Raw genomic sequence first — 566286 nt, 5'->3', positions numbered from 1 at the left:
AAAAGAATTTGATCTTACGTCAAATGCCCGTACTGGAAAGGAATCTCTCTGCTTTGGTCAGATCTGCTGGACGATAAGCACTGCAGCACCTTACCCAGCCAGACATCTTTGGTAATAACATTTATTTCTCAAGAGAAAGGGAACAGATGTTATCAGTTCAACTGACCCAAGCACAAAGAACAACTTATCAGTCATTAACTCAAGGTAAGCGTGGGCCTGCTGGGGAGGGCAGTTCCTCCCTGGCCTCCCTCCCAAGTACACAATCCTACAGCCGCCCCTCCTGCCAGCCCCGGTGCTCTTGCAGTAACTCACGGAGCTGGCACTTTCTCTTTATGGAGAGCAAGTGTCAAGAATGGATTGGTCAGTAATGGAACGAGCTTCCCGACCAGTCTCATTCGTGGCTACTGGTGATATCACAAGGGCAGAGGAAGGCAGCACGGCTGTTTCAATAGCCTGGTACAGCTGAGTTGGGAACTGATCGATACGGAGCCTGTTCCCAGCAGCCATCCTCCCTGCTGGGCTCAGAGGAGGTCACCCACATTCAGCCACAAGCAGCACCAGTGGCTTGAAGACATCAAAAAATCACAAACCTGATTTTCATTCTAGCCTTCAAATAAGGATAGCTAGAAGAGGCACGCATTCATCAAGCCACCCAGCGATCACCAGCTCCAGCTATGCCCTGCTTCTCCACTACAGCCTCGCCTGATGACAGAGGCTCGCTTCCTGCTGCCTCCAGACGAGGCCTGCTCATGAGCAAGAATTCATCCAGCCAGAGCCAGCTCCCAGTTCTGTCCCAGCACATCCTCTGGCCACCACAGCAGCATGAATTCACATGAGCCAGGGGCCCTCCCTCCTCCAGGAGGACTCCAGACCCTTTCACCCAGCAGCACTCCTGAGCCCTACTCTTTTTCCCCAGGCAGCATCACAGGCTGGCAGTTTACCCCGGCAGGCTACATCCTACCGAGGCTGCCGGCCCTCGGGCAGTAACTGATGGTTAGGCTGTGGGATCCGCACTCACTGCGCCACCAGGGCTCCCAGAGTCACACCTCTGTTCTCTCCAAAGTCATCTGAAGCAAGATTAGTTGCTTTGGTCCTTTTATATTCATAAGGAAGTTTTCCAGTATCACTGCCCTGCCCCAGATGTGAACAAAGTGACCTTGTAAAAAAAAAGAACAAAAATGTTAAGAGTGTTTGAAAGAAGAAGTGCTAGGGAAGGAACACCCACCTGACGGCTCCTCTCCCAGCTTGCTTTAGCTTCTGGATGGAGAAACAAGTTTCTCCATCGCAAGGAGCGTTACCATTGTTCACGTACATACGGAACGTGGTTTATAAAAGCAAGCTCAACCACTCTTCAGAGCTCTGTCAACGATACCTAACCCAGCAGCCTTTCTAGACTATGTCCCGGTGCAGAAACTGGATGGATCAGTGAACCTGGAGCGATGGCAATAAGCAAATGAACCACTTGCGAGTTTCATCAATTCTGAGGTTCATTTATTTGAGGCCCCTAGAACAGGCTTTTACCACTGACCACTGAAGTCTTTACCATGACAGAGCTCTTTCACACGCAGCACCTTTAACTCCAGCATCCTGATTTCCTGCATATTTGTCACTTGGTTTGCTCTCCAGCCATTTCCCTGCAGAATTTAGAGTCACACTTTTGTCAAAACATCACTATACTATCAAGTCTTCATTCATTCAAGGAAAGATGGAACCAAGATCTCCCACAAGAGTCCCAAATTTCCTGTCACCTATTCCAAAAGGCAACACAGCTTTCTTGGTTTGCTAGGCAATAGAAGCACAGTGGGAGTAGGGAGGGCGTTGCTTTTATTGAGTCAAATTTCACTGGGAGGGAGACAAATGACACCAAGTATTTTATACAGCTATTTTGTAACTGCAAGTTTCACAGGGCATTATTATAAGGCAGTAAGTCTGAAAACACAAAAAGAAAAGGTATGGGCTTCCCACATGCAAGCTGAAGGCATGAGAAAGTTGAGATTGGTTAACACACCTTGAAAAGGTTCTCAGTGATCAGCCACTGAAAAAACACCCTGCTTACTGAATTCCACCAGGCAGCTGCTTACAGGTGCCCAAAGCTCTAACACACAGGTGGGGTAGCGATGCCCTGAGCCTCCTCCCTGCCCCACAGTACCTGGACTCTGCCTGGATCACCAGGAACCTGAGCTGCAGCAAGAATCAAGCAGTGAAGAGCAGCCAGTCTGGACAAAGAACCAGATGGGAGGTTTCAGCAGATGGGATAGGTCTGTGTGCTGATCCTTCTTCGGCTCAGGATCAGGCAATCAGCTGCAACCATGCTAACAGTTTGAAAGGCACTTCTGCTTTGCAGAGGGACAGGATGCAAACAGCAACCAGCAGCAGCTCGGCACGTTGGAATGCGCGCGCTCCAGGCAAGGCTCCAGAGACAAATAGTGAAGCAGTGCTCTGACAGAGCTTTGTTATACAAACTCTCCTTCAGGACACTAATTGTGGCATTTGAATATTTCCAGATGCTTACAAGCTTTTATCCAGTAGTATATCATTTAGTAATTTAGATCTTGGTAAGCTATCCCAGACCGCGGAGTTCAGCTTCCTTGCAGAGGCCTGTTTGAAAATGACAGCACGCTGCTAGCAGCAAGCAGCCCGAGGAGGAGATGCACTCGTGTGGGCCGCAGTTCTTGCACCAAGGAGGACGCTATTGCAACTGTTCAGGTGGCAGCTTCTGCTGCAACATCAAAAAGCCTCTTTGAAGAGTCATTTCAGAGCACATCAGCAAGATGCGGGTCATTTTTTTGATTTGTAAGCATCAATTCAGCTAAGCATTTACCTGCAGTTCTTCAAATACAGGAAACGCGAGTTACTCTATGGCTACATACATAACCAAGGTGAAATAAGCATCTAGGCATCTCCTACGGTTAGTTAACTGCAGTATGGACCTGTGAACCTCCAGTTTCTTACCTAGAAAAGAACTGCACCCCATGTACAGGCTGTACAACCCATTCTCCAGACTGGGAAGTCACACTGCCATATCATTCTTGCCCAGTCACCCCTCCTAAGGTTACGGAGGTGCCTGTCACACTCCAAGCCCTACTAAACCCTCCAAACCTGGCAGTTTTCTCACGTACCGCCCCCCACCCCAATGATACAGCTCTCCAGCCTGAATTCAAGCTGCACAGAAGGGGAGGCAGCTCTTCAGCCTCACGGGGGAGGAAAGCCAAAGGCTGCAGCCCGGGGAAGAACACCTCCACCATGCACAGCAGCTCAGACAGATCCCATGCTCCTCCCCACAGGGCTGGGGAGGCCACATGGTTGTCCCAGCCCCACAGCCCCACCACCACCCCAAGGCTGTGCTCCCCAGCACTGTCAGCAACCTGGAACCCCAGAACTACCCCAGCCATCTCTGTACAAACAGGCCCATATGGCTAAAAAAACATAAGCCAGCCCTGTGGGCACCCAACGAGTAGGGTCAGGGATGCCAGCAGGGGTGAGGGGGTGCTGAGGGCAGGGGGAGCCTCAGCTGTGACAAAGGCTGGGGCTAGATGGGGAGCAACAGCCACAGGCTGCTACTGAGGGCAGCTGAACTGCAAGTCCCGTGCTTCAGGGGATGAGAAAGGGACGGAGCACAGCCTGTACACAAGCCAGTAAAGCAGAAGTGCAGCCCAAACTGCAGAGGAGACTTCTCTACAGCTGTTCCCTACAGCTAGCCCTGCAGCCAGGGCATTCTGTCCTGTGCTGTCACATTTACAGGCTTCACGTGATTTGTTCAAAGACAGAACAAGGTTTAAGGCAGCAGTGCGGGCTGTGCTCCCGCTCAGGCAGCTCCCCCTCCCCGAGGCTGACATTGTGCGACCGTGGCTGCTTCAGCCACACCACCACTACGAGGGCAAACATGATCCCGGGCTGCACCCGGGCCAGAGGGGTATTAATATCCCTTCACAAGGCTTCTGTACGGCCTTCTGGAGCCCGACTGCCCCGCAGAAGTTTGGCACAGGCTACCCGGGTGTGCTGATGCAGACCCGTGGCCTGACGGGGTGTCCTCAGCACCGCGTGCTCCTTCAGCTGGGCGCTTAAACAGGAGACCAGGAACCAAATTGTTGCACCCTTTCAGGCTGCTAAGCCACCATTTTTAATAGAAGCAGAGAATATCTGACAAGAACATGCACTTCTTTGTACCTCTTCTTGCCTGGGGGCAAAAAGGAATATGAACGTATCCCCTAGAAATCCCTTAGATTTTTCTAGCAAAGGGAAAGCTACACTGAACTCTTTCAACTTGATCATGTTCCAAAAGTCAGAATTAACCTAAAAACAAGGTCTGAAGTCTAAGTAGCACTCAGAATTTGAACCCTGGTGTTTCTGCTGCATTATATGAGGTACCAGAGCCAGCAACTGGTTTGTGTTGAGGAGAAGCTGAAGCCAGTTACAAACCCAGATTCTTGCAGGCTCTGTTACTACCAGTCTGCAACATGTGGTAATGTGAAGCACTCCCAGCTGGACCAGCACAAAAATTAAAGCAATTAGAAGCTTATATAACAACACAGATTGTTCTAGGTTATGCTCTGGCCTCACAGGAATAGGAGCGTAAGAGAAGAAACCAGTTACAGACTGCTCCTCAAGCACGGTCTGATGAGACCTTCCACCCACAGCAGGCCCTGGAACTGGGGGCTGCACTGTAATTCTCACTCGTCCCCCCTTCTGCCTCAATAAAATAGAAAGTACAGCAAAAAAAATTGAAGTAGCACATGGCTAGAGACCAATTACAGAAATAATAGTTGTAATTATCAAAAATATCTGCTGAAGTATTTGCAACTGCACAGCAGCAAGCACATTTTCTTCTTTGCTGGTAGGAATAAACCAGTGGGCACATGCTGCTAATTACTGCTCTCCCTGTAAAGCTCTCCAGGCTCTCAGAGCCACACAAACATTTTCCAACCCTTTTGGAAGAGTCTTTGCTAAAATAAAACTGAGGGGTGGGTGGTAAAAATCCATAGTTCAAGTGTGGAAGATTTCAGAGTTGGATCTAACCCTTTCCCCAACACTGCTTCCCCAGCCTTTTGTTCTTCAAACAGCAGCAAAACCGCTCGTCTCCAACTCAACCTCACCTGCAGCGCAGGCAGCCTCAGCCACACGTCCCCACCGAGCCTTCCCAGGGCCAGGTCTGGGCTCTCTGCATCTCGGTCACAGGCTCCCTTACTGCCAGCAGCCAGGGAACATCCCCCAGGGACACCAGGGCAAGAGGTGAGACAGACACTGACACAGGTTGAAGAGGAGTCAAGTGTTGGAGGACTTTTATTAAGTTCATTTTAATCCTTTTGTCTGAGCAAGGTCAGGAAGCTGTTCAGTGGTTCAGCAGTGACTTACGGGGGAATCCCAAAGCCCCAGAGACAACTGTGGGCAAGGACCTCCTCACCCAGGAGAGCTGGGACTAGGATGGAACCCAGGGAGCAACACGTTTTGGAATAGATTTGTAACGAACTCAGCATCTTTTAGGCTTTATAGACTCCGTGTTTAAGTGAGCAATGCCTTCATCCCACCTTAGTGGGGACAGGAACACGAACCTCTGACTGCACAAGCAAGAGACTTTTGGTCCTGTTGCATCTTCCTTCAATCAGACCACAAAAATCAAACTCTGGAACTTTTACAGAGCCCCGGGTAGACAATTACCCACCTTTCCAGGAGCTTTTCAGATATTAGACGGCATTTATCCATCAAGACCATTAAAATGCAGTCATGTGCTCAGACATTCCCCTCAGCTTTCTCCTCTCCTGGAAAGGCAGGAAGCTGTGCCAAGCCCACGCAGGATCCATGCTATTAGTGTTTGCAGGTGTATTTAGAAAGAAATCCATTTTGCTTTAACAAAATGCTCGTTCACAAGGTGGGCATGGGGCTCTTTTTCCATTCACACGGTATTTATCAACACACGAACACTTGAAATATGCTTAAGAAGGCAAGGAAAACCCTTCCATTTTCCATCAAAATGGAAGTACTGATACAAAAGCAGAGTTTTAGTTTCACCTACCTCCTGCCCCCATCTTAGAAATAGTAAGTCATTAGCTCTTTCTTTTCAACCACTGCCAGCACCTGCAACATTGAGAACAGCTCACCTTCCATTCAGCAGAAATAAGGTATTTGCATTCCTGATCCTGGCAGCCAGCTGCATTTTGACCATCTGAAAAGCTGAAGTGACTTAATTCAAGATACTAAGTAAGTTGCATCCAGAACACTGCCTAACAAAGCACCGAGACATTTAGTGACCAGGAACACTCTTGCCCTCTGTTCAGAGTCCTAGGAGCAGTGTAGTATCCCTAGAAGTGTACTGCAATCCAGAGCTTAGAAAAAAAATTGCTCTGAAGTGAAAACAAATGATTGAATCGCACAGTAAGTAGCCATCAAACCAACTTCTTTCTCTTCCAAGTGCAGAGAGAAGAAAACAGTAAATATATTCCCTCAGTTCTTTCCTCCAGACCAGCCCTGTGAGTCAACTTGGGTAGCAAACTTCACATAGAAACCTAATTTTGAACATAACTGACACGTCTATGTATAACCTTCCTGAATAGACCGTGATGTTGCTGATAGCAAAATGCTCAGAGAAACAAGATGGAGAAAATGCTTCCTCCTACACCAGGGGCTCCTTTGCAGCCTTCAGACCTCATTTGTAGCTCTCCATCAAAGCAGCAAAGTTTCTGCCCTTCCGTACCATGAAGTGCAGCGTCCCTCCCCAGCACTTTGCTTTCTGACAAAACCCTTCCTTCTTGGTGACCTCCCCTGCCAGCCCCATCCCTTCCCACCAAAACGAGAGGCCCATTTCTAACGCCTCCCTTCTCCCCAGGGATTCAGCTGGAGACGACAGCTACAGCTCCCAAAGCCACTGCTTCAGCCAGACTTCACCCCCCCGCCCCAAAACAGCCAAGTGACACCACACCACCCGAGCCATTCGTGGCAGCCCACAGCTCAGCACCCATCTCCTACAGCACCCACCTCCCACGTTCACACACAGGGTTGGGCTGTGAGTTTGGAAGCTGGCCCCCAGGGAACCTCATGATGCAGTGACACAGCAAGCAACCTCGCAGCTTGCCACAGAGCATTAAGGCAGGTGGTCTGGAGAACGGCACAGCATTCGTGGCTGATGGACCCTTAAAATCCAGGGGGTGCCTCCATTTTGTGGTCTGATTTAAAGACCCTGTCTACCTGATGCAGCTTCACCACAAACTACAATCTAGGGCTGACACCTGGAAGCCTTCACAGGGGCATCTTACACCCAGGTCTCGTAAAAATAAAGATGGTCACCAAGGTCTGCAGCTTGAGTGAGTGAACCAGAACTTGACCCCCCCTTTCTTACAGCAACATCCCCAGAAATGCATCTAGACCTCAGCTCATCAGGCATGAGGATATTGAAAAATGACCACAAGACTAGCCTGAGCAAAGCCATACTCATGCCAAACGTTCAGAATAACCCCCAGCCTTTCAGTAGTCCTCCTGGGCACCTTAAAACGAATACCTCCAGATTCTGACTGTTCTTAAGAATATTACTAATTACACACCGAAGAATATCGGTGATCAAGTGATACATCCTTGCCATAAGAAATGCTGATATCCCTAGCACAAAGTCTGGAAAAAATCACCTACAATAACCAGAGTGAAAACTGCCACCAAAGGCAGCAGGAATGAAGAAGTGTGCTGGAGGCTGTACCTCCACAGAACCAACACTCGCACTTCACAACGACCAAACCTCTTAAACATGAGCACAGATCATTTGGGAGACTGGGCAGCATTGTGCTGAGTCATCAGCGGGTTGAGAAGGAAAAAGTCCAAGCACAAGGGGCTGTAAGGACAGATCCGCCCCTCCTCGGGGTGATGATATATAGCATACTTCAGAATAATTTGCCGAAATAGTACACCTTCTCTAGGAAAGGTGCTTTAAGATTCTTCAGCTATGCTGAAAATAAACCTTACAGCAAGAAACTGAGTAGGTGATGTTAAAAATGGAGCAAGAAATGACGTTATTTCATCTCCTAAGCAGAACTGCAATCACCAACATTGATACTCCAACCTTTCTGCCCAGCAGTTGCTGTACAAGTCCTGCTTCCTTTCATCCTCTGTGCTGTCATGAGGAGATGAGAAAGAAATAAAGAACCAAGCGTGTACAACCTTTGGCAAGCCACTGGCCTTCCCGTTCTCCATTTGTATCCATCTCCCCCAGCACACCACGAACACAACTCAGAGGCCATGGTCACGGCACGTGGCAGCTATCAGAAGTGCCAGAGCTCCTCACCGCCCCTTGTTAGATGTCACATGGAACTCTTGCCAATGAGATGGGCACCACCGGTCAGGTCATGCCGACTGGCGTGAGCCAGCTTTAGTCAGTCCTCCTGGTCCTCCAGCAGTCTCATCTTGACAAGGTAGGTTGCAGACAGATGACTAGACAGCTGGCCAAATTCCCCAGCTCCTGTTTCCTTTCTAGGGACTGAAAGGAAACGTGTGTCTACTTCAGTCAACACCTTCTGCTTCCTAGAAAGGCAACACTGTGAGCTGCCTATGAACAATTAGGAGATGGTGAATCTGATGTGGTTTCTATACCTTAACTGTTCACGGTCAGCACCAAAATGAAAGATCCCAGTTTGGTTATTAGTTATCTGGAAACACAAACATGCCTTCAGCTGCCCCTCGCCATGGAGGGCTGGCCATAGTGCACTTCACTGGCCCCGTTAGCTCTGGCTCTCCATACCGAGCCTACATCAGGGGGTTACGCAGGCAGCAGCAACAGTTCAAGGCTGAAGGAGTTGAGGGATCTCTGATGGAGATAAGAACCAGAACCCTGCTAGCACTCTCATCAGCTCCAACTGCCGATGAGATTTCTCTCTGGCCTATCGATCTTTGCCAATATTCAGCTTCTACTCCAACAGTGCTCACAACTGATTTCCCCTGCACACACACCCCCAAAGTAAGCGGGGGTTTAACTGCAAACAAGCTGTAACTATTCTTGCTAATAGCGGCATCCTCCAGCAACACCGCTGGAACTCAGACCTCCAGTTAAGGCCAACAAATCCATTAGCTTCTTGATCCCAACCAACTTCTTCCAGCCTGGGGGCGGGGAGGTCATGAGTAACACACTGATGCAGTAATCCTCCTATGTGACAGCAGCTGCTCGGTGCCAGGGAACCAAGTTTTAGAGCCTGCCTCAGCACTGAGAGCGTGAAAACACAGAGCACCTTTTTGGGAAGCGGAGTGGGGGGACACAGCGGTGAGCCACCTGTATGGTATCACTGGAACTCCACATGTACGATAAGCCAGCCTCCCGCCAAGACAGAGAGTGTTTTAACTTGTCAGTGGTCCAAAGTGTCCCAGCAGTGTAACACCTGTGTATACAGAAGAGCGACCGGTGCTCAGCACCATCCTCCAGAAGTATCTGTGGCTACGCTTCCTATGCAGAGTCCTTAGATTAAAGCTTGCTTTGGCATTTAAAGTCTGCAGGTTTTAACTCTCATTACACTGATACAAGTATCGTAACCAGCATTTCATAGCCAGCGCTGTGATTCACATGTACACTCACGACTTGAACTATCAACTTGTTTACTTCTAATTTTCAATCCAGTCCTCACTAATTAGCCATTTAGTTTACTTATAAGCTTGCAGGGCGGTTTCCAGAAGTATTTTTTGCTGAGCTGTACTGTAAGGTTCTCGGTGGAAGACCTTGAAATAGTAAAAAACAGAAGCCCACATAGGAAACTAACACAGAAGCACAGGTACGAATAATATTTTGAAGTCGCGTATGATTTTTTATTACATCCAGATATTACCAAGAGTCAAGCAGAAGACATACCCGACTAAAACCTGGACAGAAAGGGGAAACAAGCCAACTAACTAGAGGAACTAAATAAGATGGATTTAAGCTTTAGAACAAGTGTTTATTAAAATGAGCCAAGTATTTAAGCAGATGTTGCAGCTTCTTTTAAGATAGAAAGTCTACTTGAAGCTCTCAGTGATACTCTGACTCAACAAGTCACTATGCAAGTGGTTTGCCAAGAGACAAGGAGCTACTCTTAGCTGTGTGCCACAGACACTCATTCAACATTGTTCAAGGAAGGAACGGGGTCAAAAGCAGCATCAATGGCTTTGTGATTTCTGACTCGATAGAACGATAGCAATAAACCAGATGTTCCAACGAGCGCTTCAAAACCACTGAAAAATAAAGCTTTATCTTATTGGTTTATTTTAAGCACTTGAACACATTCTTTCCTGGCCCACTAAGTTGATATTAGATTCCAAAGAGACATTTTGCATTCCTAGCACTTTCCAACTTCAACTTTTAAGTAATAGCATAGCCTCTTATTAGCATTTTTAATGCACAGCAAGTTAAAACAAGATACATGCTTATTCATATGAGCAATTAAACGGCAGTAATTCAGCAAAGTTAGGTTTTGTAATCTGCCCTCAGTTCAAACAAGCCATTTGATACTATTCACTGTATCAGTTAAGCATGTCTGAGGCAAGCACTCTAACGAGCGGCATGAGCTAAGCACCCAGAGTTGCCATTTAGCATTCTATTTTTGAAAGATGCTTGCAGAATTATTTCCATAGGAGAAATTTTTATTATTTGTTTTATGACAACAGAGTTCCTGACCTGTACACAGCACAGAAAAAGACCCTGGACTAATCTAAATGCGAAGGACACAAAGTATTTACGTTATCAAAATCAGAGCCAAGACCCACTTCCTCCATTTCAAGTAAGTAAAGGAATGGGAATCAGATAAGGTTTAGCTGAATTAGCAACCGTAATGAATCTAGTAATTAGTACTTACATAGATGAGCCCAGAGTAATACCGATCCTTTAAATTATGCAATACAGAGGCTTCATTTAAACAGGTTAATTCTGCCATGTCTTCCACTTTAGAGAACTTGGGGGGATTCATCTTCTGAATATCATCTTTATTCACTAGTGCTTTCTTTCCGTTCTCTGCCAGTTCAACCAACACTTCATCCCCCTTTTCCTCCTTGATGCTGGCTGCCTCAAAACCGTGGCGCTCCGAAGGAATCCACACCAACTTTTTAGCAGTCCAATCAGCCTGGGTGGCAGGGTTGTAAATTACAGCCCTGTCCACAAAGAGGTATCTCTCCGGATCTTCCTGTCCCGATCTCTGTGCCATTGTGGGAAGTGAAGGTGTCCGCTACCAGTTACCCTGCAAATTGGAAAGGAGAAAAGCAAGAAGCACGTTACACACCAGGCTCCTACTGAGGAATGGAGCTTTGCCCTCAATTAGACGCTCCGTCACCAACACCTGCATCTCCCCTCGGATGACCACACACTGTGGAGGTCTTCCATGGTATGAAGAAGGTGCCGTGCACCTGGAAGCCCCTGCATACACAGGGGCCTTCTGAACAATCAAACTGCTGTATACATTGAAAGTGGTCTTCCATATTTAACCCAAAGATCCACTGCAGGAAAAACAGTTTAAACTGAACCCAGCCATCTCTTCCTAGCTGGTGTACGTTGCAATTGAAGTGGGAACCATAAAAAAGAAAAATACACACTTGCCTTCGGTGCTTAAAGAAAGAAGAGTATCAATTTTAACATAAGCTAACCAGTCAGCACAAATTCCACTAAACAGTGAACATTGGAGTGTTCAGCACACAGCTAATCACAGTGATCTACAGCACGTGAGATAACAGAACGTTTACTTTGTAAAAGCCAACTTCCAGCTACAGATGAGCACTTCATAGACACCTGGGGGTTCCACAAGCCTCCCAGCTAGCTAAGCCTTGCTCATTTTCATCCTAAAGACATAAGACTTTGTACTTTCACAGCCTGCTTCTGTTGGCAGTTGTGAACACTGACATTGCCGTGTTCCAAACAACATCTCTAGCTCTCAGGTTTACCTTGAGGCAAGGCACAAGGACTACCAAAGTTAGATTTTCCAGCAGCTTCACGGGTAATTTGAAGGTGAATGAAAAGCTGCTGACAAGGGCTCGCGTGCACTCATTTTACCAATCTGCACCTATCAGGAAGAGGCAACTGCATCCTTCCTTAATAACCCCGGCACATCCAGGACTTCCAGACTCGGCAGTTTTATCTGTAACCACCCCGAGAGCAACAAGGTCGAGCCAGACACCTTCTGCCCAGGTCATTAAAATCTTGCTTATTCACATACTAGATCCTTTCTGCTGGAGAATGTCCCATTAGCAAATGGTAACCTCTTCCAGCAGGTAACCTAGAGGTTAGCTTCAAAAGCAAGGGAGATTTCGCAAACCGCGTTTGTCATCTTTCATGCTACGGTATGTGCACTGTTGGAAGTTTTGCAACATGCCCGCCCTCAGAAGAACGTGTAATTAAATACAATAGTTGTGTCTCCATCTATGGCAAGGAGGATTGTTACGTTGTCCAACTTTAATGTAAAGTAAGTATGAAGTCATTGAATCCTCCAGAGGTTTGAGGAGCAGACCGTTTACTACAGACTGCTTAATTCAAATCAAGAGGTGATGACTCAACATTTAAAGTATTTCAGAGGAGCCTCGGCGAGAAAAAGGAAAACGCTAAAGGGACCCCATAAGCAATAAATGGGCTTCTTGGCCAGGAGCAGCTAGAAATCAGTCAAGGAAAGCCACGAGAAGCCCACCGCTATTACATGTGAGCCTCCTACCCCAGCTCACAAACCCGCTCGCCTCCCCTGTGCTGGATTACCACTGGGGGTCCAGTGCAGACCAAGCAGCGCTGCTCCCCTTCCTGGGGCTGCTCCCCTTGCTGGGGACACCTCTCTGGGGACGCCTTTGTTCCCAGCCCGGCCCCGTCCTCCTGCAGGGCGCTGAGCGGGACCTGGCGGGGACAGGCGGGTGACAGCCCGAGCGGCGGGGCTGGGGGCACGGCCTGGCCCCACAGCAGCTCTGTGCTGCATCGGGCACCTCCCCGGGGCTCGGACAGCACAGCCCCCCCCGGCAATCAATTACCCCTCGGGTTTTAATTGCAGAGCCGCCCCCCCCCCCCCCCCCGCATTTTCCCTCCTCGTTTTTCAATGGCACACAGCCCCCCCCCCAATCGTTTTCCCCCCGTGCTTTAATCGCAGCCCCCTCATCATTCCCGCAGTGTTTAATTGCAGCCCCCCCCCCCCTCATTTTCCCCCTCCCCCCCTGTTTAACGCCCCCCCCACCCCCTCCCCGGGCCGTGCCCCTCACAATAGCGCCCCGCCGCAGCCGCGCGCATTCATCGCGCAGGCACCCGGCATTCCCCGGAGAAGGAGAAAAAGACACAAAAAATGAATAAATAAATAAATAAATAACCGGGAACCCGCCGGGCTCAGCGGAACAAAGCGGCGGGTCCCGCAGCGCCCCCCCACCCCCACCCCCCTCCGGTGCAGGGCCCGGCCCCGTCGGCCACGATCGCGGAGCGCGTCCGGGGGCTGCGGGCGGCAGAAAATGGCCACCGCCGCCCGCCCCTTCCCCTGCCCGCAGCGGGGCGCGGCCCGCACAACGGGGGCTTTGTGTGGCGGCCCCGCCGCCGCCGCCGCCTCAGCCCCGCTCCCCGGGGCCGCCTCGGGAGCTCGGGGTCCCCTCTGCGGAGCCCGGGGGCCGCTCCGAGCCCCCCCCGGCCGCCGCCGAGCCCTCACCTGAGCAGCGCCTCCCGCCGCCGCCGCCGCTCAGCCCCGCGCCGCCCCGCCCCCGCCCGCCGCGCGCCTTTAGCGCCACACCGAGCCCGCCGCCCCCCGCCCGCCGCCGCCGCCACCGCCCCCCGCCGCCGCCGCGCTCCCATTGGGCGCCGCGCCCGTCCGTCCGGCGCGGCGCCGCCTCCCATTGGCTCGCCGCGCGGCCGCTCCGCGGTTACGGCCATAGCAACCTCCACACGCTTACCCTCCGAGCCCCGCCCCCCCCGCTTCGCACCGCCTCCCCGCTGCTGATTGGCCGCTCGGCCGGAGGCTCGCCTCTCACTGGGCGAACGCCGCGTCTGTCAGGGCGGCGCCCCGCCCCGCGCTGCAGCACGCCCGGCGGGGGGCGCGGCGCGCTCCCGACGCTGCAGCGGAGCGGGAGGGGGGGGGGGGGGGGGCGCGGTGCCGCAGCGCGGGGCGGGCGCGCGCCTCCCCCTCAGGAGGGCCCCGCACGGCCCCGCCGCCCCGCAGGGGGCCCCGCACCCCGCACCCCGCACCTCCCCTCCGGCACTTTCAGGTCCCGGGGCCCTTCCCAGCCCTCGTGGTCCCGCCGCTCCCCTGTGCAGAATCCCCCGGCCCTGCCCCCGCCTCCCTAAGCCCGGTCCCGGGTTTTTTTTTGCCCTCATCACAGAATCCCAGAATCACAGAATTTCTAGGTTGGAAGAGACCTCAAGACCATCGAGTCCAACCTCTGACCTAACGCTAACAGTCCCCACTAAACCATATCCCTGAGCTCTACTCTGGGCGAAGCGGGCGAGCTGAAAACTGTGTCAGGAAACAAAAGGCGGTGGCAGTGCCCCTGGGACGGCACCGAGGCCGTGGGCGCCCAGAGCCTTCGGTGACCGCTGCGGGCTCTGGGCTGGGCCGTGCGACTCGAGGCCAAGAGCTCAGAGCCTCGGCTCTGTGCACGGCGTGGGGCTGCGCGAGGTGCCCCGGACCAGGCACAGGGCAGGGGCTCTGCTCCCAGCGCCACAGGGCTCCATCGGCCCAGCTGCAGCCACGCTGCCCCGCGCAGACCCAACGCGCTCGCCAGCGGCCCAGGAGCTGAGCTCTGTGTGTGGGGATCTGTGGCACATCGCCCTGGCCAGGGCAGCAAGCGGGGAGGGCAGGCAGGGCGTCTGCCCTGGGCAGGAACCGGGGCTGTGGAACCGTCCCGGAGCAGCACGTGCCGATGGGTGCGACTGGGTGTCTGGGGCAGAAAGGGAGGCAGTGAGGGGAGCCGCGAGGAGCCGTGGGGAGCCAGGCTCTTGGCACAGAACGGGAAATCTTTCGGTCATCTCTGCTCGTCTCAGCACACAAATCAGCTCCTGCGCAACTCCTGGCACCTGGATTTATATGAAAGTCTCCCTCTTAATTACCATTGCAGTGGGAGGTCTCGTACATCCTGTTTCACAGAAAAATAAGGGTGTTGACTCGCAAACGCAGGTAGATGAAAGCCGAAAGGCTGAACTGGTTACTCCCCGGCTGTTTCTCGCCTTGCCACTCCCGAGGCCGGCACGGCGGAGCTGCGTGGCGAGCTGCCCCGTGCGGCCACAGCCCAGCGCCGTGCAGACACCCATCGCTCCCACACAGGCCTTTGGCACAGGGCACCCCACAGGACCTGCCGCCACCCCCTGCTCGGCCAGCAGGCCTCCACGAGATGCTCGGCCGGTGTTCACCGAACACGGCCAGCCCCTCTTTGTGATGGAGCATCCCAACGGGTGCTTTGCTCCCCGCGGGAGAGCCGCCCGCTCACACGGCAGCACATTTTGCGGCGGTGGTGGGTGCCGGTCCCCACCGCCTTTGGGGCAGCTCGGGCCGCAGCATGGGAGGTGCTGGGCACGTGGCACCCACACGTCCTGCTTCAGTCACAGAACTTCCATTTTTAGGCATCCAACATCTTGTAAAGGAAAAACAGAAGCATCACGCAGAAAACGCTTTTCTAGTGACAAGCCACTGAAGACTTTAGTTTCTTTTAGAAAATGATTTCCACGGAAAATCTTTGAGGATCCCATAGATGCCACATGGAGCATGTCAGGGTTATAGCATTAAGTTATTATTTTTATCACACAATTATTTTTATCCAGACCAGTGTTAGGAAGGAATTCCCCAAATCCACTGAATGTTTTTAACCCATGGAAGGAAAGATGATATTTTTATCTTCCCTGGGAGGTTGGAAAGAGCAGAAAAGAAAAGAAAAGAAAAAAAAAAAAAGAAAAAAAGAAAAAAACCCTTTTGTTTGAAATAGGAACTCAGCTATTTCCTAATCCCAAAATTGTTTCCCTACCTTTAAACATGAGACTAATGATACTGTTGCTACTAGGGCATTCACATGCTTAAAGCCAAGCATGTCGCCCAGGGTGTTTCCAGAGCTGGAACCAAAGCAGGTAAACAAATACCACTTAAGTCTAAGGGAATGCTAGAGATTTTTGAGACAATGTGGAGGATTTAGGGAAAAATGCTTTTCACTCACTTTTAATGTAGAGGTTTTACGGCTGTTGGCATGTACCGAGAAGCTAATTTCCATTAGGGGAGATGGGTGCTCACATTGCTGGGGGAACAAACTTCTGCAAGGAGAAAACACATAACCGACGCGCAGCAGCTGTTTGCTCGGCCCCGTGTCCCTACCGGCATCCACACACAAGCCAACAACCCTCGTCCCTGGACTATTTGACGTCTCTGCTTCCTGCAGAGGCCGGCGCCCTCCCTGCCTGCCCTGCTTTCTGACTGCGGCAGGTTTTGGGCGCATCTCCAAGATTTACGGAGCCAGCTCTGGCCTCCCTCAGGAGCCCATGTGTCTGCTAAGCAGGACACTTCAGCGTCTTTCTGGGTCAAATCATTCTCGGTAACTTCAAGTACCGAACATTACCGAGCCGGAATGAAGGATTTAAATACAGGAGTTTTGTATGCACAGACCTGGCCTGTGCTTAGCAGTGACAAGGGGACACGTGGACCACATTCATGTGGATCTGGTTTCTAATTCAAATCCTGGCTTGCTGTGACTCCAGGCAGCACGGTGCCTTCCCCTGCCCTCGCTCACTGTGCAAAGGAAGAGGCTTCGTTCTCACCTTGGCCATTTCAGAGGTGAGAGCACTTTTGATGCATAATGTGCTTTGACACCTTCAGAAAGAAGGCACGAGGGAAAGGCAGAATTGCTCATGTAAAAAAAACGGCTGCTTTGTTGCATGGGATCAAAACACAGAGAAGTGTAGGAATAAAAGAAAAATTATTCCACAATGAAATGACTTTATAGTAAGCATTTCTATGGCAGAAGCTTGAAAAGAATTGGAAATTTAAGCCTCATGCTTAATGCTTGAGTTTCAAAGCCTTCCGAGATGTCATAAATTACAATAACATGAGGTTAGACTTATTTCTTGAAGCATGCTGCCCTCCAGGACCATGCCTTTTTTTTATCTCCCATGTCAATAGGAAACGTTCTGAAACAGGAGGTGTTCTCCCGGACCTCACAGGGATCAGCACCAAATATGAGCTTCATTGTCTCACCCATCATATATTTTAGCCCTGGATAGTTTAAAAAGTTAGCTAAATCAGGAATGGAAAGTCTGCTTCTTACTCACAAAGGGGGATTGCAAAACAGATCGTTGGGCAGGCTGCTGTGAACCTGATGTCAGATCAGCAAAAATAGCCACCTCTGCAGCAGCTGAGTCAAGATCCGAGCAGCAGAGCGAAAGGTCTGCGTTCCCTCCCTGCAAGCCCCTGACAGCCGTGGGCTGTGTGCTGAGGGACGTGTTGGACACGGGATGCTCTGCAGAAAGGCAGCTGGCCTCTGCGCCGGGAAGGGACAACGCAGAGGACATGGGATGGGATCTGGCTTGGATCAACCTGTTGCGACCCTGCAAGGAGTGAGACGCGGCCACACACCAGGACCTGTGCTCGCCTGCTCCTTGCTTTCCTTCTTCCTTCCCTTTTCCTCCATCCAACGCCCTGGCAAGGAGCAGAGGCTGGGAAGGTAGAACAGGATTTTCATAGCCATGCCTTCCACCCTCCGCACAGGGTTTGGCATGCATTTCTCTTCCCTCAAGGAAAAGGAGAGCTCATTCACAAGCCTCTGCGAAAAACAGCCCGAAATCTGAACCTCCCGTTCCCCTCGAAGCAGGAACTTGTCTGCGAGATCTTTCCTCCCCCGCCTGGCTCACCACGCCCTGAGATCGGAAATTGTCCCCAGGAAAGCCGCGTGCTGCAGGGCTGGGGAGCTGCCCCTGCCCAGCTGGCCAGCTGGGAGCTTGCGATTCCTCCCAGTTTACACCAGTTTGCATCGCAGAAGCACTTCTCGCTTGCTGTACTGTTTTTAAGGGAGAATGATTCAGCCGCTAGATAGTGGAAAGGCCAGAAGGAAAATTTCTCAGGCATCACAGGGTCATAGGGCACTTCAAGCTGGAACAGACCTCAGAAGATCAACCACTCCAACCCAGCCATCCCTTTGTAGATTTCAAAATCCCAAAAGAAAATGGTGTTTTCCCAGAGATCCACTTGTGAAGGGCACATTGAGCAGGGGAGATCTGCCTCATCCAGAACCCAGCCCAAGTGCAAGATTAGGTGCTCAGCTGCCAGCAGGATGAGCACGCCACACAGCTCCCACGGGATGAGGAAGATTCCCCTCTGCATATTTTGGATGTGGCATTTGTTTGTTTGTTTGCAGCGTGCACTGTCTCCATTGCCCATAGGCAGGGCTCCTGCCTTTGCACCCGTACAGCAGCCACCTTGGCTACCCCCACTGGAAATCTTATTTATCCCCTGGTTGTCCATCCCCTGTCCCACCTACCCCTCCACCCATGGTGCCAGAACATTTTCTGATATGAAACAAATGCACAGCTGTAGCTGAGCAAACCCAGCAGTGGTTTTAAGATCTGTCACATATGGCAGTGCTGCCGAGGAACGTGATTTCCCCACATGGCCCAAGGTTTGGGCTGGCCAAGAGCTGGGCAGACGTCAGGGGGCTGCCCCTGAAATAATTCACGGTACTGAAACCCTTGCAGGGGAACAGAGCTGGGGGGTAGAAGATGGCCCTTGGCCGCTCTGAAGGGGACAAATCCTGCTGCTGGGACCAGAACTTCCATTCCAAGTGCTTTTTTCTAGACAAGATGTGACTAAAACCATTCATTTTTACCCCCAAAAAGGATCAGCAAAGAAAGAAACAAACACACACAAAAAAGTAAAAAGTTCATATTGGGGCACATCCAGTGCCCTCGGTGAAAGCCCTCCTCCATGAAAATGGAGGAGCAGAGTCAGGACAAAATCGGCCTTTCTGTGCAGGGCTCGCAGTGACCTCGTGTCCGTAGTGGGGCAGTGAGATGCCGAGAGTCGTGGGGACATCGGGACGGGGCTGCCCTCGGCTGCATGGGCACCCCTGGGCTTCAGGCAGGGGCAGGGCAGGCAGGATGGGACCCACGCTGGAAACCAAGCCTGCCCTCGCACGTCCCAGCTCCACACCCGGCCTCCCACCCACCCTCTTGGGAATGTCAGAAGTCCCAACGCACCCCGGAGGAGAAAAACTCTCTAGGGCCGTCTCTGAGGAGCCAACGGCCAAAAAGCAAGGTGGGGATGGCATCTGATGGACCTGCCAAGGAGAGATTTGATGGCTGCTTGAGAGCCTTGGGACTGTTTCAGAGGTGAATATTGCTCTCGGGCAGCCTCCCTGCTGTGCCAGGAGGGGTGGGCTCCTTGGGGCCAGGGAGCTCGCCTGAAGGTCCCATGGGGCCGTCAGCACTCTCGGCAGGTAGTAGCAACTTCCCCTCCTCCAGACCTGACCCCAGAAGCTTGCATCTCCTTGGAAAACTGTGGAAAAGCATTCCCAGAAAGCATTCCCAAATCCTGCCTTCTGTTCAGGCATGGTCTCTTCCAACTCTCCTAACCCTGTGAAACCCAAAGAACTGCAGTGCTGCACCATCGCCCACTGCAAGCGGCAAGTAACGGCGTGCAGGGTTTGCCTCGGCGATTTCGGCGTGTCGGGGAGTTTCCCGGCTTCAGCCGGAGCCTCCTGCCTTTAATTGGAGCTGATTTATGGCATTTTTATTGCCGCCGACAGCCAGCAGTTGGCACAGCAGGCAGCTTGAATATTACTTTTGCATTTGTTGAATCACCAGTCTGGAAGGCGATCGCGGGGCCTTTTATAGCGGAGCTGCTGCCTGCTCGCATGAGCGTCCTGGCACCCTGGCCTTTCTCCTGTCTTCAAATAAATTATTCTCGCCCTCTGGGCCGGCACCCAGGTGTCCATGAAAGGACCCAAATACATGCGAGTGTTGGGGACAGGCAGTCAGGAGATGTTTGTCCTGCTCAGCAGCTCCTGCCACTGCTCTCCGTCAGGCTGCAGGAGCACCCTTGGGCTCAGCGGTGCCTTTGCCATCCTCGAGGCTTGGGGCAGTGCCTGGGGACAGCCCAGCTGGGAGCGTGGCCCCAGGCATACCTGGGTGGCCTCAAGGGTTTCACCCCTTGCAGGCAAGGGAGCCGTGCTCCAGCATGGATGTGTAAGTGCTTCTTGCAGGGTACAAATCGCATCTTCTGCTGTGAAACAGGAGCCCCAGGGCGGGCAGGATATGCTGCCCAGCTCCCTCAGCAGAACCTCACAGGGGCAGGGCCAGGGGAGCACATCCCAGCCACCCTCACCTCCTGCATCCAGCAGGGGCTGAGGCAGACCCAGTGTGTGGAGGTTTCATCTTCTGCTGCAAGTAGTCCTTTCAGGTCATGCTGATGCATTGCTTCTGGGTCCTACGGGCAGGAAGGATCTTTCCTCAGCCAGTTCACCACTCTGCAAGGCACAAGGTGCCTGAAAGGGGGAAAAGGCGCTCTCCTTCCGTTATCATTATCGTATGCAGTTTGTTCTTACCATATCATAGTCAAAGACCTGGCCTTTACAATCCAGCTGGTCCTCACAGTCCTCCTCCTCACAGTCCTCCTCCGTGCCTCTTTCATCTTTGGCTTCCCAGCAGGAGGCTCAGGGCCAGCGGGGAAGCCCCCTCCCCTGGAAACCCAGCAGCTGAGCCCAGAGCACGGGCTGGGAGATGCGTTATTCCCGGGGGATGTTCCTGCCAGGGGAAGCAGTTGGCAATCCTCCACCACATCCGTACTGCAGCAAACCTCAGGCCTCCAGCACACCGGCTCTGTTGGATACGCTGTGCAGGGAGCTCCCAGCGCAGCCCTGGCAGCCAGGCTCACCCTGGGATGCTAGCCCCCAGCCACGATCTAATTCAATTTAATTCAATCCAATTTAATGACTGACTGAATCCTACCGGTTTAATTAGCGAGCCAATACTCAGCTATCAGCTGGTCATTGACTTGGGAGCCATTCGGCCATGTGCCAACCCCTTCCCTGCGCTGGGCAGAAGGACGGGAGAACCAGTCCCTGCTCCGAAATCCCTCAGCTGGGTGAGGATGAGCAGGGCCAGGAGCAGTTACCCCTGGCAGGGCTGTGCAGCACATTGCCCTGCTGGAGGCCAGCTCCAGCATCTGCTGGGCACCAGCATTTCCCCTGGCCCCAGAGGGAAAATGAGTCTGCACAGCACCATTAAGGCCAGGGTGATCACTGGTGTGGCTTGTCCCTGCAGTGCAGGCGTCCCCAGATGGCAACCTGAAGCCATGTGCCCGGGCTGAGTGGGGACAGACCCAGCCTGCCCCATGCCCTGCGGGAGGGCTCAGCATCAGCTAAGGGCCGGAGCAGAGCACCCAAGGCACTTGTCCACCTCAGCAGGGGCAACTCAGCTTGTGTGCAGTCTTGGTTTGAGTTTTAAAATACCCCCCTTGCTTGCCCGCCCTCTGAGAGGCCCTGTTGTGAGCTCAGAAAATGTGGTACTGCAGAGGAAGGGCAGCAGACAAGCAGAGGGAAGGGCCTGAAGGGTTTGGGTACCACAGAAATGGTGCCCAGAGGTACAAAACCACCACTGCTGTGGGCCTGGTCCCATGGGGTGTCAGGGGTGAAAGGGCAGAGCATGACAGAACGTAGGGCTCTTCCTACGTGGTCATCACTCCATTGCCAGGAGAATCGCCTTGTTCCCCTGCTCATCTTCCCGTTTCCTTCCCAGGAGCATCACCTTGTTCCCTTGATCATGTCCCTATTTCCCCAGTCCTCTTCCTATTGCCATGATCATCTCCTTATTCCTGTGATCATTGCCCCATTCCCATCATCATCTCTTCATTCCAGTGATCACTGCCCACTCCCATGGTCATCGTCCTGCTCCCCTGCAGGCAGCATTCCCATTTCCCACCTCGGTGTGGGTGCAGCTTTTGTCGGGGCACAGAGAAACCAGGGGCTGGTGGGCATTCCTCAGAAATTGCTCCCAGCTCACCAGTGCAGAGAGAGGCCAAGCACCACGGTGGCAATCCTTTATAGAGCCTCAGGAAGAAGATAAAGGTGATTTGCAAATGATGCGATGATTCTATATTTAATTGGACTAGTGCCTTTTCTCATCTGTTTAAGATGCATGAGATTGGTCTGAGCATCTGAAAGGGTTGTTTGTAAAACAAACACGCAGCTATTAATTATCCTGAATGTTAACCTTGGTCTTGTTTGACTTTGCTGGAAGGCACCGCAGGAAGGCCTGCTCTCGCTGCAGGAGGAACCCTGCTGGGTTCAGCCGACCGGGCGCAGCCCCTGGTGCAACTCGTGGCAGGCAGCACAGCAGCGGTTGCAAGCACCCAGCGGTTGCACTCAGCCATCTGCAACCGGCTTAGAAGTGTCCCCGTAACCCAACGGCACCAGCCTGCTGAGCCCAGCCAGCTCCATGCAGCCTGGAAACACGGTACGTCCCCGCGGGCGCTGTATTTACACCCTAGGGTTTGAGGAGGCTGATCAAATCCTCGCCTCTTTTAGTAGCTCTTTTTATTTATTTTGTTTCCATCGCTTTATTTATTTATTCTTCCTTAGCTGTGATTTTATATGCGTGTTATTATTCCAGCACCAGCAGGTCTCGTCACTGGGGGGAAACTAAACCTTATTCTGGGAGAAATAAAATACCCCCTTTTTTGCATTTTTTTCTGCTCAGACAACCTCCACCGGTGCTGCTGTGCCTCCAGGAGAGCTTGGTGGAGTTAAGAGATTTTTTAGGGTAGAATCACGTGGAAGTCAGCACGGGGGGAGTGTGCTCTCACAGGCACTGTGTTTAAATAGTGCTCACGGAGAAACGATGGCTCTGCGTGGTGCAGCCGCCAAAGAGGATGGAAGAGCTGAGAAGAGCTGAGGGAATTGAAGGACATGCCCCAAATTCAGCTGGGGAATGGAGTGACCCCAGGGGGCAAAGTCACTATTTCAGGGTGCATAAAGAACCCCCTACCCCCAGCTTGAGCACACGTGGGATAACCAAGCCACCAGCACGCCCGTGCAATTAGCAGGGCTGCTTTCAACAGTGGCTGCCCATGCTGCAGGGGACAGGGCTATCGGTTCACTACGGGAGGTGCCGTTGATGGAGGGGTTTAATAAACACATCCTTCTCAGGAATTCCATTTTTCTGTAGGGTTCTATCCCCTCTTTCCTCCCTTTTTAATGTAAATTCTCTGTTGGGGTCCCCACGAAGCCAGCCCTCACCCCCAGCCGACTGGGACCTGCAGCGAGTCCGGGCTGAGCGCCCGCCAGCCCTTCTGGTAGCGTTTAATGCTGGCGGCCACCCAAAACCGAGATGGCTGTGGAGGAAAGAAAGCAGAGCCTGATGGGAGGTGAGAGATTGCAGGATGTCTGGGAGACAAACCCGCTTGGGATCATATCGCTGCCCACGGTAGCAAGGTAATGCACGAGCAGCACAAGGCTGATGAGCTGCGTCACAGACAAAGGACTGCTGGGCAGCCTAGCAGGAGCACCCGATTTATTTGTTTCCAGTACTTAAAAATGCCCTCCCTCGAAGGCATCTGGTGAAGGGAGAGATTTCAAATAATCCTCCTTTCTTTTTCTTCTCCTTTTTTTATTTATTAATTATTATTTTTTTGAAGTAACCCTTTTCCTGGAAGCTTGGAATAGCCATGATCTGGTGATGGCCAGGCAGGTCCTGCCCAGCAGGAGATGCTTTCACAGCTCCCAGTCCAGGTTCTCCAAAGAAGGCAGCTAAAAGGGCCGCAAAGGGGCACCTAACACCAGGTGCACCCCTTTCCCCTGGCCAGGGTCCCATGTACCCCTCATTTTTTGCCCACCAAGGGTCCCACTGCTGCCCTGCTCCCTGGACCTGCGGGTCCCCTTCCAGCAGCACCTGGGTGCCCAGGAGCTACCTCTCACCTCACACCTCCTCCCCCAGCCTCTCCTCCCAGGAATGCAGCAAATGCAAACGCTGACAGCTGCCCAAACCAGCTTTTACCCTTATATAGTATCTGCTCACACGCTCCCTACCGAAAGCCAGGCTGGAAAAGCCTGATGACAGTGTGGGAAGATAAAGGGCTGCTGCCACAGCAGGGATAAATATTTGTCATTTTCCATCACTTTGTAAGAGCAGGCATCAAGGATTGACGGCAACCTGCAATTAAACCAGATTCCGATCTGATTAACCACTGCACGGCTCTGCCTGCTTAACCCCTGCGCGCCTGCCGCCAGGACCGGGGGGGTTAATGCTCCTGCATCCCGCAGCGAGCTGTCGCGGGGGATTAATCGACAGTCCAAGGCTTCCTGGGGTGCTGCACGGGTGCAGGGACTGGATGCAAACAGCGAGTGACAGCTGGAAGAGAGAGGTGGCCTCGAGCGAAGCCCCCACATCGTGTGCTGCTGGTGGGCGCTGTGTCTGCAGCCCTGACCGAGCCCTTTTGGCATCACTTCGTGGTCCCAGCACATTTGGGCAGTGCCCCACAATAAGCAGCTCAGCAGGAGCCTGGAGCAGAGCTGGGATTTCCCATTCGCAACCAGCCTCCAGTCTCAGCCTCCCAAGGGAGCTGCCTGGCCCCAGTTCCCACTGGTTTTTACTGGGCTGGTCCCCGCTTTGCCAGCTCTGCTGTGGCCAGATGTGCCCCTGCTGCAGGAGCATCCAGGCAGCATCCCTGGCTGGAAGGTGGGAGGGAAAGGGCGCGGATCCACCCGGTCTGAAGCCACGTGCTTTGGTTTGGCTCTCTGCAAACTCAGCCAAGCTGCTCACATTTCCAGCCTTCCCTTCATAGGCACAAAAAATCAATTTTCCTTCTTTTTAGTCCCCTGGCTCTCTGGTTCTTTTAAAATATCCTGACTTCTGCTTAAGAATAACCAAAGTCTGCACGTGCAGCAGGAGGAACATGTGCAGGCAGGCCAAACCACCCAAAATCATGCACGGGAGCTGTGTGCAAATGCATTTTTTAATTCACAACCATGCCCCCCCACTTTTCTCTGCATAGCTGGAGGTGCTTTCGCTGCTCCGTGGTGACACTGGGGAGCCGCACGCCCACTTGGGCTGGGTTAGATGTAACCCCCTTCATTTCTCCCCTCCCTGGTAGCACTACAGGTGTTCTGTGCCGGATCGCTGCATTCCTGGCATGCCTGAAATTCCCTGACGCTTAACCTCAGCTCCGAATTTCCTGGATTTATGGTATTTGGGCTTAGGTTAATAGCAATGAACTTGTAATATTATTCACCCCAGACTACTGATATCTGAGCTTCCCTGTAACTCCAGCTTAATTCTGTTCTGTGCATGTAACATATACATTTGTTATGACTGCCCAAGCTGCCTCAAGAATTTCAGTTCTCCATTTCTATGAAATCTGTTAAACCTGATATCTCAGGGCAAAGTAGCTTGGAAAAGATTGCTTTTAATGAGAAATCTCTCCGTCTCACACACACGCTGTGCTGCTGGATGCATCTAAGCCGTCCTTCCCCTCATCCCATAGCTGGGAGCACACATTGGCAGCCTGCACAAATACCTTTGCAGGACAATGATTTTGTTTCTTTTTTTGCCTTTCCCCAGGTGCCCGCTGGACCTGACTCCCAACCATTAGCTCGTCCCATCCCAGCACTTAAGAAGTTCCTTGAACATCTCCAAGGCGCTGTGCCACAGTGCAGAGCCCCGCTGCGCCCCAGAAACAGGGCCCCACGGCCGTGCTGCCGGTGGGTGTGAAGCAGCGCGGCTCCAGAGGGTGCTCTGAGGGATGCTGCTTTGCTCCAGCTGCAATTCTGCTGCTGGAAAAAGTTGTGTTCATGGTGGTAATTTCAGGGCGGGTGGGTAAAGGGTAGAAAGCCTCGAAGGCAAATGTTTGTGTGTGTTTTATAGCATGATCCAGCCCCATTCTTGGGCCGGGAGGGAGAGGGGCTGGTGGCTCCTCTCTGGCTTGGTGCACGCAGTGGCAGAGGGAACAGCTGGATCCAGGCTGCATTTCACCCCTGGGACGGGATCATGGGGCTGAATCCTGCCTTTCTCCAGTGCCAGCAGTGACTGCGGTGAGCTTGGCTGTGTAGCCTTGGTGGAACATCGATGTGAGCCTGGCTGGGGATGAGTCAGAGCAGGGCACCACCTGCCCCGCACCCTGACTGCTCGCTCAGCACGTCCCTATCAGCCCAACCATCACTTCGCCTCCGAGGTGGCCTCTGGGGATAAGCGGGGCTGGGCCAGCCGCAGCCTGTGGCTCGGCACTGCTGGCCCCTCTGGGGTCATCCCAGGGCAACAGCGGGGACTGAGCACCGCGGGCATGTCAGGAGATGCTCCGTGCTGAGGACCGTGTGCAGGTGGTGACAACCCCTTGCCCTGCTGACCTGCGCTGGGACAATCATCCACTCTGCAGGGAAATACTGTGGTGCCACGGACCTCTCCTCTCTCCCAGCAAAAAGCCCTTTGAAGAAACCACCTTCAAAATACGAATCGGGTGTGCCCTGAAGGCCTGGATAGTCGAGATGCTCCTGTTTATTTTTACGCTGAACTGGTGATTATTTGAGTGCCTGTGGTTAGCGAGACCACCCGGGCAAGAGGGGTCCTGGATACCCTGCGCTGGAGCCTCCGTGGGTTCTCAGCATTATGGTGGCCACCCACCAGCATCTGTCTGCAGCCTCCCCCAGCCTGGCTGCTCCATCCCCAGCCCCATGCCATGGATCCCCCTCCCAGCTGAGCCCCCTGCTGTGCTCGGCTCCCAGGATGGGACCCCTCAGCCTGAGCACGGCCTGGCCGTGCTTCACCCTGGCCCATCTCTTGGCTGAGTGGCTGAGGACTCCAAGCCTCATGCTTCAGTGACAGCGTTGGCCTCCTCCTAGCCAGGCCTGCAGGGTCACAGAGGCACCAAACCCCAGAATGGGCAGGGTTGGAAGGGACCTCTGAAGATCTTCCAGTCCCAACCCCTGCAAAGCAGGATCACCTACAGCACCTTGCACAGGATGGCACCCAGGTGGGTTTTAAATATCTCTGGAGAAGGAGACTCCGCAACCTCTCTGGGCAGCCTGTTGTAGTGCTCTGTCACCCTCCCAGTCCTCTCCTTGTCTTAGGAGCCCTCCTCCAAACTCGCTCCAGTACTTCTATGTCCCTCTGGTACTGGGGAGCCCAGAACTGGGCACAATGCTCCACGTGTGGCCTCAGCAGGGCCGAGCAGCTGGGGAGGATCACCTCCCTTGAGCTGCTGGCAACACTCTTCCAAATGCAGCCCAGCATCCTCTCAGCCTTCTTGGCCACAAGGGCACATGCTGCCTCCCTCCCGGTCTGCCTGCTGTCCACCAGGACGGCCAGGTCCCTCTCTGCAGAGCTGCTCTCCAGCAGGTCAGCCCCCAGCCAGGACACCACACAGCAGCAGATGGTCCTGCGGTGGCAGCCAAGTCAGAAACAAGAATCATCCGTCAGCAAGCCCCGGGTGGCTGGACAGGGCCGATTTCCTCTGCAGGGCTGGGGGACGGCTTTCGAGAGCTTTCCCAGCTCCTGCAGCTGAGGGCAGGAGACCGAGTCACCACGGGACCAAGGAGCACGGCTCACTCCACCATCTCTCTGGTCCAGGACGTGGCCACAGAGGTGGAGCCAGGATCCCTGGTTGAGGGTATTTGCAGCTGGATGGGGATATTTCCACCTCCCACCCATTGCTCCCCGTCAGCACGTTCCCTCCAGTTATGCCGTGTCTGCAATTTCCTCCAGGCAAGAGTAGAGCAAAACCTTTTCCACTGGAAATAACTTTGTCCCCAAACCAGGATATTTTTGCCTTTGTTTCCTTTTACAGAAAGTGTTCCAGGTTTCAGATTTTGTAAAAACAAAAAAGACCAAGAGGTGAAATTATCCCTCAAGGAGAAAAAGTAACCATCCCGAATCACCGGGGTCAGGGGCCCCATGTCCGTGTGTGCATCCTGCACCCAGCCCAGCATCGCACGGTGCTGTCATTGCATTAAACTCCTGTTTCTGACTGCTTGATATCTTGGCAGACAGTCTGGAGGAAGGCTGCGGACCCAAGTCTGGGATCTGCCCCTTCTGCCCCTGTGCTGTACGGATCCTTCAGTGCTGCTCCTGCCCAGGGCACTGGGACAAGTGGGTCCCACTCTCCAGCCTTGATGGCTGCATGGGGCTGATTGTGTCCAGATGTCTGTTATTGTGTTTGTTTGTTGTTTTTTTTTTTTTGCTGTAATACGTTACAGGTCACAGCACTCTTTGTTGAGTAGCCCCCTAATGATTAAAGGGGAAGGAGGGATTTTCATGGGTGGTTCCCATTATGCCACGGTCACACACTAACAAAATAAATTAAGGATGAAAGAGTTCACATCCAACACATCTTGGATGCTTGCAGGCCTGCTTTGGTGGAGCTTCAGCTCTCTGCCTGAGGTCCCTGCCACCATGCTGGAGGTTCTCGGGACAGGACCCAGCGCCTTGCTCTCAGCCGAGCCCTGCACGCTCCCCGCAGCAGGGAGTGAGCTTGGGGTCAGGGCTCATGCCTCCCAGCCCTGCTGCTGGGGCCTGGCTGGGGCTCCTCGCACACCCATCTCTGCAGGAGGACACAGGCAGGCTGGGAAAATATTTTTGACACGATCTTGCCATGTGTTTAGTTGAGAAAAAGAAGGTCCAAGTTGCTTTTTTTTTGCTGATATAATTGAAGATGTGGGAGGATTTTTAGCTCCTGAACTTCCTATTGGTTCAGACCAAATATCTGTTTTGCCCATTGCTTGTCTTCAGCCATGGTCTGGCTCCTCCTGAGCCTCTTGATGAGGTTCTGGCAGCTCTTTGCACCTTCTTACTTACACCCACTGTGCCATTGGACCCGAGTTCTCCTCCAACCTAGATGATTCTGTGATTCTGTGATTCTCTGCCTCTGCAGCCCCAGCCAAGGTGACCTTTTCCTGGAGCAGGAGGCAGCTCCACAGGACAGTCCCGCTGACAGTGGGACCCATTTCCATCCCTCTCCCACCACATCTCCAAGCAGAGCCTTTTCAGGGGGTATGGAGCCTGGGGGCTGCTTAGCTTGGGGTCCCCCACCCCATGTCCCCAGTTTAAGAGTTTTTATCATTTGATTTCTCTCTCTCTTGGTCATCTTCCATAATCACATATTTTTTCCTTTCTGAAGACTCCCTTCAGGGAAAAGAAGAGGATTTCATAATTGCTGGAGGAGCTGACACCCAAGCCTTGGGTGAAATCCAATAGGAACAGCAGCCATAAGTGACTGGGGAAGAGTAAGATTAGGTTGAGCAGATACAGTTGGTTCCCTAGATACTCTCCCAGCCTCCAGATTCTTTCAGCACACAAGATTTCCTGAGCCTCATGTGGTTTGTTGGTTTGGCAGATCTCACCAGATCTCTTTCTCAAGCATCTGTTCAGTCTCCTTGAATCCATTAAGACTTTCTTCAGCCACAGCTTCCTTTGGCAAGGAGTTCCCCAGGTCCACCAGCTCTCAGAGGACAAACCACACATGCATTTTTCCCATGGTTGGCTTCTGCTATCTCAGCCGGGGGCTCTTAGCTCCTGCAGTGGAGGACGGCAGCCTCCCTCCACTCTGGGGGGTGTTTCTGAGTTCTCCAGACCTCCAGTCCAGGAGGAATGTCTCCGATGGCATCGCTCCTATTGCAGAAGTCACCACAGAAGAGCTGAAGGAGCAAATAATTGAATTCAAGTCATTGCCCACCAAAAGGGGAAAAGGTCTTTAGCCGAGTGGAGCTTGAGCAGGCCCTGCAAGTAATGTCATCTACACCAACACTCCTGTGTGCGCCCCAGTCCTTATCTAGGGCACAGCGGATTCCTCCTACCCCTCATCGTGCAGCCCAGCAAGCCAAACCCACTCCTCCATCACATCTAACCACCACCTCAGGCAGCTCTCAGGTGGAGGAGCCTTGCCTTTCTGTGTCCCCAGGACTGTGGTCGGTTCCACTGGGGCCAGCAGTGAGAGGCCGCCCACATTCCTCCTTGGCCATAGTCGATGCCTTCGAAAGCGACTTTTGGGTGTGCAAACGGAGGCATCTGGAAGGATCCTGATGAGTGGTTCCTGAACCTGCCCGTTGCCTTGCTCCCAGCCCAGCCAAACTGGGCTGAGCGGTGCTACCTGACCGGTTTCCATCCCGCTTGGCTGGTTTGGCCGTTGCCTTGTCGGTTGCTGGCGAGACAACTGTATTTTCTGGTTTTACTTGCAGCAGCTTTAATGTGGGACGAGCCTGCTGGCTGATCTGCTTGCACGCTGCAGCTCCAGCATGGGCTGGGACCGAGGCAGAACACGCGGATTTGTGGTTGTGCAGCTGGAGATGGCCGAGACCTTCTCACCAGTACCGGCCACTGCTTGGGCACTGGGAATGTGCCGCCCATAAAGCCATAAACCCACATCATCTCTTCCTTGTGGCAGCCCTGGGAGAGCTCCAGCAGCTCAGTGCTGCTCTGCCTCCCATGGCCAGGACATGGGATGTTCAACCAAAGGGCATCCATGCCGGGGGTGGGCACGCAGTGGGCACTCGGTGCTGGGCCCCTTGGCTGGGCACAGGCCCCCCACCCTACTGCCAGGGATGCAGAGTGCTCACCTCACCCAACAGGAGATGACATCCCGACCCTGGAGATGCTGCAGGCACCTGCTCCTGCTGCGTGCCCTGGGACTGGGATGGTGGCTTGGGAGACTCACTTAAAGTCATCAGAGAATCTGCCACAAAGCCTGGAACTGGCTGCAGATCTCCTAAAGCCCGGTTTAGCATCTTCACCACCAGGCCTGCCTTCTTCTGCCAAGCAGTGCCTAGGGTCAGGGACTGAGCTGAAGAGCAAGGAACTGAACCCGAGAGTCCCAGATCCTCTTCTTCTCTGCTTGTTTCCACCCAGATTGGCTCACTGTGAATAAAGGATTAATAGAGGCTGTTACAGTTAACTTGAAAGGACCCTGAAGCATAAATTCATGATCCTAAACATAACCAGTTCCCGGTAAGTAATTAGCACATTTCACTGTGATCACAAGAGCATCCTGGGAGCTCTGCAACAAGTACAGGATCAGCAAGAAAAATATCTGGAAGCAATGGCAGGGATTTCAGACAGCTCTCTGGTTTGCAAACACAAACAGATTCTTGCTCTCTGCCTTGTTGGGAGTACTCCATTACTGGAAGACCTTTGGGAATGGCAGCAAAATCCTCAAAACTTATCTCCTTCTTCAGAATTGGGGCCCCCATAATTCCTGAACCCATGCCAGTGTGAGCACACACAATCACTTTATCATCCTTAACTCCTTTTGTCCTCTAAAGCAGCAGCAGTGTTCCAGTGCCTCAGAGGGGTGATGGATATTTCCAAAGGGTTCCTGCATGAAGGGATAAAACCCCTGCGAGACGCTGCAGTCCTCCCCCAGCTCCCTGAGTCACACTCAGGTCAGCAACCACAGCAGGAGGAACATTTTTAGCATGGTTTGGGGCTGGCGCTCGGCCTGGGGAAGTGCTGCATGCAGAACGTGATAAATCACAGCTTTCGCTGAATCCCCCTGGGGGGAAACTTGAAGCTGCTTTGTCCAAGCTTGTTACCTTGTAATACATTAAGGGGCTGACTCGTGTCTTCCAGAAGCTGAAACTCTTCCTGGAACAAAGAGACATCGTGGGATGTGGTGGGTGCTAGGAGCTGGGTGGCCTTTGTGCAGAGGGGACAGCAGGGGCAGAGCTGGAGTCTGAATGCTACGCTGGGATGAGAGAAGCAACCCCATTTTCACAGGGAAGGAGCACCCCAGGAAGTGTTTTTTCCTCTTTATTCCTGGGGTTTGCCCTGTGCTGTCTCTGTCCCTCTGCTCACAGACCCCACCACCCCCCCAGTATCCTGGCAGAAAGCATCCCATGGGACTTCACACGGGGACTGAGCCTTCCCTGGTCACGTCACTGCTGTGACAGTGGCTGCAGGGGGCAGTGACCGTGCTCCAGGCCCCGGTGCTGCCAGGAGCCGTGCCAAGGCTCTGCCTGCATCCTGCTGCGGTGCTGTCCTGGGCTCTCCATGCCAAGGGGCCAGGCACAGGCAGCAGGGAGCTGTCTCACCTGCCCTGGGCCTTGCCAGGAGGGGTGTCCTCATGGTGCTGGGTCAGATCTTGTAACTCCTTCGCCCTCTTTTTTTTTTTTTTCTTTCTCCCCTTCATCTCCCTGTGCTCTGTGGTTTTTTTTTTTTTTTGGCCATCCTCACCAGGTATTTCTCCTGAATTCCTCTCTCCTTCCCCATCCTGCTTCTACCCAGCCCATGACAACCTCCTGTTTTGGATACGTTCAAAATTTGGCCAGGCAGGTTCTGCCTGTGGTCTTGGAAGTCCCTGCCTGGGAGGTGAATCTCTTACCTGCTAACTGGGGACACGTGTGTGTTTGATGGCCCAGGAGCTGAGCCGACCTAGCTCATAGCTGGGGCCACGAGGACGGGTTTGGTTTCATCCTCCCAGCCACAGGAGACGTGTGCAGGACGATGTGTTTATTTTCCCAGCTCCTTCCCCAGCAGCCCACAGCAGATGTCTGGCGGGAGCACCGCTGCTTGCCTTTTGATGGGTGATTTCATCGCAAGTCTGGGAATCTGCACCAAAACCCTCTGCCAAGGGGCAGCGATGCTGCTGGAGCAGGTCCAGCTGATCTGCTGTGCTCTGAAGTGAGCAGGGCAAGGCCTGGAGGCCCTCTGCTCTGCAGCTGTGGCCAAGGGGCATGGAGGTGTTGGGTCTGAGCCCCACGAGCGGGTGGAACAGAGCTGCATTGCGGTAGGGATGCCCACGTAATGAGCACCGCACCCCAGCAGGTCTGGGATGCCCACCAAGCCCTGGGGGGCTGCCAGGCTGCTCCTGCTGTGTTTGTGGTGCAGAGAGACCCATGCACAGAGCCTCGCTCCTCATGTGGGACTGCCCAGAGCTGCAGGAGGTGCTCTCTGGATGCGTCAGAGCAGAGCCACCGGACCCAAGCAGGTCTCTGCCACAGCCCTGGTGAGCCTGGACTGCTGAGCCTCCATTGGGGTCTTAGCACTTGGAGTAGGAGTGGAGCAGTTTAATAATACCTCCTCAGAGATCTCCAAAAGCTATCTGGTCTTGGTCCTGGGCACCCTGCTCTGGGTGTCCCTGCTTGAGCAGGGGTTTGGACCAGATGGACCCAGAGGTCCCTTCCCAGTTCAGTGGGAAGCACTTTTAGCAGTGCTTCCCCCTGCAGCTGCAGGCTATGGAGGCCACTGGGGAGGGAGAGGTGGGGCAGCGAGGTTTCAGCACTTGACACTTCACAGCTTTCATGTGACTCTTCACTGAGTCACAACGAAGCTATTGGAGCAGTCTCAGGTATCCTTAGCTCAGCAGGTGCATGAGACCAGGGGAGATGCTTTCAGAGCAGCAGATGCAAGGAGGTGAGGACCAGGCTGCAGCTGAGAGCCAGTCGTGCCATTTGGCAAGGAGGCAAACCAAGTCCTCAGCACAACACCAAACTGCAACAGAGACAGGGGGTGAAAATCCCAGAGCTGGCTTTGGGTAAGCAAAGAAACCTGGTCCACACCGAGCCCTCCAGCTGTGGGGCTCATGCCAGTCTGGCAGTGAGTGCGGCCCCAGCACTGCAGGGATGGGGACCAAAGGCAGAAAGCTCTGCCATCTCTGCACCCAGGCCACCCGGGACACAACAAACAAAGCTCATGCACATCTAGGAGTTACTTGGGACCCCGTTGCTTTTTAGGGCTGTGTCAACACAGACAGTGCATCCTCTAGCTTGGGAAATCCTTGGGGATGTGGGCTGCGGTGAGGAGGACAAGCAGACCAGCAGGCTGTCTGCAGTCAGGACATTTTTTATCCGTAAGTTAGACTCCAAAGTGGCGAACTGAAAGGCACACATGTAGGCATGTGGGAAACATTAGATTTGCCATTAAAGATTCATCCCCGTGGAGGAGAAGTTGTGCAATCTGAGCATAAAAGTAGCTACAAACAGAAAAATACACAACTGAGAGTATTGTGAGGTACCTGCAAGTAAGCAAAAAGTGCAAGGGGCAAAGACTCCTTAGCAGAACAACTGCTAGCTGGAGGGAGAGGAGGCCAGGGTGGTAGAGGAGGAGCCTGAAGATGTCTTCTCCCAGCCAGAGAAACACCCATCTCTTTGCAAGGAGCTGGAAAAGCCCAGTGGGGCCCCAGCCTGTCCCCATAGAAGGGCTAAGAGAAGAGCCAGGCATCACATCACTCTGAACGCCCACACAGGGGTGGAGGTGTGCGCTGATCACTGCGGGAAAGCGTCTGACACAACTCTCCACTCACACCCAGACCCGATGCACTGCGTATGTAGGAGGAATATTTCCACTGCTTTCAAGGGGAAAAATTCTGGGAGAGGTGACTTATGCCAAGTATTTTTACGTTGTGTGCATTAGCAGGGCTCTGGCAGGTAGGCTTGGAAAAACAGGAGCGAGCTTACAAGCAAAGAGCTCTCCTTTAGGATACAATGACCTCACTGCCATTTGGGTGGCAGGCAGCACCAGGGGGCTGCAGAGCAAAATAAAACCGTTTTTAATGGGGTTGGGGGCATTTCACTTTATGCAGGTGACGTTTTCAGTTGGAAAGAAGCAGTAGAGGAACACGATTCATGGGTCTTAGGCACTCTGAAGCAGCCAGAACTACTGGGCTGAGTATCAATCAAAAATAAAATATATAAATAAAACACAACAACAACAACAAAAGATGATGGAATAAATAATCTATAATGGAAATAAAGGGCCTGAGTGAGAGTTTATTACAACAAGATGTAGAAGGCATGGGGTACAGAGAGCCTCAAGAGTGTGAGTGGTGTTGGGAACCATGTCCCCAGCCCAGTGGCTTGGATCACACAGGCATGCAACAGGCACGAGGCTCAGCCTGCCCACACAGTATGGTAAATATGTCTTATTCCCCAGGAGACACAAGACAAGCACAAAACTGCAAAGAGATGCAAGGATGGAGGACATCTCCTGGACCGTGAAGATGTCAGTGGCCCACTGCCAAGCACCAGGAGCCTGGTGCAGGGCAGGAACCCCATGCGCAGAGGTTCCCACTTAGGAACCAGGGACCCCAACAAGCTCAGCATGCAAGGAACAGCAAGAGCAGCCCCCGGGGGTCTCTTTTCAGGTCTGCATGGAGGGAAAGTCCTCTGCCACCCCTAGACCAGGCTTTGGTGGTGAAGCTCGCAATTTCCAGCAGGAATGATGGCAGAGCTGAGCTGCCCAAGAGTTGGGTATTTTCCAAATGCCTCCCCAGGCCACCAGTCAGTGAGACCCCAGGACGCCGATACCCATCTCTGCCACAGTTGAACCCAGAGAGCAGTGTGGTGCTGGAGCATCAACATTTCCATAGGAGGAGAAATTGGCACAAATATTTGACACCTTTGTTTACAGGAAGCCAATATTAGTGAATCCTGCTTGACAAATGGCCCCCGCAAGACTGCAGAAATACCTTTTCCATCTGCAAATGGGCTGTTAACGGGAAGATTTAGAGGTTTCAAATGCACCTCGAGAGTATTTGATAAAAATGTGTGGGAGCAAAGTCCAGAGCTTGAACTAATACTTCTCTGCTGGATCAAACAGGCTTGTCTAGACTCCGGCAGGATGCAAACTGCTGCCAGAGCTACTGCTGGAGAGGAGACTGCGGGGAGTCGCTGCGGTATTGCCCCTGCTCTGTTTGTTGTTGAACGGGGGTTCTTTATAGCCAGTAGGATCCTGGTTAAAGGTTGGTGATTCATAAGACAAAAATAAAGTCTAAAGGATATATGGTATCACTTCAGCACTGGAAAAGCAAAGATAAAGGGCAGAAATGTTTCAAACTGGACTCCAGTGAACATAGAGATAGGGGAGGATGTTAGGGCTTATTGCATGTGCCAAAAATAGAGTACATGAAGGAAAATAGCCTGTAACAATACACAGGAAAAGTGTATTATCGCCAGGAGCAAAGCAGCCCAGATTTCTTTATACTGTTTAGAAAAACAAATGAAAAATATGACTCTGTCATAGATCCTTATTCTCGGGTGTCTAAAGCAGCCTTCCCAGATCCACCACAGCTACTGAGGATGCAAATGAAATGCATTTCTGGCGGATGTGGCTCACCTGGCCAGGCAGGGGCTGGGCTGCACGTCAGTGCTAATACATTTAAGCAAATTGCAGTGAAAGGTGGAAATGGAAACACAACATCCCATCCTCATTACCGCAGCCTCATAAACGGATGCAAAGTGAGGAGGCAGGCAGCAGTCTGCATGGTGAAAGTACACAGCGGTACCAGGGAAGGCAGCTCCCATCTGCTGGTGATGTTATCAGAACCTGGTGCCAAGGGGGCTTGGAGGTGTGTGAGCTGTCAATTAAAGCACGACAAGATCTCGGTCTCATCTCGGTCGTCCTGCCATGGCTTGGTGAACTTCTCTGGTTGTGTCTGCCTGGGGACAATTACGTTTGCCCTGAGGGTGCTGCAGGAGGCAGCCTGCCTTCAATTCTGCAAGGGGTGACCCAGAAAACTACCAAGATCTTCTGCTAATCTGAGAAGAAGGGGCCGCCAGGGGCATTTCATCCAGGAAAGTCTCTGGCAACAACCACGGCTGGAGACAGTAGCTGAATGTGTGGGCAGGACAAGGTAGGATGGAGCATAGCATCTGGGGTGGAATGCTGGCTATGGATGAAGCAGGATAGACAGAGACCTGCTGGGTTTGGTGGGGTGAAGCAGGGTAGACACAGAGCTGATGGGTATGGTGGGAGGAGGGGGGATGGCAGGAGAGCTGCTGAACTGCAGGGAGGCTGGTAGCCCGGAGGGGATGAGCAGATCCATGTGACGGGGATGTCCCTTAGGCATTGCCCAGTCCTCTGAGCCTGATATGATTGTGGGTCTCTTACACGAGCATTGTTCACAACCTGGGACACAGGGAATACTAACTTTCAGCGGCACTGGCTGAGACGTGCCTCTTTGCATCACTCTGAATCTCACCGTGTGAACAGAGGTGGAAGAAACGTCCGGGTGCCAACCCATGGGATGCTGCAATGCACAATTTCAACACCCACCCAGGCAGGGGCTGGCTGCTGGTACCCACATGCCCCAGACAGGATGGGCAGCGGCTCGGCAGGGCAAGGGATGTGCAAGAGCAGAGCCACAGCTGGGTGGGCAGCATGGGACCGGGCAGACCACGGCTGGGTTCACCTGAGACGCTGTCTCCTGTCCGGTGCTGTGCAGAACGGCAGGTTTTAACCTGCTTTTCTTTTAATTGCTCTAGCTCAGCCAGATGAGCAAGTGAACTTGTTCCCCAGCCCCGCACCCACAGGTGGGCAAGGCTTTCGGCTGCTTGACAGTTGCACCTCATGGTGATGGTGAGCTCAGGGACACGGCCATGGGGACAATGGGAGATGTCCCTGGGCACTGGGGGCTGCAGTTTTTCCTTCCCAGGGCTGGGGCAGTGCTCAAGGGGAACCTGCTGCAATCAGGACACCACAAAAACCCTGGCAAGTGCAGTATTGTGAGGTTTGTGAAAATATTTTGATTAGCTTCTCCTTGAATCTAGATGAAGGGAAGATTTTTATCTCATTTACTGACAAAACAGCTTTTTTGTTGTTTTCCAGAAGGGAGGAGGAGGCTGCCTAACTGCTAGAGGAGGATTCCTGGAGTGATTTAATAGCAGATGAAAGCAGACAGATAGGATCTGCTGCACCCCAGGATAGAGTGGACCATGCTGCTGGGACTGCAAATATAGCCCAGATCCTGCAAAGGTTCAGGGATATCATGTGCCACTGGGATGACTGTCACAGCAGGAAGAGTCATGGGCAAAAACAACAGCTCTGGGCATTTGTTTTCTCCACTGTGGTCTGGATCTTCCCCAGCACGAGCCATCCCACCTGCTGTGGGTCCAGGACACCACTGAGAACATCCTTTCCTTGCCAGAAGTCCCCAGGGGAAGTGTTGGGCTGGGCTTGTGAGCTGCAGATTCCCAAAATGGTGGAGACTGCCCAGCTGTGACTAATGGAAATGGGATGGGAGGCATTTCCATCTGTGGTTTGCCCATGTGAAAGCAACACAGGGGACTTCTGTGGAGGTGGAGGGGGCTGAAAATGGGGATGTTCACCTGCTCACAGGGAGCAAGTCCAGCACAGAAGCAGGACCACAGCCCCTATCACTCCAGGGATGCAGGAGGAGATACAGCCCCTGGATGCTGTGCCCGTCTGCATCCCCAGTGCCAGGAATTGCCAAATATTGCCTGGAGGGGATTGCCGACAGCTCCTCGCTATGCAGCTCCCCACCTCTGCAGGCAGCAGGGCTGGGGCTGGGATGTCAGCAGCTTGCAAAGAGCCAGGAGGCACCATCCCTCTGATCACCCCAGGCAGATCCTATGGACGTCTCCCAGTAGGCAGACCCATTTCTGCCGGGTCTCAGCAGACCCAGTCCAGCTCCGGAGTGTGGCACCCTGCTAAATTGTGGGCACCTCCTGTGGCATTTCTTTCCTGTTACAAAATGCTTCATGATCTTCCTCAGCTCATCTGTCAGAGGCGGTTCCCAGCACCAAGCACAACCAGGGCCTGCTTTTCCTTCAGGGTTAAAAGGACTTTGTGCTTCTGAACACCTGACTCAGTGGTCACAGGGAATTGTCGCAGCTGGTCAGGGGAAAAATCTCCTCTGGTAGGTCAAAATTTTGTGAATTCTCTGTAAAAATATCAACATATTTTTACTTTGGATAGAAGAATGGAAATGATGGAGACATGGTTCAGGGTACAGAAGAAAGGCAAAAATGTTTTTCGGTTTGGTAAGAGCAAAAACAAAAACAAAACAAAAACAATGTTAAACCATTTCCCCCAAAAGAGTTTTTAAGGGGATGCTTCCTTCCACATCCATCCAGCAAAAACACAAAGGCATCTTTTGGTGTATTTCATGGGAAAAGTTGATCACTGAGGTGTGTGTGAGATGTGCAGTGGTGGCTGTGCTGATGGGGAAGCTGGAGACACAGCAGGGTCAAATGCCCTATAAGCAGCAGGGCCAGGACAACAGTGGCAGTTATGGGTCCTGTCTTGGCTGGAAGAGAGCCCCAGAAAGTGAAGCCAGCTCATGGACTTGGTGGTACACGGGTTACAGCCTTATAAATGGTCTGGACACAGGACTTGAATGTTTTATTAGGTAAGTTTGTAGATGATGGTAAATTAAAAGGAGCTGTTGGCTCCCTTGAGGGAAGAGGGGCCTTGCAGAGAAATCTTGACAAATTAGAGGGCTGGGCAATCATGGGCAGCATGAAGTTTAACAAGAGCAAGTGCCAGATTCTGCACCTGGAATGGGGCAGCCCCAGCTGTATGTACAGCTTGGGGACTGAGAGGCTGGAGAGCAGCCCCCAGAACGGGACCTGGGAATTCTGCACCCAGAGGTGGTCGGGCACTGGGACAGGCTGCCCAGGATAGAGGTCACAACACCAAGCCTGATGGAGTTCAAGAAGTGTTTGGACAAAGCTCCCAAACACAGGGGTTGGTTTCTGGGTGGTTCTGTGTGGAGCCAGGAGTTAGACTCAATGACCCTTGTGGGTCCCTCCAACCTCAGGACATTCTACAGTTCTATACTGCTGGTAAATTAATTATTGCCCAGTGAAGATCATGGTCCTTGCAGCTGGGCTGCCAACGAAACAGCCCCAGCGATGCTTTGGGGATCCACGCCCTGCCCTGTGACAGAACCTCTTGTCTGTGCAGCCCACCCAGACCAACAACTGTGTGACCAACAGTGTCACCTCCAGCGGACCCGATGTCACCTGCCGCCCACCCCATCGAGGCCCCACTTGTCTGGCAATGCGCTGGGCGGTTGCAGGGCTGCCACCCACGTCCCACAGGCGGCGTGCAGAGCCCCACCACAGCCTCCTGATCGGGACTCCTGATTCATGACGCCATCCTCGGCTGTCATCAGATTGGTTTTGATAGTGGGCAGCTAATGAGCTCTTATCACGCTGATTAGGCTTGCTTGTCAGTCAATGCCTGCATGATGGCTATCTCGAGAAGGTGTCATGGCTGGGATCACACCTTGTATCCTTGAGTCCACAAAACCCCCACAAAACCTGTGAAATGAAGAGCTGTGGCAAGAATGCAAATATCTTGGTGCCTGTGCAATCTGCAAAGCCATCATTTACATCGTGGAATGGGCACAGTGCCCCCCGGCAGTCCCTGCACAAGGGAGGAGGGTGCAAAGGAGACTTCTAAGACAGCTGCATGATTTTGGAGCTAAGAGCACAAGTTGCAGGACATGGCTGCTGAAGCCTGGACTGCTGGAGGGGTTTGGGCACCTCATTCACACTAAAATTAATACTTACAAACTATCCTGGAGGTCTGGACTGGATCACAGAGGTGCTTCAGAAAGCCTGGGACCCTTCATCTGCAGGTATATTTTCAGAGCTGATACCCTTTTGGCTGGCATTTCTTTTCTGTCCTGTTTGCTTGCCTCCAGCTTAGCATTCCCCTCCAGAGCAAGGTGTTTGTTATCATTTTGTAGTGCAAATTAGTTTAGTGGACTAATTTCTGTATAAAACTATTGAAATGAAATGCAAAATGGGCTCATTAATTGCTGTAAAGATCAAAAGCCCTGTTAGCAGGACTTGTACTAATGGATGATCTCTTGTATTGTCCTTCAGGACATCCCTACTTATGGCTTGAGAGCACGACAACCATGGCAATGCCCCTGGAGCTGCTGCAGCCTCCTCCCATGGATCCATCATCATGTCCCACCAGTGATCAACCTGGCTCTGAGGTGCATGTATGCAAACCCAAGGTGTGCAGGTAAATTCAGGGCTTGGCCGTGCTCCAGCCCTCTCCCTGCACACTCCGTGCTGCTCTGCAGCCCTCCTGCCATCGGCCAGGTTCCTCCCAGAGCCGCAGCTCCCGGGGCTGCCCCATCCCCTTCTCACCCCCCCACCAAGAAAAGAATGCAGCTTTGCAAAACCAAGGCAAGAACAAAGCAGAAAAGAGCAGTTTTGTATTATTTTCTTTTCTGGTCCATTTTGAATTAATTAAGGAATGTGATCTAAACTATAAATACCCTCCTTCACGTATGATTTATGGCCTGTTTGTTCTGGATTGGTATGTGCTTAATCTCTAATTGTAAGCCCACCATCTGTTTTTATTGATCTACTTGCCAGGAGAGTTATTGCTCTCCTTGGCCTTATATGGGAAAATTAGGTATGTGGTGAGCAAGCCAGCTCCAGGGCTGCTCTTACGTCAGCCTTGGAGCTGCTTGGGATTGCGCTGCTGCCGGTCTCCATTTACCGTGTGAAACTCAAACTTCTGGGTCCGACCAAACCCCGCTATTTGCAGGAGCATCTCCCTCTGTGCCAGTCCCTGAGAATGGCTTCCCACCCCCAAAAAAAAAAAAAAAAAAAAAAGAGAGGGGAAGAAAAAGCATTTGGCGTGGCCGTGGTGTTTTTTGGCCATAAATCAGGCTGCCGCCAACTCACTTTGGGTACTCTCAATGGTGGGAGTGTCTCCATGAGAAAACAGCCTGGATTTATTCATTAAACCTCAGGGATTCAGCTGCATTATTAACTGGCTAGATAATAGTGCCTGAGCCCAGCCTGTGCACTCTGCACGGCCGCAGTGAGGTCTGTAAATACAGGCTCACAATGCAGGATGGAGCAGAGAGGGAAGGATAAAAGCTCCCAGCAACATTTGCAGGCTTAGAGGAAGCTTGTGGATTTGAAGAAAGAACTACCCAAGCAGGAAAGTAGAGGAAGGCAGTGATAGGGCATGGTCCTGCATGGGGACATGGGTCTGGGGAGAAGTTGTCTTTCCCATTTTTGTCACAGAACTGGTCCTTCCCTTCCCTTCCCTTCCCTTCCCTTCCCTTCCCTTCCCTTCCCTTCCCTTCCCTTCCCTTCCCTTCCCTTCCCTTCCCTTCCCTTCCCTTCCCTTCCCTTCCCGGCAGCCCATGCTCTTTACTGTCTCAAGGACAAGAACAAGGAGAAAACTCTTTGAATGTCTAGGGAGGAGGCAGGGTTTGGGGACTGGCTTGCCCCAGCCCCGTGCAGAGGTGAGGATTTGGCTTTTCCTGTGCCTTGCACCCTTTTCTGCAGGGATGTGCCTGGGGATGCGCAGCCGAGGGTGTCTCCAGGGAGGTTTCCAGTTTGCTATGGATGCCTGGGGTGGCTGTGGGGACAAAATGCACCTTAAATACATTTACATTTAGGAAGGAACTCATAAATTGCTCACTATTCTGCATCCTCCCATGGTTATTATTTTAAGCTGTTCCCCCAATTTCAAGCCCTGGTTTGGAGATCCCCATTCCCAGACTGACTGATGCCCATGATGACAGAATTTCTGCCGTTGGGCAAATTAATTTCCCATGGGATTGTGGCCTCATATATAAATATAAAACTGACACATTTTTACTCAGCTGGAAAAAAAAATAGCTCCAGCTCCAGTTTGCACGAGATAACGTTTCCAGCAGATAAGGCAGCAGCTGGGGCGCGAATTGCCGCGCGGCTCCCATTTTTCCCACAGATCCCCAGCAATGTTTGCAGGCCGGGCTGTGCAACACCGGCTTTTGATTAGCACCAGCCAGCATTACCGTGATGTTTGTGTTCTGCCTCGTCTCACCCCACACCTGCCTTCTCCCGGCAAGGGGGAGTGGGCAGCGTTTGTACAAGCCCTGGGAGCAGCAGGGACGTGCGCCGGGCCGGCGGGGTGGCTCGGTGCCTGCGGGGACTGGGCTGTATTTGGAAGCTGATCTCAGGGCCCTGGAGCCCTGCAGCCCTTAGCACATGCAGCAGAAATGAGTGAGTTTCGATCCAGAGATCCTGACCTCAGACCTTATAAATAACCCAACCAGGGCCATGCAGAGTACCTAAAACAGCTTGGCTCCTCTGCTCCCAGAGCAGTCATCTTCCTCTCCTCTCCTCTCCTCTCCTCTCCTCTCCTCTCCTCTCCTCTCCTCTCCTCTCCTCTCCTCTCCTCTCCTCTCCTCTCCTCTCCTCTCCTCTCCTCTCCTCTCCTCTCCTCTCCTCTCCTCTCCTCTCCTCTCCTCTCCTCTCCTCTCCTCTCCTCTCCTCTCCTCTCCTCTCCTCTCCTCTCCTCTCCTCTCCTCTCCTCTCCTTTCCTCTCTCCTCTCTCCTCTCTCCTCTCCTATCCCTGCCCTGGGAACCTGCCCCCATCACCCAGCTGATTAAACCCCAAGGAATGTGCTTGGGGCTCTGCAGGCAGGAGGAGATGCTGATGGAGCACGCATGGTGGGAGTTATCTGGAGTCAGCATACCGGAGGGGGCTTATCTCTGGCTGCATAACCCAGGCACAGCCAGAGCCCCTTGTTGATGTCCTCAGCATGCTCCTGGGCCATCACACACGATCCCATCCCACCCTGTCCTACCCCACCCTATCCCATCTCACCCCACCCCACCCCATCCCACTCTCTTTGCTTGGGGCCTCTGTGGGGTCAGACATCTCCGCAGCTCCTTTGTGCTTTCCCTTCTTCCCGCTGTGGCACTCCAGGCCCCCCAGGGACGGACAGTGGGTCACTGCAGACTTGTGCTGCTTTCTGCTGTGACCGTCCCTGTGCCACTCAGCTGTTGCTGTTGGATCTGTCACACCAGTGGAGACCAGTGTCTGAGATGTCACAGGCTGTGCTCTGCACCCGGTGACAGCAGGAACAGCCATGGACAGCCACCTGGAGCAGCACCCAGCCTCCTGCATGCACCAGGGTGGCCCTGAAGCCATCTCTACAGTTTTGGGGGTGACCTTTCCAGGTTTTCCTCTGTGCCTGCAGAGAAATCGGCTTCAGCAGAGCCTTAGCAATGGTCGTGGCCTCCAGAGTCATGCAGGGAACTAAACCTGCGTAAGGTTTGTGCTGTGCCAGGAGCAGAAGCTTTGCCTGTTTCCTGCTCCCATCTGCAAGGGGCCAAAGACCTTCACAGCCCTGGTCCCTCCAGAGCAATGTCAGAGCAGGAGCCTGCACCAGGAAGCAGTGACCCATGCCAGATACACCAGGCAGGTGAAATCCTGCTGGATCAGGCATGGGCCTTCAGGAAGGCAGACAGGGATGCAGCAGAGACAAAGAAGCACATCATGGAGCTGCCTGCCCCGGGAGAGACTGGGGTGTGCCAAGGAGAGGAGAAGTCTCGTGGTCCTTCAGGCATCCAGGAGACTTGGGCTAGACATCTTCGGGTAATCCCAGGACAAACACACGAATTCATAGCTGGAGCAATGTCCTGGTGCCTGGGTGAGGGCCACTCCAAGCAGAAATGTGGGTGGGAGAGCCTGGGGCAATGCAGGAGGAGGCTGTTTAGGAGGGGCTCACTCTAGAGGGATGGAGCAGGTGGGTCTCCAGCTTGGGACAAATTTGCTGTGGGAGGAATTCACCCGAGATTCACCTTTCATCCTCTCCGTTGTATCAGTCGAGACGCTGCAAGCCCCTGAGTCACAGGGTGCCGTCAGGCAGACACCCACCCCACGGAGCTGCACCCGTCCCAGCTGGATGCTCCTCATACCTCCTGCTGGGCTGGACCCACTGATAACGAGCTCCACCTCACTAATGAAGGGTCCATGGAGCAAGCCTTGGTGTGGGTCTTGTCCCCAGGTCATGGGGCAGCCCTGGGGAAGGCTCTGCTGGTTGCTGAAGCCCTGGTGGATTCCCCAGGACACGGGGCTTGGTCACAGCCGGCTGGACCAGGGGCAGATGCTCCACCTCAGGGTGTCCCCCACTCTGCAGACCTTGCTGAGGGTGTGATTTACCCAGGAGAGAAGCTGCAGGCTGAATATGGATCAAAATGAGCATATACAGAAGGTAAAGGGGTTCACTGCCTTTTCCTGGTCCTAAACTCCCTGAATAGGAAACGCACTCTACCTCCAGGAGCTTAAAGTCTAAATCATATATAAAGCCATATTTATTGTCATTAGTGTCTGTTCAACATTCACCAGTGCACTGGGCTTTTCAGAAAACAGAACGGATATTTCCCCCAAATGTTTATGGCTTGGATTTAGATGGGGCCCTGGGATTTGGGGGCTGCACGAGCCTGCTGGCAGGCAGCCACGTACCAGCTCCAGTCACAGATCCATCGAGATGAACATGGGGTTTCAAACGTGGCCTCAAAATCTTTTATCTGATTCCTGTAACACTTTCTCATCATAGATACATTTCACTTCCATTTGGGTTTAATTATTCCAGTTTTGACAATGCAAACAATTCTAAAGAAAATGTTTAGTTTATTTACTCCAGTTTTACAGGAAAGACTGTTTCTGTCACTTGCTCTTAATTGTGTCTTCAGAGAAGAGTTAAAGTGGGGGAAGTTCACCTGGATTATTTAATACAAAAATAAATGTTTCCAATTTGGTTTAAAAGAAAGTAACTCAGAATTGATATTATTTTCTTGCAGTAAAATGCAAAATCCAGAAAAAAAGAACTTCAGTAAGGGGGGATGGGATTGCTTTGCTAGTGTTTGCAGCAAACACTTCTATCACAGAGGCTTAAACTGTCCTGCTGTCTCTCTGCCCGCCTGTTTGCTGTCTCCAGTCAGCTAGAATATGCTGACCACTTCCTACTAGTCTCAACAGAGACATTAAAATGCCAAAAAAAAAAAAAAAAAGAGTTTTATTCTTGCAAGAAAATGTGTGAAGGGGGAGAGACCCACGCTTGGGCTGCCACCAAGAGAAAACCTTCAGCGTGCTCAGCCCCCTTGCCAGGCACCGAAAAGCCACAGAAGAGGACCGTCACCCCACAGGTTATTTGGGGACAGAGCCCTGTCCTGGGCTCGTGGGAGGCCCGTGGGGTCTGAGCAGTGGGGCTGGTGGAGCCAAGGTGGGGATGGGCCAGGGGGTCCCCACCGTGCTGCACCCCGGGAGGCTGGAGAAGGGATTGGCAGCCCAGAACCTTGGGGCAGGCTCTGACTCCGTGGGGATACGGGGCAGGGATTTCCGCCATGCCCCGTCTGTGTGCATGTGTAAGGCACCAGCAGGTCTCCGCCAGTCCCGGCTCCTCCCTAGACTTAAGGCAAGCCAGGCCTGCCGGGGCCGTGCCGGACCAAGCCTTGGCTTGACCCAGAGCTGCTGGTTCCAGTCCAGGAGCACTTCGGGACAGGAGCAGGGGAAATGTAGATCTGGGGGTGTCGAGGCACAGGGGCAGAGAGGTGTCCGGAGCCTGGTGGGGGATATCGGTGATATTCAGACCTGGGTGCTCCATCTCAGGTGTGGTAAGCAACTCCCAAAAAGTAAATCTGAGCAAATAATGCCAAACCTAGAAGGATTTGCCCTTTTTTGGAGTGCTCTGCTTGCAAAGCACGTGCTTACTTAGAAAGAGCTCCAGGGTGCGTTGCAACATCTGCCACATTTGGAGCAAGCCTTGAACACTTCAATCCCCTCTAATGACACTGTCCAGGAAATGACAAAGCTTTTGAGAAACAAACGGGTTGGAGTTTGGCTTGGTGAATCTCAAGTTGTTGCACAGATTTTTTTTTTTTTTGCATGCGGCTTGCTGAATCACAGCAAAAACATACAACATCCTGCCACAGCTCTTCTTGTTTCTCTGACACTTCTGGCACTAAAATCTGACACCGCAGCAGATTCCAAGGCTCAATTACATCCAGGTTTGCCCCATGCTTGAGGAATCTGGGTTTGGTGCCACTACTTCCAAGGTTATTAGACAGCGGCTAGATGGTGACTTTAGGAAGCAGCTCCCCCCAAAATGTGGTGCTGTCACCCTCAGGCTGTGCTGCAGTGGCCTCCTGACCCCAGGGATGTACACCCTGGGGATGGGGGCAGTCTCACTGCTTGTGAAAAGCCTTCTTCTACAGCCCTTACCCACTCACACCCTCTCTGCTTGTGGAGTGTCTGGTAGGGATAGAGAAATCTGCTGCTGCGGGGTGTTGAGGTAGGTGTCAGCTCGCACCGGACCCACTGTCCTAGGTGCAGGCATGAGCAGGGGTTTCTCTGAGCTGCACTGGGAAAAAGAAAAGAAAACATTGGTGTTCTTCCAATGGCTAATGGGTAGATATTAATCTGTTTTGTATCTTTGGTACACGAGGTGTTTTATGGGGTTATAACTTTTAAAACAGAAAACTGGGAGTCTGTGTGCCAAACAGAGGGCATGCACCAGGCATGGTTACACTTAAAAGAATTCCATATTAGATTTATTCATATTTACTTTACACTATATTCAGAGGAATCTCTAGAAATTTATTCCAACCGGGATCTGTGAACAGCAAAATGCAAGACAGGGGGTTATTCAGTGCTTTTGTGAGAGCACATGCGGCACCTAGCAGCACTGCTGCTGCGTGTCTGAGCCCAAAGCCGAGCACCAGGACTCGGGGCAGGGACTGGAGCCGAGGCAGGTTCGGGCAGAGGGTTTGGTTCAGAGCAGCCGTGCCTCCCAGGGAGTCTGCGGGAGATAGAGGTGAACTTCAAGGAGCAGCACGGGGCCCCTGATGGGGTGCCGAGAGCAGGCAGGGAGATGCAACGTGGGAGCAGCGACCTGCAGAGCCAGGCGGGGGAAGACGAGCCAGACATCTGGTCCAGCAGCTGTCAGAGCGGCTCCTCAGCCTGCAAGCGGGTTTAGACGAGCCATGGAGCTTCGCCAGGAGCTGTGTGGGCTCTTGAATTCCCCGAAAAGGCAACACTGGGGCACCGACCCCTGCAGGAGGGAGGAAGGTTGGGGGTGCTTGCAGCTCACCCATGTGATGGCCCCCTGAGAGGGTGGCAGGACAGCTTGGCTTCCCCAGGGAACCCCAAACCATTGCATGGCCCTAAACATGCCCGTGCATTGCATTCCTCTTGCTGGGGGAGAGCAGAGCACAGGAATGGAAGCAAGGGCAATGGGTTAGGCAGATGTCTTCTGCAGGGCCCCCAGACAGAGCCAGCAACACCTGGTGCCCCTCCTGCCTCCAGAACCAAGGCTGCTGCTTTATTTCAGTGCCTGCCAGGCACTGAAAAACTCAGCTGGGCTGGCCAGCAGAGAGAAACATCCCAGCAGGGCAGAGATCCTAGGACAGTGCAGTAGGTGGGATCTGACAATAAATGCTGCCACACTTCGTCCTTCCCTAGCATCTGTTAATAAATTAATGTCTTTGCCTTTCTCCTGAAAATCACTGCTGCACCAGCAATGAAGACTCAGGAGCCTTCATCGCAGAGCTTGTGCTTACAAATCTGTGTGCAAAAGCTGAAACGTGGGAATTCCTGACCGGGAAGCGGGAGGGGGCTGCCAGCTCCTATCAGCCACCAGCCGTCGGGACATGTGCAGAAAATGCTGATATCCTCCAGGACCTTCGCACATCAGCCTGGGTGAAGCAGCTCATTAAAAGCAACTAATTGCTGCAGTCAGTTGTGACATGAATTTTTCAAGGTTAATTTAGCTTAGCACTAAGAGTCCTCCATTTATCTCCAAAGAGGGCGAACCACACCTTCCAGGCAGCCACCCCTCTGCTGCATCTCCCCTCTGCAGACCCTCCAGGGCCAGGAGATCCAATTTGGAGCATCCTCAGGGACTGCTGCGAGGAACTGTGGGGGAAACCCGACCCAGGGAAGGCAAAGGTGTGGTGCCACAGTGCTGTGCTTGATGCGTGCACCAGCCTTGCTTTGTCCTGAATGACTCCTTCAGGAGTCCTTTCAGCCATTTGCACATCTTACAGGAACACTGGGGAAAGCAGGGGCTGAGATGTGAAGAGTTCACTAGAACTTCCAGGTTCAACTCCCTTATCCAATCGACCCCTAACCATGAAGTTTCCATAAAAAATTCTCCCCACTAGTATTAAAGATAGCAATAACTCTCTGCTGGGTCTTGCTGAAACTATTATGGTGCTCAGTGCTGGAATCCTTTTCTGCTCCCTCAAAGACCAAAACAAGACCAGAGAAGGAAGCCAACACTGTGCCTTCTCCTGGGGTGGTGTTTCAGGCTGGGCTGTGGGTGGTTGCACCAGAATCTGCCCTCCTTTTTGGAAAGGCTGTACAAACCAGGCAGTGCTGAGGGTTTGGTGTGTGGGCCACCAGGAGATGAGACCACGCAGGAGCAATGGGGACCTCTGCCCATCTGCCCTGGTGGTCACCCACGGCACATCACCAACCATGTCCCCCTCCAGGAGACATCTGCAGAGCCCAACCTTGCCAAATTCTGGATACGGTGGAGCTGAGAGCTGGGTCACTGGGGGCACCCCAATCCCTGCCCCCCCCCCCAAACCTGCCCCCTGCCCTTGGAGGTGTGCGGTGCTGAAGGGGAGACCACACTGGGGCTCGCCCCACCTCGGCAAGGGCCTTCTTGGCACCCACCGCAGGCAGGGAAGGGAAATTGGCTGTTTAATGAACGTATCCTGTGTTTACGGAGAACCTGCCAGCTATGACAATCCAGATGTTTCCTGTCTCTCTGCATCTGCAAAGAGCCATTTGCTGGCTAAAAGTGGTTCCCACCACGACGCTGCACATCGGGGCTTCAATCCTGCAGCCAGAGGCAGCAGCCGACCTCCAGTGCATGGGATGTGTGCGGGCAGGGACTGTCCCAGCCCCTTGGTGCCTGTCCATGGGCAGACCCAGGGAGCAAAGCTGAGCCCAAAGGCTGCCACGAGCTGGGCTGCCCGGGCCGTGATGGGAGTGAGCCTCCTGGTGAGGGATGGGGACGTGCAGGATGTGGTGCTCTGCGGGGAGGCAGGAAGAGCCCAGGTGGGAGCAGGACGGGAGGATGTAACCCTGCTCAGCGCCCACCCCTGTTGAGTCTCTGCCTTTTCCTTCTCTGCCTGACGGCCCTCTGTCCCCACAGCCTGGACGCCTGGACCCCTGGAGTCTGGTGTTGATGCCTCTTCTGGTTAAAAGCTGTTTAGGAAGCAGATATATATAAGGGCTTTCTATAGCCCTTCCTACAGCCTTCCTACAGCCTTCCTACAGCCATCCTATAGCCCAGTAGCTAGGTAACTGCCAAGTGGGCCTCCTGGATGCTGATCCCTTTCCTCTAGGATGAGTTATGTGAACAGATTCAGCTATTTTTCCAGTCTCAGGACCAGAATCTTCTCAGGAGATGCAGCTCAGCCTAGCCAGACTCTGACCGGGGCAGGTGGGCCCAGACCCCCAGGCAGTCTGGGCTCTCCCACCCCAGGGCTGTTAGTGGCAGCTCCTCCGGCAGGGCCTGGGATCTCTGAGGCTCACGGGCCACGGAGGTGGGTAGGCAGCCAAGTCCTTTTAGTGCTGCCCTGAGCAAGGCCCCATGGCTAGTCCTCTTTAAATGCAAGACTTGATGTCCAGAGGACCTCTGGTCCAACCCCTGCTCTGAGTGGGGTCAACACAGTCCGGCTGGCTGAAGTCTGCGTTCAGGATATCTGCATGGATGGAGATGGATGTTAGCTGTAAATCCCCCGCCACCTTCTCTTCAGGCTGAACAAACTCAGGTCTCCCAGCCTGTCCTCATGGGCCCTGTGCTCCAGGTCCCCAGCCACCTCTCAGCCTAATCCAGCTTGTCAGGGCTGCTCCTGGGCCCCCAAACTGCACACACGAATTGGGAAGTGGCCCCACAAGTGCCCAGCAGAGGACAGCAATTACCAGGGAGGTAAGAAGATGCTCTTCAGTTTCTGAACATGTCTCAATTACACGTGTGGAGCCTCTTGGGGACCACAGGATCACAAGGAAGGGACCATAGCATGGGCCACTCAGCAGCCGTCTCCTGAGGAAGGGCATCTGAGGTGGTTAACTTTTAACCAGTGCAATATCACCAGTGTTCTCTAAAGGGGAATGTGGGAAAAGTCTTGCAGAAAAAAAAAAATATCCTATTTTTCATCTCAGTTTGCAATGACAAATGAGCAGGACACTAAATGGAGTGGAAACACTGAATTTTGCTTTGCTTTGCAATTTAATAGTGAAAACCCAACACTCCCTCTTAGCCTGCAGCTCCTTTTCCTTTCCCATCTTGTCAGCCTTCCAGCAGTCTGAAGCAGTTCTGGAGCTTGTGGTGGATTTTCCCCTCTGCTGAAGGGTCCCACCACCACGACCACCCAACTCACTGCACAGGGCCCCTCCTCAGCGCCTCGGGCTCTGCAGGCTGCAGAGCTGTAGCGAAGGAAAGCCCCTTTCTGTCAGCCCCCAAGGAACAGCGGTGAGCTGGGCAGGGGGACCAGGCACCTGCAGCCCCAGGGGAGGGGAGGGTGGCAGCAGACACCCTCACGGACACGTCAGGTGCTGCACAGTGTGACCTGGGTCAGAGTGCCCAGGCTGGGCCAACCCACCCCAAGAGGACAAAGCATGGAAGTCCAGGGCACCTGCGAGCCACCTCCCGGCCGGGATACCACCAGTCAGTGAGCAGGGGTGGATGGACGAGCAGAAACCCTCTGCTGAGCACGGCGCCTGGAGCTGGGCTGGAGCTGGGCAGAGCGAGCGGCGAGGGGCCAGGTTTCTGGTTCCTGTCACGCTGTGTCAGAGCCCTCCCCAGGGAGGAAAACAAAATGCAGTGCCAGGAGACATCTCTCTCTGTTCCTTCTCATGGGAGGGATCTTGGTCAGCAGGTTGGCTGGCTGCTGTCACAGCACCTTCGGCACCGACCTGGGCACGTGGTGGCATTGGGTCCCTGCCGTGCAGCCTGCAGAGCCTGGCCTGATGGAGCTGCAGGGAGCTGTGTCTGTCCTTATCCGCACGCCTCACTGCTAGCAAAGTGGTAGGCTCGGAGCTGATAGAGACTTTTCAGCTCCTGATTTCCTCCTCACGCCCCTCGAGCGGCATCCATTGCCTTCCTGACTCTGGTTCCTGTCCCCAGCGACAGACCCCTGGGGCGGGCGGTGTCCGGGCATGGCCAGGTCCTGCCGGGGCTGACCGCAGCTCTTTGTGCAATGCACGGCGCCAGGAGCGAGAATTTGCTCTGATGTCTCATGTGTTGCCATGCCGGGACAGGTTCTGGGTACGGCTCCTCAGCGAGGATTGCTGCCCGAGCTGTTTTGTGATGAACTCCCTTCCTCCTAGCGTGGAGGCACGGAGGGAAGTTCACCCCCTGCAGACAGAAGTGACTCGGGTTCAGCCCTGCACAGCCCCAGCTAAATTCTCCTGAGGCCCAAGGGAAGGCTGGCTTGTCACCGATGGACCCAGTGCCACCTCTCTGTGCCCCAGCCCCAGGAGGACACAGGACAGGTACTGCGAGCAGGGCAGACTCAGCAGTCCCAGGGGAGACGCGTTGGGTGGTCAGAGGACAGCTTCAGGCCATGGTTAGGCACAGAGGAGCTTGCCTCTGTTGCCCTCCATGTTGTACCTCATCTCCCTGCCCCTCTCTGTCCCTGCAGGCCCTGGCCGGGATACAGGACTGCCCCTCACTGCCCTGTCCCTGGATGATAGCCCTGCCCTGGCACCCTTCCCACTTGGTGGGAGCACCGCGGGCTGCAGCACTGCTGTGGGGCTGCAAACCCCTTGAATTTGCTCCAAGTGACTTTGGGATTGCGCCTTACATCGCTCCTTTACCACCCAAGGTGTGGGCAGCCCTGTGATCCCCAGCCCTCTCTGCTGTCTGTCTGTCCTGCCCGGCAGCAGGGCAGGGACCAGCGCCCTCCCCTGGCACTGCAGACACACCAGGCTGGACATGGAGGATGCCCCAAATGCCTCAAAACCACAGGAGGTGAAAAATGTGTGAGGATGGAAGCCAACACTGGACAATTTAGCCACTGTTGCTGGAGCTGCTTGCTCAGAGCCAGCTCTCCGTGCTGGTGGGCATGGATTTGGCTCCTGCTTTCGTATCCCACCCAGGGCCAAGCAAACACACACGCAGCGATGGGTCGGGGCTCTGCCAACGCACCCTGACAAAAAGGGGGTTCAACTCCAGAGCAAAGGCAAAGAGAACGGGAGGGAGGAAGTCAGGAAGGAGAGACAAAGGCGAGAGCTGCGGTCTGGCAGAGGGAGTGCTGCGCTGGGGAAATCCTCTGATTTACAGCGGGAGGCCTGGCAGCGCGAGGTGAGTGGGGCGCACGGCCCCGAGCGCTGCCGGGAAGCGGCCGCTCCCCGCGCCTGCTCCCCCGGTGCTTCCCCAGGACAGGCGGGGGGGAGCCGCGGGGCTGCCCTGCTCCTGCGGGGGGCACGGGGACAATGGGGGCTGCACACTGCGGCGGGTGTCCCTGGGGAAAGGCCGGCTGCAAACACAAACCTGGTTGCTCGTGGCGGGACGTGCCAGAAGCAGGGCGGCAGCACCGCAGCAGCAGGTCCTGAACCCAGGTCTCTGCTCCCCTCTCCTCCAGGACCCCCCAGTGAGGACGAGAAGTGCCGTGGGGATGCCACAGCCCCACAGGGCCCCCTCTGTGTCCTGCAGACGTGGTGGGTTGCAATGGCCACGTTGGGTTCATGGCTGGGTCTGAGCCCCCTCAAACGATCCCCTTCCAAAACAGAAATTTCACATCTCTCTGGGCTGCTGCTCTGGGGGTGACCTGGTGCCAGGTGAGGCTGTGGGACATGGGCTCGGCTCTCCTCCTCCCTGCGGCCTTGCAGCCCCGCAGCCTGCCTGCGGGGACCTTGCGCTGGATCCCATCCTCCTGCCTGTCTGGGCCCCTTCCAAAGAAGTGCAGTAAAAGTCACTGCTGGGGTCCCTTGGGAAGCAAGAGCATTCGTGCACACTTGTAAGCAGCATTCCCACTCAGAAACATCCGTCTGGCTCCTTCTGCTCCTGCTCACCCTCGGTGCATGCTCCCAGCCCCAGCAGCACTGGTTTTGCATGTGCCAGGGCTCAGCACCTCTGAGACTTGGGGAGCGGGCTCTGTGCCTCCCGGTGGGCTCCCCAGATCAGTTGGAGTCTGCTGAAAGTGGGATCTGAGGAGCTCGGGCTCGGGGCTGTGATGTCTTGGGAAGGAATGGGCTCTGCTCCAGCTGGGGGGCTGCTCCCCAGTATGGGGGACCTGCTGGGACCTGCTGGGGCCTTCTGGGGCTCCACATCCTGGGGCTGCTGGGTCCAACCAGCGTCCCTGGAGCAATTTTCCTCCTGGTTTGGAAAGCTGAGCAGAAGGGGCACGGAGCTGCCTGCCCAGGAGAGAAAGGAATGTGCTGTGGGTTTTCCCCTGCCTGCGTCTGTGGGTCACTCCCAGCTCTCACAACAGGCTCAGCACTTTGGAAGCAGGATTTAGCCACAACCCAGAACGCATTACCCAAAAAGCAAACAACAAATACATTCTTCTTCTGAATTCCTGGCTTCCTTCTGCTTCTGACCTCCCGGACAGGCCCTGGCAGCCCGTGTGCCTGGAGAAAGGTTGGCTTGGTTTCCTTCAGCCTTCTCTTGCAAGGTCGCACCCGGCGTGTGCAGCCTCCTGGTGGGGGGGCAGAGGTCACCCTGCTACCAGGGGCAGGGGCACCAGGCAGCACTCGCTTCCCTATCTACGGGTAAGGAGACACGAAATGTGCTCCTCTGCCCTTTGCTCCTAGGCAGGTCCCTCCCTGGCCAGCTTTATGGCTTGCTTGAAGGATTCAGAGGGCTTGGGGGATTTCATTTCAACATTGGGTTGCCTTGGTGCCTAGCCCTGCTCCTCAGCTTGGGTCTGCCGAGCTCTTTGCCGCCTCTTGCTCCACCTGAGAGCCTTCACCAAGATCAGGGTGTCCTGGGGATATGTCCCCTGTAGCCCCTCCAGCAAACCTGGGGGTTGGAAGCCAAAGCAGCATGCAGACAGCATCAGCCCAGGGCTCCACATCCCTCCTGGTCTCGGCAGAAGTTGGAGGGGAGGTTGGAGGTTGGAGAAGTTGGAGGGGAGATGCCAGCTGCATCTCGGCGTCTTCCAGAGCTCAGCGGAGCAGGTCAGGCCCCCACTCTTCCCTTGGCCTTATCCTAACCTTGGTGGTGCTGAGCAGTGCCCAGAGATCCTCGCTGCCTGTGCTGCCCACCGGGACCTGACGCAGACCCACTGCCAGAGACCCCAGCCTCACCCTGGAGGCAGAGGTGAGCTGACACCATCCCCACGAGCTGCTGTGCTCCTCTCGGGGTCTGTTGCTTGCCTGAATGATGAGTTTTTTGCATTGCCTCATCTTGGCCAGACTTTTATGGCTGGCTGGGGACTTGGGCTTGTTCTGAACTCTTCTGCCCTGAGCATAGTTTGAATTTCCTTGCTGTGATTCAGGGGACACGCTGAACTCTGTGAGACGGGACCTCCTTGCCTTCCCTTAGCCTCCCCCAGGGGGCACAGACCCCTCCAGGGGTGCCCATGGTGCTTCCCAGGGCTCCTCATGGTGGTGGCTGGCTCCTTGGGATGCCACCCCAGTGAGACCTGGGGCTCTGGAGCACATCCCTGCCTGCTGGCAGGGCTCAGCATCTCCTGCAGGGTGGTGGCAGCAGCTCTGAGGCACGTTCATGCCCACCCCCCGTGCCTGCCCTGCTGCCCCCCGACCTATTTGCCCTTCCCCAGCACAGCCAGCAGTTGGGTTGCTGCCTCATCCCTTGCTTTCCATGGGGTGGGAGACACCGCCCCCCAAATCCTGCTGTCCCCAGCTTGGACTAGAGCAGCTCCTGCAACGAGCAGCTGGGATGTGGAGGATGTGCCTTGGGATGGGACACTGGGCACGGACTGGGCACCAGTTCCTCCTCCCAGCTCTCCCAGCTCGCCTGCATCCATGTGGCTTCTGGCATGCTGGCCAGGCTGGGTGCTCCCCTGCCTTCCCCTTCCTGTCAGGCTAAGGACCAGCGCTCAGCACTGGCCATTTTGTCTCTTTTGGCTCCCTAGCATGGGAAACGTTTTGTTTTCGGGCAGGACTTCAAGCGCTCACATCTCCCAGACACGTCCGTCCTTCCAGCGGAGAGCGGCCAAGGAGGGAAGGAGCCGGGGAGCTGCGGGGAGCCCCTGGCCGGGAGCCTGCCCCGTGGTTCCGAGTGTGGCCCCGGGTTATTTATGAGTGTGAGGATCTGAAACGTGGAGGCGGCCAACAGAGGAGGCTTGGAGTCCTCACAGCCCTGTGGGACCTCAGTCCCGAGGCTGCTGGGGCTCAGAAGGGCAGGAAACACATCGCAGAGCCCAGACCAGCCCCGTGCCATCAGCTGGCATCCAGGCTCCATGGGCTGTGGGTTACCTGCCCACAAGCTGCAGTCTGTCTCTCTACCCCACGGATGCTCAGATGGGACAGGCACCCATGGACCTGGGCTGCTGATGGAGCCTGTCCCAGCCCCACGGCCTGGGGGACAAGGGGAAGGAGAGCAGGGACAGCTGTGTGCCTGCCAGCACCCGGCATGCTGCTTTGCTCCTGGGGCTTTTCTGGCATCTTTCCTGTCCTGAGGCAGAAGTACAACACTGTTGGTGCAAATGAAACTTGTCTTTTGCCAAACATCTCTACAGAAAAGGTGGCCCTGGGGGGAGCACTGCTTCGATAACACCAGTGGGGTTCAAATTTGGAAGCAAGAAAGGGGCAGCCCGCAAACTTCAGGTGCTCTTAAGGTCAGACAAGTTTCTACCCAGGAGCTGATGGTGTCCTAGGTCCCTACCACAGAGACCTGGGCTGGAAATGGGAGCAAATGGGACAGGTGAAGTTCCTGGTGTGAGGTTCCTGGCTCCCAGCTCTTCCCAGAGGACAAGACAGGAGCCTGGAGGAATCCTTCGTGCTCCCAGACCCCTTTTGCTGCCACCCAGGGAGTGGTGGGAGCAGCCCCAGCCTCAGCCTGGCCTCCAAGCTACAGCACCACAGGGCCAGCGAGCAGGGAAATGCTCCCAGGCTGTCTGAGCTGGTTGCTGCAGGATCTCAGGAGATGGATGGGATGGAGGGGAGACAAACAGGGGGATGTGGCTGCGGCTGCCCTGGTGGAGCAAACAGATACGGCTGTGCACGAGGACACAGCCTGGCTGGAGGGGGACTGTGCCCACCACCACACCCCCCTTCCCAAAGCCCTCCGAGTTGTGCATTTCACAGCACATCTCATCACAACAGAGTTCATTAGCAATGCTGCCAGATAATTAATCTGAGCTCTCAGCGTGAGTTCCCATAAAGCTGCCTTAATAGACTTCCAGCTGTACAGATTGCAAAAAAGGACCAGACAGGAGGAAACCCCCATCACCCCGCCCTGGGGGTCCTTCCCCCGTTAAACGCCCCAGAGGGTCTGTGACAGCCCCTGCAGGGGTGTTGCTGTGCTGCCCTCACACAGGGAATTACACAAGTGCAGGTACCTGGTGGGTGAACTTTTCTGAGCTAAGAGGTCTCCATCCCTTCCCAAGGAGGCTCTCCCCATAGACCATGCACTGACCTCCCAGCTCCATGGGATCCTCCTGGCTCCCCCCTTTCCCAGTTCATTTTTGTGGCATTGTGGGGTTTGGTGGCAACTGCTTTTGGGACAGGATGGGGGGGATGAAGAGCAAGAGAGGAGGAGATGGAGAAATCACCTTGCAGTATGGGGTGAGGAACCAGGGGGGAGAAGAGACCCCAGTGCCCGGGGATCCCAGCCCTGGTTTATAGGTTTGGTCCCAACCCCTTCATGGGGCCTCCAAAACCCCAGGGGCAGCCTGGCCACCTCACTGCCAAGGTCCCTGGGAGGGGACAAGGTCTGGGGGCTCAGCAGAAGTGGAGGAGGGGAAGAAAAGGGACAGGGAGGGCTGCAGCCCTCTCTCAGACCCGGTGTCCTGCTCTGCCCCCAGTTCCCTCAGCTCCACCAAGGGAAGGACGGAGGTGCCTTTGCCCAGCGGCCCCCTCAGCTGAGCTTCGTCCATATGGCTCAGAGCCCGCTTCACACCACTTGAAGACATCCAAACTGCCTGATTTGGGACACATTCTTCCCTGCCAGGCTCTGAGAGCCCAGATCTGTGCGTGAAACCCATCTGCTGGCTCAGCCTGGGCAGCCACGTGTCCCCTGAGTGCCGTGGACCACCACGCATCAGCCCACCTGCCCTCTCCATCTGCAGGGCAGCACAAAGCCCTGCAGGTCACACCTCCACCTGCAGCGTGGCAGAGAGGAGGCTCTGCAGAGAGATTTGGGAGGTTCGGGGCTCCCAGTGACATACCAGTATGTGCTGGGAGGGCACAAGCCTGGGCCAGCTGGTGCAGGAGGAGCTGTATGTCACCGTAGATCAGCACTGCTCCCTCTGCAGAGTACATGGGGGTGCTGAGCCCCAGGGCTGTGTGCTGGAGGAGACAGCTGTGGAAAGCAGAGCTGGCTCCTCACCCTCAGTGCCCACTGCCCCTGGCTGTGCGCCTCGGCTCCTGTCTCCTCCTTGCTGCTCAAAGCCTCTGCTATTTTTCCCCGAGCCTGGGGATGGCATCACCTGCTCACTGTTGTGGCGCCGTGGTGAGGAGCTGGATGCACACAGCTTTCCCTGTCCTCTGTACCAGCCCTGCTGCACCTTGCTGAGAGGGAGAGGGTGTGGATGGGGCCAGTTTGGGTGGAAAAAAGAAAAAAAAAAGGTGCCACATCCAAATCAGAGCTCTTCACTCATCATTTTCAGCTTAAATAAGGGCTGAGCAGGGGAAAGGTACACAGGCAAATTTCATCTGAAATGTGAGGATACAAAACCAAGGACAAGAGCTGTGGCATACAGACAGCAAAGAAACGGGTGGGCATCAGCCCTCCGGGACACTCCTGGAAGAGGTCTGGGGGGCAAGGAGGGCAGGAGAGGTGGCAGTGCTGAGCAGGACCTCAGCTCATTGCCAGGGGAAGTGATCGCAGCACGGAAGGATGCGCTGGGAGAGGTGCCGGAGGGCTGCACAAGCCCTCAGACATGAGAAAAGATCTGCACACGAGCAAATCTGAACGTGGAGGGGTAGCAAAGCAAGGGGGATGTGAGGGAAGAGCAGAGGCTGCAGCGTGCAGGGGCACCGCAGGCAGGAGGAAGAACGCCTGCAGGGAGGAAGATGAAGAAGAGCTTCAGCTCGCTGCTCAGTGGGGAAGGAGAACTAAGAGAGGGGGATGCGGGGAATGCAGAAGAGTTTGGTGGTTTCTTTTTTTAGCTTTAATCCTCATAGAAATCCAGACGTGACCAGAGAGTTAATGAAAGGGGAGGAGAGAAAACAGGCAGAAGAGAAGAGGTAGGATTAAAGACCAGGTGGGTGCATGGGATGTACTCATTTTGAGGGAGCTCATGGGGATGCTTCAAAGTGGGCATGATGAAAAGAAGAAAATCTGGCCAGAAAAAGGAGAGGGACCACGAACACATCACCAGAGTGACATTGGGCCAAGTCAGGAGGAATTATTAAATGGTTTCTAAACGGATCAGTTCACTCCCAGTGAATCTCGTGTCCTTGCTTTTCAGGCCTGATGACCCGGCAGAAAGGAAGAAGTGATGCTGCGAGCTGTATCAGCACGTTGGGCTGCCAGGCATGGCCAAAGAGCACATGGGAAGCCCAGCCCCAGAGTCAGCCCTGCTTGGGGCAGATCTCCAGGCTGGAGGCAGCAGCCTGAAGCACACCCACTGGGGCGCGAGCCATCTCCTGCCCTTCTGCAAGCACTGCCCCATTCCTGGGCACAATCTTCATCCATGCGAGTGCTCTATGGGCTCTAGAGCTGCTCTTTTACTTTGGCCATGCTGTTTTCCAGGCAGCCGGTCCCAGGTCAGGGCCACCCAGACACTTGTGCCAGCGTGGGGGTGTGAAGGGCTGGGAATGAGCAGCTGAGGGCAAGGAGCCGGGCTGTGTCTGCAGGAGAATCACGGATGGATTATGGCAGCTTAACACATCCATCAAAACCTGGTTTGGCTGCAGAGAGAGCTCAGAGGAGCCTGCTGGGGCTGGCCCTGGGTTTCTGGGCTATATTTTCTCTCCTGGTTTGGATGGTGCAGCTGTAATGTACGAGTATGTGTGCATCTGGGCTTTATGGGGTTGCAAGCACTCAGGGTGAGAAATGCAGGTCTGGAGGTGATGTGGACACATCCTGGGGATGGCAGCACTGCCTGTGTGTGTGCAGGGAGGTGCTCGGGGGGTCACAGGGTGAAGAGGAGTCTGCAGTGCCTAAAAACAAAACTGGGCAAAACTGGGCATTTACAGGGTCTAATTCTGAAGCCCATCTGTCGTTCACTTGGGACTGATTTCAGCAGGATTTGTGCTGAGGAGTGAGAAGGGATCTGGTGCACAACTACAGAGCAGCATGAAAGGACCTGAGAAGGCTTCTGCACCATTGTAGGGATTTGTGGGGAAAGCCTGGCCTCCTGGCAGGTGTCAGGCCCTGAGCATCCCCTTCCCAGAGGTGACCCCAGCCTGTAAGCAGCTCCCATACCACTGCATCCTCCCCAGGGGTTTATGTCCTGCATGGTGGGACAGAGACAGGCCTATATGGGCTGCAACGGAGGATGAGGCAACACCATAGACAGGGCTTTGCTGACTGACCACGTAGCTTGCTTTGTCAGCACTCAGAAGAGCCCCAGCTGCACACAAAAATGTGCCCTCCTCAGCAACTGGGAGCACCAGCGGAGCCTCATGGCTCAGGGAAACATCCTGCCCTGCACATCTGGGGTTAGGCGACGTGATTCAGGACAGAGCTGCTCTGCTTCGGGGTCTGAGCCGTGCTGCAGCACCGAGGGCCAGGTGGCTCTGCACACTGCGAGGAGCCTGAGCCTTCATCCATGCTTTGAGCATCCCCAGAGGGACTTCACGTATCTCAGCTCCGGGCCTTGCCAGGACACGGGCACAGGCACCCCGCTGTGGCTGTCCCTGGGCTCTGCCCACACCAGGGCTCAATTCCTCCTCCTGCCAGCACCTCTGTGCTCTGAGGGGTGCTCACCGGCCCCTCGCAGTCCCACCTGTGCCCACATCTCCTCTGAGGCTCAGTGGAGTCAGGTGTGCTCTGTTGCCACCAGGCCTGGCAGGAAAGTTTTCAAAGCCCCAGAGAAAGAATGAACCCAGGGCTGAATGCTTGGAAAAAGCTTTGAGCTCCTCTTGGTTACCTGAGAGCTGAACCCAGCCCAAGGGATCCGAGAACCTGGGGCTTGCAGTTATCCTGCTGAGCGTCTGAGCTCCTGTGGAACTGTGACCAAACCTCTGATGGGGAAGAGAGGAGGGCAAGGCCTTCCCAGCAGCCATGGTAGGAAAGGCAGCTTTGACTGATGCAAGAGCACAGAAATTCTTTATCTCTGCAGCAATTTGATGTGCTGGAGAACAGTGTGGGAGCCGGGGGATCGGTTCATGGTGGGTCTCTCTGCCCAGAACATTCAGGATCAGATCACCATCCCTGTCCCCATCATGGGCAGCCTGAGAACTGCCTCAGGCTGGTGCTATGGCCAGGACTTGACTCACCCAGGCAAAACTCTTCTAAGACAAAAAGGAGACCCTTTCTTTTCACAGCGATGCTCCCTCTGCATTCCTGATGCTGCCGCAATGCTGTCTGCGCTTGTCAGAGCTTCCCTGGGAAACAACCATGCACTTGGTGCTTCTGGGCTGGAGATGACTTGCACCACAAAAGATGAACTCGGACACTTTGGGGCTGAACCCAACAATAAAGCAGGTGCCAGGTCAAGTGAGGGGCTGCAGGGCCCAGCCAGGGTGCTCAAGGTGGCTGAATGGGATGTGTCACTGGTCATGGTAGGTGCCCTGGGTAGGCCATGGAGGGAAGCAGAAGCTTCCAGAAAGTGATTTGGGCATCAGAAGGGTTATTCCCTGGCAGTGCTTACCCCCTCATCAGCTACCAAGGGACCCTGGGGTGCCCTGTCCCATGGGGATGTCTCCACTGAAGACATCTACCATGACTTTGGATAAATTACCCTTAACACTTGCCATTTGCAGACACAACCCAGACTCCAGCTTGAACTGAACGAGGGTAAGGGGCAGTTTGCTGCCCAGAAACACCTGGGAAGGGGCAGTGGCACCTGCCTGGGAGAAGAGGCAATATCTGGAGGCTGGAAGCAGAGCCAGCCCGCTCTGCCAGGCGTCACACAGCAAGTGAATAAACCCATCTTAACATGGTCCAGCGCTCGCTGCTGCCGCGGGGGTGTCTGGACACTGAGTCATAGTTTGCTTCTCGTCCCTGCTGCATCGTCCTTATTTTTTTGATTCATGGGGCTCTCTGTACACAAACGAGCACGCTGTCCTTTTTGGTCTCATTCACTTGCGATAAAGATGTGTTCAGCAAATGAAGTCTTAAAATGGAAACATCCCCAGATGCCTGTGTTGAATTGGCCTTCTGCAGCAGGAAACAGCGTTCCCTTTCTCCCTTCTTCACCTAAATATCCAGGCTGCTGTTCCCTTGTGCTGAGAGCTCACAGCAAATATTCTCCATCTCCTGGCTTTGCTGCCTTCTGCATCCTCTGCACAGACCGAACCAGGCCGGGATGGGACCAGCAGCTGAAGCAGCAGGCACGGCAGGGAGGTGTGGAACAACCCTGTCCATTGAAGCCTACGCACCCAGGTGCAGTTCCATCAGTGGCTCAGCAGTACGTTTAAGTTTTGCAACCCAGCTAAATGAGAACAGAGGTGATATTGCAAGAGGGGAGCTGGACAGATTGCTGTCCTGACAGCAGAGCCTGATGCACACAGAAACCCTTGGGGTTGTGAGTTTTCAGGGGGTGTTCTTTAACTGGGAACTTCTGTTTCATGGAGATTGAATAGTCTTGTATAATCCCATGACTCCAGGAGCTCAGGGCTTAGAAGTCCCTACATAAACACACAGGGACCAGCAGTGAAACCCTGATGTAACAGGGACATAGCCCGCAATGACACAACCCCACTGGCAGTGCTGGTGCTCCTGACTTGCTGTCACCTTCAGAGGGCCACCCACAGTGGCTGCCCAGCAGACACCACAAAGGCTGGTTTGGGACCAGGATGGATGCTGGAAGCTGAAACTGCATCAGAAAGGCTCACCCTGCTCCAGGTGGGAAAGACAGCAGCCAGGAAGGGTTTTCCATGTCCAGACATCTGTCTGACGGCTGCCCTGTGCTCTCCCATCAGCCTGCGCTGTCTTGCAGGTGCCTGGAAATGACTACGTCAGTTTTAGGGTGTGCTGGTTTGCAAGCAGGTGCAGAGCTTGCTGTTTGGAAACCACTTCTTAGCTCTGTCTCCTGCTGCTTCTTGCATCAGCCCCCAAGCCTGCGCCTCCTCCCAGCCTGTGGCATGGGAGGTGCACCCCGAGCTTCCCCTGGGTTGGGGTGCAGATGCAGATGTTGGGACAAATCAGTGCCCACAAACCCTAGGGATGGAGAACCTCTGTTCTGCAGAGCAGAGCCCAGCCTGTGGAAGAGGCACTGATGTTCCCAGGGGAGATGGGCACCTCCGACAGCCCTGGCTTTGCAGGGTTAAGCCGAAATCCTGCTGTGCCGGATGACTCAGAAAAGGTAGCAGGGGAGCAAAGTGGCGTGGGGAGAGGCGCTGAGCGGTGAGTCAGGCTCCCCCACCCCTTCCCTTATAGATCAGCAAATTCATCCTGCCTTGCCACCAGCACCAGCTGCGTGCACATGGCCGGGCAGGGGCCAAGGAGGGGCTGTGCCCCAGGGCCGGGCTCCTGCCACCCTCGGGAAGGCTGCCGGCAGTGTTGAGGCAGGGGAACGGGGCAGGACTGGGATGCTGCGGGGACTGCACACTTGTTTAGTAAGTGCTCCCTCTCCTGGGCTGTGTTCACAACGGTCCCGGGGAGAATTCAAGTGCTTTTGGCTAATTGGAGTTGTCCAGGGAGGAGCACTTGGTGGAGAGCCGTATCCGAGCATCCCCGAGGTGTCTGTGTCCCCAAGGCACAGGGATGCTCCCCCCTGGAGGGTCATCTCCTCCCTTCAGCGCATCCCTTGGGGACATAAGAACTGGGGAAATGTGCTATGGAGAGATGTGGTCATTCAAAGTCATGCTGATACAGAACTTGGTGTGATTTGGAGGAATCACCAAAAGCGATTTTTAATGGGAGCTCTGATGGTTGGAAGGGAAAGTCTATCAGCTTTCCATCAGGCTTCAACTCCAGGGTCTTCAGGAGTACAGGAAATTTAAAAGAAAAAAAAAATAGTTTCCTTCAAAGAGTAAAAAATGGGGGACGTACCTAAGGGATCAAGAGAGAAGGTTCCTACTGGGTAGCTATGACTCAGAAATGGCATTTTCTATATTCTAATAAGGGATGTCAAGTCAGGGGTAATTTATTCATGGCAAGCTGATGCAGTTGCTATGGAGAGCATAATAGGAAGAAACTCTTTTTTAATGCATAGCCTATTGAGGAGGAAAGCGTTTGTCAAAGATAAAACCTCGGTGTGAGGATAAAAGCGGCAATCAGTGATTAGAAACATTAAAAAAAAAAAAAAAAAAAAAAAAAAAAAAAGCTGTCTGCAGGCACTTCCACTGCAGTGAAACGCCTTCCCTGAGGGTGGGGAGAGGACCCAGCTCAGGATTTCCCATCAGGACAGGACAAAGCATTGGCTATCACAGCTCCTGCAGGACAGGCATGGGGCTGGCATCTTCTGGATGAAACGTGTGAGCTCCCACCTCACAGCTGGCATGGGGCAGCTTTCCATGGCCCTTCTGGCACCCCCCGGGACAGCTGGGTGCTCAGGAGAGGGTGTGCAAGGTGGGCTCACCCAGCAGACATCACCTGTGGAACACGGGGCATCTCCCCCCACATCTTCTGGAGGTACCAGTCCTGCACTCAGCCAGCCGTCTCACTTCATAGTGGGCTGCACTTTCTCCTCGTTCTGTGGAAGATCAGCAGCTCCAAGGGCACAACTAAATACGTGAATCCAAAGGCTCGGGGCAGCCCTCGGTGATAGACGTGCCTTCAGGCAGGAGGGTGGCTGGTGGCAGTGCCTGCTCCCCGGATCCTGCCTGTCATGCATGTGACAGTGTCACGTATGGGGGAATCGCAGTGAGGCTGGGAAGTCAGCCAGTGCTTCCCCTTGGAAATGTCTGTCTCCAGTTACACATAATGATAATGAACTTTAACTGCCTCAGTTGCTGATCATAGTGCCCAGCACCTGCCTCAGACTGCTCTCTCCAAAATTGTGGTGTCTTTATTTTTTTTTTTTAATTATTATTATTATTATTATTATTATTATTATTATTATTATTATTATATTTTACTTTATTTATTTATTTTATGTTTTACTTCAGAGAGCACAGCTCAGGTGCAGGAGGATGAGGACACGCATGGCTCTGCAGCTCTTTTTGTGTGATGGAGCAGATCACTGCCACTTCCGCAGCAATGAAGCTGGGTGTGCTGGGACTCCCCTCCTGGTTACTCACCCTGCAGGGTCCCTTGCTCTGCTGGGGACCACCAGCTCCTCCAGTCCATGGAGGGAGCACCTTCCCAGGGAGGATCCCTAGTGGTCCCCACCTGCACCATCCCTCTTCTTGCTGCTTAAAGGGGGCAGATCTGGCAGCCCTCCCCCAGCTTACTGGTCCATAGTGAGCACAAGGTGATGTTTGCCTGACAGTAATTCCAGGTTTGTAACAAAAAGCCCCAATTCGGTTGCCGTGTAACTGCCCACACACCTTCCAACTGCCCCTGGAAGCTGTTCTGGGCCAACCGGCCACCAGCAGCCAGCGGCCACCAGCACAGAGGGGGGAAAGGGAAGGCCCTGGGGGAGCAGAGGCAGGAGCCCCCCGGTCCATGCCCTACCTGGGGGTGTCTCCTGCACACCGCTGAGCCCGTGGGCTGGCAGGGCTGTGCCTCGGGGCCAAGCTGCACCAGGAGGCTCCCCGGGAGCTGCTGGTGGCTGGAGCAATGGCTGACACAGGCAGTGAGGACCTGCCGGCCTACTTCAGCGTGCAGTACAGGCAGAATCTCCTGACCCTGCTGAAGTGAGGGATCTCCTCCACCCTGCCCCATCCTCTTCCCCTGCCTCCTCCACCCCTCCTGCCCCCCATGGCGCACTCCCATCCCTTATCTCCACCACTGTGAACTCATCTCTCCTCCTCATCACCACCTCGCTCTCCCTTGTGCCTCCCTCCCCAGCCCTGTTCCTCCCTGTAACACCCCCTTGCTCCCTCCGTGGGATCCCCTCTGGTCCTGGCAGACCCACGCTGCTGGGCCAGACCTGAGACGGGTCCGGAGAGTGGTGACAGGGCAGGGCAGGGCAGGGCAAACCCCACTGAGGTGCTGAGCCCAGCGTTCACCTCAGCGAAAATTTCTGCTGCAGGAAACTCAGACTGACGGAGGAGGACTCTCTGTGTCCATTTATCCGCCTCCAGGAGAAGAAGAAACAAGCCCAACAGATGCAAAAGACTCTAGAGGAGAAGGAGGAGGTGAGAAGGACGGCAGGGTCCTGGTGGTGGCTGGGCTGGCTGGTGGTCTCTTGGAGGGTGGCAACACACAGGCTGCAGGCACAGAAGCCATGCAGTGCTCTCTCTGGCCCTGCCAGGCCTTCAGGGAGAGGATGGAAGCCATCGCCTGCCAGTGGAGGGACCTGCAGATCAAGGAGGCTCAGCTGAAAGCTTACATGAAGAAATCTAGGAGGGTCCTACAGGTACAGCTGCCCCTTCTCAGCTCAGCCAGCACCACCCCGGGCTGCACCACCAGCTCCTGTCCTCCCTCGGGAAGAGATCCTGGGGGCACCGCTGTCTGCCCACATCTCCATTAAGGCTGGAGGTGTGAAGAACAGGTCTAGGGCGGCAGGGGAACCAGGGCAGCTCAGGGCTTTGCACCACAGACATGGAAAGCCCTGGCAGGGCTGGTGCAGGAGGCAGCTCACTGTGCACCAGGGGGATGCCCTGAGGGCCCTGAGCAACCCCCAGAAGGTCTCATCCTGTCCCCACTATTGGCATCCAGGGACACATACCAGTAGGTCTGAAAATTGGAGTGCCATTCCAGGTGGTTGTCTCCGAGCCCAAAGTGTCAGTGCTGAGAGATGGCCTTGTTAAATGGGGAGTGAGGGTGCTCCCAGGGGTGCCCCAGCGCTGGGCTCTCCTCTGGGAAGGTCACTGGGGCCAGTGCTGTTGAGTGACCCAGCTCCTTCTTTCCCTATGTGTATGTGGGTGCTGGTGGAGGATACACCAACAGGAAAATGATAAGATGCGAACCCAAGCTCTAAAGAAAGCCAGGAGGGAAAGAGAGATGAAGATGCAAAAGCAGAGTGAGCTTTTGAGAGCTAAGAAGGAATTGGAAGCCCTGAAAAATAAACACCAGAAACTCAGCGACAGAGTGCAGAAGTACTCCATCTTCAGCAAGTACCTGGAGGATGTGGTGAAGACCTCGCACGTGAGCTTGGCCATGAGGAAGATAGCTCATGGTTTCAGGGGGGAGGGTGAGAAGAGGGGGGGCCTTCCACGGGCATCAGACCTAAAAGAGATAAGACACACCCAAGGAAATCATAGCAGTGGTCAAACCCAGAGACCTCAAATGGGCTGGGAAGAGGTTGCCTGCGAATGGGATCTGCCCTTTCAGGGGTGCCTGGGCACCCCTCCGTGCACTGCCCATACTCCTGAAACCCCAGCTGGCCCCTGCCCATGCCCAGGTGGCTCGGCGCAGGCAGTTGCAGGAGTGCTTTGTGTTTTATCAGAGCACTGCTCTCCTGGGGGAGAGGTGCAATAGCACACGTGGCAGTTCTAGGACTGGCACAGTGGGAAGTTCTCATACCAGGGATGTGTTGCTGCTCACAGTGAGGGGAGGGCAGGGGCTTACTAACCCCTGCAGTTTAGTAAGCCCTGTCCTGCAGTTTGAGGAGATCCAGAAAGTCATTTGGCGCTACAAGACGCTGATGAGGATGAACAAAGACCTGCTGCAGGCAGAACGGGGGCGCAGGGAAGCATCTGAGCAAGCCAAGGAGCTCCTGGCCCAGTACACTGAAGAGAAAGAAGAAGAGATCCTGAAGTACAACAATGAGCTGGCTCAGCTCAAACTGCGCTTTGATGAGGCTCACAGTGATGTCCTCACCTGGGTGAGGAAACGTGAGGTGGGCAGGGGAAGATCTCCAAGGCCTGGCTGTGTCAGGACCAGCTGATGGCTCATCCCAAAGCCATAGGATCATGGCAAGGCCCCTTGTAATGGGGCTTCATCCCTCCAGGGGGCTGTAGACTGAAGAAAGCCAGGCCAGGTCTGGGGCAGGTTACATCAGGGATTATAACGATACATCACAATCTTTCAGCCCTTGCTTGAACTCACACTGAGTTCAGCCAGCAGAGAAAAGTGAGCCAGCCTTTGGGGAGCTCTGCTTGGCACAAAACCCAGGCATGCTCTGCCACATATTGCTCAGGTTTACCTGACCTGGTCATACCCACCTCCAGTCACCATTCCTTGCAGTAGCATCCTCACGGTGGGGCTTCAGTGTGGCACATCTAGTGGTCTCCAGTGCTCGTGGCTCAGGACTTGAAATGAAATCAGTTTTTCTGGCTTTTATTCCTATTTGTTTTCATGCTTCACACAGCATCTGCCCATCAGGGCTCATCCCTTCTCCTCCCTCCTTACACAGACCAAAAGTGACCTGACCTGTGGTAAAATGGGCTGTAATGAGGCACATCGATGTGTAGTCCCCTCTCCGAGCACAAAAAAGCCCTCAGCTCCACCTGCATCGCTCTGAGGGGGCCTCCCCAAATCCCCCTACTGGATATCTCGTGCTCCAGGAGCTGCGTCCCATGGGGCAGAGCCTGGCTGGGAGGGCAGCAGTGGGATGTGCTGCTCTCAGGGTGCCCTGCTGTGGGGACTGCAAATGGGGTGAGTCCCACCAGATGAGGACTGCAGGGGCTGGCTGAGATGGAGAAGCTCCTGGGGCAAGGATCAGCTGTGGTGGTTCCTCAATCAGCTTATATCACTTGAGCTGAACCACCTCCAGCAAGTTCATGGTCTCCCTAGCAAACCAGATGAGTGTGAAAGTTGAGATCTCCAAGTCAGGGTCCCCTAAAAGCAGCGTCTTTGTGGGGTACGTCCACATGCTGCACATCTCCTCTTCCCTCAGGAGTCTCGCTGGGCCCACATTCAGAAGATAGCTACCCAGAGAACTCTGGAGCTGGGGACCATCAGGATGGCCATCCTCAACCTCTTCTACTGCATCTGCAAGCAGATGAAAAGAAGCCTGAGTGTGCCAGCGGATGACAACCACATGCAGCTGAACATGGTAGAGCCAACCCAGACCCTTTCTCCCTGCCCAGAAAGAGGAGCAGCAATAACCCTCAGCTGCCCGAGGGAGGGGAGAGCCCAGGGAATTCCAGGTGCCCAGCAGGTTCCTCCCTTTTCACCTCTTGGGCAGGGGACCTCAGGAAGGCCTGTCTTGTCCACGGAGGCCCAGAAGGGTGTGGGCCCTTTGGGGCACAAGGAGGGGGAGCCAGGCAGGCCAGGCAGGGGGTGCAGATCAACCATGGCCAAGGTCTGATCCATTCAGTTCTGCCCTGAACTCAGACTCACCCCCAAAAGCCCATTCTGGTGGTGCAGATCCAGCAAGGTAAAGGCCTTCTCCTCCTGCTCAGCCTGGTCAGCAGAATTTGCTTTCTGAAAGGGCCAGCAAAGGGCCTACTGTTCCCATCCCTGCAGGACACCCCGCGGCACTGAGCTCTCCCATCTCTCCTCCTCACCCTAGGTTCAGCAATTTATCCAAGACCTCACAGACATCTCTCTGGAAGTGAAAAGGAAGGACATACAGAAACACCAACAAGCAGCTAAGGCTACAGAACTATAAGGGATGTGCCACCCTGACCTGGTCTGCCAGCCAAGGCCCGGCAGGGTGGGAGGGCAAGGGAACAGAGGGCCCCACGGATCTTGTAGACTCCACCATAGGTTATGCCAATGAAGCTTCATACCTTTCTGGCTCTTCTTTCCTGTAGTCACTGAGACCTTTTCATTCTATTAAAAATAGCAGTGTGTTTTAATATGCCTCCATTTCTTGGGAGGGTTGGAACCATCAGATCAACTCCATCCCACCTCTTCAGCCCAGAGGCAATATGATGCCTTGTCCAGTAGATGGGAATCTGGTTGCAGGACACAACGTCCCAGCAAAACATGCAAGACAGCAAGAGCAGGCTGGGATATCAGCATACAGGCTCAGCTAGGGATTGGTGTTCACATTTGGACATACCACCCACCTTAAGCTCTGAGATATGCAAGAGGGACATCACAGCAGCGTGTGGGACTGTGCTTCAGGAGAACTTCAGAGCCACCACACCCAGCACGTGCATGGATGCAGATTTCTCCACACAGCCATGCACTATCTGCCAGAACTCATCCCCACACTTCCGTTAGGAAAAGCATGGAGAATAGTTACAGGTGAAGGACAAACCAACCAAAGGCATTGCAGGAAGCATTTGGCTGCTCACTGGGTACACTAACAGGATCAAGACAGGAACCCAATTTCTCTCAAACCTCTTGAGCTCAGCCCCATGTTGGGCCAAGCGGAGCTTAGAGAGCTACCATCCAGCTGCAGAAGATGCCCTTGTGCAGCATGCAGGAGAAAACACAACAGCGAAAGCCTCCATTGCAGAGGCAAGGGTAGTAATTGCTTCTTAGCTGCTATATGTGAAAAGAGAGCTCATTTATTTCTGAAGCCTTGACGTGTAAATGCAGTGTGGGCCAAGACGTGCCCGGTGTTCTTCTGAGCGGATCACCGGAGCGGTGGGAGGTGAGTGGCAGTTTGCATTTCAGCTGGCAAGGAAAAGTAAAAGATGTTACAACTTTATGCAGCCACGATGTGCCCACACTTTAATGATTTTATTATGTTCATTCTGTAAAATGGGGATAATAACTGTCAGGGAGGAGCAAGAGCAGGAGAGTGGGCTGCTCCTCAAGGGAAGCAGTGAAGGTGACAGCAAGGCAGGCAGGAGAGTATCTCACCAACAGGATGGTGCCCCATGGAAGGTGAGCAAAAGCAGGAGAGGTTCACAGCTGAAGGCCAACAATTAACAGGCTTTTCTGTTGGGATGAGGCAGGTCCAAGATCAAGCCAGAAAGCCAAGTTGGCAAGTCGAGATGAGAATCAGACAGGCACAGGCAAGCCAAAGACCAAGGGCAAGGGCCTAAATGTAAATGCAGCTCCCAGGCAAGGTGGGGGAATCTCCAGTGAAGGCTCCACACATCACCTCACACCTCATCTGTTTTTCCAGCAGTCTGATCCCAGGTTACATGGCTGTCCCACACCAGGGCTGGCCTTGAGCACAGGCAACCAGAACCCTGGGATGGGGAAAGAGGCTGCAGAGCCCATGGGTGCACTGAGAGCACTGCTGTTAACACAGCCCCACTGTGCTGAAGTCTGCAGAGTCCTTCCTGTGGCAGGAGCACAGATCAACGTCCTACCAAAGTCATTGTGAAACCAGCACCGTGGCCTGGGCTCTCTTCTGCTTGGTGTATGTGTACCAAGGGGCAGTTACTTGTCACCTCAGCAGAGTGGAGCACGACTTAGGGACTGCAGTGTCCCAAGGGGTGCTCGGGGAGGGATTGAGCAGAGGTGGGTTAAGCACAGTGGGAGGCCTTTGCTTTGGTAACTGGGGCTGCGGGTCTGCAGTGCAAGGAACCTGCAAGTCCTGTAAACCCTTAACAGGGCAGCCCCTGCCTGCTGCCATGCCCAGGCCTCTCCAGCAAGCAGAAACCTTCCCCTGGCTGGGACTGCAGGGCTTGCCTTGGGAAGCCAGCCATGCAGAGCACTTGAGGCCAGTGAAAATCGATTTCTCAATGGGAAGCAAACATCTTCCTTTTTGTTTGCATGAGGAGATCCAGAGCTCACCTCCGGCTGGGTCTTGTGGAGACCGTGGCAATCTGCTCTGCGGGAAACTTCCCTGGATAGCAGCTCTCCTTGCCAGGGCTGAATCTGAGAGCCTTCAGCCCAGTCAGCAGCATCTCCTCATCTTGCACTGCCTCATGTCCTGGCCTTTCTTGCTCTTCTGTGAGGCCAAGCACCCAGCAGCCAAAGGGAGAGATAAAAACAAGCAGGAGAGCACATCTCGCTGATACCCTCAAGAGGCCCAGAGGTTGGCAAATGTCTCGTAAAGGCACTGGTGACAATGTAAAAAGCTGCTGCCTGCACTGGAAAAGTCAGCTCATGACTCATCCCAGCAGAGATGAAGTTGTGTGCTTGTGTCCTTGCATCTCCTCTTGGCAGTGATACAGCCAAAGGGACCAGAAGCATTTATACCCACCCTGAGAGGTGACCCAGCTGTCCCCTCTCCTTCCACCCACAGCCACCACCTAGCCCACTTTAATGCATCTCACTGGTGGCATTAGTTGGGAGCTAATGGAAGAGGAGTGGTTGTGTCCAGGAAAATGGGGGGCTGCAGCTCTGAGCCTGCCACTCTGCAAGTGGTGGCCTGCGGGTATGGCTGGTTCCAGGCTGGGCATCTGGAGAGCAAAGGTGGATGGACCTGCTCTCCTGAAGTTCTTTAGACACTGATTGCTGGGCTGTTCAGTGACTTGTCCTGTATCTGCATGCCTGAGCTGAGCTCTTTAGAGGAACCTTCAGCACAAGGAAAGAAAGAGAACAAGAGCCACCGATCTGACCAGGTCCCTCCTCTCCTCTCATTCCTCCGTAGAGCCAGAGAGATGGTGTTGCTCCTCGGACACAGCCTGTGATCTTCTGAATGGCTGAGAAAGCTCCTGTAAAGAGACAAGGTCAGGCTGTGCACTACAGGGGCTGCAGACAAGCTAGAGGAGTGAGGAACCTGCCCAGGGAGCCCCACCTGTGGGCACAGCAGGGGAAAGGAGCTACCCCCAGAGACCTGCTGGAGGTTTTTGTCATGAGCAGGGTGGTGGGACAAAGCTGAGGCATGACAGGAGGCTCAGGTATTTCCCTGAGCACTCCAGAGGAGGTTTGATGCCTGCTTGAGCCATGCCTGGTGGTCTTCCTAGCCAGCAGCACTCAGAGATGTGTGACTCCCACAACAGCACCTTTTTACTTTCCAGCCCCGAATGACTCAGTCTCTGTACAGATGGGTCTGCTGGAGGGGCTGTGGCCAGGCGATTGAGCCCTGGATGACTGCCAGAGATCCAAATAACCTGAGATCCTCACCTCTCCTCTCATGACCAGGAGCCCCCAAAGACACCTCTTCAATAAGCCCTGGCAAGAGATAGTGCCCCCGGGGCTAGGGGCATAAGGTGGTACCTCAGGTGTGCGCTGATGCTGCCACGGCTGGAATGAAGGGATCCTTGGATGAACTTGCCTGGAAGGGGAATCAGGGAACACATGGGTGTGGGGGACGGGCACTGGCTGCTCCAGCCTGGGAAACTCATCCTTCCTCTGCTCTTTCCCTGAGGATCTGGAAGGGGAGGAAATCCTTTCAGCTACACCAAGGCAAAGCCAGCCCAGGCATTCCCAGCCTAGCAAAAAGACAAGCTCTGCTCTCAGTATTTGTGAGATTTCAGAAGATACCAGGCTGGAGCTGCACTAGTCCTAAATCCTAAGTCCGGCTCCACAGAGGGGACCATCAGAGCTGGCAGGGTTCCCTGCACCATCCCCTGTGCTCCCCTTCTCCTTCCGCTGGAGCCACCCTGCTGGCTTGGGCACCTCAGCACCAGTGAAGGAGGTGGCAGGAGCTGCTCCCCAAGCACAGCGTGCTGAACATCAGAGATGCACTCCTACCAGCCCCATCTGCGTTCTTGTGGGGGGTGAAGCAAAAGCAACGTGACTCACGATGCCGTGGGAAATGGAAGCAGAGACTAAAATTACCTAATCAGGTATCAGGGTTTAAGTTCTGTGATGCTGTGTATAATAAACAGGTTTTTTTGTATTAATACCCTGCCTTTTCTTGGAGAATTGCAGGGTTTGGGTTTGTTTGCGTTGTATTTTTTTGGATTTAGGTCGTGGGTTTTTTTGTTTTGTTTTGTTTTTGTAAGATTTCTCTTGGCACAGAGAAGAGATGATTAAAGTATTGGCTAAATTCACAGTCTGTTTTGCCTCTTGTTGATGGAAAATCCCCAGCACATTGCAATGTTGTTACTGGTTTAATCTGGACTCTGTCAACATTTCCCCTGGAGCAGCCTGCTATTCCATCAGCGTGGGCAGGAGCTTGAGATGCTGGTCCCCACTGCTCCCGTCCCACCGCTGACAGTGGGATCTCCACTGGAGGGGCTTGTGCCCCCGAGCAGCAGAAACGCCTGCTGCCACCGTCAGCCCGAAGGACGCGATGTGCTCCGACATGGCCGTACAGAGGGGCACTGTCACCTCCTGGTGCTCTCACCTGCAGGCTGCTGCCTCCCCTTAGGCACTCTGCAAGGAGGAAGGGACACAGCCCTGTGCTAGCACCGACTGCTGTCCTCAGCCGCGACTTCAGAGGACGTTACTGGCTTGTTAACCCCCTAATTAGCACTCACCCAGGACTTGGCACGCCAAGAACCAGCGGGTGCCAGGTGGCAGACATGAAAGTCATTAAACACAAATTAGAGCATTGTTTCTGCACATACGGTTTTCAGCTGCCTGATCCAAGAGAGGGTGTGGGTGCGGGAGCTGCCTGGCCCCCTCTCAGCAGTCGCTGGCACCAAAGCACACATTGTGTCCGTGGGTGACCCTGAGCTTCCCTGGTGCTACGCATCTGCAGCAATGCACAGAGGCTGTCCTGCTCTCTGCTCCCACCCAGCCCCTCTCCCACCTCCCCAGCACGGCCACCACAAGGTGCTTCTCCTGTTCTTGACTCACTGAGGACAGGCAACACCAAAATCCATGAGAACCTACAGTTTGCAGGCCCTCTCCTCTTCCAGAGAGCACCCTAGGGGGGAGGCAGGAGGGATCAAGCTGGGGGCCAGGAGGAAAGCTGGTGCAACCAGATCCCTTCAGAGATCTGTTGACCCAAGCATCACGTGTAGAAGACACTTGATGTGCCACAAGCCACCCACAAATGGTACCACTGAGGCTTGGCGAGGACAGGAGACCTGTGTCAGTGAATAAATACACCAAACCCATGCAGAGCTCTGAGTGCTAAAGGATATTAACCCAGTGCAGAGTTCTGAGTGCTCACAGAGATGTGAGGATATTCGCCTAGAAAGGAAGTCTTCTGCCTTTCCAAGGACTTTTCCGCCTGACCCAAAAGTGAATGTTAGGTCACCAGCCAGAAAGGGAAGGGTCAGGTATCCTACTGCTGTGGCACGGGCTGCTCTGTCCTCGTAAAATACCAGGGAGCTCCAAAACCCAGCCTGATTTTTTGGGACCTTCTTTCTGTTCCACTCCAACTGCCCTGCTGCAGCACTGCCTGACGTATCTCTGCCAAGGCCCCAAGCAGGAGAAGATATTTACAAACCAAGCTTCCAACAGACATTTATTAGTTGAAGTCAATGCACATGAACGAGTGTCGCTCCCGTGTGCTGCGCACCTTTGCCATCAGGTAAAACACAGGCCAAATAGGATCATATGACCAGGACAGCAGCCTGCCTTCTGTTCAACAACCAGCCACACAAACACAGCCGGCAAACACAGAGCAAAACAGGTCGGGATCCTCCCCGTCTCCTTCCTGGCCATCCTCCCTGCCTGCCCAAGCACTGCACACCAGCTGAAGTCTGGCTCCTGGGGCCTGGAGGGGTGGAGGTAGTGATGAATTTGGGGACCAAGCAGTGGATCAAGGGCCCTTCCCGGCCTTTGGCTCCCTCTTGGCCCAACAAAACATCCTGGCTCAGGAATTCACCCTTCCCAAGGCCTGGGGAAGGTGAGCACAGTGCGAGGGGTCTTGTAGGCCCTGAGCCACGGGTCTGTGTGGGTCTCAGCGAGAACCCACATCGCTCCACTCCTGGCTGCAGCACTGCCAGGCACAGCAGCCACGGGACAGTGTCTGGAAGAGCAGAGAGGCCCGATCTGTCCCACCAGCTCCAGGCTGGATGCTACTGCTGCTGGCCTGTCACTGCTGCTTGAGCAACAGCCCCGGCCGTGTATTGCGGTGCGGAGGTACCTCGTGTTGTTACACCCGGCTGGCAAAGCAGAGGGAAGCTCCACGGGGCGCTCCCTCCAGCCTGCAGTGGAGCCTCCCCAAAGCAAGGGGAACACCAGGAACCGGCAAGGGGTGCAGTAGGTCGTTAACAATAAGCAGCACAAAATGTAAGCAGGCTTCAGACTGAGACCATTGAGGTCAGCTCAGAGGAGACCTGAACCAAAGCGGGGTCAAGTTTGCTAGAGGTGGACAGGTACAGTGACAGCCTGCTGGGGCCCTGCACCCCGGCCTGTGAGTGTGCAGAGGGATTGCTTAAGAGCTCGTGGACTTTCATTGCTGCTGGTAAGAACCACATGGAGAGAAGATTGCTCAGGAAGGACAAGTGAGTGGAAACCCCTTTTCAAAGGTTAGAGAACTGGGATTTCTGGCAGTGCTGATAGAGAAATGCAGGAGGAACTTGGACCTGCTTGTGACATTGCACCAGGAAGGGTCCCACCTGCGTGGTTTTATAGGGATGAATGTGCTTTCAGGTGCAATGAGGAGAGACAGGTGGGCTGCAACCTCTCTGACATGGGCACGCCGGGCCCTGGGCCAGGCAGAGGCACCCACCACCTCCAGGCCCACCGGCAAGCTGCAGCAGGGCTGAGCTGAAGGCCTCAGCACTTTGGCCAGAGGGCAGCACAAGCTCCTGGGCAGCCACCCAAAGGGGAGGCCACCCCGGGCCACCCAGTGACACGACACCACCCTACAGGGCAGGCAGGGCTCGAGATGTGAGAGGCCTCCACAGCCTGTGAGAAGGAGAGCCCCTGTCCTGCTGCAGTGGGTGTAGCAGTTCTGTCTGTGCCATCTCCACATGGGGATGCTCAGAGGGGACAGCAGGACTGAAACACTGGGTGACCTCGGGGTGCTGTGAGCCTTTCACATAGGACTTAGGTCCAGCTCATGGTGCTAAGCCTGGGGGCACTGGATGGGCACCGGAGGGCAGGGCTGCGTGCCCTCTTGGCATTGAGGGTGTCTCTCACCTGCTCTCTCAACCTTCCCTGCCACATTTCTAGTCTCCCATTTGGATTCATCTTCCTTTGCATGTTGCTCTGTTCTTCTGATTTTGTCTCCTTTCCTCTTTTTCTCTGATTTCCTCTTTTTCCTTGGAGCTGAAACTGAACCCAGTAATAGCGAGGTGGAGAAAGCAGATCATCTGCCTGTAGTTCAACACACTACATCTGTGCTCAGGTGAAAGCATCACAAGAATTAGCCCTTCATTCAGCCAGCCCCAGGCAATGCCCTTCCCACTTCCCACAGATCTACCCAGAGCCATAGGGGACTTGGCAATAACATCAAGGCAAATGCAACAAAACCCAGACCAGAGACATTCCCCACAAAGAGTCCTTAGGAACCATCCCACAGAGACTCACGAGCTGGTACAAGGTACAAGGCCAAGGATGAGATCTGTGGCAACAGCTTCTCTTGGATGGTGGAGCACGATGTTCTCCAAACGTTAGCTCCAAGTGCTTGTTTTATTACACCGGCAGGTGCAGAACCTCTTTGTCGTGGGCTCACTGCTGCACACACCTCTGCCAAGCTGAGCTCAGGTGGGATTCAGTTGATGTCATGGAGGAGACGACCATTGACATGGCACCAAGGAGACATGCCATCATTCAAGCTTGCACCAGCCTACTTGGAAAGTCTCTTCAGTGGCGGTGCTGCAGTGGGAAGCATGAATAATGACAGGAGGTTGAAACTCTCGGAGGACAGCAGGTAGTGGACTCTGGCTGGAGACCTGGGGAGAAAAGGAAAGAAATAGGAAACCATGGGTTGCAACCACGTTATTCCCTTCATGCTTCCCTCCATCTCCTCGGCCTCCTTCCAGCCATCACCACTGCTGCCTCCCTTCCAGCCCCATGGGCTGCAGCCTGGTGGTCCCTCGCACCCCATTCCTGCTGTGCCAAGAGCTCTGTGTCCCATATATCAGTGCTCACCCACCCCGTACGGGCAGCCCCAGTACTCCAGGGAACCCCTGTCACCCAGCCCAGGAGGCGAACACTACCATGGTCATGTCCTGTGCAGAGGAGCTGGGGACTGGCTACATGATGGAGCAGGTGAAGCCACAGCACTCCTTGAGCAGTGTGAGGCCTGTCTTGGTCATATACGGGGCGGAGGTTTGCTGCCCTCTGGAAGTCATTTTCTTCTCTTTGACAGGAGCTATGGAGAGAGGCATTGTTACCTTTAGGGTTGGTGTCTGCTCACTGACAAGAGCACAGGCCCATTGCTTCTTCTGAGAGCTCCTCTCAGGGCTGTGGTGCTGCCCCTCCTCACGCAGAGGCACAGGGACCCAGGGCAGGAGATGCCCACCACGCTGGGGAGGTGTTCCTCCAGCAGTGATGGAGGCACAGGGAAGGCTGGCCTGCCACCAAAGGCCATGAAGAGAGGACGGCTGAATGGATACCGTGACTTGTGACCTCAGCCAACTGTGATGAAATGGAAGAGGATGGTTCGAAAAGGTCAGATGAAGTACATGAACCATGAAAGGACACCCACTTGTCCTAGTTCTCATAGGCCATGCTGGCTGAGAAGTGCCAGGAGGGTAAACGGAAGCACAGCATCTACTGATTTGTGATGCTTCCACAATATGATCTCAAGCACCAGCACCCCAAACTTGCCATTTCCCCACACCCTCCTCCACCAACAGACGGCCTCCAGGTAAGCTCGCCCCACAAAGAACAATGAACTCTTGTGAACAAAGTGCTTAATGAAGGGAGAAACTGGCAGGGAGGTTCAATGGGAGGAATAAAACTCATCAGCCACCTACTTGCTTTCTGGAGGTAGCTTTTGGAGAGCTTATTTTGCAGGAATTCTGCCATTTCCTTGTCTTCTTCTCTCTCCCTGTGATAAAGAGATTGATTAGTACCTGGGAAAGGAGCAGCGAGGCATCTGGCAAAGCATAACGCCGATCTAAGGACAGATTGCACTGTCCTCATTGCAAGGAATAAATTGTACCCAGCTACCTGAGCCTCTCAAACTCCACATCGTCCACCAGAAAATCCCGAGTTTCCACCAGCTTGTGTATCTGCTGCACCAGCTCCTCCTCCTTCTGCTTCTCCTCGTTGGACTTCTCGGTCTCTGCAGCACAAGGAGCATATTTCACACAACAGCAGGGGTCAACACTCCTGTGCCAAGGCCAAGCTTGCTCTGCCCCACTTGGAAACAGATATAACAGCAGGGGAAAAATCCAACCCAAAGTGCCTGGACCCAGATACAGGCTGCTAAATAAGCAACAACCTCATCTCACATCACCTGGGTCTGGTGTGATCAAACTCTGAATTTTGAGTTTCTCACCAAAACTCCATGGGGATGAGCATTGCTAGATGCAACTGGGAGCTTCACAAAGCAGAGAAAGGGTTGCTAAGCAAAGTCGCCTCACTGGTGGAAAACCATGGCTCTCTAGGGGTCACTGCTGAAGAGGGTGGGCACCTGGTCCCAAGGTGGTCAGAAATGTCAGATTCAGGTATCATCCTTCTGCCAGGATGTGCCTAACCCACACTTCCCATGCCAGAACACCCAACCATGGTCTTAGTCTCCAGAGACCCCACCTGGCTGCCACTCAGCCAGGTCCTTGAAAAACCAGCCAGGGATCCAAGTGACTCAAAAACAGAAAGGGGGAATTATCAGCAATGCCCATGTGCTCTGGGAACATGTTGCACCACCATCCTGTATAGAGAAAGACATGAAAACAAACACGATCCACTGCTTTTCATAGCCTTATTCCCTGCTGAGCACTGTCCCTGTGATCTTACCCAGTGCATCTGACCTTTCAAAACATTGTCAGCCTACATGGGCTCCATCCACCCCCAATGACAAGGATGACTGCAAGTGTCTGCCAGGCTATTTTGAATGTACTAGCCCTGATTGTCACCTGCACACCCACACTGACCTAACTCAAGCACTTGTGCCACGTATTTTTGGGCAGTGAATTAGTGAAGACCCAGGAAACTCTCACATCACTGTGATATCATGTTCCATAAAATTGGTACATACTGGTAAGCAGGATATGTGGAGATCCTTGGGGATTGGGCTAGATGGCCTTTAAAGGTTCCTTCTAACCCAAACCACTCTATGATTCTATAAGATAGAGGAGTGTTAGATTTAAATGGAGAGCTACCTTGGGAGGAAATTGTGACTGTCTGCGCTGCAGCTATTTAACACCATTTCTGAATTCAGCAGCCAGCTCCAAAATCAATCCAGCACACGATGGATCAATCTCCAGTTTTCCTTCAGCTAAATAAAAATGCAGCAAAATTCTCAGTATGGAGCGAACCCTGTCAGCAGGGTCTCAGCAGTTACGTAAACTGTGTATTGATTTGTAGTTTAAAGTCTGCTATGAATTGCTGGGAGGTGCTGCTGTGGGGGTCTGAGTAGAAGGAATTCATTATCATCATGCTGTTAGGAACACCCCCAGAAAACAAAGGCTTCTCCTCCAATTGTGGTTTTGTGCAGGGAGTGAGCTTGAGCTCCCCGGCAGAAAAAGCTGATTTGGGACACAGACATGGGTCTTTCTCCATGAAGAGTTAATGGAAAGTCACAGGGCCATTGCCACAGCCTCCTGCAGCAGCTTCCACCTGTCTGCTGGGAATTAAAGCACAGTGTCATTAGGCTGCCGTGAAAATCAGAATCATCAGGCTGGCCACAAACATAACGGCTTAGTTGGAGTTAGTTAGCAGTCTCCATTCCTGAGTTACAGCACATCAGAGTTAACCCACTGTACAAACACTGCACCTTTTTTTCCAACCTGCTGATGTCAGAGTCCATCATGACCACGGTATCTCTCTGAATTATTAAAGGCACTTTGGTCTGGTGAGATTTCATGCCACAGGTCTGGATGAGCTCTGAGTAAGCACTGACGTCTTTGAATCCTTCTCTGAACCAAACCTCAACACCCATTTTTATGAATGATCTGCTGCTACAGTCTCACAAAGCAGGCAATTTGCAGGATTTTTCCAGCACGGCCTGATTTGAGCCAAGTTATAAAGAAGGCAAAAAAAGCATCCCTCATGTAAGCAGCATTCCTGCTTCAGCTGAATCTGGGAACAATGAAAAGACATGAAATTAAAGACCAAAGCAGATGAAGAAAAGCCAGCCACATTCCTCAATCTTCAGAAAACAAGTTTAACTCTGTTCCTAAGCCACCATTTAAGTCATGCCTTAATTTACAAACTAGAAGCTGTTTGAATTAAAAATCCCTATGAGATGTGGGTCTACATTTCTCATGCAGCTCCTGTCTTCATGGCAGAATCCTCCCCCACCCAAGCCTGAACCTCCCTCTGATGCAGCCAGGTTATATTAATCTGACAAAGACCTGCATATTAAGCAGCAGTTGGGCTCTAACCTGCCTCAGTCTGGCGTTTCACAAGCACACACAGCACAGCGACACTATGGCAGCAGAAAAGGTCTCTTCCACCCTTGGCTTGGGGATAACCTCGGGCGCAGACCTGCTGAGCTGAGCTGCTCTGGAGAGCAGATGTGCACAGCTGGGCCCAGGCATCGCCCCCTGCTACCCACTCCGTGGTCTCAGCACAGCATCTTCAGCGAGGTACCTGTGGTGGAAGTAACCGAGATCTGGATCTTAAGGCTCACATGAGTACGAGTAAGCAGGGACCTGACTCCCACCTGGTCCTGAAAACACAGCCAGAGTCCTTCCTGGGGCTGAATGGGGATGTCCTAGGAGGAGGCACAGCTTGATGAGCAGTGATGGGCAAGTGTGTGAGGAAGCCCTTCTTGTTCTTTCTCATTCGAACCTGGAGTTGTTTGGTGTGTGCTTTTATTAAAGTATTTTGGCTGAAGGGGATCCTTTAGAGAGCTGAGATTTGGCCACAGAAGGGCAGGTCTGGTTGTGACAGGGACACCCAGCACCCATCTTACCCTGGCTGCAACCAGGAGCCCTGTCCTGGCAGATGCTGCCCTCTGCCCTGCTGCTGACGGACATCTCTGACATGGTCACAGCACCAATTCATTGCTTTCCATGCTCTTGAGGCCTCTGAAGGTCTCTCTCATCCCGCTGCCTCCAAGGTGTGGTCTCACAATGTCCCCTGCTTCTCCCCTTAACTCACCCAAGCCATTTTCTCAGTGGACGCTGCAGGTCCCACCATTCACTGGAACCTAACTCAACCCTTCCCTGTCTTCCCCCTCTACCAGACCCACGCTGCTCCTCAGAGGACTTGTATTTCTTCCCCTTCTGTTTCCTCTGCTGTCAGCTTAGGCCTGCACGAGGTCTCCCTGTCCCGAGAAAGACCTTGGGTCAGACCAAAGGAGCCAAGTTCCTGCTGCTCATGCTCTGCCTGCAGCCGCAGCATCTCTGGGAGCGTCCCAAGGGGGGACATGGTGAAGAGCTTTTTGGATTTCATGGCAATCTTTCTGTTGAGTGCAGAGGCAGGGTGCAGCTCTTTGAAGTTCTACAAAGCCTTACCTGGAAGGGCTATCAGTTTTTGAAGCTCCTTTTTCAGCCGGCTGATTTCTTTGCAAAGCTGAATGTCATCCATCCTGCAGAGACACAAATGAAACCACTGAGGGAAACGCTGGGAGAGGAAAGGTGTAAAATGTCCAGAGCAAAACCCAGCACATGCCCTCAGTGCCCACGGTGGGGAGCACAGATCTTCCCATGGGAATCGGCAGCCACTTCATCTCAGAGCAGCTTTTGCAGCTAAATGGGTTGTGTCACTGGCTGTTGGCAAAGCAAAAGTTTTGTCACTCTAATGACAATGATACCTTATTAAAACCTGGCACATGCAATAGCAGTTGTGTTTCTTCTCAAAAAAAAAAAAAAATCCTTAAATAGCAAAATCTAAAAGCAAAGAGAAACTGCCACCACCAAGAAAAGTCTGACACTTTTAATACCAGCTTTCTGCAGAAATTAAAAAAAGAGTCAGAAAAATGAAATACAACACAGGGGAAAAGTGTGCAAACTTTGCAGGTGCCTGCTGAGGAGCAAGGTCATTTCAACAGGAGAAAAGGTGCCTGCTGAAGCCGTGGGCAATGAAACCATCTCACGGCAGCAGCAAGACACCAAGAAGGACAAGCCCAAGGCGGCACTGAGCTTAGCTCAAGTGTCAGCAGCAGGGTGGCACACACCGTGCTGGGGCAGTGTGGTGATGCCCGGGGAGGAGGAGGAAGCACCATAGATGCTCAGCCACCCCCAAAGGTGCACCGGTGTGAGTGCAGCTAGTGGAGAAGGCTTAACCCAATTTACTCATTGATTTATCACAAAAATATCACATGCTTGTGCCCTCACTAAAGCCCCACTTGGACAAGACCGAGGAATGATGATGTCTGGTCACAGTAAACTTTAATGCCTCAGTTTGAAGGGTTTTGGGCACTCTCCAATGGCACTGAGGCACCCAGGAAACAGAGAACCCTACTCAGGGGATTTGGGCCACTGGCTCATTTGAAATCAAGGAATCAGAAAACCCCCTTTTTTTTTTTTAACCTTGATAGAGACTCTGTACGTCCTCCTGAGCCCTACCAAGCACTCCAGCATCTTGACATGAGCTTCCCAAGGTCACCCAAGACCTGAAGGCAGGAAAACTCACTCCATGGATGCTGTGCAGGGTGCATGGCAAAGCATCCAACCCGGAAGAACTCAGCTGATATTTTTAGCAAGCTCCACATCTGTGAGTGATGAGAAACCCTAAAACATGATCTGTGTCTACAGATAATACACAGTCGACTCACGAGCTGGTGCCACCTTGAACAGATGTGCCCTTGTTATTAAAAGCCCTGCCTGCACCTTCGGTAATCCTGCTGGCCCTTCCACTGAGTCACGCCGTCCACCCATCTGGGATGAGTCACGCTAGAGCTACTCGAAGCTGCAGATTTGTCAGCTGTGCCGAGGACACCAGAAATATTAATTAGAGAAAGGAAAACGAACAGACTGATGAAGAGGGACCCCGTGTGATATCGCTGTAGGAGGAGAACATCCCAGGTGGAGGAAGTCTTTCCTCTTGGCTCTGTTATTCCCTTGCTCCATCTGACAGTGTCTTCACTTGTTTGCAGACTGCACTGAGCAGGTCCACCAATGCCAACGGCTGGCAGCTGTGCAGGGAGAAGAGGGAGCTCTGTCTGTCCTTGTATCACCTGCTCCTCGTGCCTTGGTGGCTGAGCCCTGAGCTTCTGCAAAGAGCACGAGCAGGAGGGCTGCACAGGACACATGGGCAAGTGGCTGATCAACGGTGATAGACTTATTAAAATTAAAATAAAGAGTCAAATGATAACTGAAATATCAAAATTAAAATTGAATTAAATCATTTGAAAACTTATAATAAAAGTAATGAATGGGTGGTAATAAAAATTGTCATTTCAATAAAACCTGGGAGAGATTGCAAAGGCAAGCACCCAGGAGGCTGCTGCTGGAGTTGGGATTATTTCTGCCACCTGAGATAATGTTGCAGCATCAGCCACGGCCGTGCTGCCCTGCCTGGCTCTGGGATCAGAGCAGGTCACTTCTGCACAGAGCAGGTAAGGAGTGAAGCTGCACCTCTCGTAGGAAATTCAGACCTTTCTTTTGCCCTGTAACGGGAGAAATGCCAGGAGTGTCATTGTTTTCCACAGCACAGACATGTTGTAAATATTGAACATTAAATATTAAACACAGAAATGTTGTAATATTTTAGGTTGACATCTCCAGCAAGAAGAAAACACCAGTCCCTATGGACTGACCAGACAAGTCACATCTCCGCTTGGTGGCACATCAACGGAGATGTCCATTTCCCTGAGACCTACAGTCCAACTGATCCTATTTTTTCCCCCATTGGTAAAATAAGCCCCACTGCAGCCCCACAGCCCCATCCTGTCTAAACCCACCATGCAGAAGCCAGGCCTGGGAGTTCCCTTGTCCCTGGCAGTGACTCCCAGCTGCTCAGACATGCAATTCTGGTGCCTCCAAAAACTTCCCAGTGATGAATTTTGCAGCCGTACCCACCCAAGGACATAGAAAACAAATAATGGGATACAGAAAACCAAGAGCTGTGAGTTTTGACAGCACCCATGAGATTTAGGTACTGGTTGCCATGGAAAGCATTTAAGTACTTCACTTTTTATGACTTCCAAAAATCCGTTTCAGCAATAGATTTGGGACGAACTGTGCTGATCCCTCACAGAGGTCATCACTCCAAATCTGAGCCATGAGACCACAGTCCAGCTCACAGCTACTGCAGGCAGCGGGTTTACATGGGCACTGCCAGGCTCCTGTCATCCCTGTGGTGCAGGCACCAGTGGAGACCCAAACATGTTAAAATAGCAGCATGTCAAGTACTGTAGCCCAGTAAATACTTTTTTTTTTTTTTTTTTCCAATTACCATTAAAAAATCACAGGTTTGCGGCTGACCTGACCGCACGGGAGCTCAGGACTGGGCTGACTGTAGCAAGGTAGTGATATTAAAAAGCATAATCAATTCAGACCATGAATGCTAGTATCATCGCAATTCAAATTATAACTGCTTGTTGAATTTTGATTTGGGTCATTGAGATTTTAATGAGGCCGACAGATAACATCTCACTTCCACGTGCATGGCATGTTCCCTCTTCGCCCACACCAGGACTTTGAGGGTTGCCCTAAGGCAGTGCAGGGAGCTGGGAGCCCCATTTCCATGGGTCTGACCCAGCTTTCTGCAGCTCTGAGCTGACCCAGGGTATGTCCCTCATTATGTTTCTGGCTCAGAGGCGTCTTGGCCAAGCACCCTGCTTTGCCTCTTGCTGATGGCATGCAGGTCTTTGCAAGCTGGAAACCATGCTCATGATATGCAGAGCTGTGCTGGGAGCGCCACCTGTTTATCTCATGTTGCAGTGAGCCTTCCAGCCCCTTGGATCTTTGCTTTTTTTCTCAGCTGCCTCCCAGTTGCCTCTGCCCACTAAGCCAGAGTCAGGACTGCAGACCCCAGCGGCCCCAGAGGGGCTGTGCAGCTTTGCTGCAGCTTTGCTTCATGAGCTTTTCTCTTGTGGCCATCCCTCTGCATCAAACTGGCTTTATTTCTGCCTTTTCAGTAAAGCTCTTGACACAGTTTCTCATAAGATCCTACTGGACAAAATGTCCAGCATATAGCCAGATAAAAACATCATACGATGGGTGAACAGCTGGCTGACAGGCAGGGCTCAAAGGGTTGTGGTAAATGGGCAGCCTGTCACCAGTGGGGTCCCCCAAGGCTCCATTTTAGGACCAGTCATCTTCAATGTTTTTATAAACAATTTGGATGTAGGACTAGAAGGTGTTCTGAGCAAATTTGCTGATGACACTGAACTTGGAGTTGTTGACACTGTTGAGGGTGAAAAGGCCTTGCAGAGAGATCCGGAGAGATTGGAGAGCTGGGTGATCACCAACCACATGAAGTTTAACAAAGGCAAGTGCCGGGTCCTGCACCAAGGACGGGGCAACCCTGGCTGTACAGACTGGGCGATGAGACACTAGAGAGCAGCCCCGCAGAGGGGGATCTGGGGGTTGTGGTTGGCAGCAAGTTGAATATGAGCCAGCAGTGTGCCCTGGCAGCCAGGAGGGCCAACCATATCCTCAGGTGCATCAAGCACAGCATCGCTAGTCGGTCGAGGGAGGTGATTGTCCCGCTCTACTCTGGTGTGGCCTCACCTTGAGCACTGTGTGCAGTTCTGGGCACCACAGTACAAAAAGGACATTGAACTGCTGGAGAGTGTCCAGAGGAGGGCAACTAAGATGGTGAAGGGCCTAGAGGGGAAGATGTATGAGGAGCGGCTGAGGGCACTGGGCCTGTTCAGCCTGGAGAAGAGGCGGCTGAGGGGAGACCTCATTGCGGCCTACAACTTCCTCGCGAGGAGGAGTGGAGGGGCAGGCGCCGATCTATTCTCCTTAATCACAAGTCACAGGACCTGTGGGAATGGTGGCAAGCTGAGGCAGGGGAGCTTTAGGCTGGACATCAGGAAGAGGTTCTTCACTGAGAGGGTGGTCGCACACTGGAACAGGCTCCCCAGGGACGTAGTCACAGCACCAAGCCTGTCAGAGTTCAAGAAGCGTTTGGACTGTGCTCTCAGCCATGCGGTCTGAATTTTTGGGTAGACCTGTGTGGGGCCAGAAGTTGGACTCGATGATCCTTGTGGGTCTCTTCCAACTCTGGATATTCTAAGATTCTGTGATTCTTTTTGTGCCACTTTGATCTTGGCACTCTGTGCACCCAAATTCTCCGTGCTGATACTCCAAAAGGGAAGAACTCAGTGGAGACCATTGTGCCATTGTAATCTGGAGCATGGGTAAGTCAGTCCTTCTCCTCCCACACCACAGCAGATCCCAATATATATCCTGAGAAAATGTTCTTCATCACCCTCAGTCACTGCAGCACAGTGACTATTGATTGCCTTAAATATGAAAGGCATTCAGAATTTTACTCCAAAACTGTTTTGACTACAGCCCTGAGCCCTGGAGAAAACCCTTCCCCCCACATCTAGCTGCAAAGGCTGTGCTGGGAACGAGGGACTGAGGCTGGTCCAGACACATCAGAGCTGGGAGGATGCGTAACGTTGCAGTGTGGGGACGGAAAACTGCAGCCACATGGCTGTTCAACAGCCAGAGATCTGCATGCTGGGGCAAAGCAGTATCTCCAGAGAGCAGCAATGAGACACCAAACCTCAGGGCCCTTCCCAATCCCAGCCCAAGAGCTGAGCATGAACCTGCTGAGAAGATGGGGTGCTCATGGTGGAATACGGGCATGTTTTAGCTTGGTTAAACCCATGCCATCAACTCTGTTTGCATAGAAACAGGCTGGCTCCCAGCACTCACATGTATCTCAGCTCCGACTCCCTCCTCACCAGGATCTCCCTGATCCTCTCGATTTTGAAGAGTTCCCCTTCGATGTCATCGATGGTGGTGGTGGAGTCGGCCATGGAAACAATTTCATCCTCTGTAAAGGAAAATGGAGCCACATCAGCCATCAGCTGACATTTAAGGTGCTGAGGACGATGGCGTTTCCCAGACCCCCTGCAAACACCAGACAGCGTCACCAGTAAGCGTGTGCAATTTCAAGTTCTTTTCCAGGTTGCTGCTGCAAGAGGAAAGAGCCCGACACATTCATGGAAAGAGTACTTTGGGAAACCCACTTGGGGAAACAGTCAGGAAAAGGGTATGTCATTGACTCAGGACAAGAGCCAAAAACATCACAGCAAAATATGGGAAAAAGAGGCTCTCGTATTTCAGAAGAGCGTGGTGGCAAGCCGGGGGAATGGGCAGGATGAGAGTCCAGCAGGCATCATCCTGCTCTGACCACCAGCTCTGCCTCCATCCATGTCCCACTGATGTCCCACTGATTCACACAGTGCCTACAAGCCTGCACAGTCTGCAGCAACCCCCAGCCTGTTTTATGGGATAGAGAAGGCCAGCTCCCTGCTCCCTGCCAGTCTGGCTCTCAGCATCATGTCAGCGAGCTTGTTATCAGTGACGTGCAGCAGTGCATTCATCACACGCAGGCTAATCTGGCTCTCCTGTGATGTACGCGCAGCACAGGTCGGGGGGGGGGGGCTCAGCAGCTACAGCAAAGCCAGGCTATGAGACAACGTTAACAATCACACACATCAGGGGAAAATTGTGCTTCCTTTGGATCTCCACAGTGCACACATCTCTGCTATGAGACTTTGCCTTTCTGCAGCCCTGGGACTTTGCCCATGCAGGGCAGGAAGAGATCAGTACAAAGGCACAAGGCAAAGCACCCCGCACTCACTGGTCCTCTGCTCATCACTTAAAACTGCTGGAGAAATTGTTCCCAGAGTGAGGCATGTTTCCAAGGCTGCTGGTGGAGAAGGTTTAAGAGCAGCAATATGAGTAGTTTAGGTTACCATGACTGGTTTGGGGAATAGTTCTCCTCTCTTTCTGGCTTAGAAACTAATGAGGATTACTCGGAGAATGCCTCCCTCCCCAGCAGCCATCCAGGACCCTTTCAGCCAACACCAGCATGCCGAATCCTCAGTCGTTCCCCATCCTGAACTCTCAAGATGCTCCTAGGAGCCAGCGCCCGCTCAGGACAGATCAAGGGAAATGTGGGCTGGACACAACGTGAGGCTGGATGTGCTGCCTCCCATCAGCTCTTGGCTCTGCTGCAAACAAGCCCAGGACCCCTCCCCAAGCCCCCAGCCTGCTTTCCATCGGCCTGAAGGGGTTGCTAGGGGACCGGACTGGGGTTGCTACGGGACCAGGGATGCGGTTGCTGCAGGACCGGGCTGCTGTTGCTAGGGGACAGGACCTCGGTTGCTAGGGGACCGGGATGCTGAGCTCCCATCCCGAGCATCCTGCTGCACTGCCACCCCGCAGCGCCTCGCTGCTGCACCCGGCCATGGGCAGGGGGCTGGGGGCAGTGCTCACACCTCCCTGCAGGTGTGCCCTGCTCACACCTCTCTGTATATGTGCCCTGCTCACACCTCCCTGCAGAAGGCAGCAGACAAGCAGGTAACACACCCCAGGGTGCAGACAGAATGGCCACCGTGCACTTGAAGGAGCCGCTCCCTGGGGTGCTGCCTACACTTCAGTGCGGCTCTAGACCTGTCAGGAAAAAGCTGCATTGCTCCAAGTGTCCCTTCAGTGACCAGGCTGAAATGACGAGGCTGTTTGTTTTACAGATGCTCCAGTAAACAAAGACACAAGCTGACTGCAGCTCTCATTAGCCGAGGACAGATCTGAGCCCTGCTTGGAGCACAGGGGTGGGCCCGGGGGAGCTCCTGTCACTGCTGTCCTGGGTGGGTGGGGGACTCACCCAGCACAGCTCTGATCACTGGTGGCAGAAGTACCTGGCTCAGGTCATCAGCCAGCTGCTTCCCACCCACAACAATGAGCACAATGGCTTGAAACAGGTGTCAGCATCGCTCCTTCTCCCTTCTCATCCCAGAACCTCATTAGCCACAGCCATCCCAGCTGCGGGAGCGAATCCTCGCCTGTGCACACGAAGGGAGGAGGAGGCAGTGGTGGGCAATGTCAGCCCACAGGCAGCTGCCCACAGGGGTGAGAGAGCTGCTGGCTCGGCTCAGGGTGGGTTTGCATCAACAACAGGGAATTCAGCGTGGCTGGGGACACACTGCGCAGGAGGAGCTGCCCTCATGCACCCCGCAGCCACCTTTCTGCAGGACAGCGGAGGCTGCAGGTCAGGAGTGACACACGGGGTGGGGACAAGGGACAGGTCTATGCCATGCAGCAGAGCGATGGTTGCAGGATTTGAGCTGGAAGCTCCCCTTGGTGGTGTGGTTGGGACAGGGCACTCAGTGTCCCTAAGGCAAGACGTGTCCTCAGCACGGCAGGGAAGATCTCACCGGAGCAGTACGTCCTGGAGAAGAGCTCTAAGCAGGGAGTGGTGTGCCTGGAGCTGCTTAATTTAGGAGCAAGGGCAGCCCCAGGTGAGAGCTCCTGCAAAATGGACACAGCCCCCTGGCAGGAGCACCCTTCTGCCACTGTTGTTCGGGCCTCCACCAGCCCCCAACGCTTCCCTCTGCTTCCTTAAAATCTGTCACAGGCACCTCCTCCTTACCCCTTCTGTTTTCAGTGAAGAATGGAGAAAGTCCTCGGGATCAGAAACCCCACGCTGCTGCTGCTGGGGTTTTTGGTAAGGGTGAGACCCTGCCCAACATCAGCCAATCCTTCACGTTGATTGGCACCAAGAAAACACAAGGGCTTGGGAAGCAGGACCGGAGACACTGTGGGGTGCAGGAACACCTGGGCAATGGAAAACAGAGCTAATCCTCTGCACGAAAAACATCCATCAATCCTCATGAGAAACCAGTGAATCCATATAGACAGCAACCCGAGGGCTACTGATAGGATGCCCTATCCTACAGGATGCTGATAGGATTAACTTGCTGGTGGAGACCCCTTCCATCCACCAGCATCTGCCCAGGACCACAGGCAGTCTTGCCAAGAGCTGAACATCTGAGCAAGGGCAGGGACAGGAGCACAAGATGGGCAAGGAGAGGCTGACAGAAGCAGGTTTGCTCAACCCGAAGGAGAAAAGGTGAAGGGGGATCTCATGGCTGTCCTCAGCTACCTAATGGGAGGAAGCAGAGAAGAGGGAGTCAGACTCCTTTTGGAGGTGTGCGAAGATCAGGCAAGAGATGATGAACACAAGCTGGAACACTGGAGGTTCCAGTTAGATTGCAGGAAAACATTTTCCCTTCAGGAAACAAGAACTGGGACTGGAGAGGTCAAGGGATCTCATCCTTGGTCCAAGATTCCTTCTGGACAAGGCTGTGAGTGACCTGATCTAACTAAACCTGCTGGGAGCTGGGAGTTGGGCTCGAGAACTCCAGAGCTCCCTCCTGATCCAGATTCCTCTGTGATTCCATGTGATGAGGTAAGTCTGTGACGAATACATAGGATTTACATGGATCTTCTCTGCGAGTGCAGGAGACGCTTTCTCCAGGCAGACGCAGGGGATCCCACGTCCCTGAGCCCCCCAGCTACAGGCACAGGCCACACCACAGCTCCCCGCGCAGCCTGTGTGATGGCAGCGACTCCATAAAGCCATCACAGATGGAAGCGTGGACACTCAGAGCTCACAAGGGAGTAAAACCCAGCACATCCTGCAGACAGCTGGGCCAAAGATGTCCCCAGAGGTGGTTTTGCCAAGCTGAGAATGGGTTTCTAACACCCATTTCTAAGTGCCTGGCACCAATTAGGGGCTATAGCAGAGGTGTTCATTAAACCTGTGTCCAAGCTTACAGTCTGAGTGTCCCTTCAAGGAGGCAGCAGGATGACCACATGTGCAGTCACGTTGCTCAGGGCCCCTTTGCTCCCACAGCTGCACAGGCGGCAGTGGCACCAGGCATGGAAATCTGCCCCACATACAGAAATCTGCCCCCCACACAGAAATCTGCCCCACACACAGAAATCTGCCCCCCCCCCACAGAAATCTGCCCCCCACACAGAAATCTGCCCCACGCACAGAAATCTGCCCCACGCTGCCCAAGCAAAGCGCCCCGACAGGCAGCATTCCCAGCTGGGAAACCCAGTAAGGGGAGAAAGCTTTGATCTCAACTTGGGGATGCTCTGATCATCACGCATGGCCCAGGGGAAGAGAGTATCGTTAATGAGGAGTATAATAGCTGGAGACTTTCACTCCGTATGGCTTTGGTGAAAACATTTAGACAGCCAGCAGCAAGTCTGGGATGAGTCACAGCAGCAGCCAGTTCAGGGTTGAGTTGTGAGCGATGATCAAAGTTGGGCGACTGATCGACAGTGCCCCAAGGAGGGGGGTCAGGGCCCTTTACCTGGGCCACATCCCAAGAGGCCTTTAACTCAGCTGTGGGTTTTTCCCTGCCATAGAAAGCAGCGTGGGCAGGAGGCATTCAGCTCACCACCACCAGCCCTTGCTCCGCAAGTCTGATAACAAGAGCAACCACAACATGCTGCCCGGCTCTGGGGCAGTGTTTACAGAGGTGGCACAGTGCTTGTCCCCTGGGGTGCCCAGCAGAGGGACACAAACCTCAAGAACCTGCAGTGCACGGCCGAGCACCCCAGTCCTGCAGGACAAGCTCAGACCCCTGCACGCCCTCGCCCAGACACTCTTCTCAGGCAGGGGTAGATGATGGGGATAAATATTACTGCTCTGGAAGGCACAAAGGAGAACGATGGACACTTCAGGTAGCTCCCCGTGGAGCTGAGCAGATTCACGGGCAACAGCCCCACAGCAGCATCAAGCAAGGTGCTGGAGTTTGCTCCGTGCCTCCCTCCATGACTTTCTGGCTGCTTGTCCCCATCCTGCTGGGTGCAAGGGGCTAACGGGGAGCAGAAAGGGACGGGGAAGGGCAGGGGTTGTGCTATCCATAGGGTAGGACTACAGCTGGAAGGACGCCCCGGCTGCAGGAGCCTCCTTTCCCCGGGGTGCCCACAGCCCAGGTGTGGGGGATATCACCTCCCACCCCAAGGCCAGGTCCTATGATTTGGGTGATCCCCCTGGTCAGACCCTCACCGCCACCCCAGGCCCACCCCGTTTCATTCTGGAGGAACTGGTCAGAATGGGAAAAGGCAGCGAAGGGCAGCGTGGGCACCCAGCCTGCCGACCAGGGCGGCTCTGCACCTCCCTGGGCAGCATCAGCCGGGGGGGGCTCATTCCTCCCTCCATCCTTCCTCCCCTCCAGCCAGCCCTCGGTCCCTCCACCCTCTCTCCCCTCCATCCTCCCTCCCTCCATCCCCTGCTGTCCACCCCTTCTCCCCCAGCCGCCCCTTCCCTCCCTCCCCATGCACCCCGTCCCCCCGTCCCTGCCCCATTCCTGGGGGCTCCCCGGGGGCTCCCCCAGCCCGTGCCCGGCTCCCCTTGGGGCCGGTACCGCTGCGGGCGCCCCGCGGGGCTCCGGTACCCGAGTCCGTGGGGAGGATGGAGAGGGGGGGGAGAACCGGAGGGGCGGCGGGGGGACAGCACCGGAGCCACCCGGGGCAAAGTTTGGAGCTCACCTGGCTGCGGCCAGCGGGTGGACTCGAGCGATCCGTAGCGGGGGGGGGTCCGCGTCCCCTCCATGCCGCAGCACGGCGCGGCCCTGCCCGGCCCTGCCCTGCCCGCTCCGCTCCGCTCCGCCGGGCGGGGCCGGGGGGGCTCCCGCCGCTCCCCCCCGATCCGCTCCGCTCCGCCGGGGCCGCCGCGCCCCCTGCCGGCCGCCGCCGCCCCCCCGGCCCCGGCCCCGGCCCCCCCCCGGCCCCGCTCCTCGGCCCCGCTTTCGTCCTTCATGTGCTCCCCCTCTCCCCTTCCCGCCTCGCAAACAGCACGTAAAATAATGAAATAAAGGATAAAATAATAAAAGTAGCCTCCCCCCCCGCCCCCCGGTCACAGCAGTGGGGCTGGAAGGTGCTGCCCCGCGGGAGCCCCCCCGGGCTTGGGGCTCCTGCCAGGAATGGGGATGTGGGGGTGCAGAGCCGGCATGGGGCGTGCTGCGGGGGGATGCGGGGTTCAGCCGGGCCCCTAAAAGCAGGGCGAGGAGGTGGGCATGGGCAGCTGCACTTTGCACCAAGAGTAACTGCCCCCTGGGGAAAAACAGAACAGCAAAGTGTTTAAAAAACCTTCAAAAATACGCGATGGTCTGGAAGTCAAAGGTTTGTTGGCAGCACCCACTGGAACGGGGATCGTGGCTGTGAGCTGCTCCTCCTCTCCTGCCATGGAGCTCTTCTGTGGGATGCAGCAAGGACAAGTGTCACCACCTCAGTGCCTTGTCCCAGCCTGGAACTGCTGGGACGTTGGGGAATTGGCATGGACTTAAAACCTTTCTGCTTGTAAGGCTTCATGCTGGTCATACTGTCATGAAACTACCTAGGTTGGAAAAGGCCTTCAGGGTTGTCAAGTCAACCATCAGCCTGACCTACCACGTCCCAGCACTACACCACGTCTTGTAAATACCTCCAGGGATGGGAACCTCACCACCTCCCTGGGCAGCCCCTTCCAGTGCTTGCCCATGCTGTCCATGAAGAAATCACAGAATCACAGAATTTCTAGGTTGGAAGAGACCTCAAGATCATCGAGTCCAACCTCTGACCTAACGCTAACAGTCCCCACTCAACCATATCCCTAAGCTCTACATCTAAACGTCTTTTGAACACTTCCAGGGATGGTGACTCCACCACTTCCCTGGGCAGCCTGTTCCAATGTCTAACAACCCTTTCAGTGAAGAAGTTCTTCCTAACATCTAACCTAAAACTCCCCTGGCTCAACTTAAGCCCATTCCCCCTCGTCCTGTCACCAGGCACGTGGGAGAACAGGCCAACCCCCACCTCGCTACAGCCTCCCTTGAGGTACCTAAAAAGAGCGATAAGGTCGCCCCTGAGCCTCCTCTTCTCCAGGCTGAACAAGCCCAGCTCCCTCAGCCGCTCCTCGTAGGACTTGTTCTCCAGGCCCCTCACCAGCTTCGTCGCCCTTCTCTGCACCCGCTCAAGCACCTCGATGTCCTTCTTGTAGCGAGGGGCCCAAAACTGAACACAGTACTCGAGGTGCGGCCTCACCAGAGCTGAGTACAGGGGGACGATCACCTCCCTAGCCCTGCTGGTCACACTGTTCCTGATACAAGCCAGGATGCTGTTGGGCTTCTTGGCCACCTGAGCGCACTGCTGGCCCATATTCAGCTGACTATCCACCATCACTCCCAGGTCCTTCTCTGCCTGGCAGCTCTCCAACCATTCCTCTCCCAGCCTGTAGCTCTGCTTGGGGTTATTGCGCCCCAGGTGCAGGACCCGGCACTTGGCCTTGTTGAACTTCATGCAGTTGACCTCAGCCCATCGGTGCAGCCTATCCAGATCCTCCTGCAGAGCTTTCCTACCCTCAAGCAGATCGACACATGCGCATAGCTTGGTGTCATCTGCGAACTTACTGAGGGTGCACTCGATGCCCTCGTCCAGATCATCGATGAAGATATTAAAGAGGACCGGCCCCAGCACCGAGCCCTGGGGGACGCCACTAGTGACTGGCCTCCAACTGGACTTGGCTCCATTCACCACGACTCTTTGGGCCCGGCTATCCAGCCAGTTCCTAACCCAACGAAGCGTGTGCCACTCCAAGCCAAGAGCAGCCAGTTTCTTGAGGAGAATGCTGTGGGAGACGGTGTCAAAAGCCTTGCTGAAGTCAAGGTAGACCACATCCACAGCCTTTCCCTCGTCCACCCAGCGCGTCAGTTTGTCATAGAAGGAGATCAGGTTCGTCAAGCAGGACCTGCCTTTCATTAACCCATGCTGACTGGGCCTGATCGCCTGCTTGCCCTGCAAGTGCTGCATGATGACTCTCAGGAGGATCTGCTCCATGAGCTTCCCTGGCACTGAGGTCAGGGAATCCTTCCTGATATCCAATGTAACCCACCCCGGCACAGCTTGATGCCATGGCCTCTCTTCCCATCACCTGCCACCTGAGAAAAGAGACCGGCACGCACCTGCAGCCTCCTGTAGGGCAGCTGCATTGGGCGCGGAGGCCTGCCCTCAGCCTCCTCTCCAGACCGAGCCGCCCCAGTTCCACCAGTGGCTCCCCCCAGCTCCTCTCTGCCAGCCCCTTCATGGCTGCGCCACTCTCCTCTGCCCAGGCTCAAGCAGCTCTGTGCCCTTCTGGCACTGAGGGGCCCAAATCTGAACATGGTGCTCAAGGTGCAGGCTCACCGATGCTGTGCATGAGGGCACAAACCCTTCCCTGCCCCGCTGGCTGTGCTGGTCCTGAGGCCAGCTGGGGTCACGCTGGCCTTCTTGGCTGTGCACCGGCACCCCCAGGGCACCTTTCTGCCCAGCTCCTTTCCAACTATCTCCCCAAGCAACTGTCGCTTGGTGTCATCTGCCAGCTTACTAAGGGTGTCCTCCACCCCCTCATCCAAATCACCAATAAAAATGTGAAAGAAAACTGTTTTGTGTTTGTGTTTGGTGGTGCCAGTAGTCAGCTGGATTGAATGCCATTCACTGGGACTCTTGACAGCAGAAGCAACCTCTCCATTTGGGAGGGATCCACAACCTGCAGTCCTCCGCGATGACACCCAGATAAGCACCACCTTGCCCAAAGCACATAGAGGGGGCACAGGCCCTCTGCTTGTACACATTGCTCTGCCAGGACGTGCCTGCAGCTGGCACTGATGTCCCCAGGAGCAGGGTCCAAGGCAAGAGGTGTAGCTGGGCTCAGGGAGGGGATTCCTTCACCCTGGGAAAACACAAAGTTGCTGGGCCAGGGAGCAGCCCAGGCTGCAGTAAAATGAGCTGCCAGTGAGCAAAATAGAAGCATGGCAACATAAGGGATGGGTCCAAAATATCACGTCCTGCAAACAAAAGCCTGTGTTGCAGTACTTGCTCTCAGCACCTTGCAGCATCCTCCTGTCGAACTGCTCCCCCCAAGTGAAACAGGCTGCTGAGCTAGTCCTTGGTGCCACTGTTATAAACTGAGCCAAATCTTGGAATTCCCAAGTGCAAAAACCAGAGAACTGTGTTCTGCTCCATGCAGTCAGAGCTGTTTAGCTTTGTTCCACTCCAGTACTTTAAAACAAAACACTTGCAAGGGAGGCAGTGCCTCATTCACTGAGGCGAACTGTGGCATATAAACCCAGCAGCAAAGCAAGGAGACAAAAATCCAGAGTCTATGCATGAGCCAAGGACGTGGGAGCTGCTGCTCTGAGCGAGGAAGGCAGCAGCAGTGCCTCAGAGCAGGGGAAGCACAGCAGCACCTTGCTCCAGCCACTGTTTGCAAATGCAGGAGCAGCTCTCGGGCAGGAGCAGCACCAAGCCATGAGGCCATGAACCTGTGTAACCCTGGCAGGAGATGAAACAGTGTTTTTTGAAACAGACTGAGTTTTGTGATTCGAATGAATTGTCTAGGAATACCCAGAGTTTTCTGATCTATGTATGGCTGTCATTTTTAACTTAGGCTTCCACTCAAACAGGCAAAGCTGAACTCAGAGATAATTTTTTTCCTGCACATATATAGCCACTGAATTTTGTGGTTTTGTAATTTCATGCCAAAGGTAAGAATAGCCCACCAGCTGATTGTTCCTCAGCTCATTAAATGATGAGCATCCACTGTTGCTGCAATTATGAACTCAGATCTGAAGTGACTCGCCTTGTTTTGATTACTCCACGATGCAGTGAAAATGGATATGTAAATATTTTAACCAATTCTTCAGTCAAATTTTCTACAGGATTACCTTTGCCATGAGTAGCCAGATCTGCTGTGGTCTGCACTTTAAATTTAAAGCACTCTATGTGCTTGCTTTACTCTCCATAAAAACATGGGATTACATTTAGCAGTCCAGAGTCATGCACAGAGTTGTGATCCAATTAATGCACACTACTCGGTCTGCTGTATTGAATGCAGTCATTACATACAAATCCATTTTGCAGAGAAAATGCAGAAGAGGCTCTACATCCTCAAATCCACAGCAAAGAAGTTTTAATGGATCCTGAGCTGATTTTCACATTGGTTTACATAAGGGGAGCATTGCTGACAGCAATACTTTCAAGGCACTAGCAGAATATTTCTTAAAAACACAAAATATTTCCCTGCACACAGTTACTTCTGTGGAAATCAAATGCCTACATAACAGAAAGTGCACATTCATTGTAATTTTTTGGAATAGAATATTGTCCACTATCAGGAAACAGTAATACAACCTCCCAGACCCTGGCCAGGTGCTGGCAAATACAAAGAGCATGAAACTGCAGCTTGGAGAAAGCTGGGCTGGACCAGGTCTGTTGAAGCCCCTCAAACAACCTGAGCAGGTAGCAGCAAACAGCAGGTACCTTTAAGGCATGTGCAACAAAGTCAGAGTATTCAAAAACGCTTCCAAGTGATGTGAGCAAGGCCCTTCACTGCCAGCTTAATTAGGCACGTCTTGATGATAAAAGGAAGCTTAGAATTTCAATTTGTCACCTCTCGAGAAAGCACCTCCTCAGGTAGGTCCCGAAGACCTGAATGCCTAATGCTTCAGGGCAGCATCCATATCTTGTCAGAATAACTGGTCTGGAGTTTTTTAATGAGCTTATTTTCTGTAGGATTTGTCAAAAATTCATGTTCACATTTCTCAGTTCATGCTTTGACTATTAAAATCGTTTCAGCACGTGATTGTGTTTCCTGGCTCAAAATTCCTTTTGCTGCTGATAAAAACCCATGTTAGAACAAGCCTCCTATTCTGAGCGTTGTAATTACCTCCGTAGTTTTGACCTTTCAACCTGATGAGAGCTAGAAATGTTTTCAAAGTTTCAAAACCAAAACCCTGGTACCAACAACTTCCCAGTCTGTTGTACTGATAAGGTCAGTATGAGATAACTACTTTTTCTGTAGCTTGGTTTCTTCAGGCAGGGATTCTAAATATTAAAGGTGAAGCAAAGCTTAATTTTAAAGTTGCCTCATACTCAACTGTATGTCTGGGTTCACAGTTTTATGGTGTCAACACACCCAATTTCAAGTAAAAAAAAATTGCCTTTGGCCGGAAAAGTAATTTATATCACAGCAAAACCAGTGGCCCCAGGGAGAAACCATGCACAAAAAATGTATCTGTTCACAGAGAAATGTACAATCTAAGTTAGCAGAGAGAGCAGAGATTCCTCTGCTTTGGCTCCCTCTTGATAAATGCAGCAATACAGATGTCAAGCTGAGAGTGCCAAGATATTTCATGAGAAAATCCTTTTTTTTTTCCCTACATTAGCACTAGCTAGTGTTCACCCCAGCAATGGTCGGGAGCTGCCTGATACTTTGAGGTGTGTAAATGGGACCCATATTTTACAGGCACAGAATTCCTGTATTGTGCTGCAATCATAATTCACCCAAGAGTTCAAATCAGACTGGTAATGTCTTGCCTGTACTTCAGAGGTGGCCAAAATGAGGAGCACTTTTACTAGGGGCACCCACGACAGCACAACCATGCCCTAGAGGCATTAAGCTCCATCGTGGAAGAAAAGACCACTCAGGAGCTCTCACTTTTAAGATGCAGAACATGCAGAATAACTCCACAGCTCTCAAAAACATCGCTCTCCTGATCTTGTTAAATTACACCTAAACGGACTTACTGTAAATGGACGATATCTAGCTACAATTTAGGGAAAAGACTTATTACAAAAAATAGGTGTAAACTCATCTGGACAGGTTTCAGTACAGTCCATGAAGCAGCACGCTGTGGTTGCTGTTGAATTACAGATGCCTTTGGAGAACGCTGGAGAGGATCTTACTATTCTAATCAGATCCACAAGAAAAACGAACATTTAGAGATCGGTGCCCACTGAGCTTCACCTGATTCCATATTCCAAGACAGCCACGCTACGTAAATCAATTGCGGACGTGAGATGCACATGGATGGGAGTTGAAGGGAAGATTTGCAATATCCTGGCATAAAATAACTGCCAGAAAGACAGAATCTGTGACTTTAGTAGCTTCCTTGTAACTTGGGAACAAAAATAAAAGAATGCAAGATAAAGTGTTTAGTTCAGTGAGTTGCTTGGGTTCCCATCTATCTGCAGCAGCCGTACACAGAACCACCTGCCGCTCCTACACATCGTGCCACTAAAAGCAAAGAGACCTTTGGCATTTGTTGGCAAATGATGCCTCACCTACTACAACTGCTTTATTTGGACCCATTGAAACATCTCACAGAGTATTGATCCATGTGGAATTTGAACTGCACGATCTACAAAGACTGTCATTGTGCACAACACGTTCCCCAGCACTAATGATGGTTTTCCACCTGAGCATAATTAAATCAAATTGAATTCAGAGGAGAAGTGCACAGCCCAGCCTAGACCTTGGACTGACACCAAGAGGCTAAAAAAGAAAAAGAATTTCTATACAAGCATCTGAAACGTGCTAATGTTCACTGTCAAGTAGGCAAACAGTAAAAACATTATAAAACATTATTTTATAATCACTTTTTGCCTTACAATCTGCTGTTTAAGAATAAAACTTACAGAAACAGAAGTTTCAACACCAAATTTTTTGGCCAGTTGTTACAAAGTAATGCAAAAGTAACAACTGATGTGGCTGAAAACACACCATCTTTTCCCCAAAGGCAATTTGGTTCTTCTGGGCTGCATCTTATTCCCAGTGACATCAAATGCCTGGCACCTGCTTACTTCAGCAAGCCCAGCTCGGGGTGAAGCTGTCTCACACAGACCAGTTCAAGTCCATCTCCCTCCTTACCCTTGGGGCTTGCAGAGTCTGTGACCACCAGAGAAGAAACTGAGTCACCCGTGTTGTACAGTCCTCACGCACAAACGGCAGAAAGTACAGCGGAGGCTAATTTAATCAAACTGGTGCAATTTCTTCAGCAAATGAGCCCTCTGCCTCACTCACCTCCATAATGGTTGGCAATTCAGAACGTATTTTGAACTGTATAAATACAATCCTTCCCTGAATCAGGACAAAATATGCTGTTTAGTTTAATAATAGTAATAATAAATTAGTAATTATTATTATTACACTGAAACAAAGCCTTGGGCTGTATCTTAAATGCTCACTGCTTGTGTCTGTGGTGGCTGAACAGCTCTGAACACCTCTGGCCAGGGGAACCAGGGAGGTCGGGGCTCTGGGGATGCCCCCATGGGGGCCACACAGCTGGCACCACCCCTCCCTGCAAGGCTTCTCCCCATGGTGATTGAACCACACCGCCTGATTTTTCATGGAATCAGATAGAGAGAGCACATGCAATCCCCTTAATTGGCCCCAAACGAAGGCTGTCACTTCTGGCCGAAGGAGCCACAGCATTTTAAAGCATCGCAGATATTTTTGCAGCACCCGTCTCACGGTTGTGCGCAGGGCTCCGGGGTGTGCTGCTCACACAGCACTGCAGCTACGAACACTACTAACGCGTAATTAGAGTTCCTGAGGTATTGTATGGTAATAAGGCTGGGATAAATTCTTGACACTAAAATCGTTCCCAACTTGAGTTTGAATTCCTGGGAGAAAGCAGCGACTTAATGAAGAGTTCCAGCTATTCTTGGCTCGAGGACAAGTCTATCTATAGTCACTCTGGTAGGTTATTCTGCATGGCCTAGTGGATTTGTGCCAGAGAAAGGGGAGCTAATTACACTGAAAGCATTTGATGTGCAGATAATCTGTAATCAATGCATGCACAGAAAGAGATTATGCACAATTTTCTACCAAATCCAGGACACAGCAGGGTGAGAGACCACGATGCCACTTGCATGTTACACATCCAATATGTATTTAGACAAATACTCCGGGTTTTGCAGTTGGTTTGTAAAACTTCAGGGAGATGTCACTAAAATGGATCTCTCTGCAACGGGATGCTGTAGCCCTGTGACCCGGGAAGCAGCTACTAAACTAACAACAGCTTTTGATGACAGCTGAAAGGCCCCTAAGGACTGGGGTTTGTCCCCAGCCCCATTCAAGTTCTGACACAGATCTCTTCATGAGTGCAGCCCAGCAAATTTTCATTTACAAGCAATTTTGCCAAGGTGATGAAATCTGTGTGCTGTTGAGTTTAAGGGGACAGGTAAGGCAGCTTGAGGACATTCCTGGAGCCAGCAGGTTCAGTTTAGGACACAGATTTAGTCCTACGCAGGCAAGGGGAGGAGACGGCACCCCCAGGGAGGCAGGGGTGGGGGGGGTCACAGTGTGGCCAAAAGGGGAAAGAGCTGCCTGAGCAGTGAGCTTCCGAAATCACCCCTGTGGGATACGAATTATGGATGGATAGGGCTGTGAACACTGCTGTTAGGGCTGATTTACTCCTGGCACCTTCCAGCAGTGCTGCAGGGAGGCCATGCGATGAAGACACATCCATCCACTGTTAATGGTGCCTGCACAGCATCCTCCTCCCCCTCAGTCAGCTGTGGGGTTCCTTTCTGTATATAAAGTGATCTATATTGGGATTTCTTGTTGCTGGGTTCATTCTGCCTCCAAAGTTTTTCATTTTGGTGCAGAATGCTCTTGGAAAAAAGATGTTTTTTATCCTTTTCACAAAGCGTTGAATGGTTTGTAGCCAGTGGGTGTTTTGGGGTTGTCCAAAGCAGTGATGGAAGGAGAAGGTTGGTCAGGATGCAGAGCTCAGGCAGCTGGCACCTGCAAGTGCTGCTGGCTGCCCAGGCTGCTGTGGGTTTATGCAGGAGGAGGAGGCAGTGACTCACGCTGGGAGCCAGCCTCAGTGTGACACAGCTGGGACGATGGGGTGACACAGCAGGCCACCGCGCCAGGACACACACAGGCTCCAGGCAAGCCATCTTGGTGTCACCCATCGTCCCACCAGAGACAGCTTTGCATCTTCTCAGCGTCATGCTGGGTGTGCAAAGAGATGAAGACAGAGCTGCCACAACCCCAAAAGCCCCCAGGCAGTTATGTCCCCCCTTATCCCCTTGAGAAACTGCCACGTTCCTCCAGGCATTTCGCCCAGCCCCTGTGCAGAAGACGAAGCTGTCCCAGAGCTGGCAGCTCCCAGGGCACAGGGGAGACCAGAACACTGCCCCTGTGCTAAGGAGCTCTGTGAGCTGCATTAGCTGCCTGCGATTTCCAGGGGTGAATAAAACTACCTGTGAAAGGCTTTTTCACCGCAGAGCTAATTCATTGACACAAGCTGATGAATTGTTTTCCGCTTTATCAACAAGCAGCGGTGATCAGTACAAGGGCTTTGGAGGATGCTTGGGGAAGGGCAGTGTTTCAGACTGGGGGAAACAGAGCTGGAGGGGGCCGGGCTGTGGGGACAGACTACGGCAGCACAGCTGGGAGTCAAGGGGCAGCCAGCATGGGGGATACAGACTCCTGCTTCCAAATTTCTGCATTTTTTCCATTTCTGTCTGTCCCTTCACAAAAGAGCACTATGGAAATGAAGCATTTACCTACACAGCAGGAAGTGCCAGGGTGGGGAGGAGAAGACATCAGTCATAGAGGTCCAAAGGTCCTTTTATTCTTTTTTGGTAGTTTTTACCAACTTTTTCCTCACTCACCCCAGCTGCATGCAAATATAAAAAATAAACACCAACAATTCTGTCCAGTTCTGCTGTGCTTTTATATATATATATATATATATATTAATTTTTTTCAATCACCATTAAAAGGATCACACCTTCTGATACAGACCATCTCTGACACCTGTACAAATAACTTATAATCCATCTACATCATTTACAACGGTACAGAGTCAACTCTGGACACCGCAGACCAAGCTCCAACCCAAAGTATGGTCTCATGGCTTTGTAAGTAGTAGCCAGGCATGCCAGGGGTGTGTGACCCCCCAAAAAAATGAAGCCCCAAGGGAGCGGAGGTGTGAAGAGCCAATGCCACCCCCTTAAGCCCAAAGCTAGCATATGCAGCAGCTCATGGAGGAAGATGGTTGGTGCAAGAACGTGTTTCTTGACTTGTTCCCGAGCCTCCTCTACAAATTCAGTTTCCTTCAGGGCCAAAATGCTTGCTGACTAAGCCTGGAAGTGGTGGGCACCAACAATTCTTGATTTGTGAGTGAGTGAAGGCAGAAAACAGTACTGAAGAGCTGCAGTTGCTGAGATCTTCTTGTGGGTTTGTGACTCCTGCAGGGGGATGCTAAGGCTTAAACTAGTTTGACTCCTGGTTGGCTACAGGAACTGAGCCCACACCAGCATTTCTCCGGCTGGCACAAGCCATCAGGGCTAACAGAGCACCACCTCATACTGCAGAGCTGGCCTCAGGGACTTCCCATGGGTGACAGGCAGAGCTGGAGGAGCTGCTACACACACAGACAAAGCCAAAGGACACTTCCTTTGGGCGGGAGATCCAAGCAAGCACCTCTGAGTGAAGGCAACCCAGGTAAGGAGTTATCTGGGAGCTGAGACAGTAAAAAATGATAGTGTCATAGAAGGACTGATCCCAAATCCCTTCCAACACGAATTTCTGGAAGACTCCCTGGAGACACCCCAGATACCTCAGACCACATTCAGAGAGTCAATAAATACACACCTCGTTTCTTCCATTATTTCAGTCATCCATAAGCTAGAATGAAGACAAGGCCTCTGACATGACCATCCATAAAAGTAGGTTAGGTGGAGCCCATCTGCAAATGAGGGGAGGGTTTCTACACCATGATAGCAGCAGAGGAAAGGAACAGAGAAGTCTTCCAGGTGTTCTGCTTCTCCATCGATCACAGAAGGTTGCTTCTCAGAGCAAAATCTCGGCAACCTGAGCAGTTCTAGTCCAGTTCAGCACCGTCAAATATTGCACTAGATTTCCCACATCCCTGTTTCACACCATCTGTCTTTATCTTCTATAGGTCCTCTGAACCAACAGCAGGTTTCCCACTGGCTTCCTGCATTGGAAGTCTCACACACATGCACACACACTCCCAGTTGTGGTCAGGCTTGCAGTGAGGTTTCCTGGTTGAGTCAGGGGAGCAATTGCCGGTTTGCCCAAATACATCATCCTGTGCCAGAACTGAGTTTGCTGTGCAGAACCCAGCAAAACAATCCCTGATCGTCTGCCAGGGCAGGAGATACCACCATAATAAATATTACTAATAGCAACTGCTCTTTGATCCACAACACAGCACACACCATCACCTGAGCTGTATTTTCCTCAGTCCTTTTCCTGAAATTAAAAAGCTCAAAGGTTTTTCCTGACTTGTGCAAAAGGCTGAAAACCTCAGCTCTTCAGGAAAGCTCTGGCCCTGGACAGGGGTCCTTGGCTGTGGTCACCACTGCCATTCACCAGCATGCAGCTGTCCTCCGTGAGCCCTCTCCACCTCTGCCTTTGCAGCTCTAGAAACACCATTATGGTCGTAAAATCACTGTTGGTGGCTTCTTAGTGTGTTTTCTTTTTCCATCTCTTCTTTGAGGACCCAGATGTCACATCTTTCATATCATCTTTTTCTCATTTGCTTCATTGGATGATGCCTGCAAACGTGTTGATGGGCAACAGCAGAGACTTGGGCATGTATTTCACAAGGCCCACATCCTCTGCTTCGTGCACGCTGGATTTCATTGTCCTTGTCTTTTGCAAGCAGTAGCTGGGCTCTAGGCAGGGCGACACTTCCACACTGCAAGAGTACAAGAACACATTTACCACTCGTGCGAACCTGCCCTTGAGGGCCAGAGTCTGAACTCAGACTAAACCTCAAGTCTCTCTGCTGCCTGCAGAGGAGGGCTGTTGTGCTGAGACACAGCTGCTTTTGTGCTTTCAGACTGGTTTTGGCTGGGAAGATGAGCTGCTGTATATTAGCATTTACCACAAAACCAGTGGCCTTAGCCTGGCTCACTTCAGTTCTCAGAAACTCACATTTTACCTATGCCCCACATGGCTTATGAAACACGAACCACAAACCCTGACTGTTCACTTCCAGCACATCATATGTCACTGCCACCACTATAGCCACAGCAATCCCTGCCCTTTTAGCAGGACTGAACTCTCCCCACACCTTCATATGCTTGAGATACCCCAGTGAGGACTGCAGTCAGTGTAGAGAGCATCAGCTCCACAAAACAATTTAGAAGATCTAAGATCTCGGATCTACCTTTCCTTCTACCATCTTAATGACAGCGCCTTACTTAAAATAGAAGAATTTTTTTTTTTTTTTTTTTTTTTTATGTTACCACCCCAAAATGCAAAGGTAGGAGAGCACCACTCTGCCCTGCTTTCCCTGGAAAAGCAATGTATTTACCTATAAGTCTTTTATCAGATATATACCCATTAGGACTAGGACTCCATGGGGAAGAGCTCTTCCAAATTGGAAGCCCTTCTTCCTGGGAGGGATGCAAGTTAACGGGTGAGGTGTGCAGAGCCTGGGACTTGGGGCATCCTCACCTGATCACATTCCTGTAGGTTCTTCTGCTGTCCTTGTCCAGGCACACTGTGAAGGGCCTCTGCTCCGTGCTTCTGATTTTGATATCGCGTGTTTTCAACCTGTTTGCCACAGCCTGGATTGAGAAAGGAGGAAGAGCCCAGTGAGTGCTTCACTTCCAGGCCCTGTGCCACGCGGTGACTGGTGGTGTGTGCATGCTGGGTATGAAAGGGATAAATGATGCCTTTCTCTTTCGGTTTTAACCTCAGGTAGCTGATTAAAGATAGAAGTGTCTCTCTCTTCCACTTTCTGACATCACAACCTGGCCAAAGCTTGCAAGGGCAGACTTCGCAAACTGGCAAACTCTGCAGAGGTTGCAAGGCTTGGGGTGTCTCACAGGACACCTGGCCAGTTCTCCTGGGCCTTGGTGTACCTTGGTGGGCAGAGTGGGCCACAGCACCATGGTGTCTCCAAAAGCCGAGTGAAAACAAGCAAAAGAGTTCTGGCTATCTGGAAACACCAGCTGAGAAACTGAAGGCTCCAGGGCAACTCCAAATGTCCAAGGCACAATAATACAATAATATTGTAACCCAAACTGCAGAGACACACCCCCACAGGACAGGAGCCCTGTTTTTCAGTCCTACCTCTTGCATATCTATTTCTCTGAGGTGCTGATTAGATTCATTGACATTCCTGCTTCCCTTTTATGCTTTGGTACAGCATTTCCCCAACAGCCTCGGTTCTGGTGGGCCCCGAAGTGGCTGACACAAGTGGTCTGGAGAGGACTCTGCTGCTGGAGCTGTGGAGCTAATGGGGTTGATCTCAGAACTACAGATCCCCTCCCCTACCCAAGCAGGGTCATGATGTCTGGGGCTAAGCCTTTTTTCTCCGCTTTGTCCCTTGGGTCACAGAATCCCGGTGACAGTTCAGTCCTTCAGGGTGTCCACACAATTTGATGTGGTATCAAGCAGCAGGGACAGTGCTTGGGGCTTTCACTTGAAAAACTGGACTTTTCCATGGAAAACCTTCTCAGCACAGGATGGCCCCAGAACCTTCCTATCCCCATGGAGAGCTCCCCCTTTCCCGTTGCAATAAGAACTTTCCATAAGGCTGACCCCTCCAGGGCCAGGAGCATCCACAGCTACTTACTGAGAATGATCGTCCCGACAAGTTGTTGATTTTAATGATTTCAGTGACGTTCACATTCAGACACAACAGATCTGCAACAGAAGCAGTGTGTTAGCCTTGAACAGTGGCACAATCTCAGCTTCAAACGGGGATGAAGCCTCATCCCATATCAGGTTGCCTGGGAGAGGGCCATGGGATGTGCTGGCAGAAGAGGAGGACTCCAGCAAGCTCTGTGGGCAGGGGTTTGCATGGGGTCATGCTCAGGGTGAAACCTCAAAGGCTGTGCTTCAGGCAAGGTGAAAGAGGAAGGCTGCAGCAAGAGGAAGGTGCTGCCAAGACCACATTACGGTTAAGCAGAACCCCGGGTTACATGGAGCTCCATGCACGGCATTCATGAGAAAACACGACCACAGGCCATGGTGACACCAGTATTTGTACGTCACAGATTTAACCCCATTGCCCAGGCACAATTGGCACTAAGTACTATGGTCAGATTTACTCTGTGGAGCACCAGAAAACTCAGCAAACCTCCTTCACATGCTCCTAAGCCGGAGGAACCCACCTTCAGCCTCATCGGCAGGGATGGCCTTCATCACGAGGCCTGTGGAGCGCAGGGATGCCGACACCTCCTTTGCCCGCTCACTCACCACAACCTGCAGGAAAGGCTCTGTTAATTCAGCGGTTGTACCTGGGGAGCGTTGAGACAGTTTGTCACAAATACAGGGTTAGCTAACAGACTTTTAAAGTTCATCGGGACCTCTCTGTCCTCCCCCAGAGTGCAGTTCCAGGGGACAGGAGGAGGGCCTGATCACTGCTCTGGGGAGATCTGTGCCAGCTGTGTGGGCAGCGGTGTGTTGGGCTGCCCAAAGCCCCACTTACCTTCTTGTATGTTACTGCGAGATCTATGCCAGGGCCCTCCAGGGTTGTTTTCTTCTTGGTCAGGTTTAACTCTGCAAGGGAGGAACCAAGTTTCTCTGAACTGAGGTTTCTCTCATCCCACCTGTCTGCAGCCAGAGGAGAGTGGTCCTCCCATGGGACGAGCCATCCCTCCGTCACACAGCAGCTGCAGGTGGGCACACCAGCCCCAGTCCTTGCCTACAGCAGCTGGGCTCTGTGCCCTCAAAAGGTCCAGTGAGTGAGATCCACGGACTCAGTATAGGGTCTGTGCCCAGCATCCACTGGATCAGACTGGGGTGTTGGATGCGACCAGCCTTCAAGAGCCCTTGTCCCATCACTGGCAACTCAAGAAAGCAGAATTTCTAACAGGGAAAATATCTGGAAAGGGGGATGTTTTTAAAGCTATCAGCTTGTTCTTTAAGCCAGAATAAAATGTTGGTCCAACCTCAGGGGGTCCTGGATCCAACCAAAGTCTCCCCTGTAAAACCTGGTTGACCAGGAGCCAGTGACCACAAGATGTCTCATTTAGACTGGCATCACTTGCCCAGGAAGGAGACAGAGGAGTTGAGGGAACCTCCTGCTCATTGAGGAATGAGGGCTGCTGCCCCATGGCCCCATGGCATGGCCTTGCTTTCTGCAGGCTGAGGACTGGATGGAAGGGAGCTGGGGCAGGTGAAACCCCCCCAGGGTGGCAGTCCCAGCTGTGGGGCTCCACGAGGAGGAAACACACACCTCTGTGGGAGATGCTGTCTTGCACCTGGGCACACAGCTCGGTGAGGAAGACGTCCTCAGCTGGCTCCAGTGCTGGGTCATTGAAGAAAACCTAAAAGAGAGGAAAAACTCTTAAGAACACCTTGTCCTCAGTCACCCTGTGACATCACACTGCGGTCGTGACATGAGAAGGTTCTCCAGAGCACACAGGTGTGAAAGGGAATCTATGACCTCCCCATGGCAGCCAGGGGAATATGGGATGGAGAGATCTGATTTCTGAAGCCCAGGAGCACGGCAGACCTTGCCAGGGCACAAGGCAGTGGGCAGAGCCATGGGCAGTGTCCCTTGCCACTGGGTGTCACTGCACACTCACGGATGAGTCTGTCCCCAGCCATGCACCCAGAGGCAACCCACGTCAAGGGCAGCCTGACCACAGACTCTGGCTTAGCTTCAAGGCACATAATTTCTCTCTAATACACCTAAATCAACTGGTCACTTAAGACCTATGTGTTATTTTTCTTTTCATGGGCTTGTTTTGAGAAAATATAGAGATTATGTCCTGGAGAGCTTCTGCTTACATCCAGCTCTTGTGGGGCTTGACCCTCACTTCCAAGAAAGTTCTCTGCAGCTGAAGAGGAACAGCGTGGTCTTAACCAAAAAGGCAAAACAGGCTCAGCGCTTCCAGAATCATACCCTGTATGACAGCAGGGTAGTTTAGGTGCCTCTATCTGAAAACCACATCTGGAGTCAGTTCCTCTTCCCCTGCTTGAGTCACCCACTCTCTCACTTGCTCTTGATTTCTGTCATGGAGGAGAAATGAGTAGAAAAATATTCAGAGAGAGAACAAAATCCCCCGCCACACAAGCTGAGGACCAGGCACTCCAGGTGTTTATAAGTTACATGTTATTAGATCAAGTCTGGGTGATGCTCTACCAGTAATTCCCAAAGCTCTTCCAGCTCTTTGCAAGACACGTGCCAGTTTGCCCGTGCAATTGCTGCTCCTTTGGTGCAATAGATCACTGGGTTGGCCACAGTTAGATTAAAAGGAGATATGTGCATTGGTGTCACCTTAAGCTTTGATGGGGGAAAACTGCCAGAGATGGGGGGTTAGTATTTCATGACCAAATAGAGTAGTTCTTTGCTCTCGTAACAAGTGCCAGGTCTCACTCTGATACCATTTCAGAGAAAAGCTGGCAGGAAACAAAGAAAGACAGCATTTCAGGAAACCCTGCAAAGCCCCTACAAGGTATAGCAAGATTTTAGAAAAGCCACCCTGAAAACTCCTGTTTGACCACAGCACCCAAAGCATCAGGAGGCACAGAGCTCCTCAGCAAACCCATGTCGAGCAGAGCAGGAAACATATGGGTGTGTGGGGTGATTTTATGGTTTGCTTTGCTGACCTTCACAATCCTGAAATAGCCTTCCCAGGATCACTGACTCCAGCTGAGCTGTGCTACGTGGAGCCACCGGACCTGGGAGCTTGGCAAGGAGCTGAAGGACTGGGGGGGCACAGAGATCCAGGCCCAGAGCTGCCCAAAGACCCCAGGGGCTTTGCAGAGCACTTCCAGCAATGGGGAAGAAGTCTTGCAGGGCCATGGGGCAGCACCAGAGATGGGGCACCCACCTTCACTGCGTAGACCTGGAAGCAGACGGGCTGGGCACCCATGCGGACGTAGTAGGCGATCACATCGGTGATGAAGAGATCAGTCACAAGATGTTTGCTCGGAGAGGAAGGCTGGGGGAAAATCATGCAGTGGATCAGCCACGTTCACTTCGTAAAAACACTGCCACAAACCCGCACACCTTCCTACTAATTACTGAGCCATGAGCTCAGCTGCTCTGCCACAACTTAGCCAAAGCCAATGGAAGAGGCAAAGGCTTGCACCTGACTGCCAGCCTTTTCTGCAGGTTATCGATGGTGGCTCAAACTGCCAGGAAATGATAGCTGGGGTATTTCAGCAAATGCCTCATTTACATTTGCTTTCTTGAAATCTGCCATTTCCTGTCCCTTGACCAAAAAAACACATTGCAGCAAATGGGGCTTGTGGGCTGGGGCAGTCAGCCACTTGCACCATAAGGGCTCTGCAAGCAGGAGCTCATCCCTGGGTGCTGCAGGGGCTTGGGGAAGGGGCCAGGCTCAGGCAGCACTGTGGAAGTGGGGAGGTTTCCTCGTACCATGGTGGCCAGCTTGGGGATCATGTGGCACAGTGTGTTGATGTTGCTCTCGTACCAGGGGTCGGCTCTGCCCAGGTACCCGGCCACCTCGCAGAGCTCCTCGGGGCCGGCAGCAGCGTGGGTCTGCGGGAGAAATGCACAGCTCAGGGCACAACCACAGCTCAAAATACCTGAAGCCACAGAAACGGGGGCTTTTCCTGGGGAAACCATGCTAGGAGGCAGAGGGGAAGCAAATTGCCCGTGGGCAGCCCTCCACTTGTGACCCCCTTTTCTGCTTGATCCAAAGAAGACGGCAAAGCATTTTCTACAGCACTCACTCAGCAGGTGCTCAAGAACAGAAAATCAGTGAAGAATTAAAAGAAGAAATACTCATTTTTATAATGGCAAATCCATTAGGACCCACAGCCAGCTCTGGGCCTCCTTCAAATATCGTAATAAGTAAGACTGTCTCAAAGCTCAAAGTTTGCCCAAGATAAACTGCAATGTGGTCACTTGCAAAACCAAAGCTGGGGCCCCACCAAGCAGGCAAAGCTCTCAGAAAGAGGCGACCGCTTCCTCTGAGAGCCTGGGAGGTTAGATGAGCACCAGTCCCTTTGCCAAAGCTCCTTTTATCCCCCGAAAACTGGGCACAGCTGGAGCATGACAGAACTCCCTACCCTGTCTGGGCTGTGAGTTATCACCCCTGCGGGTGGCTGGAGCGACCCAAACATCTCCCGGGCTGATGGATGCCCAAAGGCAGCCTGCAAGCCCAGCCCAGCTGCTCCACCTTGGCTCCCACCCTCCTTGTTTTTAGGAACCAGGTGTTCACGGGTGTGAATCCTGGCAGCCTCCTGTTCCTGCTCCAGAAAACACGGCAGCTCCTGGCAGCCGGAGGACTGGACTCACCGCAGCTGTCGGCGCGCTCGGCTGCCCCGTCACGACCGGGATGTAGTAGAACTGCAGGTTCAGCCTCGGAGTCAGGAACACACGCCGCGTTTCTCGCTTCCTTGACATGGAAAGAAGAAATAGCCGTGTCTCAGAGGTGAAGGGGGAGGAAAACGGCTCCCGACAGCAGCTCTGCAACACAAGCAAGCACCGTCCTCGCTCGCCTCCTGGGCCCAGCGCAACAGGTGGCAGAAAAGCCCCCAGCTTCTCAAATCCTCCTGGGGCAGATGATGGGGAAAGGGGTGTCCCATGGGTGGGCTCTGGGCTGGGACCAGCCACCCCTTCGTGTCCAGCTCTGCACCGCAGCCCAGCCCCAGCCTGGGCCAGGAGCTTTCATTTAGGGTTCTCCCCTTGTGCATTGGAAAGTATCTTGTCTTGTTTTATTGCTTTTTTTTTTTTTTTTTTTTTTAATCCATTTCATGCACAGAGGGGAAAAACTCCCCATGTCATCATTTGGGCAGTGCAGCCAGTGACAAAGTTTTTCCACCATAGGGGCGGTGAGGCCCTGGCACAGGCTGCCCAGAGAATCTGTGGGTGCCCCATCCCTGAAGGTGTTCAAAGTTTTGTTAGAAGCAGCTTTGAGCAACCTTGTGAGATTCCTCTGCCCATGGCAGGGGGTTGGATGGCTGACCCTTGAAGGTCCCTTCCAACCCAACCCATTCTGTGACTCACTCCATGATGGATGCACTTGGGTGCAAAATACCCAGCTCCCATCCTGTCCCAGGCAGCGCTGGAGCCCAACCCCATCCCCGGCCACCCTGACTGCTGCAACAGAGCGAAGCCCCCACCCCATTCCCCCATGGCCACCAGCCAGGCACCTCAAGGAGTGGTAGGCTTGGGCCAGGCGCCCCAGGAGCCGGTCGTCCCCCAGCAGCACGACGCGCGCAGTGTGCAGCCTCTGGAGCGGGGCCGGGGGCTTGGCGGGGACGCCCGTCCTCTTCTGCGCCTTGGCCGCCGGCTTCGCCCCGGGGCCGTTGCAGCTGGTCTGCAGGAAGGCCATGCTCTCCAGCGGGGATGGCTTCTTCTTAATGCCGCCCTTCCTCTGGAGCCGGGATTGCTCCGTGTCGGCGCTGCACGGGGCGAAGGGCTCCTCGGCCGCCGGCGGCAGGTCCCGCTCGATGCCGCTGTCGGTGGAGAGCACGGAGAAGCGCGTCTGCTCGCAGCACTCGCACTCCGAAATGATGTCCTGGATCTCGAAGTTGTCCAGGTCCTGGCTCAGGCGGTCGGGCTCGCAGCTCTGTGACAGCGGGCGGATGAACAGCACCAGCTCCTTCCCTGCGGGCAGAAGGGAGCTCAGGGAGGGAAACGCAGCCAGACCCAGGCTGAGTCCTCGTCCTGCCCCAGCTTCCCTCTTCTCACACCAACCACAGCTGGTCCAAATCCCCCCTTCAGCCTCATTTCCCACTCCACCATGAACAGCTCAGCGTCACATTAGGTGCTCTGAGGGTATCTCACAGGGGTGCCCCACTTGTCTCCTTCACCCCTTTTCCCCCAGCTCCCCCGATCCAGCCCTGATGCCCCACTCACAGAGCTGGTCATCTTCCTTCCAGAGGTGGAAGCTGATGTTGGGGTTGGGCAGAGGGATGTCCTGCAGCCTCCCCAGGGGAGAATCACCTGGGGGAAAAAAGGGTGCTCGTAACACATGGGAACAGGCCATGCACAAACCCTCACCAGGGCTCTGCTTTAGCCACTGGTTGTCATGGCCCTTGGGGTTCTCCCACCCTGGTCACCCCTTGGGCAGACCTGAGGATGTCATCCCTGCCCTCTGAGTGCCAGGAGAAAGCACCTGCACATCTGGGGGAAGGGAGAAGTGAAGATGGGGAAACTGAGGCACGGGCAATTGAAGGACCTTGCTTTGCTGCAGACAGCAGAGGGACTGCAGAATAAAGAATGCCTTTTCTAGCAATGAGCCTCCAACCCAGGTGGCAGGAGCTTTCCTGGTGATCTCAGCTGAGATGAAGGGACCCTCTGACCCCACCACTGATGGCTGTTTCTGCCCCATTAGGGCTCTGCGAGAAGCAGTGAGACTGAAAGGAGATGGTCCTGCTCCTCTCCTGCACCGCTGTCTGCTGCTCCTGTCTCCGAGCTGTGGGACAGCCTCTGGTTTTTTCTGGGGAGATGAGGAGGACACAGGGACCTTGCACCAGGAACAGCCAGGGCACATGGGGATGTTTGTCACAGTCTGTGTGGCCCCCGTGTCACCGCGCTCGGACAGAGCGCTGCTGTTGTGGGGGCAGGAGGCAGCACCGCTGCCCTCCGCATCCGTGCAAGGTTTCGGGGAGTGGTGTGTCCCCAGGCTGGATCATGCCAGGAGGCACCTTACACCAGCAGAGCACTGCAGATCAAGCAGCCCTGGCTGACAGGGAGTTCCCACAGCTCCCTTTGCAAATGACAGAGCTGTGACTGTTGAATCCCATCCCCAACATGGGGCTGCAACGCAGAGCCAGGCTGCAAGGACCGCTCCCAGTGATGGCTGCTGCTGAAGTTGGGACAGAGGGGGCTGGGGATGGACAACAGGACAATGGTGGGGACAGGCAGCAGGGCAGGGGCCTCACCTGGTGGCAAGGAGCCGAGGAGGGCACAGTAAATCTTCTCCAGCCTCTCCACGTGCTGTTCGCGGTCCACACTCGCTTCGCTTCCCGCACACTCGACAGCTGCCACCACTTGCTGGAACCAGTGCTCGACCTCGCTCATGGGCATGTCCTGTCACAGAGATGCTGTTAAAGCCCAGAGGTGTGAAAAGAGGAGATGCTCCTCAGGTAGGGTGTCAGGAGGGGGCAAATGCACCCTGTGAAGACGGGCTCACAGATGAGCCCATGTTTCAGCTCCAGAGCCCAGCTTTGCTGTGCAAACCTGAAGATTCAAGACCTTTGGCTCTTGCTGCAGCAATTATTTCATATTTCAAAGGGTTTTTAGTTTATTTCCACCTCTGCTTGCCCAGCCACCTCACCTTGCCCAGCCCAGCAAGTAACACTGGGGGTACTCGGGATGGAGACCAGCACCCAGGTGTCAGGGGCAGTTTCCCCACTTGCCATGAGCAATTCCCTGCTCCAAAGTGTCCAGCAAGAGTGGGGCTGTTAGAAAACCATACGTGGTGCCGTGCTGGTGCTGCTGCTTACCTGGAGGCTCATCCTCAAGCCGCTGAGGTCGCATCCCTCGCCCAGGGCCGCCTGCATGGCGTGGATGATCACATAGCACATGCACACCCGCGGGCTCTGGGAGAGCTGAGCCGCCTGCGTGTCGGTGACCAGCGCGTTGCAGATGGCTTCGGAGAGCAGCTCTGGGTCAGCAAAGATGAAAATCCTGTGTGTGGGGGGGGGAGTGGGAACAAAGGGGGACGAGGAGGTGAGATGAGGTGAGATGAGAACTCCCCGTTACTGACACTGGGGCTGGTGCATGCAGCTCACACCTCTGCCCACGCAGAGAAGGGGCACGGCACATACTCCCTCCCCGCATGCCTCCCAGGGCCACGGAAATAAACAGGGGCAGGTAGGAGGAACGTGCTCCTCCCGGCACAAAGCTTGTTTGGATGCCTCCAAATTGCATACCCTGTGACTGCCTCCTGCCATGCAGTCTGTATGCAGCGTCTGCATCCAACAGGGACCCAGGGTGCAGGAAAGGGACGGACTCACTACAGAGCAGTGAGGCAATAAAAGAGATAGAAGGCACAACACCTTTGAAGAGATGCTACTCACTTTTCCTGGTAAGGGTACGGGTTGCTTTTTAGACTTTGCTCGGAAATCACCATTCTTTGGTAGAGCATACCTAGTGAAGGTGAGAAGACCAAGAGGCAGGAGTCAGAGCAGAGGCAGAACAACGCAGCCGGGGTCTGGGCTGTGGAGGGTCTGCCAAGGCAGCCAGCACCCGGCGCTGGGGAGCCGAGGTGAGAGCCAAGAGCCAGGCCCCAGGTTAAAAATAGTCAAGGACGAAGATAGGCTGTGCTACAGAAAAAGAAAAGCCCTTCTATTCAGGGATAATTTCCTGTATTTCCCTTCCTTTGTTTAGTGGATTATGAGCTCAGGAGGGGGCCGGGAGTAGGAGGAAGAGTCCAGCTCCAGCCACAGCCTTGGGGCCACATCAGGGGACAGCGCTGGACACGAAGGACATGAAGGATATGAAGGGCACGACACATTTCAGAGTGGGCAGTGATGTGCTTCACCCTCACCTGGCCCTGGGGTGGGGATAACCCAAGGGTCCACACCCACACCACAGTGCTCAGGCACCCAATGCAGTGTGTAACCTTCTCACGAGCCTCCTGGTGCTCCCCAGATAAGTTCTTTTCTTAGCTGGGTTAAACCTCTGCTGGGGGGACCTCGGAGCTCCGGAGGTAGCAGGGAGCAGCAGTGAAGGTGATGCAGTTGGGTTCAGGCTCCCAGGAACCCCACTTGATTTCAGTGGTGCTCTCAGCGGGAGGTTTTCTGCCAATAACCACCTGAAATCAGGAGAGGGGAACCCTCCCACACAAGCATATCCTGCAGACCCCAGGTGTTTGGCTAGCCCCATGCAGAAATCCCTGCCATGGCTGGTTGCATTAGACAAAGGAAAACCCCCAGACCCGGGGGCAGAGCAGGGAAGTCATCGTACCCGGTGCTGCCCTTTCCATCTTCAGCCTGACAGCGTAGTCCAAACCAATGGTGCAGAAAGGCTTGGGCAGGGTGAGCAGCTTCTTGCAGAAGTCATACACTCTGCTGCAGAGCTCATCGGAGATACAGGGAGCCTGCGGCAAGAAAGGGGCAGGTAAGGAGATGCCACAGGCAAAGACCCCGAAGAGTGCTCTCCCCCCAACAGACCACGGGGTGCAGAGCTACACCACATTCAGCCTGGGCTGAAATGCAATCTGCAAAGCAGCTCCAGGCACTGCCATGGTCTGGAAGCCTCCGGCAGTACCCACCATAGGGCTGTGGACGTGCATTTTTCTGATTCCCCGGGATTCTGTCCCAGTGAAGCCCGTGAGCAGTTACCTTTATCAGGGTGTACATCAGCGTGTGCAGCAGGGGGATGATATAATGTCGGTAGTCACCTCGCTCTGCCTGCAGGACCAAAAGGCACGGTCAGTGCTGGGGCATCCACCGTGGGCCCTGGGATGTGCTGGGTGCAGGGGGATGCTCCCAGCACCAGGGTGAGGTCTGGGGTCTCTCCATGGGCCATCAGGGAGGGCAGGGTGTCCCTGGGGTGGTCAGGTCCTGCCTGGTGGGCTGCCTGAGTTGGCCATGAGCTGCTATGGGTGTGTGATGGAACACCAAGAGCAAGTACAGCACCCGTGGTGGGAGAGGGAGAACAAAAGTTTCTAACTGAGCTCACTGGGGAGTGCCTTTCTGATGCCAAAATCCATGTGGAAATACAAAATCCCTGGGAAAAGCCCCTGTTGAGTTTGGTGGGTGTGGAACCAGAGCAGGAGGAGAGCTGCTCCTGCATCCCTGTCCCAGGCTGTGGGAAGCCAGCAGGACGTGCCCACAGCCTGGCCCGGCTCTAGCACCACTCCAACAGCAGGAGCAGCCCCAGATAAACCTCACAGAGGGATTTCCACCCCAAAAACATCACAGACCCTCATTGCCAGGGAGGGGGCAATGCCTTATCAAGTTTTGTTTTGCCCTAGTGGAAATGGGGCTACTTCAGCAGGAAGGTGCCTCGGGCTGGATGCTCTCCCTCACTCCTGTAGCCCTGCTGGACAGACAGAAAGGCATCGCAGAGCTTGCAGCTCCTCACTGTGCTGCTGCTGGTGCCCGGGGAGCCTCCCTATGCACCTCTTTTCAGGGATGATGTGCTGATGTATCCGAGTTAAATTGAACCGATGGCAGCAAAGCTTTTGAAACGATCAATGAAATGAGTAATACTGAATTGCTGAGCCCAGCTGATCTCTGGGCAGAGCCCCAGAAGAGCTCAAGCATGAAATTTCTGAATTGTTATCGGTGGTTGCTACTGCCTGCTCAGAGCTGCTGCAGTACCAGCAGGCTGAAAAAAAAAATAACATGGCACTGATTTCCGGGAGCTTCAGGGACACAAAGGGAGTTACAGACCAGGAGGCCTGACATCCCTCCTGGGCACACAAAAGTAAGAGCTGCAGAGGGATAAAAGCATAGCAGGGAGGGGCTGAGATGACTTTTGCAGGGGAAAGCAGACCTCAGCCCCACCAGGGGAATTCCTGCATCGCTAGCCAAGGGTGATGTGGGCATTCCTGTCTACCTGGATGTGCAAAAGCCACTTGACAGTAGGGGTGCAGGGGGCTCCTTGCTTGGGGAGGGCAGGGGATGTGTCCCCACACTTGGGGAGGACTGGGGGAAGTGGGCTCTTCCTCTCAGCACCGGAAGAACTGAGGTGTGCTTGTGAAGAAAAGGTGCGAGCTCATCACGTCACATCGCATCACATCCAACCACAAAGCTGGTCACTGCAGGTTGCTGCGGGTACAAAAGGTTCACCCGAGTTCAGAAAGTGAGATGAGTCAATGAATCAAAAAATGCATCGCCCAGTTTCCGTCAGGTGCTCTCGGGACAGGATACGGGGCTGGACAACTCTGATCTGACAGCGCTCGGAAGGAAACGAGTGGCAGGGAGGAGAAATTTCCACTGTACCTGAGGCCTCAGCTGGCCCAGGGGGTTGCGGGGGACCTGGGGGCGGTCGGAAGCATTTTGTGCTGTGCAATCTGCAAGCTGCAAACACCGTCTGCCTGTGGCTGTGAGCTACAGTCCCCAGCCAGACTCCAAAAACCCTAAACTCACTAAAAACCCTTTACCTGGAGGATCATCAGGCCAGGGATGCCCCAGGATGGAGACAGCCCCACAGGGGAGGTGAGACCCCCTCCCGAGGGACATTCGGTGTGAGGTGGCACTCACCCTTTCCAACTCTTTCACCAAGATCCTGACCAGGATGGAGCTACTACTGGGATTCTGGTCAATTTTTTTGTGCAATGTCCATCGCAGCATCCCTGAGAAAGGAAAAACAAGAGGTGAGGCTGCCCTGCAGAGCCACGATGGGCAAAGAGCCGCGTGTGGTGGGGGAATGGGGTGACCCAGGCACTGCTGCTGCAGAAACCACCACTGGGATCACTCTCACAGCTAACCCAGGCTTCTCCACCCTCTGCTTCAATCAGTGACCCTCTGCAGGGACAAGTCACACCGCTGCCCTCACTCTGGATGCAGCATTGATGTCAAGCACCAGCAAATGCTTGGGAAAGCATCCCAAAAAACCTGGGACTGGGGAGCTGGAGAAAAGCAAGGCATGAAAATGGACTAAATGACATCAAGTCTCTTTTCTGTTCCCTCCCTGCTTGCTTTCACTGCCTGCCCCAGGGATCTGGGGTTCCTGCTGGTCTCAGCATGCAGCACCTGAGCCACGGTGTGGCTGCTGACCCCAAGCGCTCAGAGCAAGGACCACAAAGCTTTTCAGCCCTGCAGACTTGTCGAGGCTCATTCCAGACAAAAAAAAAAAAAAAAAAAAAAAAAAAAATTTAATTAACACTAAAATATCCTGTGTGCTCCAAGTAAAATCATTTTTTCAAAATCAATTAAGTTCCTCAGAGCCGTAGCAGTCCAATTGCTGGGTCAAGTAGAGTTTTATTCTCCCCTATGGTGACGCAGGGATCTCAGCTGGCTCCCTAGCACGGAGCTGAGCCATGTGTGGCAAAGCAATAGCCCCGCAGGGAGGGACTGGGAAACTCCGGTATCAGCGAGCTGGAAGGGGCTGCAGGGTGAGTTGGTGTCAGAGCAGGGAACAGAGCCCCAGGCTCTGACATTTCGTGTCCTGCCCCAGTGCTGGACCCCTGCCTGAGGTGAGAGTGAGGAACCATGTGGAGGAGGGATGGAAAACACCAGCATGGAGCATGGAGGCACCAGTAAGTTAGCAAACATTTGGCACCTCTAAGAGCAGGTTGGAAGGGGCAGAGGAACCGGAGGTCACCTCGTGTCCCCTGGTGTCATCTGAGAGGGGACCGGAGTGGGGCTGGGGCCACACAGTGCCCGGTGCGCAGGGCGGGTGGCAGCGGTGCTGTCCCCAGGACCTCACCTCGGTCATGCTGGCAGGAGGGGTGGTGGCCGTCCAGCTCTCGCAGCAGCGTGCGGACACGGCGCAGGATGTCCGACTCCACCTCTGCGGGGACAAAGAGGACGTGAGTGGCCTGGGTGGCACCTCTGGGACACCGGCACCCAGGTCAACCAAGGGGAATGACACTGGTTTGAGTGCACATCTCTCAGGATGGGTATAGCAGCAGGCTTCAGACCTGGCCGAGCCCTGATGGCAACAGGTCAGAGCCCTCCCCAGGGCCACTGGAGCCAGGGGGACAAGTGCCACCCCACGGACCGGTGGCCCATGGAGCCATACCGGGGAGCAAAGCCCTACCGGAGGGACATGGTGGCACAGACTGCAGGGGACTGCTCTGCACAGGCTCTGCAGAATCCCTCTCCCTTTGTTGAATTACAAAATTGCACATTAAATATACAAGCTAAAGGCAGAAAACCACAGCTTGGCACTGTGCAAGAGCAGAAACACCTCTGCTTTTTGGCAGCACGTGGACTCGGCCTCACCCTCACCCACCACCCAGCTCTCACAGCTTCTCCCAGCCCACAGCTGCCACCCATGGGCCCGGAGCACCCCGAGGCAGGGTCCGAGCCCAGTGACTGCCACCCGCTCTGTGCACGTCAGAGCCGAGCAGCATCCTGCTCTTGTCCAAAAATAAATCTGACAACCTCAGAGCCGATTTGGGGCATGACTCGGCTGTGGGGTGGGGACATGTGATCGGGAGGGAGTTCATGTGTCAGCGCTGGAACATTGCAGCTGTGAAATAAAAGCCAGCCCTGAAGGCACGCTGGGGATCAGCCTGGAGATGCAAGATCCCTTTATTCCACCATGGCCGGGCTGTGTGGCCCTCCTTGCTCTGTGTTCTCTTCCCCCATAACAAAAGGACTTTTGCTGCTTTGTAGTAAGAAACTCTTTATATAGTCAGCTATTATCAGGTGATGCCTACAGGCTGGAGCACCCAGAACATGGCCTGATCCAGGGCAGGACCTCAGTATTCATGGTAACCCCTCTCCTGAGGGAGATGGGTTGGGAGCTACAAGGAGAAAACCCTGGGAGGATTTCACAGCTCAGCCGGAGACTCAGCCACACAGGGGCTGCAAGAGGCATCTCCAGAGAGCCAAAACCTGAGGCTCCCACGGGCAGGGACATGATCCTGCAGCAGATGGGGCAGCTCTGAGCATCTGCCCCCTTGTCCCATGCAGACCTTTACCCCATCTCGGGGCAGGTTTGATGCAAGAACCAGAGATGGTTTTTGTCTCTTCCTATTGCATCTCTCAGCAGCATCAAGTGGCACCCCAGGGCTGCCGGCATCCCTGTCAGCGATGCACAGGAGGGAGGCAGGAGCCTTTAGCCCACCCTAGCATCCTTGCTGCCCCCTCAGCCCCAGCTCCCATGCAGGCAGCATGGCCAGACCGATGACAAGCCACTCGTGCCCTCCCCAAGCCCAGGGCTACAATGACAAGGTTCCAACAAGATGCTGACCAAGGGCACCAGGCACAAGCCCTGGATGAAACTGGACTGGGAAATGCAAACTTTAAAGTATTGGGAATGGCTCATTCCTGAGCACCACACAGCCCAACAGCCAAAATATCCTATTTACCCAGGGAAGCACACCCCATTAGGGATGTTGGTACAGGGGATCCATGGAATCCAAACTTCTGCAGAGGAGCACTTACTGCTGTGACTGCAGTCTAGGCTGTGTTAGAAGACAACCACACGTTTGGGTTCAGAATTATTCATCTTGTGCTGCTGAAGCTGTGTGTGTGCATGAGGAAAATCCCATCTTGGCCAGCATACTTCGTGCCATCGTACCCACACAGTACAGTTACAGTGCAGAAGCGTCCTTTGAAATGGGATCTTTCTCATTCTGGAAGTGTTATTTGAGGAAATGTTAAAGTTTTACTTTAGAAATCTGCATTTTCTCTCCTTTTTGTTTTCCCTGCAGTGATTTGGTAAAGCTCCTCCTTTTCACTACTGTGTTCATTGTTTTTGCACTGAGGGATTACACACTGTAATGGACTACATGAAACTTCCCATTCTTTTCATTTCTGTATATTTTTAATGACTACGGGAAGTTTTTCCTGGGCATTGGTATAAATACTGTGTCCTCTTTTTGTAAATCAAAGCAACTGCAGCCGTGATATGCTGAGGTCTCTTGGTGGGGAGCGAAGCGTCAGAACACCCCTTCCAACACAAACATGGGGCACTTTGATCTAAAAATGCTCTCAGCCCACCAGCAACAGCCAGCAGTGGCTTGTAAGTGGAATAAAACATTTCAGTATTGATATACTGATAACAAAATGTGAGATTGCTTTAAAATCTGACTTTGGCTGGTTACCAGACCTGGTGGCACTCTACAGCAAATCTTTTGACCATTTCTCAGGTGTTTCATGTCACAATTGCCATTTTCCCATCAGGGTTTAAGTGCAGGGCCCCATGGTATCGCTCTGCCCAGCAACAATCAGTCCTCGTTAGATAGCCAGGTATTTACTGGGGGCTGTTGGGGCAGAGGAGGGAATGGGGTGGGGAAGGATTCGTGCAGCAGCATCACCCACCTGTGCTCTCCATGGCCGGGCCGGGGCTGCAGCAGGGCACGGGCACGGCTGCAACGATGGGCGAGTGCACGGCTGCTGCTCACTCTGCTCGGGCATGGCCTCAGGTCCGGTGTCTCGCCTGCAGAACCACAGGACAATGTCAGCTGGGGCAGGCGGCAGGGATGGCAGGAGCACATTGTGAGGCAGAGTCCCGAGGACAAGCCCCAGGTTGGGGTTTCTGGGGCAGAAAGGTTCGGCTCGGAGCTGAACCCACCCGAGTGCTCGGGACCCGCAGCAAGAGGCCCCCACGGATGGGCATCGCCAGGCAGGGCAGCAGCAGGAGTCCTCTCCTCCCCAGGATTTACGAAGAAATGTTCAGGTTAAATCAAACTGAGACCAAAATGTGAAGTCCAAAAGGAATAAAAATAAATAAAGAAGAGAAGCTGAACTTCCATGAGGTTTCTAATTTATTGCCTTGATCTGCCATCCCTATCCCATCCCTATCCAGCACCTAGAGAAACAAAACCTGAGGAAAGCCCAGAAGCCAGTTACGCTCCAGAGGGAAGCCAGCCCGGAGCCAGACGGCTTCCCTTGCCATCGAGCATTGTTCTCTCCAAAGAAAGAGGAAAAAGAAAGCGGAGGAGGAAGGAAGGGAGATCTGCCTGTGACACGGCCACCCAGTGCCCACGGCACAGCAGCGTCCCCACAACCACCCTCTCCCCACCCATAGGACCCCATCAGTCCTCTGTGCCCCTCCAAGCATAGTCAGACCACCAGCCCACACTCCTGCTCATGTCTTTGCTCTATCTAGGAATCTCTCCATTTAATTTATAGATTTAAGATCTATCTCTGCCCATTTAGGCCCTAAATCTGTACATATCCCCCACCCAGCCCAGCAAGTGTAGCAGGAGATGGACAAACACTTGCAGGAACTCTCCCAACAACACACAACTCGTGCCCAAGAGCATCCTGCTCTCAGCTGCTCCCAGATGCTCACTAAAAGCTTCCTGAAGAAAGTGAAGCTTTCAGCACCCACCCCAGAGCTGCCGGGACTTTATTTCTGGGGCTGGCTCCAAGCCACCACTGCAGATTTCCACCACCCTCTGGGCAGCTCCCAGCCTCGAGCAACTGAAGGCAGAGAGGACAAGGGAGGCAAGGACAGGGACTGCTGCAGCCCAGGGGCTAATGACAGGAGACCCCTGCCTCTCCTTGCATGGCTCAGTGCAGGGCAGGGAGCAGGGGGTGATTCCAACCCCCCAGCTCAGCTGATGCTGACCTGGGAGTTGCATCTCTGCAGCACATGGACATCACTGTGGGGATGGACGTGTGGTTTCTTTCAAGACCAACACCCCCGTCTGCAGACCCAGAACATGTGATGGGGCAGGGGGAAAAAACAAAGCCCAGAAAACCATTTCTTTCCTGTGGGCGAGTGGTGGGAATGCCCGCAGGGTTTTCCTTCCTGCGGCACACCCTTAGCACCCAACCTGGTGCCAGCCCTGCATCCCCATCCCCTGCCACCTCCTGGGACAGCCTGGCCAGATCTTGCTGGGGTGGCAGCAAGGGGACGAGGAGGCTGCCAAGGAGAATCTAACACCTCAGGGTTGCCTTGGTGCTGCCCTATTTCAGGGGTGTCGTCGTGCTCAGGGCTTCCTCTTGGCTGTGTTTATCTCCTCGACAGCAGTACCATCCCCAGCCACTGGCTACAGGAGCGAGGGATGCCCTAATCCCTTCTTTGCCCAGCACCACACATCACTGGTGGGCTGGTCGGCACGTGGCTCTCAAAGGGATATTTCCTGTGGGGAAAAAGTCCCCTCATGGGGCTGGGTGCATGCCAAGCTCTTCAGGGCCAGCAGAGGCGTCTGCCGAAGCGAAAGGCAGGCGGCTGCTAATTGTGTCGGTGGTTTTCCACATCCGCATCCTACCTACCCACACGTGGGAGGGAACCAGCGCACCGGCGCTCGCTTTCCAGATTTAGAAAAGGACTCGGGGTGGTGTGAGCTGCTCCAGGCCCTAGAAACTTTGCTTCTCAGTCGCCTGCTTGCTTAAGAAGTGCTGGTGCTCCTCGCTGTCTGCAAAGACCTGAGGGCCAGCAGCCTGCCTGCCTGCTCCAAGGACTCAAGTCTCCCAAGAAAATTCAATATAAAATTCCCCAAAATACTCCCCGGCATATTCAGAGTCCATCAGGAGGACAAATTTTGTACAAGGCACAAAAGGAGATGGGTAGAAGCAGGCTGGTGAGAAAGGTTGGGGTCAGCCCGGTTCCCCCTGGGAGGGGAGGTGGGGCTGGAAATGGCAGGAGATGGACGGCAGCAGCCCGCGGGTGGGCACGCTCCCACCTCCCCTCCTGGGCTTCACTAGGGCTTCCCTGGCAGCAACAAGCACAAAGCCGAGCCCAGCGGCATGGTGAGGAGGGCTTTAAGCTGCAGGAGGCTGTGCTGCAACCAGGGCTAATTCAGCCTTGTGCAGAGTGCTCTCAGACCAGAGCCTGAGCTGTTGCTTGGAGCAGCAGCAGGGAGACACCTCCGTTTGCCTGCACAAAGCAAACACAGCTGACGGGGAATGCCGGAGATGCTGGCCTCTGTAGACACAGTGCACTGGCTCAGCCATCCTTCAGAAGAGCTTTTGGCTGCCAAAGCCACATCCCCGTTCCCTCAGCCGTGCAGCTGGAGGCTGCTGCCCAGGTGACATTAATGAAGCCAGGCTGGTCTGTGCCAGATGGCCACGGCACCGCCAGATTTGCTCAGCTTGGCAGGGAGCAAAGACCTTCAGACCCCTGGGAAGGAGACGCCAGTGGGGCTGAAGGCCCTGGTGACAGCCACCTCTGTGCCCATCAAGCCCTGATCCACACATGCTGTGAGCCCTGGTGCTGAGTGGGGAGAGCTGGCACAGCGATGTGTCTGAGATGTGCCGCAGCCCCTCTCTGACCCAGGTCCCCTCTCCCAGGCTGGCCCAGCATCTCACACAGGGACATTCTCAGCCAGGGGGCCCTCAGAAACAACGGTGCCACATCCCAAGACCCAGCAGCACGGGACTGCTGCTGGCCCCTGTGTCTATACAAGCAGGTATTTTTTCCATTTCTCAGGAAAAAAACACCTGGTAGACTACCTCAAGCCTGCAAGAGACAGGGCCACACGCCTCCCAGAAGGCTAGGAACATACCTCCCACCCCATGCCCACCCCACGTCTTCCCCGCTGCGCTGCGAGTGGGGGGACCACACAAGGAAAGAGCATCCCCAACCTCGCTCCGGGCTGCACTCACCTTCCCTTGCGTCCTTCCAGCTCCCGGCGTCACCGCAGGGCACAGGATGGTCCCAGCAGGCTCATGGCGAGGAGGAGGAGGAGGAGGTGGCAATGCAGGCGGGAGCTAGCAGTGAAGCAGCAGTCCTAAGCTCCGGCACCGGCAGCCCACGTTGAACCCTGCCGGGGCTCGCTTCTGCTCTGCGTGCATGTGTCAGAGCCCGCTGCTCACTGGTGACCACAAGCTTTCTACCCCAAAACAGGAAGGGCTCAGAGGCCCCAGCCAGCACACACGATGGTGGGGAGACGAGAACGGAGCCAAGGGGAAATACGGCAGCGCGGGGCGTAAACGCTGGCCCTGCAAAAGTGTTGGCGAGAGGCAGAAGCTGCTCAGTTCCCTGAACCACACCACTCCTCCGCTTTCTGTCCCCCTCCTCCCCATGCATCTCTTCTCTTCCCTGCAGCAGACACGAGACACATTTCATCCCGTAACTGGTTATTTTGCTGTCTGCCAGCTCAGCAAGACCAGAGGCTTCTCTGCACTCATCCCACTTCTTTGCAGAGCTGCAGTTCCCTGCTTCCTCTCTGCAATTCTTAAAATACCCAAGGCATCAGCTGTATTTTATTTCATTTACAGGAAAAAAAAAATAAGAGAAAGGGAACGAAGAAGGGAAGCCACATTCCTCCTTTCGGTTCTCAATAGCCATGAGGCTTTTAGTGATAAAACCTGTGTGACTCCAAAGCCACCTCTCCCAGGAGCTGGGGTAGTTATGGGCAGCATCTGGCTATATTCATGAAAATGAAGATCTTGGCAGCGAAAGCACAATTCACCCCAGAAACACACAGATAAGATCACAGGTTAAAGGTCTTTACGTCTTCCTTTTCTAAGCTACCAGGGTGGCAGAGAAAGTGTGAGCAGAGCCTGTTCCTCAGCATCCATCAGCCCACCCTCCACGCACCACTGAGATAGCCCAGGATGGATCGTTTCAATTATAACATGAGTTAGTGTCCCTGTGAGTGTCAGGACGTGTCACCTATGGTCCCAAAGGGCCCAGGTCCGGGCTCAGCACCATGCTACCTGTGGTGGAGCACACCCTGCCCACCAGGATCCTCAAAGCCCTGAGCAGCGAGCCTTGGAGCACGGCGTGACACAGTCATGGTGCCACCACCAAGGCTGCCAGGGGTTTTGGAAGAACTGCCAACATATTGCCAACAAGCACCCAAGTGCCTCCACGAATGACAGGGGAATCTGGCCCAACCAGGACCAGAGCTCAGCCCCAGGAGGCCACGTCTCACCCTGCAGCAGCCCAGCTCCCCCAGCCCATGCAGCACTGCCTGGGGTGGTGTTGGAAATGCCACGGCAGATGGATGGAAAATTGTCCATCCATGTGAGTCGTCTCAGCCCCCACCACACTCAGGGAAGCGGCCATCCCCTGGTGACCTTCCACACCGGGATGCCCAAGATCCCCAAAAGACTTGCTGCTCAGACTGTCAAAGGATGGCAGAAATTGCTAAAAACACAACCTCCTAGACTATGTGAAACACAAGACACAGAAGGAGTGAAGCAGAAATACCTAAAACCATGGAAGAAAACCCAAAGCCAGGTGTGAAGCTCAGTGGCTCCATCCTGCCCTCACACACGAGCATCCTCCACTGCCCAGCACACCTTGGCTGGGGTCCTGAGCATCACTGCCTGGACACCTGCTGACCATGCCCAGTGCTGGGGGATGTCCCCTCTCCCAGCTTGCCCAAGGACACCAGTGACGAAGCAGGGTAAGCATAGCTCGTGCACACACGCTTGCTCTCTCCGAGATATATTTAGTCCCGCTCCAAAGACTGTCTCTCCACGCCTTCTGAAGCCCTGTATTTGGTTACAAATTCACTACACGGGTATGTCTGAGGTTTCCTGTGCCAGTTTATCAGCTCAATGACAGACACTTGAAAAGAAAAACCCATGTATTGCCCAGGAGCAGGTTATGGAAAGCTGTTCCCTGGACACGCTCCTCCTTTCCCTTCTCCCCGTCCCACTGCCAGCCACCAGCCCTTCCTGATCCTACAGCAGACACCCCAAAGGAGCCAGAGCAAGGAAGAATCATGCAAATACCATCGGCAGCAGCGAGTGAGCTGTGCTGCACAGGGGCGTCCTGAAGGGAGAAACAGCAGGTGCGGAGCTGGGGGGGAGGCATGGGATCACCCGCGGCACAGTGCCATGCGGTGGCAGACATCCTGCGGGGCAGAGCAGCACCCGCCACCCCTCACACTGCCCTCCCCCTGCTCCCCGCAGGTGGCTCCAGGCCAGCTCGCTTATGGAAGCAGCACCTCCAAAAGTCTAACGTTACACAGCACTCGCACTGGGGCGGCTCCCAGCCCGGGTTTCCTTCCAGCTCTGGCGAGAGCGGCTGGAGCAGGAGGATCGAACGTGAGCCAAAGGCGGTTTTCTCTTGCGGGAGCTGGAGGCAGCTCCGAGCGGGACGTTTACCCCAAGGCGACCTGCCCGTTTGACATCACATCCCCTGGGCTGCTCGGAGTGTGGCTGACAGCCCCAAAATGCCGTGTAATTGCTCCTCTGGGACCCAGGGTCACCACCGACACCGGGCCAACCCGATGCCACGGTAAGAGCTCCCGGTGCTGTCCATCAGAGCAGCTCTGCCCTCCTGGTTGTGCCCTCCTCTTAGACCATGTCCACCTGCCAGGGGAGTGGCTGCTTTTAGCAGCCAAATCCAGCCTGCACCCCCTTACCATCTGGGTAACAACAGCTCCAGGCCCCACCAAGGACCCGACCTATGGCCAAGGATGAACACTGAGGGCAAGCTCCATTTCACCTTACACCAACCACCTGAGCGCAATGTGCCACATTTAAAATGAAAACTAAGCCAAACTCTCATTATGAAACTCAAAAAAAAAAAAAAAAAAAAAAAAAAAACACATAAAAATCACCTGGGAGAGTCTGTTGAGGAGCCTTATTTCTGTCCCCACTCAAACAGGCTGCTGGGGCGGAGGAGACCTGCAGAAGAAGCAGGGGGACCACGCACGATGCCTTCCAGACCCATTTTCAGTTTCTGCTCCAAAACCTGGCAGGGCTCGTGGTTTCAGGCAGCTCTGATACGAAACCAGATGCTCTCCCTCGGGCTCTCCCTGCCAAGGAAAGATGTCTCGAGCTCAGCCTCTGCTTTCCAGCAACACTGTGCTGCACCAGTTCCTTGCCGGCTGCTCCGGCAGGCGCGTCCCTGACAGGAGGCTCACGCCCGCGGAGCGAGGGCGCGAGAGGGACGCTCTTCAGTAACAAAACACTTTCACAGCCCACACCACTGCGGATATTCATCTGCCCGTCAGGATGAAACGAGCCCCAAGTCCCTTTGCTAAAGCTGGCGTGGAAGTGGAGCGGCTTCCTGGACACTAACGGCTCTTTGGAGACTTCCTCGCCAACGTCACATTTCATTCTTTCTAAGGGAAGAAACGAGTTTTCCGGAAGCATCAGCTTTTTAGATTTAGCATCTCTCTTTCCATTCCCGGAGTCGGCTTTGGAAAAACAATCGGAGGGAAAAAATAAACGCTTTCTGAAAACCGCTGCCAGGTTTGCTCGCACAAACAGCCCAGGCAAGTGCTGTCAGCCTGAGGGGGAAATAAAATACACGGCACAGTCCCTTCACCCTACAGACACGCTGTATCACCAGCTGGGATAAAGCAGCTGCGTGTTGACAGCAAATCCTTGCTAAAGATTTGCTAAGACCCCTTACTAAGGCATCTGGGGCTTCAGCAGCAGTTTCAGGGCACATTCAGCATCCTGTGGTGCAGCACAAGCAGCTGCTGGGGCTGCAGGGGGGTGGAATGGTTGCATGGGGCTTTGGGGGGCCACCAGGGCAGGGTGACCAGAGCCAGAGTGACAGCAGCATGGTGGGGATGGCACCTTTGCCCCGTGTCAGTGGAGGACAGGGCTATGGGGTGCTTTTGGCATTGCCCTGGCAGCAGGAAACAGCCTCCTGGCACAGGGTTGACACAGAGAGCAAGGAAGAGGCAAGCATATAATGAGGAACCATGAGGGCAAGCCCACCAATGAGGTTTAATTATGGTATATAATTAAATGGTACATCCAACAGCAGAACCCCCTGCTTTCAGCAGGACCATGAACATCCCTCGGTAAGGCCACTCCGGACTGAACAACCCAAACCCATGGGGCACAGCTCACTCACAGCAGCAGCTCCCTTGGAGAGCTCCTGCCCAAACCACGTTTGATGGACGGTGCTGTCTTCGAGGCATGTCACACCTCAAAATAGAACAACGTGACTCAGCCAACACGGCATCTGCCTTCAGCACAGCCATTAGCACCAGCAAAACTCAAAAACCAAGAAAGTAACTGGAAGAAAGTCCTGAGAGCCCCCGCTTCTGGGTAGGTGACGTGGTCAGCATTGGTAAGGCTGAGCACAACCAAGCCAAGAGGCTCCTTGGGCCAGCTCCCTCCAAAAGAGAAGAGCAGCTGTCATCTCTTGTGACAATCAGAGCTCCTCTGTTTCAAATCCCCCCGAGGCTGGGCATACAGGACTGCTGGGGAGGGATGCTGCTGCAGCCCCCATCCCAACAGCCAGTTGGATCTGCTGGGGTGGAAGCACAATCCCAGATGAAGTTTATAGCAGCCCCAAACCACTCAATGTTAGGATAGCTCCATGCCAGCCGCTGGAGGCCCAGCACCTCAGGGCTGGAGGCAGGGGCTGCAGGGCAGAGCCCTGTGAAGCAGCGAGCCCAGGTCTCACCAGGACAGCCCAGAGGCTTTGTGGCACCAAGCTCTTTCCTCTGATCAAACCTGGGAGAAAGCTGCATAGTTAGAACAGATTCATGCCATATATTTCCCCAGACTGACACGTATTTTCTACCATTGTGGATGTAGGACATGCCTCTGGATGCTCAGCTGTAAAGGCTGAATAATGTCCCGTGGATTTGGGCCATCCACAGAGGAACTTGGATACTGGTTGAGAGTCTTGGAAGCCACGCACTTATTGCAGGATCAGAGCACCAGACGCACCCATGGAAAAGCTTGTGCAAGCCTCAGAGGTGATCAATCAGCCCTTGATGCCCAGACAAAATTGTTTCCTTCAGGCATAGTCAAGGGGCACAAAAGAAACGTGGCCACTGGGCTGGACGGACACCCAGAGAGCTCCCCTGGGAGGGCAACAGCATCTCCAGGAGGCCGCTCGGGCCTGGTGCCTCACAGGCAGCCAAAGGATGCTGCCAGAAGATGCAGAGGAAGAGCTAAAACCTGCCTCATGTACGCAGCTCACTCATCTGCTTTGTTTTAGAAACCCAAGCCCCCAGCACTTCACTTTTTAGTTTCCTTTCCAGCTGGGGCTGCTGCGCTCTCTGCGTTATCGCCGCTGCCATCGCCGTGTATTGCCATGTCACCGCCGCAGCGCTCGGGGCCCCCAAGGGAGGTCTGAGGCAGCGGGCCAAGGGCAGGGGCAGGCGGGCGGCCACACGACTACACGAACGGCCAGCGCGGCGCGAGCCACCCGCAAGCAGCAGCCGGAGTGCGGCCGCCAGCGGGTGACAGCCGGGAGCGGCTCCAGTCCTCGCAACTGGGAGGGAGCCGTTTCGCACAGAGCAAAATGAATAAGCATGAGCTAGCGTTGAAACGGCCCCAGATCGGTGATGTAAGCTGCTCCATCTGGGCTGAGCGGCTGCCAGGAGGGTGTACGGGGGGCTCGGATGAGTGCCGGAGCAAGAGCACCACCAACACCAAGCCCACCCAGGACTGCCCCGGGGTGCCGGCAGCCTCAGGGGACAGGCTCCAGGGCAAACGCTGCCTCCCACCAGGATCATGCTGGCTGGCAGGGCGAGCTTGCACAAATCCTCCTTTCCTGCAGATAAGCAGCAGGTTCCCCTTCTCCAGCACCATCTGTGCCCCCCTCCCCTTGCTTGCCCCAGGCAGGAAAACCACACCAACTCTGTTCAATCGCTTCCCAGGGTCTTCCAGGGAAGATGCGGGGGAATGCAGCGTTCACACACACACACGCACACACACACACACACACACACACGCACACTTCCAACCTCTGACATACACACTGCTGCCCAGTAAAAGCACGGCACAGCAGACCTCCTCAGGGAGCAGCAGAGCAGAGGGGGTCTCCCAGAGGAGCAGCAGAGGGACAGGGCAGGAGGGCGAGCGCAGCATTTCGTGCACGCAGAGCCACCCAATGCTCTCCATCCAGACCCTACCTGCTTGGTGGGGCAGGCAGCGGGAGCATCAGGCGTGCACCCGGGGTCGCATCCAGCACGGAGGGGCACAGCAGGGTCCGGGGGCAGCCATCGGGGGCTCCGCTCTGCCCAGGGTGCAGGGGCAGCGCCGGGGCGGCTGCACGCTTCAAAGTCTGCAAAGTGAAAAGGGAAGCGCTGGAGTTATTTCAAGACAACTTCCTCTTTCAGACAGAAGCCCCTTAATGAGAAAGCTGTCACCGCGTGGGTCGCGCTCACCCAGCACTCTCTGGACGTGCAGGAGCGGGTGGAAGAAGGCTCCAGCCCTGCCCTGCCCTAATCCCCAAAAACCAGCCGTGCAGGTCGGGCTGCTGGGGAGCAGCCTAGCCAGGGCTCGGGCCTCCTGGCGTGGAGGCTGCCGCCTCCCAGCCCGGGCAGCGAGAGTGCCTGACGCTGCACACCCCGTGCCGGGAAATAAACAGGGTTGCTACAGAGACAAGGAGGAGTCTGTCCAAGCGGGAGGCTTTTCCAGCTCCAGCACGAAGTTTTGTGCCCCTGCCAGCTCTTGCAGCCAGGAGCACGCCGTGCACATCTGCTTTTTGCACAAAGCCCCCGCCGTGGGGACGGGTGCCCCCAGCAGCCCCTGGCTGCCCGGTGCCAGCACGGGGACACGGACGGGGCAGGGGACACCCAGCCCCTCCGGGGAAGGGGTCACGGGGAAATTCATCATTGCGTTGGCAGCGTCCTCGGCCAGAGCAGGTCTGGTTGTGCTCAGCGGGGCGTCACGTTGTCACCACTCGTGACTCGGTGGCGGGGCTGCAGCAGCTGAGCTGAGCCGAAATGGGGCCGTGCAGGGGGGGGAGGCCCCAGGTGAGGCTGCTTGGGGCTGCTGCGGGGCCCCAGGCTCTGCTAGGACCGCGGCCCATTTGCACATTTGCATCAGCTCAGCTTGGGAAAGCCTCAACAAGGGCTGCCCCTGCTCATGTCTGGGGCCCAGCTTGTGAGTTCAGCCCCCAAGTGTCACCTGCAGCGATGCTTGAGGCCCTGAGCTTCTTTGGGGTAAGGGCTTCGGGTGGGGGAACGTGCTGCGAGAGGGAGCGTGGGAACAGCAGCCGACACCGTATCACTTCCCATCTTCTTTTACATGAGAAAAAGCATTAGGTACAGTTACATACCTGGGCCCCTGGTTTAAAAATAACCTACTTCCTTCCTGGCCTGGAGGGAAAGGCAGGAGGTGGCCGTTTGGCTGGCTGTCGGCGCAATTTGCTTCCAGTCCCCACTGGTCACTCTGGTGCCAAGGCATCTCCACAGCAGGGGCTCGCCGCCCCGCACAACCCCACAGGCAGGAAGGCTCCAGGGAAGCAGCAGCCACACACAGCACTGGGTGATAACACTCACATTTCCCCTCTCTTGGCTTCGTCCACACTCGCTCCCATTGATGAAGGACCCACGGACGTGTCCTGGTGGCCGTGGCAGGGGCAGTGCCAGCAGCCCCATGAGCAGCACGGCAGTGGCATGTGAATGTGGGGTCCTGTTTGCAACGGGTTTTCCCTACTAGGATCAAGATGAGCTTCAGCATGCTATGGCTGAGGTTTGGGCAGTGCTGTTCAATAGCTTATTTTCCCATGCCTGTCTCTATGTCCTGACACCACATTGCATCTGTCCTCCAGCAGGAGGTCCCCAGCATGCAGAAACCCCTACTGCAGGCAGAAGTGTCCATACAAAAAATGTTTCCATGCAAATTGCAAAGCAAAGAGAGGGTTGAAGCCAGCACACTGACACCATGATGGGATTAGCCCCATGCAGTATCACAGGAGGGGCAAAGGCTGGCACCGGGTTCCTTGCACCCCTTCCTTGGATGTGCTCCTGCTTTGGTGATGCTCCACAGGCACCTTTCAAGGCCAGGATCTCCCATTGCTGTTGGACATTTTCACCCCTGCCCTCCCAGTCAGCCTCTGAAGGACCCAAACCTTCACCCCTGACGTGTTCATTGCTGTCAGACCCTCTCTCACCACACAGCTACAGCAGAAGGATGCCATGAGCTTGGCTTTCCCCTTGCCCCATTTCTGCCATGCACACCAAGCAGCCTCCTCAATGTCATCATCACTGGGATCCTGACCCAAAATTCATTTAGCTCAAAAAACAAAACAAAACAAACAAACAAACAAAAAACAAGAGGAAACAACCAAAAGAAGGAGAGAGAGAAGAGAGAGAACTTCTTGTGTGGCAAACAGCACAGACCCACTACAAAACAGCTGTTTGTCCCACAACACCATCCTTGGGGATTTACAGGCGTTGTAGGAGCACCATAAAGGGCCGTGCCTATACAGTTCTGTGCATGCTTGGGATACAAAATGCTTTCTGAATCCCTGAATCCTCCTTTTGTAGAAGAAATCTTTCCAGCTAAAACAAATACAAAGAGCTCACCTGAAGCACTAATTCAAAAGGGGTTTTCCAGCCCGGAGGGGAACTTGCTGCCCAGCCTGGGGCTTTCCTGCTGGGGGAACAGCACACAGCCTGCTTCTCTTGCGCTGGGACAGCCGCCAACACATGAAACCATGCCAGCAACAGCAGCTTGCTGCCGGTGGGCACGGTGCTGCACAGCCCGGGGGCATGGTGCTGCACAATGGGCATGGTGCTGCACACCCAGCGGGCCGTGACACGCTGGTGGGACCCTCTCTGTGCCGGCCGTCATGCTCCAGTGCTTGCAGCTGCAGCAGGGCCCTGCGCCCACCTCCAGCAGCGGTGCTGGGGCCGCTGGGGATGGAGCCGCTTCTCCTCCCTGTTGCTGTCTGGTTCCCATCTTGGTTCCTGCTTCACACCCAGTTTAAGCACAAAGCAGCTTCCCTGGTCAAATGGGAGCTCTGGACACCTCTCCTCCTGCCCTGCTTTCTATTCAGGGACAGCTTAGTTTTCCCCACTTCAATTTTCTATCATTATGTGGCTGCTATAATAACAGACCTAGAGAGCCAACTGGGTTTCTGAGGGAAGCAAAGGTATTTGCACAAAGAAAAGGACGCTGTCTGAGCACTGCTCCTCCCAAACCACCCAGCCTGCAGGGAAAGCTCCACTGGCAGATGTCCGAATCGCCAACGCTTTAGTCAAGGGATGCTTTTCTTCCAGTTTATAAGGGAGCAGGTCACAGACCAACTGATATGTTCGTGTAATGTCTCTGTTTTTCAGCCTGATTCTAATGAGGATAGGGGTATTTGGGGACAGGGGAAGCCAAGCAAACTGCCAGTTTTGTGGTCCTTACCTTTGCCTTTTTGATTTGTCCAAACTAAGTCATCTTCAACACCTTTTTTTTTTTTTTTTTTTTAAGGTCTTGAAAAAGTCCGTGGTAAGAAAACAGAAGCAAGTACAAGACAATAATGAACCATGGACTTTTCACATCTGAGCAGCCTCATGGCATGCCCTGCAAGGGTAGAAACTGCCTTATCTGATAAAGATAATAGCAACAGGAGAGACAACTGCTCACCTACAGGTTAATTATGGGTTTGAAAATCCAAGCAAAATGATTGTGATAAGCTTGAGCAGGCAGCTGATAAGAAATCAGCAAGCTTTTCCTTTCCATCTCACCATCCAACGTGTTGGGCATGCACCCAGCAGTGCCAGCAATGGAGAAGCCACCGCTGGTAAAGGCCACTGCTTGTGAGCAGGACGTTTTGAGGAGGAGATGGGTTTGGGTGCTGCAGCTGCCTCGTGCCACTGGGCTGGGTGCACAGCCAGTAACTGCCTGTTTTGCGGAAGAGATCAGCTGCTTGAAACCACACGGGATGGCTTTTTGTCCAGATCTTAAGTGCTGCGTGCCCACAAGCCAAGGGCTGTACATTTCCGCTGCCCACACCTCCCAGCAGATTCTTCCCAGAAATTACAGCTCTCCTGGGGGTGCCAAGGTGACAGTTCTGGAACAAGATCAAATCCTCGAGCTTGTCAGCTCTGCCAGCGATAGCATGCAGCAGGAAATAGCACTTTTTAATCACAGCCACTCTGTTCCAATTCACTCAGCAAGCTGATAAGCCAGGCAGCAGCGCTGCTCTTACGGAGGTGTTTAAGGCAGCACGAGCAGGGCTTTCGAAACACCGCTGCAGCTTCCAGCCCACTGGGTGAGGCAGAGAAGGGGGCAGGTTATTGCTTAACCCCAGGTCAGGCCCCAGAAGCCATCCAGCACCAATGCCCACGCGAGCACAATGAGCAGCTCTGCCTGCTCACCCTGCCTGGCCTGAGCAATCCTGGCAACACCCCCCGCGGCCCTCTCCAGCTGGGTCTGAACATCACACCTCGCCTCGGAGACCACCATGTCCATCAGTTGGCAGCTCTTGGAGGAAGGAGGGTGGGCACGGCTGCTTCATGCCCGTGGTGCTCCTCTGGCCAAGCCTGGTGGCCTTTCACTCCCTGGGGGGACCCAGCAGCTTGGAGCCAGCCCGTGACCTTCCCAGCAGAACCACCACCTCCCCGGCCACACCAGTGTAGGTGCCACTCTTGCCCCAAGGAGAAACTTGGTGCTTGTCTCCATTGAACAGCATCCTATGGGTAGGTTAAAAATAAAATAAAAAAAAAAATGGTGTCAGCTCAGTTCACTTTAAATCATGATTCTCCAGTGTAGTCACCATCCTCCTCTGCTCAGCCTCACCTGGGAGGATAACTCGGATGTTTTCTGCTCCTTCTCATCAATGATCACACCAGAAAGCCACAGAGGTGGCATAAGCCCTGTGTCTCCATCCTCCGTCCCCCAGCCTGGCAATGACACCTTGCTCAGGCCATGGGCACCACTCTCCCACCCAGCCTGAGGTGGCTGCGCCATGTCTGTGTTTTCCTGGCTCCCTTACAGGCAGCACCACTAATCCCTCATTTCCCTTTGTTCCCAGGTCTGTGCAAAAAGTTGATGTGTTTGCATTGACATTTTCCCAGCAGGTGAATTAAGGTGAAAGCTCTCCAGCTCCTTTCCCCCTGGTGAAGTTGGTCCTTCACTTGTCCTCCAGTCTCAACCTCATTTATTCCCCACCCATTCCTGAAAGTCCCCACAAGAGGGATCCCGTGGCTCATTCGGAAAACACCTGAGCAGGAATTTCTTCATCTCAGGTGATTTACAGCACTTAGCCCACCTGCGTCCACTTAGCCCTGCAGCTGACAGTCATACAGAAGCCTGCAGCTCCCAGCTGGGCTCCTCACAACTCACTCCAAAACAGCTTTGGCACTTCCAACATCACCCTTCCGACACCTTTCAGCATCCCGTGTCTGCTGTTTCTCACCTGCTTGCCTTAGCCATGTCCTTCTTTCTCATGGCAGGTGAGCAAGGAGCTTGATGAATGGGTCCAGCACTGCACATCCTCTTTCCTCTACAGTGGGATCATCTGCACTTGTAGGGTGGGGCAAGGGGCATTGTCCTCTCAGGTGAGACATGGGGAGACCTGCTGGTGTCACCCAATGGGAGCGAGGAATCGCTGACACCATCAGATACAGAAAGGTGCTGCCTGCAGAAGTAAAAGTGCATGCTGATACCACCTGCTCTCTCCTAATTTTGTGGTCCTGAAGAATTTCCCCACTGGAGTCCCCTTGCTGGCACCGACACATCTCTGTTGGGTCAGCCTCTGCTTCACAGCCCAGCCCAGCGTTTCTTATACAGGGACACCACAATGAGCAATGCCAGATTTGTCTGATGTGCATTACAACATGACAAATTACTTTGTTGTTTTCTTTTTTCTCTTCCCATCTCCTCACTGGCAGGCATCTTCTTCCTATTGCCCATCACCTTGGGGATTTTATATATTGGAGCTTTTTAAAGCCAGGGATGGAGAGCTCTGGAAAGAAGAAAGATGGTCAAAAACCACAGAGGTGAAATGAAAAAACATCACAAATGTAGTTTTGAAATTCCCAAGGAAAAAAAAAAAAAAAAAAAAAAAAAAAAAAAAAGACAATTGAAAATAATAATAGTAATAATAACAACAATAATAATAATTTGGGAGGAATAGCTGAATCTCCTCTTTCTAGCACCCCACAGTGCAATGATGCAGCCTCTATTTGGAGGTCATGTCCCAGTTCCTCAGTCCCCTCCAGCTGCTGGCAGCCCAAATTCACCTTCCCCTCGGCCATGGGAACAATGCAGCACCCTTGGGATGCAGCAGCTCCTGCAGGGTAGCCCCCGGGGGCAGTGGGTGCTTCAGGGTGAACGCAGCCCCCCATCCTCACCCCGCTGTGGGGGGAGCTGCGTGCACCGGGGCAAAACGTTCACGGTCGGGGGCTGCACGTGTTGGCACGGCCTGGCTGGGGGCAGAGCAACAGGCTGCAGAGGTTTTGTTTTGCTTTGTTTTTCACATGCCTACTGAAAGAGAAACTCTGCAGTGAGAGCATGTGTGTGCACGTGCAGCTCCCTGCTCTGCATGGCCATAAGTCAACACCCAAACCCTGCCCGTGTTGCCCTGTTTGTTGTACTCTAATAACATGCTCAGGCAGGGTGGATCTCTTAAGTAAGAAAGATTCACGCTACACACAGACCCACACACATCTAAACTTTCTTTTTTTAACCATACAAAGCATGTAGACATTTTACAAATCTGCGGTGGGTGGGTGAACTCCCACCCACCTGCCCACATCTGTGCTGGATGTGTCGTTTATATCACAGCAGATATATCATACCCGTACGTACGTACACGCAGGTCGAACGCGTGTGTGTTACGGCAGTGATGCATCGATAGGCAGAGATAAGCAGTACAGCTATGAGGATTTCCTGGCACGGTTGCATGCACCAGGGGTATTGGAAGGCGTTGGGGTGACTAACACGGCTCAGCGCATGCTAACCAGAGCCCCACCGCTTGCACATTCAGACACACCAGTCATACTGGGAGCATTCAGAAAGCATCTCTCCCACTGTCTTAAACTATTTGTAAACACATCCTAACAGAAAACGAGAAAGACAGAAGTGTCACAGCCTGCTTTTCGCCATGGTTTATGGTCACCGACCAGCAGCCGTTACCCACGCCCACTCTGCCCGTCAGCACGGAGCATCAGTTACGGGCTGCAGGCACCCTGTGGCCACCCGCCTCCAGCACAGCTCCAGCTACACGTCCGCATGGCCACCAATCTCCGTGCTGGAGAACGGGGGGACGGAGGGCAGTGTTGGCCCTCCCTGATCCTCCAACCCCAATGGCCGTGGGAAGGGGGACACCACCGCTCAGCCCGGCCACCATGGTCAAGCTGGAATGGGACTGGGGGCACCAGTTAGCTCCAGTCCCCAGCACGCAGCCCAGAGGGCTGCTCACTCACTGCAGTGGAGGTCATTGATCCTGAGCTCCCCAGGAGCAGAGGACAGCATGGGAAGGCTGCAGGAGGGCTTCAGCTTGGTCACACAAAAGCAGTCATGAGTTTACTGATGGCTACCAGGAACGAGTAGAGTTGAGGTAAAAGCCAGACATCTCCACCCAGGCTCTGTTCCTCACCAAAGCATCTTTAATTGAGCAGTTCTGCTCAGGACAAGTGCCTCTCCTGCACTTCCTTCAGTGAGGAAGCAGAGCCAGCAGCACAAACACCAGCATCCCTCCAGTTTCTGAAGGCTTCACCCCTCCCTGTCCGGGCAGTCTTTGGCCTGAGGGACCGGCACAACTGCTGGAAGCACCTCAGTTGCACACAGGCTCGAGCTGTATGATAACGCACAGATGGCTCCTTCCGATGGGCAGAAGCTGGCTTCCCACCAAAGATTAGCACATCCGTCCTTTTGTGATGGCTGTGAAGTTAAACAGAGGAGGAATCTCTGCCATGGCTCTATCTCTCCTGTACCCAGATTGTTCGTGCCCTTTCTACTGCGCCCCATCTCAGAGCCACACGCCTCTTGGCCACCCAGGCTGCAGCAGGAAGGGGTCCTGATGGTGCTCTTATAGCATGCAGAGACAGGACACATCCCTTCCTTTGTCCCTTGCCCAGTCTCCTGGGGACTGGCTGCTGGAGACTCGGCAAAGCTGGAGCTACCCCATTGCTTCCTGCTGATGGAAGTGCCCAGTGCACCGTTAAAACTACCCATAAAAGAGCAGCAAAAATTTAAACACCTTTAGGATGACATTTCAGATGGGCTCCTGGGCAGGAAAACTCTCAATGGGCTGAACTTTTTACAGTTTCTTCTAGGAGCCTCTCACAAGAGTGTTCTGTTCTCAGGTGGTTTAACCTGGCCCACGGTTGACAGTAAGTCAACACAGAAACCAACAACAGGAAAAAACACGCCATTATACAGGAAAAGCCACAGTGATTCAGGGTCTTGTTCTTTCCCGTGAGTCAGCAACCGGCCAGTGCCTATGGGTGCAGAGGAGCAGTGCCCCATGGCCCACTCCTGGGAGATGGGGCAGAGCCCATGGTCAGTAGAGGTCTCCCAGTAGATGTGAGAGCAGAGAACCCAGAGCCCTGGGACTCCTGACAGATCCATCTGCTGGTTTCTGATTACAGGAGTGATGTCTCAGCCTGCAGGCCACAGATCCCTCCTTGAAAGATGCTGCAAACATCAGGGTATGGGCAAGGTGTGCTGAGCCGACTCACGTCTCAGCAGCAATGACAATGTTTGTGTAACCTCCCAGGGTGCACACTCCCCAGCCGCGCCAGGCCTGGACCTTTCCGTGAGCCTTTCAGCTTCCTAAGCCAACAGGAGACTGATTCAGCAAGAACTGAATCCTTTCATCCATGGGGTGATCAGACACAAGCACTGACACAGAAGAGGGGACATATCCAGAAGCAGGACCCATCCTGGTGAGCACAGAGGGGGTCGGAGCGGCCCTGCCCATGCTCCTCTCCACATGTGGAAACGCCGGCTAAACACGCTGCATTGCACTGGCCCATTGCTGCCCAGAAGATTTCATGCCATCAGACCCTGCTTGGGTTAGCCAAGGGCTGGGTAAGCACCACAAAATATTCTTCATGCTTGTTTTGATTTGGATTTCAGTCCTGAGAGGTGTTTGCTCTGGCTGCAACCCTTCAGCCTTCATGGGGCTTTCTGCGAGGGCTGCAGAGGAGATGTGTGCAGAGAGGAGAGGGGACTGCGGGGGCACAGAGGTGAACACTGGTTGAAGAAGGGTGTGGGACTGGAACAGAAAAGCCCACCCCATTCCTCACACTGTCAGCACTGACCGGCACAGGCCCACAGGCCTATGTAGGACGTGTGCTGCACCTGAACGTATGGCTCATTGTGCAGCTTTCCATTGCCAGCGCACTGTTACTCTTCTCAAGTGAATTTTCCCTGCCAGGAAAACTGTTCCTTGTACAGGCACAGGGAGCCTTGTTAACTTTTAATTGATCATTAATTAGCGTAATAAGATAAGGACACTGGAGCAGCAGGCATCACCAGGAGAGATAAACAGCCTCCTGCAGCCACCAGCGCTTCGCTTGCCCACCTTTGCTCTTGCTAGTCCTGAGCAAAGGTCTGTCCCGAGGCAAACAGGGAGTCAGTCACTGGCAGTGGCCAAAGTCCTTCAGAAATGAGTGAAATTTGCAGAAAACTTCCAATCTGTTCTACTTCACAACTGCCTGAAAGCACAAAGCCGAATCACGAGCACTAGAAACCACCTGCTCTGCCAGCACAGGAGCTCGCAGCCCCAGAAGGGAACCAGGGCAGGGAGCTTGGCAGAAGACATGCCCTGGATTTTCTTCGTCTTCTCCTTTTTCCTCTTAAAAGTTGCTGAATTATCTCAAGAAACCCCTCTGGGTCAGGCAGACCCTCCCGCTGCCCAGGACTGTCCCAGTGGCGGATGGAGCCAGCCGTCACAAGAGGCTCAGGTGGCAGCGAGCCCAGCTTGGGGTGCAGGGCTGAGGGTAACTCGAGATGCAGGAGGGGACAGCGCTACTGGGGCTGTGACCGCTACCCGAGGAGACAGCCTGGGCACGTTTATCCTCCTCCCCCCTCCCCTCCCTAATGGCACGCAAGGACAGAGCTGCCAGGAAGCCTGACTCTGCTCTCTGCTATTTCTCCTTACAGCTGAGAGAGCAAATGAAATACCTCCTTGTAAAAGAGCCCTTATAAACATCCCAGTTCAGACCCCACCACCCAAGTCCCAAGGTCCCTGTGGGTTTCCTCATCCCGTGTCACCCCCCAGCTGCTGACCTCATGGCGGGGGCACTGCAGATGCCACCCCTGGCATCACACATTTGTCTACCAGGAAGCAAAAGAACAAGAGGAAGGTTTCCCTGGGCACTTCCAACAAACAACTCGATGAGCATGAGGAAGGGATTAGAGGTGCTGAGCTGCACACGCCTATGGGCGAGTCCCCACACCCGAGCACCATGGCCTGTGGCCACCACCCCGGTGCCTGAGCCACTTCTGTGCTAGCACACCAAGCCCAGGTACAGGCTCTGGGTTCTGCAGGCAGCCTGGATCGTGAGCAGACCTCTGCTCACCCCCGATAGACCACAGGAGCTTTGCAAACAGACTTGTTGCCCAACGTGCCCATAGAGCTAAGGAAAACCAGCTTGAACCAACACAGTATTTTGGAATAAATGTATTTTTCCTTCACCCAGGATGCTTCAGGATAAGACCGTCACAGTGTGGGAGCATTCCCAATGTCCTACAGCAATGTGTCCATTCAGACAATCTGCTGATGGCCTGCTTAGAGCACAGTAGGTTTGATTGCCCACATCTGCCAAAAAAGGATGGCACCTGTGTTTTCAACTGTTCAGGGGCATATCTTAATCTGTGTAATAGTGGCTCCAACACAGGCAGGCTCATTCCTGCCTACTGATGCTAATTCACTCTGTATTGCTTATCAGCCATCAGCTGAGAAACACCCACTCAAGAAACCCTTCTCAGCCGAGTGTTGGCTAATGCTGCTCTCTACTTCATGCTCTAGATAACGTCTCCATCCCTGAAGCTATCCAAATGTTGGCTGGACACTGAGCAGCCTGACTGACATTGCCAGCATCCGTTCTGCTCCGCTTCCAGCCAACGCTGAGCCCCGGTGGCCCTGGGGCAGCAGACGTGGCTCTCAACCGGCTGCTGTGACATGCAGGTGCCTGATGTGGGCATCATGGAGTGCTGGGGGGAAAACCTGGGGGGGTCGCACAGGTAACGATAAGGAGCACCTGTGCACAACGTGCCATTGGAGAAGGACCAGAGGATGGAGGGTGATGAGAAGTTAACTCACCGTGTGTTCCCAGACCCCTTCACCATGTCCCAGCTCACCGCCAGTGGAGCACATCCTGCACAGCAGCTTCAGCTGAGGTGACCATGAGATGACAACCACTCTCTGAGTAGGGACATCAGCTCAAGCTGCCAATGCACCTTGATGAACTAACACAAACCAAAACCCTGAGGCACAGTTTTGGTATAATCTATCTCATTTAGGGAGTGAGCGTAAGTCCATGTTCCCAGGCTAAAACACCAAATGCACCTTACCCACTGTCTTCCAGTTGGACCACAGGCCAGCTCAGCTGTGATGCTGCAAGAGTCACAGAAAACACCTTTGGACTGATTTGAACCTGTCTACAAAAGGCAAAACCAGGTTTGTTAAATAGTCTGGAAAATCCAACTTTGGTTATTTCATCAGAAGCTGTTTGCCAAATCTTTTGTACGTACAAAACCAACCCCCCCAGCTGTGTGACGCTACAAGGATCAGAGTTGGACCCTGATCCCAAACTTCTCATAATGAACTTGCTTAGAACAAAGAACTTTTTGCTGTGGGTTTAAACATGCTTGTTCCTCTTTCCATTTTTTCTTCTTTAAAAAGGAAGGAACAGAAAAAGGAATTTGTGGCTTAGGGTTTGGGCTTTTTGTTGCTGTTGTTGAGAACAAATAAAAGCAGATTATTACTCCAGTTTGGAAAATAAATTATTTCCTGTTTGAATTCAATTTGCCTTTTCAAGTGACCCTTGTCTTTTTACTTTTTGATTTAAAAAAAATGAATAAACGAACACCTTTTGTTGTTCTCTAATCAGTGGGGGAAAAAAAAAAAAAAAAAAAAAAAAGGTAATTCATAGCAAAGTGCTGATCAGCAGAAGTTATTCTTATCTGTTCCTAAATGACTTCTCCCTGGTTGTTTATGCACATACAACACACTGGCCCTCACCCCTACCAACTAAGCCTCTCTCCTTGACTGTCCCAGGAAGGGAAGGGTGACTCCTGAGACAGCAGGACATTTGTGAGTGCCACTTCATTTTTCAGAGCTCTGCCAGCAGCAGCGGCTTCATCTGCAAAGCCTGCATCCCCGAAGATGCAGAAGGGCTCTGCAATAAACCCAATATCCCACTGCTGGGCAAACCCTACCCACAGGGACGATGCCCACATGGACATTGCCCACGGGGCCTGGCCACAGAACAGCTCTTGTGCCTCTGCAGAGCGACCCAGAGGAGGCCAGGGAGCCTCCTAGGAGGAACAGCTATGCACAGACCTCACCTTGCGCGCACAGGCTCTGCCAGCTTTCCTCCTTAATTCAACATAAAGCTAGTTTGGGATTTGCAGCATCAAAAATGTTTTTTACTGGCAAAACAGGAGCTCAATTAGCCGCTGCAGGTCACCGTGTCATGCCCTCTGGGACCAGGTTAACGAACCAGTGACTTTATGAGCTTTTTCCTGCTCTCGGGTCAACTGCTCTGCAAGCGACCAGGTGCACCCTGCCCTCCGTGTGGAGATGGGAGCCGTGCCTTCTGCACTGGGAATTACTCGACACAAACACCGTACTTGTACTCGAAATAAATCAACATTTAATATCTTACAATTACGTTAAAAGTTCTTTGAACAGTATTTTACAGATCAGCACAGACATGACACAGTTTTGGTGAGGCTGCACGTATGTACAAGGATGGCCTGAAGGAACCTCCGACTTCCTTCTTTTCATTTCCAGAAAGCATCAGAGGTCAAAAAATGAGCCAGGATTACGAGTCCCTAGAGCCTGTGCTTGTTTTTCCTCCCCAGTGTGTGGAAACTCTCTTCTCTAGTATTTCTGTAGGGCCAGCTGAAACCAAAGAGGTTTGTATCATTAACAGCGGCAGGGGTATATTTAGCCACGGATATCAAGATCACAAATAGAAATGTTTTGACAGGATAAGGTGCTATTTTAATGTATTGAACAACAACAACAGAAAATAAAACAGCTGTCAGATTTCAGCCCCGTTTGAAATGATGCACACAAACCTGTCTGGGAATTAAATCAATGGGAAAACTTTTTCCAAGTGGGTGGAAATAGCTATTCAAGTCTGTTTCTGATCCCTTGAGCCTACTGGACTTAGTGATGTGCAGGAGAGATGCCCAGCAGCGACCTCAGCATGCTTTTCCACATCACCCAGCAGTGGCTTGGTGTCCCTGCTGTGAGCAAGGTCACAGCTCCATGTAGGAGAGGACGGGTGCTCCCAGAGTCACTGCAGGGCCAGGGAAGGGGGGTCCTTGCCTGGAGTCCAAGATGCATTTGCACCACACGGGGGGCCAGAGCACCTGCACACCTTCCAGTGATGCCTGGCCTTGCATGAGGTCTTTCCTGGGAGTCCACAAGGCAACACCATCCTTGGGATGGCCTGTTCAGGTAGGAGGATGAAGCACAGAGGCCTCAGGAGCATGTTCCTGTCTCACTCTCTGGTCAGCAGCAGAAGTTGCATCCCAACCTGCTGAGGACACGCAGAGCCAGCTGGCACCTTCCCAACCCCAGATGTTTGCCAGCTGTGCCCGGGCAACAGCAGAGGCAGGGGGCAGGAATCGGGTCCAGCAAACAGCAGGGCCAGGATCAGCAGTCCCATCGGAGGGATCCCCAAACCCCTTCCAGCAGGGAAGCGGAGGAATACAGCAAACAAGCCTAGCCCATGCTCCTCCAAAGCAACTGAAGTGCCCGGGGGCTTTGGCCCTTTCCCTGGCAGATTCAACCTTCAACGTGGTCACCACCAAGGGGACCCTGCTGCCGTGCCAATGGCCCTCGGGGACAGAGCCCAGCCTCATTTCTAACTAGTGCTAAGAGCTGGCCAAGCCCCATTTTCTGGAGGAGCAAGGGACCCATACGTAGCTGATCTCACCATGGCCAAGTCCTGCAGCCCCAGCAGCACAGAGGGTCCCTTCCAGATGCATCCCAGGGAGCACATCCTTGGCATTAGGATCCTTGTACCCTGCAGCAGGCAGCATGCTCTTCTGCCAGCCATCTTTAGTGCAATGACCAACAACTAAATGAGAAACCCTGAGGGCTATGAAACCAGGCAAGGCTTTTCCAGCCTCATTTATTGATCCTGGGGTCAGAATACCTTTAAATACACCCAACTATTGCACCTTTCTGTACCTACAGACTTGCAGAGAGAAGGAAGAGGGGGGGAACCTCTCTTTGCAGGGAAGAAGGGATCTCAAATACTATCATTGCTTGCAAGTGTCACTAGTGTTTTTGGTGCTGGGTTCTTCTCTACCAAAGCCACCCAGTCAGGTGAGCTTATGGCAATCCTAGTGGTTTTCCCAGTACCTCCCTCCCTCCTATGAGTGTGAGCATGGTTCCTGCTCTATCTCAAGCAACTATTGAGCGTTCAGCCTCTGGGATGTCTCTTGCATTCAGTGCTGGTGAGCAGGATGCAAGAACACAGCCTGAACAGGGAGTCCTTCTCCCTCTCGGATGAACTCTGAAATTCTGCAGAAATTGGAAGTTCATCTCCTGCAGGTCCTGGATTTACAGTAAACACACATATGCACGACAAGCCACCCATGCCCCGGAACAGCCTATTGCACTGGATTCACTGGGACACAAGCAGCGGTCTACAACCCTTGCTGGGCTCTTTTTGGCCCCAGCTGGGTTGTTCTGCTTTGTGCTGTTTCTCTTCAAGATGCCCATCACTCATAATTCAAAGCAAACCCTGAGAAAACCTGTCCCTATCCCCAAAGAACTACCCCAAGCATCTCTGACTTGTTACGGGTGAAAAGTCATCAGGACACTGTTTGGGTGGTCAAATCCACATGCACAGAAGGCCAGCTACCCCCAAGGACATCCACACTCCAGAACGCGTCCCCCCCCCCATACCAGCTTGCCCAAGATCACAATGACTTTGAAGTCACTGTCAAGTGCAGCCACAGCACCATTTGCTGGCAGGAAAATGTCATTGTCCTTGCCTCTCTCTCAATCCCAATGTTGGCAGTCTGCTGAACCAGGTGGAGATCTCAAGGAAGCCACCTTTCTCCCAAGGAATCCTGAGCAGTACCAGAACCTGACACCAATGTTCCCATTTCCGAAGGATGGACCAAGCCCAGGCCAGGAGCAGCTCAGTCAGCAGGTGAACACTTCAGACTGCAGGATGTCTTGGGCAAGAATGGCTGGGTATCCAGCTCTAAAGGGGAGAGTCAGCTTCCCTTTCCTGCAGCTATTTCAGTGTTGGATGCGAGTCTGATCTTGAGAGGGCACAGTTCTTCTACGGCAGTGCTCCACTGAAGGTGGAAATGGGTAAACACAGGAGAGAATGAAATTCGGAGGGGTCCTGGGGAGTCAAAGAGGACCTGCTCAGTGCAAGGGAATCGCTGTCCCGGGGTTTGTAGCATACAGAGATCTCACACCTGCAAGGGAATAAAAAGAAACCAAGATGTAAGCAAGGTGTGTGGTTGAGAACCAGGGTCTTGGGGTGCAGCAGAAACTTTGCAAACAAACGGGAATCAGTGCAATCTTTAATCAGTGCAGGACTGGAGTTACAGTGCCCAGAGTTCAGGTCCTATATGCTAGCTCTGATTGGGATCTAGAGGAGAAGTAACCACACAGGGTATTTTCTGAAACTCGTTAGGGAAAATGAGAACTTTTGCATCCCCCCTGTTCTGGAGAAGTGGCAATAGCTCCTGTTGCATTTCTTGCACTAAACTATCACATTAGTCCCTTGGGTTACACAGCAAACAAGTTAAGCTCCTAAAGAAAAGTTCCTATTTAAGACATTTAAGAAGTAACATCTGAAATCTCTTTCCATTTTAGGCGGCATAACTTTGCAGAGCTCTGCTCCCCCTGAGGGAGAAATTAGAACGCTTGCACGTTTTTAAGACCAGTGGATCTGCTGGTTGGATCTCTTTGTGCCCACAGAAACATGTTGCCTCCAATGAGTTTCCAAATCCCATCCTCAGCAAGCCAGCTTGGTGCCCTGGGGACATGACTGATGGATAAACAAACAAATGTACAATTCTTGCTCCATCCCTATGACACGCCAGCTTGGGCATCTGGCATAAACACATCACGGTGCTCAGGACCTTGTCCCCTCTCTTGGCCACCCATACTTTGAAAATAAGTCCTCACACAGAGGGTGCGCCGTCCTGGGAACGCTGACTGCATCAGGCAGCCTGCCACATTGCAGATCTTACCGGGTCACACTCTGCAGGATCTTCTGCTCATCCTGGTCCAGGCACACGGCAAAGGAGGACTGGACACCAATAATCTGCACCTTGTCTACTTTTATCTGGGACACGCTGAGCTGCTGAGAGAAAGTGAGTCCAAGTGAAGGAGCTGCCAGGATCTGTACTTTACCCCTGTGCAGGGCACCTCAAAACTGGTGGCCAACAGGATCCCCCAAGGAGTTACTGACTGCTCCCCAGGTCACAAACTCCATCTCCCACCCTGTCTCCCTCCCAGCTGGGCCAGGCTGACCTTTTGTTACCAAATGTAAAAGCACCATGACTTGAGTTACCTGATTGAAACTTTTTTTGGATTTGGAGTTTTGCCTTTTAACCACCTCTGTCATGGTCAAGTTGAGACACTCTGTCTTTGAGGCTGTAACAAAAAGCAAACTGTTATCACTCAAGGCTTCTGGTGGGTACCCAGGCAGTCCCTCTGCCCATCAAAGCATCCCAGAGCCAATGGCTCCCAGCAGGACCCCACTTGCAGGAAAATACAGCATGCTTGTAGCTTTCCCTCACCCATGAAAACCCACATGGTAAGAAAGCAATCAGACAGAGGTAATCTTCCAAACATAGCAGCAAAGAACATTTAGCTATCTTAGCAACTAAACATGAGAAAAGCCATTGCCCCATCATGATGAGGAAACTCTAGGTCTCCCACTATGGCCCTTCCTACAGGCCCCTTGGAGATGCTTTTTCATGTCTTGAATTACAGTGACATCCTGTGGTCAAACTGCTGAGTGTGAAAACTGACAGAGATGAGCAGGAGACCAGGTTTCTTCTGTAAGGAAGGAGGTTCATGAAGAGGAAGCCTCTCCCTAGAGTGGGAGCTTCTGCCCATGCCCTGAAACAAACCCACCACACTGGCAGTGCAAGTGAAGCTTCTGAACTAGCACAGAAACGCCCAACTCAAAATACACAGAGGAGATGAGCAATTAAATCCTGCTGGAGTTTTTCTGAGATTGTTTGTATGGCTTCGAGGATGAAGCACCAAGAGGAGGGACAGAAGTTTAGGTTGAGCTCCACAGGGCACGTAGGAGCTGTTTGGTAGCTTATTTGGTAGATTTTTTTAGTCATTTTCCCTGACTGCTCTGCTCACAGATATACATCTGTCGCACATAAAGTGCACAAAGAAAGAGGAATTAAAAAAAAATCCTCAGTTTACTCAGAACTGGGTGTCTGCTAGAACAGCAGAGCTCAAGCAAGAATAAACAGATATTGCTTCTAAATCAGCACACTAAGGGACGAAAGCCTTGCTGCCTTTAAAAGGCTCAAAGCTTTATTCATAGCCCATTGGGAACCAGAACTTAAAAAAATAAAAAAGAAACGATGAAACAAACCCATGTGGCAGGCAGCTATCTCCAAGTGCAGGAAGGAAACCAAGCTGCAGCAGCAGCCCTGTGAGTGCCTGACAGCTGGCTGCAGGGCACAGCTGTGGTGGCAGGACAAGCACTCCCTCCCTCGGTCTGACTTGATTTAGCAATAGACTCCTCTCTGATGGACAGCCCAACACAACAAAAGATTTCCCGGCTGGAAGCTTCAGGATAATGAGAAACCAAACATCCTTCAACCCTGACATGGCGCTGAGGAGAGCCAAGGAGAACAGCATCTTATGCCCCAGGGAACACCGGGCATCTCCCACATATTTTCTGCATGCACACATCCCTGCTGTGCTCTGGCTGGAAGATCCAGCGTGGCTCTCATCTGTCCTCTGTCTCTGTCCCTCCCATCGCTTCCTACACAAAGCCACCAAGACCAGCTCTACCCACCTAGCTCCTCGTACTTCTTGCAGGCTTTGCTGAGGTTGACGGATGTGCAGACCTTCTCAACATCGTTCCAGTGACTTCTTCCACTGACAGCTGTCTGCAGGGACCAAACGAAGCCTGTGAGATGCTGGGCTCCAGGCTGCCACCCTACCTCCCAACCCAACCCTTTTGCTGGGCTAGCCCTGATCTGTTTTTACCTGGGGCTGCACAAAGTTTGAGTAGGCATTAAAATTCTTTTAACCTTAGCATTACAGAAATTGTCCAGAGTTAACATTAAGTAATTGCAGAGGGAACAAAAAAAAAAAAAAAAAAGACTGCTGTGATCAGCAAGAGATTGCTCCCTGGGAGTCTACCAGTGTAAACTGGCAGCCAGTACGTGTCCAGTCTATGAGAGCTGGCTGCACATTCCCTATTTGACCAGGCTTCTCAGGATTGGAAAGCCACCTCCAATTAGCCAGTAAGTAGACAATTAGGTTGCTCCAATCCCCCAGGCTTGGATTAGGACTCCTTCAGCACATTCTCAGTGTCTGTCTCTGTCAGCCCCAGCTGAGACACGTTTGGGTAGCACTTAACTGGTTTTCTGCCACATTTGTCCTTGCGCAAGTCCCGGGCACTCACCTTGCTGTAGGCGATCTGTAGTGTTAGTGGGATTGCTTCTCTGTCTCCATCTATGCCCAGCCTTTTGCTGCCCGGACCTGCACAAAACAAGGAGCAAATGTCACTCGGTGGACTTTTCTCCCCAGTTTTCAGAGGGCTACTGATACAGCAGCACACTCAGTACGTACAGGAAGGGAAAAATCCTGGTTTGCTGAACACAGCTACAGAGCAACAAAGAAAAAGGTGGCTTAAAAGCTGCCAGAAAGCAATTATTCTAGTGCAGAAGTTACAGCACAAAGCACAGCAAACAGCTCTGCAAACTGAAAGCAGTGCTGGCTAAGCCAGTGCAGCAGGGTCAGTGCTCCAGGGAATACACAAAGCAATAAAAGGCTGCATTGCTAACCCAGCTCCTGTTTTTCAGGGCATATTTGTGCCCACATTAAATTAGCCTTGAAATACTGTGCCCAACACTTACTAACATTTTTTTCCTGGATAATTTTTTGCAGATGTTAAGTAGTGTGCTGCCAGAAAACCAAAGGAAAACTCAAAGTCAGAAAAGATCGGTGGTTTCATGAGTTATTGGGAAGAGGTCCTGGCCAAGTCTGTATTTTGGGACAGTAGGGTGGTGACACTTTATGTGGAGGATATTTTATGAGCTCTGTTCAGAAAGACAAGGCAAGCTCACAGAAAAGCAGTTGGTTAACAATATCAAGCAGTGTGTTTGAATGCAGTATGGTGGTCGGCCATGAGATGTCTCTGTGAGCTGCACCAGGCAGCATGCCACCCTTGGTACCCACAAGAGAGCTGAAGACCGCACTGCAAGCAGATGCTTCTGTCATCACTTCTATCTGTAATAATTTTATAAATTTCTAGTTTAAAAGCACATGATCTCTCTTGCAGGAAGGCTCCAAGCACACACACAAACATTGTTTTGCCCAATAAGCTAAGGAAATAGAACAAGGGATAAATGATGCTCTTGGACAAAGCATAAACAACAAAAAGCACGACAAATAAAAGATGAAGAGCTGCACTTGGCCAGGTGCTGATGAGCAGGGAAAAAAAAAAAAAGGTTTGAAATTGCTTTACAGCTAATACACCTGGAGAGTTAAGAGAAGTAAAAAGAGCAAGGCACTGCCACAGCTTCGCTCCTGAAGAGGAGCGCAGAAACCATGATGGTTCAACTCCAGACTTGTGAAAACACATCTGCATCTTTGCTCACATTGCAGCCTGGGTTCAGACCCCTCTTGCAACCCATGTGTGGTGCCAAAGCCCCTGGGCACACTCCCTCCAGTCCCCCGGCAGTCCTCACCCAGCCCAGCAGCTTGCAGACTCCCACCCCGAGGCTGCAGCGGCGCACAGAACACGAGTTACAGACCTGAAGCCTTGATGGCCCGCGTGGCCGCCGAGTGGCCCAGCTCGAGGGAGTGGATGAAGACTTCGGTCATCTTTTCCCCCCCTATGAAGGTGAGCTGCCCGGGGGAAAAGAGAGATGAAGGAGATGTGGTGGTGAGAAGACCTCACAAAGACATGGAGCTGGGGGGTGCAACCTGCCCCTCTTGCTCCTTTCTGCAGAAAATGGGCAAATCCTTTGGGCTTTCAAAATATGCTTTTCAACCACTGCCTTGGGTGGCACTCGCCTCTAGCTACACCTCAGGCTGTTTTAACAGACCACCAGCAAGTGGGCCGCCAAAGCCATCACTGCAGAAGTGGTGCAAGTGAAAATTTTCCCTCTGGGCATACAGCAGGTATGCAGAATGGGCTTTGTGGAGGGGCTTGGCTGGAAAGCAGAGACTTCCAGCAACATTAATGACCTGTCAGCACTGCCAGGAGTCCCTCTTGCATGGTGGGGAATGGTGTTTGGATGGAAAACTGCTCGTGTCAGTTAAGAACTGTCTGAGCAGGACCTGCACTCTTGATTCCTGAGCCAGCAGCACCAGCCAAAGCGCTGTGAGCTCACATGCAAAGGTCCCCAGGAGAATACGAGGAGACCAAGCTCAGCCTCACCAGCACAAGGTGGCTGTACCATACCCACATCCTCCCCCCAGGTGGGCCCCACATTGGTGACACAGGCAGAAGACACTTTCCTCCGTGCTGAGCCCCTTTGCTTACCTCTGTCTGGTAGAGCTGCAGCAGGACGGGGCGCGTGGCGAAGCGGCAGTAGTAGAGGATCATGTCGGCCAGGATGGGCAGCTGCTCCCGCGAGTCCCCCTGGGGCTCAGCCTCCGGCTTGGCAGACTGCGGTGAGGGGCAAGTCACAACCCTGATGGTGTTTGTGGCACCCACAGCCCAGCACCACCAACTGCCCATCCCACCCCCTGGAGATGGAAGCCCTCCTCCTGGCCACCAGAGCCACCCATCTCCATCTCCATCCCATGCCCACGGAGCGCAGCCTGCTGTACAGGTTCAGGCCACCACGTGGTGGCCCCGTGCTAAGCAGACGGGGCTGTTCCTCGGGGAAGGGGGACACCAGGAAGGGGGACACCAGGCCCTACCACCCAATACACACATACCTGACACAGGACGTCCATGGGCAGGTTCATCAGCCCAAGAATGTTCCTCTCGTACCATGGGTCCAACATGCCGATGTAGTGGGAGATGTCGTTGGTGCTGCTCTCCACCCCAGCCAAGGTGGACTCCTGAAACCAGACACAGCGGGGTCACCCTGTGCCCCCCATGCTCCTCTCCCATCGCTTGGGGCTGGTGGAGGAGCCCCCAGCGCTCCCCCTGCCTGGCCTGCTGGTGGGATGAGCAGAGTGCTGGTGGCACCACAAGCCCAGCGGTGGGCAGGACACCTACTGCCTGTGCCGAAGCCCGGAGCTGCAGGTCCCCTGGGGATGGGGGAGGATGTGTCAGCGGGGCCACTGGAGCCAGGCAGCTCCTCTTCACGGGGATGTAGAAGAATTGCAGCTTGAAGTACCTTGTCAGTGTGGGACAGGTGCTCTCCTTCAGCCTAGGAGAACATGGGAGAGGGCTGGGTGAGCAAAGTCCTCTGGCACATCCCAGCAAGGCAGGAGGTGATGTGCAGAATTAGACCCCAGTGGCATCTAGGGGATCCTGTCCCCTTCCAGAGCAAGGCAGCAATGGAAGGAACATGAAAGCGCATGGCACGTGGACAAGGACATCCCTGTGCCTCGCTGACTTAATGGCAGTGCCTCCTGGCAGGAAGCATCCCCATCACTTCCACCTCCAGACAAGGGCAGCTGGATGTCCCCTGCCGCATCTCAGCACCAGGGAGCCCTGCTCGAAGGCAGCAGTGACCCCAAAGCCAGGACTCTGGTGACCCCACCAGTGGGACATCAAGGGCTGAATACCTGCAGCCAGGTCCCCGTGCCACCCAGCTCACCTGAGGTTGCTGTAGGCTCGGGCCACTTTCCCTGAGATGCGGTCGGAGCCGAAGACCACCACGCGCAGGGTGGACACCTTGGCGTCCTCGTCGTAGCTGAGGAAGGGCCGTCGGGGCAGGCTGAGGAGCCGCGGGGCGTGCAGCGCCTGCAGCCGCTGGCTCAGGACGTGCTGCGGCAGCGAGTGAGCGCGCCGGGAGCGCGCTGGCACGCGGTGCTTGGCCTGGGGGTGGCACAGGCTCTCGGCACGACGCAGTGGGAGCGAGCCCGTGTCCGGGCAGCCCTTCAGGTCCCTCCTCAGGACCAGCTGGCTTTTGCTTTTGAACAGTTTGTAGATCTTGTTGGTCAGCGTGTGTCTGTATTTGTGGTGGGGCTTCTCCACCTTCAGCTCCGGCCGCCCAACCATGTCCAGGGAGCTCTCGTCACTGTCCTCTGCGTACCCACTGTCCATGCAGTCCTTCAGGCTGGAGACAAAAGAGCGCAAGGACTTTCTGGAGACCACCGTCAGCTCTGAGATGGAGTCTTTGGAAGCAGTGAAGAGGGACATGCGTGAGTGCTTAGGTCCCTCTTCTGCCAGCGCCGAGTACATGGAGTCTTTGGAAATGGTGGAGATAGGGGAAAGCAGCGAGTCCCGCTCTGGGGAACAGCCGTCCGTTTCCACGTCCTCTTCCTCCTCCTCCTCCTCCTCCTCATCCTCCTCATTCTCTGAGGCCACAGGTTCGACAAAGTTGCACTCCTTGCTGAGGACATTGTTGAGGACGTCTGAAAGGCACAGGAGGGAGATCAGGTCTGGCATGGGCTCTGTTGGAAACTGGACACCCCAGACAAGGACCCTCCGGCAGCATGGCCAGCACTCTCTTTAATCCCACATGGATTCAAACTAAGGACCAAAAAACCTACCCCTGAGCATTTTTAGATTTTCATAACATGCTTATTGTTATTATTATATTGCTTATTATTTGATGACAAAACAAAACTTGTCTGAGGTCAGGTTCTGTTTGGGTTCTCAAAAAGCAAACAGCAGTTGGGGCTTTGCTTCCGTCCCACCCTGAATCCGACCTGGGTTTAACCAGAGAACAGAAGAGAGGCAAGGAGTTTAGGTGCTTTGATAGTCAAAGCCCAAACGAATGATTAGGGAGGCAGCAGAGCCCAAGCCAGAGAGCAGGTTCAGCTTGCTGAGGCCAGTGGGCAACAGATGCTCAACTTTCCTGGGACCAGAAGAGGTCTTCCAGGAATGGGGAAGCCAGAGAGACCAGCTCAGCAGAAGGGGAAGCCGCACTTCCCCTGCAAAACTGCTGTGGTTGGGCTGAGAGCACGGCAAAATCTCCTGCTCGGCCAGAACCCCCTCCTTGGGCACCCCAGAGAGCTGCAACATCCAAGGGATCTTGGGACGCAAAGCCCCTCCGCAGGGAGACTTTTTGTCACATTTTACTCCTCGCAGGGGAGCTTCCTACAGGGGGAGGGGGCCCCTCTCTGCTTACCAAAGTTATCCTGGTCCCAGCTGTAAGTGTAGCAGCGGGCGGCAGGGATGGGGATGGGCTGGAGCCTGCGGGGCTGAGCATCCCCTGGGGAGAGAGGAGAGGAGAGGAGAGGAGTCAGCCTGTGGGAACACTCCCCGTACTGCTAGCACAGCACAGGAGGCCTGCAGCGGTCCCGGGGGAGGTGCTGCCCACCCCAGCAGCTGATTTGCACAGCCCAGGTCATGCCAAGCAGCACACCATCGCTGTCCCATGCAGTCACGCAGCGGGGACACGGGGATGTTTCACACCTCTAAGAGCCACCGGCAGGCATCGCTGCTGCAGCCAGTTTCTGATTGAATGTTCTCATCTCACCCACAAAGGCTGGAGATGGCTTTTGTTGTTGTTTTAATGAAAGATGAGAAAAAAAACAGGGCTCATCACGTGGTTATGAAATAGGGCCTGGGCTTTTTTTTTTTTTTCCCCTCTTACTGCTGTGCTCGGTCGCAGCTTTGCACAAAACAGGATTTCGCGCTTCAAAGCACAGCTCCCAGTGCAGGGGAGTCCACACCTGGTGCTGAGCTGGCACCAAACCCGGCGGCAAGGGGGGCGCGGGGGCTCCTCACCCGTGATGGCAGGAAGGGCGGCCGCCCCGGCGAGGTCCCGCAGCACGCACTGCAGCCGCTCCCGGGCCAGCGCGGGGTCGCCGCTGGCGGCCGCGATCTCCTGGGCTTCAGCGGCACTGGCGTAGACCTCGGAGAGCTCCTCCAGCGGCTTGGCCTGGGGCGAGAGCAGAGGCTGAGATGGAGGGGAGCACCTCCAGGGAGGGGAGCACGGGTCTTTGGGGAAGGTCACCGAGTTGAAATGACTAAATCTCTTCTCTCCCTCTGCTACCCACTCAAATTCCTCCAGATCTTATACAAATGAAAAAAAAAAAAAAAAAAAACAGAACAGAAAGTTCCAGTTGGAAGGGACCTACAAAGATCATCACTTCTACAGACTGCTTTGGGGCTGACTCAAAGTTAACACTTGCCATTAAGAGCATTGACCAAATACCTCTTACTCTCCTTACACGCAGCCAGGCACGGGGCATCAACCACTTCTCTAGGAAGCCTGCTGCAGTGTCTGACCCTCTCGGTAAAGCAGTTTTTTCTGCTGTCTTGAAACCTCCCCTGATGCAGCTTTGAGCCCTTCCCATGCATCCTGTCACTACAAACCAGGGGGAAAGAACGAGCACCTCCCTCTTCACTTCACACGTACTGGAACACACCTAAAGGGTTTCACCACAAGCGTTCGCCTCCCACAGACACCAAAGCAAAGCGTTTCTCCGGTCGGAGCAAGTTTTTGCTGCATTTCAACCAAGGGGGGAGGTTCTTTCCCTCCCCAGTTAGGGCCAGGAAAACAAAACTGGAGCCTAGACCCGAGGTCTACCCCGAGAAGAGAAGGGGAAGGCTGTGCCCACCTTCAGGAGGCGGCGCAGGCTGTCGAGGTCGCAGCGGGTGCCGAAGGTGGCCTGGTAGAGGTGCTCCAGCAGCAGGACGAGCGTGGCGTGCCGCGGGGGCTCTGTGCCGCTCAGCTTCTCGGCGATGGAGAGGAACTCGCTCTGCACCTCAGAGCGGTTCAGCAGCAGCACAGTCCTGGGGACACGGGGACAGAAGTTAATGGGCAGGCAGGCTGCTGGTGGCACAGCACCCTGCAGAAAGTCACGCTAGATGGCAGCGTCCCCTCGCATCAGCTGCAGCTGGGGTGGCGCAGGGGTGCCAGAGCCCCGCTGCTGGGCGCAGGGAAGGGTGGGCATGCTCCGTCCTGCTGCTGCGTGCACCCCTGGCACCACTTCTCCTGCAATATTGCGAGCCTGACAGTTGCTCGGTCAGCCCTAGAAAGGCTCCAGCCCAGCTGCTGGTCGACCTAAGTAGACATCCAGCATGTGTGATGAAGGAGGTAGGAGCAGAAAATGCGAGGGGCCCCCAAAACATCTTCTCTTTCAGGGTGAACCTCGGAGCATCCCTGCTGAGCTTTAAGGTGCTGCAAAGCTTTAAGCTATCTGAAGGACTGCAGCAGTGAGATGGTGCAGGTACCAGCCACGATGTCCTTGGTAAGAGCTTCTGGAGGAAAACACGTGAGGCTGTGAGGGGAAGCCCTTCCACCCAGAGCTCACCTCCTCCTGCTTTGCCGCCCCTAACGATGCCCGCTCTGCCCTTGTTGGAGATCAGAGCCACAGCCTTCAGCTGCAAAGGGAATTTTATTCTGGATGGCCACATGAACACCAGCAGGCTTTAAATTCCCAAGCCCATAGCCTGGAGAACACACAGACACATGCTTAGGTTTATAGACGTGGACAGTGCTCCTAACTGAGTGAACACAGCTCTGAATTAAGGATGGGCTCAGTCGTGTTTGGTTCTAGAAAGCTCATGTAGAGGGGCCAAGCTTTCAAAAAAAAAAACCCAAGGTTCAGTTGTGTGCAGCTTTGTGCCAGGTTTTCAGGGTTTTATGCAAATACAGACATCTCGCTGCAAGCCACGGGTGCCTGCACCCGTGCTGGTACAGAGCGGGGCAGCTGGACTGGGAAAGCAGCACAGCAGCACCCGCACGGCTGGGTGGGATGCTGGCACAGACCCGGAGCTGTGCAGCGTGCGGGGAGAAGCCAGAGCAGCAGGAGAGCCGTCCTGCCCCGAGCAGAGGTGGCTGTGACGCAGTGGCCCTGCAGCCAGGACGGGCACGCACCACCAGGGCTCATTTTCCTATTTACAAATGAGGTGCCCTGGCAGGAAGAAAGGTTCACCCTTTGCACCCTCGAGTAAGGTGCAAAGTGTGTCTGAACCCAGAAGCCCTGCACTGCACTGGGGTGGGCTTGCTCCTGTCTCACCTCAGGCTGGTGGCTCCAGCTTTTGCCTTCCATACCTGTCTGCACCCAGCTCTGCATCCCTGCTCGGTGATAACCAACATTTGATGCCCACAGACCTTCATCTGCAGCTGTGGAAATGCCACAGTCACACTCCCCAGCCCTTCCTGCAGTTCAGCTCTGCTCTCTAAGGTCTTTTACCCAGTGCCCACCACAATTTGGGGGATGCTGCTCAGTGCAACCCTGTTGCTGCTCCTGAAGTGCTGCAGCAAAAGCACAGAACAGTGTAGATAAGACAGAGTGAGGCCAGCAGGGCCTGACTTACACAGTGGAGCTCTGGGAGTTCTTCACGGACAGCCCCTGCTCCGTCCTCACCAGCCTCTGGAAGGAAATCCCTGGGGGAGAGAGCAGAGGAGGTGAGCAATGGGGGCACCACAGGCTGCCCTGCCTTATGAGCACGTTGGTGTTGTCTCCTGAAGCTGTCCTGACCCAGCTGAGCCGTAGCCTGGAGCAGGAGTGGCAGCACCAAAAGCCCCGCTGGGGACAAGGCATGGCCAGCGTGCAAGGGGGGTGAGCCCAGGAGCAAGGGAGCGACAGGAGAGGAACCAGAGGACAGGATGGCAGAGCTGCTCCATCCCCAGCCCCTTCCACCCCGCCCTGATGTGGGATCTAGTTTGGATCACGCTGGGGATATTTAGCAGCTTCTGCCGCTTGCTTTAGCCCCTCCATGTCCTGGATATCACCTATAGACAGCAGGTCTCAGACTCCTGCACTCTGCAGGGTGACATCTGCTGGACCTGAAGCCGCAGTCCCTGTGACGGGGGGACAACAGCAAAGCCCATCCCACCCCCAAGCAGCAGAAGGGAAACCTGGGGACGATCCTGCAGCATCAGGTAGCGCCAGCACCCTGCGCATGGCAGGCAGCCATGTCCCCACCCCAGGTGCCGCTCACCAGCCCCAGAGCAGCACCCATGGGGTGGGGGCAGCCCCCATGGGGATCCCTGCTGGCTCCCTCCAAGCACAGCTGCGTTAACCACCCTCGAGAGACATCAGCCCAGTTTGCAGATAAAAGCTATTGCATTCTTGGCAAATATTGACAGCAGCTCGTTCTCAGTTAATATTTACTCCCATCTCAATAAAACGCTGTTGCTTCAGCCTCACGGCAAGTCACAGAGGCTGTGCAGGAAGTCCCAGGCAGCCTTCCAGCACAGGACCCATTTTCACTGTTCTTGGCTCCAGCGGGGTCAGAGGCCATGGTGAGGGGCGGCCCTGGGCTCCCCAGCCCCACACACCAACACCTCCCACGCAGCATCTTTTGGCAGAGGCAGGGGAATCCCATTTGTTTGTAGGAGGGGAAAAGCCTTCGGACCAAAGTCCCCAGCTCTGCAGCCCTGGGCACCGGTGACAGCACAAGAGCAGGATGTAGCAACATCCCCAGTGCTGGGGCTTTCCCAGAGGCCTTTCAAACAGGGCCCGAACCGATGTCACAGCAATAAGTGACCAGGAAGGAACTGGGAAAGTCCGTGGCTGCAGCAGCATGGGACGAGCATCCCCACACCCACACCAGCCCTGCAGCTCCGAGCTGGAGGCTGGGCACAGCACGGTGACCCAGGCAGACCTCCCGTGGTGGCTGGGGTCTCCTTAGAAACTTGCAAAGAGTGGGTTAATGGAGGGCACCCATCCCTATCTCCCCTTGGCTCATTAAAAGATTAACCCATGAAGACAACGTGCCCCTTGTGGCTTTGCATGGACAGGGACCTTGCATTTGTTCCCATCGGGGCTCTCCAAACTAGCTGCCTGGTTTGAGGGCATGTGGAAGTATCACACCAGGCTCAGCCGCAGCCCCTGTGCCCTTCTGCGCCTTCCCCAGCCCTGCTGAGAGCAGATCACGGCCCCGTGCAGGATTAAACAGGGCTGAAATCTGCTCTGTGCAGTAACAGCTCCCCACGAGCCATGGAAGGATGGGCAGATTAGGAGAAAAGGCTTTTGCGAAATAATTGGAAGAGCTGCTCCATTGGGAACAACAGGACATCTACAAGGGGCGCTTAATTAAGAGGAGCGCTACTGCCGCCAATAATGTGCCCAAAGCCGCACCACAAGGCAGCGTCTCGGCTGCAAGGACACAGCCGGGGAGTCGGCAGCCCTATGGAAACCTCCACGCCACGGCAGGCTCAAGGGCTTCTGCCACCTTGATGCTGATGAATGGACCCACTGTTATCACCCCAGCTATGCTGCTGAGTGTCTCGAGCAAAGGCCAGGGCTCGGCGGAAGCAGGAGGCACGTGCTTGGCCGTGCAGAAGACCCACCAGACTGAAAGGCAGCCAGCAGACAGCCACGATCTTTGCTAATCCATATCAGTCCTGAGCTGAGAGTCCTTGGGATGCTCCTGCTGCCTCACACACAAGGCAGCCCCCAAAAAAACACATCCCCAGCATCCTGCTGCACTCCTCTGGAGAAACCTGGTTGCACCCCGTGTGAGATGGGGGATTTTTGGGACACAGGACCAGCAGCACACAGGAGCCCTTTGGTGGGTCAGGAGCGCTTACCCGGGGCCTTGAGCTCATCACTGATGAAGGTGAGCAGCTCACGAAAGATGTCGCAGTAGGGCACGGGCCAGGTGAGGAAGCTGTGGTAGATGCTGGCGGCTTTCAGGAGCAGCTCGGAGCCTGGTGGGATGTAGGGAGCCTGTGGGGACAGGGAGAGCTGGTGAGGAAGGGAGCAAGGACCCGGGGCTGGAGCCCTGCATAAAAACTGGGGGTACTGGGGAGAGGAGGATAGGCTGGAATGGGGGGAGGAGAAGCAGACAGGAGCAGGGGTTCACCCCATGACATCCCATCCTCTTCCAAGGAAAAGCCAAAGCGTCCCACTGGGCAAAGCCCTGAAACAGCTTCTTCCTCTCTGCACCTCCCCAGGCTCTGGGCTCAGGCTCACGCGCCACAGCCTGTACATCCATTTATTTTTAACAGCCACAGATCCATACAGATGACTCGTGTTAAAGCCTGTGCTTTTGCAAGATCTGGCAGCAGTGGTTTCCTCGGGATAATGATGCATTGTGCTAATAATAATAATAATAAAAAACAATTTCCTGTGAATGCTCTACTCTTTTTCATTAGCATTGTCCACACATTTTGCCCGAGTATAAAGGGTAACGAAAAGAGTTTGCTTCTCTGCAGAGAGATATTGTCTCCCGTTCTCATTGACCCGTCTTTAAACGCAATGATTAAAAACACTGAAGCACATCTTTTCATCTCTCTCAGCTTGTGCAGCGGTTGCCTGCTCCTGCTCCCTGCAGCTTTGCACAGGACCTTTTTGGGGATGAGCTGATCAAAGCAGGCTGGGACCTTTCGGATGGAAGGCACCCGTGGCTGTCCCACGGGGCCAGGGCGATGCTACGTGCAGCAGACTTACACAGAGGACCGCGTAGTAGAAAAGCAGAGCCAGGGGCATCACAAGGTCGTAGTCGCACTTCTCCTGCACCTGTAGGAAACAGTGCAAAGGGGGAAGGATGAGCCAGGCTGCTCACCGTGAGCATTGCCCAAAAGCATCCTTGGAGTGGTGTCAGAAGGCTCCCCAACACTGTGAATCTGAGCACCCTGACCCACACCATCGTGTCGCCATCTTCAACAGATGGAGACCGCTTGTGTCCATGAGAAAGTAACCCCTAAGGCACCAGTAACCCTCACAGATGTGAGGGGCAGATCGGCACATGCTGCCTTTAGCCTCCAGAAGCAGCTTTCAGCTGAGCTCCCAGCCCTCCCATGCTCTCCATCCTCACAGAGTTACACGAAATTTCATGGAAGCAGCTCAAAGGAGACAGTTTGGGGTGGTGGTCAGGCAGCCCAGCCACTGCAAGGGCATGGCAAAGAATGATGCCAAGCGTGCATTTCTGTCCCAACCTCTGCCAGTAATTAGCCAGCAGGATTATTTCACCAGGGAACGTGGTGATGGCTCAAGAGCAGGCTTGTGGACACTGTCTCCCCTTGTTTATGAGCACAGCACAAAGTCCAATAAACCCTTACATAAATAAACCCTAACGTAATAAAACGTCATCCACAACAAGATCAATCCAAGCCATTAAAAAAAAAAAAAAAAAAGAAAGAAAAGATTAAACAGAATAGCAGTAATCATATTAACGTATTAGCTAGGCAGCCTTTCTTTCCCCCAAAATGAAAGGCAGCATTTACCCCATCACATGAATCCCAGGCTGCAGCAAACACCACTGCTTCCTTCCACATCAAGGGATTCCTCCCGGGTCATCCCCGCAGCAGCTCCGAGCTTCTCCTGCTCGTGATGGGGCACGGCAGCCAATACAATCGGCCCCACTGATGCTTCTCCTCCCCGTTTTGCTTGACCATGCCATGCTGATCGGTGCAGACCCTGCCTGCTGTCCCCAGTGCCCTGACTCTGTCCCTTGCTCTGCAGGCAGAGCAGTGGCAAAGTTTCCATCAAAAACAAGGGGAAGCCTTTGGTTTGCTCTGATCCGGACCAGCAGCTCCAGGCTTGCTGGGGAGCTCTGAAGAAGGCACGGCGCTGAACAGTGCTTGCAGAAACCCAAACCCTTCCCCAAGGACCTGCAGCGCTGCCTGAAGAGCAGATATGGGAGCTGGCTGCTTTTCTGTCCATTCCCACGTGCTAAAATCTGGCGGGATGCATGAGGTGGCTGTCACCATCACTTTGGGGCACATCCTGAGCTCTAATGATGCTTTGACCCAACCCCAAATCACCCACCAAGCTCTGCAAAGCTCTGCTCCAAAGCCAGCAGCCCCCGACTCACCTCCTTGGCCTTGCAGAGGATTTTCTCCACCAGGATGAGGTAGTTGCCAGCATCCCGGCTCACCAGCTCCTGCAGGCTCCAGCAGTTCAGGCACAGCCCCGCTGCAAGGGAAGCAGAGCACGGTGACCCACAGCCCAGTCCAAAGCACCCACAGGAGGGATGAGCAGTGGGAAGGGGTCAGGGAGAATGTGCCTGGGTCATATTGCTACAGAGGAAAATTAACCTTGCACCGTTGATCTGGACAGATTAAAGCTCTCCAAATGATGCTTATCACAGCAGCATCACTTTTTAACATGCATCTCAGTGCTCTTGTTGCCCAGTGCACCAAACACAAAATTTAGGTCCCCATCACGCATAAACCAGCCCCTCCGGCTGCATCACAGCCAAGGAGTGATGCCCATCCCACTGACTGGCTCCTCCAGGCCCTGGAGATGCACAGTCAGAGCTCACAACAGCAGCACTGCAGCTGCTGAACACATCAGCATCATTGCTAAGCCTGCCCAGCATTTATTCCACCTCCTCAATGCCTCCAAACTGTCATGAAATATATTAAAACCCCTCCGGGTTAGCCAGATATTGAAAGAGGAGAACTTCAAAGGGATGGAGGGTCCTTCACCCCAGCTGGCTGAACCTCCCCGGCCTCCCTCCTCAGACACGTGCCGGGACCCCGCTGGTGACAATGGCCCAAGGCGCTCCCCAAAGCTGTGGCTTTTCCTGGTGGTCGGGGCCACCTCCAGCCCTCCCCGATGGTTTAGAGGAAACGATCTGCATGAAGGCACCGGGCAGCTCCTTCATCCTGACCGTGTGTCCTGTAGGAGGGGCTGCTCACTGGCTTAGAGGGGGTCAGGGTCTGCAGACAGAGGAGGGAACAGCATCCTCCCCATCCTCCTTGTGGACCCAGGCACCGCACACAGTCCCATGGAGGGAAGTTATGGAGAAATCTCAAACACCTAACATATCAACATCTGGAAGGGTCCTTGTCTGCATCTCTCCTGGCCCATTTCTCCATGGATGTTAGCAGCAGGAGCAGACACTGTGCAGACATTGCTCGGCTCAGCACCAACCACGGCATGATTTGGGGTGCTGGCATCAAGGCTTTTCCAAACTCAGTCAACAGAAAGCAAAACCAAGAAAAAACAAGTCTCTCTCGCTGCAGGGAAGCCAGGTTAGTGATCAGGGAAAACAAATAGAAATGCAGCCATTTTTCACTTGCATGGTCTATGCAGGGGCAGAGAAACATAACAAACACCAACACACATGCGTTGACCGTAGCTTTGGAGCTAACAAGGAAGAGACAACCCCATTAGCTGGCAAGGGGACAGGGTGTTCCTTCACAAACCTACAGGCCATGTTGTCCTGTTATTCCCAAGCTGCAGAAGCTACAAATTCATGCTGTAAAATTACCTTTACACACTTAACTAGATGTGAAATGGGGAATTTAAAGCAGCAGAGGTCTGCCGTAGTGCAGCTGGAAGAAGGCTGATGGTAAGACAAGCAACACATGCACTCAGATAAGTCAACGCTGTCCTAGAGTGCAGCATCCTCCAGGTAAAGCTCCAGCAGCAGTGAGCTCACGCAAGCAACTGTCCCGGCAGAAGTGGTTAGAGCCATTGGGAGCTTTGCTGACCTCAGCAAGCAGTGGCTGGGCTCACAGAACACCTTCAAACACCCACTCCTGCTTCAGCAGGGAGGTTTTGGGGGTTATTTCAAGCTGCTGTGCACAGAAGAGCCCAACCCCAGCCCAGCAGAGCCAAAGTGCATCTCGGTGCATCACCAGCTGAGGAGCACGCCGCTTCCTGCGCGAGTGCGACCACGAGCACAAATAGCCCGAGCAAGGCGCGGGCTCCTTCCTTCCTCTCGCTTCTAGCGAGGCAGGAGGAAGCGGCGGTGACGGCTCACTGCTGCTCGGTGCCCAGCGGGGTGGAGTGAGTGGTGCTGGGCTCCTTCCCTGCAGAGTTGCTGGGGCAAATGCACAGTGGATGCGCTGGGAGGGATGGGAAGGCAGCAGGGGCAAGAGGAGGGCTGCAGGGAAGCAGCTTACGAGTATGATTCAGGGCTGAGGCCTCTGACCCATTTCTGTGTGTTCTAAAGGAAATCTGAGCTAAAGCATGAAGATGCAGCAAGATTTATTTAAATAACACTGCTATGAGCAGAGGAATTTCTGTTTGACTCACAGTCCTAGAAAGGCACTGGGATTACCCACAGCAAAGCAAACCAGTGCTGGGAGGCAGCAGGCCGCCAGGAGCCCAGCTCCTAAGCTGGGCGATGCAGCATTAACCAAAGACACACCAAAACAGCTGCATCCTCGCTAAAAATATTCTCCAGCACAAAATGCAGCTCGGAAATCCTGGACACAATAAACAAAGACCGCGCAGCAAAGCAAAGTGCTGGCACCGCTGGGCATTGGTCAGGACACGGGACCCTGAGCTGGGTGGGAATTCCCTTCCCTCTGTGCACAGCCCAGTTCATGAGCACCTATTTTCCAAGCACTGGGAGCGGAGTTCTCCCCTGTATCCAGACCAAAAAGGTTATTTGGCCATTGAAGGTGATGCTTCTCATGGGTCCCCGGTGACATTAACAGTGCACAAGCCACTGCTCTGCAAGTGTCATCTCCATCTTCCTACAGGTGCCCGGTGACCAGCCAGGACACAGCTGGGTGCTGGGAACTTCTACAAACTGCAGGGCAGCACTGGCTTTATTTCCAGGCCAGGGAAAGGCTGTGGCCAGGTGGAAACCACATCCAGAAGGTTTTATTTGCAGCTGCTCACCCATCTCAGCGCAGCCCAGCAAATGGCTCACTGCAGACAAGGGGAGAATGCGCACCGAGGGCACACAGAAAGCTTGAACCAGACTTTCCTGGACATGGCACTTGCTCTTGAATTCCCCAAAAGCACTTTTCTCGCTGTGAGATTCAAGGGAGGCCCTGGGTCTGTGGGGAAGATGTAGCTCAGGAGTGTACCTGGAGCCCTGCTCCCCATGACCTCCACTCAGACGGGTTGGCCAAGCACTGGTGGGGGCCAGGTCAGCTTTTATCGATGCACCTTGTGCAGGGGGCACAACCCAGGACTTCACCTTCCAGACCCTAAATCAATTTGGGCCACGAAGCACCAAGGACCCCCTAGCAGGGCAGCAGCCCCACAGCTAAACACTGCTTACATCCACCCGCCCTCACGCTCAGCCTGCCAAGTTTTGCTGCAGAACAGCAAACCAGCACTGTTGGTTTTCCACTGTGTACGGAGAAAGAGCTGGATTTATGCACCAGCTCCACAGGCACCCCGGAGCACAGTGCAGCCTGGAGCTGTGCTGGGGCTCCAACATGCAAACCCAAAGCACTGACCCGTGCTTAACCCCACGCAGACCCCGAGAAAAATCTCCCTTTGGGAGAGGAAAACCCAAAGGAAATGCTGGGAACAGGGACCCGAGGGGAGCAGAGGCAGCACCATGGGCAAGCTGGGTCTTCGATCGCTATCGGCACGGCCGGCAGCGTGCCGGAGGTCGGGAGCAGCGTCCCCGTGGGCGGCCTCGGAAGGATGAGGCTTCGCGATTTCTCTTCTGAGAATTGCCGCGAGCCGCCCGCCTCCCGCAGCGACTCCTTCCTGACCTCAGCAGCCACCGTTTCCCCTCTGCCACTTTTTAGAGGGGGTGACTGTCAAATCGGAAAAAAAAAAAAAAAAAAAAAAAAAAAAAAAAAAGAAAGAAAGAAGAAAAGGAGAAATAGTACGTGCCCGAGCTGCCTTCGCCCACAGTGCGAGGGGCGAGCATCCCAGTGAGCGGCTCCTGATGCCGTCAGAAGTGACGCACTTGGAGGGGTGAAAAGCAGAAATCTCTATTTCTTCCCTCCCTCAGACCCACTCCTGTTCTTTCTACCAGATTAAGCTGATTTTCTGCAATGGACAGCCACGAGGGATGGAAAAATTCCAGCAGCAGCTGGAGGACGTGGGTGGGTTCGAGGTGCACAGAGCACATCCCCACAGGCACAGCATGCCCCCGGGGAAGGGGCAGGGGTCTGATAAAGCTCCCCAGGCTGCACCAGGGCGCAGTTTGCAGCCCCCATTGCCTGGCAGCTGCTTAGAGCCACACAAGCAGGGCACCGTGGCACCTCCCCGGGCAGGATCCACGAGTGGTGCTTCTACCCAGACAAGGCAGAGGATGGGAAGGCAGAGATCCAAGCCCGACAGCCCACCACAAGGCTGCTGAAAGCAATTCAGTGGCTGAAATTTGCAAGGTCGCTACTCGGTTGCTAACCTGGAGCATCCCCACACCAGACTGCATTCCCCATGCAGACATTTGGATGACTGCAATCAAGCAGTGTCTTAAGCATCCTTTTATTCGAGCTGAGCAGACCAAACTCCCTAAGCCCACAAACATACCACTGAACATTTCTCTGGCTCTCCAGCACACCAGTGACCTTCATCCTTTCTCCAACCTTCCTCACCAGCATCCTTCCTCCTTCCCGGCTCCATGCAGCCCCACAACAGAGACACAACAGCATCCTCCTATCCCCAGGACCTCTGGGGCACTGGGCTGCCCTACGGCCTCCCCAGCACCTCCCCAGCTCCTGCAGCCCTTCTCACCCCACTGATCCCCTAAGACAGCCAGCCCCAGCACTCTCCTCCACCAAAACCACTCTGTTTCATTGCTCTCTACTGAACAAGAAAATATTTTTCTTCCCTTAGCATGTTTGGATTTTACTATCATCTCAAGCAATGTGGAAGAAAGCAACCAGACCTCCCAAAGGAGGTCTGGTTGTGCTCCATGAGGAAAAGCACATCACCTTTCCTAGCTCTTTTCTATTTTGTTCCTCTCATGATGGCTGCAGTTCAGGAAAGATGGTCAATTTAGACCCCAGAGCCCACTGCGGCCTCTGGGATATAAACTTGTGATGGCCAAGGCACTCTCACTTCTCCCCTTCACTGACTTCACAAACCTCCGCAATTCAGTCACTCATGCAGGGGAAAAATGCCACATCGGAAGTGATTACTCACCCGCTCCAGAGCAACCTTCTATAAAGTTATCGTATAAAAACAAAGCCTCAAATAATTGAAAAATGAACAAAATTCCAGCTGGGTTCCAGCCCAAAGAGCTGCAATCTGGAGTGCATTATTTTGGTGCATGGAAATGGGGAAAAGGAGGGGAAAGCAAATACACTGGGAAACAGAAGTGATATAAGAAGTTGAAAATGAGAAAGGAGAAGGCTTCTGCACAGCTAAGAACAAGATGGAGAGATTCACCAACCATACGAGGAACAGAACCCTGCCATAAATAGCAGCCTGCATCTGACACAGGACCACAGTAATAAAACTGTAATGCTTGTAAAACACCAAAGACATGAACATAAAAACATTTCCACTCTGTTTTTGAAAAGAAATAGGATATGCTATTAAGGGGTGTGGTGATATCTGTGCATTATGCTCTGCTTTCCCTAAATCACATGTTATTGAGATAACAAAATGCTTCCTATTCCGATTGCAAGGGGGTAGGATGTGAAGCAGCAGCTCTTCAAAGCAAAGGCTTTAAAAACCAGCCCACACGGAAGAGCACTGAAAGCATCAGCCACGAAACGCTGCCCTGGGGGCTGCCCAGCAAAAGTGCCCGAGCTGGGACACAGCAGAGCTGGAAGCATTGAATCTGATGACTGCAGCAACTGGGCTCACCGGTCACACTCAAGATTTTTGGCACAACACAAGCACGGCTGAGGAAAGGGAACTTTCTGGTGTGAAAAGCGCCTGAGATTCACCCAGGAATTCCAGATCACCCCACTAAACTCCACAAAACCCACACAAAGGGAAAATCAGTGTGTGGAAAGGTGGGGGAAAGCACTAGCGATGAGGAGCCCCCGGGCAGCACAGCTGCGTCCAGCAGAGCCCACGGCCACCACCTCAGACCCATCTCTGCTGATGAGCTGGAAACATTACAAAGTCGTTTTTTCGAGGCTACCTAAAGCAATGCCAAGGGGCTGGGATTACTGAAAGGCAGAGCTTGTGAGTGACACAGAGGCTGATTAATTATAATTGCAGGAAGAGGTGAGTTTTGCGCAGCACAGTGAGCCACTTGGCCAGAGGGACTCCTTCAGACACATGCTAGTGGTGCCAAAGGCACGGTCACTCTTCCAGGAGCCAGCAATGTAGGACATGTTTTGGAGACTGAATCCCAGAATGTGGGGACCAGAAGGACCCAGGAAGGCTGGTGATAACTGCATGAACCATGCCCTGGGGCATCGTTACAGCACAGGGAGCTGGCATTGCTCTGGGGTGTGAGGAAATGGGCACGGCCAGAGGCATCGCTCCAGGATTCAGCAGACAGGAGATGGTTGTCACCTCTTTCTTGACTGTCAATGGAAAAACAGAGGGGGCGAACTCCAGAGCAGAAGAACTACACAGTAAAAAAATAAATTTGGATTTGACAGCCCCTCAGATTCATTTCTTTCAGCCACAAAAGGATAAGGGAGTGATTTAACTGAAGCCTAAAAGCGCACGTATGAGAAGTCAAAATGTCAGGTGTAGGAATGACTTCTGCTCGTTACTGCTCTGCCCTCACACTGCCAACTCGAAGCCTTCCACAGCTCATGTCTTTATGGCCACCACAGTATCTAAGCCAGATTCAAACAAAGCTGATAACAATATCTTGACACTTGCTTCTGACAATGCAGCAGAGATACACCCAGAGGTTGTGAGGTCTTTATACATCAAAGCAAGGCACGTCTGGCTGATTACACAAAGGACTCTTTCTTCATGGTGAGCGAAGACAACTCCTCTTTCCAGCTCACACATGGACAACTGGCAAGACACACGACTCCTCTGCTCAGTCTTTATCTACGTAAGACCTAACACAACTTGCTCAGCAACTGGGTACGTCTTCCTCTGCAGTAAGAGGCTCAGGAAATGGAATGGGTTGGATCCCACCTCTAAGTTTGTGTGCTGGAGGGGAGAAAAGGCCTCCAAGCCTCCAGCAGCACCTGCAGGTCTCTTCTACCCAGGTAGCTTGGCAATGAGAGGGCAAATCAGGCACAGACAGAAAAGTCTGACCCCAGCAAGGCTGTCAGGGGGTCAGGCTCATGGCCAACATGTCACCTACCAGCCCATCTGCTGGAGACAGCATCTCTGCTAAGCCCGTGTAGACATCTTTCCAGCGCGTGGTAGATCCTGTCCTCTGTGCACGTGGTGTGCTGCATTTTAATTCATCTCCTAAGGAAAGAGAAGGAAGAAAGTTAGCATACCAGGCCCTTAGCTAAGTGCAAAGACGACAGCACTGTCACACTGCTGTAGCACAGACAAGACGGTACTGGTAAAACATCTCTGTTACTGCCTCCTGTCACCTTTTCTAACCCCACAGCTCCCTTTGCTAGCTGGCATCTTCTCTTCTCTCCCAGTCCCTCTCAGCCTTGGCAAAGAAAAGTGGGTGCACACATCCATGGCCCGATCACAAGAGGCTGTAGGACCACGGCACCCATCCAGACCCAGTGCAGGCATATCTGCTGTCTCACAGCTTCCGTCTGCGGGACAGATCAAGTCTCACTTACGTGGCTGTGGCAAGGAGGTAATCTTGGGTTAGCCTCCATCAAAGATAACACCGCAAGAGTTTACAGCTGCAGCACCTTGCAATGGGCTTGGGTGGAAAAAGTGATGGCAGACCCCGAGCTTCCCCTGCCTGTATCACGCACAGAGCACCCTTGGTGGCTCTGGTGGCCACAGGTGGCGGCCACAGGTGGCAGCCACAAAGGCACCCCCAGGTGCCAGCCTCATACCTGCTAGAAGAGCCAGGAAAGTCCCCAGCACTGTGACATTGCTGCTGCTCAGCCAACGTCAAGAAAATGTCCCCATGGCCATGGGGCAATGCAGGAAAACACCGAGGGCACCTCAGCCTCAGCATCCGAGGACATTGTGAAAGCACAGATTGCGTGCCCAGCTGCGCCCCTTTCACAACACGGCGCTGTCCCACCTCCCCTCCATGGCTCAGGGTGCCAGCCCAAACCTCAGCCTGGAGAGGCTGTGTTGCAGGCAAGATTTTATCCATTCCACCCAGTTCAAATGCATCTGTCTGGGACACCAGGAAAAGAAGGGCCCCTTGCCCAGAACATGTACTTCCTAGCTGTGCCCAAACCACAAGCAAATTGGTCCCCAAGGGAGAGTCCCTTGCTCCCTGAAGTGCCATCCCCAGCATCCTCAGAGACCCCAGGACAGGCACCTCCCCTCCCCCAGTGCACAGAGACGGGCTCATCCCACAGGCACTTTGCCTCTTGGTTAGAGGCAACAGAAGTGTATGAAAATAACCCAGGAAGAAGAAATAAAACCTACCGATAATATAAAAAACACTTTCCAAGGAAACCTTTACTTTCATCCTGACCAGCACATTCCTTTACTTCTGCCACATGCTCGTGCATTTCCCAAACCTACCCCAAGACACTTCGTTTTCTGCTTATCTAGCCGATGCATGATGCCCAGCAGCCAGCAGTGGCCATGCCCATCACAGCTCCCAGCTCCTCCCTGGCAGGAACGACTGTCACTGTGATCCCAGCAGAGGCTCCACCCGGTCCCCAGCTGGAGGAAGCACCTCCACAGCCACCTTGACCCATTCCCAGTTCCCAGCAATTCCCCTGAAAGGGCTCTGTAAAGCCATGCCCAGCTGCTGGGACTCCCGAAGAGCCAAGGCAGGCTCAGCCCCACCACTCATCCCTCCCTACACCAGAGAGAAGCCACCAGCAGCTCCAAACAGGTAAAAGCAAACCCCTGAGGAACTTCTGACCTGCTAAATGCAAGCTCTCTCCTTTGCCCCGAAGAGGCCCATGGGCTCCTGCCTTGCCTTGCCTGCTGCTGCCACAGCCTGTTATTACGGTCCTCAAAAGTTTTGTACATCCACAGCGTCAGTACGAGGAGCGCCTGCAAGATGCTCTGCCCCTGTGCCGAGGACTGAATGAGTGGCGAATCTGCACATCAGCATCTTAGTCATGACTTGTGGCAAGAGGAAAGCAGTGACTAAGAGCACAGCAATGACTCATAAGCACCCTTTACAACACCCAGCTCACAAAAATACACCTCCCTGCACATCAGCTTGCTTTAGAGCACAGCTCGGTCCTCGGAGGGGAGCGCGCTCCTCAACGTGCACTAGGAGCGAGCCCTGCACCAGCCCAGCCGCCCCTTCACAGTGTTTCTGGTATCCCTGCACAGAGCAGGCAGGGAATTTAAGGACAAAATACGACAAAGATATCATCACAACTCTCACACCAGAGAACACACAGAGCCTTTGTTTTCTTTTCCTTGCTGTGCTATGGACCACACATGGATCTAAACCTCCTCTCCCCAGGCAGTGCTTATGGAAGCATCTTTCATGGGAGAGGATTCTGCGCCCACCACAACCAAGCAGGAACTTTTCAACCTCTGCTGTTTATTCCCCAAACTCTCCCTTCCTTTCCGCCCACACTGAGCAAAATGACAAGGCAGGGGACAGTTCTGGACGTAATCAGACTTTCCACAGACCTCTGTCAAAAAACTTACAAGCACTAGGTAACAACATCAGCTGAGGTCAACGTTTTTCGATCAATGTTTTGTGAGGGTGTTTAAGTGATGACCAACTTTGGGGGAAAAAATAAAATAAACAACCATCCTCTCTCCATCTCCCTCCATCCGGACTCTCAGCAGCAGAGCTGTTAAATCTTTGCATCTTTGTCAAAACCACAGGCTGGCCAGCTGATGTGAGGGACTCGATGACTCGATGCAGGTGGAGAGGACAGGACCACGGCTGGCTGCATATTTCCAGGCAGAGCAGCACGTTGCTAAGGATGTGGGTTCCCTTGCCTTCTTACCGGGTGCCAAGCACACTCAAGAGAGAGCCTAAGAACCACCCAGGGAAGAGAGAAGAGGTCTGGGGACAAATTGAAGCCAAAAAAGCAGATGATGAGAAGCTTTCTGACACTGGACTGTCACACGCCCGCTGACAGCAGCTCTGCAGACAGCATAACACGGTCCCCACGTGAAGCACCCAGAGGTGCTGCTCTGAGGAGCAGGGATAGAGGGGACACCACTGCAGCTGCGAAGAACAGCCCCAGGCAAACACTGAGCATTGCCCTCAGCCCTGCTCCTGCACGTGGAAAAGCAAGGTCAGGTTGCTGCTCCCACTCTGCACAGCCTTGGCAGGACCTGGGCAAAGCGGGCAGAAGGGCTTTGTCCCACCACACATCGCTCGTGTTGGACACTGCCCTACAAGATCAGCTGTGGGGCTTCAAGCACTGGATGTCCCCTAAGATGAGATTTCTTTCCTTTCTCCCATAAATTTACACCTTAAAAGCAGCCTCCAAGCACTGTACAAGACATATAGTCCCCATTTAAGAGGCAGAGAAGCCAATGTTTGGAAAAGCTAAGCAGTTTTTCCGCTGTTCCTCTGTGATTTGTGGCACAGATATCAGAGAAGACAAATCTTCAGCCCTCCAGGCATGTTCCTGATCCTCCGCAGCATCCTCCTGCCGCAAAAGCACAGTCAGAAAGGGCTGGACGTCTTCAAAGAAGATAGCCAGACCTCATCTGGACTGAGTCCCCTGCCTCACATCACTACTGTCCATACACGTGGCTGGTTAGCCGAGACAAACCCCTGCCACGGCACCTCCCAGCAAGCACCTTCCTCGCCATCACTGCCACGCAGGAATGACAACGTCAGCAGGGAGCATCCGTGGGCTGCCCCGACGGAGCTGGCAGCAGGAACTGACAGAGACCGAGAGCGGAACCAGCAACCACAGCAGCGTGGATCCAGTGCAGGAGGTGACCTCTGTGGGACAAGGCAGGCGGAGAGCAAGGCTCACTCCAGTTAGCCTCACATCCTGCTGGTAACATCACCCGTGTCCAGCCACAGCCGTGACAACATTTAAGCCCTCTGACTTCCGGCAGAACATGGGATTCTTGAAACCAATTTGCTTCAAGGTTTTATCTTGTTTTGGGCAAATGGTCAACAATTTTAGCAATGCCACAGGCACAGGACAAAGTATCTCGGAGAATTTGTGAAATTGATGCAGCACATTGTACGGGTGTGAGATCTTTGGAAGGTTTCCAACTGGGATATTTTCTTCTATTTGTCACAGTTATAAAGGTGGGCAGATAAATTACATTGTTCCTGTCAACCAACATTGAACGGGTAAACATTTATCTCTTGCCATAAAGAGGGAAGTTTGCTGATCATTGTGTTTTAATTTTCAGTTGTCCTGCTTTGAGGCAGGAAGTGTTCCAAAATCCTGAAGTTTTCAAAGCATATGAAAAATCAGTCAATCTAAGTATTTTTCTGGTCACTCTGCTCGCTTTCACTGCTCTCAGACCTTTCCCTTTCTCAGCTTCCCTCTTGCTCAGTGTCAGAGCAAACGAAAGCCCCTCATCTCCCTCACACCCAGGATGATGCTGCCCCAGGTGCACAGGGCCTCTCTGCATGCAGCAGGCAAATCGAGATGACCACCAAGGCCACCACCCTTAGTCCACATGATCTGGACAGGGCAGGTGAGAACATCAACTGGGAGTCACACATCTGCTGTTCTGTTCTGTGTTAAGTCCGCATGAGTCCTAAATCCAGCATCCAAAGAACTCTGATCTCCTCCTGTCATGGTGGAGCCCACGACACCACCATTAGATGGGACCAGAGGGAAAAAGCTCAAAGATCAAGTCTCGTGTTGGTGCTCCCAAGCCAAGCAGTGAAGGAAATTAGACCATCCCTCTGGGGACACCATCCACTGCCACCCCACCAGCAGGGCAGACCCCTGCCCAGCTCCAGTGCGATGCCCTGGGGAGGCAACACCCCAGCCAGCATCCTGCTGGCCCTAATCCACCTCCCGAAGAGAGGAAACACAGGCAACCAGGAAATAAGTTGAGATTTCCCCTTCCATGACAGCAAATCCCAGCAGCATCTCCTCAAGACGCCTATGGACAGGAAAGGACCTGGCTGAGAATCCTTTACCTTCCTGGAGGGAAACCTGCAGCAGGGAAGCACGGCCCCGCTCCGCCTGCACCAGAGAAAGCCCCCGGGTACCTTCACGGCAGGAGAACGCCCTTTCCTGCCCCGATTGTTTTGAGGCCGTTGGCCGAGCATCCCGGGCAGGAAACGGGAGAGGAAAAACAAGCCCCTTCACCCACGGGACCAGCCTGTAAACACGCTGCCCAGGTCCGCTGGCAATGGCAGCGGGTGGGAGGACAGACATGATTTGTTTTGTGGAGATGCTAACCCATTTGTTAGCATCTTGGCTCGCTGCTGCAGTAGGGCTTAGGGCACCAGGGACAAAAGGGCAATAATTCTGATTAAAAAAAAAAAAAAGGAGAAAAAAAAAGGAGCTTGGGCTGATATTGCAATAGAAGGAAAACCACTTAACTGGGAATTAAAGCAGTTGTTTTTGAACCAGAGCTGTTTCTCAGGTCAAGGTCCTCATGCAAGCACATCAGCAGGGACTTCAGGCAAGGTCGTCACCTCCCTCAAGCAACATGTCAACTTCCCACCTCCTCCACGGCTCAACCAAAGCAGGCAGTGGGGAGCAGAACGGCACAGGACCCCCAGGAGATGCATCCCCAAAACAGTGGAGGAGCCACCGCTGTGCCGCGCAGTGGAACAAGAGCACGCATGGCACCTGCTCCTCCAGCGAAAGTGTCTGTTTTTCTTAGATTACATTGAAATCTTGGTTTTAACTATCCTTAGCTTGCAAGATTTTATTGCCTCCTCTACGCCTGTACAGCAGCCAAAGATAGAAACTCATAGCCGAGAACGGGAGCAGCTGGAGGAAGTCTTTGTAGAAAATAAGGCAAAGGGGTGAGGAACCTGCAATATTTAAGATTCAAGCTTCAACCATCATCTGTTTACTGCTGAAGTGAGTGCTGTGCATCAAAGAGCAGGGAGATGAAGGTGATAAGGTGCTCGTTCAAACCACACAAAGGCAGCGTATCAAAAGATCCAGGAGGCAACTGGTTTGACAAACATCCTTTCAGGGTGCTCGCAAAGGAGAACATACCGCACAAACAACCCGGCACCGCATTATTTCTTTACAGGCCCACGGGTTCCTGTCCTGCTGAGCGAGGACGAACGCTGCTCTTACCCCAAGGAGTAAGAGCACCCCGAGACATGGCAGGGACCATGATTGACCTTCACTATGTGGACTGCAAAACCCCACCTCCAGGGAGCCTCCACTCCTTAAATCAAGAGATGCAGGCAGCAGAGAAGTGAAATAAGAGCAGTGGGGCACTGGCGCAGGCTGCCCCAGGAGCTGTGGGTGCCCCATCCCTGGCAGTGCCCAAGGCCAGGCTGGATGGGGCTAGGGACAGCCTGGGCTGGGGGCAGGGGCTGGAACCAGGGGGGCTTTAAGGTCCCTTCCATCCCAAAGCACCCTGTGATTCTATGCAATGGAGAAGCTATTCCAAAAACTGGCTGTCAAAACCCAGCGCGAGCCCTTCCTGAACCCTGGCATTGAAGAACCAACCCAAACCAACCACTGATGAAGCCACAGAGGGCAAATGCAAGAGAGATCTGCTTGGGTGTCAGTGCCCACATCTTTGCCCATCATCTCACCCGTGAACCTCCTCACCCACCCACACCACATCAGCTTGCTAAGAGCACCACCTCTCTAGCTGCCAAGTAAAGGTGCAGGCTTGAGAATGAAGTACACTGCTGAAAAAATTCCCTTAGCTTTGATTTCTTGAGAAGTCGGCGGTAGCATCAACCCAGTCCTGCACCCTAAAGGACTGTCCCCTCTCTCCTTATCCATGGAGCAAGGGCACACTACAAACATGAAACACACCAAGGCCCCATGATGCTGTCTGCTCCACTTGCACATAGCAAAAGACCATCATGCAATCATACAACAACAGGGAAGACAATTTTGTTATCCCCCCCACCCTTTTCTTGGGGTGAGGAGGGAGCAATGGAAGACACCAGAAATTAAGGATCTTCTCCAAGGACAGGAAGGAGAATCTGAAGCAAAAACCTGTAATTTAATGCTGTCTGCACAAGCCCAGCTCTGTCACCTTTCTCCATCTGGTTTGACAGGGAGCACAGGAGAGGGGTACGGGCACGTGGCCAGCTCACGCATACCCTGCTCCAAGGTGGGACACAAAAACCTTATCAATGGGTGAGCTAGGCACATCCAGGGCAGGATTTAGGGATAAATGACTCAGGCTGTCAGGAAGAGGCACGGGACAGGATCACCCGGTACGGGGCTGGGAAGCAGGCCAAGGGGGGACCCAAACACAACTGGGGCTGGGGCTTCAGGGCACCAGTGAGCAAAAAGAGCAGAGCAGCTCCAAGGATCAAGGCAGACTCAGGGGTCTGGTGGTGAGGATGTGTGCAGGGAGCGACATGCCAAGGAGAGAAATTCAAACAGAGTTCTGACTGCATGCTGGTGGCAGAGACATCAAGACCAGGGTGGTTTTTCACAGGAGCAAAACCATCAACAGGTGAACTGGATATTGGGTTTATTGGATATTAATTTAATTGGATATTGGAAGGATGGGAGATCCCAGCAGCATCTGAGGCAAGCTGTGCCTTGATCTGCTCTGGAAGAAGATTTTCACAGCAGTTTGCCCCTGCTCTGGGATAGTTGGAGCAGCACATCTAGAGTCCGAATGCAACAGATAAGTGACAAGACATTATATGAACTGGTGACTTTAAAATTGTTGTGGGATTTCCACGTAACGCAGGATTCTGAGAAAACCATGGTATTTGGAAGTGAAACGGGAAAGAGGATTTTGGTGTTTTCATCTTAAAGCAGAAGATAAAACTTGTGGTACCAGAAAATCTGCTTCTAGAATGAAAACAGCATCTGTCAGGAAGGATCGCCATGCTGAGGGACACTTCACAACAGGAATGGAGCAGATGAAGCAGCAAGAAATGCTTTGCAGCAGTAAGAAATTAAGATTTGAGTTATTAGCAGCCTAGCAGCCTGTTCAGCATACAGCAGAATGGACACCTTGGGACTTGAGTACTCCTCAAACACAAGGGTAACGTTGTCTTGCTGAACTGCAGGGGCTCGTTTACACCAGCACTCGTGAGAACTGGAAAGCTTACTAAGACGTAGAGCTCACTCCTTGTTCTCACCATGCCTGAGAACGGGGCTGAACAAGAGACTCCCACCACAGAGCAGGGAAAGCACCTAACGTGCAAAAGCGGTTTCGGCGTCCTTTTAATATCAAAGAGCACCTCCAGAAGGTAACACAAAGGGGACGAAGCAGCACCCAGGCCTCAGGTCCATGCAGACATGGGCAGCCCTGCAGCAGGCACCAGGGGTCCTGCAGGGCTGGGGGCCAGGGCAGCACCTTGCAGCAGCGTGGGGAGGGGGGGCTCAGCCCAGCACGAGAAAATGAAATGTGAGATGTGATTCATCTTGGCAAAGTGCAGACAGCTCAGTTCAGACACCTCTGTGAGCTGTTTACCTGGCTGCCCGGGGGCTGCTCGGCCCAGCCGAGGGGCATCGGAGGCGTTCCCTTGGTCCCACGGCTCCTCTCCACTGGGTGCTCCAAGGCATCACCCCTAGCAGCTAGGCAGAGCTGGGCTGGATGAGCCCAGCCATGGACTCAGACCACAGATGGCTTCTTTGCAGAAAGAAGCCCAAATTAATTCACTATACACATCTGCAAAAGAAAACGGCTCCATGGGAAGGCTCGGTGGTGCTCATCTGACCGTCTGCAGCCAGGGCACAGGGAGCTTCCCCAAGCAGCAGACCATGAGATGCTCCAGAGCCAAGCGCCACTCCGCAGCTGCACATCGGCCACTTCTGCAGCCGCTCCTCCTGCCAGGCTGCTGACCTGGCCCATGGACACAGCACACCAGTGCACAGCAAAAGGAAACATCTCTGGTCAGAGGGGAAAGGTCCCCAGCTTAGAAAGGAGATGAGAAACACCAGTGAAACCGAGAGATGAAGCATTGTCCCCAACGGTGGTGAGAAAAAAACATTCAGGAGAGAGAGAGAACCAGGAAAATTGCCTCTTCCCTGTAATAAGTAGCTTGCAGTCATCAATTTTGCATCTAGTATTTTGTCTGCAACAGCAAACCCATTGGGAAAAGCATCTGGGACATCATACAGCAGCTAAAACTTGAAGATACAGAGCACCACGTGCCAAGGGCCGGGCAGGGGAACCAAGGGCAGGGAAGAATTACAGGTCCAGGCAGGGACTCCCCATAACACAGGGCAGGACCGACATTTTACCGCTCAGTGCAACTTGTCCAGCCCCGCTTTGCTCTCAGGGAAGAGTGACTGACCGCACCAGGGAGGTAAACACAGCAAGAGCAAGACCGAAGGGAGGGGGAGAAAGGGAGGAACATCACAACCACGAACCTCCACACACACGTGTGTGGTGTGTGACGTGGGAGCTGGCGGCGCTCAGCGTCACGTAGCCCTGAGCAGCAACTCCAAAAAAAGAAATACACCGCGGGCAGGTCCCCGTGCATAGAAAGCACAGGCGGCGCGGTCGTGGAAAGCAGGTTACCCACAGGTGCAGGTCTGCACGGCCACCGCAGCTCCGCTGCGCACGCGTGGCCTCCTGCAGAGCTGGGGGAGGAGGAGAGGCTGCCTGGGTGGCGGGGGAGAAGTATTTTGAGCCTCCGTTGAAGTAGGGCAACTGGGTTTTGGGCCGTGGATCCTGCAGTACCGGAGCTTTTCGGTGGTTATCACAAGTGGTTTTTTATCCCAGCTCCCTCCGGTACAGCTTTGCGCTGCTCAGCTGCTACTAAGTACACCCGATAGAAGAGAAAGCCAACAGGAAGCTGAGAAATGCTTAAGACGTGTCAGCCCTGCACAGATATCTCCATCTGAGCCCTTTGCATTGCTGCAATGGGAATTATTTAACAGGATTTCCCAAATTCCATCCCCAGGATTACCTGTATTAGCAGCCAGAGCTTAAGGCTAAGGCTTATGGGGTGCAGAGGCTGTGAGCTCCAGGAAAATAAAATCCAGAGGTGCAAACATCACCTCCAAACCACCACCACTTTTCATTTCAGACTTGGAGAGGAAGGCTCCATGGGAAAACACAGGAGCAATCAGTCCTGATACCACACACCTTTGCTGTCTTTTACCCTGGGATCTGCTGTTGCTGAGCTGGCAAAGTCTCAGATATGTTTTGCAGCGCCAGGAGCAGGGATCACGTTATAGAAGTGAGCCTGTATGTGCTCTGGGAGTTGGGTACCGACTGCGGGTCACCACGACAGGCGGCCTTAGGACCAGCCCCAACGATCACAGGGATGCTGCTTAGGGTTAGGTTTAACAAAAACAAATTAAATCACCATGGAAGCAACAACAGGGTTGCAAGAAACTTGGCAAAGAGAACAAAGTAATCAGATAAACTGTTTCAAGGTGAGCAAATTCCTCAGTGAACTGGTCTGAATTTCAGCAAAACTCATCTGCTTGAGGGTGCGAAAGGCAAGGAGTGGAGGGGGTCTCAAGGACTCAGAACAAAACCTTTCAACCCATCATTTCGAAACAGCGCTTGCACTCATCTGACTGTGATTCAGAAAGTAAAAATCAAGCCAGAAATGAATGAAACTTCTCATTTCTGACATTTTCCTCCACACACCAGTATTTAGGTTCTCATTGCCGTGAACAAGCCCGCACTAAGGCAGCTCTCCCGGGGACCAGCCCCACACCGATTTCCAATGACACCGGGTGGGGGCACTGGCACCCGGCAGGTGCCTGCCACCAAGGACGCTCCTGTGCCAGCTCCCCCTCCCCAGCACCCCAAGACAGCCGCAGCCCAAAGCCCTGACCCCACTCCTGCAGCCCAGGGGCTCACCAACCACCCCCTGTATGGAAACCCTGGTGTCAGCCCCACGACACAGGCAGGAGGAACATCTCCCCCAGGCCAGAGCGTGAACTTGCAGCATCCCACCTGGGCACGCTCAGACGAGGAGAGCCAGGTGCTCCGCTCGCACCCTGGAGAATATTATTTTGTTTTATGAATGGAAAAGACTTTCAATCATTTCCCAGCTGGCTGCCCCTCTGGGAAGGGCTGACCGGGAGCGCCTGGCTCCGCAAGTCCAGCAAAGCCCTGAGCGCCGTGGCTGACCTGCCAGATGGCTGAGAGCAGGAAGGAGCTCGGCTCAGCTCAGCGCCAGCGGCACGGGTGGATTGTTTATCTGCTGGTTCCTGTTTTTAGTTTTGTCTCTGTTTTCTTTCTTTGTTCTAAAATTGTGGTGCAATGGCAATACCTGGTCTGAATGACACAGGCTTGCTTTGAAGTACAAACCAATTCATTTTCTTACCTAATAAAAGGACAGAGACCCCAGCCCCAAAGCAAGCCATGAGCACATTGACCCCCACATTTGCTTATAAGCTGAACTGGAGTGGAGATTAACTCCAGAGCTCACTGTGTGAAGGCAGAGCCCTCCCAGATACAGGGCTATCAGCAGGGACACCTCTCCTAGGATGAATCCACCAGCTCTGCATACTGGGAGACCAGTCCAAGCGATGATGGGATTAGTCAGCAGCATGTATTCGGGGCTGAGGAGCCAATCTGCAAACTGAGATCCAAATCCTCATTGTAGGTTTCTCCGAGGACATCGCGGAGCTGGCACAGGGCCAGCTGGTGCTGGGCACCTGCACCCACTTGGCAGAGCTTTCCCCAGTCCCAAGCACAAGGTGGACAGGAACGATGGCTTCACCAGGAGGTGGGTGCCAAGAAGTCTTGGACCCCAAGACTTCTTGCTCATGTACCTGGTGGGCTCACTGCCAGGATCCTTCTCTCACCGAGACAACAGACATCAGTCCAAGAGGTGACCCACGGGCAGCTTGGGGATTTGATGCTCCTTGGTTTGGGGCCACGGCAGGCCAGAAAAACCCATCAGCCCTCAGAGACAACAGGGCTCCTGAAGGATATGGGGCACTGACACAATTGGGACACCCTTGCTTCCCCCTTGCTCCCATCACAGCGCTGATGCCCTTGGGCAGGGCCAGCCACATCCCCTACCCCAGGGGGTCTGAGGAGAGCTTGGAGCCCATTCGGGGCAGCCCGGTATAGGATGAGGCCAACTGCACCCCGCGCAGCAGCACCAATGGGTCACTGTAAGAACAAGCCCTCGCCAGCCCCAAGCCACAAGCACAGATGGGAGCGAGCTGTGCTCCAGCTGCAGTTCACAAGCAGACATCCTGCTGGGCCAGGCTACCAGAAGCTGTATTTTTAGCAAATGAGGACTGAGCCCCCAAAGTGGCCTGTTTGCACTCCTTTCCACGCAGTCCCTGCCTGGCTCCAACAACTCTGACCTTGGCTTCAACCTGCAGGTCCCCCAGCTCCATCCTGCACCCTGAACCAGCTTTCAGCTCCCTCTCAGCCTCATACCTGACCCTTTCCATTGTCTGCTGCTCCATTCCTACCTCCGTGTCCTTTTGCCACAGCCATCCAATGGAGCAGCTGAAACTGGGATGCTGCAACAGAGCCATGGGCACTGGTCTGGGCAGAGCCTCCAACAGGACCCTGCACCCAGATCAACCAGAACCACAACCTTTGGGAATTATTCACCCCCCACCTTCCCTCAGCACCAGATCTGGACACCCTTATTCTCAAACCACTACTTCAAGGAAAGAAAAACATGCTGCTAGCCACATGGTGATAGGAACCGAGGCCAATGGGGAAGGCAAAGTGACTTTGCCCAGGTGACACAGGAAGGCAGTGGCAGGACAAGAGCCACACTGGTGTCCTGGCACCAACTTAACCCAGCACATTTCACCCTCTGAAAGCTGCTACAAAATGTTGCCGCTGCATTCATTCTGGGCTTTTCTCAGCTTTTTCACCCTATTTTATCTACGACACTCACTGCTCAGGACACATTAATTGAGGCGGTCACTTGAAGATGGTTTCTTGTTTACAAAAAGTGCCTAAATAGTCTTTTTTGAAAGTAATAATAATATATTGCAATGATGCAGATGAATAATGTATTGTTTCAATATATGAAATAACAACATTGAAAATCAGTACTACCACTAATAATGAAACAGCACAAGTTCAGCAAAGCGAGGCCACTCTGCTCTGCTGGGACAGGGCTCAGAAAAAGACCTTTGGTTTTCCTCCTCAGTGCTCCCTGGCCAGCAGCTACTTATTCCTCCTTCCGTCTTACCTCCAAGGAAACCCTAAGTGGTTTCTTTGCTTTTAACTTCCAAACGTTGTCTCGAAATTAGCAGGTCTCTGGTTTAGACAGTCATGTCTCACATCTGCCGGCTCCTGGGAGGGATCAAAAGACCCAGCACACTGATCCAGGCACCTCCCTGGGAAGTCTGTGTTCCCTTGGGAATAGGCTCCACTCCCCACATTTAATTGGGAAAGTGTAAATACCTGCCTAATTAGTTAGCCTGATCGCTCTGCCTTTAGCAGAGATTAGCAGGCAATTTGCCCCAGCAGCGGTGGGTCCCTTGGGCTGGGCAGATAAGCATCTACTTTTCTGGGAGGGCAACTCTCAAGTGGGTTGAGTGCAAATTGCTTTTGGTCACAGCTTTTTTTTTTTTTTTTTTTTTTTTTTTTAACATTTTGCAGCTATTTCTGCCCTCCCCCTCAACTCTTTGCCTACAGAACTCCTTCTAGCAACTGCACTTCTCTGCTTCTAAATGCTGCCATCCTTTTCACAAGCACAAGCAGCGCTTGGCCCACATCACCCTAGGGCTTTGATTTTTGCATCGACCGAGGCAAAATCCATCCCACTTTGGGCCAAGTTAGCAGACAGCATAAGGAGAGCAGAGCACACGCAGTGTCCATGGCCGGGTTTGCCTACAGCCATCCCTGGTCCCCACAGCAGCGACGTGGATCCAGCAGCTGAGGGATGCAGCAAAGCCAGCGCCTCCCTCGAGGCAGCAACGCTGACAGCCCCAGCAGCCTGTTTGTGTCCACTGAAGCTGGCACCCGCCATGACTTTCAAAAATTGCCGAGCATCCTCCTCCCTCCAGAGCTTTTGAATATTTGCCTCCCGTTGGACACTACGCAATAAAAGTTTACACTGTGGTCACATCAGGAAGCCTGTGCTAAAAGCACTGACCTGCTCTCCATGAGCAGGGGCTTCGCTGTGCTTCACCCCGCTGCTCCCAGCCAGTGACAGGGGATGCAATGTCCCCTAAACAACCAGAAAGGTGAAACCAGATGGTGGGGCAGACCCCCGATGTGGACCCCAGTGATGGAAGCTGTGCTGAGCCTCCATCACTGTGGGCAATGCACAAGATCACCCTCCTCTGCAGAGACCCACCTCCTGCTCCCCAACACAAGCCAAGTGGCTCTGCATATCCCAAATGCCCATTTATAAATGGGATGAGAGAACCAGCAGCATCACAAGCATCAATCAGCACCTGCGGGGTGCCCCAGCGCTGGGCATCAGCAACCGAGACCCCAGCACTCGCCTCCCTGCCAGACCGCTCAGCCCTCGACCTGAGAAAAGACAGTGTCTGGTGGTTACAAAAGGAACCGAAAGCCCGCAATAGAAACCAAGAGCCCCGGTGCCATGGCATGGCGAGTGACCTCTCTGGGCCTCAGTTTCCTCCTCTGAATGCAGAGGCAAGGCCCCCACTGCAGCAAGCCCTGACAGCCCATGTGCGAAGCGCCAGCAGATGGAGGTGGCAGCATTATTCTCCTTCCATCCCCTTATTTTTAATTCCTGATGTAGCCTTCCCAATCCCATTTATGACCCTGGCAGGTAAGGCTGGCAAAACAGGCCATATCAAAAAGCATATTAAATATATATATATGTATATATATAATTTCACAGATGTTATTTCTAACCCACAAGAACCACTTGCCTTAACCAAGATATCCTGCCATGGACACCTCAGAAGCACAGCACCCAGATACCCATCCTCGAACCTCTCCAGCAGTAAAATCGACGATGCACAATCAGAACAGCTCGGGCAGCAGCAAATCAGAGAAATTAAGCTGCACGTGAGAGGGACACATTCTCAACAGCAGCACACACAGGGGAGCTGCAGGTCCGACCGCTAGCACCAGAACTGCCTCAAAGCTGTTTTTTAAAATCCAAATTCCTAAGAAACAAAATAGAGAACTGCATTGCCCAGACTATTGCAGCAGCCACTCAGCTCTGTAAATCTAATTAATGAGCCAGGAAAAAAAAAAAAAAAAAGAAAAAAAAGAAAAAAAAGAAAAAAAGTGTCATTCGTTTGCTAACTACTTCACCCAGCGTTGCCAAATAGACAGATAAAGGATTTAGCTGGGGCCCTATTCCAGCCAAAGGAGCTGGGAACCTGGCAGGGATCGCAGAAGATTAGAGAAGGGTGAAAGGAAAAAAAGAGGAGGAAAAAAAAATCCAAATAGATTAGCACTTTCCAAATGCAAGCATGTAAATCAGCTTACGCTTTGTATAATGCCACTGTTGTGAGCGTCTGGCTGCGGGTCTGCTTACAGCACCGCGTCACAGCGCAGAAGTCCCAGCTGAGCCGCGGTTTATTTGGGCTCAGGAATCTCACGCCACCAACTCCCTCACAAAAACAGCGGTTTTGTTTTTACCAGCTTTGTAAATTCTCACAGGAAGCCAATTAGGGGAAACCTGGGAACAGAGGAAGATTCATAATTGCAATTAAGGCTTCAAAGCGCTTATCCCAAGTGTGGCTGTTAAAATTAGAGCCGGGGAAGAAAATACCTTTGAAACCTTGAGCTTTCAAACAGCCCCAGGCTGGGAGTGCTTCTCACTCTGTATCAACCATCCCCTGGCAGGCAGGAGCTCGCCTGAGGTGGATAGACAGGACAGGCTCCAGGCTGCACCACCTCTGCGGGCACTTTCACGCATCTGCCTCCTGCCTTTGGGAAGAAAGCTCAGCCCTGTATGCATGAAACCTTTCCCCACACCACCACTGAAAGCTCTGGTGTCAAACAAAACCTTTGCTCCATCTCTGTGATGTTCTCTACTCATAGGTCCTCTCATCACCATTGCAGCATCCCCAGCAAGGACAGAATAGCTTGCAGACTAAGCTGCCTATGAGGATACCAGAGATTTGGGTTTAAATCTATCTGCTGCTATCAAAGTGACCCAATGATCGGGCAACACTTATTCTTAAGACCAATACCTTTCATATCGTCAAAAATGAAGACATTCTCTTAGAAGGTCAGCAGTTTCAGCAGTAATCTGCACACTGAAAAGGAATGCCTAAACAATCCAAAAAAAAAAAGTGTTTATTTGGACTGCTCTGCCTATTTGCAAGCCAAAACCCACAACAGCAGCTCAGCATAAACAGTGCTGTGGCTGCACCAAGAGCTGGGAAACCTGGCTCTGCAGACACTCCTGCAGCAGCACTCGCATGGACTTCTCTGTCACGATGGGTTGGAGGTGGCTCTGCTGGTTGTGCTTTGATTTTCAAGGACAAAAGCTCCAGTTCAAGTTCAAACATTACCAGAGAGGTGCTCCACGTGCTGGAGCTTACCCTTACCTCTCAGACAAAGCTGCAGTCAGGTCTTGGCTTGAGATTCACAACCCAACCAAGCAAGTGATAGGAGCCGAACCATGTCTTCTCAAGCTAGCAACCCTGAAAGAGGCAAAAACTGAAAGTACTCTGTGATCTGCCCTAATCTAACATTCCAGCCCATGGCCTGGGCTCGACCATTTCAGCTTGGAGCCAAGCAGATCAGCCCTATGGGTGCCTCAGTCCTCCAGCAGCAGCTGATCAAGATCAGGGCTTTTTGCATGTTGGATGGCGTCCATGATACTGGCAGGACTGGCCAGACTCTTCTAACTGAGGTCACAAACATATCCAGTGTATGTGTATCTACATGGTCCGTAATCTCCTATCGAGTCCAGTCCTTCTCTTGCAGAGAAGCTCAAGTAGGAAAAGCACAAGTTAGAGGAATAACATATCCTCACTAGGACAACCTGCAGCCTGGCACTGTCTGCAGTACATTGTCCCCCTTCACATCCCTCAGCAGAAATGCTGGTGGCAGACCATGACAGGGCCCTGAACATTCAGACTTGCTGGGCCAGCATGCTCTTGGTAAGAATAAGGGTTGAGAAGAGCTGAGAGAAGAAAAAGTGACTCACACAAGGTGTTAGGGCAGGCCCCTGGTAGACCTGGAAGAGACCACCAGGTCCTGTACCAGCCATGGTGCTGGACTCACAGACAGTCCCTCTGCCTGCCCTCCCTGCCAGCAGGCACAGACACATCCCTAGTGATGGCACCTGATCTACAGACAGCACTCCCAGTGCACAGCTTTCCTTCCAGCCCCTTCTAACCCCAAACAACATCATAATGCTCCAGTAGCAGGGCTGGGGTTAAGGATGCAAAGCCCACTCTCTCCTCAGCAGGGACACATGCTCTTCCTCCACCCAGCCCCACAAACCCCTGGTGCTTCCATGGTGGTGGCACTCATGCCTGGCGTGGAGGAGGACAGGTCCTCTGTGGCTGTGCATGGACCAGGAACCCACAGCAGCGCAGTGACTTACCCTCAGTTATCTTCAGCCACAGCACGCCCCTAAACATGTCTGCTTTCCCCAAAGTGTTCACAACAACTTTCTTCCAATGGCCCCATACACCCTACCAGCTGCCTTATGCCACAGCTGAGTCGTTCTCAAGGATTTTGTGGATGATGCTCGGGGTCTACTGCAGGATCTGCCCTGTGGCCTTGGGAAGTCATTTGTGTATCTGGAAATGTGTTGGCTTTATGTATTTTTGCATAAGCTACTTTCCCTGTGGTGTTTTCTCCCTACCACTGAGCACGTAGGACCTGCTAATCAAATGAGGTCAAAGAAAATTCCAGCCAAAACCCCAGCAGCCTCAGTTCTTCCCCAGCAGCAGCCACCGGCATCCAAACAAGCATAGTCCATGTGCGGATGTTCCCTGTCCCTCCTCCAGCAGCAGAAGTAACCCCATGGGACCAAGCGACGGGCCACAAGCCGGGCTGACATCTAAGCAAGCCCAGCACAAGCAAGGAGACGGACTTCCAGTCTCCAAGGGCAGAAGAACTGCCGAGAGCAGCTCTCCAGAGCAAAGGCTGTCGCGGCTGCAGCCCACCCGGCCCCCAGCTCTCATTACGCACTGAGCAGACTTCCCGTCTGAAGAGGAAGCCGCAAGGCGTGCGGCTGAACCCCTCGGCACAAAAACATTCCCCTCCCCGCCGGCTGAAGCTCGGGGCTCACACATCGAGATGGTTTCCAAGAGCAACCCACACTTCTGCATTTTCTACGGAGATCTTCTTACTTCACCTTCCTGCGCTCGCTGGTGCCAAAAGGAGAAGTGCTGTGGCGCCGGGGGAAGTTGTGCCACCATTTCCTACTCTGGACAATGATTTCAGTCTCCTGCCACATCCGAGAGCCACACGTGGCACCCGCCACGCCACGCCAGCGAGCTGCGCGGCTGTTAGCATGCAAAGACCTCTGGTTTGGGCCTGGCAGTTCCAGGAAGCCGAACAAAGGCTTTTAACAAAATATGAAAACAAAGACCACAGGCAAATGACCCAAACAGAAGTAACTGCGCTGCCCCTTGGCACTTGCTAGGCTGGAGGACGCCAAAGCGGGTGTGCGGCTGGGCAGCGGAGAGGCCGGGCCCAGAACCACACGGGAAGGCTGCAGCCCAGGTCTGTGCACTGACACTCAGAGAGTGTCCAAAACTGCAAAACTCCCCCAAAACTGCAGCACGCACTGCTTGGTTGGGCTCACACAATCCCCAGGAAAGAGACAAACCAACCACCACTGACAGACACCTGAAGGCAAGACTCCTGCCTCCGCTTATCTCCGGGGTTTCCACCCACTTGCTCAGGGTAGGTGCCAACGGCAGGATACACACACACCTCCCACAAAGCTTAGGTCTTTCCTTTAATCTGGTTAGCAGATCCAAGGATCACTCCAACAGTTATATGGAGAAGACTCATTACAGTCATAAGAATTTGAGGGTCTGCTGACAACAACAGAATCATCATCTTTAGAGGACAAAATCTCCCGTCTCCCTTCTCTGAAAGAGTTTGCTAAGCCCCAGCATCAGAAGCTTCCTACAGTACAGAAAGAGAAGGCTTAACATATTCCCTGCTTTAAACTTACTGCTGTAACCTTAGCACCAGAGAGGCACCTCTAGATATTTTTAGAGGTAATATCTGCTGGCACAGGAATTACAGTGCATTAATTAGCAGAGAGGCACATACTGACTGTCACAAGGTCACAAAGCAACATCCATAATTTACACTTCCTTGGGAGTTACTGAGAAAACAGGACATACGAGAGCCATCACAAGATCTAACGTCTTGAAGAGTTCCGAGCATAGAGGTTCACATTTCCCGCAAACAAACATTAGCAAATTTAATTTCTCAGATGTCCCAAATCCTCAAGGACTGCAAAACTCAATGGGTGCTCCTTGGCCATGTTGAATCAGTCACTAGAAAGAAATTCATGGGATTACTAAACCATAATGCATCAGTCTGATGGCTCAGGTAAAAAATAATAATAATAATAAAAAAATAACGGGTGGTCAACATTTGTTCTCCTCGGGATAAACCACTATGGAAACATGTTTATGTTTTAGTACCAGCAGCCACTCACACTCCCCAGCAGACATACACAGGTTCAGCCTTTTGGATGCCTGGGGTACCTTAAATCTGAGAGCTGGAGCCATCGCCTTCACGGCTAGTTAGGACTAGGGAGTTTTACATTGATCAGTAATACAGATGGACAGATTCACTTTCCTCAGCTATTTTGACGGTTCCTCAAGAAGTTCATAGCCTGACTTCACCCTCCCCACCCTCTCTTCTTCCCAAGCTTCCTCCACCAGGTAAAAGTTACTGGCAAGGAAGCGTTAGAGTAACTCAGGCCATGACAGGACCTCCTGCGCATCCCCGCTGCCTGCACTGAGACCATCAGCTGCGATAACCAGCTGCAACCTCAGAGCATTGGACTAGGAAAAGGTAGCACACAGGTCTCACCACCACTGGGCAGGACAACCCTGCTAGAAGAGTGGATTGAGTAGGATAGCTTGGTTCTCCTCCAAAAAATCCCCATAGCACAGCTGCTACAACAGAGAACTGCTGTGCGATGCAAGACTGAGTCAATACTCACCACCATCAAAACAGGCAACTGTGACATTATTTGCTCATAAAATGCTTGACCATGACAAGGATTCAGATGACATTAAGCCATCCAGAGCTGGCTGATGGCTAGGTCAGGTCCAGAAGTGGTTTATTCCTATGGACAGCTGCTCCCTTTCTGCCAGAGCTGTTTCCACCTTCTTCTCTGAACACCAGCAGCCCTGCTGGCAGCCCCATAAAGGCTCTTACCAACACACTGAAGCACACAGTGAACAAAGAAAGCCATGAATAATACCTTTATGAACCTGCTGCACAACCAACATATCAAGGCAAGGAAGATCAGCAAAAACTCTCGGTGTCTTGTTTCTTCCATCAAGGTATTTAAAGCTGATGACTTCAGGATTACCATCCAGTCAAAAAACAATGGAATCCAAGGCATGAAGCAAGACAACTGAGAAAAAAAAAAAAAAAAAAAAAAAGAAAGAAGATCATCTGGTGACTTTGGAGAATCCACATCTACTATCTGCTCTACTATAAAACTCTGAAGTAACACCGAGTCCACCCCAGGGGTAGGATTCATCTCCTCCAACTTCACCTATACAAAAATAAGGTGAATTTCTAAGCAAAGAAACATCTACAGACAGTGAGAGCACCTGATGTAGACGTCAGCTCATCCCATCCAGCTTGAACCCCTCCATGGGCAGCCAGCAGAATAAGGTACATTAGAAGCCCACGTTTTTAGGCAAGCATCCTTATGCAAGATGACTCCCATCCTTGTTCCCCAAAGCTGTTTCCCACATGCAAAGCAGGAATAACCACACTTCCTTCCTTACCCAGCAGTTGCATGACCAAATGTTTCAGAGCCTGTAACAACCTCAGACAACGCAATAATGGGAACATGGAAATTGCAGTAGAGCCACTCAGTTTAGCTTTCACTTCTTTCACCCCCAAACTTGATTCATAACAAATAAAAGCAGAAGCCAACGTTTCTGCAAGTGACTTTGTCTGTTCGAGACCTCCAGGCCTCCAACTGCTTATGGTCCATTTAATGGAGCCATTTCACTGATGAACTGCATTAGAATACAGAAAGCACGGACAAATAAGAGCAAATAAATGCAAAATTATTTGGAACACGTGAAGGCTAGCAACAGATAGTCACAAACACCAAGAGGCTGCATGCGTGGCACAAGGCAGCAGAGGTGTGGTTTCCACCCAAGGATGCATTAGCTTTCAGCCAGAGCCACGAGATGTTGCTGAAGTCAGTAGCAGAAGCCCCATCAGCCATGGCAGGGCCAATCGGAGCCCTCCCTGGGGCTGTTTAAGAGATCTGAACCGTGCTGCAACCAAGCCTCCATCCACCTCTCCCAGAGCGACAGATGTAGTCTGTTCCTCGACCTCCCAGGCTGACTGACACAAGCAGGGTCTGAACCCACAGCAGAGGAGCAAGGAAGGCTCCAGCACCCAGTTGCCACGAGGTGATCACAGGGGAGCACTGCCCTGTGGGGCTGTCACCACACAAGGCTCACTCCTCTTCTCAAGGTTCAGTCATTTTTTAAGTTAAAAAATTAATCTGGTGGGGCTACCCTGTAAGTGTACAAAATGGAACCACAGCAAAATTTTAGTGATTTCAGAGTGAAACCACCACGTCTCCTGGTGATGAGCTTCTCATCACCATGTAACTGACTCCAGCTCCAGGGAGCTGCACCAAGAGTTTATTTCCACTTTATGGAGCAGAAAAAAACATCTCCTCCTAAGCTTTACCAGAGATACCACAGTATAGCGTACTGCAGAACATGGTGCAAGAGCTGGATGTGGGCTGAGTTCGCAGGCAGGCGCAGATAGCTGCCACACCAGGACACACCCAGAGGAACACGCTGGTAGTGAGAAAGTCACAGCAGACACCCAAAACCTGAATGTAGACTAGCAGCCTCAGAGCTGGCAGGGCTGAAGGCATTGCCAGCAGCTTCTGGGCAATTCTCAGCTAGTTAAGAGAAATATGATCATAGAAGCAAGTACTAGCTGGTTTCACAGCATCACTACCACCTTCCCCATCAGCAGTGCTGGCAGCAAGTGAAAACATGAGGTAGAAATAAAGGAGAGCCCTTTTCCAGCCCTGGGGTCTCAGGGGAGCTGATGGGAGGCACAAGAACAGCAGCCACAGATGTGGGTGCTGGTTTCAGCCCTCTGGGCATCTTCAATTTGCAGTGGGGGCACAGCACCCAAACTCCTTAACACTGGACACTGAGCAGACCAGCAGTAGCTTTAGGAAGCCAAGGGATCTCCCAGAGACAGAATTCAATTGAGGGAGGATTGCAGCATTTTGTACCAACTTTGCGTCTTGACCAGGGCTCAGACCAGTCAATTGGAGGTTTGCTGCTTCCATGTTCAGGCCTGCACTTGAGAGCAACTATGCATTTCCTTCAGAAACATAAATAGCCTGAGATGCATGGCAGACTCATACATGCTGAAGACACTCACAGATTATCCTGGAACTTTCTGTAAGCAAGCAATTCCCTCACTGCAAAGTTAGCGATGTGAACAGGGCATGGAGACCAGAGTCCCGTCAGGCCCTGACTCCAGCAGTAATGCTGACGGGAAACTGAAACCACAAAAGTGAGACAGTGTCCAGTGCAGAATTGTCTGCTGACCTCCCTACCAACTATTCTGCAAACTGAGACTTCCTCCTGGCTTATTTTTAAAATGTTCTTTTTTGCAATTACCACTTTTCAAGACAGGATCTCGTGCATTCTTGACAAACAGATAATGGGGGAATTCCACTTGCTACCCCTGTGAAGACATGATGTATTTTGATGCCGAAAAATAAGAATCTCTAAATTAGTCCCACCGAACCATCACCGAGAACAGTTCTGATGGTGCCTTCCCCCTTTCTCCTAAAAGACACTTCTCTTTATGCAACCTCAGTGACTCATGGCAGGTCCTTTCAATCAGAGATATTCTTACCACTGGCAAGACGCTGCCTTTATCTCCAGCTTGAACCATGGGCTGTACCCTTCATCTCCATATTCCATTATTTTCAGCTCTTGTAAAAGTGCTCATGAACTGCTTGAGTCTCAAGCTTTTGGGAAGTGAGAAGCATAGGGAGCAACATGTCTCCCCGCTGTTCTTTGAATTAGGTCAATTACTTCTTGCAGTGATTTCTGAAGGAAACTGCAAAAGTCCCACTCCTGGAGATGCTGAAAGACAAGCTTCAGATTGCAGGACAGGGAGAAAACATGCCCTGCTGGGAGCGGAAAATGGGATAAATGCAATCACAAAAAAGGCTGCTGTAAAGAGGAGGAGAACAGTCTATACCCATGTTCTTAAGGGCAGAAAAAGCAGCAACGGTCTTGAATCGAGTGACATGAGCCAAGTGGCCCCTGCCCGAGGCCAGGGAGAGACGCCCAGTGGACCTGACAGTCTTGCAGCCTTCCGTCCCCATCACCTTTTCAATCCTCCTGCCCCTAGGCAGGTGAGGACCCAGAAATCTGTGGAATTTCTTGGATTTCATCATTGTAAAGTACATCGCAACACCAAAAAATAACTTCCTTAAAAAAATAAAAAAATAAATTTAAAAAAATCCAGCTTTATTCTATGCTTCCTTTTATCTCTTCTCTGTCAACGCTTTCCTCACCATCCAAAACACCAGACCAAGGCCAGTGGGTGTCAGCACCTCGAGCTTCTCTCTCAGAGGCCAAAATGACCTCTCCTCTTGCATGTGCTGGCAGTAGCAGCTCTGCCACCTGCAGCACCTGCACCTCCCTGGTACCCGAACGCTGCCCTTGGCCAGACTCTGCCAGGCACAGATGGCTGGGCCAGGACATCAGCAACCACAGCCCCACCCACGACCACTCAAAAGACTGCATGGGCTTGGCAGAACTCAGCCAGGGTAAGAGAAGCTTCTTCTTCTCATTAAAAATCAGCAGAAATTACACAGATCTGATCTGAGTAAGAAAAGGCCAGTTAGACATACTCACTCCTCAGAGAGGAAACGTGCTTGTTCCTGGCATTGATTATGAAAACCCCTCACCACATGATGCAAGAGTTAATTTTAGTTCCTATCACCCCTTATCCCGAGAGTGAAGGCTGAAGTTTCACCCAACACCACAGCCGATTACAAGCTCGGTGACAAGTGAAGCCCCAGGAAGATTTAGGTTGGAGACAGCGATGGTCTTCAGCAGAGCCTGGCTGGGCACTGAGTACTGGCAGTGTGCACCTTGGGAGCACCGAGGCTGCTCTGTGGGGATGTGGAAGTTGGGAAAGCCGTGTCTGTGTGTCACAGGAGACAACTGGGGGAGGGAAAAAATCACCAAATGCAGAATTTAGAGGAAAAAGGTGCTTCCCACAAAAAAAGGTGGTGACCCAAGCTGCCCTTGCCAAGAAGGAAGGGAAGAACACGACTCAGAGTATCAAGCGGTTCCGTTCTACCCGACGCTCACTGGTGTGGCTGCAAGCCGGTGGGACAATGCAACAGGTCCCTTTGGGAGGGTTCTGGGGGCCACTCACATGGGGCAGAGGGGACAAGACTCCAGGTGCTCCCATACCTAACAAAGAGACCCTCCCAAAACCATGCAACCACATCTCCAGCCTGGAAGGGAGCCTGGTGCTGGCTACCTCTGGGCATGAGCCCCAACCCCAGGTGTCCCACGTGCTGCCTTGGGCCGCCACTGGGCACGTGGGACTTTTTCAGGCATGACCCTTGGGGAAAACAAACACTTTTCCTGTGGAAGGTTACATGTGGGTGCACTATCACATTTAGAATAGCATCAAACAAGTGGAAACAGTGATACCGCCTTATCACAAAAAATCACCATCAGCTATTCATTGTTCCACTGACTCGGCACTTTCTTCTGCCTCTCCAAACTCTTCCTAAGACTTCTTGTCCACCCCCAAATAACCATTACATTACTCTGCTACACTGAGTAACAGCTCAGTATTTCTGGGGGGGTTCCTTTTGCATACTTTTTCCCATTCCAAAAGCATCTTTATCCCCAGCCGGGTCCAGGACCTTCCCCATCCCCCAGCTGAGTCAAGCAGCACAGAGCCCACACAACCAGGAGTCCCCCATGGTGGAGACCCCAACCTCTGCCCCACACTGCCTTCCCCCTGTGCCACAGCGAGAGACGATGCTAATTTCTTCAGCCTATTTGGAAAAACAAGTTTACACGTGAGATTTCAATTGGCTCCCTCTCTGCTTAACTACTCCAGCTGTGAAACAAAGCAAGTGAGAGACAAAGCACTACACACAAGCAGCGTGACCATTTCAGAGGGCTTTTTGTGAGCTTTAATGCCAAGCCCACTAAATAGATTAACTTACAGCATAAACAAGCAAGTAAATCTTTCCCCCAAGGCCCTGTGTATCCAAAGGAAGCTTTAGAAGTTACTTCCTGCCATTGTGGAGGCCCTGCTGGGAACCCAGGAGCCTTTTCAGTCCCTGGCTTGGTTGCCCAAAAACTTCAGATTTGCTTCCAGCACCGCTGGCTCCAGCTCCACAAAAGACAGATGACAGTGAGGACAGGTTTGGCCGTTCCCCATCAGCCTGGGGCAGCGAGGCAGTGACTGACACTCACTTCCGAAGCTCAGGGACAGGTCTGAGCCCCACTTTGACCAGAGGAACCACCGGTACAACTGCAGCACCATCACAGTCACGAGAAGGAAGGGAATCTCCAGGTGAGGGGATAGACCATGGAGGACTGGGTGTCCAGCCGACAGCAGGATGCCAGCCCCACCATGCTGTTCAGCCCCAAGCATCTTCAAGCACCTTAAAACACTGAAATACTGCAGCAGCTTCTGCATTTTCCATTGTAGGGAGAAGTGACAAGCCCGTGGCATGAAGCCTTTCCAAGCCTTGTGTTCACCTCTGGGAAGAAGCAGGCCCAAGCTCTGCTGGAAGGCACCACAGCACCCCAGATGTACCAAACCCTGAAGGTCTGGAGAAGGAAGGGCTGCACAAAGGGAAGGTGCTGGGACCAGAGCTCTTCTGGCAGTCCCGCAGTGGTGGGTGAGCTCCAAGACCCTGAGCTCTCCCTCGCTGAGGGCAGAACCCTGAGCTGGACCATCCTTTGGTCTGGCCTAGTATGGCCACCAGAGCAACATCTTCACCAGCCCAAAAAGCCATGGAGAAGACAAGCCAAGAGGAATCCTCTTCTCCACATGAAGGCCCTATCCAACACTCTGTATCCCTTCTCCCTGGCTCACTGAATGTATTTGAAGGTGACGTGCCACCACAAGTGGCACAGAGAACCCCATCCATCCCCAAATCGCCTCCAGCCAGGTAGGCACAGCCCTGACCAGCTCTGACGTGCAGGACAAGTCACCAGATCCTCCCAGTGACACACCACAGGAGCAAAAGGTGCACAAACTCACATGGCACATGCATCCTGAATGCCTTCCAGCCCTTGGTTCCTCCCAGGATGGGTGGTGGTATTGCACGGCCCTCATGCCAGCTCTTCACAAGGAGCTGAGTTCCTGGGAAGTGGCTTGATGGAGACTCCTATGCACAGTTTCCACAGAGCCAAAGGCTTCCCCCCTCACCCCACAGCATCATCCTACAGCTGGTGATGGCGTCCTGGTTAGAGACCCCCGGTGGGAGGCTGTCGAACACCCACCAGTGCCCAGTGCTGTGAGCCAGCAGCTCAGGGGCCACCACGAACAAGGTCCCCAGGCTCCAGGTGTGCTGCGTGCCCAGCAAACATGGACTTAGACCCACACGGACACTTCTTGACTCTGCCCAAGTTCCCTAAAGGATCAAACACCCCCCAGCATTCAGACCAGATCAGCCTGAGAGTAATTTGCATCTAAAGAGCAGTCCTTTGGGGACTTCAGGCTTGATGGGATGGATTGCAATCCAGCTAATTGATCCAGGGAGGCAAACCTCAAGCAGAAGGCCTCTGAGATGAGCAGGACTCAGCCATGTCCAAGAAGCAGCAGTGAGGTCACCCAAGGCTGGGTCTGCAGGGCTGGAGACCGCTCAGTCACACACCAAGCACCCGCGCCCCGTGCACCACCGTAACCAGTGCATACACACAGCCACGTGCGTGCACCGATTTGCAAGGTTTATCAACACAAGGACACCAAGAATGAAGAAACATTTGTGAAGTTTCACATGTACAGATTGCCAGAAACAATGAGAAAAGGGAAATGCCACCTGAAAGGACGAGAGCTTGTTTGCAGAGAAGCCTCTGAGCCGAGGGTTTAAATAGACACAGCGTTGGGGGAAGCAGCTGAAAGGGGAAATATTTCATCCTAATTTGAGACAAAAAAAAAAAAAAAAAAAGAATAGGCCTTTGTGGAAGGGATGAAAAACACTTTTGCAAGTTCAAGACAACACTGTCCTTCCTAAGCGTGCACACACCAGACGTACACCCACGTGCTGTGTTTGAACATTAACACGGCTTTAGGATGAATATTTTAAATGCCTTGATGTTACAGCCCCAAACCCTCCGACACAAGATAAAAAGGGAGACAGATTCCCTATCACAGCACTGCTAAAGACAGTCACAAGATCAGGCTCAAAGCTGACATCATGACTGCGAGGGGACAATGCTCCAGCACGCCCTGCATTCCCAGGCGCCCTCGTCACATGAGCTGTTCACTTCTGCTTATCGCCACCCAAAATGAGGACCAGCAGCACTTCAGGAGCTGCTCTCACCCCAAGCACTACCGGAATTTCAAGCAAAGAAACAAAGCATTTGAGGGAAAACCAAGCCCCATTCCCATTGAGCCAGGAATGGTTCCCAACAGCATGGAGTCATTAAGAATTGTCACAGCCCCGCAGCATCATCCAGCCAGGTAGCATTTTCTAATTCTGCTTTTAACTCAGCAGTGGGGTTGTGCTCACATCTGTCGGCCAAAACCATCTGCAGCACTTTTCACTGCTCAGCACAGCTGGGAGGCAGCGCTGGAGCCTGCTCCAGCACCCGGCGGCTTGCCCGGCCCCGTTACGGGAAGGGCACAGTGCAGGTGGGGGCGCTGAACCACGCAGCTGTCCCAGGCAGGATCCGGCCACTGGGCTCTTTCTTACCAGCAGGAGACTGGAACCTGGGTGAACTCTCAGATGGGGCAGGTTAAATACAGCAATCACACTTGAGAGGGGAGCACATCTGAGCCGAAAACAGGCAAGCCTCGAACATGAAACCCCGCCAAACGCCCGCAGCATCGGGCTGCCTTCGCACCCCTCGGAGCCAGCTCTCCTCCTGCTGCCTTCTGCAAAAGCAGCCGAGCATCTCCAGCTCCTGCAGCACGGCCAGGCCGCAGCGAGGGAGCAGATCACCCAACCGCAAGCCGAGGTGGATTTTTTTTCCTTTTCCTTCAATGGCAGGGCTTGAAATCAGAGATGAACGGGTCTGAAGGAGCTCACGCCTGTCCACTCATGTATTCCAGATGCACACGCTATAATCACGGCTTGCCAAACAGGATACGAGCCGTAAGAAAATAAAGCATTTTATCTACAAGCTTTTCCAAGAGGGTATTAGAAACAATGGGGAGGAAATACAAAATTAACACTAGAGAAGAGCAATTGGCAGTACCCCTCGTGAGCCTGTTCTTCATTACAAGGCTGCCTATTCAGTAGCTTTCATTAGGAAAATCGCATCGCAGAGCCATTCCTGACAGTGTCCCTATTTCCTAATTAAGCTTTGCCAAAGAGCCGCGTCTTTTCGTTACCGCACGGCGCACAAGCACAACAATTACCATTTCATCGCGCTCCGGCTGCTGAAAACCCTGCAATTAACGCATCCGAGGAGTCATACAGACATGTCACTGGGGAGACAAGTTCTCACGTTGTGTTAATTGGCGGCCAAAGACGAGATCATAAGGAAGGGAACACTGGTTTTCAGGGGGTTTCAGTCCCCATGCTGAGAAGGGCACTGAGCTTCTCCCCAAGCTCCCACCCAGGCAGCTGGAGAGGGCTCGGTGCCAGCATGGGTGCTGGTGGAGGGTCCTGCCCACACCCTCGTGTGCATCGTGCCCGTGGCACGTTGACTCCATAACCAGCTGTGCCTACAGGAGAGCAAACCCCCACTTGGATGCACACAACATGGGAAGAACACAGTCCTGGGTGGTTTCTGGAGACCTCCAGTGATGGCTTTGGGTGGGTGGGCACCTTGCAATGACAGGGCTGGCAATGGAGAGGGGACAAAGGTGACCCCACACCACCGCCAGCCATGCCAGGAGTCCCGCAATACTGAGCCTCTTAGGGAAGCAGAAGAGCAGAGAAAGAGCATGAGCAGCAGAACCTGGGTCACATTCACAGGTCACATCTTTCTCCACTGCAATCAGGAATGACATTTCCAGCCCCAAACACCTCCCTGTCAGGTGAGCACAGTTGCAAAGCGTTGGGCTATGATGCAATGCCTGTGGGGGGCACAGTTTCCATAGGGAACTTACCCTTACTTACTGCCCAGGGCAAGTTCAAAGCAGAGACAAGAGGAGTTTAGAAACAGCAGGAGACTCTCCTCACTCAAAACCATCCTTGGGGCACTCACCTGAGCAGTTCTCCCCCAGATAATTCATGCACATTTTCCACTTGCAAAATAATAAAGCAAAAACAGGCAGCCCCGAAGCAGGAACAGCTCAGTGGTCACCCAAAAAGAGAAGTTGAAACTGTCCCAGGTGAGCTACGGCATGGCAAGCCTGCAGCAGTCCCTGCGTCATTACAAGGGTGTCACAGCCTGGTCCCCATCACGGCTGGAGCATCGCGCTGATGGCAAAGCCACTGCCACATCCCTCAGCCCTGAGGGCCACTGTGGTGTGGGCAGCATACTCTGCTGGGGCAGTGTACAGCACTTCTCTCCAGTGCTTTCATCTGGATTCAGTTCTTCTTTCTCGGTACAAAACTCACATCTTGATTTTCACGTTCAGCAAAAGGCATGAGGTGACAGTTTTGGTTTGCTTTTCCCCAAATTGGGGTGCCCTGATCTGCAGGGGGGGGGGGGGGGGAGGGTCTTGCCAGCTGCACCATCCTACAGCACCAGAGCCCGCAGCACTAGTGAAGAGCCCCTACCCCAAACTCATCCACCCTGCCGTGACAGCTTCTCCCTCTGCAAATCATCTCCAGCACTTCAGCCTCTTCCTCCTGCCCCTGTCGGGCTGTGGAGCTGCAGGAGAGTGCAGCAAGGAGCAGCGAGCATCCCTGCTGCCTGCCGGCAGGACCACAGCACAAGGCTAACCCAGCCCTGGACCACGCACACCTTCAGCTCACAGTGCTGCAAACCGTGCTTTGCACTGCCCGGACACCTGCAGGGCACCCTCCAGCCCAGCTCCAGAGGATGCGCCCCGGCTGTCGCCCTCCAACCTCCTGCAGTTGCTGTAACCGAGGGATGCAACAGCTGCAACCACTGCTGCTAGGCTCTCGCCCTTTATCCTCTCATCTTTCTAGGTTTATGCTCTAATCTGAGCAACACCCGCAGTTCCAAAACACTTCGCGATTGTGTTGTGGAAACAATTTGCAACTCCATCCAATTTTTTTGCTATGAGCATGAAACAGCCAAGCAGACCCATCCCCAGCACACACACACAAAAACCAAAACACTGACATCCTGCACATCCCTGGAGTCTGCAGCCTCTGCATCTAACCAAGATTTAGAAAATTACTACACATCGAAAACCTAAATAAATTGCAGCTGCTTAGCCTCAGCCCCTTCAACAACAGGATAAGCAGCAGCAGCCTGCAGCTGCCTGAGCATGTTTTCGCTGCATTCAGAGTAGCAACATCAGCACCGAAAACAAGCTACCAGCAAAGCTAACGGGTGCTGGGGCAACAGTGAGATTTTAATAAACATGAAAACAAAGGTCTGAAATCTCTTTTCTCCCGCTTTCGTTAGTGATTTGAGTCAGCCTGGCCTTTTCCTCCCCTAGGGCTTACACCATCCAAAGCAGCTAAACATCTTTTTGTGGAGGTTGCTGCAGAAGTGAGCAGAGCAGGAGGCCAGAATAGATCCGTGCGCCCCCTGGTCAGTGCTGGCCACTAAATGAGGACCGCTGGTGGCACAACAAGGCCCTGGAAACACCTGACCAAAATGCTCCTTCCTGGGCACGAGCATCGGCACAGGCCAGTGTGGAAAGCAGCACGAGGACATCTCGGGGCTGGCGCGTGTCCAGACACCAGTGCCGGAGGGATGACATGCCGCTGGGCTTGTCACATCCCAAACCACATCCTGTTGCCACAGCAAAGCCCTGCCAGGGTCACATCGCTGCCCTGCTGGGCTGAGGGGACGCTGGAGTCCCGAGGGTGCGAGGAGCAGCAAGTGACCTGAGGGCACTAGGTCCTTCCAGCCTGGCAGGGGGAGCTCCCGGTGACACCAGGTGACTCACTGCCACCCCCGCCAGAGACTCTGCCAAAACTCCAGCCGGGTGCTGGAGAGCCCCTGGGATTTCCCGGGGACCCATGAGCTGTGGGGTGGTCCCTGGGGGCCGAGCTCCACACCTGGGCCCCAGGCAGCAGCTCTGTGGGGCAGCAGGAGAAAAACAAGAGCACGCAGTCCAGAAATGAGTCACGGCAGTGGGGCCCCGTCCCCACCAGCGGGCACAACAAGCTGCTCCTGGCCACAGACCCTCCCAGGCTGCCAAGGGAGCCAGATAGAGGCAAGGTGGGGGGTGCACCCTTCCCAGGCTGCAAGGGGACCCCCCACCCTGGGGCCATAGGGTGACCCCCACCAACGGGTGCAGGGTCCTCCCCGGGGTTGCAGAGACCTCAGGGAACCCCCCTGCGGGGTCAGCCAAAGGGGCTCCCCCAGGGCACACACACCCCTCCCAGCTGAAAGGGGGTCTCCAGTTCCATGGGGGATCATTGCCCCCACGCAGTTGTTTGGACACCCCACTTAGAAGCCCCCTCACCCCCCCATATCACACACACACACCCCCAGCACCCACCGACCCCTCAGTTACACGGACACCCCTGTTAAAAGGACCCCCCCGTTACAAGGACCCCCCCCTAGAGCCACCAGGCGGACAGAGTCCCCCGGTTACAACCTGCTCCCGGTCACACGCAGGGGGCACGGCCCCCTCCGGTTACACCGACACCCCCCCCGCCCCCGGGGGGCTGCAGCGCCCCCGCTCCCGGCCCCGGGGGTCCCCACCTGGAGGGCGGCTGCCGCCGTCGCTCCCTGCCCATCCTCGGGCTCCCCGCCGGGCTCCGCTGCGCTGCGCTCCCCGCGGGCGGCACCGGCGGCACCGGGCGGGCGGGCGGGAGGGGCCGGCGGCGGGACCCGCCCCGCACGTGTGGCCCGGCCGGCCCCGGCCCCGCCCGCACCTCCGCCCGCCCGGCCGCCGCTTCCTCCACCCGCACACCGCCCCGTCCATCCAACTATCCGACCGCTCAGCCACCCACCCCTCCGTCCGTCCGTCCGTCCATCCATCCATCCGTCCGTCCATCCGTCTATCCATCCAACCATCCATCCGTCCATCCATCCGTCCGTCCGTCCGTCCGTCCATCCATCCCTCCATCCATCCATCCATCCATCCATCCATCCATCCATCCATCCATCCATCCATCCATCCATCCATCCACCCCTCCATCCACCCCTCCATCCATCCATCCATCCATCCATCCATCCATCCATCCATCCATCCACCCAGCCACTCTGTCCCCCTCCCTTTCTCTTCCATTCATCTGTTCTTCTATTCATCTACCGCTCCCTTCATAACTTTCTCCTTCCTTTCACCCATCTATCCATCCCTTCATCCATCTGCCATTCTGACACCTCATTCTTCCATCCATCCACCCACCAAACCATCCAGCCATTCATTAATCCACCTCCCCTTGCCTCCATCAGTCCCTTTCTCTCCCTCCAGTCATCCACTTCTCCATCCCCCTCTATCCATCCCTCCATCCCTCCATCCATCCCTCTCTCCATCTCTCCATCCCTCCCTCCATCTCTCCATCCTTCCCTCCATCCCTCCCTCCCTCCCTACAGCTGTCCCTCCGTCCACCTCTCTGCTGCCCCATCCCTCCACCCCTCCACTCCTCCACCCTATGTGACCCTGTTCTCCTTCCCTCCCTGCTCATCCCCTTTTCCCTGCTGGAGAATCCCTCGGCACCTCCCCATTACTGTGAAGCCACCCATGGCTGGGCTGGGTGACACCAGGCTGGGGACACGATGCTGCTTGCTGCTCTGGTGGCACCTGGAAGCGGCCTTTCCTTTGTGTCTTCAAGGGAGCTCCTAAGAAAGGGCCCGTGCCAGCATCGACCACAGGCAATGCTCTCCCCCGATGTCTTTCCGACGGTGTCTCTGCTGCACGGGGCCAGATCCAGCCCAGCTGATGTTGTGGGCAGCAGCAAGGATCCAGCTCTGGGTTTCCTTGCGGGTTTTCGTTTTTCAGAAGAGAGTGACCGCTGCTACGGATGCTCTGAGACTCGAAAACCGCTCGGGCACTGAAATAGATGTGGGTTTCGCAGTGAGATTCCAGTGAATTTTAAAAAAAGCAACCAGAGTCAGAGTCAAAATCCCCCATAAGTGCTGATCCCCAGTACAACGTCTCGTGGGACGCCGCGCCCTGAGCCCCTGATGCCACCCGCGCCCTGCAGCACCCTGGGGCTCGCACCGGGTGAAACCCTGCGGTGAGGGGACGGAGCTCGGCCTTTGCCAGCTGAGCCGCCCCGGCAATTCGGAAGAAATTCGGCAAAAATAACAGAGAGGGGAAAGTCTGGTGTCTGCCACCGTGCCACCTGCCTCACAAAGCACAGCACCCAGGTGGAGCAGGGGAGGTGGGAGCGGTGCAGCGCCCTGCACTGCTGCCTCTGCGAGGACAGGGTCAGGAAGGGTGGCAGTCAGGTGGGGAAAGGCTGCTTGGCACCAGGCCGGTGTCAATTTTGGGGATGCCAATCTGACCTCTGGCATCCCTTCTGCTCCAATCCCACCTCCACATTTCAGCCCCATCCCTTCATGCTTATCCCCAAGCCAGAGGAATCGGGATGGCAGAAGGCAGGATCAGCAGAGGCCGCACTGCTCAGGCTGTTGGGGCTGCCACGCGTCCCCCCTGTCCCTCCGGGTCCCACCCCATGCACTGTGCATGCCGTCATCGGCTTGTTTTGCTCCTCGGGGCACGCAGCATGAGGAAGTTACCAAAACTGGTGACTCAGGGGGCTCGTGCCGGGCGGAAGGAAGCGGAGCAGCGCAGGGAGGCGCCGTGCCCTGCCTCTGCTGCAGTGCGCAGTGACAAGGATGACAAACAGCAGTGTGGTGGCCACCGGGCTGGAGCAGCCACCTGGGGGAAAGGGCTCCAGAGGGACCTGAGCACTGTGCTCCTCCTTATCACTGAGTTTTTCTAATTTGAGGTCAGGAGACCCTGGGGACACCTGTGCCATGCTCCAGGGTTCAGGACGGGGTGGCTGAGGCCGCGCTCTGACTACACCAATAGCTAGAGATGTGGGTTCTCGGTACCACACTGAGTTCCAGCGAAGGCGACAGAAAAGCCCCCGCCCATGCAAATCGATTCAGGGAGAAGAGATCTGGTGATCACACCCAGGTCTCCAGGTGGAGGTTTGCCACCGTCGCGCTGCTGCCTGGGTGCCGCCTGGGGACCCGGCAACCTCTCCGCTTCCAGACATCCACAGGACACCACCTCTGCTCCAAAGGATGCTCAAGAGCAGATACAGGACTCAAAGATAAAAGTATTTAGGCTTAAACTTTCCACAAGTGACTCCAAAGCAACTCATGGAAGCTCCTGGCTGGAATGGAATACTTCCTCCAGCAGAGTAATTGCCGCACAAAACCTCTTTGGTGATAGAAAGTGATTTCCATAGCGAACATTTCTAAGCAAATCAGGTTTCCGACACATGCAAAGGGACCGGGGTGTGTGAGGGGCAGTGGGCTGTAAACACTCCCTGTGAGAGTCCCCAGTCAGTCTCCTTCCATCAAATCCTTTCTCATTTCCAGCAATGTGAATTCACAAACCCAAATCTCCTTTTACCAGCTTCTAGTTTCATTCCTCCTCCTCCAAACCAACCCCAAGACACCACCTGCCTGCTCAAAATGGGCTCTCCCCTAGCTGGCAGGGGTGCTTGGAAATTTGGCTGATCATCCCACCCCTCTCTGCCCGCCACACTCCCAGCAGGCAGGGATGTGCTTCCCTGAATCCACCACGCGCTGCCGGCTCAGGCTGAGCTGCGTGGAGCATTTCCAGACCAGTGTGAGAAATTCCTGGAAGGCAGTTTTTCTGTCTCAAATATTGCAGTATCGGTTTCTGCTTAGAATACTGTAGTTACAGGCTACATCTAAGCATGTTTATTCTTGATGGCTGCCAGTCAGAGTGATTAGTTCAGTTGGGATTGTCCTATTGATAAAAATGCTTCAAATCTAGGTGGAAAAAGATCTTGTGGGGCAAGCCCAGTTGCTGAGCTTTTTGTTGGGGCACTAACAAACTCTGTTCTCCACCTCCACTTCTGCAGCAAGACCAGCACAGGTTTCAACACGAAGTTACGAACGAAGCAATTAATGACACTCTCTGCAAATGCCCCTTTTCAAAGATGTTTTTTTCTTGTGCCTGCATGCCCCTGTGCCCCCCCACCCCACAGCAGTGCTTCCCATTTGCCCAGAAGACAGCAGCATGGGGACCTCAGGGACAAGGAGCTCTGTGGGTGCAGTGACAGCTGCAGGTGGCTTGAGCCAGTGCCGCAGCAGGCAGAGGGGAGGAATCTCCTTCCACAGCCCCTGTCTGCCCAGGGATTTGCCCCCCATCACACAGATGCATCGCCCAGCTCGTCCACGTCCCAGCTTAGGGGTCCCTGCGTCTCAGTGAGGGGAGAGCAGCAGGCTCAGGAGCTGGGAATTGCCTGAATGTCCCAAGCAGGCTTCCCCCTTCCTGCAGCAGCTTTCCACTGGGTTTTTGCACGCCTGTGTCCCTGGCCCCGCTGACCCTTTGCAGGAAGCCCGGTGGAATGTCCCCTCACCCCGGGCAGCACCTCTGCAGACAGAAACTCTCCCCGTGCAGGCTGTGATCTCCCTTCGCCACCTCAAATTCCCCCATGCTGTCCCACATCTGCCCTGAAGCCTCTCCCCCACCCCAAATCCACCCCAGCCCAGTGCAGGAGGTACTGGCACATCATCCTTGCATGGGTCACACCAGCACAGAAACGGCACTGGAGCCTGGTGGCAGCTCCTGGGCTGCAGCAGGGCAGGGCTCAGCTGAATGTTAGCCAGGGAATGACCAGGGAAGGGAGCAAAGCTGGCTGTGGGATGGGATGTCCTCTCAGCCAGAGAGGTGCTGGGGTGTTCTTGATGGATTCAGGCCCAACCACACATTGGAAATGCAAAAATTTAGCTCCAAAAAAAGGCCACGAAGTCATCAAGCTGGAGTTGACCATGAACACGGTCCAACAGCTGCAGACTGCAGCCAGCACATCCCCTGAGGCTGTGCTCACATCTCTTTAGGATATGTTCGCATCTCCCAGACCTGTGTTCTCATCTCCCAGGGATGTGCTCACATCTCCTTAGGATCCATTCACATCTCCCAGAGATGCACCCGGGGCTGCTCTGCCCGTGGCTGCAGAGGCTCTCGGTGCGCCCGTTGCTTCCTTCTCTGCCCGTTCCCACAATGACAGAGCCCCACAGCCCCGGCTCAGCACCCCAGGCCTCTGCCCGCTGCCTGCACAGCTTCAGAGGGAAGGGGAAGCAGGATCCAGCAAAAAGGGAACCTGCTTTTTCTCTCTGGTTCCTCCCACGACTTGTGTTTTTCATTTCTCTGGTGCAATTTAAAGGATACTGAAAGATTGCTCAACACCACCTGAATCTGACCCTTGAGAAACGAAAATGGGCCATAGGCTTTGGTGGCGGCAGACCTGACCCCAGACCTTCCCCTTCTGCCTTCCGTGCAGGAGGTGAAAACGTGACCTTAAACAACCTGATCCTGTGAAGAGCTGAAGATTTGGGGCTGGGGTTGGAGGGCTCCAGAGAGCCCTCAGCATTCGTGCTTCCCACTCAAACTTTGTCTGACCCACACTCTCCTGCCCTGTGCAGGTGGACTTTGTGTGCTAAGTCAGGGCGTGGGGTATCTGGAGCAAACCCCTGCTAAACCCTGGCTCCCTTCCACCTCCAGTCCCTTCTTCCACAGAGAAGGTCTGATCCTGGCCCTCCTCCAGCCCTCGGGACCATTTCCATTTCAGTCTCTGGCTTCAGCACACCCAAAGCCAACCTGGTGCTTGCTAGAAGCCCTCCGTGCTTGTCACAGGGAGAAGGAAGACCCAGGGAACGATCTGGGAAGGAGTCTGATGCAGGAAATCAAACATCTTCCCCACCGTGATATTAACAATCACAGGGATGATTATGAGCAAAGGAGACACACACACACACACCCTGCTGCCCCCACAGCCACATCACACCGTGGTTGGGGTTTGCAGGTGAGCTGTGCACTGTTACACAAGTGGCCCGTGCTCTTTATAGGACCAGGTTTGCAGCTGGCACAGAATGACAGAGGCGTGGAACAGGATGGGGTCCTCCTTTCCTACAAACAAAGGGGTGCAGAAATCAGGGCTGACACGGAAACCGAGGGGAGACAGCTGGACCTTGAGGGACCATGCTTTCCATGGCGTGGAGCTGAGCAGATTGCTTTGCACAATCTTTCCCTGCCATTCCTCACCACTCACTTTGGATGTTTGCCATTTTGCAGGTAAAGATGCTCAGCTGCTCCAACACCGGGCTGTGCCTGCTAAGCTGCTGCCTCTGGGATTCACTTCACGACCCCTTGGGGCAAGACGCTCCTGTAAGAAGTTCCCTTGCACGCAGAAAGCCGGCCTTATCCCAGCCCAAAACTCTCTCCCCAAGCTGGAACCCCCTATTGCTGACCTTTCGGAGCTTCCTCCCATTCCCGCCTCCCCAGGGCTTTGCAGCAGGGCAGTTCCTGGCCCCTGGGAGGGGGCAGGGGAAAGGGGCAGAGCCCTGGGAAGGCCGGGGGCTGGCAGCGGGCTGGCTTTGCACGGGCTGAGGCTTCCACCCTGCGTCCTGCCGCAGAACTGCAGCGCTGGATGCTGAGCAACACCCGGGGGTGCGCCCTGCGACCCCGGACAGCACCCACCCGGCGTCCTGCACCCCCGGACAGCACCCACCGGGGGGGCTCTGCCTCCAGCAGCTTCATGGGGTCAGCACGGAGGAGAGGTGTGGGGTGCCAGGGCAGCTGCGTGCACTGTGAGCTTTATCACGGCCACCTCTGAGCCCGCAGCACCTCGGTGTTGGAGCATCCCCTCTCCCGCCGAGCGGTAGCCTTCGGGTGCCAAAGCCTGGATTTGGGAACACGCTCCGGGCACTGCGGCTGGAGCCGCGGCCATACCCAGCTGACCCCGCTCCGTGTCACCGTGGGGCTGCAGAAGTCCTCTGGGTGCTCCTTTGGCAGTGCAGTGTGCTGCTCCGGGGCTGGGGGGAGTCGGGGGGAGCCCTCAGCAGCCCCCGGTCAGACGTGGAGGTGGCAGCAGGCGAAGGCAGCCCTGAGCCCCCAGCACGCTGTGCCAGGAGCCCTGGCTGCCACCCGGGGCCACCAGGTCCCCAGGCGGTGCCACCCAGCCGTGCCCCCCTCCCTGCGCAGTGGCCGGGGGCAGCTTTGGGGTGCTGCCGTCCCCTCCGCCACCCTACGGGAGAGGCACATTTTCAAGCCGCATTTTGTGATGGACGAGCGAGGCATCAAAGCCGGAATATCAGAGCTGCAGGCAGGAGCCGCGGGTGGTTCCTGCCCCTCCCCACAACTGGTGGCAAAGCCTTTCTGCCAGCCCAGCCTTTGGGGACAGGGGCTCCCGGGGCTCCCCAGCCGTTCTGCTCCCCGAGCTGGGCGCTGGGTGCCCGGCAGGTGGCAGCAGGGCCCGTGGTGACAGCGGTGGCGCCGGGCCGGGAGCCGCGGGCTGCAGCCGGGGACGCGCGGCACCGAGGCATCTGAGGTCGCTCCTGCCCGGGATGGGAAAGGTTTTGGGGCCATCCCGCTCCTCCTGGAAGGACAAAGTAGCTGCCAACACCAGCTGGAGGGGATTTCTGCAAAGGTTTGGGGAGGGCTCGACCTGAGCGGCTGGGAGCACGCAGGGGCTGCGGGAGGCAGGGGACTGCTGGTGACAGTGTCCTGAGGACGTGCCCCGGGGAAACCTGCGGGCAGCGAGCACTTCCAGCTCCCCTCCAGATGATGCACCTGAGCTGCTGCTGAAACCTCGCTCACTCAAACATGTTTCGGCCGTGTATTTAATGTTTGGCATTTTGCGGATGAAAGGGTGCTGGGGGCTTGGGGAGCAAAGTGTGATGGCAACGGCACCTCCCTGTTCTTTCGGAGGTACCCACCGAAGGCTGCTCCTCTTCACCAGCCCCAGGCTGCAGAAACTCCGGGGAGGGAAGTGAGGAAAGGCAGGGGACGGGGAAGGGGACAGGGATGGGGCCGGGGACAGGGCAGGCAGCCAGCACAGCCCCTGAAGGTGGCAGTGCCCAGGGGCCGGGGTGGGGAAAGGCAGATGTGCGCAGCCGGGAAGGTGTCGCTGGGAGCCGTCCTCTCCCAGGAGGTTTGTTGGGATGTTAAACCTTTCCCTTTCAGGCCCCAGGGGCAGGTGCAAAGCAAGTCAGGAGGGTGGGGAAGGTGCAACATGAGCGGCCTTTTGTCCCCCAAATTGAGAAGGAACAAAAGACCTGTTTGTCAGCTGGAGGAAACGCTATTCAACATTTCTCCCAGGCTGAAAAACCGCATTGCAAGGCAACGCATAGCAGTTGGGAGCTTTTTATACTGGTAAGGTATCTCTGCCAAGGGCTGGTGCAGGCAACCCGGCAAAGCCCCGGAGCAGCCCCTGGGTCCCCCCACGGGGAGGACGGGGCAGGAGGGTGGAGAAGGGGAGGTGCAGGGGGCAGCCCTGGGCGAGGACCAAGTGCAGGACCCTCACTCCTCCCCCGGGCAGGAGACCCCCTCGGCCTCTCTGCCCTGCATAAATCTTTAAACTTCAATTAACTCCACTTCCCCCAGGGGTGGGTTTCACCCTGGTGCTCTAATTCTCATTTATTTTAAAGCTGCTCCGTGCTTGGGAAATCCATTGGCATTTCTCGGCTCGGATTTGCAAATTCGTGTGTTTTAACATGAGTGTAAATCCAAGCCTTGCAGTCAGCGGGAGGCCAGCAGGGGTGGCTGTGTCACTCTTTGTGCTCTCCGGGTCTCAGGTGGTGCAGAGATGTGCACCTTCATCTGTGCATTTTGGGGCAGCACAGGAACAGCCGACGCCGTGTATCGAATCTCACAGAAGTCATATTTTTCTGTGTCTGTGCCCACACACCTGGGGACACCTCCAAGTGACCAGGAGACCAGTGTCAGGGACAGGAGGGAGCAGTGAGACCCTGGTGCAGTGTTTGGTAGCAGTGAGCTGGAGACAGCTGGAATTTATCCTCTGAGGGATCTGTGTGCATCCTTGGGCCACCCGTGGGCTGGGGACAGGGACAGGCAGGACCCCTCAGATAAGGTTGTTCTCTGGCTGAATCAAAACCAGGCAGTGTTCTGGGAGGACAGGATTTACTTTTCTCTAGCACACAATGAACACTGAAAAATAGTTTATAAAAATATTTTTTTTAAACATTTAATTTTAAAAATTAAATATATATATATATTGATGCCAAAGAGGGTAGGGGTGGGTCAGAAAAATGAGCTTTTCTCTCTTCTCACCCCTTGTTACTAAGGCATCTGGGGGCAGGGCTGGGGAGTGTGACCAGCTGGCATATAGCAGCCTTTCCTGCCACGGGCAGCAGAGCTTTACCCAGAGCACAAACATCACTGCCCTGCTGAGCACCTGGGGAAACTGAGGCCAGAACACAGCCACCCACCTACCTTTGGACAGGAGGAATGCCGGGTGGGTTTGGGAGGCTGTGGACCCATCAGCAAGGCTCTGCTTCCCCGGAGGTCGATGCAGGCAGGCAAAGGCTGCTCAGAGCCCCTTCCCCAGCCCCCGCAGCTGGGGCTGACCCCGTGCCTCGCCGCCCGGCCAGAGAAGCCCACCCCGCTGCCTTTCCGCAGGTTCCCCTATTAAAAGGTTATAGCCACTCGAAGGCCACTTCATCCAGCTTAATACATACTTAATTATAATTGGGTTAGGATGGCTGCCAAAAAGAGAGCGAACACTGCGAAGCGTTCTGGGTAAGGCTCAGCAAAAAGCCGTGTCCTGCTGTCCTTTGGGTGACGTGCCCTCACCACACCAAGCCCCACATGTGGGGACACTGCTGCTCCCAGCAGCCTCTCCGTGCAGAAGTGGTTTGGGGTCTGGAGAGTCCCCTGGCACCCGTTGTACCCCTCATGTGACAAGAGGGCGTTCTGCTTAAGGAAGGTGTGTGCTCGCAGTCCCCATGGCCATCTGCATGATGCCCGCTGCTCAGCCCCAAGGACAGACCCTGCTGGCTCAGTCCTGCAGATCCCCCACCACGCTGTGACTGTGCCTGAGGGAACAGGATGCTTTCTGGAACCTTTATTTCTTTATTATTTTGAAACACACAGAGACAGACAGCAGCCCCATCACCTGCACTGCTGAAACAGCCTGCACGGCACTGCCACCACTGCAAACAGAGCTGAGCCCCAAAAGCCCCCTCATCCCTCCAAAGCAAATGCTGGAGAGGAGTAAATCATTTGATGAAGGGAGTTATTAGGTGGCTCAGAAGCTCTGGGGATATGTGTGTGTGTGCGAACAACCCTGCTCCCAAGGCAGCTGGGGTACCCTCGGTTCTGCCTGCCCTGGCCCCACGCAGCCGTGTGCCCTCCATCCCCGCCCTCTCTGTCCAGGTCCGATCTTTGCCTAACATCGGCTTAAGAAGATCAAATTCCTTTTCACGACTCTATTCTGACTCAGCGGGGAGGAAAATTCCCAACAAGAAGCTCAGTGCTTCAGCTCCCCGGCCTTTCACAGGGCCTGTATGAAACGAACGTCTCGGGCTGTCCTGGGCAGACTCCATCAAGGTAGGAAACCTCTGCAGAGCCACTTTCTGGTGCCAGTCCCAAAGAAAATCCCACACCAGGCTGGTGTCGATTGTGTCCATTGTGCCCAGAAGACATTTCTGTAACGTAGGTGAGGAGCTGTCTCTGCTCCCATTAGCTATTTTAAAGGCATGTTTGTTGTTTTCAAGGAGCATTGCTCGCTGCACGTTGCTCGCTGCAATGTCCCTGCCCTAGCAGGGCAGTGGTTTCACTGTCCCAGCTCAACCCAGCTGCTCTCCCTTCGCTCTGGGCAGTGTTTAGTCACTGCCATAACACCGACTGGTTTCCCTCTCCATCGGGGTTCCAGGAACCTTGTGTTTTCATTGCTGCTCCAGTTTTGTTAACAAAGGTAAAAGCAGCAAGAAAAAAAGACCATTTTTCATTTGAGTAGTACTGGCCTAGACTCAAGAGGAACAAACTTCACTGTGTTCTTCCCCAGATGGGACCTGGAGGCAGATGTTTCTCAGTCAGCTCAGTTTTCCTACTGAAATAATGTCCAGCAGCTCCCAGTGCCTGCCATGGGTGCCAGGGCCAACAGCCGCTGGGAACGCGCTGGTGTCCGCCGAGGCTGCATCAGCTGCAGGCAGCAAGGGGGAGGTCAGCACACCCAAAGCCTCCATCCATGGGCAGCAGAAGGGCAGCTGCAGGGGAAAGATCGGAGCTAAAGGTCAGAGCTGATTATTTGGGGACAGATTTGCTTATTCTGGCTCCCAAACAGCTTCACAGGCTGCCCAGACCCTTGCCTCAGCCCTGAGGGGAGTTTTCTTGGGTGGGCACAGAGCCGGGGGTCCTAGGACAGGTCTGTCCCCAGAGCCCAGGGACAGCAGCTTGGAGCTGGGCAGTGGGTGGTTGTGATGGGAAGAGGCTAGCCCTAAAAATGGCAGCAAGTCCTTTGTGAAGGGTGGACTCTCTCCTATTTGTGGAATGGCTGCTTCTGCACCGCTAAAACTCTGCAGGTCAAACACTGCTGCTGTTTGTCCTACAGTTACTGCACTGTGCCTTCCCAAAGCCCCACAACATCGGCACAAGTCTTTCTGAACAAAACATTTTACTGAATGAGCCAGATACCTCTACCCCTTGTGTGTCCCCACAGATCCTCAACAAGCTATGAACAGGAATTTGCCTCCCCAGATCAAAAACCCACTTTCTGCACCCCACATCTTCCAGCTCCACAAAATCGGGATATAGCCACTAGTGCCCCAAAATGCACCGTGTTTATCTGTTCCTTTGGTGCAGGTGTTCCTGCCAGCCCCAGCAAGGTTTCTTCAGCTGTGCTAGGGCGTTCCCAGCAGACCGAGCTCCCATTTCACTTCTGATGGTTTTGCACATTGAGATCAGAACATTGCTGCAAGGTCATTGTGTTCCTCTCGTCCTGGTCCCTGTGATGCAGTGCTCAGAAAAGTAATTTTCCTGTGGAAATAGCTTAATAATGTAGGGTAGCCTTCTTTGGAATACAGGAGCAAATGAAGTCAGGAGTGTCCATGCATATTTTGTAGCTATGCCATGTAACATCCACTTTTTCACCCCGATGACACTTTGACAACATGTCCAACGTCCAGAATATGAACACATTTTCTGGGCTAATCTGCATTATTTTTTGTTCTGCTGCATTTGCACCCATCCAAATTAAGCCATTCTTTCTGCCAAGAAGCACACAACTGAATCACGGCATTTAACAGTTTTACCGTGGAGCAGTGCCTTGGGTGTTTGGGTGGTTTTGTACCTGCACTGCTGCAGGTCCCGGTGGAGGCTGAACCCACCTGCCAGTCCCCGCTCGGTACGGAGGGGAGCTGCTGCGTGTCAGCCTGCTCTGCTCAAAGCAAACCGCATATCGCACACAGAGCTTTCTAGCCTGCCTGCCCTACAGCAAACATTTTGCAGGAGAAAATATAGTATTCCAGGGGCTTATCTCACTTGGTGGCAATTCTGGGTGAATAATTGAAATCCAAGTTGATCATTAGAGGTTCACAGAGATGCTGAATAGCCCAGTGTTCAGTGGTCTCTGCCAGCCACGGCCAATTTACATTAAAGGCTTGATTCCTTCTACAGCCCACTTCTCAGCCCATGGGAAACCTCCCTGTAGCTTATTCTTCGTTTGCAAGGACTGTCTAGTTTAGGGGAAAGCCTTGCCTAGCTGTGCTCTTTCTGCTGCCAGCAGTGCTGCCCGGGGTTTCAGCAGGCTGAGGCGGGATGTCGCCGGCCATGTGCGCTTGCTGAAGAAGATTTAGCATCGGCCGCATGGCCAGCTCTCCCCGTGCTGAAATCGATAGTCAAGGTCTACCTAGCGATCGCTAAACTGAGCAGTTTTTGTGTAAATGAGAAGAGGCAGAGGTGTGCTTTCCCGGGAACTGGAGAGAAAACCGGCTTATGGGCTGGGGATCTGCGAAATGATCAGAGGCTTATGTGCAAATGATACTTGCTTGGGAGAGAACCATAAGTATTAGAGTAATAATAATAACAATAACTGCCTGCCGGGAGCCAAAGAGCTTTTAGAGGGGAATTAAATGTCATGTGCAAATGTCGCGATCTGTGCTGGCAGGGGCAGCAGTCCGGGAAGAGCCAGCGGTGCCTTCTTGCCTAATTCCCTTGGCACATCTCGGCAGATTCCCAGATCCTGCTATCTGCCAGCGCTGCAGCCGCGTTTCCACACGCTCCTGCAAATGTGCAACCCGTGTGAGCAGCGGGGAGCCCCAGCCCCGGGGGGACAGCCCTGGGCTCCGCTCACAGCGGGAGCATCGGGGCGAGGGCGAGCGGCCGCGGCTCGGGCTCTGCCCTGCCCGGGGACCCGCGGACGGGACGGGGGGAACAGCAGCGGAGCCCCCCGGGGTCTCTGCCCCCGCACCTGCAGCGTGAGGATTTCCTTTTTTCCTTTTTTTCCTTTTTTTTTTTTTTTCTGGGGGGGGCGGGGGGGGGGGGGGGGTCCTGGTGCCGCCCCCGTGCCCGGGTTTAAAACCCGCGGAGATATTTTCACACCTCGAACCGCCGCCCCCCCCTCCCCTCCAGCCCCCATCGCCTTGATTTAGCCCTTGGTAATTAATTTGGCATTTCAGAATAGCTACTGGGCTGGATAATGGCCTCATTCATCTCCCCAGCCTAATCTGAACAGAATCTGGAAGAAAAGCTTTCAGAAAGACAGAAACTGCCATTCGGCAACTGCTCAAAAGAACTGTCACTCCAGGGGAATAAATCGCTCCTGATTATTTCAACCCGGGTCTTCTCTGCTTTTCCAGCCGCTCCCGGTCCCCGCCGGGGGGACGGCCCCCAGATATTTGAGGAGGGGAAGATCTGGTTGGGTTTCCCCCTCCCTTCCCCAAAATCCAAGGCCGGGCGATGGCAGGGGGAGCGCATTGTTCCCGAGGAGTGGACGAGCTGCGGGGACCCGAAGCGATTTGACTTTTAAAACAGGCTCTGAGCGCCGGGGCCGCGTTTTCCCTCTGCCCACGGCGGGGCCGAAATAAAACCCTTCGCCTCTCTTACTCTCCCCCCAAAAAAGGGGCCGCTCGGCCCTGCCCCGGCCCGTCGGGGCTCGCCGTCGGGGCGCTGGATCCCGCTCCCGGGGATGCCCGGGAGTAGAGCGGGGCTGGCTGGTGTTTAATGCTGGGAAGAACAACCCAAAACTGGGCTGGGGGGCACGGCCTGGGCCTCCCCCGAGCATCCCCCGGCCCCTGACCCGGGGGGGAAGCGGCAGCCTCGGAACCGACCGCAGGGAGCTGCGCTTCGGTCCCCGCCGAGCTGCTTCCATGCGTTTAATAGCTCGAGGGAGAGGTAATTAGAGGAAAGCCTCAGTAAATCACGTTAATGACCGCAAGAGCCATTGCAAACGCCGAGGGTTGGGAAACGCCGAGCAAAGCCTGCAGGACGGGCAGCACGGAGGCGAGAGCCTGCGCTCGGCGGCCGGGGCAGCGCCGGCTGGTTGTTAAATTAACACCCGAGGGGGGATTGAACAGCACCTCGGGGCTGCAGGGGAGTTCAATGATGACCGTCTTTTTTTTTTTTTTTTTTTCCTTTTTTTCTTAGTATTATTTCATCCCTCCTTACCCCGAGGTGATGAAGTCTTGGTCCAGGCTGGGCTGGAGGGGCCGGGAGGTGTCCGGGAGGCGGTGTCGGGGTTGCGGGCACCACGATCCCGCCCGTAAGAGCTGCTTTTGGGATCAGTCGTGGGTCTTTAAGAAATTTCCGAAAATCCCCCCTCTGCCCGTCCGGACAGGGCAGCGCGGGGCCGGGGAGGGGGCCGCGGGCTCTGGGGCAGCCGGAGCAAAAAAAAACAAAACTGGAGAGAACGACAGACCCGGACAGACACCTGCTCCGGACGGACCCCGCACACGGGCAGAGGAGCCCCGCACAGGGCCCGTGGGGAAGGGCTGGTCTTAGACACGCGTGGCCGGAGGAGAAGGGCCCGGAAGGCAGAGGGGGAGCTCGGACACGACAAGGGGCATGCTGAGAGCAGCCACCCCTGGGGGGGTCCCTTGGCCCAGATTTGGGGTGCCCGGCTGGGCAACGCGATGCTGAGCCGACGGCTCGGTCATCTGGAGGGGCACAGCCCGGTCCTGGCCCCTGCAGGTTGTGGGGCAGTCGGGGGGAAAAACTCCGCGGAGGGGAGGCTGTGGCGTGCAGCGGGGCTGGCTTACACCGGGGTGCGTGTGTGTGCCCCGGCAGGGGCTGCAACCGCCTTCCTGGACGGCTCGGGTGGGACCGGCAGGAGCGGGACCCCCCCCGAGTCGATCGCATCCTTCCCACACGCGTCTCCCTCTGGCCAAGGCCGAGCAGCCGGAGCAGCAAGGGCGTCGGGAGCAGGGCGGAGGGGCTGCTTCCCGGGGAAGAGTTAACAAATCCCGGCAGCCGCGGAGCTGCCGGGGGGGGGTCAGGGGGAGCGATGGGGGCAGGGAGGCTGCGGAGCCCCGCTGCCCTGCAGGGAAGGCGGTTGCATTGCCAAAGACGCCCCGCTGGGCTAGCAGGCCCGGGAGCAGATTAATCAGGCACTAATTCAATTTACAACAACCACTTTTATTCAGCTCGGTGGCAAGGAATTCAAAGCGGGGAGAGGGGCGGGCGGAGGGGAGGGGGCGGAGGCCGGCGCGGGGCTCGCCGCTGCCCGGGCACCCCCGTCCCCTCGGGCCGCCCCGTCGGGGCTGGCAGCGGAGGGGGTCGCGCCGCCGTGCCAGGGCCCGGCCGCTTGAGTGACACGGCGTGGGCAGCGCTCCGAGAAAGGGCACGTCGGTTGGAAAAATAAAAGTGCCCTTTTAATCAAGGGGAGCGGCTGAAGGAGGCAGGGAGGCCGGCAGGGAGGCCGCTCGCCGGGAGGCTCCGCGGCTCCCGGAGTCTCGGCACCGGCACGTCGGGGCAGCGGGGGGCTCAGCGCTCCGAGAGGAGGCGGCCGTCGGGGGGCACGGGGCTGGGGAGGCCGGGGAGGGGAGCCCGGGGCTGGGCACGGCCCGGTGCGGGACAAGTGCTGCCCTTCAACACCTTCCTTCCGTGGGCAGACGGAGCCACAAGGTGTGAGCCGAGGGGGAGAGGCGAGAGGCCGGGCTGTGCCGGGCCTCTGAAATAACCTGCCGGGCTCTGCCGGCCCCTGAGCTACCGAATCGTGTCCGAGGACTCGAGACTTCCCCGAGTGAAACTTTCCCGGCACCTGGTTTTCTCTCACAGAATCACACGGGCTGGGACACTGAGGGGCCGGGAGTCCCCCGGGACCGGGACGGGCACAGACGCCCCCAGCTCCCTCCGGGCACCTGCGCTCGGGCTCTGCCTCGGGTCCCCACGCCGTGTCCGGCACCGCTTTGTCTGTTCGGGGCAGCCCCCGCCGTGCCGAGGGGTCAGGCCCGACCTGACTCGGGGACGGGGCGAGGGGGAGATGCCGGCAGCGAGAAGCTGGGAGGGGGTCCGATCCCGGCCCTCTCGGCATCCTCACGGGTGTGCGCGACCCCCGCGGGCTCTCCCCGCCCGGTGCGCACGGAGCCTCGGCGGCTTTGCGCTCTCCCGGCCCCGTCGGGGCACGGCGGCGGCCAGGAGGAACCCAGGGCGGGGGTCCCCCGGCGCGGCGGTGGGAGGGGGCGGCCAGAGCCGGGCCCTTCCCCGGCTTCTCGGGGGGCCCATGACCGAAAAGTCGGGGCGGGACCCCCACACACACCGCGGGCTCGGCGGGACCGCTCCCATCCTTCCCCCCTCTCCCCCCCCCCGACGCCTGTGCGTGTCTCTGGCTGAGCCGCCAGTGGATGTCGTTGTTCTGTTCCTTGAGCGCAATGTCACTCCTTTAGCATGACCTCAAACGCGGCGGGGGCTGGGACCGCCAGTCATTCTCCGTGCGAGAGCCGGGGCGGGAGGCAGGCGGGACCCAGCCCCGCCGCCAGCGGCACTTTTGTGGTGCCGCCGCCGCCGCCGTCCCCCTTTCCTCCGCGGGGCTGGCCGCGGGGCGGGCGATGCTCCGGGCTCCGTGAGCCGCCCCCCGCGTCCCGCCGCCCTCGGCCGCGTCGCCCCGCGGAGCTGCGCGCAAGAGCCCGGCGCGGCCCCGCGGGTGCCCGGCGGGTCCCTCGCTGCTGCTGCGCGCAGGTCGGCGGCCGCAGGATGCCGCGGAGGGGCGCGGAGGCGCCGCTCGCCCTGCTGCTGGCCGCGGCGTGGCTGGCGCAGCCGCTGCGCGGTGGCTACCACGGGCTGAGCATGTTCGCCGTGCAGACGGCGCAGCCCGACCCCTGCTACGACGAGCACGGGCTGCCCCGCCGCTGCATCCCCGACTTCGTCAACTCGGCCTTCGGCAAGGAGGTGAAGGTGTCGAGCACCTGCGGGAAGCCGCCGTCGCGGTACTGCGTGGTCACGGAGAAGGGCGAGGAGCAGGTCCGCTCCTGCCACCTCTGCAACGCCTCCGACCCCAAGCGCGCCCACCCGCCCTCCTTCCTCACCGACCTCAACAACCCGCACAACCTGACGTGCTGGCAGTCCGACAGCTACGTGCAGTACCCGCACAACGTCACCCTCACCCTCTCCCTCGGCAAGAAGTTCGAGGTGACCTACGTGAGCCTGCAGTTCTGCTCGCCGCGCCCCGAGTCCATGGCCATCTACAAGTCCATGGACTACGGCAAGACCTGGGTGCCCTTCCAGTTCTACTCCACGCAGTGCCGCAAGATGTACAACAAGCCCAGCCGCGCCACCATCACCAAGCAGAACGAGCAGGAGGCCATCTGCACCGACTCGCACACCGACGTGCGGCCCCTCTCCGGCGGCCTCATCGCCTTCAGCACCCTGGACGGCCGCCCCACGGCCCACGACTTCGACAACTCGCCCGTGCTGCAGGACTGGGTGACGGCCACCGACATCAAGGTGACCTTCAGCCGCCTCCACACCTTCGGCGACGAGAACGAGGACGACTCCGAGCTCGCCCGCGACTCCTACTTCTACGCCGTGTCCGACCTGCAGGTCGGCGGGCGCTGCAAGTGCAACGGCCACGCGTCCCGCTGCGTGCGCGACCGCGACGACAACCTGGTGTGCGACTGCAAGCACAACACGGCCGGCCCCGAGTGCGACCGCTGCAAGCCCTTCCACTACGACCGGCCCTGGCAGAGAGCCACGGCCCGGGAGGCCAACGAGTGCGTGGGTGAGTCCCCGCGTGGGAGCGCACGGCGTGGGCACCGCCGGGACCCGGGGAGAGGGCGCTGGGGTCCCCCCGAAAGGGCACGGCGAGGGAGGGGACAGCCACGGGCACCCAAACCCGCGGCGGGGACCTGAGGGAACAGGGAGCGAAAGGCGCGGGGGCAGCCGGGGCCATCCCGGGACACGGGGAGCGGCGCGGGGACACGCGGGGACACGGGGAGCGGGACGCGGAGAGGACACGGGAGTAGCCGGAAATGCAGGGCAAAGGAGGGGACACCCGGGGGACTCCCAGAGACACAGAAACGCGGAGCAGGGGATACTGAGGCACCCGGGAGCGCAAGGCAGGGGACACAGCAGCGGCCGGGAGCGCATCGGTGAGGTGCCCGGGAGACCCCGAGGCGCAGAGCGGGGACCCCGGGGGACCCGGGGCAGGGGACGGCGAGGGGTCTGCGACAGGGACACGGAGCGCCGAACGACCCGAGAGTGCAGGGCAGGGAGTGCGGGAGGCCCGGGACGCGGAGGCACCCGGAGGGTCGGGAGCACCGAGGGACGCTGGAGAACTGAGCAGGGACCGCGGGCGGCTCGGAAGGACAGGACAGGGGACACGGTGGAAATCAGCGCGGGGAGAGGGGACACGGAGCAAAATGGCAAAACCCCGGTCGTGCGCGACGCTGCTCGGAGAGGCGCGGGCGGGGCAGGGTCCCCTGTCCTGGGCTGGGGTCTGGGTATCCGTGCCGGGGGTCGGCGCTCGCAGGGAGCCCCGGCCGGGGCCGGGAACGGCTCCGGTCCTGGACAGGGAGAGAAGGCGGCCGGGCGCGGGGCAGCTCGGCGAAGTCCCGGTCCCCGTCCTGCCCTGAGGTGGGGGCGGCCCCGGGCGGGCAGCGGGAGGTGTCGGGGACGGGGACGGAAACGGGAACGGGAACGGGAACGGGTCCCGAGAGCAAACGGCAGCGGCAGCAGCGCTCCGGGACGGGCCGGTTCGCTCCGTGCCTGGCAAGAAACCCGTGCCGTCCGGGCTGAAAGCGAGCCCCAGCTCCGGGGCTAACCCGAGGGGGAGACGGGCACAGGGTGAGGTTTTTGGGGGCAGTTCCCCTGCAGCCCCGTGCACCCCGCCGACTCCTGCCCTTGCGCTGCCGGTCCCCTTCTCAGTCCGGTTTACGGAGCCGTGCCAGGTCCTGCGTGGGACGGGGGTCTCGGGGTGAGCTAGCCCGGAGTCTGGGCTCGGCTCGGCTCGGCTCGGTTCTGCTCCGCTCCGCTCGGCTCGGCTCGGCAGGGCTCGCCCCGCCGCGCCGGAGCGCGTCTCCGGCACTCCGCCGCCCGCAGCCTCCTTGTTTACACGGAAAACTCGGCCCCGTCTTCCAAAACATTTGCAGCTCCGACGATAGGAAAAAAAAAAAAATCAACAACGAGCGGCCGGGTTGGGCTTTGGCTTTTTTTTTTTTTCTGCTTTCTTTCCTTTTTTTTTTTTTTTTTTTTCTTCCCAAATCATATTCAGATGTGTCCCTTGCAGAGAGAACAATTTCTTCGCCGGCGCCTTCAGCACCGAGGCACGGCCAAGCCGGGCTGCGGCCGCGGGTTACCGGGCTCGGGCAGGGGGCTGCGGGGGCCGGGGGCACCGGGACCCGCCGGGGGCGGCCGTGGGGAGCTCCACGTGCCGCTGCCGGGAAGGTGCAGGGAAAGGGGAATCCGGGGGAGCCCAGGGGGTGCCGGCTGTGCCCCCGGTGCTGCGGCGCTGCTCAGCCCCGGGGGGGAGACGAGGGGCCGGGCCGGGCCGAGCCTCCGCTCTCCGCCGGGCTGCGGCTCACGTCGGGGCGGCTCCGGAGCGGCGGCGGTGGGGAGAGGCCGGGCCCCGGGGGGAGGCGGGCGGGGAGAGCGGCTCGGACGTGCGAACAGCGCCGAGCCGTGATTTATCTCCGGTTTTCCTTCTGTCCCTGCGGGGTTCCTCTGTGAACAGTGCTTTGCGCCTGTGGAAGGGGCTCCGCGCCCCGGCCACCGGGCAGGGACAGATCCCAGCGGCACCCCGGGGTGAGCATCCCTGCCAGGAGCTGGAGGGGCTCAGCTTCCCCCAGGCTTCTGCCCCATCTCGCAGCCCGGGACAGGTTCCCTGCTCGCAGAAAGTTCTCTCCATCAGTAGTGCCATAAAATTCGGGGTGCCCCAGGTCACTGTCAGATCCTTGTCTGCTCTGCAGCGCCCTGAACTGCCCCTGTAAAAGCTACTGTTCAGTCATCGTGCTGGCCCTGTGTGCCTACCATCTTTCTTACTTCCAATTTACTTCCAATAAACTTCACGGTTTCCAGTAAAGTGTGTGTCTTCGTGCCAGGCTCTGCATTTCAGACCATGCACAGTTCTAGCTGTGTCAGACTTCTGCAAACGAAAATCTCCGAGGCTTTTTCCTCTTCCTCAGAGTTTGCTGGGAAATGAATGTTTTGCAACGGTAAAGCTACTGTAAAACAATTTTCCTGAGTCTGTTTTTCCTGCAGATTCCCTGGGGCCATACCTATCAGTCTGCAACACCAACCACGGCCAAACAACTGCATTGGCCTGCCAAGCCCACACGGCCCAGAATAATCCCCCTAGATAAAGATCACAATAACCCCATTCAGCTCCCACCCACTTGCTCATGACCATCAGCCCACCCTGATTTCTCTCCCAAACCCAGAGATAAAGTCAGCCTCTGCGCTCACTCAGAGGCTGCGGGTGCCAGCCTTCACCGGGCAGAGGCCGGGGACAGGCGGTGAGGAAGTCTGCGGATGATGGTGGTGGTGATGCCATTGGCCACACTCCGGAGGGATCTTCAACCTCTTGAAGAGGTTGAGAAAGAGGTGAATGAGCAGCAGTGGTATGGGGGCAGGCGAATTAGCCAAATCTACTGAATTTGCACCAGCCAGAGGTGTGAGAAGCAGTTCTGACTTTTTCATTGAATTTGCTCTTTTTCGGGAAAGTTGGGTTTTCAACCAAAGAGAAAAATGACAGAATGTGTCTGCTCTGCCTGAAAATTTGGGTGTTTTCTTTGGTAAGCCCATTCCCCCTGCCAAAACCGAATCTTTGTTCCTATTCATGCTTATTTGGGGCTGAAAAAGAAACGCGCTGGAGTTTCTGACAAAAAGTCAAAATTTCCCACGGGAATGTTTTTCACCAGCCAGATCTAATTTTTCTTTATCAATTCTTGCTGCCTGCAAGAGCCCAGGCACCATGCAGGGAGAGGACAGGACACGGCCCCAGGAGATGTTCTCCGGGGGCCTGCTCCAGCAGAAGGGGCTCAGCCAGCAGAACTTCCCTCTGGTTCAGGTTCCCATTGACTTTACCTGGCAAATAACTCCTCCACGTAGAGCTTGGCCTTACAGTCTGGCTTTGGCCAGGCGCCTGGGAGCTAACATGCTCCAGGGAGGACACAGCTTGGAGGGAAGCTGTTGCAATCACTCAGCCAGTCAGGGAGGTCTGCTCTCCATCCTCCATCTCCCCAGCAGTGCTCAGCACCGTCGGGCCAGCTCAGAGTCCGGCCAGCCCAAGCCCCGCTTTTTGTCCAACCCATGTTGTCCTGATGAAGCTTCCAGCTCCCCCGTGAGAGGAGAACACAGCTGGAAAAGGCTGAACTGAAACGCCTTCAGAGCTCTACTGCTGGTGAGCTTGTGTGGATGCACGAAAACAGCCAGGGACCCAGCTCCAACCAGGTTTAGCAACATCAGTAAATTCGGTCAACACCACCCCACGTTTTCTCATGGACCGCGGTGTTATTCTGAGCGCTGGAAATGAATGTGGACAAAAAAGCCATGAAACACTTTTGAAATCTCACTTTCCCTTGCATAAATACCACTGCATTTGCCTTGGTCGGAGAAAGCTCTGCCAGACAAGTGCAGGCTGCAGGCACTTTGGGAACAGCCTCCAGACGCGGTTCCCAGTGCCGCCTCAGGCGCTCCGCAGCATTTCCCCGCAGGGACAGGAGATGCGCCCGGCACCTGCACATTTCTCTGACGTCAGTGGCATTTGCAGGTGCCGGGCGCCTCTCGGATTTTGGCCTTCTGTTATGCCTAGAGAGCGTTTAACAATAACAAGTGCGATTGCAGTGAGAAAAAGGAAACATATTGTGTTTTCAGATAGGGGATTTGGCACAAGACGCGTGCAAAGCCTGGTGTTAGACAGGCTCTGCTCCGCGGCGAGCGCTGCGGTGGGGTTCCCAGGCTGTGATACGTCTCTTGTCAGAGCAATTTGTGAGCCAGCCTCTCCTCCAGCTGAGAGGAAACTTCATCTCCGAGGTGGAGGGGTCCAGGAATTACTAGAGACCAGGCTGCCAGACATTCTCAATGAAAAACTTCCTCCCAGACAAACCTGGGGCTGGACCTTTATCGTCTCCGTGGCAGTTCAGGGAGATATTTGCCGGGCAGTGCTGACTATAGCAGCTGTTAGGCTCCCCTCCATCCTCATCACAACCAGGGAAATCAAATCCTCCCGTGTCCGCAGCGTGCTGCCCCAGCCGCACCGCAGCAGCGTGCTCTTCTCGCTCCGGTCCTGCAGAGGGATCTAGGGACTGTAGGATTTCCTCTCAGGGCATTCCTGGTGTCCCTTATGAAACTTTGGTGATCCTTTTTCTTTAGCCCACCTTAATCATCAGGGCTCATGGTGGCTTAGACCCACCGGGCGGGCAGGGCTGGGCTGGTGGGAGATGTCCTTCTGCCACCTTCTTCCCTCCTGTGGGGGCTCAGGGCTTTGTGAGCGGTCTCGAGGTGAGGAGCTGGGGCAGGAGCAGTGTGGCTGGCAGAGACCAGCTTGGGAGGCAGCTCTGTAAGTGCCCCGTGAGTTGGGCAGAGCTGCCCCAGCATTTACCCCATGTATGGCTGTGGCTCTTCCAGAGGGAAGGTTGCGAGCATCCCTTCTCTCCTTGTAAAGCAGCGACTTTTCCTATTTGAACAAAAAGGCTCTGAGCAGGATTTCCAAGGTGCCCCTGCAGGATCCCCAGTGTCCCCACAGAGGATCCCCAGGGTGCCCATGCAGGGTCCCCAGGGTGCCCGTGTCATCCCCTGCACCCAGCTGGGACAGCACAGCCCGACAATGTGCCCAGCTTGAGGCAGCCAGGCGAGGCTGACTGGTGGATTTTGGAGCTGCTGGGTGCCCATACCACCCAGTACCCATGGAAGATATGTGGGATGGTCATCGTTTCTTATATTCGGGCTTGTCTTGTCCCCCCTGCCTCAGTTTCCTCTTATATAGAGACTAAAATGGGGCTGTGCAGACAGCTTTGCTCTTGGCACAGGAAAGGTGTTCAGCAGCAGCAGCACAGCATCCTGGTGCCCAGGCAAAGCCCACGGCTCTGGCACCTTCCCCAGCAGCTGGACCAACACCTGCCCAGGCTGCACCCCTCACACGGCCGTGTGCTGTCCATGGAGCAGCGGATCCGCTGCCCCCCAGTCCTGGTTCTGCTCCCAGCGGGTTGTTCTGCATGGGGAACTGGACGAGATGCGGGTAACACGGTATTGCTGAGCAGATGGGTGCTGTAGCCATAGAAATATGGGCCCGTAAGCTGCTGAGACTCCCATTGTAGCCTCCCAAGCGGGCCTTGCATGGGCAGAGCTTTCTCACAGGCTTTTATTCTCAGGAAGCTTAAAGTTAAACTGATTTCCAACAGAAAGGTTTTTACACCAACAAACAAACAAACAAAAAAGCGCAGTTAAGGCTAAAACAAAACCAGGCTTGGCACTCGGGGTTGGACACTTGCCTTCCCTTGAGCTTGTCCACGGCTAATCTCTGCCCTCCTCTTTCTGGGCCAAAGCATGTCATCCTTATTCAGCCAGCGCTGTCCTCGCCTCGGCAAACTCTCTGTGACCGCCCGGGGGACGTGCTCCTGCCCAGGACGGAGCAAAAAGCACACGAGGGCTCGGCTCGCGAGTGGCCGCTGCCTGCAGGGCTTTGCTTGGAAAATCTCCCTCGGCATTCATGCCTTCGTACCTGGGCTGGGACGTGGGGCAGCTGGGACGTGAGAGCCCTTCTTTCTATTCCAAATGTATGTCCCCTTCACCCCGGGGATGGGATTTCTGGCTGTGAGGGGCTGCTGCCCTCCTTTTCCTAGGGACAAACCCGGCTTTTGGTGCTGTGTTTCTGGAAGCTCTCATGATTTTTAAGGGGTAATTTGTGTTGGGGTGGAGCTGTGCAAGTGGAGGGGCTTTCCTGGGGACCTTTGGGAGGATTTGGGGTGCTGTGATGAGTTTCTTTCCCAGCCAGCTTTGCCTGCAGGACACACAGGGTGAAGGAGTTGTTGAGGACTGGAGGCCAGCTGGATACCTTCAGAGCGCTGCAGAGGGCTGCACCGAATATTTAGCCCTGTGTTGCTGTCAGATGGCAGAAATAAACCCAAGACAACCTCAGGACCCACCAAATACCACGGTCAGCCCTCTCTAGAAATCACTGATGGGTCTGCCTGCAGCACAGGACTCAGCAGCCCTTGTCCCTACGGGGCTGAGCCCTAGCCACACGGAGAGATTGCAGACCTCGGACTCTTCCCCATGCACACCATTTATCTGAGGCATCGTCCTAATTGCACCAGGCAACATCTCCCAAATTTTCAGGCAGCAGCAGGGATGAGAGAGGGTTTGCAGCTGCGATCAGCCCATACGGGTGGTTTGGACACAGGGAAAGGGCTCGGCAGGGACAATTAGCAGCTTTGATGGAGGCAGATCCCGGCCCCAGGCAGTCCTCACCCTCCTGATCGCAGGGACCTTGCTGGGTCTGGGGACGTGTTTGAGGGGAGCAATGCCACTGAGAACACCCCCAAAATGAGCCCAGCTCTGCTGCCAGGGGCTTTCTGCTGCACTGCCCACCTCCCCCTGTGTGGCAGGGACGCAGCCAAGGCAGCGCAGTGCAGCTTCAGACGGGCTTCCCATTGCAGATGAGGTGTGAGGAGCAGCCAGGGACACTCGGGGACACTCAGCCAGCCACATCTGCTCCGTCCCCAGGGTGTCTCCGCAGTGGTGGCTGCCGTTTGGCCTTAGCCGCTGCAATCAGCGGGTGACATTTCCTTTGCACAACCCGACCTCCCCTCCCCGAGCGCTGCTGCCAGCTCTCCGCTGCCTCGTGGAGCCGGGCAGCTCGCGGCCCCGGTGCTCAGCCTGGGCTCAGCCTAAAACCAGGTGCCCACATGCAGCGTGTAAGGAAATGGGGTCAGATCCTCACCTGGTGCAAACCAGGCTCTGCTGGTGACAGTGCTTCACCCCTGTGAATGCACTCCAAAAAAAATCCCCTGATGGGGAAGTGACATGCAGGCTTTTAAAAAGATATCAGTATAACAGCTTTCATTTATAGGAGGATTAGGATGCCCTGGGGACTGATAACTAGACAGGGAGGCTTTTCCTACTCAAGCTGAGCAGCCGGGAACGGAGCGGGCACTCAGCAGTGCATTTGCAGCAGGGATCAGCACACGACGGGGCTCAGCACGCCTCGGCTCCGGCTCCTGCAGCTCGTGGTCTGTGCTGAGCTTGGAGTTTGTGCTGTGCCCATCAGAATGCAGGGGGTGAGCAAGGGGAGGAAAAATGTCGCTTTTTTGGGGGATAGTTACCAAAGAAATGTGGGACAGCACAGGCACCCTTGTTGGCATGACTTGGGGATGGAAGAAGCATACAGTTCAGCTGGGAAATGGATTTGGGGATTGATGTTAGCGGTGCCCAGATTTTAAGAATGAATGGTGTGATACAGCCAGAGAGATTGCTCCATCCCCTCCATCCCAGGGATGGTGCTGAGCACCCGAGGTTCTCACTGGCAAAGGCAATCCCATTGCATCGAAGGCACAAAGCTAGCACAAAACTGGTGCTGTGCACAGTGTGCCCTTCCTTTGCAAAGTGGCCTTCCCTCTGCCCAGGAGCTACATCACTGGGAGCACAGCGAGCAGGAAAGCAGCGGGTAGGGAAGGAGCCCGGCTCCATGTCCCACACACAGCTCTGAAAGCGAGGAGGATACAGCTGGGTGTTTTAGTTTCAAACTTTTTCAAAACATCTTGTAAATGATGAGAGGGTTGAAATTTATATCTGTGTCTCCCACATGGATAGGCTGGGATTAAAAAAACAAACAAACAAACAAAACAGTTTTACCCTCATCTTGTACAGGTTTATCCTAAAGTATTTCGCAGTAGGCTAAGGGCTGGAAGAGACCTTTTGCTTCGCCCAATGGTCATTGGCACCAGGTTGTGGCACACCTGGAGAGCCCAGCACAGGGCAGACCAGCCCCAGCCCCATTCCTCAGCAGCTGGTGTGATGCACAAAGGATGAGCCCAGATGATCTTTGCTGTCCTGGGCCAAAAATGAGCAGTGAGCAGGAGGTTGTGCAGCCAGCACACAGGAATGTCAGCACAAGAGGGATTGCTGGGGCAAGCAGCCTCAGGGTGTCTTGGAGACAAATATTTTCCCTGCTTGAGGGGCACAGCTGCTGCATCTCACCCATCGGGGGAGAGGGTGAAGGACACCCAGCAGCCCACACCCAACACCCCCAGTTTCACCTGGAAAGGGCCCAAATGATGTGAGGAGCAGCTGGGCACCAAGGCAGGCTGTGAGCAGCCAGGTCTGTTTCATAGCACATTCATCCTTTTTGACCTGCTGTGGGGAACTATTGGGATGGGTTAAATAATGGTGTGGGATGGAGCAAAAAGAGGGCTCTCCTATCTCTGACAGCGCTTCCAGGTGGGAATCAGAGAGGGAGCAGCAGAGGAGGAGAGCTGCTCCCCGGGCTGTGTGCTGGGCTCTGCCCAGCCACTCTGACACCGTCACTGGTTTTACACCTGCCCTTGTATGCCAAGTTCATGGATTGGGATGGAAAGATGGATGAGGATCCTGTGACATCTTCCCTCTACTATTTCTGAGCCATCCATCAACCAGATCCCTACCAGGCTGCGTTCTGCAGCGCTGCATGAATCGTCAAGATCCCCACTTCGTTTTAACTGAGTATGACTTTATTTTCATGGCAGCTCCACGGGGCAAATTAATGTCCCTTAATGTCAGCCATCTGGATATTGAGGGTCCAGTCTGCAGCAGCTGAGCTGTAGTAGATGCAGAGAGCATGGACAATGCATTTGATGAGGAAAAGGGATTTTTTTTACACCCAACAGGGATCGCCCAGCAGCCCCATGCAGCACCTTGGTTTGCTCTTGCAGCCCCAGAATTGCTTTCATTTGGGGTCCAGTGGATGATCTGGGGTTGGTCGGGAGATGCTCTTCTCACCATGCATGCAGTGAGGGAAGGGCTGCGGGAGAGGCACCACTGCAGGCCAGACCAGAGCATTCCCAGCTCTCTGCCTCCTCTTCTTCATTCTAGACCTGCCCCAGACCCCTGTCCCCATCCCTCGAGCCCTGGCTCTGCCGGGCACTGGGCACCACGGTGTTCCTCACCCAGAGGGAGCCTGTCGCAGGACCAAATCCAGTCCTGGAGTGTGGCAGAGGTTTCTGTAACTGAAATGGGGAAGAAGATGATAAAAGACAGCTCTGGAGAGTTACAGAGGGGAGAAAATATTTTGATTCTGAAAACCAGCCATGGTGGTGCAGGAGGAATAAGAGAGCGGCTGCAGAGCACTGTTGGGATGCTGCAGCTGGCTTCTCCCTCACAGCGCTGGCCGGGGGCTGCTGCTCGCGGCGCGGGACCAGGCGGGCAGCCAGGGGGGCTCTGCCTTCCCCCCTCCTCGCAGGCTGTCCCCAGCCGGGCTGTTTACTCGGTCGTTCGCCCGCCCTTTTGCAATAGGGAGTCAGTTCTGGTTAATGTTGGAGATCGTAACGTGATTACCGAAAGTCTCATGAAATTAAATCACTTTGCTTCAAAGCGGACGGGGAGGGGGAGCGTCTCTCTGGCAGCGGGGATGGCCGAGCGGATATTGAAAGCAGACTGGTAGCCAGCATTGCTCTGCACACAATTGAGCTCTGACAGTGTGAAGGCAAATACAAACAGCAGCTTGTGTTTGCACACAAAGGCTCTGTGCACCAGTATCCCCGGCCCTGTACTTTACACCCTCGGCTCTTGGGCAAAAAGTCCTGGGAGGGTAGGAGGGAGGGAAACTCCACTGAATATTTAGAAATGAATTGAACTGTGCAAACATGCCATTGGGAAGCTCGCAGTGTAACGCTTTGGATCAGCTACCCGCCGGGGCTGGAACACAACTGCTGGACTTGAAAGGGCGACTTTCACGCTGAAGCAAAACCGGACAAAAGAAGATAAATGAAACGGGCTCCCGGAGGGGTTTGGTTTGTTTGTTTTTGTAACTCGGCTAATATTCCCGCATTGTTCAGCCCAGCGGCCCAGTGTCTGTCCTTCACACGCTGCTCGTAAATCGGGGCTAAGCAGGCAGCGGGCGGTGCAGGGCCGGGAGCCGATGAGCCCCCCCGGCTCGGGGCCCCAGCACCACTTGGTTATCCTGCACCATCGTGGGGTGGGCAGTGGGATGCTCCGCGGGGTCTCAGTCACCCTGTGCCGCAGGCTGAGCCGTGGCGGTGACCCACAGGCTGCTAATTCCCAGGTGAACCTGGGCTTGGATTCAAGCCGTGGCATTTGGGGGCATGGAACATCATTTGGGCTAGAGGAATGGGGATAAAAGTCTGCAGACCAACCCAGCTTTGCTGTCAGCTCATTCTGCAGCTGCACGTGGTGTATCCTAACGATTTTCGTGGAGCTCTGGGTGCTGGAGGTAAAATCTGTGGGATGTCCAGGTGGGGACAGCCCAGACAAGCTGTGGGTACCGGCGGCGATGTCTCCATCCCGTGCTGCAGCAGCAGGGCGAGGAGCAGGGCTCGTCCTCACAGCACCCCAGGCATGCCTCTGCCACCGGGTCCCAAAACCAGCCCCAGCAGTCAGAGCCTGATTTACAGGGGTATGCGACACTCACATGATTGTTAATGCCAAAATATGCTCAAATGCAAGCCTTTCAAAAATCCACTCGTTCCCGTGATTTTAGGCAAGGAGGCAGCCACGTCTTACATCTCAATATTTCTCTAGTTAACAACAAGGAAGCAAAAGCTTAACAATCCTCCGTATCACAGTTTTGATCGAATCAAACAGCAAATAGCAATGCCTTTAAGACATTAAACAGTGCTTAATCTACTCCATAACATTTACTTTTCACAAGCCTCCGTGAAGCCACCAAATGGTCACAAAAATGTGACAAATTGATTTCTCCAGAAATCCAACCTCCCAAACGAGCTATTTGGTACTCTTCACTTCACCAAGTTTCATCCAATCAATAAAAAAGAACCCATCCCGACAAAACCCCAGACGGCCCATCATGTGCTCGGGGTGACCAAAGAAATCCCCTGGTTTGGGTGACCAATGAATGTCCCCAGGAATGAAAAGCGAACAATTTGTCGGCAGCCCATGCACTTGAAAACGAATGATCCAAATTATTCAGCAAGTCTCCCTGGATAGTGAATCCATTGAAAGGGGCTGGAGGCAGAGTCATAAATTATTCATAACCCAAAAGAGAATGAAATGCATATAATCATAACAATAATAATAACAACAACAATCACAACACCAATAATAGCAACGGCGATTCAGCCGGCCCTGCTAAGGGAAGCAGGGAGGCATGAAGGCTCGCAGACTTTATTTTTCCTTTATTCCAGCAGCCCTTCAGAGCAGCTGTGTAATATAAAGAGATGCAAAGTGGGTATATGTTTGGAATAAATGTATTTATTGACAATAATTGGGCTAGCTTGCTTTGACCAGGGGTGATGTGGTTTGTGCTCAGGTCCTGGGCACTAAGCAGGTCCCATGGGCTCAGATGTGCTGCTGTTAATTGCTTAACAGAATTAATTTCTCAGGGTCACGGATTACCTTGAAGGAGTCTGTGGGGTGGCTGCAGTGGAAGCTGCCCTGTACCACAGCCCCAGGTGCCTGCAGGGTCCCTGGAAAATGTGTGGGTGTCCATGAACTGAAAGAGAAGTGGGAAGTGCCGGCCGGCCACACAAACCGGGGATGTGACACCTGAGCGGGGCCTCGGTCGTGGTCACCTGGGACCCACCGGGGAGCTCCGAGAGCAGAGGAGAGGCCACAGCCCTGTCTGGCTGCGGTGTGCCGCATGCCTGAATTCCTCGTGCTGCAGCCTGCTGTCCTTTTGCCACCCTGGGGGCCGGGGTTTCATTTGGGCACCCGCTGTGTTAACTCCCGGGGGGGTTCTCCACGGGCAGCGCGCTGCCGGCGGTACGGAAGACCCAGACCCATTGATATGCTCCCACCGTGTTGCAAAGCGCCCAGCTACAGCGCTGGCATGCAAATGAATTCCTGTTTGCAGCGGAGGGGCTCAGCCATGGCACTCAGCCATCTCCCATCGCTTTCCCACAGGTTGCCCCATGTCGGCAAGGGGGGGTCGGGAGGGCTGCAGGGTCCCTTTGGCACTGCGGGGCCTCCCCAGGACGTTCTGCACCTGCTCAGCTCAGCAGCGTCCCACTGCTTGGTGCACAGCAGTTGCATGCACAAAAAAAAAATAAAAAAAAAAGAAAAAGAAAAAAAAAAAAAAGAAAAAGGGCATTTTTAAGGCTGGGAAGCAGCAGATTGGACCAGAAAGGAGCAAAGTGCTCAGCCACATGGTTCCTGTCAGCTCTGGGTGCTCAGCACCCATGGAGGTTGGACTGGACCCTGCATGGGTGCTGCGGAGTGGGGTGGTCATGGAGCTGGATTTGTATTTGCTCGCTGAAATAATCCCAAATCCAGGAGGCATGAGGGCTCAGCCCTGCTGTGGTGGGGCAGGAGAAGAGGCTGGGGCTGGGGGGGCAGAGCAGGGTGCGGGTGGCATGGTCACCGGGCTTGGGGACAGCTCTGTGTCACCGCGCACAGAGCCCGGGGATCCTTGCTGCACGGGCAGCTGCAACGGGAGGAGGAAAAGGAGTTCCTGCTGGCATTTCTGCTGGAAGTCGCATGTGTGCTAAGTGGAGCGCGGTTTTCATTACCAGCTACATTTTGGTACAATAAATCATGAACAAGAAAACACACTTTTGGCCTAGATTCTGCCCTCAGTTATGAGTGGCAGTAACCAGAGGCAGAACCCAGCGCCGGCGTTGCAGCCCATATGTTCACCTTTTGGAATTAATTTCTTCTGGTAATTTCTGTGTAATTATACAGCATTGAAGGCTGATTATACGCTTCCTCTCACGGGCAATTAATATCACTTCTCTAGTGCCAGAGGTGCACTTTGCACCGTGTAAACCCACAGGGAGAGGCTCAGCCTCCGGCGCCCGCTGCAAGGTGCCAGCCCGGGCTCTGCTCCCCTCGGAGGGGCTCTGGTCCCCCGGCATCCTCAGACAAGGGGGCCCCAGCCCAGGGCTGGCCACAGAGCAGGCACTCGCTGCTCAGCCACACGCAGCACACGGAGGGCTTGTGTGAGCTCCAGCTGCCGCCGAAATATTCGGGAGGTCATTTGTCCCACACGGGGCTGGAGGAACCTGTAATTGCAACAGATGCTCTCCGACGGCGGCAGCCCCGTGGGTGAGCAGAGCGGCTCGTCTCCCGAGCAATAATCTAATTTATATCTCAGAAGACAGTTTTATTTTTCTGAATTAGCGACGCCGTGGGCTGTGCGCGAGCGGCGGCCCCGTGCCACGGGAGGGACGCAGCCGTGTTCCTGCCTGAGACAGGGGGAGTTGAGAGTCATAAAAGCAACTTCTCGCGGCGGGTTATGGTGCCTATAAAATTAGCCCTGTTAGAAGCCCGCTGCCCATTTAAACGAGCAATTTAAATGGATAACAACGGCATCCCCCCGCCCCGACCCCATTGCAGCTTCTGTAAAATAACTGAGCTTAGCTGGATGGAGCAGAGGAACAGCAACAGCTTTGCTTGAGTCAGGCTTGGAGGTTTCTGCTGTGACATTTGGGTTTGTTTGTTTATTTCTGCATCCCAAACGCCTTGGTTCAAATTAGATAGAGAGAAAGCATGTGGGAGGAGGAGAAATGATTACTAGTTCAATCATTGGTTTCCACAGGCTTTGGATGAAGCCCTGCTCTCCCTCTGTGCAATTTGTTCTCCCCGTCCGGGTTTGGGCAGAAGGTTGGGCTTGGCTGCGCACGAGCTTTGCTCGCGCTGGTGAATTCGCAAGCAGCCGCTCCGAGCATCAGATTCTCTTGGCCAGGGGAGCGCGGCCCCGCCGTGTGCACATTCCCCCCTCTGCGGGAAGCACTTTGTGTGTCACTCCGTCACGTCTGAGCTCGGGAGCTTAACATAAATCCTCATGCTCAGACCCAGCTTGAGGCCTTTCTGCAGCAAAACGCTAGCCAAGCCACCAGTCGTTGTTAGGTTTCAGAGTGAACGCTCCTTCGCTATGCCAAAGCAGCCTGCCCCTGCTAGCTCGTGCCACCCGCTAGCTCTGACAGTGTCACTCATTCCAACAGCTTTTTCCAGCCTCCCTAAACCTCTGGTTTTGGGACAGAAGGACAGCCCGAGGTCTGTCCCTGCCAGGGACGCAGCCGCTGTGGCTGAGCAGCCCTGCAGGCTCCCTCCTCGGAGACAGCCCCCTGAGAGCTTAATTTTTGGGAAGCTTTAACATCGCCAGCTTACCAACCGCTGAAAGAAAGGTCAGCTAATCCTCCACAATGTCTGAATGAATTCAGGCCCAGAAGTGAGATTACTAAAAGGGGACCGGGAGGCCGGGAGAGCTGCATGGATACGGGGACCCTTCCCATAGTCAGGCCTTGCTTTCTAAAGAAATGCAGCTTTTCTTTCCGCTTGCCTCCCCTGGGAGGAGGGGGGTGGGCGCCCAGGTCCCCTCCCCCAGCAGCAGCCCTGCCACCACAATGTCCCAGCTCGGTGGGGGGAGCCCCAAGAGAGCCATGGGGTGCTGCCCGTGGCCCAAACATCCCCTCTGGGCACCCTGCTCTGGGGCTCAGCTCCATTCAGGAAGGGAACCCCCAAAATCAGGATGCCCGTGTCCCTCCTGCCTCACGGCTCTGGAAGCACCATGTCCCCAGTGTTACCTGTGCCCGGGGAACCAAAATGCTGCTGTGCACAGCGTGATGCTCATGGAGCCCATGGATTGAAGGCAATGTGGCCACATCTTGCTGCCGTGTTTCAGGTCCCCTCGGTGGGACATGCGGGGACCCAGCGGTGTCCCAGCCCAGGAGGGGAGTGGGCACCATGCCCAGGGCAGCTCCCTTCTGGGCTGTACCCCCGGTCCTTTGTGAACCCCCGGGGCGATGACATGACAGGACCACTAAGGACTGGCTTTTCTTCTGCAAATCAACTGTTCTCCTCAATGCTGAGGAGCGGAGCCGCTGAAACGCTGAATGCGGGCGCAAAGCAGCCCCCCAGGGTGTGGATGCACTGCGGATGAGCCATGGTAACCTGGCTACAAGTGTGACAGCGCAGACACCCAGACCCCGAGCCTTCCTGCCAGCCTCCCCGGCCTCCCCAGATTGGGTATTCAGGCCACAGGGTTTTCTCTATTGACCTCAGAAAACTGTTCTGCATGGGAGAATTTTCTTTCTTTCTCTCTTGGTAACTGCAGAATCAAGTGTTTGCTGTCAAACCCTTTGGCTACCCCAGTGGCGAGGCGGTCATTCAGCAGGGAGCCACTTGCCCAGTGGCAGGACTTCATTCTCAAAGCCCAGGAGCCAGCTAAGAGAAAGTGGAAAGGATTATTTTTTTTTTCAGGCACAGCAGCTCCAGGAATGGTGGGATGTTCCACCACCATGTGCAGAGCCCCCTGTGCCATCCTGTCCTGCAGAACCACCAGGTCCTGCCCCGGTGCCTTCCCTGACTTGCTGGGGATGTCTGATGGAAAAAAGCTGATGGAAAAAAGCAGATGGACTTGCTGATGGAAAAGCCCATCCATAAAAAGTCCTTTTGGTGGTGAGATGAAGGCGCTCTGTGAGACTAGGTGTTGAATTAACAGCTGTGGGCACAGCTGCACCCAACTGTTCTGGATGAGCCTGTGATGCTGTGCAATGCCATGTACAATTACGTGAGCCTCCTGGAAAGTATGTGCCCAAATTACAGCCAGGTGATACCTAAGTCAGCCCCAAAAGGTGACATTGACGGGTAGGGACATGGCAGGGGAGGAGAGGTGCCTGCAGGGCCCTGGGAGGTGCTGGAGCTGCCAGCTAGGAGCAAGAGCAGCTTTCCCTTGGTTTTGCGTCCTGGTTGTGTGTACTTGTAGGTGTGTTCTTGGTTTGCTGCTACCTGCCGGTGTGCTACCTGTCACTGGCCACAGAGACAGCCTGGGGCCACCAGAAGCACCTTTGAGAAAAAAAACGCTGGGGTTTGTGCTTGCAGGCAGAAGGAAGCAGGGGATGGTACAGAGGAAGAAAGATGTAAGGTGATTGCAAGCAGTGGGGCTAAAACCAGCCCTCTATGTCTTTTGGGGAATTTCCAGTTGCAGCCCTAATTTAGAAGCAGACAGACTCTAGAATATCTGAGCGTGACATCTGTTCTGCACCACACCTGCAGCACCTGCCCTAGGGAAACTGAGGCACAAGGGGAGGAGGACCAAGAAATTGATAGTTCAGTGACAACCAGAGAGGCTCTCTGGTCCTGCTTCTCTTCTTTTCCCTGTGCCTGCACTGGTATTACAGACAGGGAAGAGGGAGGGGGCTTGTTGTCCCTGTTTCTCTGCTGGTTAGTATTAACCCAAAGGCTGGGGTGCACAGCATTTTGGGGATGCACACTTTGCTCCACCAGATCTCAGACTGGGCTGGTTTCAGGTATATCTAAAAACCTCTGTCTGTATCAAAAATCTTCTGTCTGCATCTCAATGCACCTAAATAGCTAGAAACATTAGCCACGGGCATCCAGGGGAGACACACAGCCAGTCCCCTTCCCAATGGGGAGGTGGGGAGGACAGCCCTGTCCTCAGCACATTCTGAGCATCCCCTCCTGTCCCGAGCTCATCGCAGCCTCCTCACCAGTCCCCTGCGCAGCTCCCGCGCCTCCGCAGTCGTTGCCCCGAGCTATTCAGCCTCTCTCCGGATCATTAAACATATTGAGCGACACCAGTCCTGTGACTGGTTAATTAGTAAAGAGTTGACTAATTAGTTAATCATGTTTACCGAGTGCTTTGAAAGTGCTCACTGTTATTATTTTTAATTATGACGGTGCCCCAGGCACTGTTCACCTCCCCGCATGCCAGGGTTCGAACTCTTTGTCTCTGCTAACCGAGTCCGGTTTTAAGATGGGAATGTGCCTCTTATCCTCTGGTTACCAGGTTTCCTTAACAGCCTCTTGTGTGGGATTTTAGAAAAGCCCCTCACAAAGTCTTCATATACCCTGGCACACTTAACTTGCTCTTTCAAAGCCGTGTTATCCGCTCAGGAGGCAGGACTGGCTCTTGCAGAGCCATACTCAGCAGTGCCTTTGTGCACAGCTCATACTGCATCCCTCTCCAGAACAGAAGACAAGATCAGCCAGTACCCGGATCTGCTTGCCCATCCCATGGCACCAGCAGTGCCGTGGACACCTCTGTCCCCTCCAACGCCAGAGAGGCCCAAGGCTCCCAGCAGGATGGGGAGTTTATTCCCACCTCTGGCTTCAGGCTGGTCAGCAGAAGACAATTTGTTGGAGGCAGGAAGAGGAAGTGCACTGCAAAGATTGCATCTAATGAGAAGAATGTGAACAGGGTTTGTTGGTCAGGAAAGAGTCTTGACATCTCTGAAGAATCAACAAGTGTAATCATCTCGGTGCTTTCTTCATTCGTAAAAATGTCATCAGCTCGTTAAGCAATGTCATAAAGAGCCCCAGTCACCTCTTATCACTGTGCAATCTGAAGAGGAGGCTTCTGGCACCAGCTGCAGAAATAAGACCCACCTCCACACAGCACTAAGAGACAGAAGGGCGGCTGGCTCTTGAACAGACAGTAAGCTGTAAAAATCACACGGGGCTGCCGCGGGAGCAAGGCTTGGGAACACAGCTATCCCCATGAGCTGATCAGGAGGGCACATGGCCAGCCAGAGTGTGTTGGATGGACATTACTACATGACATGGCTGCTTGGAGATGCTGCCTACACCCAACAGCCTGCAGTCCCATGCTGCAGCTGCGGGCTCTTTATGTTCTCCTGGAAAGCTCATAGTGGTGTGTTGTCCAGGCCTACCAGCTCCATGTGAGCCTTCCTTAAATGACTGCTGACATCTTTGCTCCTCACCCCGTGCTCATGATGTGGTTGCAGAGTCATGGACACTTTGGTTGGGAAGGACCTCTGAGGTCTCCAGTCCAAACTATGGAAGTGGGAAGAAGCTCAACACTGCAGCAGGTTGAATGCCCCAATCATCTCTTGGCAATGTGTCCTGTGGGAAAAGCAGATTCTTCCAGAAGTAAACCAAGAGAACATAATTTCTCCATGAAACTCCCTTCTTGGAAATCCTTCTTCCCTTCATGGCTGTTAACCAAGTTGTGCTGTGCCTTGCCTACCTGTTCATTAAGATCAGAAGGTTCTAAGGTCCCCCAGGACCCATTTATGCTATGGGCCTTCCTGAAGAGCACTGCTGGCCACTAAGCTCAGTGCTGTGCAGCAGAGACTGCTTGTATGGGGTGCACACAGGAAGGGCAGAGGCACTGACACTCATCCTGATGTCTTGCCGCAAGATCACCTTTGCACCGTGTCTCATCTTCTGTCCTCCTGCCCTCCCTCTCACAACCCATGTCTCTGCTCCCGAAGCTCTTCTTACAGCCAGTGAGCACCAGAAAACCTTCCCCGACCTCCCTGCCATGCTTGGCACTGGGACAGGGACAACTTGCTTCCTCTCGAGTCCTCCTGGGGCAGGGCGAGACCTCCAGCCCCACTCCTCAGGCTGGCTGGCCATTGCCTCACCATTTCCATCCAGGATGAGAGCCTGTTAAATCTCTCTCTTTAAAAAGAAAGAGAAGCCAAGGAAGTCTGGAAGGGAGGGGAGACAAACACATCTGCACCTGGGAAATGTCATGTTTGGTTTTTCAACTCAAAATGGGCAGTGACAGCATCTCCGTGGGGGTGTAAGTAGGGGGAGCAGTGCAGATTTATAGCTATGGGTCATGCTCAAGCTGAGCCAAGTATTCTGCCTAGCATCAGTTTTATGAAGGAGATGAAGTGCAGAACCTCAAGTGCAATGTCCTATTAGAGGAGAAACACTGGGAGAGCAGGAACAGGGAGTGCACAGAGAGAGGCCACCCTGCCCCTTCCCCTGCGCCAGTCTGGGTATCTCCTTTCAAGGCTGGTTTGGGGCAGGTTGGGGATTGCAACAACTAAGTGTGGCCAGGCTTCAGCAGGTCCAGTGTCTGGTGCCACGAGCCCATAGAAGTCATGTGTCGTAAGCCATGAGAGAAGCAGCTGGACGCTGAAGCAAACAGGAGTCAAGAACTGCCCTCTTTCAAAACAAAATAAAATTCACAGCAATTCACAACTCTGCAGGAGGGAGTAATGAGAGATGGAGAACAGAAACCTCTTGGACAACTCCAAATTCAACACCCTTTTGGGCATTGAAATTACCACACCAAGGGGATGCTGTAGAGATTGTCTCAACAGTGCAGAATGGAAGGGCACAAACGATGCCAGGGTTCCCTTTCTGGCCAGATACCCAGACTGAATCTCTTGTAAATTCAAATCCTTGTATGAAGATTAAGCAAAATTACTGGAGACTCCCAGTTCTCAATGAGATAAATGCAGCGCAGAACTTTTTCAAAGACATGGGAGGATTATCACTTCATTGAGGTCTCATACTGAAAGCTGCATTTCAGCTGGGCTTTGATACATAATTGATGAGTGACGTAATGGTGTATTGTGCCTGTAATGCCCCCAAATTGTCTTCTTCAGCAATGCCTTTTGAGGTACCTCTTCAAGGATGTGTGTCAGACCCTGCCCTTTCCCATATGTCATTGTGACCAGGAAAGTCTTTGCAAATAGTAAGAAGTGACTCTAGTGTTGAGGTTGATTCTCCTTCATACAAAGCATTTAAACTGAGGCAGGAGATAGTTTTGACTGAAAGTTTTGCTGTGGTTCCATTAGACCGTAGGGGGTTGGTGTAGATACTGTGGCATGAGAGTCTCTGCCCTTTGATTTAGTCCCAGAGTCCACTTTGTCCATTAACAATCTGTGAATTTCTGAAAAAGGCCCTTGTGGATAGAAAGGGTGAGATTCTGTGGTGCACTCCCTGATTCTGCATTTCAGTAGCTGGTTCAGAAATTTTTGCCACAAGAGCAGTATCTTGGTGTTACTACACCAAGATGTGTAAAGACAACCCTAGAGCTCAAGCAGTCCCCCTGAAGCAGTAACAGAAGAATCAAATATCTTGGTCTGGAAATGGACAGAGGAAAACACTGGTTTGTGTTTTGTGAGGTTGGTTTGGTTGGCATTGTTTGTTTATGAGAAAGGGTAAAAGTTTGTACTGGAGTTGGAAGAAAGCAATGGTGGTCAGGACAGGAGAAGGCAATCTCATCGGCATCCTTCCAAGCAAACCAAAGCTTGGAACCCAGAGCTGCTTGGGCTGGTACATCCTGAACCCCAGGAACATGTAATAGGGGCCAAAATTCACTCAGATGCTACCTCAGAGTGATTTTTTCCTAAAGGCATCCCTAAACCCTGTACAGGGCTGAAGCTTCCTGCAGGCAGTGCTTTATCCCTGGACAAAGCCAGGTGACACATCACGGGTGTCACCCGCAGCTTCCCCCCACAGAAGCTGCGTCTCACAGTGGGAAGCTGTGGGAGGACTGACTGGTGTGCAAGGGATGTGTGTGGGGTGTGAGCCTTGTTGTTATTGCTCAATACCCATGCAATATGCAATATTCATTTGAAGGACATGGTGAACTAGACATCGATGAGTTAAAAATCCTACCAGCTTTGATATGAAATAATATAAAAATCCCATTACTTATTTATGGGCTTCTGAGGGCTTGCTCCAAGCTGACGGGAGGGCTGATGGCAGTCTCTTCTCCAGAGTTAATTGAAGCATCCCCATTGATCACAGTGGGAGCCGCAGGGCAGAGCCCCGAGTGGAAAATGCCAGCACGCAGCTACCTGAGCCCTGGAGAAGGCTCCGCCACCTCCCAGGCCAATTTTAAACAGTGCCAGGCCTGAGCAAGGTCTGCGAGCAGACCGCAAAGGGCACAGCTCTCCAGGCAGCCCGCGGGGGCTTCCAAGCCGGCTGGGAGACACGACAGAGCCGTTTTATTTTCCGAGGAAGCCTTAGTCAGAGCTCAGGCCCCTCCAGCGTCATTTTTGAACTTTTACTCTCCACACCGCCGCGGCGCCTCCTCTGCACCGCTGACCTCCTGGCACGGCCGGGCCGGCAGAGGCCTTCACGCAGAGCCTGCCAAGGTTCCCCCAGCACGGCCAAGGCAGGCGGCAGCGCTCCTCCAGCATGGCCAGGCCGGGCAGCGCAGCTCCTCCAGCGGCTCTGGCTGAGTCTGTGTCTCGTCCTGCCCCTGCAGCAGGATTTGAGCCTGGGGAGGTTTCACAGGCCCTGAACCTGCTTGGCAAAGCCTGACCTGTGCAGTGGATGGAGCAGGGAGAGACCGTGAGGCTGGCGAGAGCTTTCCAGGGAAGGAGGTTGTTCTTGTTTCCTCTGGCATGGACATGGTGGCATCTCCTACTCGATCTCTTATTGTGGGTGTGAAAGCTGCATCGATTTTGAGAAAAAACCAGCTTCATGGTCCCCTTGCACCCTTTTATTAGAGCAAGACAGCGAAACCCCCAACAAAAAGTACGTTCGATGCGCTGATTCCATCCTCATTAGAAGGAACAGAGAAGGGTGACAGAGGTGTCCCTGAGGCACCTTTCCCCATGAGCCACCTCTCCGAGCAGGACGTGGGGCTGTTGGTGGGGCAGAATGCTTTGTGGTAATGTGTGGGGCTTTGTGCAGGAGGGGATGAGTGGATCTCAATCCAAGTCAAAGGAAAGGAGATCGTTCCTCCAGCACTGTGGGCAAGCTGTGGAGCTCCTCATCCTCCAGTGCAGGGATGACAGGTTTATGTGGCCTCAAGGGGGGCGACAGGGGAAAAGGAATAGGTTTTAGCATGAGATAGAATGAGAGTGGATCATAGAACTGCTTTAATAACATTTAGGGCTCTCATTGTATTTGTGCTGTTAGGAGAAAATTGAGCATTGTCCTCCCACCTTGGGACTGGGGAAAGGGCTGGCCAGCTTGGCCTTGTTCCTTGTAAGCAAAGCCCTCTGAGGACCTCTAAGCAGAAGAAAGTCCTCTCAAGGGGGGATATAATGGCAGATTACAGGGAGTCCCTGGGGTGGCATTGAGCCCTCTTTGTGCTGCTGGTCCCCCCAGCCTCTGCTGCAGGAAACCTGAGCTGCTCTTCCCCATACCCCATAGTGCCGGCATGGAGCCGTTGACAGGTTGCCCCTTTATCCGCACCATTTGCTCCCCAGGAACCTTTCCATAGGCATTTTGATCCCACAGCTTGTCAATGGTGGCCCGGAAGGAGACAGGCTCCGTCCTGGGGTGCCTGAGGTCTGGGGGAGCTGAAGGTCTATTCAGCAGAAGAATGCCCCGAGCCAGCAGGTGGAACACAGGAACCCTTAATCCCAAATCATTTTTCTCGCTGGCATCCCTTTTTTTGTTTGGAATTATTACTATTATGGCCAGCAGCGAGGCGTGGGCTCACCGCCTGGGAGAGCGATATTATTCGCCTCCTTTTGTGCATGGCACCATGTTTGAATTGAGAAACAAAGGCGAGCAGCTTGTGCCTCCTGTTGGAAGCCTTCCTATCCCGCTGGGGATCCAGGACCTTTTCATCTCAGCCCATACACTGCATAGGCTTCTGCCTCTTCCCATCTTTAAGTCTTTAGTAAATATCATAAAAGAGAAAATAAAGGCAATCCCCAGGGCTTAGGAGTCTTACCTTCCCTACATTAAAGAGGGGAAAAAAAATAGAAAGCAAAGATTTAGCCTCATTTTATCATTTTGCACTCAGAGTTTGCAAAGAGTAAATATTATTTAGTCCCATTTTGCAGGCTGGAGGCTCTTTGGAACAGCTTTTTTTTTTTTTCTTTTTCTTTTCTTTTCTTTTTTTTTTCTTTTCTTTTTTTTTTTTTTTTTTTTCTTTTTTCGCTTATACCCAAATTCTGGGGCGATCCCAAAGCCATTTGATGCAGCTGTGAGATAGAGAGAAAAGGCAAAAACCCACCCAGTGCCCCTGACCCACTGAGGGAAGGGTGGGCAGACAAGGGGGTGCTCTGATTCCCAAAGCCCCGTGGAAACAATTCAGCATCAAACCAGGCACCCAAAAATTACCGTACCCCCTAGCAGGATGGAGGCAGGCAAAGCAGGGAAGGTTGTGTCCTGATGCCGGTGCAAAGGAATTTACATTGCTGCTAATAAGGGAGCTGGTTGAAAACATTCAACTTCTTCTAATTTACTGTTTCAAATTGGATGTGAATGCTTGGAGAAAACTCTTCCCTTTCCATGAAGTTTTTGATTATCTGATGGAAGGCAATTCAAAACAGGACAGAAATATTTCCCTTTTTTGTTTTAAATCCAAACTTTTGGCTTGGCTTGCCTTTCAAAACCCCAAATGAAACCATTTCAATCTGAAATAAAACCAAAAATGTTTCTACTACATTTCGATGTTTTTCATTGGAAAACGAAAATGCTTCCTCAAGAGTCTCCAAGAAAAGGGTCACTCCCGTGATTTCCGTCTCAGGCACATATACCATGCAATCAGGTTTAGGTTTAACACCCAGGGAGGTTGGCAAAAGCCACAGTTTAACTTCCTAGCTCTGCTCTCAGGATCTGACAGCAACCGCAGTTGCACAACTGCTTGTTGTTTCCTATGCAGAGGAACTTCATGGCAGTAGGTTTCTTGGCACGGATTTGGGGGATGGCACTTCTTTGTATGAATAATGATATTCACATGCGGTCGCTGCTCTTTCATTGCTCTTTAATACTTCCTTTTCCCTTAAAGACATTTCCAGGCCAGGTTTTCAGTTACGTTCATCTCAGATGGAGGGAGAGTGTCTGGAGAGCAGAGCTCCTGCTGCGGATGGAGGGTGACAGAATGGCTCCAAGGTGGCTCAAGGGGCCCTTGGAGAGCCCCTCACCCACAGCGGCATGTCCCCTTGGCAGAGGGCTGCCACCAAAGAGGTGCTCATCTCCTCTCCAGTGAGGTGGGGAATGGTCTCCAGCTCTAGGAGGATCTTCCGCAGGAGATGTAGGGTGGTCAGGCATGGGGCAAGTCTGCAGAGAGAGCTCTGCCAGCCTTGGGCAGTGACATAGGTCACCACCCACCTCTCCCCAGTACCCAAGCATAGAAGGCGGCACAGGGAAGAAAAACCCAGAAGCCAACACTTGTCCAAGCAAATAGCTGTGTAACTGGGAGCCCACAGAAAAATGTCCTGTTCCTAAGAAAGCCCTGGTAGCGGAAGGGCTTAAGCTCCCCTTGACTCTCATTTGCAGTCCCTCATTCTTCTGGCTTGAACCCAGCTTTCTGCTGGTGCAAATACAACAGGGAAAGAAGTGAATTTGCTGCCCTGAGTGCTTAGTAAAGTTTGCAAGCAAGCACATCTTGCTCTGCAAGGCTGCAGGAGGAAATCGGTGCTTGCTCCCCCATTACCCTGCTCTGGCCATCATAGTGTGATGGGCATCTTGAGCAGCACTGCCCGGCGGGAGGCCTGTGATGCATGGCAGTGCCGATAACAAGGCAAGCTGTGGTTACTTTAACTGCAGAAAGTTTGCCTGGTATCACTGGGGTGATTTCAAGCCTTTCACTCGGGGTGTGTGGGCGAGGGCTCATGCGCGTGTTTGCCAGTCCAGCAAGGAGCACTTTGAAAGGCTGCTCTGATGCCTGGATGCAGCTCACTGGAGCTCTGCAGGTTCCCCAAGGATTCTAATAATTGGTACATTTGGTTTGCTTTTCCTCATTATTTCTAAGTTTTCCAGCTCTAATGCCAAAGGAGCCTGTATTCTATGTAATTATTACTCAAAACTTTGAAAACATTAAGTAGGAAAAATAGGCCATTAAACAACTAAAGAAGCAAAGTAACAAGTGTGAATTATGGCTCTGCCCTGTGGTTTGACTGTGATGGGTTTGTTCCACCCATGGAGAGATCCTGGAGAAGGGTAGGTTGAGTGGGTTGTTTTGCTTAATCTCTCTGCTGTCAGAGCTGCAGTCCCCGGAGAATGCGGATCTATAGAGAAATGTGCCTACCCTTTGAAAGGCAGTGCACATGCCCAGCTCCCAGCAGAGGACTTTTGTTCCGCTCTGATTTATACCGTTCTCCGGGGCAAAGAGAAGTGGCTGTCATGGTTGCAAGGATTACTCGCTACTGCAGGGAAGGGTGGACTATGCAAGAATAATTTGTTCTCTTGACAGGGCATGGAAAGCCCGCTCCCCTGGCCCCCGTCCCTCACCCACTGGGGGAAGCTGGCTCTCCAGGTGGGTCCGTCCTGCACGCTGCTGGCTGGGCAGAAGGGGTGGGAAATGCCCAATGATGCAGGGGAGCCCCCTGCATTACTGCTGCCTGCCCCAGGACTGACCTGGGGACACTTTGTCCAGGGCTGAAAGGGAGATACCGAGTCCAAGCATCTCTCCTGACACAGCAGAGAGTGGCCTCTGCACATTGCAGCCTCAGACACCTGCCCAGGGTGAGGGGGCTGCCTCTTCCTGTGACTTTAAAGGTATTTTGGTGTGCCTAGCTCAGATGTAGCCCACATGCCATCCCCACACAGCTACTGAGACCAGGTGGACCTGGCTTTCACCCCATGTGCAGCTTGCTTACCACTTAGCATGTTTCATCTACAAGCTCTGCATGGTGAGCATCTTCTTTATACACACCCAGAGCCTTGAGCACTCTGGACCCAGTCAGGCTGAGGTTCTGAGGGGCTACCTCAATGCCAGGAAAGCCCAGGGGTCTGCTCCAGGGCATGGGGACACCCTGGGGCTGCTCGTGGAGCTGAGCCCCAGGGGCCGTGCCGGTGGGCGCAGAGCAGAGCAGAGATGCCACACAGGACTCAGTTTATCCGTCCAAGGGTCGCTTGCCAACAAAGGCAACTCACTCCTTCCAGCAAAAGCCGTGCCTTCACTTATCTGATCCCTGTGTTTTTCTGCTTGTTTGTTTTGTTTCCACCCTCTGAGGAGGAGGAGGGTGGTGCTCAACACGCACAAGGCCAGCCACCTCTGAACTCCAGCGCCAGAAGCCCTTTTCATGCTCTATAAATTTTATTGGAAAATCTGTTTCGCTTGAGGGGGGTTATTTTTTTTTCTCCCCCAGTAACGCGCCATGAAAAGGCTCATTAAAAAGTGAGCTCCTTGTTCTGATTAATCCTTCCAAGCAGGCAGAGGTGACACATGCTAATGACATTTCCAGCCGGGCTTGTCCCCTGAGACGCCTGCTGCTATTGCAGGCCGAGTACCGCCGAAGGAGACAGCGTGTTGGACGTCGGAAAGGTTGCTCTTGGCTGCAGCATTCATTTGTAGTGGAGAAATGCCTGCAGGAGCCAGGCGGTCGCTGTCTCTCGGGCAAGCCTAGGAGACTTTGTTCTCCAGATGCATCTCACGGAGTGTCCTCCTGCGGACGCAGGCTGTTCCCAGCCTCCGGAAGGGCTCGGGAAGAGGAGGAATGGACATCCCTGGCATCTGCACGCATCCCCGCAGCACGTACCGAGCTGCTGACTGAAGATTTCTCGGATGCATCAGAGCGCCTGTCTGCACCGAGTTGTTTTGTTAACCTCAGCCTGCTGCTTGGCCCCTGCCAAAGCTCTGATGTTCTTGGAAAACGCGGGGCTAACGAGATGCCTTTCCAAAACAACAGCTGACCTAATGGACCGGCTGGCCACTGGATCAGCAGGCACCGACCCACAGCAAACAGGAGCGAGGTGGATCTCTGAGGACCTCGTGTCATTCCCTTTCCTGATTATCACCTTGGTTGGGTGCTAGAGAGGTCTACTTCACCCTAACCCTTCTCTGCTGCTTTCCTTCTCAGCCAAACCTGACCTCTGGTGAAGGTCCCTGCGGTGCAGGTCCCGTTTTAATGTGGTGGAGACCCAAATCTGAAATCTGATTCTTCCCTTCCCTGCTGGAAATCAGGGTCCCCGTGCAGCTGGAGAAAGGAAGGGCCAGGGATGATCCCAGACTGGGGCAAGGACGTGCCTGGGACCACCCAAAGTGCACTGGACAAAGGGCAGACCAGCTCAGGAGATGCTGAGCAGCCTGAGCTGTGCTGACATTTCTTCTCTTGGACCCAGCTCCACCGTGACACAAGGCAGAGAGCTGCCAGAAGAAAGCCTGTGCATCCTGCCAGGCTCCCCTGCCCTTAGCAAACATGCAGCCCTTAATGCACCAAGTGTTTCACGTCCGCCTTGACATGTACCAGCAAGGTGTACCCGCACTGACTCCGCGCCACTTTGGTTTTCTCACAGGGTCTTGCCCATTGTGGCCAAGAAACATAAGGGCTCTGTAATGCTTTGTTAGGCCAGGAATAAAGCAGATTTGTTGAAAGAAGGTTACCATGTTATATAAGTAAGAAAAGGGGAATTGTATTTAACCTGGCACAGGGCACTTGTTTTCACTTGCACAGAACTATGCACAGAGCATAGCTCATGGCTTCTTCTTCGGTGAAGTCTTGTTCGTTTTGGCCTGAGAAGCCCCAGGTCGGGGGAATGAAGCTGCAGTCGGTCCGCAGGGCAGCAGGGGAAGGGGAGGGATGCAGAGGGTAGGGCAGAGCTGTCCACAGCCCCACACCAGCTCCTGAGCTGGGCTCAGCCCTGTCTCCTCTGCGGTGCGATGCAGCCTCCCAGCTTCATCTGCCAGAAACCTTCAGTCCTGGTGTGTGCAACCGCCTGCTCCCCAGGCTGAATCAACCAGCAAGGCTTTATGGAGAGCCGGCTGCCCGAAAACTGTGTAGGCAACCTGCACTGAAGAAACGAGGCAGAAACGTGGTGTTTGACATAGGGAATATATTGCACATGCTACTGAGTGTTTGAACTACTTCAGAAGGCTGAAAACTCTTCAAAAAGAGTTTTTATGATGAAATTACAGAGACACGGCTGAGCTCGGAGCAGCGTGCTGATACAGACGGATGTCCTCCAGGTGAAGCCTGTGAGGACGCATCCTGGGAGCGATTGGAGTTGCAAGGGGAATGTAGCAATGGCTGGAGCAAATAAATCAGATGGAGCTTTGCCAAAAACCTGGTGAAAGGCACCAGTGGTGGGAGGGGATGGGACAGGAGGCTTTTTTTTCTTGGTGCAGTTGAAATAAGATGTGGAAAACTTGCAGGCAATCCCCCCAGGGCAGGGGAAGGGGGGGTCTGGTGAACATCTCCTCCCTCTTCCTCTTGGGTCCCAGCTGTGAGATCCTCGCCTGCTTTATCTTGGGTGGCTGAACCAGCCCGTGGTAAAAGGAGACAAGCACAATGCAATGGTGTTTGACTTTGTTTCTGTGCTGTGTGGTTTATTCAGAGGGATTACTGGCGTTTTTCAGCCTGTTACCACCTGGAGAGGCAAATACAAGGGAGTGCTGCTTCCAATAGGCTACCCATGGAGCAGCCTCCGTTCTGCCAGAGCCAAAGTTGTGGAAGGTTAAAAATGAGCTGGGCAGGATCCAGGCTGAGCAATTGCCCAGAGCAGGGGATGTGGTGGGTGCATGGGGCCGCAGCCAACACTGCCCGGCTCTGTTAGCAAAGCAGCTCGGTGCAGGACAGCGGCATGAAAGGGAGGTGAAAACCCCTCTGAAGGAATCCATCTATTGCATTTTTTCAAGGAAAAGAGGGAAATTGCATAAGGAGCATGCTCACAGTGTCTGTGTGTCCTACAAGGCAGGATGCAGCTCGGGGTGCAGGGAGCAGGTGATGTTCCTGGTGTCACTGGGGCAGATGGAGAACACCCCAAGGAGCCATGGCCGTGATCCCCATCTCTCACAGAGCAGCTCAGCATCCCTGACCCATGCCCTTGCTTCTCACCTCCAACTGCTGTGAAACCAATTTTTTTTTTTTTTCTGTCCAGGTGGACTCCCTGGGCATTGGCCTGATTAATATTGATTTGGGACTGTATTGCCTGAAAGAATAGGCATTTTGGTTTATTAAACATATGAGCTGAGTGACAGTGAATATGAAGGCTGTTCTCAAGGGCTTATTGTTGATGAAGCCTCACTAGAAATGTTCATCCCATGTCCTTAGGGCAATACGCTTGCAATTTTTCTGCTCTGCTGCCAAGGGCAGGTGAGGTGGGAAGCAGGGCAAGCAGCACCACCTCCCCGGGCTGATGCTCCTGAGTCCTGGATCCTTTCAGGCCATAGGGAAACGGCCCGTTTTGGGCACCACCTCTTACTGGAGTCCGATGATGAGGGGGTGATGATGGAGGGTGGCCATGGGCCTTTCTATGTCCGTTCTGCTGGAGAAATCCTTTTCATCCTCCAACACCAAGGGATGCAAATCCCTCCCTATCACCCAGGGGGGCACGGGGGGCACGGGCAGGACCCCTGTGTGCCATGGGGCTGCCCCTCTGCCCAAAGCGTTGGCACTGAGCCAGCTGTACCCAGGCCAGCCCCCTGCTGATGGCCCCGGCTCAGCTCTCGCCCGCAGATGTCTCCGCGCGAGGCTGCAGCAGATATTCTGATTCCAGATTACAAGTGTCAGTTTAGTTTAGCTTGTCAACAAAAGCAATAAATAACCCCCTCTCACTTGCACTCCCCGAATGATGCAGCTGGAAAAAATCTGCTTTGCTTGCTTTCAGAGGGAGAAAAAGAGTTTTCTCCATCTGGGAAACGTGCTTGGCCAAAGGTGAAGATCTCAGCTCCTGGAGGGGACATCAGAAAGCGTTTGGGGCTGATTGTACAAGTTTGCTTTGAAAGGGAGAAATAGTATTTGCCCTGGTGAAGATATGTTTGGTTCTTTGCTTGAGACTGGAGGTTCCCAGGTCCTTCAGGTGAAAACAAGGCCAGGGAGTCAGCAACCAGCCCACTGCTGAGTGGCAGCACCCCAGTCCAGCGCCCTGCATGGCAGCCAGAAAGCAATCAGGGCCAGATTTAAGCCTGTAAGAACCTAAAAGAGCTTCAGCTGGTAACACAGGACTGAGAGCTGAGTCCCCTTACATCTCGGCTGTCACCCACCTCACCTTGCCCTACTGCCTTTATGGGCTGCCTGATGCCTCCTGCTCCCCCAGCCCTGGTGGTGCGGTGGCATCACCCTCTTTGGTGGGTATCGTGGGCTCATTTTCCTCACCTCGTCCCCAGAGTCCCTGTTTTTGTGGTTTTCAAGGACATTGTTTCCTAATGTAGGAACATCCCTTGAGGCCCTGAGCGTACCCTGACACCCGCGCGAGCGCGGCGCGCTGGAGCAGCCCTTTGGTTTGCAAACATCTGGGTTCCTAGGAAATGCCGCGTATTCCTGCCGGTGCTCTGCTGTCTGTTAACGCTTATAAAATTATGTTTATTTCCTGCCGTGGGGATCAGGCTTCAGCTCAGGGTTATTTCCAGGGCTGCGGCAAGCTTTGTGCCAGAGATGCAAACCGTGGCAAACAAGCACTTAAAAGCCTTGTGTGCAGCAATGGGCAAACCACAGACACTTCAGAGGTTTGGCTCTGGAAAGCGCTTGCCCGAAGGAAGACAACTGCGAGGCAGTGCCCAGGAGCTGCCCTGGACCAGGCGTGGAGATGCTCGTCCTGCTTGGCCGCAGCGGGTGACACCTGGCCAGGCGGGACAGTGCCTGCTGTCACCCAAGGGGACACAGCTGGGCTTCACCAGGGCTGGTGGTCCAGGGAGCAGCTGTCCCAGAAACCCAGCCAAAAATCCTCCGTGGGAGGGATTTTACACGTCAGCCTGCGCTGCGGTCAGGCGTTTCGGAGCTAATGCACTTCTGGGTCTGCCCAGCAGCTCTGAGCTTGCTCTGGGGAGAGTGAAGGAAGAGGCAGGGGTTGCTCGGGGCTGCTCTGGCTCTCCTGGTCCTGGTGGGATGGGTGGGCTTCGGCCGCTTGTGGGGCTCCCATCATGGGGAGTGGGCGAGCACTGGTGTCTCTGGCCAAGCTGGGAACTGCAAAAGCTTTTCTGTCTGGAGGTAGGCTTGAGCTGCAGCTTGTTTCCCTTCTCCTGCCAAAGCATCTGCTGTCTGCACACTTCCTTTCCCCCGGCCCGCCGGTAGTTCAGACCATAGAAATATTTTATCTGATCCCCCCCAAAATGCTTATTTAGTTGGATTGTTTGTGGCTTGATTTCCCTCCTCTGCCTGCCTTGAGGTGGCCTTGGCTTCCAAGTGCCCTTTTGCAGTGGAAAACCAAAATGCTCTATTTCCAAAATGCCCAGATGGGTATTTCCAATGACCTAAGAGGAAAACTAGCTTTTCTTTACAGCTCGGTCCCCAGGACTTTGCAGGCAGCTCCAGCTGGTCCCAAGCTGCTGTAATCAATTGATAATTTGGCTGGAAAATACCCCTCGGCTGAAGTGGGATACCACAGGTTTGGGGTCTGGGTCCTGTGACCATCACTGTGGTCCAGCCATGCAGGACTGCAAATTTGCAAATTGGGCTCTTAGGGCTGTGAATGCAAGACCGCAGTGCAGATGCTGGTCTGCATTACTGTCCCTTAAACCTCCAGCATCATGTGGCCCCTCTTGCTCATGCCGCATGGAGCTGGCATCACCAGGAACCACACAAGGGGCTCAGGGATGAAGGACAAATGGGGATGTCTCTGCAGGAGGAGGTTTCAGGAGAAACACTCATGGCTGGGGAGCTGAAGGTGGGAATGATGGAGAAATCGCTGCCCTGGGCACCCAGGTCCACTCCCGAGGTGCTCAGCATCCTCAGCCCCCAGCAAAGCCAAGTTCCCATCTGCCAGGATCAGGCCCCTCTCTGACTGTGTTCGGTTGTGGGAAGCCTCTTGCCCGGCTCTGTGAAGTCATCCAGGCTCGTTTTGTGGCCATGCTGGAATGCACTAACCAGGAGTTGTTTTGAGGTCAGAAAGGAATAAGTCTTTTGCAGACAATTGATGTTGTTATTAAAAACATCCACGCGAGAGAGAGGAGGGGGGAGGGAGGTCCTCTTTCCTGTTTGGGAAATAGTTTCTCACTGCATCCATCAAGCAAAAGAATTCTGTATGAAAAATTAATTTAGAAAAAAAGTTTCTGGGGCACACGCGCCTGAAAATGAACCACAGCAGGATCAGAGGTTTGGCTCAGAGCAGCGTCCAAGACGCAAAAGCAGAGGCCAGATTGAAATACAGGAGTCCTTGCTCACAGCCGGGTGCTGGAACTGGAGGAAATGCAGTTTCCTTAGAAGAAATGCAATCTCCTTTCTGCAACACTTGGGCAGAAAATCATGAACTTCAGCTGAAGCCCAGAGCAGGTTTCCCACCAAGACGGGCTCGGTGTAAGCTTCACGCCACATCTGGGACTGCAGAAAAGTGGGGATCGCTTCAAAAAAAAAAAAAAAAAAAAAAAAGAAAAAAGAAAGAAAGAAAGAAAAAAGAGGAAAAGAAACCCAGAATGAACAAATTAGACCTGTCACCCTGCCCTTCACATCATTAATCTTCCAGCCCAGGGCAAGTGGCTTTCCCAACCCCATCCCAGGGGGAGACGTGACCCCAGATGCAGCCGCATCACGCGGCACCGTCGCGCCACGGCCACCCGCTCGCCGGGCCCTCCTCACCGCCGGCGCTGTGTGGTCCCTGCCCGGCCCCCTGCCCTTGCCAGCCTTCCCCAGGCATCCCTACAGGGCCCCTCCATGGGCACTCGGGGTGGGGAGCAGCCAGGAGGGGGTGGTTTGGGTAGGAGCTCTGAAGTCACCCAGGATGGTTGAGTTCAAGCTCAATGTAGGCACATTGTGAGGGTTTTGGGGATGGGGATATAATCGTGAGTGGTTTCTGGGTTTATGGGGATGTGGCCATGCTCAGGCTGCCCCGTGTCCATGTGGCACCTTGAGGTGCTCTCACCGGGAGCTCTTCACCTCTCCTATGGGGACAGGCTAAGGGAGCTGTGGGTGTTGGGCCTGGAGAGGAGAAAGCCCCAGGGAGACCTCACAGCGGCCTGCCCGTGCCTGAAGGGGGCTGCAGGAGTGCTGGGGAGGGACTCTGTGTCAGGGGGTGTGGGGCTAGGACAGGGGGTAATGGCTTTAACTAAAAGAAGGGAGATTTAGATTAGATATGAGGAAGAAATTCTTCACTTACAGGGTGGCGAGGCCCTGGCGCAGGCTGCCCCAGGAGCTGTGGGTGCCCCATCCCTGGCAGTGCCCAAGGCCAGGCTGGATGGGGCTGGGGGCAGCTGGGGCTGGGGGCAGGGGACCCTGCCCATGGCAGGGGTTGGAGTTAATGGACTTTAAGGTCCCTTCCAACCCAAACCCTTCTAGGACTCTGTGATGCTCCCTCCTTGCTGTCAGCACAGGGATGGCCGGAGACCCATAACCAGGCTCAGGCCCAGGACAGACTGAATCCTCATGCTGGCACCAGTGATTTTGGGACCAAAGTGGTCCCTCTCTGGGATGGAGTGGCCTGAGCCCATCTCAGAGCATTCTGAATGGGTTTGAAACCATCCAGGTCTGCAGACTGTGCCTGGGGCAGTCTGAGCAGTGGAGCTAATTGCCCATGATAAGCTAATTAAAGGCATCTGATAAAATCTGCCTCGCAGGCATGGGAGCGTGCAGCAGCTGCAGCATCCCTGAGAGCAGGGGAGAAGGCAGCGGCTGGGACCCCTGCGCTCAGCGGGACCCACACCTCCTCCCAGAGGGCTTGTCAATGCCTCTGCTTGGCCCTGGCCGCTCTTGTTGTCATTGCTCAGTCCCTGCTGGTCTCTGGCAGTGGCTGTGGGGTTATGGAGATGGGCGCTGGGTGGTGGTGGGGCTTCACAGCAGCACCCCTATAGCTAGCAGAGAGCTCGGATGGTGTGGGTGATGTGAGGTTGGCATTTCCAGGCACATTGTTCTTTCCTGAGAGCTCTGTAGGTCCAGATTTGGTGGCTTTGTTTCAGGATAAAGCAGGTGTCTGCCTGCTTCATTCTTGATAATGCTGCAGGGGCCGGGCTGGGCCCGGGGGCAGAGCTCCCAGCCTCATCCCACCTCGGGGCTGATCTGAGCATCTTTCAAGGGTGTCCCCTGGTGCTGCTGGGCTACGGCCATGGGGGAAATGACCCCTGCCTTGCATTGCCCAATGCTGTGCAGTCCACGGGTACCATGACCCCAAAGATGCTCGTGTCTCCAGCACCTCCATTCTCTATGTAAGGAGCCTAGCAACTCTAGGATCCCACACCAAAACCTTTTGAAGTGGGCAGCAGCTGCAGGTGCGGATAAGCACACACAGACCATGATGCTGGCATTCAAGGAGTGCCAGTGCTGCAGAAGGACGGGGAGCACGTCGCTCCCAGCAGCACCGGCTCTGGGTGAGCTTCCAACAAACCACTGCTGGTCTGCTGTGCAGCAGCCGAACGCAATCCATTAACAGTAGCACTGATAAGAGGGATAAGCCTGTCTGCTCCGATAAAACCCCAATCTCCAAGAAAACCAAACACAGCAGAGCCTTGCAGGGGAGTCTCGGCACTCGCCTGGGCTACGGGAGCAGAAAGCCCAGCACCTCCTTGAAATACATCCATGTCTGCACCGGTGATAACTGCTGGGGAGGTCAGGCACATGAGACAGAGTTTTCCTTCTGTCTTAGATCCCCGATAACCTCACTGGAGATAAGATTGCTCTGTTTACTCGGGCTCAGGCATACCACAAAGGAGAGCTTTGTGCACAGCCCTGAAGGTGCGAAAATCTCTGAGCAAACATAGGCATCCCCAGCCCTTCACACCTGCACGGGGTCTTGAAAGCCAGCACAGGGCTGATACAGGGTCCAGGTTAATACCCTTGGGAGGTGTTAAAAAAAAAAAAAAAAAAAAAAAAGAGGAGGAAGAAAGGAAAGAGAAAGGAAAGAGGGCTTCCTGTAACCAGGTCTCCCTGAGGCTTCCGGAATGGGAATCTGAGGCACAGTTGTGACGGATAACTTGGCCAGGTTCACACTGGGATCAGTGGCAAAGCCAAGGCAGGACCCTCTCTGCCCCTCTCTGCACCTGCAGTTTGTGGGTGCACAGGAGCGCAGGGAGGGGACAGTCCAGCTCATTTGTCACCAGTGGTGGTGGCCCAGGGGAGTCCAAGCATCATCCAAATGTGCCTTTTGAGAGGCTTGAGCAGGCTGCCGGCACTGCCCACTGCTGGGTGCCCTGGTATCAGGACAGCTGCTGAATTTCGTGTTATTCACAGAGCAGGAAGAAGGACAGAGAAGTGGGAACAAACACAGCCCGTGCCAGTGGTGGGCTGCCACCTTCCCTGCCATGCACGGGGATGGATGGTCCTCACTGTCCTAGCCACTGCCTGAAACAGGACCAATGAAACTTTAATTAATTTGCACCAATTAGTTTATTAACAGTTTATTAACATAACGGGGAGATGATGGGTGCACAAGGGCAGAATGATGTTCCCATGTGCACACCTGCCTCTGCTGAGCACTCTGCAGATTTTCAAGGACTCAGGCCCTTTTCAGGGCTGGTTTGCAGGTGAGCTGACCAGCTAGAAGTGGTCAGGGACTGCAGCTGCTCCGTCCTGCAGTGACACAGCGACAGAGGCTGTCTGGGTGGTGCCACCAGCTCCATGTCACCTCAGAGGGGACACCGCTGGGTTTGGAGGTGACCGCCAGCCATGCAGTGAGCATAGGAGCAGAGCTGCAGCTTCAGTCATGAGTCTGGCTGGAGATGGTTTAACAATTTCCCTGGCCCTGATACAGACAAGATTGGGAAATTATCTAAGGTTAAAACAACACAACACGCTCCTGCACACGCTGTGTTTGCTTTTCAGCCCTAGCCCTGCACAGCCCGACCTCACGGGCAGCTGGGTGAGCACAGGCAGAGCAGCGGGGACAGGATTTCAAGCCAGGACTTCTGTGGAGGCATCGCAGCTCCTGCAAATTTAAAACCACTCGGCATCGCTTTCACCCTGTTTGGCATTGCTGTCACCCTGCTTGGCATCGCTGTCACCCCCCAGCTGCCAGTTCCAAGTCTCCCCATTCCCCAGGGAAGTGCTGGAGCAGAGCTGAGGCTGTTTGTAGCACTGTAGGCTGAGAGGATTTAATACAGATATTTAAATCTTTTCCCTCCTTGCTGAGTTGGTTGCATTATTGTGCCTTTTGCATTTCAATAACCTTTGCTCTGTATGTGCAAATTCTTTCAATATTGTTTTCTGCTGTGACTTTAACTCTCAAGTGGCATACGTCTTACTGGGAGTGTGGGAAAACCTTCAGGAAAATGTCTTGTTCTGTGCAGGGAAAGCAATGCCCCAGTGTGATGGGTGCCCCGTCTCTGGTCTGGAGCACCAGCACTCAGATCCAGCACATCCCCTCCTTGCGATCTCTGGGGCTCTGATTTTAAGACAGAAATACAATATTGGTGAGACCAAGTGCTTTGGGATAGGGATGCTGACGTTAGCACCTTGAAAACCACTCACTAAGGCCCCCACGGTCCATGCCAGCCAGAGAGGTGAGCACCACAAGGCCTTCCCCCGCCATACTACAGACCCATGGTAGTGGGAGGAAAGCTGCTGAGATCGGCACCAGATAAGAGGGAAAGCACACGGGCAGAGCCTAAATGCAGGACTTGTCCCCACTCGCATTCCCCTGGACTTGACACTTACGGGGCACCCGGGGGCTCAGCCGGTGGGCAGCCCATGGCCAGCGGCTCTCTGCTGCCCCTGGGTGCCCGCAGGGTCCCTGGTGAGGTCCCCATCTGCTCCCACCTTCAGATGGCGGCCGGGTGAGTTACTGGATGCAAACTGTTCGTTTCAAGGTATTGCAACCTTGGGAGGCAAGGTTTCAATGGTGCAATTAAATAAAAACCACAAATGGCTGCCTGGTATCATCTCCCAGATCAAAGTAAAGAGTTTGCTTCTAGACTTTTCCTTTCTAAAAAAAATAATTTGATGAAGTACTTTCCGGGATGAAACTTAACTGCAGACTTCCAGCACAAAGCCTGGTTGGAAGAGAAAACTGTCTGGTCAGGTCCTGCAGCTACTGAAGAAAACAGGGTTCATCCCCGATCACAGAGACTGACCCGAGGTGGGCACGCCATGCTCACAGTCTCAGTGCAGGACAGGACACCCCCTGGCACCCACTGGCTCCGGGCAAGGACCACCTGGGTGTCTCCTCCCAGCTCTCAGGGGTGCCTGGTCCACTTCTAACCCAGGATCAGGGCTACAAGGCTCAAGCCTTCATCTCTAGACAGCTTTCACGGGGCTTTAGATGGACAAAAACCCCACTCAAGTGTCTCTGTTGGGGCAGCCAGTGCCAGAATGCTCACTGGAGGAAGCGAGGGCAAACTGCAGCACATTTCCAGGCACTTGGAGTACAAGCCTGTGTGCTGCACCAGGGCTCGGCTTTGTGCTTTGTATCCTGTGTTGAGTAAGACTGCTTTTGTCTTGGGATAAAATGCCTTGGGTGAAAAGCTGCCAGAAGTCTCAACATTTCAATGCAACACAACAGGCCCACAGGTTTCTCATCCATCCTCTTTGCCTGTTGATAGAGCGTCAGCTGCCCAGTTGCTTTGAAGGAGATATTGTAGGTCACTGGAGATGTCCCCGAGGATTTGGGGCAGGAATACACAAATCAGTGGGACCTTGCTGGATGCAAGCAGCTGCTTGCCACGTGTGGTGGTGAGCAACGGGGAGACCTCGACAGCTCAGAGGCTGATAAAATCTGGCTCATAATCTGAACGTCTCAGAGCCGTAAATCTCCCAGGGAGAAGTCTTGCTCTTCCTCCTGGTGCTCCTTGAGGGGCCACGTGGACAGCCCGGAAATACCTACAGAGATCCTGGTGCTTCAGTCCGGTCCGGGAGGAATAAATGTGGAAGCAGTTATGAAAAACATCTCCCCCTCTGAAATTAATAACACCGTGCATCAGTCAGACAGGCTCACACTGCAGATTAAGTCGCGAGCGGTGTCTGTCGGTGCTGGGACTGGATCCCTTGCTGTGGGGACGGGCAGGCACCGTGCTGGGTTGGCCACAAGGGACATTGGGTGTAGGGCAGGGCTTGGCTCCCATGGCACTGGAGAAAGGTTGGTGATGGCGAGTGTTGCCAAAGTGACCTTCTGTAGTGGATCTGATGGGACTTGTTCTTCCTGCCTTTGGGTTTGGTCTGTGTTCAGCTCCAGACTTTCTCTGTTTGTTCCCAAAACCCCACGCCAGTGACCACGGCTATTTCAGACGTTGGTTCTGGGCTCTGGGTTTTGCCAAGCCATCTGCTGCTCACTTTGAGAGCCAATCTCTGAGCTGGCTACAGGTGCTGATGGGCAGCAGCACCTGCCTGATTCACCCCTACCCTCTGCTTGGCCGAGGGCAAATCCCCCAAACACTCCTGGGCTGAATCCATCAGGCTCTGACATGTTTGCTTCTCCTACCTGCTCCTTGAGCTTGGTTTGGCCTCTGGAAATAAGCTCTTCAGGAATTTAGTTGCAAATCTCTTCCAACTTTGACCAAAATTGTCCCCCATTTTTTCAGTGACTTATACAAATTCAAATTTGACTTGCTCAGATTTCAGTGACTTATGACAAATTCAAGCAAGCTGGAGCAGTTCATCTTAGAGCAGTTCTCAGAGACAGCAAAAGACACATCCCTACCAGGGAGCAGTGTTGTTCTTTTTAAGCCTTGGCTTCAAATATAAGGGCAATAGATTTTCTTTAAGGAAAGAAATCCCCAAATTTGTTGCCATTGGCACAATTTTTCACTGGCCTCGTTTCTCATTAGCAACTGAATCATTTTAGCAGGAACTTGTCCAAAAACATTCAGCCTGAGTCAGACGCCCGGTCTCAAACCTTTAAGCCCAAACAGTGAGCTTGGCGTTTTTAATATAAAGGAAAGCAGGGGCCTTATCTGGAAATCTTGGGCAGGAAACCTGCTGCTGTGACGGGCTGGGGCTGCACCCTGCACAACCCGCGCTGGGTGGAACAGCTCCAGGACCTCCTGGTCCCTGGGCATGTGGGGGTTTGGGCAGTGTGTGGAGCAGAGGGCCCCTGGGATGTGCAGCTTTCTGGGCGTTCCTCGGTTGCTCTGAAGCCGTCTTTTCCAGAGCTGTTTCCCCAGAATTGCCATTCCTTGGGTTTTCCACACATAGAGATGTCTTCTGTTCCCCGTCCCTTTCTCTCTGGGGTACGTCAGCAGGGACAGGGCTCCCCCCCCCTCCTCTTCCCCTGCCTGTACTGCAAGCTGGGTTTGTGGCTCTGGTTTTGTGGGTGAGGCCAGCTGTAGATGCATTTTCTGTGGCAAGTACACACATTTTCCTCCATCATTTTGTGCCTTATGTCAGAAAACCTGGGGCCTGGCACAGACCCTGCATCTCCCTCACAGCCACAGGCTCCCCTGGGTTTCTCCTTTGCTGGATCATCTTTAGCAAACCAAACCGAGTTCCCATCCTCCTCCTCCCTCAGGCCTAGTGCACACAAATGGATTTTTCCCAGACAAAGGGTTTGGCTCAGTGTGGCACGGAGCACTGGTCCATGCAGGAGGCACAGGGCCACCTGCCCTGCCAGTGGAGCTGGATTTGGCCATGTGTCCTGATGGCTCTGTGCTCCTGGACCACACACGCTGGAGGACTTCACTGCCACCACAGCTGGGTCCTTCCACACTTTACCATTTTCATGCAACAAGACTGAAGGAAAATCCCTGTCCCAGTGGGGACAGTATCCAGGCCCCCAGGGACATGTGGGGCCACCACTGGGGCTCATTCCCCAGGTGCAGCCCCGCAGCATGGTGCAGGAGCTCCACCGCATCTCCAGGTTCATCCCCAGCTGCTCCAAAACCTCAAACCAAGCATCAGGCTTGAAGGCTTGAGATGCTGGAGGGCTCCATCCATAGGACTTTCTCCTCACCTTCTGGTCCAGCAAGCAGACAGGTCTCCATCAGCTCGGGTTGCTCCATCTCTGATATTCCTTCCCTAGGAGTTAAAGTGTATATATTCTTGTATCCATATGGACCCCCCAAAAAGTATCCCCAAAGATGTCTCCAGGGGTGTGGGGCCCAGGCACAGGCAGGGTGGCCCTTGCTGCATGAAGCACGTGAGGTTTGATCCTGCAAGAGACAAATAATGGCTTGGGCTGAGCTAGCAGTTTTTTGGGGGAAAAAAAAAAAAAGAAAAAAAAAAAAAAAAAAGAAGAAAAAAGAAAGAAAAAAAATTATCTGGAAAAGGGACAATTTTAAGGAGACTGAGGCTATTCATAAATTCAAGTCAAATTTAGAGATTAATTTCAGCCCCTGGCTTCTTCTTTCTTCCCCCATCCCTTCCCCCCTTCCCCTGAATTATTGTTCACAAAAATTAAAACAAAATGTTTTGGGGGTTTCGTTTGTTTAAAAAGCAATTTTCATTTTGAAAATTGCCAAAATATAAGTTTGGAAAGGGTGGGGTGTTTTGAAAGGGCAGCATTGTCATTGCTGAATGAAAACCGCAGCGAGGAATGCGTCCGGGGAGACGCCGGGCGCAGGGACACGGGGCCTGGGGACGCGGTGGCAGCACAAAGGACCACAATCAGCCTGCGCCTCCGACCCGGATATCTCCTCTCATTCCCCCAAATGGAAAATCCTGCCTGCCTTGACCTTCTTCGACAGAGTTTTTCTACCAAGGTTCTGTATTTAAGGAGGGGATGCTGCTGCCGTTGTAGTTTATTAGACTGGCCCCAGACCACAACTTTCCCCTTTTCCGCTCCGAGCTCCTCCAGGTTTCTGAACATCTGCATTTCAGGGACGTTTGGTTGTTGGTGTCAGAGCCTGGCAGCCCAGGTAGAGGCCCTTTGATGAAGCTGTGTACATCTGTGCACAATAAAGTCAGCGAACAAAAGGCTGGGGAGGTCCTTGGCAAAGTAAGAGAAAGAAAGGAGCAGAAGGCAGCAGCGCTGAGCTTCACTGAGCAACTGGAACCGAAATGTTCATTGGGGAGTTTGTGGCACCTGGCATGTGCTTTGCTCCAGGGTCTTCAGCTGGAGCATCTTCTCCACTGACAGAAAAACAAAGCATGAGGAGCAGAGGTGGTGCTGATCCTGGGAGGTGATTTTTTATTGTACCCAGCAAAGATGTTCATAGAAAGAAAGGATGGGTTGCTAAAGAGCCGCTTGTTGCAGCAGGGAAATTCGAACCGAGGAGCATTGGCTGGAAATTAAAGCCAGGCCAACGCGTGTTCAAAACCAGGCAAGAGGCTTCAGCACAGCGGGCGATGGACCCTCAGCGAGGGGAGGCTGGGCGGGAGCCTCCTTTCCTGAGTGTCTCCATCCTAGCTCGGCATCTCTGTGCCCCCATCACCAGTTTGCCCCGAGCCTGTGGCACCAGCGTGATGGATCCCACCATCAACCTCAGCAGGGACTTTCTGATGCCTGCATGGACCATTTGTTGCATTGCCCTAATTCCTCCATCCCTATGTGCTATTGTCAGGAAAAAAAGAGGAGGGTTCTTCTGTCTAAGCCTCTCCCATCGGGCATCTCTGAGCACATCAGGGTACAGATGGAGCTCCCAGCACAGCGCTGTCTGCTCTGGGATAACACAGGGACAACTATTTCCACAAAATGCAGTCTCTTTGGGGGTTTAGCCCCACTGTCCGTACAAGCAGGTGCATCCCGAGGTGGGGATGATGGCAAATCATGGGATTAGGAGGTGCCCAGTGCCCAGCAAATGCCCTCAGTGTCTTGGGAGGGCAGGTGGAAAGAGGGGACAGCCCAGGTCATGCTGCTGGAGACAAAATTCACCAAGAAATCGTATCAGAGAGGTGGCCCCCACAGCCTCATATGAGGTTCAGCTTCTTCCCTCCTCCAGACATAGGATTTTTGCATCCCTGTAAGCCTGAAATTGATCCCAGGCTGTGAGCAGCTCTGTGCACCCTGCTCGCTCCGCCGCCTGCCTGCACAGTTCTGCCCGGCGGGACCAGACGAAATATTTGCACAGACCTTGAGAAAACCCTAGGAGCTCCGTGTCCTGGCTTTGCAAACACGTCTCTGTTTATCAAGTAACCCAAAGAAATGCGAAGATTTTCACTCACTGTCCGGGTGGGCTCAGCCTTGGGTTTTGGAAAAGGACTTGCCAATGCAGTCTTGCAAAATACTGGAGTAGCAGCGCCAGCTTTCCTCAAGCACCAGTTTCAGGAGGTGAGCTTGTACACTCTGGAAAACATGAATTCCTGCTGGCTTTGAGGGAAAAGGAGGTCGTCTCCATGCCACCCCTTGGAGAAATACCTCCCCATGTTGCTCAGCTGGGTGTAAATCTTGCGGTTTGTAGCACCAAAGAGAGTCTCAAGGCTTTCAGTGGCAGAGATGTGCCTGCACATTCCTAGCCTGCGGCAGGGGGACAGATGGAGGGACGTGAATATCTTCTCTGCCCAAGCCAAGTGATGCGCCTGGTGCTGGTAACGTGCCTTGGTGGTTAGCCACAGCCCGGAGGACACCCATGCTGTGCCTTTGTGTCACAGCTCCTGTCCCCGTCTCAGCCAGTCTTCTGCTGCCGGAGCAGGACCAGCCCTCGGTCTCACCCCACCACCTGCCCCTGCATGCCCCACGGGAAGGGTTTAATCTCAGCTTCTCCCAGATGCAAATCAAGGGTTGGTGTTCTATGAACTCCACCACCGCTCCCCAATGGCTCCGTTCCCGTGTGCTGCAGGGCAGAGCCTGCGATCCCACGTGTACAGCACTGAGGTTAAGCAGGAAGGGCACATACCCCCGTGATTCTTTCTGATGCAAACTGCCCAGTTACCTGTGCTCACTGCATCAGCAAACTGGGGCTGAGCTGGGTCTCCAAAGCCACGAGTCCCTCAGCACGCAGGAGCTGTGGGGCCGCTCACCCCATTGCTCCTCTCCTGCCCTGGGAGATGGCAAATGTCCCCGCAGGCTGGGGGCTCACCTACGGGGACACAAACCACAGTTTGAAGCCACAGCGTTGGGAATCGCGCTGTCTCACGGCTCACAAAGCACCCGGGGGCCACCCTCACACCATCCAACTGCTTCTCCAGCTCTGCAGGCATTTGAGTCTGGTGGGGATGTGATGCCAGGCCCTGGCAGGGCAGCTGCAGGAGTTTGGGTTGCATGGGGAAAAGCAGGGAAACGGTTCTGCGTCCTGCTGGGCAGATGTGGCCAGAGGGTTGTGCTCCCCACTATGGTTTTGCATCATGAGTTAGCCGGGGATTGTTCCCAGTAAACAATCTGGAACTGCACTGTAATTTTTGGGGCTGAAATTTGATAATTAAACAAATACAGCATGCCTTTGTCTTGGGCGAGCACCATAAGGTAAACAGGAAGGAATGAAGGATTAAGATGTCTTTGCTGGAAAGGAAGGTGACAAGCCCAGGGCCGTGACACCTTCACGCCGAGCGGGGGGCCCAGCTGCGGGCTGGCATTGCACAGCTGCATTGTTCAGGGGTGAAGAGCAAATAAAAGCAAAGGGAAAAGAAAACAAGCTATAAAACCCTCAGCAAAGCGCACAGCCCCAGCGACCGCCTCTTGATGGCCCCGTGACAGCCCTGGGGAGTGGCAGGAGAGGGGTCACGCTTTTGAAGTCCTCAAGTTGCCTTTTGCAAAGGCCCCTTGTGACAGTAGTGCCCGTGTTGACTTTAGGGTGCATGGGGGGGGGGGACATCGGACATCTCCCAGCAGGCTTGGTCACAGCACGGCCAGCTGGAGCGGTGTTTGAGCAGCTGGGATGGGATGGGATGGGATGGGATGGGATGGGATGGGATGGGATGGGATGGGATGGGATGGGATGGGCAGCATGCAGGTAAGGTCTTGTGAACATGTTTTAGGCTGCACACACACCACGGAGCCTTGTGTTCCACATACAAACATGGCAAGGAGAGCCAGGGAATAAGATAATGAGACTTTTATGTGATTCATAGAGCTCAAACACGTGTGTTGGGATGGATGTGAATGTGAATGAGAACACGGGGAAGGGTGGAATGGGGGTGCTGGAACCCCTGGGGCAGAGGGATTGGGATCAGGGGGTGCTGGGGAGAAGAAAGGGGGCCGTGCCCTGCATGGCTCAAAGCCCTGCAGTGCCAGGAGCCGAGGGGAGGGAGCAGAGCAGGGCTCGCACAGGGCAGAGCTCCGGCAGCAAAGCTGTGCGTGGCCGTGTCCCAGCCACACGTGCCAGCTCCCTGTCCTCGCCGAGCTTTTAATTCACATGAGGAGCGGGGAGAGGCAGAAGGCTCATTGTAAGGCGCGGTGGTGAAGCACGAAGTCTCGCTGACCTCGGCTTCCCCTCCAAAAAGCCGGGTTCACCAGAAAGTGGCGGTCGGGGAGAGGTGTGGGCTGGCATCGGGGTGGGCACCCCCGGGGGACCCCTTGTGTTTGGGGGTCCCGGGGTGCTGACGGGCTGCGCTCTGTGCCCTCTGCAGCCTGCAACTGCAACCTGCACGCGCGGCGCTGCCGCTTCAACATGGAGCTGTACAAGCTGTCGGGGCGCAAGAGCGGCGGCGTCTGCCTCAACTGCCGGCACAACACGGCCGGCCGGCACTGCCACTACTGCAAGGAGGGCTTCTACCGCGACCTCAGCAAGCCCATCTCCCACCGCAAGGCCTGCAAAGGTACATTTTTTGGGGGGGGAGGAATGGGTGGGACAGCACGGCCCCTTCTCCTCCTGCCTCTTCTGCTTTCACCGCTCCTGCTATGCACACCTCCTCCTGCTCCTCTCCCAGCCAAGCCACCAAAATGAATTTTCCTCTCCCGCTCCTGTCCCCTGCCCTCGCTCCCCTGGTCTCCCCAGCCTCCCAGTGAGGATAAAGCCTCCAAGATATAACATAATGAGATATAAGGTCCTCCGTGCTGAGGGTGAGTTTTTTGAGATGTTTCCAGGTTACAAGGGCTGTTTTCTTGCTCCCGTGCATCAGGGCAGACTCGTGCAAAGCCCCAGGTGTGGGGCAGACGTGGGGTCTGCAAACCAGCACTCACCTCCCCTGAACCCCTGGGAGCCAGGGCAGCACCAAACCCATGCACCAGCCACTCCTCTCCTCCGGATGAGGCCAGAGCAGTAAAATGGGAAACAATTTTATTTTTTTGCTCAGCAGACTGGGTTTTCTGAGGTCTCCTCTTTGGCAGTGGCGAGTCCCCCAGCCTCTGCAGGGTGTATTTTAGGGGGATTCCCAGCACACCTGATGCCAGCTGTCCCCAGAAGGCATGGGGTGGCCCTGTGACACAGGTGGGTGCCCCCGGCAGCCCCTACCTTACCCAAGCTCTGTTGCTTTACATAGGATCAAGTCCTGCAAGCACGCTTTTTTAACCCTCAGCTGGATGAGGCATAAATCCCAAACCTGTGGCTCTGCTGAAGGGATCAAGCAAACCCAGAGCAGGAGATGCTAGGTTTTCCTGCAGAAAGCTTCACCTCTTTTCTCTCGAAGCACTGATTTCAACAACAAATGGAAAGCTTTTTGGCCTTACTGGGTATTTTTGGCTGGAAAGCTTCAGGTCTTCAGCATTTTCAGTTTTTTAATTAAAATTGCTTCTTCTTTTTTCTTTTCCACTTAAAAGACATGCTTTGCCAAAGCAGAAAAAGCAATCAGTTCTTCAGACCGCCCTGCCCTCTTTTTTTCACCTTGTAAAAACTTTTCCAATGACAGATTTCTGAGTTGCCCCATTATATGGCCACTAAGGAGACACGATGTGCACTGGGGGGAATTTGAGGTGCTGGGCCCCAGTGCCCTGTGCTCCCCCTGAGCCTGCTTTTGGGGTGCAGCCCCTCTCTGCTCTGCCCCGTTCACCATGTTACAAGAAGAGCACCCTTCCCAGGGCTCCAGTTGTCCCAGCTCACCCCGGCTGCCTCCACCCCAGGGACGCTGGGGGTTTCCCCTTTCCCTCCCCGTCCCTGGCTTCCCCATGTCTCCCATCACAAGGCAGCCCCGCCATGGCACCCACCTCCTGTGTCTCCCAGGGCTTTCCTCGCCCTGGCATTTCCCATTCCCCAACCCACAGCACCCCACACCTGCCTCAGTTTCCCCTGGCAGCCGGGCAGAGCCCCACCAGCCTCCGCCAGGCGCTTTGCACTGCTTTAAGCCCACGCTTCCCAGACGCGGGCTCATCTGCTCCTCGAACACCCTCTGCAATTGTTCTTCTCCCCTTCCCCTGCCTTCTCAACTGCTCCTGCTCTTGAAACTTGAGATCGCCACATTTAAATGCTTCTCCAAACCCCCCACAGGTTATAACAAAAATGTGGCTATTGGAGCCACCAGATACAAAGGTTTGTAATAAATATGCCGGTGCATGAGCAGCTCCCCGACTCGCAGGCTATTAGCACGATTTCACAGCAGTTGGAATGGTTTATTGTTGGCATAATCCACCGTCCTATACAAAAGCAGGCGAAATGAAGTTTCCTACAGCAAAGGCATTCCTTTGAACACCGGCTTTTCCTGAGCCCTGTTTATGGCACAGCGTGTTTTATGTTCCCCCTGTTTTGTGTCCCCGATTCAGTGAATGTTCTGAAATAATTGGTAAAAATGAGCATTTAAAACAAACAAGCAAAACACAAATGCCATCTAACAACTTCAGCCATTTCTCCATCAATAACAATATTAATTTATCATCTCACCAAGCCATCTGCCGATGGGCAAAGCTCTCCCAGAGCCTCCTCTTGACCCAATGTGTTTAGAATTAAGGAATTAACTGTCCTGCAGCATCTGCCATCTCCCTGCCTGCCGCTGCATCTCACACAGCACATCATGTTTTCTCCATAAGACTTGATTCTTTCAACCATCACATCGCTCCGTTCATGTTTCACGTGTAACACATTTAAAGCAGTGCATATAACGGGCAGGGACCTGCCAGGGGAGCATGCAGCACGTTTTAACCACCCTGCAAGTGTGCGTGAGCTCGGGCAAACTCCCAGCAAATGTTCCATGAACGAGCTGCTGGAGACGGTTTGTGTTAATTCAGCCTCATTCATTCAGCCTAACAGACACATCCAGCCCGCCTTCCTCTCCCCTGCGTGTCTCATCTCTCACCCCATCCAATGCGCTAGGTTCTGTATCTCCATCCGTAACGCATCTCATGTCACACGTCAGGAAACCGTAGAGGAAAAGTTGTGTTATTTTAAATGGTGTTTGTAGTGCCTGGTTCCGGTGATGTATTTATGCAAAAATATCATGTTGCAGAAATGTTTGCATGATGTCTGTGTTTTTCTTTTTTGTTTTTCTTTTTCTTTTTTCTTTTTTCTTTTTTCTTTTTTTTTTTTTTTTAACTTGGATAAAAAGAAAATGCCACTGATTTTTGCACATCTGCAGGACATGGCAATGAAATGAAATGTGAGCAGAAAGCAAAGCTGGGCAGTGCCCAGGCTGAGTGTTGGCAGCTTTTCCAACAGCCAAACGTGTAACACCTTTGCCCTCACTTGTGCAAAATATATTCTAAAGATCTGAAGCTGTCCTACCAGCACAGGTAAAATCATAAGAGTTTGCCTCTAGGGGTGATTTCTAACCCAGCAGTAGCTAACCGCAGAGTTGTGCAGCTATGCTACGTTTCTCGCCTGCGTGCTAGCTTTCAGTTACTTTCTGAGGGGAGAAAAAAAAAAGCCAAGTTGCGGTGATCGGAGATGCCATGTCCCAGAGCCATGCAACAGGCAGATCATGGCATGAAGCCTGCAAACCACATGGGAAGGAGTCGATGACAGCTGGAGCAGGGATAGTGCACGAAGCAAAACCCTGCCACACTGCCCTTTTAGCAACAAAAACCCACATGTAAGAAATCTCAAATATTCATCTTTTCAAAGCTCTGAACAAGTGTGAATTTTTCCTCCCTTCTCAATGATTTTTGCAAGAGTGTGAACAGCTCCCAGAGCGCCCAACCTGCGCTTCCCGTTTCTTGTGCTCTCCTCTGCTCCAAACGATGCCGCAAGCGAAACCCCACCTCTGGCTCCTGCAAGCCTCTGCCCGCTCCTCTCCACCATGGGCTGCTGCAAACCAGTGCCCTGGAGTTAGCTCTGGTCATTAAATTCACCCACGATATTTGTCAGTTTATTGGCATTAATGTCACTCTATCAGGAGAGAAATTCCTCAGGGTTTTATAGCCCAGCCATAAAACAGCCCCGTGCCCTGGAGAAAGGATTTGCACGCTTTTTGAGTAAAAGATGACAAAGGAGGGGCATTACAAGCATTGTGCCAAGGCTGCCAGCGCACAGCCGGGTGGAGGGGCCAGGTTTGGCACCTGGAGCCCTCCTGCCATCGGCCTGCCAGTGCTGTCCATCTGCCTTGGCATCTGCGGGTGCGTGCTCCCAGCCCGCTGCTCGAGGATTTGGGGTTTGCTTTTTGGAGGTGGTTTGGGGGCAAGCAGAGAGGCAACGATCGCTGTTCCCATGGGCTCAGCCTCTGGTCCTAGGTGTGCAGGGGCAGGTTGTGTCCCCGGCTGGCTGCAGGCATTCGGGGGGCTCTGGCCCAGCTGAACCCCTCCGGCTCCTGTGCCACGGGAGGGGAGAGCAGAGCCCCCGGTGACAGGGACAGAGGGACGGGTCCCCCGTCTCTCTCCACTGACTATAGAGGGAGCTGCGTGACCAGCTTAGAGCACGGAGCTCATCTCTACGTGGCCGAAGCCGGGGGAGATGAGCCTCCTGCCGAGCCCCAGCGAGATGTTGGGGTGCACGAAGCAGCTGGGGCAAAGCCCGGGGTTGAGGACGGGCTCGCTGCCAGCGCCGCGCTGGTGTCCCTGCAGCCGTGGCCCACTGTGGGTCGGGAGGAGCAGCCCGGGCTTCTCTTCCTTGCAATGCCGTGCCTGTGGTGCATCTCTGCAGGCTTTGGTGGCCAAGAGGACCCTCTGGCCTTGGAGATGTCCCCTGCCACCACAGTGGCCGACCCGCAGGGCTGCGGTTGGACACCTCGCAGCTGGCACCTCCCAGAGGCAATGGGATGCCCGAGGCCATCGGTGGGAGCTCCTGGCAGGACTCCTGGCCCAGGCCCTTCCTTATCCACAGTGAGTCCCCTCTGCTGGACAGGTCCCACAGGCTCCCCCCTCACCTCCTTGGTGTCTACCTCAGGGCAGGGGGTGCATCCTACGAGAGGTGCTTCCTGCCCCACAGGCAGCCTCTCATTGATCCCACCTTGTTCATGGTTTCCCAGGCCCAAGCCCAAAGCGAGACTTTCTGTGAACACACCCCTGCTCCCCAGGGAGTTGTCTTCAGTTTTCCAGCTTTCTTCCCTTCCTCTTGTCGTTTCTTTCCTCCCTGAAGACCAGCTGGAACCACCAGGGAAATGGGAGATGTGCCTTGTGTCAGCAGGGCTTGCTTCGAGTTCTTGCACCAGGGCTTGGTCACCTCTGAGAAGTCACATCCCTGGAGAAAGCTGCAGCTTCCAGGGCAATGATCTGCCAAACACAGCCTTTAATTCCTCCACGAGGCAAGCTCTGCTGAGGCTGGATGAGCAGCCTTCTAGCTGTGATCCTGTACGGCGCTCCTTAGCCTGACACCCTCCTCCCAGAGGCCCCGTGGTTCCTTATATTGATCCCATTCCAAGTGCTGAGCTCTGGTTTGTGCTTTCTGCATCTACAACTTGTCAGCAGCAGCCCCAGGCAGACACAAACCACTCGGAGGAAGTGTACAAAAATGCTGTTTAAGCCGTCTCAGGCACTAGTGTGGAGGTGTCCTGGAGCACTGCAGGAGCCCTGAGTGCCACTGCCCCCAAGTGCCACCCCTACCACGGCACGTGGGGACCATTCACCCACTTCAGCTGGTCCTAGACTGCAGAAGGGACGTGTTTATTACAGAAACTCTGAAATTACTTTGAGACAGTAGAGTGAAAACATGGAAAAGGAGGGGTTCTCTTTTTTTATAGAAGTTGATGCCCAATGCCACACCTCTTCCTGGCCGTGCCAGCTATTAAACCCACAGGATTGTAGCGACATGCAAGCAGCTACACCAAATTAAGCAGCCACTTCCAAAGGAGCAGTGCTTGCTGTGGGGCAGCAGTGACTGTTCCTGCAGCTCCAGGAGGTGATGGGGACACCTCTGGGTTGTTCCAAGCCAGGCAGGCTCCACCCGGCGCCTTCAGCCCTGCTCTCCCTCAAGGACTCGAGCACTTTCTAATTAACTCCGGCCTGTGAGGGCATCAGGAGGAACACTCACAGCTCCTTCCCCAGCACAGGGCGGCTCCACCCCCACAGGGATGGAGCTGTGCACTGGGGTGCACATTTGGGGACCACAAAGGTCCCGTTCCTGTGCCAGGCGTGCAGCCACTGGTGAGCTCGCTGGTACTGAGGCTCGTTCTGCCTTTCCTTGCAAGTTAACCGGGACAGGGAATCCTGCTCTCAGCTCTTTCCAGCAACTTCATCGCTGACTTTCTTCAGCTGGAACAACCTCCTGAATTACAGCAGCATCTAGACAGACATTTGCTTTCAGCAGAATGTGTTTTAAGTGGTCAGGGACTGATGCTGGGATCAACGAGTACAGGGGGTCCATGGGGACCCCTCGCCAGGTGCTGGGGGCGAGACAGGGCTCTGCTCTTCAGTGGCCTCCAGAGATTGCCCTAGGAACTTAGTGAGCAAAAAATGAGAGAGGAAAAGAAGAAAGAGAGGGGTTTGTCTATGCCTGGTGACAGCAGCAGAGCAAAATCACTTCAGTGCCAAAAGTTCCCTTGTGCTGCGGCTGACTTCAGGCTGCAGGGGAGCCGAGAGCTGCACCTACCGCTCCCACCCCAGCCCCTGCTGCACACCCCAGCCCTGTGGCAACACCAGGGAGGTACCTGGACCCCCCCTCAGTGGGTAAGATGGAAGAGCCAGAAAAGAGCCCCCAGAAGGAGCAAACTCCACAGCAGAAGATACTGGCACCAGCTGGGTTGGCAGAGATGGCGCAGGATGCTCTCTGGGTGCTGAGAGCTTGGGGAGTTTGGCCAGGGGTCCCCAGTGCACCCTCGAGCCCCCCAGGGCAGCCCAGAGACCTCCCTGCCCAGGTCTTTGGAGGACTTGGAGCTTGGGGCTGGGTCCTGGGTCTCCGCAAGAGACTTGGAGGACTGGAAGAGCCAAAGTTGCTAAATTCATTTGCACAGCTAGACCTTTGCATATCTCTGAGACAGAGGAAAGAAAAGCAATAATTTGCCTACCCATAAATATTTTCAAATATCTGAATTGATTTCCTGCTTCAGATCAGTTCTAGAGAGTCCAAAATCCCCCAGTCTGATGTCAAAAGGAAGCTCAGCCCAGCTCCTGTAGCATGCCCAGTTCTGACTTGAACCGTACTGAAAACCGGCGCCTTTTCCTCCTTAGAAGAAGGAAGACATTGCCCAGTTAAACCTGCACCTCTCAGGGCGTCACAAGACAGCTGCTCCCAGGAGCTCTCATTGCGTTCTTTCACTCCCCCCCAGGGGCTTCAGTGTCCAGCCAGGTGCCCCCCCATGCAGAGCTGCTCTCTGGGCTCCCCGCTCCCTCCCACCTCATTTTGTCAGGCTTGTGGCAAGCTCATCAGCCCCGAGACTGGCTGTGCTGCCAGATTTGATTGAAATATTATTAGTGGGAGAATACGCCCGCAGGAACCTCATTTCCTCAGGAGCCAGCCTAAAAATGCATCAGGAGGAGAAAATGTTTGACTTTTTCTTTCCCCCCTCAATGAAAGTATTTTCCAATCTGCTCATTTTTTTTCTTTTTCTTTTTTTTCCTTTTTTTTTTCTGCAAGCAGCCCCAGATCTGTGCAAGAAGCAATTTCTCCCCTCAGAGCAGGTTGAGCCTTATGTTGCTTTAGAGCCACGAGGACATGTCTTTGTGCCTGCTCTGCCTGCCCACACCTGCACGCAAAACAAACAAACAAACAAACAAACAAACATCAGGCTCTATCAGCAAAACCAGGAGAAGGAGGCGTCTCTGGAGGTCTCAGTGTCCCCAAGGGCTCTTCAGTGATTGCTTCAAGACACACCCGAACGGTGGAGCTCAAAGATGAGAGGGAATCTCCAGCAGGTCTTAACAAGAGGCGTTTCCAGCATTCTGGAAGGTGCAGTGATAATCACTGTCTGTATCACTAATGCCTGCCCAAAACGTGGATTTATTGCTGCTGCTCAGAGCCCCCACCCCAGATTAGTAGTGACTCTCACTCAGCAGAGGCACTGGGGGCCCCACCTGTTCCCTGGTGCAGAGGGGACAAAGACCAGGTCTAATCTGTGAAATTTGGCCCAAACTGCAGGGTGCCTGTGCCCTTGGCTTCCCTGAGTGCCAGCTCAGGAGGAGGAAATGGGAGAGCCCTGAGAAGCTGTGCAGGAGGACGGACGCTGTGAAATGCCAAGAGATTATTTGTCTTTGCCTGATAAAAGAGGGAATTCATTTTCTGCTGGTGAGAAAACCTTTAAATCTCCTAGAGAATGTGCTGAGGGACACGCTGCATGAACATGATCCTTTGGAGAGCTAAATCCAGCTCACAATACTGCAGGCAAGCCAACGATCTCATTGCAAAGGAGTTAAGAGTTAATATTTAAAGCCATCGTTAGGGTTCAGAGTTAACACAAGCATGTTTCAACCTCTGCTTCTTGTTAGCAAACTGCCTGGGGAGGGACGAGGCCAGGCTGTGTGGGACACATTAGATGCCACAGATTTTTCTTGCTGACGGCATAAATCTGTGGGACTTGCTGGCCGTGCCAACCCTGGTGGAGGTGCCGCCAGACTGCCTGCAGGACTTCTGCTGGAATCGGGATCCCAACACCCGGGCTGCCGAAGATGCAGGAGCAGGAAAAAGCAAGTGTGTGGCTACACAACAGCTTGTTTGCTTAGTGCTGTCTGAACCCTACCTCTAAATGCTAAAACAGCAGGCGAAGAGAAATACATTTACTGCATCGGGAGGGTGCGGGCTGCTTGCTTGAAGCAACAGGCAAATAGAAGTTGCTGATTTGCTGTTTAAAATATTGTTGGAGTCAAAACATCCACAGGTGAAGCTTCACTTTGGTGATTTTTTTTTTTTTTCCCAGCAGAAAACTTCTGTAGCCACATTTTTTTTTATTCTAGTCGGAGTCTTTGGAGAGAAGACAGAAAGCAACCAAAGGGAGGCAATTTTGGCCACGATTCTGGAAAAGCGCTTAAAAGCATGTTTAAATATAAACATGTACCTGAGGCACATTGGCTACATGGGGCTTCAATTCATACTTAAACCTGAGTGATTTCCTGAAGAAGGCTCATTCCGTGAACCAGAGCCCCAGCCGATGGCCAGTCCGAGGAAGGAAGGTTTTTCCAGTTTAGTTCATTCACTGTTTTACTGCTCCTTGTGCAGCGCAGTGCAAAGCAGCCACATTTGGGGCTTTGAAATCTGGCAACACTGCGAGGTATGTTATCATTGCAGACAGCATGACGAGGGGAAATCTGGACAATCCCCGAAATCACGCCTCTCTCTGTTCTTCGGTCAAACGGGCTTTTCATCGTTCTGAAAACCTCCCAAGGCCAGGGCTTCCTCAAAAACAGGAAGATGCTAATTCTCCAAAAATGCGGGTCCTTTCAGGTACCTTCTCACAACCGGTCACACCTGAGGAGAGCTAAGCCCGGAGATTTATGCCTCTGTTTACCTTTCGATGCACGTGTGTGGGGGAAGATTAGCACCTGGGAATGCCTCTGACCAAAACTCAGGGGTGGAAAAATATTTGCATTTTTGTCATGCTACGTGCCCACCTTTGGTGGGCCGGAGACATCCCAACAAGTCCAAACACTTTTTCAGGGTAGTTTGCATCCTTTCATGCACAGTCCTAAGTATTGCCTGCTGATTTTCTTAGCCCCAAAGCATCCAAAGCCCCAAGTCACACCGTTGCCCATGCTCTGACAGAGGATGGCCTGTCTTGCAGTTTTGTGCCTTGTCCTGGAAGCATCAGGCAAAGATACAAACCTCTACAACAGGCAGTTTTGCAACAGCATGCCCCCAGGGGAAATCTCTTCCTAACTGCAGGCAGTTAGTAGCTGGCTCGGAGTGCTTATATCCGTATATATATTAATCCCAGCTAATGTAACTACAGATGTTCTCATTCACGGGCCCATCTAATCCTGTTGGGTCTTTGCCATGGTGTCTCGTAGCACGAGCCCTACGAGTTAATTACGTGCAGTGCAAAGAAGCATTTCCTTTTATCGCTGAAAAAGGTTGCCTTTTGAGCGCGCTGAATGTCCCTTTGTTCCCGGGGCTGGAGGAGCAGAGGAGAGGAGCACCTGTCTGACCTCCTCGGCGCGGCGCGTTCCTTGGCACCCCTCCACCGTCTCTTGGCAGGGCTTTGCTAATCTTCTCCGTCGCCCTCCGATGGGTGCTTCTCCTTGCCTTTCACCGCGGGCTCCCAGCTGAGGGCCTGCTATTGATTTCTGTAGTGTCATGATACGATATTCAGTGTCGCTCTCTCCCCCTTTCAGAACACAACCTGCTATCTCGTTGCTCTTCCGAGCTCCGTTGCAATCAGCCAGATGTTTCATTGACGCCTGGGTCTGTTCCTGGAGTGGTTACAGCTGATCAGGACCCTTCAGCGCTCCTTCCCCTTGTGCATCCTTCCGCATGCTGGGGTTTATCCGCTGCCCCCGCACCCACTGGGGCACTTTGGGCAGGTCCCAGACAAACCCTACATGGTCTGCTCACCTCTGGGCTAGCCAATCTGAAACTGGTCACACAGACATGGAGTCAGCTTCTTGCTTTCCAGGCCTGGGCTATCATATAAAAGAAACCAGCTTTTGTGGGCAGAGGCACCCCCACTGCTCCCTCATTCCCCCTTTAAGCCTCGCCATCTGCTCCTTGTCTGCGCCACAGCCTTGAGCATGGGAGAACTTCATTTCTCACCGGTAATTCCCAGTCAGCTCTGCCACGGATACTTGCCAAAGCTTTTTCTCAAAGACTTCCTGAAAGAGCAACTAAACTGTGGCAGTCACCATCCTTGTCCGTGCTGCTGGACCTGGGGTGCAGCCACCCAGGGCGCTCCCCTCCCAGCGGCCCTGCACCTCCACTGCAGTGATTCTCCAAGCAAGGCACCATCTCAGAGGGCAGAAGCCCTCTGTTGCCCCATTTGCTATCCCTAACAATATCCAGGCACCTTCCTGCAATGATTAGTGAGCTTGTCCCTGCTCCTGTGCCTCCTGCTCTTGGCTCCACTCAGCGCTGGGGACCGCTGATGTTGGTGGGTGATGCACGCTGGGGAGTCCAGGCATGAAAACATGCTTCATGACCCAGAACGCTGATAACAGGAAGGTGATGAGGAAACCAGAAAGGTGCTTGCCCTGATCACCTCCCCTCGTGATTCTCGTGCAGTCTTTCTTCACTTTGGGGCTGGGACACAGAGGAATCTGAGCTGCACCAGACAAGCCAGCATCAGCCGCCAGCAGCCCAGCCACGCCGGGAAGGAGAAGAGCCTGTAACTGCTGGCTGCAGTGTTTGCACTGACCAGAGAACTGCAAATTGTGTTTAATTGCTCCTAATTGCTGGCACTGGCTCTGTTCCTGGGGGACAGGGATCGCACATCTGGAGATGCTGCTTGGGCCCCTTCCCACCTCCCCGCTCCAGGGCGATGCACAGGGCTGATCCGCCCCTCTACTGGGAGAAGCAGCAGGGGCAGGCGGCCTCCACTCCACCCTCATCCCCTCGGTCACTGCACGTGGCCATCCTGTGGGGACACGGCCACCGCAGAGCCCCGGGCAGGCACAGGGGGCCGGCAGCCCCAGGAGCAGTGGGTCAGGGACAGCAGCATCGCCGTGGGGTCTGAGGGACCCAAGCAGCTCCCCATGCTCTGCAGACCATCCTCCACACACGCCATTCTGCAAATCTTACTCATCACAAAGGCTTTTTTCCTTTTCTCTTTTTTCCCTTTTTCCTTTTCTTTTTTTTTTTCCCTTTTCTTTTTTTTCATTTTTTTTTTCATTTTCCTGTTTCTTTATTTTCTCTTTTTCGTTATTTTCTCTTTTCCTTATTTTCCCTTTACCTTTCTTTCTCTTTTCCTTTTTTTTTTCCCTTTTCCTTTTCATTCCCTTTTAAACTGTTTTCCCTTTTTTCCCTTTTTCCCCTCTCTCGTCCAAGCGGTCCCACCGAAACCCACAGGATCCGCTCGCACGGGGGAGGATTACTCACAGGATGGGGGTTTGCAGGCGCTGCTGAAAGCAGCACACGCAGCCCCAGCGGGGACGCCTGAAACATGAGGCATGTTCCTCCCGCTCCTCCTGCCCTTTGCCTCTTCTTGTGTAACCCTTCCCTGATTTGCTTATTTTCGTGTTAACTCCTGCCTCTCTGCTCCACGTTCACGCTTTTCCACCCTGCTGCTTTTTGTCCATCCTTGATGTAATTTTATTCTGTCTCCCCTGGCAGTACTGGAGCCATCCTGTGTGGCTGCTGAGAGCAGGTTCCCCACCTGAAGGTCCCTGTGCTTGTCACCAGCCTTGCTGGTTTAACCTTAAAATAGAGCTGTTAAAATATTTCCAATCAAAACTAGATTGGATAGAAAATTAAGGTTTTTTTTTTTTTTTGCTCCAGGCAGGTCTGCAAGCAGCTGGTTCCCAGAGGTCTGGGGGCAGAGCAAGTTTTAGCCAAAATCCCCAAATCAGAAGTGGTCGGGAAAGGGAAAAAGAAGTAAAAGCTTTTTTTTTTTTTTTTTTCTTTCCCTTGAAAAATCATCATATTTTGGCAAGACTTAGCCTTTTTCTGTCCTGTGCAGGAACAAGGGGACATCCTGGGCAGAGAGCCCCAGGCAGCATCCAAACCCCAGATGTCAAACTGGGGCAAACTGGAGCTGGGGTGGAGGAAGGTCCAGCTTGGGGGGGAGGGAGGAGCATGGGAACCTGCAAACCCTGCCCAAATGGATGTGGGCTGTCCCCAAACAATTTGGGGACACAGATTTGGGGTGTCTCAGAGCCAGGAGGTGGCAGAACAAAGCAGGAATCATCGCAGCGTCCCTCGTGGGAGTGACAGCCTCAGCCTGGGGGGTTTGGGAGTGTTTGAGAGCAAAGCCCAGCCTCTGGGGCACCCGGGCTGGTTCCCGACCCCCAGAGCAGCCCCCTCCAGGCTCTGGGCAGTGGGGCAGGGTCTTTCCCCCAAGCCCCCCTTCTGGCAGGCAGCGTCCCGAGGGGCACGAGGCGGGCAGGATCCGTGCTCCCCAGGCAGGGCTTTGGCTGGCTCTGTCCCGAGGATGTGCACGAGAGAAGGAAGCTTTCCTGCCTCTGCCTGCCACAGCTCAGCAGGGGCAGACCGCAGTCTGGCACGGCGCTCACAGCTCTTAGAAACCAGGGCTGTTAACAAATGTGCGAGGCCATAATCCTTTTGGAGCAGTGATGATAACAAGCCCCGATGCTTTTTCTCTTTTTTTTTTTTTTGGCTTTTTTTTTTTTTAACCAACAGCTGCGCCGGTAAGTCCCACTGTGGGAAATGAGCTGGTGAATGATTTCAAGTGCAGTATTTACATCCCCTGCCAAACCCTTCACATCTGCCCAGCTCTGCCGTCAAGCTTCCATCCATCTGGCCGGGAACAGCAGGTCCTCAGGCTGCCTGCACCCACAAGGGCATTTCCTTCCTGCGCCCGCAGTGCCAGCTGCCTGGGATGCTGCTCAGTGGGGAAGGGCTTGAGCAAAAGCACTGAAAGGAGTTTTTTGTGTGTGTGTGTTTTTTTTTTTTTTTAATTTCACGTGAAATGAATTCCCAAAGTCATTGAAAGCAATTATTTCCACCCGAGAACTCATGTGCTGAAGGGGTGATGAAACACTCCTTGGTTTTGTGCCCCTTCCCTACAACCCTGACAGTGCTCCGGGGAGCCGGGGAGGTCAGGGTTCGGGTTAGGGTTAGGATCTGCCCCAGCGATGTTGCCCCACGGCTCCTCCTCGAGCCCTGCAGCCCTTCCCCATCCCAGCACCCAGGCAGTGCAGTGCCCACGGGTGGGTGCCCCAGAGCAGGACCTCAGGCCCCCCGCGCTGCTCCCCAGCTCCACGGAGCACAGAGCACCCGCAGTGTGTGAGACGTCCCCCCTGGTCCCCGCTGCTCCTGTGCCAAACTCCACCTCTGTTTCAGGTCGGTGCGGTCCCTGGCTGGACGAGATGTTCACAGGACACCCAAATGCTGCCGGTGGAGCCGCGCCGCCTCACCACCTCTGCTCTCCTCGTGCCCTCACCCTCCTTTTATGTGTTCCCCCCGCAGAGTGTGATTGCCATCCCGTGGGCGCCGCCGGCCAAACCTGTAACCAAACCACGGGCCAATGTCCCTGTAAGGACGGCGTCACCGGCATCACCTGCAACCGATGCGCCAAGGGCTACCAGCAAAGCCGCTCTCCCATTGCCCCCTGCATAAGTAGGTGGATCGCGCTTTCGATGTCTGTAGATGAGAGAGATTAACCCTTAGCACAACATGCACAAGCTCAGCCAAGGCAGCCACTAACCCTCCTGCATACGTGCTGATGGCTGGGGCTGGGGGATGGAGCTGCCGGTGCCCCCACACATCACCAGCTGTGGGGCACAGTGCCAAAACCAAACCCCTCGTGTCGAGGAGCTGTGTTGTGTGAGGGCAGCTACAGCCCGATTTCCTCAAGCCGTGATTCTGCCTCGGGGTACAGCATGGGGTCTGGGTGCTCAGGCAAATTGCTACACGCAGATTTTTCTCTTCAAACGCCAGGCTGCACTGGCACAGAGCTCAAATCAAAAGAGCTGCTGGTGCGATGGAGCTGCCATCAGAGCAGCACAGCCCGATTGTGCTGCTGGATTTTAGCACCTGGATTGCTAAAGGCGACCATCAACACACAATGCACACAGAAACGTGGGCTGGCTCACCACATGGTCTGCTTTTGGGTTTGCCTTCCCAAGTGTGCCGTCAGCCTCTGCTCTTAACAGCAGCAAGCTCCAGGTACGGCTCCCAAAGGCACTGCAGTGTTTGCTCTGCCAAGAGCCACATTCCCACTCGATCCCTTTTGACCGATGCCTGGGCAAGGTGTGGTTTCACCCCGTGCTTCTCTACGGAGCCTCCTGGGTTTGCTGCTGTTGGATCATTTGGTGCTCACTCACCTTGCCAGAGACCTCCCCACCTGCCCTAACAGCAGACACCAAAATGGCAGTGCCCGGGGCAGGCTGGGGAGGAGGGCTGCTCCCCTCGAGGCTGCCTCCCTGCTGCTAAAAATAGGGGAAAAATGGGAAAAGAAAGGTGAAGGTTGAAAGAATCAAGTCTTTGTTGGATCCTACAGTCTGCTGCCCACTCCCAGTGCCTGCCCTTGCCAAATTAGGGGGCAGGCACCCTTTCTCCACCTTCTCCCATGGAAGAAAACATACATTCCAGGGTGGTTTTTGGTCACTTGAGGCTCATTCTTCCCCATGTCGCAATGGGACGGCAAGAGCTCAAACCAGATGCTTGTTTCCCCAAGATGCTACAGTCATGGCTCCGGTATGCTTTGCAGCAAGTATGCGCAAAGGTTTATCATCCATCATTCCCCAGGGCCATGGTAAATCAGAGGGTAAATTGTTCCTTGCATCACCTCCCCTGGGATTTGCTGCACTAAATGAAGACAGACGCAGAATTTCAACACGATCGCAGCCGGGCTGTGTTCACGCCAGCTGCCGAAACAGCGAGCTCACGGCTGCCCCTGCCCTGCCACCCTGCCATCCTCCGGGCCCCGTGACAGCTGCTTGCTTCTGTGACACTGCCGAGCATCCTCCCAAGGGGCTGCGAAGCTTGGTCCAGATGCATTTCAAGCAACGCTCTGGCCTGGCTGTAAAATCGTTGTGCAGTTGTTGGGTGTTTGATCAGCTTGTACGAGGCCAAAGCAATTAGAATGAGGATATGAGCATCTCGCAATTCTCCTATGCTAAAAAAGAAAACAATAATAATTAAAAAAAGAAAAACACAGCAGCACATTTTCATCCCTGAAAAAATGTCAGTGAGCTTATCCCTTGTTCGGGGGCTATTCCCAAATACATGCACAGGTTTTATACATGCACAGTGCAGGGCACCAGCTCTCTGTCCCCACACACCCCGCTCTCTGCACCAAGCGAGGTTCCAGCCACCCTGTCTGCAAGAGCACACTTACTCTCTGATTTACCACTGACTGCATTTTCCCTGTCCCATAAACTTTTATCCACACAAAAATCATGCCATGGGAATGAGCAAGGCGCCAGGCAGGGTCTGTCTGCACTGCAGCCCACGCAAGGCGAGCATCCATCGTCCCCACTCGGCACGGCCCTGCTGGCTGCTCGTGCACCACCCACGTGTACGCCACGTGTTTCACAGGGGCTTGTGCCTGCGCCGAGCTGCATGAGGGTGAACAGCTCCAAAAGCCGTCTAACGCTAATGGGGCTGCAATGCAGACAGACCCAAGTGGCCAAACTCCGCGTCTCTCCTGCCTAAATTCCGCTCTCAGACCCAGACGAGGGATCGGGACAGCAGGGTGTTCCCCCAGCAGGATTCCCAGGGATGCTCGGGAATTGCTGTGCCCTAAATGCACAAAAGATGTCACTAATGAGAGCCGCGTATGCGCGCTGGGGAAAAGAGCTTGTCTTGCCAAAGCTGGGACCATATAATGTGCTCCATCTGCAGCCCAGCCTCCGCAACATCAACAGTCAGACTTGGGCATGAAGACCCAGAACATTATGTGGTTTCAGCTATGCATACAAAGCCCAAATCAAAACCAGGGAGCACCGCGCTGGCACCAGATCCGTTTGCATTTCCTCTGAACGTGTGAGATGAGGCTAGCGTCCCAGCGAGGGGCTGCAACGCTTTACCTGCGGCCTCTCACAGGGCTGCGGGCACCTCACGCTGCTGGGCAGGGCTGGGCAGGGCTCAGCTCCTCGGGATCGGGACTAACGCTGCTTTCTTTTGTCCCCTCTCCGCTCCCGCCTGCTCCTCCCCGCCGGGCGCAGAGATCCCCGCCGCTCCCCCCACCACCGCCGCCAGCAGCACGGAGGAGCCTGCAGGTACGTTGCCTCCTCTCCTAAAGCCTCTTCTCTCTGCCTCCAGGGTAAAGGTCTTGAAAATGTGTAAAATTGATGGATAAATTCTGGTGCCTGTACTGGGACAAGCAGATACCTTTTGTGCCCTGAATATCTGAGTTCTGAAAACACACCTGCAGCACCCCGAGATGGGAGCTTCTGGGAGCAAGCGTGAGCTTGGGGAAGTTGCAGAAAGGTGTTCCCGGGGGGGAGAATCACTGAGGAGCAAATGGGGGTTACTGCATGGCACAGGCCCTTGATGGGAACCAGGGAAGGACTGGAGAGCACCGCTAGCTGATGTACGTAGTGGCTGCACAAGCACAAGAGCACTAAAGAGGGCAAAAGAAATCTCAGCTGAGTTTTACCTGGGGAGGAGGACTGGAGAACCAAAAGATAACAGAAAACCTAAGTGTTGCTTACATTTGCATGTGAGCCTTTCCTTTTCCTGTCCAGACCTGTGTGCTTCTTGCGCTAAGCAACCTGAGGGGCAGGTGTGGCCGATGTGCTGCGGCACCGTGCCTCACCAGCAGCATTGCAGGTTCTCGGGGTGGGACAGGGCTGTGGGCACTACAGGGGCACCCTGGGGATGCTTTGGCACCTCCCAGTGCACATCTTCCCATCTCCCCTCCCCTGCCCTTGCCCCACAGCCGCCCTGCACAGTGCCTTCATCTCATTCACTCCACCTCCACCAGCACCACAGCACTGGTTCCCAGCACCCGCCCCTCCTGATACACACCCTGCAGGGACAGACACCTGCCTCCTCGTGTCACCGAGGGACTTTCCTGTCCCCGGTCCCCTCAATGGACCTGCCTGAGCAGGCGATGACAGCAGGAGTGCAGCAGCTCCTCCTGTCCCACAGCCCACAGATTCCTGGGGTATTTGGACAGTGCCACAATGGGGAAGGATGCAGGGAGGGAAGATTGTTTACTTTTGCCTTACCAGTGCAGGAAGCTTCATAAATTAAAACTTTTGCACTAAAAGTGATGGACATCACCTGGAGTTGAACTCCAAGCCCTGGGGCTGGGCTTTTCCCACAAGCTGTGCTGGCAGCGTGCTCAGGAGCAATGCCCAGGACAGGAAACCAGGCAGCAAAGGGACAAGGTCTTCAGACCCCAGTGCCAAGGGAAGGGGAACCCTGGGGTTTTCTGTACTGCTGATTTGAAGCCAACTTCTGGGGCTGTAAACACAACAGCAGCAATTCCAGTATCTTCTCTTAGGCGGGTATGAGCAAGAAACAGCTTGTGGCATTGAGTTTGTGCCTTTTGCTTTGTGTGTGCTTCCTAAAGCATCTCCACTGACCTGCAGTGCTGAGCAGAGCGTGAGGGCGCGCACCAGAACTCTGCCTAGGGGGCATGCTTCGAGTTCGTGATCTGGTGATGAGTCCCTTTGCTGCTTTGCTTGTTAATTAGGAGTTAATGTGCAATGTGAGGTTTGGCGAGTCCATTGCAGCCAAGTGTTGGGCTATTAGCAACAGGAGCTGTCCCACCTCACCCAAATTCAAGCAGCAGTGGGTCTGCTGTTCCTTAAAGCACCATCTCCCAACACCAGCCTCAGTTACCCTCTTCTACCAACATAAATCTTCTTCCTCAGCTCCTCAGGAGCTTAATTACAAACCACAGAACATCTCACCATCTTCCAGTGAGCTCCTCCCCCAGACCCATTTCACAGGCAGGGATTTACAGGCGGGCACAGCACATCAGGTGCTGGTTTGAGGATCAGAGGGACCCCCAGAGGAACGTGCCCATCACACTGCTGCGTGCGCTGCAGGAGAGACCCGACCCCAACCGGTCCCACCCCCAGCACCAGGAGGGTGGGAGCAGAGCAGGCTCTGAAGGGTTTGCTTGGTTTTGCCAGAGCGAGCTCTGCTCCATCATGTCATCACGTTCAGCTGAGCCTCTCCTGCCCGATTCACCTCCCCACCCTAGGGGATGGAAACTGGCATCACCATTTCTGACCCAAACGTGTTGAGAAAGGAGCCAGGCAGTCCCCAGCCCTTGTTGTCATGCTGGGCAGTGCATTAAATCCAAGCAATGCTTAAAAACAAAAGCTCATCAGACTAAATGCCACATTTCTCACTGCCTAGCAGGGATTGCCGACTGAATGTTCCTTCTCCTGGTCTGGGAACACAGAGATTTTGTTCTCCACTCTGGGAGCCGCCTGTTCATCCCCCTGCAGCCTCCCAAACCTGCTCTGCTCCCAGCCTGCTGCAGGGGTGATGGAGCAGCCCCCTTGGACCCTAATGCCACTGCTTTGCTGCAGGCTCCCCTGACAAATTCAGGCATTGGGCAGCCCAGGAGAGGCAGCGAGGGCTTCTCACAGCCCTTCCTGCAGGGACAGCGGCTGCTGGGGCGAGTCCCTTAGCGCACAGAGCCACGCTGTGGCTCCATCACCACTGCCAGGAGCAGAGCCAGCCCCATCATCGCGGTGGCAATGCTCCCTCAGGTCCCTGCAGCCTCAGGACCAGTGGCACGAGGGGACACACGTGCAGTGTCCCTGAGCTCGGGCTGGCTGCAGAGATCTCCAGCTTCTGTTTGCTCCTTGCGGGAGCTCGTTCATCAGGGCATGGTCCTACCCAGGGGCTTTCAGAGGGGGTCCTTGGTCTTTTCCCTGCCTGTCCTGTGTCCTTTCTCACCTTCCCCAGCTGTGACCATGAGCAGGGAGAACACACGGAGCCTGCATTCTCAGTGCCCTCGAGCAGGACAAGGCAGTACATGACCAGTTTCAGGCTGAACATGGACACTTTTGGCATCACCCAGCTCCCAGTATCCTGCTGAAATCCCTGGTGGTTCCTCAGCTAACCTGTGGTGTGTGAGCAAAGGGTGGACATGCAGGGAGGATGCAGAGGGAGGCTCTGGGTGCAGCCCCTTTGTTTCCCTTGCTGGTAGCTGAGTGTGATGGAAAGCATCCTCCCCGCTGGGGGCTGGGGCAGCACCCCACTGATCTGAGGCAACACAGGGGGAGTCTTAAAAGAGCACAGATGAAAGCTGGCTGGGGCACAGGGGGTGGAAGCATTGACTTTTGGGGGGTCCTGCCTGGTTCTGCTTAGCCCCGAGGGGTCCCAATCAATTTGGGGAAACTGTCCAAAAGGGCCTTGTTTAGATGAGACGCAGCCATGCTCTGCTGTGCTGGGGCTCAGAGGATGAGGAGGGGCTGCTGCGGGAAGACCTTCCTCCCTGCCCTCCACTGCCGGTCCCACTCCGAGAAGCAGAAAGGGTGAAAAAATAACAGGGGGGGGGGGGGGGGGAAGGTTTACAAACCTGCCAGTCAGTCGCTGTCTTATCTGAATCTAATCCAGATTGGCTTGGAAATGATTACCTTAGGTGGATGATTTCAGCGAGGGAGTTTAAATAAAACCAGGTGATTGGATCGATGCAGCTCTGCACAGCTTTCCCCTGGAAATCGGCCTCCGCAGTTTCAAAACCAGAGCTGGGCTTTCCAAAAGGGGTTGGGGCTCCAGGTGGTGTCCGGGTGCTCGTGTTCCTGGCCGGTGGGGCCGGGGCAGGATGCTCGTGCAGAAGGGAGGTGGGCAGCCGGGTGCCAGCTCTGGAACCCGAAATAGTCTGAACAACAACAAGAACAACAACAAAAAGAAAGAAAAACCCACCAACAAATCCCACCGGCTGTCCGAGCCTTTCAAGGCTGTTCCTGCTTCTCTGGCTCTCTTGGAAAAAACACATGCAAAGGTTATGGCTTCGGGCCGGGAAAATAGAAACTTTATAGGAAATAGTAGAAAACATTGACTTGAAAGCATTTGTTCCCCAGGGGAATTTGCTGTGTGCCTTGCATTGCCAGGACCCGCCAACAGCCACCCCGCATCCCAACTTCGGGAGCATCCTGGGTGCATCCAACCCCTTCCCATGGCTTTTCCCTGCTTACACATTTGGACTTTGGGGTGAAATCCCCAACTTTTATCCAGTCTTGCTGTCCCCAGCACTCTCATCACCGCAGCAAATCTCCACCAGGTGCTGCCTGGGGATGACACATGCCATTTGCTGTGAATTTGACTTTCAGGGCTCAGGCTGCTGGTACCCACCTCGTTTCCAGCCTCCCAATCAGTTTGTACCCATCCATCCTGGTGGGAATGTGGTCTTTTTGGTCCAACACCTCCATCCCAAGTGGAGGCTGTGGACCATTGACCCCTGCTCGTGGTCACATAAACACTGCCATCTTCCCTGCGGCAACAGCTTCAGGGGAAAAGTGATATTAGGAAAGGATTAATTGTACCACAGCTCCTTCTGATGAGCTGCAGCAGCTGGAAAGAAGGAGTCGAGGCCCCGTGAGCTGCCAGCTGCCTCTACATCTGCGAGGGGTGCTTGGGACTGGCCAGCATGCAGCCACACCACGGGCATCATGCAAAGCCCCTGGGTGGGACAGGGCACGGGGCCAAGGCGCTGCTCCTGGCCCCTTCCCCAACACTTGTCCCCATGGCCAGATTAGCCCCAGCCCCATGAGAAGCTGGTAAAGCTCTCCTGGTGCTGGACCCTCAGGAGCAAACACAGCGGGTGCCATAGGAGCAGTCAGCCAGCTCCTTGCTCTCTGCAGGTCCCAGTGTCCACCACAAGCCCCAGCACGTGGTCATGTCCCCTCCACGTCACCTCCCCAGCCCTTGGGGACCTGTTGGGTGCTTGACCCAGCAGGTGCCACCCCGTCAGGGCAGCCAGGCTGCCACGGCCCCTGCATGGAGCCAGGAGGGGGGCTCTGGGCAGGGGAGCAGGAGCGCAGGCTCCTGCCAGGGGCTGGCCCTTGGCAGGTCTCCTTTATCGGAGGCAAACAGAAGGAAAACAAAACCACCCTAACGCAGCGCCTTGCAAATGTAGTGTGAAAGGGTCTGGCTGAAGATTGATGGGCTCGCACATCTGGAGGAGATCAGCAGAGCAAGGGACCGGCCGGAGCAGGGCACGGGGCTCAGGAGACAAAATGCTCATTTTGGTTGCCCTGCTGTAAATCTGGCCTCAGTCTGGGGGGCTCCAGCTTTGTAGCAGTCCGAATGAGTAATTAATTCAGCCCTGTGTGGGTATTCTCTTGCTTGTCTCGGGCTGTAAGCAAGGTGATGGATTGACTGTGTGATTGACTGACTGCTGGATCGGCTGCAGCATCCAGTGCCCTGCTGAAAAGAGTTTCTCATGGAGATCCGCAGTGAATGGCCATGAGCACAATGAGGGGTGAGGGGCTTCCAGGGAAGAAACTTCTGGTCACTTCAAAATATTTCTGAAAGTCTGAAAAGAAAAGCAACTGCTGTAATGCAGAGAAGCTTCGTGCACAACTGCATGGTGCTCCTCCAGCTCCACCGCAGCGCTTCCTGCATCCCTGCATCCCCATAACCCTGCATCCCTGTATCCCTGCACCCCAACATTTCTGCATCCCCCCATCCCTGCATCCCAACATTCCTGCACCCTGGCATCCCTCTATCCCCACATCTCTCCTTCCCCACATCCCTGCACCCCGACGTCCCCACCTCTGGGACCCTGCCACCTCAGGGACCGTCCTCCTGACCCAGGGCAGGAGCTGGGTGCCCACAAGGGCTAGGCATTTTGGCCACACCATGAGCTTCGGAGCAGGGACTTGCAAGCTCAGCATGAAACCCATCTAAATCAATAATATTTCTGAAGTGAAATGAACTGTGTCTCTCCCCTTCCTGAGACATTTCCAGAAGCTCCCCCTTGGTGAAGCAAAGTGCCCCCAGCTCTGGCTCCTCATTGCCATGTGTCCCCCAGAGCAAAGCCTCCTCTGTCCCAGCTCTGGTGACATGGTGACACCCTGCCCCACACAGCACCCGCCCAGCCAGGGAGCTGACATCAGGCTGGGGATTTATAGGGTGGCTGATGCTGCCGAGGACAGACGGTTTCCTATTAATGCCTTCAATCATCTCAGCTGCAGCTCTCAGCGGGGCTGTGTCTGTGGGTGGTGACCCTGGAGCTTGTCAGTGGCGGAGGCAGGGGACAGCTCTGCAGCTGGGACAGAGCATCCCCTGCACGGCTTGGGGCTGGCGTTGGTTTGCTCCGGGGTGCCGCCAGCCCTGGCTGCGGCTGCTTGCAGGAGAGGAGGAAGTAGGGGCAGGTGAGCCACCTCAAAATGCCCCAAATGGGCTCAGGACTGTTCCTTCCCACCCCAAAATGGGCAGCAGGCAGCTGAAGCAGCAGGGAGCAAACCATCCCCAGCCCGTGGAGGGGGTCCTGAGGCAGGACCACGCGTGGACCCACGGGCGCTGGACCCGTGGTGGAGCTGGGAACAGGGCTGTGGGTGCTGCAAAGCGCCCGGTCCCCGCTTTCCCTCCTGGCTGCTCCAGGCGAGAGGCTTTAATCTAATTACATGCTTTATTTGCGCCAATTTGTTTTCCAATCAATCTTGTTCAGCCAGAAGAAAGGAGGCTTCTGTGGGCTCATTTGCACCTTCTTGTTCCAGGGGAGAGGCTGGGCAGTTATCCTTGCCGGGAGCGCCTGTGGGCCGCACATCCCGCTGCCCCTGTGCGGGGCTGCCCTGCTGCTGCAGGGGCACGGTGCAGCACATCCCCAGCCCGGCTCTCAAGCAGCCTGGCTCGTAAAAAGAGGCTGCTTTGTGGGGATGGGGCCTTCACAGCCAGGGTGGTGGCCCCGGCTGGAGTGTGCAGCACTGGGCAGGCAGGGATGTGGGGCAGGGTTTGGGTCACTCTGACCAGTCGGTCCCAAGCAGTCCTGGGGCTCTGCTGTAGTGTAGCCTTTGCACATCTGTTCCCAGAGGTTTCGACAGGGTGCAGGGAAAGAAAACTGTGGCTATCCTGGACAGCTCAGCACATTTTTCCTGCCTGTATGGGGCTGGTGCAGCTCCCTGCTGTGGTGCTGTGCTCATTGTGGGGCAGGGAAGGCCCCAGCACCCCGCACACGTGTGATGGTGCAAAGGGCCCCTGAGACCAGTTTGGGGACCAGGAGGTGCTGCTGTGCCACGCAGGTGCCTCTGCCCTTGCCCACGGAGCAGACTGGTCACAGACACCCCCCCAACCTCCCTGCCACCCCCACAGTGCCCTCCAGCCCCTGCTGCCTGCAGGTGCTGCAGTCGCTGCCAGCAGAGCTGTGGGGTTAAACGCAGCCCCGTGCCTGAGGCGTGCTTCGTGCAGGTCCCTCGGGGCAGGTGCAGGCCCTTGGGGTCCCTGCGCACAGGCTGAGGGTATTGGGGTCTGGGGACTGCTCCCCAGGCCACACAACCTGTGCGATGTGAGCTGCCCAGTCCTGGCTCATCCAAGGTTTGCAAACTGCTGGGAGCTGCTAGGGCTCAAAAATGAAGAGCACCAGCTCGTGGGCTGCTATCACAACGGGCATCCTTGGCAGGGTCATTGCCAGGTGGGGGACAAAGAGCCACCTCGGTGACAGGAGTCCTCTGCTTCAGTCCATGGCCAAACCAGGAGAGGCGATCCCACTGCTAAAGCACCCAGGAGGGATTCTCTGCCTGAAGTTTGCTTTTACTTTAGAGAAGGCAGCTCTGAGACAAAGACTCCAAGTGCAGTCTGGCCCAAATTAAATTACAGCATCCATCCCAGTTACAGACCGTGGGATCCACTCAGGGAACCCCCTGCCACCCGTTGCACAGGGAAGATGCCCTGGGTGCTCCTCTGCCAGGAGAGGGCTGCTCCAGAGCCTCCCCTCCCTCGGGACGCGTGGTCAAAGGCCAGGAGCTCAAAGCTGGTCCGGAGCCAGCATGTTTGGCCGGCAGAACTGGCACTCTCCGCAACGACTCTAACAGCCGCTCACCGAGACTGATGGAGGAGATGTTAAAATAATTATTTGGGGTGGAAGCAATGGGCAGCTTCAAAGCTGGAGGAAGCGAACCAGGATTTCATGGTCATCCAGGGAAATGTCCAGGACTCCAGGAGCCAAAGGCACTGAAAACACTCAGCACCAGCCCCAGCACAGCATCACCATCTCCTGTCCTGCTGCTGGCTGGTCTTGGATTGCACTTCATCACCTGGGAGCTCCCGAGTTCCTACAGCTCAGCTTCCACCAGCCTTGGGGATGCTGTGGGATGGCTCCTAGAAATGTTTACCTCCCTTCGGGCACACCAAGCACCCGCCTGAGCACTTATCCAGCCAAGAAACAGGGAGGATGCCTCCACCCCTGCCCAGAGGCTGGCTCCCCCCTCACACACTGCCTCTCAGCAAGCTCATCCTCCAGCTGAAGCTGCTGCCTGCAAGTTTATTTCTGCAGGCCGAGAGGCTGGGGGGAGCCCTTGATGATGGCAGTGCAAAGCCCTGCAGGGCCAGGCATCCCATGGGAGCACAGGACAGAGCACCTGAAGAGTTTTGTGGGTGCTGGATGGGCTCAGGAAACCTCTTGACGCAGACAGCAGCCGTAGCAAGGCTTTGCTTGAGGCCATCATTGACGCTGGGCATGGACCGCATCCGAGTGTTGGGGTTCCCCAACCCCTCGGGGTGCATCTTCAGCTGCCAGAGCCCACAGAGCCACAGCAGCGAGCCATCCTCCTCCATCCCCTGGGCAGGGAGGGTTTTACGTCCATCCCTGGGTGTGGATTTTAGTGCAGAGATGACAGCCGCATCCCACAGGTGTGGGCAGAGCCCCCCCAGCCCCAGGGGCTGGTCGAAAAGAGGAGGAGACGGCAGTGCTAGTGCTGAGCTGCAGGTCTGGGGCATCTGTGGAGGGGAATTTTAACCACCCCGCACTGGAGCTGGCCTTTCCAAGCACAGGTTGGCCTGGAGGAAGCAAGGACCAGGATGTGGCCACATTCCCCACGGTCACTGCCCCCAGCAGCCCCAGTGCAAGGGGCAGCTCAGGCACTGGTCCTCGCAGGGGTGCTGCAGTGCCCTAGCATTACCCAGCAGAAGATTTTTGGCCAATTTCTGCTAGTCTCCAAATTTCCCAGCCCTGCTCTGTCCCACAATTTGGGATTTGACATTTGGACCCGCACCATCATTTTGAAGCTAGGCCACAGCACACTCTCCCATCCCACCTGGTGCAGAGAGGACACGGGGACACCGTGAACCCACCCCAGAGCCCCAGCAAGATCCGCTGCCCCTCGGGAGTGTGCAGAAGGGGGACAAGTTTCCCTCCTAAGCCACGGAAGTGTCACAGCCAGGCTGTCAAGGCTGGGGATTCCCTCCTGAGCCACGACACCTCCACGCTGGACGTCAGCCCGCAAAGGTATTTAGGGCCTTACCTGGGGGAAATAAATCGGAATTTAGCTGTATAAATTGGGATTAGAAATCCAAATCCCCCGGGGGATCGAAGCCTTATATCTGCGTTTCGAGTTAGGTACCCGGGCCAAGAAATGTGGCTTTAATCGCTCTATCATGTCAGAACCAAGGGGCCTTTCATTTCCGTTCCCGACATGTGGCTTTCGCAGAGGCTTAGCGATCGGTTGGGAACTGCAAGCGCAGCAAGTTGCAACCCCGTGTGTCTGCTCCCGGGGCAGGCAGTGCCGAGCTCTGGCGCCTTCATCCCACCCGGCCCCAGGGGCAGCCAGCGGGCCCGGACCCGGTCAGGGGGTGTGCGATAGCAGGGGGCAAGCAGGACCCCAGTGCTGGGCTCTTCCACAGCTTTCGGTCTTGTGCAGACAGCCCCAGCCATGCACTGCTAAAGCAACCCCCTCAAAACGAAGAAAATTTAAGAAAATAAAATAAATGCAACTTTAAAAAAAAAAAAAGAAGAAGAAGAATTAAGCAAAACGAAGGTGTTTAGCTGTGAAAACTCTTTGCTCAGCCAGAGAATTAGTTATATCAAGGGGATGGGCTGAGCTGCAAAGCTGCTGAACGCTCTGCTGACACATTTTACTAAGCTGCCACGGACACGAAACAGCCGCCCGCCACCTGCTCCCGGCCCTCGCGAGCAGCCTGCGGCCGCTTTCCCTGCTTGTTATTTATCTGTGAAACTCAGAAAGTTTGGGCTTCCTCGCCAGGAGGTGCCTGGTTGTTCCCAGCCCTGGGGACCCGGCGGGGCGGTGCAGGATGCGGCCCCTGTGGTTTGCAGTGCTTCGGGAGCGGCAGCACCGCTCGGCGGTGCAGGAGAAGCATCACTTGGTGGGAGAAGCACCACAGGGCGTGGGAGGGCCGTGTCCTCTGCTAAGCTTCTGTGTCTCTCTGGTTCTGATTGCAAAGATTTGGAGCTGGAATAGGAAAGCCACGTGATACAATCTTCATTTTTTGAAATAATAGATATATAATAAAGGATTAAGTGTAGAAGAGAAGTGCTTTGGTTCCCAAAGTCACAGCCAAAGTGTTTATATCTGGCTGTGCTTTGGGTTTGCAGTGCTAAAACAGGGTTTCGCATGGAAGTACTTTTGCCATGCAGGAAGGAGAGAACTGGGAGCAGAATGGTGCCTGGATCACAGTGCGCCAGTGCTCCTGCACCGCTGTGCTGGGGCTGTCCCAGTCCCCCAGACACAGGTTAGGAGGGACTTGGAGAGGCGTCGGGGTCCCACAAAAGCCCTGGGACTCTGTAGGCTTGAAGCGGGGAAGGATTCAGAGACAAGTCCTGCAGGAGTCTCGTGTAACAAGTGCATCCCACGTACAGGTGCATGGGTTGCCACAGGAGCATGTGCAGCCCTCCTGCCACAGGCACATCACGCCTCTCCTCCCCAGCCCCCGCTGCCCCCGCCTCTGCTGCCCCCTTCCATCAGGGGACAGGCTGCTCCGCCGGCAGGTCCCCAGCTGCCAGGATGTCCCCTGATGGCAGCAGCACGTCTTGGCCAGGGGCTAGGACGTGATGACCTGCGGCACCCCCTCCATGCACTTACCTTGAGCAAGCAGTGAGCATGCAGTATCACCCCCACCTGCAGCACTGCTGGGGACACAAACTGGAGGCTTCGTGTAGATGTTCAGTTTGGTCTCAGAGAGGCCCTGGGGAGCTGCACATGGCCCAGGAGCAGCCCCCACAGGGAGCCAATGAAGCGGGGCAGATCACTCACCCTAGGGGAGTCACACTGATCTACACCAGATGGCTCTGGCCACAGCAAGCTCAATTTAAAGCAGCCTGTGGGGTTGAGTGAAGGGGAAGGAGAAAGGCAGAGCAGGGCTGGTGCCAGCAAGAGCACGTTCAGGGCTCTGCTGGCACTGGGTGGCTTCACCTGTTTTGGGAAGGTGTTGTGTGGGTCTGCATCCTTGGACAGAGTGGGAATATTGTGGTGGGAGCAGACGAATGGGGGAGCTCAGGTGCGGCTGGGGATGCTTCCACACGAAGAGGCTGCTGAAGAGGTTTGGGGTTGTTCAGCTCCCGGTTGCTGTCCCTGTTCTGGTCCCTCTCTCTGCAGAGCTGTGCTGCGCCATCCCCTTCAGCGATGCAGCAGGAGGGATGAATGTTTATAGAGCTGCACCATTTCTGTGCCAGAGGACAATCAGGCTCTCGTCCTTGTGATTAGCACAGCCACGATGCTGCGACGGCGCTGGCTGCCCTGCGAAGCCGCCCTGTGGCTGGTCACCTATCTGTCCCCGCTCAGCATGCAAGGGAAAGGCTCACGGGTTGCTAGGCCGTGGCACTCACATTTATTTCCTTTATTGTCTTTTCTTTCTATGTTTATGGCTGGGGGCAGCTTGCCAGTGAGCTGGGTCAGGAACAGTTCTGTTCCCTGGGCTCAGTGACACCAGGCAGCCGTGGCCTGCAGCAGCACCCTGACAGACAGGCATGGCCAGGGCCTTGTTAGCAAATCCACAACCCCTCAGCTCAGTGCTGATGAAATACCCATTCCATATTTTATGCAATAGCCAATATCCAGATGTATCACCGAGAAGTGCTACAGCCATGCTGCCACCTCTGTCTCCATGCCTCAGTTTCTCCTCCCAGCCCACTTCATGTCAGTTCTTGGACCTGCCTCTTGCTCGTGCTCCTGTGGGACAGGAGGAATGGGGCCCTGAGTGCTGGGCCTGGGTGCGTGCAGCCTGGTGTGACACAGCTGTGCGGTGGGGGACACGGGGAGACACTGCACGGCTCCTCCCTAGGGCTGTGGATCGCAGCCTGCTGGAGGACAGCCTTGGGGAGCTCGGGGCTTTCTATATGCCTTTTTCTGGTGCAGCTGACGTGGTGTGTGGCACAGCGGGGCTGTCCAGCACCCACTGCCCATGGGGTGCCAGCCCTGCCCCACTGACAGCACCTGTCCTGCTCACTGAGCCTTGGGGCTGCTTGGTGGCAGCTCAGCAGGTCCCATGCCACATGCAGCAGCAGTGGGGAAGCCACAGGCAGTCAGGAGAGGTGGAGGAACCCGAGCACCATCGCTGTCTCACTGGGGCCAATGTGTCCCGTTTTCTCCTGACCACAGGCTTTGCCCTAGTGCTGAGGACCTGCCTGTAGCACCCATGGGTGGCCAGGAGCCACGGGCTGTGCACAGACAGCATGTCCACTGGCCAGCCATGATGCTGGGGCCTACTCCGTCATGTCACATCCCATGTCACCACGCCATCGCCAGGCCACGGTGCCACTGGGTGATCACCACCATGATGCTGCCCAACCTCACCCCATGCCAAGCGGTGTCCCGGGGGTCCCGGTGCCCCTGTGGCCGTGTGGCCCGGCTCCAGGCCGCGGTGCCAGCTCCCGCGGGGCCGCCCGCGCGCAGCCATCGTGTCACAGCGGTGGGGCCCATTGGGAGCAGAGCGTTCCTACTGGGGCATTTTATTTGCACACTTCACTAGAGTGGACACCAAAAGGCTTTGCTAATGCTTCATGGGCTGCTAATTTCCTCTCTGACCTGCATTGTCGGAGGGTGACCCCAGCCCGAATCTCTCGGCAATGAATGCCAAAGGCTGACACCGGCCCGGGTTAGGGGTGACAATGGGGCCTCTGTGGGCTCCGGGCAGGCTCCAGCACGGAGCTGGAGAACAGGGGGAATTTGTGTGGCTCTCAAAAGCCCTGGGTGGCACAATAAGGGAGGCCCCAGGGTCTCCCAGGAAGACAGAGAAGGCCGGGGAAGCCAGGCTGGGGGAGGCGCAGAAGACGCTGCCTTTGTGAGCAGCTTTCTTTAGAAAGGAAGGGTTTTCTCAAAGCCCCGTTAGACGACCCAACGGGGGCCTGGCAGATGGATATCACAGGCACGCTGCGCATTCACCGCAGGCTGCGGCTTTGAGCCGCCCTCCCCCCCCAACCCCCCCCCCCCCCAGCCTTTTCTTCATTTTAAGGCTAATTTGTTTTGTTAATGTTTTCTTGCCCTCCCCCTCTCTCCCCTGCAGACTGTGACTCATACTGCAAAGCCTCCAAGGGGAAGCTGAAGATCAACATGAAGAAGTATTGCAAGAAAGACTACGGTGAGTTGCCCTCGCCAAGCCCTTGCACATCCATCCCGGCCCCTTCCCGGGCTGCAGCACTTTGGGGTTTGCCTCTGGTCTGGCTGGGAGCGCTTGGCGGAGCGGTGTCCTGCCTGTAAAACCCTCGGCCCCACACAGGTGTTGGGACAACCCCAAGCCCCGGGCCGGGTGTCTTTGTGCCCAGGTGTCTGCAGGGCTACGGCAATGCCCAGCCCTGTTCTCCCAGCTCATTCCCAGCAGGGTCGGGCCCAAGTGCTCACCGGTGGCTCCATGGAGGAGATGGTCAGGGAGGCCCTGGGCAGGTGACCTCTCACTGCATCCCCAGCACTGGGAACAGGGCTCACCTGCAAAAATTGGAGCAGAGGAATATATGTTATATATGTATATACACATGTATATAAGTGTGGGTGTGCATCGATCCCTATATATATTATTTCCCCCAACCTGCAATGCAAAAAGCCCCATCCCATCAGCATCACAGAGGCCTGCAGTGCAGGTTCCTCTTCCCTCCCTGGGCACACTCACGGCAGCAGCTCAGCATGCCGGGGGCGTGGTGGTGCCAGCAGAACAAATTCCCATTCATCAGCCTCCATGCGCCTTCCTCCACGCAAGCCCCTGCCCGCAGGTATGCGCTGGGGGCTCCTCAAGAACTGGGGCAAGGCACTGAGCTTGGAGGCAAATATCTGAATTCCATGCCAGAAGCGATGCTCAACACCACCCTGTTACAGGCATTGGGTTGCCCACAGGTGGATTCTCCGCTGGATGATAGGCACAACCACGTTTCCCACACATGGCACTGGCACTATTTTATTTCCTCACCCTGCTTCTCCAGTGTCCTGCAGGAGTTGAGCTCACACTGGTGCATTTGCAGCCATGTGGCTGGAGGACATTTGCAGGGAGTGAGTCTGTCTTTGTTGGGCTGATTCAGATCGGCCACGGGTGTTTGGATGAGGAAAAGAGGTAAAGGCAGAGAACTGGAGCCACAATTCCCACCCGAGCTGTGTTGGCTCTCCCATGCTTGGGTGTAAGGTTGTGCTTGGTTTTGTTTGTGGCTGTAAGGTGGGCTCTGGGCTTTAGCAGCCTCATGAGACCTGGTGAGAGGAAGGCATCTCAGGAGCCTATACGGGATATGAGAAAACCCACAGAGCAGTGCACAGGAAGAAGAGTGCTGGAAAGAGGCTTTCTGGTGTGTGTTATCAAGCAACAGTGCTGCTTCAGAAGGAAAAGTGGCCAAAGCTGCCTGCCTGGGGGAGTGGGTGCAAGGTGGGGACACCAGGATGGTCCCAAACAGAAGATGGCCACAGCAGGTTCACTTTTTCCAGATCAAAGAGCAAAGCAGCCTGGCCAGGGAGGGGATGTGTGATGTTGCAGGGTAGGAGATGCCATGGGTTAAATAATCCTGCAGGGTAGATGATGCCATGGGATAAACAATGGTATGGGATAAGCAATGCTGCAGGTTAGGCATCGCTATGGGATGACTGAGGCTATGGGATAAGCGATGCTGCAGGATAAATGATGCCATGGGATAAGCTATGCTATGGGATAAGAGATGCTATGGGCTAAGCGATGCTGTGGGATAAGCGATGCTATGGGACAATCGATGCTGCAGGATAAGTGATGCTATGGGATAAGCAGTGCTTCAGGGTACGCAGCGCTGTGGGATGATTGATGCTATGGGATAAGCGATGCCATGGGATGTGTGATGCTGCAGGATAAGTGATGCTGCAGCACAACCCCTGTGCTGTGCCTGTAGTCTGTGCCTTCAGCAGAGCCAGGAGGGAAGAAAGGGTTGAAAAGGTGCACAAGGGGGGATAATAAAGACTTTCTGACTGACACCCCAGCAGGAAGCCAATTAGGAGGCTCTTTTCCTCACCGTTACGCCAGCATCGCCACACTGAATGTCCTAAAAGGCCCTAATTAGCTTGAACAGAGTTACTTCTCCCGCAGGCTCAATCGGGAAGCTATCATCCGCCCCGCACTCCTCAATGGGGCTTTTTAGCTCCCTCGTTCATTCAGGGATTCAAAGGGGATATTTTCCCTTATTTATTTTTCTTATCTGTTTGTTTTTGGTATTGTTGCTTTTTTCTTTTTCTTTTTTTAAATTGGGCTCTTTCCCGCAAGATCAATTCGGTGCAAATATTTGGAGTGAAACAGTGCATGGAGAGGGCAGGCTGGGAGATTTCGGGGGGGGGGGGGTGTTCAGACAACGGCAGAAACAGAAAATCCCTGTCTGGGTTTATTTGGGCTGCCTGGCAGAGCGCAGGGGTTGCTCGGCTCCCAAGGAGCTGGGGACAGGTGCTGCTGCTCTGGGCAGTAAAAATCAGCCCAGCAGAGAGCTGGGGGAGCGGGGAGCATTGCTGTGCACCGTGGCCGTGCCCCTCTGCAGCACAGCTTTGCTGCAGGAGGATGGAGATGTCCCCCGTGACCCCAAAGCACTCTTATTTCTGCTCTGGAAAGGGGGTTATTTTTATTAGAAAGGGTGATTGATGCTGCTGCCTGCAGTCCCTCCGCTGCCAGGTGTCTGTCGGGAGCATCCCTCGCTCGCTCAGTGCCTCTGCTTCCAGCCCCATCTGGGGGCTTTCCCCCTTCTCCAGGCTCTGTGGTTAATCCCAGCCAGGTGGGAGGCTGCAGTAAGCAAACCCTGCCCTTTTTAATCCCAATATCCCCCCACTCCCATCCCCAGATCCCTTTACTTCTGCAGGGCCAGATCCTGCACCATCGATGCTGGGGAGTTTTGCTGGGCAGCAGCTCCCTGCCTGGGGGTGGTGGGCGCACATCCTGGGCTGAAAGGTGAGCTCATCTGCTCACTTCGCCCTTTCTTGGAAAAAAATCCTTCCTTTCACGGAGACTCCACTTAGTCACCCCCTTTGTCGAGAGGCAGCTTGGCAGGGGCCGGTGGAAAAAAGCAGAATGTGTTTTCAAAAGGCAGCTCCGAAATGAAACGCGGGGGGAAACCCGAGTGCACGTAAAAACCCCACGGCTTGCAGCATGGTAAGGGATGGACCCCCTGACCCTGGTGTGGCCGCGAAGGGCTGGGACATCCCGCCCCAAAACTGCATCCCTGGGCTCGGATGTGGCCCTGTGGAAGGGGAACGCGCCTGGCCGGGATTAAGGGTCATAAATCTCCGATATTAAACCGGTAGGAAATTGGCAACCAGAGCAGGCAAAGAGCAGTGCCGCATGCCAAATAAATTAAAAAATAATAAAAAAATAGCACTTTGCTCCAGTGGGGGAGGACCCAGTGCTTTCCATCCCCAAACTGCCATCCCTGTGCTCCCTCAGGCACTGCCCTGGCTCAGCAGCACTCGCGGTCACTGGCGGCTCTGCAAGGCTCCAGCTCCTGGGGCTGTGTGCAGGATGCTCTGGGGGATCCGTGTAGGATGCTCTGCCTGTGTGTAGGGTGCCCTGTGCCTACAAGTAGGATGCTTTGGGTTTGTCCACATAGCCCAGTCCCAGGTTTGCCTTGGCAGGGCCAAGCAGGAAAGAAGGAAGTTTAAGATAAACCCTAAAAATAAATAAAGGGAAAAAAAAAAAAAAAGGAAAAAGAGATTTTTTTTCAGCTTCACTTTTATTCTGCAATCTCATAATTTTGGTCCCTTGACTCATGGTCTCCAAACGCTCTGGGGGTGCTGCTTTTCTTTCAGCCTTTATGTGGCTATCCTCGGATGTGCAGTTTCGATAGTTTGGGGTCAGTTTCCTAAATCATCGCATCCTCCTCCCCCTGCTTCCATCGGCAGCAGCCAGTCCCTGGCGCTTTCTTGTGGTTGGCAGCCCCCAGCCAAGGCTCGGAGCCGCTGGGCATCACCAGGGCTGGGGCTGAGCCGTGCTGGTGGCACTGCCCGGTGGCACTGGGACCCTCCTGCCCTTCCCGCAGCCCCGGGAACCTCGGGCGCCTTTTCTTAGAAAGAAGCACGGGGTGGGGACAGCCTCCCGTGCACCAGACTGGGGAATGCGGTTGGCGAGGTGCCTCCCTGGTGGGATTTGCAGCTCAGCATCGCTGCTGGCAGTGGGGCAGAGCAGGACTAAGGGTTGAGAGCCAGGCAGCTCCTCGCCCCCAGCACCTTCCCTGGGCTGCCCTGGCCTCGGAGGGCTCGCGCGGCAGCACCGTGAGCGCTGTTTGCTCACCGCAGAGTGATGTGGGCAAAGCCAAGTGAGCAGAGAGCATTGCTTAGGAGGGAGGCAGGAGAAGGACAACCCCACGGGCTGAAGCCAGCCTCAGGGCGGTGAGCCCCCCAGATGCCTGAATCCCACGGGATTTTCCAGGCGGAGGGATGGAGCCAGCCTAGGAGCTGCCAAACCTCCTCCTGGCATCTCCAGCACCCCTTGGGAAATGATGGAGTCCCCAGCCTCCAAAACCCCTGGGCAATTCACCTCAAGCTTCAGCTCTGAGACCACCGAGGCTTCTCCAGGGGTGCTGCAAACCCCTGAGCCCACAGGGTTGGACCCAAACCCAGCCGGGCTGCAGCTCCCAGCCCTGCGGAGCTCGGCTGTCCTGCAGGCAGCAGCTCGGGGGCTCCGGCTCCGGGCAAGCCGCGTGTCCTAGACGCAGAGTTTGAGGGCATAAAACTTGCTGTCAGGGAACACAGCTGCAACGTTGCCAGCCAAGCCTTCACCTAAGCTTTCACTCCTTCCACTTCATTAATAAAGGGGAAAAAAAAAAAAAGACGGGGCCCTGACATCAAAAAAATACAGACTGTGTATGTTAGAGCGGAGTTTCCTGTAACCACCTCTCTCCGGTTCCTTTTCATTCATTTTCTCCATTTTGTCAGTGTGGACCCAGGCAGGTCAAAGGTTTAAGCTTTTTTGGAAAGATTTGTTTCCAAAAAATAAAAATTGGCTAATCTTCACATTTTGTTACCTTCACACCAGACTGGGAAATACATGGTCAGAGCTTAGGGTTGTTTTCTTTCTTCTCTCTCTCCTTTTTTTTTTTTTTTTCTTAATGAAAGCATCTGGCATCTGTGACATGCTCTGACAGAAAAAGAAAAAAAAAAAGAAAAAGAAAAAAAACACATATATTTTGTAATGTGTTAAAAAGCATCGCTGGGCTGTGCAGCCCTGCAGCCCCCTGCCCTTCCTAGCTGGAAATCAGCCTGCACGCTGCAGCTTTAGAGCAAGGGGGATGCTGACGTGCAGCTGATCTGTGGGAGCAAAATTCATGTGTTAACAAGGCAAATCTCAGATTTTTGCCTGTTTTTGTCTTTTTTTATTTCTTTTTTTTTTTTTTTTTTTTTTTTTTCTGTTTTGTTGAGCCTGTTTCCCCCTGTTTTTGCCCTCGGGACTGCACCCATCTGGGATGGGGTCAGTTTCTGGGAGAGGTGGGCAGAGGGGGTGAGACTGTGCCAGGGCTGGAAAGGAGGTGGAAAAAAGAGGAAAGGCTCAAAGGTTCGGTCAAAAAGCATTTTGTGGTTGGACTGGAGAGGAGAAGGCAGAACGCAGCAGGGCTGCGTCTCCTGCACGCGCCAGTCCCAGCGGTGCCACCTCCCCCGGCTCCCGGCCAGCGCTGGAGCCTCGGCCGGCGGCGTCCCCTCCGTCCCCACTGCTCCCCGTGCCCCTCGCCTCATAATTACTGAATAAACGCGAGGGCTGTGTAGCCGCTGCCCGGTGATGATGCCATTTTCCTGGAAGCCGGCGCTGGGCGAGGAGCTGAGCGTTTAACCCCGCCAGAGGCAGCGGCCGGAGGTTTGTGGGCAGCTGCAGGAGGCTGCGCACCGGGAGCTGCCTCCGGCCCTGCGCCTCCTCTTCCTCCCCAGCGGCGGGGCCAAGTGCTCCGCTGGCCTCATGGGGATGTGTGTCCCCGTCCTTCCCTGTGGCTGGGACCCCCGTCTGCAGAACCGGCGTGTTTATGGGAGGCAGCAAGCACGTGGGAGGCATGGACGTGGCCAGCAGGGATGCAGGAGGAAGAAGAGGAGGAGGAAGGCTGGCAGAGGTCACCCCAACCTGCTCAGGGCCACCTGGGCTGCAGCCTGGGGCTGCCTCTTGGGACAAAACCGCACTGGCTGCAGGGGCTTCTGAAATCAGCCCCGATCCTCACCCTTGAGCGCTTCGCTCTCAGCTCTGTGTGAGCAGGCGGCAGCACACAGAAGAGGCAGAGTCTGGCAAACATGAGTCCACCTCATTCTGAAAGTTAATCGATGGCTTAAAAACTTTGCGGGTGCCAGGGCAGATGGTGGAGGCAGCGCTGCACAAGCAGCCCTGGGGAGCTGCCCCATCCGCGCTCACTTCATGGTCACATCCTGCTGGCCCCTGGCACATCTCCAGGATGTGAGCAGGAGAAAGAGGCCCCTGCCATGGGTAGGGCAGCTCCTGGCCACCCCCATACAGCCCTGTGGTCCATGGGGCAGCCCGGGGGGACCCAGGGGCCTTGCTCCTGGCAGCTGCGGCCCCTCTGCCACCAGCACGGGCTGCTGCTGCTCTTGGTGAACCCCCCGGGGCCAGAGGTTTTCTTCACGCAACCACCCCGTTGGTCGCTCCCTTTTCCCCTCACACGCCGTTAGGTAGGGCTCTGAATTCATTCCCTTCCCACCAGCACGAGCTGTAACATCTTTTCCTCTCTCCTCCTGCCTTTTTTTCTCCAGCTGTCCAGATCCACATCCTGAAAGCGGAAAAAAATGCCGACTGGTGGAAGTTCACGGTCAACATCATCTCCGTCTACAAACAAGGCAGCAACCGGATACGGCGCGGAGACCAGACCCTGTGGATCCACTCCAAGGACATAGCCTGCAAGTGCCCCAAAATCAAGCCCATGAAGAAGTACCTGCTGCTGGGCAACAACGAGGACTCTCCCGACCAGAGCGGCATCATTGCGGACAAAACCAGCCTGGTGATCCAGTGGCGGGATACGTGGGCCCGGCGGCTCAGGAAGTTCCAGCAGCGGGAGAAGAAGGGCAAGTGTAAGAAAGCCTAAAGGAGGAGAAGGCGATGGAGAGCGCGAGAGTGAGAGTCTGAGTGTGCATGCTGCTTTGTGTAGGGCTGGGGCGGGCAGGGCCGGCGCGGGGGAAAGCTGCGGCACCGTGTGCTGGGGGGCACGGCCGTGCCAGGCGGGCACCTCACATCCCAGGATAAAAAAGGAAAAAAGAAAACGACACAACAAACCACCAACGGCAAAATCACAGACGTGGCAATTAAACACCATCGTGAGAGGAGGGGGGACGCGGGTGTGTGGCGCTGCTGATGCTGCCCCTGGGTGGGAGGATCCGGAGACACCGAACTGCTTACAGCTGCTGACACCAGGCTGGGAACACCGAGGCTGCAAGAAACAAATCAACAGTGATGCTGGAGATGAGCTCCCCTCCCCAAAATACACACAGTGAGATGAGATCGAACCTAAGAAGAACCTCAGAAGAACCTAAGCAGAGGCTCAGCACTGAGGACCAGACGGTGCGGGTTGTGCCAGGGCTCGGCCTCGATGCTCCCCCACACTGCACGGCCTGGGGCAGGACGAGGTCTCCATGTGCTGATCCCACAGCACCAGGTCCCCCACCCATGGGCACCTGAGGCAGCGACTGCCACTTGGGTGCCCTGCTCCCCTCCTGGCCACAGGCTCCCACTCAAGGAGTTCATAACCCCAGGAAACACCCAGAAAAACAAACAAACAAAAAAATTGGCATCCCGTAGGTGCTCTGAAAAACCTCACCCCAGTGTAACCGCAGTCTCCAGCCATGGCCACCCCGATACCTTCATGGCCCTTCTGCTGCTGTCCTCAGGACATGCTGGGAGCTGAGCCCCCGGCTGGCAGCTGCTGAGCCTCAGCCCCCCAAAAGCACCCCAAAAAGCCCCCAAAAGCACCGTGGTGCTGCCCCCGCTCCCTCGGGAGCCACTGGCTGCCCCTGGCAGGTGCCCCCTGGGGATGCGGGGAGGCAGGACAGCGGTGCCAAGGCTCTGCCTGCCCCATGGGACTGGGTGCAAGGTCTGGCCCGCCGCAGGGCCCTGGGTTGCTCTTCCCCTTCCACAGGGCGAGAGGAGCTGATCAGCCCAGGGGGAATGCTGTTCCCAACATAACCTCTAACATCTGAAGCCAGGCAGTGGCCGCATCGTCTCCATCTCCCACCCCAGGGGCACCCAGGGGCAGGGTGCGGGCAGACGGGGTGCTGAGCCGCTCAGCACCCAGCCTGAGCCCCCGTGGCAGCAAGAGCCGGGGTGGAAAGGCGGGGAGGGCAGGCCAGGTACCTGGAGGAGAAGCAAACATTTAAGTTGCTCCGAAAAGCAAAACCTCCCTGATATTTTTCCTTTTAGGAAACTTGGAAACATCCATTTTATGACATTTTCCAGTGGTTTTGCCTTGTTTTATAGCAATTGACAATATTTATATAATGACATAAACTACCATAAAGCGAGGCAGCCATGTAAATAGGTGTAAAGGGGAGGGCTCCCAGGGAAGCCCCGGCCAGCGCCACGTGCTGGAGCCACGGCAGGGAGGGCGCGAGCTCCACAGAGCCCCCTCATTCGCACAGCCCCGCAGAAATGAACTGGGGTACCAGGAAATTCAGGGGCACCAAGCCAGCCACCCCACCAAGCCACAGCTGCCCCCTCCTTACTCCGGGCAGACTCGGCCTTCCTCACTTCAGGGCTCAAGGACAGGCAGCAGACTTGCAGCCGAGGGAACCCAAGCCACCAAGAAAGACAAAATCTGAGCTTTGGTGTCCAAATGGAGGCCTGAAGCCCCAAAGCCGGGCTGGATGCACTCCTCCAGCCGGCATCAGGGGATGCTTGGGGCAGCCTGGTCCCTGTTTAGCCAGGACGAGCCACAGGTGACCGCACTGCTCCCAACAGCCCCAAAGCAGCCGGATCCAGCCCCAAATCTCTTCTTCACCCGCACAGCGGGAAGGTGAGGTCAGGGGACTCGGGGCTGCCCACGCCACACACCCCGCACTCCCTCAGCCCCTTCCCAAGCCTGGCGAGCACCGGGTGCCCCCCAGCACCCCCCTGGGGATGAGCCCCAGCCCTTTCACTGCCGCTGGTGTTTGGGAGGCAGCGGGGGAAACGCCATGTGCCCGCTGCCTGCCAAGCCCAGCAGATCAGGAACGGGGCTTGCACAGGGTGAGAGCAGCTCGGGGACACCAAGCCCCTGTCCCCATCCCACTGCCAGCCTGCTCCGAGGTGGCTGCAGGAGTTCTGCGCTCACCAACAGTCGCTCCATCCATGCTCCCAGTAAGCCCGACCTGCTGGAGCAGCTGGTGCAACTGGTGTGCTTCCCCTCGGGATGCCCCAATTTCGGGGCGTCTGGGGATGCAGCAGCTCCCTGCAGCCTCCCCTGCTCCAGGACACATCCTGGGGACGGGGGACTTCGTCACTCAGCGGGGACCAGATCTCACTCCTAAGCATCACCGCCACGGCCAGGGGTGCAGCAGTCAGGGTGGGGAACGAGGAAACCCCACCATAACCCCCAGGAACCGCAGCGCCCACCCACTGCCTGCCCTGCACGCCCCACACCTCGGCCCCTGCAAACCGCCCCCGTCCCACGGCCAAGGCGGTGACAAAGAGCCGGGGGGGCACGAGCAGGGGCTGGGACAGGGCAAAGGGGCTGCGGCGCCTTCAGCGCAAGATCGGAAAGCAGCTGAAATGCCAAAACAATCATCACTCGACGGTAGCACCCGACAGGAGTCGTTTCGTCTCGTTTTTGTTCGTCTCGTCGTGTCCGTCCCCCCCGCACACCCGCTCCTCTCCGGTCACACAGACCTGTCACAAAACCTGTGTTCGTTGTTTTTTTTTTTGTTTGTTTTGGTTTTGTTTTATTTTTATTTTTGTTATTTCTGTTAATATCTTGAATTGTAAATGTTGTTTAGTTATGACCATTGCATACGGCTTTGGGCGATGTTTCTTTACAATGCATACTAATATATTATGGTTATTATATATGAATATATTTAATGACACGTGAAAAAGTTGTGGATTTTCTTATTGTTTTTCTGAATGATTTCTTTTTTTTTTTTCTTTGTCTGTTTCGTTAGATTGGCTGTAATTGATCCCGAAAGAGCTTGTAACTGTTCAGCACCCACGCGGTAGAACTAAAGTCAGAACCAGTTGAATAAACTCTTGTAAACCGAACCCATCTCCGTGCTCCTCTGCTTCCTCCCGCCCCAAGGGGCCCCGCTCTGCGCAGGGGCTGCTGAACCCCCCCCCGGCACCCCCAGTACCCCCGGGGGCAGCAGGGGTGCCGCGGGCTCACCAGGCACATGGGACCGGGTCCCTGGGGGTGCCTTTGGGTGCTGACACCTGCCGGACCCTCGTCCAGCACCAGGAGCAGGATCGGGGGCTAGGTGCGGGGATGGGGACAGGGACAGGGCTCTGGGGGGGCTGCCAGCCCGAGGGCCGTTCTCAGGGCCCCCCTTTGCTCCCCCAGCTACGGGATTTTGAGCCCCAGCAGCCGGAGTGCTGGCAGAGGGAGGGCGCAGTGGGAGCGAGGCAGCAAAATGCTTCCAGAGAGAAAAACTCGGGCAAAAGGTGCTGCAAACGGCAGAGGGGTCAGCCCGTGTGACCCACGCTCTCAGTGTCTCCGATAATTTATTAATTCGAAAACATCTCCGAGGTCAGAAATCTCAGATCTTTATTGCAGGGACAAATGGGTCAGCAGTGCCCTCAACTCCGCCCCGGGGCTCTCGGCGGCTTTGCAGAGGAGCAAATGGATTTCCCAGCCCCGCCGGCGATCCCCAGGGCTCAGCCTGGTCCCCGGCGAGCACCGCACTCGCGGCATCTGCAGCGGGGCGTTCAGCGCAGCTCCAGGAACGAGGGCACCCGAAAAGGCGCAACCGCAGCACCCGCTGCACCCCGCGGGCATGGGGCAACCCCAAGCACCACACACCCTGTGCCGGGACACCAGGGCAGGGGGGTGACAGCGGGGCAGTGACAACGCGACAGAACCCCACGACCCCGGCTTCCCAACCCCGCTGGCTCCGGGGCTGCCGCGAGCTGCTCCGCTGTTTCAGCCTTCCTTCTTTTGTGAAGCCAGGAGACAGAAAAGCGCTCCACGCACAGCAGAGCGCTGCCAAATCCACTTCTTTTTAATAAAGCTCCTCACCCACATGACACGTTAAATGTTACCTAAAGGGCAAACCTCAGAATCCCTTTGTTAGATGCTTCAGCAGAGCAATCCTCGTGTTCCCACCTTCCCCATGCACCAACAGAAAAATGTGTTTGAGGACAAAACAGACCAGAAAACATCTTTTTTAAAGCCTCTATCGACTCAAAGTCACTGTCCCATTGATCAGGATGAATTATGCATCCATTCTGCCCATCCTGGGAGTTTAAATAAAGCCTTAATTCCCTCTGTAAAGTGCAGTTTTAATCAGAAAGCCCAGTCCGCAGGCTTGTCGTGATGAACCGAGCTGTGCCGCTGCCAGCAGAGCCCAGCGGGGCAGGTTTGGCACCCAGCTGCCCCCCTGCCAGCACCGCGGGAGCGCACGGGTGCTGGAGACGTCTCCAAAGCTCCCTGCTGCTCCTTTCCAGCTGGGACAGCCTTGCTTAAAGCTCCATTTCTACTGAGATCAAGCAATAAACTAATCAAAAACCTGTTGTGTCCTTTTGGAAACCACAAGAAAGTAGAACTATTTTTTTTTTCCATCCCTCCTTTGAAGGTTGTAATATGAAGCATCTTTGCAAGGGAAAACAAGCAAAACAGAACAACCTGGACTGGACTTCTAAAGGACTTAAAGGATTTTCTCCAGCAAAGCACATGGAGATGTGTGAGGGACTCTGGTCCTTCGCACTAACAGGCACCGCTCCAAAATCTCACCTTGTGGGCAGAACAGATGCCGTTACCCACCTCGAAGCCCAACCCCAAATTTCCACCTGTTTGCAGAGCCCAGGAAGCCAGCGGGGCACACCCGGCCTTGCCCCAAGACCGGGAATCCCACTGGGGGCGCGGGTCTTCCCGGCAGCCCCTCACTCAGGAGGGGATTTTCAAAGCCCCCTGCCCGTGCCACGCTGCAGCTCCTGGGCTATTTCCTGCAGAGCTCCAAGCTCCACCTGCCCCGTGCTGGTCCCCGGAGCACAGGCAGGAAAGGGCGAAGTGCTGGGGCTTTTCAGCCCCCGGGAACAGTTCCTACCCGTTAGCAACAGACACGCATTTGGTGGGTGCTCGGCAGCTCTGTGAATCCGCTGCCTGCTTCCAGCAGAACCATCGCACGCTGCCCTTTCCAGGTCGGATCCTGGAGCCTCAGCTCCACCTGCAAGGATTTAATGAGAGCAGTTCTGCACTCAGACCTGCAGATCTGCACACACTTCCCAAGGGGTCAGTGCCCAAGCCCCAGCCAAAGGATGGGGAAACTGAGCAGGGAAGAGGGGGTGGCTTTGTGCCCCAGGGGGCTGCACAGTGCCAGCCCCACGTCCCCCCTCCCGGCGCAGCGCTGCACCCGCGGCACCTCTGGGTGCGGAGGGGAGGGCGGCAGGGGCAGCTCGGAGCCCCCAGAGCACATCTCTCACCACTGTGAGGGAGGACCCAGGGCTGGCAGTCATTACAGAGCCGCAGGATGTGTGCCGAGATACACGGAGCCACTTCTTTCCTTCTCAGAACCGGCTCTGAGGTGCTGGAAGTGTGAGTGAAATCACTCGCCCGTAACACGAGATGACAGGAAACGTTGAAACGCCAGGCAGATGAATTGTATATAAATGGATCAGCTTTTATTCAACAGTTATTGCTTGCTCTATCAATTCTGAAATCAAATTGGCGCATGTAACAAAATAATGATTTTTTTGGCCAGAAGTGAGCGTTCAATACTTCTTTTTCATTAGTTTTTAATAGGCAATCCTTCCCTTCAGTATTAACAGTGTGTGTAAAGTTATAAAAGAAAGAGGCAGATCTCAGCTGCTGAAATTAGTACGTTAATAGCAGCGCATCTCCTGCGGTCAGGCGGAGGCTGCCCCGAGCAAGGCAGAGCACGTGGAGAGCGCTCCTTCCCCATGAGCGCATTTTGGGCAAGGTTTTCCACGCTTACGCACCTGGTTGTGTTAAAGCCCTGCTGCTGTTTACATTTCTATCTGCAGAGATCAACACCGATAATTCTCCCCCAGCAGCCAAAGGCTGACTCACTCGTGGCCATTTCGGAGCAGCTCATCTGGGTTCCTGCGCTCGGGAGCAGCGCTTCCCCGCAGGGCTACGCCTGCCCTCACGCTCCCCATCCCGCTGCGAGCTACATGCATGCATTCCCTAAAACATGTATGCCTTGAAAAACAGTAAGAGTTTTCAGTCTGGAGAAAGGTATCAGAAAGCACAGGAGCTGCTGGTGTCCTCCCCAGCCTCACCTTCACAGCTGGCAGCACGTCAAAGCCCTTGGGACAAGTGGCCGCCCAGCAGAGCAGCAGAGGGCCAGGGAGCGTGCCAGCATCACCGCCTGCTTAGACGTGGAGGCACTGCCAGCTGCATCCTCCCAGAACGTGAAATCAAGGTAGGAAGAGTCCTTTTCAAGTTCAAACCCTCCAAACCAGGCAGCACTCTTCAGCTGTGCACCGAATGAAGGAACGGATGTCTGCCGGACACAGCTTCATTCTAACACTGTGGAGTTTATTGGAAACACATAAGGGCTTTGCACAAAGTTGGTCTCTTCTGTGGAGTCGTCCATGCTCAGCTGGTGAGCAGCAGCTCAAATGGGCCCCACATTCGCCTTACTTTGTTGGCCAGACAGCAACCACAGCAATTGCAATCAGCAGCAACACAATTACCACCAGCATTCCTGGAAAAGATGAAACAACACGTTAAGGTTGCTGCCTTCATCTTTTACAATTGGTCTTTTGCAATTAAACTCTTCCTCCCCGTCCTGCTCCCCCTCCCTGCTGAGACAGATTTTCCCCCAGGCTCACCGCATGAGAGCCCTTCCTCACCGCCCCGCCAGACCCTCGCACGCCGATCACCTGCACCGCAGCCCGAACCCGGCAGCCCCACTGGCAGAGCAGTTCCTCCCCAACTGACCCCCGAATTCAGTTTTCGCTGTGCCTGCGGAGTATCTTCCTACTTCAACATCTGCCTTGCAAAAATTAAGGGGCAGGTTTAACGCATTGCAAGCACAGTGAAGCTCTTCTACAATCCCTCTCCACCATCCCACTGGGGAAAGGATTATTCAGAAGGAAATCCAAATTGCATCAGGAAATTGTTTCCAATACAAACTACTCCCACATCCAGGCAGAACGATCTGCACAGCAGAAGCAGCGCGTTTGGGGACGCGTGTACCTGGCTTCAGAAAACAAACCCCAAGCAGCACGTGAAGGAGCCTGGCGGTGCTCTGCCCCCGCTCTGTGTGCCCAGCCCTCCCGGCTGATATTCTCACGACTAATTCAATCTCACCAATCCGCACGACTATTTATTAGCTCAGGCATCCAACGCTGCTCTGCAGAAGGCTGGCGTTAAGAGGGGCACGTTAGCAGCAGAGCAGTCGCCCAGGCAGGCTCCCCACAGCCCCAGCACAGAGCCGCTCGGTGCCCGTGGTACGGGGCTCGCCGCCTGGACACTGCCCTGCCACAGCCCAGAGGAAAGCCCTTCTGGGCAGCCGGGCTGGAGGGGACAGGCAGAAACGCTCTCCTGAAAGCAGACCGGGTGCCACCGCCTCCCAGGCACCAAGAGCCCCAAAAGTCAAGGCCTGGCACGGGCACGGCCCCCAGGGCAGCGGCGCTGCGCTTCCCCCGGGGCTGAGCTACCTTTTAGTTATCAGCTGTTTGTGCTGGTATCTGCTCGGCGCTGTCCTGCCAGAGCTGTGGGAATATGTTAGGGCTCCAAGAGCGGAAAAAATGTCCCTTCGCTTGGTCCGCTAACAGATGACTATTACTCAACCACTTACAATATTTACAAGTCCAGCTCATGGCAATTAAGAAAGGATGTATTAAAATAAACTCCTCTTTCCAAGCTGGAAAAGGATATTAGACATCGCTTTTTGTAAATAGTGTCATGTTTTCTGTGCAGAAACGGTTTCTGTGCCAGGGGTCCGTGATTTTTTTCCAGCGCAGCAGAGTTGCCACCACCACAACTCCTCCTCTTCTGCCCAGCTGCACGCGGGGGGGCAGCGAGCAGGGCACGGCCGCAGCGGGGACAGCCCACGGGCCGCACGGGGCCGCGTCCTCCTGCTGCAGCTACGGCCCCCGGGGACACCCTGCCTGTACACAGATGATGCTGCAGCACGGGCTACACCTGGATAACACTGCGTTAATCACACTGAACAAGGAATGGGCTCCTAAAAATGTTTGGCTGTTGCTGCTGCTTTCTGCCCCCGTCCAGCAGCGTGATCCAGGCGTGCAGGAACCAGCGGGGTGCTGGACCACGAGCGGGTGACTCGCTCCCACCCCCTGGCAGGGCTGAGGCGCCGGCATTCAGCTCAGGCGTAGCCCACCCACCACCTCCAACTCACCCATCAGCACAGCCTGCTGAATTAACACTGTGCAAACACCATCTCTACTTTTACTGCACTTCTAGTCTCCGTGCTTTTACATCTCAATGTGCATTTTGAGGTACTCAGCGAGGCTGGAAGCAAACAGCCTGCTTAAATAAGGAAGAAGCAAGATCTGATTAAGCTTCTGCGTTCACGTTCTCTGTTATGTTTTGCACTGGAGGGAAAAGTTTTAGAGGGTGCAAATCCTTTGTGCAGTTTCGGTGTAACAGTTTATGGACTTCAGCAATTAAGAGACAACCGAGATCGGTTTCTTGGAAAACACTCCATAGGTGTGAATTAGTAACGATACGGAGTAGAGTTAATGGGGCATAATTATTCTTTGACAACTCCCAAGAAAAACTCCACATAAACCAGAATTATTACACAGCAGGAACCAGGGAAGGTGGGGGACTAATAAAGTCTGGCTAATGGGCAGGGGCAGAATGAATAGGAAACTCGAGAGAATGGGTAGGGCACCAACAGCTGGACAGCAAAACGAAAGAAACTTCATCTTTTTCCTGGAAAGAGACTGGTACTAAAAACCTGGAGCCACTTTTCTCTTTCCAAAAGCAGTGGTCAAGTATTTACTCCCCACATGAGAGACGGGGAAGCAGAGATGGCACGTGTCAGCGCAGCGTAAATCAGAAACCAGCCAGCATTAAAGGCTTATCTGATCCTCACAGTATGCACAAGAAGAATAGGACAACGTAAATTGGCAATAGCATACAAATTTCAAAGTACCTCTTGCATGATAGAGACCAGATGTTACGCACATTGTATTTTTTCCTATACTACAGAATAACAGATTAGAAGGATCTGAGGCTTTAAACTTGGGTGTTTCACAGCGCGCAACATGCTTTCCTCCCCAAAACTGCAGATAGGACCTGACAGTAATTATGCATTCTGGGTTCCCTGCCTGCTTTGCCTTTCTTTGCTCAAGCCCCATGAAACACAAACAGTCCCCTCGACAAGAGCTCCTCAAAGGAAAGTTCACGAATCAAAGCCACCAACAAAGCCAACGGGAGTCGGAGAGCAGCGGCAGCAAGAACCAGCTCCCTGCACAAAGGAGAAGCGAGCAGCGACAGAAACACTCGGAAACGTGCTGCAGGGGAAGGTGAGGAGCGACGGCAGGAGCCTGGGCGCAGTCGTGGCCATGGGCTGGGGCAGTTGGAGGAGGCTCTCGAAGCTCCACGTGCTGCAGAGCTGGAGGCCGTGCCGTTGTTTCAGTGCAGAGGAGCGGCCCAGGGCTGCAGGACGCCAAATTCTCCTTCCCCTGCCCCTTCCTTGCTGCCCCCATGGCTGCCCGAGGCCCTTCCCGCGGCGCCGCAGGGGTTTGGGCACCCAGGGAATGAGTTTTCAGCCCCAGCTCGTGCTGTGTTTTCCAGGGGTTAACGATGGGCACGGATGCAGTCAATGGCCCAGGACCGTGCCGCAGGGCCCCAGCCGGGCAGGGGGAACGTCGGGGTGCCAAAATCCCTGCTGGGAACGGGACCACACTTACAGCCCGGGCACTCTGGTGTGCTGCCAGCTGTCCTCAGGGACCACAAACAGCACTCCGGCAGACGACAGCCCAGTTAAGTCATTTCATTTCCTCCCTTCCTCCCAACCCTGCCTGCCCCACAGCCGCGGGGGCGCAGAGCACATCCCTGCCCCCAGAGCCGGGCACCCACGGGGTGCAGGGCACAGGGCACCGCGGGGCACCCCGATGGGCTGGGGAGCAGCAGGACAGGGAAAAGCTGATGGTGCTGCCACCATGTCTGTAACCTCACAGGGTGCTTAATGAGCTTGTTTCCCTTTGCCAACTGCTGCGAACCCCGCACAGCCCCGACGGGTCGGCTTCCTCGGAGGACAGCGGGTGCCCACCACCTTGTGCTTGCCATTAACCACCCAGCATCTCCTGCCCCTCCTGCTGCCCCTTCAGACCGAGGCCGCTGAGCCTGACCGACCTGCAGGTTCGTTGGGGCATTTCTAATTCCCCCTGCTAACGACGGCTGGAGCCCGGCAGAAATTTCTGCCCAGGAGCACCGAGGAGGAGAGGAGCCCTCGCAGCACCCACACAAAGCAGCCAATTGTTGCTTGTCAGCTCGGCGCTCATGCCAGCTTTGTGACAAGGCAATATTTACTGTGAAATATCCACTTATTGTGCTGAATATAACTCCTGGGAATCTGAGCGTGTTTAGGATCTGGCAGGGATTCAAGTGCCTTTGCAAAGGCAGGCAGGAACTTTGTCATAAATACATCTTGTTTTGACAACTCCCTCTTGAATATGTGTCAAAAGATTTCTGGGCTGCCTCTATCAGCCTCTCGACGTACCATTAACGCCGCGGCGCTGCCCCGTTGGGTTTGCTGTGCTCCTGCAGGACTGTGCTGGGCTACAGCAACCCCAGCGAGGGTCTGCGGCGGCGACGGTCACTGCGAACGGGGCTGAGGCTCCGCTTCCACACACCCACACCGTTCTCTGGGGAGGGGGGATCACACCTGCCACATACTGACAAGGAGGGTGCAGGCAGGTGCCGCGGGGCTGTCAGGGGTCCCTCGGGGTCCCCAGCCCTGCTCTGCTGGACCCCAGCCCAGGGAAGGCAGCAGCAGGCACAAGGCAGCAGCGTCACGGTGCCGGCGCGGTGCTGCCTCGGGTACCAGCCCAGCTGGGGCTGGCGGTGGGAGCAGGCAACGTGGAACCGGGCAGGCACCAGGGAGCAGGTCCCGAATGTTTGAAGAAATGCTGGGAGAGTTTGTGACAGCAAGTGCAGAGCCAGTTTGCCTGTGATAGCTGAGGCTTGGACTCAGCGAGCAAGGAAATCTCTTCCAGTCCCTGCTGCTATAATTAGTGCAGCGAGGTCCTTATAAATAGGAGAAGTAAATATAAGCATATGCTAAGGGATGATGATTTCTCCTTTCCGCAGGGGTCTGTACCAGGGTTTCTCTTTCAAGTCCAAAGCAGAGAGCCCTGGCAGCAAGGCATTTCTCTCCCCCCCAGCCAGGGAGCAGGCAGAGTCACCTGGACAAGGACCTGGCCAACGCGACCCCTGCCTTTGTCACCCCCAAATCCCCCGGGACACCCTGAGACTCGGTGAGCAGCCGTGCGTTCAGTGAGCTGGACGGGTCCGTGGGCTCGGTGCTGCTCCCGGCTATCGGGCACATTCAGAAAGCGAACACGAACAGGCCTTGGCTGGTTGCTGGATGCTGAAATAAATACGATTTCAGCCCATTACAAAACCTTCTAAAGTATGTGTGTGTGCCCAAGTCAAGTGCCCTGACTTTAAAAGCTGAAAGGTTACATCCAGGTCTGGTTCAAGAAGGGTTAGCTCGCAGCTGGCAAACCTCAGCAAAAAACAAGGCACGCCTGTAGGAGATCTCCCTGTGCTCACTGCCTGCAGAGGGGAAAAGGGGAAAAAAGAGGGGAAAGCCACCCCGAGCCGGCTGTCTGCCCACGGGTGACTTTAGAGCATCCCCTAAGACCTGCTCCTTTGCCTGCTGGTGACTGTCTGTGGGAATGGGATTTTGCTTGGGATTTTCCGTATCATTTCCGTTGATTCGGGTGCAGTGTCACTCTCAGTAACGCTAAGCTCAGCGGTGGCGTCTTTTATAGATTCTATAGAAAATAATAAATAGCATGCTATGACTTTAAAGAGCCTGGTATAGCATTACATTATCTGGAAAAAGCTGCTTGCTTTATGCCAAGAAAGTTATATTCCCACCGAACTGTCTATGCAGAAGTTTATGAATAAGTCTTCTTTTATAAGTGACACGGAGCGCTAACTTATAAACACATCATAGCTGTTTTATAGGGTAGGAGAGAAGCGGGGAGAAGATGGAGTTTCAACAAGAGGCTGCAGAGGCAGGGCTGCTTTCTTTTTTTCTTCTTTTTTTAATGTCATGGTTTAAAAAAAAACAAAAAACAAAAAACAAAAAACACAAAACTTTATCTGCTTTTTCAGTAAGTTCATTTTAAGCTCGTGTTGCCAGATATATGGCAGAAACCCTGCCCAAATCTGTTCAAACCCTTGATTTTCAAGGCAACAGCGAACCAACTTGGAAGGCTGACGCAGAACCCGATGCACATACCTAAAGCACTAGTTTAACATGGCAAGCACCCGAAGAAATCCATCTTGCTGTCCTTTATGTTCCCTAAAAAAAGCCAAACACTTTCTCCCCCAAAAGCTATAAAAATCTTTCCCTCTAACGTTTTCCTCGTCTAAAGCGAGACGGGGCATTCAATTTGTATTGCATTAAGAACCACTTTAGCATAAATCCCCCACTATTAAGCTGGCTTGTATGTAAATACACTCCCTGATTCCTACACCTGCATCATTGAAACCCCCTCCCCGGAGGCCTGTTCTTTATTACTTCTGTGACAGCCAAACGTTTTCTAGGGCGATACACGTCTGCACAGCGCCGCGCTCGCACGTTATCCTCCGCCCCCGTCCACCCAAAGGAACCTGGCCCTTATTGCTTTTGACCTTCCTTTTCAACCGGTCTGACTTGAGAAATTTAACACTGCAATCGTACCTCTCAACTCTGACATCAAAATCATTGGCAATTCTCAAACAAATCAAGACCAGGCTCTGAGAACAGTTATTAAAGGCTCCCAACACCCATGTGTTTCATTGGGTCTACGGGAAAAAAAAAAAAAAAAGACACTTCTCAAAAAAGCCGAGCTCTTTGGAAATAACAACTATGGCATTATTAATTCCTTATTTGGAAGAAAGACAGACCTAGGTCATTCCTATGGAGGAGGAAAAAACTCAAGTTACTCCTCGTTCGGAGCTGTTTGTGCAGCAACAGGTTAACCTGCAGGAACGAGCTATCGGAGTGGGACGCACAGGCTCTGCCTCTCCGCGTTAACTCCTCAGGCCACGTTAGTTCACATAGGAAAAAACCTGCATTTTTGTGCTTTTTGCCACGTCAGGTTAGAGCTGTGCTTCTCTCGCGGCACGCAGACGGGTTTGTTATTGTTCCTGCGAGCCTTTGATCAGGGCCCGCACATACCTCACGTTACTGACAGCAATACCTGTTGGCAAACAACGTGTGGATAAACAACAGCGAGATGAAAACCACAATTGGGAAACAAATGTCAAATGCAGTCCCAGAAGCAACATGATGTGAGTTTAAATCCAGAACGTTTATTGCTTCAGTGATCAAATAATCCCTGGAGTTCAGGTCCCAAACCACATGCACAGCCCCACTGAATGAAAGGAAGTGAGATAAGTGTTTCTCTTAATCCATTATTGTTATACCTCAATTTGCTTCTTTTTTTAATCTATTTTTCAAATTACAAATGCATGCCAGATAGTATATTGAACGAGTTCCAAGTGCAATTGCAATGAAATCCCATATTCTTTCAAGAAAACGAGATATTTTGTAAAATCCCAACCTTAAATGAACTGCAATAGTTGGAGGAATGGCTCGAATGGATGCACTCGCAGCCTCCCGTCACTGCTCGTGTCTCCAGCATGGCCAGTACTCGGGCTGTGCTAACGAAATCCACTTTTGGCAGCAGTGAGGCGGCTTTGATCCAAGGGTTTAAGATGCCACATAAATATAAATTTGACGGCACACCTCTAAGTCTACTTAAGATACACAATTTATTAACCTCTTGCGTTAATCTGAGAACCAGACAAAAGAAGGGCAGTGGGAATAGAGGAAGGTTTCCTGAAGGAGTTAAGAAATACAGGGACATTTTACCTTCCGAGACACAAAACCTGAAGCTCAGGGAGAGGCAAGACATTTGTTTGGATTTGAAGACAAGTAGAGAGCACGGCAAGAACTGTAATAATCTGTAATTTCCAGGGAAAATTGCTGGAAAGGAAACACTGAGCTAAATGTGTATCTGCTTTTAAACAGCAAATGTTAGTTCACACAGGACAACCTAGGAGAAACAGCTCAAGGTACATTTGATACAGAATTGCTGAACCAGAGAGCACTGGAACAGTTTATACACGTGCCCCCGTAACACCTTCCTGCAAACCGTTCTGAAGATTTGGGAACAAAAATATTTACGGGACTCATCGCTGCATAAAGAGCAAATGGAAATTCACCACGAGGGAAAAGCTTCCACGAGTTACACGCCTTCCCCCAAGCCACCACCGCCTGCACCCTTCGCACCCGCTGCCGTAGCAAAGAACAGATCAGCTGTATTTGAGCAGCAATAGCGACCACGCAGCGATTTCTCTCTGAATTGGGTAACAATGCCGAACACAGAGGAAATGCCAGGCCCCCAGGGCACAGGCTGTCTTTTGGGGGAAATGAGTGCGGGGCCTCGCACCCATGCCCAGCCAACACGCACAATTAAGACCAGCGGTCTCCCCACCAGTCTCCCATTTGGTGTTTTCCTACACAGCGCCTATTTAACCCCAAGTCACACCTGGCAACCCCTGCTCATCCCTGCCCGATGCCTTTTGCTAGGGGAAACACCAGATGCGAGCATTCGGCTCCGTGCAGATCACCCAGATCCCAGCGAGGAAGAAAACTGGAAACATGCTCATGTTTTTTCCTTTTGTTCTTGCTCGAGTGACTTCACAGACTTTCCTTGCTTGTCCCCACACTGCTATTATCAAACTATTTCCAACCCCAAAGGTCATCGGCAGACATGGTTACTGCATTTTTTTGCATGTGGCTTATTTTTCTTCCTTTTTTTTTTTTAATTAAATAAGCACACGCTTTCCAATTTTCCCTTCTCCAAACTCTCTAGCATCCTTTCCCTTACATAAGCAACGCCAAGAAACAAGCTCAGCCGAGCACTGTGCTGCGTTTCTGGACAACCGTGTTACAACTTGGAACAGCACTTGTGAAAGTTTGAAAAACCCCAGCGTGCACTGAGTTTTCCCAGAAGAAAGGAAACAAAACAAGCCCAAACAGGACCAAAAAAGCTCTACAAATCCTCGTGTTTCAGACCAGGTTCACCCAAGTGAGCCCGACCAAGCCGCAGGTGTCACCTGAACTCTTGCCTTTTGGCATAAGCTGTGCAAAAGGCAGCAGGGAAAGGTGAGAAAGCGCGGATTGAAGTGGAACATCCCCTGCTCCAGGTTCACCAGGAGTTACTCTCCCCCTGCCACTGAGGGCAGGGAGGAACAGAAGCAGCGTTTGGCACGGACCCCAGCTTCACAAACCGTGGAGGTGCGAACAGCCGGCGCTGCGGGGCGGCCAGGTCGGGCTTTCCAGGCAGGAAGGCAAGGACCAGCGAAACCCAAAGGCCACGTGCCCCCAGGTGGCCCTTCGGCGGCACGGGTCTCGGAGGTTTGCACCAGCTGCCTCGCATTCGAGGCTTAGAAAGCTCGAGAGATTTACCAACCTGCAAGGCCAGCAGGGCCGAGCTGGGTTAAATCCTGGAGACGCGGCACTCGCCGCCTCCTGCGGTGCCCTCGTGGCTCGCTCTCCTGCTCGCATCCCCGCGGCCGTGCGCCTTCCATCGCAGCTCCCAGCCGGCGAGGGGCCGCAGCCCAGCTGGCAGGCTCGGGGGGCTTCTCCTGAAAGGAATTCTGCCAGGCAGCCGCCCACCCCACAGCCGCTACCTGGGGCAAGCGGGACGGCAGGAGACATGACAGATGATCCCAGCGGGGGGCTCTTGTTCCCCCACTACTTTCTCCAGTAAAAACAAATGGAAAAAAAAATAAATAAATAAAATGAAAGGACTGCTCTGCTGGCCTGGCACAGAAGGGGACATCTGCCCGTGTCCATCTGCCATCATCCTGACACCCCAGGCTTTGTTTTTGGTAGGGTCACTTCTCCAGCATTATAGCTCCCTGAACCGGCTCACCAGGACACCGGTGCCAGGACAAGGAAAAAGATGGGAGCGTGGGGAGAGGGAGCAGGTAACCACCAGATCTGCTTAGACGCATCAGTAAATCACCCCATTAGGCTCTGAAATCACTTGAGAATGTATTATCTTTTGCCTCTTCCTTTGTTTTTCACTCGAACAAATGCTGGGACTACTCAGTCACCAGTGAGATGGATATATTACAGTGCCAGAATGCTTCTGAAATGTTTAACACATCAACAACTAGAACTACACAAGAAAAAAAAACAATCAGTAAAATTAAAAAATCACAGCTCAGGTCAGTCAAACGAGTGGAATAAACTGCAGAAACAAAACTGCAGTTTTACGGGTCTAACCGAACCTGCAAGAGGAACTTTACTAGGAAGACGTTGATCAAGGATAATAAGTCATAGCACAAAAAAAAAATCATATACTATTCATACCAAGTCATTTAAGGTCAGATTAAGTGTTCTTGAAGTCTGGTCCATGTGTCTTTTATTTAAGAGTGCCCTAGTTGCACAGGAATTGTAAGAACTTTTGAAAATGGGATGCTGGCTCCTAAGTCACTTGGATACTTAACTGCGTGGTCAGGAGGGTTGAGATTTACATACAAATTGCAAAGCTTCTAAATGGCTTCCTCAGAGCAAAAAACGGGGGTGGAAATGAGAGAATATTTAATGATTAGTTCCTTATGGGTCCGGCATTCTTGAAGCATATTTCTTGCAGTCCCTGGAACACTCCTGCATTCTTGATTGCAAAATGGCAATAAGTGATTTCCTTTAAAAGCCTTGTCTTTTATTGGAATACTAAAAATACCCCACTAGCCCCACTCCACTCCACTCTCTCTCTTTCCTGGACAGGCACCATCAACCCTGATGTATTCTATTTTGAAGACGGCAATAAACATTTCAGCATGGTCTGTTCAATCCCACTTCATAATAGATCTTGCATTTCCAGTGGAGCCCCTACTAGCACCATAAATCATCTTTACACAGACTTAAGTATGAGAAACTCCAGCTCAAAGGCAGCATGGAGTTTTTTCTGTTAAAAAAATTGAAAATGGGTACAAAACAGTCAAGAATGAAATGACTGACAGGTTTAAACGGGAACCTACTGAGATGACCCTACAACACAGGGCTGTTGCAATGGTTAACAAACCTGCAGCGTGCAGCTCTGCTCTGGGGGGTGAAGTTCAGAAAAAAATATCTCCACATCCATTACATCTGAACAAATACAGGTTTCAAATCTGGGATACTCTGGCTGTTGCTTATTTAAAAAGCCACAGATGAAGACTAATTACATACTGTGTCTGAACTGGTTACACACATCTAACACTCTTTTTTTCCCTTCTATATTGACTTAAAGTCTGAACTGCTTCACTCATAATGTCTCTCTCCATCTGCTACAGACCTTGGAGAAGAGCTCAAACAGATAATTTCAGGTACATGACAAGATGACTGCTGCATAAGCCACTGTTTTATCATTAATGTTCTTGGCTGAGGCAAGGAGCTTCTCCAGTAAAAGCGGTTGTGCAATGACGTTCAAGAAGTGAGACCAGCTAAGTGCAGGATGTAATCAGCCATCCTAAGCCTTCAACATCAAAGTCTGTATGTAGTCAAGAGCCAGAAGAGACATAATTCAGAATGCTAACGCAGGCTCCACACACAACTCAGCGGTGGATGATGAAAAGGGTTTCCTGAGTGTCAGTCTGCCCTCTGGGAGGTTTGGCTGGGCAAGGTTATCGAGTGGCTCCCAAGCCAGCCCAGCAGTGTCAGTCCTCATCAGCCCCATCACGAGGACTTCTTTCCACATTACAGGACTCTGCTGGGAAACCTGATCTCACCAAACAGTCTTGGTCACATTGCAACTGCTACAGCAACTGCCCTCGGCTCACTCCACAGACTATGCGCAGCGCAGGAGCTGCAGGATGGTGCCCTGTGGATTGGAACAAATACATGCTGTAGCTTCCACCTCAGCAAAAGTTTAATTAAGGTAGATTTTTTTTTTCTACTTTTAGAGTCACAGAGAGAAATAAACCATTTTTTTATAGCAAACTAGGTTTTGATCATGCTTGTGGCTGGACAGTCTCGCTACCTGCCTGCTGCTGTCATATGGACGGTAAGCCCTCTGCTCTGCACAACAGTTAGCAACAGGTTTGCTTGGCATCAGCTTCTCCTTCTTGGATAAATCTGACTTCACTGAGCCCTTCCCCATCTGCAGGGGGTCACAAACAGGAGCATCTGCATAAAGAAACCGCACCTATTTTCTTTTCTGTTGACACAGTTCATGAATTTGAGCTGGGTGAATCTAGCTCTCAAACAGCAAGATCTGGTGACCACAGCAAGGAGATGCTCTTCCGACACCAAAGAGAACAAAATGAGTCATAAATCATAAAACCATCAGGTCGAAAAGGACCACGGGTTTCCAGCACAACCCGTTGCTCAAAGCAGGGTCAGCACCAGGCTCAGACCAGGCTGCTCAGAGCTCTGTCAATTTGAGGCCTGAAAACCTCCGAGGACGCACCACTGCTCATGGAGCACACGCTGGATTCTCTCTGGATGATGCCAAACCAGATGTGCTCATTTTCACCAATATCCTGTGCTACTCAGAAAAGTTACTCATCGAACCACTAAAACTGCTCCAGGAAGAACAGCACAGCAGAGACAAGACAAAAAGGTAGTGCTGAAATGCAGCTCAAATGCAATGCTGAGAAAAAAAGCCCCAAACCCTTGACATCTTTCAGTCTGGCTCTTTCAACTTTTAAGAAAATTCTTAGATGAGACTGCATTATTTTAAAGTCAATAGCAATTCGGAAAAATAAAGTGTTTCGCCCTAGTTTCTGCAGAAGTGAATCAGCCCGCATGTAAAATTTTTGAAAGAGATATAGCTGTTTTTTGTTGAGGAAAGTGTTTTAACAATTCAAAGAACAAGCCTTCTTTTAGAAACTTGCTCAACCTTTGGCCATCCAACTTAATCACCATACAAAACTGCAGAAACCAGTAACCAAATACTTCTTATTAATACAATTTACAGCTGCGAACAACTATAAGAACCTTCTAAAAATGCCAAGGGAAACAGGCTGGGAGAAACAATCCCTCACAAACAACGGAGCCAATAAATACAGGACTGTGATAAGAAATTAGATTTGACTTGCATAATCGCTTCTAAAAGTTTTTGGTAAATGAAGTCTGAAGAGCAGAAGGCTGATAAAATAACATAGTTCAGTAGCAATGAGAAAGTTTCATGCCGATGAAGTACGGAATTCAATCCTTGCTGAATTCTTGAAATCATTTAGATGTTAACAGAAGTTCCTTCTCCAAAAAAAGAAGGAAAGGCATCTCTTAAAGCCCACACACACAGATCTTTGACTGCTATATGCTAGTGTACGATATAAAACTATTTTGGTTTTGGAAGACTGCATTGTCTCCTGTGTCAGGACGGCTATTTTTTAAATTTAATATTTTAATTTCTGTCGTGGGCAGAGCCAAATCTGTACAGTCTATCTAAGTGCAGGACAAAAGGTTCTCTCACGTTTTGAAAAAAAAAGAAGAAAAAAGGGAGAAAACCACAATATCATTTCATCTTAGTATCTTCCTAAAACCTGAGAAGTTTATACTCTTAGCTCCAGTTCTCTTCCTTTGCCTTCCCACATGACAACTATAAGCTGCCACAGCAGCTCTACAGTAAATGTCTTTAAGGAAATAATGAAATAATTGCTCTCAAAACAACGGGCAGAGGAAAAAAACTGCCGGGGTGATGTGAGCAATGCAGGGCTGACATGGCCATGCCCGGTGCAGCGGGTGCTATGGGCTGCTGCAGGGCAGCCTGGCGGAGGTTTTTGCTCGTGGTAGAGACAGGCAGCAAAACCAGAAGAGAACCTGCACAAGGCACAACGGTTTTATTCTCATGTATTTTGCACCATTTGGTTCTGTTGGAGAATGTTTCTCTTTTCAAGCTCTTTAAGGTATTACTAGTTACACGTGGGGTTTGACACAGAGAAAAAATGAAGAAAAATAGGTCTGCATGAGGAATGTACGCCTGATATCAAACAATCAACAAGGACAAAAATACTCCAGAGCAAAAAGTTGCCTGATTTACTCAATTTTTTATTTTCCTTAAGACTAATCCTCTGAATCTACAGAGCTGATTCCCCTCACACTTCTAGAAGGAGAAAAAATCCACACTGCAAAGAGGCACATAAATAACTGGGATCATTTGTCTGAACCCTGCTGCTGCCCCGACAGAGGGACACTCCATATGCTTTTGCAATAGCGCTGTTTTGATAGTATTACCAGGAGTGTCCCTTATTAATCATGTTGCCACTAAAATTCTCTCTAGAGTATTTGCTGATTCTCTACTTTTCCAAACTGTTTCACTTTCCTCTTAATTTATGAAAAGTTCACTGAAGATGACCATGTTGAAAGCTGATCTCTGCTACTAAAAACTGGGGAAAAAAAGGGGAATATAAAAATAATAATAAAATCACCTTTAACCATGAATTTTCTTTTATTTACTCCTTTCCAAAGAAATCCCCCCACCCCAACATGACAGTTTTAGCTTTTGCTACATTTCTGTGAAATTGTTGTGAAGCCCGAGATATTGCAAGTTAAGGTGTCATTAACATTCAAGAAACACTTCCCTGGATGTTACTGTTTGAGTCAGGATCATTGGAAGAAATTTGGTATTGGCTCAGTCCTTCAACCTGCTGAAATCAATGAGCTTATTTGAGCCTGTAAAGTGTTCTTAAAGGCACGCTTAAGTGCTCTGCTGGATGAAGAACAAAGAACTTGGCACCCCGCAGACCCGAACCCTGCTGAGGTGCGAGGCATTTCCAAACATTTCTAATTAACTAAAAGAATCCACAATTAAGAAAGTCGCAGCGGCTTGGTTGACAGAATAAAGGCAGCATTCTGCAAAGCATCCCGTGTCCCCGCTGCAGCGGCATTCACCCTTGTACGAAACCGGGCAAGGGCGAGCAGAAAGAGGCCTCGAAAGGGCCTTTGGCACGGGTCGCGGCATGGCAGGGCCCGGGCATCCTCTGGCACGGGTCAGCCGCAGCCAGGCCTCGCGATGCCGCTGCTTGGAGGCCAGGAGGGCTGCCGGGGGGCACGGCCCAGCAGTCTGCCATCAGCACAGCCCTCGGCCTCCACAGAAGGGGCCGCGCTGCCACCGTCTCGGCCGGCCCGCTGGTGCCACAGGGCAGTTGGCTTCACCGGGAAGCTCCGCTCGCTGCGAGCGTCTGCCATCCCCGGCTGCTGGTGCCAGGCGGAGGAGGTGGGCCTGAAGGGACCCTCAGCTGCCTCTGCAGGGCAGAGGGAAGCGTGAGCTGGCAGAGCTGCAGGCAGGGGAAGCGAGGCCCAGGGCTCTGCTCGGGTCACCAGGAGGATCGCTGGTCTGAAGGCCCCGCGCTCTGCGCTGCTCCGAGGACTCTCCTCTCTGCAAAACTTAAACCGAGTGGTCCAATTCTGCTAAAATTACACTTTTAAGCCAACTGTACCTATCCGAATCAGAAAACAAATAGGCCTTCTAATGCATTTTCATAAAGGGACATCTCAGACTGCACCACGGGTTTCTTTCTTCTTTTCAGCCAGAGTTGGGAAACTCAGGCTAGCTCAGTGCTAAGAGGGGCATGAACATCAACATCTACCCTGAGCCTTGCGGCAGCCCTGGGTTTGAGGACAGAGTGTGGCTTAAGGAAACTAATGCTGACACAGAAAGCACTCACTGATCTCCATTAGCATCAGTGTGCACGTTCCTGCACCCGTGGAGGTGTGAGGGTATCTGATGGCTTCATCTCCCAGCTGAAGAGAAAACCTACACTTTGACTCCTGTGTAGGGTCACCTGGTAGAGCCATGCGTGGGTACTTCTAAAATAAGAGGGCTTTTTAATTATTATTTTTAAGATTTCATCAAACCCTGCCTCAATCACTCAGAAAGTTTCAGGCTGCACACACTGTGCTGTACTAGAAATAAGGCTGTCTGCAGACAGTTAATGTAATGCGTATTAGGTGCAAACCACTGGGGCTGCAGTAAGATGCTTGGCAGCATTTGATCTCAAGCAAGACACAGAACATGACGGTAATTTAAATAAAGCCTGTACAGTTTATCCAGAGCTTCCTATCCCTTCGTTCCCACCGCATTCTCTCTGTCTCTCTTCTCCATTCTCGCTGTGAGCTAGCAAAAGCTGAGCACATGCTGTGGAGCCTATCTTGAACCAGCAATTTTACTCACCATGTATGGCTTTAGGAGGCAAATTAAAAACAGAAATGAAGGGCTGCTTAACGTTTCATTTTTTAGCACAATAAAGTTTTGGTGTAAAGTGACCCTAATAAAATTTATGATGGGACATCCTTAGTTTCTTTTCAAATGAAGGCTTGGATGTAGCAATTAGTTCGCTTGCTAGCAATCATATTTATTTATTTATTTATTTATTTATGTTATTCACTGGGGTTTAAAAGACTTTGAGAGGAGATTTTAAGAATGATCAACTGCCAAGAAACATCTCCCATTTAGCTGCCTTGGTCATAAGTCAGTAGCTGACATTAGCACAGCAGATTCTATCTGCAAATCCAATAATCCTAGAACTACCAAACATAATTTTCCCCCGAGATTACTTTTGGTGGGGAAGAACATCCTTTGTGAGGCAAAACATTTTTTTAGCATTTTAGCTATCAAAACACATGGCGCAGCTATAGTACTCCCCATAAAATCCATTTTTCAGCTCCCTTCCTCGCTCAGCTTGCCAGTGAACATGGGAAACCATTAACTCAAGCTGCTACAATTAACTCCCAGCATCTTCTTCAAAGTCTCAGACAATCCCGAGCTACTTGTCATGCAAACAACCTGTGAGATTCATTCTCCTTGCAAGGCAAAAGGAGGGGTAAATTACTGAGTTAAGTAGATTACTGGGGAAGGAGTCACACTCAGCAGCCTTATGAGATGATTATACCCTGGGAAATTCATACGCCAAATCCCCAGGCCCTGATAGTGCACATTCATTACCAGTTTCAGGATAAACCGCAATCAAGAACCTTCTTGGCAGCATGAAATATTCCTTTTCCAATGAACTTTCATTTAGCTACCCAAAAAGAACATCATGTTTAAAATTTTAAATAAAAATATCTCACAGCAGCATTTAGCAATTTAGCACTGACTTCATTTTGTTTTTTCTTTTTTTTTTCTCTCAGAGATGGGCCAGCATTTTGGAAGCAATGATGCTACCAGTACCACCATCAGCATAAAGGCTAAAAAAGTAATGTTCTTGCTCCGTGGGTGTGTGTGCGCACAGTACTGCCAGCAACAGAACCCAGGGACTTCAGAGGGGTGTTTGCAAATAAGACAGAGAGCAGCAGTTATCTGTCATGTGTGTTTAATAAATCCAGCCCAACAGAGCAGCTTTTTCAATCCAAAAGAGAAAAAAAAATAGATTTGCGGCAAGAAAGCCAGCTGCTCCAAGAGCAATGGGAAACAGCCCGTGCGATACACAGGAAGCTGCAGGAATGAGTTAAGGTTACAAGTTCCCCAATTAGTGTCCATTTGCCCCCACAGCAGATGGGTGATGCCTGTGATCTCTGCACTTCACCGAAAGTACTTGGACTAAAGTTAGGGAAATTCGGTGCCCACAGTACTGGATAAGGGGCATCAAGCCTTTTTTCCCCCACTGATGGCTTTTTGTGCCGAGCACTGCTGGTAGGGGCAAGTTCAGGGAGAGGCTGCTCCACAGATGTTCCAGACTTTGCTTTATAACACACTTCATTTTCTTTTTAAAAGACTTCTATACAGTATTATTCAGCAACCCTCCATTATCTAAAGAATTACGAATTCCCTATTTTCTTGATCTATATAAAGCAAAGGGCGTAACCCCATCAAGCTCGAGAAGGTGAGAGTTTGCAGTGAGTTCTCCCTCCCACCTGGGGTATTTTTACCAAAGGCATGTCTTTAAAAATAGCTCTCAGAGAAAGTCTCTTATGCAAGAAGTTAGGCAGTTCAGGACTGCTGAACTGCAGTCTAGTTTGATCCAAGGGAACTCCACCATAAGAGACTATTTCATGCCCTGCTATCTCAGAGAAGGCAGGTATAAGGGAAAAAACAACAGAGGGAAGTAGGTGATCAACCTGATGAAGAGGGCTCCTCTCAGAAAGCTGCGAGAGGTGCAGAGGCTGAAAGCAAGGGAAGCACACGGATCTACCAGCAGTGCTGTGGCACCTGGGAACCACCTCAAAGAACACTGGGTTTGCCAAACCACCAGAGGAGACCTACTCCATCGCTGCAGTGGGCAGCTCAAGTCATCTCGGCACGGTGGGGAGCCCACGAGTGGCCTCTGCGAAGCAGGGAAGCTCTCGAGAGCATCAGCCACGTCCACCCATCTGTGGGTAAACGCCAGCTGGTAACGCAGCGTTCACCAAGCCCTGGGAAGAGCAGAGGCATCACCCTGCTGCGAGGCATTCCCAGCTCATCTGGCCACAGCACGGCAAACTCTGCATCGTGTCCCCAAATCCTGCAGCTGAGCTCTGGCTCCTGCAGCACCTCAATAAGGAGCAGCACCGAGCTGGGCCGAGCAGGCTGGCAGTGCCGGTGCTCCAGGCAGGCACAGGAGAGCCGTGGCTGGACCCAGCCAAGCCGTGGTAACTCAGGTAGGGATAGCAGCAGCATCCTGATCCACAGTGTGGGTACATTAAGGAGCTACTGAGACGGGTCAGCTCCTGCAGGATGGAGCCTGGCAGCAAAGGAGAGCGATTCCCTGCAGCAACCGTGACACCGTTACTCCCAGTTCCTCCCTTCATCCCTCATGGCCGCAAGGTTTTTTTTTAGCTCTCACCTTCCAAGAACCTTGGCAGAAGAGCACAAACCCTATAGGGAAAGCACAACCGGCCACGTGAGCCTACAAAGATGGGAAGCCTGCCTAGAAATAACACATTTCCTGCCTTCCTGACACCCCATTTCTTTCTCAACTAATGCTGAATGAAGGCTTTAAAAGGAGAAGGGGGTCCTCCCCACTATCTCAGAATGACGGAGCCAATTCGGTGTCTCAGGTGAGCTAGACCACCACTAAAACCAGCCACTGAGCAGAACTGAGCCAAAAGTACCCCTTACCTCACGCTCGGTCCTCCTACAAACCTTGCCAAATTAAGCAAGGAAGCAGACGACTGGAGCTCGTACGTTGTAAAACTTGTTCAGTCATAACCCATAAAAATACCTGAGTGCCCACCTACGGACATGTGCCTGTGTCACAAACAGCCGAACGCCTCCTTTCTGGGTGCTGCCACATCAGTCAAGCTGCAACCTGCAGACACGCTCAGTTTATAAAGTCATTTAACATCTAGACACTGCCCAGTTCCGAACTCTGATAACAGAACTTTCTTCTTTTGCCTTAATTATCAGGACAAAAGATGACCACCAAACTGCTGTCAGCACTCCTTGACTTTCTCACTTACATATTAGCAAAGAAAAATCAGCTCTGCTACACTTTTCCTCCCTTAGAAGATGACCTTGGATGCACTTGGTTCCTCTGGTAATCAAAAATAAAGAGTGCATCCTTCAGAAGGAAGCAAGCCAACCGGACTTCCCAGCTGGGAAAGCTGTGTTCCAAGCCATCACCAGTCACCAGAATCCAGCTTTCCTTTTTGTCATCAAGGCTCATACAGCACAAACCAAAGCAATCGTCTCTCCTGCAAGACTCCCAATTCACCATCTCCCCATTTATTTCAAGCAAACTCAAAGGACCAACAGCACGACTCTCCTCCTGCAGCAGCAGCTCAGAGGACACAGTCCAAGCTGGAGCAAATCCATGCGCAGGGAAGTCTCGGTGGGAGCATCCCAGCACAGGAACAGCTTTTCATCAGTGGGCGAGGCTGGCTGATCTAAACCCGAGATATTCCTTTGTGAGGAAGTTTCTCTCGTAGACCACTGACCGCTAATATGCATGCACAAATATGCTACGGATGCCTAAATGCAAACAGCTACGCACACAGAACAACGTGTTCTGCATCCATCCACAGAACTGCATCCAGCTACCCCAGAGAAGAGCGTTTTGAGGTACCGTAGGTGATGGTAAACAAACAAATTCTGTTCTCATTCTGTTAGGAAGGGGAACAGAGGACATGGCAAAATAGCCATGTGCAAAGCGGAAATATTAATAATGCTGTTATTACCAGAGTAAACAGTAGAGCAGAAATAGTAACACTGGGAAAGAGGTGCAGAAATTAAGAGAGATTAAAGAACAAAGTGTGTGGCCCATGAAACAATAACTGCAACCAAGAATAATGCTGCATGATGGAGATGTACAGAAGAGTAAATAGACTTCTCAATAAAGTAAGGCGAAATGCTTTCAGCATTTAATAAATTCACTGAAAAAAACATTTCCAGTCACACCAAAACTATTTACAAATCGAGGTCAAATTCATCAAATAGTTCCAGGGCAAGAAAGAAAAATAGAATGAGGTTTGTAAAATGCAACAGGGGAGGGACAGAGAAGTAACCACCATGTCCCTCTTGCACAATGTTTCAGATGCTAAAGGAATTCATCCAGGCGTCAGAGAAGATGGGTTCAATTATTGCGTGGGGGTTTTCTAAGCTCAAATCTACCTGCTGTTGGGGGAATATCCTAAACCACAGGCAGCAGTGTGTAACGTGAGGCAGGTCTCCCTTCGCTCCCCCTGCAAAATACTTCTCTCTTCTGCCAAAAACGGGTGCAGGAGAGGCAGAGCAGGAGGGCTTCTACTGACAGAGTGGGACATTGGTCTTTGGAGCAGCTGATGTGTAGTCATTAGAAGTCAAACCCAAAAAAGGGCAAATCACCTCATTGGCAAGCAGAAGCGTGCAGGTTGGGGGGAGGGCACACACTCCAACGCCCCAATGCGAAGGGGAGAAGTGGGTGCGAAGTCCTGCACGCGTTGGGCAAGAGCCTGAAGGGAGGACTCGCGCAGGAGCCCGCGGTCGCGGGGACGTGGGAAGCTGGGGCTGGGCACGCAGGCAGCGCCGAGTCTGAAAATCCACATCCCCACCCCAGCGCACACCCGAACCTCGCGCTCCGGCAACGACCGGAGATCAACTTTAATTAAACATTTATCCAGCTCCCACGCTACTGGAGTGTCTTGTCAAAACACTCCCCCCCGATAAAGTTGTTCTGAATCTGAAAGCACAAAGATCACCCAAAAATGCAGAATTCACAAGAAGCACTCAAATACGCTCATTTTGGGAAATTTGAAATGTTTCTGTTTACGATGCCGTGCTCCCCCTAAAAACATGCCCTGAATTATTCGCTGTGAATCATTTGGCACTGCTAGTGTTTCTGTGGAAGGCCTGAACACAGGGCTTTTTTCCCCTCACTTTTGAGTCTTTAACTCAGCATTGAGGTGGGAAATTAATATTTTTGCATTTTATTTAAATGCCAGAATAACTGTTGCTGTTCCTTTAGCAGGAATGAGTCACTTTGGCTCTAAAAAGGTGCTTTTCCAAAACTTTTTAGCAGTACTGTCGCCTTGCTAACGCTCTAGAGCTAAATACAAAGTGCTGTCTGCTGGGATCCCCAAAGACATTATAAACACTGCAGTAGTAAAAAAAAACAGCCCTGCAGGAGCTGGAAGTCTTACAGCGCTAACACAATCACTGAGCTCAGGGAGAAGCAGTACGGCCAGGAATCTCTTCGGTTCTGGAGAGTTTATACTTTCCAGATTCCTTGAACCGGGTAGTTCTTGCTGATTTGGGAGAATTATGCAAACATGCATATAAAGGGATTACGCTAAAAAATCGAACCCTCGTGCTATGGCATTGTGTTGCACAAAATCCTCATCCAGGGGGCTTTTCTCATGGGCAACCAGAAGCAAGTGAGGAAGCACTACTACACGTAGCAGCATAACCGCAGCTGCCCCCCGCCTGCCTGCGCTGGAGCACAGGTGAGGGGGGCAAGGGGGAGCAGTTATCACCTCCACGCAGGGAACCATTTCACATTATCTACATCACTTCTGAATTCTAGCCACAACTCTAGAATTGCTCAGTGGAGGAATTAAAACAAGTTTATAAAAGTTACTGATACGTGAACATTATCCCCATTCTACTCTGCCTAATAAACCACCCCCAAATTACAGCTGGCAAGTCCTCACCCCCAGCGTCTGCCAAGCCCTGACAGCCTGCGCTGGGTGCTCTCCAGCGCGTGTAAAACGTTCCTTAGGCTCAACATCCATCACAACTACTGTCTGGGCTCTACATCTCCAGGCAGCCTGCTTGTTTCCTCCCTCTCCCATCCTGACTTGGTACCACGGCTTCTCCTGGATTAACGTGCAGTCTTCCACCAAAGCCACAGAGCACCATGATGAAGATGAAGTGTTTCAGCTTGGATCCAGAGACACGAGGCTCCTCCAGCTGCATCCCAAAGGCCACCTTCAGCTGCTGTGCTGCAGGGAAGTACTCGGCCCCCAGGTTGGGACCAAGCACGTCACATCTTTGTGAGCTGCTGGCTGGAAAGCCTCTAGCCCCAGTTAGCCCCGAGGCCTGGGGGCACACCTTGAGCTGGAGATGAAGAAATCCCTCACTAAACACTTGTAAAGCCCCACAAAGACTACAAAAAAAGCTTAATTTTAGTTCTGCAATTTCTGCCCCAAGTAAGCTTATTTTGCTCCTCACGTCTGAACTGCAGTGGTTGGACTCTGAAGGTCCAGGGGCCCCAGTCTGAGTCCAGCCTGCTCACGGCTCCTCTCTGTGCCTGCACTGAAATCTCTCTGCCAGCCAAAAGGAAACCAAAGCAGTGCTGCCCATTGCCATCAAGAGGTATAAAATAATGAATAAAACCAAAGGGCCGTGGAGTTTTTTTGCAACCACTCCGGGCAAGCAGGGTGCTGATGGAAACATCAGGCCCGGTCTCAGCACCACAGACTTTAAAACAAGCCCACCACTTCAGCGAGGTCGGATACTTCTGAGCGGTTTTCAAGGCCATTACATTACCTGCCCCTCCAGCTGCTCCTCTAGCAGCTCATCAGCCAGGCACAGCCCAGGAAATTTCAAAACTAATATTCCTCCCTGCGTAAATACAAACCCAGGCATCGCCTATTTGAAAAGCAGCGTTTGCCCTTTTCGGCTTCACCTCTGGCCCTCCGTTAAGGCTGAGGCCGCCTCACAGAACCCTTCCTAGCCCAGTTTTCTGTTCACCAGTGAGGTTGGGCTGCTCAGCCCAGCCTTTCTAAGGCCCGCCGGCCCCAGTTGGGCAACACGGCACAAAGCGGCGCGCACGCACGCACCGGCCCGGCCGGGCCCTATTCACGGGGGGCCGCAGCTTCACACGTAACGGGCCTCCGAGAGACAAAGCCCGCCAGTTTCTTAATTAAGTTGGAGTGAAAGACAGCCTAAAAGCATCCCCACTTACATCTCCGGAGTACCTTCAGTCTGGACTTCAAACGCCCCCGGCGCAGTGCCCGTCAAATCAAGGCCCTAATAGCCGGTTGACAATTTTTCTCTTGTAAGTACAGAATGCCGTGCCTTCAGCCCGGCCTCTTCAGCCTGCTCTCATCCTCCCTGCAATGTTAGACATGTCTCTGGCTCATAGAGGCGGGAACAAAGGGACTGCTTGTGTGTCAGAAGCCCTCCAGAGGGTCTGCGTTTCAGTCCACCCTTCTCCAAAGCAGGGCAGTGTCTGGAGAGCTCTTTAGCAGTTTTCGTCTCATTAACATTTCCATGAGGGATCAAAGAATATATTAAAAATATCTAAGTACAATTCCTGCCATGGAACGGGAATATATATATAAAAAAAACCTGCTCGCTGCCTTTCCCTGATCCATTGCATTATTACTAGATAATTGTCTCTTCATGAGCCCAGCTTTTATTTCCACTGCACCGCCTTTCTGTAAATCCTGTGAAAGTCTCCACAAATCCATCCCACCGAAGCCCCACTCCCCCAGCCTTTTTCCACCTTCAGGGCTGGGTTGCAATACGTTCCCTGCAAACCGAACCCAACTATTCCCTGGCAGTAAGTCACCGGGAGCAGGAACTGCTTTAATTTTGGCCCCTTTAGCAGCTGCTCAGGGTGGGCTGGGAGATGGCCACGCTAACGAAGCCGGGATGAATACTAAAGAAGCACCGAGGCATCGCGGCCTGCGCGGAGGGTGCTGGGCTGCACTTTCTCCTTGCAAGAAGCAAATTGGGGAGCTTTACATGTCGAAAAGGAGCCTTTTTCTCCCCGTGTATATGTGCATTCCCAAACCCCACCAGCACATGAATCGCCATGCACTGGAGCAGCGTGTAAAGACTTCACCTTGTGGGGTGCAGGCGGTCAGGATGCCACCTCCCCACCGCACCAGAGCCGCTGCGATTCCTCTCTATCTCATTAGAAATGCCCAGCAACATCCAGCAGACAAAGCCACTGCAAACAAAGTGCATGGAGAAGGGGGAAGGGGAGAGAAGAGGATTTTTTTTTTTTTTTAAAGAAAGGAGTGCGGAGGAATTCTTCATTCACTGATCTGTAGAATACATTAATATCCTGAACTGTTGGCACAGCCTCCCGTGCTCGGGGGACCAACAATGCGAGCAATGACTCCGAGTCTGGGATCTTCAAATAAACCACCCCTGCTGTCATGGCCACCGGGAAAGAGAATAACAGCGATATTAGCTGACCTTCATTTTGTTGTTTCTCCAGACCTGACTGCTAGACCTCTGTTTGCCTGTTACTAGGATTTCTTGGCTGAAAAATGTAAGCATTTCCTAGACGATACAAGAGGCAGTTTATTAGGTAAATAAACCAGGCCCTAAGCAGTCGCTTCTGCTTGATAATGAGGAGGGAAGGAAAGGAACAGACCTCCCTGCACCACCTAAAATAACCCCAATCAATGCTCTATAACTAACACCGCATGCGTATTTTTAAACAGACAGTTAATGAACAAGAGAAGGTCATTTTAGCCTAGCCAACTTGTGAGCAAAACCATTTGCTCAGAAAACTATAGGCCATAAAAATCACAGCAGGCACTGTCTGCATCATATAAAACTGTCCATCTATGGAAGCAGAAAGAAGTTTAAAATAAGCATATTCTTTCAGGCTCTTTACAAAAGAAAGCATCAAGGGGAAAATGTTTACAGAGCAGCCTTCCACGAAGGGCTGTGAAGAAGAGCGCAAAGGGCGCTGATGTGGGACACCTCGCTCAGCTCCTTCCCTAGCTCATCTCCAGGAACACGAGTGATAAATGCAGTTTAATTATTAGGCAGTTAATTGCCAGGGGATGACAAGTAAGGCCGTTTTACAAGCACGTCCTGCAAAAGGCTACTGCAGTAAATTGAAGGCCAGTTTTACATTTCCCAACACGTCTCAGAGATAAATGTAATAAGCAGGCACTTTCAGAAAGCAGGGCTCAGAAAATGAAGTTTCCACTGAATCAGAGCTGGTGACACTGTTTTCCTTGCCAAAAAGACCATGATTTGGTACTTTTCTTTACATAGATAACAATAACACAGCAGCTACTGCGCGTTACAACCCATGTGGGGATGCAGCACAAGACAACCATAATGCATTAAAATCCCACGAGGCGCACAGCCTCACACCTGCAGCTGATCTGCAAGGCGCAGCGCTCGACAGGATTCCACAGCAAAGGCAAAGCACAGGCTATGCCCAACAAAACCCTTCCCTCCTTCCGCCCAGAAGTTGCTCCGGGTGCAGCCAGGCTGGGCAGCAGTGCGCTGAATCCCACCCGGTAACTGCAGGTCTGTGCCCAGGGCACTGCTCCTGCTGCCGCCGCGCAGCTCTGCAGCCAAACGAGCTGTCTGTGCCCCGAGGAGCGACACCAAACTGGCCTCTGCGCTGGTGTTGCTGTGGAGGTCTGGGAACCAGCACAGCCCCCAGCTCCAGCACCATTACAGCAGCACCAACGTGCCGCGTCCAACACCTCCTAACAGTGTAAGGCCAGCAGCACGGTGCTCAGCTCCGGATGCAAAACCCACCTGAAGCCCTGGGAAAACAGGCAGGCAGCCCACACTGGGCTCTGGGCACCCACACTAAAGCTGCCCTAAAGGCTATGTTCACTGGAGCTGCAACCTCACCTTCCAGCCTCGCCAGAGCAAGCTGAAGTTACGGTCTGCAATCTGCAAAAACTGCATTTGAGCGCAGCGTTAAACTGAGGCTAGCGTATTAAGCTCGTGCCTTAGAGGCAAGCTGCATAGGCTTGTGAGTTTGGAGAAGCAAATTACGCTGCGATTGCATGTCCCACTACAGGGAATGTGGCAAATCATCTCCCAGAGGCAGCACCCCTGCAGCAGCTGGTGTCAGCAAGTCCAACCAGCTCGCCCTTACCAGACGTGAAATCACCTCTTTCAGTACAATCGCCTGCGAGCTTGGATCAGTCAAACGGCCCCCTTGAGCCCTAGCAGGAGCTCCGGCGTCCCTTCAGCCTGCACCCAACCCCGCTGGGAGGCTGGTACCAAAGGGGCCGGTCCCATATAACCCACTGCTATTCTGTGACATCACAAGCAGCTCCCGGGGACGCAGCGGAGCCCTGTCCCTGTCCCAGCCCTGTCCCAATGATGCCAGCAGCAGCACCGCATGCCATGGCAGTGCCCATCCAAAAAACACCTTTGCTGAAGCCTGTTTCACGCTGCTGCCATCGAAATCCTTGGTGGGGCTCTTACCAGCCCCATCCCGCAGCCCCAGCACCACAGAGCTCAGCTGCTGGCAGCAGCTCCGAGCACAGCACCGGAGGAAACGCTCCCTCGTTACGACCGCTCTCTAGATGCAGCTCGTCCACGCAGCCGAATGCAAGGCTCCCTCCCGTGTGCCTTCCCCAGGGAAACCACCGGCCCCAGCTGCGCCCCATGGTGTAATTCACACTGTCGCTGGACGCTCAACTTCTGCCATTTGAATGCTTCAAGATGAACACTGCAGGAACGTATTTGAGTTTCACCTTAACGCTACTTTTTTTTCTTTTCTTTAATGTAACACTGGAGGCTTTGGACATCCCCACCAAGATGATCCCCCCTCTGAAGGGCTATTCCCATTTTCCCAAGGACAATTCTCCTCAAGCCGCTGTTAGCGAGGCTGCAGCAATTCTACTGCCGCCCGTACTTTTGCAAAACAAAGATTTGAGATCACAGCCCCTGTTGATTTATATACCCAGTTTCTGGTGGGATCAACATCCTCTATGCATCTCAGAAAGCCCTGAAGAGACACATAACCACTTGGTCCCTAGCAAACTCATTTCTCCATTGACCACATCCTCCGAGTATTGTTGTGTCCCACAATCCTGTCCCTCCAGTGCCCGGGGGCTGTAAAACCGGATTCCAGATGCTGGACCCTCTCCCTGCCCGGGCACTTCGTGTGCAGCCGCATTGTGCTCGGTCCGCTCGGGACAGCGTCCCCAGCCGGGGCGGGCTGGCAGCAACCAGCAATAAAAAGGCCAAAGGAGGCGAGGGATGGCTCGCTCGACAAGAACACGGCGCTTCATGACTTCCCTGTCCGCTGGGTATTTCGGAGCCAAAGATTAAGGGAGAATTTCAAAGCTGGAAGAATTAATACAAACAGTTAACCCAGATATTTCCCCCCTGGTTTAGTTTAACGTGGCACGCAAACCCCAGGCCAGAACACGGTTATATTTCAACTCCAGATTGGGCAGAGCAATTATTTTGTCACTGAGCATGTTAGGAAAGAAAAGGCAGAAGGAGGCGAGTTTTAGCCTCTTTGGTAATGTACAAATTAACACATTTCAGCACCATTTTCAGAAATATAAATTTATGATTTAATTCTGCAACATGTATCCTTGGAAACCAAGCTGTAAGCAGTCGCCCTTGGATATTTCACACAATTCCAGTTTTTTTTTCAATATTCAAATACAACTAATTGCTTGGCCTTTTGGAGTGATGGACAGCTTGGGCGAGCAGGCTGCCCAGGGGCTTATTTTACCACCAGCCTGGTACAATATTGCTACACGGGCTGACAGCAGCTGCTCTAATCTCCTGATAGGTATGAACGAGCATTGATGAAGTTCAGTCTGTTTGAACAGCTGCATATGCAAATGTAATTAAGAAGATGTCTACTGCCTTTTGCTCTCCTCCCCGCGCCCCCCTCCTCTCCCTCCCTGGCACATTAGGTGCTTCCTCCCGGGGAGGGGGCATTCCAAGTGCTTGCCACTCCATAGCTTCAGCCTCGAACCTGTGCCTGACTTACGTGTTGCGACCGAGTCCCAGAAATGCCACTCTCCAGCTCCCTCTACCATCATTTACGGTGTCTTTAAGAACGGGGCTCAGAAACAAAACAGCTGAGTATTTTCAGCCTCACACAGGTCCAAGCATCGACGTGACGCTGCCATATGAAGTGCAACCCCCTTCTCGGTTTATCAAAGTAAAATCATTTTCCTCAGCCTCACCTCCCACTGACCAGGTTGTGATTGCCCCCATCCCTTATTTGCCCCGTACTTGCTGTGCAGCCTCAGGGGAGCATTTCTTGCACCCTGTCTGCGGCCGCTGCTCAGGGAGATGCTCTGGGAACCACCACGGCCAGAAACAGGCAACGAGGGAGGAGACCACAGCTGTGCAGAGACCCCGGCACGCCTGGAGCAAGTGACCGCTGCTTGATCTGTGAATCCAGTGCGTGGTGGGAGGACAGAAAAGGCTGCAACAGTTCCGCAGGATCTCAGCACCACAGGGCAAACCTTCATTACACAAAACAAGCTGACTGATGAAGTCAGGAGAACTGATGCCCACAGAGCTCCGGGTCGTTCCATTTAAACCCAGCATTTTAAAAACATACCTGGGATACAAATCCCAAAACTGGAGCAGCAGAGAAAGGTGCTGGTTCCTGCTGTGACACCGAACTGCGGCTGCCTGTCCAGCAGCAGAGCAGCATCTGCATTTCTGTACCACGGCAGGGAAAAAGTGGAGTGAGCAGCTACAAACCTGTCCGATTAACCTCAGCAGGATGAAGGCTCCAGAGCAAACTGAGGAAAGACTAATTAGAGCACGGAACTAAATGGTAAACAGGGCAGAAAACAATGGGAATTTTCTGAAGGGAAATCAGATCAAACAGAGCTAATCAGGTTAGCCCGGTAAGATAATGAATTTTCTAGACAAAGGAAGTGTGATAGATCCCATCCATGCAGACTTCAGCAAAGCACACAATGCAGTGCCATGTGGGAAATTATTAAATGAAAAAGATGGGGATTAGCAGAACTGTAAGGCCAGGAAACTGGTGAAAGGCAAAGCCGTGTTGAAAGAGTGATCAGAATGGATGGAGGTCACCGGTGGAGCTCCTCAAGGAACGGTCAGGAGACTGATCTTATTAAATATTTTTATTAATGACCTTGGCACAAAAAGTAAGTGTGCTAATGAAATCTGCTGATGACACAAAGTTGGAAAGTACCATCAGCACAGAGGCAAGCTGGGACAGCATACAGAAAAAATGGGTAACTCTGAAAACTAATGGAGAAGGTTGAAATTAACAGGACAAAAGGGGAAGCCACAAAGGTGGGACTAGCAATAGTTTTTGCGGCAAGTTGGAAAGAAAATGAACTCGGGTAGAAAATTGCCAAGAATGAGAAAGGCCCAGGCAAACACCTTACAACAAACTGACCGAGGCACCAAAGGTGCTGCAGCTGCGAAATGCCTCCAGCAGCTGGGGAAGTACGAGTGCCGCAGGGCACAGCACCGTGAGGGCGCACCGAGACAACGGCAGCCGAGTCTTGAATAAAAAAAAAAAGAAAAAAAAAAGAGTTTAAGTACGAAGAAGTGCAAAAAAAGGGCTTGTCAGATCAGAGGGATTATTTTAGTAGATTAAAATGTAACGATGCTTGTTCAGTGCCACAAAACAAAAGCTGGGAGGGAACAGTGATCTCCTAGACACACATTTGGGGGTGTAAAATAAAAAAGAACCATTCAGGACACCAGAACAAGGGTTGCACAAGGACAAAATGAAGTATCCTTGACAAGTTTAGGATGGAGATAAGTTTATGACCATTACAACCTTCCAATGGGAGTAATGGGGGGGAAACAACAAGCTTGTTCTCGGAAATTTATCTTGAAGCGATCCCATGACCCAGAAGGCTCCTCCCGTTCTTTACTGCTCAATGAGCAGCGTTACACCACCAGTGATTGCCGAGCTTCTCACCTGGAAAGCAGCACACAAAGCAGCTCCAAAGCACATTTTTCTTTCTAAAGCTGTTAATGACCGATTAGGTCCAGCATCTTTGACTGCCTGAATCCACTGCAACATCTCAACATGAGCGATTTTAAGCCAAATGCTTAAGTTAATAATACAAAACGTATGAGGAAATGGCACGGAGGGGCCAGGAAGAAGCCAGGGGGCAGGAGCAGTACACAAGGGAGCAAGGACAGGGTGCTGGGCACGCTGCCACCAGCAAAGGCAGCATCTCAGCACGATGACTGACCTTGTTTCCCAGCATACTTCCCGAACCAGAAAGCCCCGTGCGATCTGCTGCGCTCACACCGCCACACGCGCTCCTCACCTGCTGCTCAGGGGCTCGGAGCTACTGAAGCAGGGAAAAGCGTTTAGTATTTTGGGAAAACAAGATGGTAAGATAACAAACAGAAGGCTTTGATTAGCAAAGTACTGAAACCGCTGGACCCGTTAAAAAGCTGCTCTATTAACATAATTAATGAGCCCCATTTCCTGCTATGTCCCCAAGCTAAGCTGCTTTGAGGTTTCCCTGGTGTCTAATGAGACTCGAGCTCACCCTTCGTTCTCCCCCTCAATGGGACCCTTAATTGGGTCTCTCCGCTAATGAGGATAGATGGCCAAGTGAACTTGTAGGAACTTCTTATCTTTGTGACCTCTCTCTCCTGCTAATTCCAGCTTCAATTAGCCGTGGGGTTCAGAAGTCAGCGGGGCAAGGCGAAGGGAAGAGCGCGGCGGCACACGCACCACGCGGCTGCAAAGCCCCCGGCTCCTCCCGAGAGCGGCTGCTCACCCTTCCCTGGCTTTCAGCTGGGCTGCGTGCTCACACCAAGCAAAAATGGGTATGAGAGGGGAAGGAAACGCCTCGGGCATGCAGGCAGCAGCCCCGGTGTGAGGGAGGACAGGCACCCGGAGCGCTCGGGCACCAAGGTCAGAGCCCAGTCCAAGCAACAGCTTCTTTCTTCCACAGCACTTTTGACTCCAAGTTTTCCCGCAGTGGTAGCAGGACAAACTTTTCAACACACAATTGCTTAATATGGAAGAAACCGAAGAAGGAAGAAACTGAAGAAAGGGGGAAAAAAATAAACCAGGAAAAAAAACAGCTTGCCAAGGCAAGAAGGCTTCCGCACAAGCCCGGGCAGGTGACTCAGAACCGGTGCAGCCGCCGGAGCAGCGCCGGGAGGAATATCGGCATAACTGCTCCCAGAATCAGATTGCAGGAAAGGTTGATTTAATGTCACACTACACCGACTTCTCCACTCCACTAAGAAAAGAAAAAAAAAAAAGAAAAAAGGATGGGGACTTGCACATCTAAACACACAACGCACGTCAAAGGAACAAACCCGAGTAGCTGCCATCCATAATTTATAAAGCAAATTAAGTCCATGGCACAAATAACTCTAACTTAGAACAGAGCTAACAGAATCTGGCAGGGAACGGCCCCAGCCTGCATGAATCATTATTTTTCTAGAGGAAACCTTGTATAATCCAAGCTACCCTGTTTTAACACAGACGAGACCTTCTGAAAACTCCAGCTGGTTTCACCCAGGTATTTTGGTGATTTGTGGCGATAAAAACCGCCCCTACCCGCTGTGACTGCCCTCACGGCTGCCTCAGTCCTGCTTTCAGCATCCTCTAGAGCCTGGGTCGGAAGGCGCCGGGGAGGTCAGAGCACCTACCTGGGTCTGAGGAGGCGATTAGATTGCAATGCCATCTTGTGGAATAGGAGAAAACGAAAGAGCGAACCCAACTGCTCAGCCGCCACTGCACGCCCGTGTAGTACCCTACAGGACAGGACACTGGTGCGGCCCAGCAGGACACCCTCAGTGCCTGCTTCTCATTTTCCCCATTTGACTAAAACATTAAAGGGATACGCAGCAGCAGCTGCAAACTCGTGCTCTGCTCCCCTCACGCTGTCAGAAACAAGAGGTTTTGCTTCTTTTTGCTTGTTTCCAGCCTTCCCCACGACAAAGCCCCAGCGCCCCGCACCGCCTGCCCAGGGGAGCAGCCCTGCCCCAGGCCGGCCGCCAGCAGCCCACGGCCAAGGGTAAGGCCTGGAGCCGGAGCACACCGAGCCCCCACCCCGGTGCCTGGTGTGGGCTGGCAGCACCCGAGGGACGTTTCTGGGCCCTCGGCACGTACTCGAGTGACACCATCCCACCTAACGGAATGAGCCCGAGCCGCATCCAAAGGCGGCGATGGCTCCACACGGAGTTCGGCTGTGCCAGGCTCCGCATGCTGCTCCTGCTGCTCGCGCTCCCAGCTGCAGCCCCCGCTACCGACATCCCCCTGCCTCGTTCAGAGGCAAACGCTCAGGGCACAGGATGCTGTAATCACAAACACAGCCTCTTACAGCCATGCTCTCCGCAGGGAGCTGCCTACCTGCGAGTCCTGAAGTACCAAAAATAGCCCAGATCGCTGGGATGGGGGGAAGCTACCGCAAAGCACCAGCCAAGTAAGCCAGGGCATAGCTCTGGACAAAGACAAATCTTCAAAACTTCATCAAATCAGAGGATGATTTGGGTTGGAAGGGACCTTAAAGCCCATGGGCAGGGCCCCCTGCCTCCAGCCCAGGCTGCCCCCAGCCCCATCCAGCCTGGCCTTGGCACTGCCAGGGATGGGGCACCCACAGCTCCTGGAGCAGCCTGTTCAGTGCCTCACCACCCTCACAGTAAAGAATTTCTTCCTAATACCTAATCTAAATCTCCCCTCTTTTAGTTGAAAACCTTTTACTTTAAACCTTCTTCTCTCTCCCTGATTAAGCCCCCTGCAGGGAGGAAGACTGGCGGAGTGGTGCAGACCCTGCAAGCACTACCAACGCTTGGGCTGTGCTTACCCGCTGGAGTCGGGGTTGTGAGCAAAGGGGAAGGGCTGGCACTGGCCAGCTCTGAGCCCACGTCCACCTGGGCACCAATCCTGCTCACAGGACCCGTGCCAGGGATGCCAGCATAGGAGCCACCCCGGCCAGGGACACTCAAAAACCAGACAGGATCCGCGCTGTGCCACCCAAACCATGGGCTGCAGGGAGCAGCTGACAGCAACGCAGCAGCATGCATTTTAGGGCCGTCATTTTCCTCTCAAGAAATTTTTTTCATCCTAGGAAGCAGAATGGGTGAGATCACAGTGAGGCTCTCTCTACCCAGGAAAAACAAATTACTGAAGCATTCAGGAGTGTTGCATCATTAAGGTAAGGTGGCAATTGCCATATAATCAGGTTGTTTCGGATCAAGGGTTTGTCTGAGGGAAATCTGTTTTTCCCCCCTGGCATCTTAACTTTAATTACACTTTCATTTGTTTGTTATTATACTTCTATTTGTTTATTTTTAAATTTGGTTCTGAAGAGTACATTCTGAGAGTTAGTTTCTAATAAAAATGTTAGCGAGAAATGATTAATGAGCACTGTTCTGCACAAAGGTATGCAAACTGGGAGAGTGCGGGGACAGTCAGACACAAACCCAAGAGCCCGTGGTGAAACTGCAAAGGCCGGGTTGCACACACAGGCATTCCTGGAGCAAATTTGTTAAAGGCAGCCTAACGTCTGATTAATGGTTTGTGCACACATTTTGGTGAAAGCTAACTGCGAGTTTCTGAAATCGAATAAACATATATGTCCTAACAACCCTCCTCCGTGCCCAGCAGACGCTGCAAAGAAACCAAACAATGCCAGGCAGCGTGCAAGCGTTTGCCCGCAGATGGCTGATGATTTTCAGCAATAATTTCATACATGCAGCCGGCTGAATCTATGCCCTGACCATTCTTCTGCTGCAATCCATGGGAGCTCGCACTGCCATCAGCGCGGGGCTGCCGGGGCCACCAAGGGAGATGTGCTCCGACTGGCGGAGTCAAAGGGCGGGATTGTCAACAGCTCAGAGGCAGCAAGAGAAATGTCACCGAAAATAAGCTGCGAATGCAACAACACACCCGAAACAACCTGAAAACTTCCACCAGAAGTGCGTGGGGCCTGGGGCAGCACCAGGTTGTTCCCGGGTCTCCACTCCGCGCCGGGCAGAGGCAGCCAGGACCCACTGGAAGTCACTGCAAAGGGCCCCCAGAGCCTGACACGCTGTTTGCATGAGAGCGAGACGTTGAAACATTGATTAAAGTTGGATTTCATCAGCAATACTTTGATTTTATTATTATACTGGCTGCTAACAAAGACCCACCCATTAATGTGTTACATTCCTGCTCGTAAAAGGGTGATTATTCCACGATTCGTGCCAGAGGGCTCTGCTGGTACCCGTGTCCAGATGCTGCAGCACATCCACCATCAGGCAAACACCGAGCCCTTCCTCGGTGCTTCAGCTCAGACAGCAGCACAGGCACCACGTCCAGGCCAGCACCGCCACAACCGCGAGGGACAGGGACAGGAGGGGGACACGGGGGGGCACGGAGCACCCTACGCTGCTTCAGATTCCCAGTTACCAAAGGTGTGATCAATTTAAACAAAATGTTAGAGCAGGGGGAAAAAGCCCTTGGAGAAGTCACCTAGCAGGTGCCAGTTTTCCTGCTGCTTGGCTTTGTTCAGGGAATTACCGTACGCCCGGGAGGGTTTTCTGGTCTTCATATAGCAGTGATTATCAGTGCCAGAAGTAAGGGTGGAAAAGGGATGGGAAGAATGCCATTAAAGCCTGTCTCTTCCAGCATTATTGTTCTAAAACTCATGATTAGGCAGAGTAAAATAGCTATCTGAGGCAATACAGTGTTTACATATACCCAAATTGTTATGCAAACACAGGAAGACCTATTGGAGCAGACGGAATAAGGCACGAAGAGGCAGCGCTTCTCACCACCCCTTAAAGAAAAATGTTTTTCAATGTGGAAAGGGTGAGAGAGGTCACCCCCAAGGCATCCAGCCTGGGATCCTCCCAGCCTTCGCCTCTCCCATCCTCCTCCTCCTCTCAAATTCCCCAGCACAGCCAGCTCGGCTTTAGAGTTAAAGAGACAGGCTCATTATCTAGCAGCATTGTCTGGGCTCTGCATTTGCATTAAGAAGCTAGAAAGGGGCAGAAATACCTAACAAGCGAGAAGCTGTTCCCCGCAGACAACCTCTTGTCTGCCATCGGTTTCAGTGCCGGGCATTTCGCTCCGCGCACCGCGGCACTTGTGCAGTAAGTGAAGCCACAGGAACTGAGGGGCTGCACAGGGGTACTCGACACAATTCGAGTGCAATTATTTGTAAATTAAATCGAGCTTGTGTCAGCACTGAAGACCTAAAACCATCAGTCACGAACTCTGCAGCCACATCTTTAATTCCGCCTGTAGTTGGTGTTTGAGAAATCAGACAAATGCCTCTGACAAGTCCGCTATAAGAAAAGGCCACAGAGTTTCATCAATTTGCATCAAACTTTCAAAAAATTACCACTGATGGGGAACCAAATAAATCTCTCAAATATCTCCCAGTGCTTGACAATGAGCTCACTGCTGGGGGCTTCTGCTGCCAGCCCTGAGATCGCCCTGCCAGGGATTACAAGCTCCCACCAGCCCCCTTCGCCTCGCCCAGATACGGGAAGCTCTCGTCCTCCTCTCTACTGCACTGCGTAAGCCAAAATTCTCTCACTTCTGACTACGAGACAAACTTCTACAGAGCATAAATTACTCTAATAATGAGCCCTCTTGTTTGCCAGAAACGAACCACGGACACCGGAGGGGGACGTGGGATTTCCAGAACTGTCTCACTAACACCATCCCGCACTGACATCCTCCCACAGCCACTCCTCAGCACCACTCATCCCCCCGAGACAAACATAAATCTCCTGCCCTCGCCCGCAGCATCCTCCCAGCACCAAACCCCCAGCTCCGCGTCCCGTACACAAAACCTGGCGCGAGAGGTACAGCCTTGCCTTGGCTAAAGGAAAAGCAGCCTAGCGCAGCTTCGCTAGCTCGCAGCTCAGCGTCACCAGCGAGGATTTCATGTCTGGCAGGCTCTGAAAACCACTCGGTTGGGAATGCATTCCTGCAGGACACCGCCAGAAATGCCCCTGCGGCACCACTCCCCATTGTGACCGGTTCTTGAGAGCTGGTAGCTAGCAAGTTTTTTAAACCTAATTAACATGTACCACACTAATTTCATACAGCTCTACAATTTCCAATCAGGGTATTGTGCAACACTGGAGTCAAATGGCTTAAGGACATTCATTGGCTTAAGGAGGTTAACACAGCAAGCGCAGTAAATTAAGCCTGCAACATCGCTGAAGCACATTTGGGGCTGGAGAGGTGGGTTTTTCCTCTTTAGGAGCAATCTTTGCTGGGGGGAGGCACAGTGCACACAGCCTCGGAGCACTCAGCGAGTTTCTAGGCATTTAATAACAGCGCAGGATTTGGACTCATTTCCTACCACAGGAAGTTGACTTTTTGTCCACCATCTTCACGTGCCGCGTTTGATTGCGAAGCTTGTCGTCTGTGTTTTCCACCAGGTTAGTGAGGTCGTCGATGATCTCTGGGGAAAGAGAAACACAGCATTAATCTCCCAGCCCTCAGCATCGCTGCTCAGCAAGCACGCTGCTGCTGGAGGCTCCGAAATGGAAACCAGCTGCACCCCGCTGTTTTCCAGCGAGACACACCAGTGCTCCACAGCGCTGAGAAAAGCACTGTGAGGTCCAAGAGACCCTGACTTGGGATTCAGTGCACTCCTCTGCCATCAGGAGAAAAGGAACAGCCCCAAACTGCAGCATCAGCCTAGGGAGGCACCGAGCGTAGTGCGATGGAAGCCACAAAACAACAGCCCAAGTAAGAATTAATGCACATACTATAGGAAATGCGAAATTTCAGTCCCTGGAAGAGAGCGTCTCAACACTCAGAGTTCACTTGGCTGTTATGCAGTCATTAAAACAAATTCAGAATCACTATCTTCATAAATGCTTTTGAGAGTACTCGGTACGGACCCGATCAAGTGATATGGGAGGATACGGTGAAAGTCTCACATTGTTTCAATTACTGTGATGTACAAATGGCAGCTCTGCTTGCAGCCCAGATGATCCTTAGGGAAAAGGAAAGTGAGCAAAATTTCCCCTACATCCATTTTTAATAGAGGAGAAAAGGAAACTTCAAGCCAACCCACCCTCAGCCTCATGCAACTAACGACTGCTTTTGTCACGGCAATCAGACCAGGTGAAAGGCTTCAACCAAGGCTGGCTGTTGGGCTGGGGTTTTGTAACACTTAACGTTGAAAGCCACATTTGGGCACCAAATTTCCTTCTTGCCGACTGTTATGCTTAAATTTTGTTGAAATATGCAGACGGTGCAGGAATACGCTACGTTTGAGTTGCTTTCTACTCTGCAGGTAGGAATGATTTTTCTCTGCATGATAAATCAGGAGGAGGACAGCAGCCAAAAACCGAATGCTATTGCAAAATGTCTTCCTCTGGTTACACTCCTAGCACTTTCCCTGCTATTGATCACTGTCTTAATAAATCTCGTCTGTCTTTTCAGATCAGGTCTGGGACAAGAGCCCTGCCAGCTGGCGGGTGCTGAGCTCTCAGCTCGGTTGTACACAAGCAGCCCCTAGCACAGCATCACTGCTGCAGCACTGCTCAAACCTCCAGACTTAGCTGACTGTAAGCAAAAGAAAACGTTAGCGTGCCTAACATTCAGTTAGCAAGGTACACTTTTCTGATCATTTTCAAGCCTCATAACCCTGTATACAGGCTGGCTGACAGGTAAAGACAACAAGTCCCAGCAGCAGGACAGGGTGTTTACTGACAGCCTTTATTGTTTCAGTTGTATTCCTTCAAAACAGATTTTCCAAGTCTCTCTGCTAGGAGCAAGGCAATGACACTAACGGGGACATCCTTTGCACTTCCAAAACTGCCAGCCACACTCAAAGCAGACTTTGTGTCTGCAAGGGAGGCAAATGCAAGGTAGTGCTGATGTTGGGCATTAGCTCTGGCAGTTCCTCAAGGTGTGCCGGCCATCAGTTTTATACCAGTGCCTGAAAGGGAGCCGCTTCCTCCACAATTCATCTTCTTGCAGCATATGGTTTTAGTTATGCATGGTGCATCCTCGAATCTTACCAAGTAAGTATTGCTCAAGACACAAAGAAAAGACACGGAGATCTGATCGTACAAGGGGTAACAAAAAAAAAAAATCGAAGTTCTGAAGCCAGAGGCAAGTTTCACAGGCACACACAGCAAGGAGGTTTTACCCTTGTGGAGAGTTACGAGCATCATCCTTCTAGTGCACGTTTTTCCAGTCTGTTCCACAAGCACTGCAATATCTCCAGTGAGTCGCTGCATAAAATGATAGCACCATCTAAGACTTTGAAAATACCCATCCTTCCCAAATATGAGGCACTGATTCATGCCCCCCAGCCTTAGCTATTATTTGAAGTATTCACACAAAGGAGGGCAGAGGGCAAACATCAACCACTGCTGCGTGCAGCCTCAGCTTTATCCTACAGATCTAAGCCACTGCTGCGATGAAGCAACCTCACCACACCAGCACTGCTCTGTTCCAGATGCGAACTCTCCAGATTTGTGAAGCTGCTCCTACCAGTCGAGATTTCGTTGCTCACCCTGCACAAAAATGCGTTTCCCCATGACTGGAGGTATTTTATTTGAAGCGCGAGACTCATTCAGTGCATAGTTCAGATATTAATTCTCCTCCACCTCCCACCCAACCTTCCCCAGTCCAACATCTGCAAGGACAACAACATTTGGGGGAAACTTTATCTGTCCTGTGTGATTCAGCACGCAGGAAAACCAGCACAATGCCGCCTGCAAAGGCAGGCTCTCTCCTGTTTGTCTCTAAATGAAAAAAAAAAAAGTGCCGAAAGTTCCCATCGTTGTCAAGGACAAAGTGATAAGCACGCTTGGGAAATAAGAGACTTTCCTTTGCCAACACTGACCAGACCCTCCTTGAAAAACATCCTGGTGAACAAGCTGTAGCTAAATGAGAACAAATGCAGGCAGGAATATTTTCTGCCATCATTCCAGCACCCGAGGCACTACAACAGGGTCTGTGCCCGGAGCCTCTCCCTCCAGCCCCCTGCCCAAGCCGTGCCCCATCAGCAGGACGCGTTTCTGACGCAGGGGGCAGCCGCTGGGGGCACTCCTTGGTACCAAACACTCCCCAGCAGCAGGGGCTGTCTGCAGCCAGCACCTGAATTAAAGAATTTCTCCCCACCATAAAGCAGAGGAAAAAGCACGCTGCATAAGGCAGGAATTGAAAGGTGGTAACGAATTTCTCAGGCAGGCAGAGCTGCTGCTGGAGCAAGCCCCGCAGGCAGCAGTGTTGGACCAGCACTGAAAAGCCTGCGCAGCTATCAGCAGGCTCCCGAGCATCGCCTCCTCTGGCACGACCCACCTACAGCCCCCTGTGCAGTTCAAGCTGGCAATTACCTTTGGGATGAAAATTCTTCTATTACCTCCCACCTACCTGGCTGCTAAAGAACTTAAAAAATGGACAATAAAGCAAAAAAGGCAAAGGAGAGGGGGCTCACTTTTGCAAGGGCTCAGGAAAGCAGGCTGAATGCCCAAATGACCCTACAAAGGACGTTTCTGCAGCACTGCTCTCCAAATCACACATAAACCATTCACACAAACAGAGTCCAGGTCCTCCTTCAGTGGCACAGGACCCCAAAGATGAAGACAAACCACACGGCACAGACCCAGCACCAAGCGAAGCCACACGGGGCGAGGAAACTGAGGACAGCAGCTGATATAAAAAAAAAAAAAAAAAAAAAAAGTAGGTCACATGCTGTAATTTTGGCCTTTTTCGGCTAAAAAGCCATGACAGAGGGTTTTGATTGCACACGACACAGGCTTTGTAGCAAGGCAGGGCAGCCAGGCTGGAACATGGACCCTGATCGGGCAAGGTGGGGGAAATGGGGACCAGTGGCTGCAGGGCGAAGCCAGCCCTGCCCTGCTCCACTGCTGCTGGACAAAGTGTGAGCGAAGGTAGGAGAAGTTTATTCTACTAACAATTAAAAAAAAAAAAGCCAAAGATTTAAAAAAAATATTTTGCATTAAACTTGAAATGTATTTTTGCCCATAAAAACAAACACAAAAGTCACGTAATCAGATCTGAATTGTCACCGCATCACAGCCACAAATGAAGATGCAGATGAATTCATTTCTTTTCCATCTGCTCACGGCATCGCGTCTCTGCTCACAGCAAGTTCAAGCACCATTAAAGCCAAAAGTCAAGTTCTGAAGGATCAAGAAACCCCCGATTGATCCAAATCAACACAAGACCATTCCGAGAGGCAGGCACATGTGTTTTGAATCTTTCTTTTCAAAGTTTTATTGAAATGGAAAACGAAGTGAAGCAACTGGTCTCAATGCTGATCTGAAGCGCTTTCCACTTTGTTTTATCATGCTCAGCTTTGCAATTAGAAGTGACAAATTAAAGATAGAGAAGGCTGATCTCTGTAATCTCCCTGAATGCAATGCCTGCATTACAACTCACACTAGCACCACGTTTTGCTGCTACTGCTTTCTGGGGTCCAGCTATGTGCACATCTGTGATACAAGAGACTGCCGTGGTGGAAAAACCTTTCATGGAATGAAAGGGTACCTTCAGATACACCTTTCAAATCACATCTGCCAATAGCTAGGAAAACAGATTTACACAAAGGACACCTACAGAATACAGACAACAAAGTGAGCAGAAGGAACTACACATACTCCTAGGTATTTCTAGGAAAAAGCTCCTTTATCTCTTTTTCGTTGAAGCATTTGCTGCTGCAGTGAGAATCAGAAGTGTATTTTAATTCATAAAAACACTGATGCTGTCTCTGAAAAGCTGGTTCTGCTTCTCTCCAGCCAGGGCATGGATAATTTCAGAGCCTCCCGTGAGACGGGAATCCCACCCGTTACAGCCATAAGTCATCTCGGAGGGAAATGGATACGCCTCACGCCACATCTGCTCTCCTGCGCTGCGGGCTCGCACAGGATGCGAAAGCAAACGCAGGGCTGAACCCACGCCAGGTGCTGGAGCAGTCTGCTGTGTCCGACGGGATCCATGTGCTTTTCTCCTCTCCTCCTCCTCAGCAAGGCCGCAAGCTCCAGGTCTGCCCTACGTCAGGCAGCGTAACCCCACAGCAGGCCCTCCGCCACAACCGCCTCCTGCCCTTCCCAGATCCCGGCCTCTCCGTTCACATTTCTAGTGAGCTTTCAGCCCCCATTTCGAGGGGGCTGAAAGCTGAATTCTCTGGCAGCCCCGTTTCTGTGTCAGCTCAGCCATCAAGTTTTTCTACAGCTGGTCAGAAACGTCCCAGGGAACAGCTTCAGCCGGAGCACGGCTGGACAGACGACAACAACAGGGCATCGCGGGGCGGCCGCCTGCTTTGCGGCGCCTTCTGTGCCACAGCACCGTGTTTGGATCAGCTTTTACCCCATAAACAGTTTTCACCTCGCAAATGAAATGTGTGGTTTTTGCAACAAAACGAGGAGGCCAAGTGTTTCCAGAGGGCGAAAGCCCCGCTTCCAGCCCGCCCAGCCACTAGGCCATGAGACCACGCAAAAGACAAAATTCATTTTGGGCCTTTCTCTGCAGGCAGTGAGCGATGCTGGGTTACGGCACATGCATGAACGCTGCACGTTCATGAGATGGCGTAACTCTCAAGATCCCTGCCACGAGGTGACACAGGGTGACACCGCGGGTGCCTCCCTGCTCCTCCTCCAGCCAGGAGCAGGATAAGGATGCGGCATCGCGCCCAGCTCCCTGTCACTGCCCCTGCCCCGCGCCCTCTTCCCAAACCACAGGATTTTTTTTCATCATCCTTACCTGCACAAGGAGTCCCTAGGAAGGACAAACGTCTCCTGCCCCAAGGAGAGGCTCTTTTGCAGCCAGAGCTCTGCCTTTGTACATGACTTTACACTAACTGATTTTCTGTTTTATTTAAAACTTGTGAAAAGTCTCGTTTGGTTTTGGCACCTCCACCTTCGAGTCACTCTCGCTGACTGTGGAGTACGAAACCCAGAAGCCAAGTGACAAAGGCCACAAGAAACACAGCACAGGCAGAGGGAAACGGAGTTTTGGTCTCAGCTTTGCAGAACAGCGTGGCTGACCAAACGCTTCCTTCCAAAAGCTTTTATTTTTGGTGGATTTCAATGCACAGATCACTCGATAGTATTTATCGATGAGTAATGCATCTCCACGGCATATCCCACTGTGAGTCATGGAAGACTGCAGTCAGCCTTAAGAAAAACATATAGAGAACCAAGAGCCATAACATTTTATGCTACAAAAAAAAGAAAAAAAAAAATTACAATAAGGCTGGAATTCACTGGAGAAGCCAAGCAGGCTTTCCCTCCCTCCTTCAGGTCTCTGGTGCCTCAGGAGAAGAGCTAGATACCAAAGAAATGAATCATAGATCAAATGCCAACCTTTATATGTCCAAACCCCATAATTACATGTTAGTAAGAAAGTGCTGTTCAAAATGCCAGTGGTGTGAAGTGAAGATTGCAACTAATGTAAGTACATCAGAAACCTAAAGCACCTTCACACGACGTGCCAGCTGTAATGGCAAGGCAGAGCGAAAAGAGAAAAACAGTGAAAAAGGGAGCCAAGTGAAAAGAGAAAAACAGCGAAAAACACAGAGCCAAGAATCTTAATGTCTCTCCATCTCTGCAAACCGTGCCTGCTCTTTGCAGTCTCTGATGTGTGCAGCCCTGCACGGTCACGGGCTGCTTTTCTGCTCAGCTCCAAGGTGACACCCAAAATGCCAGCAGTGCTCGCGCCGGTCCAAGCTCCGTGCTGCTCCGTACACCAGGACACTGATGCTTCGTACCACAACGAGGTCTGCCTTCCAAGCAAAGACCCAGATGCCTTCCCCCACCTTCCCAGATTTAATTGAGGACATTGACTCTCTGCTTTGGCAGGACTTCATACAAGCATTAAACCCCAAAATACTAACTTCTCCCGGGGGGGGAGGGGCGCAAACCAACTTGTTCCTCTTCATATTTTAGTTCTCTTTGGCTCCGCTAACTCGCAGGGCTTTGATGGTGCTTGGGACCAGCCAGGCCAGGAGAACCCTGCTGGCCTCCCGTGCGGGACGTGCCGCACAACGAACCGCGTGTCCCTGCCGGCCTCGCGCCACAGGGAGGCAGGAGGGGAGGCTGCCTCCCGCTGCTTCCCCTGCCGCGGGCCAGCGATGGCTCTGCTGGCCAAGGGCAGCCGGGGGCTGTGGGAGTGCCCTCCATCCTGGCACAGCCAGCAGCAGCCCCCCCTGTTCTCCAGCCTCCAGCGGAGGACGTGCTCAGGACCACCGCTTCCAGCAGGCACCGCCCTGCAGGCGGCACCGGACGGCACCGCCGAGCACTCGCTCATCCAACCCCGAGTGTGAGGACATATCTGCATCCAGCTCCAATACCCCGACACGAAACACAGCGCTTCGTCCTCTCGAAAGCAGGTGGTGATCTGAAAATACATCTTCATGACCAGGAACGGTCCCAGGCCATCGGCTGCAGAAGCGCTCCCTGGATTTTTCGCAAAGAGCAGCGCTGAGAAAACAAACAGCGGTATTGATTCCAGCAAACACGGTTATTAGTTAGAGCTGTTATTCCAAAAGCACACACTGAGAAGTTTTCCCTTTTCCAGCTGCTTATTTTGCTTTATTCGAACAAAACCCATGGACATTAATTTTAGTTGTACTTAATTGAATAATTTCTCTAGGGAATAGTTTGGGGAGAGTTTTAGAGCAGCCTGTTTCCAAGAGCCATTACTAATTGGCATATACCACAGCGTCAGTGTGCCAACCAAAATAGTACGCTTTAATGTTACTGGAACTGCTCGCAGTCCAGATGTGTTGAGAACTCGGAGTGATATAAGGCAGGCAATAACCATATATATATGATACAGTATTTTGAGTATCCTTTTCCAGTTATCTGGAAGGAGATAAGTCTCCCTCACTAGAAGTATCTGAATGTAAAGCCAGGTCATTCGTTCCTCCTCTCTGCTCCCAGCGAGTTACCTTTGGTTTTGTTCTCCATGTTTAAAGCAGACCAGCACAGTTACTAGTTATCAAATGGACATTAATACCAAAAACCCCTCTTGTAGGGGTTATAACAGGCTGACTCCAGCATGCAGCATTCACTGCAGTCGATGCTGCCATACACCCATGGCACTCTGTTGGGTACAGTCGCAGACCGAGCCCGCAGCGTACACTGGCTCATTTTTTTGTAATCATCTTTTATTTTTATTCAAATCTAAAGCCTGAGTTCTCCAGCTATATAAAGGTGAAGATTTGTAGGCCATACTATCAAAACTTCCAGCAGGATCTTGAAGTTATAGGTTACAGGGACTATGCCATTAAACTATTTTTCTACAGGCTTAACTTTGAGCAGGAAGAAAGACTGCTAACAGATAAAACAACAGGCATAAATTCCACAGCTCTAGGAAGGCCCGAAGCAGAAAAACATTGGAAGCCGGCTTATATTCACATAGCAAAAGGCTGCCAGTCAAAACACTTCCTATTGTGACAGGTTTGTTTTCTGTAAACTTGCAGCAGAAAATGAAAGGACAGAAGCTAATTCAGACTCCGAGTTTGTTTGTTTTCCCTGTAACCAAAATCTGATTTTTAAAGCTCTGCATTCAGCCATTCTTCATAATAGCCACCTCTGCTTTCTGTAGGTAACTCCACTATTTTTCCATGGCTGTATAGTATCACAACACTTTTCCACAGATATCCACAGCTTTGATTACCAACACACCTCGGTTTTCGTACAAGCACTACGGCAGGAGGTGTGGCAGGGTGTTCCCTGTCCCACCGAACACCACCACCTTAGGTTTCCAGCCCATTTCACACACCTCGCAGAAAAAATATCACTGAAGTTACACTCTACGCAGCTGTTGTCACATTAAGCTTCACCCAACAATCATTATTTCGATGCTCCCCTCAAACCACTGACCCGGCACAGTAAGGAAGGAATAACAGAAAACCCACACAGGGCCACTCCAAAACCACAGCCCTCGCGCGTACCGAAGAGCCAGGCCTTAGTCCCACCGAAAAAAAAAAGAAAATAAAATGGCGAGACAAAGTATTTCATCCATGTGGATCATGGCCATCCTAACACACCTTTCTTCCCCGAGATAAAGCCCCACGTAATGCACTTCCCTGGCCTCGAGGGAGAGGAAAGTGGCCGGGGCCACGTCCCGGGGAGGGGCGCTGCCCACCAGGCCATCACTCACACGAGGTGCTCCCCATAACCCCCCCGGCTTGCATGCCAGCCGTCAGCCAAACAATACATCACGAATGAACGACCCCTCGGCTGGCCAGCGAGACGTGGCTGGGAACGTCTCTTTGATGAAGTCGAGCTGTGAATGATGCTCCAGCACGCTGATGGATAACCCTGGGGCCGGCTCCTGCCTCGCAGACAAAGGCCTCGCCACTTGGGAGTCCCCGCACAAGTTTCCCAAGCACCTTCGAAAGAAACTCATTTCTCAAAACCTGCCTACGAGACAGCCCCAGCTCCAACGCGATTTAAAGCAACGATTATAAATGGCTCATGTCATTTTGTCCCTCGGGAGAGAAAAATCATGGAATTGTTCGCCGTCGCTGCAAGCGGCATCGCCCCGCTCCAAAGCCAGAGCACCCCGACCAACACCGGGCTCTCGGCGCGCTTCAACGGCGTCACCTCGCGTGCGAGTAGGAGCCCATTCAGGCTCCGGCCTTCCCGACACATCAAGCAGGCTGTGCAGGATGCATAAAGTTGTTCCTGCTCGAATTAAAGAAAGCTCCATCCAAAAAGCAGGAGTGAGCCATCCCCGAAGCGCTAACGGCAGCGCAATTTCCAACCCGCTAGAACGTCCCACGTTTTTCACATTAGAAAGCTTAAAAGTTAGTGAAACACTTCACGGCTGCCACGGTCCCCAAAATTGAGAATTCTTTAACAAGTGCTCATGAAGTGCTCTCACTTTTGAAGCAGATTAAGGAAGACTGGAAAAAATGACCAGCGGTCCTCTACAAAGCAAGAGACCAAAAATAGATTACACCAACTGCAATTTGAGGCGCAGAAAGGGAATACAGCTCAACGTGCTGATGCGATGCTGACTTTGGTGATTCAGGCTTAAGCAGAGCGTTCCTTTCCTTCCTTCCACTTCCACTCCATTTATGAACACAGCCCAGTGCCCTGTCGCACTCAGGGGATTTCTCAACATGAGGGGCACGGTCACACCACAGCTCGCGGCCGGCCATACGTCCTCACCCTACAAAGGAAGACTGCTTTGGTGCTTGCTTCAAGAAGGCTCAATCGCAGCTCCTCGTCAGCAACCTCTCTCTGCACAGCCCCAGGGCCATGCAGCAGCAGATGCAAAATTTAGTTACAAAAAAACCCCACTGGTCAGGCCCTGGCCCCAGCTTCTGGGAAGACTTCCATCAGCCCCAGATGGGATAGGATTTCACACCGTCTTTCACGTGATCTTCATGTACAGCCCTGAGGAAGATGCCCTTCAGCACGCCGATACCCAAGCGGCGAAGGAGATCAAATAATGACAGCTTGCTGGGAAAACACCAGAAAAGGCCAAGAGGCTGGGTGGAAAGGCTTTCTTCACCAGTCTGTCCCTTGTGCACCTTGGGCAGACAAGAACTCCAGGAAACCTCCCCAAAACCACACTCAAAACAACACATAACCCTGCTAACTGCTACAGGTCAGCAGTTAAACCTCGTCTAAAATAACTCCCTCTCACCTCAGCATTAAGAAACTTGTTCAATTCCACTCAAGATACTCAAAGAAGATACAGAACTGCGGATTAGCAGGATGTCAAGCCTGCAAAACACAACCGCCATTTTAATAGACGTTCAGGTTGGTAACAAGCCAACAGAGCATCACACTATTCACCACAAGAGCATCATGCTGCGGACAGCTGCATGGCATTATCCTCTTGGATCACAAACAAGGAGGAAAGACACTTTAGAATTGGTCTATCAATCATGGGAGGAACCAGAAAACTTGCAAGTGCTTCATGGTCACAGTATTGAAAGCAGCTGATAAAGCCAAGGTCAACCCAGACACCTGGGACTAATCTCCAGCTGACATACTTCATCAAGCTCTACTGGAATCAGTGGTGAATTGACTAAATTAGCAAGAGGAATACATCATCTAACAACACGTTCGGTGCTGAGCAAGTACCAGGCTCGGAGGAGCTGCAGTGAAGGCAGTCCTCTGCTGCTGCTGCGATATTCGCATCCTACCTCCTCAGCCCCCTGCCCCGCAGCCTGGCACAGACCAAAAGCAAAGAAAAACGTTTCTTGAATTGATGGCTCAGAAATACTCAATCCCAAGTCTGCAGTCATGGAAAAAGTTCAGATTACTCAGAGAAGTGGTTAAAACAACAAGAAGGGTGGAAGAAGAACTTCCACAGATAAGACGACCTCAAGTCTCTGAATCCTGGTTAGCCTTAGCTAATGATTTTCTTTCTTCCCACTTCCTTCCACCAAAAGTTGTGCCAACTTTCCACATGCCCTCCCATGGATTTTCTGCAGATGTGGCTGAACACTTACTGTTTAGCGTGGCTCTGTGCCCATGGATTTTTGCAGAGCAAGGAAAGGCTGTGATACAGAGGGAGCCCTTATACAGCTGCTCTGCTCCTCTATGATTTTCTCCTTTCTGCAGTTCATTTGTTGGAAGGACCAAGAGTGATTAATTGGCAAAAGCTGCACAAAGCAGAGGGTTTAGTGCCACTAAGCAGCGTGGCTATAAGACACTTCAGAAGACCGTGGCTAAATACTGTTTTGATCTCGATGCACGAGTTCTGAATTCCTGTGTGACGAACTCCAGTACAGGAAGGAAACCTTAAGCCTCCACTTTATCAAGCTACACAAATACATGGTTTATCAAACTGAAGAGATTACTAATGCTTATTGTACTACTTCTGCAACTGTTTGTAGAAGCTTACTGTTTGATCACTCCAAATGTATGGGAACAAGGCAGCACACTACCTTACTGCAGCAGCAGCAGAGTTCACACATCAAATAGCTTTTTCTCTCGCCAAACTTCTTTGTTTCCAAAAAAAAAAAAAGGGGGGGGAGGACTGGGGGAGAGGAGAATGAATACTCAGAGGACAAAAAAAAATAACTCAGATCTGTGTTTGTTCTTTAAGTCATTATTTCTAATTACTTAACTTACATCTCACTTTTGAAATAATTTATAAAAAGCACTGATACTAGAAAAGGTGTGAAAAATTAAGGGAAATTGTAAGCCGTTTTTGTCATTTGTTACAGCCGTTTCTTAACACACTTGTACTCAACTGTTGTTCCATAACATGGCGAAAAGGCAGAGATTTCTCTGACAAGAACAAATACCAGCTGAACATACGAAACGTGCCTTTCCTACTTGCAAAATCCCCGGTCTACAGAGGCCTCCTAAATCCGACCAGAAGAGAGCACCGATCGGACTGTTCGTCTCCCAGTAAAAAACAACAAGCTTTTTACTTTGCAGCCCCAGTTTTAATAAATCACAATGCAAAGCTCTGCTCTCAACCTCATTATAGTTCTCAAGGCAGCTTGAGAAAGACCTGCCCTATAAGATCTGCCCTTTTTGACTTGTGAGGCTAGGAGTTCAGTTTTAAGACATCTGGTAGTACAGGCTCCTAATGTCTGATCTTTCCATATGGGCTGGGAGAAAGTTATAGATGTTTTCATCTTTTCTTTCAAAGGACAATGAACGCTTGCTGCATCATTTCCAACCCAAATAATTGTGAAACCCAAAAGGATATTAATTGATAGATGCATTGTACAAATCTTCATGAGCACAAAGGATTGGATTCAATGGCCTGGCTGAGGCCATTATGTTTCTCTCTAAAAAAAAAATGTTTTGGACATTAAACACCACTATTCTACCCTTTTCCAATTCACTCATGCTTTAGAGATTCCCTGTACTCTGGTCAGACCCTTCACCCTGCAGCGTGGATGATGGTGAACAGCCGCTACAGTCGTCTTGCACCACCTGGACCTTCCTCCACGTAGGAAGAACCCCGAAAGCAAGGATAATCCTATTTAGAGGTCCCCTCATAAAATTGTGGATGGGTCAGTTTGTCAAATCAGAAAGAAAGAGGCAGCACCATCAGCATGAGCTACAATCTTCATCAATTAATACTGAGGAAATGCGTGTCGTTTCCAAGGGAGCACTCCCAGCTCTCTACCCATTGCTACAAAGCTGCACTCACGGTTTTAGCAGGAACCATCACAACCATTACTTTACCTGCACTATTTGTGCAAAGATGCATAATTTTGATTATCTGACATTTTTGAAAGCTTATGAAGCATTTGATATGTGCAGAAACAGGTGCACCAAAAGCCAACACGGCACCGGCGACCTGGCCAAAGATGACACACTTTCAAGTCTCCAGGTTTTGAAGTTCAACCTCGCTGCTAACAGCAGTATTTTAAGACTTCAGATGTTAGGTTCTGGGCCTCAATCTTAAATTATTTTTTCAAACCCTCTTAAAACACATTTAATCCTTTGTTTTCTTTCTAAGGAGAAAGGTTTCACATCTGGACTGTCAACCTGCATTCCAAAGCATTAGCCTGGCAAATTAAAGCAGCCGAGCTGTAAATCTCCGAGCAGAGGACTTGTCATGGAAATCGCAACTCAGCACTAACTACAAGCCCAGTTCAGCAAGAAAGCAAACACAAGAAGCCCAAACAATGCAGACAGTCCCGAGACAACTTCGGAAATGAATCCCACTGCCTGATCGAGCAAGCTAACCTAGCAGACAGACTTGGAGCCACATCTCTCTGCCCAGCTTTTCATCTCACACAGACACACAAGAGCCCACAGAGAGCAACCACCAGTTACCCAGTCACATTTTGCAGATGGTCTTCTACAGCCACCACCCCAATTTCAGGACTGCAATCTTCTTAGACTCAGCCTCCAGAGAGTTAAACGCTCAACACCTGCGAACTCCAAGAGAGCCAAGGCCCTCGTTCCCCTGAAATGCCGCTTCTCATGGCCCTCCTCTGACTACCAAACTCTTACACAACAAGAAGGCAGCAGGATAGGCTCCGGAGATCAAAATGCTTCTGGCCAGATTTCAACAGAAATCCAAACATCAGCAACACAGATGCAAAGTGGAACTGGCAGCAAAAGGGTGTCGAATGGTAAAACCGATACATGTAGAAAAATCAATCTTGCTGGTGCCCCAGGATAACCGCACATTACTGACGTGTCCCAATTAATGCAGTAAAAAAGTATTAATGTAACATTTTTTGATCATTGCACCATTTATTTATTCACATTTTTAGATTTATAAGTTAGCTGCTAAAAAGCAAGTTCATTTTTTGCTTTTTTTTTTTTTTTTCCTTTCAAGTAAAAGCAGTTTTGGAAAAAACCTTCAGTTATAATTCAGCTCTAGAGAAGCTTGGAAGAAAAGACTGGCTGATCACAGAAGATAGCAAAGCAACAATAGCCTGGTTGGTTAACTCTTCTGTCAACACTCATTTCACAAAACACTCTACAGTCTAACTCAATTACTTCTTACACTTTCTACTAAAGTCCTTTATTAAATCTCTCCTCCTACCCAACACACAATTGTGAGCTTTGTGTGCCGGGCTCCAGATTATTTCATTGTTCAGCTCTGGTTTCCTGACTGTGTCCCTGCTGCCCCAATCCAAGCACAAGCCCAGCTCTTCACCCAGCACCGAGCACCTCCGATGTTCCCAAACACTGCGAGCACTTGGCGATCACCTCGTACCAGCTCTTCTGGGCAATTAACGGCACGGGGCAGCACCCCGCTGCCACAGGTCTGCCCAGACACCCTCATCCCGGAGGGACCGTGAGGGTAACGCAGCCAGCTCATGGACACGGGCACTTCCCAGAGAGACACTGAGCCTCTCCTGCCGGGTTCTTTGAGGAACACCCACACACTGAGTTAAGTACTCCAGTACCTCCATGCCCTACGGGGATTCCTCCTGTAGGTGTGTGCCGCCTGCCAAGGTTACTGCTGCCGGCACCCCGGGCCACCAGCGGGTTCCCCGGGGGCCCTGCGATGCTGTCCCCACTCTCTGCCTCCTGCACACGGCTGCAGTGTGACCAGGCTCCGTGTCACAGTCCTCGGTGACACCACTGGAACCTCCAAAGGGAACGGCCCCCCTATAGCATGGCCCCGCACCACACGCGTCCCTCCCCAGGGCACAACTCAGGGAGCATGCGGCCGCCCCTCCGGACCCTTCAACAAAAGGCACCATTATGAGATTAAAACCTCGTTATTTTATTTTTTTCCTGAAACTTCCAGGAAGTGCCTTCCTTAGGGCTGCACATCGGGTCTCATCGGGTGTCACAGCCCAGAGCAGGCTCTGGCAGCCAGGCGAGCCTGTTAATGGCAATTCCAGCTGCAGCAGAGTACGGCTGCTCACCTGGTTTTTGTCACGGTGAAACGAGACACACCGCAATGCTCCGTGACAGATATTTTCATTAGAGTCACACATTTCTCCCTCATCACTTAATACCAAGTGCTCAGCGTAATTAAGCTGCTTAACCTACACCTCTGCCAGCCAGCACTCGCCGCCCACAGCACGGAGAGGCACAGCTCCTCACACAGACCTCAGAACGAAAACCAGGACAGCCAAAAGTGCCACGAGGAGAGCGCCAGCCACCCGGCAGGGCTGTGTGCCTCGCGAGGAGTAGGGAACAGTGGCAGGGACACGGAGGAAAGCAGAGCGGGGGCATCGAGGACGGGGTGCTGGCAGAAGGAGGAGGGAGGGCCTGGCAAACGGGCACATCAGCCACGCTCCCTGGCCTCAGAGCTGGCTGCCCAGATTGCTTCAGACATCCGGATCTTCTGCCTGGAGCTGTGACCGCCAGGCACCAGCTCCTTCTCAAGGAGGCTTAAACAGAGCACTGCAAAGCCACCTGCCGAAGCATCGCGTCCTTTCTCCTGCACCTGAGCAGGGCCTGCCCGACTCACACTCCACCGTCTGTGGGGTTCAGCTGCTTTAAAGGTGAGTTAAAGTTGGTTGTTTTCGCTTCCCCCAGGTTCCTCACCCTGTACTACAGCAGAAATTTTAAGAAGCTTGGAGGGGCAGCACTCATAACCTCACGTAACACAACAGGATTTAACTTCCTTGCCCCATGCCATACAGCCCCACCTAGCCAGATTCATGCCCTCAGAGGCCTTCGAAACCTTATGGTTAAAGGTTGGGAGCTGCAGGTGGTTAAACAGTGGTCAAAGTATCAGACAGGCTCCGAGCACCTTTCTTGCTATGAGTTTTCTTCGTTTTCTTGGCCAAAGGAGCATGAGGAAGGCACCTGCGGACGCAGGGAGCGGATGGATCACAGCCCCAGGTCAGCGACCGAGCCAGCCCAGCGCAAACACCAGTGCTCCCAGTCACCTCCTCCTGCGCCGACTGGGAGCAGGTCACAATTCCACGACAAAGGAAAAGCAAACCCCAAAATGAGCGCTCACTTTCTGATGTTTGTTGGCTGAGGTAATGGCTCCAAGCAAAAAACGCCGCTCTCACAGGGCAGAGCACACTGTTTATAATGCAAGCTTTTGAAGTCCAGCAAGAATAAAAAAATAAAGAGGGTTTTGTTGTTTTGTGTGGGGTTTTTTCCCCCCTTCTTTTTTGAACAATGTGACACAAACCAGCTTGATACACAAATTAGAGGTGATCTCATCAGTCCATTAGCCCCGCTAAAGCAAGACCATCACTGGCGAGGGGATGTGCTGGCTAGATACTACTGATTGGCCTGCGAGGAGCATTGCTACAGGGGTACAAATGCAGCCTTCATTACACAGGCAAAGCATGGCTCCCAGCTTTCAATCTGCTGCAAACAGTTTAGCTGTATTGAAAAGTGGGATTTTAGAGGAGGGTCTCACACTCACCGCTCCACCATTTAGCCAGAGACTGCGGCGAGTCCTGCCACCTCTCTTGATAGAAGGAAATGACCTACAGACATCATATGCATCACTGATTCACACAAAACAGATGCCTTGTACAGAGTGTCAGCCAATGAAAGGAGGAGAGGAAAGCACTTGAAAATTCAGCAAGAATAGTAAAATGTGGTTTAGACGCTTTCGCCTTTCATTTCTCATAAACTAGAACTAGATCACATCTTTCCACTAAGTTTCTTTTGATTTCTTTGTTGTTGAACGAACAATGCTTGAAAGCTCAGAAAGTCTCATTTCTAAGATGTTTCTGTTTTCAATCGAGCAGCAGAACTATTTATTTTCCTAGCTGGTGATGGAATTAAACAATTTGTCTTTGAAAACTCTGTAAGCCTTCACCCTGACAACCTCCCCCCCCCATCTGCTTTTCAGATTAAGGTACTTTGATTTTTACCAGCTAAAGGTTTATGAACTGCTGTATAAACCCAATTACTCTCATAGTAAATTATTTAAAGCTTACATGTTATTTCGTAAATTCCTCCCCGTGGAGTACTCTTGAGATTCGGAAAAGGAAAGACTCGCTGGGACATTCTGAATTTGAAATACGCAGCTGAAAACCATGGAGCTTCCCGAAATTCAGACTGAGCAAACCTCAACGTACTGAAGTGAGGAGGAGACACACTGCAGGAGAGACTTTCCACACCAGGACTGCTTTAAAAAAAAGGATTTCAATGGGAGGGAATTCTTTCAAAACAGATTAAGCTTCATCTACCTGAGGTAGTATTTACTCCTCGGCTGGTCTCCGCCTCACTTCCTGACTGACAACAGGTATAGGGGAGGTCTTGGTGTCACCTCTCTTTGGTTGTCACCAGCAGAAACCACGCAGTGGGCAGTTTCTCACGTAAAAGGAAAGCTGCCCTTTGGGCTCTTTGTCGCTCTTTTAGCTGTGCCCACACTGGATGCAGCATCCCAGGGGCCGACTGACCAGGCTGGAGTCCCGGGTGGAGCAATGAGGCCACCGGCAGCACGGGACAGTGAGAGCAGAGCCAACCACTGCTTCTCCAACCAGGTAGTGATCCGAGAGGGAAAAACAGACAAAAAAAAAAAAAAAAAAAAGAGTCCCTGACAATAGGAACAATATAATGCTATCAGGAGCTGATTCATTTTCTGGCCACTAGTTGTAGGACAGCTGACGTACCCCATCACCTGCTCAGCAGGAGACGCAAGACCATCAGCGTTGCCTCCCCAGCAGAGGCTCTTGTACCAAGCAGTTCCTGACCCTGAGCCCAAATTCTTCATTTTCTGCAGCAACTCTTCCACTGGGGCACTTCAATAAGCACAAAGCCTCTCCTCTGCGGTCATTTACAAGGAAGGTGCCTGCTTGGCTGTGGTATGATACAGTGGTATTTGGAGACCACTAGCAATGCACCCTGATCTTCTGCCTGCATGGAAAAACCTAAGGAAGCAATCATCCCCAAATTCAATGATGAGATCATTAGTTTTAGGACAGTTCACATAAACCAGAATTTGTCACACACAAACCATTACAGAGACTTCCCTAAGCAAGTTACAAGAGTGACCAGAAGCTTACAAGGAACGTCCCTCCGAGCTGTACCCAGACCGGGGCGCACAAAGGGAATGCACGGCAACACCCCACTTTTGAAGAGCTGGCATTCAGGGCAATTTGTTCTGCGCAGTTCTCTTCCTGCAATGTTTTGTCATTTACGCACTCAAGCACAAAAAAGTGTGTTAAAACAGCATCACAGCAACGCCGAGCAATTCACTTGAGATGTCTGGTCTGCATGTGCCTACAGTGCAGGAGACGGGCTGACGTGACCAGAAGCGCTGATTGCCAGCGTCCCAGCCTGGTGCGTCCCCGTTCGGCCAGCAGCACGGCTGGGAGGCAGGCAGGTGAGGTGAGCGGGGAAGAGCAGGCAACAGCTCTAAGGCCAGCAGGCACGATGCAGCTAGCTCAAAAAAAAACAACCTCAAACTCCTCGGTAGCTGGTCACTTCCCGAAGCGAGCAGGGCTGACTGCAGGGGTTCGGAGCCGTGCCCCAAGCAGTGTCAGAGGAAGGGCAGCGAAGGCTCAAACAGCTGGGACGAGCCCTCCAGGCACAGACCCAGAAATAGCTCTTCAAAACCTCCTTGCTGCGAGACTGGCCCCTACTGTCCGAGCAGTATTAGCGGATTTAAACTGCGGGTGGGTGCCCGCCGAGCAGCCCAGGGACAGGGAAGACGAGGTGCCAGGGTGAGGAAGCAGTGCCTGCGCCGCCTCCGCCTGCACCCCAAGGAGCTGCCCTGCTGCGGCCACGGGTCCCGTCTCCAAAGAGCCATCCGTGTGCTTGTCCCCAAAGCGAACCAGGAGGGAAGGTGCAGCTTTCAGCTGTGAAGCACGGGGCTCCAGCTATGGGAGAGCAGTGGACAGGGAGCTACAGCCAGGAGGGAGGTGTCCAACAGCAGCTGGGAGACAGTAGCGAGCTGCAAGCCACAGAGATGGGCACCGTGCGTTGAGGTGGGGACACCAGTGGGCAGCTTTCACCCGCTCTGAAGAGACAGAAAGAGCTTCCCAGCAAGCTCCCCAGGAGAAAGGCTTAGAGGAGGAGAGCACAGCTCACTTTACATCTTCTCTTCACGGCAATCCACTATGAAAAACAAGGCAACCTGCACAGCACCCTGCTTTTCCAAGATGGTGTCTAGAGAATGATTTAAAAAAAAAAAATATGAGAAAGGTTTAAAAGACTCTAAAAGCACAAGAAACCCAGGAGATCACAGCCAGAGCACAGAGCACTCACTGCGCCCTGCCACCAGCCCCATTTCATCTACATTTCAGTGCCTCCCCTGCTGCCAGCACCAAACCTTTGGTCAGCTGCCCACAGGCCCATCCACTTTTAGACTTAAATTCATGGGTTCATCTGAGCAAAAGTGAGCCAACTCCAAACAGTGAAAGGTTTTTTTTCCTCTTTTCTCCTTCTATTCACCTATTCCTACTAATATCACTCACAGCATCCCTTTGGCTGAGATCTCCCATCCACCAGTAGGAGCTGGGTCACTGAATCTTGGACACTAACAGAATTCAGCACTTGTCCAGTCCTGGAAGGGAGCCGACTGCACTTCATCCTCTGACTCCAGCCTAGATCCACTCAAGATTAAAAAGGTTTTGTTGTTTTCTGACTCCTAGAGTAGTCTTCTTTAGGCCAAGGACGTTGATGCTGGTCTGTAACACTGGGTTACAAACTTTTAGCACTAACAGATCTATGTTAGCCTTCAACATTTCTGCAGAATACTGAGTGTGCTTATCAGGCTTTGAATAAAAAAATAAAAAAGAAAAGCATGATGCAATGTTTTTCTGAGCAATTGCACACCTCCTGGACTCAACGGTCCTTGTGGGTCCCTTCCAATTCAGAATATTCTGTGGTTTGACATGCCATGATTCCTGCCAGGGACCTGCTGAGAACCACTGCTTTACCTATGCTTGTTCCATTTAAGTTCCATTTATCTCATATTCTCAGCAGCACTGAATTCACAAGAGGTCACACCGCCAGGTTCTTCCCCAAATCTTCACCGAAGACCTTGAAACTACTCCCACAGAAACTCATCTCCTGGTCTGGTACATCAGCATCTCCTCTATTACCGGTAAAATGCCAAAAATCTGCCCCATGTAGAGTTTTTTGTTTGTTTGCTTGTTTAAATTTGGTTTTAATTAGAGACTGAAATGCCTGCTGGTTACACTTCCATCAGGCACGCAGCATTCAGGGGACTTATCAGCCTCTCCAGCAGTATCCGCACAACGCGGCTGCGTGCCAGACCCCCTGCACATCCGTACCTACTCTGGCAGCTCCCAGGTCAGGCAGAACTGTTGTTGTGTTATACACACCACGGCACCGAGTTGCTCTGCCTTCATCCATTCGGTGGTTTCCTTCCCACTGCTAGAGCTCCCATTTTTTGCTAAACCCCTCCCGGCTCGCCTTGCAGTGCCGCTGGTCTCTCCTGCTGCTGCTACATTCTTCTCTCCAGCACCAGACTTTGCCATATGAAGAAAGCACTCAGAGCACACAGGAGTATGTTTTGCAATACAAAACTTGTATTGTACAAACATCTATTACACAAACATAGTGATCTTGACACCAAATTGTGCCTCTCGTTTCTAGCGCCTGCAATAACCCCTCCTTATCAGCTGAACCTCCTCACAAATCCCAAATTAGTTACAGGAGGTCCTGCCCGTGCCTTGCCTTGCCAACAGGAGTTTTTTAAAAAGCATTTAGGAAGTTTTAACAAATCACTGCCATGGCAGCATCAAAACTATCAACATAAACAAGCCTACTCTGTTTACAAAAGGGATGTGCTGTAAAATACTCCTTGCAGCGAGGCATCGCGCCGCAGAGCAGAGCTTCTCGGGCATGCTCAGCGCCACTGAAAAGAGCAGATCTCGGTTATACAGCCCAGCCCTTCCAAACAGTCACATGGACTATGAGAAACAAACAAAAAAAGACAAAACCAAGATCTCTGAAAGCTGCTGGGCACAGAGCAGCCCTACCAGGAGGAACGCTTAGGACCCTGAAGATGTTAAGGGTAAAGCCAGAGGAAGCGTGGGTAACAGAAGAGATGGAAGCGGAGAGAGGAGTCTCCTCTTAATTTTCTTTTTAAAAAACAAAACACTTTTTTTGCCCTCTTTGGGAAGGGAAGTTACGCAAGATGTTTTGATGCACGGTATCATTCTGACTTCTCATCCATGGGCCCACCAAAACAGCCCGGGGAAAAGGTCAGGCACTGCCCGGCGGCGCTACGCTCAGCAGCGATGACAAACCAGAAACATCCCACGCCGAGGACACGCTCATGGCTCTCCGAAGTCAACACATACCTCATTCACATTTTAAGACTCAGTTGCAAATTTTGATTCAGCTTCCACAGCACAAATAGCCACAAGAAAGCTACCCAAAAGCCCGGTTTGCCAACTCAGGATTATTCGATACGAAGGTCACTTCCCACAGCCCCGGCAAACTGCTCAAAACCCTTTAAGAGACAGAAGCACCAGGATACCTCTAGAGATTTTAGGACAGGAGACAGGTCAGACATCGGGAGCACAAAAATAAGTCGTGCTTCTGAGAGGAACAGGAAAACACAAAACATTCAGAAATGTTCTGGGCTGGTATGGACGGGGTGCAAGAGTTAATCCATTAGGGCAGAGTGACGCACCCACAATTCCTACGGCATTAAGGCAATTCTGACCTCTCTAGATTGGCTGCCAATATGATATAGGTCCAAAAGAAATTACCCTTTTCTGCTGCGACAGAACAATAAATTGGTTTCCCTGAATACAGTGGTTAAAGAATCCAAGTTCCTGACCTTGAATGTTTTACTAGTAGTATGCTGTGCTGTAGGGAACAATCAGGATGACATTTGCTGAAATGTGTGGGATTTATGATATAATAGGTTGCACACATGTGCCAAGAGAGAAAAAAAACTCTTAAATCCAACCAAATCAAGATTAATTAGCTATTAAAGCAGCTAAGAGAACACAGTGCAATACAGGTGGTACAACAAACCCTCTCACTTTCTGCATACAGTGACCAAAATTATTTCTGAGGTCACACTGTACGGCCGTCTTCCACCACACTCGCACAGGGAAAAGCAAAAATCGCTGCTCCTCCGTCGACTTCTGCTCTTTGTAATTCCTGCAGGTTTGCACTTTCATAAACAAACGTTACGCAGTCCTTTTATAGGAAGTCCCACTAAGCCCACAGGAAAATCCTGTGCTGTCTGGCTTTGATCATCGAGACAGACCGAAAATTAACTCTGGTATTTTTACAGCAATCCTCGTATTAAGGACGAGGACACGGTGCACACATTCGCCTCTCGGCCCTATCGGTCAGATTCACTTTAACTTTCTCCCCTTCCCCAAAACCCGGTGGCTTTTTGTTCCAGTGCTAATTGCAGCTGCAGGTGTTGGGAGCCCGGCAGATGCCCCGTGCCTTAAATGCCAGCCCCGAGGTCTGCGCCTCTCCAGCAGCACGCAGGCTGCAGGATCACAAAGCAAACACTGCTAACAACACGCCTGGAGAGAAATCGCAGAAGCCTAACTTTTTTTTTCCCCTACCGCCCCAGGAATGCGAACAAGTTGTTAATACCCTGCAATCTGCTCGGTTTCCCTCTTAATCCTCATTTTAACCGAGCCTCTCCTTGCAGGAGATCATATCAACATGTCACCAGCAGTCACACAATGCAGCACCGAGCCAATGTTATTGTGAGCCCGAGGTGGCGCGGCTCGATGCCCAGCGGGAGAGCAATTTGTCCGGGGAACCCGCGAGTTCTCCTCTCGCAGGGCTCACCACTTCAAACGAGGCAGGCTCCCCGCGACAGCGAGCATCCTCGCCAAGGTAGGGCCGGCACAACGGCAGTGCCTCTCCTCCTGCCCAGGTCTGGCAGCGCTGAGCAGCCCCCGGCACACGGAGTAAGGCAGCACAGGGCTCTGCCCCCCACACCCCGCACCCTCGGGTGGGGACCTCGTTCCTCTCTCGGGTCCCTCCGCTGCCAGGCCGGCACGGCACAGCACGGTGAACTGCTCCTTAACTGTTAGCTCTGCCCTGCTTTGCTCGCTCGCCGCCTTCAGCAAACCTGGGCTCCCCACCAACCACACAGTTAAATTCGAGCGCGTTTCCAGTCCCGACTGCAGCATTTCCCTAGGGCTCCACGCCCTTTGCTTTATTGTGCACAGCCCAGCAGCAGCATCCAAGAGCAACGACCAGCTCGCTGATGCATCTGGTGCGCAGCTCCGTGTGCCTTTTGTTATGTTTGTTACCCCGTCCCGGGAAATCTGAGGGTATTTACAGATACGTGGACACAATAAAATGCAGAGCAGGGTTGCTTTCTGGAGAGGAAGGGAAGGTGAGCAACTGATGCAGGACCGTTTGGGTACCAAATCCCTAAAACAAGAGCAAGAGAAAGTCCCACGCAGGCTTTTGGAAGCCTCCTTTAATACTTAACTCTTTTCATTCAGCGGCTTACAGGATATCTGAGCGATTTGTTAAAGACTCAACATCTTCCGCCACTTAACTGGAGAGTGGAAAAAGTGCCTAATCCAGCCCGGTAGGTAGCGAAGAAGTGCGCTGAGCAAAGTCAGGCTTGGTTTACACAGGAAAATAGCTGCTCAGCAAAAGCCTCCCACACGAACACACTTACCCCAGCTAAGAATATCGTCAGGCAGAATTAGCATGGAAAAGCTTTAAATTCACACTAGAACATACTGCTGCAGAGGCTTTCCTGTTTAGGCAAATGTGAAAGGGATGCAGTTCAACCCGACGCCGCTCTATGACCTGCATCCTGAATATTTTGAAGAGGGTGAACTCTGAAACACTTTGCCACTGCTTTTCATTTCCCAAGATGACACAAAAAAAGTGATGGAGAATTCCTCGTTGCTCTGTGTGACCGCTGAGCAGCCCGAAGGACGGCGGCCGTACGGGGTACCTGCACACCGGGGTTACGGCGCTTTTACGCTCAGAATTGACAGACATATTAATTGGAGACAGCTGCAAGGAAAAATATCCTAACGACATGATTCATTAGTTTTCATAGATAATTACATCTGCTCATGGCCTCACAGTGAATCATTCATTTAGGGAATTTTTGGGGTATTAAATTTAAATGCAGTAATCAGATTTGTTAATCTGCGGGACAAGGCAAACCAAACAAAGTTTTACTCGGGGAATTGTTTATACTTTCAACATTGACATTAATTCAGCAGCAGGAAAAAATTAGCAGCATAATGTATGCTCGTGTAGGTTAAAAATTACTAATGGCAATCTCCTCTCCCCCCAGCGCTTGCAGTGAGACTGCACAGATTTCTTCAAGGCTGCCTGGGCTGCAAATTCTCTTCCTCGGAAGCATCTTCATGTGTTACACAATACAGCAGCCCTTTTTAAAGTATGTATATATATATAGAGAGAGAGAGATAATGAGAGTTAAAATAATTAATACCAATGAATACCCTTTTTTTTGCCATTTTATAACTCAAAATACAACTGTTTTCACTGTTACTGTACTACAAGTTAAATAGTTTTAAACGGGGTTTATCTGGCTGTGTTACTGTGAGGTAGCAGCACATCTCCAGGTAGAGACCCTAGGGAATCTCAGACCCAGTCCAGTTCCCTTCCTGTCAAGTCACAAACTCTCCAGTACACTGAGCTCTACCTTAAAAAACAGATAACTTTTTTGCCCATTTCTCCTCCTGGAAGCTACTCCAGAATTTCCTATCTCTCATTTAAAAAAAAAAGTCTTTTGACCTTAGTACAGGCTAGAAGTCTATTCCCATTTTTTATTGAACCAGTATCGCTCTTCAGCTTCAATACTTCTTTTCTCTCCTTCATCGCTTGCTGCCAAAACACTAACAGAAAGCAAACCGTAACTCTTATCAATCCACACTTGGCCAGACTACACACCCAAAATGTCAGTCCCTCTCCTTGCCGTAAGATTTCCACTGCCCTCTGCAGCCTTGACTTCTTCCCTGTGCCTGTTTCTCTGGGTTCTCCTGGAACAAGAATCTGAAAAGCCTCTTATGGAAGAGCTGCTTTTTTTTTCTTTCCCCACAAAGCTGCATTCATGTCCACCGACTCCAAGGCAGAGTGTATTCCGATCCAACCTGAAAGTTTCCATCGATGGAGTTCAAACCATCACAGCTGCTGGCCGCGTGTGCGCGCACCCCGCTGAGCCTGGCGGCCGGTGCCTGCTCGTGGGGACCTCCGCTCCCCGTCATGTTCACGACACTCGTTCACATCCATCAGGAGCTCACCCGACTGGAGGTAGAGTCGGGGCTTCCTCCTGGCTCCCACACTCGTTGCAGGAGCCGCACGATCCAGCCCACGAGGAGCTCAACTGCACCGAAGAAAACAGGAATGGTCAGGCGAGAGGTGGCTGGTGATCGCGTGTTGGATCAAAATCGCATGGGCTTGTAGCGAACTCAAGTCCGTAAAGCTTTTGGAGAAGAGCAGCTAAGCTTCACGAGCACTGTAACGGGGAAATAGCTCTTTTTTTGGTCAAGGAACAAGGTGAAAGGCAGAGCACCCTGCCCAAAGCCATGTGGTGAGTCCTTGGGCAAGCCAAGGATAAAAGGCACAAATTCCAGTGAAACCACAAGTATTTAATGGCAGCCCCCAACAGAGTTTTTCCTAGGTGTACAGGAGAGCACCTTTGATACCACAGCTTGGATTTCTCTAAATCCACATGCTACTGCTGAGAAACAGGAATTAACGTGCAACTCGATATCTCCTGCTTTGTGAGGCTGCACCTACGCAGTCATATTTTTCCTTGTTGAGGTTTGGGGGACAGGGGGCTGCTGCATGGAAGCTGGAACAAATTAATATTTCCCTGAGAATTATTTTTTTAAGAGCGAGAACCAGCAGAAGTTTAAAAGGTAAGCCAACATCTTCTATTTTCTTTTAGTTAAGCGTCTGACAACACACAGTATATTTTATCCAGGATCTAGGCCCGAACGCTGTACGACAATAAGCTTCTCTTCAGGCACACACTGTTACTGGAAAGCATCCCAGGCGCCGCAATAAAGCCCCAATTCTTGCAATACCTACAGGCTCACCGCCCATGTCACAGCCACGGCTTGGAGAAAGACCTTTCCCAAAGAACGGCATTTAAGGTCTGTGCTCACCTCTCCCGAAAACATCGTGTTCAGTTTTAGCGAGTGCAGCACAACTTGTTTGTGTAACTGGAGAAGTGTCAGGCCCTTTCTTGCAGTGATTTAAACTCCTCCAGCGTTAGAAGGAAAACAAAGAACAAAGATGCTAAAATATTAATCATCTGGCTCAGCATCCACGGGGAGTAGCTGGAGGAATGCGGCGCGCTGTGATCCGCTGGCCTCGCTTCCAGGTTAGCGCCTGTTCAGCGCGGGCAGGCTCCGTGTCCCCGTCCCCGTCCCTGTCCCATTCTTGCCGAGAGGACCTGGCATTCACCTCAGCAGCTCTGCCAGATGGCCCCGAGGGCCCCACAGACTCCAAAGGGTGCGGGCAGCTCTAAGGTTGGAAGGCAGAGGCGTGCGTGCATCGTGCTGGTAAAGGAAGCCTGAGAACACCGCAACCTGCACGCTGAAGGCCAGAGCTGCTGGCTACGGGCTGCAGTTACCAAGCACATAAACCCACAGGTCTTATGTTCTCTGGTTTTGGATATCATATACGTGCATTTTATTAATATCACCACTTCAACAAGTGCCAAGAAGGGCAGTCCTTTCCAGCAAAGGGGAAGAGAGCGGCTTCCCTCTCGCTTACTGGGGGCAGGCAGCTCCAGCAGGAAGACAACCACAAGAAGCTCCTGCCTCTCCTCCTTTCAGCCCTGCATGTAACGGCAGCCACGAGCAGTGCTCCAGCCACTCACCCTGTTGCAGAGGCACCCAGAAGAAACCCCCAGGACAGCCAGAGGAGGACACAGACCAGGCAGCAGGGGCACTCCTCTGGGGAGCAGCAGCGCCCGGCAGTCACACAGCACGGGACAGGGCAGGACCGCGAGCACCGCGTCGTGTGGCTGCTTCAGCCGCCGTGCTGTGCACTGATCCTCCTGGAAGTTCACCACCGTGGCCATTTTTATTGCTCCAGCTGCTTGGGTTGAGTTTTATAAACGGCATTACAACGGCCCCTGCTCTCCAGAGGCAGCACAGCCTCCAGGGGAGTTGGAAAGGAGAAGCAGGGCAGTGAGGGCACTGCGCAGAGCAAAGGGGCACGCTCTGCCCACAGGAACCTCGGCACAGGAGCAGAATGAGCAGTGCTTGGCCTCTCCCCAAAAGGGGCAGGGGGCTCCGTGCAGCTCCTGGCTCCAGCCGCTGCCCCTCGGCAGCCACAGTGCACAGTCCAATTGAGAGGAGACGTGGATGCACAACACCAGTCCTTCCCTTATTTATTTTATTGCATTTTCTCATTGAAGAAGAATTCAATGACAGTCACAAGTCAACTTAGGGGAAAAAAATACCCAGAACTGCTTTCAGGAGCAGGAGAATCAAATTAAGAGTCACATTTCTGGAGGAGCCGAGCCGCAACTGGAGCGCTAGAGAGAGACACGAGTGCTACAGGAACACACAAGCTTCAGCTCAGTGCCTCGCAGAACATACGCGAGGTGTGTCCAGTGCACGGGATGGTGGTGACAGAAAAACCCCCAGGAGGCAGGTGCCCTGCTCCCTGTACGAGACCCGAGGAGAGGGAAAGCTCTGCCGAGGAGCTGGATGCACCCGACCTGCCGAGCCTCCTTCGCTGTGCAGCGCTGCGGTTAGGAGGGAACACTTTCATCTCCTCCTCCCCTCCAGACAGCACTTTTATTTTTTTTAAACAGTTGGGCAATTGTTTTAAGGAGAAGTTTTAGGAGGGGAAAAAACACATTCCTCTGAAACAGCATCACTGCCAGACCCAGGACTGTGGGATCATCAAACCTGTAGCCACTTGCTGACCCCACACTTAAAAAGCACCTCGGGTAACATATGTGAGTTGTTTCGGGCGATAGTAAAAGCAAAAAGAAAATCGGTGGCTTCTTTTTACAAGGGATAAACTACACCTTTTGATTTCTAACTCTCTTCTTCAAGTGGTTTATTCTATGCCTCTCTCCCACGTGGAAAGGATGAAGAATTATCGGGGAGGGTAGTGGTTCAGGACAGTTTAAGTGTGCATGAAACGGCTGTTCACTTGCAGCGCTCCAGTTGTGCTCTAGCGAGATTGCCACAAAACCACGACACTGCTCATTTATTCAATAAAGTTTCATGAATTCCAGCTGGAGACTCCTTTTTTCTTCCCCCAGGGCCAAAGGGAAGCTTACTGATATTTTTCATGTTTAGGATGTGGGGAAAGACACACAGGGACAGTGAAACACATTAAACTGTTGGTTTTCTCTTCCCGCACTCCTCCCCCTTTCTTCCAGAAGAAGGGAGTCTTCCTATCCCAAAGCATATTAAAGCAGACTGCACATGAATAGCAACAGCTAGCACTGAACTCATTTATCTCTCTGAACCCCGTTCACCATATAAAAGTTACCCTGCACTCACAGCAGCGAGCACAAGCTCGGCTCCCAGCTCCTTTAGCTGGCGTTACAAAAGGTTTGGTTTGGTTGTAGAAGAGCGAGAGCATCCACAGCGCTGCGGGAAGCAAGGTGAGGTGAGACTGACACGACCCGGCCATCACTGCAATCCCTGGGACGGCTTCAGGCTGCCTGTATTAGCAGCTGATCAGCTTCCAGCTAAAGCAGAAAGAGAAGACGCAGCATCTGACAGCCACTGCCAGCAAGCAAACACCTCCCCAATTTACCTAAGCACTGCTGCACAAACCTAAGTTTGGAAATTTCACTGGTCACCACCAACACTTTGATCCTGAAATAGCAGAGGACCGGATGGGAACTTCAGCAGAGCAGTGATCAACACCATGAGTTGCCGAGTATGGCTGTGAGGACCACAGCTTTTCAGTGGCTGCATTTATTGTCATGTAACAACCACCAGCAAGAACTATCGGAAAGCTTCCCCCCTTCCAGAAATCAAACCTCTTGCTGAAGTCCACAGTGCCAGCCAGCTTATGAAATACTTTTATCCCACAACTGAAGGATGGCTTTTCTGCGGTGTTGGGTTCGGGTGACATCACCACATCCAGATGACTTCAGGCAGACGATCTCTGCTACATTTCATGCCCAGCTGCTCCGTTTAATCCCTGCTAAGACCGTTTTTCCCCTTCAAGCTTTTTTAAGCGTTGCACTGGGCAACTTCTTTAAAACACAGTCCTTATAAAGGCTCCTGGCAACTCTGAAATGAAAGTGTTTCCGAGGCTTCCTACTAACTTGAGAGGATAAATTGTTCAGCTGTCACAATTTAACCGCGTGGAAAACGTTAACGAGTTGGACGAGAAGCCAGGCCACAAAACTCCCGAAGTCCCACACCAATTCCCCTCGTCTTTATTCAAACAAGGTCTCCTGACACGCTCTTAGGGATAGGCCAAGTGTCACCGAGCCCTGCACAACAGCTGAGTTCTCCATCCCAGTAAGACGGCTAACAAGTACATACTAATTAATAGCTACTAATTAAGGTCCTATTAACCAAGTAGAGGATGTTAGTAATGTCCACCGGGACATGTACACAGAACAAGACACAGCTCCTGGGCAGTCTGTGCGTGAGGCTTCGCTTTCCCTTCCTGCTGCAGCTGCCGAGCCGTCAGGGTGGGTTCCCTCCTTCGTTTCACCTCTGTACGCTGAGAAGCGTTGGCCATCCGTCAGCTCAGGTACACATCGTTCCAAGGCACAAAGAGTTTTGTGATAAACACCCACCTTTACCAATATCTAACGTCAGGCAAAGTTCCACACATCCTGAATGATCTAAGACTGCCTGTTACCAAACAGGCTGAAACAGCATGAGGTAGAACAAGTCCTCTCGCTTTAAAGCTTTCACATGCTCTCTTCAGAAGTCTTTTCCCCACTGTATTAACAATTTCCTCCATTATTCAGAAACACCTGAGAGCTTCCCTTTCAACAGCGGCTGACGAACAGTGATTACCTTCAGAACAAGAACGCAGAGCCAGACGCTCAGAGCAGCAGCCAGGTGTCCCCGACCTGGCGATCACTGAGATCTCAACAAGTGCCGCTGAGAAACGCTGCTGAGGCTGGGCGCTGACATATGTCCTCCTGCAAACACTGAATTAGCACAGGCATTTTGAGAACAGATCATTTGAGCTTCTAATGGACTGGCACATCACTTTTTTTTTTTTTTACAAGGAAAACCTATTAGAAGGAGATGCCTCAGCCTTACAAATTTGATTTGAAATGCCACCCACAGTTGTACTGAGGCTACTCAACACAAAGCTGAGTTAGAAACAAATGAGAAATTTCTCTTATGCTTATAAAAAATAGTGAGATTTCTTTCAAATCAGCTCTGATCATTGTGCTTCTGATTTATGCTTGCTTCTGAGAGGCGCAACATTCCACCATTTATTGAAACCTCTCTTGAAATTCTTTCCCAATACGAATTCCAGTTTGATACAGACCTAGTTAGCAGATTCCAGCTTTGTTTGCATTTCCAAGAGTTCCCTTATGCTAGGAAGTGATACAGAAACGCACCTCTTGTTCAACATCTAACTGCTTTTGGGGAGACAGACCACAAGGTATTCCATCCTGAACTCTGGCACGGGTCAGTGCAAAGCAGACCGAAGGCGCCAGTTTCCTTTCTGCAGCACCCAACCGAAAGGCAAGAGCTGTTCCAGGTGTTAAGGCACGGTGGAAGCAGTCCCTGACTTGGGCATCAGTCTCACCCATCTGCCTTCTGGTTTTGAATACAGCCTTCCACGTAAGGACGTGATGCAGCACGATAAAAACCGACCCCCAAGTTCTCCGAGGCTGCTGATGGTCCTGCCAAACAGCAGAGCTGTACCTGAGCTCAATTCCTGCGGGCCGTGCCCGAGAGGCCCACAGGCCGGGCAGGTTGGATGTGCTGTGCTAGGAGAAGTCCCAGCCGGCTGCTCTGAGCCTCCTGCCGAGGTTCACAACAAGCAGGAGAGCTCCGTGGCTCCTACCTGAGGTCACATCTACCTTAGAGACGCCAGCCCACCTGGGTCCTTCACCTCCGTCACATCAGCAGAGTCGTGCTTTGAGGAGCAGACGCTGGCAGAACCCCCTGCCATCACCCCGCCTGCTCTGCAGGGAAGCAGCACAGAGCTCGGGCTGGAAAACTAAAGATCAGGTTAAATCTGTAGTCTCTAGCTCCAGGGCAGTTCAAAATCAAGTTTCAGTAAGTGGAGAACTGAACTGCAGGGGAGGGATCAGACAAGCCTCCAGAATGACCACACGCGGGAAGAACAGGGGGTTCCCAAAAGTCGCTTATTAAAAGTCATCTCAGCCAATACAAAACCCAGAAGTGAAGAAAAACACTGATAGGAGAGGCTCTGCATCCTTTATGCCCCACGCCACTGACTATTAAACTCCCTGCTCGAGAGTTATGTACAGACCAGCCTGGGTGAAGGCGTAGCCCTTCAGCACAAGGGAGGAACACGCTGATTGTACACACAAACCTTCAGACCTTCCCTTACAAAAGTCCTGTGGTCTCCAACTATGAAAGTAATTTTCCTTTCATTGAGAACACACCACCCACATTACCCATAAGAAAAACTATTATACATGTAGTTTCTATTGTAATAAAGCATCAAATGGAGTTTTTTTTCCCCCGCACGAAGTGAAGTCACAGCAGTTTAACTAGTGGAAAGAACTACGCTTAAGCTAGCTAGGCTCAAGTTTAAGCACCACCGTAATTACCTATGAATAGCAAAGCACCATAAAACAGTGGGAAAAACCCAACTGGCTAGCCCTGACCCCAGCTGCCACACAGATGCATCAGGACCAGCAAAGCACAAAACCCAGCCCAATTCCTCCCAAGCCCTTTGATCGTTAACACGTGGATGTGCACCGTGCCGCAGCCTGCTCCTTCCATCCACGGGTTTGTGCTCTGAGACAGCTCAGTCCCCATAATAACTTCCAAGCAAAAATACTTATTTATAATGGGAACTATTACATAAAAACTAGTCTATGTCATAAGCTCAACCAGAAGGAAGCTTTCCTCCCAGCTTATCTGATTTTCTATTCATTTAAAATATCATGTTTCGGAAGGCCACTTCAGAGTTCAATTCACACTGCTAATTTTCTTTGGCAAAGCCCCACGTTATCTACAAACATTGGTCGAGAACCCAATTACAGTAACGTGATACCCACACCCTGCTGCATAGCAACCGGATAACACGGGGACACGGAAAACGTCGATATTCCAAAATAACAGCAGGTAGCAGGGCTGCTACTGCTGCCACTGGCTGTGGGTCTGTGAGAGGCACGACTCGAAGGGAGAGGAGCAGTGTGGGGACCGGTGGCAGCGAGCAGGAAATTTCACAGGTCTCAGTTGGAGCATCCTAAAGGGGATTTCGGAGGCCTGGCTCAGCTGAATCGTGACGGGTTTTTTCCTCAAACTAAGGAGTATCTCATCGGTGTGTGATGCGAGAGCAATGCTACAGCAGGGGTACCAGACCTCTCCAGTGTTAAAGCAGTCAGGGAAGTCTCAGCGTAAAATACAGCACTCCCAAGTTTCTCTCTGAAATCTCATTTTTTCCCACTATAATTTTCTCATGCACAAAAAAAAATAGATAAAAAGCCCCTGAGAACAACGAGTTTAAAAACCAACACAACCAAACCTTCTCTCCTACCCCAGACAAGACATTGCTCTGCTGTCCTTACAAAGGAGGACCAGGACACCAGGCACCTCTCCCAGGGCAGTCACCGCACATTACAGCCCGGGGCGCTTTCAGGCCGGCACCAGCACACGGACCTGGCTGGCTTCGCAAGCAGCAGCTGGTCATCCCGTGTCACTGTTCTCCTGTTTGAACCTGGCACTGCAAGCACAAAGGTCAAAGTTATACAGAAAGAGTGTTCTGGGAGTTTATACCAAAGGTTATCTTATTTTTACACAGGGTCTGCCCCAAACAGACCAAACCCAACTTTCAGCAGTGCCTGGCAGTGCTTGCAGCCACGGTTCCTCCTGGTGTTTCTGCCAACACCGAAGCGAGATTTCAGCAGTGAGCTTCGGGCAAGCAACAGCAGGGAGCCTGGAGGCAGCCGTTGGGAACCCACGGCCAAACCCACCCCTTGGTCACGGATAAAGGTATCCCTTAAATTCCTCCCCCGAACTTGGAAAAAGTCCGCCAGGCGCAGATGTTTCAGACTAAAGACTCTGGACTCAAACCAGCATTTTTCAACAAAACTTGGTTTCATGAGAAAATTTCCAACGAAATTTTAAGATCAAACACTGGAGTTATTTCCAAACAATGCGATCTACGCAGCCAGAAAAGCCGTACTTGATAATGCCCCCACACTTTGATGCCAGCCGGTTCGCATTACGGTATCTGTTCGGAACCGTGTGATTTACTCCCTCATGCTAGAGCCTTCCTGACACAGCTCTCAGGAGAGTCCCGTCTGCTTCCATGCCCAAGGCCCCTGCTACTGGCACAGGAGAGGATTACCCTGGTCGTTGATGGATTCGTTCTGGTCCCACTACAAAAGCAGAGCGCTGGGGGCTGTAAGCACATCACATCGCACCCGCGGGTCATCGGGGCAACGTTACAGGACTGGAGTCAGAGAGCAAGGCAAAATATTCTTAACACACAGCTCAAACAGCATAACGTTTAGAGCAAAGCTTATTTGTCTTGGACGCACAGGAACAAAACACATTTTAACGCATCAGGGATTCAAAAAAGGTTATGCTAATGTGACTTATTCCACCTAAAACTCCAGCTTGCAAGGAAGTTATATTATTTATAATAATAATTGCAGTACAATTATTTTATCTGCTTTTAAGTGATCATAGGATGCTCTAAGATATCAACTTCAGCATTTTAAAAGCATCCCATGCCATGTTTATGTCACATTCCCTTTAATTATGTTTGACTGAAGCGCAGTTTTGAGCGAGCAATTGTTCCCAGCGCTCATTTCTGCTTTCATCTAGCTGCACGGAACTGTGTTGTACCCATTCTACAAACACTTAGCCGCAGGGCTAATTTCAATTCTTGAGCACAGCCAAGTATTACCTGCCCTTTCCAGGCTGTATCTACCAGCAGATTTCACAAATTGAAGCAGTATTTAGACAAGCCAGAAAGCCCCACTTCCTATTCAAACGCTGCACAATAGAGATCCATTTGCGCACAAGGAGTTAGCAGAGCAACCAGCTTTATCCTGCTGTCTGTTTCTTGCCATGGCCAGAGCACTACAAGATGTTTCATTTCATTTCATTTTCTGGTTCTGAGAGGTGCTGATTACCAAAGCGATTCCATATGTTACGTTATTTATTGCAGAACAGATCAGCACAGACCTGAGGCTGCCTGGCAGCTGACGAACACGGCCGGGGCTATCAGATCCCGGTGCGGCCACCACGGGCTGCGTGTTCAGCGGGCCCGGGACGGAGCAGCCCGAACCGTGGCTCTGGTGGGGACATCCCTGATGCCACCAAAGCCACCCCAGCTCCCTGCCTGCACAGCTCTGCCATCCCACAGGCAGCACAACCCCATCAGGCTGCAGGGAGCATTGCCCCGTGCCCAGCCTCCTCCAGCTCTCCCCACCAACCCTATATCCCACCCCGCCAGCTCCCCTCAACTCCGCACCCAAGCTGATTCTCACACTGTATCTACCTGCTCCTAAAGAACAGGATCTAACACGGGAGTTGCCGAAACCCCTGCATACAAACACAGCCACCACGGCCCCTGCAGGCTGAACTCTCTGGAACTGGGATGTTAAAATGCAGCATCCAGCAGCTCAAAACCATAATGCAGCTCCTCCTCCTGGTGCCACACCTGGTTTCTGTTGCCTACCGCCCTGAGCCAGCTCCCCTGGGGACACCAAACTCGCCTGCTATCATGAGCTGCACTGAGCCTGACCAGCTCAGTGTTGGCCAAGCCACTGCCAGCAGCCCCAGGCACAGCGAGCCACCACCAGCCAGCTCACCAGAGGGCTCCACAACAGCATCTGAAGACTAACATGCTCTACTCAGCATCTGGGAGAACAGGAGAGGCAGCAAGGAGAGTTTCTTCATTCGGACACGAGGAGAAATGAGCTCGAATCACATTTTGAGATAATGAGAAATACAGGAGAATCTGCAGGAGAGAATTCACCAACTGACTCAGCGGTGAGTAAATTAGGTTCAAAGCACTCTTTGGATTCCAGCAATACCTCACGATAACAACTCGGCCAGAAACATGGTTTTCTTATTCTCTCCTGTGTTGTAACCGTTCAGGTTTTGACCCTACAAGTTTTCTGGGAAATCTATTAAAAGCCTATTTAACATCCAGCAGCCCACTCACCAAAATCACCATGACGCAGGAGCATATGGTTCCTACCAAGCATGACTTTCTTCTAAGCCTGAATATTACCTTCTTCCCAATAATGCTTAGGCACGCAAGTTATCAAGTGACGCAGGACAGAGGAATCACCTACTGCTTCCCCATAAATCCTCAAAAAATCCTCTCAATAAGGGAAGACACAGAAGAAGTGCTGAAATTAGTCTTATAAAGTCTAAGCTCTCAAGCTGCATTTCATTGCCACAAATAGGATATAGCCTAAAAATACTGTTTTATTTTTAAATAAGTAGTGCTTAATGATTCAAGAGCAAAATATTGCCCAGAGACAGCGATGATATATCATCATCCGAAAATGCTGAAGCAGAACACGCCTCAGACACATCCTGTTCACATTGAACGCAAGCTTACAGAGAACAAGCTAGAAACAGCTTGGGACCCAGCCTCTAGCATGCAATTAAAACCTTCCCCAATTCAGCTAAAAAAAAAAAAAAAAAGAAAAAAGATAGTACTCATGGAGAATGAGGCAGATAGATAATACCAGAGTACTATCTGTGAGGGTAAAATAAATAAAGTTCTACAGAAACTTCCACAATAGTCTCCTAGGGCTGCTAGGACAGGCAGTTCTACAGGGGACAATTTATTTTCTGCCTTTCTTTTCTACAAGCAGAGGCTGGGGTATATAATTCCAGTTGCTCACAGACAGGTATGCAATTTACCAAAAAGGAGCTGTAATGGAGAACAGGCTGGGCTTGTGCCTTTCTGCTTCTTTACGATGCATGACAGACAGTCACCATAAGAAAGTAAGAAAGCAGGCTAGGAAAATAAATCCCCTCTCTAAGGTCTCAATTTGTGATTTTGAACAGGGAAAAGCTAAATTAACATGGAAAAAATCATCAGAGTGTTAAAATATCTACAATTACAGTTAGGTTTTGTTTTCTTTTTAAACAGCTTAAATCAAAAGCCTGAAGAAGCAGATGGGGGAAAACCTCTCTTTTGCTAACAGTTGAGGCTTATATCCCTATTACAGCTTTCCATAAGCCCTGCTACAAAACTAACGACAAGACTTAACGATCAAGACGTTTAAGATCATAATTCTTATCACGAAATCCTGCAAGGCTTAAAAAAAAGAGTTAGAAACTAATTTTTCCTCAGCAGTAATTTCCCCAGCATTTCGGATCACCATGAAGACAGATGAAGGAAGACAGCTTCCCCCCCACACAGCGGTATGGGTGAGGTAGGGATTGACTAACTGTGGAAAAATCCACATAATTGAGAAGACAAATGTTGAACAGTTATTTTACGGCTTGAACTATTCAAGGAAAAACGCTCTCCGTGCCAAGAGGCCAGACAGGCTCATTGTGTATGTGTGTTAGTATGTAGGAGCCCAGTCAAATTTCAGAAGTGTAACGCTTTCATCCTCATCCAGGTTGTGCCTTGCTGGTTTATCTGTTTCTGTAAGCACTGCATAAAGCTAGAAAAAAACACCAAAAGAAAAAGTATCATCTCCCATTATTATGTGTACACAGAGCGTAACAAAAATACACACACAGGCTCAGTAGCGTGACCCGCTATTAAGGCCATTTGTTGCTTCCCATGAGAAGGCCTATTTTCAGTTGCTCAAAATGATGAAAAATTTTTACGACTCGGGCTCGAGATTCCCAACTTGGATGTCTGCTTCCAGATGAATTTTTAAAAAAGAATATATTACAGTTTTAGCCAAAACTTCTCAGCCATTTCGGAACAATGCCGTTTTCTCCACGTTCAGACTCTCCAGTGGCCTCAGGAGCCGCAGTACCCCAATGCCTTCCCATTAGCACAAGTTAGAGGGAGGCGGAACAGGACCCAGAAGGGGAACCAGTTGAGCAAGAGCGCTGGAATACTGAAGGGTGGTTTCAAAAGCGAGGATGAGACATTCAGAAGGGGAGATTAAAGACCGGCTCAATAAAGCAGGAGAACAAGTCTGAAGGAAGCCAAGCTGCAGCAAAAAGAGGCGGGAAAGGAAAAGCTGGAGGAGGTCACAGCAGACAGTGAGAAGTTGTCTGGTCCATCTCCTGCTCTAACTCGGCTCAAGCAACGCCACTGTGAGGCACAAACATGTCCTCAAAGACATTGCGCAACCTCCAGATGCCGACCGCCTCGCTGCTGGTGGCGGGCTCCCCTGCTCCATGGGCCCGGCGCTCCAAGCGGCCTGCAGGAACCTCACGCTCCTGTCCCAGCCCTCGCCTCTTGAAGCAGAGCCACCCCAGCAGCCCATCTTCTCCTGCGGGTCACACCTCAGTGTTTAAGTCACGCTTTTGCCTGCCCTTGGCGCCATCCCCACCTGGTCCACATTACCTTGAAGAGTGCGGGACAAGCTGCACGCTGCCCCTTCTCAGCGCCAAGGCGATCGGGACCACGTATTGTCCAGGCAGCAGTGGTTTGCACAGGGCCCTTTCCACAGTATTACACTACTCAGCCACGTTCAGGGTGTGACCCCATACACTACACTCCCCAAGTTCTTCCCCTAAGGACTAGTTGCTCATTTTGAATCAGATTAATCCTCACAGAAGCGTCACCCTTTACAGGTAGCCTGACTGAATTTCACTCTAATTCGTCAAGATCATTTGGAGGAATTCTAGCACTACTCCCAGTGCAGCTGCAGTCTTTCCCATTCTTGTATTACATGGGAGCTGAATAAGCACGCTACATACTTCATCATCTGCGTCCTTTAGGAAAGAGCTGAACAGAACCAGCAAGACCTATGCAGCCCAACTCAACACAGCCTTCTAATCCAATTATGAATCACCAGTCCTAAATCTCTGAGTATAATTATCCAATCAACTTCACATCTATTGAAGATGACTCATTTGAACCCTCACTGCCATGGACGACTTACAAGAATGTCTTAAGAATGGTTTTGATTCTGTCTCATAAGTCAAACTGACGTCTACTTCTTTTCCCCTACTCATAACACTCTTCCATAGAATGAATTCAAGCCTATTTGACATACCTGATTCTTAAAAGCGAGAGCCACTGCAGATCTCTCCTCCCATCAATACTTACAAATGGCCGTTTGTCACACCAGAGCGCCCAGCAGTGTTTGGCTGCTGGAAACCCACCTTACCAGAGCCTTAAAGGGAACACAAAGCCGCTTACGCCTCATTCTTAACGCTGCTGTCAGCAACTGTCCGGGAAGCCCACTGGCAAGACAGCTCACACCTCCCATGCTGCTCCGCATCATCCAACACCGGTAAAATTACCCCGTCAGCCTCCGCTGCAGAGGGCCCTGCGTAGGTGTTCTCATCTGGCTGCTGACCCACGTTTGGAGACAGATCCACACTGCACTTTTAAGGTTTTGCCAGTTTTCTGTTTAAGAATGGCAGGGAATTTTACATCTACACAAACACAGGAAACACTGAAGCAGCGAAGTCACGTACATAAAAGGTTAGGAAATAAAATAATGCTGTTTTGCGTAGATCCTTTTTTCATCTTGAAAAAATTGCACATTGCCTTCAGCAGGCAGCACAGACAGGGCTTAATTCTTTGGCAGATACTGAGTATTTTGTTTTGTCCTCCTCATCCAGCACGAGGCTGCATCTCTTATGGGCTGCACACCGCTCAAACTCTGCTCTGGAGAGTTAAAATCTTCCTTGTAGGCCCTCCAACGACCCTCTTGACAGGAAAAATGAGTGTATTTTGATTTTGACAGCTTCCTTGGGATATGAAACACCACCAGTCCCAACTCAGAAGGAAACAAGAAAATTAATAGTTAAGGTGTACTTTGGGTGTCCAGTAAATAAGGTTTTGAACCTCTCACAAAGCTGCACATACAAAGCAAACCTCCCCTGTCCTTCCGATCAGTACTTCGTATTGCCCTGTACTTCATCAAACCCAGGGCACAATCCTCACTGATTTCTGGGAAGCACCAGTGTCAAAACCTCTGCAGACCCTACACCATTAGGTCAGATACCCAGGAGGAAATCACTTTCAAGAAAGCTTGGTTAGGAGGGGTTAACCAGCATCACTCAGAGCTCCCAGCAGAAGCAGAGATGGTTTTATGTGCTAAGGCAGCGTTCTGCTGCTGTTGCCATAAAAACCTTTTACAACTGTTACCTTAATCACTAAACATTTCCCCACACCTGGAAGAAGTGGAGCAGAGACTTGACAAATAGTTTTCATCACTACATAAATTCAATTCAACCCAGGAGAGATCGAGTCGTATGCACAAAGTGAGACAGGACCTGCAGAAAAAAATGTGATTGTTTTAAGCCTAGAAATACACACGAGGAGAGTGTCATCTAACCTCAATTTTCGCACTCCCTAACTTCTGAGTGTTCATATTGAGACTGAGTATTCCCCTATTTAGATCACTGATGACAAAAGGCAACGTTTAACATGCGTGTTAATTTTTCCCCTAAGAAGGGTTAACTCCAACTAAACAGCATGCAATAAAGACAGAACATTTCCCAATAAAACTGAAGTCATTTCTATTCTATACAATAAGCACAGGAAGCAAAATAAAAATCTATCTGGATTGTATGAGGTCAGTCAAGCTAGGGATGGTTATTTAAAATCTGAATATTAAAAACACATGCTTCTCTTCAGAGGCTTTTAAAGAACCTGAACCTGCTGGCGCTCAGCATTTCTCAAGGAATGCTGAACACCTTCAAAACCACACCAGAAGACTCGAGCCACCTCGCATGGGAGGTCAAAGGGTGTAGGATTGTACTCTATCTGATGAAAACTGTTTAGACAAGATGAACATTTTCAAAAATTTTAAATTTAATCTTTAATCATTTCTTATTTACAAAGTAATCCTAACAATGAGGTAATATATCCACTGCTCTATCGGTTTTAGTCTCATAACTCGCACATACTCCATATACAATACTAATTAGTTTGTATTATATCAAAATGTTCTTAATAAACAGAAACGCGAAACTACTTCAGGGTTCCTTTTTCATTTTGATTATGCAATCACCATGTAAAAGAATTTCTAGGAGGAGCATTTCACAAATACCAAGCGGGCTCTCTGCACCACAAGCAATGGACTTGTGATTGAAGACTGCCCTAGGAGGTACAAATCAGATCCCTGATGTCAGATCCCTGATGTAGAAGTTGTTTTCAACAAGCCACTGCATCACCAAGAACACTTTCACTCCTTTTCTTTGATTTCACAATACTTCTGTACGTGTACATGGAGCAACCGCCAGAACAGGGCTTGAGTGGCGTCAACAGATTGTGCTTGGACAGCACCGTGTCAGCTTCACAGGGACAGCTGAGCCGAGTACACCTCAGGCTTGCACGCTGCCCGCTAAGACACAGCAACCTGTCTGCAAAGCTATTAAAAAAACAAAAACAAAAAAAGACAGCTAATGCTTTTTGGTTGGTTTTAGAAATTTGACTGGTGAGAAATTAAAAATCTTACATAACTGAGTAATCTAAACACCACTATGACAGCTCACTTACTTCAGATCCATTTTGGTTAAGAACGTCCTGAATATTCACTCTGTGTACAGCATTCCCTTGACCAGCAAAAGGACATAACAGTCGTCTTTTTTTTGCAGCTCATCCATTTATGAACACATTTATGCTCTGACAAGTTTTAAAGGGGCAGGAAGCAAAAGAATCCCATTTGAATACCAAATGGGGAGTAATATGGTAAAAATGCCAAACACTACAAATTTTGCAAGCTACCAGTATTTACCGTTCATCATTAAGGGTTGTATATTCTCAAGCAAGAATGCCACAATGAGAAAACAACATCTCTATAAGGGTAAAACAAACAGCATTTAGAATTTCTGAAAGCATTCTTCCAAAATTATTGCACTAGATTAGATTGCCTCATCAACAGGGCCAGAGGACATTTGCACTATTTTCTTGCCCTTTTTTTTTTTTTTTCATGTAACAGATGAAAGGAATACAGAAAGTTTTCTGGGGCCAAAATCGGAATTAACGATGGGAAAATTCTTTTGCTAATCCCCCATCTCTCCCACTGCTAGCAGACTCCCGAGGCTGGAAAAAAAACAATGTCTCCTGGTACCCTGCTTCTACTTTGCTCATCAGTGCAAAATACTACGCTCAGGAGGTTTGAAAAGGACCCTCAGCTTAGCGCAGAGCCATAAAATCTCAAGGACAGAGCTATAATGAAAATCTGAGTAAAGAATGACATGAGACTCCAATTAAAACTTGGAAGCATCGCAGTGAAATCAAAGGGTAGGATTCATTTGCTCAGGGCAGATGTCTGCAAAGCAACCACCTCCGTCCAAGCCCAGGCTCACTTATGATCAGTGGGGAAAAACCAGGCTTTTCCAGGGCACGGCTGCTCCGTCCTGAGCTGGGCGCATAAGGCAGGCTGGAGGCATCACATCAGAGGAATCCCTCTCGGTGCCTGGCGGCTGGGATGGCAGCTCAGCCACCGGCTGAAAGGTGGGCTCAGGGGAAGCTGTGTCCCCCATGTGTCCCTCAGCCTGCCCGAGGAGAGGGATCAAATCTTCTGCAGAACCCAAACTTCCCCGGATGGCAGCAGCTGCCCCACGAGGCTCATTTCCAGGATGCCTTGAGATGCCCCCTTACAAACCTCGAGCATTACTCCTTGTCATGCCTGTCAGCCCACCAGTGAAGTAAAAATAGATACTGCCAAGTAACAACCCTTCTAAGAGCGAGGTTTAATCATTTTTCAGTCATTTAACAAACACAAAAGAATTTACACGTACCAGCTCTACTCAAGAAGTAAACTTTGCATAATTAATCTGGATGCCTCCACTACTTTCTGCGGCTGGAGAATCTGCAAATGCACAGCTACACCAACAGGCACTCACGGGAAAATGCCTCCGGCTAGCCTGAAGAACTGGGAAGTGCAAATAGCTCAGCGAACAGAGAGCTTGAACTGCTAGGGAAGGAAAAAAGCACATTGTCTGGAAAATAATTACACTTATCCAGTGCTCTGAACTGTGTTGCGTTAACTATCAGACATCATCAGCTACTTCTGAATTAAGTTGTATTTTATCACAAGCTCTAGCTCCAAAGCCAGAATGAGCTAAAGGCACCTAATTAGCTGCAGAAGGTGGGAATGTCCAAAGCAGGTTAGCCATGTGGAAGTCGAGCTTCCCACAGAAGCACAGTTTGATGGAAAATTTGACTCAAATAAAAAGAAATATTGATGCAGCACTTAATGAAGATGAACTTCCCCTGCCTTGCCACAATACAGACGATGCCATTATCACTCAGCACGAGGAAGGAAAGAGATTCCGAGCAAGGGGAAATTACAGGGCAGTTATGCTCATCAACCTGACAGTGTAATAGTGACACAATATTGGCAAAGTGCCTGAGAAAAGTCTGCGGACAATTAAGCACAGGGCACAAAATAAGATGCGTAAAGGGAAAGTAGACGTTGGAAAATATTGCTAGGGATTTCAGCTTTTCCAGCGTGCCAGAGGCATGAAACACCCTACCATATCCCCCATATCCACAAAAACAAAGAATTGCACCAAGTCAGAGAAAACATGAAAGTTCAACTTGCTTGGTAGTAGAGAAGCCAAGCACTCAGTGCTCTGACCCTCCCTCTGCAGAAGTCAGTCTGCTTCCCTACGTTTTCAGGGTGCCAAAGACCTGTAAACAAGGCACTCTACGTGACTGGTAGGCAGGCTTTATTCTTATGATTGTGGGGCAGTGAGCAGCACAGGCAACTCCCATTTTCCCTGCCCTCAGAACCTAGCCTGCAGTCAGCAGCAGGCAATCCTCACCACTTTTTACCCCCAGCACTTGGGAAAGCTTTTCTTTTGAGAAAGAGTTGCTTGTAGGTCCCAAAAGAGCTCATACGAAAACAAAGAATTTTACTCTAGGCTTTGTAAATAACTGCAAGACAAGCAAGTCAAACAAAACTGGCATAATTTGCACTATTTGTGAAAAGGAGGGTTAAATACATTCCCAATTTCAGAGACGTTTCAAGGCTTCGTTGCTAGAAAAAGCCTGGTACGGTCACGCAGAAATGCAATGGTACAATGCACATAACCTTCCGAGTCCCAGAACATAAGGATCTGGGGAACCTCCCCCGACCCCCAAGAGAGGGAAATGGGACACAGATTATATATTTTCCTGATGAGAAACCAAGGTTTCACAAAGAATTAGTAAACACACTCATGCTTCCCACCTGTTTTCTATTTAGAGAAAAAAAAAAAACAATTAATGTGACTTTTTAAACAACAGTTAATAGAAGAAACTTATGAAACTGAGATTTCTAATTGAAAATGTCTTTACTCAGATGAGGCAGAGGATCAAAATATGACAAGAGCACTAAGCATAGTTTCTCCCAGCTGTGCAAACCATTTCTTAACAATCTTAAGATTAACAATGACATATTCTAGACATTTCTCATCCCTCCTGGATTTAGCCAGAACATGTATACAAGGCAAACACGAGAAAGCCGCAGCCTCACTTCACTCAGTTGGAACGGAGCTCCCAGGCAGCACTTTCTGTTACGTGATTGTTAATTCGGGAACCCCCTCGCTACGAGCAGGCATGCCGAGAAATACAAGGGAAAAACACAGGTCCAGGGAGAAGCTGATTTAAGCGTATCATTTATTAGCAAGTAAAAGGACATTTACCTTCTCAGTGGTTAAGCACAACACAACCCAAAGATAAACCATATGGCTCAAGTCTTTGTGCAAGGGAGAAGACTGGCAGGGCTCCAAGGCTCTAATTGAACTATTACCATATTGCAAGAAATGAAAAAGTCAGAAAGACTAGAGGAGCTGCTCTCCTAGGGACAGTTGATGTCAGGCAAACAATTAAGTGAATAACAAAGCACATTTAACAGGAGAGCAATTCCACCATTTGGGTACTGGCTCTGTTTAAAGAAGATAGGTACTATTCTATTTCAATATTGCCCTTAACTTGATCCTACTTTCAGTTCATGAAGTCTTCAAAAGCCAAATTATTTGTAGCAAACAATGTAATGCTTCTCCTTTAATTGCTGGCACAAGATTTTTCCATTCAGCTAATAACTAAAGACACAGAGCAAGGATGTTCAAATGAAACTCAAACAAATAAAAGATTGCCATTTAAAAAAAAAAAAAAAGTCACTAGAATAGAATCACTGAAAAATGCAGAAGATCCAAGTATAAAATGAATTTTGTACTATGTAAAAATGATCTCCAATCTTTTTTTTCCCAAAGACGGTTTTCATAAAAATATACCAAGTGTTACAAACTTTATGCACAAGTAAGGCAAAATAAATAGTTCATGAATGCATAGAATCTGCAGGATTCGTTGTTACAGAAACCTTTACAGTATTGTCTTGTTACTTTGTGGGTGAAAAAGCATGCAACTGTGTGAAGACTAAAAGAAATGAAATGGTCTTACATAAAAATAAGTCTCTGTGGCTCTTGTTCTTACCATTCTGTTCATCCAGCTCATTCCCAATTTCCTGTCCCATTTGCTTTTGCCGGGATATGATTGAAGAAAGAGCGTCAAGTCCAGCATCTTGCTCTGCATCAGAAATTACATGAAATTATGTGGAAAAAAAAATCAGTAAGCCAGGCAATGTATCACAAAAGATGCAGAAGTGAAGAAAGATCTACTCTGTGTTTTAAGAGTTAAAAGGTATTAAGAAAAAGACATCAACACAACATGAAAATGAACCCTTATGGCAACAACACTCTAAAATAATGTGAATGATGGGTAATTAATTTGTCTGCTCTGGCTGGGACATTTAGCTGAGGGTCCCAAAAAATCCAAGAATTCGACATCCAGCTGTTACTCAATCATAAATGTAGGAGATTTTCTGGCACACACATACAGATCCCTGATTAGCCTTTTTAAATTTTCCAAGAAACTTTTAACATGAATAAAAGACAAACAGGTGATGCAAGCAGCAAAGAATTCAAATAGATTTTTAAAGCTGCAAGAGGATACAGAGCGCATGGAAAAGAGCCTGAGACAGAGGGGACAACGGGGGCAGCTGAAGTTTGAGGTGCTCCCATCAGCTCTGCAGGCACTCCTCTAGGAAGCCCCACGTTATCTCTGCTCTTGCAGTTTGGTGGTGCTGCACAGCCCTTTACCAGCACCTTAACCATGACGTGCAGCTCTCCGTGCCCAGCAAAGTCACGAAGCAAAACAAGGAGAGGTGCTGCAGGCAGGACTGTTAGTGGTCTGACAGACTGAAAAGCAGCGATGCTGCACAGAGCGAGACTGCGTGAGAGGGCAGCTGGCTGCAGCCAGAGAGCCTAAAGCCATACAGGATGATCAGAACCCATTTGTTTCCCTTAACAAGCTGAAAGCCTTGTCACCAATGCCTTTTTTTAGCCTCCCCAAAGGGATATCTGGGATGTAATCAAAACTGGAGCTTGAGGTTTCTCCTGGGGCATCCAAATAGAGTTTGTGCCATTCTCCTGAACCGTAGCTCTAACCTTTGCTCACACGCAGACTCGAGCGGGCCTTATCCGGAGACTGATTTCACTTGATCATTTCCAATACTTTAATTACACAGGAATTACCTCATTACCCACCTGGGATCCTCAGGCAGAAGCTTTCCAACACTGCTAAAGTTAAGGAATCTATTCCTTATGAATGCTGAGGGCCAAAATCTTTTTAGGTCAGTTAATTCTTACCTAATTCCAATTCTACGATATATCGAACACATACCTCGCTTGAAGCACAGCAGCAATACCACTACAGCCGGTGCAATTAATGAGATCTCCACTGCAAACTTAAACCATAACTACGGGCAAAATCACATTAGTCTTGTGAAAATCTCACCTGCCCAGGGTTAAATCAAGCTATACTCAGGAATTACTCGCTCAACTTCACCAAAATGCAGACAAAAGACAATCATTGAATTACTTACATCTGACTGTAAAGAAACCTTACAAGTTCATGTGCTCAGAAACACAATTAACTGTTTCAGTGGTTTATGTGCTCCCCTGTCACAGCACAGATTACTCACTTCAATCCAAATGGAGACAGTTTTGAAAAGCTGCTTTGAGAAGATGTTTCCAGTTAAGAACACTGCAAGCACAATACGGCTCCTGCTAACACAGGAGACAGCCACCTGGAAGTACCATGTTTGACAGCTCCAGATAATAAAACTTCAGTGCCGGTTATTGCATGGATTTTCTAACAAGGGCTCTCACAGAGTCTTAGTGATGCTCATAACGTACAAAAGGACTCTTTTACCTTCTATGATCCTCCGCTGCTGCTGCCTGATATCGTGAAAGCCAAGCCCTCTGGTTTCCTCAGGTTCTTCCAAGAGCCACGGGTTGGTCACGCCTCGTTTGATCCCTCCAGTCATTAGGCTAGATCTGAAAATAATTTCATTAAATAATTCTCAAGTTTTAAACAAAATCCACACACTCTAATTCATGCATGCAAGACTGGCTGGCAGAGATGGAACTGCAAGTATCTGTCACGCTCCACACCGTTCTCTGCAATCATAGAAGAAATTAGCCAGAAAGAATCCACTTATCTCCAACAACAAATGCATTCTGCAAGCTCCGTAACACTGCCTGAAAGCAATAAAGCAAGAAGAGAATTAATTTTGCACCAAACAATTAAACTACATGGTGAGATGCATGCCATACATTCTATAATTTATTCACATTAAGTACACTGCTTGCATGTAGAACATGTAGCATTCATAACTGTTACAAAGAAAAAAAAAGAGTTACTGGAAATCAACATTTTCTTCATGTATTTGCTCTGCAATCGAGCCACAAGCTTCTAAAAACAGCGAGGTACAGCCTGAAAGTTTCCAACAGTACAAGGATCGGTATGCTAATGCAGACACAAAGCAGAGAGCTTTTCCCTGCACTGCTGGTTTGCCATGAACATGAAGACAGGCACACACACACTTAACGTGAAAAAGTAATCGATGCACAGGTTTTCTTTTAAAGCACTCATGACTTGAGGGTGTTCACCTCACAGACACTTCCCCGGTTACAACAGAAAACAAGCTCTTCATGCCCACAGCACCTACATTCTGTAGCGGAGTGAAATGCCATTTAAGTATTTTTCTCTGTACCAGATCTCTGGTTTCCTCCTTTCAGCTTCTCATTTGTTTCTGTTACAAGATAAATGTTTTATGATTGCCTGAGAGACATTTGGACCCAAAACCGCAAATCTGATTTGGGGTAAGAGTCATTGACGAGACTGGATCCTCAACAGCAGCATGGAAACAGGATTAATCTCTGCTTTGCTTTTTTAATTTCTGCATTTTATTCTCAGTTTTATCTTTACCCTCTTCTTTACCAAATCATTCTCACAAACAAAGCAAGAGCAGGCAGCATTTTTAGTACCTCTCAAGCAATTCTCCCAAAATCTCAAAGATGTGTTTTATTACACTGAGACCTATTTATTTTATTTTTAATTAAGTCCAGGTCCCTTCTCCACAGCATGGACTGAAGCACTATATGGTAATAATATATGCTTGATATCATTTTGTGATCAAAACCCTGTATCAAAGCAAGTTCATGTCACAAAAGTATCGGTACAGATGGGAAGAATTAAATGCATATTGTTAATACAAGGTTTCTTCTGCAGAGCTCTGCAGAAGGGTGACCGAAGTTTTACAGCAAAGGTATTTAAGCAAAAGCCACGATTTGTGCCTAGGAGATCCCTGAGGAATTACGGTGAACTAGAGACATCTCCTGGCCATGTGATGAATCAACACTGCTGGAAAAAAATCATCTCTGTCATATGAGTTTTGGGCCATCCATAAATTAGACACACTTCATGTTGTGTTCACAGCCATTTAAATTTGAGAACCTCTAATTCCTTCTCACTTTAAATTTTAAATGCATTCACTTAATTTCATCTTAAAGCAATGGATTTGTCAGAACCAAATAAGTGACATTTGTTCCTGCAACACTACGAAGTGCTTATTGTTAACCACAAAATCTCTCTTAACCACCCTGATGGTGCTGGGCCATCGCTCTGGAGCAGACCCCAAACTGCCTCCTGTCCCAGCAACCACCCGGCTTTCATGGGCAGCACCTGGAACAAAGAGCTGGGGGATTTCTGCACGTCAGTTCTCTGCGCCTCCATGAAAACTCACGGGTATTTATCGAGCTAGGATCAGGTTTAATTAAAGAAAACTCTGAAATACCATTTTACACATTACCTAGATTTCTCCATCGCTTTGGAGGGTTAAGCCCACTCTTACTCTTCTAGTCTCAGGTTCACAGAGCCAAGTGTAACAACACATTGCACTTCTGAAGACAAAGATCATTACAGCCACAGTCCAGCAGTGCAATTAACAAGCACACACAATCTAGGGTTAACAACACCTGACAAAATTGCTTAAATAAAGCAAAAGGAACATAAAGCTCTTTGCTCGCTAAGAACACAACTATTTCTGCCTGTCAAAAAAGCCAAGGCAAGCAAATTTGAAATAATTTGCACTCTCTCTCCCTCCCCCCCCCCCAATAATCTGCCCTATTCTTGTAGGTTGGGTCATGACAACAGGTCTGCTCGTTACAATAATCTTTTTGACATGTTTGGTAACTACCTTCCCACACAACACAGCAGAACTTCCTACTTCCTCTGATCTTCCCATGTTTCGCTTTGGTGGTGTGAAGATTAAAGCTTATCCAATTAGCCACCCACCGCCTCCGCCAAGTTAATCACGTAAATCTTTGAAACCGTCACAGAGCAGTGGAGTGTGCGGATAGCTTTTGATTATAGGAGCAGATTTAACTAATTATGAGGCTTAGCAATGTGCCCAAGTATAAAAGATGATGGGGTTTAAAATCAGGGGGCTATGTCATTGCTTAACAAGTGAGGGCTTATCTTTCAGAAGGCATTGTTTCACCGATAATTCCTATAAAACTTCCCGAGTAACTTAGATTAGTCAACCAGTGCTTACTTTAGACCAAGGCCACACAGCAAGGCTTACGGCTTTAGAAGACTGATCAGCACGACTGAATTTTAAACAAAACCTGGGTCATATGACAATCGGTTGCAGGACCACTTGAGCATCCCCTTAAGGATACAGTCGTACAGTAAAAGTCTTTGAAGCACTCCGAGCACCTCTGCTCAGCTCCACAGGTCAGCCCCCGCAGAGAAGGCAGGTATTCTCTCATTTACGGTTTAACTGCTCACACCGGCAGGCAGGGAATTTTAGGAAGCTCCGAGCTAGTAAATCAAACAACAAGTATGATGTTTTAACTTAACTTACAGAACTTTTAACTTACAGAACAAAAGCTCTCCTCCCTGAAAAAACAAACAGGAGACACGGCATGAGGACGAGCTCTTCCGAGTGGCCCCGGCACCTTCCCAAACGGGGCTGTCCCCAGAAGACCCAAGGAGACCCGAGGCCCACGGGACAGGCAGCGCTGGCACCGTGAGCGAGAAGGAAGAAGCACCTCTCATATGCACAGGGACGCTGTGCTGCTCACCACCACTTTTCTACAGCCCCACCGACTGCTCCCCCCAGCTTTAAAAACCACAAACTCCCTGCCAGCTACACGGCTAGCAGCACACCCGGAGGGCACGGCTGCTCTGCGGCACCTCCCAGCCCCCTGATTCCTGCCCACGACGCTGGTGGGGCAGCTCCTGGCTGGCAGGGCAGAAGGGCAGCTCCAGCTCGTGCAGACAGCGGGCACCCACCAGGGAGCAGCACCACGCTGGGCGAGGGCAGAGTGGGACCCACACACGTAGCTGGGCATCAGCACGCCCGCTCAGGCTGGACGACGGGGTGCTCCTGCAGCAGGAGCATCCCCAGGGACAGGGACCTTCACGACACGGCTCACACCCATGTTTTAATTCCCTGGGACTTCACTTTTCCATGCAGACCTCAAGACATGCACCCCAGGGAACACTTCCATGACAGTGAGCTCTCAGGTACCACCACCCTCCTTCTACACCAGCCCTTCTTATGCTGCGGTGGCCACAGCAGAGCCACGCACCCCACAGGACAGTTGCTCAGCAGAAGAGAGCAGTGGGATCCCACAGCCCACTCACACTCCTCTGGGATGAGAACTACAACAAGGACTCCGGTAAGCCTGCACCAGAACACCCTGGGAGCGATGCTGGTGCAGGAGCAACCTCGGGCAGGGCACTTCAGGGAGCTTTGAGCAAACTTAGGAGGCAAAATGTAAAGCAAGCAGCTCAGCCTGGAAAGCTGCCCTCCTACTGACAACTTTTCCTGAGGCTAACGAGCATTAACCACTAATAAAAGGCAAGCAGGCACAATCTGGAGCACAATGCCTAAAAGTGTGGGGTTTGACTTACCTTCCTCTGTTGTGTTTAGATACAGAGAAATCTCTGCAAAAAACAGCATCTCTTTGCAGCTCCTTACAGATCCATGTGCGTACGGCGTTCCCATAACCACAGTCAGGCTGACCTCAGCGAGGGCCTTGGAGAGCCCCTGGGATGCTGAGCACAGACCAAACCGCGGGAAGGCTGCACACCCTCCTGGCACCTTCCTGGCATTTCACACAGACCCAAACCCCCCGGGTTTTGTGCACAGCAGTGCACAGGGCGCTGCTGCTCGCGGTCACACCTGCACACGCTGCCACCCAGGGAGCGCCTCCAGGTGACGAGTGCTCTGCAGGGAGAAGACCCAAGCGCAAAGACACAATGCAGTGGACGAGAGCAACGCTGGGACAATTAGAAGCATTTTTTCTTGTAACTACATGGCCAAAGACGTATTAATCCTGGAAAATCCTGCCCCAGGCCCTTGATTTGATCCCATGACTCAGGCATCAGCACTCTCAAGCATCGGTTTCTGAGTGGACAATTTGCCTCTTCTTCCACCCTTTTGAGAAACTTTTTCATTGATCTTCTTAGACATCAGGCTAATTGCATCTGATGTCAGAAGACACTAAAAAGCTTCCAACAGCAGAAAGATATGTTAAAGGCACGTCAAAAATTACTGCTTTTTAATCTCCTTTTCCAAAGGACATCTGCTCCTCCATAAGCAAGAGCCAGATTCTCAAAAGCTTTTAAACACCTAGCGGCTCATGGACTAACGTCAGGCACTTGATGCCCATTTGGCATAAGGCAAAACATCAGTTTGGATTAAGACCTAAATACCTCACATTTGACAGAAAAGTATTTAAACAGAAAAAATACTGGACGTGGCATTAACGCACGTCCAAAAAAAAAAAAAGAAAAAGACTGTGGACTCTTCCAGAAGTTATTTAGGGTAGTTATTACTTAAGATGCTTTGTGTCTCATGGCCATTAAAAATTTCTGCATTTTGAGAAATTCAAAGAAATCAAAAAGGAATGTTAAGGCACACACAACTTTAATTTACTCACTGGTGATCTGCAAACAGTCCCACACACTGACTCCCTGGTCAGACAGGAGGAGGAATATTCTTGATTCCTTTGCCTCCACAGATGTATTTTGATATTGTTTCATTTCCAGAAAGTCAACGTTTGTAGTTGTTTTTTCCACTTCTCCCTTTCAAATGATATGAAATCACTGGCATTCCTGTTTCTCTTAAGTCTCTGTTATGGTACCTGCACATATCTCTTTCGAAGGAGAAAAGAGGGGAGACGATTCTGAAATTGCCAATTGAAACCCAATTACAGAAAGCCTGAGTGACCCTACTCAGGCAGAGTCACGCAAACAGTGCAATTTTCTCTTGGAAAATTCCAGTTGCATCTTAATTAAGGCCGACAACGCCGGAAGGGAAACTAACGTTATCCCAAAGCAATATAGCGTCCTGCCCTGTGTTCTGGCCCAAGTTGTCAGTTAGGATAAATACCAAGAGCATTAAGACCACTGTACTTCACAATCAGAAATAGCTTTACAGCAGTTTTCAAAGGATGTAAAACTCACTGAATGGTGACCAAACATAAACGAAGATTAATTCTAGCAAAACCTTCACAATTACAGGCCATGGGGACAATAAATATGTGATCAGTGGTGCAAGAAGGTTAATGAAAAGAAAGACTGCTGGAAAGAAAACGACTTCTGAAAATTCGTGCTGTCACATCAGAGATGGATTAGATATGGAAAACCAATACAAAACCAGAGAAAAGTGTCACTGTTAGAACTTAATCAAACAACACGTGCTGATTTTTCTAATGCAGTGGCTAAAGCTTTCCGACTCAAAAATTTCAGCCTTCAGACACGGTGGCCTTTGCAACCCAACGCAGGCTGTTCCAGGAGGCTGTAACCACTTCAGGGAAACCCACTGCTGCAAACAGCAGCCTAACCCTGCCAGGCACTGCTGTCTTCTGTCCCTGCAAGCCACAGGGCACGCAGGGGGCACAAACTCCTTCCTGACCGACCCACCTGCAGCCTGCCTCATGCAAGGGAAAGGTCTGACTTCCTGGCACGACACTCGGGTGCTGGCTACATCTCTGCCCATACCACTGAAAGCCAGACCTACAAGGGAGAACAGGGCAGGGGTGTGAATTCACCAGCCAGAGAATAGTTGGCATAGTTTTATCCATTTTTAATTAAAGAAGTTAAAAGAGAACTATTAAATTTCGAGCCTTGCAACACTAGAAAATAAGCACTGTCTCTGATGTTATCTTATGCTGGAAAATACTGGTTTCCCTGATCATTTCTAATGGAGCATGAAATTATCATGGGATTTTGGTATTTTCCTCCTGTCTGCCTCAACACCTTAATGCCAGGGCAGCTCGAGGTTCAGCCCTGGCCCTGCCAGCTCTGCAGCCTGCAGGGACTCCTCTCACTCAAGGCCAATTTTCCAGCAGGCACATCAGTTTATGCACTGCTCAGAGCAGACGGGAGCCTTCTCACGCCCCCAGCCCCTGCAGGAACGTTGCCCACTCGGGATTTTACCAGTGTCAGTTGTCTCGGCGTCGGATGTAAAAGCCATCATCGATGCACCACCTGGATTTGCACCGCACCCCAGGAAATGCCAAAGCCACTGAGGAATTAGTGGGTGGGGTGAGACCAAATCCCCCCGTTTCTGCACCTGTCGCAGGTGCTGCACTGCCAGCGTGCAGGTACACAAAGCTGGCCAACCTCAGGGCGAAATGCCTGCTTTGGACGTACCGAACACCCCGCCGGAGAACAAAAGCAAGGAGAAACCAACCTCTGCACCACGGCACTGAACAGACCCTCAAGGAACGTGCACATGGTAACTTCTCTACAGCAACACCCAACAGAATACAGAACACTAGGTCAGTGACACTTTGGAGCAGGTACAGCAGTTCCTCAAGGAACACTAAGTAAGGAGGCTGGAAAAAAGATCGGGTTTTCAGCAGGAACATTCAGACACAACACCCACATTGCTACTCAGGTTTTTAGCCTAGGACAGCACCAAAACTGTGTCCGCCCTTTCCAAGGGACTGGTTTTCAACGAATATCAGCAAAAATGTTAAAAAACGTGAGGATTTAAAAACACGTGACATTTTACTCTGTCCCAAGACCAAGAGCTGACAAATTGCAAAAAGGTGAAAAACTCACGAGGGCTCTAAGGCGCTGCCTCACAGAAGCACCTTCACACGTGGATGTTTAAAAGGCAGAGCTGTGCATTTGCCAGAACAGGTCCAGTGAATACAGCACATTAGAAAGCGCCTGACATTTAGAAGCACAAGCTAAAATTAACAAAACTCCACAAACATCTGCATTACACGTCTGTACTACAGAGGTTTCCCCCTGCAACCCTTCAGCGGCAGGTCTCACTGCACCGCGGGTCAGAGAGGTGAGGACGAGCTGCTCAGCCACGCTGTAGGGGAAAGTTGGGAAGAGTAACACAATTACCTGCACAGGGATTTAGCTAAAACTGTAACTCCTACACACAGCAGTACTTAACCATGCCCCTGGACTCAGGACACAGGTCAGTCAGACTCTTTCACCGTGGGGCTTTTAATTTTTTTGCACAAATGCTGACTCAGGCCTCATAGAGATCAAAGCATATCCCCCAGTGAATCATCAGGATTTTATCCCTAGACAGACCACTTCAATTCTGATTGATTCCATTCAGAGCCCTAATACTGTGCTAAGGTAGCATTTGCTTGCGAAGGAAGAAGGAAATGACAGCTGCATTTTGTAGACTGTAGCCTGGCTACCAGCTGAGGAACAAGATTTATTTATTGCTACCACTCTTCTCCTCTCCTTCCAGCACCAGCTAATTCATTAATCAATTTAAACACGTGTCAAAGAAAAAGGAGTCTCATATTAATATCAGCTTTCGCAGACAAAGAGGCAGAAGAGACGGAGGCTGGTTAGCAGCACTTTCAGCCTTTATGCATCTGCCTGGTTAGCACGTGTGCAGCACCAGGCTGAACTCAGCATACACCTTTCCTCCTGACCTGTGGGGATGTCACTGGAAACACAACAGGGGGAAAAGAAGAGGAACAAGATGAAAAGAGAGGCTGTGAAAAGCTCTTTGCTCTATGCTCTTTGAAGTGGGAAAGTATAATGAATTCACAGGAATCTGCTGCTCAGCAAACACACACACTGTTACTTTGCTATTTCAGGGAGACACAAAAGCTTAGATGTGCAGTAGCTGCAAGGAGTTCCTCAGCAAGACACACACGGGCTTACACAGAAAACGAAGCTACCAAAAACTGAGAAAAGTACACCCAAAGGTAGCAAATACACCCAAGTGGAATTCCTCGGCTGGAAGCTGGTGTTGAAAGATAAAACTCAGAAGTCCATTGATAAGTTGCGAGAACCAACCCATCCTTCTCTGTTCCAGTGCACACGGAGTTTACAGGCCTGCAAGCTGCAGCAACCACATTAAAAGATGTCTCGTGTACAGCTCTTGCTACTGAAGCATGTAACAGCTCAGTGGTTTGTATGTTAGGGACACAGCATCTGTGTGACTCCCACCAAACCCAACTCACAGGATGCCAACGGTTTATTTGGACAAGAGGCCTGAGGCTCACACTTCAAGGAAAGGCTCTCCTTTTCCTCCTGATCAGAGGGAAAACCCTGGATGGATTATTTCTAAGAACACATTAGAGATGGATTATTTCTAAGAACACATTAGGGACAGCAGCTCCAAGTCGTCCCAATAAAAAGAGGCTATGTAGGGCCTGCATAAGGAGAGCACAAATTGCAGGCTATTATCCGTAATTATTTTTCCCAGCTGTGAAGGAACTCACTGAAGGCACAAAAATAATTCAGACTGCCTTTTCCACTCAAAGACAAGCTCTTCAATATTCATGCACTAGGAAAAAAGATTAAGAATAGAAGGTGAGTTTTACAGACAAAGCTCTCCCCTCTTGTCTCAGGGATATTTCAGTCAGCCCCCTTGCTGAACCACCCCCCCAGAATTACAGTCACATTTCTTTTCCGATAACACATCGCTCTGTGCTGTTCTGACGTGCCAAAATAGAAATTAAGATGTAGCGTTCCATTTGACAGGCCTCACTGACTGCTGCAAAATATGACCTTTGGGGACTCGTCAACAGTTCTCCTACAAGTCACAGAGAGCTGGTGGCACCGTCAGCCCAGCTCAGTGATCTCTCAGTTTGCTGTTGCCTCTTCCAAGCAGCTCTCCACTCCCTTGTCCTCCTCGGCTTTGGCAGGCATTAATGACATTGTTGCTAAAAAAAGCACAGGATTTCCAAGCGAATGGAAGCGCACGTGGCTACAGGTGAATGAACTCCATGGATCACTTAACATCTCCGGACAAACCCAACAGGAGTCACGCTGCTCACTTAAGGCAGCAGTGTCATACCTTGTCACATCTGGCTCCGGGCCTTCGTTCCTGTAAGACGCCTCAAGTTGCTTCTGCCGCGTGACAAGTTCATCCACCAAATTCTGCCTCCTGTCCCCCTCCATCTGGGTGCTAATGAGACCTGGTTAAGGACCAAGCTTAAAACACTGGAAAACTTTCATATATAAAATAAAGCATTCTAGACATTCTTAAAATAAATCTGACCTCCTGATCATGAAAATAACTACAATGGAACAAAGGAACACCCACCAGGAGAGGTGCTACATCTCTGGATGACACCTGCTTTTATTAAAAACTCCCCTCCAAAGTTTACCAACCTCAAAGACAAGGATTCATACAGTGACCGCAGTGTGATATTCAGCTCATCATCTAGCACAGTCAGTGAAAGTGGGAGGCTTTTTACTGCCAAATCAGTTGAAGTGTTAAGAATCCCACATCCAACATAGTTCTGCCTTCATTAACTACTAAAAAGCAGCTGGCCCGCTCCGCAACACTGGCACCAAGATGTCCCAAGTGCTGTGGCTTTGACAGGTGACATGTGATAACTTTTTTCTTTTTTTATTTACAGACTTTTCAAAGGACTAGGAGCTCTCTTCCAAGCCCTGCTGCATCGATTATGCAATAGCTGTACTGAGCTGTGTCTGCTTTCTGCCACAGCAGCATTCCTCTGTTCCAAAGCACTCCCTTGGCAGAAAAGTTTAACCCGAGGCCATCAGCACAGCACTCAGCGGGCTCATGCTCTGAAGGGACTTCTGCTACAGTAAGCTTGAAATTAAACATTTGTTCGTTCAGTCCGATCGCTGCCGGACACATCCTCAGGGAGGCGGGCGTGCTTCCCCGAGTCCGAGCATCCCAGAGCCCCAGGGCAGCCGGTACCAGAGGAACCCCCTGTCTCACTCCAAGGCACGTCAACAGCACTCTGAAGGTGCTGGGCTCCTTCAGCCACTGCACGTCAGGGCTGGCACCTCCCTGCCCACGCCCTGAGCAAGGTTTCACCCTTCCTTTGTGCACACACTGGCACCCCTGCAGCCAGCGACTGAGACAAGAGAAAACGTAAAACGGCAGCGTGCTTTCTGTGCTTTCTGCTGGACGAGTGAATTGGGCTCACAAGCCAGCCCACCGCGGCAGCACGGAGCACAGGCAAGATGACGACAGTTGCCTGAGGCGAGGCAGAACATCTTGCTTAGCTCCCTCCCAGCAAGAAGAAAACTAAAACCAGCCTCATGCCTGCAGTACCAGGGATGCTCACGCTCCCCATTCTTCCTACACTATAGCTGCAATAAAAATATTAAACATCACCACTGGCAAAACTGTAGTGACAAAATCTTCCCGAAGTGGAATGAGGAAGAAGCCCTAACTGCATGGCAGAGCTTCGTTCCAATTCCAGCTTGGTTTTGCACTCTCTCCTACACTGGGGGAAGGTCGAGGAGATGTTTCCAGGGATACATTTGGTGCATCGACACATCCCGAAGCAGCAAGTCCCTCAGCTGACTGATCTTCTCTTTGAGATTCTGCAGCGACGATCTGATGAACACATTGAGCTGCAGGGGAAGAAAAAAGAACCGTCGGAATTGTATCTGCACAGCATGCAGCACTATTACATGCAGGTGACAAAAAAATTAACTTCAGCTTTACTGGCGGGAAAGGCTCCATCCTCAACCACGACAGCCTGCCTCAGAGCAGTTAACTGGGCTGGGCTGCTTACAAAATGAGATAAAAAGTACAAATTTCACAACCACGCTTCTAATGCATTGGTGCTGTTTCATATGGTGAGCTTTCTTTCAAGTCTTTATAAACAGGCTCCTTTATGGGCAAAGTATTTCAGCACATTTTAATATTTTCCAGTCCTCCCCTCTGATCTTTAATACAAATACGGGCGCCAGCTCCTTCTGCCACTGGGCGTCTTTCCCATGGTCAGAGGAAGCTCGCTGCAGGTTCAGACACTGCCTCCACTGAACTCTTCCAGACTTTATAGGACAGATCCCGAAGACGTCCAGCTTTGCCCCATTTCCCTTCTCAGTCCCACCTGTGCCACCTGGCCCTTCCTCACCCTGCCTTGCCCATGGCTCGGCCGTGTCTGCTCTCCCTCAAAGCACAGCTCAGCCCTTCACACTCCCGGCTCCAAGCAGGGCTGAGGCTTGCAGGAACTCTCCTCTTTTCCCCACCCCTTCCCAAGTTAGACTGACGTTGTCCTCTGAATTTTTCCTCCAAAATGGTATTTCTTTTCATTCCAACTGCTCAGAATGCTAGGAAAGGCCATCATGGCTGCAACTAACTACACAGCTCTCCCTAATTATGGCTGTATGTGCTTCTACACACAGCACCAGCCCGAACTGGGCTGCAAAATCACCTGAGACCCTCAGGGCTTTAAGCCCCTCTGACACAGGGGGCCTTGTTCCCAAACACGGTGATGAACGGCAGCAGAACCTCGATGCAGGCCTGAGAGCACGCAGCCGGAGCGCTGCACAGCCTGCGTGCAGACAGCTCCAGAGCCACAGTGGGGCACAGACGCTGCTAGGGCTGCCCAGCTCACTGCGTGTCCCCCAGCTCTGCTGTACGGTAAAGGATTTCCCTTCCCGTGCACGTTTCCTGCACTCACAGGCAGCTGCAGAGCGCCGCCTGCAACCAGCACAGCAGCTGTGGGTGTTTGTGGCCGGGCAGTCAGCTCACCTGCACGCTGCCTCCGCTCCTCCGGCCAGAACTCGTGCTGTTCTAACAAAGGCTTCACTGCCATTAAACGGGGACAAAAAAAAAAAAAAAAAGTAACAAGAAGCCAAGGGGAGTTTTACGAACAGCTCAACAGAGCAGAGTTGGCGGATTTTAAGTGCTGCCTTGAAACCTTTCCCTGGGTTTTTTCCATTGGAAATGTTATGCTCTATTTTTATTTAGCAATAAGCAAGGAGGGGCTTTTTTTAGCCACGCTAATGGTCAAACGCTATGGAAATAACAACTCGCTCAGATTCTCCCCACAAGATAAACCCCGTCCAAAGTCTTTTACTCTCTTAAACCACCGAGGAGTCACAGAATAAACGCCAGCTCAGCCGCGGATTTCTCAACAGGCGCTTGTGTTGTGGAAACAGCCCCCTGATTGCTGGGGCCGTGTTTGCAGTAGAACCAAGCGCTGCCAGGGAGCCGCCTTCAGCTGCTGCTGGACTGCGGGGACGCTGCGCGGGGGAGCACGGGGCAGGGGCAGGGGCAGGAGCAGGGGCAGGGGCAGGGGCCGGGCAGCGCTGCCCTCACGCAGCTCTCAGCGCGGGGTTTGCACCCAACACAGCCTCGGGCAGCTGTGGTGCAGGGAAGGCTCCGAGCGGCTCCCACACAGCTGGGTGCTGCTGAACGCCAGCGGGCTGCGGGGATCGGCCCCGGACACCCGGCGCCCTCCAGACACCGCCCGGTCGCGGGGATCGCGCTGGGGGCCCCCCGCGGCACCCCCCCCGCCCCTCAGGGCCCCCCCGTACCTGTGCCGGGCTCTCCCCGCCCCGCTGCCGCCGCTCCCTCTCCCGGATCCTCTCGGCGAGCTCCTGCGCCAGGCGGCAGGCGGCGGCGTGCTGCGACAGCCTGCGGACAGCGACAGGGAAGGGAAGGGGATGGGGACAGCGCCTCAGGCCCAGCCCGGTGCCCCCGGTGCCGCCCGGCCCCCCCCGGCCCCGCTCCCCCCCCCCCGGTGCTCACCAGGGCTCCGCAGCCATCGCGGCCACCCGGAAGCGCTGCGCTGGCCGCGGCCGTCACGTGACGACGGAGCGCGACGAGGCCCAAACGCCGCCGGCGCCGCCAAACGCTGGGGGGGGTTGAGGGGCAAAGGGGTGCGGGGCGCGCTGCAGAGAGCTGCGCGATGCACGCTGCAAAACGCAGAGCTGTACGGTGCAGGAGGGCAGGGTGCAGTGCTGCACGGTGCAGAGGCAAAGGGTGCACGGTGCAGAGGTGCAGGGTGCTGACTTCAAAGGCACAGCTGCAGGCAGAGTTGCATGGGCACACAGTGCAGAGCTGCGCGGCTGCACGGTGCGCATCGCGCGCTGCACAGGTCGTGGTGCACAGCTGCACGGTGCTTAGTGCAGAGCGCACAGGTGCACAGTCCAGAGGGCAAAGGAGAGTGCAGAGATACAGAGCTGCAGAGGTGCAGGGTTCAGTGGTGCGGTGGTGCACAGCGCAGGGTGCAGAGTTCAGAGGTGCACAGTGCAGAGCTGCACAGTGCGGGATGCAGAGGTGCACAGTGCGGTGCTGTGGGGCGCATGGTGCATAGTGCACAGTGCGGGGTGCGGAGGCACAGGGAGCAGAGGTGGGGTACACAGGGCATGTGCACAGTGCGCAGATGTGCATGGTGCACAGGTGTGGGCTGCAGCAGGGCAGGGTGTATAGGTGCTGGGTGTGCAGCACGAGGTGCAGAGGTGTCAGGGGGCAGAGCTGCACAGCTCCGTGGTGCTGGCTGTGTGCTCCATGGCGCAGGGTACAGGGGTGCAGAGCACGCAGTGCAGGGGTGCAGTTGTGCACAGGGATGTGGTGCAAAGAACACAGCACGGAGCTGCAGGACACACAGACGTGGCTGTCCCCAGCTGTGCCCCGGCCCTCGGGCTGACAGAACAATGCACACACACCCATCAGGCTGCCCAGTCCTCCTGTCCCCTCGTCCCAGCCATCTCCTCCGCCAGGTGAGATGCTATTCCACCTGCAGCTAGGGTCCCCTTGGAAACCTTTGCAATCCCCTGAGTGCTACCAGGGCATTCGATGCTTTTCCTAAGAGCTGGGGGTCACCGCTCTCCCCCCTTCCCCAGGACAGGTTCTGCTCACTCAGTGCCGCAGTGTTTGTGCCAGAAACATCGGCAGGGAGGTTTATTTGTATAACGCAATCACTTCCCTCTAATTGCTTCTCGGTTTCATGACGCCAGCCCTTCTGGTGTGCAGGAAGCGCTGCCTCCAGTCTGCACTGCTGAGGAACACAGAAATCCTTCACGTTTCCCGTTTTGCTTGTATGGGGCCACCTACAAGCTCTCAGCCCCGGCCTTGCCCCAGCTGCAGCTCCGCAGAGCACCGCTGCTCTCTGACTGCGCCCCACGCAGCACGGGGCAGCCAGGACGCTGTCAGGGCACCTGGATGTGGCTGCTGCCATCACGTTATCACGGTCTGGATCAAAACGCACTGAAGCCACAGGGCATGCTGTGCTTTGGGGTTTGGAAGAGCAGGAAGGGGAACGGCTGGGATGCAGTCAGACGGCAGAGGAAGGGTGGGGACAGCCCCAGTGTCCCCCAGGCCGTGGGGACCCCAAGCCCTGGGGCTGGGCAATGGCAACAAGAGGGCAGTGACCCTGTGGTCAGGAGCTTGTCCCTACCCTTTGCTTCCTCCCCTTGTTCCAGGAGACAGAAGGACAAGAAGAAGCTGTTGTTAAATTCTACTCCCAAGAGAAACAAGCTGCAGGGCCCCACATCTTGGCCGGCTGGCTGGAGCCAAAAGGTGCCATAATCACCTCGAGAAGCCCCATTTGGCCTTCCATAAAAGCCCAAAGTACACCGGGAGGCACAAAAAGAACCAGCTCAGCTCATGGGGCCGCTGCTCAGAGCTCATGGTGTGCCCGGCCCCGGTAACGGCGACATGACCGAGCTGAGCGCCGGCCCCTTCGCTGCCTCGGCCCGGCAGGCCTCGAGCACGGGCTTCCTCGGGACCTGCAGGCTGAGAAAAGAGCCAAGTGCAAAGAGCTGTTAATGTGTTTGTAAGGGTTTTTTTGCAGCAGCTTGGAGTGGCTGTAGCAGGAGAAAGAGACGCCTGGGATCAGGCAGAGTGCACTGCTGGGAAGCCGTGGCACTGCCCAGTGCTGGCACCCTCAATATTTGGGCTCCTCGTGGCCCTGCAGTGAGGCCATGCGGGCTCTGGTGTTACAGCAGCCCTCGGCCACGCAGGGTTTGGTCTCCTCGTTGCTGCCATCGCTGACGCCAATCCCCGCAGGTACGGGCAGGAGTGCAGGTGCCCTAAAAGCAGTGGCAAGGCAGTGGCAGCGATGATTTATGGCCCCCATAACACAGGGCTATCACTTCACCTGCCTCGGTATGGCACGATAATGTGTCACCTTTCTGGACCACTGCAGCCTTGCTCTGGGCACCCCAAGGTCCCTGGGCACCCGAATCCACAAGGGCTGGGCTGTGCAGGCAGCTTGCATGAAACATTTATGGCCCCCAGCTGCGCGGCTCGAGGAGGCGGCGTGGCCTCTACATATTTAATTTTTTCTCCATTAAAAGCAAAGGAAATGGCAGAGCCACATCGCACGGTGCCTAATTCGCTCCCATCTCCTGTCTCCACACAGTCACGGGGGCCGTGGGGTGCTTCAGGCTGACCCAGAGGCAGCGGGAGGCATCTGCTGCTCCAGGAAAAGCACACGGAGAGAGCACAGCCACCAAGGGCCTGGGCAAAGCAGCAGCACCAGGTTGGGAAGCTGCAGCACCAGGTTTCAACGTAGCCCACTGTCTGTCCGTCCCACCACCACCAGCCTGGCACCCCCAGGTCCCCGCAGCCCCTTGCCCAGCTTCGTCAGGCTAAGCCGTGCCACTTGGGCCGTGTTTTGGCACATGGAGGCGAGGCTTCATCCACAGAGGTGACGCTCTGTGGGGCAGCGCTCCTGCTCCGCTGCAGGAGCCCCGGTGAGCCCTCAGGGATGCGCTGTGGGTGCAAAGCAGGGGGAAGGAGGCAAGGCAGGGACCAGCAGCAGCTGTTAGCATGAGAGAAAAAAAAATACAATTTCTTAAGGAAAATATAGTGCCTTATTTGCCTTAAAAACTCCCCGCTTTTAAGTGTAGCCCAACCTGCGGGTTCACTGATGGTCGCAAGGTCCCTGCATGCTCCTCTCCTTTCAGCTGCTGCAGCTTTTCCTTGAGCCCACAATTTTTTGTAACCCTGCAAAACATTTTGGGGCAAAGTCAATCAATAACAACAGCTTCAAATGAGACAGACTGGAAATGCTGAAGTACAGAAATGTGCTTGGAATTACCACATTTGGGGCTCCACTGAGCGGGGGGGACCCATCTGAACACCCTCTGCCACCGCTGGGGAATGCTGAAGCCTTGTGCCAGGTGCCTGGTGCTGGAAGCACTGGTGCAGCTCAGCCCTGATTCACCCCAAAGAAAGCGGGGTGCTTTGCTGCAGAAAGCCGTGTTTCTCCACCACCAGCTCCTGTTTGCATCGCCAGCTTTGCTTTGTCCCCAGACCCCGAGGTTTCTCCTACAGGTGCTCCCCAAATGCTGCACGCTGGTGCTGCCCGGCTCTGCGGCACCTGGCAGAAGGGCGTCATTTTGTCCTCGTGGCCCCAGCCTCTTGCTCGTCACCTGGTTCCTGGCACTCGCTGCTCACATGCCTCCACTTCTGCCCCCCCCGAGACCCGCGCAATCCAGCGGGAAGCGGCTGCAGCCCCACTCACCGTGTTTATGCTTCCTCCCGTCAAGGACGGGCGATTGCGCGTCCCTCCCTCGCCCCCTCAGCGCCCTCCCCGCCCGGGAGTGAATGTGAAGATAAAGGTTATCCCTGGGGAAAAATAACCGTGGGGTTTAACGGCCGTGTTGCTGTTTTGATGGCTATCTCATCCCCTCCCCGAATCGGGCACAAAGGGGCGAGCGGGCACGGGGCCGCTCCTCCCCGCGTGCTGTTTACACCAAACACGTGCCCCACGCACACGGGGCGCATTAAAAGCCAGGGCAGCGGCTGCAGCCGGCAGCGGGGCCTCCCCGGAGCAGGTGAATGCTGCAGGTGGGGCTCAGCCTGCCCCGTGCCCCCGGGGGGGCGGCCGGGGGCTTCCCAGCGCAGCCAGAGCAGGGTGACGGGGACGGCGATGGCACCAGCACCACACAAGGTGGGTGAGTGCTGGGGGATGGAGGCAACCCAGGGCACCCAGAGCAATGGGGCTGGGGCAGACCCATGTGCCCAGCCCCACTGACGGCCCCGGGGTGTCACCCTGGTGCCAGGCTGGGGACGTGCCCTGGGCTGGGTGCCTGTGGCTGGGTGACTCCAGGTGACACATTTTGGGGTGGTGGTACCCAGGGCTGCCCTCCTGCTGCAAGTACAGGGGGGGTCTGGGAATCGTGGCAGTACCTAGAGGTACAAAGAGCCCTGCTTAAACCCAGCTGTTCATTTGAGCCTGGGTTTTAGGGCTGTAAGTGTGATGGAGCTGGGTGTGTGGCTCCCAGCCTTTTCCAGCCCGTTGGTCTGCCTTAATTCCAGCCCGGCTGCTCAGAGCAGGGAGCCTGCTGGAGCTGGCCCAGGGCTGAGCCTGACCTGGTGCCTGGCCTGACCCAGAGCCAGAGCTAAGCTGAGCCAGCACAGCATGAACAGAGCCGGACCCAGCCTGGGAGCTGTCCCTCACCGTGCCACCGTGCTGCCACCTCTGCATGGCATGTGTGGCTGGGGCTGTGATGTCCCCGCGTGTCCCCTTGGGTCCAAAGCGGAGAGCTGGCTCTGTGCAAATCCTCAGACGGGGAGCTGAGACTCATCCAGCCCTGCTTAACCGAGCACATCCAGCACCATGCACTAGGAATTAATGTGTGTGTAATCAACTTCATGCTGCCAGTTAGTAACTGCTCTGCACAAACCCCCCAGTGGAAACGTGCGGGCTTCGGGGCTGAGCTCCGCGGGAACCCCAAGGAAAATGCCTCTGGTTTCTCCCTAGGAGGAGCTCAAACTCTGCTCTTGTGAGCTCGCAGCCAACTGCGGGCACCAATTCCCACCTCCAAGAGGCTGCTCAGACGTTCTCCAGCCCTCGCCCCTGGTTGCCTGGCTGGGGACTCACCGGGTGCGTGGGGACGCGGGGAGCAGGGGCCGTGTTGCCGGCTGTCCCTGCCCCTCTGGCTGAACCCTCTCCTCGCACACTGCTGCAGCTCAGGCACCCAAGCAGCCAGGGGCAGTTTATTCTGCTCCATCCATGCTCAAAGCGCCTGGTCCTGGACATCACCTCCTGCTCTGCCTTCGGGAGGGGACGTGGTACCAATGGTCCCTCTTGACCCCACTGCCCGTCGGGTCCCCCCAAGCTGCCGACCAGCGCGGGGCTCTCAGCGATGCCCCAGGGCTGGCTCCTGGCTGGTGGTGGTGTAACGCTGCTGTCCTGTGGCTGTGCCCGTGGGACAGGGACAGGGGCAGGGACAGTCCCTGCATCCTGCAGCTCCCCAGCACAGCCGGTCACACTTGGGGAGGCAGGAGCTGTGCGAGGGGTGCAGAGCCCCATCCTGCTCTGGGTTCCCCAAAGGGACCAGCTGATGCCACCGGACCGGTGTGAGGGCAAAGCCAGCAGCTCAGCCTCCTGAAACCCTTCCCTGTGCAGGGGGGAGAGCAGCAGCTGAAATACCAGAAGGTGCTGTAGGATTTCAGTGCAGTGTCAGGCAGGGTGAAACGCTGTCACTGTTGCAGTGAAGCGTGTCGGATAAAAGGTCTTTGTCCCACAGGGATGCTTGGCTCGTCTCCAGTCACCGTCGTGATCACGTCGGAGGCTGACACCTGGGACATCGACGCCGCCTCCTCCTGTCTGGGCTGCGGACAGTTTGTGGACTGGGACAGGATGCCAGAGCCAGAGCAGCAGGCCAATATCCCCAGGGACATCCTCACCCAGCCCCCCAAGGAGCTGAAGAGGCTGCTGAGAGAGGGCTGCCTGGCGGCGAGCCGTGCCCTGAGAGCTCAGGTGTACCACCGGCTGTGCCAGCAGGTCGCCTGCCGCCTCGTCACGCCCGACGCTCCCGTCTACAGGGACGTGGCCAGCCGGCTTTTTGGGAAGCACAGCGCGAGCTCCCACCCTCTGCCCGACTTCCTGGAGGGGTGCTCCATGCCCACATACTGCCTCAGCCCGGACGGGGTCACCGCCATGAAGAAGATCCTCATCTGCATCGGCAACCTTTTCCCCGACATCACCTACAGCCCCATCCTGCCCTCGCTGGTGGCTCTGCTGCTGCACTACAGCGAGGACGAAGCTCAGTGCTTCGAGAACATCTCTCGCCTCATCGCCAGCAACGCCCCCCACACCAGCTACATTGACCAGTCCTTCCTGGCCCACCGGGCCTCCTGCATGACTTTCGGGGATCTGGCCAACAAGCACTGCCCGGCAGCTCACAAGCTGATAGCCAGCTCCTCCGAGAATGTCTTTGAGGTCTACTCCGAATGGCTGTCGTGGCTCTTCCACGACCTCCCCTTCGACTACGCCATCCGTGTGTTTGACGTCTACCTGCTGGAGGGGCAGAAGGTCCTCTACCGCATCGCCCTGGCCCTGCTGAAGCAGTACAGGCTCTCGGTGGCCTCCCCCGAGCTGGAGGGGGCCGACATCAAGGCGGACCTGCAGGCTTTCGTGCAGAACATTGCCGAGCACACGACTGTCGACAAACTCCTGGAGAGAGCGTTTGGCATCCGGCTGTTCTCCCGCAAGGAAATCTGGCTCCTCCAGATGGCCAACAGGAAAGCGCTGATGGAGCGGGGCATAACCATGGTGCAGAGCAGGTAAGAAGCCTGTCTGCTTGCCGGCGTGGGCAGATGGTGCTCTGGGGCAAAGCAGACAAACCCCGAGGTACAGCGGAAATAGAGCACGGGGGGAGCTCCAGGCATCTCACTTGGCTTTGGCCGTGCCGGGTGCCCCATGGCAGCAGCGGCGTGCAGGCACCCTGGCTCGGCACCCACGGGCATCCCCCTCGCAGGCAGTCCTTCCACCTGGCCGTGGACATGCAGACCTTCAGCTCCGGCACGGTAACGGCTCAGGAGATGCGCATCATCTGGTCCTGGATCCCCGAGCGCTTCTCCCTCTCCCCCCCGCTGCTGCTCTTCTCCACCTCGGAAGACGGGTGCAGCCTGCAGAGGTGAGCGCGACCTGCCCGGTGGCTGGGGTCGGGTCAGATGGGATGGGCATAAAATTGCGTAAAGGCTGCCGATGTAGAAATGCAACAACTGTGGGACACGTCTGGGGTCTTCTGGGGGCACTGCGGGTTTGTTTCAACACCCTGGGTGCAGCCTGGGCAGTGCTGGCTGTGGGGAAGACTTCTCGTAGCAGCACGTCACACTGCAAGGCCATGGCAGGGATTTGGGTTGGGGCAGATCGTGCTTGGGTGCCCTCCGCTATGGGGAACACATCAAACCCCCCAGACCCAAGCCAGGAGAGCCCAAGTGCCACGGGCAATGCCCAAACCTGCTGCAAGCAGAGGGACCACTCAGGGCCATCTGTGCCCCCCAGTTCTTCAGGGGTGTTAATGGTGGGGCTGCAATATTACTGCCCATGTCGGCACCACAAGCGTGCCCCCCAGCCCATGAGGGGCGAGCGGGATCCCACAGCTCCGTGCCCACGTGGTCATGGCTGCGTGCTCCCGGTCTGCCCACACCAACCCAGCCTCCCTGTGTGCCCCCCAGGTTTTACTCCTGCTGCGAGGGTTACGAACCCACGGTGCTGCTCATAAAGACAACGGAGGGGGAGGTAAGTGTCTCCTGAGCAGGGAGTGGGGCCATGCCTGGCTGGTGTGGGGAAGGAGGGCGGTTGTCTCCCTGCCCACCAATGTTGGCTCCATCATGGTGTCTGCGGGGCACCAGCACCAAGAGCTGCCCTAGACACTGGTTAAAGGGGGCACGTGGGGGTAAAGAGGAGCCCGTGAGATGGAGAGGCCACGAGAGAGAAGTTTTTATTGGAAATTTAGGCTAAATCGTGAAGCCTTCGCTAGGCAGACTTTCCTCAAGTCAGCAGATGCTCTGCCTGAGCAGGGACTTGCTTTCAGCGCGCTAAATGCCAGGAGCTCTTCTTGATTGCAAGAGCAGCAGCACGAGGGAAGTGGAAGTGAAATAAGGACAGCTCTTACGGTATCTGAAAGTCATAAAATAGCTGCAGAAATACCTGAGCCAGGCCTTTCCCCGGGGACTCTGAAAGTGGCTCATAAACCCATATTTTATCCTTGCACTCTTCATCAAGCAGCAGAGGCAAGTTCTGCAAATTGCCCAGGCATCCCGAGGATTTATTGGCCACCGAGCCCTGATCTCCCACACCAGGCACTTGAGTGTGGTGAGGAGATAAACGCTGCGGTCCCTGGGGCCTGCTGCGGGCAGGGAAAGGTGACTTATTCAACCTCATTTCCTATGTTTTAGCTCGTTTTCTTCCCGATATCGTGCCAAGGAGAAGCAGAGCCCTTGCTGAGCAGCACACCCCAGCGATGGCCTCAATGGAGGCTGCTGCCGGGGGTCCTGGTGCTCGCCCCAGCCCTGCTCCCCGTGACAGCTCCCTGTGCTCTCTCCCAAAGGTGTGCGGGGCGTTTCTGTCCTCTGACTGGAGTGAAAGGAAGAAGAATGGGGCGACATCAGGCTTTTTTGGGACAGGGGAGTGCTTCGTGTTCACTGTAAGTCACATTTTATTTATGGGTTTATGCTTCTGAGCTCGTATGTCTTTGCTTTTTTCTTTATTTGTCTAAGGCATGGTGGCACCGAGCTGCTTCCTTTGCAGTCCCACCACCACCTCTGAGCCCTGGCAGGAGGCAGCAGCACAGAGATTGCTGTGCTGGACTACAAAAAATGGAGAACTAACTTCAGGAGCATCCTAAAGGGATGACAGCGGGGCAATGCATGTGGCAGGGAAGGTTTCTGCGCCATCCCTCCTCTGCCCCAGCACACAGCGTGTGGTCCCCAACCCGCCTGGCCAGGCAGCAATGGAGAGATGCCCCCAGGGCCGGGGCTCACCGGGTTTCTCCTCCTTTCCAGGTGCGCCCCGAGATGGAGAGGTACGAGTGGGTGTTCATCAAGAAGCCAGAACTGGCCAAAGCTGTGCCACGCTCGCGCCAGCGGTCGCCTTCTCCCGGTCCCATGTCCCTGCTCAGCTCCTCCCCGGACGGCCGTGGCACCAGCTCCAACCACCTCGCCGTGCCCACGCCGCAGCGGAAAGGCCGTCTGTCCCCGTTCCTGGCCATCAGGCATTTCCTCCTGCCTTCCAAAACAGCCTCCATGTTCATGTCCGGCTCTCGGGAAGGGATCATTATCGGTAATTACCTAATGGCAGGCACCCCGCCCAGCATGCTGCTGCTTTGGCTGAAAAGAGCTCTCCCCCAGGTTAAAATCTGAGCTGCCCATGCAGGCAAAGACCTCCTTCTTAGGGGAGAAGTCAGGGAAGATGAAGTCAGCCCCGACTTCTCCAAGTTAGCAAGAGAGTACAGGGCTGCACAGGGAAAATGATGCTCCTTCTGGGAGCCCCATATCCCAAACCTCCCAGCCAGGTTTGTGCCCTTGGGGCTGCCGTGCCCATCCTGGTCCTTTCCTCTGCTTCATGCAGGACTGAGAGGACACGCAGGAGGGGAACAGCTTGAGGAAGGGCTGGGCATGGCCCCACAATCTGTCCGTGACAGCTCTGCAGCGTGGCCGCAGTAAATGGAGCAGGGAGCTGGGCATGATCTGAGACCTGGCCAGTGTCTCTGCTCAGGCAGTGAGGGGTGAGCACGGATCCCAACCCTCTGGCATGATTTTGCAGGTGGAGGAGGAGGCCAAGCTCTGTCCCTCGACGCCGACCTGCTCTGGGGGCGCACAGAGCACTGCGAGACCTTTGACAACCCTCCGCTCTGCCAGGAGAACTTCAGGGTGCAGCTCTTGGAGGTGTGGGGCTTCCAAAACACCTAGGTCCTATGTGGCCGGCCCCTCACTGCACCTCCTGCCAAGAACGGGACTCCCACGGCACCAGCTGTGGCCCGGCCTGGCTGCTACAGTCTCCACTGGCAGCATCTGCTGGCCGTCCACACTGTCCCCAGCCGTGGTGGCGTGGAGAGGGCCATGGGGTGCCACGAACAGGACCGCAGGGACACACGAGGTCCCCTGCTGCAGCTCAGCCCCAGCCTGCTCCACCAGCTCTGTTCCTGCTCTGGGTGCTGGAGGGGAAGGGAGCCGGCTCGCTGCTTGCTGCCCTCCCCTGGCCTCTCTGTGGTTTGGGGCTCTGCAGCAAAGCCGCGATACCACGGCACAGGCAGCCTGGGGGAATCCTGAGTCTAGGCAAAATCCAGCAGCAAGGTGCAAAGTTCACCAGGACAATCCACACCCCGCTTCTCACCCCAAGCCCAGCCCTCAAGACGTGTGCAGGATTTTTGTAGTACCAGAGGTTCCCAGGTTTCATCTGGGACCGGGCACCGATCACCATCCAACATGGTGCAAAAGGCTGTTTGTGGTTGAAATTGCTGACTGGAGATCAGCAAAGTGCTGCCTGGTGCTTTTGTGCCTGCAGCCCACCACAAGCCCCCCAGCAGTGCATCTGCCTTGTCATGTTTCCATTACACTGAAGGCCCATATTAGCAGCCAAGAGTTGATGTAAGATTGCAAGCGGTTAATATAAGCTTTGATTAACACGCCCTGATTGAATGGGTCCAGATAACACATGTGCCATTTTGAAATATGAAATGTGAACGTGTAGGTGTTGGTAGGTAAGCCGGTGCAAGGAGGGTTGTGAACTATCAAGAGGTCATTCTGGCTGCAGGATGAGAGCACATCTCCCGTGTCCCAACACTTCCCATTTGTGGTTTTATCTTTCATGGATGCCATTTCCTGAGCTATTCAGGGCAGGAGTTGTCACTGCCATGGTGCTGGTGGGTCCAGCAATGCCAGGAGGATGTGGGGAGGAGCGGGCAGTGGCAGCAAGCTCCCACCGTGGTCAGTTACACAGCAGGCTTAGGAATTGCTTGTAGCCTTCATTATGTATCCTGGTAAGATAACGAGGTGAGGTGCAGGTCCCTGCTGCCCCGCACCTGCCTTTGCTCACAGAGCTCAAATGAAACACAGCAGAGCTGCTCTCGCCCTTGATTTAAAGAGCTCTGCTAATTGTTCCTCAGTATTTCTTGCTTTCTGTGATCATGTACCAGACTGCTTTCTGTCCAGCACAAAGTTGCCCTTGGGAGTCCCTCTTTCTTTCCACAAAGCAGTTTTCCCCCTGCACCCAGAGATGCACAGGACGCACATGATGCCTGCAAACGCAAAGCCCTTCCTTCGCAATCCAGTCTGGCCTCTCAGCAGCTGCTGGCTCAGGCTTCACCATCTTGCTTGTAAAGGGCAAGAAGGTTCTGTCCAACGTATTAAAATACCAGTGACTGGGATCGTTCTGTGTGGGACACAGGGGTATTTGATGCAGTGGAAAAGCCTGCGAGTCCCTGTGACGCTGTACGCGCCGGTACCTGAGCTGCCTGCTGCTGCCAGCTGTAAAGCACGATGAGCGGCAGCGTGCTTATTACATTCACCGCCTGTCATCTGACGAGTGTCTTTGCCGTTTTTTAAAATGACGCTAGAGTACTTTCTTCTCTACACTTTATTCCATTACCGTGTAAAGTTCAAAACTCTTAGAGAATTAAAGGAAAAAAAAAAAAAAAGAAAAAAAAAAGAACATGCAGAGAGCAGAGGGGCCTGGAAGCTCAGGGGACTTGTAATGGGATATAAAGAGGTCTTTCATCTGCATTGTGCTGGCACTTGACTGCAGTAAGGTCAGCAGGGAGCAAACTGCTGCTCTCTGATGGCTGCTTGGTGGCCCAGGAGAAACACGGAGACGGACGAGTGGCACCACCAACTTTACAGGTGCCCAAGCACTGGCACAGGCTGCCCAGAGAGGCTGTGCGGTCTCCTCCGGAGATACTGGGAACCGCCTGGGTGCCGTCCTGTGTGAGGTGCTCGGGGTGCCCCTGCTGGAGCTGGGGGTCCGACCAGCTGCTCCCAGTGCTTTCATCTCTCGGGGTCATTCTGTGATTGCCAGGCACGGCTTGGGGCGACTGAACCCTGGAGGTGACAGCACCCGGGCACTGCGGCTGGAAATGGGGAGCGGGAGGGAGCAGCTGGGTGGCCCCGAGGGACCAGGATCCCCCCGAGGGACCAGGATCCCCCCTAGAGGCCGGGATCCCCCCGAGGGGCCGGGATCCCTCTGTGGAGCCCGGCCCTGCCCTGCCGAGCCCTGCCCGGCGCCGTTGCCATGGCGGCCGCGGCTCCGGCGTGAGGCGATGGCGGCGCCCGAGGGCAGGGAGGCGGCGGGGCTGGAGCTGCGGGCGGCCATCGGCTTCAACGGTACCGGGGCCGCCTGAGGGCTGCGGGGCGCCCGGGGTGGGGGGAGTCTGGGGGCTGGGGGAAGCGTGGGGGCAGCTGGTAAGGGCTTGGGGGGCACCGTGGGGGCAGCTGGAGGGGCTATGGGGGCAGCTGGGGGGGCTGGGGGGCATCCTGGGGGCAACTGGAGGGGCTATGGGGAGCTATGGGGGCAGTTGGGGCTTATGGGGCACCATCGGGACAACTGCATGGGCTATAGAGAACTATGGGGGCAGCTGGGGGGGCTATAGGGCACTGAGGAGACAACTGGAGGGGCTGTGGGGTACCATGGGGTAACTGGAGGGGCTATAGCGAACTATGGGGGCAGCTGAGGGGGCCTATGGGGCACTGTGGGGACACTGGAGGGGCTGTGGGACGCTTTAGGGGTAACAGGGGGACTTACAGTGTAACATGGGGACAACTGGAGGGGCTATAAGGGGGAGCCATGGTAAGGAGCCATAGGGGCAGCTGAGGGGCTATGGGGCACTGTGGGGACAGCTGGAGGGGCCATAGGGCACCTGAGGGGGTGTGGGGCACTCTACAGGGCACCTGGGGGGGCCATGGGACACGGTGCAGGTGGGTTTAGGGGCAGACAGGACACTGTGGGGCAGGTGAGGGGCTTGGGATGTATGTGGGCAGGTTTAGGGCACCCTGGGGTGCAGAGGGGCCACTGTAGGTCACGGCTGGACTATGGGGCCATGGTGACGGTGCCAGGCCCAGGACAGTGGGTGTGTGGGGTGCCCTGCACCTGACTGAGAGTGGAACCACTCACAGCATCCCTGACAGCAGGGCAAGAGTTCAGAGAGAAGGGTTGCAGAACAGGCAGGGTCTGACTGAATTGCAGGATTCACTATCTGTTTATTTCCAGTTACCCAGCTTAACAGAATGAGACAAGCTTCATTTCAAAATAAAACCAAATCAGGTTGCACAAAACACAGCCATAAACAACCCCATGACTCGGTGATGGGGTCAGTAACGGGTCCTCACTGGGTGCCCGGCTTCCTGGGAAATGTGCAGCTATCTGAGGCAGGTCAGGGCACTGTGAACTGGCGATGTGACCTTCATAAGTCAGCAGGTGCGCCTGGAGAACCTGCTGTGGTGAAAGGCTCAGACCTCGGGGACAGCTAAATCTCCTGTTACTGGTAGGAAGCACTGCCCAAAATTTGTAAAGGTGACCCTTGAATTGTATAGAGGATTGTTGTTTCGGGTGGCTTTGGGTGGGAGCTGGAAGCCTCTTGTTTTTGCCCTCCTTGTGGAGTAAACCTTCAGCAATAAGGGTTTCTCTTGGGAAGCAAAATCAGGAAGTCCACCAGCGTGAAGGTGTTGAATTTACCTGAGTCCCGGACTGTTGGTAGTTAGCGTTTCTTTCACTTCCTTGCTTTTGTAGGTCATATCCCATTTGGCCTGATCTGCCACCCCAACAAGGAGCACCTTCTCTACCCGCTGGGATGTACCGTGGTTATTCAAGAGTTGGCCAGCAAGAAGCAGGTGTTCTTGCACGGCCACACCAACAACGTCTCCTGCATTGTTGTCTCAAGGAGCGGTACGTTCGTGGCCTCTGGACAAGTCACCTTCATGGGCTTCAAGGTGGGTAATGCTCAATGTTTAACCATGTAATATGGACCAGAAGCATGGAGTTGGCCTGCCAAGCAGGGGGAATGTTTGCTTATTTTTAATTTTATTAAAAAACAGATGCCCATAGTGGGGGGACACTGCAGAGAACGGGGAGTTGTGGCTACTCTGTTGCTGGGTGTGCCTTTATATTTTGGTGGAGCATTAGGCGTTTCCCCAAGGATTAGGGTAACTAGGTTGAGAGATTTCTTAGTCCCAATTCTTTTTATCAAAAATGTTGTGGACATGTGCCAGCCTAAATCCCATTAGACGTTAATTAATAAATTATGTTATATTTAAAATTCTTTATGGTTTAATTTTTTAGTGCCTATTTGAAAAGATTCTGAGGCAGTAGGAAGGAATCAAGCATTAGGGTTTTCAGTATTTTAAAATCTAAGTCAAATACTCTTCCAGTGTAATCAGTAAATTTTGATTCTGAAATGAAACACAGCAACTAAATTGGAATTAGCAACTAAGTTGGAATAATATTTTGTGCAGCACTTGGTCTGAAGCATATTCCTCCCATACCACACTGGGCTGGCAAGAAGCTAACCTTCAGCTTTTTGCTTCTAACAAAAGTTCGCTTCCTGCCAGAGCACTTCAGCGTGTTACAGCTGATGCTCTGACTTGGACCTCTTCTCCTTTGGACTGCAGGCAGACATCATTTTGTGGAATTTTTGGAAGAAGGAGTTAGTTGCTCGGCTGTCCCTTCATAAGGGTAAAATCGAAGGACTAGCGTTCTCTCCAAACGAACTTTATCTTGTGTCACTGGGAGGCCAGGACGATGGCAGGTAGGTATTTCCCCTTCTTGATGCATAACTCCTGACCATTTGTATGGCATTGAGGAAGGCTGCTTAGGGAGTACTCACTCCTCCCTCTTCTGGCAATCCGATGCTTTCCCCTTCTTGACATCTCTAGAGCATCCTGTTCTGTCTGATGGAAGCATTCAGCATCCCATCCTGCCTGATAGAAGCTGGATTGGTACCCTAGAGTGCAGGGCAGGGGAAAACAAAGCGAGCAGCTAATTCTGAAGTATTTTTGTCACCCAGCGATATGTCAACTGCACTATTAGCTGATTTAACATACTGTCCTGAAGAATTAAGAGTGGAATAAAAAGTTATTTTAGATCAGATTCTACCTAAAACATAATTTGAGTCTTGCTCAGCAGGAGGAATACCACAAATACATATCCCTTCTTCAGGAACAAGGGATGTAGGCTGCAATTCCATGTGTTTGTCTTAAGGCTTTTCTCGAATAAAATATGTATGAGGTGACTTTTATTGCTTACCTTGTGGGAACAGACTGCAGGAAAGCAAGTTTATTCTTGCTTTTTTTTTGGTAACTTTTTAAGTATCATTAAAAAGCAAAGCTATTTAAAACCCCTCCTTCCTTTGCAGTGTGGTTGTGTGGGACATCATAAAGAGAGAGGCTGTCTGCGGGAGCCCTGCCTCGGCCCGGAGCGCGGGCAATACAACCATTGTCGAGTGCTCTGGATGCAGAGACGAGATGTTTGTTACTGCTGGAAAGTAAGGTTTTATTTACAAGAACTCTTTGGAGAAAAAGAACACAGAGACTTCTCTCCTTTTACAAAGGGTCTTTACTTAAGTACAAGGAAAGTTCAACAATAGTGTGCTCATGCTTCCCCCCCCCCCCCCTTCCCCCCCCCCGAATGGACACATGAATATCCATCAGCTTGCCTTTTAAAGCGTTTCTGCCTGTTCTGCCTGAGTGTGTTTTGAAAGCAGCACGCAGGGACTAGCACGCACCACTTCTGTTCATGATAGCAGGATTTTGTATTCAGTATTCCCCTTGCAATGCTTAAAATATTTAGTTCCCAGTGTTTGTGTAACAATAGCAGTCAGTGAGCGGCTCCGAACAATGCCTCATTAGTGCAGAAACAATGGTATCCTGCAAGTTGTTGGATCATCTCCTATCCTCAACAGATGTAGTGTACAATCGGTCCCTGACTTGTAACAAAAGTTGATCCAAAAAGTCACATTTTACATGCGTTTGAGACAGCCCCCGTATATCTAGCCTGACGCTTAAACCTGCTGAGGAGCTGCATCTTCCTTTAAATCAGGGAAGGGTTTGCATGGTTTTGGCTGCAGTCGCACTTATAAATGCTGGTCTTTGCATTTTTAACACTTCGTTAAATGTAGGGGTGACTGTGCATGAAGATGTTCTGTTGGTTCCTAGCTGTCAATCAAACAGTGCTAGAAAATAGTTGAAAGAGTCCTGTATTGCTCATTTCCTGTTCTAAGAAACAGGATTCCCACGGTGTATTATCTCTTTGGGGAATTAAGTGTCTAGGTTGTAACATACCCTTCCATAATCCTAGTGTATATTTCTGCTGAACCTTTGAGATTTTTGATTTATCTGGAAAAAAGTTACCATAAGAGACAGCAGAAAAGACAAAGACTTATTCCTGGCCTCTCTGATTCTGTTCTTTTTCCTCCTTATAAAAATTTCATGATAATATGACCTCATAAAGACTCTTTCATTCTTCTAGTACTGAAAGAACAGGGATATTTCTGAGTGCAGTAGCAAGTATGAATTTGATCCTGCTATATACTTTCTTGCAGTGGGACCATTCGAGTGTGGGAACTGGATCTACCAAACAGAAAAATCCGACCAACTGAATGCCAGACAGGGCAATTGAGGAGAGTGATCACAAGTCTTAAGGTAAGGTTTAGACAAATGATTTGGCTGAATTAAGTAACTCTCAACAGACTAGAAAAGACCATGAGCTTTTCTAGTAATGCTAAAAATGCCAATTGTAACTTCAGGATGGCAATGAAATTGCTAAATGTTGGCTCCTGACAGGTGGTTTCCCATCATTTCTTTATCCTGGGAAAAGTGTTTTGGATGCTTCTGAAAAGAAGCAGCTTGTATTTTAGTCAGAGGTTTTAGCACCCAGAGAATTCCCCTTTTTCTTCAAAGTATTACTTAGAATTGGTTGGAAAACATTGTACATTGAGCAGCGTTACGGATCTTTGTGTGCAATGGGCTAAAAGCACTGGCTATGTGCCCTTTGAGTAAATCCTGGCAATTCACTTAAATAAAGCTATTTATCCAGTACAGTGCTAGAGTTGGGACAAATTGCTCAGTATCTGGACTGTGTTCTCTTTTTTTTTTAACACTTTCATGTAGATAGCAGATGACGATAACTATTTTTACGCTGGCACATCAAGTGGTGATATCCTGAAAGTGAACACAAACAACAAGCTGATGACTGAGTATGGGCCTAAAGAGAAGTTTAGCTTGGTAAGTAGCAGCTCTGTGACTTGAATTTTTTCCTTATCCTCCTCTTTATTGGTGACTGGAATTAGGGCAACCTCCTGGAGAATCATTACAAAGCTTTTTCACAAACTAACCTGCATCAGGGAGGACAAGAGGTGTGGATGTGTGTGACACGGTGGCTGTTCAGGTTGGAGCACTGGGAAGAGAATACCACAAGTCTTTGAGAAACCAGAACGGGAGCACAATGAGGATTCACAGCTGGAAGGGAGCAAGGACCAGAATAAAACCAAACTGAAGAGATGAAAGATGAGGGGAGAAAAGAATAGACTGTGCCTTGTTTATGTGGTTCCTGTAATGAAACCAAAGACTCCTGAGATCATAGGTGCATACTGTGCTATTACTGCAGTTTATTGTCCCCCCGTTTGTGCCAGCAGAATTGCCTGTAGGTTAAGAGTGGATCAAGAATGGATTCAGCTGAAAAAACACCTGCAGCAGGGTAATTTTTGGCAGATATTATTTACAGCAGAGCCTCATAAACTGCTAAGAGCACAGCTGAAAGAGGCAGTGTGCTTCTTTGTATTGGAAGTACAGCGAGAATTCACAAGAAAAACCTGTTTCATTTTTGCTGGGTCTGATAACATAGCTTGGCTTCAGTTACCCCCCCTAACTTCAGAGATGAAATCGTGTGGCAGAGCTGAATGTTCCAGGGCTGTCAGTGGCTTGTGTAACAATCTGTAAAACAGAATTTATTCTTTTTCTGTATTTTTTTATTTTCAGTTCTTAGTGCTGTCATTGACCCTGCTTTGAGCAGGAGAGGGCTGCACTGGACGAGCTCCAGTGGTTCCTCCCAACGCCAAGCTGCCCTGTGGTCCTGTGGTGCTGGTCTGCTCAGGGGACTCTCCTGATCATGGCATTTAGTTAATAACCAAGTATCCAAAACTTTAAAGCAGTAAGCACTGAGGATAATATATACCTCAGGCTTGCCTTACTGGGTGCTGACTTCAAAACTAGGTTTGAATAGTTAGCTTTGGTGGGATCAGAGTAGTGAGATTTGGTGAGTCCCACTAGGCTTTGGTGAGATTTCTGTGGCACTAATCTTGCACTAAAGCACACAGAAATTAAAGCACAAAAAATGCTTATTTTTGGCACCCATTTTGAGAGGTTTTATCTCTACCCTTTTCCCATAGTATTTGATATTATATAGCTTTTTTATGTTTTCAGACATAGGTCCAATTGACCTTATTCACAGATTCCAGTGACCCATACTTTTGAAAGTCAGTCCCCAGAGTCTGTGTTGGCACCTGAGGAGCAGACAATTAAATACTGCTTGGAAAAATCTATTAAACAACTTGCTCAGCATCACAAGAATTCTGGCGGAGGCTGCTACGTAGAATTTAGTTCTTCTGGACCACATTATGGCTGTTCAGTCAAGATGTGATCTGTTGGATTTTTTGTTCATTACAAAGACATGTGTTGTCTCATCACGTTATTACATTATACCCATCCTGACTGATGTCCCTAGTAGCTCCAGCTTCCCCGCTGATGAAGCAGAGGTAGTACTGAAAAAGATAGTCTAGATGATATAATTAAAGAGTTTATTATAATGCTTATGCACAAGTGGGACAAAACAAGGTTGAGCAGTGCACACTGGTTCTGTTACTTTAACTTCTGAGTGCTCAGCTTCCTAACCTCAAAGCTCCTTTAAAGTAGTTCTGTTTGTCTGTAATTGGGACTCCTGGGTCTTAGTATAACGATCCCCGGACAGGAGTGTCTGCTGAACAAGGAGCTTTTGGCCTTCCATTGTTTGAGACTTCTGCTTGCAGGGAGCTGTAATCATAAACAAACAGGAACAGCTAGAACACTTGCTCTTGATTTCTCTTTGTTTGTTGCTGTTAAATGACTTCTTTGAGCTTCTTGGTTTATAGCCAGTGGAGGGGGTAGTACTTGAAAAATTCAAACACTTCCCTGAAAAATCTTCTTGCGTGAGATTGTATTTTGTGATTCTATTAGAAACCACGAAAATCAGTGAGCAGTGAGGGAAGCAATACAGATGGAAGTACTGCTATGGATGCTATGGGGAAATTGTCCTAGAAAGAAGCGGACATTATTATTTGAGAGCACATACAGGATTGACAAAAACTGTGAGAAAAATTCATCAGTAAACCCCAAAGAAAAAGCTACTCCGGACTTGTTTTTCCAAATCTCCTGAACTTTGCCTGTACCAACACACGTACATACAAACCACATTCGTGCCCATGTACAGTGCCGTGTTTCTTGCATTACAAATGCATGCCCACATCTCTGGGAAAACTTGGAGCCACTGAGATTTTAAAAATATATTTCAATATTTATCTATTTTAGATTGTTGGAGAAGTTACTATATTTGTTTTTATCACTCGCATTGTATGTAAGTATTTTAATTCTGTGTACATATTAGGAAACAAGAATGTACATATTTTGCTTTTCTGATAAATAATCAGCAGACTTACGATTTGTAATGTTGATAAGAACTCTTGTGGGTGTACCTGTACTGTATGCTGTTACTATCGTCCTCAGCAGTCATCCTGCAGTGTCTTGCATCCACATGGGACCCATGTCCTGGCTGATCTCTGCATTTTTTTACGCTGAAGTCTTGAAGATTGAATATCCCCTCTTTTAAATGCTGTCATGCTTTGACTCCTGTGTCTGGCATTACATGTGCCTCTCCTGGAGCACCTGGATGAAGCCACAGGAGGTCCTGAACTCTCTTGCCCTCTGCAGTGAGGCAAAGGCACCAAGTGTGTTTGAAACAAACCTTCACAGAAAACATGCTTTTGAGATTGTTACTAAAGAAGCGAGCAAATAGGGTGATTAGCATGATGCCGTGCAATTTGGGAGTTAAAGGAGAGCCTTGGGCCTCTGAGTGAAAAGTAGAGACTCAAGGCCAGACCACAGTCCCATCCAGGCTGTGAGGAGCTTTGGAGAATCACTGCCTTCAGCTGGCATTGCTTCTGATAGCACAAAGCTGAAGAAAAAGGGGACCTTCCGCTGCGCAAGAGACTGACCAGATGCTAGGGGGAAGTTCCAGAAGGGGGTGTCACAGCTCTCTGCCAGCCTTGTGGATGAGACCTGATCTGGTAGGCAATAATGTGACTTAAATGTTGTTTTATTAGTGTTAAGTAGCGACAGCCACTTCAGAGTACCACTGGTTGTTCTGGGAGAAGGGAGAGGCAGGAAGACATGCACATTGGAGAGAATATTTGTTATTTCCATCCAATCTCCTCCTTTGCCCTCTTGCTCAAAATGATCGTTTCCTTCTGCTCTCTTCCCTGACTCTCACCAGTGCAGTTTCTGTACGCCTGAAATGGGACATTCATCACAGTCCGTGCAAATCTGTATTGTTGCGGTCAGTGGGAATGTGCTGGTGCCTCTTTATCTCCAGCTGCTCTCAGCTCCGCTCTCACACTCTCCAGTTCTCCCTTTCTAGCTTTGTACTGCGATTCCTCCTCCACCCACCCGATGCACATCCCTGCACACAAATAATATGTTGTCACTAGGCTGTCAGCAAGTCTCTCGGAACAGAAATAGAATCTAATGTTTTATGACAGAAGTTTCCAATTGTAGCACATCCTTCAATACTAGAAGAGTATTTTGCAGGTATTTTTTTTAAGTAAAAAACACAGCATTTATCAAAACAGAAGTATACGCATCCTTGTTTTTACAAAATGTAGTACATCATGTTGCTAACCCTAGGAGACGTGATGGGTGTTTTTTTGCAGAGCCGTGCATATTTCACGAGGCATCTTTTGTATCTTTATCTGTGGCATGTAGTACTTCTTGTACCAAAAAAATCTTACTTCCCTCGCAGTACGAAGCAGAGCTGCCACATTGCTTGTGTCAGGGGTGAGCCCTGCCCCTTGGAGCAAGGCACGGCTGCCCCAGAGCACGTTGTCACCTGGGATGGGCACGGACCCTCCCAACCCGACCGGGTGTCCCCCTGCTCCCTGCAGGCGTGAGCTGCCCTGCCTCCCCCTGTGGAGCCGTCCTCAGCACTTCGCTGCAGTTCTGTCTGAAAAGATGCATGGTCAGGACTTCTCTTGTACCTCTGCAAGCCTTGTTCCTCAGTGACACCAGGAATTACAAGCCAGTGGCATACCATGAAACTCTGAGCCTGGAATCTGTGGCGACCCCATGACAAGCATGACTTTAGAGAAATTTAAATGACTTCAGATACTGCCTGGGTCAGGAGAAGTTGTTTATTGAAAACAGCTTTGGTCGACCTTAGAGGAACTTTCTTTTGATAAATAAGAATGTGTTTATTATACAGACGTGATCTGAAGATTTCTTTGTTTCTGTTTTGAAGAGGAGTGGCACTTCGCTAGTGTGAAGCAACTTGTTCACCATCTAAATGAAACCAAGTGTGTTTCTGTGATGTCTATAAATACTGGAGTGAACAGCAAAATGAATTTTATTCCCATCGCAGGCTCGAGGAGCTATAAGGCTGCCATTCAGATGCAAAGTGGGATGTACCACTGCAGATGGCTGTTCAGAATTAGGAGGGTGTTTTGCATTGTAAACAAAATATTTAAACGAGGTGTGCTGGAAGAGTTCAGAGAGCACTGGGGAACTTTGCAAGAGATCAGAACGGGACAAAGAGCAAGAATCCCTGCAGGGATGAGCCGGGAAGGGGAAGGCTGGATTTGTGCCTTATTTATAATCGCTCTTCAAAGCAGTGTTGTTTTTTTTTGTAAGAAGTAAATAATGAATGGTGATATTTTTAACCTCCTGCGTTAACCTCTGCATTTCATCTACAGAAGGACTGTTAGTATCATAACACAGAGCATTCATGGCATCATTACTAAGAGCTGCCTGACTCCATGAACAACAAGTGCAACTCCCAGAGCTGCTTGTTCATGGTGATTGAAGGAACAGACTGGACAAGGAAGAAGGACGATTATTAAATTCAGGCTGAAAGCAACCTCTGGCCAGCAATGAATTCTGGTCAATTCAAGGTGTTTCTTTATTTTTTCCTTAAGTATATCTGCTCCCCTCACAGATTGGAAGAACTGAAGGCAATGCCTTGAAAAACTCAGAGCAGTGTGAAAACCCTAATTTATTAGCAAATGGCAGGGAACTGTCATCAGGTAAACTATATTGTCATTGGCTTGATTTCTAATTCTGCCACCTGCCATAATGCTAAACCCAAGGGTCATCTGAGATGGCAGTCTCTACCAGGAAAAAAAAATGAAATAGTAGATCAGAAGAAAGTTGACAGGCCTGTGGTAATAAGGGACTCAAAATGCTGCCAACGCCTTCTAGGAAATTTTGCAAAACACTGTTTAGAAACAGTTCTGATAATTTTAATTAATAAAAAATATCCCTTTCTTCTTGTGGCTTTGCTAAGAATATTTGCATAAAACCTAGCTCCCTGCCTGGTGGTGTTGTGCTAGCATAGCATCAAATCCTCTGTGGGTGCAGCGTTTTTCAGTGCTTTTCCTGTTATTCAGTGCCGATATTACAGGAGACTGGGATATGCTACTGGTGGAATTAGACTAATGAAGAAATACAGCTAGATTAGATTATAAATTAAAAAAATAATAATTTTCAACCTTTTTTCCCCCTGTAATCCATGTTTATTCGGTTTTAAGGTTAAGTAGTCCTTAACCCACAGCGCAGGCAGATGCAAGGCTGCCCAGGGGCCCCTAAGTGCGAAGAGCCAAATGGCTGGAAATACTTCACTCAGTTGTGTTATTACTGCTGAGCTGCTGGACACAAACAAAACAAACAAACACAGAACAAGGAATTAATCTATTCTAGGCAGTTATATTTTGTTTTCTTTTTCTCCAAAAAGAACGAGTGAGAATTTAAAAAAATGAACTGGTTGGATAACTGAACCAAAGTAATTTTTCCAAATTCAGCAGATTCTGGGGCTTTTGCAGCATCCTTTCTAATAGCATCCACCTCTAAATAGCTCAGATGTCAATTCTATTTTCTTCTGTCTCGGCTTCCTCTGTCACCTTCCGTAGAGTTTCAGTCCTTTCCACAACAGAAAATTAACTCTTTCTGGCATACATTTTTTTAAACACTCCACAAGTGTTTAATTTTGCTGGTATTATCACAAAAAAACTGCTGGTACTATCACAACAGCTGGCAATAGAGCTTCTAAACTTAGGTCACAGCAACTGCTGTTGGAGTTGATATCGCAACTCATCGTGCCGTGCTGAGCAGAATCCCCCCACGTCACCGGAGCCTGGAGCTGGCCTGATCCAGAACAACTGGTGGCAATGGTTTCCTGCTCTCTTGGTGAGAGTGGAAGCGCCTCTTGTACATGCTTGCTTTGCGATAAAAGGTAGTGTTCAGTCCCAGTTTTAACAGCATAAAGCTCCTTTGTTTTCTTTCCTCTTTTTCTTTTTTCCATTTCAGTCATGCATTTGCTCCCCCAAGCTAGTGGGAATGTTCTGAGTGATGTGACCCCCACAGTGTAGTTTCATTCCTCTTGCAGCCTATTCTGGAGCGTCAGAGATTTTCAAGAATTACAGAATCACAGAATCACAGAATTTTCTAGGTTGGAAGAGACCTCGAGGTCATTGAGTCCAACCTCTGACCTAACGCTAACAGTCCCCTCTAAACCATTTCCCTAAGCTCTACATCTAAACGTCTTTTGAAGACTTCCAGGGATGGTGACTCCACCACTTCCCTGGGCAGCCTGTTCCAGTGCCTCACAACCCTTTCAGTAAAGAAGTTCTTCTAACATCTAACCTAAAACTCCCCTGGCTCAACTTAAGCCCATTCCCCCTCGTCCTGTCACCAGAATTCATCTGTTGTCTTGTATACAGGAGACTACCATTACTTGACAGGCAGCAGAACAGAAGCAGAGGCTGACTTTTCTAATTCTGGAAATTTTGTAGTAAGGCTGAGGATTGATTTTCTTCTGGCTGTAGTCTGGTACTTTAGCCACTGAAAAGCATTTCTGCTTTTCCTAATGGCTCATCTCCTGTTGGTTTACTCATCTTAGTAAATAGCAGAAACCTGTGCTGATGGGCTGACTAATTTCCAAAGCTTTTCTGTGACAAGTGTATTTTATTAGCATGCAGGCAATGGGATTGGATACTTCAGACAGAGAGGGGATGAGAGGATCTGTCCCAAAAGCAGTCTTTGGCTGAGTTTTATCTTCTGTCGTTTTCACATCTGATAGATAAAGAACCAGTGGAAGGCAAAGTGGAGGCACTGACACAAACTGTGTGTAGTGCTTGCTGGAACAAGGTAAGGATGTGTAGGCACATACGTGGTCCCAGCTGCGCTGAGGGGTTGATGTTGCTGCTATCTACTTGCTCTTTAAACACCTGTATCGTAGATATTCATATATGCTTGTAATTAATAACTCTTTTCTTCCTTTTCCCTCTAGAGAACCACTTTTAGCTCAGGTCAGCCGAAGAATACTGATAAAGGCACATTTGAGTGGCATGAGCACCACCACAGGGAGCACGCTAAACACTCCACTGTGCTATTCAGCGTGGCTGCATCGATACAGATATTCTTCCATCCAATTGTGTTTTAATCCTGTTTTCTCCTAGGGAATCACAGCTTTGATTTTGCTGAAGATGGGAGATTTAATAGTCGGCACCGGAGAAGGGATTGTGGCTCTCTGTAAAGGGTCAAACTACAAAGCAATGAAGTGAGTTTGTAGGTGGGAGAGTCAGAGGGTAGAGGTGATGCTTCCCCCTGAGGCTCAGGGTGCAAGAACTAATCACTTCTATGGCATGGCATAATCCAAATAAATCAGTTTTTCAATCCTGTAGATAAAATAGATGTTGTTAAAATAGACAGGATGGTTCTAGCATAATGAATTTGAAGCAGATTGAAAATTAGTGTATGCTTCTGCATAAAAGTACATTGCCCTTCTCATAATTCATTTTAAATGACCAGTGTTTCCTTTGGGGCATTAGGATTTAGATCCCGAATTGGTGTAAACTGAGACAGATCTGTTAAGTCAGTAAAATTATGTTTTACGCCACCTGAGGAAGATTAATATTTGCTGTTTAAAAAACATTTGTTGGAGGACATGGGACTGTAAAGGAGTGCTCTCGCTAATTTTATAGGCACGTCTCAAAGTGCTAGAGTCCTTGCAAGGCTTTTTTCTGCATACGGAATAGGAAGCTGCAGGCTTCACTCTTCAGTAGGTGATTTGGAAATTGGGCTTGCAGACAGTCATTTTGCATCATTCAAATAGCCAACTTAGGGGTGCAGTTCTCAAAGCCTAGCTTTGTACAACTTAAAGTGTTCCCAAAAGATCTAAAGTGTATGGAAATATTCTTGAATATGGGATATTTAATTGCACTTAAGCAAGAATAGATTTTGCTTTCTCTTGACAGGAGGATTCAAGTTCAAGGTGGTGTCACTTCCCTGACATGCAGAGGCCAGGGGCACCAGTTCTTTGTGGGGACAAACATGTGCCAGATGTATCGAATTAACTACACTGCCTTTAAAGAGGAGCTGATTGCTGCCTGTCATAATGAAGCCGTTAACGACATCGTTTTTCCTGTGTGAGTATAACTGACTGGGATGCTTTTGGCTGTCAATGAAGCCAGGACACCCGTGTAACACCTTTCAGTGATCGGGAACCCAGAGACTATTAACATCCCGAGGGGGTGATCTGTACGGGCAGTGTTGGCACCTACCAGTGAAACACAAGAGTGACAGTGAGCGACTGCGCAAGTATAAAAGGCAGCAGTTCTGTTTGAGAATTGGAAAAATCATTGACCTACAGGAAGAATTCTAAATTAAGGGGCTATAATTGTTTATTTTGGGGTAACAGCAGTGGTGGCAAACTCCCCCCTTTCTTCTGTGGTTGGTGCTGTGAGACCTGGGCAACTTTAGTCTGCCATTAGTGTGAATCTCAAAAATCTGCTTTTGTATGTCCTTTTGCTGCTAGGGTTTGTAGAGGTGTCTGCTTTTCTACCCACCTGGAACATCAGCTGAAACCTGACTAACGTAGCTGTTCAGAGAGGCTTTTTGGGTCTCAGCCTCACTTAGAATTTCACGTTCGACAATATGGCATGCTGTATTAAATTATAGGCTTGTGGTGTGTCTTCTGTCTGCATTTGTCTTGTGAACACGCAGCAAACATCCCCCCTTTCTGTACAGTAGAATCATGATGTTCTTATGAAAAACAAGGGAACCATTGTTTCCTCCCCCAACAGAGAATGGCAGTTTGATCCTGAAGGAAGTTTTGATATTTGGCATGTTGTTGTTGCATTGCTTCTTGACACAGCACAAAGTATCAAATCTTACCAAGATACAACAAAGAGTGCAGGGTATTAATAGGGAGTGCAAAATGTCCTTGTCCCTGCTTGTCACCAGCCTGAAAAATCCACATCCTTCCAATTTAATGAGTAAATCATTTGGAGCTTTAGAGTAATCTGACGCTAATATACCCACCTTGCACATCTGTGTCACAGAGGTATTTGGGTGAGCTGGATTTGGGGATGATGGTAAGGGCTACAGGGCTATATCCTTACATGCATATTTTAAACTCTTTATATGTTAACTGCTCTTGAACAGCGCATATCACTGACTTGGAAATACAGACTTAATTTCCCTGTTCTGGCTTATTTCAGAACACTTGAATTGCTGACATTGTTCTGCTTTATAAAGCACCTGCACAAGCTTGGCTTGGAAGAGGCTATGCTTTTTTGGGGCCAGATTCCCCTGTACTGGTTTGTCTTTCCAGGTGTTGATGGTGATGTTGAGCAAAAGGATGTGGCACCTCTCTAGATTTCACTCTGTCATATCCAGGGGAGACGTGGTTTGGTTGTCCTCATGCATAACGAATGTAGCATTTTCTGCCAGATAGGGTTAATCTCATCCTGCAGAAAGTGGTGGTGGTATAAAAGCATGCCCTCACGTCTCCTTTTGTTTGCTTGTTTATTGATACACTTTAAGAGCTTATTTCAAAGTCTTTGGTCCCATAGCTTTTGTAACATTGCAGAAGGTCTTTTTTATTCACACGTATATACCAAGTATATTATGAACAGGCTTTTACCATTTTCTCTATTGCCTTCAGCAGCGTTGAATAGGAACCATCCAGTAAGCAAGATCAAAAATGACATCCTTATAATACACGGCTGTTGTTAGTCCCTGATGTTAAACCTCAGCAGTCAGCACCTCAGCACTCACTTCTCTCTCTATTAGGTGCAACAATAGAAGATTTCTAGAGATTGAATATGGGAAATAAACTTCACCTAAAGCAGGAAGAGTTATTTTAGTTTAATATACCTGTTCCTTAAAATTAATCTTTGCATAGAAACCTAACCAGGGGAATTGTTCTAATAAAGGTCTTTCAGTCTTAACCATGGTGATCTGTACTGAAAAGATTACAGCTGTACATTAGAAACAGATGAGCTTTAAAGGATGGTTTAAGATCTGAGACGGAAGCTTTTTGCTGTCTGCCTCCTCTCGTTAGCTCTTCTCTCTGAATTCCCCAGGGGAACTTCCGACTTGTTTGCCACCTGCTCCAAAAATGACATTCGTGTGTGGCACACCCCAGAAAACAGGGAGCTGCTGCGGATTGTCATCCCCAACATGACCTGCTATGCCATAGAGTTCATGAAGGATGGCAAGAGCATCATTTCAGGTACCGGGCAGCCCAGGCCCATGTGAGTCTGTTCTGTAAGTGCTGCCGAATCTCATAAATGTCATCAATGTATTAGAATGAAGAAAGGTTTGACCTGGGAATTGTTCCAGTTCGTTGCTGTGACCCACGAGCCCCTTTGCTTGCAGCTGGTCCAAGGGGCTCTGCTCCCAGCCCCCGGGTACCTTGGGGCTGCAGTTACGGTGTTATGTGGAAGGCGAGATTTTGAGACCTTGCCTGGGATGTGAATTCCAGCAGTTCAGAATTCGGTTCAGTCTTACTCAGAAGACTTAATTCTAAAATATTAACCCTGGCATATGGAACAGATTAACCTATGATGTACATAGAACAATTTTCATGTAAATTTGCTGGCCATTGCCATGTGCAAGTTGCCTACACAGGACCTACCACAGCTCTAGAGCAGCAATGCTGTCCTGTCCCTCCGCTGTTACAAAACTAATTTGTCCACAGCCAGAACCAAAAATGAATTAATTTTTAATAGTTTATGCGGGACTGTGTAGTATAAAGGAAGTTAATAAGAAAGGGTTAATTTGGACCAGAAAGGAAAGCAATAGCTTGAGGAAAGTCTCTGCGCCTGGATAATCTGTTTCTTTATATTCATCAGCTTGGAACGATGGAAAAATCCGTGCCTTCATGCCAGAGACTGGACGGCTAATGTATGTGATTAACAATGCCCATAGTTTGGGAGTGACAGCAATTGCTGCTACAAATGACTGTAAAAGGATCGTTAGTGGAGGAGGTGAAGGGCAGGTAATATTTTGCTTTAAAAACCCAGAGCAGCTTTGTGCTCTCATCACAGGACCTGGGAAAATTGTCTGTAACTGCTTAGTCAGAGAGTGAGCTATTCTTAGCTTCCACTTGAGCAGAGGACTGAGTCTGAAAATATTAGCCTTTGATATATGCAGATCTCTTGTTCTCAGAGGGTATAATATGAAACAATGCTCCATTTTCTTCTGGCATGTTAGTCTAGGAAAATCCTTCTGATGTAGAACATGCTCTTAATCCTCCTCTTTGTTCGTGTCTCTTCCCCTATATTTGGCTTATCTGCATTTGTCATTGTTTGCAAACCTGTGTCTGACTGTGCTCTCACACAGATTTTCTTCCTGTCATTGCTTTGGAAGTCCTAGTCGTGTCCAATATGACCTGTATGAATTCATTTAATAGCATGAATTTCACTTTCTGTGGTTATATTTTCTGTGGGCAACTTAGTAATTTTCTGGGTTGGTAATATCTGGTTTCAGTGGTGATATTAATAGAAGACTAATAATCTGGCTTATAATACATTTATGAAAATGTTCCAATGCACATAACACAAATCAGGAAACATGTTTTAGGCATCATACTTGTGCACTTCAATAATTTTCTTCCAGCAATACAAAACTAATACCGTGTACTTTGGCTACTCCATGCACTACATTTAGTTGTAGCCTCTTTCAATCTGAAAAAGAGACTGCTTATTTTTAATACAAATCATATAAACAAAGTGTGTTTAAATGATTTAAAAAATAGGAGAAAATACAGCAATTAGACTTGGCTCATATTCAATTTCTTTCTTTCCTTTGGACTTCCTCTGTACAGTCTGGCAAGCACTCAGAACCAGACATTTAAGTGTATCCTGACGGATTTATCTGCTTTTCTGCTTTGTTTGTGTACCCTGATGGTGGTGTTCAGTGTGCCATGCTGAAGATTGCACAGGAAGTCTTGAAGAGTGAGGCATTGAACTTGGGTCTTCCAAATCTCAGGCTAATATCCTAATCAATGAACCATCTTTCAGAATCATTCTGTGCCTCAGCTCTCCCGTAGAGTGGTAGCAGCAGCACTGCCTTGTCTAATGGCATAAAGACATTAGAGATGATGAGCCACTTCAACCCTTCACTAATAAAAGAACAGCTAAGTACCTTGGATGATTAGCGCTAGAGGATGCAGGAGATAGGAGACCTAGATTCCATATGAACACACGGAATGGCACAGGCTGCGGTTAGTTGATCTCTGAATTGAAAAAGACAGCTGAGACAGAATTAAAGCTAGAAGGTTGGTTAAGCAGAAATGAGAACTGTGGGGAGCACTTGCAGCATTCATTCAAAACACAAAGAGGTGTTCTGAAATGCTAATGGTTCTGTCAGAGTCAATCGCCCGAAAGCTGTGACATTCAGGGCTTCTTAAGGGGTCTGGATGCTCCGGTCATGTAGCCAGCAGGAATTGGACATCCAGATCCCATGGGTAACTCGACATCAGGCTTGAAAACATGGAAGGTCAGCACTCTGCTTTTGATCCCAGCGTCTAAATTACTAAATCTGCACCAGCGTTTGACCTTAGTGGAACGTAAACGCAAGCTGATACCATGAAGCTTGGCACTAGTGGGACAGTAAATGCAAGGTGTGAAGAATCAAGTCCTCAAAGCAGAAAGATTTCTGCCTTGACCTTCTCTGGGAAAAGAGGTGCTCTCAGGCACATACCTCACATCAAAGATGTAAAGAGCTGTTTTGTATTTACTAGCATTATAAGTACCACAAATAGCAGGTAGCTTTTTAAAATGTGATTTCAGAAGCCTTGCTCTTTGATCTTTAAAGCACTGCCAGAAATATATCATGGACTAGGTGCTTATTCCTGACTGAGATACAAGTACACTGAAACATGGGAGGGTGTGGGCTCGCCAAAACATTATTTTAGGATTAACAGTCAGGAATTTCCAAACCAACTGGATTACACTCTCAGGAATCTATCTAGAGGATAGATTTAGATTACACATTAGGAAGAAATTTTTCACTGTAAGGGTAGTGAGGCCCTGGCCCAGGTTGCCCGGAGAAGCTGTGGCTGCCCCATCCCTGGTGTTCAAGGCCAGGCTGGATGGGGCCTTGGCCAACCTGACGACCAAGGGGTGGCATCCCTGCCCATTGCAGGGGCTTGGGACTGGATGATCTTTAAAACCCCTTCCACCCCGAGCCATTCTGTGATTCTATGAACCCAGCTCAATTTTATGAGTCAGCTGCATGAGTAACTCATGGGAAAATAGTGACAGTCCATTGAGATTCAGTTGCCATACAAGTTATAAGGGAAGTGCAGAGTTTAGGAAAGCCTTGGGCACCCTGCTGAGCTCAGAACCAGGCAGTTAAAGCTGATGTTTGCTGCTGATTTTCAGGTGAGAGTCTGGGCAATTGGTGAGAAAACTCGCAAACTGGAAACAGTTCTGAAGGAGCACATCTCTACCGTGTCTTGCATTAAGCTTAAGAAGAATGACCAAGAGTGTGTCACAGCCAGCCTCGATGGAACGTGCATCATCTGGGATATTGTGTAAGGAGACAGATGAGTACCGCAACACACTTAAAGCGCTGGTCACTGTTGGGTCAGTGTGTCCTACCACAACGTGGTGAGGAGGAAGAGGAAAAAGAGCCTTAGAAAATGAAAATTACTAGAAAGAACAGTCAAGTCAGGAAAAGCAGAAGGTCCAACACTGGAAACTTTTCAGAAAAGTTTAGACAAGCGTTGATCCCAAGTTGTTTAGTTGTATCAAATCGTGTATCAGGCAAGGGGATGGAGCGAATGATTTCCTTCCAGCTAGCTCTGTCTTCCAGCACTGTATGACTCTGGTCCATCTATTGCAGGTCTCTAGATTTTCTGTACTGTCATAGGGGTAACAATATTCTTGTGTAGTGTGTAGCACCTAGAAAGCATTCTGGACTAAAAATCTTTTTTTCATGTGATGGCAGATCAGAAGTCCTACAAGGCAGCTGTGATAGGAAATGGAACCAATGAGCCTAAATTGGCTTCATGAAATCCTGAAGTTGGACCAGTACCTGAAAGTATCCAACCAGAAGGAGATATCTGATGTATAGCACAGGTGGAGAGAGTTCAGGCAGTCAAAATTTGATTTTTGACCTTATTGTTCTATCCTGTTTTGGGGTGTTTTGCAGGCGTTCTATAAGAAAACAAATGATTCTAGCCAACACATTGTTCAAATGTGTGTGTTACCATCCTGAAGAGTATCAGCTAATCACCAGTGGGACAGACAGAAGGGTAAGCAAAACTCCAGGAATTCTGTTGGCAGTAATCCTAGAACACAAAGTCTGGTTACAGACATTTCAAACAGCCAGAATCACACAAGGCCTTGATAAAGCCAGGCCATGCGACCTAGGGAAGGCTTCGCATACAAGCAGGGGCTTGTGAAGGAGCTCCCATACTTTGATAGAAGTTTGTGTTGCAGGGCAGCACTGAAATCTTTGTGCTATTTATGTACAACTGAGCTCTCATCTCTGGTCTGCTCTCTAGATTGCATACTGGGAAGTGTATGATGGCTCTGCGATCAGAGATTTGGAAGGCTCGCTGTCGGGCTCCATCAATGGGATGGACATCACGTCAGATGGGACGTACTTTGTCACAGGTGAGTGGGTGGATGAAACTAGGAAAGAGGAGACCAGGAAGAGCAAGGCAAGGGTCTCAGTAAAGAAAGAAAAAAAATAAAAGGAAGGTCAGCTAAAAGGCAAAATAACATGAATCACTAAAGAAAAATACTTTGGAAAAGGCTGTGATTCAGACTTGGCAGATGCTATGGTTCAGTCTTGCAAGGTGTAATGTAAAGGTTAAGACGAGGTTCAGATGTCCCCAGGCGAGTACAGGGTTGCACCTTGCCCTGCTCCTCATGTAGTTCCATCATGTTCACGGTGCACTTGGATGATTTGTTCAGGTGTCCTCCTCCAGAAGCTTGGCTCTCTGTTAGTTTGCAAGCATGTGTGGCTCCAGGCTTCAGCCAGCCTCAGGCTAACACATTCCCCAGCGCCGTGACATCTCTTCTGGGAGCCTAGCACTAGCGTAGAGGAGCCGTGGTACTGTATTTATTGACTGTAGCTACAACAGCAGGCTTTGTGTCAGCACCAGGTTTTAGATTAACCCAGTAAGCCAGCGCTGGCTAAGAGCCTTTTGAAGGCCCTCAGCTCTGCTACCAGCTGCTGGCCATAGCTTACTGGTGCTGCTGGTGCAGGTCCTGAGTCCTCTACTGGCTGCTGACTCTGCTTCAGCTGAGCAGAAGTGGGCTTTGCCATAATGCTCAAGACAGTGTATCCCACCCTTCCTACGTTAAATGAATGCCAAAGTATTCCCCTGCCTGTCAGCTGGGAACAAAAAGCAGCAGAACTCTGTGTAATCGTTTGTTCTTCCTTTGTGCCCGCTGCAGGTGGTGATGACCATCTGGTGAAAATGTGGGACTACAAGGAGGGTACAGTGACTCATGTTGGAGTGGGCCACAGCGGCAACATCACCCGTCTCAAGATCTGCCCTGGGAACAAGTACATCGTGAGTGTGAGTGCAGATGGTGCCATCCTGCTCTGGAAATACCCAGACTTTCCCTAACAGCTGGCACAGGAGCTGCTGGGCTGCTTCTTCCTTGGCCCGTCCTAAAGGTCCTTTCTGCTTACAGATAGGGTTGTTTTAAAGCATTTGTACTGTTAGAGGAGAGAAACGTTTTTTTACTCTCTGGTATGAATTTACCAGATCCTCCAGATGTCCTTTTTAGCACTGAATGAATAGGTCTGATTATTTTTTTTTTTTCGGGGGGGCTAAGAATTTCCTCTTCCTCTTAGTTTGGAGTGGAAGTATTCATCACTTCTGAAAATCATCCCGGCTGTTGTAACACTGGTGTTTTGTTACTGCCACCTTTTCTGGCAGTCTCTTAGCCTATTCTTGCTTGTGTGACTGCTCATTTGTGTGCTCTCTCTCTTGTTCTTCCCTGCCCCCTTCTGTCCCTTTCTTTAATGAATAACTTGTTGTGTAAATTCAGTCTTCTGTGTTCATTTTAATTTGTCGGGTATTGATTAAGGAGAAAGCCCTCAGCTCCAACTCAAGTGTTTAACTAGGAGGCTCTTTTGACTCAAGCTTTTAAATCAATGTTCTCCAAGGAATGCCAGGTCTTTCGGGCTTCTTCATTTGCAGTGTCCAATCTAAAACTCTGTTCAGAGGCCTGATTTTCAAAAGTGAGAGTGCAATCGTTTCTAGAAATGCCTGAATGTCTCCAGCTGGACACATTCAAATTCCCAGTCATTGCCCTAATTTTTCAAACAGGCTCCAAATAGCACAAAATATGTATTCTGTCCGAGAATGAGTATCTGGTATCACGTCTGGCATTATAGCCAACAGCTCTCGAGATACTGTTTGTTTAAAGATCAGCGTAGGCAGCCAGTCTGTGAAGTGATGCAAGTGAAGTAAATATTTCTCCTGCAGGCACTGCGAATTCTGTCATAAATTGAAATTGTAGCAAAATGTTGTATTCCTAATGTTAACGCTTAGAGACAGTTAACTAAGCTGATGATTTAAAGGCCGTGTCGTTTAGATACTGCCACACCTGGACTGGTAGTAGAGCTGTTTCGGTATGCAATGGGGGACAGGCATTTTACGGGATGATTGCTTGTTATTCTTTATGTGCCACTGGAAATGATTACTGCTCACAGCACATCCTTTTAGACCGGCTCTGGGGGTATCTGCACGTGTTGCCCATCAAACACCATGCAAGTCATATTCCTTCTGGTTGAAATATCTCAGCTGTTAATAACGGAGTCTTGAGCAAAGGAATTAAGTCATTCCTTCCTCTTTTTCTTTGGATTCAAGGCTTGCTGCTATGCAGCAATAAACACTCCAGCAGGTTTTACAAGCTCTGCAGCAGTGCTCACTGTGGTTTGGAAGACAGGATCAAACCACTGGAATGCGGGACAGACAGGCAAAACATTCGTGCTTGTGTAGGACAATACAAACAGAAACCGTGTGTGAGAACTCCCCGGGCAGCCCCGAAGAGCAGCTCCTCTCTGCTGGCCCAGGGCAGCACGGGCAGCGTGGTGCCGGATCACCGAGCCCCTGATGCCATCAGCCCAGTGCAGCCCAGCTTGGACAGGGCTCAGGGCACCGCCAGCTCCCCGTGTAGCTGGAGGGGAAGGGCTCAAGATGCAGGAACGTCTCCAGCAGCCTTACTCCACCAAAGCAATTCCCTTCCCCTCAGGTTGCACCAAACCTGTCATTACGGGCAGGAGCAGGAGCCAAGTACCCGGCGGGGCGCCAAGATCCTGTTTCTGTGCGGCTGGTCCGTGGTGTAAGGACCAAAGCCTCCTGTGTTATCTGGTTCTTCTCAGCTGGGAGGCAGCAAGATGGGCTGGGCTTTCCAGACTTGTCTGGCCACAGTCATCTGCTGACTCTGGCAGACGGGAGCTGGCACGCTAAGGGTAACCACGTTTTGTTACCAGCAGCAAGGAGGCTCGGGCTGTGTGTCTGCTACTGGCAGCTTACAGGTGGGAAAGCTGCGAGCAGAGACATGGAGAAGTCCTGTCCTGCACCTCTTTCTTTTCAGAGTGAAGGGGCATCAACGTATTGAAGCCAGCCCAAATCATAAGCATGGACACTGACCAAGTTCACTCGCTGCAGCGCAGCAACCCAGTGCAGGTCACTGCCCGCAGCAGTGTTCGGCGTGCGATGGCAGCACAGCACCGTGCTGCTGTACACCCTGACCCAGTGCCCCCAAGGAAGCCATGCTGTGGTGTCTTTGCAGCTGCAGGGGTAGAGGATCCCTGGGGCAGGACCCCCACGCTGTACTTCCAAGGTGATAACCACGTTCAGGGCATTTAGGCTGGCTGTGGGCAGCTCTGTGACCTCGGAGTATGTGGCTGTACCTGGAAAAGACGGGCAGTGGGGGCTCAGCCAGGCTCTCGTAAGCTCTTTGGCTTTCCAGGCAGCTCAGCAGCGCTCCTTGCTCCCCCCGCACATCTCCCAGCAGCGCTAAGAGCAGTGCACGCTCCTCACCCGCACAGCTGGGGTCCCTGGGGAGCCCCTGGAGCTTTACAAATGGATGTGACCTACGTGAATAATGCCGAGCAGCCGAGAGGCAGAGCAACCCGTGCCTCTCCTCCATCAGAAGTCAGGCTCTACTTGGAAAGCATGAGCTGCAGTCGCACGTTTCCCCATTAGGCGCTTGCCTGACGGCAGGCAAATTGTGCCTCAACGTGGATTACTCATTACGCTGCCATTAGTCACGAGGAGCAGCCCTGTTCCTAACGGAGCCGTACGAGGCTCTGCCCGCAGCCAGCCGTAAGGAGGGCAGCACTGCCAGGCAGAGGGAGGTGCTGCTGCTCCCCTCACATCAACAAGAGCAGCGAGGTGTCGCTGCTGCAAGCCGTGTTTGCACACACATCTCTCCCCGTGTATCTCCCCGAATTCCCAGGAGGAGCAGCAGCAAGTGGCAAGACAGCAGCAGACAGGCTACGGCAGCGCAGCCTGTGTGAGCAGCACGGGTGTGCTGTGCGCTGCCTGGGTGATGGAGCCAAACTGTGCTCCCTGGGGGAGAGGGTGTGAAGTGAGGGGCAGTGAAAATTGGGCATGTCCTGGCTTTTGGAAATGGCTTTTTTTTAATAGGAAAAAAAAAAAAAAAAAGTGAGAGTTGTGTGATGCCTGTTGCGTGCTCCAGGAGCAGGTAGCTCTTTGGGTGGGTGAAACTGCTCCTTGGCTTTATGGCATGGAGCCGAGGGAAGGGAGACCCGGGTTCCTGGCTGTGTGGCACGAACTCACAGCGTGATGCTGTGATGGGAGCTCCTTGCTACCAGCAATTTGGCCCCCAGGCTGCCATTCCCCCTCCATGGAGGACTTTGTGGCGTGCTGGCTTGCAGCCTGCAGAAGGGCTCACGTTGTTGTCTTGCTCTGCCCTGGCACAAAAACCTTTTAGTATTTTTTTTAACACACTGGCATTGAAATAACTTTACAGAGTTTGCTGATTTGTGCATTGCTCAGTGCCTCGGGGTGTCTGCTGGCTGGAGGTGAATCCCCCGGTGCTGGGAGTAGGGGGAGCCCAGCCCCAGGCTGCCCCACGTCCCTGCAGCAGGAGGGCAGCAAGTCCCCGGGGGTTCAGCTGGCACAGACCTGGCCAAGAGAAGTCACAGGGCAGACACAGAACCAGAGGATGGCAGGAGCATGGAATGGTTTGGGTTGGAAGGGACCCTAAAGATCACCCAGTTCCACATCCCCACGTGTGCAGGGAGTGATGGAGATTGCAGGGCAAAGTCATTGCTTTACTCCAGAAGCACTCTGTAGGCTGCCAAATGAGTCCTTAGGCTAACGCAGCCCAGGAGGAGCAGCTGGGTGTGCTCTGACCTGCCTATCACACACACCCGGAGTGTGATGGAGCACTGCTCCTCACCCCAAATCACTCCGTCCCCAAAAAGCTGGGGCTTTCCCAGCCCCCTGCAAAAACTGAGGTTCCAGGTTATGACAACATGGGGATGGACGTGCGGGGCTCTGCACGCTGATTTTGTTCACCCTGGAGAATCCAGAGGGATGTGAGTGCCTGTGGCTGGAGGCTGGATCTCACCCGAATCCTTGGCTTGTGGCTGCTGTAACGGGGCTCACCTCTTCTGTACCCCCCTTTCAGTGCCTGCGGCAGGGATCTCAGCTTCCACCTTCACAGGGGACAACGGGTAAAAATAACCCAAAGACACCTGCCCAGAGCAGCCCCTTGGGACCATACATATTCATGACAAAGCAAAATTGCAAAGTGTGAGTTCGAGCAGCCCAGGGGCAGCACGAAGTTGCCGCTGACCTTTCGTGTTCCGCGCTGCAGGAGCACGTTCGTCGGCTGCGAGCTCCCCGGACCGGCGGCATTCACCTGCCTCGCTGCTGCGCCTCCGCTCCCAAAAAGGCAGCACCCATGCATCTTTCATGTGGCTGCTAAATAACTTAGCTTGCTATCTATAATTTAATTGCAGCGAGGAGGCCGAACGAGGAGGTGTCTCCTGCAGGAGGAAGCTTTCCCCTTCTGCCTTAAGCCACGAAGTCGGATGGCACCATTAGCGGGTGGCCCCCCCGTAACGATGTGGGGCTGGCATTATGGATTTCCTCGGGAGCGCAGAATCTTAAAAAGAGACGCAGGCTTCGGTTGTCCTTGCTTGCACCCAGAAAGCACTTACCACCTCCAGAGCCCCCCTGTGAAAGCAGGCTCCCAGCCCGCCCCACAGATGTTCCCAGCTCGCGCTGAGAGAGCAGGGAGGCTTTGATAAAGAAAACATTGTCCTGGGGCAAAACCCAGCGAGCGTGAAGACTTCTTTTTTCTTTTTCTTTTTGCTGTGATTTGGCAGCATCGCAATGGGTTTCTGCTGGGCTGGACTCAGCTCAGCTCGGGGCTGTTGAGGTTTTTGTTCCCGCACCCTCCCTGACACCCCGGTGCTGCCCTGCACAGACTCTGCCTCCCCGCAGGGCTCGTTTCTGCCACAGGAGCCTCCCCGTGGTTTTATGCCGCCTGCCATCCGTGGCACCGGGGCAGTCCATGCCATAACAGCACGGATTTTTTCAGAACAGCAGGTGGGTATTTTCCCATTCTCTTTGTAGCTGATGTTTAGGTTTTCCCCACCCCACGTTTGCTCCACGTCTGAGCCCGATGTGTGCAAAACGTCAGCTTGCACGGCACAAGTCCGAGAAAGCCGGGGGCTCCCGAAAAAGGCATCTAGACAAAAAGCACTTACACAACCCAGCACTGCCTGCGTGCTGCAGCGCCAATAAATATTTGATTTGAGCTGAATGGGAAGGCGCGGGGTCCAGAACCGTGCAAAGGAGAGTGAGAGTTGTGAGTAGGATGTTAGAGAAAGGCGGATTAACATAGCGAGCATTCCTGGCCCTCACCCCAACGTGGGAATCGCTCGCTCCCAGCCAGGAGGGGCCGGCGCTACCTGCAGGAGGGGTGGCAGCAGGGGCAGGCGGTGCCACCAGCACCGTGCCCCGTGTCACAGCTTGCTGGGACCCCAGGACAGCAGCTTCTATGGCCTGGCACATTTCCTTGTCTAATTTGGGCAGGCTTGGTTGTTGTTTTTTGGTTCAGGGCTGTTTCACTCTCTCTTTTCTGTTCTCTTTCATGTGCCCGGCAGGTTTGGCTTTCTAACTCCCACCGCTCGCAGTGGCCGCATCTGGTGACCATGTTCCTGTGCCCTTGCTTTCCCCGTTGCCCTCCCGTGCTTTCAGTAGCACCCAGGCTCAGGTCCCCGGGTGCCCCCATCTCAGCAGGACTGCCTCGCTGCCCTGCGGTGCTCAGGGGTGATGTCGCCGTCCTGGTGCCCCCATCCCCGGGCAGACCCAGAGGTGCTTTTGTTTGCAGCCCTCCGGGAGCTCCCGGGGTCGGCGATGCCCGCTCTTCCCGCAGCACGTGAAGCACAATTCGGAGGAATCCCCGCATCGTCCCGTGAACGCTCCCCGTTTCCATCTCCTGGCTTGGTGCCGGGGAGCCCCGAGGCTTTGCCCTGCAGACCGTGACCTCTGCAGAGAGGCAGCGCCGATGCCGATGCTCCCTCCAGCTGCTGGGCACCACCGGGCCCCGACGGATTGTACCGATTGTACCCGATCCGGGGCCGGTGCCCGCTGCCCCCTGTGCCCCCCGGGCCGGCCTCCAGCCTCGGCTCCCCGGGGGAGGTCGCAGCCTCCCGGTGGCCCCCAGGGACCCGAAGCGGGCACAGGACGGGGCCACCGGGCGCAGCCGCTTCCACCGCCGCTGCAGCTCCTCCTCCTCCTCCTCTTCCTCCTCCTCCTCTCCTCCTCCTTTCTCTTCCCCTTCTCTCGGAGCCAGCCCGGCCGGGGGAGGAGCCGCCCTCGCACACAAAACCGCCCTCCCCGGCCCCACCGGCTCCCCACCGGCGCCCAGCGCCCGCCCGGGGCCATGCGCGCCCCGACGGCACCGGCACCGGCACCGGGACCAGCACCGGCACCGGGCGGGCGCCGCCGCCGCCCCCCGGGGCCATGAGCGCGGCGTGGGGCGGCCCCGGGGGGCGCTGGCGGGGCGGGGGGGGGCGGCGGCGGGGGGCTCGGCGGCGGCCCGGGGGGGCCCGGGGGTGCCGGGGGTCCCGGGGGGCGCTGCGCTCGCTGGGCGGCCTGGCCGGGCGGCTGCTGCGCGCATGGGGGCGCCTGGCGGGGGGGCGCGGGGCGCAGCGGGGGGAGCCCGAGGACGACGAGGGGGGCTTCGGGGGCGGGGGGGGCGGGGGGCGGCGGGCACCGGGATCGGGGTCGGGGTCGGGGCAGGGATCGGGACCCGGGGGCGGCGGGACCGGGATGGGGACCGGGACCGGGACCGGGACGGGGATGGAGGCGGGGACCAGGGTGGGGACCGCGATGGGGACGGGGCTGGGGACCGTGGCACGGCCGCCGGGCGCGCAGGGGCTGCGGAACCACGGCAACACGTGCTTCATGAACGCCGTGGTGCAGTGCCTCAGCAACACCGCCCCGCTCGCCGAGTTCCTCGCCCTCGGCCGCTACCGCGCCCGCGGAGCCCGAGCAGAGGTCACGCAGCGCCTGGCGGCCCTGGTGCGCGCCCTCTGGACCCTCGACTACAGCCCGCGGCTCTCCGCAGAGTTCAAGGTACGGCCCCGACGGCCCCAGCCCGGCCCCAGCCCGGCCCCAGCCCGGCCCCGTCACCCCACGGCCGCTCAGCAGCTCCCACGGGCACCGTGGTGCTGAGCCCCGCGCGGGGCCATGCACGGAGCGCGAGGGCTGAGCCGACTTCGGGCTGAGCCTGGGGCTCCCTCCCACTGGGTGCTGGCTGCCTGCTGGGCGCTCTCACCCCGTTATTTTCGTTATTCCCCTTACACTGAGCTCCCTCGCAGCAAAGAGAGCGCAGGGCGGGTGCCCCACAAGGGTTCAGCCTCGGTGCTGACTTGGCACCCCGCTGCCGGGGCTCTGCCCGCCTGGGGTTTGGGCACTGTGCCCGTACACAGCGCCCGGTGCTGTCCGTGGCGGGCTCGGTGACAGCTGGTTTGGTGACGGTGGCACCCGGCTGGTGCTGCGTGTCCCTGGGGATTTGTGCTCGAGGTGTCGGGCTTGCTGCGATCCCAGCAGTGCATCTGCTCAGCCAGGGGCTGGGCCCTGAGACCGAGCTGGGCAAAGCTGGAGGGGACCTTGGGGGGCACCCAGCTGGGCTGAGCACCCCCCAGTTTGCTCTGCTCGGCAGAAGGGGAAACTGAGGCACGGGGCAGCGCATTCAGCCAGTGGCCATGGAACTGGGGGGCCCCAAGGCCGAGCCTTGGTTGTGAGGGGCTGGAGCTGAGCAAGGGGGAGTGTGAGACCACAGGCTTCGGGGCGTCAAGGTCGTTAGAGCCTCTGTGGGGCTGTTAGCTCATGAACTGCCTAATTAGGGAAGCCTTCGTTACCGGGATGTGCCAGCCAGTTGGAGGGTGCTGGGTGCTGGGGTCTGCTCGTGCGGCACCGGGTGGCATTGGGCTGAGCACACCCTGGGGTGGCACTGCCAGCCTCACCCCGCTGGGGAAACTGAGGCACAGGGTGGCATCAGGCTGGCAATGGGGTAATGCTGGTGGGGTGGGGGGGGCTCAGCTGGGCTGGGGGTCTCTGGTGACAGCCCCGGCCCCAGGAGCATCCCCACTGCCTGCTGGGGCGTCAGCGGTTCCTGGTGCCCAAAAGTTGTTGCACAACGAGCTGCTGGGAGATGCTCCCTGGCCGGCCCAGAGCTGTGACAGCCCTGCAGCCGCCGGGACAGCGGGCACCGGCCCGTTATGGGCTTAATTACTGCGGGCTGGGGCTGGGACGGGATCAGGGCCTCGTGCCGGGCTGTCAGTTATCTCTGGGACGTGTGTCCCGGGGCTCAGCGCCGTGCCTTGCAGAGCATCGTGTCCAAGCACAGCGCGCAGTTCCGGGGCAACGCGCAGCACGACGCCCTCGAGTTCCTGCTCTGGCTGCTGGACCGCATGCACGAGGACCTGGGCGCAGCCTCACCCGCGCAGGGGCCCTGCGCCACCACCGAGGTGGGTGTCCCTGCTCTCAATGTCCCCGTGTCCCCGTCCCCAGTGAGGTGCCAGCGCCTGGTGTGACACTGGCGGAGGCCGTTTGGCTTCGGGACAGGGCCCTCTGTGCCCCCCAGCGTCCTTTTTGCAGCAGCAGCTCTCAGAAGCTGAACCCACCGCTGCCCGCCCCTTGCACCCCATGGGCAGCGCCCTCTTCCCGGGTGTCCCCCCACTGTTTTGGGGTCCCCGTGGAGCCCAGCGCCTGCCCTGGGTCCCTGCAGCACCCGTGGGTGCAGCAGATCGCTGCTGGGAGCGGTCTCGGTGGCACTTTGGCTCCAAAGTGGTGCCTGCGGGGGGCACTTTGTGCTTTCCCTTCTGCTTTCAGAACCTATTAAACAGGAAGAAAAGCTGAAGCTCGCTTTTTGCCGTCAGGCAGCAGCTGCTCAGGCGGCTGGGTGGGAGCTGGGAGCACAGCAAGCACCTGAAACCCCCTGGGAGAAATCAGCGCCCGCGTCCCCCACCCCAAAACCTGCTGCTGGTGTCACACGGGGTGACACGGGGTGGGGACGCTGTGGGATGCAGAGTGCGGACACCGGGTTTGGGGACATTCTGAGCCGGGGATGTGCTGGCACAACCCCAGTGTGTCCCCTGTGCCCTGGGGACAGGCAGGAGCCGCTGGTGACAGCTCTCTGGTGGGACTGAAACAGGCGCTGGGTCTACCCGAGCAGCCCCAGGGGTCCGAAGGGTTTGCTGCTCGGAGGGCTGGAGCAGGAGGAGGAACCTCCAGGAGATTTGGGGCAATTTGGGGGAATCAGAGGGGGCACGGGCAGTGCTCAGAGTGAGTCAGGTCCCCCTCTGACACGGCAGATGGCCCCCAGCAGGCCGTGAGGACACGTCAGGCTCAGCGGGACCTGGTGCCAACAGATGGCACCAGGCAAACCCACAGCCCGTCCAAATACCTGCTGCATTTTCAGGCTTGCTCATGGCCATACCAAAAACTCTTCATTCCCTGCAACAGCCCAGTCCTCCAGCAGCATCCCACCGCTGGCTGTGCGCACCCTGAGGGCGCCCCTTTCACAGGGCTGGAGGCTGAGGCAGGGCAGGGAGAGGGGCCAGGTGTTGGGGGGGCTGAGCCCTGGTTTCCAGCAGCCCAAGCCCTGAAAAGCCGAGCACTTGTCATGTTTTCATCCGTGTCCTGTAAGGATCAGAGCAGGGGAACTCGCAGGGCAGCTCACTGCCACGGCTACCACAGGGCTCGGCTCTCCCGGGTCCTCCTTGCCCCGGGGCTGCTCCTGGCTGAGGCTTTGGGCCGTGCTGCCCACGTGGGGATGTGCCCAAAAATCCCCCACGGGGCCGGGCAGGGGTCGCTCCCCGTGCTGCAGAGCCCGTGGGGACGCCGCAGCTGTGCCTGACTCCCCGTGCCCCCGCGGTGCCCCGGGCTCACCCCACTTGTCCCTTGTCCCCGCAGCCCGTCTTGGAGCAGAGCAGCAGTGCCGGCGGTGCCGCGGCGCCCCACGCACAGAGCTTTGTGCAGAGCCACTTCCAGGCGCAGTACAGGTGAGCGAGGGCCGCGTCCTGCCCTGGGAGCAGCGCCACAGCCGCGTGGTGCTGCCGGGGGGGGGGACACCCACGGGTTGGGACCCCCTGGGTCTGCTGGGGTGGGAGGGCTTGGGAAGGAGGGCAGCGAGGGGACGTGTGGAGGTGCAGAGAAAAGAGAGGGGGGAAAAATGGAAAGGGGAGAGGAAAGGAGAGGAGAGGAGAGGAGAGGAGTGCCGGCTGCTGGCATTAAGCATTGATTTGAGCCGGGCTGTGCTGGGGCTGCGCGGCCAGCACCAGGTTGTGCAGCTGCAATCGCTGCGGTGCCATTGATAGGGTTCAGAGTGAACAGCCGGCCGGGGCTGTGCGTGGCTCTGGGTAGGCACCATGGAGGGACACAAGCCCCCCACCTCCATCTCGCAGCCCCGGTGGGGCTGTCCTATCTGTGTGGCATCTTGCCACGCTCCCTGGGGACGTGCCAGCGCCGTGCCGCGCCCCGCAGGTCCTCGCTGACGTGCCCGCACTGCCTGAAGCAGAGCAACACCTTCGACCCCTTCCTCTGCGTCTCGCTGCCCATCCCCACGCGCCAGACCAGGTGAGCCCCCGCATCCCCCCCACTCCCCCAAAACCGAGCGATTCGCACAATTTGGGCCAAAAGATTTGTGGTGTGGGTGCTGCGACGGGAGGGTGCCGGCCGAGGGGGTGCCCCCTGCCCTGACTCCCCCCGATGCCGTCCGCAGGGCGCTCAACGTGACGCTGGTGCTGCAGCGCGATGCCGGCCGCCCGCTGCGCGTGGGGCTGGCGGTGCCGCTGCGGGGCACGGTGGCGGAGCTGCGCGCCATGGTGGCGCGGGAGGGGGACGTGCCCCCCGAGCAGGTACCGGGGCTTGGTGGCAGCGGGGGCACCCCAAATCCCCCCCCCAGGCCCCCCACCGCCGTGGTGTCCCGCAGGTGATCCTGGCGGAGGTGTCCCCGCGGGGCTCCCTGCGCTCGCTGGGTGACGCCGAGGAGCTGGGCACGGCCGGGGAGGGGGCGGCCCTGTACGCGCTGCAGGGGCCCCCTGCGCCCCCCGCAGGTACCGGGGCGCTGCTGGGATTGGTGGGAGATAACAGCCCCGGGCTCTGATTGGTGGGAGATAACAGCCCTGGGCTCTGATTGGTGGGAGATAACAGTCCTTGTGCTGGGATTGGTGGGAGAAAAGAGCCCCACGCTCTGATTGGTGGGAGATAACAGCCCCCTCCACCCCCATTTCATGATTGGTGGAAGCAGGTGCCTGCCCTGCTCTGATTGGTGGCAGCCTCCTTCCCTCCTCCCAGTGATTGGCGGGAGCCATGTCCCTCGCGCTGTGATTGGTGGGGGCAGGTGTGTGCTGTGCCGTGATTGGTGGCGGGCAGGTGTCTGCCCTGTGGTGATTGGTGGAGATTTCACCCCCTATTATAATTGGTGGGAGGCAGGGATCCCCTCTGCTGTGATTGGTGGGAGCTGTGTGCGCTGCGCTGGGATTGGGCGATGCTGCGCCCCCGGGCTGTGATTGTGCCCCTGTCCCCATGTCGCCCCCAATGTCCCCCCCCCAATGTCCCCGTCCCGCAGGCCGCCCCCCGGCCCCCCCCACGCTCCTGCTGCTCCTGTGCCACGCCGCGGGCACTGGCCCCCACCAAGCCAGGTACCGGCACCGCGCCCCCCCCGGTGCTCCCCCAGTGCCCCCATCCCCGGGGGGCGTCCCTGCTGCTGCCCCAGCCCCATCCCAGCCCCGTCCCCTCTGTCCCCAGGTTCGGGCCCCCCCTGGTGCTGTGGCAGGAGCGGGGCGCGTCGTGGGCGCAGCTGCAGCGCAGCCTCCTGGCCCCGCTGCGGCACCTGATGAGGAGCGGGGCGCAGGTGAGACCCCCCCGGGTGCCCCCTCCCGGGGACAGGGCCGCGGCGTCACCCAGCCCTTGGCACTGGGGCGCCACCATCCAGGGGTCCCCGCGCTGTCCCTGGGGCTGGGAGGGGGCAGCCCCCACGGGTGGGACCCCGTCCCCGTGGTTGTCCCCACCGCGGGTGGGAGCAGGATCGAAGCCCCTGGGGACCCAGAATTAAATTCCCAATGCAAACCAGGATCGGTGCCTGCGTCCAGCCTGGGGTGGGCGCTTGGCCGGGGGTGGCCCCGCTCCTGGGGTGGCCGAGCCCCCCCTGAACACCCCTGAACCCCACCCAGCCCCCGCTGAACCCCGCTGTGCCACGCAGGGCTCAGGGACCCTGTTCCGGCTCCGCGTGGCCGGGGACGCAGCGCCCGGCACCTACCTGTCCCCGCAGGACGCCCGGCCCCTCTGCCACCCCGCCATCGACAGGTGAGGGGGGGACACGGTTGTCCCCATGGGGAGGGGGGTGCTGCTGCCCCCGGCCCCACCGGGAGGGAAACTGAGGCACTGAGAGGGGCCGGGGACTCACGGGGCTGACGCTGCCCCGCAGGGCGCTGCGGCTGAGCGGTGCGGGCGGCCCCCCCCACGTGCAGCTGACGGCCGAGTGGGACGTGGCCACCAAGGAGCGGTGAGTCCCGCGTGGGGATCGGGGGCAGCGTGGGGTGCCCTGCCCTGAGCACCCTCCCGGCCTCCCCTGCCCCGCAGCCTCTTCGGCAGCCTCCAGGAGGAGGCCGTGCAGGACACCGAGAGCGTGCGGCTGCAGCAGCAGGCACACCAGCAGCAGCACAGCTGCACGCTGGACGAGTGCTTCCAGCTCTACACCAAGGAGGAGCAGGTAGGGGGCACCCTGAAAGCTGCCCGTGAGCACCACGGTGCCGGGGGGAGGCTGCTGGGGCTGCCGGGCTCGTTTCAGGGTGCTCATGGTGTGCGGTGTCCCCAGCTGGCCCCGGACGACGCGTGGCGCTGCCCGCACTGCCAAGTGCTGCAGCAGGGCACGGTGAAGCTGAGCCTCTGGACGCTGCCCGACATCCTCATCATCCACCTGAAGCGGTTCCGGCAGGTGGCCGAGCACCGGCACAAACTCACCACCCTGGTGCGCTTCCCCCTGCGGGGGCTGGACATGGCCCCGCACCTCGCCCCGGGGGGGGGCCGCTGGGCACCCCGGCGCCTGCCCGAGAACCACCCCCGCGACTCCCTGTACGACCTGTACGCCGTCTGCAACCACCACGGCAGCATGCAGGGCGGCCACTACACCGGTGAGTGCGGGGTGGGACGGGGCACGGCAGTGGGGTGTGCTGCGGGGCACCCCAGGGGATGGGCAGTGGGGCTTGGGGCATGGTGTGCTTTGGGGAACAGCCTGGGTTTGGGGTACAAAGCAAGGAGATGGGGCATGGGGTTGGGGTGTGCTGGAGGGGGATGTGCAGTGGGGCAGGACGTGGGGTTTGGAGGGCACTGCAGGGGTGTGCAACGAGGCTTGGCTGGCACCTCCGGGGCACATGTGATGGGTTTGTATGGCACGGGGTTGGGGGGCACCGCAGGGGATATGCTGTGGGGCAGGACACGGGGTGGGGGGCATGCACAAAGGGCAGGGAGCATGGGCTGGGGGCGTGGGGCTGTGTCCCAGAGCAGCGCCTGCAGGGATCAGGCCGCCCTCGCTGCCAGCACCACCCCGCAGCGCCATGGGGCTCCCGTCCCCGCTGCACCGGGTGAGGGGCAGCCCAGGGGGGTCCCTGCCCCCTCGTGCCCTCCCTCACCCCTGCCCCAGCCTACTGCTGCAACTCCCTGGACGGGCGGTGGTACAGCTACGACGACAGCACAGTGGAGGCGGTGCAGGAGGACGAGGTGAGCACCCGCAGCGCCTACATCCTCTTCTACCAGCGCCGCAACGCCATCCCCGCCTGGTCGGCCAGCAGCGCCGCCAGAGGTGAGCGGAACCGCCCCAGCCGTGGCACCTCACGGCCACCTGCACGCTGTGATGGTGCCTGGGAACCTCTGGGGCATGCACGTGGGCATGGCCCAGTGCCACGGAGCACGTGGGCACAGCACAGCCAGACACACGTGTGTGCAGCACCTGGACACGTGTGTGTGCACGGCACGGTGTGCACATGCGTGCATGCACCTGGGGACGTGTCCCCATGTGTGAACAGTGCTGCAGGTGCACACAGCACATCTAGGTGCACGCACACGTGCAGCGAGCGCACTGTGCAGACACACCGCAGCCAGCTGTGCACGCTTGCATGCAGCTGGGTGCCTGCACACACTGCACACGTGCTTGAAGCTGCAGCTGCACAGCACGGACGGCACGGTGTGGTCACACAGCCCACAGGTGTGCACACCCACACACGTGCACACAGCTCCTTGCAGCTCCCACATTGCTGCAGCCCCACGAGCAGCCCCCGCCCTGCTCCCAGGGGTGCTGAGCCCTCCCGGGGCCGTGGGTGGGACCGGTGCTGGTGCCGGCACCGCGCAGCCCTCGCACAGAGCCCGGCCCCGGCCCCACTCACAGCCCCCCACTCCCTGCAGGCTCCACCAGCTCGCCCCTGTCCGATCACTGGGTGGCCCGGCTGGGTGGCAGCAAGCGGGACAGCGCCGTGTCACAGCCCCCTGCCCCCCGTCCCTCCCCGCCCAGCACCCCGGACACCAGCACTGCCCAGGAGAAAGGTGAGCAGCACCCCCAGCACCTGCAGCACCCCCAGCACCCCGGGGTGGCTGCTCCGACCTCCTGCTCCTTTCCTTGCAGGCGGCTTCGAGGCGAGGCCCTCGGTGCGCGGTGTCCAGAGCCGCAGCCTCAGTGTGAAGCTGCCCCCCGCCCGCCGAGACGGCCCCCCCAGGCCCATGCCCCTGCGCTGGTCCTTCACCTCCCGGCCCTGGGCACCGGGGCAGCTGGTGGTGCACCTGGAGCCGGGGCACCGGCCCCGCCGCCCCCACCGCACCGTCCTCCCAGCAGGGGTGGGTGAGGATGGCAGCCCCCACGCTGCCCCCCAGGCCTGGAGCCCCTCACTGGGTGAGGCAGCCGGCACCCCCAAAAAATCTGAGCTGCCCCTCTGCACCCCAACGCTGCGCCGAGCCCGGAGTGCTGGTGCCGAGGTGGCCCCGCGCCTGCACCCCAAAAGCAAGAGCCCCCCCGGGAGTGGGGAGCAGGAGCAGAGACCCCCCCGGGGGCGGCAAGAGGGCAAAACCAGGGGGGCTGCGCTCTGCAGCAGCCTGGGGAGCCCCGAGCCGCCCATCAGGCGCTCGCAGAGCTCGGCCAGCCTCCCCCCGCGCCCCCTCCGCCTGCTGCGGCACTCGGCCTCGCTGGGCAGGGGCGCGGGGGGTCCCCCACAGCCCCCCCCCGGCCCCCCGGGTGCACGGGGTGCGGTGCTGCGGGGCCGGGAGCGCACGGCATCGCTGCGCCGTGCGGCTGTGCCCGAGTCCAGCTTCTGAGCAGGGCCCCTGGGGTTGGTGTGAGGCTCAAATGGGAGCGGCCGGCACTGGGGGGTGTCCAGGATTGGGGCATTTCTGCACCATGAACATCCAGCTCCCGGGTGCATGGTGCCGGGGGCATCACGCAGGTACCTGGAAGCGGCGCATCCCTGCACCGTGAGCACCCCAAACCTGGGTGCGTGGTGCCGGGGGCATCATGCAGGGGGGTGCCTGGAATGGAGGCATCCCTGCACATCTGGCACCCCAGGAAGATCCCGCAGCAGGGCACCCTGCACCCCGCTGCACCGGGGGCATCCTGTGCCGGGCGTGCCCTGCACCGCGGCCCCCAGCCCCTTCCCAACCCATGCCTTACCTGGGAGCAAGCACCAGGCAGCAGCGTGGGGGCCGTGGGACATCAGGAGAGGAGAGGATTTATTCTGTACGGAGAGTTTTATGCAGAGATGGTTTTGGTTTGTACGAGGCGACTCGTTTTGTACGCCGCTCGCGCTCTCAGGGCTATGCAAAATGCGATTCCTCCACCCAGCTTTTGTACGCGGGGGCTGCTGGCGGCGGCGCTCTGAGCTCTTTTATTAAAGACACGTGAAAGGAGCCGGTGCCGTGCGTGTGTGTGTGTGTGTGTGTGTGTGAGTGTGGTGCCTGCCCGGGTGAGACCTGAAGCCCCCCTACAAGCTCCTGGAGTGGGTCCTGGGGGGGGTTTGGAGGTGGCCATGGGCCACCTGAGGGCACAAGCCTGTGGGGAAGGGGCTGGGGTGCAGCACGGCAGGCAGGCAGAGCCCCCCTCCAGCACCCACATGGCAAGGAGTGGCTGTAATGGGGTTTTCCTTCACCCAAGGGCACAACCCCACTGCTTCATCCCCACCCCGACCCCCCAAAGCCCACTTCCACAGCACGGCCCCACGACCACCACCACAACCGGCTGCAAAGCCACCGCAGGCATCAAATAAACCCAGGCTCGGGGCGAGTTCAACAGCAATTTGCACATTTATTTCGGGTGCTCCCGCCCTCCCCTCGCCCGGCCCCCCCAAGGGGTTACGGTCACATCGCGGCGGGGCCGAGGGCAGCCCGGGGGGGGGCTGGGCTGTGCAGCGCGGGGAGCGGAGTGGGGCCGGGGGGGCCGGGAAGGCGAAGCATTTCCATGTACATTGGCCCTTGTACGCCAGGTCAGGTGGAATGGCTCCAAATAAAACAAATATATATATATATATTTCTCTATATACAAATATATAATATATATATATCTATGCCCACCAGATATATATATATACCATCTCTCTGAAAAGGATAAAAGGTTACTTTGTCTCTGCATGCACAACCAAAGCCTCTGCTCCACGCCACCAACCCACGACGACAGCGAGCGGGGGCTGCAGGCGGGGCACGGGGACGCATCCCCCCCCCCAGCACTCGCCTTATTGCTGCTGGGCCGGCCTCCCCCAGCCCCGCTCGGCCACAGCGAGCGCACGGTGGGGTCGAAGCAAAGAGACGAGACCCCAGAGCAACGCCACCCGTGTGGTGCCCCCCGTGCCCTGTTTCGGGGGGAGGACGGGGCCGCTGGCACCTCTCCAGCCCCGGTGGCACCGCGGGGACGCCGGATGCGCCCCGGGACATGGGCGCCTGCCGGGGGGGACATAGGCACCGAGTCACAAGGCAAAGTCTGGATAAGGCGACCCCAACCCAACCCAACCCAACCAAGGAGCAGTGTCCCCCGAGCGCCAGCCGGGTGCCGCGGGGACGGGCGGGGAGGGGACGCTGTCATAGGGCCGTGCTCTCCGAGTCCTCCTCCTCCTCCGGGGGGGCTTTCACCGACAGTCTCTGCGCGGCGTCCGGCGGGTCCCGGCGCAGGGCGGCATCGACGCCGAGGTGGATGGACGGGATCTCGAAATGGACCAGACCTGCGGCGGGCACAGACGGGCGGTGAGAAGGGCTGCCACGGGGGCACGGGTGGGTGCTGGCACACGGCGTGCTCCGACGGGCGGGCAGCGCTTGGTGCCACTGCTGGGGAGGCACACGGGGCCCCCAGCCTGGCCAGCTGCCTGACCCCGCTCCTGGAGGGACGTTGGGGTCCCTCAGCAGGCGGCAGGAACACACCCAGGGGAGCGGGGGAAAGTCCTGGGCCCTGCTCCTGCAGTTGCTGGCTCGGGGACCCTGCCAAAGGCGGCAGCACCCAGGGGAGCAGTGCCAGAGCGCAGCGACAGCTGGGCGCAGTGCTGGGGGCACCAGGGTCGGGTGCTCTGGTGCTGGGGGGCACCAGGTATGGGTGCTGTGCTGGGGGGCACCGCACCTGGCTACAGACGCACCGCAACGCCTGGGGTACCACGCTGGGGTGCGTTGTGGGGGCTGCACCGAGCCCCGGGCACAGCACCGGGGAGCAGCAGGGGGACGCAGCTCGCCTGGGGACAGCCCGACCCCACTGCTGCATGGTCCCCCCGTCCCATCCCCTCTGTGTCACCGGGCACATCAAGGTGCTGCGTGTGGGGACAGCCGGCTGCCAGCCACGCTGCGCCCCGCAGGACATGCAGTGCCCCTGGGGCACCAAACTCTGCCAGCACCATGTCCCCAGGCTGTCCCCACTTCCAAAGTGTCCCCTGCGATGCCCAGGATGGGGAAATGCCATCCTGCCACCACGTCCTGCCACCCCTTGGCAAAGCCCCTCGGGAGCTGAGCTGGGGACACCATTGGGTGCCCGCTGCCACTTTGCTTCTCCAGGGCCGTGGGGCAGGAGGGAGCCAGCGGCACGAGGAAGCCAGAGCCAGGTGACAAAAGTGTCCTTGCTGGCAGGATGGGGCTGGGGGCGCGCTCTCACCTGCCCCATGCACCCACGGGTGGCAGTGGGGAGGGGGTGGCCCTTGGGGACAGCAGTGGTGGGGGACGGGGACAAAGAAACAGCGACAAGGTCAGGACACAGAGGACACAGCAGCAGAGCTTTGGGGCACTGCCCAGGGACACTGCCACCCTCCTGGGGACACAGCCATCTTCTTAGGGACACTGCCACCTTCCACGGGGCATTGCCACCTTCCTGGGGACACTGCCACTTTCATGAGGACACTGATCTTTCTGGGAACACTGCCACCTTCCCAGTGAGGTCACAACCTTCCTGAGGGCAATGCCACCTTCCCAGGGACACTGCCACCTTTGTGAGGATATTGTCATCTTCCTGGGAACACTGCCACCTTCCCAGGGACCCTGCCACCTTCCTGAGGACACTGCTACCATCCGAGAGACACTGGCACCTTCCTGAGGACCTTGTCACCTCCCCAGGGACCTTTCCACCTGCCTGATGACAGTCATCTTCCTGGGAACATGACCACCTTCACGAGGACATTACCACCTTCTTGAGGACACTGCCACCTTCCCAAGGACACTTCCACCTTCCTGGGGACACTGCCACCTTCCTGGGGACACTGCCACCTTCCCAGGAACATTACCACATTCCTGAGGACACCACCACCTTCCCGAGGACATTACCACCTTCCTGAGGACACCGCCACCAAACCCCAGGCCACGAGCAGCCGTCCTGGTCCCTCTGCTCCGCAGACGCAGCCGTGCCAGCAGACCACAGCCCCGGCTGCCCACGGGGTCCCAGCAGGGTCCCCAGGTGGGGTCCGTGCCCTGGACGGCTCCGAGCACCCCGGCGCAGCCCCGGCGCGTCCTCAGCGTCCCGCAGCGGCTGGGTTACCTGTGGGCACGCTCTCCCCGGGGGCCACGGCGTCGAGCAGGGGGGGCTCCGCGGGCTGGGGGCTAGAGCCGGACGCGCTGGCCGTGGGGGGCTGCGGCGGCGGCAGCGAGGGCCTCTGCCTCGGCTTGGGGACGGGTCGAGATTTGGTTACAGAGCCGCCCAGGGGAGGAAGAGGAGGAGGAGGAGGAGACGGGGAAGGTGCGGCGGCTGGGGACAGCTGACCTGAGGCCAGGCAGTAGCCTTGCGGGTAAGCGAGTCCATAGGGCGCGGGGGTGCTCGGTGGGGTGGGGGACAGGCTGGCGGGGGACGGCTGGCCCGCCGGCGGCTCCGACGTGCCCCCCGAGGGCGCCTTGGGCGGGATGGGCGCCAGCTTCTTGGAGGCTGCGGGAGAGACGGACAAGGCGGACAGACAGACGGGCCGACGGACGGACGGCGGTCAGCGGGGCGAGGGGCGCGGGGAGGCGGGCGCGCCGCCGGGCACCCACCTTTGCGCAGGCTGCGGGGGCTCTGCTCGGCGGGGGACGGCGGCGCGGCCGCTGCCTGCTGCCCGCTGCCCTTCTGCGGCCCGGAGACGGGGGAGAGCTCCTTGGGTTTTAAAGTGCTGGGGGGGAAGGGGAAAAAAAAAACAGCAGTGAGGTCCTGTCCGCCCCGGCACCCAGCGCCCCGGCACCCAGCGCGTCCCGGTGCGAGGCGGTGCCCAAAGGTGCCCAGCGCCGGGCTGGGGGGTGTTAAAATCCGACTTTGCTTTAATTGCAGCTTTTTAAAGCGATTTCTCCGCGCAGAAGCCATGCTGCAGGCAAGCCCCCACACGGCTCGCAGCCATTCCCGGGGACGGCGGTGACACCGAGGCCACCACCCATGGGGGGGCACCCAGGGGTGTCGGGGGCAGTTACCTGGCCAGGCTGGCTCCCACCGGCGTGCGGCCGCCCCCGGGGGCAGAGGGCAGCGTTCGGGGCCGGGGGGGGGGCAGGAGCAGGGGGGCAGCGATGGGGAGCGGGCAGTGCCACGGGGCCAGGGAGCGCTGCGGGGGCACCGGCAGGGAGCAGGGCTTGGGGCGAGCGTGGGGGGCGAGCAGAGGGCGAGGGGAGGAAGAGGAGCAGCGGGGGGGAGGCAGGCTGCGGCTGCAGCCCAGCCAGAGGCGCAGGGGTGCGGGGCCGAGCCCCAGGGCGGGCTGTGCCCAGGGCAGGGGACGGGGCTGGGCACCGGGGGCCGGGGGACCCCGCTTGTCCTCGGGGCGGGGGGGGCTGTTGCAGCAATCCGACCAGGCAGGCGGCGCATCACCCGTGCTGCAAAATGTCCAAAAACAGCCACAGAACAGCAAAACGATAGAACGAGGAAATAAAAGACACGAGCAGAAGAAGCATCGGCAGGGGAGGAAGCGAAAGCAGCAGTGAAACAGCGGCGGAGTGGGAGCGGGCACGGCCCCACCGAGCGCTCGGGGCTGCTGCAGGAGAGGCCGACACCGAAATGAGGGGGGATTTGGGGAACAGCCCCTTCCCCGTGCCTGGAGAGGCGAGCTCCAGGCTCTGCATGGTCCCAGCCATGGAGCCATCTCCAAAGGAGCCCTTGGCACGTCCCCGTGGTTTGCGGTGCCATCGGCAGCCCAGCTCGGCCGGCACCTCTCCTCCAGCCAGGGGAGGAGGAAGAGGAGGAGGAGGAGGAGGAGGAGGGGGTGAAGGCAGCTCCAACACGGGGGACACGGTGCCTTGGGAGCCAAGCACAGAGCAGAAGCAGGCTGGGCACAAACAGCACCAAAATACAGCAGCAGCAGGACAGTGGGGACCCGCCGGGCACCCGCCGTGCTGGGCGCAGCAGCAGGGGACCCCCACAGCCCCCCCGGGACAGGGCTGGGACAGCTCCGAGCCCAGCCCCAGGACCCGGCCCCTGGGCAGGATGAGCCCAGGGAGTGCTGCAGGGAGGGTCCCACCTCCATGAGAACCCCACAGCACCCGTGGGTGCTCGGCCAGCCCTTTGCCACACAGCTCATGGCTGGGGGAAAACAGCCCTGTTGGGGCAGTGCGAGAGGGAGGCTCCCTGTTTTGGGGCAGGAAGGTGTAATTTAGATATTTTCCTCTACTTGGTCCATGCAGGATGAAGCAGACACACAGACCTTGGGCTCGGGGAACACCGGGCTCCTTTAGGCTTTCGCTTTGGCCGCTGCAAACCCAGCAGCTCCTTCCTTTGGGTTATCACCCAAATTCCAGCCCAGGATAACCACGGTGAGCCCGGCTCATTGCAGACCCCACGGGGGCACCACGGGGACGAGGAGCACCCTCTCCTCCCGCTCCCAGGGGGTGGCCGTGCCCGGGGGAGGAATCACCATGGGGACAGGGGATGGGGGTGTCCTTACCTTGCCCGCTCAGCTGCGGGTGGGAAGCCGAAGCTGGTGGGAGGAGGAGAGGGGGTCGCCGAAATATCGGGCGCTTGCTCGGGGATGGGCGAGTGCGGCGTGGCGGGCAGCTCGGCGGGCGGCGCGGGGGGCTGCGTGGCCGGGGGGGTGGCGGACGCCTTGCGCCCCCCCGAGGTGCCTCTGCGGGCCACCCACGAGGTGTCCATCACCCTGACGCCCATGCTGGGGGGACAGAGACGGGTCCTCAGCACCCGCACGGTGGGACGGGACCGTGCTAGGGCCCCTGTGGGGTGCCCCCACCCTGTGCAGCCGCCCCAAGCCCAGCTGGTGGCCAGGGCTCGGGGCCGGCTGCTGCAGTGGGGTCTGGTCCCCACAAACGCCTCTTCCACAGGGAAGCTGCTGGGAATGGACCTCCACGGCAACAGGGCAGCGGTGGCTTTGCAGGACAAGCTTGTGTCACCGGCCACGTCGCCCCTTGCCCCGATACCAGCAGGCACCAGCATCCTCCCAGCACCCTCCCAGTCCTGCCGCGGAGGACACCGTACCTTTGGATTTTCCTAAGGCTGCGTGGACAGAAACACACAGTTATTAGTGGAAAAGAAGCTAAAATGAGCCACACGGTGCAGTGCCTGCTGCTTGGAAAGGGAGCTGTGAGGCCGAGGGGCTTGGAGCGTGTGTGCAGGAGGGACATGGGGGGGGACCAGGTCGTGCTGGGGCTGGGGAAGCCCAGGGGATGGGGCTGGGACCTGGCTGTGGGCCCACAGCACTGAGCAGGGCACAGGAGGTGACACGGGGAGAAGAATGCAGCCCCAGCCCCATGGCATGGGCCCGCCTGCTCCCATCTCCAGCAGGCTTGGGGCTGGTGAGAAGCTCGGGTCTCATCCAAGCACCCCCAGCTCTCATCCCAGCAGGGACAGTAGGGTCCTCCCATCCTGGGACCACCCGACCTCCACCAGTCTGCACCCTTGCTGTGACCCCCTCTGTCCCCAGCCCTACCCATCCTTCTTGTAAAACTCCAGCATCATGTTGTCCGTGGCCACGCTGAGCGGCCGCCGCGCCTGGTCGTGCTGCTTGCGGTCGGCGTGGTCCATGTCCGGGGAGGGCATGGAGCTGTAGTTGGCGTTGTGGTTCACGTGCATGGGGCTGCCGTAGTTCCCCGTGACGTTGAACTCGATGTCTGGGTGGCAAAGCGAGACGGGGACATCAGAGCTCTGACCCCCAGGGCCAGGAGGGGCAGCTGGTCCCCATGATGCCCATCCCATCCCATCCCATCCCATCCCATCCCATCCCATCCCATCCCATCCCATCCCATCCCATCCCATCCCATCCTGGGGCTCAGCCCACCTCCGGGGAAGAACCAGTCTGCGTGCTGGATGAGCGGCTCGATGATGCCCACGATCTGCAGGGAGACGGTCGTCATCATCTCGGTGATGTTCCTGCAACACAGCGGGCAGCGGCTCGGCGGCTGCCACCCCGCCACGGCCCGACCCCGCTCCCTGTTGGGTTTTATCCACCCCTCACCCTTCCAGCAGCCCCTCGGGTCTCTCGCCCCTGCTCTGCAGCACCTCCATGAGGTGCTGCCCCCACGCTGCGGGAGAAACCTTTCATGCCCCAGGGCTGTGGCTTCAGTCCCCGTCACCCCCTCGCACGTGCCCAACACCATACGCTACCCTTCTGCCTGCGGCCAGAGGAGGTTGGGGCCCAGCACGATGGCCACGTTGCTCGGCGTCATTTTGTTCATGTCCTGGTACTCAGTCAGCTTGGCCAGGAATTTAATCAGGTACCTGCAGGGGCGAGCCCAGGTGCGGGTGAGGCAGGGGGCACCTTCCCCATGGCCACGGTGGCTCCTCGGCCGCCCCACGCTCACCTGATGTTGTTGTAGTTGGCCTTGGGCAGCTTCTCGCAGGCGTTCCACAGGGCCTGCAGCCGCTTCTCCTGCTCCGGGATGCTGTGGGAGGGGATTGGGATTGGGGTGAGCACCCCGCAGACCCCAACCCTACCACCCCACTGCATGTGGCACAGGCACCGCACCGAGGGGGATGGCGCCCTTCACATTGGGGTGCTTGCTCCGAGCTCGTTCCTTTAGCAGCCCGAAACACCGCAGGGATGGGTTTGTGCATTTATAGCAGGAGGTCTGAGCGCCCTCGGGCAGGGTTTGCAGACCCAGCCAGGAACGGGAGCAGAGCCCAGCTGTGAGGTGCTGGGAGAGCTGAGCCACCTCGGGCAGGGTGCTGTGCACCACGCTGGGGACATCAGGGTTTGGTGACATCAAGGCCACTGGGTCATGCAACCCCCAAGGAGCATCACAGAGTCCTCAGACCCTGAAGGAAACACCCCACATGCTGGCAGCTGGTCAGAAACAACTCAAGAAGGTGCCCACACTGGGCTGGGTGTGTGGGAGCATCGGACCAGGAGCCTGGGAGCTCCTGCGCTGCTGCCCTCCGTGCTGCTGGCCATCCGTGGGCCGTCAGCCTTCGTGCTCGGCCTCCTCACCCTCGGGGAACTGCCACGGGGCTACAATTTGCTTGTTTAGCCCCTCCTGAAACTCATTTGAAACTGCTTTGGGGAAGATCCCCAGGCAGACCTCAGCAGATGCCAGCACCGGACCAGGGCTGGGGCACAGGCGAGGCCAAGTACGGGGCTGGGGCTCTGGGGGGACACCCGCGGGGACAGCCCCAGCCCCAAGGCCACCTCCCGACCCGGACTCACTTGGAGGCCTGGATCCACTCCTCGTACAGCTCAAACGTCATCAGCGGCTCCGGCAGCTCGCGCAGGTAGGACTTGAGTGCTCCTGAAGCACACAGCGGGCACGGGGCTCACCACGGCTCACCAGGGCCACCTGCACCCCTCTGCTGGCGGCACTGCCCGGCGTGTGCTGCCTCCCCAGACCCGTTCAGTTCACTGCAGCCTCCTCGAACCCCAGCGGCTGCTGAATTTCCACCCCCTGCAGCTCCTCCCTCTCCCTTTCCCCTCCAGCAGCCCCTCTGCCTCTCCTTTTTGCCCAGCACCATGCCCCAAGCCCCCCACTCAGCACATCTCTGAAGCTCGGTCGGTGGCTTCCAAACAGGACACCAGTGCCCACACCCTGCAGCCAGCAGGAGCCAAGCCCAGGAGGGGAAAAGCTGACTCGCCTTTAAACCTAATTAATGCTCAATGACAGCCCAGCAGGCCGGGCTCTGCGTGCAGAGGGCATCTTGCATCACTGCAGAAGCAGCAGAGAGATGATTGAGAACTCAATTAGGGGGTGTGTGTGTGCAGCTCCCTGCCTGCTCTTGGCTCCTCTGGAGAATCTCAGGCTCAGCATAACCGTGGGGTTCATCCCTCAGCAGGGGCAGAGGGGAGGTGCATGCACTCGGTGAGGGATGTCCAATTCAGGCTCAAAGCAAGCCTGAACCCAGCTCTTCGATGTGTTCAGCGCAGCACAAGCACCTCGCTGGCTCCTGCCCTCGGCAGCATCCCCCCCGTGCCCCAACGCAGGGCTTCCACTTTGCCCGACACAGGCTAGCCCCCGACCAGCAGAAGATCAGGACCAGGGCACCCCAAAGCCACCAAACCCCGGGTGGTCCCCACCTGCGATGGCGTGCGGGTCGGCCGAGTACTCCTGCACGTCCACCACGCAGCAATCCAGGGCGGCCTTCAGCTTCTTCAGCTTGGAGGCAGAGGGAGCCACGCGGAACAGACCCTTGGCAGAGGACACAGGGAGTGTCGGCACCAGGGCACGGCCCCGAAACCTCCCCGGCCACTTGTCCCCATGCCACCAGAGGTGGCCAGGACGCTGGCACCCAGCACCCACCTCCTCCTGCATGCCGCACTCCAGCAGCATGGTCACGCAGGCCTCCACGGGGAAGGCGATCTCCCGCCCGCTGACGGCCAGGTGCTCCTCCAGCGGCTTCCCGAAGGATGGCTTCTCCATCCACGCTTCTGCAACGGGCAGAGGGGTGATGGGGGACAGAGTGGGGGGCACCCCGTGTTCTCCTCACCGCCCCGGAGGAGAAGCTCGGGGATGGCAGCGGGTGTTTGGGTGTTGATGCAACACCACGACCCCGCATTTCTGTCCTGGGACACCCAGAAGTGGGTTTTAAAGGTGAAATCCTAGCAAAACATTTCCCAGCCATCACATTTCAAGGGGGCTGAATGATACTTTCCAGGGGAGCAACGTCTCGCAAACATTTGCAGGCTTCTCCCCCTTCTTTTACCACAATTTGAGGACTCACTCCCTGCCCAACCGGGGCACAGGGCGGCTGCTGGGCTGACAGCACAGTGGCCTCAGGGGACGGGGACACTTCCCCAGCTCAGGGACAGGTGGGATGCAAAGAGGGGGAGCAGACAGAGGGTGCCCAGCTGCAAGCCAGGCACCACGCCACACGGTGACACCGCAGTCTGTCTGCAAAGCCACGTACGGCTGCCGGCGTGACGCCGGGTGGTGGGCTCTGTGTCCCCAGTGTCACCCCCCTCGGGAGCGGGACGAGCCCTGCGTGCACTCACCCTGCTGGGCTTTTATCTGTGGCAGCACGTTCTGCAGAAGCGCCAGCGACTTCCTGTGGTACTCGGCCTGCACCTCGATCAGCTGGGGAGAGAGGGCACCGAGTGCGTGCGGTGCTGCCGGCGCGGTGGGGACGGGCACGGGGCAGCCGCAGCGCAGGGCCGAGGGGAGCGGCCGGCTCGCAGCGCTTACCGTCTGGAAGTAGTTTGCATAGTCGATTTCTTTGGCCACGAAGCTGTACATGTCAGCCGAGAGCTGGTCCTGCAGGGAGCACAGAGTTAGGAGCACGCCCAGTGCTGTGGCCACCACAGTGGACAACGCTGCCCGCCAGCTTTCCTCCCTGCCTCAGCCTCAGCGCTGAGCCCAGCGCAGCACGCTGCAGCGCCTGCTCGAGATGTGCCCAGGACCCCAGACGCCCAGCAGCACGGCGGGGCTTTGCTTTCTGCTGCGTTACAAACTTCTCCACTCTCCCACAGCCTTGCAAAAACCCCAGTTTGCCGTTTCGAGCTTCTCAGAACGATTTACGTGGAAACCTCCCGGGCTGAACAGCACGGATCTGGCACAAATCGCACAAAAGTTTGCTCTTCGCTCGCTGCATCGCTTCTCCCGTGCGAGCAGCCCCTCAGCTGCGTTTCTGCAGAGCAGAGCAGCACAGCTCGTGTGCCGCGGGCACTGCATCAGCACGCACACAGCACAGCCCGACAGGCCCTCGGGTGCCCCTCCTGCTTTCTGGCAGTGAGGAGGAGGGAGCTGGCTGCTCCGAGCTGCAAGGAGCCCTCCCAGAGCTGCACGCAGCCCCGCGGCTCACGTTTTCTATCCTCACGCTTTCTCTATGTACTTTGCAGCTGCTCTTTAAGAATCCCCCTCCTGCACTGACACTGGAGGACATGCAGAGGGCTGGGAGCAGATTTCCAAGGCCACTCGGGTCCTGCCTCTGTCCCCACGAGGTGACTCAGCCGAGCCCTGGGGACGGGATGCTCTCGGGCTCCCAAGAGCTGTGGGACACAGGGGGACAGAGGACCTGTGGCTGGGAAGCATCACTCACACCCAGCAGTTCTGGGGCACAGCACCTGCTTTTGAGGGTGGCACGTGCTGTGCCCGAGCACCCCACAACGCCCTGTGGGGCCGAGAGGGGACCAGGGCTGCCAGGGGCTGTGCTGGGCACGGGGCCAGCCCCGGGGAGGGTTTCTGGGTGCAACGGGGAAGCAGAGGGGGTGATGCTGCAGGTTCCCACTGCAAGTGGCGCCTGGGATGCGAGGGGATGCTGAAGCCCTGGCTGCACGTGGAGGTGTCCCCAAGCCATGCTGTCCCTCCCGCTGTCCCCTGACGTCCCCACACCCCCACGTGTCCCGGGGTGGCCCCAGGCCGAGCCCCCGCGAGCGGTACCCTGCAAATCTCCACTCGGTTTGCTGCCTCCTCCATCTCCTCCCTGAGAGCGTCGGCTTTGGCGCCCGACGGCTGCAGGTTGCTCGACAAACTCGATGACTTTGCGGACTGCTGCCACCTGCGGACAGCGGGCAGGGTGTCAGGAGGGGCAGGGAACACGCAGAGCTGGTGGGCAGCCCAGGGACCCCCTGCCAGCCCCCAGGGCTGAGCACCACGGAAAGGGGCCCAGCCCGTTCTGGGATGCAGGAGCCGCCCCCAGCCCAAACGCTCCCTAGCTCCAATTTAGCAATTATTATTTTTCAAACGCTTGCAGACTGCCTCGGGCACAGCCCCAAGCGGGCTGTTCAAGTCACCTGGGACACGGGGTGACGCCAAGGGACATCACACGTCCCCAGCTGGGCTCTGCCAGCCGAGCGCTGCTCTACAGCAGCAGGAGCAGCTGGCTCTTTGCCACCATGTACGAATTCAGCAAGATAGGGAGAACAGGAAAAAATAAAGATTTGGGCCAGAAAAAAAATACATTTTTTTTCCTGCAGTGTGCATGCAAAGAAAAGGGATTTTGCAGAGAAGAGCAGAGCTATGGGATCACTGTAGAGCTTGACTTAGAGGCATGGTGACACGGCCGGGCTGTGACTTCCCACGGCTGCTGGCCATGCAGTTTGTCACCTCAGCCACCCAGGACCTGGGGATTTACAGAGCCAGGGGCAGCTCGGAAGCCCCTCACCAGGCGCGAAGCCTGCCCAGCACAGACAGCCCGGCTGCAGTTCCCACCTCGTCCTCGAGGAGTCCATGTCCAGCACCAGCTTTGCTAAATGCTTCCTCTGTTTTTGGATATTTGGGATTTCCACCTGCAGCAACACAGGGGCACGGGAAGAGAGAAACACCTCACTTAAATCACCACAGCATTAGGAAGGCAGCGCAGCCCATCCCTCCTCTGCTTCCCACCCGTGATGCTCACAGCACCTCAACACCAACACGCAAGTGTGAAAACCCCATCCCCGAAAGAGGCATCCTTCGGTCAGTAAGTCCTCCTGCACCTGGATACCTGGCTTAAGGAAGAAAAACTCTTCCTGGGATGTGCCAGCCATAGCAGCAAAGCCTGCCACGCACAGACAGCGTCTGCCAAAGGCTCTGCAGCGGCTGAAAGCCCCAAAGCTGCAGCCCGGCCCTGCTCTCCTGTCCTATCACCAGCAAGTCAATAAAGCTCTTCGTATTTCAGCCGGGGGCGATAAAATCAGAATGGAGCCCATGACATTTTGCAAGACATAAAAGGGAAAGAAAAAAAAAAAAAAAAAAAAAAAGAAGAAGAAGCATTTGGCAAAATTAAAAAAACAGAAAGTTGGCAGCAGGAGGAAAAAAGAAGGAAAAAAAAAAATCCCAGACAACAACCTCCCTTGTTTGGAGCTTGGAAACGTGTTTCAGAAATAAAAGCGTTCAAGCCTCTGCCTTGAAGAAAGACAGAAAAGAGCAACAGCCAAGCGGGACGGAGGCTGAGCAGGGCAGGGAGCTGCCCCACGGCCGGGCTGGGGGCCGTGCAGACACCGGCTGTGCTGAGAGCAGGAGCTGGCACCCAGCACCCCCGACGACCCCCAGACGCCACCGCCCGCTGCACCCGGCTGCGTTTCGCCCAGCCCCACCTCAGCCAGCACGAAGAGCGGCTCGATGACGTCCCTCTCCACCTGCAGCTCGAACTGGATCAGCTCCTGCGCCAGCTTGTCCTCCGCCTCCCCGCACAGCCTCAGCATCTTCCTGCAAGGGGACGGCGAGGCTGGGGAGGGACAGTAGCAATCCCGGCCAGAGCCGTGGGGCATCCTGCTCTGGGGTCTGTGAGGTGAGGGGCAGGGATGGTGGGCACCGAGGGGACGTGGTGGCGGTGCCACCTCTTACCCCAGCAGGGAGTCGTCACCCAGCACCGCCGAGCCCTCCATCAGGCACTGCGCCAGCGTTGTCAGCGGCAGCTTCTTCTGCAAAGGGAGCGCCCCGGCACCGTCAGGCTCCCCGTGCTCGTGGGACATCACGCTGTCCCCAGCCCCACGTGGCTACGGCCACCCAGCCCCTCCTGCTGTCACCCGGCTGTGCTCCTGCACGAGCTCTGCCCAGCACCTCGCTTACACAGGTGCTTTATTCACATGTATACAACCCCTCTGCCCCACGCACTCCTGCGTGTGCACCCACATGCATCCGGCTAAAGGAAAGGAGGAAACGGCTCCGCAGCCTGCTCGGCACCCCCCGGGAGCCTGGTGAACCTCACCGAGCGCTTGTCGGCGTCCACGCCCTGCTGGCCCTGCAGACATGCCGTCAGCTTCTTGTGGGTGCTGTGGGAGACCTGCTTCACCAGCTCCAGACGCTTCTCCACCTGCGGACACAGCGGCACCCATCACCGCCCCGTCCTTCCTCATCTTCACCCTGGTGCAGCCAAATCCCTTTGTTAATCAAAGGGATTTTAATTGCCGGTGCGTCGGGCTGGGTACAGACTCCTGGCTGTCCTCCAACACCCTGCTGTGCCAGGCAGAGGGTCAGTGGCCCTGGGGACAGGCGTGGGGACAACAGCAGTGCTGGGACAACGCTGCTGCAGCCGAGTGAGGGCAGGAGCTTTCTCTCCCCAGGAAAGCTTTGTTTGCACCAAACTGGCAGATACTCAACCCCAGGGCTGAAAATTGCCTGATTTGCCTCGGACTTGCTTAAACAGGGAAGTCCATCCAAAAGCTCAGTGAGATGAGTCACTAAATGTCAGCAAACAAGATCTGACGAAAAACGTAGCCGAGACCGTCGGGGAAAATGCGCAGCTAAGCATAAAGTGCAACATCTGGGAAAATAATCCGGAAAAACAAATAACCCCTGCCCCTGGGACACGGGGACGTGCCAACAGCGCAGCAGGTCCTTCAGGGAGCAGAGACGGCAGGATAGGTGTGGGACAGGCTGCTCTGCCTCGGTGAGGGCCCTGCACACCAGTTGTACATATCTACACGTCTGTGTATGCCTCAAAAGATGGGGCACTCTGCGCAGGAGGAACGCAGGTGTGTGACAAGGAGGCAATGAGACACCACTCCAAAAAGGGGCTACATTCCTGTTTCCCTTGAGACAACCCCTCCAAAGAAGGTGTTGCACTGACACAGAGCAGCTCGCCCCTTCTGCCTGCTGCACCTTCCTCCTCCCCAAAAGATGCGACCACCCCACACAGCACCGAGGCCCAGGCTGTGTAGTGCCAGCAGAGACCTGAGCGTGCACGGAGAGACAGCAGGAACTAAAAATGGAGCCATGAGAAACACTGACCCGCACTGCCAGGCTGGGGAGCCCCCGTCCAGCCCCAAACCTCCCGTCCCTGTCCCCATCTCGCACACACCGCCCTGTGCCACTGCAGCACCCGCAGCCACCCGTGGATGTCGGGGCTGTGGCTGCCCTCTTCAGAGGCACTTTACCTGCAGAAGATCTTCGCTCAAAACCTCCGTCTTCTCAGCCCTGCGAGAGCAGAAAGACAAAAATGAGTTGGTGCAGGGCCTGGTGCATGGCCGTGCTGGGCATGGTGGGATTTCACACAGAATCACAGAATCACAGAATTGCTAGGTTGGAAGAGACCTCAAGATCATCAAGTCCAACCTCTGACCTAACGCTAGCAGTCCCCACTAAACCATATCCCTAAGCTCTACATCTAAACGTCTTTTGAAGACTTCCAGGGATGGTGACTCCACCACTTCCCTGGGCAGCCTGTTCCAATGTCTAACAACCCTTTCAGTGAAGAAGTTCTTCCTAACATCTAACCTAAAACTCCCCTGGCTCAACTTAAGCCCATTCCCCCTCGTCCTGTCACCAGGCACGTGGGAGAACAGGCCAACCCCCACCTCGCTACAGCCTCCTTTAATGTACTTATAAAGAGCGATAAGGTCGCCCCTGAGCCTCCTCTTCTCCAGGCTGAACAAGCCCAGCTCCCTCAGCCGCTCCTCGTAGGACTTGTTCTCCAGGCCCCTCACCAGCTTCGTCGCCCTTCTCTGAACCCGCTCAAGCACCTCGATGTCCTTCTTGTAGCGAGGGGCCCAAAACTGAACACAGTACTCGAGGTGCGGCCTCACCAGAGCTGAGTACAGGGGGACGATCACCTCCCTAGCCCTGCTGGCCACACCGTTCCTGATACAAGCCAGGATGCCGTTGGCCTTCTTGGCCACCTGAGCACACTGCTGGCTCATATTCAGCCGACTATCCACCATCACTCCCAGGTCCTTCTCTGCCTGGTAGCTCTCCAACCATTCCTCTCCCAGCCTGTAGCTCTGCTTGGGGTTATTGCGCCCCAGGTGCAGGACCCGGCACTTGGCCTTGTTGAACTTCATGCAGTTGACCTCAGCCCATCGGTGCAGCCTATCCAGATCCTCCATTTGCTCCTCCATTGGTCTGTACAGGGACCGGACTGCTCTATACTCCTGCTGGAGACGTGGTCAGTGGGAGCGAGGGCACCCTCAGCACCTTGCCCATGACACCAAGCTGTGTGGTGCAGTGACCCTTGAGAAGGAAGGGCTGGCATCATGAGGGGTCTGGGCAGGCTGGGAGGTGGGCCCATGAGGCCCCCATGAGGTTCAGCAAGGCCAAGGGCAAGGTGCTGCATTGGGCTGGGGCAATCCCAAGCACAAATCCAGGCTGGGCAGGGAATGGGCTGAGAGCAGCCCTGAGGAGAGGGACCTGGGGGTGTTGGTGGATGAGAAGCTCCACATGAGCTGGCAGCGTGTGCAATTGCAGCCCAGAAACTGCACCCTGGGCTGCCCCCAGCAGCGTGGCAGCAGGGCGAGGAGGGGATTGTCCCCCTCTGCTGTGCTCTCGTCAGACCCCACCTGGGGCCTTGAGCTCAGCTCCAGGCCCCCAGCACCAGAAGGACGTGGAGCTGTTAGAAGGAGTCCAGAGAAGGCCACGAGGATGCTCAGAGGCTGGAGCACCTCTCCTGTGGGGACAGACTGAGGGAGCCGGGGCTGTTCGGCCTGGGGAAGAGAAGGCTCCAGGGGTCACCTCACAGCGGCCTGCCCGTGCCTGAAGGGGGCTGCAGGAGTGCTGGGGAGGGACTCTGTGTCAGGGGTGTGGTGGTAGGACGAGGGGTAGTAGCTTTAAGCTAAAAGAGGAGAGATTTAGATTAGATATTTGGAAGAAATTCTTCACTTACAGGGCGGCAAGGCCCTGGCGCAGGCTGCCCCAGGAGCTGTGGGTGCCCCATCCCTGGCAGTGCCCAAGGCCAGGCTGGATGGGGCTGGGGGCAGGGTGTCTTTAAGGTCCCTTCCAACTAAAGCAAGCTGTGACTCCATGACTATGCACACATCAGTTTAAGGCTCTCTGGTTCATCAGCCCCGTGTGCAGCCCCTGCATGAGCCCCACATGCCTTTTTTTTTTCCCAGTCATGGTTTCTGGTCAGAAAGCTTCTCCCCACCACACCCTAGACAAGCAAAGCCTGGAGCATCGCCATCACTGCCCAGGCTGTGCTGTGCAGCCAGAGACACAGCCCTGCTGCAGGGACCTGCACATCCCCACAGGCAGCCTGACCTCTTTGCGTGGGGCTGAGCACACAGGGGTGGTGCACAGCTGGCAGGATGAGCCCAGCGGTGCGAATCCAGCTTGCCTGGTTGTGCCAAGGCACAGGATGCTGCAGGACCTCACATCCAAGCTGCAGGACATTGCAGAACCCCATGTCTGAGCTCCAGGATGCTGTACAACCCCACATCAGTGCCCCAGGATGCTGCAAAACCCCACACCCGAACTCCAGGACAATGCAGAACCTCACGTCCGAGCTCCAGGACAATGCAGGAACCCACATCTGGCCCTAAACCATCCCTCCTGTGGATCACAACAGCTATCACCATGCTGGAACAGGGCACGCATTTCCCCCCCCAGGCACCCTATCATTGCCCAGACACCCCAATGGGGTCTGAGCACCCTAAAATGCACAAAGCAGAAGGAGCAGCCCCCGTGCCTGGAAGGATGAGCCATGGTGATGTGCTGGGCTCCTCTGGGGACGATGGATATTTTGCTGCAGAAAGGCCAATTGGCACAACTTACCTGCAAAGCTGAGAGAGCCCCTGCAAGCATCCACACTGCACTGGTAGGCAAGGAGACATGTTGAAGCCATTGCACACTGTAATGTTTATTCATAATCATAGAGGGGTTTTTTTTACAACTTTAATAAACCATTTCTTCTTTAAAAAAAGTTATCTGTGTCAAGATACACTTGGACAGAGAGTGGAATTTAGCTAAAATGTAAAGGTCAGTTGTCCTCTCAAGGTTTGTCACTGGTTAACGTGAGGCTGGAGCATGACAGCAAATTGCTCTCATCCTTTGCCCTCCTTGGAAAAAAAAAAAAAACAAAAACCCACAACCAAAAAACAAAACAAAACAAACAAACAAAAAAAATACCCACCACCTAACTTGCCCAAGCTCTGTTTGCTTTTCAAAACTCAACATGATTTTCTCAGCCCTGAGAACCCAGCTACAGAAGTGCAGAGTTGAATAAGCGGAAATGCAGAATATGAAAGTGGAAACGAAGAATTTGAAAGTGGAAGTGAAGAGCACCGGGCGGAAAGTTCACAAGCGGTGCCAGCAGCGTGGCCGCGGGCTTGCAGCCAGGGGCAGGACTTTGTCTGCAAGTTCATCAGCGAACACGCTGAGTTCAAAGCCTTTATGAAAATGTAAATGAACTGTGCTAAATCCAGCTTGCATAGGAAACTAGTCGTAGCGTCCAATTTAAGTCAGTTTATTTTTAAAGAGGCACAGAACCCGTTTGGTATAATTAAAAAAAAAAGGATTTAAACGTGCACATTACACCTCCTTGAGTTTGGCAAGCAATCGACCTGCTCTCCACCTGCCAGGTTACGTCCCCAGGGGCTCTGCTCCTCCCCGGCGCTCCCTTGGCACACCTTCCTACTGCCCTTTGTGAAGCTTTCGTCCTGTCTTTGGGAGAGGGGGGCCCAAAAAGTCCCTGGGATGCTAAACCCCATTTATCAGTCATTTCTAGCAGTATTTGTGCTCTTTTAAGGCACCATGCTAAGACCTGTGCCCGCTCATGGATGGATGGAAATAGGTGAATGTGAAAAACCAAGGATTTTTACACCCAGTCATAGAGGTAGGTGAGAAATGCACCCATGGAGAAAACCGATTTTGGAGCCCCTCAGAACCAGACTTGCCTTTAAAAAAAAAAAAAAAAAAAGGAAATTAAAAAAAAAAAAAGGCTGTTCAAGTGTTACTCTTCTGCAAATCACCATCGCTAGCCCTTTTGGGCAGGGTTGGAAACGGTGCAGAATTATCCTGGGCATGGAAGAAAGCAGCGAGTACCCAAAGTACCTTGTCAGAAACCAAACCATGCTGCGGCCACACGCATCGGAGCCACGCAGCATCCCCATGGCACTCCCTGACCTCACTGCTGGGAGCAGAATACTTTCAGCATCAAGCCTCTGCTATTCGGAAGCAGATATGGCATATGAAGCTAAACCTAGTCAGCGTCCGTGGAGGGGAAGGAGCAGGGATGCACATGAGCACCGTGCACCCACAGCACCCGGGGGAGAAGCCGTGCCACCGCCCAGCATCGCTGCCGCCTGCTCTGTGCCCCATCCCCGTGTCCGCTCTGGGGAGATGGAGCAGCTGGTGATGGCCATGCAATGGCTGTCACCACAGAGAAAATGGGTAAATAAGAATAGTGATGGTTTTTGTGTGCTTTTTCCTTTTCCAGACAGCGAAATGGAGGGGTTTGCACACCCAGGCTGCCAGGACGGTCCCGCTCTGGCAGATCTCTCCCAGCCATCATAAAACACCCCGCGCTATGCTGCACATGTGCAGGAAGCAGGAAACATTTCAAACGGGGTAACAAAATCTGGCCTCGCTCTGCTTTCAAGCACCTTTGCGGCACAGAAAAACCTCAGCGTCCTTACCATCCACCCCAACACAGGCACCCAGCACCAAGCCCACGGGACGTTTAATCGGGTCAGGGGGCCTCCAGCAAACAATCTGGCTTACAAAAGGGGGAGAAAAAAGGGCTGCAGAGTCTTAGGGGCATTCATGAGCAAACGGGAGCTCAGCGCTGCTCCAGACGGAGCAAGCGGCACATCCCTAGGGGTGCTGCGTGGTTATCCCCAGCCCGTGCCGTGCACCCATGGGTGCTGCAGGAGCTGGGCTGGTTTTACAGCGGGATGAGGACCCCACAAGGCTTCATGGCCAAGCTACAGTCACCAGCAGTGGCATGGGCACTGCTGCGATGAGATGGCATTCCTCACAGCACTGGGCTGGGTACCACGTCAGGCGGGATGGATCCTGCACCGCTGAGCCCGGCCCCGCAGCCACCAGCAGGGAATTTCCCTCCAGCACAGACCCATCAGCCGGGGTCAGCCGAAATGGGCTGAAATCGCTCGGTTTTGGAGCGGGTGCAAGGTCCTGCAAACCACCAGGCTCTGCTGACTTCCTGCCACCAATCCTAACTAAGGTTGTTCTTTCTTTTCCAGAACGCTCAAAAAAAAACCACAACCCAAAACCAATTTTCTTCATTTCTGTGTTTGCTCCCACCGGCAGCACTCCAGAATCTGTAAATTATACCCAGGAGTGTGAGAACCGAGCAGCATCTCCAAATGCACATCAAACCAGAACAAGCCGTTCCAGATGGCCGTTCCACACGTAAAGATTATAAGGAAAAAACCCAACGCCGTCCCACTCCCCAGCCAGCGGATTGCATTGCAGCTCCGTGCCGGCAAAATCCCGTGCTCTCTGTTGTGCTCCTACCACCTCAGCCTGAAGTTAACACGGTTTTAGAGGGGCTGGGGGCCTCTACCCTGCCACGTAGCATGCACTGCGTTGGATGATGGTTTGTTATCCCCCATGGGTTCCTCAGAAGCTGCAGCCTTACAGAAACTCACCAAAACCAAGATAAGCCGGTCTGGGTTTCCCAGTGCTGGGAATCGTGCCTGGCAGCAGAAGGGATGCTCTCGTCTTCCATTCAGACATTGTGTCCCCCCAGGAATGCCCCCAGCACCTCCAGCCAGCTCCTGGCCACCTCGCTTCTTGCCCAGGCGTTTCTGTCCCTGTGCCTGGTGATGTGGGTGCAGGCAGAGCAGGACAGGGACCCCCGCATGGGGCAGGACCACATCCAGCCCCAGCGGGCTGGTGACACCATCCCCACTCACATAACGCGTCTTCTGCAAGCATCACCCCCAGGACAGGGGCGTGGGGACCCTCTGGCCACGAGCCCACCCCTTTCCCTGCTGGGGTCCCACTCCCGTGAGCAGCCCCTGCCCCCTCACAGCAGGATGAGCCCCGGGCTCTCCATCCCGCAGCCCTGCACACAGCAGGGGGAGCACAGACACTGACAGCCAGAATAACCCGGTGCCCCCAGCCCCAAAACCCCACTCATTACACGCACCCTGCAGGCAGGCAGCCAGGATTAGTGGCTTTCTGTGCCTTCTTCCATCTTTCCACCAGGCAAAGGAGAGCACGCTCCTCCCCTTCTCCTTCAGATTCCCACCCCAGAGCTGTTTTTCTCAGCACAAATCCAGGCAATTATCAGCCTCGATCATCATCCAGACACTTGTGTCCCCGCAAACATCTGGGAGAAAGGGGACAATTAATACGTGGTGCTAAAAGCCAGCGAGGGGGGGATGCAGCCACTGTTTGGTCGGCGTTGGCTTCTGTGAGAAATAATCACTGCCAGTAGAAATCAACACCAATCAAGCAAATTAATTTGATTTAAACATAAATACTACATAATCCTCCAACATGAAATTGTGCGTTGACCTCGGGAGCTGCAGCGAGCTGTCTGCTTCCCCCGAGCATCCCCGCAGCACCCGGATTTCCACTCCGCAGCTGGACCGGGTGGCACAAACTTCCACCAGAACAGGGGCACGACGGCTTCCCCAACACCGCCCCTCATCTGCCAGGTCCCAGGGCTGAGCCCAGCCCTGCTGCTGCTGCCGTGGTGCTCGGAGGGATGCAGGAATGCTGCTGCCCGTCGGGTGATGCACGCTCACCCCAATACGTGCTTGTCGCTGTGTGTGGCACCCCCACGCACGGGCATCGCGCCCCGCTGCCCCGCACCGCTCAGCACCACCACGGAACGAGCTTTTAGGACAAACAAAACACCCACCACAAGGAGCTCCATCTTTAACACGACCATTTCAACCCCATTCAGGATTTAGCTGCGGTGTTCTCTCCCAGAGGGAGAATCATCACCAAATTTCTGACCGGCTGCTCTGAGCGGTGCTGCCCACGCCGGGGGCCGGAGGGGTGCAGGACGCAGCTGGGGGGGCTGCTCTCTGCCCGCCGCGGGGGCTGCGGCTCCTGCCCCAAAACAGCCCGGCAGCCGGCCGCAGCGAGGGGGAGGCAGGCTGCAGGCGGCCAAGGACTGACTCCCAAGGACGGCCGGGGCTCAGCTCCCCCTCCAGCAAGAAAAGGGCTGGGGACGGTGCACAAGGGGCTGAGAAAAGGCAACCCACGGCCAGCAGCCGTGTCCCAAGAAGCACAGAGGTGACCCAGCCCTTGTAAAGCATCCTCAGAGCAGGGCTGAGCACCTCTGCTCCCTGTGCCAAGCCCTGCACCTCCTCGTGCACCTTTGGGTGCTGGCACCCATGGGGCAATTCAGGTCCTGACCCCCAGAGCCCTGACCTGCCCCATTTCACTGAGCTTAGAGGCACACAAAATGCAGCAAGCACCACGAGGACACCACGCTCGAGGTGACACTGCCATGGATGCCCCGGGCTCCTGAGCTGTGTTCAGCCGGCAGCAGCCCCAGCTCGGCTTCAGGAGAGCAGAGGCACGGGTCTGGCACGGGCAGCACCAGGACCGTGGCAGCGGGGCCCCAGCACCTGCAAACGGCTCCAGCGCGAGCTGAGGGCACGCGGCCCTGCAGACTGATGGAGGGGGAGCTCTGCTCAAGGCCTTTGCACCCCGATTTGGGGCAGCTTGTGGAGCCCCCAGCCTTTCCCAGCCACTCCTCCAGCCCCACATTTGCCCACACCGAGGTTTTGTGAACCTGGGGCAGCCACGGGGACGTTGTTTATTGCCCATTCCCGCTCACCCCTTCCATGCTCTCAAACACCTCGTTAGCCCCCCAAACTCACTGGGAACACTTCTGCCAGCCCCAGGGTCTCAGGGAGCCGACGGGAGGGCCGGTGATTTATGTGCAATTTGGGGACAAAACATTCAGACTGCTCCATTAATATTTCATCACTCCATTTGTCAGCGCTGCCGGCTTAGGAGGAGGATAAAAATATCCGCCCGCCTGCCTTCGCTCGCAGCTGGCACCTCCCTTCTCCCGCTGCCGCGCAGCTCCCGAGCCCCGCGAGCCCAGGGCCGTGATTCCGAACGGCCACGGAGGGGGGGCCGCAGGCACCAGGGCTCCACACCCCGTGCGTGCAACCCAGATACCCGAAGCTCGTCGCTGCCTCCTGCAAATCCCACGGGAAAACCCCCGGCGGCGCAGCGCATCCCCGCGCCCTCCGTCCTTATTTCCTGCAAGGCCGCAGGCAGAGCAAAGCCTTCTGTACCGGAGGCCTCTGGGTTTAAGCGGGGACATCCCAGTGCTTAAGGGAAAGCGACAGCTCCAGGAACCGTGCGCGAGCCTGCAGCACCCCAGGCAGCCTCGCGCTGCGCCCCGAAGCACCGCCGCGGTCCCCGGACACCCAGGACACCCAGGACACACACCCTGGGTCCCCTTTCCCCCCCCCCGCATCCATCGAGCACGTTCCCAGTCGCCTGCTGTGCCTTCAGGGACCTCGAAGTGTCACTTCGCATGAGGCTGCAACTGCCCGGTTTCTCCCTGGCGCGGCGAAGGCAGCGCTCAGACATTCTGGAAAGCCGACGAATTTCTGCTCTGGGAACAGCCCCGGGGCGAGCTCCCAACGGCCTCGGTGGCTCCACGCGTGCAATGGGGAAACAGAGAAATAACCCAGAAACGTGGCACTTTGCAGGCAGCATCTTCAAAGTGTTTTACAGCCACTTACTGATTTCCCTTCCCTCCTTTTGCCCCATGGAGGTAAATACTACGCGCCTCACAGCCTCACAGCCAGGCTACGCAGCTCTCCCGAAGGTCGGGCACCAGGCGCGTGTCCGAGCTGGGACAAGCATTCCCAGACCTCCAACTCTCCTTAACCACCAAAGCAGGGATTCCTGTGACATCACACGCTTATTTTTGTGATGCTGCTGGGAAAAGGTGCTGCGAGGAACCATCCGTGGCCACCCCAGCCCCCAGGAAGCAGGAGGGCGCAGTGGGGTGGGGATGCAGGAGGGGGCAGCAGGAGGAGGCAGTGCCCTGGCCAAGTGGCCGTCTCCTTGTCTCCTTCCTCGCTGCTGCCCTCTCTCCTTGCCCTTCCCCTTTTTCTACCGAGTTAAACAACCAAAATAAAGGAGTAACGGGCACAGCACAGCCCTCCGGCTCCCATCCATCCCACCTACTCCCAAGCCCTGAGGTGCCGGGGAAGGGATGAGCCCTGGTCCCGCAGGGCAGCGCCGCACCTCTGGGTGCTGCCGGTCCCTGGAGGGGGCACAGGAGGGGAGTTCCTGGTTTTATTTGACTTGCGTTAGAGCCAGTCAATTCAAATTAGCGTGAGTCAATTAAAAGGTGCATTGTTCAGGTGTTGGACAGGTGAGGTGATGAAGGGGACGAGCCAGGAGGTGGCAGGACAGAAAAGCCTTGTGGCTGTGCCAAACAGAGCCCAAGCCATCCGTCACCACCACAGCGACGTCCTTGGGGGGGCTGCAGCCCCCAGAACCCCCCCAGGCACACCCCATGGCAGGGGGATGTGGCCATGGGATGGCACCGCTGGGCCCCTGTCCCCTGTCCCCTGCATAGCGCACACATGGGGGGCACGGCCACCCCCACAGGGGGCTTGCTGGAAGGATTGGGGACCCCCTCCACCACCTTCTTTGTGGCCCCCCGGTATTCTCCCCTGTGCAACTCGAGAGACAACCCCCCGGTACAGCGGAGACCCCAGCGCAGGCTGCTCCAGCACCAGTCCAGGATACGGCCCAGTGGTCCCCAGCCCTGTCCTCGGCAAGGACTTGCAGGGGACGGTGGCCCTGCAGCCATGGACCTGACCCTCTGAGCTGCCGGTCACAAGACAGCCGAGCTGCAGCTGGGCACGGAGGGCTGCTGAGCAGCCCCTGCACGAGCAAGAGCACCAAAAACCCAGGATTGGGGCCGGCTGCCTCTCAGCGCCGCGCGGCACCACGCTGAGGACAAACCACCCCTGCCCACGCCTGCAACGGCCCGAGCTGCAAATCCTCGTCCCTGCCGAGGACATCCTGGGGACAACAATCCAGGCTCACGCAGCCCCCTCACTCCCACCCGCCTCACCTGCCGCGAGCATCCCCAAACCTGCCGGCACCCAGAGCGCTGCGCCCGCCCACACCGAGCTCGGGGCCACCGGGCAGTGGGGAAGGAAGGATGCTCGGACACCATTTTGAAGGTGTGCGTGAGCTCACAGCACCACGCACAGCCCCCTGGCTGCTCCCTGCTCCTCCCCAGGGCACCTGGCCCGTGGGGCTCCGGGGCCCAGCCGGGGCTGCGCAGGACGAGGTGCAGGGCTGAGGACCCTCGTGCCCGCACCTACTGGGTCCTGGCTGAGGGCACCCGTGGCTCGTGGCCCTGAGGAGGAGGAGGAGGGACGGAGGGAAGGATGGAGAGATGGAGGGAGGGATGGAGGAATGGAAGGAAGGATGGAGGGAAGGATGGAGGGAGGGAGGGAAGGAGAAACAGAGGGAAGGAGGAATGGAAGGAAGGATGGAGGAAAAGAGGGATGGAGAGACAGATGGAGGGATGGATGGAGGGAAGGACGGATGGAGAGATGGATGTAGGGATGGAGGGAAGGAGGGATGGAAGGATGGGGACACGACCAGGCTGGCAGCCCCCGAGGAGCCCAGCCCGTCACGCAGCTGTCACCCCCCCCCGGCGCCGCGCTGGAGTCAGAAAAGGAAAAAAAAAATAACTCAATCCCTCCCCAGCCCCCCCCCCCCTCTCCCCGCACCGCTGCAAAATCTCGGGGAATTACACAACCGCCGCCCGCGGGCCCGGCGCGCACCGCAGCCCCCTGACACCCGCGGTGCCCCCCCGCAGGCACCCAACGCGCCCCCCCCGCACCCCTCCGGCCCCAGACAGGGCGGGCTGGGGGGGGGGCACCCACGGGTGCTGCTTGGGGGGGGAGGGGTCAGGCTGCGGCAGCGGTGCTGGGGGGGGTCCCCGCGGCTCGGGGTGGGCGGGGAGGGTGCGGGCAGCGGGGGGGGGGCTGCGGGGGGGCCGGTGCGGTGCCCACCTGCCCACGGTCTGGTTGGCGAGCTGCCGCATGCGGTTGAATTGCTTCTTCATGGTGCCGGCGGCGCGGGCGCCCCTTTACGCGGCCGCGGAAGCCCGGGGGGGCGAGGGCCGCTTCCACCGCCCCTCCCGCATCCTCGGCCGGCCGAACCGAGCCGTGCCGGGCCGTGCCGAGCCCAACGGAGCCGTGCCGAGCCCAGCCGGCCCCTGCGCGGCTCCGCGCCTCCGCCTGCGCGGGGCCCCCCCCGCGCTGCGCCGCCCCCGCCGCGGCGGAGCTGGGAAATGTAGTCCCGGCGGGGGGAGCGGGGCAGGGGGCTGCGACCCTCCCCACCCCCCAGGCATCTTTCTTTCAGCCCCCCCCGTGGACCCCCGGCATCCCTACGGCATCCTCCTGCAGCCCTCCGGCAGGCCGCCAGGCAGCCCCCTCCCCCCCCCCCCCCCGCGGTCCCCAGCACCGCCTGGTATCGCCCAGCTTTCGTCCAGCACGCTCTGCACCCCCCCCCGCGACCCCCAGCATCCCCCCAGCATCCCTCAGCATCCCTCAGCATCCCCCAGCACCCCCAACATACCCCCAACATCCCTCAGCATCCCCCCAATATCCCCCACATCCCCCAACATCCCCCCAGCATCCCCACAACATCCCCCCAGCATCCTTCCAGTGACCTCCAGTATACCCCCAGCACCCCCAGCATCCCTCAGCACCCCTCCAACATCCCCACCACATCCCCCATACCCCCCCCAGCATTGCTCCAGCATCCCCCCACAACCCTCCTCATCCCTCCAGCACCCTCCAGCATCCTCCAGCATCCCCCCAGCACCCCCCGTTGCTGCTGTCTGGAGCCCCCCAGGGTTGTGGTGCTGGAGGAGCACCAGGGCTGATGTTCCTACCCCTGCACTGCTCGGGGGCAGCTGCAGCAGGAGCCTCTCTGCACCCCAGGCACGGCTGCGGTGCCTTTTTCACCCAGGACACGGCCGGGGGGGGCAGGACACCTTGAGGTCCTGCTGCTCTGGGGGCTGGGGGGCGGTGGGATGCGGGCTCTTGGTTTGCAGTACTCAGGAGGGTTACCCCAAAGGCTGAACAGCACGGCCGTGCTGCAGGGGATAGGCCCTGCACGGGGCTGTGAGACCGCTTTGAAACCATGCTACCACCTTTGGTAACAGCCCTGGGCATTTTGGGGGTGGGCTTGTTTCAGGACACCCCCGTGCCTGACTGCACCCAAAGGGGCCGGGGAACTGGAGCTCCCTTACGCCCGGCAGAGCAGCGCCTCTGCTGCTGCCTCGGTGTTGGGGCAGAGGGCTGGGGCTCCGGGGGAGGAAGGCTCTTCTTGGCCTCTTTTATGACCGAGGGGATTTTCTGGTGTTGAGCAGTTCCCATGAGCTCTGTTAGGTGCACATCATCCCCAAAATAAGACGATCGGATGCTTCAGCTGCTGCTCTGCTCAGTGCAAACAAGCCCTTCAAATAAAGCAGCGCTGCCACCAACGGTGCCGGCACCGGCACCAACCCGGGCACGGTCGTGGTACGCGGTTCCTAAACAGACATCAAGCCCCAGCCGTGCTCCTTCCAGCTCCTGAAAACCCGGGGGAAAAAAAAAAAAAATCGATGCTTGTCTCGTGGAAAAAGCCAAGAAGCGGAGTGCTAATGAAGAGCAAACCCGCCCCCGGTGGACCTGGATGAGATTAGAGCTGGCCTGAGAGCCTGGGGCACGCAGTACCGGGGCACCACGCAGCGCTCTGCCCTCGCCCCTCTGCCAGGTGGCATCTGAGGACATTTCCAGGCTTGTGGGCTGAGGGTGTTTGCCAGACAACGGTCCTTCCTTCCTCCTTTCCCCCGCCCCCATTACCATTTTTGCGCAAAATCTTTAGGATTCTTCCCGGTGGCTTTATTCACTCCTAAACTAACGTTTCCGTGCTGAGGGCTGGGTGCTGACGGCCCTGGCCCCGGCTGCTGCCCCGTGCACCCCAAGCCAACCAGAGCCTGCCACCTGCAGGGATTTTCCCCTATTTTCCCATGCCCGTGTCTCTGGATCCACAGGCGTTTGTGTCACCTCAGGGACAAGGTTTGGGGCTGTCCCTGGGCAGGGGAGTGGGGACCCCTGGGGCAGGAGGGCAAGGACCAAAAGGCTGCTCCCCGTTTGGGGGACGCAGGCTGCAGCTCAGGGCGTGCTTCATTCCCATATAACTGCAAGGAGGGAGCGCATGCTCTCCAGCACTGAGTCTTCCAAAGCACCCCTGGGATTTAGAAGGAGTGGGAAGCTGGATTCCTTCCCCTATATCTGAGCCCTTCCAAGCAGGCTTGCCACGTAGGAACTCCCTGACTTCTAGAAGCAAATCCCTCCTGCTTTCTTCTCCAGGCTCCTCTGCCTGCCAGGGTATTTCTAGAGTCAGGTTTTGGGTGTCTCCAGGATTCCTCGTTCTGCTTTGAGAAGATTTATGCTGAAGACAGCTCGGGCAGAGGCTGCTGCTGTGATGCTTTTGGTTCACGGCAGGGCACAACCTGCCTTGGGATCCAGGAATGTTTTGCAGCCAGGGAGCTGCTGGCATCAACCTGGCATCAGCTGGTGCAGGCTCCTCCTTCCCTCTATTTTTCCACATTTAATTGCAGCATTTTCCTGGCGTGGCAAAAGGAGGGGGGGGGGGGGGCTACCCGGGGGTGACAACAGCTCGGCTCTGTTGAACCTCCAAGACCAGATAGTGCTGGCCCAGATTGGTCACAGCCAATTAGCATCAAAGCAACCCATTTCAGTGGAAAACAATACGATGGCTAACAGCCCCAGTGAGAGCAGGGCACTGTCGCAGTTGCCCACACCCACAGGTCCATCACAGGCCCCCCCTGACCCACCTCTGCCCCTCGGTGACCAACCTGCCACCGAAATGTGCCACGAACACACGCCACGTCCCACCGTGCCTCTGCTTGGGCTGTGCTGGTCCTGTGCCTGGGCTGTGCACCACGACTGCTAGCCCGGAGAAGCTCCCCGCGGAAGGGCTTTGATCACCTTTCTCAGTTTTCTGTTGCAGGAGGCAGAGGTAACGCCCTGATGGATGCGGTGCTGGCACCCTCTGTCCCACAACCCCCACCGGGTCCCTGCCGTAGGGGCACAAGCCTTTTCCCTCTGCCTGCTCCCCAAACCCAGCTGGCACCAGGCTCAGCTCTCAGCTTCATTCCTGTGCAAGTGTAAATAACCACCCGGCCCCTCTGGCATGGAGATGCTCTGCAGAGCACAGCCCCAAGCAGCAGGGCTCGGCCACGCCGCTGCGCCCAGCCCTTGGTGCCCGCCTGGCCCTGCTGCACCCCACAGCCTCTTGCCCGGGGCCATCTGCTCTGCCCTGGCTCCGTGCCGAGCCCCGTGGCACCCGAGCAGCCCCTCTCTGCACGGGTGGGGAGTGAAGGCGTGGGCCCAGCTCCTCGTTCCCCTCCTGCATTGCTCCTGCAGAAATCCTGTGTGCCACCGGCGGTGCCACAGGAGCCAGGATTAAAGCCCCTGGGCGAGGGCTGCTTCCAGAGCCCAATTCCCAGGACGTTTTCCCCGTTACAGAAATGCAGACGAGGGTGTTTGCATTTCCAGCCAGGGCTGGAAAGCCCTCAGTGGAGGTTCTCCGTGTCCCCAGGGCACGTCACATCCCGGCTGCAGGGACATCCCATCCCCGACAAGCAGCCCCCTGCCTCCCCACACAGCCCTGGGACCCTCCGCTTGCAGTGATCTCTCCCCACCTCGACAGATGCACCGGGGAAGGTTTAAGCACCAAGTTGAGTGCAAGTGCTATTTTTTCCTCTTCCTGGAATTAACATATTGCAAAGAGTTTTATAGATATGGTAAATAGACATATGCACAAAGCGAAAGGAACGGAGGCAGCAGGCCCTTGGTAAGGACGCGGTGTGTTCGCATGGTGGCAGAGAAGGGGGGGACTTTTTCTTTCTCCATAATTAGTGCAGGAACAACGAGCAGCAGGACAGGAAGGTTTCAAGGCACTGCAGCCTGCACCTCTGTTGTAACTCAGAAATGCCATGTATTCTGTATCTTTTAAATGATTTTTTTAAGAACTCGCTAACATTGTCCCCATACCCATAACACAGAAAATGGGAGCATGGCAAGGGGCGGCTAGTTTTCCGGGGGCGCAGCTCAAGATTTGTTCCCTCCAAGCCCACCCCAGAAAGCTGCATCCTCTTTCTTAAAAATAAAGCCACGTTAACCAAGAGCGACTGCCCACGAGGAGCAAGCCAGGCGTGACCATGCGTGCCACTGCTGGGGCAGGGACAGCTGATGGCTCCCTCACTGGGCAGAACTGGGGCACCGAAAGCACGACTCCAGCATGAGCTGCAGCCTCCCTCCTTCCTCCAGAGCCAGCAGAAGCAGCGCATAAATCCCCGTTCTCTGGGGAGCTTCAGGGAGGGACTAACGCCCTGTAACTGAGCCAGCGGAGCCTGCGCAGGAGACACCGAGCACATCGGCCACGGCCGCCCTTGCCCCTGCCCAGTTGGGGAAGAAGGGGCTGATTTGACAAGTTTGATCACATTTTTAGGCTCAGGCACAAGCTGGGAGCTGGGGCTGATCTCCTGCAGCAGTGATGCTTTCCCTGCAGCAGGTAATTCCTCCACTCGCTTCATCCGCTCCCATGTGGCAGCACGTGGGTTATGGGTGCGTCTCAGGCCGTGCAGCAGCAGGTATTTGATATTTGTGCCGTCCTAATACCAGGGCAAAGCCTGCTCCGAGCAGCCTGCAGGGCATGCCCACTTTGATAGGTATTGGTTTGGAGCATGATTGATCCTGCAGGGCAGCTCAAACAAAGCCTGCCTTTGCTTTCCTTCTGTGCAAATGCTGATTAATGGCCTTTTTTTTTTTTTTTTTTTTTTTGACGTTCATTCAGTGCAAGTGGGAATCGCCTCACCTCGCTGCCTGAGCGCCAGGAAGGTGCCTGGGGGGACGGCCACAGCCACAGCCCGGGCTGGGTGCTCCTGAGCAAAGCCCAGCAGGGACCCCCGGAGGGTGAAGGGAGCAGCAGGATGGAGCACGGGTGGATACAAGTGATGTTCACCCTATATTTACAGCCAAACTGCGATGCAGTGAGTGCTGCTGTGTCCTTCAGAGCAACCAGAAACAGCAGCTCAGCTGTGGTTTTGCAGCCCTGTTCCTGCAGAGGGGCAGGGGAGGCAGCAACATGGTTTGCAGCTGGTTGTACGTTTGCTCTTCTCTGCACAGACGAGGCCCCGAGGTGAGCAGAGCATCTCCAGCGTGCCCAGGCTTTGGGCTGCTGGCAGGGGAAAATTGCATTAGGGTGATATTAATTGCCTTAGTGCATGCAGTGTGACAGCTTACCCTGAGCTGGCAGAGCCAAAGCGGTGCGTGAGGTCAGGGGAAGCCAAAGCTTCACTTCGAACCAAGGAGGGGCTGTGCACGGCTATTTTGCTCTGCTGTTTTGCTGTGAGGGCGATCAGACACGGGAACAGGCAGCCCAGGCTGTGCAGACCCCGTCCTTGGGGACATCGCAGCCCAACCAGACGTGGCCCGGAGCCACCGGTGCCAGCCCCGTGCGCAGCGCCTTGGCCAGGTGCCCCTGGGGCCTCCAGCCCTGGAGCTTCGTCCTCTGTGGCCGTGAGCCCTTGCTCCTGGCTGTGCCACGGCTCCGCTCCCCGTCCTGCTCCCCATGCCACGGGACCTGCCCTGCGCCTCCCCGCTGCAGCACGACACCAGCTGCAGAGCAGCTGAGGGATGGGAGCAGACGCCGTGATTTCCTCCGGCAGATCTCCCCGGATCTAATAACCCAGGCGTTACCGACTTCTTCATTTACCCAGAGCCGTCTCCTCTCGCTCCCGAGTTGCTGTGCTTGCCTCCAGCTGCGGCTCTTCCAATTACAGACCTGTGCTGAACACACCCCACACAATTTCTCCTGATTCCTTGAAGCTGCCCTGGAGACGGAGTCAGATCCAGCAACAGGACAGAATTAAATTCCAAAGGTCCTGGCAATCTCTAAGTGGATTTTTTTTTAAGTTCTTTTTTTGGCTATGTCACATTGCTCAGCCCATGGGAATTTTTATTTTACTCTTTCCTACTATTTTAGGTTTGGGGGCACAAAAGTTGCATGGAGTGCTCCTGAAGGGATCCCAAAGCCCTGCAGCAGACAGCTTCCCTACAGACCCTGCTCCCCAAAAGCCCTTGTAAGAAAATCACTAGAAAGAGAAAAGCACCAAAGCTTTTGGGTCCATCTGAAGTGGTTTGGGCTCACTCTGGGTCTGGCTGCACCAGAGCCCCTCTGTGCTCTTCCCCAGGGAGCTTTCTTCAGACAAAGTGGCATTTAGCTGCCAGAAATTTAGCTGAGAATTTCTACCTTTCCTTTATTTTTTGTACACCTGAGATACTGAGTCTAGCTGGTGGGCCTTTTGGCTTAACTTATTCTGCAGATTATGGAGAGAAACAGAGCAAAGTTTCAGGAAGCTGCTCAAAAGGACAACGTTTCCTCACCTCTCGGAGCTTTTTCTTGTTGTTTTTCTGGTGCCTTGGAGCCACGCACTCGGGGTGATTCATTTATTTTCTCTCTCTTGTTAGTCAAACACGAAATACTAATGATTTTTGTAGCAATAGAGGCATTCGCACTCCAGAAATGCAACGAGTGGGAGCTGCACTGGAACATTATTGGTGGCGGTGGCTCTGCCCGAGCGCTGCCCCCAGCGCAGGGAGCTTCCCATTGGGTTTAACCCGCAGCACACACCGCGGCGGGGCTGCTCCTTTTCTCTCGTTTCACGATCCTTCCCTATTGTTGGGCTGCTGCTGGAAGCGCCGTGCAAGGCACCGCGAGGCTGTTCACCCCTGTGCCAAAGGCAGGCGTGACATCAGCCCCTGGGCAAAGTTCCCCACGTGCAGGCACCGTGCCCAGGGCACTGCGGCACCCAGGGGTGGCACGGACAGACGGACGCTGACTGTCTGCCTCCTGGGGTAACCCGCGGCCGCAGGAGAGCAGCCCGGAGCCCAGGCGGTGCTGAGCATCCCTGGCTGCCAGCCTGACACCTGCGAACCTGCCACATGGCCCCGAGGTGCAGAGCAGGGCTCCTGCCTGGTTTTGTCGGCCAAACGCAGTCCTGGCTCCCTGTGCACTGGTGCCGCCTGCCTCTGCCAGGGGCGAGCATCAGATCAGGCTCCTCTCGGTGAGCATCACCCAATGCCCTCTGCTGAGGGTCTCCTTCCATCGCAGGGACTGCTGCGAGTCAGTCCTCCCTCTTTTCCTCCAGCCCTGTGCTCCAGGAGGAACCGCATCCTTTGCTGGCACCTGGCTTGTGATGAGCTTGTTCGTCTGAGGGCTGCGAGAGCTGGTGACCAGAGGCGTGGTGTGCTGCCAGCGAGGTGCTCAGAGCCAGGCTGAACCCCATTCCTGGAGGAGACCCAAAGAAGCCGGAGGAGCCCTAGGACTGTGAACCCCACACCTGCACCAACCACAGCATCCTGGGCTGACGTTTCCCCCTGTGTCAAAACACAAGTGCACACCCAAAATCTTTCAGAAAAATCATGTTTATTTTTCACACCCAGGACTGACCCACTTTCTACCCAAAATGAGCTCTGTGGGAAATTCCCACCCAGCCCCAAGCGAAGCCCTGCACAGGCAGGGAAGCCTGCACGGCCCCTGAGCTCTGCCAACCCAGTCCCCTGTTACAAAACATCCCCCTGGTCACTGCAGCACCGAGCAAGGCAGCCCCAAGAGGAGCAATGACCTGGCGATGGGCTGGGGGCTTTGCCGGGGCTCTGCACCATGCTCACACTGCCCCGCAGCCTGCCTGACCCCGCATTGCAACACGGAGCCCCGGGGCTCAGCTGGCTGGGGGGAAGCAGCGTTTCCGTGTCACTGACCCTGGGGACAGCCCCGGGGACACGGGGGGGGCTGTGCCTATATAGGGTGCCAGGAAGGGTGCAGGAGGCAGAGCCGGGCTCCTCTCTGCTCACTCCTGATTTTCCCCTAGGAGGGAGTTTTCTGATTTTCTCCTTGCTCGGTGGCACCGGGTGAGGATGGAGGTTGGGATGCTCGGGGTGCTGCTGACCGTCCTCCTCCTCCTCCTCTCCATCCTTTGCCTCCTGGTGCGGAGCAGCCACAGGAGGAGCAGCCAACTGCCTCCGGGACCAGCCCCGTGGCCCATTGTGGGCAACCTGTGGCAAAAAGACATCCTGCCGCTTCACCAGAGCTACGAGAAGGTAAGAGAGCAGCTCGCAGCTCCCTGCAGCACCCACATCCCACGCCAAACCAAAGGGGGTCACACAGGTGACCGCTTTCCCCCCTTTCTTTTCTCTCTTTCCTGCTCTGCCAGAAGAGCCAAAATCCCCACATTTTTGAGCACAACCAGCACCTCTCTCTGGCTTTCTGCTCCGTTAGCAGGCCCCACGCAGTGACCCTAATCCTCCGGCTGAGCCGTGCCGCTGCCCCTTCCAGCACAGCTCCGCTGCATGCGGGGACGATGCTGGGAGGTGGGACACGAAGCAGTGAAGGGTGAGGGCTGCAGCCCCCGCTCACGGCCACTTTCCCCCATCCCCAGCTCAGCCACAGGTACGGCCCCGTCTTCACCATCTGGCTGGGGCGCACGCCGGCGGTGGTGCTGTGCGGGTACAGGGCCGTGAAGGACGCTCTGCTGGGCCACACCGAGGAGTTCGGGGGCAGACCTGAAATCCCCCTCATGGCACATCTGTCGAACGACTACGGTGGGTGGCTGGGCTTGTGCACGCTTCGTGGTTCGCTGGGTGGGCAGCAGGCCCCCATGGCAGCTGGGTGGGGAGGGAGGGACTCAGCACCCTGAATCTCTCATTCCCACTTTCCCCCCTGAGCACCCCTCCGTCTATTAGGTCTCTTGTCCGAGGGCAGCATTAATTCCTGCTAGCCATCAGTACAGGCTTCCAGCTTTGTTCTGAGATCCTCAGCCTTTCAAGGACGCTGAGGATGTCCCTGGGTAGCACCCGACGGCTCCTCGGGTGGGCTGAGAGCCCAGAACTGCCCCGGGGCAGGCAGACGAGCCGCCTCCATTGCCTCCCCCAGGTATCATCACCAAGAACAAGAAGAAGTGGCGGGAGCTGCGCAGGTTCACGCTCAGCACGCTGCGGGACTTCGGGATGGGGAAGAGCTCCATGTCACAGCGGGTGCAGCAGGAGGCCCAGCACCTCGTGGAGCTGCTGGCGAGCCTCCAAGGTGACCTGGGGTCCTGCCTGCCCCTGGGGGCATGAAACATGGGACAGGGGTGGCCCTCGGGGCTGCGGGCAGTGGCCAGAGTGGATGATACTCATAGAGGAACTTGGCTCGGAGATAAGGGTGGGAGATCCTGCTCCTGAAGTGGTGCACATGGTGGGGGACCACCGAGGAATATTTCATGACAAAAGAACAGAAATAGGAAACCAAATTTCTGGGAATGCATGAATACCAGCGCCCTGGTGCCATGGGTTTTATCGGGGCGATGTGCTCCTCCCCGACAGAGCCAAACTTCTTCCCCCCCCTCCTCTGGCTCTTGCTGATCGTAGGCAAGAGCAGGGCAGGTGGAGGCTGGGTGTGAAGCACGGCGCTGTCCCCGCAGCCCCTGAGCCCCTGGGGTACAGCAGTGGGAGCTCACAGCACCTGGGGGTGCCTCTGCCTCCCTCCCCCCAGCTCCGAGCAGGGATTTAGGATCAGGGAGGCTGAGCAGCCCACGGCTCTGCTGCTGTGAGACCCAGCAGTCACCTGGGGCTCAGAGCTACAAGAAAGTGCTTGAAGGGCACTTTCTGTGTCAGAACAGATAAACAGCTGTTGACTTTCCGATGTCTTTCTGTCCCCTTCTGTCACTGCAGGAGAAGCCTTTGAGCCCATATTGGTGTTCAGGCACGCAGTGGCCAACGTGATCTGCTCCATCGTCTTCGGGAGCCACTTCAGCTACAGCGACACGAACTTTCTGAAGCTGCTGGACATGATCGGGAATTTTGTCAGCTTCTTCACCTCCCCCATTGCCATAGTACGTGCCCCTGCTGTGCCCAGCAGCCCAGAGATGCTCCTTGGCTTTGGGCTGGCTTGGATGGGGCAGAGGGAAGGTGTGGGGGGCTCCGGCCAGGCACCGAGCCCTCCTGTGCCTCTCTGGCCGCAGGTCTACAACATCTTCCCCAGCGTCCTGTTCCGCCTGCCGGGGCCGCACAGGAAAGTCCTGGCCAAGTGCGAGAACCTCAAGGGCTACATCCGAGAGCAGGTGGAGCAGCACAGGCAGACCCTGGACCCCAGTTCCCCCCGGGACTACATCGACTGCTTCCTTATGAAAGCGGAAAAGGTAGAGCTGGGGCAAAGGGTTGTGATGCTGGAGGCAGTTCCCAGGGGGGCTTAACCCTTACAGCCCAAGGGAGGCTCCCAGGGTTGGTGCCAGGGCTCATTTCGGCTCCTCCCTGGCCCCCCGTGCCTGCCGGGGGGTGAGGGCTGTCCTCTGGAGCTGGGAAAATCACCTGGACCGGGCTGAATTCCCTCCCTGCTGCACCCTTGCAGGAGAGGAGCAGCGTGGAGAAAATGTACAGTGAGGAGGACCTGGTCATGTCAGTATTCGACCTCTTTGGTGCCGGGACAGTGACCACCAGCAACACCCTGGTCTTCTTCATCTTGGCACTGGCAAAGCTCCCCCATATTCAAGGTACATGTAAGGGCAGGAAAACATGGCCAGTCCTTGTGCAGTGCAGGCAGGGGGCAGGCAGACCCCCCTGGGGTCTCTCCCCAGCCCACCTGGGGAGAGACCAAAACTTCCCAAAAATTTGGTGTGGCCACCCAAGGTGAGAACCATGAGGGGAGATGCAGGCAGACAGGGGGCTCTCCTGCCGGCCTGCCCCCTCCTCCCCGTCCCTGCCTGCGGGGATGGCCCTGGGCTGGCCCATGAGACGCCTTGATCCCACCCCATCCAGGCAGCTGTGCGGACAGAGACCCTAATTCTGGTCCCTACAAGGGGTCGCTCCAGCCTCCTCCCCCTCTGCCAGCTTGTCCCTTAGCCCTAGTGTGAGGCCAGAGAGAAATCAGCGGGGGCCTTGCAGGGAAAGCACCGCAGCTCTGCACCTCCTTTATCCCCAGCCAAGGTCCAGGAGGAGATCGACGCGGTGGTGGGCCCCGGCCGCGCGCCCTGCATGGAGGACAGGCTGAGGATGCCCTACACCAACGCGGCGATCCACGAGCTGCAGCGCATCCCGCGGGCCGGCATCGAGAGCTTCCCTCGCATGACGACGCAGGACGTGGAGTTCAGGGGCCACACCATCCCCAAGGTGACCCTGGGTGCTCTGCACCTCCGTGGGAGGACGGCAGCGGGGCTGGAGTGAGATTTGCCCTTGTGCCAGCTCCCCCCCTGGGGGGAAGCCTCCCTCCTTCAGGCTTTGTGCAGTGAGAGGGCTCTGAGACCTCGCCAGGAATAACGCCAGGGCTAATTCCTTCTCATGGGTGAGACCCGGCTGCACTGTGCCTGCACAGTCGGTAGGGCAGAGCCATCACTCGGGGCTGTTTCCAGCTGTGGGGTGTGGGTGGGCATTGGGGAGCACCCCTGCACCCCAGGTGCTCCTCGCTGCGCACTCAGCTCGGCAGAGCCCCGTGCCGTGGTGCTGACGTCTCTCCTCTCCCGTCCCTTCTCCCGCAGGACACGACCATTATTCCGCTGTTGTCTTCAGTGCACATGGACCCAACCCAGTGGGAGAACCCTAAAGAAGTTGACCCGGGCCACTTCTTGGATGAAAAGGGCAACTTCAGGAAGCGCGAGGCCTTCATGGCTTTTTCAGCAGGTGAATGCTACTGCAGTGCCTGGGTCTGCTGGGGATGAAAGAGCTGCACGTCGGCAGGCACCCACCTTGATTTGGGCTCCTGACCCATCCCTTTTTCCCCCAAATGCAGCGTTTCCCTCAAGCACTGTCCAAAGCCATCAGCCCGTGCTCATTTTCCCCCTCTCTGTGTCCCCAGGGAAGCGGATGTGCCCAGGAGAGGCGCTGGCCCGGATGGAGCTCTTCCTCTTCCTCACGACACTGCTGCAGAGCTTCACCTTCCAGCTCACCACAGAGTCCAAGGAGATGGATTTACTCACCCTGTGGCGGAAGATAGAGAGGAAGGCGATACTGGGCACGTTCTTTGCCATACGGCATACATGCCCTTGAGGATATGGTCCCAGCGGGGAGGAGGACGGGGCTGTCGCTTCTCCCCAAAGCAGAGCGAGCAGTGCAGACCGAGCACCACGGCAGCAGCCACAAGCAGGAGGTGGTCTCGAGCTCCTGCTCCTCTAGGAACCATGTCCCAGCCCTGCCACCAGGCCCTGGGCGTCCTGGCTCCCTGCCCTACCCATTCCTGTCCCGGTGCCACTAGGACTGCTTTTCCTCCCCTCTGCTTGAACCTCATCTCCTTGTGCCTGGAGCTTCTGGAACTCAGTGGGGCAGCACCTGATTTTGGGGAGGGATTGGAAGCTTCTGTAATAAAAACAGTTATTGTGACTGGTGTTTGTGAGGACACTCGTGGTGCCTCTTGGTGTAAGGGTGGTGGTGCTCAGCCTTCACTGCCCTTCACAGCGCTGTGTGAGCAACCACAATGCACGGTGATTAAACTCTTGTGAGCCACCACTTGGACAACCATAACATAAAGAGGATGAGTGGGGGGAAATGTGCTGTAGGAGAGGGGTGCTGGGTTTGGGAAGCAAGAAGAATTTGCACCAAAGTCACTCCTTTCTTCTTAAGGGGGGCCACACCTTTAACTAACCCTACAATGCAATGAAGGATTGAGTTGGCAGCCACCAGGCACATTTCTAGTCTTTATTAGGAAACATTGGGACTTTAAAGAAAAGGTATTTTTCTTTAAATCCCTAAGGGAAAATGAGTGGGATGCATGCAGACCCCGCCCGGGCTCACACCACAGCACTGCACAGCCAGGCACCTCGAATGGTTTGTTCGGGAGCTGTGCCGCAGAGTCCCCGGCCAGCCCCAGGAATCCAGGGTGCTTCCTGCTGCATCCCGGCCCTCCCACCCCAAACCTCCCAGGTACGGGATTTCAGCTGCACATCCCTTCTGTGGGGGTCCTCATCTTTCCCCCCTTCCAACCGTTTTTGTTTGTTTGTTTTTTTTTTTGTGTGTGTGTGTATCCCAGGATGGATTGTGCCAGGAAAACATTCAGTTGGTTACAGCTGATTTGCCAATGTGGCTTTCAACTGCAAATGGATCTTCGGTATCCCAGGAATTTACTGCTTGCTTCAGAACATGAACCCCTAGCCTCTTGCTATTGGGGGTACCACGCAGGCGAGGAAAATGGTTGCGGCTGGGGAAGGAGCACCTGCTCCCAGTACAAGGGCTGCTTCACAGCCCAGAGCTGTTGTGGGTCAGGAGAGTGTGGGAGGGCAGAGCAGAGCAGAGCAGAGCAGATAAGAAAGCCAGCGTGCTGCTGGGTTGTGCTTCTCCCATGGCCTTCACGGCGCTATTTACCTCTGGCAAACAGCTTCGGGTGTGGCTCAGCTCCGTGTAGCTGTGATTTTATTTCAGGGGTTTTTGGAAGAAACTGGCAGAGCAGAGCATGCTCCCAGGAAGGGGGGTAGGATTGCTGCAGAGGGGCAGGGAGCAGTGTGTGGGTGTTTTTTGGGGGTCTTCACGGCTGGCTTTGGTGGGCTTTGCCTTGCTGGGGTGCTCCTGCAGGGAGAGGGGGTGCCAGGAGCCCTACTGTGGGGAGATGTGGCTGCTCACTCTGGGACAGCTGAGGTCAGGGTGGGTGCTGCTTCGGGGTGCCGGGGGCTTCTTCCAGCCCAGGGCAGCACTTCCTCAGGGTGAGGGGTGCTGCTGTCCCCAGTGGATGCAAAAATAAAACATAATTATTTCTCAGGTAGTGCTGTAAAAGGAACATTTCTGTGTGCAGGGTGAGAAATGCCCCTCTGTAGGTGGGGTTGTGATCGCTGCAGCAGGGTGCTCCAGGCTTTGGTTGGGACCAGCAAACCTGCAGAGGCACCCGGTGCTGTGCTCGGTTCTGGTGACATGTGGGGGATTTGCTGCAGGAAAACAGCCCTGCGCTGGGGAGCTGCTGAGGCCGGGCTCTTTGCTCCTCCAAGGAGTCACATCAAAATCCTGCACAGTGAACGTGACCACGGCGGTGTCTGTGGGATGGCAGCCCCGAAATCACCGTCTCCACAGGGCACGTTTGCTCTGCGTGCAGCAGGCCTGGAGCCGCTGCAGGCCTGGCTGCCTGGTAAAAAGGAACGTGTGCCCATCCCATGGGGCCTCCTGCCTGCGGTAACTGGGGGAGCTGTGGGGTGCAGGGGGAGCCCCTGGGTGCGTGGGGCTCCCTGTGCCCCATCCCTGTGGGGTGAGCCCTGGGGGAGGCGCAGCTCTGTGCTGCCTGCTCCGTGACACTCAGCCCTCCTGCCTTCCTACCTCAGCCCTCCCACCTTCTCCCAAACAATGGATGCCAACAGCTTTTAATCTTTTTTATGTATTTTTATTCTTTTTATGTATTTTTATTCTTTTTATGTATTTTTAACTCGTGGGATCGTTAAATGAAGTCTTCCTTCAATCCGGGGAAGCTTGGGAGCGTGTTTATGACCAAACAAAACCAACAAAACACCTTTACACAGCCATTGCCCAAACACCCCCCGGCTCCCCCCTGCCCACCCTGTGCTCGCTGTCAGCGGCCCTTCAGCGTTGTGCTACAACCAAAGAGGAACCAGACCCCAGGCGGCACCCAGGGGCTGTCCCCTCCCTGCTGCCACCCGAGGGGGGCTTCAGGGCCCCGCACCGCGTTCCCTGGAGCCGGGCAGGGAAGCGCCGAGCCCGGGGCCGGGAGGCGGCGGCGGTCGCCTGGCAGCCGCGGCGGGGCCGCCCGAGATGGCGGCGGCGGGGCGGGGGGGCCGCGGCCCGGCCCGGCCTCGGCAGCGGGGCCCCGGGGGTGAGCGGGGCCCGGAGCCGCCACCGGGGGACGGGGCCGGCCCCTGGGAGCTGCCCCAGGCAGGGGTGGGGGGCTCCGAGCTGGGTGCCGGGCAGCCCCCTCGGTGCTGCTGTCCCCTCTGGGGCTGCTGGAGGAGGCTGCCCCCGGTCAGCTTGGTGTGGCTTTATTGGCCTCACAGCACTACTGCCATGGTTTTGGGGTCTCTGTGCTTTCCCGTTCGGGCTGTGGGGAGAAACCGCAGGGCCACACGAGGTTCATCGTCCTGCCTGGTCGCCGGTGGGAGGAGGACCCCAGCCTGCGGTGGGGAGATGGAAAAACCTCCTGGGAGGAATCGCTGTGGGCAGCACGTCGCGGGAGGGGTGGTTGTGAGCTGAATGTTTTAAGGCACGACAACCGTGCTAAAGAAAGCACTGAAGGGGCTAAATCTGTGTAGGTTGAAGGGATGGAATGAATAATACTGTGTAATTTACCTATTAGATGCTTAATATGCTACTCTTAACTTACGCAGTCCCCTAATTCGCCTCTGTGCCTACTGTGACTGTGAGGTTCTGCTCTGTGCTGCTTTATTGCAGAGGAGGCAGGTATGGACGGATCGTCTCCTGGATCCCCAAGAAGCTGCAGCAACAGCAGTCGTCCTCAGTCCGGCTCCCCAGTGCCACTTCCAGTTCAGCCTGCTGGCACTTCTGCACACCGTGACAATCAAAGTGCATCCACAGGAGTTGCCCAGCATGGTACTGCAGGTACCACTGAATATTCTGGAGGGTGGGTAAAAAAGCACAGCAATGCTTTTCTGGAAAGTTTAGAGCAGTGACATGCAGAAGGAGGTGGTCTTTCAGTGGAGACCATGCTCCTAGACATGATGAGATACGGTGTGCCTCCTTTTGCGCACTGAGGGCAGCAAGGTCCTCGCTTAGGTTTAAGGTGTTCCATCAGCACAATCAGAATTCTACAGCCTAGCACTGTGTATGGTGCTGCCCCTAAAAACAAGGAGAGCCCTACACCATGGGGAGCTGCAGGTTGGCAAAGATACCAGTGGTGGATGTGGATGTCAGAAAAAAATAGTGGTGGGAGAAGGGCATAAGCTGTATTCACCTTTCCATTGTCTAGGGAAAAACAGAGAAATTTGTCCTTTTCTCTTTCCTGCTGCAATGTCATGACAAAAATCCTATTTTTCTTAGAGGAAATCTAACAGCTAAAGGAAGAGTCTTCCACTCAGAAAAAAAAAAAAAAAATTTTGATGTATTTGGCATAAGGCTGTTTTGATATTCTCCCTTAAGTCTAGGACAGACACCTTCCTGTGCTGGTGACTGCTGTAGCAGAGGTAGAAGAGGGGAAATACCTCATTTGTAAAGAGAAAGCTGTTGCACTATATTCCTACCAACAGTACAGTTAATGGCCACCTAAGCTCAAGCACTTATAAGGCTGTGAATTCTGCTGGGTTCTAGGTCATCAAATGCCAGCAGTGTGCTTCTGGCCTCGAAACACCAAGTGCCTCATCCAGGACGGCCTGAATGCAGCACCTGCCTCACCTCCTGAATCCTTAGCCCATGGAGATGTCACTGTGCCTTCTGCATCGCTCCAGTCACTCTCTCATGTCAAGTACAAGGACTTCATTCGCTGCCTGCCAGTTTATCTTTCCCAGTACATCCTGGGTAAAGCTTCCCCTAATTTTCCAAGGATGGTTTCCCCTAAGGGTCACAGATGACCTCTGACATGGGTAGGGGTTCACTACTCTGTCCTCTTAATTCTCAGGGCTTTTGGATCAAAAATCCCTTAAAGCTTGTGCTGCTGTGAGTGGATACTGGGCTTTTCTGGTGAAAGAAGTCGAGAGGGAGCACGTGTGTCAAGGCTTAGTACAGGATAAGATCCGGTATTTGCAGGTATGGTGCCTGGACTTCTGCCATTACTACATACTTCATTTTTTTTGCTGTTGTTGCCCAGACCATTAGAGGGAAGTGCCATTTTGGGAGGCTACCTCCCAGTTTCACCCTGTTCCTCCTCCTTCCATCTGTAAAACTAGGCTAGTTGTTCATACAGTCACAAACAGAACAGAATAGCCTTCACTGACCTTTAGAGAGCCTGGAACTGTAAAAAAATGGATCAAAATCAAGAATTCTTAATCAAGTAAACCCAGTTTGGTCACAAATGCCAATATTGGACTTACAGGAACTCGTGGGGATTGTTCTAGCTGCCATAGGGACTGACTGTAGCTCTGCCCAATGAGCTTTATTTGCTCCACATGGAAAAAGGAAATGCTAAGCTTCTTTTTGAGAAGCCAGAGATGGTGGTTGCGATGTGGTAAAGCAATGCTGGGAAGAGAGGTTTGCCCTGGTTAGTATAGACCTACCACAGACGAAGCAAGAGTAAAGTCCATGTGTGTGGGCTCTGCAGTGACTACGTTGCCTCTGCTGGTTTATCCTAGGGGTTGCGCCCTAGGGGAGCAGTTTCAAACTATGCTAAAATAGTCAACGTGACAATTCCCCAATCAGATGAAGAAGGACACGTCATTGAAGTGAAACGCCGCAGTCGTGAAGGTAAAACAAAGGTACGTTGGAGGTGGTTTGCCTTTCATGGTTTTTCACATCTCAGCATTTGGGGAGGAAGGAGGACATGGTGGTCTTGAAAGACAGGACTGTGAATTTGGACTTAGTTTGCTCTTCTGGTTTGCACAGTTGCAAGCAGTTCATAAGCACCAATGCATGCTCAGCCCCTTCTTGCACAGGAGGGAGCCACCGTCCATGCCCAGAAGGAAATTCTACTTTGTCCTAATGCTGCTCCCCGTGGCACTGGCAAGGCTGGGCACAGAGATGTAGCCTTTATCCCAAAAGATGAAGAGTGCAGGTGTCAAGGCTTCCACTACTGCCACAGAACAAGGCAAGGATAACAACCCTTGTCTCTGTGCTAACCAGGGAGTTCCTGCACGCTGGGTGTTCCTTACCAGCACTTTCTGTCTCTATTGGTCTTGTTGGGGAGCAAGTGGTGGATGATATGGCTAATGCTGTGGAGTAATGCTGTGTTCCCCTTTACCCTGAGTAACACTTCCCTATTTCTCTTTCCATCAGGAGAAGGAGGAGGAGGGCAATCTGCAGGCAGCCTATCATGATCTGCAAACTGACACGATCCAGCTGGAAGAGAGGAACGTTTTCTGTGGCTCCTACAACATTCGTGTTCTCACTGACCGGTACGCAAGCTGTGCCCGGCTGCTTTCTGCACTACCCCTGTAGAGCCAAACATTGGCTTCTGAAAACTTGTCCTGTTCCTTGCAATCCTTTAGGGGACATGTATGGCTGGAGGAGGGTCTCAGTGTCACTGATGAACAGCCCTCAGTATCAAATCCATTTTTTATAAAGATACTAAGGTCACTTTTGAAGTTGCGAGGATTAGGATCTATGGAGTACCACAAGGGATATGGGGCTGGCAGGACCCCCTGCCCTTCTTCAAGTTTACCCTCCAGATACAAACCTGGGTATGCAGAACTAGGGACCTGGTTGTGGTGCCCTGCAGAGGAACTGCCTCCTGAAGCAGATTGCCCACCGAGTTGCTCTTTGAGGAGCTCTCAGTATTGAGCCCCTTTAGACCTTGTTAACTGGCGAATGCTCGCATTAATCACCGTTTCTTATCCAGATCAGACCAAAACAGGGTAATTCACTACAGCGGTGGAGACTTGGTAGCCATTGGCTCTACAGACCAAAAAGTGAGGTTTTTTGATACATCAGCAATGAGAGAAGTGCCACCTCTGCTCTCTGGCCATGCTGGAAGCATCAAAGCACTGCTCCTTGATGAGAAGAAAGGGTTTGTTTTTAGTGTGAGCTTCGACCTCAGCATCAGGTGAGCTTCCCTGGGCCTGTGCCTCAGCTACCATCCCCATGAAAAATGGAGCTTAACCACCCCAATCTTTATGAATCCTCCTTCCCATCACTTTCATTAGAGTACTAAAGAAAGGAAAGCTGATAATGAAACACATCCCTCCTAGAACTCCTGTTTTCCAGTTTCACCTGATACTGAATGATAAAATAGGAAGATACTTTCTTATAACCTCTGTATCTTAAAACACCAGGTATGTGTCTGATAGGTGCCTGAAGTGAGGCTCTGGCCCTGCTGAGGTCAGTACCTGTTTCTCCATGACACTATAGAAGTCTTGTTGTGCTGAGCAGATCCAGCACCCTGGTAGCTCCTGCGCAGGTCCAGCGTGTTGACACAAGGAGTGGAGATGAGCAGCTGCTATGTCTTATTTATCACTGAATCTCAAGAGTGTTGTGATGAGGGGTGAGAAGCTCCTCAGCTCTGGCATGGCAAACGTACATCTTCCTCAAAGACAGCATTTAACAACAAGGGAAAGAGCTGTAGCGATTCAGGCTCTGTCCTGCCTGCCCTTCCCCTCCCCAAGAGGGCTGTTTGTTCAAGTGCATGCTTGAATTCTCAAGATAAAGTTGACAGAAATCATCTTGGCACCGGCCAGTAAAGAAATAACTTTATCTGTAAAGCTCTGCTTTTGAAGGTTAATTGAAAGTAGCCAAGCCAGAGGTGAAATCCAGCTACACATTTCCAGGCAATTTGGAGGTGGAAGAACAAACTAAATGTAAAAATTTAACACTAAGCCTGACTTGATTGTTCTGAATCCCTCATTACCTCAGTGGGCTGCCTCCTGATTTTGACCTGGCATGGGTGTGAGATGAGCTGGGCCTGTTAAGTGGGAAATAAGAAGTCATTAATCGAGTTGTTAATCACTGGATTTCCTTTCTGGTCATTGCTGTGTAGATGCTGGGATATATTCAGTGGTGCTTGCATGAAAATCTTTAATGGTCACCGCGGGACAATCATCTGCTTGGATGTACATGAAAGGAGGCTTGTGTCAGGAGCCAGAGATGGGATGGTGAAAGGTGAGAGCCAAGGGGAGCTGCACAGACAAGGGCAAATGGCAGCAGCAAATGGGCTGAGCACCTGGGAGTTGTGGGGTGCAGTGTGAGTCTGAAAACAAGTGTATAAATCAGAGGGTGAATTTTAATGTCTTGTATTACTGCTTCCAGAACAATCTAAGCTGGGGACATATGCACACACAAGGTCCCTGTGTCACTGCAGATGCTTATTACTGTTGCTTTTATTTGGATTTAATGGTTTTATGGCTGAAGGGCCGGTCTTGGGAGAGTGGTATCAGCTTGCAGCTTTGCCAGAGGTTGCCTTGTTACCTGCTTATAGATTAAGAATTAAAAGGATGTGCCATCTCAGGGCTTGGTATTTAAGAAATTTGCCATGTAATTGCACTCTTAAGTCAACACCTGGCTCCAAGCAGAGCTGCAGGTACAAGGTGCAGCTGTAATTCCAGTAGCATCTTTTAGTTCATATTGCACTCAGAAAAAAATATACCACTGGGGAAGACTTCTAATATTTTTCCCCTTTAATCCTGACAGTGTGGAACTTGGATAGTGGGGTATGTCTCAAGACTCTAAAACACAACAATGTTGTTTGTGTTAAAATGGATGGGGTCCATGTTGTCAGCGGCTGTGACAGAGGGCTGGTGAAAGTCTGGCTTGCTGAGACAGGTGCTCTGGTCAAAGTAAGTTTCTTAGGTAGAAACTTTGTGCTAACTTTGTGCTAAACTATCAAAAATCATCTATGCTATCTTATCATAGACTTTTTCTTGTTCCAAAGACTTTCTTAAAAAATAAAAAGACAAAACAGTCTAAGCTAATGAACTGCAGGATTATAGATAAAAGAATAATATTAAAAACTGATTTTCAAACAACTGAATTCTAATCTGGGTTTTTGTTTTGCCTTGCTTTTAAATGCATTCATTATTTAATCTTTGTAGATGCATCTGTCTGCTCTTGCAGGAACATTCAGAACCTAAGAGGAGAGCGGGAGGGTTTAACTAACAGCTTTTAGGGCTGGAGGTGCCCTTCCACCACGGTCAGGGCAGCCCACTGTTCTGGTGTGAACACCCAGCAGATCACAAATATCCCAGTACACCAACATCTACTGAGCTTATATAATGATGATGGAAACTCATCAGCAGCAAGCCCAGAATATTACTTTTAAGGGACTGTCAAAGTAATGCAGTTATCCCCAGGGTATATTTGTATATTGCACTGACACCTGATAAAACAATATAGTATATGAGGAAGGAATTGAGTGCCGTAAGATCTCTTGGCATGTTTACATCCGGACTGCTGACAGTGTTGCATCTCTTTCTTTTACTCTCAGATATTGGAAGGGCACCAGGGTCCAGTGAAGTGCTTGTCCTTTGATCAGTGGCACCTCGTCACAGGAAGCTCTGATGGATACGCCTTGGGATGGAGCATGGTGGGAGATCTTAAGAGATGCCTAACAGCCTTCCGCCACCCAAAGTAGGTATCAGTGTGTTTCAAGGTGTATTCAACAGCACACTGTAAAAAAAAAAACAACAAAAACAAAAACAAAAACAAACAAACAAACAACTTTTCCCTTACAGCAACACAAAATAGCTTAGTTGTCAGTCCTAGAACTTGAAATATCCTCCTTCAACAGTCATCTTAAAAAGTGTCAGGCAATCCATAGTCATAAACAAAGTTTGTGGCATAACAACCAAATACACAGCCACTGGCTCACAAACAGGGGTGACTTAAGACAGTAACAGTGCGTAGTCCGAAACTTCAAGGATCCCAACCTATAACCAACTGGATGTCATGCTAACTGGTAAAGAAGAGATGCTGTATTCTTTTGCAGTGGCTGTGTTATGTGCTGAACTCTACCAACTATGTGTGATGTCATTTTGTAGATCTGTGAAAATGTTGCATCTTAGTGTATTCATTCACTTTCCTAAACATAAACATGAAACTTAACATGGAATAGATAGTCATAACCACAGTGGTGGTTCTGAGGATGTTGGGTGTTTGTTTTTTTTCCTCTTTTTTTTTTTTTTTTGGCTTGCTATGGAGGCAGGCAACTGCATCTCCTGCAAGATGAGGTAGCTGATCTTGTCTCCTTGTGAAGAAGGCATGATGATCATACCAACAGTTGCATGTTGTGTTTTCAGGGAAGTTCTGTCTCTGGAGTTTCTGTATCTCAGAGTTGTCAGTGGCTGTGCTGATGGAAAGATTCGTATATTTAACTACCTGACTGGAAGCTGCCTGAAAGTGTTGGTGGCCAGTAGCATAGGGGAACCAGTATCTTTCTGTGTTGCAGGAAACAGGTTGGTGACAAAACTTGCAATCAGTCTCTCTACTGAATTAGGTAGATTATGCTGTAATTTAAAGAATTAAGTATTTTTCCTTCTACTGTCTGTCTAACAAATAAGGTTTAAAGGACTCTAATGCTTATGGACTGCTTTGGTAACTAATTCTTATTAAAAATGGTTGAAAATTATTTGCTTAGTCCATTCAGCAGACTATACATTTCTGTTTCTCTACTATTTAAGACAAAAACCCAAAAGCCACTTTCAGAACCTAGATTTCTTAGGTTGAATAATCAAGCCAAGGTCTGGCAAAGCCTTTACCTACCCCCTGATGGAAAATCGTTCCAGGTTCCTTCATGCCCACACCTCTAAACTAAAGGTGGTTCCCAGCTCCGGTGTAAGTGATAGGTTAAAACAACGGTGTGTTAGTAACACTGTTTTAGTCGCAACTCTAGAACACAGCAGTAGGTAGGCTGCTAGGAAGAAAACTAACTCCATCACAGCCAGACCCAGGGCACCCATCTAATTCAGGTTTAAATGTCCCTGATAATATGGTACCTACAATTTCTTTTGGCATTACACTGATCTAACTCCACTGTTGGGACAGCTTCATCCTAATTATTTCATTAATTTCACTAACTTTCATCCTAATTATTTTTAAATGAAGTTGTTTGTAGAGAGAAATGAGAAGAGCACCACAGAGCTCACGCAGACTCTGTGAGTTAAAAGTACAGCATCTGATTGATGGGACTAAGTGCTAATGCTTTTCCCTTCCCTAAAGGGGAGTGATTGTTATCTCAGTTCCATTTAATTACCCTCAGGTTTTGTATTACACACAAGCAAATGGGCCCTTTAGGTAATATCTGCTGTGTTAATGATACCTCTGCTTTGACGAGCTTTCTCTTTCCTTCTCCAGGATGGTGATCAATGCACCCAGTAGCCTGCTGATGTTCCAGTTTGAGGATGTCAGGTGGGACTATACCCTAGCTGCTGACCGAGAGATGGTGCGGAAGGAAAAGCAGGGGACCTGTCCTCTGAGCAGAACACTGTCTTACTCCCAGCAAACCAAGTGCCACGCCCTCGGCCAGACGCATCGCCTCGCTCTGCAGATGCAAGGTGCTGACCAGCTCACGCTGTCTTGCTTGATCTACAGCTGCCTGCCAAAACACTGTGGAGTGCCTCAAAATACTACACTCAGTCTTTGCAATGCACTGACTTTGCTTTCTGAAATGAGTTAGAAATAGTTTCAAGTACCCAGTGCCTTCATCCTAATCAACAGTTGGACTTTCCACTTTTTTAAAGTACATTTGGGTAGATTGCATTTCAGTGGTTCTGTTGTTTCTAGGCTTTAGTAAAACCTTCACACTTCTAGAGAGGTTTGGTGTAAATTCAGCAGACTTAAGACAATAGTCATTTTTTCAGCTAAATAATACTTCAGTACTGTTATTCATGTTCTTACAGCTGGTGTGCATGGAAACATGCCGTTGATTCAGTGCTTGTGTTATTTATTAAAGTTCGAGAAAGGCACAGGACACCGCATCCAGAATCTACCACTGCTGGGAAATGTGATTGCACATAAGGAGGCTCCTTTTACATTGTAATATAATGTAGATTTTAGAAATCAGTAGGTACTTAATACAGTACCATGATTCTCCAGTTCTGTGATCAAACTGTATGTTGCAGATGAACTGATGGGCTGAGAAAGTTTTCAGACCATCAAATGCCAGCTACCTCGATACAGCGGTACTTGGTGCAAGATGTACAGTTTGCAGAAAAAGGGAATGGAATATTTTAATATTTGGGGCAAAAATATGGGTTGTATATACATGCAATTAATACTTTTTAAAAGTCAGTCTTTGCTATCGTCTCTGAATTCAAACACTTGTGCATTATTTTTAACACCTATACCTTCAGAACTGTGATAAAAGGTAAAGCAGTAACCAGAGACTTGAAATCTCATCAGTTTTTAAGATTTTATTATTTTATTTTTTTTAACACCAGCAAAGCTTAGAGATGTTGTATTCTTTTGTTTTCTATCTCTCTATGATGAACTGAAAAAAACAGCAGCTTGCAAGCAACAGGAGAGCACAAGGACTTTCCACGTTCAGGCACAGCAACAGCAAGAGCTTTTCTTTCCTGGTAACCAACAGCCCCATGCTTTTGCTTCGAGACGGCCAGCAAGAGCATGTTCAGTAAGGATCCTGGCAGGTGCTGGTAAGAACTTGTCACAGCGAGGTAGGGCAGTGGTTCTTCAAGTAAGTGCACCTAAGATGGATAAATGGATTAAACAAAAGGTAGCAATCTCTAGAAAACAAAGCCATTTTGGATGAAAGGTTTGCGGTGGTACAACAGATCATTTGCAGAGTCTGCAAAAGCTGCTTTACATCAATCAAATAGGACAAGTGATCAACTCCAACTATAAAGCCTTGTTCTCTGGTGTCCAGGCTTTTTTTTTTTTTCCCATATCCTTGTTCTGTTTTTGATATCTTTACCATGTGCAGGAGAATTCTGTACAAAATATGTTCAGATATTTAGTATTTATAGATAGCAGCTACTCAGAAAATCCTGTTTAAAATATTACACATGGAAATTGTCCCATTGCTGCCAGCAACATGTCAACCTAGAATTTGAAAATGTTAGCACTGAGATAATAAACGTGGTTCTTGGTAACATGGCATTTCTTTCCTAAACTTACAGTTTCTCCCAGGTTTTAAATTCAAAACCTGTTGGATCTTAGAGTTTGACAGACACTGAAAGGAGGGAAGGGGTTGTCCCGCTCTGCTGCAGCCTCACCTCGAGTGCTGGGTGCAGTTCTGGGCACCCCAATGCAAGAAGGACACAAAACTCCTGGAGAGCTTCCAGAGGAAGTCTACAAAGATGGTGAGGGGTCTAGAGGAGAAGACGTGTGAGTAGTGGTTGAGGTCCCTGGGTTTGTTCAGCCCAGAGCAGAGCAGGCCGAGGGGAGGCCTCATGGCGGCCTGCAGCTCCCTCACAGGGAGCAGAGGGGCAGGCGCTGAGCTCTGCTCTCTGGGGACAGCGACAGGACCTGAGGGAACGGCATGGAGTTGGGGCAGGAGAGGGTCAGGCTGGGTGTAAGAGGATGCTTAGGCACTGGAACAGGCTCCCCAGGGCAGTGGGCATTGCACCGAGCCTGGTGGAGTTCAAGAAATGCTTGGACACTGCTCTCAGATGTAGGGGTTGGTTTCTGGATGGTTCTGCGTGGAGCCAGGAGTTGAACTCGATGGTCCTTGTTGGTCCCCTCCAACTCAGGCTATTCTATGACTAGTCTGTTTTGCTGTATTCTGCCTTTCCAAACTGTAACTTAATGTTCTCTGAAATACATTTCCAGATGGCAGAAGCTTCAATTAACCAGGTTAGCAATAACAGCAAAGCAATTACATGCAAACAGCATGACTTTGCTTTGCAATGGGACAAATTAACTGCTATGGTGAGGCTGTGGCACTGAGTGCTGTACAATCTTTGTTAAAATCTCCACTTGGCTTTTAGTTGATGGCATAATTACGCAATCCATCCCAATGTGTCTGTTAAACAACACAGGTCACTCCTGACATCACTTCGGACATCAAAGCTAGACAGTGAAGTGTGCCTTGTGACTTCCAACTCAAATGCAGCTCTGAGTAGTAGTAGTTCAAAGTGGTTCTTGGATGTTGGCTTTTTCATATTTCTACCAGGAACTGCCTTTTCTTGAAGCCTTTTCCCAGTGCACAAACTGTAGGACAAGAACGGGGTGCGTGGGAAGTTGTGGTGGAGAAACCTCATTCTTCTTAGAAACCATAGCTTCAAACGAGGTGGATACCAGGCCATCCCCACATAAATAAAACTTGTGTTACAGAATTACAACCTTTTGTTTGACCTGTACAGACTATGGCAATGAACACTCCTCAGGTCACTAAGGCAGAATTACCTCAGGTGCTGACAGTGTTGCTGGTAAGGCTAAAGATGAACAAGCTGAAATGGGCTTCCTTGGTGTGTTGCCTACAGTGCCTGTTCTGTAGATAAGCGTGGACTGTCTGAGTGCGTATCAACCCAGCACACATCCCTGGTCTTACTCAGAGTACTGCCCTGCCAACAGTGATCACAGGTGATATCCTTGTGTCCAGTTACGTTCAGTGTTGTTTTGTTTTTGAAAACAGATGGCACATCTGAATACGGCACTCCTGTCTGTGTACCTGAACATCCTGACACGGCAGAAGCCATGCAGCAGCACAAAAAGAAAAAGGACTCATATTATCTAGTGTCCTCTTACAAGTTCCTCTTAACTGTCAACATGCTGCGGAAGAGCTGCAAGTCATCCTTTGTCCGCTCCAGTACAAAGCCTCCTATAGCAACTGGGAAAGCCTGGGAGGCTCCTCTGCATCAGCAACGATGCCTTGAAAAAAGGCAAATATACAAAACCCCTCTGCAGCACAAACAGGATCAGACAGCCCGGCTCCAGTGTGTGAGATCTCGCAGTGATTCTCTGACTATGAAAAGAATTTCTACACCCTTCGAAACCAAAATGCTGCAGCTCAAACTGAAAAATTCTTTGCATGGACCCACTGTGAGTTCCTCTATTCCCGCTCCATGCATTGTACGTCCCAAGACATGTGGTGGTTTGCTACAGGAAAAGAAAGCTCACGGTGGTCACGGTAAAGTCACTCCTCGCCCTGAAGAGCGGGGTCAGCTTAGCAATCTCTGTACAACCTCTGAACTGATCAAGTCAACACACGCAAGGATGGCACAAATGAAAAATGAAGCAGTTTACGGGGGAAAGAAGCCCTTTTGTGCATTTTCTGTCCAGACTGACGGTGGGTTCAGGCTTCTGACAGGAAACCAGAAGGAGGCACATGAGGCAGCTACTATAGCGCAGTGTCAGGCAAACCAGGCAAAGCTCTTAGAAGATCATCAAAAAGCTTGCAAGAAGGCCTGGTTAAGGAAAGCTAAAGGCCTACCCACAGACTCTTTTACTAAGGAGGGGAAGATACCTGCTCCTGAACTTGGACTCAATACTTTTATCTGAGATAACCGAGTAGTCCAACAAATCACTGGTATCTGGGGCTTCACAATCATGGCAGCTCCCTTATGGTGTCCAGCTGAGCCTGCTGTGTCAAGATCCCTGTGGTTTCTAAGTAAGTATGAAAGACACCTCTTTTGTAAGTTTGCCTAAGAATCATTATTGGTACCTTCATCTCTTTCTCAAGGTAGTGAATGGAGTGACTCCTGGATAAAGCCACACCTGGGATTGATCTTGCTAGAGCTGTTGTCACTATAAACACAGCACTGTTGTTGAAAAACTACTATACAAAAGATATGGCTCAGCTGTTTGAATAGAGATTTTTATTGTTCAAGTTTATATACACTGACTAGAGTTTATAAGCTAAAGAAATATGGGCTGAGAAAATAATTGCTGTGTTTAAACCAAATAGAGGTAGTGGTTTGTATTCCTTTATTTCTGTGGATAAACATCTAAACCTGCATGGTTTCTGCTAATATTCAGGACCTGAACTGGCTTGAGCTGGGAAGACAAAAATTCGCCTAGTTGTACAGCTTTGAGCTTCTGGGCCAGAGTACCAAAAACCTGTTATTTCCTTGCATTAGAGGCTGAGGCAGGATCCTTCTGCCCGTGGTCCTGGTGGCAGCAGTTCTGGTTTGAGGTGAATGCCTGTGCGACCCCCAGGCAGCAGGGCGGTGATTGAAAAACAGAAAAACAACTAATGTGTTCTCCAGCTTCAGTCACTGGGCTTTGTTAAGTGACAAATAACAATAGTTGTACCCCCCAAAATTGTAACGAACTGGTAGTAAGTACTGAGTGTCAGTGTAAAACTACACGGATGGCAGAAAGTGGTGAAGATGGGTGAGTCGGGCTGTGGAAATTGGGTTTTACTGCTGGAGTAGGTTGGATGTTAGGAAGAACTTCTTTACTGAAGGGGTTGTTAGGCATTGGAACAGGCTGCCCAGGGAAGTGGTGGAGTCACCATCCCTGGAGGTCTTTAAAAGATGTTTAGATGTAGAGCTTAGGGAAATGGTTTAGTGGGGACTGCTAGCGTTAGGTCAGAGGTTGGACTCGATGACCTTGAGGTCTCTTCCAACCTAGAAAATTCTGTGATTCTGGGATTCTGTGAGCCCTTCACGGGCAGGGGCTGAGGGAGGGCAGGAGGTTGCCAATGGGCAAACTGTAGGCAAATGGGCAAACTGCAGCGCACAAGGACTATAATTGCCTGCAGGGGCTTGGGCTGAGCGCAGTTCTCAGCCTGGAGGCAGCAGGGACGCCAGGCGCCACGGGAGGGCCCCTTCTGACCAGAAACCAGCCACAGGCCCTCACAGCGCCTCCCTCCTCCCCCCCCCCACAACTTCCGCCCTTCCACCTCCCCCTCGGCGTCACCCCCCCGCAGCGCGCAGGCGCGGCCCCGCCGCCCCCTCCCTGGGGATTGGCGGGCGGCGCTGACGTGGCGCGGCCGGGCGTGAAGCGAGGGGCCGCGGCCATGCTGCGGCAGGTAGGGGCCGGGCTGAGGGGAGGGGGGGGCGGCGACGACCCCCGGGGCCCCCCCTGGGCCGGGCCCTCCCGCACCGCTCCCGGCAACCGGGGGGGGGGTCCCGGGTGCCGCCCCCGGCCGTGGGGAGCCTGTGGGGGTGGGCTCGGGCTCGCCGTGGGGCTGGGGCCGCGGTGGGGTGAGGCGCGAGGCGGGGGGGTGGCGGCACCCCTCGGCCTGACCGCTCCCTTGTCCGTGTCCCCCCCTCAGGACAGCGGCGACGACATCGAGGACGTGTCCCTGTTCGACGCGGACGATGAGGCGTCCCGGAGAGCCAAGAAGGCGAAGCTGAGGTGAGTGGGGGGCAACAGGGGGCGGCCGCTGCGTCCCGCACGCGTCTTCCTGCCCCCAGGCCCGGTGCGGTGCTGGCCTCAGCGCTGTGCGGCGCGGTTCTGAGCTGGGGATGTGTAAGGCCTAAAGAAGGGCACGGCTGTCACGTCGAGAAATGGGAGCGTTCTTCAGCTCAGCCTGGTGGTTCTTCAGTCAGAAAACTGTTTTCAAATGCACTCTGTAAAACACCAGGTGAAATTCCCCCGTCCCTTCCTCATCCAATTCTCTTTTGATGTGGCTGCAAGTGGGACGTGTCCTCCTTACGATGAACTCCCAGCCAGTTTATTCACTCTATTTTTGGTGGTTATTGCACGCTATTTGCATGTAACAATGCTGGTCCTTAGCCATTGAGTTGGTGGGAGAAGATCACCTTGCAGTGTCATTTCTCTGAAATTGCTTCAGCCTTGTCTGAAAGAGCTGTGACTGTGCTGTGCTTCATTCCAGGCATCCGGTGGCATCATTTTTCCACCTGTTCTTCCGAGTCAGTGCCATAGTTGTCTATCTGCTCTGTGAGCTCTTAACTAGCAGCTTTATTGCCTGCATGGTGACAATTATCCTCCTCTTGTCATGTGACTTTTGGGCTGTAAAGGTAAGTTCCTCTAAGAATTTTGTTATCTTTGCCTAGTTATATAAGAGTAATTGAACAGGGTGATGCTCCTGTCCCCCCAAAAGTAGCTTCTTTGTGCCTTTCTACCAGAATGATACCTGAGACACCCCCAAGTACTGTGGTGCATTGCAAAGCATTATGAAATAATAATTCAAATCTGTGTAGTTACTTTCTCTATTTTCAAACAGAAGTTATGTCAGCCTTCCTTTTAAGGCAAAGCAGGCTTTGTTATAAGGAGGATCCCTTTAGAATCACCACAAATATGCCTCATTTATGTAACTACAATAATTTATTGTTATACTAAACATACCAGAAAACAGACTGCTATGGATGTAAAAATGTCATAATCTTGTTTTCTCACTTGGGGCAAAAGAGCAGCGTTGAAAGCAGCAACCCAAGCAGCTGAACTTTGGCAAGATTAAGAGCAACAAAATACAAGATCTTTACAGTGTGATGCCTGTCATGCTAAAATACAGCCAGCGTTGTTAACTAGTGCAGCCACTGAGAGCGCAGACTGGTGTGAAGTCTACTCCAGCTGCTGCTGCTGGTGTAAGAGGTAGCGTTTGCTGCCAGCAACATTTAAAGCTCCTTTTAGAGCTGACAGCGATGAAGTCTGGGGTTGAAAGCTGCCATTTCTTCCTGGGTCTGGTGCTGAGATGGAACGCGTCCAAGGATTTGTTTGTCTAATGGGTTTTCTAAGCAGCAAATTGAAAGCTCATGGCTCTTTTTTAAATTTCAGAATGTCACAGGGCGACTAATGGTTGGCCTTCGCTGGTGGAACCAGGTGGATGATGATGGTAGAAGTCAGTGGATATTTGAATCCAGAAAGGTAAATTCCTTTTTTATTTCTTTTTATTGTTTCAGTTTTATCAAACCCCTGTTAGTTACCAGTTATGCTTGTGATGGTAGATTGCATAATTCAGACCTGTACTTCCAGCCACAGATCTGTACCCACCTGCTTGTTTCACGTGGGCTACCGAATGAGGATGACTTCAAGTTTTTTTATTTTTGGTTTATTTAAAAAAATCTCATGGTGTACCGATCTGACTTCATGCAAGTAACTGGTTCATATAAAATGCAGCGAAGGTTCCCACATCACATCAATAACGTAGACATTTTCTGGTGTGAATGTGGAATGGTTCTTGCATCCTGTTGAAAATTATGGGCACTAGGAAGCAACATAAAGCATTCCTTGTGGTTGCTGCTGCTCCCTTGCATTCAGTAGGGCTACTGCTGTGCCTCTTGTTGGCACCTCACATCATGTCACGTACCTGCTCTTCTGGTCCTTGTCTCTGACCTCTGTATGCGTGGAGCTAACAGCACTTCTGGTGTGCAGTTCTGGTTCGAGGTACAGCTCATTTCCTGCAGTCTGTAGCGGTGTAGGGTTAGGGTCAGGTCTCTTTTTCCAGCTGAATTTGTGCCCTTACTGCAGGCACATTCTTTTGCAAAACTGTGCTAATTTAGAAAAACGAACATGTTAGGGAGTGGTTTAAAAAAAAAAAAAAGTAGCTGAAAAGTAGGTGATGCAGGAAGTTTTAGTCATACGTTGTATAGCCAGTCTAGGTTCTTTAGCTATCGATAGGAAGAAGTAAATGCTTGATTGGGATATTCTGCTCAATAAAGTTTTTATAAAACCAATGGTGTGAATCAGGTGTGCCTGTAAAAATTACCCTGGTTTGATGGCTGGGTGTATCAGTGTTCTCCCAGCGGTAGGCTGGGTGATATTCTGGTTGTCTGTAAATGATACAAAGGTGGAAAACATCTGGCTGCTTCTGTGCTTTGTAACAACCACTCAGTAAACGCAATGCTTCCACGGTTTACTACGGCCTTTTAGCCCCAGATATTCCAAGAGGATTTGTTGCTACTGCCTCCGCTGTTTCTGACAGAAGATTGACAAAAGGGCCCTTTAAATGGAAACACCTTCTGTTACAGAAATATCTTAGTGATGTAGAAGTTGGCCTGAAAAGCACCCAGTAATGTTGTATGGAGGCAAAACTCAGAAGGCTTGTAAAGTCTGGTCTGCTTTTAATGACGTGATCTATATGATAGAGCAGCCTGCTAATCTTCATTTACTTTCTGTTTCCAGGTATCAGCACAAGGGAGTAAAGCCTCCTCGGAAGCAGAGTCCCGAATTTTCTGGTTAGGTCTAATTAGCTGTCCGATGATCTGGGTGATATTTGCTTTCAGTGCTCTCTTTTCCTTCAAAGTGAAGTGGCTGGTGAGTTGCCTCCCTCAGCTCGGTGATAGATTTTGCATGTTGCCAATAAGTTGGTGTAAATCAACTGCAGCTTTTCCTGTGTCCTAGGCAGTGGTTATAATGGGAGTAGTTCTCCAGGGAGCCAACCTTTATGGTTACATCAGGTGCAAAGTTGGCAGCAGGAAGAACCTGACCAGCATGGCGACCAGCTATCTCGGCAAGCAGTTCTTGCGGCAGGTAAGATTTCCAGGGTTTTGGAAACCCTGCCGTTGTTTGCTTCTGTCCGTAAGCTCCCTTTCTGCCTGAGCCATGAAAGGAAAGATTTAAACAGCTGTTGGAGTTCTGTATTGGGACCCTTCACGTATTGCTGCTTGAGAATTTGAACCCTTTGGTTAAGTCACAGAGTAACTTGCTAGTTACTGGCACCAGGTTCCGTTTGCAGCATATCGGGAGCTTGTGTTATTTATTAGAGCTGTGGAATTTACTGAATGTGGCTGGTCTATTGGAAACAAGGAGCACAGAGCGAAAACAGTGGCAGAATGGAATGGCGTTTGATAAGCTCCGCTGCTCTTGGATGACACGTTGCTAAATTACTCCTTGCATTGCACTGCTTCCTCTTCAGGTTGTGCTAATCCCCAAAATGTGTATCTGGAGGGATGTTGGGTTGGTCCTTGTGCTTCAGTGCACGGCTGCAGTGTGCATAGCTCTTAGTAGAAGGCCCACCGCTGCCTTTTGTATTTTTTCTCACTTCCAGCTAGCTCTTCTCATCGGGTCCTTTCCTGCCCCAGCACCAGATTTCCTTCATTCCATAGGTCCCTGCAGAAGGAGGTTCTGCTGTGCGCTGTTCAACCTCTAGGTGTTCACTGAACTTCTGCTTTCCCCAAGTTTCTTGACTGTGGTGCTTTGTTTTACACAGACGACTGGGGACAGGTGGCTTGGCTGACACAGCTTCACAGGTGTTTACTGAAGCTGTTGTCATTAGTGTGATAAGAAGCTTAAACACGGATGAACGCTCATTCTTGGCAGTTTATTGGGTTTATGCTCTTCTGTAGCTGTATTTGCTTTTGAGTGCTTTTGCCACTGCAGTGGTTACTCAAAGGCCCAGTCTGGTTTCAGTCTCTGGTAGGAATGTCCCAGAATCATGGCGGTGAGTCACACACTTCTGTGGTGGACTTTTTTTTTTTTTTTTCTCTTTTGCAGACCGTGGCTAAAGATGACCAAACAGCATCTTGAGTGGTGGGAAGCCTCAAGGCAGATCGGATTCACAGAAGTGAACAACGGAGAATGTTGCTCTGACAGTGAGATGTGGGAGCTGCGTAAACGAGGTGTGAATTAAAAGAAGTAAATAAATCGTGCAAGGCTTCCTGTTAACACTCCTAGTGGTTTGTATTCGGTTCTCCACTAGCAGATTGTGTTTACATTCTTTCTTTAGTTTGATTAGTTAAAATTAAATTGTCTGAACTTCAAATGAAAAAAACATGCTAGATAGCTCTGGTGCAGGTGTATACCTACTGGATGAAAATGCCAGGCATCCTTCTGAAAAACCATGCACAAGCTGAGCTGTCTCTTGCCCAGGACCCACCCCTCCAGCAGTCAGGACCTCAAGTAGATTTCAGTTGTGGACTCAGCTGCATTTTGTTCTCGGAGGTCATTGCTGCTTGTTACGAAGTCTAGACAGCTCTTTTTTGGCTCTGCATCTCATTCTGTGATTTGAATGGCGCTGAGGTCTTTGCAGTGAGGGAAATGTTGCTGTTGGCATAGTAGGAAGATGGGTGAAGTCTTGTGGAAACTGCACAAGTGATGTGTGCAGCTCTGGTCTTTTATTAATCTGAAGTGTTCCCGGAGGTCTCAGTAACATCTACGCAGGACCTTGATTAAATCTCGGGATTTATGGTAAGTCCCTCTTTTACCTGCTGGCCTGTGCCTGTATGGAGAGCGCGGGCAGAGTAAAACCAGGCTGCAAGGAGAGCTGCACACACCACCCACGGTGTCAGAGATGGAGTGAACCTGGGAGCAGGTGGTGACAGAGCTGTTGCAGCGATGCCACCTGGTGTCATGCCACTGCTGCACAGCAGTAATAATGCATTTGGTGTGTTCCTGCAGCCACGAGGACGTGGTGTGGTCTCGTCTACAGGCTCTTCACTGTCCCGCAGTGCCAGGCAGTGGGGAGCGTGGCTGGCAGGGCTACCAGGACGCTGCATTGCACGTGCAGAGAACGTCTTGGGCTCATAACACCCGTGCAGCTGGTTCAGGGTTGCCCATTTAGACGAGAGCCGAGGCTGGATGTGGACTGTTTGCCTTCCACTGTTCAATGACCAAAGGGTGTTTTGGGTAACCTGCCTGCTGGGGCTGCCTGAACACCTGGCGTTACTGTGCTCATCCGCAAGGCGCTTAATTTCTTGAATCCATGCAACGTGCTGTCCTCCAGCTGTGCTCCCCAAGGGGTCTGCGGGCTGGGAAAAAACATTAGTATGATCACGAAGTGTTCACCTAGGTGGCAGACAGTGGTGTGTTCTGTGTGAGAGGCGTCAGGTCCTTCTTGTCACGTCAAACTGTTCAAGGCAGGTTGTGCTTTCATGGCGGGGGCGTAGTGTGAGCTTCTGATGAGGTATTTTAAATTAAGAATGTGGTTTCTTTTTGAATAATGGGTACTGTAAATTGTGGGATCGCGTTAATGTTCTATGTCTCCCTGTACTGTAGCAATACTCGGGAGCTGTACATTTGTCTAACTCTTTGGATTGATACCTTCCTTTTGTAAATATATATTTATAAAATCTTGAAATTAAAATAACGCTTTGTTTAACCAGACCGGGTGTCCCTTCTGTGATTCATGGCTACATTCTGTTTATGTTCAGTGTTCTTGCAGTTGATCGGGGTTACTGAAGTCAAACAGTGCTAATAATGAGCTCTGTCCCAGTTGCTTTCCCCGAGAGTCTCGGAGAGCTTCGCCTGCGTAAACACTTCAGCTGCATGACAACAATCCCAGCGTGCTTATGAAGAAAGTGTCGCTCTGGCAGCCGGATCATTGACGGGGGTGGCTCAGTCTGGCTATTTCTAGTTTGATTCTTGGTCTACCACCTCGTGCACCTGTTCATCGAGACTTGGCTTGAGTGCTGAAGATGCTGCTTTCGAGGGGGCTCTGAGGACCCCTCTCTCTGCCCAGGTCCCTGGCTTGGTTCTGGCAGGTGGCAGCGTGTGGCTGGAACTTCTTGTCCCCATTTACCTGGACAGGATGGTCTGTTTCTAATGAATGGATGTAAACAGGCAAAGCGAAGTAAGTCACTGGAGTAAAGGTGCTTCTGCAGCCACGCGGGGACGCACAAGTGCAGCGTCTGGCCCCTGCAGTGTGCTGAAGCGGAAATCCTTGCTGCTGCTGCTGAAGGAGCCCCCGCGTGCCGCGGCTGTTGGACAGACTGCGCTGACTACGGCAAAGCCTCAGCCACCAGGTGGTTGTTCTAAAACATGTTGAAAGCTTTGGACTTCACGTTTACTGCTGCCAAAGCTCCCCCCAGACTGTTCCTGGAAAATAGTGTGCTTTTCTGAAAGTTGCGGTGTAATTAATCAAGGACAGACATTTATTAGTACATGCCTTTAAGTATATCCCTGTGTGGCTTATTTTTAGCCTCTTGGCAAACATTCAGTTTTCTGGCTTCTGAGAAGCTGGCATTTTATCACATTTCTCTAGCGTGGATCAAAACCAAATTTCTTATCTCACTCCAGTTGGGTGTGATAGTTGTTTGATTTTTTTTTTTTTTTTTTTTATTTGCTGCCTGCTGGAGTCTCCTGTGAAAGAGGAAGTGGGAGTTGCAGCGGAATGAGGAAATTCTCTGAATGTGCTTTTTTAGGCAAGTCTCGGGAATCCACGGCAGGTCAGTTTCTCGAGCATTAGCTGTGTCATGGTGGCCCCACCTTAAGGCCTCCAGGCCTGGGTGTTGGCTGAACTTTCAGGATTCACAGAAGCAGAAATAATCCAGAAGCAATACTAGTAAAAAGCAAACAAACAAAAACCTGCAATGATTTGCTCTGAAATGGCCAAGTGAGCTTCAGTTGTTGCAAGCCAAAAGGTGGGCTTGAAATCCTCATTTTACAGGCAGAGCCATTCTGAGTCCTTGGAGCAGAGCCTCCAAAAGCAATGCGTTTTCTGCCCTGATGCTTTAACAGGGTGATGTGTCTGGATAATCTCAAAACACAGAAGCTGTACGGGCACTTCTGCTCCGTGGAAATGCATCTCCCCTGCCCTGGGGCAGAGCTGCTGGGCAAAGGATGTGGTGCAGGGGGAAACGGCGCGGAGTGGGCACGGGCAGCCTGGCACCAGGCACTTGGAGCCCGTCTGTCTTTTCCTTCACGAGCTTCTTGGAGACTTGCCGGGCCCGGAGGGCTGCAGGGAGAGGTCTATTGTAGTGGCTTGGCAGAGGCCTCGGCCAGCCCTGCGCACACGGGACAGGACATCCCAGCTGGTATTTCCTAAACAAAAAGCCGCAGTGAGTAGTGGAGAGTGACCTTTGGGGAGACCAAAGAAAGCAGGGATGGGGGTGAGGAGGGGTGGGTGCTGGCCAGGGCCCAGTGCTGCTTCCAGGCCTCCTGGCAGGAAGGAATTTCTCGCTTCCCTCCTGCCTTTCCGTGCAAACAGCCCGAACATGGGAGCAGGCATCCCATCTTCCTGTGCACAGCCCTCCCCTCCCCTCCTGCAGCAAAGTGAGAGCCTCCGCGCCACCCTGATAAGACAGGCGAAGGGTAGAGAGGGAGGAAATGCTCTTCCTGTTTTCCTGATAACAGCACTTCTGTGTCACGGGGGAGCACAGGCCCGTCATCGCCTGTCTTTGTGTGCCGAAAGCAAAGGGACTTTGCTAACGTGGCTCCTTCATATCCTCCGTGGGGTGTCGTCAGGGATGTGCTGAGCTGCTTTCACTGCTCGGCCGCACCCTGCAGCCCGCACCTGCTCGAGTTTCATTCCTGCTTCGCAGGGGCAGGCACAGCCTGTGGGTGCCTCTGTGGGGACAGGACGGCTTCCTCTGCTCGCAGCGGGCACCTCTGCCCCCAGCTCTCCCTCCAAGCAGTAAGAACGGTGCTCTGGATCCAACTGACCCCATCGCACCCAAGGTTGTCTCCAGGCAGTCACCAATCCCGCGTGCCTGGCAAAAACTGTATGGAAACGACAAACTCACAGCTGTGCTTCCCAGGAGCGCTGTTTGTATCTCCACAGGTTTGGGGCTCTGTCACCTGATGGATTTTGCTTCCATTGGTTTGGCCGGTTCCTTTCTCAGCCCATGCATCTGCAGTGTCCTGCTGCGGAGAGCTCCACAGTTAGCGCTGGCTGTGCAATGGTATTTCATAGCTCCTTAGTGTGGGACCTGCCAGGCCAGGGGTGCTCTCTGTTCACCTCTTTGTACAACAGAGGCTCCAGGTTTTGTGCTCAGCACTGAGTTTGAGATGTCCCCAGGCAGACAGCCTGCTGTTTTCATTCACAGATGAACTCTATCTGCTTCCAATAAATGGGTTCATTCATACAAAAAAGGCCACTCTGCATCGCGTAAAAGGTCCTTCTAATCCAAAAAATCACTTTCTGATCCTGCTCAATAATGTAAGGACATGGTGGTATAAAATAATGATGACTCTCTGCACCTGCAGTCTGCGGGACAGGATCCGCACCTTTGTGTTTAATAGTGACGAACCCCTCACTCCCTGTATATCACACAGAAATGAGGCATTCCCAGGAAACCCCTTTGTTGGTCTTCCCCTGGTACAAAACCTCCTGTTTTAGTCCCATCTTTGTTTTGGATCCTTTCACAAACTATTAATTTCCAAGATTCTCCAATTAATGGCTAGTAATGCTAGATCAATTCATCCCCCAGCTGCTTGCTATATGTTTCAAGCAGCTTCGTTATTTCCCAGGTGGGACTTGGCAAAAGCTGCATCAACGCTCCTCAGCTGCTGCTTGTCTCTGAATTCCGCTCTTCAGGACCCTGAGCAGTTTGCTCAATAAAGGAGTTAGTTTTTCTGATCAGTTATTCCTCATATTCCTCCCAAAATCTTTTGAAAAAATCCCAAACTGACCTCCTAACACCCTCGCTGCCTTCCGCCCAGCTGGCAGCCGCAGGCAGTGGGTTTATTTAGGGACTCGTGGCTCGGCAGGTTCGTACCTGAGCCCTTTGCACTCCTCCAGGAAACCTTGGCCTGGTGAGTTTATTATCGTTTGTGCTGCCAGCTTGCTCAAACCTCTTCCTCTGTAGTTCATTTTGGGCGAGTTCTTTAGTTTTTGTATTATTTTTTTTTCAATCACAAAGAAATGTGTAAACAGTTCCGTAGTAACCTGTGGAGTAAATGAGTCACTCTTTGCTCTTCTGCCACAGGACGCACTCATTTCTCTTGCCTGCTGCTGTGTTTCCAGATCAGAGGCTGGAGCTGCGAGCCTCCTTACTCACAGTTTCCTACTCCGCGTACCGATGTCCAGCCTGGCCCTGCTCTGACAGTTTGTGTGACTTCATCCCCGACCGACAGATCCCATCCACCTGCGGGATCTCCCCCGCCTGTCATCTGTCCCCAGCCGTGGGTTTTAAAGCTTCCGTGAGGTGCTGGTAGCTTGGTTACATTTCTATTTTCTTGGAGTCTTCCCTCACGTCTGGGCCCATTTCAGAAGAGATTTGAGTCACCGACTGACACCACCTCTGCTCTTGGGATTTCCACACCCGTGTCCTGGTGCTGCTTTGCTGCACCTCGGCCCATGGGGCTGTGGGTGCCCAAACCCACCTCCGGGCAGCGTCCCAAACCCAGAGCTTCACAAAAATATTCTTCAGATGTTGCAAAAAGCAAGGACCCTTCTGCACAGCTCTTTTTTAGGTGAGCCTTGGTTTCTTGTGTTTCAAACTGCAGGGTCGTGCCCAGCTGGGTTTATTTAGGGGCTGCAGCTTGGATCTGGGCTGAAGGGAGCGGTCGCTGGGACTTTGCCTGAGTCCTGCTCTCTCCCCAGCTGGGAACCCAGAGCCTCGTAGGCTGAGTCCACCCTGTAGCCAGGGCTGACAGGGGCAGGAGGGCGGCACGGACCCCGCTGCAGTTTGGAGCACCTTGTCCTTACCCGTGGGATGCCTTTGCCACCGAGCATCGCCACCCACGCGGGGTTCATCCCCTCAAGCTCTTCTGCAGCTGCCAGGAGCAGGAGAGCAGAAATCCCACAGCTTCCAGCTGCCCTGGCAGCAACTCAGCAGAAGGGCAGGAGATCAGGATCCGCAGCAGCTCTGTTTCTTTTCTCTGTTTGCAGCAGGGTGGGGGGCGCAGCGTTCCCTGCGGTGCCGGAGGACTGGGCAGCCTGGAGGGGACATTAAGACACCCTTTTAGTGGCACCCACCCTGTCATCCCCTGGGCAAAACCCTTTATTCTCCCACAGCCCTTGTGTTTAAGGACAGCTTCAGCAAGCACCTGGAGCAACACCACCGGGCTGACCCTGCCGCTGGGGCCCTTCCAACCTCCCTGCGTGACGCAGGCTTCGGTCTAAACCCTTGCAGCGGCAGAGGGAGCTCTCATGCTTGTCTTTTACATCAGAAAAAAATAAATAAAATAATAAAAAAAAAGGAGCAAAGAAAGTTTTCTGGAAGGGCTGCTGGAAATGCCTCCCAGGATGGATCCTGCAGCAGGAGCAACCTGCCCAGCCCGGCGCATCCCCTGTGAGCGGGGCTGTGGGGACGCTGTCACCGCCCTGGGCGTCTCCGCTGGCCGTGGCCAGCCGTCCTCCCGCGCCTCGCAGAGGGATGGCGAGGAGGAAAACAATAACCCAAGGCACCGCGCCTTCCTCTGCTGCTCCCCCTGCGCTCGCCGGGGCCGAGCGGGGATATAACGGGAAGATGATTTCACTGCCGTGATGCTACGGGGCGGTGTTGAGCTGGAAAAAGTAAGTAAAAAGCAAAGTTGTTCCCAGCTGGGTGTGTGCGTGGGACCGGCCGGCTGGGCTGTCTCATCCAGCAGGCATCGCGACCTTCCTGCTCCAGGCTTTGGATTTGGTGCGGAAAAACTCCCGTTTCAATAAGTGCTTCGTCAGAAGTGATTCAGCCTCTCCTTCCTCCTCCTCCTCTTCCTCCCGCTGCCAGGACAGTCTTGGTGAGGATTTTGGCTTGGGGCCATCGCCTGGAGCAGGCAGGGCTCGGCGCTTTCCCCACAGGGAATTTTTGGCTGTGGAGAGGCTTGGTGGCCCCTGCTGGGAGCCTGGGCACTCCTGTCCCTCCCGAGCACGTGCCCAGCCCGAAGCACTGGATTTGTGAAACGCCCCACTTTGCTCTGTCCCCAGAAACCAGAAGGGATTTTCCCATCGGCTTTAGTCAGAGCCTCTGGGTTTAGTGTTTGGACACCACGAGGGAAATCATGCCTACAGCTTCCAGGCTCCTGTCTTCAGTGCTGTGCAGAGCAGCTCGGTGCTTTCCCTGCCTCCCAAACGATGGTGTTTTGGGGTGACAGGACCCCGTGATGCTGGGGCTGCCAGCTCTTAGCCCCGCACACAACACTGCATGGTGCTTAGCCTGGTCCCGTACAAAGCTGAGCAGGTCACCACTGTTGTTTCATGTCTGCAAACGCCCCTCTCCATCTTTTCAGGCTCTCACATTCCCCTGTTACTGCCAGTTCCCACAGATGAGCCCCCGCATCCATCAGGGCCTGGTTTTGCAGCTTTCCCTTATCCCTCCGGCTCCCCGCGTTGGCTCAGCCCCGCTGCCCGGGTGGGCTCACGGAGACGCCAAGCACAAATATCCCCAGTGTGATTTTTGGCAGCGTTGGAGCTTCTGGCTTCAGATCTATCACCAGGACTTGTCATTGCGTTTAGCTGCTTTCCCTTATCCTTGCTCCCATAAGACCTCGAAGTGCTCTGACATGATTTTGGGCTACCCACAAAACAGCCCACCTGCTATCCAGGCGTTGGATTCCATTTTTTACAAGATGTGGCCCCATTTTGCATGCTGCAGCCTCACCATCTGACATCTCCTTTCACGCAGAGCCCTGCAGCAGCCTCATCCTCCACCAGCACCCTCAGGTCTTCTCTCCAGGCTTCTAGTTCTGTCTGAGCTGAGGTGGAGCCTTTGACATTCTCCTCCCCAAATCCCAGGGCCCTGGGATCTCCCCATCGTGTCCTAAGCAGCACCGGGGCAGTGGGGGCAGCCCCTGCCCTGCTGTGTTAGCTGGGGTGGAAACTGCAGGGACTGGAGCTTGCCATAACGTCCTGCGGGCATACAGGACAACGCTGGCTAAAGACAAGAGAGTAATTCCCTAAATTACTAAAGAAAGCAGCTACAGAAATGCTGCCCTGTGCCCTGCTTGTTGGCATCGTGGTATTGCTCCTGGTCCCAGCCTGAACAGCGCATGTAAGCACACCAAAAGCAAAAGTGTCTGGTGGCCAGAAAAGGAAAGGATTCTTTATTACTTGTATAGCAGTGAGGAGGCCAGTTCATGGCGTTTTCTTTTTACAGCATCATTTTGCACCAACAATAGGAATCCAGGCTGTATTTCCCTGGGGATGCTCTTCTGGAAGTGAGTGGTTCCATGGCACGCCGAGGCTCAGGGCAGTGGGACTGTTCTCTCTAAAGGAGATGATGGCCACGGAGAGCTCAGGTGTGTACCACCCAAATACCTTCCCCAAATGCACACCAGCATCAGGCCTGGCCTGATCACCCTTGGGGGGGAATATCTGCCCCCAGCCCCACAGAACAGCCAAACACACCGTGCTCGTGAGCCCTTGAAATTAAATATATCTAAATTAAATACATCTAAAGCATAAAACTCACCTCTCTGAACTATAGGTCAAACCCGTGCTCTCTGGTAGGTCAAGTTTGCTTACTCACAATCATCACCCTCTTGTTGCTTAATCATTTTATATTAAGTACATCTTAAAATGAGTGTACTCACGTGGAAAAGTCAATTAAAAAAGAGAGTCCAAATGACTAAGGGAGGATTTCACATCTGCATCCAAGTTGGCAGGCAAGATGGACATTTGCAGGCAGAGCAGTCATCCTCCAAATATTTCTGCAAAAAAAAAAGCCCGGGCAGGGAGCGAGCGATGGGAGCGCACAGGACTGGGGCTGACCCAGGCGGGCACTCGGGGCGAGGAGCCTGCTGGTGCTTCGGCTGCAGCCGCCTGTCTCCACCTTGACCCATGCAAATCCGGCTGGGCAAGAGCAGATTTGTTTAAAAATACACTTTTCCCTGCTTTCTGGCGGCCCTTTGCCAGCTGAAGCCTTGGGAGAGGAAGAACCTGTGGCAGCCCAGCGCCGCGACAGGGCTTTGGCTTGGAAAACGCTGGCTGTGCTGGGCGGCGTGACTTCGGGTGACAACCTGGGGGTGTCCTCTGCTCCGTGCAGGCTGGGCATGGCCAGGAAATGGCCCACGGCTGCCTTGGGTGCTGAGGCTGAGGGGAAGTACACGTCCTGGGACTGTGTGCCTGTTTGGGCCTGGGGAGCCAGGCAAAGGTTGCCCCAAAAATTGGGTCTTTGAGATCACCCACCAGGAGCATCACGGTGGTACGCAGACACTTGTGGCACTCGATAAAAATTAAGTTATTCATCTCCTCCCAAAATTTGTGGCACTTCTTGCACCCGAGGCCCATGGACAGACACCCTCAGGCACACAAGTCCCAGATGCGCCAGGTGGATGGCAAAGGTGTTGGCACCTGGGCACAAGAAAGCAGGTCTCCATGGGGATCCAGCACCCCCAGCCATCCACCCACACCCCCCCACCCCTCCCAGCACGGCCTCCTTGGCAGCACAGACGTTTTTTACTGTGCATTTTTGAACCAGAGGCAGGGGCAGGGCTCGGGGCTGTCAGCGCATCCTCAGGGAGGTCCTGCAGCTGCAGAGGATGAGCTCAGCACACGCTGGGCCGAGCGAGCCACCACCTTTTGGAAGCCCTGGAAGCCAGGACAGAGGTTGCTGTGATTCCCATCGGGCAGTTTTTCAACTTAAAATGACCTTGCCTCTATTCCTTGCCTGCTTGGCCGCTGGGTGCTGCCAGGTGAGGGGGGCTTCATGGCCGAACTCGGTGCAGCTTTCATGCATCTGTGATAACAACGCAGAGCAATCTGCCTGCAGGGGCAGGATTCACTCCTCCCATCCCGTCCCGTCCCATCCCATCCCATCCCATCCCATCCCATCCCATCCCATCCCATCCCATCCCATCCCATCCCATCCCATCCCATCCCATCCCGTCATTACAGACCCTGGGTTTGCATTTCCCACAGGCTCCATCCTGCTTTGATCACCTCTGCTTCTTGCAGCAGCCCGGTGGGATGCTCACTGCCCCCATGGCCAGCCCCTGCCCCGCACGTCCCCCCCTGCTCCTCCTGCACTTCCCCAGGGCTTTCTGGCTGTGTCACGAGCCCCCTGGGGACCCATCCGTGTGCCAGAGCTGCCCCAAGCTGCTGGGCACCTCTCAGGTGACAGCCGCACTTTGGCTCAGTGGCAGCTGAAGGGGCTGAGCATCAGGATCCTGGGCAGGCTGAGCCCTGCTGGGGAGGGCGGTGGTGTTTTCATGGTGGTCTGCATGGACAAAGGACAGCGATTTTCCTTCACAGAGGAGCTGGGGCAAAGCAGGGCGAGATGAACCAGGCATCGCATCCATACGCTTTGACACCAAGCCCCTGACCTCAATGTGGGGGGCTCGTGTGGCAGGGCCCCCACCCTCTGCCCATGTCCCCAACCGCAGTGAGAAAAGTCTGCCCGTGGTCTCCCATTGCAGGGCGAATCGATGATGATTGAAGACATTCCAGTTCAGAGCCCAGGCTACAAACACGGGAGGAACCTGTGCCTTGTGTGCCGCAGGGGACACCATGGCCATGCCCTGTGGCAGTGCCCACCTCTGCCTGCACCCTGGGGACCATAGGCGAGCTGCACGGCCCAGGTCCCTCACAGCCTAAATAAGAATTCGAAGGAAATTCCAGCCCAGACCCCTCCTGGCAAAGCTTCCCCGGCTCAGCTCTTGTGGTTTGATCGCGCAGGACCTCTGACTTGCAGCTGCAAATATCTCGTACTTGCACAAGAGGAAGCAGCCGGGCTGATGTGCATGGGAATTATCCCATGTCCTCAAAGCCCGCTGGGCCTGGCCGCCATCTGTGCGACCCTGCCCGAGGTCAGAGGTGAGACATTCCGTTTTTCCTGTGTCATTTGGAACAAAAAGCAAAATATGGGCTGGTGCTTGTGTGTGTCAGGGCGGCTGCGATCTGTTTGCTTTAAACGTGGTTTAGCAATCCCGCAGCGCTTCCAGCACGCAGCCCTGCGAAGGCATGGCTCGGGGATGTGTCACATTCCTGCGAGGAAAGGGAAAAGAAGAGGAGCGCAAGCGAAGGGCTGCAGTCTTGCATGAAATTGGGAGCGTGTTTGCAGGACATGGCAGCTACAGGAGGGAAATAGCAGCTGCTGCAGCCATCTCAGTGTCTGGGGAGGACTTAAAATGCAGGGCAATGAAAACAAAGTTGTCAAAGTGCTGCTGCAGTGAGACATGCAATTTGTTAGTTCATTACATAAAGGCTCCTGTAACTGAGCAGTATCAGCTGTTGCCAGCCGGAGCGATGGGTTTAGATTAACTCACTTAAATTGGAATCGATTAACTGAAATTCACCTTCAGGGAGCAGTCAAGCCCAGCTTGACTCAGAGCCCTGGGCTGCCCACGGACAGCTCACCCAAGGGACACCCACGTGGGGTGCCCCAGGAGCACCCAGGGCACAGGTGTGATGCTGCCGCACGTGTCACCGTGTCCCCCTCACCCCTCGTTTTAGCCCTGTAGGGATTAATTTCAGCATCTCCTGCACGTGTCCTGTCCTGACTGCACTCGCTGCCTTGGGTTCTTTGGGGGAAAACCCGGCTGTTTGCGTGGTTCCAGCATGAGGAGGGCTGTGGTAGTGGAGCCTTGCACCTGGGGCAAGGGCAAACTTTGCCCCAAAGAGATCAGGGACAAGACCTCCAGGTGACCACGGGTGGATAGGAGGTGGTGAGGTGCTGCCAGATCATGTGTAGCAGAGCTTCTTGCCATGCTGGGGGCCACAGGGTCCTGGCTTAGGTTCCCCAAATCTTTCTGGAGATGCTGCTTTCAGGACAGGGTGCTCAGTCCCAGATTTGCACGTTCTTCCCCCAAACTAAAAGGCCCCAGGTGAGGAGATTGGAGGTGGGTCAGGGCTGGACTTGCACTGGGATGCTTCCTACGGGGAACAAATGGGGCACACACAGAAGAGGGGAGGAAATCCCCGTGGAAGGGGAGCTTGTTTACCGCCCCTCACACTGAGCCCAGACAGAAAAACCTGCCCTTGGCTCCCCCTTGCCCTGGCAGGGCAGGAGGTGGTTTTGATGCGTAGGGAGAGCCACTGGGGGCCCATCCAGGCACCCTCTCCCCACCCTATGTTCTGGCTCAGACTTCCCAGAGGTGCGGCAATGCGCCTAGCTCGGCGCTGCCTGGGGCGCCGCGACCCCACCAAGCCCCCCACGGCTCCTGCTGTGTCCTGGGATCTGCGGCTCTTCCCTGGCTTCACCCAGTGGGGAGAGGCTTCATTGCATGGAACAGGGCTGAAAATTCCTTGGTAAAACCCTCTGAGAGCTTTGGGGTCCTCACTGGTGTGCATCACGGCACAGCTCGCCCCAGCGTCACTTCCAGCCAACACGAACAAGGGCTGGGCTGGGCGGGCAGGGGAGGCGCTGGGTGTCTCACGGCTCCCTTCCCGTAGCATTTTGCTGTTTGCAGTTATGACCCTGACCTGTTCTGTGCTCCTCATTCCAGGTTTTCAGCCTTCGCTTTATAATTGCCCAATTAGCAGAATGGGCAGCCTCCAGCCTCACCCTGTGTCACGTCCTTCCCTGGCCACCCAGCACTGCTCTCACCTCAACACCACATGTTTGCTGCCTTCGGGGGCTGTCTTTGACCTTCTGGGGAAAAAGGTGAAGGAAGAGAGAGAAGACTTCAATTTTTTGTCCCCAACGTCTGAAAGAAAAAAGCAGATTTTTTCCCAGAAATTGTGTTTGTTTTTCTGAATCCCAGTGGTGTTTGAAGAGACACAGAGAGGATCAGATAGTTCAGGTGTGCAAGAACGAGTTCAGGTGCCCAGCCCTGGCAACACTTGGAAGATTTTCTTGCCTTGTTTCTTATCCAAAATGCAACAGGCACCTCCATGCAGTCTGCATCCCACACTGATGGGCTTTGTGGCTTTCATGCTGTATTTAAATTCCTCATCTTCCTCTTCCAGCCTCTACATGAGGCCACCTGGCCACCTCCTGCTGGGGTCTGCTGCTCCATGTCCCCTCCAGGTGACATCTCCCTTACCCACCTTCCTCCTTGTGCTTCTTGGGACTTCGTGAACACCTGGAGTAGGAGATGGGGGAGTCCTGCATTGATGTCTGATGCTAATTTAAAGCTTTCCATTCTTCTCCATGCCCTGCTCCCCTGCTCCTGCACTGGGATATGCTCTTGTAGGTTTCTTGGAGCTCAGACTCTGCTCTGTGCTGCTCACAGCTTGAAGCATGAGCTCATGGAAAGAGAAAGGCATCAGCTGTGCTGTGCGTGGCCCAGAACATGCCAGAGGAATGCCAGGAGCCCATGCACAGCTTATTATTTTGCTATCTCCAAGGCTTCACATGCTGTGGAGGCAGGCGCTCTGCTGAGAGTCACCACTGCTGAGACAACGCACCAACAAAAGCACCAGCTGCTGCTTTGTCCATAAACCCATCCCCACCTGGAAGGAACATATTGAGCCTTTTAGCTCTGCACAGGGGTGCACAGAGCAGCAATCTGCCAACACCACTGGGCACAATGCTCCACGGGGATGTTCTTCCAACCATCGCTGGCTCCCCAGTCTGAAGGGCAGGGTGGTTTCCCAGCTCTGTGTTGCAGCATCTCCTCCTATCCCAGTTAGGAGCGGGCTCCCTGGGTTCACAGTGTGCTGCAGTGCCTCTGGCCCACGCAGTGGCTTGTGTCTGCTTTAGCCGGGGCTGCTGAGAGGCTCCGTACACCCACACCGGGCTCAGCACTGCTCTGCTGGTGGCTGGGATGTGGAGCAGGACTTGTGCAGCCACGCTTATAATGCCAGTTGATGCTTTTGCACGGAAAGGCGTTGCTGCCCTGCACCTCCTTTGCACGAGCCTGGCTACCAGCGCATACTGGTGGAGATGTGGGGGGTTTCAGGCCCCAGTGGAGAACCTGGATCCTCCTCTCAAGTCCTCCACTTGCAGCCCGGAGTGCAGACATGGCTGTGTGGTGGTTTTACTCAGGTGGGCAGCCGAGCTCCACCACAACCGCTCTCTCACTCCCCCTCTCCTCAAAGAGGAAGGGGGAGAAAATACAACACAGAGAACTCGAGGTTTGAGATAAGAAAGGTTTAATTAAAGGGAAAGGGAATGGGAGAAAAAAACAGAGACAAAAGAAGCAATCAGTCCGCGCGGAAGCACAGAGAGAGGAAAAATTATTCTCTACTTCCCATCAGCGAGCGGTGTTCGGCCACGTCCTGGGAAGCAGGGCCCCAAACGCGTAGTGGTTGTTCAGGAGGAACAGCCCCCTCCCCCACGAGAGCCCCCCCCTTTTATTGCTGAGTGTGACATCAGGTGTTATGGAATATCCCTTTGGTTGGTTTAGGTCAGCTGCCCCAGCAATGTCCCCTCCCCATCACTTGCCCACCCCCAGTCTGCTGGCTTTTGGGGGCTTGGAAGGAGTCCTGATGCTGTGCCAGCACTATGCAGCAATAGACACAACACTGGAGTGATATCAGTGCTGTTCCAGCTACGAGTGCAGAGTACAGCACTGTGTGGGCTGCTGCAGGGAAAAGGTGACTCCAGCTCAGACAGACCCAACACAGGCTGCTGGCTCCTTCCCCTGCCTCGGAAAGAAGTTGCTATCGCAGTATGGAAACCAAAGCTGAGGGAAGGGGAGAACTTTGATGGAGCTCCTGGGCAGGCAGATGAGGAGTGCACAGCACTGGGGCTGGGAGCAGCATGGGAAGGATGTGCCCGACCTCAAGCCCTGCCCAGGGGATAAGGCACAGCACGCTGAGGGCTGCTGTTGGCTCTGACGGGGAGGATTTGTCACAGCTCAGGGGATGGAAATGCTTTGTCGCTGCGTGGAAGTGGCCAGAGGGGAGCTGTGGGTCCAAGGCAGAGGTGCGAGCACTCGGGGAGAGCTGCTCCTTGCTGCAGCCTGCTGCTCCCAGCAAAGCAAAGCAGACACCCAAGACCGTTGCCATTACTTTATTACCCTCATTATATTCTTATATTCTTGGATGCCAAAGGCACACATTTAGGGAAGAGATTTCACATTCCTCTGGACCTGGCAGTGCCACCAGCCTTTAATCACAGCTTCAGCATCAACCCGTTTGCAGGAATTAGGCTGCCCCAGCTCCCTGCCTCAGTGTCCCCAAACACCAGACCTTGTACACCTGTTCCCACCAGGACAGTGCTGAGCTGCCCTCCCCACCAAAGTGCTTTCCCTCCGGTATGTCCATCCGGGCCACAGCAGCATCTCACCACGCTCCCTTTCCTTGCCTGGTGCCACCTCCCCGACACGATGTGAGCACCACGAGGCGAGCAGGCAGCTGCAGAGCGGGTCCAGCCCCTGCGAGGTGCGACCACCTCACCGCCCCAGGCACTGCCTTGCCAGGTCCTGCTCCCCATGCACACACCGAGCTTCCCTTACCAAAAGCAATAAATGCAGTAAATGCATGACACATCCCACTTCTGGGGAAAAAAAAGGGTTTGCTGTAAGTGACCCGGCGGGGTGGCAGCGGATCTGTGTCACGCCAGCCCCGCACATCCCCGTGAGTGGCTCTCGGGCTTCCTGCCGTGCTGGCAGCTCTGGGCTGAGCCTTTGTCCCCGAGCTTCTTTTCTGGGACCTGGAGTGCCTGTCCCCAGGGCAGGGGGCGGCGGGGAAGCGATTATTCACTTCCAGGAACATCTGAACCAGGGAAAGCTCCTGGAAGCCTTGCTGGGGACTGATGTCAGTGTCTCCTTGGTACCACGATTTTGGCAGCCAAGGGGGCTGTGTGTGTGTGTGTGTGGGGGGGGGTTGTGCATCGCGGCTTTCTGAGGCAGAATAACATCGCCCCCAGCTCCGAGCCCTGCTCCTGCCCCCAGCCCTCCTCCTCTGTCCCCTCTCCTCCAAGCCCAGGGCTGGGACGCGGCTGGGCTGGGACACCAGAAGTGACCTCAGCGCTGAAACTTGTGGCTGTGCAGGGAGGGCTCTGCCTGCTCCGCGTGTTCTCTGAACTCCTCTTTATTTATGATGCTCTGGGAAAGCAGTTACCGGCAGCCACAAAGAAGCCGCGCGAGCGCCCGCCTTTCCTGCTGCTGGCCGGGAAGCGCGGCGGAGGCGCCGGGACACACCCGGGGAGGGGGACGGGGAGATGGGGATGGGGAGATGGGGAGATGGGGACAGGGATATGGGGATGGGGATATGAGGATATGGGGATGGGGATGGGGATGGTTCCCTCTCCTTTGCACATCACTGCTCATCCCATCAGAAGGGACGCTCCAGGCAGACAACCAGCCCAGATCCCAACTCCCTGGGTTGTTTTGGGAGGAACTGCTGGCCTTGGCTCTATTTGCTGTTTTCTGCCTCCTGTCTTTCCCAGCGCATCCTCCCCGCTTCGCCCCCCCCTCCTCGGTGCCTGCCGGCTCCCAGCCCTTCGGCAGCTCCCCCTCGCTGCCCCCGCCCCGGGCGTTCCCTGTGCTGCCTGGGGGATTGCCAAACCCTGCCCCTAAATCGGACGAGGGTGCAGTGGAGGAACACATGGCACCCCCCTTCCCCTGCTGCCAAGCCTGCATCATAGCCTGGGGACACCGAGGGGCACGTGTGGCTTCCTCTGGGCGAGGACACCGGGGAGGTGGGCACCGGGGTGCGTCTGGGTGCAGGATGGGTGCCGGCACCCCGGGGAGAGCTGGGCTGGAGCAGGGCTTTGCCCACCCCGCTGCATGGTGCACGCTCTTGTGGCACGCGATGCGCCGTGACACACTTCCCAAACTCGCCTGCTTCTTGCCAGATGTATTACTCAACCCAGACACACTGTGGGCGTCCAAATCCCTTCCCCATGAGCAGTCGGGTGATGAACACAGTGGGTTTCCCCGCAGGGACTGCTCAGCCACCTGCTGCAGGTGCAAACCCACACGAGCAGTGCCGTGTTACAGCTGCCACACGTCTCTTTCACCTGCCTGGCATCAAGGCACGTGCCTTTAGGGATGCACAGCAGCTGGAGGCTCAGAGCACACGGATTTGCGGTGCTGCCATGGAGCAGGAGGGTTGAAAACAGGCTGAAAACCCTCAGCTCCCCGGGGAACGGGCTCCAGATCCAGCTGCTCCCCAGCCATCCCTTCTTTGCCTGGGGTTTATCCTAAAAAGCAAACTGGAAGCTCTGGGAGGGATCACAAGCTCCCAAAAGCTCAGTGTAGAAAAAAATCCATGAGGTCAGCCCGTTCTTCCTGCTGCTATTGCAAAAATTTTTCAGTGTAACTCAGATGCAGAAATTGTTGTGAAATCTCCCTCCTGCTCCAGCAGGCTGAGCTCGCAGTGTCTGGCTGGGTATTTTTAAAATACACAGAGGTAAAAGCAGGATATTTTTAGAAGTCCTACAGGTCCACCAGCTGATACACAAAAGGCATCCATCGGTGTGATATCTGTGGTGTGCTGGTGCCTGGTGATGCTTTGCTCCTTGTGCAGGGGCATGCAATGGGTGCCCAGTTTGCCAAGGCTACAGACATTGAAAGCACCAGCCGAGCTGCTGTGCAATGCCAACAGCCAGTTTTTAAGGAGCTAGAAACCAACGCATACAGGTTAAAGTCTTGTTCTGGGGCTGAAATGTAGCAGGGAAGTACGTGAGCTCTGCTTCTGCACAGATGCTCACTTTGGTTATAGCGGTTTTCATACACCAGCGTTGGCCAATTCCCTTTGTGCCCAATCCTTCAGCCTTCTCCTGCTGTACTGACCACCAGGAAAATGAGAGCACTATCCCCTGTCTCACACGCCGCTTGCTGCATGTATCCAGATCACCGATTCCCTGCCAGGAGCGCCCAGCTCCAGGTGATGACGGCCGTGGGAGCAGCGCAGCCGCGGGCAGCACCCGCCCCGTGTGGGTGTCACAATGCACGGCGGGGTGCCCATGGAGTGAGTGCTGGCGGGATGCTGGGGTCAGGATGTGCTCTGGTGGGACTGGGCATGGGGTGGGAGAGGTGGGGACACGCACACAGCATCCACCAGGGTGCCCTGTTTGCCAGGAGGAAGAGGAGGGTCTGAGCGTTGGGCAGAGAGGGTGCTACCGAGCACCCAGGGCTTTGCTTCCCTGGGCAGCTCCGGCTGCTTCTTCCCCTTTATGAGCCCAGCGCCTCGCTGTGGGTGTGTGGCTGTGCTTGCAGCAGTTCCTTGCTGGTTCAGGGGGCATTTTGGGCAAGCTCTGCCCCTCTCGCTGTCAGAACACCCTCACACCCTCCTGGGGGGCTCTGGGTGCTGCCCAGCTGGGTGCTTGGCACTACTCCCTAGCGCATCTCTGCGTGGGACGTGGCTTCCCCAAAATGAGGTTGGACCACCACAGAAATGCCCACCAGGGGCTGAGAAAATACCTGTAGGGACAGCTAAGGCCACACACAGGACAACAGGAATGGCTGGGGACATCGTGGTTGGCTTTAGGGTTATTTCTGGGGAAAGGAGCTCTGTAGGAGCACAGTGCCTGCCTGCCTGCACCCTCCAGCCCTTCCACCAGCTGGCTGATTCAGCTGAAACCCACCCAAACAGGACAAACCCCCCAGGGTGTGCCACGGGGTGGCTGGGTGAGCAGGCACAGCTGCTCTGGGGCTAAAAGCACCTCCAGCAGCAGGGCTGAGCTTCCCCCTCTCCTTTTCATGGGTGCTGGAGGGGCTTTGCTCTGCCATGAGCATCCAGCTATGGGCAGAGCCATGCTGGGCCTGTCCCAGGGCTGGAAAGCAGTCCTGGGCTTTTTTTTTTTTTTTTTTTTTTTTTTTTTTGACAAAATGCAATCATGCAGAGGGGGAAGCAGAGGTGCTGATGGGGGAAAGAGCAACAAGACACTCGGGGCTGCGTGCCCAGCGTGGGGAAAGCTGTAGCAGACCTAGCTCATCTGTGGCACTCCTGCTTTTTCTTGGAGATGCGTGCCTTCACAGCCTGCCCAGCGCTGCGCTGAGTATCCGAGCTGTGGGACCAGGTTCAAGCCCTTCACAGCCAGGTTTGTGCTGCTCGTGGTGGCTCTCAGACCATCCTGCTGCCTGCTGTGCATGAGGCTGTGACCGTGCTTGGCTCGGGGCAGCTGCAGCACAACATCTCTATAGAAACCCCGTGTTTGTTGGCAGCGCCGCAGCCTCCTGCAGCCTGCTGCTGGCCTGGGGGAGACACGGGGGAGGTTTCAGCCCTGTAGCCTCTTGTGGTGGTACTTTTTTTTTTTTTTTTTTTTCCCTCTTTCCTTTCTTTTAAATTTACCTTCACCTCATGCTCAGTGAGCAAGATGGATGCTTTTTAAAAGAAATCCTGAAGCCTTCAGAGCAGGAAAATTTTGACCAGTTGACACGGATGGAAACGTCTTCAAGCAGCAACTCGGGTGCAGGTAAGTGCTGGGGGGGCTTGGGCGAAGGCCTTGGTGCTCCTCACTTGTGAGCTTAGCCACCCCCTGGGTTGATGTTTAAACCTGGCTGCTGTATGTGGATGAGGGTTTGGTGTTTCAGGAAAATAGCAGGGCTCATTTAAGCTGCTCATCCTAGGTTGTGTCCCCAGGTGTGAGCTCCTTCCCCAGGTCCCCAGCAAGGGAGGGTGATTAGTGGCTAATTACAGCCATTAGTAACTGGATACTTCAGTCTTCCCTACACACGTGATCTCAAACTGTGGGGCAAGGGAGTGCCTATTTGCAGCAGGTGATGTTCAAATGAGTATTTTGTGTGTGTGAACTGGTGTGGCACAGACACGGTGAGCATGGTCGTGTGTGTGTAAGGCAGCCTGGCTTCCTGCTGCGGAGCTGAGAGCACACCTGGGGCTGCGGCTGGCATGTAAGATGCAAACAAGAATTTAAGTGATGCTAAGTCTATGGGGTATTTCTTGGTGTTTTGCATTTCCCTGGATCTTGTCTCTCTTTGCATTATGTATTTATATCTGTCTGGTACCTGGCTACCTGCTCCACTGTTGTTTTTTCCCCAGAGGGTGAGAATGAGCCTGAGCACAGCTTCTGGGGTTGCAGCGATGTGCAGGGAGGGGGCTGCCTGATGCTGGCCCATCCTTGCTGTGCCAGAGCCTCTTGCTGTTATCTTGGCTGGATCAATGACTCTCTAGCTCTTCTCATGTTTCCTGCCATATTTCTGGGTAGTAAAACCCTTGCATGTGTGTGATCTCCCACAGCACGAGCTGCCCTGGCACTTTGAGCACAAAGCAACACCACCCCTGGGCTCTCCTGCTTGTTTTCCACCCAAACCTCTGCAACACAGGGACAATTCCAGCTGGAGAGGCTGATACTTTGGATTAAAAAGCTATTTTCATGTCTGTAAGCTAATAGATATGTAGTTGATACATATAATTGTATTCTATACATATAGTTGCATTATTTCAAAAATGGCCAGGGTATTTTTTGTATGGATAATAAAAAAAAAAAAAATCAATGTTGTACAAAGGAAAAAGATGCATGGAATAGCTGGATAATGGTGCTTAGATGGCCAGCAGCTGTCCTCTTAGCATAGGACTGGAAGCTGGGTGCCTTGTTCAGGACAGCAAGAGTCTGCGCCACCCCTGGAAAATGGGAGCAAGAGGGCACTGAGTGGTGTGGATCCGTGCACAGAGGGAGGCAAGCTGGCATTCAAGGGCTCTTTGAGCAGCTGGTGACTTGTGTGGGATGCAGGTGATGTGTGCCTGTGGGGTGTGATGAGCTGAGATCCCCCATCTGGTGGGGCTGCTCACCCCTGGGGTGCTGCTGTGCCCGTCGCCAGGCCCCCGGGGAGGCTGCAGCACAAAGCGCAGGGATGTTGGGGCTGCCACTGGCTGACTGCACGGTCCCTGCCCTGCCCTTTGGGTCCTGGGTAGGGAGGCACACGTCACCCTGAAAGGTGACTTCAAAATCAGTGCATGTGTGGGACTCAGCCCTGTGCTGGGCTCCCCTTGCCCTGGGGGGTTTATGTGCTGTCCTGGCACTGAATGTCATCTTCCTGTCATCATGAGGGGGGGGAACCAGCTCCCTGTGCCCCCGGTTCCTCCAGCCCTGCCCACGCACCAGCCTGCGGGTGGCTCTGCTGGCACCCAGGCATGGGGGCTGCAGGTTGCTGACTCCCTGCTATGGAGAAAGGATGCTAGTCAGAGAGAGAACAGCCCTGCTGGGATGTACTGGGGGAGGCAGAACTGTTTTCCAGCCCTGTGTTATGGGCAGGAATCGCAGCTGCTCTGTTTCTAGTCTTTGTTTGGTAGCCTAGCATTTTCTCAAGGGACGAGGTGTGTTTCTTGAAAGCTCCTGCTCTGAGCTCTGCTCCTCCAAGTTCTGCCAGGACTGCTGATCTGCAGCGTCTGAGGAGAAAAAGCCTCGTGCTGCGTGGAGTCAGGCAGGCAGATGCACATGCTCTGCTCCTGGAGCCCTGCCTGGGGGACATGGGAAGCAGATGTTGGAGCGCTGACCTGCTGGGTAAGCCACGGCTCCTGGCTGCCTCCTCGGTCTGCCTGGGACAGGGCTGGAGTTAACTCTGCAGGGGCCTGGGGGTGCTCATTTAAAGGTCTAATAGCTGCAAAGCAGACCTAAAAGTCCTTTTAAATAGAAACTGAAGTGCGACTGAGAAATTGAGGTGCTCTGATTTTTCTCTTCCCTTGTCTTGAGGTAGCCTGGGGGCTGCCCTAAGTTGCTGAGTGTTCTTCTGGGGGTCAGTCCTGGCACTCCAGACCCATCCCCACTTGCTCCTCAGCCACTGTGCCCATTTGGGCTGGATGGGGGCAGTGCTATTGGGAAGAGAAATGTTTCTCAGCAGAGCCTGGGTGGGCTGGCTTACCTGCTCAGACCTTTCAAAGAGCATGATGGCATCTGCTGCAGCATGGATCAATGCTCTCATTACTGATGAGATTCACCTGGACTGTTACAACTGCCAAGTATTTTTTCTCCACTCCTGGAGGTAGGAGCAGTGATGAGGAGGTGGTGCTGGGGCTCACTGAACTGTGTGGAAATGGACAGAAATCTGGGCATTTCTTCCAGTTCTCCAGGTGGGGCAGGTGAGGATCTCTCTGCCCTGGGTTGGGTGGGGAGTGTTTCTGCCAAGGGTTTGGGCTGCCCTGGAGCACCCTGGAGGAACACATACTGATGGAGCCAGCAGTGTTGGGTAGCTGGTGCAGTGAGTGGCCGGTCTCTTGTCCCCCTGTTCACTGTTGTCACCTGTACCAGGTCTGGACTGTAGGAAACTGAGACTGGATGAGTCCGTCCTGAACCACACGTTCCTTTTGCTGGAGCTGGGAAGTCTTGGTACTTCTCCGGGGCTTGGGGCAGGACACTGGCTATGTGGATTTAGGGGATTGCCTTTGGTCCTTCTTGATTTACCCTACAGAGCAGGTAAAGCTGGGGGTTGGGCCAGGTCTTCAGCTCCATTTGAGCTTCAGACCCAAAGAAAGACCCAGATGGGTGAGATCCTCGGCTGGGCTCTGCAAAGCTTCTGGACTTTGGTGGTGGAGGTGCAGGAAATGTCTGGCTCCTTCCTCTGTGTGCTCCAACATATTGCCGTGGTTTGTGCCAGGTAAAACTTGCTCACTGGTCCGTAAGTGAGCAGTAAGGGCAATATCTCATCAGGGTGATGGAATTGGGTCCTACATGAAATCTAAATAGGGCCAGGCAGCAGGCTGGGCTGCTGCACAGTGACAGTGGGCAGTGTGAAATCCCCTTGCTGGCCCTGGGGCCAGGACACAACAGCGGGGAGGAGCTGGTGCAGCCCAGCAAAGGAAACTTTCCCTGCCCAGCACGTGAGCCCAACAATTCCAGGAGCATTTGCAGCCCAGGGCAGTGAGGGTCCTGGTGTTGGCCGAGCACACTGCTGCCTGTGTCTGCCTCCGGGTGGGAAATTCCTCCCAGTACGGATGTGGCGAGGAAACGGCTCGCTGCAGAACAGGGAGGTGTCTGTGCGAGCCCATCCGAGTTCCTTTGCTCCTTTTAAAAAAAAAAAAAAAAAAACAAAAAACAAAAAAAGATTCATTTTATTCTGCCTTGCCCATAGGCTCTGTTTACTGCTGTGTTTACAAAGATGGTTGGAAGTGCATGGCTGAAGAGTGTACAAAAAACAGCTCTAGAGGAAGTGCAAGCAGTCCTCTTGAGAAGGAAAACCTTCCAGTGCTGGGGTGAATTTCCTTCTTGGAGTGAGGGGCTGTTGTGAAATATGCGCTGGAGAGGATGTTTCGAAGGACTCGTGCCCTTCCTGCTCCAAGCCATATGTACAGCTGGAGTAGCTTCAGCCCTGGCTGGCGTTCAGGACCGATTAGGAAAACTAATTGGAACCAAACGCCCTGATTTGGCCCCCCAGAATATGGAGTATTTCAATTCCAGAGGTGGATTTGGGGAGCAAATGTCTGCTGTGCAGGGCAGAGTGCTGCAGGTGGGGATGGGACGTGGCTGAGGACACAGCAGGGACTCGGCTCTGGGAGCTCAGCACCTCTGAGGGGGCTTCATCTGTGAGGAGGAAACACCACCCGAGGATGCGTCAGGGCTGGGATCACAAAACTCCTTGGCTGACTTTGGAAATAGCTTTCTGTACTTTCATTTGGAATCAACCTGCTTTACACAGTGGCTCATTGTTCTGAGTTTGCTTTTTTTCCCCCCCTATCTGAAACATCTTTCCTACCAGCTCAGGAGAAGTCAGCGTTTTGGGTACTTGCTGCAGCCACTCATTGGTTTTGTTTGGGTTTCACCTTCTTAATTTGCACCTCTTGGGAAGATGGTCTTGCCTTCACGTTCTCTGAAATGGAGATAACAGCCAAAACGCTCCCCGGCAAGCAGGAGGTGCAATAAAGCTTCAGGGGACTGAGCTCTCTTCTGGGAATCATTATGCAGCAAATAAAAACTTTTCTTGATCATGGATTAGGAAAATAAAGTTGCAAGTGACTAATTCAGCGAGTGCTCATATTTATGAAGAGATTCATGTTGCTGATGCCCAAGCTTCTGCGGTGTTGCTTTTCCTTGAAAACTGTATCAAATGTTTCCTTGCAGGGAACTCGCAAGCAAATATCTTGGGGATGCTTGCAGAAAAGCAGGGTATGACTTGAACTGTGGGTGACTGATATGGAGGCATCAGTGTGAGCGTGTGTCCTGCAGGGACCGGGCTGTCCCCTCGGATGGGCTGCCTGGTGGCCCTGTCACCGAGTGCTGCTGATGAAGCTGTCTGGCTGCTGGAAAGGATTCCTTCCCTGGCGGTTGCTCCAGAAATCACCACAAAGCTCTCTTCAGATAGTTTCAGATGTGCTCCTTCCATTTATCCTGTGCTGCTGGCCGGCTCCAGCTGCACGTCCTCCAAGTCTGTGCGTACATCTGGAGGGGTGTGAGCATGCTTAGCTTGCTTCGTGACCTCCCTCTCACCCAGACTCATCTCTCATGAGCTTTGTGTGCTTGTTCTTACCCTTTTCCCTTATCTGTGCATTTTCTCAGCTTTCAGAAAGTTACTGCCATCTAAAGGGTGCCCTGCAGCTGGAGGACCGTGGGGTGGTGTGTGTGTTACCCAAATCACTGTCTGGTGGTCTTGGCACGTGGGAGCCTGTGAAGGTCTCTCTGGGATCAGCGATGTTCTTCGTGCTGCTCTGAGCAAAAACTGGCTGCCTTCCAATTTATGGCTGAAAACCAGAGCCGAGTGGCACTGAAGTGGTAAACAGCTGCCTGAGTGTGACCGCACAGCACTAAAATGCCTGGGGGCTTGGCGTTCTTTGCAGGAGAACATCAGCACGTGTATGTGTTCGTTCATGGGGACTGGAGCTGGGAACAATGGGGGCTTGGTCCCAGAGCTGGCCCCAAGGTGGGTCCTGAAGCTGGAGCTGGTCTCTGCAGGAGAGCAGGGCACCTGTGAATAAGAGGATGATCTTCCCCAAATAAAGACTTTCAGGTTTTCATAATGTTGTGTGCATAGCTAGCCAGCCAAAGGTAAGGCCTTGTGTCCTTAGAAAGCGTTTGGCTTGTTTGTTGTTACAGTCACAGCTTGCTCACAGCCTGCAGTGAGGGTGCTTTCCCTTTGGATGAGCTGTGGTCTAAAAACGGGGACAGCTTCCTGTGTTGAGTGAAACTGGTTGTCAGAAGTTTGTCTGAGGTGGCAAACATGGAAAAGGTCATTGCTTTGTCAAAACTGACTTCCCTGCTACGGACTGCAGAGGAAAAGTTTGCTTACAGGAGGGCTGTAAAGCACACCAGGCAGTTCTCTTGGGGGCTCCTGCTGCTGTGCTCCTGGGCTGTTCCTGATGGATAAACGTGCCTGTACTTTGGCCTTTAAAAATAGATATCTTTTTCCTGATGTGCAGCAGCCATCAGTGCTTCTCAGGCCACGGGCTTGCTAAAATCAGAAAAAGGAGGTCACCAGGAGGCTGCTTTCACTGACCTCCTCTGCATCAGCTGTCCTGGGAGGCTCCCACAGTGACCACCTGCGGGATTTTTCTTTCCTGGCCTTGTAAAACTCTCACCCTCTTGTGCAGGCTGCTGCCCTAACAGCAGTGTTGCAGAATCTGGGGGCAGCAAGAACAGACAAGAACCTGCTGCAGCTGAGCCATGCCAGAGCCTCTGAGCAGAGAAACGTGACCACCCGTGCGGGTGAGCTCAGCAGCCCATGTGCCCAAACACACGGGCCCCTTCCTGAGCTATATTCGGTGGCACGTCTGTGCACGGCTTCCTTTTATGCCCTGGCTTTTGTTCGGCTCCTGTTTGTTGTTCGGGATCTCTGCCCCAGGTCATCCCGGGTTTCCTTTGGTTGGGCCGGGGACATTCCCTTCCCCTGGAAGATGAATTGCAGGAGCTTGGGGTTTCTGTTCCCAAGGCTGATTTGCCTGGATGCTGAACATTCCCACCTCGCATTTTTGGCGTGGCGGGCGGGTGTCGCGGCCTTGCAGCATCTTCCTGCTAAGAACAGATGCTATTTTGGCCCTGGGCTCACATTGCATGCCCCATCCAGAGCTGCTCAGGTCTGGGGGCATGCGCGTGCACACCCTGCTGCCACGGAGCGGCACCCCTGGGCAATGCCAGGCACGTCTCTGCTGCCTGCTGGCTCCTGTGGCATCTGTGTTTAGGGGATCTGGAGGACATGAGGAGCTCGCCTGGCCGTCCCTGCTCTGCTTCCAAGGGCCAGGTTGCCTGCTAAGGACTGGGGTTTGCAATCCTGCACCTGGCAAAGCTGTGAGCGGGACTTGGACATCAACGGAGCAAGGGTTTTGTGTGTGAACAATAAGTCTGGCCTGCAGCCATGGAGATACTTGGTCAATAAATGTTCTGTGGGGTCTCAGGCTGGAGCCAAGTGCTGCTGGTGGGGGGTGGGATGGGGCCAGGGGTGCAGGCACATCGGGATGCACCCCACGGCTGGAACACTGCGCTCGAGCCCCAGTGTCACCCTGGTGCTGGCAGGGAGACGTTTTCCCTCTGCTACAGGGAATTGCATGATGAAAAGAAAACAAAACCATGCAGGCTTTCTGTTTTAAGGTTTTCTGTTTTGAGAGGTTGTTTTGACCAAACGGCAAAGTCTTCTGTTCTTTTGGCTGATCAGGGTTTTGATGCAAAGTGGATGTTTTCCAGTAGGCGTTGACTTTTTGACAAAGTGAGAGAACTCCAAGAAGCAGATTTATTCCAGCAAAATAGTTTCTAGCTGAAGCCTTTTTTCTCCCAACTCATCTGCAGCCAGCTCAACTCATTATTGCTGTTGGGATTGGATGTTGCCTGATCCGAGGGCTTTTGTACAAACATCTTTTTTTCCACGCCTAATGATTAAAAGGTGGGCTCTCAGTTAAAGCAGAAGAAATGTTAAACAGGAAAGTCTCCATCCTCGGGATCATTCAAAACCTGGCCAGACAGCCCTGAGCAGGCTGCAGCTGAGCCTGCTTTGGGGAGGCAGGTGGGACTAGAGGATCTCCAGAGGTGCCTCCAGCCTCGGCAGAGCCGTGAATGAGGCAGTGTGCTTTAAGACGTGGGGCCTCCCTTGAGGCAGGGAGATACCAGAAACCGCAGAGGCTTGATCTCTTGCTCAGTGAAATTCCTTCTGGCTGCTGTTGGGGCTGGGGACCTGCAAGCACGGCTCTGTCCTGGTGCTTCTAGGACAGGCTGGGAGAGGGGGACCCTCTTGCAGCAGGACCAGGTGTGCTGAGGAAGTTGGGGTCTGTGAGCTCAATGCAGTCCTTGCCCCAGAGAGCTTCCAGGATGGGTCCAGAAGACAGGGATGGAAGCTTTGCCTCCTGCTTCCAGCCCCAGGAGTGGGGGCATGGGGAAGCTGACTCAGTCTTCCAGGAAAGCCACAGAAGGGTAGCTCCATCCCTTGGTCCTCATCTGCTGGAAGCTCTGCAGCTACAAGGGATCCTTCTTTTTGTGATCGCTTTGTATCCTGGTGCCTATTCTTGCAGCTGCCTGCAACTCAGTGCTCTGCCTGGGTGTCCCTGTCCCTGCTGCAGGACCACCGAGCATCCAGCACCGCTGCCTCCAGCACCACATCCCGACCCTGTGATAACAGCACCCAGCACCAGGCTGTAGCCGACCACAGCAGGGGTGGAAGCGCTCCGTAAGGGAGAGCTGGCCTCTCCCAAAGCCCCTCTGGGAGCAAGGAGGTGTCCCCCATCTCTTGTCCAGCTGGCAGCCGGACCAGGCTGCTGGGTGGGAAAGGAGGTGTCTTCTGCAGTAACTTCTGATCTGATCTTCCCCATTCAGCCTGGAAGCTGAGAAACCCTTCTCAGCCAGAAATTAGGATGTCTGTCAAAATGGTCATTGCAGAGGGCTTCTCCAGCAGCCCTCTGCAGCCACGTGGAAGCTGTTGGTGGGGATTTGGCAGGACACTCCTTGAGCTGCTGCTGAACTGCTCCAGCTCTGCTTGAGCACCGGAATAACAGCAGCACAGGGGAATGATCAAACTGAACCTGGAGCCTGGGTGTGAGCCACCCTGGCAGTCTTGCGCCATCCTTTCTATGCTCGCTTGCTGCACATGCATGTCTTTTCCTCTTCTTTTTGGCTGAGTCATGTTGTAGGATGTGTCAGGAAAGGGAAAACGTGGCTTTCCTGAGTAATCCACTTCTTTTGTGAAATTCTGTTGGGATTGCAGACAACAAAAGAGGCAGGAAGGAGAAGAGCTGGAGCCCAGAGCATCCTCCCCGTTCCTGTGGGATGCAGGAGCCATCAGACGCAAGCCCAGCAATGCACCAGTTAATGTTCAGGCTGTCTCGCCTGACAAAAAGGCAGCACTGAACAGCTGGGTGGGCCCCTTGGCATCCACAGCTCCTGCTGCATGCTTCACGTCTGAAAGATGCACAATTCGATCCAGGAATCTTTCAGAGGAGAGGTGCTCTGGATTTATCTGGCCAGATAGAGCTAGCTGTGCTCATGGCATGGGATCGCTGTGAGAGCCTCAGCAGGAGCCTGCCTCTTGGGGTCGCCTTGCTGCAGGGGTTAACGGCACAGTAATTAGGGTAAAACAAATATTAGCTTGAAGCTGTGCCTGTAACTTGAATCTCACTGCTCTAATCTTGATGCGAGGCTTGATTGCAAAACCTTCTGTTTAATTTGCATTGTACGAGCCTGATGGCAGCTACTTCAGGGGGCTGAGCGTGAGCCAGGCTGTGCGCTGCCAGGGAGCTGCAGTGCTGGGCTGGGCTGTGCTGGTCTCCTCGCGGTGCTGTCTGCGTTGTCCTGGCGTTTGCTGAGGTAGTGTCTGAGCACAACCAAATGGGAAGCTGGCCTTGGAGGCTGCGAGGAGGGAGAATACTCTCTTCCTTCCTGTGGAGCTCTGTGTAAGCTTTTGTTAGGGCTGTCTGTAAACGTGGCCAGGTCTGTGTCTGGGTTTGTGTTTTTGTTGTGCTTCAGCATCTCCTCCCTGTACTTGTTAGATGTTGGAGAAAATGCTCAGGGGATGCCCTGCCTTCACCACAGCCAAAATGCCGTGGGGCTGTCACACAGGACACAGATGAAGGATGCTCTGCAGGGGCAGCTCCTGGTGAAGAAGGGAGGAAGCCCTGGAGGAGCAGAGCATCCCTGCTGCTCTCCACAGCAGCATTTTTTGTCGCTCCTGCTTGCTGCCTGGGAGTCAGGGACTCCTCTTATCCCTAGCTGTGGGCAAGGCTTTCCCCATGTGTGCACACCAGCCTCCCGTTGGCCTTGCAGAGCCATGCTTCACCGGTCTGATACTGGAATTGGCTGGGCAGGGGTGGGAGCCACTGCTCCTGGTGAGGGCGGACTCCAGGGGGCTCCCCCAGCTCTGAGATCAGTCTCCAGATCCTGAGCATTGGCCTGGAGGTTGCCCCATCCCCTGCCACCTCCAGGACTTCAGCTCGGCTATGAGAAGTAATTGTAGCGTGGCTCTTCTGGAGGCAGCACGTGGCTTGGTGCGGTGAGGGTCTGGTACCCAGCGCCGAGCACTCTGGCCATCATGCCTGGGGCTCCCTGGCAGGTGCTGCTCTCTGCCTGGACTCGGGTTTTTGTGTTACATTTGCTTTGGGTTTGCTTTGTGTTACATTTTGCCTGGGGCTTTGTTCTCATGCAGAGAGGACAAGCGTTAGGTTGTGAGGGGCAAGTCCTCACTGGGAAAATCTTCCTCCCTCCTGCCGGAGTCCTTAACCTGAGCGCAGTGCCTCTGCAGAGCTCTTCTGCTGTGGGAAGGATGTGAACTTTTGACTCTTTCTGACTAATGCTGGAAGCTGCTATCCCTGCCTGCCTGCACTGCCAGCCTGGTTTCTCTCCTTTTTCCTGATTTTGTCTGACCCCAAATCCTGTCCTTGCTGTTTGCAGGATAACTGTGGTGTGTTTTAACCACCAGCTCGGGGTGGTTCAGTGCTTGTGCAAAGACTGGAGGTGCTGGGAGCTGCGGCAAGATGCCTGGGAGGGGAATGCAGGTTGCTGTGTTGCAGCGTCCCTGAAGCAAATTAATGTGTGCCTGCAGAAGAGGAGCACTGTGACAGCAGGAAGCTCAGTGCTTTCTGTCCAAATATTGACCAGGTTATGTGGGGAAGGTTTTCAGCCTGCAAGGAGCCTGCATTGCCAGCTCAGAGCCTGCTGGAGTCTTGTGCTGGGGGCAGGCACCCTGTTCTGGGCAGGACCCGCAGCTCTCTGTGCTTGGCTCTGGGTATGAGGCTTGGAACATCACCACCAAGGTGCATGAGCCCTGCAGGAGGGGCTGGGTGTGCCTGCTGAAGAACTGCGGGTGGAAAACATTGCTTTGAATTTGTCAGCTAGCAGTGAAAAATGGCCATCCTTCCACGGAAGCACTGGCTAACGCCTTAGGAAAGTGATTACCGGGAAAAATGTGGTCATTACTTGTGCTTTGGTAGGTTTTATTTAGCTCTGGTACCCCACCGTGCTGGACACTCGAAATAGCAACAACAAGAGGGTGATGCTGGGCCAAGGACGCGTGTAAGGACTTCCACCAGCTTGTCACTGCTGAAGCAGAAAGTGGAAGCTGGGAGCGCACAATGGGAAAGCTGCCCAAAGCAGGAATGTCATCAATAAGGCAGTCACAGGGATGATGCTTTTGGTGGATTTACTCTGTAGTGTGTGCCCTGCCACCACATGTCCTGGTGCTCCCCCTGCCCTGGCACCTTTGGGGACAGACCAAGCACTTGGGAAGGTGCCGCGGGGTTAGTCCAGAGATGGTGTGAGAAAGCACAGCCCCGAGTGACTCAGAAGCCCCAAACACCAGTATTTGTGGTGGCATTTCCAGCAGACCTGCCACAGGAGCATCCCATGGTGGAAAAAAGCAGTGCAGGAAAACTCTTGAAAGCTCTGACTGCGGAGCCTGCAGCACGTGTGTTGATCTGTAAATGAGAATAACATCTCTCTGGCTTCCCTAGTAGTGTTTATATGGGTGAAACGACATGCCTGATTAAGCTTTTTGCAAGATCTGACTCACAATGAGGCTTGCTGCGTTGCTCTGTCACTGTGAGCTGTGGGAGGTTTGCAAGAGTCATTAAGTGGAAGCCGCGCTGTAATAACACCCCACGCCAGCCCACTTCCAGGCAAAATCAGAGTCAAGTAGCTCAAACGATGTGGTCTTTACAAATGTATTGAGGCTTTTATCCCAATCTCTGGCAGCCTGGAGGGCTTCTAAGGTGAATGTCCGAGCCATGACGCAAGGTGTACAGCTCTGCTGCAGGGGGTTATTTTATTACCGTGGTGTTTACAGACAGCAGAGTCACAGAGGGTGGTTTTAGAGACTGTGGAGTGCAGGGGGAGCACCCCAGGGGTTATGTGGAAGCAGTGATAGCAAACCCTGAGCCGGCTGGGGTCAGTGGGGTGAGGGATGAGGTGGCAGGGTGGGGAACTGGGGGAGCGCACGTTTGGGGCAGATCTGTCACGGAGGCCTCAGAAAAGGGCCCAGCTCTAGAGCCTGATCTCACTGGGAGGTGCAGGAGGGTGAGGAGCATCCCTCAATGCAGCCCACTGAGGGGCTGGGGCTGTGAGCTGCCACCGGGGTCTGCTCCTGGGCAAAGTGTCCTGCCAGAAGTGGCACAAACACGTCTGCAGCCCAGGCTGGGGAGGAAAACACAGAGGAGCCTCTTTTGCTGTGGAGGCTGTGAAGACATGTGTGGCCACCAACACTTTGGGAGCTGTGGGCAGCATGTGCTGCTCTCTGCTCTGCAGTAGGCAGAGATGTCAGGGAGTTAATTGGTTAATTACCAATTAACTGGGAGTTAATTGGTTAATTGCTGCCCTGGGCAGCTCCTGGCAAGGTGCAGTAGGAGGCTGAGGATGTGGGGATGTGATGCTGGCTGCATCCCTGCCCTGCCGTGCGAGAAAGTGTTGGTAATGCTGCTGATTGTTCCAAAACCAAGTCTATTTCTGTCAAAGATTTTTCTGGATGAAAAATGCTGTCTCGCTTTCTTTGGTCTCTGATGTCCAGCGTGCAACAGCCACGCTCCCAGACAGGCACTGTGTATGCTCATGCACTCTGCAGAGCTTGCTCTTCCATCCCCTTGCATTGCAGTGACTTCTAGGCAGGTTGTACATGGACTGATGCTCTCTGGAAGCTACTGCATGGTAGCCTGATGTAACAGCATGCCAAAGATTAACCCTTATTCCTTGCATTCACTCCTCGCAGCCCTGTGCTTTGTAGGGTCTGTACAAGGAAGAAAGTGGTGTAAGGTATTGGGGGGTAGTGGGCTTTGGATAGGGGTAGATGGCACAGCTGTGAGTGCTTTGGGGAGCTGGTTGCCTTCCCCAGTGTGCAGTTTATCCTAAAAATGGCATCAAAGGAAGATAAAACAGGAGAAGGATATTTACTGATTGCCTGGGGCCACAGAGGGTTAACTGCTGCCTGAGCTCACAGACCAGTGTAGTGGAAGTTGAGCAATCTGGGATTTATTACAGAAACTCAAACCGGGAATTAGGAAGGAGAGCTGTAGCCAGTCAGAGCGCTTTCTTAGAGGACTGAAGCCCATTTTCTCCAAGCTAAGCACTAATTTGAAGTGGCAATGCCAGAATTTCTTGCAGGGGCCTCTGAGACAAGAAGGGCTGCAGGCTGGTCTCTTTGAGCTCTGCACGCCACTTCACTGCTCTGCCGTGTGCTCCCTGCCCACTGGGCTCACAAAGTACCCGTCAGTACCCGTTGTTCCCCAGGCACTGCTTCTTCCCCTGCACCAGCTGGAAATGGCAGAGCTGATTTCTCACCATCGCCTTCCCCCTGGCCACAGAGGTGAAGTCCTCCCCGAGGATGCGCGGTGCCCCAGAGGCATAAAATCTGCAGAGATAGTTCATAGGCAGGTGCTGGGGACCAGGAAGGGCTCCTCAGCTGAAAGCCTTACTGCCTGGAGAAAGAGGAGGCTTTGCTCCCCATCTGGGCTTGTCTTTTGGATGCAGTCAGGGTTTAGAGGTGAGTTGGTGCCCATGAGGAAGAGTGCTCGGCTATTCCCACTGTCACTGGGCTGGCTCCCTCTGCCCAACACCGTGGCGGCAGATGCTGTCAATATTTTTGGTTTCCTCCCCCAGAATCTCAGAGTTAACTGGGGAAATATCCTGCCAGCTCCTCTGCTGATCCTGCCGGTGCCGCCGTCCGCGTGCAGTCCCCGCTCTGTCCCGGCTCCCTGCCAGCCCCGCTGCCGGCTCGGTGGGGTTGCTCGCCCGCTGCTGGCACGGGGGCACGCTCGGCGCTCGTTGCCTGAGAATGGGGTTTTTATTTTCCATGTGCCTCCAGCCTTTTGTGCGAAGGCTGTCCTAAAGTGACCTCAAGGCTCTGGCTGTGTGCTGTACATGTTCTGCAAGAGGAAAACGTGGCGGGACTCCAGATGAACTTGGAAGGTCTCAGTTTTCCCCTTGGTGCTGAGTGGGTGAGGCAGGGAAATGCCTGCGAGAGGCAGGAGCTGTGCTGTGTCCTGGTGGTGATGGGGATTTCATCCCAGCAGTGGTGGCTGTGTCAGGGCTGGCTTGTCGGGCACTCTGCGTGCATGGAGGTGTCGCTTTCTGGCTGATGGCAGACATCAGCTTTATTCCCTGTCCCGGCTGCTTTCCAGCAGCTCGGCTGCCTGCGGAGGATGAGTTTTTTGACCATCCCCAGCTGGAGATGGCACAGGGAGCTTCAGGACGAGCAATGTGCGGGGCCTGTGCCAGCCTCACCGAGCTCTCAGGGTGGCAGGGGCTTGGGGAGGGCCATGCAGCAGATGCATCCTTAATGATGTCGTAGAAATCTCTGTACCTGTGTCACAGCGGGAGGGAGAAGAGCTCTGTGGTGTTTTATGGCACTCTGTAGCTGCTTGTTGGCTTGGCTGGCTGCTTTGGAGCTGCTCCGAGGCCAGGAGTGAGCCCTGTGGCACCTTGGGGCTCTGCCGCAAGCAGCAGGGGCTCCTTGGGGATGGAACAGGGTGGCAGCAGGGAGACAGAAAGCACTTGGAGGCAGATGCAGGGCCACATGTGAACAGCTTGTTCTCTGAGTCCTACTTTGTCCTGCGCTGCGAAGCACGGGCCAGCGCGTCTCCAAGGGGAGAAAATGCCCAGAAATTCCACAGACCCTTCAATATCATTTCTGTTCTGCAGCAAGACAAAAAAGGTCCCTTTGTGTGAGGGCTGAAAGAAATAGCCCAGTCCCACAGTCTCCCTGAAGCCTTAATGTCAACTATTTGCCTCCTTGTGCTTGCACACAAACAAGCACTTTCTCTTGCCTGTTCCTGCTCTGGCTGCTCCCCCGGCTCCGTGTCCTCCTCGGTGACACCAGCGGTACCCAGCCACCTCCTGGTCAGGCTCCTGCAGGTGGAGATACAGGATCAGCTGGGGAAATGGGCTGGAAAGCAGCAGAAAGACAACTAAAGCTGCTTTTGGAAAGAAATGACCAGTTTGTGCTGCTTTTGATTCAGGGGGCTGCTGCATGTGTGATACCAGGGGGTGAATTCTCGCTTGCAGATACATGTACAAGCATGGAGCTGGTGGATGTTCCCCTCTCCACCAGCATGGCCCAGTATCTCGTTCTGTTCTTGCCTGGGTATTGCCTGTCCTGCTTTGGGGTCAGATGTCCTCCTGGTGTGACAATCAGATGAATAGCTCCACACAGCCCGCGGCAGCTGAGGAACCACCCCTGCTATTTTAGTTGCTGTTTGTACATACACACACTGTGGTGTCCTGGGTGTGATCCTGGCACCCAGCTTTTTTTCTGTCACGTTCCCTTCCCCTTCTTAGTAAGAAAAAATAGAAGTGCAAAAGACCATGACATGCCTGCGAAGTAGAAACAAGTTACTCAAAGGCCAGCAGCATTCCTGCTGTTTTGTTCATTCAGTAGCCTGCACATGTGTGCTGAGCACAGCTCTTGTGCCCAGCCCTGAAACCTGGCACATCGCTGGGCGTGTTGTAAAACATCTCCATGAAACTGGGAGGCCATGGAGGCTGCTGCTGTGGGAACTCTTGGTTTTGGTTCCTTTATGTTCCACTGTCAGCTCTTCCTAACTCATGACCAGTAAGGAAGCTGGTCCCAGTAACCCAGCCTGGACCTGGGATGTGCTCACTGGGGTGGCTCTCCTGGAAGGTGAGGTGATGGAGGAGACGTGGCCTGTGTGGGCTCACACCTTGCTGCCTCCTGTCACCACCTTTCAGGAGAATTTGGGGGTGATGTGGTTGCACCTGCTGGGGCAGGAGCTTGGCTGACTGCTCCTGGGCCATCGTGCTTCACCCCAGGGCTCAGCCTCCAGTGCACCCAGAGCCCCTTGGAAGCAGTGGCTGGGCACCACCAGCTCCACCTGACGTTAGGTCAGGCCCATCCTGGAACAGACAAATAAAACCTTTGTGATGCTCTTTGTTTGGATGATTTGTCACTGTGGCCCTAGTGCACAGCCAGGGTTTCTCTCTTTCCCAAGGTCTTTCATGGGGTATATCCTGTGTGCCCAAATTCCCCCTGCTGCCTCTTCTGTTGATCTCTTCCTCCCCCAGCCCTTTCAGAGCCTCTGATCATCTCTTTCCATCTCTACAAAACAGCTTCCCAGTTCATATGTTTGGGGAGGAGTTTGGGTTGGAAGCAGTTCATGGAGCATTTCAAACAGTAAAGTAAGATGAATGAATAAAGGATGGTTTTGTTGCTCTTATCCTTTCATCAGCTTTGTTTGGTTTCCAGCAGTTCTTCTAGCAATTGCTGTTCCATCTGGCTACTCACTGAGGGGTCATATTAAAATCTTTCTGAAGATGAGTGAATTGCTGTTGAGTCGTATAAGGATTGAAGCTGACTTCTGGTGAAGTAGCATTTGTATGTTGCTTAAACTGAAAGGCTGAAGCTTCTTTGGGCAGGAACCTCCTGTCCTGAAAAATCTCCGGGCGATGCAGGCTAAGCTGAGAGAGTGTAAAATACAGCGTTAAGATATGCCTGATGGTCTGTTGGCTTTCCTGGAGAGGTGGAGGTGGTCCTTACCCTGGGCCATGGGGAAGATGGGATGGGTACAGCATGGGGCTAAAGCCTGAGGCCATGGTGGGGAGTTAAACTGCAGGGACTGGTATTTGCTCAGACCTAGGGCCTGTGTGTGAAAACATCAGCATCTACCACTTCATCAGAGACTTCTTCCAGGGTGGGAATTTGATATGATGGGAAACGTCTTCCTGATCCTAAATAGCTATAAATTAGGAAGCCGTGCAGTAAGCTCTGGTTTAGCACCTGCTGGCAGAGGGGCCAGAGCACATTCAGCTGAAAACAAGATGCTCATCTAGTTAGAGAAATCAGCTGCTGATGTCTTCCCACCTCAGACAAGCATTATTTAGTGCTGTATTTGTTTGGCTGTAGAAAAACAGATGCTTTAATTTGCTTGAGGTGGGATTTTTCCAGTCAAAGGCAGACAATGTGATCCCCACCCCAAGTGCTCTGTGGATAAGACTTCCCACCACCTCCAGTGCACTGCCAGAATGCAAAGGCTGGGGGCCGAGAGCCCGTCAGCAAGGGCTGGCTTAAAAACAGAGGGGAAAATAGTTCTAATTATTGTGAGCTTTTAAAAACACAAAATAGAAGCTTATTATTTTGCAGAATTCCCTTTGCAACATGTAATTTCATTTCCCCCCCCATTTGCTTTTACTACACGTTCTGGGTGCTGTCAGAACAGCCTGATTTATCGGTGACAGCCTTGGCTGTTTTTCAGGCGGGTCTCTCTAAATATAAGGGTGTGAAAACTGTCCCACTGCCAGCAGCGCGCTCAGAATTAACTCGCCCGAGTGGTAGCACGGAGCGATGTGCTGGGCGCTTTATGGCTTACATGCCTTTCATAAAAAGCAGCCTTCCCTCCGCTCTCTTGGGAAGCTTTTTCCTTTTATTACATTGAATATCTCAGCCTGTAGTTGGAGAAAATAAAGTGGAACAAGCAGTTGCTGTTACCTTGCTGTTTCCTTGTTACCAGCTCTCTTGTGTGCTGTTAGAGTTGTAGTGCACAAGGGAGGTGTTCATTGACCAAGGGTTCTGGCAGCAGAGCTTTGTCTAAGGTTTTCTTCCCATCCTGAAGAAACGAGGACCTCTGTCCATGTTTCAATACATGTAGGCCAGAACAGGTCAGTTGGAAGGGATCTGCAAAGGTCGAGTCCCACTGCCTGACTGCTTCAGGGCAAACCAGAAGTTAAAGCCTTATTATTAAGGACATTATACAAATGCCTCTTGAACACTGATGGGTGTGGGGCATCAGCCACCTCACTATGAAACCTGTTTCAGTGTTTGACCACCCTCACAGTAAAGAATTTTTTCCTAAGTAGTAGATTTGGGTTTAAAACCAGCCACATGTCCCAATTCTCACAGGAATTGTAGTTCTTTTTGGTGGCTTCCATTTTAATTTTGGTATTGCCCATTTTCATTCAGCAGCTCAAAAGAATCATTGTGTTTTGTTTTGTTTTGTTTTTTTTTTAATGTGGTTCTGTGAAGTGTGCTGCTGTGGTATCCCAACAATTGTGAGTCTGATTTAATTGCCTGGTTGGATGGGGCTGGCTGGAGGTTTCTGCTGCCCAGCCACTGTGAGGTGACCCAAGCGGGTCCCTGGCTCTGGTCCTGCTGCTGCCCATATGGCAACACTGGGCAGGAATGGTGACTTCTTGCTTGCAAAGAAGCTGTTTTGATTTGATTTTTGGACCAAATGTATTCGTAAATGCCAGGATAGGTCTCAGAAATGCTATCTGAAGGATATAAAGAAGAGCTCCAGGCACAGACCTATGCATGTGGTATGGGGAAAACTAGGGGCTGGGTCTCTGTGCTGGGGAGAAGAGAAATTCTCTCTGGATCTGAAGTACCCGGATTCTCAAAAGGTTTAAAAACTTTTCTGGAGTTGAGAATTCTGTGTGAAGTGGTCTGGCTGACTTTCCTGAGCATTTTTGAGAGGTTTTAATGTTGGAGGGATTGGCAAATGTCTGCCAGGCAATGTTTGCATGAATATTGGCAACAAGTGTAAAATCAGCATCCTTGTAAAACACACTGGCTGTGAAGGCACGTGCCTTGAGCCCACGGCTGTCCCCAGATAAGCTCCATGTGATGTGAGCAGGATGTGATTCTAGGTAGGACATTAGGAAGCTGAAGCCAGACCTGGAAGTGCCCCTGCCCTCTGAATGGGTTTAATTTCACCTTTCCCACCTAAAGGCTGATGGGGCATAATGTTGTGCTACCTGGCCCCATCCCACTCCTCACAGCCTCCACAGTGAGGTGGGGGGTGCCATGGGCTGCCTGGCTGGGTGGCTGTGGTGTGGGGATGAGTTTTATTTCAGGAGAAAAAAGTGACGCTAACATGGTGTGTTTCCCAGTCCTTTTTCTAGATATTACATCTTTTGGGGTCTCTTTAGAAATAATCCATATAGGGGGATTTTTTAGCCTTATACTTTAGAGTTACTACTTTCAGCAGAAGTGCATGAAATTTAATGGTGCAAGGCTGCATGTTCGAGATACGTTGCAAGGTTCTGGCTCAGCCTGGGGTCTCTTGACTGGCCCAAAGGAAGGGAGGGCAGCTTTTGGCTGGCCTTAGATGCAAGTGAGGTGCCCTGATGCCCTTGGCACTTTACTTTTATAACCATCACTTTTTTTTTTTAGCCACTTTCTGACCTTGCTTCGTCGCTCAGGTTCTGTCTTCACATTTGGTATTTCTGTCTTCATCATTATCCCTGGGAAGGGAGTCGGAGTTCAGAAGCGTGCTGGTTCGTGAGCCCCAGCTACAGCATGGGGTGGGACATGGATGGAGAGCTGGGCACTGCATACTTGTGTCTTCTCACAGTGTGCCCACTGCCTGGGCTGGGCAGCAAGAGATGGTGCAAAAATTGAGATGGAAACAGATCAGAGGAGAATGGTTGGTTGGGGAGGCATGGGGGAAGTCCTGGTGGCTGCAGGGAGAAGTCCAGCTGATGTCTGCGGCCTGCACGAGGTGCTGCATGTCCCAGGCTGATTGCTTGTGGCAGCGGGACAGGGGATGCAGGACAGGGGCCTGTTGCAGCCCCATGTAGTGCGTGGCAGAGCACTCAGGCCGTGCTCCCAGCTGCGTGCCACAGGGAATCCCAGGCTGGCACCAGGGCAGAAGGGGAGTGCGTTAGCGTGCTTCCCCTGGAGCATCCCGTGAGGAGACATCTCAGAGATCATCACCAGATAAATCCCAGGCTCAGCCTGCGATGTCCGGCCCTAATCCCGGCACTGCAGCGGGACGGGACAGAGGTCAGCCCTGTGTGCTCTGGGAAGCCCTTGCCAGGCCACTGGGACGGCCTGGAGATGGGTCTCACTGGCAGGTGCTCACGGAGCAGAGGAGTTGATCTGCCTGGAGGACTTCCAGGCATGTTTGTGGAGCCTTTTCTCCCCGTGCTCTGACAGCACTCCCAGGCCAGTAGCCAAGCACAAACTGTAAATAACAAGTGGTGGCTGCTGACCCACTCATTTGCTGAGGTGCTGTCAGCTCCAGGCTTTCCCTGGCTTCTCCTCTCCAGGGCTTTGTGTTCCCATCCTCGGCTCCCCGAGCTGTTGTGGCATCTGTCTCCTCACACCCCGCTTGACATAGCCCACAAAAAGGGTGGAAGCCAGGGGCCAGGGCTCTGAGGTAGGGGGATATTTCTCTTCTCTCTGGGGTTCCTCTGTTCACAGCTGGCTTGGGAAGGGCTGGAAGGTCAGAGGAGAAATCTCTGGGACTTGCAGCAGGCTCTGTCCCAGTGCCCCAATGTGGGCAATTTGGAAGGCAGGTCCTGCAGCCTCACCTGGGTCTTTCTCCATCAAAGCACCCACAGCTGCTCAGGAGCATTCACCTGACAAGTATCCAAACTTTAGCCTGTCACTGAACCTTTCCACTTCAACAAATATTCAGGCTGGGGTTGCTGTCCATCAGGCTGCCTTTTTCTTCCTCATCATTTGGGAAATCATAGGAACCTCTCCTTTTCTTGCCCTGTGAGATGCTGCTCTAGCACCTGAGCAATGCAGTCAGGCCCAGGGCTCTTTGAGAAACCACAGCCTACGTGAATATCACATGAGCAGTAGTATTTATCCAGGATCAAAATAATACCGTGCAAAGACTGAAATATTAGTGCATGCACGTGTCCTCCTGCTCCAAACTCGTGAGCGTGGCTGGCCTCCTCTCCCTAGAAATGCTCTGGGCTGGGAGCACGTGGCTGGGTGCAGCACAGGTGGGTGTTCCAACAAAAACAGCGGGCGTGCAAGCGAGAGGTGTGGGTCAGAGCCACATCTCTGCACTGTAACCCTTGTCCTTCCCTCTTCCACCACCTCGTGTTGCTCATTCCTCGCATTTTTGTTGTACATCTGGTGGTTTGGGTGAGGGACCGAGCTGGAGCTTTCTGTTTGCTTTGCCAAACCATCTAGCACATTTTGTCGTGGGGCTGTATGCAGAAATAGCTCCACATCTCCTGGCCCTGTTCCAGCCTATGTTTGCTTTGTTGGGAACTGGCGCTGCCGGTGTGGCTGTCGCTGTCCCTGTCACCCTTGCAGGCCCCTGGTAGCATCCCGCAGCTGTTGGGGCTGTCCTCGGAACAGGCGGAGAGGTTTTGCTGCACCCCTGGGGCACGCAGCGCTCCTTCCCGGCTCTGCTGCTGCTGAATCAAACTCGCAGCCCTGCCCTGTGCCGGGGCCGGCTGCCCAGGTTTCCCTCAGGGTGTTTATCTATTTTTGTTATTTTTTAGTTTATTCTAAAGATCTGAGCTACAACTTCTAAAAATGAGAAGGACTCCAGAGCAGCTCTCCTTCTGGTGCCTTGTTTGTGTTGCGTTTGGTGCCAAATCCTGCTGCAGGGCTCGGCCCTTGTGCATGTTGGCTTGGAAAATAGTTGGATTGTCCTTTAATGTGACTAAACCTCTTTGAGTTTCTTTTCTGCAAATCAGTCTGACAGGTTAATCGTAAAATAATTCTGTAACATAAGGGTTAAAAGATGTGAGTACTGAGTGAGAACAAGCTGTGGAAGGGCCGTGGACTATTTCAGCTTGTCAAAATAAACACGTCGCTTCAGCACAGTGTGCTGCCCTCTGAAAACTCATAGCTCAGAACAAGGCAGGTTTTGGCAGGGCTTTTCCCTCTTGTAACACTGAGAACGTGTAGCATAGGTATGGAACAGCGGAACTTCATAGCAACAGCACTTCAGTGAGACTTTTTTTTTTTTTTTTTTTTGGGGGGGGGGTATGGAAAGTTTTTTTCCTGCAAGCACATCGGGCTGTTTCTATTTATAAGCCTGGGGAAGTGTCCATGCTGCCTGCGGGGCTGCTTGGCCGTGTGCAGGGCCCTTGGCTCACCCTGGGGGGCCCGGCACAGCACAGGGGTGGCACCGGGGGTGACTCAGGGCGAGCTCGGTGCTGGACATGTCCCTGCAGCGTGAGTGAGTGCAGCTGGAGCAAAGCAAATTCATGGTCCTGCAACAGGCTGCGGGAGCAGGGAGCCCACAGGATGCAGCTTGGTGCAGAAGGCACTGGATATACACTTTTTTCTCCTCTTTTTGTCCCCATGGTTTTGGTAGAGGACAATCTGAAGCAGCATGTTTCTTTAGATGCTCTCACTTCTCGGACATGAAGTTCCAGGCTTCTGTGGTTTTGGTTCCTACCAGGAGTGCGTGGCAGGACCCTGGGAAATGCTCACAGCTTTGTCTCCCCGTACATGTGTCCCCGTGCCTGAGCACCCGGAGCTGCCCTCATTCTGATGAGGACCCCAGTGCTGCAGCTGAGTGTCAGAGCCCCAGCACACCCAGGTGTATCTCTCTTTTTCTGGGTGTTTTCCTGTTCTGTGCAGCATGCTCATAAAGAACTGACTCTGCAGGAGAGAGGCAGAATCTGTCCCAGTTAAAATGAATAAAAAGGCAAATGGTGCACATTTGAGAAGTAAAGACTGGGATTTTTGTAAATTCCTGACTGATTTAGGAGTAAGGTGTGATGCACACAGGTTTGTAAATCCCACCTGGAGAGACTTTGCCTCCTTCCCCTCTGCTCCCAGATCTGCAACCAGGGGCTGCAGAGCCCTGCAGGGTGTCCAGTGAGCTGCCACAGACCTGCTGTTTTCAGGACAGTTGCTCCATCTCTGTGTTCATCCTTCCTTCTTGCCTGCAGGCTGCTGTTCAGAGCTTGCTACAGACAGGTCACAAATACCCTGGAGGGCAGAGTTTGTCCCTTTGATGGAGTTAGACCTTCAGGGTAGTCTCAGTAAGTGGGGCTCCTTGTTGTCCATCTTATCCAGCTGCTTGTGCCAAGCCAGATCGTGTTTTATACTTGACTGCCTAGTTGTAGGTAGTACCAACTGGTGTACTAGGACAAGGCAGTGAAAAGTAAAGTATTAAAGTCATGCAGGAAGTTCTGCTTTTGTGCTATGTGATTTTTAAATGATTGGCATTTCAGTGAAAACCAGATGGTTTTATGAAAGGTCTTGGTAATACTTTATAAATGGAATACCAGTGGTCTGATTTATGATGATCTAGGTCTCTCTCTTCTGGATGACTTTTTCTCTTGGGATTTTCTGCTGTGTGAAGTTTCCCTTGAGCAGACATCTTCCCAGGTACGCTCAGTCTAATCCCTCCAGTCATTTCTACCAACATTGGAGGCACAAGACTTGGGTGACTGAGGGCTTTAGGGCAGAAAGCTAAGCCTGGAAAGATCTTTGGTGTGGTTTTGCCATGCTGTCAGCAATTGTGGGCGTTGCTCAGTGCTGCAGAATGAGATCTGTTTTAAAATAAAATAAAGGCACAAAGGCTGGAAGTACTGGATGCCATCTGCATTTCTCGCATGGGTTATCTGGGTCTTGTTGTAGAAGAGCTACCGGGTGTTACCCTGCCTGCCTCTCCCACGGCGCTGCCTGGCCCTCTGTGCTCATGGCAAAGCCCTCACCGACCCCAGCTGTGGTCTTCAGCTCCAAAATGTGTCCTTGGTGTCACTGAAGGCACCCTTCCTTCTCCCTTCCTACAGGGATAAGAAGCCAGGAGGCAGCCGGCTGTGGTCCCATGCCCTCATGGTCTCTTTCTTGGCTTGCAGAGCACGCCCAACCCTTGGCCAACGTGGGCCTGCCCGGCCACCTCATCCAGTGCCACCGCCCGTGTCCTGCCTACGTCACCCACACAGCCCCGGTGGTGAAGATGCTGGTTGAGCAGGATGACTGGAGGAGGGCTGCAGCCACTCACCCTGCATGGAGGGAGCCGAGCCTGGAGCCTCCAGGAGCTGCTTCTGTGGAGGAAGCCCCAGCGCCATCGGTGCTGAGCGGAGGTGGCAGCTGTGCCGGGATGGGCAAGGGCTCCCTAAGGAAGTCCACGGCTGAGAGCAGCTTGTCTCCAAGTGCTCGCAGTAGGGTTATTTTTGCGAGAAAACCTCCCTCGTGTGTGGTACCGTGTGGCTCCCTGGCTTCTTCCAGCAAGAAGAAATGAGTTTTCTGCAGCTGGAAATTAAAAAAGAAAAAGGGAACTCTCAGATGTTTTCCTGAGTGCATTAAATTAGAAATGCAAATAGACTTCAGTTTTTGGACTCTTCCTAAAAGCCTTATTTGAATGAAAGCAGACGAGTGCAAAACATGGTGTTGCATTATGCTCATCTGCTTTCAGGACAAAACTGTAACCACCACCTCTCCGGCTTGCTTCGGAGACATGGGCAGCCCTTTGCTGCTCGCAAACACCCCACAGAGGGTGCAGCGCAGGGGCAGGGTATGGAGACACGGATGCCTGTGCGCCCACGCAGCCCAGCACACACAGAGCCCTGTTCTCTGCCCTCCTGCACCCAGTGACCCTGCTGGCAGCAGTGCCCAGTGCTGCTGGGGACTTGGCTGGGGTAGCAGCCCCGGGGGGATGCGCATCGGCGTCTGTGTTGTCTTGAGATGTTGGGCAGTGGCGGAGGAAAAGCGCCCTGAGGAAATCCATGTCCCTGTTGTCTTCAGCTGCGTGGGGCCGAAGGAGCACTGACTGGAAGGCTGAGGAGTTGGCCACTCACACCCAGACCCTGCCTGTGGGTTTATCCCTTCTTTCCATTCTTTTTTTCTGTTTAAGTCATGTGCACCAGCCTGTATGGGTACGTGAATGTTTTCATGCACAAATGAACTAAAAGAAAAGCAGGGCAGCATCAAAGCCGAGCAGGCAGCAGGTAGATGAGCAGCTATTCCTTTCTTACTCTAACAGATGAGCAGAGGTGTTAAGGCTGAGTACAGGCAGAAATCACATCTCCCCAGCAATTCTGAGCTTATGTGACACTGGAAAGTTTGTGCCTGGGGTCTCCAGCTGCTGGTGCACACCAGCTCAGGCCATCAGCACTGAGGAACGTTGCCTTTTGCAAAAACTTTTGAAAGTCTGGTGTCACCTAGTTCCTCTTGGGCTGACAGAGGTAGAATCCAGTTTTCCAGGACCATCTGTGCTGCCTTTGTCATGGCCACTGTCCTTTGCTGACACCCAGCTTGAGCAGGCACCTCAGATGTGCATCCACCTCTGCTAGGAATCGTCTGCCCTGTGCATGGAGCGAGGCATGGATCAAGTTGAACAAAACATCAGTGGCTACACAACTAAAGTCTGCAGCAGATGGAACACGGGACAGTAGGATTCTCTTCCAGCATGGGCAAGGGGAGCATGTAAGGGGCAGGAGGCTCTGCAGAGGTGAGATGGAGGGTGCTGGCTTTGGCCAAGTGCTGCTGCCCAGAGGGCTGGCGAGGTGGCGTGGCTCTGCTGGGGATGTGGGGTGCTGTATTTCTACAAAGTTTCTAAATCAGCCAAATCTGGTTGGGAGCATCTGTCACAAAGACAGCAAAAACCATATCCCTCTGCCAAATTTCTGATCCACTTCTGCTGGGGCTTCATCTAATGTGCTGTGAAACCAAGTGTTTTCTTATCCCTTGTGCTTGGGAATATTTTTGTCAAAATATTTTCACATCAAAACCAAATTTGTTTGAGGAAGCCACTCGCCCTGGGCTGTAACACTGGGCACTATTTGCTGCTGCACCAGCTCGTGTGGTCTGGCTGAGAGGGGGGCTAATGCCACCCGCCAGCTGAATGCCTTGGGAAGCACTGTTGGGCGTCTTCAGGGAAAAATGTCAAGAATTAGAAAACACAACAGAAATTGCCACTTTCTATGGGTGTATTAATAAATCTGTGCCCTGGCCCATTCCAGCCCCCTCGTGCCCGCGCAGGCGCCGTGCCCCACCAGCCCCATGCCTGCCAGCATGAGGCTTTGGTCGCGAGCCACAAAACGGGCAATAAATAAATAAACCTTCATTTCCAGCTCTTCCTGCTGCCTCTTCTGTTTACTGTGAGGGTTCCTGGAAAAGGGACCTGTAGCGTCCCGTGCTTATGTCCATGCTGATGTGGACGTCATCTGCAAGGGGGGTTGGTCAGTTATATTTAGTGTGATGTAAGGTGTGCTGTGAGTTGTTGCCCAAACCTCTCCTGGGTAAGGGTTTGCTCTGTGATCGCTAATCCCCAGTGACTTTAGGCTCAGGCTGCTGTAGGGTAGCTCTGTGCAGAGGGTGCTGAAGTGGGTGTGGACGATGTGCTTGCACAGCTGGGGAGTGGTGAGAAACAAAACATCCCTTTTCCTTCTTGTTCTGCCAGGGCTGGGATCTTGTTTGTGCCCCTGCACTGAACCAGTTTCACTTCTGCGCCTCCTCCCCTGGGACACAGCCGTCTCCTTCCGCAGGTGAAAAACCAGAGTTATTTATAGCCAGTTCTGCGGCAAGAAAGGGTATGGAAACAGGTGGAAATCATCCCTAGAGAGCCAGAAATGGTAGCTGAGGTGACTGAGAAAACACAAGGCTTTTTCTTTTGCATGTGCAAATGTTTGCATGCATGCTGGAACGTGCGTGTGTTAGTTTGCTGGGGAAGGTGTCCCAGGGCACCCTTGCAAGACTGCCTGCCCAGCTGGGAAACCCCATCCCATGGCCTAGGAGCAAGGGAGGCATCACAGGCTGCTCTCTGCCCTGCTCTTGATCTGTTTGTCCTCGCTGGATGCATGAGCTTTTTGTGCCTCAGTTTCCCCATCTGGTGCACTGGGTTTCAGGCACGTTCAGGCTGCTGGAAAATGTTCTGAGGGAGCAGCTTTCTGCAGCAAAAAGGCCAGGGACGTAAAAGCTTCGAGGAGCTTAATGATTTTGTCCAAAGAAACAGTTGAAAATGTGTCATGTCTTTAACAAATATTGAAGCCTTGCTTCTCCATAAGTAAGGGAGTTACAGTAAGCAGACAATGGAGTCAGACAAATATGTACATTGTGAAAAGCACTGAGTAGGGGGGTGGTGGGGGGGGGAGGGGACACATGCTGGCTTTGGCAGTTCTTAAAATGAGTTTTTCAGTGACTTCTCTTTATGGGACGTCTTGACTTTTCCATTGTCAGTGAAGGACCACCCTTGAGCTGCAGTTTCTCAGAATGGTAACTGCAGATTTCAGCTGGTTCTGCCCACCAGTGCTAACAAAAGGCTTTGAGGGCTCCGTTCAGCTCCGGCTGAAATCTGTGGAGTCTGTGTTGGAGCCCTAAGGTGGGGCAACACGTGGTGGCAGCGAGCCCACAGCTGCAATGACAGTGGTGCAGGGGGTGAGCTCTGTGCCCTAGCCACACACCCTGCAAGGCTGAGCCCATAAAATGATGTCCTGAGCCCTGCCCTGGGCAGGCACAGCCTTGCTGCATGGTGAGGTGCAGCAGCAATGCCTGGGCTAAATGGACAGTCCCACGCCCAGCAATTTTGCAGGGATCCTTTGGAGATGCCCACCAGGAAGGTGGCAGAGAGGCAGCAAGGTGTTGGCTGTGGCACAGGGAACACGGGGGATCTGAGGCAGGAGGAGATCTGGGGTGGTTTGGGGAGGTGGGGTGGAATCGACCCTCCTGCAGCTGTCAGCAGGCTCAGCAGCACCCACTTCATTATTATAACGTACGGCTGGGGGCCCAGAGCTAATTGCAGCTCTAAATGGCTGCTGTTATGCTGTGGTTGCTCCTTGCCTGCTGTATTGAAACCAGATGCTCAGGTCATTAAATAGATGTAAGCCAGGTGCTGACTGCCTTATTTAAGCAAAATACAGATTGATTTCCTGCAGGAGCAAGTGTGGTTGTATATGTGCTGGCACCTGAGAGCAGGATGACAGGGCTGTGGAAAATGGTGACCGTGGGCTTTGAGACCCTGGTGGTGCTTTTGGAGGGGGGGGGGGGCGTTTGGGCTGATGGATCAGCTGGGTGTGAGGCTGCTGAGGGTTTTGGGGTGGCTGCTGTGCTCTGCAGCAGTTCCTCTGTGCCTGTCACCAATGCATGGATATGTTTTTAGAAAAGCCTCTGATCCCTGGGGGGGGGGTCTATGGGGTGTCTCTGTGCACCCACCCAGTTTTACCCTTGCATGCAGAGCTTCTTGCTGGAGGATGGTAGCTCCTTGCTCAGGCACTGTTGCAGCCTGCACTTGCTGTCCCGTGCTGTTCTGGCCATCTTCGTTTGCTATAGAAATGCTTTTCTCCCTTCCCCAGCACTGAAGCTGGGTGCATTTTGTGCTTCTCTGGGTCTCGGGAATGACTCGGTCTCAGTAGGAGCTTGGTATGATGTCAATGTTTCGAGTGGGTGAAGCAGAGGAGGCAAAAATAGACATTTAGACATTTTTCCAGTTGTGCCTTTTTGAAAAGGAATATTTATAGCGTGGCACACAGACACAAGCTCTTTGTCAATCCACCACCAGTTGCGCCGCGGTGCTCAGCCAGCACATGGCCCCCCGGGTCTGTGCGAGGGGACTGCTCAGAGCCTTCTCTGGGGGGACCCTCCATCTCCCCACTCTATGCCACGGCACCAGGAGAGGTGGCAGTCCTGGTGTGAAGAACCCACAGACATCTTGGGGTGCTCAGGCCTCTTGCAGCAAGCTGCCCTGGCTCATCTCCAGGGCATGGATGCGTGCTCTGTGCTTCTTCTGTTAACTCTGAAGCCTAACGAGAGCTGTGGTCAGGGTAGCTTTATCAGGTCACCCATCACTGGGTGCTGAAGGTCCAAATCCCTGTTGCACTTTGCCTCTGTTTCACCATTCATAGAATCTGGATAATGGCCTTTAATCAGCTTAAAGTGCTTTGAGACTCCTTCAGGGTGGGTTTCAGGTATGGTCTTGCTTACAAGGACCTTGGGGTCTCGGTTAGCATCATTGGTAAAGCTTTCTGGCTCCTGTTACCTCCACCGTTTTAGCAGCAATGGGAGGTTAGATGGTGGTGACATCCCAAGAGCTCTTCAAAGGCTGGGAGAGTTATATTTTCACCCTACTGCCACTCTGCAGGAAGCATCAGATGTTCCTGGCAGTGCTTTTCGCTGAACTCAGCCATCTGACCTGCAGAGAGGTGGTGCCCTGCAGGGCTTCACCGCGTGATGCTCACGGGAGAGCTGGTTCAGGTGGTTGTGGTCATGGATCCATGATGAGATGTTGAGTAGCAGTGTGGTGGAGGGATAGAGCTTGCTTCTGACAAGTCTCTAACTAACTAACTAACAAGTCTCTGCAGTGTGGGAAAGGTGAGTGCACCTCTGACACTGCCAGAGATCTTCACCCCGCCTCAAATCACCTGCATCAAACCTTGCTCTGATTTCTGCCCAGCTCTCCAGGCTTCCTTGTGGCACAACAAGATCCATCTACATGGCTCATCTCACACAGCTGAGCTAGGTGCCACCTCATCAGGTCCCCTTGCAGCACCTGCAGGCTTGTTGCATATCTGGAGGTCAGCACTACTTCGTGCACGCCTGCCCTGCTCAAGCCCTGAGTGCCTTCGCTGCTCCAGCAGTCACATTTTAATTCTGTTGCTGCAGGTGCAAAGGCAAAGTCTGGAGCAGTTTAGTGCACAGCAGCCCTGCCCTGGTTTCCCAAACTGCTCCAGCATGAGCCCAAAGTGAGCCAAAAGCTCTGGGTGCAGGAGCATCGGGTGAGTGGGCCAAAGGTGGTATTTGTGGTCCTTTGCTGTCCAGGGGAAGCTCAGAAATGCAGTTCTACCCCCAAAACCAATCTGCTTGAGGGAAGGAAGCCATCGCTTCTACGGGGCGTTTGCTGTGTTCCCACCTGTATTAAGGTTCAAGACCTTCTGCATATCACAGCATGGATGGGGGCATGGGAAGGAGACCCCAAATGCTCTATTTCCAAGCTGATCTGTCATGTGTTTCCTCTCTCTCCTTGCCTGCTCTATCTCTATCTTTCATCTGAGCTGCTTGCCAGCACAACAAGGGCAGGAACAAAGCTGAAACACTGCTTGAGATTCTCCGACTTAAACCTAAGGGTGAATCCTTGCACCTTGCATGCTGCCAGGGATTGCTGCCTTTCAACTCTGCCTTTGGTGGGTGACATCTGCTTCCCTGAGGCTTCCCTTGGTCCTGCAGTGGGAATTTTAGGTGTGCGAAGAACAGGGTTGAACGAGGGATTTTTACACTTTTCTCATAATGGAAATTTCTTCCTGGCTAAATGAAAATGGTAGGTGCCTTCCTCAATTTTTCCTAATGCACAGAAGTTGCTTTCTTAAAGGCCTTACTGTTTATTGTTAGAAACATACAAACCACAAACTGATTTTGGTTTGGTTTTGACCACAGATTTTCAGTTTTAAATACATAAATAAGACCTCTGCGATGAGCCTGGGGAAGGAGAGCCATGCCGTCTCTTAGATCTTTGGCTGTGCCTTGGCTGGGAAGGACAGCCTGAGGAAGCACCGATCACCTGCAGGGGCACAGGCTGCGAGCCTGCCCCAGGCTGCAATTGTTGCCCAGGGAAAATCTCCTGCTCCAGTACTGTTGTGTTATTTCCACACAGCAATACTCAGGGTAACAGCTGAGGACTTGTGGCAAGCCTTGGCTGGGGATGTTGTCCTTCCACTGATGTGGCTGCCAGGGCAGAGCTGCGAAGGGGTCTGCCAGTGCTGTGCTCCCTCCTGTTCTCTGCAGCTGTGGGGTTTGCTCTGCTGGGAGCAGGGGGCTCTTGGTGGGCTGGAGCTTAAGCTGCTGATGGAGCTGGGAGCTTAAAATGCCAGTGGGGATGGGGAGGAGGCTGCATGTGCAACTCCCACCACTGCATCCTTCAGCCCGTGGTCGTCTCTGAGCATCATGGATTGCTTTTACAGTCAATGGGAGCTGCAGTCAGACCTGCTGCTTGGCAAACACGGCTCCCTAAATACCAAAGCCATGGTGGGGGATGGCACAGAAGGCAGCAGCTGGGAAAGGTCTCTGACTCGCAATGAGGGCTTGGCAATTCCTGCAGGACTCCTACTTCTTGGGGGCTGTACCCGCAGCTCCAGGGGGATGCAGCTGCCTGGTGAAGGGTGTGGATGCTCACTCTGTTGCAGCTCCACTGCGGGCGAAAAGATTTCCCCCCTCAGTGCTGACATCCTGGGCTGCCTTTTAGCAGCCTTGAGAGATGGATGGCATTCCATCTGCCCACAGAAAGCATGTCAGCCAAAGGCAGCCAGAAACTGGGAGTTTATAAATAAGTCATGTGCCTGTCTGCTGTTGCATCCTACACTTGATGCCGCAGAGCAGAAGAGGGTTCATCATACATTACAACTGTGCAAGATGCTTTGTTCCTTCACGGTCTTCCTGTAAGGATACTCGTTTGACTCTGTTGCCCCCCCCCCCCCCCCCCCCAAGTGTTTATTAAATGCTTGAAAAAGCAATGTTGCTCTTGCTTGCAAAATTCAGCAGAGGTAGCAAGCCACAGGGGCACTTATCAGAAGGTGCTGCCTGGAAGCATGATGGGGGTGAAGGGAAGAGATCGTGCTGCTGTCCATCCTCATCCCTGCCCTGTGAGCTCAGTTATCTCATCAAAACATGGAAAAAACTCCCTGGGGAGCTGCCAGCCCCATGTACGCAGTTGCAGCAGCAGAGCGTGCATGTACCAGGACCCCTGCGCCTCTCCACAGCGATGTGCTGAGCCCTGAAGGTCTGTGCTGGCTACAAAGGGGCCGTATCTAACTTTTGGGTTGTTTTACAGCAGGGTGACAGCCAAAGCAAGCCTTGCTGTGATGCTCACCACGTCACTCCTCTCTGTCTTCCTTCTAACCGTGCCTGGATCCAGCAGCACGTTTCCTGGAAGATGCTCTCGCTCTCTCCACACATTCACTTGCCATTGATCTCTCGGGGCTGGAAGCAGCCCCTGCTATTAGCTGGTGCTGTTAGCAGGGCTGCGGGCAGCTCGGCGTGGTGGAGCTGAAAATATGCTTGGGGAACAGAAACTCTCTGTGGCTGCCCCAGCCATTCTGGGCTGCTGGCCAGGCTCCTTCAGGCGGATTAATGGAAAGTACAATGACGATAACAAGAGCTATCCTTTCCAATGGAGAGCTAATCCACAGCGAGCAGGGCTCTAGACTTGCTGATTCACTCCCTGATGGATAAACAGGGATGCTCCAGCATCTGGATGAAGCAGTGAGCGCAGGGAAAGGTGCTGCTGTGGAAAGCAGGCTGCTCGTGGTGGGGCCACTTGGACCTCTCACTGCTTCCACTTGAAGCTCTCCTCCCTGGAGGATCTCACAACATAACGATGTAAAAATTACAGGGTGTATATAAAACCTGGATGACTTTTGGAAGAGGTAGGGGAGGTTGTTGTAATGGTGGCCTGGAAACCAGGTACCAACAGTTAGGTGTTTTGCCTTAATGCACAACTGTGGGATTGGAAACATCCATTTACTCAGCAATGCGAGCAATGTCCCATCGCTCCCCAGGGCTGGAGGATTATTGTTTGCTTTGATTGTTACGGAAAAGGCTTGCAGGATCCAGCACACAATGGCTGGTTTTGCATTGTAGCTTAGCATGGGAAAATACATCTAGCTTGGGCAGGCTGCTCCCAATGGCCTCTTGTGGTGGGAGGTGAATGCTTCTGGCCATGCAAATCCTGCTTTTCCTGCAGTAGGGCAGGTGAGAGTCATGCTTTCCCCTTTTAGAATTTATTTCCACCCCCATTAAAGAAGTTTTGTGGTGACAGTGGTGGGTTGAGGAGCCTCAGCTGGTTCCTCCATCTTGTTAGAGTGAAGCTGGGCTGAAAGAAAGTCAGGCCTCATGGAGGCTGCTGGCACTCTGCTCAGATCCAACAGTCTCTGCTGGGACATGAGAAGAAGCAGTGGCCTGGTGCCTGCCAGGGAATGGTGAGGCCCAGGCTGAAGGAAGGGCTGTTTTGTGAGGATGGGTTAAAAATGGGGATGTTTCCCAAAGGCCAAGACACACCTGGAGGTCGTTGTCAACCCCCTGCAGTGTCACAGGCTTCAAGGCGCTTTTGAGGACCCTTTTCTCCCATGAGAACGTAGTGCCCAACGACAAGATTTTTAGTAAAGGCAAAGCTCAGTGGGATACTCAGCTGCAGATGGCTATCACTCCTCTAGGGATATTCCTGACCTGGTCATGCTCAGCTCCGTAGATGGACCATGAATTTTCATGTAGAAATGAACCTCACTCCAAAATTTTGTAAGATCCATTGCTTCCCGTAATTGAGATTGATGAATTATTCTGAAAGAGAAGGTACAAATTGTGGGTTTGGCCCTTTGATGAAGACATATCTGCTGGCTTTGTTCCGGCCTTTCTGCTTGCACCGCAGCTGATGGGCTCCATGCCTTGGACTCCTGCTGGGATAAAAATCATCCTGTGCTATAGCAGCCTGGAACGAGGGGCTGTGGCTGATGTGTTTGGTGTCCAACACCCCCGGGCCTGGCCCTGCTGCCTGGCTCTGTGAAGGCTGAGCAACCACAGCCCCGTGGTGGGTGCACGTGGGGGAGCTGGGGTGTCCCAGGCTGTCTCTGGGGACATCGGGATTGCTGCAGAGCTGTTGGCTGTAAACCCCAGCTGTACCCCCAGAGATGGGTTGGGGAAGAAACTCGGCTTGTGGTTAAGGTCTGGCTGGAATAGGAAAAACTGTTTTTAACCATTTCTTGACTGCATTTGGCTCATGAGAGCAGCTTGATGGCCTTTTGGTCTCAGGCCAGCACAGATTACCTTTGTTAAAGCAATGAGCTGATGCAGACATAGGGGCTGGAGGGGGCACTACTAGCATTGGGCTTTCGGGGCCCTTTTTAATGGAGCAATCCAGGCCATGTGGCACAGGCTGGTGTGGGGCTGAGCATCAGGCCAGCTGGCTGGCTGGCCTTGACCTGTCACTGCCGCTGTAGCTGGGATCAACAAATGGGTAGGCAACAGGAAATCAAAGATGCCTAATTTTTAGTTCCTACATTACTTTCCTCTGCAAATGAACTTACTTTATTTGACCTTAAATGTTGAGATGTACAGGCCATGTTACCTAAGAGGTGCCTGGCAGGAGCTATGCAAAGATTTCTTTTGGTGCCCCAAAGAAGTGCCAAGTTAACACAAGCAGGAAATGTTCACTGGTGACAGTCAACGCTTCTCTTATCTGCTTATCTCCCAGAATTTGCACTGTGTTTGCAGCTCTGGGGTTTTCTCTGAGCTATAGAGAAAAGCCCGCATCCTGCAGGGCGCAGGATCCATGTTCACTGTGATGGGTGGCACGAGGTGGGGTCATTGCACCTCAGCCTGCTCCTGTCTTTGGCCAGTGCTGTTCAGTGGTGCAATGAGGGCTGGGACAGGAGCACTGTCAGCTCCTTTTTCTGCAGCAGGACAGACTGGTGCAGGTTTTCTGATGAAGAAGCAGAGGCAAAAGCCAGGTGATGGCCATGGGAGGGACAGTCTCACTTTGAGCTTCTTCCCCCAGTCCCACTGCAGAGAGGAAAAAATTTTGTACAAAGTTATGTCAGAGATGGCTTAGGAGAAGTTTCACTTCTTTCAACAGCTGCTTTTGGAGTATTTCCAAATGAGTTCTGGTGATGAATAAGCACTTTTGCCTTGGAAAACTCCTCCTCCCCCTCCCATGGTGCAGCGTGGTCCTCCGCGACAAACTGGCTGCGTTGCCCAAATTCCAGGCGAGTCACCTCGCCTTCCCCATGCCCAATTGCTGTCGGCTGACGTGGCTTTTCTTGGGGACAAAGGTCCCTCGGGGAGCCATGTGTGCGTTACCCCAGGGAGGAGGACCCTCTGCAAACCTCTGCCGAAAGGCACTGAGCTTTTTCTATTGTCTCCTGCTGAGTTGTGCCTCATGTCCTGTGCCTGGTGCCCAGCCAGGGCTGGGGACAAGCTGGGTGTGGGGGGTTCATGCCAAGTTCATATGGTTTTTATGATTTGAGAATATCCAACATATAGATCATCTCAGATGGGGTTTAAGTCACTTGCTGTCTTCCTTTGTGGTTAACCAGGTGTTATCTGCTGATGCTGGGTAGGATGTGGGTATCCTACAGCATCTCTTGCCCTAGCCCCTTCCCTGACCCCCCAGGACACCTGAACAACCTGAATATCTCACCCGTGTGCAAGCACAGGCTGGTAAAGGCATTTTGAAAGATGCTCTCTGTGTGCACCATCCTGCCCTGCTGTCATCCCGGCATTACACCAATATATCTGCACAGCATTTTTGGGGACTGGTTGGCCTGCAAGGCTGTTGGTATTTCCTGGGCTTTCCAGGCTTCAGCTCTCTGCCACTTTTGCCTCTTCATTTTCCTCTTTTTTTTTTTTTTTTTTTTTTGGGTGACTTGCAGCTGAGAAAAGGACATGGCAAGGACATGACACAATCCAGGCCTTTAGAAAAAGCAGCTGCTAAACATTTAAAGTGTGGTGTCCACTAAAAGGTGTTGGTGGCTTAATGCTGAGCAATGGGCATTGCCTTAAGAGGCCGGCTAAAGCAGAATGTCCACAGAGCTGCACATTTCTAATTGCATAGACGCTAAAAATTGGCAGGAAAGGACTCACAGGGAGTCAGTCCCTGCCCCAAGTCCCAGCAGATCACTGTTTTCTTGCAGCATGCCTTGAGCATTAATGTTAAGGGATATTTTGGACCGAGAACAAATCCCATCGTGCCGTAGCCTTCGTGAGAACTGCTGGCAGGCACTCGGCTTCCTTGAGCACCAAATATTTGTGAGTCCCACAGAGCTGCTCGTTCCCGGCGGCAGGGCCGTGGCATGGATGTGCCCCTCTCTGCTGGACGCAGCTCTCCGAAGGCACGGCCCATGCTGTCTGCTCGGCGCAGGGTCACGGAGCCGAATGCCGGAGGTTTTCTCTCTGAAACTCAATCCCCTTATAAACCGCGGTCTGCGCGATGGGGGATTGGTTTTCCTGCCGTCCTCTGCCAAACGGCAGGGTTTGATCCACGCCGCGAGCTGGGGAGCAGGGTGGGAGCCAAGGAGAACAGGAGCAGATGGCAGGGACCGCGAATCCTTACCGGGTGTCCTCTGTCCGGCTACGGCCCAGCTTTGGCAGAGAGATTTCTGCCATTGCTGTAAGAATTTGGACTCATTTTGTGTTTTGGGCTCTTGCTTTGTGTTAATCTGAGATAAAAATATGCACCTGAATCTCAAAGACAGGCTTCTTCTTGGCTAAATTCCTTCTGAAAATGAGTTTGGGGTTCTTCTGTCATTGATGGGAGCAACTTCTCTCCCTTGTCTTTGGCTGTCTGCAGGTCTCAGGTGCCTCGGTGGAGGGAGAGCAGGTACATCTGCTTTGGGATGGGTGAATGGACCCGACCTAGGGAGGTGCTGACGCTGGGTGTGAAAGCCTTGCATGGACATCATCCTGAAGCTGATGGGAAAAAGAACCCCAAATTGTCCAGCAGTTGGGTCCAAACGCAGGCTCCACTTCAGGAGCTGTCTGAGAGCACCCCTGGTTTTGCTCAATGGAAAATTCATTAGCAACATGTTTGATGAATGAGGCTCTGTTACAACATGCACGTTTCATGAACCAGAAAAGCCCTGGTGGTTATATAGGATCTCATGACGCTGTATAAACACACGAGAGAGTGAGCTCGTGGGTGGTGCTGTCAGCATGGTGCTGCCCCGTGCAGCTTTTGCTGTTTTTCCTGTTACTGTTTTAGACTTCCTGAGGTGCTCGTTGCTGTGGCAGTGGGGCAGTTTCGGTTGCAAAGTCTGTGAATGAGCACCGGGTTCGGAAAGGGAGGGATTGCCCAGCTGGGTGCTCCCGTAGCACAGGCAGGTGCTGCCTAGGTGGGAGCTGCTCTGATGCACAGAGGAAGAAGTTTCATTTGCAAGTTCCAACCAATCTGGACTTTTTCTTTCCTTTTATTTTTTATTTTTTGGGTCCCGAGTTTCCCTATATTAAGGGAAACAGAAACTAGGGGCTGAATTCTTTGCTCTTCCCAACAATTAGTTACATATTGACTTAGCAAGCACAAAAATGCTCCTTGCAATCCAATGTAAAGACCTGTGGAGCCAGCAGCTCCTTTAAAGTGTTTTGCAGTGTTAGGATGAAGGGCCGTGCTCTACATCCTGCCCCGATACTTGTGAGCAGCTACTTGAGTGCACAACCCCAAGGCTACAGAGCACCAGCCCTGTGCCAGCCGAGTTCAGCAGGACTCCGTGTGTCACTGTGCTCACCAGCTGAGCAAGGCTGTAGCGTGAACTGGAGCCCAGCACGAGCAAAAAAACGAGGTGCCTTTCTCTGGGTGTTAGGGACTTTGCATGGTTCGCTGATGGCAGGTTTGTGTTTGTGCCCGGCCTCTCTCGGCTGCTGAGCACGCTGCAGGGCAGTCACATTACCCCGACCTTCTCACGTTGCACAGCTTTTTTTTCACTGCAAACTATAAAAAGCCTGTCCTGAAATTAAAACCACAGCGTGGCTCCTGGCTCTGCTGGAGAGGCCGCTGCTTTTCCTTTGTAAAAGGAGTGGGGATGAGGGCAGGGGGCTGTGGGCAGCACAAGCAGGGTGTGCGCACCCCAGGGAAGGATGCTGCTGGGGTTGTGGGCTCACCCCCAGCTCCCCAGGGAGCCTGGCCTCCTGGTTTAGCAAAGTGCCTGGAATCAGGTGGAACAAAGCTAGGCAGATGAGTCACCAAAGTACAAACTTCCAGCCCTGCGTAAGCAGGGGCCCTCAGAGGTGCTCCTGGGCATGTGTTCTGCCCTGGGCATGGAACACAGCTGGTCCAGATTTGCCTGTAACTGCAGGATACTCACATGTCTCTGCCTGCTGGGGATGTTTGTCACCTCTCTGTACAGTTTCTGCTGCCCCCCTCTTTCCCTTCCCCTTTGCCAGTGTTTGCCTGTTGTGGAGGTATGTGCAGGGAGTAGCCTGAGAGAGCTGTTGAACAGCTCCTGAAGGTGACGTGGAGCCCTTGGGACGCCCATGCCTGTGCATTGAGATGGCCCTGCTGGGCTGCATTGGGCACGGTGGGCATGCTATTAATAAGACAGAGCATGTAAGGAAGAGGGAGGATGCAGAGTGAGGTCTGTTGGCGGAAATAGCAATGGAGAATATGGGAATATGCATCACGTCTTCCAGAGAGCGGCGGGATGCCTTGCTCAGTCTCATAAGCTCCCACGTGTTTGGGTTGGTGGCACCTCTTGGAAAGGAGCCAAAGAAACTGGAGCTAAATTGTTGAAGAAGTTTACTAGGATTCCCCAGTTTGGAAAATGTCGCTTTCTTTAAATCCTTTTGACCTGAAATCCTTTTTATCCATGTGGTTTCAGAGTAGGCCATCACAGAGAGGGAG

At 53.5% G+C, this 566286-nt stretch overlaps 14 protein-coding genes across 17 annotated transcripts in view; 8 read left to right on the top strand and 6 right to left on the bottom strand.

Annotated features, from left to right (window-relative positions):
• Positions 1–13617, bottom strand: part of MYH10 (myosin heavy chain 10) — a 103354-nt gene extending 89737 nt beyond the window's left edge. The window contains exons 1-2 of the mRNA XM_084298444.1: positions 13587–13617; positions 10791–11168 (exon numbers count right to left, since the gene is read on the bottom strand). Of these exons, the coding sequence (XP_084154570.1) occupies positions 10791–11135 (345 nt within the window). The 5' untranslated portion in view covers positions 11136–11168; positions 13587–13617. The remainder of the gene's footprint in view (positions 1–10790; positions 11169–13586) is intronic.
• A 9610-nt stretch (positions 13618–23227) lies between these two features.
• On the top strand, positions 23228–69161 carry CCDC42 (coiled-coil domain containing 42; the record flags this gene model as incomplete). The annotated part of the gene is made up of 10 exons (XM_084298352.1): positions 23228–23264; positions 27348–27497; positions 65233–65371; positions 65710–65815; positions 65932–66036; positions 66570–66767; positions 67225–67446; positions 68461–68619; positions 68934–68943; positions 69079–69161. 10 exons carry the CDS (start codon positions 23228–23230, stop codon positions 69159–69161), a joined length of 1209 nt encoding a protein of 402 aa, XP_084154478.1.
• Positions 69162–77410: 8249 nt separating this feature from the next.
• LOC311217003 (bMERB domain-containing protein 1-like) lies at positions 77411–92819 on the bottom strand (the record flags this gene model as incomplete). Its single annotated transcript, XM_084298720.1, has 6 exons — positions 77411–77529; positions 78137–78210; positions 78333–78447; positions 81788–81861; positions 87113–87233; positions 92756–92819. 6 exons carry the CDS (start codon positions 92817–92819, stop codon positions 77411–77413), a joined length of 567 nt encoding a protein of 188 aa, XP_084154846.1.
• A 9807-nt stretch (positions 92820–102626) lies between these two features.
• On the bottom strand, positions 102627–131812 carry PIK3R6 (phosphoinositide-3-kinase regulatory subunit 6). 4 transcript variants are annotated; one of them, XM_084298740.1, is made up of 23 exons: positions 131567–131812; positions 131312–131463; positions 128039–128236; positions 121887–122004; positions 119320–119403; positions 118152–118243; positions 116283–116351; positions 115906–116038; positions 115017–115086; positions 114441–114624; positions 113877–114024; positions 112849–112935; positions 112140–112596; positions 111283–111382; positions 110398–110520; positions 109847–109957; positions 108801–109022; positions 108244–108334; positions 107494–107564; positions 107177–107267; positions 106636–106706; positions 105510–105622; positions 102627–104745 (listed from the first exon to the last, which is right to left on the bottom strand). In XM_084298740.1, exons 4-23 carry the CDS (start codon positions 121897–121899, stop codon positions 104589–104591), a joined length of 2487 nt encoding a protein of 828 aa, XP_084154866.1. In that variant the 5' UTR covers positions 121900–122004; positions 128039–128236; positions 131312–131463; positions 131567–131812; the 3' UTR covers positions 102627–104588. The 4 variants fall into 4 exon arrangements, with proteins under 4 accessions (XP_084154866.1, XP_084154865.1, XP_084154868.1 ...); XM_084298739.1 differs by lacking the exon at positions 128039–128236; XM_084298742.1 differs by lacking the exons at positions 108801–109022; positions 128039–128236 and having other exon boundaries at positions 131567–131810.
• Positions 131813–146609: 14797 nt separating this feature from the next.
• Positions 146610–169535, bottom strand: PIK3R5 (phosphoinositide-3-kinase regulatory subunit 5). Its single transcript, XM_084298411.1, has 18 exons — positions 169424–169535; positions 162350–162450; positions 160984–161052; positions 160122–160260; positions 157901–157970; positions 156196–156370; positions 155360–155513; positions 154758–154841; positions 153279–154038; positions 152732–152885; positions 152446–152571; positions 152045–152170; positions 151311–151404; positions 149957–150033; positions 149342–149435; positions 147863–147945; positions 147540–147649; positions 146610–146756 (listed from the first exon to the last, which is right to left on the bottom strand). The coding sequence occupies exons 1-18, from the start codon at positions 169518–169520 to the stop codon at positions 146615–146617; spliced, it is 2655 nt and encodes an 884-aa protein (XP_084154537.1). The 5' UTR covers positions 169521–169535; the 3' UTR covers positions 146610–146614.
• Positions 169536–217722: 48187 nt separating this feature from the next.
• On the top strand, positions 217723–299532 carry NTN1 (netrin 1; the record flags this gene model as incomplete). The annotated part of the gene is made up of 6 exons (XM_084298374.1): positions 217723–218746; positions 262944–263132; positions 276617–276766; positions 279319–279372; positions 292523–292597; positions 299176–299532. 6 exons carry the CDS (start codon positions 217723–217725, stop codon positions 299502–299504), a joined length of 1821 nt encoding a protein of 606 aa, XP_084154500.1. The 3' UTR covers positions 299505–299532.
• Positions 299533–305193: 5661 nt separating this feature from the next.
• Positions 305194–401709, bottom strand: STX8 (syntaxin 8). Its single transcript, XM_084298234.1, has 8 exons — positions 401658–401709; positions 401444–401543; positions 399432–399526; positions 397986–398096; positions 388547–388671; positions 386768–386860; positions 342130–342231; positions 305194–306264 (listed from the first exon to the last, which is right to left on the bottom strand). The coding sequence occupies exons 1-8, from the start codon at positions 401672–401674 to the stop codon at positions 306197–306199; spliced, it is 711 nt and encodes a 236-aa protein (XP_084154360.1). The 5' UTR covers positions 401675–401709; the 3' UTR covers positions 305194–306196.
• A 3989-nt stretch (positions 401710–405698) lies between these two features.
• On the top strand, positions 405699–411563 carry LOC311217012 (TBC1 domain family member 24-like; the record flags this gene model as incomplete). Its single annotated transcript, XM_084298730.1, has 7 exons — positions 405699–405810; positions 407393–408431; positions 408626–408784; positions 409329–409392; positions 410204–410299; positions 410658–410934; positions 411418–411563. 7 exons carry the CDS (start codon positions 405699–405701, stop codon positions 411561–411563), a joined length of 1893 nt encoding a protein of 630 aa, XP_084154856.1.
• A 2345-nt stretch (positions 411564–413908) lies between these two features.
• On the top strand, positions 413909–434811 carry CFAP52 (cilia and flagella associated protein 52; the record flags this gene model as incomplete). The annotated part of the gene is made up of 14 exons (XM_084298351.1): positions 413909–413972; positions 415375–415574; positions 416253–416389; positions 416996–417124; positions 418181–418280; positions 418749–418862; positions 426392–426492; positions 427190–427360; positions 429302–429450; positions 430073–430218; positions 432608–432759; positions 433380–433482; positions 433735–433846; positions 434636–434811. 14 exons carry the CDS (start codon positions 413909–413911, stop codon positions 434809–434811), a joined length of 1854 nt encoding a protein of 617 aa, XP_084154477.1.
• A 6765-nt stretch (positions 434812–441576) lies between these two features.
• USP43 (ubiquitin specific peptidase 43) lies at positions 441577–450054 on the top strand (the record flags this gene model as incomplete). Its single annotated transcript, XM_084298347.1, has 15 exons — positions 441577–441822; positions 443079–443246; positions 444682–444755; positions 445237–445329; positions 445475–445610; positions 445685–445808; positions 446324–446396; positions 446503–446608; positions 446957–447060; positions 447182–447259; positions 447337–447466; positions 447572–447887; positions 448397–448555; positions 449155–449292; positions 449372–450054. 15 exons carry the CDS (start codon positions 441577–441579, stop codon positions 450052–450054), a joined length of 2628 nt encoding a protein of 875 aa, XP_084154473.1.
• A 1749-nt stretch (positions 450055–451803) lies between these two features.
• Positions 451804–476248, bottom strand: ARHGAP44 (Rho GTPase activating protein 44; the record flags this gene model as incomplete). The annotated part of the gene is made up of 22 exons (XM_084298632.1): positions 451804–451943; positions 453728–454108; positions 454213–454328; positions 454621–455013; positions 456078–456299; positions 456623–456640; positions 457074–457254; positions 457422–457513; positions 457748–457861; positions 457945–458025; positions 458787–458868; positions 459648–459759; positions 459871–459998; positions 460563–460644; positions 460753–460821; positions 461947–462064; positions 462718–462794; positions 463584–463695; positions 463834–463910; positions 464198–464302; positions 465366–465405; positions 476196–476248. 22 exons carry the CDS (start codon positions 476246–476248, stop codon positions 451804–451806), a joined length of 2793 nt encoding a protein of 930 aa, XP_084154758.1.
• A 7936-nt stretch (positions 476249–484184) lies between these two features.
• On the top strand, positions 484185–488285 carry LOC311216803 (cytochrome P450 2C16-like; the record flags this gene model as incomplete). Its single annotated transcript, XM_084298346.1, has 9 exons — positions 484185–484367; positions 484706–484868; positions 485200–485349; positions 485979–486139; positions 486269–486445; positions 486655–486796; positions 487225–487412; positions 487778–487919; positions 488095–488285. 9 exons carry the CDS (start codon positions 484185–484187, stop codon positions 488283–488285), a joined length of 1497 nt encoding a protein of 498 aa, XP_084154472.1.
• A 131-nt stretch (positions 488286–488416) lies between these two features.
• On the top strand, positions 488417–503210 carry FBXW10B (F-box and WD repeat domain containing 10B; the record flags this gene model as incomplete). Its single annotated transcript, XM_084298345.1, has 13 exons — positions 488417–488593; positions 491613–491802; positions 492486–492692; positions 492793–492920; positions 493463–493585; positions 494103–494221; positions 494665–494868; positions 495799–495920; positions 496449–496594; positions 497242–497384; positions 498053–498208; positions 499107–499306; positions 502345–503210. The coding sequence occupies 13 exons, from the start codon at positions 488417–488419 to the stop codon at positions 503208–503210; spliced, it is 2781 nt and encodes a 926-aa protein (XP_084154471.1).
• Positions 503211–504610: 1400 nt separating this feature from the next.
• Positions 504611–510662, top strand: LOC311216917 (Golgi apparatus membrane protein TVP23 homolog B-like). Its single transcript, XM_084298556.1, has 7 exons — positions 504611–504684; positions 504931–505013; positions 505495–505639; positions 506397–506486; positions 507744–507875; positions 507963–508091; positions 509055–510662. Exons 1-7 carry the CDS (start codon positions 504673–504675, stop codon positions 509085–509087), a joined length of 624 nt encoding a protein of 207 aa, XP_084154682.1. The 5' UTR covers positions 504611–504672; the 3' UTR covers positions 509088–510662.
• The last annotated feature ends 55624 nt before the right edge of the window (positions 510663–566286 follow it).

The sequence above is a fragment of the Netta rufina genome (assembly GCF_964035555.1).
Source record: "Netta rufina genome assembly, chromosome: 19".
NCBI lineage: Eukaryota > Metazoa > Chordata > Aves > Anseriformes > Anatidae > Netta > Netta rufina.
This window is presented reverse-complemented; position numbering and strand designations above follow the sequence as displayed.

Bases quoted from the DNA above. Each gene is read 5' to 3' on its own strand.
- PIK3R5 (XM_084298411.1), bottom strand. From the start codon at position 169,520: ATGCAGCACACCACGTGCACAGAGGACAGGATCTACCACGCGCTGGAA. The intron at 162,451-169,423 runs GTAGGTGACATG...CTTCCCTTGCAG, and splicing joins TGTCTCCAGCAGATGGGCTG to CGGGGCTGTGCCTGAACTGC. The intron at 156,371-157,900 runs GTAAGTCAGGCC...CCGTGTCCCCAG, and splicing joins AACTCCCAGAGCTCCACTGT to GACTGTGCTGCTGCTGAACC.
- PIK3R6 (XM_084298740.1), bottom strand. The intron at 118,244-119,319 runs GTGAGGTCCTGG...TTCCTTTCTCAG, and splicing joins CTCCTGCCAGCATGACCGAG to GGATGCTGCGATGGACATTG. The intron at 109,023-109,846 runs GTGGGTGCCCCA...CCTCCATGACAG, and splicing joins TCCAGGTCTACGCAGTGAAG to AAATCAAGAGCAAGTGAGAG.
- LOC311216917 (XM_084298556.1), top strand. The intron at 507,876-507,962 runs GTGAGTTGCCTC...CCTGTGTCCTAG, and splicing joins CCTTCAAAGTGAAGTGGCTG to GCAGTGGTTATAATGGGAGT. The intron at 508,092-509,054 runs GTAAGATTTCCA...TCTCTTTTGCAG, and splicing joins GCAAGCAGTTCTTGCGGCAG to ACCGTGGCTAAAGATGACCA.
- STX8 (XM_084298234.1), bottom strand. The intron at 398,097-399,431 runs GTATCCCTGGAA...AGGTCTCATTAG, and splicing joins GATGTGTCGATGCACCAAAT to CACCCAGATGGAGGGGGACA. The intron at 386,861-388,546 runs GTAAAAGAGTCC...TTTCTGATGCAG, and splicing joins GCAGCGGAGGATCATAGAAG to AGCAAGATGCTGGACTTGAC.